This window comes from Dunckerocampus dactyliophorus, chromosome 10 (assembly GCF_027744805.1).
Source record: "Dunckerocampus dactyliophorus isolate RoL2022-P2 chromosome 10, RoL_Ddac_1.1, whole genome shotgun sequence".
In the NCBI taxonomy this organism is placed as follows: Eukaryota; Metazoa; Chordata; class Actinopteri; order Syngnathiformes; family Syngnathidae; genus Dunckerocampus; species Dunckerocampus dactyliophorus.
In genome coordinates, this window is record NC_072828.1 from 9274461 (window position 1) to 9785000 (window position 510540).

Genomic DNA, 510540 nt, shown 5'->3' on the forward strand with positions numbered 1-510540 from the left:
TGTAAGGTGGTCGCATTGGGAATCACATTCACAATCCAGCCTGGTCGTCAGACAAGCAGTACAACTACACTTCTGTCGGCTGTGATCATGCTTCCACCTCCTTAGAAAGCAGCTAGTGGTGATACACAGCGCCGCGGGCCGCTGGGTCGTCCCAGCTAACAATCAAAGATGCTTCCGCGTCTGCATAATCCACACTGCTTGCCTGTTGATCCAGCAATGACTAATTTATTAACTTGTGTTCACCTCGCTGCAAGTTTTGATTGTAAGAAAGTTGACTGTAGAAGCTCGTGCTTCCGTAGCTACACAGGACGCCGCCATCATCGTTACGCCGTACGGTATATGTATATTGTATTGTAATCTGTATTATTATGTTGTACATTTTAGACGTTATTATCCAGTGTTTATTAATTACTTTTGATGAATGACATTTACTTTTGGAGAAAAAAAAATATTTTAAATAAACAAGTTTTTTTTACCAGAAATTTGCAAATTTGCAATGTTACGAAGGCTGAATAACAAACATGCGTGGATACCTCAGTCAGTACCTCAATACCTCAATTTCCGCCACAGTTTTACCTCATTTTGCGTGCATTTGCCGGTTAGCGTGTAATACGGCGCACACCTTGTCTTGTTGTTAATACACTGCGTGAGTCCAACTGTGTTCTTTATGTATTTTTTTATTACAAAACGGCCTTCCTTGTTTACATCCTATTAGGTAGTTAACAAAATGGCAACCGGAACCGGGAGTTACGTGTCTCGTCTATGACGTCATCAGTGGTTGACTCCAAAATGTTTACACAAAACATGTGTTTACAGTGTTACAATTATGGTTTGACATGCATAAAACAAATTTAATTGCATATACAAGATCAATGAAGGGGATAAATGAACATTTAAGGTTACTTTTAACTTCATTGAAGACGTGACTGATAAAAGTAACCTTAAATGTTCATTTATCCCTTTCGTTCATCATTTATATATGCATTTATATGCATTTCAAATTGTTTTCTGCATGTCAAAACAATAAAAATGTGTTTTGTGTTAACATTTTTGGCTTTGTGGAACAGATGAATTGGATTTACATCATTTCTTATAGGACAATTTGATTTGGTTAACGTCCGTTTCGGTTAAAGTCAGACCTTCTGGAATGAATTAATGAAGCTAACCGAGGCTCCACTGTATTTATAAAGTGTTAATTAGACGTGGTGCCTTCATCACGAGAGGATCAGCGGGGGCAGCATGTCACCAGGAAGATGCTAACTTTCTTAGCACTGTTAGCATCGATAATGAGCTCGCGTTTGCCGTTGAGAGCACCGCCACCGGCAGGTCGCTGTCCATGTTTAGGCTCAGCAGTTACCCTCACATTTAAGGTAGGTCATTGTTTTGTTGTCATTTTCATTGTGTTGTTCGCTAATCATGCACGCTAAGTCTTAAAAACAACAAACATCAAGAAGAGACACTATTGTTTGTGTGCGTGCTGCGGGGTTCAGGTGCAGGGGAATACCTGGCTCTCCATCACACAGAGCCCCCTTTGTGGCGACACAGCAGGAATGTGATTGGGAGGGGGGGTGAGTAACGTGAACCTTGAAGACGTGACTCGTCTATGTTGCTGTTACCTCCACCAAGGAGCTTTTTGGGGGAGGGGGGGCTAACAACTGGTAAATGACTGTGTGTGTGTGTGTGTGTGTGTGACTTTTGTTAAAGAGAAGTCATTAGTCTGTGAATTATTCATAAATATTCATCCTACAAATACACATCAGCTGTGTGATTGTTCATGAATATTCATTGGAGCCTTGGCGGAGGTCATGAAAGTATTGCTACAACATACAATGTCACGTAAAAAAGGTTGACGCTTTGACGTCCTCTACAGCCACACGGGATGACCTTTCGCCTTGTGTCAATCCCGTTACGGTAAATTAAAACGAAATAAAATAAGTACATGTGTTGACCTTCATGTTGATGTGACCTTGACATGTTCCTATAAAGGCGCACACACATACGCCCATGCATGTGAGCGCGTGGTCCTGATTTGGACATCTGTTTTGTCTTTGGTCCTTGTGGGGGCGTCGCCAGAGGGCGTCACGCCGGCCGCACGCCACCCGGCGCCGTGTCCCGCCTCCTGGACGACTCCACATGACCACACACTCGCCACGTCGGCCATATTTAACCACCCTCCCGCATCACACACTCAGGACGGGCCTGAAGTGTCTCTGACGATCAGACGCGTTTATTTTAGTTTTGTTAAACATGCTAATTTGTCTAAACATGGCTTTGATGTCAGCTGACAGGAAGTTGCAGTGACTTTTTACTTTTGATTGACAGCTAGTAAACAACAGTCAGTGTATTAAATGTATGTTAGCGTCACTAATTAGCATACCGTAGCCTAGCCTTACATAAAGTTAGATAAACCTATCCATAAACGAGGTGACAGAGGTCACATGTCAGGTGTTTGATAGATGAGCGTGACTATTTCTGCTAGTGACCTTTGGCGGCGTCCTGATGAATTACCAGGCACCGCTCATCCGTTGTGACGTGCACGTCGGTGTCCGGCGTTCCCGCTTCGAAGCCGTTTGAGTGCCGTGCGCTCCTCGCGCACACAAACATACGCAGGCAACGCCGCTTGCTACAAAAGGCCCCGAGGACGCCAGGAACGGCGGCCAAGTGGCACCGAGGCGGATGCTCCTTGCCAAAAGCGCCGTCGCTGCTTCCCGACAACACAATGTTGTGAGGCGGCCTTGGAGGGGGTGGGGCCACACGCCAGCGTCCATCTTGGCCCATCACGACCCATCAGGAGGAGAGACGCTGAGTGGCGGCCAAGTCCATCATCTTCATGGCCTCTGACAGCCCCCCCTCAGGCCTACGCCCACTTCCTGCTCTGAGCTCAGGTGGGCAGGGCCAGCCGACATTTCCACAACTTTGATGCTGAATGACGCCTGCTGACACACACAGCCAGTGGATCAATTAAAAGTCAGGTGAACGTTAACAAGGTCCATATTGTACCTGCTATCCTCAGCTCCTCCCGCTTTCTCCAGTCAGACTCACCGTTAGTGCGTGTTTGCTTGGTACCCACATCACTTGCCCACACACTGACAGCAAACAAAAGTAGCTTGATAACCGACTACATGCCGACTTGATGCTAATGTCTTTGCTACGGCGCGTGTTAGCCTAGTTTAGCACACGTTCCAGATAAGGTGCAGGATATGGAAACATCAAGTAAAGTTAAAACATTTGATTTGATTGTTCAAATGTTTGATGTGATGGCTGCCAACAATGCCACCAGCCTCCTCCCATCCAGACCCCCACTCCTCACCTTTACTGCTACTTAGCATAATTAACTTGATTGGCCCACAGCCACAGCTAACTTACTGACACTGGGAATCACCTTCTTACACTTCAGGTAATTTTACATCTACGTGTACTATAGCACAGAGGAACCTTGGTGAGCGCCATGAATTCCTTCCAGAAGTTCAGACTCTAACCGAAACAGATGTTAACCGAATCAAATTAATGTAAATCCCAAAAAATGTGAATCTGTTCCAGACCGCCAAAAACACAAAACACATTTTTATAGTTTTACAATTATAGTTTTACATGAAGACGACAATTGAAAATGCAAATAAATACAGCGGAACCTTGGTCCACCCGGGATAACATGTTTTTCGGTTAACATTGAAAATTTATGCCACGATTTTGCCTCGGTTTGAGTGCATTCTCTGGTTAGCGTAAAATATGGCGCGCGTCTTGTCATATTATAATACACTTTGTGAGTCCAACTGTGTTTTCAATATATTTTTTTTATCCTTAGTAGCATCCTGATAGCTAGCTAAACAAAATGGCAACCAAAAGTTATGTTGCCTGTCGATGATGTCATCAGCGGTTGACTCAAAAATCTTGACACAAAACACACTTTTATAGTTTTACAATCATAATTTTACATGCAGAAAACAATTCTAAATGCATAGAAATGACGCACGAAAGAGATAAATCAACATTTAAAGTTACTTTTGCCTTCATTGAAGACGTGACTGTTCCCAAAGACACCATGTGGCACCGAGATCAACCCCCACCACCTTCCTGTTTCCAGTCACGTCAAGAATCACGTCTTCAGTGAAGGTAAAAGTAACCTTAAATGTTCATTTATCTCTTTCACTCATCATTTATGAACGCAATGGAACGTTGCATAGCGTCATTAATTCGTTCCAGAAGGTTCGACCGAAACATACAATCAATTTTTCCCATAAGAAATAATGTAAATCCAATTAATCCGTTCCAGAAAGCCAAACGTGTTAACACAAAACACATTTTTATAGTTTTACAATGATAGTTTTACATGCAGAAAATGCATATCCATCCATCTTCTCTATCGCTTCTTCCTCATTAGGGTCGCGGGGGCATGCTGGAGCCTATCCCAGCTGACAGGCGGGGTACACCCTGGACTGGTCGCCAGCCAATAGCAGGGCACATATAGACAAACAACCATTCACACTCACATTCATACCTATGGACAATTTAGAGTCGCCAATTAATCTCACCTGCATGTTTTTGGAATGTGGGAGGAAGCCGGAGTACCCGGAGAAAACCCACACGCACACGGGGAGAACATGCAAACTCCACACAGAAATGCCCAGGGGAGAATCGAACCCAGGTCTTCCCGATCTCCAAGCTGTTACTGTGTTGGCCAACGTGCTAACCACTAGACCACCGTGCGGCCGAAAATGCATATAAATACATATAAATGATGAATGAAAGACATAAGGTTACTTTAACCTTCATTGAAGACGTGATTCTTGACGTGACTGAAAACAGAAAGGTGGTGGGGGTTGATCTCGGTGCCACATCGTGTCTTCGGGAACAGTCACGTCTTCAACGAAGGCAAAAGTAACTTTAAATTTTGATTTAACTTTTAATGTTATTTATGTTGAATTGTTTTCTGCATGTAAAATTATGATTGTAAAACTATAAAAGTGTGTTTTGTGTCAAGATTTTTGAGTCAACCGCTGATGACATCATCCACAGGCAACATAACTTTTGGTTGCCATTTTGTTTAAATTAAATTAATTAATAACACAATAAATGAAAATGAACTCAATAATTTTGAGATGTATATGATGTATGTGACATATATATATCTATATTGTCTATATCTATATTATCTAACTATAGTATATCTACATCACCTATGACATTGTTGTCCATGTATACTATGAGTCAAGTTGAAGTGACGTGACAATGACCTTTTGACCTAAAAGTCCTTAAAAGTCACTGTTGGTGTTTCTGATTGGACGATGTCAGCTGGTCGTCTTGGTGGTGATAGTGGGGGGACACATATGTTCACCCCCCCCCCTCGCCACAGCAGATGTCCAACACACGAGTGTCAATCTGCTTGTGGGGAATGTCGGCCATGTTTAACGGAGCGCTACAAAGATGGACGCCTCTTTTTCCTCAGGAAGTTCATCAAAGTGGAAGATAAAGGACGAAAGGACGAAGAGATAGAGATGAATGGATGAAAGGATGAAGAGATGAATAGATGAAAATAAATATGAAAAGACGAGAAGGTGAAGAGATGCAAGGATAAAGAAAGAGATTGAGAAGAGGAAAGGATGACAGGATGAGGATACTTGCAGAGTTCTGATTGGCCGTCATCTGGCTAAGCAGAAAACACATCTAGTACACTTGACTGTGATTGGCTGCCAGCGGAAGAAATTTGTTAAGGCACAACATGTTAAACATGCTCAAAATGAACATGTTGTTGTGGCTGGTCAAAACTTCAAAGCACTTCCTGTTTCACCGCCGTGAGGACATCATGTGACCTGCGACAGTGAGCCTAGTAACGCTACTTTAGCTTCTTGCACTGTCCTTAGAAAACGTCTGTCACATAGAACACCCACATGGGACAAAGACGTCTTTCAAGGGGAGACTCCCAACAATTTTGCCACATCAGAGGTAATATCAGAGGCGTAACATAGGTGGGACAGTATGCAAGGGAATTCTTAAGGCCATTGTCGCTGTCAATCAAGTATTTTATACGTCACACAGACGCTGACGTCATCTAATGATCTGTGTGATGTTGACCTCGGGACGCCACGTAGCTGTGCAGACAATGTCCCGCCTCACTGGGTGTGGATAAACGTTCCGAAGTCCCCGGTGGTCCTCACAAGTGGACGTTGAGGTTGTGTAAACACGGTGTTTAGCTCAGGCTAATGATGCTAATGAGAGGCTGACACAATGATATTAACCACTATTCATCTACGCTAATCAGCCACGCCGTCCCCCCCTCCTGCCCCACCCCGCCTCTGTCACAGCAGTTAGCACGGGCCGCTAATGACGGACGGGCGGCCATATTGCGGTCCCCGGCGAGCAGGTGGCGGCGGTCGCAGGCGATGACGGATGACTCGAGCATGCGGCCCCCAGGCAGAAACTCAGCGAGCCCGTAACCGCTACAATATGTCGCATTTACATCCACTTTTATATTCTGGAGAACGCCTGACCCTCAGCAGCGTAGCGGAGCCGACCCGCAGGCCAAAGGAGGCGCCGGCGTGGCCGCGCTCCAGAGTCCATTTAAATATTTCACTGTAGATTCCGCGGCCGGCAGCGGCCCGCTAACGTTCACGCTCGATGGCCTTCAACGTTTGCTCTCAGCCATGAAGCCAGCGAGCGCCGTCAGTTTGGGAATAATTTAGCTAACATGAGCACAATTATTGAAAGTGCTTTTCACAATGAAAGCTTGCTTTGTTGTTCTAGAATCTTTTACACAAAGCCTTGAGAACATTCCAGTGATGTTGTCAGAAGCTTTATGTTGAGTTGAATCACCTTCTACAACTGAACTTATTTAGTTTATACATTTAGTTTTTTAACTTTTAACGCCTGTTAGCATGTAGCATCACAAGCATGACAGGGTTTCCACTACATGTAATTGATCGTGGTGGTGCGCTACTACAAAACAAAATCCGCCACACCTTAAAAATGATTTTTTTTTTGTTGTTTTTTTTTTTACTTGAAAACATTTAGGTAATATAGTGTATGAATGAATATATATACTATATAGATACATATATATATAAATATTATTATTTACGCACATGAAAACGATTTAAAATATCATTAAATTGTTTCACTGTGCTTTATTTTGATAAGCATGCACCAGAATCGCCTGTCTGCCTTGCTGGCACTTGACACGTCATGTGTTAACTTTCAGTTCATCTTCTCACTGTTTCTTATTATGCGGAGAATGAACAATATCCCGGAAAATGTGTAGTCAACTGACGACAGCTTGTCACATGCTAAGCCTATCAATGACAGCGTGTGTGATCGCTCACGTTTCAGTCTCACTCCACTTTCTTGCATTTTTGTTTACACATAACATGACAGGCTGGCGGCATCTACAGTAGCTAACTCGGAGCTACAAGTGGCTTTTACGTTCATGGGATACATCGATCATCGATCATCATTACGACTTACTTTTTTAAAGCGTCACTTAACAATCTTGCTCTCTTGTTATCATTATAATACAGTACTAATGGCTTGTCTTGAAAACAGTAGTTGTTCAACAGAAACAGAGTGGGTACAGCTTCAGACAGGGGTCTCCAACAGGTAGCTTGGAAGCTAGCAGTAGCTCACCAGCTGATGTGGAGTAATTCACCAAAGAATATTTGCTTCACCTGTTAGCATTTTTATAAGTGTTCTATTCAAACATGACGTCTGTATTTAATGACAAATGAGCACACTGTGTGGAGATGTGTTTTATAAATAATGTACAATTTCAATTCTGGCAGTCACATAAAACACAAATAGCTCACCTCATTTCTTTTTGTCAAAGTAGCTTTAATAGCGTAGTGCTGCAAGTTGGATGCACCTGTGCTATCATAACCCTGGACTCTCAATTTATACTGTTATACTTCTATAACAGAAGCATTTAAATTGATATTTTTCTAATTGTGTTATCTGAACTAAAAAATATATTATTGAACAATTAATTTTCCATGTATTAGTATTCCTCTAAAACAGGCATCAAATTAACTTCAGGTTTGTGTAAAATAGTACAAAATGTTGTGCTTCTGTACGAGTCACATGGTACTGTTGGACTAAATAGGTCAGGTAACAATAGGAGGCTCGACATTTTAGACATTTCAAGTGCTCTCAGCAACTTTGCCCTTAAATTAAGAGTTTTGCAATGTTCTCGGTTCATGTTCTGCTGTTTGTTGAAAAAAGTTAATAAGTAATTAGTCATAAAGCCATAAAAAAATGCTATTTGTCTTTTTTTTTTTAATGCAGACACAGCAGCAGCATGAGACAACAACGGCGGCACCACCACAGCTTCAAAAAAATCCTAGACGAAAAACCTTAAAGATGCTAGCTGCCACGAGCCCACTAGAGCCTGATATCAATCACTGATCGATCTAACCTTTGACAACATGATGACATGTGACCCGGGCGGTCTTACCAGCAGGGGGCGGGGCCAAGCTGTCACAAAAGCATGACGACCGTACAGCGTCAACATGCTGACATAGCAACCATGCAGCGTGAGCTGCGTTGGAAAGAAATTAAACAAAGAACATTGTTGTTATAGTCATACAAAGTGCGCGCGCGTGTGTGGATGATGTGCACGTTTGCATGAGAAGTGTGTGTGAGCAACAGAGTAAAAAATGTGGAATAAATAAATGAAACGTGTTTAAGATGATTTAACTATTCAAGTGACAAGAACGAGCACAACATGGAAACATCTGGACTGACACGCCGCCTCAATCCCCCCCTTCATGTATCTTTAATGCGTGTGTGCGTGTGTGCATGTGTGTTCTGAGGCTTGACCAGCAGGGGGAGCTTTGCGGCTTAGCCCCACACATGAACAAAAGGCATTAATAGTTTCATGAGGGAACTTATTATAAGTTATTATTGTTTATTATTGATTTATTTATTCATGATGTCTAAGCACTGATTCTAATTAATTCAAAGAGAGATGTGATGAACCTACATCCCATAATACTACTACTACTACTACAAAATATAACCCTTAACCCTAACCCGTGGTCAAAAAGAGAGAAGGAGAAACAAAGTAGAAAGTAAGCAAAGGAAGTTGTCTGAGGGTCACTGAATGCCCCATCAGCGGCACATTTAATTAATTAGCTCATTATCATAATTTAATGTTTTAACTTCCTCCTCTGTGGGCCCACAGCTACAGCCCCTCCCTCGCACCCCCGCGTCCGTCCATCAATCAGGCGTGCGCTCTGTCGCTCTCCATAAGTCTCCGTGGCGACGGGATGCTGGTGCTAAGCAGCGCTGACGTATGCAAAGCAGCCGTCTGGACGCGCGCTAATCTATGCTAATTTGACATTTACAAGCTCATTTGCATATGTAGGCATCAAAGTCATCTTTGCGTGCACGCTGCAGCGTTACGCGTTACACTAACAGCAACAACGGCGCTCATTAGCCTCCCTTGTTAACGAATCATACTTGGACCAGTGAGCGCTTATTTTGTTTACTTGAAACTACGAAAGATGGCTGCAGTGACCAGCTTCGACCACAGCGGAAAGCGCATCCATTCACGTCAAACGACACTCTGTTGGCGCTAAAAAGGAAGTTGAATGACTTCTTTACAAGCACTAGAAGCTCACTGGTGAAAAAGTTATATTTATTATAATGAGACGTGGTCGTTGACATTTAATGAGGCTACAACGTAGCTGCGTGCGCCCCGCCACAATAAAATTACAATTTGCATGTGACCTGAAAACATCTCGACGATGTTTGCGTTAACCTCTGCTGTGATGTCGAGCACAACACTCTACAGTGTGTGTGTGTGTGTGTGTGTGTGTGTGTGTGTAACGTAGTGTGACATGGCATGCATTTTTGTGCACTCTCCTTATTGTGTGCACATTAGCTAATTAGCATGGGGCTCACCATGTAGCAAGCATGAAAAGACTCACTAATAACATTAGCAACGTGCATGAGCACAGTGGGCGGGCGTGCAGGGAGATGCTACACTGAACGTGAATTCTATTGATTTATTTATTACTTGGACAACAACTCTGTTTTCTTTGAGGTCAAATGAGGGTCACTTGCTGACTGTTTGTATACCATCTAAGTTTAGCACGTGGTGATAGCACTACATTATAGCTTTACCGCCTAGCACGGTCTTTACATTAACAGGCAGCAAACTAAATGATAGCACTAGGTGTTAGCATCATGCACATGCTAGCATTGTGTATGTTGTTGCGAAAGCATTATTTCCATTCATTCCCACAGTGCAACAGTTTGTTGACATAGCGTCAAAGCAGCACTCACAGCCACCATGTTGGACCGGCCAACGGTCACCGTGCGCTCTTTTCACACCCTAAATCTCTCTCTCTCTCTCTCACACACACACACACACACACACACACACATACACACACGTACACAAGGAGTTTGGGGTCAGTCAACACACTTGGCAGCACCTCGTCGCCACGTGCACACCGCTGGCAGGTCACACCCTCAATACACCGCCACGCCCCCTCCTGGCTGCACATCACACACCTCCATGTGGGATGAAGGGGGCAATCCCAGCTGCCCCCCTCCCCACACACACTCGCACACCCAGTGATGTCAGCTGGCTGTGAAAGGCGGTGGCTGACCGCTCACTCTGATGAAGAAGCAACTGGGCGGCGGCCAGACCACTGGAGCGGCGCCATGGCCCCCCCCTCCACACACACCTCTAACAGCCAAGACTGTGAAGATTGTTTCACACTGACGCTTCTCACCTTTACATTTCATTGCCATGGCAATGAGGCGCCTCAGACGGATGCCAGGGTGGTACAAGGGCAATGGTGGGGTGAGGGGTTGGTCCTTTGAGCCCCACCTAGAAGAGGAGACAAGCATCCAATCAGCTGTCAGTAAATTCCATTAGATCACATGACCATGCTAACATGCTCATGAACCATTTACGTTAGTGTGTGTGTGTGTGTGTGGTCCTATCCTTTTGAGGTCACCTGACGTTTGCAGGATGTGGAAAGAACAAGAAGTGGGCACACGGGGACGAGGACAAAGTTGTGATGTCAGACTGTGATTGGCGACCTTCAGCCTTTGCATGGACATACAAACAGGAAGTGGATAGAAGCCAGCTCTTTTCCCGCCTCTAGCCACTAATGTGAAGCTACTGCTAGCCTGCTGCTTCACTGAGTGCGCTCAGCAGCACGCAGAGCCCCGACCCACCCGTACCACTCGTCCAGGCCGCTCCATCGGGACCTCCAGGGACTGAGGGAGAGCACAGAGATGTCACATCAGAGACGCCGAGAGAAGAAGGGGACACATCAAGCCCCACCCCCTCCATTGTGCTAGCTATCAAACTAAGTTCTTTGATGTCTCCACGTGCATGGTGCCATGTAGTGTGTGTGTGAGAGAGTAAAGGTCAAAGGTCATGTGTCGGGGCCAGGGCGGAAACTGCGGCGAGGCCGTGTGTCCTGCGGGCAGTGAACGCACCGTCGAACTGCTTCCTCATTTCATGTGGAAAAAGCAAGTAATTACGTGGAAATATGATAATGTATAACGCTGCGGGAGCCGCCCGCGCTGCGCCGCTTATAGCCCAGACTGCCCACCCTTTGTCCCTCACCCCCCTTTCTTGATATTTCTCGCAGGGAGTCTCGCCCTTTCACGACTGGACAAACATTAGCGGCCAGTCTGGCTTGTTTTGCATCAAAGCGACGCCTCATTAGCATAATTTGAGGATGAGCTCCTCCTTCCTCTTGGCTGCCAGGGATGCCCCCCGCCCCCTCCTCTGGAGGTGATAGCCCCCTCATTGCCTCACCTGATCCTGATGGCAAGGCTAGGGGTGTGTGCGTGTGTGTGTGTGTGTGTGTACGATCACTGTCTCTACATGATGACCCCCGCCTCCTGGGCGTCCGGGGGGTAGTCAGTCAGTGAATATGACATATTGGACGTGACAAGTTGTCAGCGGGATTCTGAGGGTCCGCTGGTCACCACTGAGGGTCTTGAATGGCGCCTGTCACTTTTATTAACTAGCTATGCTGCTAACCTAGCACCCATGCTAATATGCTAGCAACGTCTGAGTGGGCATCTGTCCTGTCTGACTCTTCTTTGATCGTGTCTTTAGGAATGTTGACACGGAATATTTGCAGACACCGCTCTGATGCTGCAACCGACAACGCTCTGGAGACGCCGCTTCTCACTATGGTCAAAGAAAGAAGGGAGGAAGGGGATCCACCTGGAAGTAGAGTCCAGAAAGTCCTTGAAAGTCTTCCCAGCCTCCAGTTAGAGCGGCCAGCATGGGGTGGGGCTTCAGCTTAAGAAAAGTCAACCAATCCAGTTGAGCGCCGACTTCCTTTTTAGGCCGCTTCAGTTGCAGGGTGACATTCCAGGTCAGCGAGAAAGGGAAATTAATTCCAGGCCGCGGAGGAGCACTAACGTCAGGCTGACAGGGGCCCGGGGGGCCGAGGTGGGCATGGGGCCAAACGCTGGAGTCACCACGCAAAGGCTAACAGTCAGAAGACATCAGAGCAGGCGGACAGTCGAGTGGAAGTCGGACACGACGCACTTTTCCTTTTTGTCAACACTTTTGTCTTCTCTGCAGCAAATACTAACATCATTGCTGTTATTCACTCAACAATCACTCACTTCTTGTTTCTCCAGCAAAAATAAAAGGACATTCTGGCTAACATCTTAGCATGTCCATGAAAAAGATGAACGACATTTTAGGAAAAAATGTAGTGTCTCTCTGTCCTTCTTCCATAAGAAGGATGAGCGTCAACAAGGGGAAGAAGAAAATAAGCAAAAAAGAATATAGACAGAAAGTTACGTTCCATTCACAGCAGTAAGTCACCAGCGTCAACATATGGCGGTGCGAAAAAGTGCTTCCTGATTCCTTATTTTTTTGCATGTTTGTCACAATCAAATGTTTCAGATAATCAAAGAAATTTAAATATTAGTTAATGACACAGAAATCTGTGTTTGTCTGGAAAAGGTCATAAAGCCATTTCTAAAGTTTTGGGACTCCAGCGAACCACAGTGAGAGCCATTATCCACGAATGGTGAAAACATGGAACAGTGGTGAACCTTCCCAGGAGTGGCCAGCCAACCAAAATTACCCCAAGAGCGCAGCGAAGACTCATTCAAGAGGACACAAAAGACCCCACAACAACATCCAAAAAACTCAGTTTAGGTCAGTGTTCTTGACTCCACCATAAGAAAGACACTGGACAAAAATGGCCTGCATGGCAGAGTAACAAGACGAAAACCACTGCTGAAAAAAAAAACATTTGTCAAAGGCTCATCTCATTTTTGCCTGATAACACCGTGATGATCCCCAAGGCCTTTGGGAAAACACTCTGTGGTCTGACGAGACAAAAGTTGAACTTTTTGGAAAGTGTGTGTCCCCATTACATCTGGCATAAAAGTAACATCGCATTTCAGAAAAAGAACATCATACAGTACCAACAGTAAAATATGGTGGTGGTAGTGTGATGGTGTAGGACTGTTTTGATGCTTCAGCACCTGGAAGACTTGCTGCGATAAATGGAACCATGAATTCTGTTGTCTACTAAAAACTCCTGAAGAGAATGTTCAAGCTGAAACCAACTTGGGTTTTGTAGGAGCACAATGATCCAAAACCCAGCAAGTCCACCTCTGAATGGTTGAAGAAAAACAAAATGAAGACTTTGGAGTGGCCTAGTCAAAGTCCTGACCTGAGTCCTATTGAGATGCTGTGGCATGACCTTAAAAAGGTGGTTCGTGCTGGAAAACCCTCCAATGTGGCTGAATTACAACAATTCTGCAAAGATGAGTGAGCCAAAATTCCTCCACAGCGCTGTAAGAGACTCATTGTAAGTAATTGTTTGTTTGCAGTTGTTCCTGCTACGGGTGGCCCAACCAGTTATTAGGTTTATTATTAGGTTTTTCACTTTTTCACACAGAGCCAGGTTTGGATTTTTTTCTCCCTTAATAATAAAAAGTTTCATTTAAAAACTGCATTATGTGTTCAGCTGTGTTGTCATTGACTAATGAAACATTTGTGTGACAAAAATGAAAAAAAAAAAGTAATCAGGAAGGTGGCAAACATTTATACTATTACCACTGCTTCACTTCTTTTTACACTTGCATGTCGCTTGAAACATTGCTGTTGATGGCCACAGTTTGACCCTGGAACAGATTTTACGGGTGGCTGCTTCTTGACGTGAGCTCCAAGGCGCCACGGGGGCCGAGTCACAACCTCTGCTGGAGTGCGTTTGCTAAGCTAACAGACCTCAGTGTGGACAATGTAGCATGTGTGTAATCATGTAGTGTTGTGTTTTATTACAATAAAGTTGTCTTGTCTTTCTTTAGGTGGGACAACAGGACAAAAGGGGGGAAGGGGTAGTGTGGGCCCAGCAGAGGTGGGGGTGGCTGTGTGTGTGCGTGTTGGGGGGGTTGTTAAAGTCTTGGAGTTTGTCAGCACACTTCCTGTCTGCTCGCTGACTCTCACGCTGCACAACTCGCACGCTCCCGACGTCCATGTGTGTGTGTGTATGTGTGCGTGAGCACGTGCACTGAAGACAAAGCAACACACACACACACACACTCAGCAAGGTAAGTGACAACTAGCCTCACACTCGCACAGCTACACAACAAAGTTGTTCTTAGCGTGCCTTTGTAGAAACGAACACACAAAGCGTGGAGTCACATGACCTGGCAGGACGCGCGTTGAGCGGTTGTCCAGCTGTGGACTCCAGCAGGGAATATTTACAAACCACACCAAGCTCCGCCTCCACAACGACAAACCACATGGCGTTACAGGAAGTGATGCGGAAGGTCGTACTGGTGCTTTGATCCTGACCACAACCCCCCTTTACCAAGACCAACCTTCTCCAGTCCAGCCCCTGAGTGGGGTGACACAGCTCCTTAAAGTTCTTTTGTTTGTTTGCAGCTGAAAGAATGCTCTATGGAGCAGTGGTGGGCAGAGCCAGAGCAAATGCATGCTGGGAGTTTTTTTTAAAACGTTTGTGGGACTTTAAAGTCAGCTAGCTACACATGAACAGGTTCAAGTTTAGCATGTATAAATAAATAGTAATAAAGAGTGACATGCAGACCTCCTCACAGGAAGTCTTCACACAAGCGTCCAACATGGCCACCGTTAGCGCCTTTCTCCTGCTGGCGGTGGCGGCAGCTGTGGGTGGTGGGACGCTGGTGGCGGTCAATATTGGCATGGAGGTGGCGAGGGGACGATATGCTTTCCTCACCAAAGAGCAGCTGACCATCAGCGTGGAGGCCGACGCCCATTGCAAGGTGGAGGTGGTCCTCAACGAGCCCGTAATGCAACGGGTGGGCCGCCTCACACCACAGGTGCAGATACGCCCACATTGACCTCTGACTTGCCGCGTCAGTACGCGCTCAGCTATTTTGTTGTCAGGTGTTCGACTGTGACTTCCTGCCCGAGCAAGTCCAGTACCAACACCATGGAAGTCCTCTGCTGGACCACGACTCTGTCCTGCTGCGGGTCTACAGGTTGGTTTTCTTTTGTCTCTTGTCTTGAATCCAGCCCTGTCCTTTAGTCCTGTCCTTTTTCTATAGTCCTGAATTGAGCCCTGTTCTTTGTCTCAAGTCCTGAATCCGGTCCTGTTCTTTATTTCTATCCCAGAATCCACTCCTGTTCTTTGTCCTGAATTCATTTATGTTATTTGTCTCTAGTCCTGAATCCAGTCCCGTCTTTTGTCACTGAGTCCTGAGCCCATGATCCAGATAAAATCCTGAAATAAGACCAAATTCTTCATGTAGTCCTTAGCCCAGTCAAGTCCAAGGTCATATTCAGTCCTAGACTAGTACACCAGTAGAGTTGGTCCAGTACAAAGTTGCCGTTGTCTCTCTATGGAGGTTCTCATCTTCAGACACATTGGTGGAGATGGTGGTTCTGCCGGTGCGGGTGGTGAATTCTGGATCCAGCCTAGTAGACTTGGGTAGTACTGGATTGGTGGTTCCTGATTTCTACGCGCTGTCAAATGCCATTGACCGCTCGGTGCTCAACATCAGAGCCAGAGGTGACGCAGTGTGCACGGTCCGACTGGTCACCTCCGGCGCTGGTGTGCTGGCTGTTGGTCAACTGGTAAGGGAGGACGACACCTCCCAGAGGAAAGGTATGAGACTACAGGTCAAACCACTGCTTGGTTCTGGTACCAGGTGTCAGTGGACCCTGACAGATGTCAACATGTAGTTTTTAAAAATAAAATCTTTTGTCACAAATGTTCCATCGTCATGCAGGTCGTGACGTGGCGGCACTCTGCCCGGGAAACAAAGCCTGCGTGGGGGGCACCAAGCAGGTTCACTTCCTGAAAACCAGCTGCCAGGACTTCCTGAACTCAGGCCTCAAGTATCAACACCTCAGTCCGCCATCTCCTGACATTGATTACATCGCCATCAGCGTGGAGCTGAGAGAGCAGGCTACCAGGGCACTGCTGGAGGTACACGTCATGTGGCCATCTGGACCACGTTTGTTGTGTTCAAAATTGCCTTCCTTGAAGTCCTCCTGAAACACATCACAACACACTAACATGCTAGCTAACCTCTGCAAATGCTACCATGGTAGCAGTGTAGCAGCAAAGATGGTTCACGCTAGTCCACATCTGCATCAACTCAAAGAGTTGTAGGAATGTGATAAGTTCTGATGTTTGTTGGCAGGCAAGCGGTGTCCCAACACTTTTCTCGCTGAACGTCTGAAGAGATTTGGCATCTATAAATATTCTTCACCGCGTCTTCACGACGTGTTGCGTGATCGTCACTTACAGCCCGGCTTGCACGTGACCACTTTGTTTTGTTTCCCCATCAAGATGGAGACGCTGTGGTTACCGGTTCTGATACGTGGAGCCATGCCCAACCAGCCGCCTCAGGCTGCCTTCATGGCCTCCTTCATCCTGGAAGTGGACCAGTTCATCCTCACCCCGTTCACCACTGCCGCCCTGGATGCCGAAGACCACGAGACGCCCAAAGAACACCTAGTGTTCAATGTGACCATCCCGCCCCCTGAAGGCTATATCGCCCACTTGGACGACCACACCAAGCCCATCGGGTCCTTCACATGGTTGGACCTCCACAATCTGAAGGTGGCCTACCAACCGCCCAACAGCAGTCGAGTGCAACGCAACAACATGGAGGTATGACGTTGCCACTCATCAAAACATCTCCAAAAGATTACTTTTGCTTGGACTGAATAAAAACATGCTAATGCTAGTAACCTGAGACAAACTGTTAGCAGGTAAATCCAAAACAAAACACCATTCAAGACGTCAAAATCTACACATTATTGCCGCCGAAATTTGTTTGTTAAGGTGACCAAGCGTACTGTTTTACCATGACAGGTCCGGTTTTCACATCCTGTCCTGGGTTTTTAGAAAGTGATGAACATGTTCTGGTTTTCATTGGTTTTCTTTGGGCCATTAGATTAACCGGCATTCGGGCACTCTGCTGCATCTGACATAATCCTGAGAGGCTGCAGTGTCAGTGTCTTTTTGAATTAGTGTTGCCAAAAAGCCCATAAAAAAAGCAAAACATGGATGGAGTAAACCCTCTGACGCTTGTCAAGTTAAAGTCTCGTAAAATTGAACATGCAAAGCGCAATGATGGTTCAAACTCCCAAGTTCTTGCGACTTTAGAGGGCACATTTTTCCTGAAAATATTTGTTACATTCCAAAACTTAAAAAGCATTTGACCTCAGGTTCCTGTGTCATTCTGTTTCTGGAATTATATTTGTGCTGGTTTTGGAACGTTATTCCTTTGAAATTTGTGTCTTTGGTTATCGATAGTATTTTTGTAATTAACAATTTTCTATCCATACAGAAGAGGCATACGTTAAATGTATTGAAATTATTAGGCATTTTTTAGTAAACTTGCAGTATCATTTGAGTATCTCATTGCCAGGCTGAGTGTCCTGGTTTTCGGTAATCAAAATATAGTCTCCATAAGTTAGGTGATTTATAATGAGCCAAATTTGTTAGATTTAGCTGAGCAAAGGAAAAAAGTTGAGCTAAAAGCTTTAAACAGGTCTAAATTTGCTTCATTAGCTACTACGCTAGCTTATAGGAATATCAGGAAGCTAGTGTGCTAGCCTGTTACCAAGCTAAACAACAAGACACACAGAGAAAATCATTATGTATACTTAGTGGAGATGAGAAAGGTGTCTCAGTTGTGTGATGTGGTCCTGTCTCAGGTGGTGTTCCAGGCCTTAGATGGTTCCTTTGCATCCAGCCCACCCATCCTGGTCCACGTGTCTATCAGAGTGGCAGAGACAAACGCACCCAGAGTGTCATGGAACACGGGTACTGTATGCAAATATCAACACAGTACACAATCACTAGAATTTCTTATGATGACGGTACCTGTGGCCACTCAGGTCTGGACCTGCTGGAGGGTCAGGCCCGACCAATCACATGGGAGCAGCTGCAAATTGTGGACAATGACAACATTGACGCCGTCTTCCTGGTGGCCGTGGACGGCCCTCTTCACGGACGGCTCAGCGTGAGAGGTGAGGATCAGAGGTCAGATTTTTTTATTCAGATGAGCGGACCTAGTGAGTCGGGGTAGCGGGCTTGTTTCTGTACTCGTGTCGTTGTTTATGCCTGAGCAGATTGGAGGCCGCAAGTCACTTCAGCGAGCTGTTAGGAGGCAGGGACCTTTGATCTTTCACAAAGGGAGGGTCTTGAAGTGAAATGATTTTATTGGACGCTACATGATTCCATGTTGACGTGTTATTTTTCTGAAAGGTCAACAAAAACTTTTAATCCAAGTTTTGTCATCCTCTTCATCACGCCTGTGAGGAACGCCACGTCCCTGAGGGATTGGCGGCTCGGCTGACCCCTGTGCAGCGACTGTGGGGGCGAGGACGGTACAGCATGGGGACTCGTCCAACGCCTTCAGCCAAATGGACGCGTGCCTGTCCCACCGCACACACGCCCCTCCCATCCCCGGCGGTCCTTGATGGGCCGGGTGCCCAACGCCACCTTTGGGCCCAATTACCAACGTCTCTCCATCACTTGGACCGTCGCTAGCGTCGCTAATGAGTTTTGGGCTTGCGACCGCTCGTCTCTCAAGCTGTCATGTGACCTTGGCCTTATGTCTCCCTGGCATGCGCACGCACACAGGAAGCCCTCCCCCCCATCCCCATCCTGGCACGCGGGCAGCCACCGGGACGGACGCCATGTTTTGGTGTTGACAGCAGCGCGGGCCTTCGGGCGCCAAGACAAACGTGTTACTTCCAGGCGGCGATGGCGCACGTGTCGCAGTCGGTAATTGAATCAAAGTGCGAAACGCAGACGCCACAACAACACATGGTCATGTGACACCGCGCTGTTAGCGTTAGCATGTTGCGAGAAAGGCCAGCCAGCAGATGAGCGCCAACAGATGACGCGACCTACTTTTTATTCCTACAGCATCAAAACACGACAAAGGAAGGATTCATCTTGTAACGTAAACGTTATAAACTCTTTAAAAACAGTACAATTATATTTGCTTTTAAGTGTCTCATGATGATGACCTCATAACGGTGAACAACAAAAAGCTTTAAGGAGGTTTTTGGGAAATGGAGTTTTCAGCTTGATCGTTTTTTTGATTCTTTGTCTCCAGGCAGGAAGGCCTTCATGTTCCGAGTGCGGGACCTGAGGGAGGGCGTGGTGGTCTACCATCACTCGGACAGCGACACGACCAGTGACCACATCGTGTTTCGCATCAGCGACGGCCGCCATAGCATCCGCCACAAGTTCCCCATCAACATTTTGCCCAAAGATGACTCGCCACCCTTCCTGGTCAATAACGTGGCCCTGGAGGTTCAGGAAGGCGGCGCTGTGCGGCTGCAGGAATCCACACTTTTGGCCTCTGACCTGGACTCCAGCGATGATTACATCCTCTATGAGATAACCACCTTCCCTCAGGCTGGGCAGCTGATCAGGAAGACCTCCCCCCAGGAGCCAGGTGAGGGGGCACTGGCTGTTGGAGGCACAGTGGAAGAAAACATGCTAATGATGATTCATCCTTACAGGACTTCCTGTGGACCGATTCCTCCAACGGGATGTGCTCCTGGGTCAGATCTACTACCAGCACTCAGGGGAGGAAAACTTTGAAGATTCATTTGACTTCACACTGTCGGACAGCCAGCAGCCACCAAACCTCTCACACGCCTACGTGAGTCACCACCGCCAGTGGACCAACCCGTTTCCCGCCCCCCAGCAATGCTTTCCTCATCGCTCTGCTCGTTCCCAGACGGTGGTAGTGAGCATTTTCCCAGTGGAGGACCAGCTGCCTGTGGAAGTTTTGGGAAGCAGCCGCCGACTGACGGTGAAGGAGACGCAGGTGGTTTACATCACGCGGGCCCACCTGCACTTCAGCCACACAGAACACCCGGACACGGACCTAACATACGTCATCACTCGGCCCTGCTTCAGCCCACTACATCCTGGGTAACGCCTGCTGTTGTGGCTAATGATCTTGCTAACTTTACCAACATAGCGCTAACCTCCTTTGCATTTCCAGTTTGATGGACGCCGGGCGTCTTTTCTACACAGACAGTGGCACCCCAATGAGGCGGGACCCGATGGCGCCAGTGCTAATGTCTTTCACACAGGTTGATCACAACACATTCAATGCTTGATTCTCTGAGGTTGCACGTAGACATCACCTGTCTGCTTTGCCGTCCCAGCATGCAGTGGACCACATGAAGGTGGCGTTCATGCCGCCAGTGGAGGACATTGGTCCACACCCTCTCTTCGTCCAGTTCATCTTCTCTGTCAGCGACCATCACGGCGGCACAGTCTCCGGCCTGCACTTCAACATCACCATCACCCCCGTAGACGACCAGGCACCAGAGGTGAGAGGTCGTCAGGTACTTCTTCCCGTTAGAGTTGAACTGCTAACCCTCCCTGCCTTCAGGCCTTCACCAACTTACTGAGGGTGGAGGAAGGGGGCGGCGCCTTCGTGACAGAGGAGCACCTCCTCATCCGCGACCGTGACAGCATGGAGGAAGCGCTGAGGGTGGAGCTTCAGCGGGAAGCACGCAGAGGTCGACTGGAGCTGCGAGGGCGGACACTACGTCAGGGAGAGTGGTTCACGCTGAGCGACCTGCGACAGCTCTCTGTCAGGTCGGCGTCCTGCGTGAGGAAGATGTCTTGTTTGGTTCTGATGAATTTTGCTTTGATGCAGGTATATACACGATGACTCAGAGACCGACGAGGATGACGTGGCTCTTCGGGTGACAGATGGCGTCAACTCGGCCGAAGTCATACTGCTGATCCAGGTGAGTCCTATTCAGCCAGACTGGGAATGTTCTCAAGCATTCCAGAAAAGCTGGAAAGACGGCAGAAGAAGAAAAGTTTTCATGCTAGCCATGGTGCATCCTGTTCACTCATCAACACGTCTCTGTTTCTTCAGGTGCTGCCCATGAACGATGAGCCCCCTCAGCTGGGTGGGGGTCTACGAGGCCAGCTGAGCTGCCAGGAGGGGGGGCGGGTTCAAGTGACAGCGGATTACCTGTCGGCTACGGACCAGGACAGCGAGGACGCCCAGCTGACCTACATGCTGGCGCGGCGTCCTGGCCGAGGGGAGTTGCAGCGAGCGGGGCTACCTGCAGACAAGTTCTCCCAGCAGGACCTGCTGCAGGGTCACGTGTACTATGTGCACACAGGTGATGCATCAAGGGAGGCACCCTGAGGAGACGTGGGTGGGGGTTGGCAGTTATCTTTAAAAAGTAGCTTTCTCTCTTCATGTGCAGGAGGAGAGATTGGACCACAGCCCGTACATGACACAGTCACCCTCATCATCTCTGACGTTGATGCTGGCGGAAGGGACGGCTGTTGCCATGGAGACGCCCCGCCTGTCCCGCTCCATGGTTCACTTCCTGTGTACGACCTCAACATCACTCTACTTCCTGTCAACAACAAAGTCCCTACCGTCATTCTGGGTGAGTTTGTTGCCACCTTAGGTCAAGATGGTGCTACTAACCAGGACAGGAAGTTTGCATTTTACTATTTTTTCATTTTACAGTTTACAATACATTACTACAGTGCGGGGCGTCATTGGGTGTAAATTGTAACAAAAGAGACAAATTATTATTCTGTCTTCACACACACACGCAACTCAGTATTGTGTGTGTGTGTGTGCGCATGGGTGTTGGGAAGCCTTCCCAGAGAGCACGGTGTGTTTGGCACTGATAGGTGTCAGCGTGTCGAAAGCGTTGCTGCCTTAAGTTGATTGTCAACACTGACGACCAGGTTGTGTTGGCACCAACCAACATGCACACACACCCGCACGCACACGCACTTGCACACACTCCTGGGGAGGATGATGGTTCTCGCTGGTGTCCAAGCCAAGAAAAGGGATTGTAGGAGGTCTTTGTTTATCAATGTACACCATGTGTGCGTGTGGAAGCATGTGCGTGTGTGTGTCAAACAACACGCATCCCTTTAGCCATTTTTGTGTATCATTTCTTTGGAATCAGTCAACATACACTGGACCCTCTGAGGTGAAAGATTATACGTTCAGATTTAGAAGCAGTGTTTCCCATAGGAAATAAAGTGAATACAAATAATCTGATCCTGTGTCAAACTGTGGCCACCATAAAACCTATGGAAGCTCCATACATGATAAATGTTTTAAGACTCATTTTAACATAACTCACTGTCATACAATAAAAAACAAGCGAGACAGTATTTCATTGTAGCCTTAACATGTATAATAACGCTGTTGTAAATGTGACGTCTCTGTGTGTGTGTCTGTTGAACACTTGCATGGCTGCTGGGCTGATGACATCACTCCTTGTTGACAGCCAATTACAAGCTAGGAAGTTTTCATGAGAATGATTGAAGTGTTTCATCAATGTCACACACGTACAACATGACCCACATGTGGAATCACAGGAAGTTCCAGAAAACTCCTGGAACATTTGTGTGCGTGTGTTAACAAAACAAAAGTCTATTATACGCAACAGTCTCTGAATGCTCATTGGGTTTGGGCAGCACGTCCAGCAGGCGAATTGCGACTAATCCCGCCAGCGTGCCAGCATGCATTCATGCAGCACAACAACATGCACGTCACATGCCAGTCGACGTTTGCTGGTCAAATTAATTAACAGAGAATAAAGATGCACCGCATTAAGAGCATTAGCAGCCAAAACAAGAGAAATCCAGCTTACCTTGTCCTTTATTTTGAAGGGACACTGGTTTATCAGTCACATCCAGGACACACACACAGAGACTAATTAGCAAGAGGGTGAAGAGACTGACAACTGAAACAGACATGTCAAATAAAATGACAAATTATATTCATACATCACATTTACATACATTGTTTGTTGTTTGTCACCATCAATGACTGGCATCCCTCATTAGCAACCCAAATGTACATACAGTAAGTACATTATTTACAGTGGTGTGAAAAAGTTTGCCCCCTTCCTGATGTCTTATTTTTGTGCATATTTGTCACACTTAAATGTTTCAGATCCTCAAACTAATTTAAATATTAGTCAATGACAACACAACTGAACACAAATGCAGTTTTTAAATGAAACTTTTTATTATTAAGGGAGAAAAAAAACCTACATGGTCCTGTGTGAAAAAACGATTGCCCTAAATAAAAAAATAAACAACCGCAATCAAGCGTTTGTGATAACTTGCAATGAGTCTCTTACAGCGCTGTGGAGGAATTTTGACCCACTCATCTTTGCAGAATTGTTGTAATTCAGCCACATTGGAGGGTTCTCCAGCATGAAGCGCCTTTTTAAGGTCATGCCACAGCATCTCAATAGGATTCAGGTCAGGACTTTGATTAGGCCATTCCAAAGTCTTCATTTTGTTTTCCTTTAGCCATCCAGAGGTGGACTTGTCAGTGTGTCTGCTGCAGAACCCAAGTTGGTTTCAGCTTGAGGTTCCGAACAGATGGCCGGACTTCCCCTTCAGGATTTTTTGGTAGACAGCAGAATTCATGGTTCCATTTATCACAGCAAGTCTTCCAGATCCTACTTTTATGGGACACTCACTTTCAAAAAGTTCAACTTTTGTCTCGTCACACCAGAGTATTTTCCCAAAGGTCTTGGGGATCATCAAAATGTTTTCTGGCAAAATTGAATTGAGACGAGCCTTAGTGTTCTTTTTGTTCAGCAGTGGTTTTGGTCTTGGAACTCTGCCATGCAGGCCATTTTTTTCCCAGTGTCTTTCTTATGGTGGCATCATGAACACTGACCTTTACTGAGGCAATTGAGGCCTGCGGTTCCTTGGATGTTGTTGTGGGGTTTTGTTTAGATCTCAATTAATCTCAGTTAAGTTATGTTTTAACAGGGGGGGCAATCACTTTTTCACACAGCACCATGTAGGTTTCGATTTTTTTTGTTCCTCAATAATAAAAAGTGACATTTAAAAACTGCATTTTGTGTTCAGTTGTGTTGTCATAGGCTAATATTTAAATTTAAAAAAAGGAATAATGAGGAACGCTACCAGGACCTCCAAAAAGTGTAGAAGTCTTGACTTCTACACTTTTTGCTAGGCTAAAAAAATGACTATGGCTACATGGCTAGGCTATATTCCAGTGAAAGTATAATATTTGGACTAATATTATTAACAAAATTGTAAAATTCTTGTAATGCTGTTTCTGACCCTGACCCCGTCCCCACCAAGTTATGTATTTAAGGAACTTATTCTTATCCTTATTGAAGATTAAGTCTTGTAGCCATTTACCCAGGTGGAGGCCTGCATATGATGGGCTACAGTATAACTAGCACCCGTAGCACATTCTTTCACTTGTCTAAATATTTCATCTTCAAAAACTAAATTATTATTCAAAGTCCATTCTATGAATTACATTAAAAACTCATTTGGTGGCAATTCAGTAGATAGGCGATTACCAAGAAAGTAGCTCAAAGCTGCCAAACCCTCTTTTTGTTCTATATTTGTGTATAACAATCCATATTCCACAATCCACAATAAACATCCATAGTGACTAAATAAGTCTCTTTACCTATGTTTTTAAATTGTTTTACCTTAGTGAGGACATCGGTGGTTTCCTGAATATATGCTAAGTACATTGTACACAGATAAGTACATTGATTATTTTGATTATTTTAATCATTTGGATTATTTTATCAAACCACACTTGCCCATACTTCCAGCATATATTCAGGATACCACTGAATACATTTCCAGAGGCTTCACTTGTTCATTTCAAAAGGTGTCCGACTTTGAAAGATAAACTGGTTCATAGCTATCAACCATCAGCTTCTAAACAGACATGGTTACGATCTAGACCGGTTGGTTCATATAAATGTAATAAGTGTAATCATTGCACAAATATATGGCCTACAAAGACTTTTGTTGGACAATGATTCACAAAAGGAACTTCAAATTAACCATTTTATCAATTGCACGACTACATTTGTTGTTTATAGACTGGAATGCCGTATTTGCAAAGTAATCTACATTGGAATGACAAAAAGACGACTACAAGATAGACTGGCGGAGCATAAATATGCTATTCACACGGGAAACACCAACTACCCTACGGTAGGACACTTCTTGGATTTCCATGATCGTAATCCAACCAGACCATAGACCGTTGAGGGTCTATGGGGTCTAAATAGACCATATACCGGACACAGTACGCAAAGGACACCGGATTAAAGATTTGAAACAAGGTGCGACTTTTTGGATTTATAAACTGCAAGCCACAACATACCCAGGACATTGATTTCACTGTGTTTTTGTAGACCTTTTGTTGTTGTTTTGTTTTGTGTGTGTTTGGGGTTAACACTGCTATCTGGTGGCCCACATAGGTGTGCTTTCCACTATGACACGCCCTCCTGTAGGTGGAGAAGTTCTATTGGTGGAACATCTGATTTAAATTCACATGGTGTATCTTGACATTTGTTTGTCCGCCTGATGAAGGCCGGATGGCTGAAACGGGTTGGGATTGATTGAGGTCCATTAAGACATGCCATTAAATAACAAAGGCATTTTAACAGTGGCTTGGATGTTTTGTAATTTTTGGTAACATTTAAATTTGTCTGATGATCTGAAACATGTAAGTGTGACAAACATGCAAAAAAAATAAGAAATCAGGAAGGGGGCAAACACTTTTTCACACCACTGTATACTGATCAAGTACATAGAATAAAAAATGATGAGGACAATTGACTAGTAAAGTGTGTGTGTGTGTGTGTTTTTTTTTACACAGCGGACTCCATGTTGGCGGTGGACGAGGGCTCCTTTGCTTGTCTGTGTGTGGGGATCCTGGGGGCCTCGGACCCAGACAGCACCCCCGAACAGCTGACCTTTCACCTCGACACAAAACCTCTTCACGGCTTCCTGGAGAACACGCTGCCAACTGCCGGCTCTGAGAAGAGCAATGCTGGGATCCCTGTGGGTGAGTATGTGTCTGCTAGTGGGGAAAGAGTGGGGACACAATGGGGACACAGTGGGGACATTTAGACCTGGTTCATGTGTAGTTAGGGGGTGACGCTTTACTTTGTAGGGTTCTTAGACCAGATCTTTTTTCTTCCCAGAATCCTTCAGCCTGGATCACCTGACCTCTGGCTTCATCAACTACGTCCAATCGGAGCACAAAGGGGTGGAGCCAACCATAGACCAGTTGCTCATCAGCGTGAGTGACGGCCTACATCACTCTGCCCCTGTCCCCTTGTACATCATCATCAATCCGATCAATGATGAGGCGCCTTTTCTGCAGCTCGCCAACTTCACCGTACGTATTCAAGAAGTCACATGGTTAAGCTATAACCATGGCAACGTAACCGCACACAACACACGTTACAGATAATCACAACAAAGCTAAAAAACTGTACGACTACTCATTCAGGTAAAGGAGGGGGGCATCAGGGAGCTGACCCCCTCCATCCTGAACGCCTTCGACCTTGATGCCCCCCCGAATGTCCTCACTTTCACCGTGGTGGGGCCACCGGCTCACGGCAGCCTGATGAATGGCATCCATGGCACCGACACAGGACGCTACAAAGACACGACCACTGCCCTAGTAGTCACCTCCTTCACACTGCGCGAACTCAGAGAGGGTGAGGGTGATTTGATGATTCATGCACTAAACAACTGTAACATCACTTGGGTCAAATGTAGTTGGTTACAACAAGGCCTCTTCACTGGACTACTAGTGACAATGCACTTAATTATATTAAATATTATTGTAGGAATAAAATAATAATTAAATGTTATTCACATACAATTGTTAAATTACATTGTGCTTAAGATTACCGACAGTAAAAATAGTGTATATATATAGAAATAATACCACAATAAATGTACAAAGGTAATGTTAAAGAACTACATCACTAAAAATGTACTCATAATGCATCTTGGCAGCATGTAAATATATGTAATGTTGTTGTCAAAATATGCTAATGTAGTGTTTATTTGCCATATTACTAATTATCCTTATGACAAAAGTAGTACGATAAAGTAAAGTAAGTATAGTAGTATGATTAAAATAAAAATATTTTTTTTATCTCAAAGAAAAATCTATACATTTCATGTTTTATATTATTTTATATGAATATATTGTAGGTAAACAAATATAATCATGATCATAAGATTGCTACAACAAAAAAATGTCATTAAAAAAAAGTCACATAAATTAAAAACTACTTGCTTATGTGACCACCCCCCCCTCCCCCATGCAGGCATGAAGTTGGTGTACATGCACGATGACACGGAAACCCTGAAGGACGTGCTGATGCTACGGCTGACAGATGGCGTCCACGCGGTCGAGGGGACGAGTTGGGTCACGGTGCTGCCGCTCAACGACCACAAACCTCTGCTGCTCAAGTACATATGCACGTCCGCACACACACACACACACACATGCACGCACGCACGCACGCACGCACACCCACACCCACACACACACACACACACACACACTCGCACACACACACAGCTGAGGGCTCAGTCAAATTGTTTAGAACATGTTTTTGGCTCAAAGTGGGACGTCGCTCTGCTCTGATGTACAAAGACAGTGTCAGCTGCGAGCTGGCCAAGTGGCCGTCGTGGGGCAGGCAGGGGGAGGGGTATCTGTGGTGGTTGTGGGGGAAGGGGGGCGGGTGGGGGGGGGGGGGGGGGTTGGGCTGAGAGGGAACATGTGGTGGGTCGCTTTGCTTGAGTGGGTGGCTACCCACACAATATTTTCATTTGAATGAGTGATTGGGAATTTGCACCCTTCACTGGCTTCCCCGTTTGTCCCAACATCCCCGCACCCCCTGCCCCCCTCCCCAGACCAGGGTGCTGGCACAGTCCGAGCTGGTACTGTCAGGCGCACGCAGGCGGAAGTAACGGCGAGACTTGGCAGATGCCTGCATCCTTGTTTGTGCCGTCCTGCAGGATGAACGTGGCAGCTCGTGTGTCCTGCGTGGATTTTACTTCCGATTGATGAAACAGACAGACGCTTTCTGATGTCCCCCCCCCCCCACCCCGAACACCGTCACCCGTACCACCATCCGCCATCCCGCAGGAGGAACCTGCTGTCACACAAACTTTACGCTTCCTCATTTAGTCCAGTCGGTTGCATGCATTTTCCTCCTGGCTGCTTTCACACAACAGGAAGTGATGCCATCATCCATGTTTACTTTTCCACTTTTAAACTTCTCAGCACACATCTTGGGACTTTTTCCTCGTCAGAGAGTATTCCACCTGTGGCCACTAGGATGACGGAATGACATCTATCAACCTCTGTGGGGTCTTTTAGGAATGCCGGTCTGGAGGTGGAGTCTGGCGGCCACAGAGTGATCTCCAGTGTGGTTCTGGAGGCCCAGGATGCGGACACACCGTCTGGCGGCGTGTTCTATTTCCTCAATGCTGCCACCCGCTTTGGAAAACTGCAGCTGAAGGTTAGGACAGGCACAGAGAATGTTGTTTTTCAGAGCCCACATTTGCTAGCGTGATTTGTTTCCAGACCGAATTGGGTTGGAAAGAGCTGGTTGCCGGTCAGAACTTCACTCAGGACGATGTGGACATGAATCGCCTGTGGTACACTCACGCCCCCACCAATGCCTCCGGGTTCAAAGGTCACGACAGCTTCCGTTTCAGCCTGAGCGACCTGGACAACGACACTCCACCGCAGAGCTTCTTCATTGCCGTGCAAACCGTGCACAAAGGTGACAACCGAGTAAGAACCCCGTCAGGGTGGGCCGATTAAGCTGCGGTCTTTAGGTGACAGGAAGAAAATTCTGTGTGTGCACGACAGCCAAACACTGCATACGCTTGCAAAATTGCGTCCGTGGTGCAGTCGCACATTTGGACCCAAGCGGAACCGAACGCACCCGGTACCTTTGCGCACCTTAGTGTGCTCATGCAATATTGACGTGCCGCTCGCAGTGCCAGCATTGCCAGTTGGGTGAACACGCCACCACGAGACCTCACCCTTGTGGCACCAGGCCCCATCCACCCAAGAGGGGCTGAGGTGAGAAAGGAGCGACCTCCTCAGCCACTGAATTATTAACAGCGGAATGCAGCAGCTGCGCACACTGCACCTCATGGTGCACATGCACGCCCTTCCCCATGGCGGTGTTCTTTTTAGCAAATCATTGTGATAAACAAGGATGACGTTGTTAACCGTCTGACCTCTGACCCACACAGGAGACATCTCGCTGATGAGCAGGGTGGTGCCGCTGGTGGAGGGGCAGCGCGTGGTCCTCAATACTGACTTCCTGGTGGCGTCAGACGGTGCCGGGCGTCCGGACGAGCTGGTCTACACGGTAACAGTGCCGCCGCGTCACGGCCTCGTGCACAGCGTGCGGCAGACAGGCGTACCGCTGCACACATTCACGCAACTGGACCTAGCGGCTCACAGAGTGTGTTACACCCACGACAATGACCACACCCACCACAGCGACACCTTCAGGTCAGTCTGTGCCCTAGGTTAAAAGGTCAAACAAAACATACTGGTTGTTTCTTTCAGTGAGCCAGAATTACTTTTAAATAAATACAATAAATGAACAACAAACAAACAAACAAACAATAATAATAATTCTAATAACATTAATCATGATCATCATCATAATTATAATAACCCCAAAGACATGGCGCTAAATAATAAGTGATAAAAGGCAGAAAGATGTTGAAGTGCGTCGGCTGCCAGTTTGGCAGGTGGCGATGTTGGGGGAGTTGTGTTGACTCGCCAGGTTTGTCACCCAAGCCGCCGCCGCAGTCGCCCAAACCGGCTGGCGATCTGGCGGCCAAACAGCAAGCACGTCGTGGCCAAGAAGCGCATGCACGTGTCCAAGTGACACGTTACACGCAGCACTTTTAAAACAAAAATGAAATATATTAATTGCAAATCTTGAAATACAGACCTAAAAGAGATACTTGATTTACTTCATTTGTAAAAGATGTTTGTTAAAAACGTAATACTGTATTCCATGAAATGACATAGGAACATTAACCGTTATTTCATCTATATTGCGGTACACTTTCAAAGTCACGAGTCATTTGAGGGGGCGTTACCGTGACTCAGGTGTCACCTCGTGAACACACACCTGGGTGTGCGTGTGTGTGTCAAAAGGTGACATGTGGCCTGGTGACAGCAGATGATGAATGGCCATGATTACGAGAGCAACAACAACGTTGGCACGGCGGCAAACATGGCGTTGGCCACAGACATGTCCCTGAGCAAACATGGCCGACACCAGAGCCAGATGTTGCACCAGGACGCGTGTGCGTGTGTGTGTGTTTGTGGTGGCTCAGGATGGTGAGGCCCGCGGCACTTTGTCAGCTGACTGGCTGCAGGGCGAAGACACAGATTGTGTTGGCAACATCCCCAACACAAGTGCTACTCGCTACTCTGTGTGTGTGTGTGTGTGTGTGTGTATGCGTGTACTAAAATGCAACTTCAATTTTTTTGAAAATATATAATTTTTATTTATAGAAAGCTTTTTTCTTTGTAATCCAGCATCAAGGCTAATGAGGAAAAGGGAGTTGTGGAGCACCACTTAAACATTAAAGATGCTAAAACCAATCCAGTGTAGCTATTATATGCTAAACTATACAAACAAAACAGACACATCTTTCTGCTTTGCGCTAAAGGTGACAAAGCAACTTAGTGTAATATCTAATACTATATCTCATTGCTTGTTTTTTTTTTTATAAGGGTCAATAACAAATGAGCTGTGGGCCAAAAATGGCCCCTGGGCCACACTTTGGACACCCCTGATTTAAGGTTTAAAGTTTAAAGCATGTTCACAAAGAACAACAACAGCAATTTTACCTTACTTTGTTTATTAGCATCTAGCATAGCTATTATTACGCCTATTAGTATGCTGACTAGCATGACTAACGTTACACTGATGAGCACAAACATAAACCAAAGATCTCGGTAGGTTCTAACTATAAAGATGATGTTTGTCACGACAGTTTCGTCATCACCAACGGCCACTCGTCACGCGCTGGAAGTCTGCAGTTCCACATTGAGCTCGGCGATCGCATCCCGCCCACGCTGGAACGAAATACGGGTCTGGGCCTGCAGGACGGCGCCACAGAGACCATCACGGCTGACCAGCTCCAGGTCAGCGACCCCGACACGGCCGCTGCCAACCTGAGCTTCTTGGTCACTCAGCCGCCACGCTATGGCCGCCTCCTGCTCAAGGGGGTTCCGCTGACCCCCCCACTGACGTTCACCCAGAAGGACGTGGACCAGCGCCACCTGGCTTACCGGCACAGCCTGGGCAGCCCGGCAGAGATGGACAGGTTCTACTTCCTGCCCTCTGACGGAAACAACCGAGGTTTCCTGGAGTTTGGACAGCTGAGGGAGGAGCCTGTTGCCTTCGTCATACAGGTGAGCATTGAGCTCTACTACTGGCTGCTGTGACGTTGCTTGAGCTAAAAAAACTTAAAAATACATTTGTCATCAGTCATATAGTCTTTAAAAATACAATACTGTTAAAAAAAAACATTGAACAAACTTGATTGCAAACAGGAGTGAGCAGCGACATCCAGTGGCAGCAGTGCAGAACCGCAAGAGGACCTACACCATCGCCCTCATTTTTCATGAGAGCTGAGGAGCATTTTTACTTGAATAAACATTGTCGGGGTGTGGAGTTTGCATGTTCTCCCCGTGTGCGCGTGGGTTTTCTCCGGGTACTCCGGCTTTCTCCCACATTCCAAAAACATGCATGTTAGGTTAATTGGAGACTCTAAATTGTCCATAGGTATGAATGTGAGTGTGAATGGTTGTTTGTCTATATGTGCCCTGCGATTGGCTGGCGACCAGTCCAGGGTGTACCCCGCCTGTCGCCCGAAGTCAGCTGGGATAGGCTCCAGCAAGCCCCCGTGACCCTAATGAGGAGAAGCGGTATAGAAAATGGATGGAAATATTGTCGGGTAAATTAATGATCACATCCATAAAGTGAGTCCAATATTACATACACACAACACAGTACTGCATACACACTAAACAGAACAAGGTACACAGCAAGAGTCTTACCCCAAGGTGCAAGGGGGAGGAGTGCTCGTCTTCAGGCCTGTGGTGTGAGAGAAAGAAAAGTTACAACATACAGTATATGTACTTCTAAAATGGTCCCAAAGGTAAGGAAATACATGAAACTGCACCTCTGATATAAGGTCTCGGTGACCTGTGTCCTCTCAGGTGGAGCAGGTGGACAGGTTGCCCCCAACTCTGACCATCAAGGGAACCCCCAGCGAGGTGGTGGAGCTGAGCGACGGGCGTCTGGTCATCTTCATCACCTCCAGACATTTGCAAGCGGCCGACGCCGACAGTCCGGTGGATGAGCTGCAGTTTTCTGTCATCAGACCGCCACACTTTGGCTACCTGGAAAACATGCTCACAGGTAAGATGGTCGCCTGCCTTCCTGTCATGTGTCACTTAAAATGCTCTCTTCAAGCTCTTGCGGTTTCCTTGCTCATGGACCTGTTCCCGTCATGTCTGCTTTCAGTCGGTGTGAAAAACTGGGATTCATGTCTCATAGTTCTGTGGTTAATCTTGCAGGAGCTTACATCAAAGGTCGCTTCACGCAGCGAGACGTGGAGCGCCGCTCGGTGGTCTTTGTCCTTCCCGCCGACATGGAGGTGACGGCTGACAGCTTCCAGTTCCACCTCAGCGACCCAGCCGGCAACACGGCGCTGCCTGAAACGTTAGTTTGTCGCCAAATCTGGGAACTGAACAGCGGATGATTCAGAGAGACTGGTCATATGACTGAATGTCTTCTGCAGACTGGAGCTGTCCTGGTCCATAGTCCAGCTGTCGGCCACCTGCTACCGGACCTGCGAAACAGCGGGAATGCTTCAGGTCCAGATCCAGCGCAGCGGGAAGAGCAGTGAGCCAGCTTATGTGGCCATCCAGGTAAGGACAGGGTCAGGAAAGAAAGGTTCTGATGCTCACCATAGAAGTGACACTGCATTCTCGCAGGTGGAGGACGGGACCGCCAAACTTGGCCTGGATTTCACACACAGTACAGCCGGACTCATCCAGTTTGACCCAGGTTGGATTACTGCATGTTATAAGAATGATGTCACTGCTTGATTTCCAAAAGGCTTTTTAAAAAAAAATCTTTCCAAGAAAAAGTAACGCTCTGGAGGTAACAAGGTCAAAGAAGTCCTTTGGGAAGGAGCAACCAGCTCCTCGTAACCGTAGTAACCAGATGTGCTTCCTTCAAGGAGTCAACATGAAAACTTGGAACATTTACCTGAAAGACGACGGACTGGAGGAGAATCATGAGACTTTCACGGTCACTCTGAAGAATCCAAAGAATTCAGTCCTGGGACGGAGGACCTCAGCCAACGTGGAGATCATCGACCCGAGAGGAGGTGACACAACTCACAGCAGCCACACATCCGCCATCAGGTTTGGTCTGGATGGGTCCCCGCTCAAAGTGGTCCTGCTGTCCCATCAGGCAGATGCGACCCCCGCGACCTGAGCGTGGAAGAAGACACGCCCCCGCCCCCTTCTACCATCCCTGCTCCTCTCCCACCAGTGGAGGATGACCTTGTTACAGATATTGAGGCGGAGCTTCTTTGGGAGAACCAGCCTCATCCTCCTCGTGGAGATGTTCCGGACCGCAATCACTACCCGGAGGACCAGGCAGTCCCTGGCCATGCCCACTCTGGTGGTCAGCAGCAGAAAGTTGCTGGGAATTCTGGGAGTACTGGAATCAAGGTGAGCAATTATTTCAGCTCCTCTGAGGACGTCAGGACAAACATCTTCCCCATGTTGATGTTCAGGTGCGTCTGTCAGCAGGACCTAGGCCGGAGCAGAAAGTCTGGACAGTAAGATTAAAAAATAACAACCAGAATTAAATCCAGGCCTGTACTGACCCTCTTCCATCAGTTCCACAGTCTGACTCCTCTGTGGCTGGAGGAGGTGACACCAAGGGGCGCCATGCAGGGCAGCTCGCACAGCGCACACTTTCTGCAGGATCGGCGCCTCGGAAACACCCCTCAGCTGGATCATGCAGGAACCACACAGAAGGCAGAATTACGCCAGCACAAAGTACGTTCTGACATTGTGAGGATGTACATGTCACCTGTCTCTGAGGGTTTTTTTTTTTTTTTTGCATCTACAGAACGGGAGGTCTCTCAGCAGCTGGTGTGAAGACGGTTGGACTCACCACAAGGGGCGCTGTTACCTCGCCAGCTCCTCCATTAGCAGCTGGGCCAGCGCTGAGCGCACATGTTCCTTCCTGTATGCTTTTCCCCCACCAACTTGATAATCTAAGTGGTCAGTGTTCAAGTTAGCGTCACTAAAATCACCCATTTTACAGGTTTAACAGTAGCCTGGCTAGTGTTCGGTCCAGACGGGACCTTACATGGCTGTGGAAGTTTGGTGGGAGGAAGCCATTTTGGATCAGTGAGTAACAACATGACAACTTGATAAAAAGCCAAACCTGAAGCTGCATCTCTTTAGCCATGGCTTCGTCTTGCTGCTCCTCAGGCCAGCCTGGAGGTCTGAGTGTTGGAAAGCAGACGCCGCTAGTCAAGATGTCGGTGCCAGGACCCGATGAGCCTGACGCTGCCTCGGAGTGCGTGCTGGTCGAACAGGCCTCGCGTTGGACGTCGACAAACTGTAGCGCCGAAACTGAACACGCATTCATCTGCTCCTCGCCAGCAAGCACGCACTAAATATTGAGGTTTTCATATTGAATCATGCTGCTTTTTTCATAAACGATGTATGCTAAAAGACACCTGTACACTAGATACTAACAATACATTAAAGAACTGTTTCATCATCACAAAGTTTCAGTTTCCTCACCTAATCAACTACAAATCCTGCAAATTCTCAATTCTGCAAAGCTTCTAAGTGGGATAAGTTAGTCAAAGCTGTCAGTTTATTGAGTAAAAAATAGTGTGAGACACCTCCATGAAAACAATGTCACATTTATTTGTTCAGGATGTTTTTTCCCTGAGGATGACCTCTTACAATAAGTGAATATTTACATACAGACACTAATTTTCATACTGAATATCGTACGCCAGCGGCCCATTGACAGCAAATCCCAGATAAAAGGATATCTTCTCTGTGCTGCATCCGCTTCTAATTCCGCTCCTGCGCGCTGGGTGCACAGGAATTTTCAGTCTACCGTAGTTGGCGAAGACTTCTCCCTGCTCGATGGTTCCGCTGACTCGGAGCAGGCGGCTGCTGATGTCTTTCTCCTTAAAGATGTCTCCATTCCACCAAAGTTGTGCCAGTGTGTCACGTGGCATTTTGGGAAGAAAATTCTTATCCAGACTGGGTTTTGACACAAGTCTCTTGAGTCCATCCTCTCTTCCCAAGTACAGGTGTGCAATAGTGCTCCTCTTGTAGAACAACTTGGACAGGTGCTTGCGGGACGAATAGCGGATGGCATTGAGGTATGTTCGAATTTCTGAGTTTTCCTCAGACAGTGTGGGCCAGAAGAAGAGGAGAGCCAGGTAGTACGGGTCTGGGAAGGTGTAATGGTGTCCAACAGCCTGTAGAGCTTCCAGAAGCAAATCACACAGCTGCTTGTAGCTCTTCACCAGCTTGGACTTTGGATTGAGAATGTAAAGAACTACATTAGCCAAAATGTAATTGATTTTCACTTGAATGTTGTGTTTTTGTTTGACTGTCTGTTGCAAAAAAGCGAAACATTGCACAATTTTCTCCATCTCTTCGGCAGGCCTGTCCAAGTGTTGAAGAATTCCAGAGAAGGTGTCCGCTTGGTTCTTTTCCAAATACATCCTGTGTTCTTCAATGATCAAGTTAAGTTTCAGCTTGGGATTGTCCTCTTTCACTTTTCTCAGCTCCTCTGGCGCCGTGCAGAAGAGATCCACGTACTTTTTAAAGTGGTCACATACTGTTCTGTGGTTGACGGTGTCAAACTCAAAGTTGCCTTTGGTGTAGGTGAAGTAACAGTTGAGGAAGTCAAACTTCTTTTTGACTTCAGGCTTCAGATGGACCAGGAAGAGCTCGTGGTCCTTGATGATCTCTGCATATCTGTCGTTTACGTGGCTACTGTCTTTGTGAACGCTACCGATTGGAATGGAGCCGTTCAGAAAACTCTGCAAGTACTTCTTCTTCATGGGGTCACGTTCCTCGAAGAAAGGTAGCTTAGCCAGGATCTCAAAGACAAGGAAAGACATTTCTAGTACTCCCACATGACCAAAAATATTGTATGATTTTCGGGGGAAGTTGCCTGACTCATCATCGGGCTTGTCCACTTGCAAATTGTCCTCTCTGTCCGAGTGCTCTTGGGCTCGTTGGAAAGCTCTGATCCCATTGATGGCTAAGTGAATGTTGGTATCCAAGTCCTGCGGATTGTGAGACATCTCTTGTTTTTCTTTGTCCATATTTGATCTCAGGTTACTTTTGTAAACTTGTCCAATCGTGTCTATTGTGTATGGGTTTTCTGCGATGTTCCTGGCCTTCTCGGCCCACTTCAGCGCCTCAGGAAAGTCTCGCTCGTTGATGTACAGATACCGCGCCAGGGCCTGAGGGATAGATGCCCTCTGACTAAACCTGGAGGACGCTTTCACAAAGATGTCCTGCACAGTTTGTCCCCCCTGCTGTTGGTGGATTTTGTCTATGAGGGGAGAGAACGGCTCCCTTTCATCGCCATCCTTCTTGCGTTGTCTTCTAATCAACATGCGTTCAATGGAGAGCATCAGTCTGTCTTTGACCACGCCTTCCCTGAAGAACAGATCGTAGTGAAGCATCTGCAAGGTGATGTCGCTGACCATCAGGAAGTAGCCCCGCTCCAACTGTTCCAAGCAGGCGTCCGCAATGGTATGATGGAGGATCCGAAGTCTTTTGTATCCTCCGCACTCTTCCACTCTGTCTACAATAAGGACGTTGGAGTAGACCTTCATCCTGTCCAACACGCAGTCCTCTGGGTGGCGCGTCATTTTCACCCTAAAAAAGTCTTCACAAAGCGACAGTGCAATTCCCGATTCCGAGACATAGGTGTTCAGCAAGGCCAGAAAGGCAAAGAGTTTGTCATCCTCAGTGTCAATGTCAAAGTTCTTCAGTGTATTGCGAGCCAAATCCTTGATGTACTTCTGATCAAAATTGCTCTTCATGATCATGAAGGTGTAAAAGTTTTCGGGCTTTTCATGTGTTTCCTGCAGTTCTTCCAGTTTCTTCTCGAACTCTCCCTGCTCGTGCCGTGACAGCGAAGCGGTGATGAACTGACACTGTGTAGAGTTGTGATGCTTGTACTGTTCTTTTGGGCTGTGCGAGCGAACACAGTTCAGGACAATGACTTTGCAGTTTGGTGTGTCGTCCACATTCAAGTTGGCCGAGTACTCCACCGCTTTGCGGATGCAGTTGACAAGGTCGGGAGTACTATCAGTCTCCTTTAGGTCGTCCACCAACAGCAAGACCGGAGACGGCATTCCACTTTCCAGCTTCATGAGATATATAATCTGATCGGCTACGTCCTCCTTAGGTAGCATGGTGTCTTTCAACACCGCACATCGAAAGTCGTTGCGAAGGTCCCACATGACGTGCATGGCTAAGGTGGTAGCGCCACAGCCTGGATGATGGAAGAAATTCAGCAGCACACAAGCATTTCTGCTGTCTCTCTGCTGAGAGCGAATCATTCCCATCACATTTTGGTACTTGTCTCTCTTGACAAATGTCTTCTTACTGTCCTTGTCACAGAAGTAAAAGTTCCACCATTTGACTTTGCCTCCTCGGTAGAATTCCTCCTCCTGTCGCATCCGAAAGTCTTGAAACTCAGGACCGCTTTCGTCTTCATAGACATTTTCACACTGATTCAGGCACAAAATGTCCAAAGCCGTCAATAAGTCTTCGTCCTTCTGTTTCAGCACCACGGCGCTGGAGTCTGACGACGGCAGCAGCTTTGCAGGCGACTGGCTGAACGGCGCCAGCGCCATCACGGTTCCATTGACCTGGCTGAGGGTCAGCTCGTAGACGGAGAGCGGGTCCATGTCAAAGTCAAACTTCTCAACAATGAGCTCCTTCCATTTGGCGTAGGCGCTCGCGGACTCACAAATAGTGATGATGCTTTGCTCCTCTGTGTGTTTCAAGAAAGACCTGTAGGTCTCAAAAAACGGGTCCTTGTCCGTGTCCACAGGCGACAGCAGGAGGAAAACGATGAGGCCTCTTCCATAACGAACAAAGTCACAGCTACAAATTAATGCAACCAACTGCTCAACATCTTTGCAAGATTTCTTCCACCACGTCTTGTAGTCCAGCTCCTTGTTGGCTTCGCTGTTTATGTCGTGTCTGCCATTGCAGAAGACCCAGCTGGTCTGATCGTAGAGGTTGTGGTTGGTCACCACAGAGTCCATTCGGCCCTGATACTGAGATGGGGAGTGCAGATTGGCCACCCGTGTCTCTTTGTAGGAGTGACACAATCCCTGAGGGCTGTTGGAGTTTGGGTCAAAGTCCAAGACGCAGAACAGTTGGAGTTTGGTCAGAAAGTGGAGGTGCTGGACTTGTTCTGGGCTGCTCTTGTTTACCACCACAACAAATCGATCATAGCTGTCCAGGGTGTTACCACCGCACGTCAGCAGATTTTTCAGTTTTTCTCCTTGGTTCGCTTCTCTCTTTAACGCCGCCTCTTCCGAGCAGGACATCAGCTGACCTGACTGAACTGAAGACGACAACACGAAAACGTGAAAAACATGAATAGGTTTTTCATTTACAGCAACTGTTTGACAGCTTACCCATGACATTTGTCAGTCTGCTAGCAAGATTGTGCTGATTGATTTGGACCAGAAGCTCTTGTGTCACTGTTAAGGCCTGGTCCCCGTGGTGGTCGCTCAGTAATTTGGCGGTGTCCACCCTGTCCTTGCCCTCCAATTTGCCCCAAGGAATTTGCACATTCTTCTCATTATTTTTGTCGCGTAAGAAGAACTGAAATTTTTTAAAGTCTTCTTTTCCAAGTTCCTCCAATATGTTCTGGAGCGTCAATCTCCTGCAGGCGTCTTTCTGGACTGCGTCCTGTTAAGACAAACAGCAACAGAGAGTGGTCAAGCGGAGAATTTCCATAGGTTTGCTTGCTTTTAATGCTTTTTTTTGTGATGTCACCTCAGGAAATACCAGCGATGTCAAAGAGAAGTGTGATGATAACCATAGAACAGAAAATACAACTTACTATAACATAGAAAACAGAGGAAAAATGTCTGTGTTGTGGTTGCTAGGTACAATATGGTTAAAGTGGCATCAATAGGATGTAGGTTTTATGATTGGCCACAGTAGGACCCTGGAACAAATTATTTCGAGTTCCTTATTTTCTTATGGGAAACAAATCAGTGGTTCATCAGTCCTTATTTCATAGAGAAGGTTACCTTGACTTGTTTCTTCTTGGACAGCACAACCTGCGGGTTCAGTCTGGGATCTGGAATGTTCTTTGTTGAAGGAGCCAGCTTTTGACTCACTTTTTTAGAGTCAGCTTTAGCTTGTGCCTGAGCAATGGCCACCTTCTGTTCGTCTGTGGTAATGCTGGGCTGCAGCGGCGGCTCCATTTGGTTTTTGAGTTCGGCAAGTTTTTTCAGAATGTGCACAGCTGGACCGGTTCTGATGCCGATGTCTTTGAAGTCCTTCTTCCCAAAGAAAAGCAGACAGTCTCCAGAGACGTCTTCCTGTAGGAGCTGTTCTGCATATTGCTTGTTGTTTTTCACATGAGGAAGCAACCACTGGTACACCTCTTCTTTGGTCCACTGCTCAACAAGGCAGGGAATTCGAGACTCCAACTCAGAACCTTTTTCTTCTTTCTTCAACTTTTCCAGGTACCTGGCGATTTTGACCGCAGGACCATGTTTTATACCCATGTCCAATATTTCTTTTTTCTCAAAGGTCAGTAGGAATTCTCCACACACATCTTCTTTTTCAAACTTCTCTGCAAAAGTCGGATGAACTTGGACCTCTGAGGTCAGCCAGCGAGCGACATCCTTTGTGGTCCACTTTGCTACCTGATCGGGTAGCTCACACTGGGACCCGCTCATTGTGGACCCACCTGGAAGCAAACCAAACATTTGGTTTAGGTGGCGTGAACTGCATTTTACTCTTGTATTGTAGACATGACAAAATGAAATACAACAGTACTGTGTTGGATGTGCGTGTACACACTGCGGTACAAAGTACGAAAGAAAACATAATTGTAAACATTGTAAAGCTCACTAATGACAGTTTTGGTGTCTTTTCTTGTTACAACTAGTGAACATACGAGATTCAAAAGCCACAAGCAACATTGTGAACATCATCAACTACTGTGACCTACTATGTATTCTCAAACAGGAAGTCCATGATTTTGTCTCAAATGTAGATAAATGTAAAAAAAATCTTTCTAATACAACATTTTAAACATAATCTTTAGTTTTTAGCTACAGGTTTGGAGTTGTTGTTTTTTTACCTCATATAGTCGTCGGGACTCTTCTTTCGGGACCACTTTCGTTTTCCCTCTGGTTCCTGGAGGTGAGGGGAAGGGAGGAAGGGGTGGTCTTGTGGAAGGGGGCGTGACTCTAAGAGCAGACAGTGATTGTGCTGACTCATGTTTGCTGTTCAGCACACATTGCAAGAAGCTTGCAAGAAGAAACTTGATACGAGGAATGTTTCACTTCCATGGTCCCAACAATAATAACATGACGCCAAAGGCACAGTGCACTGGTTTCCATCCCTAAAAGGGTCCTCTCAGGGCCAAATGTGTGCACATCCAAAAATGCCCTAAAGCAATGGTTCTCAACTATTATCTGTCATGCCTCCGCAGGGGGCAAATGTTGTCACGCCCACCCCATTTGAAATACTACTGAGAAACTGATATCTTAGAATTTCTTTATCTGTACTGAACAGAAACCAGGAAAATGCAAAAAAATGGAAAGCAGTGAAATTCAAGTCAGTAGTGAAACTGCATGTTGAGTACGACAAATTTGTACATGTTGGCAGGTCTGCACTAACACTGAAAGTACTGTCCTCATTGTTAAACTGTTGGATGTTAGGAATGATCAGAGAGAAGACCTTCACACTGTGAGACCCTTAATAAACAACATTTACTGTAATAAAATGACAAAAAAGTGAATTGAAAGGATTTGTTTAACTGCACCATCAAAGTTTGTGCTGACTTGATACTCTTAAACAGATTATGCTAGCTGTAGCTAGTGAGCTAATCATTACTATTAAAATAAAAAAAAAAAACCAATGGTTTTGCTAAGTTTGCTATCAAATATTTGAACATTTAAGGTGAAAATGTTGTGTCTGCATAGAAAAGAAAAGAAGAATGTTTTTAAAAGACTTTAATTAGCTGTGTGACACTTGAAAGAAAATAACAGTTAAAAATAATGCAGAGCGCTAACTGTTGCCATGGTTATTGTACGTGCTCCAACAAAAACATGAAGAGTGTGCGCCACCTAACAGAGGACTTTGTGGTACGGGTGCAGTGGGAGGGAGGAGGTGAAGGCCCGGATGTCACCAATCAGAGTGGCATCCTGGAGCGATGGCAAGGAGGCGGGCAGGAAGATCAGCTCGCTGACCTCACCGTAGGATGAGGAGGGGAGGCTGCCCGCAGTGCAGACAGTGTTCTGTTCTGGTGTGTCGCTCTCCTCCACGCCAAATCCCACCACCTGACCCCGATAGGAAATGAACACATGACAGTGTGGATGTTACTTTTAACTACTTCCTGCTGGCATCACAGCAAACAGGAAGTGGAAAGCAGCACCAGTGGAAACCTGAGCAGAATAAGGTGTAGGTGTTGTCTTACGTGCACACTGAGCTTCCTGCTGCTGCTGTTGCGATGCTCCAGGAACCAAGAGACCAGCTCCTCCTGTGTGAAACCTTTCAGGGCCTCGATCTGTAGTACACGCACCACAAGAACCACTAGAATGGTCACCAGTAACGCCATAGACAGACAGTCTTTAAACTTATTTCCAACATCTTGCTCCTTTAAGATTGCTCTCTTTTCTAGTGTTTATTGCTGTTATCCATTGTTCATCATTTGGTGATATACTGTTGGTATCTGTCAGCGTTTTTAATGTTTGCATTTCTAAAATGTTTAGTCTTATGTTGACAATAAAAGTGATAGTGACGGTGTTTGTGTTTTAAATGTTGGCGTCCCACCTCCTTGTTGAGCCGCGGAAAGACGTACTGCTGTGTGACCACCTCAAACCAGTTGCGGTCCACTTCCTCTCCGAGGTGCGTGTCCTCACACTCCTTCAGCTTGATGAGCGCTGTCACCTGGGTCCTGAAGACCTCCTCGCTCAGAGCTGACAGACGCTCTCCGAAAGCCACCAAGAACTCCTCGATCTTTGACTCAACAAACTCAGTGCTGCCAGAAGAAAATGGCTGACCTTTAACTTGTGTGCAACCTTTAACCTGCGAAAGGCATGCCTGAGGTGCTCACCTGAACTTGGTGGCCTGTGTTGCCACAGTGATGGAGAAACCCAGCACTCCCGAGGTGTTCCTGCAGGTGGGGTACACCTGGTACCTGGAGGTCAAAGCACATCATGTAAAAAGGAAGAAGACATATTCCAAAATGTGAAACAATAACTTCAAGATGTTTCTGACCCGAGTGTCTCTTTGGTTCTGAGGAAGTCAAAGCATGGCTCCTCCATGTGCATCTGCAAATGAAAAACATCAGTCGTGATATAAACACACGAGGCAATACAGCATCAGCACCATCGCAACACAGCGCCATACTTTTTTCATTTTCGAGTCAGTGTGATTAGCCATAATACAGAGCCTGGTCCTGGGAGTTTGGAGAAGGCGGCTACTTTAGTGTTACAATCTTGTCTTATGGCATATTTATGACATATTTGCACTGTATTGCATCTGGATACTTGTTAAATGTGTGCTGTGCATTTTAATTACTAAAAGAAGCAAACTCACCACCAGCAGCTCCATCAAGGCATGCTCACGCAGCTTCTTCAGTCCCGTCTGAAACACAGAGGACATGCCCATTTAGTTTGTCTAATGAATGCTTCAAGATTCAAGATTCAAGAGTTTTATTGTCATATGCATAGTAAAACGGACAGTTATACTAAGCAATGAAATTCTTATTCTGTTCATTATCCCAAGAAAGGAAAGACAAACACAGGGAAAAGAATAAGAACATAAGAAACATATTTACCAATAAATTAAGCAACAACAACAGAAGAGACATTAATACTGTTAAATAATACAAATAAATAAATCAATAAATAAAGTGCTATGAGTGTGTGCGTGTGTTGCGTGCGGCGTGTGTGAGTGCTTCGTTGAGAAGTCTGATGGCCTGTGGGTAAAAGCTGTTTGCCAGCCTTGTGGTACCAGGGAGATCGGACTTTAGCGTCTGGTAAACACAGAGGTGGCAACGTCTGTGTTTACGTAAACAAACGGTGGTGCACAGACGTACAGACAATGGAAAAGCAGCTCGCAGGACATTGAGCTGCTGATGGTGAAATACAGACCTTTTTATTTGCCTCGTGAGTTTAGCGCTGTGTTGCTGTTTACATTCCACCACGAGCTAACACCGCTAACACACTAGGCTTCCTGCATGACATCATTGATAAACATGAGACCAAACACCCAAACGCTGTATTCATTATATCTGGCGATTTCAACCACTGTAACCTCAGGACTGTCCTCCCCAAATATTACCAGCATGTGAGCTTTCCCACAAGGGAAAATAACATCCTGGACCAAGTCTACAGCAACATGAAAGGTGCTTTGAAGGCTATTCCAAGACCCCACTTCGGAAAGGCCAACCACATCTCCATATTCCTTTATCCAACATACAGACAACTTCTCAAACAAGCTCCCCCTGTAAGTACAGCAGTTAAAGTGTGGAATGAAGAAACTGATCAAGTACTTCAGGACTTCTTTGGCTGCACAAACTGGGATGTGTTTAAAACTGCAGCGGAGAGGGAAGATTGTACTGTTGATTTGGATGAATACGCATCTGCTGTTACTGGCTACATTAGCACATGCATAGAGACTGTTACCACCACCAAGTATTACAGAAAATACTCTAACCAAAAACAGTGGATGAACTGTGATGTAAGGGCTAAGCTACGTGCCTGTTCGACTGCATTTGTCATGGGCACCGCTGAGGACTACAAAAAGGCCAGATATGACCTGAGGAGGTCCATACGGGAGGCCAAAAGGCAGTACAGACAGAAGCTGGAGGGCTACTATTCCACCTCAGACCTTTGGCGCATGTGGGCGGGGCTCCAGCACATCACAGACTATCGACAGCGGAGTAGCGTAGCCACATCCAGCCAAACCACACTTCCAGACGAGCTGAGTTCTACGCCCGCTTTGACACCCAAACTCCTGATGAGCAGAGAGGATGGCTGGACTTTGGGAGCACACAGGACTCACCTCTCATGGTGACATCAGCTGATGTGCGCAGGGTTCTAAACAAAACAAACCCACGAAAAGCAGCAGGCCCAGACAACATCCCAGGACGTGCACTGCGGGTTTGCTCATCAGAGCTAGCTGATGTGCTTGCTGACATATTTAACCTGTCGCTTGCACAAGCATCTGTACCGACCTGCTTTAAGTCCACCACCATAGTGCCCGTACCCAAGAAGAGCAACGTGACCTGCTTAAATGACTATCGCCCTATAGCACTCACTCCTATTGTAATGAAGTGTTTTGAAAGTATAGTCATGACCCACATCAAAAATAGCATCCCGGCAACTGTGGACCCTCTACAGTTTGCATATCGCCAGAACCGGTCCAGGGATGATGCAGTCAACACTGCCATCCACACAGCCCTTTCTCACCTACAGGGCCAGGACACATACGTCAGAATGCTATTTATAGACTATAGCTCTGCTTTTAATACAGTCAGCCCCCACAAACTCACAAATAAGCTCCTCACACTTGGCCTGTCACCCTCCCTCTGTAACTGGGTGCTGAACTTTCTAACAGGCAGGCCCCAGTCAGTCAAGAGTCCACAATTGCACATCCAGCTCAAGAATTGTGAGCACTGGGACCCCACAGGGGTGTGTGCTGAGTCCGCTCCTCTACACGCTCTTCACCTACGATTGCGTGGCCTCCCAGAACAACACCAGCATCATTAAATTTGCGGATGACACTACAGTCATCGGACTGATCACTGGTGGGGTTGAAACATCATACAGAAGAGAGGTGGTGGACCTCATAGCTTGGTGTCGTGATAACAATCTCCTTCTCAATACAGATAAGACTAAAGAGATGATCATCGACCCAAGAACAAGGGAAAAGGAGCCGCATAAACCCCTGTTTATTGATGAGACTGAGGTGGAGAGGGTGAAAACCTTCAAGTTCCTTGGCACACACATCAGCGAGGACCTCACCTGGTCTCACAATACCCTACAAATTATGAAGAAGTCCCAAAGGAGACTGTACTTCCTGAGAAGACAGAGGAACCACAAGGCTGGCAAACAGCTTTTACCCACAGGCCATCAGGCTTCTCAACGAAGCACTCACACACGCCGCACGCAACACACGCACACACTCATAGCACTTTATTTATTTGTATTATTTATTTGTATTAATGTCTCTTCTGTTGTTGTTGCTTAATTTATTGGTTCATATGTTTCTTATGTTCTTATTCTTTCTTGTGTTTTTTTTCTTTTCTTGGGAGAATAAACAGAATAAGAATTTCATTGCATAGTATAACTGCCTGTTTTACTGTGCATATGACAATAAAACTCTTGAATCTTGAATCTTCAAACTCCTGTAGCGTTTGCCTGACGGTAGGAGTATGAATAATGAGTGTTCCCAGTGGACACACAACGAGCACAGTGCAAAAGGCCATCAAAACATGTGGGCCATTTAGTGATTTCGTGAAGATGCAAGTAAAATAATGCCCATAATTGTATAAAAAGGTATTTTGCCATTTCTGAAAGAATTAGGAAGTAGAGCACAAGTACTTTAAAGTAAAAATACACTCAGAACAGATGTCAGCTGTTATGTGGAGTGGGGTCATGACCTGGTAGTACACTGTGACCTCTGAGTTGGCGTCCCCCTTGTTGAGAGACTTGACCTTGCAGAGGTTATGTTTCCGAGGCAGCTCCACCACTTGGAACAAGACAGGGACCTCTGCTGGCAAAGGCTGGAACTGCAGCTTCCTGGAATGACGCAAAATGAGGGCTTAGAGTATCTCAAAAAAGGAAATACACCCCTCACACTTCGTGAAACATTTTATTAGAGGATATATTCTCATTGGTGGACCAGGTGGATGTTCAGATACACCCTGCTTACTTTTGCTTGAGGATGCCCCACAGGTGCTCTATTAGGTTCAGGTCAGTAAATGATGTACTTGGCCACTACATCATTTTCACCTTCAGCTTCTTCATCAAGGTGTTTGTCATCTTGGAGGTGAGTGTGTGGCCTCCTTATGTTCGAAAATTGCCATGCGGCCCAGTTTCCCAAGGGAGGGGATCATGTTCTGCTTCACAGTACACTTGCTGTAATTGATCTTTCCCTCAGTGAACCGCAGCTACCCAGTACTGACATATGCTAAAACCAATCCAATGTAGGTCAATATATGCTAAGCTATCAAAACATTCTCATCTTAGCTTTGTGTTATAGGTGACAACGCAAATTAGTGTAACATCTAATAATCAATCCATTCTTTTCTATACCGCTTATCCTCATTAGGGTTGTGGGGGTATGCTGGAGCCTAGACTTAGGGCGAGAGGCGGGGTAAACCCTGGATTGGTCGCGAGGGCACATACAGACAAACAATTATTCAAGCTCTAATTCATACCAATGGACAATTAAGAGTCACCGATTAACCTAACATGCATGTTTTTGGAATGTGGGACGAAACTGGAGTACCCAGAGAAAACCCACGCACGCACGGGGAGAACATGCAATCTCCACATAGAACCCATTCGACCATTCAAACCCAGGTCTTCCCGATCTCCTGACTGTGTGGGCAACATGCTAACCACTCTGCCACCGTGCATCATATCATATACTGTACACTAAGTCCCCTACTAACAAACATTCGACGTGCAAAACCTCGTAGATACGAACACAAGCCGACTGGTCTATTTTTTTCATGATTTTTTTCGAAAATTGCCATATTTTTGTCATTTAAATTTTTTCGAAATACAAAGGCGCTATTTTTGCATTCCGCCGCTACGAATGGTGGGTAGCAGCATCCCTCTCGCGCGATCTTTCTCAGTTCGTCTGCACTTGTCGCTGATAACATCTCGGAGCACGCCGTTTGTACCCCATTCGATACTTTACAGCAGGGGTGTCAACCTCGTGCCATGGAGGGCCGAGACACTGCAGGTTTTCTTTCCAGCCAGTCACTAGAGCAGGTGATTTTAATGATCAACACCTTCAATTTGAGGGAAGGAGCTCATCAATTAAATCACTTGCTGAAGAAACTGGTTGGAGAGAAAACCTGCAGCGTCAGGAACCAATTGTGTTTGTTAGTTGGGGACTTAGTGTATAATGATATATCTCAATAATTAGTTTTTGTTTACAACATGCCAAGGGCCAATAAAAAACAGACTCCAGGCAGGAGTTAGTTCCCCGGTTCCTACAGACATGATTAGACAATGGCTAACTAATCACTAACACTAAAAAGACAACTGTGCACTTACTCAGTGAAGTAGTGCAGGAATTCCTTGGACTCCTGTTGGAGCAAACATCAAATTAGTCCCAAGACGTCAAATTCTTTGTGATGGACAGTCTGCATGTCTGCAGGAAGAAGAAATCTCACCGAGCTGGTGAAGTTCCCCTGCACCAGCCCCTCAGTGTATAACTCTGCTGTCAGTCCAACAACGAAGGTCATGAGGTCATGGATGTTCAAGCCCTTCATGATGGCCTGGTACTTCTGAATAACAGACCAGCGACCGTGCTCCAGAATCAACAGACGGACATCCCTGCAGAAAGGAAGACAACATCCACAATGATCGCTAGACCTATTTAAAGCTAGTTAGCTTAGCTTTAGCCCATATGAAGAAGACATGAGGTGAGTTGATGAACACGATGTCCCCCTTGTGTAAGTGTTTTCCAAACATACGTACTTCCCCAGGCGCTCTGGCTTGATGAGGATGTTGAAGTATGTCTTCTTCATCTGCTCTGAAAACATAGCAAAAACGTCCGGCTCTGTGCTGAAGTCTGCCAGGTGATCCACGATCAGCTTCAGCAGCAGCTGGCGAGATGCAGGAAGGAAGTGGACTGGTGTCACAATCTGCTGGTGGCTGAGTCTAATATCAGTCAGGACTAGGGATGCTCCGTTCAGGGTTTTATGCTATCATTCAGGACTGAAATTGGCCAATACGATAGAGATGCATGAATTAATTAAACATTTTTCAATTTATTTATGATGAGTTCTATTGGCCAGGGGTGCCAACAATTCCAAGGTCTCCTGACTTCTAGGGGGCCCAAAAAATAGGTACTTACTAGGGATAAGCCAGATATTTGTTTTAAACGAGTATCAGTTACGGATAATGCATTTTTGGCGAGTACGAGCATGGAATGAGTACAGCTCATCATTATCCGTAATCGTGAAGAAGGAAGATCCTCAATGGGTAACTACTTATGTATTCACTTTTCATGCTCTGTGATTGGCCAGTCACACATAGCGACTGTCCCTCCCTAGACAGACTTGCTCCTGACAGAAAGAGGAGCCATGCCTTGTATTGTTACGTACGCATTTCTGTTTTTTCAGGTTTTCCTAAGCTCAGCTCGTATCAAAAGTTACTTGGTTAACTTGTGTTGTTACGTATGCGGTGCACTTGACAAGACAGGGCTGTAAACGGCTTGTGTCACGTCAGTTACTGCCAGTGTTTTTTTTGTTTTTTTTCTGTCTGCTTGCTTGCTTACTTGCATTCTGTCAGTTGGAAAACTTTGCTTGTAGTACGGAAGGCAGTGCTTTTGAGAAAACTACAGTGAACAAGGCTGACCGATTATTTCACTGTTTGCCATCACTGTATGTTCAAATGAATCAGCAACTTCACACAGATCATTAAAAAATAATTACATAATAAAGTTTTACAGATCACTTACATACATACACAGAACACTTGTAGCCGAATAATAAACAATACATATAGCAACTTCTGATCAATCCATGTCAATTTCAAACTTCAAATAATGCACAGATTTAAGCCCCACCCATTTCTGGTTATACCATGCCCATTTCATGTATATGCCCCCCCCCACTGTAAGTACAGCTATGGATACAGATCATTTAGATGGGTGAACAGATTCAGATACAGATAAAGATAGTGGTGTACACGCACATCCCTAATACTTACTAATAACATTAGTAAGTAATTAATAAGGGGGGGTGGCTTTTGTAATCAGCGTAGAAAGGCATCTACCTGCATATACCAATCACGTGATTTTCATGGAAATCAGTCGATACTGATTGGTGCCCGATAGATCGGAGCATCCGTAGTCAGGACATTTGCGAGTACCTTGAGAAAAGTACATGATAAGTTCAGTCCATTTGAAACTGGACTTACTTGAGAGCAAACACAGCTGGATGATACTGTCAACAGTTCATGGGACTGAATAAAAGACTGAATGGGACTGAATAAAAGACATCGCATTTTGAGTGTCTTCATTCCACACACTTTCCAAAACGGCCATAATAAAAAAAAAACAGCAGCCCTTTAAGTCTAGTTGATTCTCAAAGTTATGAAAGAGACTGGGAATTTCAACCTCAAAATCGTGTGTAGAGTCATGTTTCAGCTGACCTTTGAACTATCCAACCACCACACCTCCCGCATGACCTTAAAGGGATAGTTCGGTTTTTTTGACATGAAGTTGTACGACATCCCCATCGGCAGTGGACCATATTGTTTTGAGAAGCCAAACTCTTTACTTAAATGACCCAGCAACTAAACAAAACTACGTTCCTCGTCACAGAAATCCAACCAGAACTGGACTCGCGGGACCAAATGGGGGGGTACGTCCACTGCTGATGGGGATGTCATACAACTTCATGTCAAAAAATCCGAACCCTCACTTTAATGAATGGCTGGACAGTTAACGAGTTAGTGAGGGCATTTGTGTGTATGTGTGTGTGCTCTCACTGGAAGTTTGTGGTTGAAGCCCTTCAGTCGCACCACCAGGCCGTGCTCGCCAGCCACCAGCTTGTATTCTAGCTGGGCTACATCGGCCTCGTAGGCTGGCTCTGCCAGGTTGTGAGCCAGGATGTTCACAAAGAGGTCAAACAGCACCAGACTAGAGGGGAAACATCACAACGGAGTGTGTGTGTGAGTGAAAGAAGACTTTAAGAGGATCACCTTGTCTTCGGGTATGTTTCTTACTTCTCTGGACTCTTCTGAATCATGGGTGAGATCAAGTTGAAACGAATGTATGCTGAAAGAAAGAAATACAGTATGTATTTGCAAATAAAGAGTACAGTTGTCTTTCACTACATCGCAGTTCAAACATCGCTCCCGTTTTTCAAATATTTGTTAATAAATGATTGCTGTTTCGTGGTTGACTATGCCTATTAGTCAAAAATATTGAAAGACAAGTCATATGTAGTATTCTGGTCAGTCGATTTCAGTAATGTTACATTGACGAGACATTGCCTTACATTACACTACCTTAACTTGCAGCCATGGGTGCGAGCCATGGAGTCCAACATGACATAGTGAAAAAAACTTTCTCCTCCTATTCTGTGTGGAAGTGGTATGTTTGTGGCTTCTTTCTTTGTCCTTCTTCAGCACTCAGTTTCAAAACCATTCTTAAGTTTAGAATAAATAAAAATTAAATTAGGTAATACGAGTATAAAGGCCACTGTAGGAGTTAGGGGTGGGAATCTCTGGCCACCTCACAATTTGATGCGATTACGATTCAGAGGCCTAAGATGTGATGAGAAAACGATTATCGATGCATATTTTTTGTGATCAATAGTTAGTCAGTTTTTTCATGCATAGTTTTTTTTCTATATATAATTTTTTTTTACTCACTGTGTGCTACTAAAACAAAGTATATTCGTAATGATCCACAAATAAAATAAACATGAAACAGATTAAGTTACTTCCATTATTTTTTAATAATTGGAAGGTTACATCTACCAACATATTTCCCATTGCACAGAACAAGCAGGAAAAGTAAAGTGCACCAGTAGCAGCATGTATAAAATTAACAAACTTCAGCATATTCTAAATAACCAAACTAAAAAATCTGCCATTATTCACAAATAAATAAGAGACTTCTGAATTCAAACTAAAATCCTCAGCATAGCATCCCTGACAAAATAATGACAAAATAATATTTTTGCTGTATAGGAGTCAAAAATATCTTTCATACAAAATATAGATTTCTGTACCAGCGGCTCTCATACAAGAATAATTTTTGCAGACATTAGTATATTATGAACAACCAAAAAAAACTAGGCTGCTCTTATTCACAACTGCAGTGTCAGTGAAATAACATTGCAATGGGATGTTTTATCTGTGTTCCCAAGTGCGCAACAAAGCACGAAAGCCCTGCCTCTCAACAATCGAATACGGCCACAAATCCTTTGCAAAAAAAAAGTTGCGATTGACTTTGTGATTCACTTCGCCTTTTCCGAGCTGGGTGGAGAATTAGTTATCACCTGCTCGATGGTTCTCTGGGTGGCAGCAACTTCAGCTGGCTGTTTTTCCTCCTGGTTCAGGTGGAAACGTGCTATGTGGTTTCTCATAGTTGTCGTGTTCCCAAAATATTTCAAGCTTGTATGTCAAAACTTGCATATTGTCTGGCTCTTGTCCAGCTCATTTTTACCTTCAACTACGTGAAAGCCAAAGTGTTTCCAGACGCTTGCTTTAAATCCAGCGGGTGCGGATCGGAGTTTACGCTCAGCCATTTTGGGAGCGTCATACACCACCATAAACTATCCAGGCGGCATTTCCATTTTCCGTCTTTTTGTTCCGTTTTTTTTTTTTTTGTTCCGTCAGCATGGGTTATTGACATTTATGAAACGATTAATAATCGTCAATGTCTAAGAAACGATTACTTCTTCCACCCCTAATAGGAGTGTTAATTCATGTCTATCTGGCTGTAATAATGTTAAAAAAAAACATTTTTAGAAGGTCCTAAAAAGGTTTTCTACTCTCTCACTACAAAAATATTCTATTTATTAATCTTGAATCCTTCGCAGAAATTCACTTATGGCGGTCGGGTCTGGAAACAATTAACAGCAATAAACGAAGGACGACTGTAGTTGTGGTTTCATTTACCTTTTGGGATCTTGAATTTGTTGTCTTTCTTGTACCACAGACAGCCTCGCTCGTGGTCGACAATCTTGACAGGAAACTCAGAGTCAGGACAGTCAGACAACTGCAGAGTGAAATCGGATGCTGCAGTGAGAAAAAAAAAATTAGTACATAAACGGCATAGCGCCACATGTTTTTAACGTGTACGTGCTCTGACCGATGAATTTGTTCTCAGCAGGAAGGTGAAGTTCAGGGCTGACTTCAAAATCTCCTGCCCAGCGCTGAGCCCACTCGGCTGAGATGTCTGAAGAGACAAAACAAGCACCCATCCAGGGCAAACATAATTAGCAGAATGAAGAACATTCAACTCACTTACTGTACACAACACAGGTGTAAACACACATGAAATGTATGCGTGTGTGTGGCCTACCCTCTATGCTGTAAGAGGTACCAAACCATGTCTCCCTCAGGTGGCAGCGACCTTCGTGTTCTGGAGACAGCAGAAGCAGGTTGGCTCTGTCAGGGGTCAACAAAGTTAGAGCAGCACCAATCACCTGAAAAACACACACATACACACAACAGGTTTAGGCCCCATCCCTGACAATTGAATTAAAGTAAGCCCCCTTCTTTGGGCTTACAAAAAGACAATGAATAAATGCAGAAATTTGTGGTTTTGGCTCACGTTTGGGTCAAATTCAAACATGAGTTGGTCTCCCGTGAGGAAGTCCTCCTTGGGAAACAGCTGCATATTCTCACAGATGTTCTCCACAAACGCAATGGGGTCCGTCTGCGGATGGAAAGACACAAGTGTTGTTACTGCATAGTGTCCCTTTAACCTCTTTTTGTCCTTGCATGACAATCCAAGTATTAACGTAGCATCAGAGTGCACTGGTGCTGCACCACCTGCTCCTGATAGTGGAATTCGTTGGCTTCTATCTTCTGAATTTCCTCGTAGATCCTGAAAAGGAGTACAGTCAAGCTGCAAATTGTCCAAAAGTGATGCATGTTGAGTGTGTGTGTGCAATCAGACCTCTGCTGGGGGCCCAGAGTCTGCAGCATCTTCAGGTATTGGAACACCAAGTCAACCACCTGATTGGAGGACAGAGTGGATGAGGGCGTGCAGTCCAAGGGTCTCCCTAAAATGGTCCTCAACGGGAACCTTTAAGTGTGCAGATGCTAGTTGACTTTACCGTCATAAAATCAGTGACCACTGACACTTTAAGATTAGGATGGACTTAGATTCAGTTGACAGGACACCAGTGTGCACGTGTGTTGACCTGGTAGTAGTTCTGGTAGCCTTCATCGGTGAGAGTGATGGAAACAGAGAATATGGAGTAGGTGGTGTTCTGGTCAAAGCCTGTCTCGCTGTTTCCTCCAAAGAGAGCCAAAGCCCAGCACCTGGATACACATGCACCATCAATCACGCACATGCCACAACTTGCATGTGCACGCTAATGGGCTCACTTCTTGCGTAGCAGAGACAAGATGCTGCCGCTGCCCTCATGTCCAATCAGCCAGGAGATGTAGTGAAGAGGCTTCACCCTGACACAAAACACAAAGATCTTCTGTCAGCTGGACGTCTATGTAATGGTCACTTTATTAGGTACGTGAAGGTGCACCACAACATTAGACCTGTTACACAAGTAGTAAACTTACCTGTAGTGTTTCCCTTGGGGAGGGACAGCCCAACTGATGGTCAGAGCATGCACCTTCCGCACTGGAACCACTGCAATTCACACACAAGGTGTAAATACTATACAACAGTATAATGTTTAGGAGATACAGACCCTGGCATTTGCAGTAGCATTAGCATCAGTGGGGCTGGCTCTAAGAACATCTCACTCATGCTGATCGATTGATGAATGATGAATTACAACTGAAATCAGAGGAACCCTGCAGGACACTGCTTGACCTCTGATTTTTTTTATTTCGAAACAATTGTTCCCATTGGAACTAATGGGAATAATAAGAACCTCAGAAATGGTGGTGTAGTCATGTTTAAAAAAAAAAAAAAACAACATACATGTGGAGGATAAATTGTGGGGACTTGAAGTCTAAATTGTCCATAAGTGTGAAGGTGAGTGTGAATGGTTGTTTGTCTGTATGTGTGGTGACCAGTCAAGGGTGTACCCCGCCTCTCACCCAAAATCAGCTGAGATAAGTTCCAGCTCACTTCTGACCTTAATGAGGACACGTGGTGTAGAAATGGATAAATGGAAAATAATCTGTTCCTGGGTTAAACTATGGCGACCAGCTTTTTTTGACTTTACAGCACACATATCACTATTATGCATTTCAAACTATTGTACTGTGCACTTCAAGAATTCAAGGGATGTTTCAAGGAGACTTCTTGGATTCAAATCATTAGTAGTTCATTAGTGGGGCTTATTCATACCTTGGTACAGTTTGTTGAAAGCCGGTGTGTCGAAGGGCCGCTGCAGGTGAGAAAAGTCGACTGAAGGTTCAGCACTGCAACAACAACAGCACTTAGCAGGCGCCGTCTTCCTGATGTCAATGCTTTCTTTCATCTCATTAAGTCACAAGGTAGGTAATAAATATACAGTACTTTATTTTATTTTATTTGTGTGTATGTGTCTACACAGGATCGGCTATGTAAATAGAACAGTGACATCATCGCGTGGACACAGTGTCAGCAACAAAGGACAACAACGGAGGACATCTTGTTTTTTGTCTTCTTCCCCAATGCGGGAAATTGTGCAAGTGTCTACCCCAAAGGCAGGGTGCAGAAAAAGTGGAACAGGAAGTGAAAGTTGAAGCAGCTGAGTGTGATTATGTGCTGGAGTGGGCGTCTTACTTGTTGGGGATGTGGATGAAGATCTCCTTAACCCACTGCTCCAGAGTGTCCAGGGTCTCTGAACAGAAAGAAGACAGTGTATACAGATGGTGCCAAGGCTCTTTAGAGGACATATTTGTAAACACAAACCTTTAGACTGAACAGTTAGTGTCATGTAATGAGCAGAGTAATATCTCCTCCAGAAGTCTCGGAGCCGCTGGTATGTGTTGATCCCTTTCTCTCTGGGCTCATGTTTTAATGTCTGAGCGTTTCCTAAAATGAAATCAGACTTTTTTGTTCCTCCACAGAGCAGAATAACACGTGCATGGGTGCTGTTTTGAGAGCAGCATGAAAAAAGAAAATGTGCATGGGGTCTGCAGAGGAGAAAGAGTTTACACAAGACCAAAGGTGGAAAAGCCTTGGTGACCGAGCGGTTCTTACCCCAGCAGAACTTGCTCATCGGATGTCCTGGGGTGGCCAAGCTACCAAACAGCATCTCCTTACGATGCGAGTCTGAAGGCCTCGCTAACTGGTATTCTGAACAGAACAGGACAAGACAGAATACACTAACCAATAACCTTAAAAAGCTAATACGTGCATTTTTTAAAGTGGACAGAACCGGTGGTCATCATGGACTTACCGCTGTCCACCGCCTCCACCTCCCTGTCAATAGCGTCCTCAATCATGAGAGGACAGATGAAGAACTGCGCCCACCTGACACAAAGTAGGTCCAAACCCTCATCAAGCAGAACTTGTAAAATTCTGGAGGAGGTGGTGAGCTCACCTGTCGAGAGCCTCTTTGAAATGTTTCCTCTGCACGTCAAATTGGAAGATGGTTCGCTCGCAGTCCGTGGAGGCGTTGTCACTGCCACCGTGCTTCTTGAGGAAGGCGTCAAAGCCGTTCTCCGCCGGATACTTCTCACTTCCCATGAACACCACTGTGGAAGAGGAAAGGAAGGACGAGGAGGTGAAGGAGAGAAGAAAAGATGCCACTGCAAAGTCTGACATTTGAAGAAATTTCCATGATAATGAATAGTTTGTTTCTTAGTTAGAAAATTTGAATTTCAGACTTAAGAGGTTCCACTGTAACTTTGATTTTTTTTGGGGAGGATGATCGTCTTCCATGGGTGTTGGCATTCAGTTGTCTACAAAAAATCTATATATTTTGTAGGGATGCTCTGGTCGATTCGCCACCAATCAATATCAGCAGACGGAAAAATCGCGTGATCAGCATATACCGATAAAACGCCGGCAACGTGATCACCAAAGCCAATCACCTGTGGCTAGCACTATTGCAAATCACAGCGACCCTTTCAAGCAGTGTAGTGTCTTGACCTAACTAACATCTTTGGCAGTGTCATCCTCCCACTTCCTTCAAAGCAAAAACAATCATGGCTTGCTAACAACTGCTAACACATGCCACAAAAAATACCTGGTGGGGGTAGCACATTAAAAAGCTTTAATACGCCATTTGAAGAACAACACTTAACAGAATATGATGAGTTTTGGAGGCTTGCGGTCACGCTAACGCAGCCGTGTGGCTAACACTCTCCCGTATGTGTGTGACAGTCAGACGGCTGAGCTAATAACCGGAAAAATAATTGATTTCATCGGACAAGATGAGCAGCCTTTCTGAGCGGTAGAAGACAACGGGTTCGCCAAAGGCTCCTTAAAGAAGGCATCTCGTCCTCTTGAAGTTTCAGAGTGATATACAGTATGTTGTTTTCAAAAAGTAAGTAAAATATGTTTTTGTCGAAATTAAGGTGACTTTATGGTTCCTTTTTTCATATCATATAGCCAGTAGCAGGGGTGCAGCCAGGAATTCTGGGTCCAGTGCATGCCTGATATTTTACCCAACAGGCAAATATCCAATACAGTCTATAAAGTGCAACCCGTTAATGTCGACACCCCTCAGACTGCCTGACCGACATTGACATACAGTGGTGTGAAAAAGTTTGCCCCCTTCCTGAGTTTTTTTTTGTGCATGTTTGTCACAGTTAAAAGTTTCAGATCATCAAACAAATGCAAATATTAGTTAATGACAACACAACTGAACACAAAATGCAGTTTTTAAATGAAACTTTTTATTATTAAGGGAGAAATGTCCAAAATTACATGGCCCTGTGTGAAAAAGTGATTCCCCCCTAAACCTAATAACTGGTTGGGCCACCCTTGGCAGCAACAACCGCAATCAAGCATTTTCGATAACTTACTTAATAGCAATGAGTCTCTTACAGTGCTGTGGAGGAATTTTGGCCCACTCATCTTTGCAGAATTGTTGTAATTCAGCCACATTGGAAGGTTTTCCAGCATGAACCGCCTTTCCATGGTCATGCCAGAGCATCTCAATAGGATTTAGGTCAGGACTTTGACTAGTCCTGCTGCAGAACCCAAGTTGGTTTCAGCTTGAGGCCACGAACAGATGGCTGGACATTCATTCTCCTTCAGGATTTTTTGGTAGACAGCAGAATTTATGGTTCCATTTATCACAGCAAGTCTTCCAGGTTCAGAAGCAGCAACACAGCCCCTGACCATCACACTACCACCACCATATTTGTTGTTGATATGATGTTCTTTTTCTGAAATGCGGAGTTACATTTATTCCAGATGTAATGTTCCAAAACGTTGAATTTTTGTCTCGTCAGACCACAAGGTATTTTCCCAAAGTCTTGGGGATCATAAAGAGGTTTCCTGGCAAAATTGAGACGAGCCCTAATGTTCTTTTTGTTCAGCAGTGGTTTCCATCTTGGAACTCGATGCAGGATGTTTTTGCCCAGTGGATGTTGTTGTGGGGTCTTTTGTGACCTCATGAATGAGTCGTCGCTGCGCTCTTGGGTTCATTTTGGTTGACCGGCCACTCCTGGGAAGGTTCACCACTGTTCCATGTTTTGTGAATAATTGTTCTCACTGTGTTTCACGGGAGTCCCAAAGCATTAGAAATGGTTTTATAACCTTTTTCAGACCGACAGATCTCAGTTACTTTCTTTCTCATTTGTTCCTGAATTTCTTTTGATCTCGGCATGATATCAAGTTTTGAAAGATTTTTTGGTCTACTTCACTTTGTCAAGTAGGTCCTATTTAAGTGATTTATTGGTTGAGAACAGGTGTAGCAGTAATCAAGGTGGGGTGTGGCTTGAGAAATTGAGCTGTGACAAACCACAGTTATTTTTAAAGGGGGGGGCAATGACTTTTTAACCACACATGGCCATGTAACTTTGGATTTTTTGTCCCTTAATAATAAATAGTTGACTTTAAAAAACTGTACTTTGTGTTCAGTTGTGTTGTGATTGACTAATATTTCAATTTGTTTGATGATGTGGAACATTTAAGTGTGACAAACATGCAAAAAATAAGAAATCCAGAAGCTGTTGTCCACATAACAAAATTAAAAACTGAAACTAGGTACTGCTTGCACATTTAATTGTGATTTTTTTGGGAGCACACATAAGGAGAATGGGCGGTAATAAAAGGAGGTGGACGGAGACATCCTGACCAGATGCCCGAGCCACCTCATCTGGCTCCTCTCAATGCAGAGGAGCAATGGTTCTTCTCCGAGTTTTCTGCTGGATGACAGTCCTTCTCACCTTATTTCTCAGGGAGAGATTAGCCCAGCCACCCTACTGAGAAAACTCATTTTGGCTGTGATCTTGTCCTTTCGGTCCTTTTCAGTCAAGCTCAAGACCATGCAACACGTTGCCTAAATTGACCCATTTTTCATAAAAATAACCCTTTTAGGTCCCAAATTGTATGTTGATGGAGTATGTTGGTGTTTGTGCTACTTTTTGTGCGACCACTTTTTTGTAATAAGAACAACATGGGGGACTGGGATTTGGCGAGTTGGTCTACAAAGACAGGTTGTCAACATAAGCAGTACTGACTTAAGTGGGTTCCACTGTATTAGCTAATTGAAACAAGAGCTTAGGAATGTTGTTTTTTTTTTAATTGTTTGGGTCAAGTCATAACCATTATGTTCAGGACTTACTGTGTTCCAGGAAGTGAGCGAGGCCAGGGAGGTCGTCAGGGTCACTGAAGCTGCCCACATTGATGCACAGGGCAGCTGCAGCCTGGACACACAAAAAAACATTAATGGAAAAATAAGTAAATGATCAGTAATCCTTTGTCTCCCACCTGCTTCTCTGAGCTCCCTCTCTTCTTCTTCACTGCGTTGTCCTCATCCAGCTCGTCAAAGTCGCTATCCTGCTCCTCCTCTGTGTTCTCCTCCTCATCCTCCTCCGATCCCTCACCTGAGTCACCTTCACTGCCCTCCTCATCATCCCCAGCATCCCTCTGGTCAACTCTGTGTGCTTTTTCATGAGTCCTGCTGAAGTCGGAGATGAGAAGCGCTCTCAGGCCGTTACTGAGCTGGATGTATCTGCATGGAGAAACATCAAATGAGAGGGGACTTCACCACTTGCTTCCTGTTCTTCTTCATCTCAGTCTTCCTCCCACCTGTATTTCTTAGGGTCACTGGGTGATTTAATGATCTCTGGGTCTCCCTGGTCCTCATCAGCCTCTAGAGTCCTGGCAAGCTGAGGTGGCGGCTCGCCCTGGTCTGGAGCACAGACCTGAGCCGATGTGTTGCCAGCACTGACTGACTTGTTCGTCTGAGGCATTTTGACGAAGGACTGTACGAGTAGGAGAATATGCAAGTATTCACTCCCGTAGAAATTAGTGTGCGATACCACTGATTTGTTTCCAATCCGATACTGAGTAAAATTCAGGCTGATATGGGCGATACCGATCCTTTGCAAACTAACCTAATGTAGATGGTAAATTTGAAAAAGTACTGTATTTCATGTCATAGCATAAAGAAAAAATGACATGTAATTAACTCACGAAATAAATTATGAATTTAAACACATTTATAATTTAATAAGTAACGTATGTTATTAATGTACTTATTTATTTTAAACCCTGAAGTATATTGAGGTGTGGCAGAGTTACAATATAACCAAGCTATTATACAACAAGAGAAAAAGACAGGACAAAATCATATAAAATATGTGAAAATTGTATTTTAAATAATAAAAAATTAAGTAAAATAATAAAACTATTAAAATAAATAATGAATAATATTAATTATTAATTAATATTTATATTAATTATTAAGAACTACTTTAAGAATGAAAACTTTATTCACAATTCACACATGGCTCCGTCTACGATCGGTCAACGTTTCAACAGACAAATGTTTCAGACAAACATTACCACAAATGACTGAAATATCGAAAGCATCGATATTTTTATTTGAGAATCGATTTCAGAGCAAGAAGAGCTCGTATCGGAAGTATCAATATTTCAGTATCGATCCACACCTCACTAATAGCAATAGCAAATAGTAGAGTGTACGTTCTTCTTCACTATTGCCACTTACAAACATCAGCTCCTTTGTTTGTAGCCATTATATTAAGTGGATATTCAACAACGTTAAACGTATGCCGATTCCACCAATGTATTCTGAAAATTCCTATTCGCCATACTCAGTCACATTGAAGGATTGATGTTAAAATTGTGTCATACAGTAACCGTTATTTCCGAACGTAATTCAGGCGAAACACACTGCACAGAACTCTATGACAGCATTATTCATACCTGTATATGTTAAAACTGGCTGCCATGTCCCAACCTGAGTAAATGAAAACACTAATCGATACTCTGGGACAGGTTTGATCTGAAGCCCAAGTGTTAGCTTTCACTAATCCTGATGAGAATCAAGCTAGCTATCTTAACTCTACAATCAAATTCAGCCCATGTCCGGTGGTTCGGCAGCCCGCCAAGCCACATATCAGGTCAAGAACATGACATAGTACGTTTATTTAATTAAAATATATCTTAAAGAGTGCCTTACCGAGGATTATTTGAGGTTTAGTGAAGTTAAATAAGTGCCGAGCTCAACGCAGCAAGGAACCTCATTGGGGAGCCAAAATACAGCCTGTGATTGGCTGAGAGAAAAGTTTAGCCCGTGCAATGCAGCACCTGATTGGTCAGAATAATGACATCTTCGACTTTTTTCTTCGCCACACCATAGACATAGATAGACGCCGCATCGGGCGGGTTTGTCCACTGCTGCGATATGTCAACGTCGCCGCCATATTGGATGTGTCAAGGCTGCGCTGTAAATGAATACAAGTAAATGTACTTACTTTCATGAAGCGCCTTTCTACAAATAAATTGAAGTTAATTCCTCTCGTTTATACATTCACACAAGCACCAATATACTTGGGAAACAGTAAGGCACCAAAAGAAATGTATTTGATCTTCTCACATTTTTGGTGCCTCTTTCCCAAAAATATTAGTGCGTGTATAAACGAGAGGAATTAACTTATATTTCTTTGTAGAAAGGCTCTTAATGAAAGTAAGTACATTTACTGGTATTCATTTCCAGCGCAGCCTTGACACATCCAATATGGCGGAGACGTTGACGTACGGCTCGGCGCTCGATGCGGCGTCTATGGCTGTACGACTGGAGGATTTTTTTTGGTAGCGCTTTATTTAACAAAGTACGAGGACAATAGAGAGCAACGATTGTAAATGTAAATGTAAAACACTTATATGTGGAAATAATAAAAAGAAAATAAAAATAATAGAAAAAATGAATAACAACAAAAAGGGCCTATTACTAAAAAGCCATAACCTAATTGAGCCAACATTTTTTTGTCAGCATGTTATTTTTAAATTTATCTGTGGAGGAGTCCCAAAACGTTGAAATTAAGTTTGGTTATAAAAATGGTTATAAAAAACTATCCAAAGTTTTCTTTATGGATATGAAATTCCCAATGTAAAAATATGAATTGAGAAAAAACAATCCTGACGAGTGTATGATTGCCTCAGTTTGAAACTACAGTACAGTAATTCCAATGTTAAGAATGACATTCTCATCTTATCATTTGAATTTGAGTCTTAGTATGTTTAAAAAAAAAGACAAAAAGTCAAATCAGACAAACGACATGATTAAAGATTATTATTTTTACTATACTAAACTGCATCTATAATATACAAACATTGACAATAGTTTGTACATTCACTTTGTGCTTCTCCCCCAAACAGTGGTGAACTGACAACAAGTTTACATCAACTTTCTATACACAGCATCAAAAATAACTCCACAGAATAACTTCTAAATCTATCATTTACAAAGTCACCATAAATAATCAACAATATCGTCATCAGTTACACACAAAACGTGAGCTGTGTGACGCAGCTAAAGAAGCATTTTGGCAGAAGATTGTACCAGAAATGCACTCAAGTTTTAGGGTTTTTTTTTTCCTTCTTTTGCACACATACTGTATGTCATTTCATCAGCTCATGATGTCACACTTTGCTCAAAGATACTGTGCACAAACACAAAGCACTCACAACAGTAAATATCATGATAATCAAATGCAACACACACACACAGGGAAGGAAACACGACAACATCTTCTCATCCCCCATGTGGGCCCTGGTACTAGTTACACACCATGAGTGGGCCACTCCGCAGGGCTAGCTCATCAAGCCTCACGCCATCTTCCTTCATTCCTTCTTTGCTAAGTGCAAGTAGGGAAGCGTTTGCTCGTACTAAGAGCACAGCGAGGACTGACGAGGGCGGCTGCAGCTCGGCCTGAGAGTTGTGCATTGGTGGCGCAGCCTTCAAGTTGAGTACGGATTGTTCTAGAATGCAGCTCAGTGAGAAGCAGCAAATCAGAAGGTGAGCAGCAGTGGCGTTTGCTTCCTGCACTCGCGTTATTTGGTGTGCTTGATAATAATATTTCTCCTTTTGTTTAGTCTTAAGTTTGCTTGCTTTCATAAATATGGCACAAGGAAAAGTGTTTCGACAACGATGTCACATCAGCGGGACGCAATCATCTGGACTGCTGGCAGTCAATTTGTCTCTTTGTCGAGGTCGTCGGCCATGTTTTGACTTTCACATTCGAACATATTAAAGAGTTTTGGGCTACAAAGGTAAACGGAATAAACCAACTGGTTCACATGTGTTGTGCCTTGGCGGAGGCCTACACAATGAAGACAACATGACAACAAGATAGATGACGGTCAAACAAGTCATAGTGTGTGTTAGCGTGTGTGTGTGTGTGTGTGCGTGTCTGAGACGTGGTCATGTGACCCATGTGGCTTAGCATGATTGACGGCTCACTAGCGTGGACTGAGGAATGTTAGGATAGTTGATTGACGACAGCTGATGACCCATCAGCAGCACTTCTGCGGTAGCTGGGCGGGCTTGTCGCTCAGTCTGGTGGTTTTGGCACCGGGGGCTGCCGGCGCCTCCACGTCGACTCGCTCGGACATCTTGACGCAGATGATGTCCACCAGCCGCTCAAAGACCTGCCGCACGTTGATGTTCTCCTTGGCGCTAGCCTCATAGTACTCGAAGCCTGTTAGGCACAAAGATGAGAAAGACAGGATGTAAAGTTCTCCAGTCTCGGTGGTCACTGGTGGGAAGTCATGGATTGTTTTTATTCATTTATTATGGCTAACGTGTTATTAGACAAAAGTCTTTCACACCTGACAGCACATTAGTGTTAATAATGGCGTGGCATGATTGCGTATTCATTGTTTCGTCTTGACAAATATGAGACAAGACGTGGTTTAACTCGTTCAATACAGTGGAACCCATTTATGTAGACTGGCTGGCTGGCCACACCGAAATTAGCCATTGCCTGCACATTTACCTGTGATTTTGTCTAGATACATAAGGAGAATGGGTGATAATAAAGTCTTTTACAGCAGTTTCCTGACATGGTTTGTGCAGATTTTTCATTTGATCCTTGTGTTTTCATATGATATTTTATACTCTTATCTAACAGAGCTGCTGCGTCAGTTTGGTTGTATGTCTTGACCAACATGACAATAAAGCTTTCGTACACGCACAAATCTTTCTTCCGGTGGTTAACAACCTAAAAAAATAAAAAATCGAATAGGCGTATTTTGTTGCTGTGGTAAAATCCAGGCTAATGCTGCCATGCTTTTATTTTGGCGCTTACTTTGCACTGCGATAACGATGACGTTACCAATACCACAGCACATTGTCAACTCTCCCATTTTTCATAGAAATTACCCCTTTGTATCTCACATCAACCATATACCAGTCAAAAGTTTGGACTAGGGCTGTCAAATGATTAAAAAGGTTAATCCAATTAATCACAGTTTCCCACTTAATTCATCATGATTAATCACCATTTGCAACTGTGTGAAATATTCAATTTTTTACTGTATTTTATGAAAAAAAGATAAATGATGAAAGAGATAAATGACAGGACACTATTACATGTACATTTGTGTGTATTAACAGCTCCAAATGAACTGAAAATTTAACACAAGCTAAAAGACAGCACACATGTCTGAAAATCTTGTTGCCTAACACTAGTCTCTTTAACAGTAGCACAACATTTGAATCACACTTTAACTGTGTTATTATGAGCCATGAAGAGTTGCGTTCAGAAACACCAAGTAATTTAAGGTGAATTCACGTTTTAAATGTAGATGTATTTTCTGGGATTTCTGAACATTCTTAAATGCATCAAATTGTACTTCTGCAGTAAGAGTTATGTTAGTGAGTGTTAAGAATATCCACTTATTGTTTTTCTTTGTCTTTCTGTTCATTTAAACCACACATACCCGCATAATTAAGACATTACTGTGATTTTCGGAGTGTCCATAAATGCAACTCACGGCCGTCTCGTGACAATGAGGAAGTGTCATTCCAAGGAGGACTAGAGACGTGTTTTGTGAGTGGGAGATACATACAGTAAATGGTGTTGGAATTGCACTGCTGAAGATGTGCTCAGGTAAGAATAAAGTTATAAAGGGGCGTCAGACTTTGTGTGACTGTGTGGGGACACTACACTAGGCTTCCGTCCGCCGTCATGACAGAGGCTTGACATGATGCGTGTGCATTAATTGCGCTAAAGATTTTTACGTAATTAATTAAATAACCGCCGTTAACGTACTGCTTTTGACGGCCCTATTTTGGACACAGTTTTTTCAAGCAGAACAAGACATACTGTATGCAGTGATCAACATTTCCAATAAGCCTCTGTCAGATGAAAGTGTCCAGCTGATGTCCAAAGGATTATCGTTTGCTCCCACTTATTCTGCTAAGGAATTTGACACTAAAATTGACCTCTTCTACAGGAAGCCCACTACACCTGCACACATGGTACAGGATGAATCCTATAAGTAATAATGACCCCCTCTTGGACTTGGGCCCCATCAAGAATCAAGTCAGTCCCACAGCCACCAGCCTTGGCGTCATAATTGATAGTGATTTTAAACTTAATAAACAAATCAACGCCGTTGTAAAATCTTGTTTTTATAATTTTCGGCTTTTATCCAAAGTCAAATCATTTTTATCATTTCAACATTTTGAACAAGCCATGCACGCTTTTATTTGGTCACGTCTGGACTACTGTAATGCGCTTTACTCGGGAATAAACCATAAATTACTTTCTCGCTTACAGTTAGTCCAGAACTCTGCAGCACGGCTTTTAACAGGAACCAAAAAGAGGGAGCATATTACCCCAATTTTAGCCTCCCTGCACTGGTTTCCTGTGCGTTTTAGGATTGATTTTAAGATTTTATTGTTTGTTTTTAAGGCTTTGAATGGGCTGGCCCCTCAGTACATCTCGGACCTCATCCAAATCTACACTCCAGCGCGCACATTGAGGTCCGAAGGCCAGCTCCAACTGGTGGTGCCTAAGACCAGACCACACTCTCCCCCCTCATGTAAAAACGGCCCCCACAATTGAAAGCTTTAAGTCTCGTCTTAAAACCCACTTTTATTCTCTGGCTTTTAACTCGGCGTGAGTCGTGTGGTTCTCTGTGTCTTTTACTTTTTTTTTGTTTTAATTGTTTTAGTTATTTTAGTTTTTAATTCAATGTACTTATTTATTTATATTTTTTTTTACCTACTTCTTGGAATGTTTTGCTTTTTATTGTTTTTACTTCCTGTTTAAATATTTTACTGTTGTACGTTTCTTTGTTTTTATTTATTGGATTTTTAGTTTTTACTTTAGTGATTTTTACTTTTTATTTACACTTACATTTGCATTCCCTTATTTACTTATTATTAGTGGTTTTGCTAGTCTGTGCAGCACTTTGCAAACAGTGTTTATAAAATGTGCTATATAAATAAAGTGGATTGGATTGGATAAGTGTTACAGGTTGAAGTCAGACCACACTTAATAGACAAAGATTACAATTTAAACCTAAATCCACTTTTTGCACTTTGGTACAGAATACTACATCAAATAAATTTGCGAAAAAAGTCAATTTTGATATTGATAATTTGTTCGGGAACAAGAGGACGTCCAAGCATTTTAATAACTCATCTAAAGAAAAATGCGCTTTTGTTTTTAATCGCAAGGAGATTGTTATTAAAAAGGCAGATAAAGGTGGTGTTGTCGCCAACTCAACAGGGTAGACTTTTCTACATGTCTTGCCTATAACCCTACTCAGGATCTAAAATTAGAGTTACAACAGGTACTCTACGGTCCTATGATTTCCACATTTACAGAATTGCGGATGGAATTGCGAAATTGGCCAATAAAAATGGAATCTACTGTTAATATCGTGGAAATTGACATAATGTGAATGAAATGCTGTCATCGTGAGAAGAAACATTTGTGTGGGGAAGTATTTCCCCGGTGGAATCTCATCACAAACACTAGCCCCGGCGCCTCCCGAACTAATCATGTCGAAACAGCGACCAGAAACACCAGCAAAAGTTGGTGAAAAACTTGAAAACTCCTCTCTCACTGAGTGTGAATGGAAGCTAGAGGGGTTAGCTTAGTTTAGTAGAGCATTCTTGTGTGGCAGTGCGGGTGCCAGGCTTTATGAGTGTGTTTACACAGTTGTCTTTTACCGCTTGTTAATGCAAACGAGCGTTTTACGATGCCTGCTGTCGTTGTGCAAATTCTGTGTGAAATAAGGACGAGAGGCACGCCTATTCTTGCTCTCAGATGGTCTTAACCATCAACAGACATTCTCAACACACATCCGGCCATCAAAATAAGAGCGCTGTTCTCGGCATACTGTCTAATTGTGTAAACAAAATAAGGGTGTCATAATAAATATCTTACATTAATAACGCAATTGGAATTGCATTGGTGACTACGTCTTCCTAAATCACAAGCACAAGGATTACAGTTTGTTGAAGACTTTGTAGCAATGTGTGCAGAGGCTGACATCCCATTAGTAAAGTTAGCCATCCTACATCTGTTTCTGAAATCCTGGGCAAAATTGGCGAATGATGTATTGCATCAATAAATGTAAGGATTGAAGTACCGTAAAGCACCGTGTATAAACCGCACTTTTTTTCCACTGGTAAGAAGCAAAAAATCGGGGTGCGGTTTATACACGAAATTGACGAGACGCCCATTTTAGAATAGCCGCCATAAAAAAAAAAAAAAAAAAAAAAAAAAAATAGAATAGCCGTCTGTGGGTCAGACAGTTGCTTTGACTTTACCGCCCACTGCTGTACAGTTGCTGAAAATGCTTGTGTATGCAACTAACTTATCTGACGGCAGTCTGTATACATAAATGCCTTAATAACTCACCTGGTAGACCAGTTACATCATGCAAAGATAGCCTTACATGATCTGTTTCTAAGTACAGCCATCCCTCTTTTATCGCTGTTAATTGGTTTCACACCGTGATAAGTGAATTTCCACCAAGTAGAATTCAACTATAATAAAAAAAATAATAATAGAGATACAACCACACACAAATAGTGTTTTGATAACAAGACATAATTAGCAAAATGACAACAAGAGAGTAAAGTTGTTTAGTGACACTTGAAAAAGTTAAAAAAATACCCCACGTGGCTTCCCCGTGGGACAGAAACGAGCTCCGAACTAACCGCATTGCTTGTATGTTTTAAAAACAAAATGTCACTGTGGTAAAAAAGTCACATTTTGGAGTCCGAACACCAGAAGCTAGGCGGATAACACTAGCTAGCTAAACAGAGATGCAAGAATAGTCGACCGAAGATAGGTTTGGTAAGGGAGTCATCAAACACGCCGGCATTGATTGGCGTAGCCTATGTCAAGCTCAATACGAGACACGTCATTTTGCTGGCAACCCTACGTGACACAGCAGACATGTAGGATGTGCCGCCGCACATCACTCAGTTTTTGTGATCGGCTTTGAAAGGCGTTTATCAGCATACGCAGATCACGTGTTTTTTTTAAAGAAATCAGACAATATTGGTCGGTGGCCAATCGATCGGAGCATCCCTAATATTTTTGTTTTTGAAGATAAAATATTTAGACAAGTAAAAAGTTGGGCTATGAATGCTATATCATTGGCAGACCTCTACCAAAGGGGATCAAATGGGAGCAGGACTTCTGTCTTTAATAAGGAGAATAAGTTCCTTAAATACATAAGGTGGGGCCAGTATATATATGTTTGTTTTGGTCTGGGTCAGAGACAGAATTACACAAATTTGTTAATACACTAGGTCCCCAACTTACGAACACCCGACTAGCGAACATTCGCGGATACGAACACAAGCCGACTGGTCTATATTTTATTTTATTTTGCCTTGTAGTCGCTCCATCAGTATTTCTACTGCTACTTTACATGCTTGACCAGTAGAGGGCACTGTGACATTGCTAATGGGACCAACAGAGGCAGCGTTAGAGCTAATGGGACCAACACAGGAAGAGTTAGACACTGGGGAGATAAACCTAAATGGAAAGCTAAATTATACAACCCGAACAGAGCGTGTGATTAAAGTTTATGAAGAGTTAATAAGCCTGCTTAATTCTACACCAACCACAGAACACTACCTCTTTTAGAAGAGTCTAACGACGATGACGATTTGTACTTTTTTTCAATATCTCCTCCTCCTCCACCACAAGCAACGACGTATGCTCGGCCACTCCTCTTCAAAAGGTAAATAACATTTATCATTACGTATTATTATATCACTTTTTATTATTGTTGTTTTCATTAATTATCCTTGTTTAATATTACTACTGCATCCAAACTCATATTTACATACATACACATATACTGTATATGTATACACGTACATGTAGTACCTATATCATTGGTAATATTACCTTTCCCCCTACTTAAGAACAATTCGACATAAGAACGATCGTGGAACCAATTGTGTTCGTAAATTGGGGACCTAGTGTAGTATTAATCCAAATACCAGACTTTACCTGGATTACAGGGATCAACTTTTTAGACACTTTTAGACACATTTTTTTTTTAACACTCCTATTTTTAAAAACCATAAGGGCAGCTTAAATACTACTATTTTCAGAAAACCCACAGACAGAAATACTGTTGTACATGGCAAAAGCTGTCATTCAAGTTGCTGAAAGATAATATATACAATGTGGTCAACTATAAAGAGCATGTAGAATTTGTGACCAAGAGACTGATGAGGCCCAATCTGGAGAAATAGTAGCCAGATTTCAAGAAAGAGTGTACAATAAAAACACTCAAAAACGCTTGTGATCGTGTTACACATTTGAATCGGGGCTCGCTGCTGGAAAGAGAGCCAAAATAAGGATGGCATTATTTTCAGTATCACATATTATTGAGACGGATCAGACTCTAAGACAAATATTTCCAGAGGCTCTATTTCAAAATGTGTCTGACTCTGAAAGATAAACTGTTTCATATCTACCAACCACCAGCGTCCAAACAGACATGGCTAAGGTCGGGACCAGTCGGCTCATAAATGTAACTATTGTAATCATTGCACCAATATGTGACAAACAAAGACATTTTTGGACAATCATTCACACCCAACAAATTCTGAAGAAGTCCCAAAGGAGACTGTACTTCCTGAGAAGACTGAGGAAATTTGGCATGTCCACCACAATCCTGAGTTGCTTCTACAGATGCACTATCGAAAGTGTCCTTACCGCCTCCATCACTGTTTGGTACGGTAACTGTACAACACGTGATAGGAAGGCACTCCAGCGGGTGATCAAGACCTCACAGAACATTGTTGGGGCAGCCCTCCCCTCACTGCAAGACATTTATAAAACTAGAGTCCTACGCAGAACACACAACCTCATCAAGGACAGCACACATCCACAACACTCATTATTCACACTCCTACCGTCAGGCAGACGCTACAGGAGTTTGAAGTCCAGGACCACAAGGCTGGCAAACAGCTTTTACCCACAGGCCATCAGGCTCCTCAACGAAGCACTCGCACACGCCGCACGCAACACACGCACACACTCATAGCACTTTATTTATTTATTTATTTGTATTATTTACTTGTATTAATGTCTCTTCTGTTGTTGTTGCTTAATTTATTGGTATATATGTTTATGTTTATGTGTTTATGTTTCTTATGTTCTTATTCTTTCATTTGTTTTCTTTCTTTTCTTGGGAGAATGAACAGAATAAGATTTTCATTGCATGGTATAACTGCTGTTGTACTATGCACATGACAATAAAACTCTCTTGAATCTTGAAAAGGAACTTAAAATAAACAATTTCATCATTTGCAAGACTACTGTCATGTCTTGGCTTGTTTTTTCTATATGTGCCCTGCGATTGGCTGGCGACCAGTCCAGGGTGTACCCCGCCTCTCGCCGGAAGTCAGCTGGGATAGGCTCCAGCATACCTCCATTACCCCCTTGAGGATAAGCGGCATAGAAAATGGATGGATGGATAACCCTGCCAGCCTAAGAGCGATCTAATTTATCTTATTTATGATGTATTGTGTAAAACTAAGACATGAATAACATCAAATTAAAAGCACAAAAGGAATGCCGACCCACCATCCACCAGTTCAAGTTCCAGCCAAGTTTTTCCAGAGAGATTATTACATGGCTGTTTGACGTGTGTGGTAAAAGGCAGTACGCTAGCATGAATTAACTTGAGACAAATGTGCACATTAGCACTCAATAAGTCATCAAAACTTACCTTTATGCATTCCCACATAGTATCAGCATTTGACACCAAATATGAGGTGAAAGAAAAATGGTAAAAATACAGTAGTAGTCTATCTGTGCGGCATGAGATAAAGTTAGCACACGCACAAAGGACATGCGTCAAGTGAGACGGATGTAACAGAGAGAATCCGGACACTTTTCAAAATAAAACATTGAAAAAAAATGAAATAATAGAAATTTTTTCTTTCTGTCCGGCCCTGTACCAAATGACCCACGGCCCAGTATCGGTCCGCGGCCCGGGGGTTGGGGACCACTGGAATATACCATAAACCAGACACCATACGAAAAGGAAACTGGATTAAAGATATGAAACGTGAGACCTTTTAGATTTATGAACTTCAAGCCACAAAATACCCAGTAGTGAATGAGGACATTGATTTCACTGTGTATTTATAGACTGCTTTATTCTTTTAAAATAAAATGTTTTTGTGTTTGGGGTTAACACTGCCATCTGATGGTGTTATGCCCACATAGGTGTGCTTTCCACTATGACACGCCCTCTTGCAAGTGGAGAAGTCCTATTGGCGGAACACCTGTTTTGAACTCACATAGTGTATTTTGTTTGTAAGAGAGTGCCTTGGATTTTTGCAGTTTTTGGCATTTTTTTCTTTATCAAAAGCAAGGCAAAGTGTGTCAAAATTTTGGACTGTTATTGTATGTCGACGTCGACTTAAGCGGAAATTAATGAGATGGACCACATAAGCGAGGTCGACTTGAACGAGTTCCACTGTAGCAGAAGTTTACCATGTGGTTTTAAAACAACACGTGACTCTGCCGTTTAACCTGAAGCTGTTTAAAAGACAAATATTATAATATGAGCTCAAACATGACGTGGTCAACCTGGAAACAACTTGTCCAACCACCGCTGAAGGCCAGAAATGAAATAAAAACAAATTGCTTTCTTGCTCCTCACCCAGTTGGTCTGCCAGGTGTTTTCCTTTCTCGGGCGCGACCACTCGCTCCTCGTCCATGTCACACTTGTTGCCCACCATGATGACCTGGGCGTTGTCCCACGAGTACGTCTTGATTTGAGTGGCCCTGAAAGACAAAGACGTCAAAAGCTAGGCGTCCAACACTCGCACAGAGATGCGGCCCATCACACACCAGTCCTGCACGGCGTTGAACGACTCCTCGTTGGTGATGTCATACATGAGGATGAAGCCCATGGCGCCACGGTAGTACGCCGTGGTGATGGTGCGGTACCGCTCCTGTCCCGCCGTGTCCTGGCCGCAGAAACACATAACCTCAGAGTCAGTCACACCTAATCAGAAGACAATCAGAAGCCTGTGAACACTGTGGACCACATTCGACAGGTGTAAAGAACAGGTGGACAACTCCTTCTCCTCATGGCCTTTCTAGATCATTTCTAGCTTCTATGTATCCATCACCAGCACAATCATGAGGCGCTGTCTGCATTGATGTTCAGGAAACCACGTAGGGAGCGCATACAAGCAGGTGGAGGCCACATTTGGACCATGACTCACTGTCCTCCAACACATTACATCATCAGACTTTGTTTCTGGAAGGCCGCAGGTTCAAGACCCACAACAAACTATGATAGGAGCAGAGGTGGGTAGAGTAGACGAAACTTGTACTCGAGTCAGAGTACTGTTACGGTACTTTAGAATAATATGACTCAGGTAAAAGTAAAACGTAGTCCGCCAACTAATTACTTTAGTAAGAGTAACTAACAATTCAGTGAAAAAACTACTCAAGTACTAAGTAGTAACTACAATGATGTATTCTCTAAAATCAGAGTATGATTGTCAAATAGACAATATAAAACAGGAATGTGCAAATTCAGATATTGCCCAACAATATCCCTTCAACTAATACAAATTACGTAAGGCAAATTCAGCCACAAGACGTTGTATTAAGTTCTTTGTTGTTTACACTCGGAAGAGCACAATAGGCTCAGTTGGCAGAGATTACACAGAAAAACACAAACAAAGCAGTCTGTGCATACAGTGCTTTATGTATCAGTACGTGTGTGTGTGTGTGTGTGTGTGTGTGTGTGTGTGTATACGCTTGTAAAAATGTGTGTTTTTGCATGTTCTGTCAGAAAGAATCACTCAGTGAAGTGACTTCAACAGTAGATGGCTCTCAGGGTTCTTGCAGTGAAGCTGGTGTGAGCTCTTTTTTATGACACGCTTATTTAGTTAGGATGTGGATGTTGTTTTGAAGGCCAGAAGTGTGTTGTGTGCGGCGAGAATGGGTCTTTAAGCTGTGAGCAAGAATAAAAGTGCCTCCTGAAGCCGTGGCTGCCATCCTTTATTCAGTCTGAGCTTGCAAGATGTCAGCAGTCATCCAAAGACCATCGGTTACGCTGGGATCTTTTAGCAGTCAACAGAAGTCCTGCATGACTAAAAAGTCTCTCACGGGCTGCAGACACTGGAAGGCTTGTGTGGACACTGAGCGACAGTTTCGTAATTTGAAGAAAGGAAAGGGATCCATACCTCCAGTGAGCGGATATGGGTATGGGTTCTCTGTGGGTCCGTGGAGATTTCATGTACGGTCATGTGACTGTCTGGCTCCGTTTGATTGGTGAAATGGAGTCAAACGTCACTCGTGGTTACGTTGGATTGGTGAAACAGCATGATGTGACAGCGCCTAAGGCAGGAGACTCCGCCAAACCAAAACAAACAACTCGTGCAAGCAGTAATAAACAGACCAAAATAAAAGTAGTGAGCGGAATGTAACTCAATAGAAAAGAGTAAAAGTATCATTTTTTTCTTCACAAAAATACTCAAGTAAAAGTAAAAAGTGAAGGGGGGGCAGCTGGAGAGGTTCCACAACTTAAAAGAAAAGTATAATCTCGATAAGCTTGATTTTCATAGGTATTTACAACTCAGGGACCATTACATAAAGGAGATGAAGGTAGACCCCTCCTGGGAAGCGACTGCTGTGATACGAATCATACTGTAATCGTATGGATCGTAGAATTATTTCTGAACTATACAGAGCAGTGGTAGATAATAGGCACTCCACTAAGTATATAAAAGAGAAATTGGAAATAGAATTTAAAATCAAAATTGCCAAGGAAGAGAGCTTAAGCATGTTGAAGACGCACTACATCCACCAGTCAGCAGACCTGGAGGGACTTCACCTGGAAGAATATCATATGTTTTTTTGTTACACCAGGGGTCAAGGGTAAGCTACTACATAAAATAATGCCTTGTTGGAGGGGGTGTGGAACTGTGGATGCAGATCATTCACACATCTTTTGGAAATGTGATAAGATATTGCAATTTTGGAAAATGTTGGCCGGTATACTAAAGGAAGTACTTGGATATCCGTTCCTTTTGTCTTGCATGATTATACATTTGAGGACTCCAAATGAAGAGAATGCACAGGGGAAGGACAGATATCTGGTAGAGATTCTGTTGGTAGCAGGCAAAAAGGCCATTACAAGGACATGGGGAAGGGAGGATGCCCCTACACAGGAACAGTGGACTGCAATAGTAGAGGAAATTTACACGATAGAAAGGCTGACGCACCGCCTACGGTTACATGAGACCCAGTTCGACGACAAATGGACTAAATAGACAATGTTTACATCCAAACAGCGACAAAACATATACTGAATACTGGAACTGAGCAACGGAAATGGAACAACGGACTTGAAATCAATCTCCCATGTTGGCACTTCATGTTTGTTTACTTTGTTTTGTATTAAAAAAAATGTCAATAGAAATTGAAATGCCAAAAAAAAGAAAAAAAAAGTAAAAAGTATGTTGCATTAAAACTACTCTGACAACAACAATTTATCCAAAAAGTTACTGAAGTAAATGCACCGGAGTAAATGCAGCTACAACTTGTTACTACCCACCTCTGTTAGGAAACTACACTGCAGCAATGCAACATCAACAGTACATCATTACCCCATTAACATGGAGTAACACTACATCAGTGTTATATAAAACCATCCGTCCATCTTCTATGCCGCTTATCCTCACTAGGGTCACGGGGGTACGCTGGGGCCTATCCCAGCTAACGTGCTACGTCAATGCTACATTAACATTACAATCAATACTACATGAGCCATCAGAGCAGAGAACGGTTTGTCAGTCCTGTCAGAGGTCAAAGGTCATAGGCACATTTCAATACAAAGGTTGTGAAAGTGTTCCTGTATTCAACAATGCCCCACCCCCTCCTCCACAGAGGCTTGTTAAAGTGATAGCTACACACTGTGACTGTGTGTGTATGTGTGAGTGAGAGAGAGAGAGAGAGCGAGAGCTACTGTCATGGCAACATCAACCATCCACCGTCCAAGCAGTGACAACATTAGCAGGATGGATGATGCTCGATGGTCATTGACATAGAACACGCGTGTTACATACATAAAGTCACACTAACAGACATCATGTCACGTGACACCTGTGTGCGTGTGCGTGCGCTCACCCATATCTGCAGTTTGATCCTCTTGTCGTTGCGGTAAACCGTCTTCACCTTGAAGTCGATGCCCACTGTGCTCACAAAGGAGTTGCTGAAGGAGTCGTCGGCGTAGCGAAACAGGAAGGACGTCTTTCCCACGCTGCTGTTGCCGATGATGAGCAACTTGAACATGTAGTCAAAGTTCTGGTCTGATCCATCCCGTTGACCGTAGCGCTGGTCCGCTTTGGCCATCTGAGATTTGGTTTGAGTACAGAAAGGAATGTGGTCATCTTTTGCAAATGTTAATTTTTCTATCTGAGACTGCTTGCTATTTACTGAAATCAATAAAATACTTAATTGACGTCATTTAAGCTTGTTAGCACTGAGCTAGCTCTACTGACAGCACAAACAAGCGCTTTAGAACTTTTAATGAGCACTAGCGTACTACGTGAGCAGAAAGCTAACAAGATGGTGGCCGTGTCATGGAGCACACAGATGCTAATGTAGAGCCAACCTTAAACATCTTTCCAAGGTAGGTAGTTAGCAAAACATGCAAAGTCATTTGGGAGTGAATAAAAGAGTTGCTAGCAGTCATTGTGTGTTTTTACTAAGTGAAGTCATGGCAGTGGGACTAGCATACATGTCTACTGGACTGTACTACATCCCTAATGATGCATCTGTGTTCCTCTTACTATCACAAAGCATTCAAAATAAAAGCCTGTCACGTGTCACAGAGCGTCTGATTGGCCCACAATGCTGCATGTGACCTTCCAGTGTAGCTGATGACAGCCATGGCGTCTCCATGGCAACTGGACACCTGCTGAGGAAGACTGTGAGGTGACATCATCACCTATGGATGCTATAAGACCATTAGCATGAGCAGTATAGCGATGACCATGATGATGATGATGTTGACGAAGAGGAGGCGGTTATTAAAGGATGCAGACATGTCTCTTACCTCTGCTGGGCGTGTCCTCTCAGCTGTCTGTGAGACAACAACAGTGAGTGAGGTGTGTGTGTGGCGGGAAGCAGGCGTCGTCTGGCAGGTGCTGGGGCTCCCAAATGGCGGGAACGGTGCGCCAAAGAAGGCTCGCCTGCACGCGGACTCAAGGTGGGGCGCGGGAATGTTCGCCTCCTCCCACTGAGGCCCGGGACGCGTGCATGCGATTCCTCCTCCAATGCGCGCTCCTGTAAGCAGGTGCTCGCGCGCCGATATGAGTCATCGCATCGTGCGTGCGCGTGCGTGACGGAGCAGCTGTTTATGAAAAATGTCGAGGAGGAAGACATGTCCAGCAGCTTTTACGTGAAATCATGAAGACATGTTTGTTAAGCCCACATCATCAACATTATTATTGTTAATGTGATTGCTAATGATATTAGCATTATTATTAACGTTATTTACATAATTTTACACATACAACCAAATTTTGTGTGCACCCGATGAATTAGCCAAAGTCGAGCAAGCGCTCCCCCACGTGGACCAAATGAGGACTACAAATGTGACAAGGTGTCTTCTTTCGGACAGCAAAGATGCCATGTAATCATGGTAACGGTTCAATAATGGCCTGCAACATATTATTGAGATAAGGACAGTGTCACGTGACCAGCCGATGCCGTGCTGAACATTCTGGATAATCCAAGTTCTTTTCCATGAGGACAACACCAACTTTATTATTAAAACATTCAAATAAATGCCATCGTTTCTTGAATGTTAAGCTGCCGCATAATTCACGCTTTTTATCTGTTTATGCATTTATTTATTCATTTAACTATGTACAGTACAAAGCCATAACATTGGTTGTTTTCATCCCAAAACATTTATTTGCATTGCTCGCTAGGATATGCTGAGAGCTTTGCTGTGGACAGGGGTGTCCAAAGTGGGGGCTCTGGGCCATTTGCAGCCCAAGGCTTGTTTTTTTTATTATTGGCAAATAAAGTAGAAAAAAAAAATATTTTTCAGTTTGTGGCTGTCGCTGGAAAAAGTATTGGACACCCCTAAGCTATTAAGGCTGATGCTAACGATGTTTATTAACATTATGTTTTAGCACGCCTCCAAATATGGCTAATGCTTGTTAGCATGTTCACCATTGTGGCTAACGTTTGTTTGCATGTTCTCTAGCAAGACTAATGCTTGTTAGCATGTTCTCTAGCATGGCTAATGGTCATCATTGTGGCTAATGTTTGTTAGCATGCTCTCTTGCATGGCTAACATTTACATTGTGGCACATGTTTGTTAGCATGTTCTCTAGCATGGCTAATGGTCATCATTGTGGCTAATGTTTGTTAGCATGCTCTCTTGCATGGCTAACATTTACATTGTGGCACATGTTTGTTAGCATGTTCTCTAGCATGGCAAACTTTCCAACACTGTGGCTCCTATTTGGCTAGTTTTCGTTAGCGTTTTCACCATTGTAGCTAAGCGTCCACGGGCTATTATCATTCTCAAGGCCGTACTTAGTCATGTAAACATTAGCATGTCATAATTTCCATACACGTATAGACAGTTTGGTGTCAGAAAGGTTCTCGAAGAGGTTCTCCATGTGTCTAACTAGTTTGTAAGAGACCAGAAGACCTTATGTGGACCAAACATCCTGGAAGAATGCTCAAGGAAGAGTGTATGGAGGCCTTGTGAAGAAGATCTCATGACGAGCCAGAACTAAGCATGGACTGTTTTGATGGCCTCGGGACATGAGGAGGAGGGGCGTATAAAAATACAAACATGACAAAAGTCCACACTCTGGCAGACTCCAAAGAGAGTTCTTGCCTGACTGGACCACTCGTGACCACAGCCTGGTTCCGATCGGCAGACATGGACAAGTGCGACGACCAACTGAGTCCCAGAGAGCGAGAACTGCTGAGGATTCGCCGGGACAGTGACACCAAGGCGGCACAACTGGTGAAGATGGAAAAGTTACTGCAGCAGACCAAAGACCTGATGGACAAGAAGACCGAGTCTGGGTGTGAGAAGGCCCAAGAGAACATGGGTGAGTGTCTTTCTAAATGAGTTATAGTGCTTCATTTCATAATGTCTGCAACTGAAAAACGTTCAGACCTCCTCAGTCTTCTGCACATCTGGTGCGTTGGTGTAGGTAACAAGTCCTGTGTGGGTGTGTTTTGTATCTAGTGGAGGACCTGGAGGAGAAGGTGCGGTCCAGCAGGCGTCACAGGAGGAATTCTCTACATCACACTCAGATGTTGGAGAGCCAGATGAAGACGGTCAAGGGGGAACTGGTGGGAACACTTGACCACCTCCAGGAGCTCCGCAACGTCCTTCAACGCTCGCAGCAGAAGGCTGAGGAGCGCAAGGCCGCCATGGAGAAGCTGGCGGCGGGCCTCCGGTGAACATAAAGGTGAACGTGATCTTCAAGGACAAAAGACAAGTTCAAATGACTTTTTTCTTCAAAAGCACACAAACTGCTCCTCTTCTTCTTCTTCTTTGTCCTCAACACTTTGTGACCTAAACAACATACAAGAGACATTTCACACAAACATACTTTTTGCGGAATAAATGCAAAGAAAGACATTATGTTCTTTATTAATTCTTAATGTTGTTTATTAGCCTGGTCACAAATGTGGCTAACGCTAGTATGCTACCAAGATGCTATTAGGGTGGCTAATGATAGCATGCTAACACGATGCTGTTAGTGAGCATGGTCACCACTGTGGCTAATGCTGTAGCTTCACCAGCTTGGCTACTTTTCTATTTACAGTCAAGTTTACGTCACTCTGAGGCTAAGCTAACTGTTTGGAGTTTTCAAAACAATGAAATATGTGTGAAGGGGCAAATGTATTTTTAGCGCGCCGCAAGCGTGTTCTGCCATTAACGTTCTGTGTGGTTCCTGCGGTCAGTCATCTGAAGTGTCTGTTTGCTGCGAGAAGGTCAGATGCAAGTCACATGATGGCCCTCCTACTCCTCAGCCCAAGAGAAATTAAACAAAAGCAAAGAAGCTTTAACTCAATCCAACACGCTCAGTCGCCAACCAATCACAACGCTTGAAGGCCTCATGCATGACAGTCACTACACTGTGTGCACAATGATCAGTCAGGTTTTTAAATAGCTATTCTATTGCATCCATCCATTTTCTATGCCGCTTATCCTCATTAGGGTCGCGGGGGTATGCTGGAGCCTATCCCAGCTGACTTCGGGAGACAGGCGGGGTACACCCTGGACTGGTCGCCAGCCAATCGCAGGGCACATATAGACAAACAACCATTCACACTCACATTCATACTCAATTTAGAGTCTCCAATTATCCTAACATGCATGTTTTTGGAATGTGGGAGGAAACCGGAGTACCCGGAGAAAACCCACGCATGCACGGGGAGAACATGCAAACTCCACAAAGAAATGCCCAACGGAGATTCGAACCCATTCCTGACTGTGACTGTGTGGCCAACATGCTAACCACTAGTCCACCGTGCAGCCCTAGCTATTCCAAGAAAGACAAAATCTGACTTTTACTTTCTTGAATATTCAGCTTTGAGCTTTAACATTTTAGCTGACTTAAGTTGTTCAATAACAATCATCAATCACTGATCAGTTAAATAATCATCAATAAGACATATGTTTATTCACGTGTTGTCTAATAAAATGATCACAAATAGAAATAAAATGTTTATGCATTTTGCTAAACTAAGCAAGCGCTTGGAGGTGGAGTCATTTCAGGCGAGGGTCACATGGTCTCGTCACAGGACCTGAACTTCGCCCCAAACATGCTAGCGCCCAGTACTTAGACTCCACCCACTTATCGTTTCCTGTGGCAATGGTTAGCCGTTTATTAGCACTGTTAGCATCAGTATGGTCATAGGAGAATGCACGTGGATGAAGGCTGAGCTTTGCAGTTGAGAGTGAAATGGGCGGGGTTAAAGTCCTGCAGGTGGGACACGCCTCCCCGCTGGCCAGCGCAGACCTGGTCTGTGGAGGTAACGCGGTACTGAGCCTTGACCGTCCTCAGCGGGTTATATTCAGGCCCGACACACTCGGGACAGCGGAACACTTCCTGGATGACGACGCCACACTGCGCCAGGGCCACAAAGCCGTGCCTGTAGGTCACCATGGCGACCACCATCGAGCCTACGTACTGGACCAGAAGGAGGTTTCCTGACAACACACAGCATATGTCACATGGTCATTTGGTTACGCGATCAAAGCACTGACAGCGGCCTCCTCATACCTGTGATCACGTCCCAAACTTTGACGGTTTTGTCCCGCGAGCCCGTGAAGACCACCTGGTCACTTTCTGAGAAGGTGGCGCACACCACGCCCTCTGAAAACAACCCCTGCACACACGACCATGATGATGTCATTTCCTCTTTGATGTGCCTTTGACCTCCTTTGGGTGGTTTGGGAGCCTAACACAGCTGACTTGAATGTGTGTGTGTGTGTGTGTGTGTGTGTGTGTGTGTGTGTGGGTGGGGGGGGTCACCTTGTACTCCATGACGTGGTTCACAGCGAGCGGCTTGAGGTTCCACAGTCGCTGCACGGCATCCTGGGAGCCCACCAGGAAGTGCGTGCCCCAGTTGCTGGGGGTCACGCAGGTGATGGTGGTCCGGTGGCAGTCCAGAGTGGTGCTGCTGCGCTGGGCGGCGTCGTAGAACGTCACGCGGCCGCACATTGTCCCGTACAGCAGGCGGCGGTCCGACAGCACCGCCACAGCACTGAGCGGGCCATCCTGCGGCAACATCTGCACACGCTCCAGTGGACCCTCCACCGTGGGGAAACACTCCCTGGTGGTGATCTCGAAGATGCACAGCGAATCCTCGTAGGCCACCACGGCGTGTGTCTCGTGCACGCTCACCGCCATGCGGAGCACGGTGCACTGGCTCTTTGAAGGCGGGATGCACAGTGTCTCATCGGGAAGATCCAAAGGATAAATGAGCACCGTGCCGCTGCTCAGACCCACCATCAGGAGGCGTTTCTGCTGAGCCAACGTTAGACAGCTTGCTTTTGCTGGCAGAGCCAGACGCCCGGCCGGCTTGCCTGGACGCATGTTAGCAACATGTCAGCAACACTGTTAGGTCAAAATGTACTTATTTGAAAATATGCTGTTCAATGCAAATATCACGTGACTGTACTAATAGTCATCCAGCTTAGAAGGATTCAATAATGATGCATTAATACGCATGCTGAAAACTCTGATACAGATTTGATGATGATGTAACTGATCTCATAAACCTGATGCTAATATGACATATTTGATACTTATGTGACCTGCATGATACCAAGAAGGAAGCTGTGCAGAGAACAATTGTAGAAAAAAGGAAGACACGACTGAAATGACTTAGTTACTAGCGAGTGGTGGTTTTGATGCTATTCCTCTTTGATTTAATGTTATCAATGTACCCCAGCTCCGATAAATAGTTGACGTGTGAAATAAACTACTGGAGTTGAGTTGGTAAAGCGTTTTCTACCAGTTCAAGCAGGCTAAAGTACAAAAGAATTTGACAATCACAGCAACAACAAAAGCCAACAGGGTCCTGTTGCATGAAAGCAGGATTCAGAAATTCAGGATAAATGACTGAGCTGAGTTCAACCAATCCTAAACATTGGCTGCGGAAAGACCAAGCCAGATGAGCAGAGACGAATTCATCAAGCCAGGCGATCAGTGCGCACACACGGCTTCCTGTAATAGATCCCGCTGTCGATCACTGATTCATCGATTCACCATGGCAATGAGAGCGGCGTACTTTTCTCAGTCGGAAGTGGAAATTCTCACGGAGGAGGTAAAAGAAGACTGCCGCTGTCGTATGAGAAAGCGTGGTAAAATATTGCAGAGGCGGCCTGCAACACTTTGTGCGTAAGTGGCGCACAAATACACACTCACTGCTCCGCTGGAACCATCATAATTGCAATCTAAATAGTTAATAAATGCTATTTTTGTTGCTTGTTTATCAAACAACAAAAACATAACATGCCAACACGTCAACAACATGCAAACAAAATGCGAACATGTCAAAAGCACATCAACAAAATGATATCATCTCAACAACACGTCAAAAACATGCCAACGAGACATGCAAACAAAATGCCATTGTGCCAACAACACGTCAATAACACTGATATAGCATGTCCACAAAATGCCAACACGACAACAACATGCAAGAAGTTCAGCCGTTCTGGTGATGAGTGAACTGCTGCCTCTTAAAGTAAGAAACCGCTGTAACAAGCAAGATGCATTTTAGCAAAAACATCAAATGTGACAAACCCGTGCGGTTGTTCCAGCTGACGACTTGTGTGGGTTCATGCTGACTCACATAAAAAACTTTCTCTGTGTCCTTAGTAACGGCCACGTGAGCAGAGCCCGCAGGGATGTGGGCGGTGGGCTTGTGGCGGCTGTCGTATTTCACAGCCCACACATGTACACAGGAGGCGGCCGCGCACGTCGACAGCAGGAAACGCTCGTAGAAAAGAAGACTGCTGATTGGAGCATCGGAACCACAAAAAACATCCAACAACGCTCCAGTGGTCATTGACCACACCTGACACACACAGACACACAGAGTTACATCTTAAAAACAAGAGTCAAAAGCGAGTGTGTGAGTGTGTACGCACTCGTATGAGTTGGTCGATGGCACCGGTGGCAATGAGCCGAGCATCAGGCGAGATGCGAGCACACAAGATGCGGTTGTCATGTTTGAGATGGAGGAAACTTTCTAAGGAGTCGATGTGGATGTTAAAGAGGCTCAAAGTCACATCACTTCCTGCAAGATCACATGATACACGCACATACATACACACACACACACACACACACACACACACACACACACACACAAACACCCATTGACTTCCATTCAAAGCAAGCTAACAGGCTAGCTTCAATGCTCACTTTACCTGCTAAGAGGATTTTCTCATCAGCAGTCACAGAAAACAAAGATGGCTGCACAGGAAACTTGACACACGTATGTTTGCCTGACCTAGCGATCTAGAGTCACATGATCATTATCAGCATCAACCCATCACGGATGGTCACCTGACCAGAGAAGAACACACCTGATAGAGAAAACCTTCTGAAGAAACCAGAAACACTTTCCCTCGTTTGGGGAGCGTGACGGTGTTAATGGGGGTCAAAGGTTGCACCCAGTGTTCCAGCTGAATCTCTACATTTGAAGTCCCACCTCCAGGTCCAAATATTCTCACCCGGCCTATGTCAGACAGAACCATCACGGAATCCTCCAGAAGTCCCAGACACAACAAGCCTTCATCACCGCTGATTGGGAGCGTCGGAATGCCATCTGACGTCAACATGGACACCTGCAAGCGCGGGATGAAAAGCAAGAAGAGGAAGAACAGGAGGAAGAGGAGGAGGCTGCGGTACCTGCATCTTGTTGTACACAAAGATCAGCTGACCACACAGGTGCATGTGGACTGGTGAGGGGGTGTGGTCAACAGGCCACGCCTCTTGAATACAGAGCATCTGTTGGCCGCTTGTCAGGTTCCACCTCTTCAAAGAACCATCAGCACCCAATGAAAGGCAGTGGGCGGGGCTGTCAATCAGCTTGAGTGACAGGATGGCAGCTGCAGGACCAATGTTTTATGATGATTGTTTACAAACATAGAATGTTGATGTTAATCAAGGTCGTTGCGTTTAATAAAGACAGCTTGTCATTGCGTGGACCGACCGGTGTGTGCGCTCAGCGTGCGTTCAAGGTGTAAGTCAGCAAGGCTCCAGGCCGCCACAAATCCCTGGTCTGAACCTGCAACCAGAAGCTCCGCCTCCACACTGACGTCCACACAGACAACACCTGGAGACACAGTGAGGGAGTGACGTGCGCACATAGTGTGCAGGGCAGGAGTTGTGTGACCTCTGACCTCCCCGCAGGCCCGTCAGGATGTGCTGCAAGGCCCCCCCTGGCGGCGGCAGGAAGCTGCACTTTGGGATGAGGACGGGCTCGGAACACGTCAGCAACCACTCCTCACATTGAGCGCACAGCCGACCAATCAGTGAAGGGAAGGGCATGGCCAAACTGTGCAGTCTCGCTAGCAACTCTGTGTAGAAGTGCGACGCCCCTGAGGGTGGAGGGAAAACAAATTGCCAGCCAGCGTGGAGACATGTGAGGCAGCGTGATATACAGTAATGCAACAGACCCACGTAACCATCCAGAAAGTCCAGATGGGGCTTGATGAGGACCAGAGCATCTCGGAGGAGGCGGGTTTCCGTGCAGTCCATGTAGAGGGAGCACTGGTCCAAGTCCTGAATGACACTGGACACGCCCATCACGGCACTCTTACAGTAAAGCCACTCTCCACTGCCTGAGAGACACAGGAAGTGACACACAGGAAGTGATTGTCTTTTTCAGTTCTACAAGTCGGTGGGGCTTTAACGTCTCACCAATGACGTCCTGACGTAGCTCCTCCCACAGGCCGGCATGAAGCAAGTGATAGGGCAACTCTTGAAGCTTCCTGACATTAGCCAATCCCGGAGCAAACCACAGCGGCTGGGGCGGGACCTGACACAACCAACCCACAACCAATCGGATAAGCGATCCAGCCACAGGATGGCAACCATGGCTACCAGGCTCAGTCTGAAACATACAACCTTTCTGTCAGCGAGGACCAGCGTCAGGCCAGGAAGAGCCACTGGTTTCAGTTTTCCAAACCACACTCCCTGGAAGTACTCTGCCAGGATGGCCAGGCTACGCCCCCTGCGCTCTGATGTCAGGTAGCGTGTTGAAACCGCCTCCCACAGACACCTGATTTAAACAGAGACAACATGAAGTCTGTGAAACATCATCTGAAGTGGCTCATTTGTTTTCATCACCGCTCCCTGAAGACCATGGCTACAACACCGCGTGTCCATCGCTCCTCCAGGTGGTCCTCCAGGTCCCTTCGGAGGCGGGACCACAGCATGGGGGGCAATCGAATTAGGGAAGGCGTCGGCGGGAGGGAAAGCTTGTATACCTCACTGATGACATCATTATCCAGAGACATAATGTCACGTAGCTCCGCCTCCAATAAGCCTTCCCTGTAGATCACATGACGTCACCGCTTGTAACAACTGGTAATTATTATTGTAGCATTAGGTTTAATAGGTTATGCTAGGTTGTGCTAACATTACCCAGAGAGTAGGAACAGTGAAAACATGCAGAATAAAACACTTGTCATGTTAATGAGCCACGTGGAAGCATTATGGGTGTGGTCAGACTGTCAAAAAGGTCTTTACTCACCTGGCCAGGGCAATGTAACCCAAGGCCCCGCCCACCAACTCCCTGCCATGTTTCTCCTCTAGCATGACGAAAAGCTCCGACATCATTTCCTGTGCGTTGGTGCCCAGGCAAAGCCGTGTAATTGGGGTGGAGGATGTCCAGCGTTTGGCGGCAGACACAATGAGTTGGAGGTGGAGCGGACAGCCCGTCAAGTCGAAGCTCTGCAGCGCGGTGACAGCTTGCTCGGGGGTCAAAGTTCGCTGCGACGCGCTGAGCCGTGACTCCATGATGTGTCGACCTTCGTCGCGTGTCAGGCGCTCCACTTCAAAAAAACGTTCCAGCGACTTCAGCTTGAGGCGCGCGCCGGCGAAGGCCTCGCTGTTGGTGTCCATGGAGACAACAAGGTGGACGTTGGGCGGGAGCTCCTCGGGCAGCCAGCAGAGAGCGCGATGATTGTCGCACAGGCGGTCAACAGCATCCAAGATGACGAGCAGCACGCCGCCCTGCTGGGAAACGGAGGCCAGAACTTCCTGAAAAAAGCTGACCAGTTCCTGGTGATTGCTCAGTGAGGTGGGCAAGGCCAAATCACAGGCCAGACAGATTTGGAGGCAGATGCTGAGGAGAAGATGGTCAACATCTTCTCTCCGAAGATGGCGAGCACCAAGCAACCTGACCACCACTGTGGCCTGGGCCTCCAGCACGGTCCGCATCTCCTCCGCCAGCTTACATAAGAGCGCCGTCTTGCCCATCCCGGCGGCACCGTGCACCACTAGTGGCCCGTGACGGACGTTGGTGGAATCCCACATGGCGAGGCACAGCTTAGCCAGAAGCCCCTCCCTACCGTGGAAGCCGCAGCACACCAGTTTCCTCAAGGCAAAATGGTGGCTGACCTCTTCCGCCACCCACTCGTATTTGTTTTCTTCTTTTGTGCTTCCCCAAACTTTCCTGGTCCCACCCCCCATGGAAGCACTGAGTGCCACCGTGATCTTGGCCTTCATCTGACACACAAACTGCTCACACATGGTGTCCAAGTACTGAGCGTGCTCCTTGCGTCTGGGCTCGATGGCTCCCCTGCTGAGCTCCACACTGTGCACATTCACCTTGTCCTTCCATGAGGCGTAGAGGCGGGACTTGAGGCCAGCGAGGAGGCCCCGTGCTTCTGCATCTAACAGCCCATCGGCCGTGGCGTCCATGAATCTGGCGAGACGCCTCGGCCCGCCCCTCACCAGGCGAGGTATCTCTCGAATAAAGAGCAGGGCTGAGGCGCCGGCGCCGTCCTTCTCTAAACCATGCTGGAACTCCCGTTCTGTGACTGCAGACGATAAGACGACACAGTTAGCCTGAAGAAACATGGCAGACAAACTGTTGGCGTGACCTGACCTGACGTGAAGAAGACGCATCGCTCATCCGCTGTGATGTCGCCGGCAGCCTCGGCCTTGCTGGCAGCGGAGCGCAGGTGCTGTAACAAGTGCGTCTCCATCAAACGCCAGGAAGCCACCTCCTCGTCACGTTGTACTGCGCTGTCGGGTCGGAGGTCGCTGTAGTGAGGGAAGTGAGTCGTGACTGGCAGCAGGACATAGGTGGGCGGGACCGCATTGTCGTCCCTCATGTACCAACGGTTAAGCAAGTGGACGGCGTCAGGCTTGTTGGCCAGTTTGGACACAAACAGCTCAAACTGTTTGCGTGGGATCCCAGCAGGAAGCGCTCGGTGGCCATAGCGGTTCCCCAACAGAGCCTTGGGAGCGCAGATAGGAAGTGAATGCAGGGATGAAGTTGAGCTAACAGACGAGCTAACACTCACCACGAAGGCGGGACCAGCAGACATCTTCTTGCTAATGGATATCTCTCGCAGGAAGAGCTCACAGGCGTCATGCTCCCCTGACGTCACCTTTCCCATCCCCCAGCGCAGGTCGACCACCTAAATAGGAAGTGACATCACTGAACGAGCCATGCCCACCCTGACACAGGCTGCAAGATGGAGGTGGACCAACCTCAAACACCAAGCCCATACTGCGGCACCATGCAAGGACTTGTGGGTACGCTTTCTCCAGAAGAGCTTTCCTCTCACCACTCATGTCTGCGCATCACAGTCGCCGTCAAGACCACCATGAAATAAAGTAAATAGAAATAGTCTGTTCCAGGGTCAAACTGTGGCCATCATAAAAACTTTAGTAAGAATACAGGCACTGTTAACTGTCACACAAGTGTAAAAAGAAGTCAACCATTAATAGTACGATCACTTTAAGAAACTTCTGGAAGGTGAGTCTCTTCACATAAAACATTTATGTTGCTGATATGGTACTGAGCAGCCAGGACAAACACATTTTTTTCCCCAGAAAAAGTCAAAGAAAAAGCAAGTCTTCCACCAAATGTGTCTTGTGGCATCTAACCGGTGTGTGTGTCTGTGTGAAGACATTTTCTGACCTGTGAAGGTGGAGCTGATGAACACACGGATCATGTTGCTGGTCCTCAACGTGGGAATCGTGTGTCCTCTCAGAACCTCCTGCATGTTTCCATGAGCACCTGATGATGCTGATGATGGACACGCCGCCTCCATCGTGTTCTGATGCTGCTTCGTGGCTCACTTCTTCTCTTGTGTTCTTGTGATGTGTGCGTCAGCATCTTTGTCTCCCTCAGAGATGTCCCTAGGGACAAACACTTTACCCTGGAGACACTCGCCTGCAAGAACGGTTGCCTCATCAGTCATTCTTCATTGTGTTTAATGCCTCATTCTGTCATCTTTATAACATGCCGAAATTACACATCAAGTATTAATGTCCTTAAACAGCAGTTGGTATGTTGGCTGAACATGAAAACAGAGACGTTGAAACTACACTAGACATTATCGGTAAGGTAAGTGACTGGCTGCTTTGTACTGAGCAGCGCTAAACCACGCATGCAGATGTAAAGTGCAACAGTATGAATGCAGGTGCTTTAAGGTTGGCCTGCTGAGTGGGTAAATCACCCGAGTGTTAGCAGGTGTGAGGGAGCACCCCCAAGGCGCCAATTACAATGGCAACATGGCCGTCATCACGCATCAGCATGATGACAATAACAAAGCAAAGCTGGCGGGCACACAGCTACAAACTGCTGACATCATCCTACACACAAAGGTAAAGAATGCATTGCATAGAAAAAGCATCTTACAGCTAACAAATGTTTGCTCCTTGAGGTTTTCTCCACTACTAACATGTAAAAGCAGACTTGTTTGCTACATGAGGGTGTTTTCACCCTGCATGTTACCCTCCAGCTGTTTTTGTCAACTCCTCACTCCCACTGGACCACATTTCATCACGCTCTGCAGCGCCACACCTCTTAATCAAACGTGTTAGTTAAAAAAACGTCTGCTGAAGTAAACTGAAGTTTGGCAGTCTAAAAGCAAGGAAACAAACGGCAGTACTGACCTTTGCCTCACAAGCCATGTTCCTCCATGAAAACAGCGGCCATGTTTGTGTAGAGCGAAAAAGCAACAAGACAAAAAAAAAAAAAAAACACAGGAAGTGCTCTCAATTGATTTTATTTCCTCATGAACTCCATCAAGTCACCTATGTTTCATCAGTCCTATGTTGTGTGGACTCCAAGGGGGAGGAGCTTGATTGGTCAGCAGGGACACGGTGAGCCAGCCTCCAAGTCCACGGTCAGTCCTTTGCTCAGCAAGAAGGCTTCTTGTTTGGGCTCGCGCCCGAGGAACTTCTTCAACATGGCCGATGCATCCAGGGAGCCGCCGGGCCGTAGGATGCATTTCCTGTAGTCCAGGCCGACCTGCAGGACACGCAGTTCTTGGCTTGGGCTTCCAAAGAGAGGACAGTGGAGGACAGTTGAGGTGTGCGTGGTGCTCACCTTGGGATTCATGATTCCCTCTTGCTTGAAGCGAGCGTAGAACATGTCCATAGAGAAGACCTCGCTCCATAGGTAGCCGTAATACTGAGCGTCATAACCACCCGCCAAGTGGCCGAACGTCGCTGGCATGTTGGTCCCTGAAGACACACACGGTTTTGTAACCACTAGGACTGAACATCTGCTCGAAGAAGCATATTTGTGTTGCGTCTAACCTGGCGAAGCAGGAATTCCCAATACTTCCTGGCAGAGACGTGAATACTCTTCTGCCGGGTCCAGGCCGGTCCTGGTGTGCAGAGCTTGATCCACTTTGGCCAGTACGATCTGCCTCAAGTTGAAAAGACCTGCACACATTCACAGTTCACTGTCATGACATTGTTGGCTCTCCTAAAGACCACTTCATCCAATAACAGCATTTCTGTCCGGTACCCACCTGTGTTGGCCAGGCGGGATTTGATGAGTTTGTCGAGCAGCTCGTCTGGAATGGCAGCACCCGTCTTGTAGTGGCTGGACATCCTCTGCAGTGGCTCCTTCTCCCACACCCAGTTCTCCAACATCTGGGACGGGGCCTCCACAAAGTCCCGCTCCACATGAGTCCCGCTGAACATGGCGTAGTCAGCCTGCAGGCAAATTGCAGATGAGTGACTGAGTAACATGACTACAAACATCTAAACTTCACTAGGGATGTCCGATACTGGCTTTTTTGCTGATAACCGATATGCCGATATTGTCCAACTCTCACCGAAATCAACAGATACCGATGCCGAGGTGTGTAACATCACATATCTTTTTTTGAGTAAAACTGTTCTAAAGTAAGTTCTTATGCCTTGATTTATGTTATTTTTGGAAAGATTACATTTATTTTTAGTTAAAAGGGGTATTTTTTAAAATACATGAATTTGCTGATTATTATTTTGATTGATAACTTTCATGTTCTTATTTTACATTCTTTTATTGCAATCAAAGTACTGATTAAAACTATATATATATATATATATATATATATATATATATATATATATATATATATACACACACACACACACACACACACACACTGTTTTTCGGCGCTACTTTGTGCTCTATAGCCGATGTAATGTGAATTACTACTGTGTGGGATCCACAAAGTTCTTTTTAGCCATCTGAGAAGATGAAATACATTGTTTTTGGTGCCTAACTGTTTCCCAAGTATATTAGTGTGTGTGTGTGAATGTATAAACAAGAGGCATTAACTTAAATTTCTTTGTAGAAAGGCGCTTTATGAAAGTAAGTACATTTATTTGTATTCACTTACAGCACAGCCTTGCCACATCCAATATGGCAGCGTCGTTGATGTAAGGCTCAGCGCTCGATACGGCATCTACATATATGGTTTTGACAACAGCTCTTCTTGTTTCCCAGCGTGCTTTGCTGTGCTGTTGTAAATGGCTGCTAAGTTACACGTTTAGGGCTCACATAGTTGTTTATTCAGTATTATTCGTTGGTAGTGTCTTGTCTGTTGTTATCTACCTATTACATTGCTGTGATGGTTTTTTGCCAGTAAGAATGATATGTGGAATGGTAACCTGGAGAAAACCCACACACGCATGGGGAGAACATGCAAAACAGGAAGGGTTCTGTAGCTGAAGCTAATCTAATAATTACAACAGTCACTCTTATCGCAAATGATCCAAAATCAGGGAAGAAGAACAACATCAAGCTAGCAGGAGGATTTGGAGGGGCGGGGGAGTGAGGCAATGTCAAAAATAGCAATTTTTTCGGTGTCTCAATTACTCGTGGTTTTTCGCCATTCGCTAACTTCAGACAACATGAGCCAACATAAACTCTGACCTCAGCACACAACTGGTGCATGACGTGTCCAAACTCGTGGAAGTACGTCTCCACCTCGTCGTGCTGCAGCAGAGACGGCGCATCGGCCGTGGGTTTACTGAAGTTTGCCACCATGGCCGCCACTGACATCTGGCGAGCACCGTTTGGCAGCAGGCAGCCAGGCTGCAGGCCAAAACAGGCGGCGTGCCCATACTTGCCCTCCCTGTGGGAACCAAACAAAGGACTCAGAAGACCAGCACCCTCCAGTACCATGGTGCCAGGTGACTCTGGAAGAGCTTGGTCATCACCTGGGGAAGAGGTCCAGGTAGAATTGGCCCACCACCTGACCGTGACTGCGATCCTTCACGCTGTACAGCTTCACATCTGGGTGCCACACAGGGGCGCCGTCCACCAGTTCAAAGGTCAAAGCCAGCAGCTCCTGGTAGATGTCCAACAGTCCCCGAGTCACCACCTCCATGGGAAAGTACTCCTTCAACAGGTTCTGGTCCACTGCGTACTGAGTCTCCTCCACCTGGAAGAAGGAAGCAACAAAGAAAGAAAACAAGAAAAGTGTTGTCGTTACGAGGCAGAGAGAATGCAACTGCGTCCACCTGGCTCACAAAAGACCTGACATGGGTCACAAAGGTCTCACCTGGGTCATGAAGTAGCGGGTATCCCAGGCGTGCAGCTCTCCACTGAAGGTAAGACCTCTCTTCTTGCACTCTTCCTCCTTCAGTTTAAGGAGCATCACACGCTCTTCATCACCCAGAGGCTTCAGCTTGCGGGCGAGTTCCTCTAAGAAGAATGAGATGAGAAGGCTTTGTGAGCACCCGGGTTCACATTCCAGATAGACAACGTGGAGACGTTTGTGGTGTGGTCCTCACCCAGGAAAGCGGCCACCTGCTTGCCAGACTTGGCCATGTTCATCTCCAGCACAAAGTCAGCGTGGGTGCTGAAGCCAAGCAGAGAACTCTTACGGGCTCGAAGCTCCACCAACTCTTTCAGGATGACCGAGTTCTCCTGCAGAAACACCAGAAACATGTGTCATGTATTGTGGTGTCATTAAGGAATTAAAGAATTCTTCACCTCTCTGCAGCGCGAGTTGAAAGCTTCCTCCAGCTTCTTGCGCGTTTCTGGGACAAAGCATTTCTTCATGGTGGGGAAGTAGTGCGGATACTTCAAGGTCACCTTCAGACTGTCTCCATCTTTTTCCAGCGAGCTCAGGAAGTCTTCTGGGAGGCCGCCTATAGCCAGCAAAGGAAGAACACACCATTAGAGGAGTAAGTCCAGGTGGCGGCATAACCAGCCACCAGTTCTCACCCAGTTCCTCCCTGCTGAAGGACAGACTTGTGGTGTCCTCGTTCAAGTTCTTGTTGAAGTCGATGCACAAGTTGCTGAGCTTCTTCTTGATGCTCTTGATCTCCTACACCAGAACACACACCACATTCAGTGAAGGACTATACGAGGCTTAAAGACTAAAGCCCAGTATGGTCCACCTCTTGTGTCTCCTTGGGCAGGTGGAGTCCATTTCTCTGGCCCAGTTTGATGAGCCGCTCCATATAGCGTTTGGACTCGGCAGTCAGACTGCTGGTTTCAGTCTTTTTCTGCAAACAAAAAAGAAAAAGCCTAGTTTGAACTGCTGGACCAGTTGTGAATAGCTACGGCTCCTTATTTGACAACGTTGACACCTGTCAGGACAGTTGATAGCTCACCTCCAGAGCCACGATCCTCTGGTACACGTCCTCCCTCATGCTCATCTCCACATCAAACTCTGACAACTGTTTGTCCGCCTCCGTGCTCGCCGTGCGCACTTCCTTGATCGGAGACACGTGCTGTGGGAAGTCTAGCATGTTCCTCTGGACTGCAATATGACGGGGACAGGGTAAAAAAAAAAAAATTTTAAAGTTTATTTATAGCATCATGACTCATCATGCTAATATAACATTAACATAAACATCTGATTTCCTCAAACAGTAATAAAATAAAACCTCACATTATCAATAACGTGTGTGTGTGTGTGTGTGTTTAATCATCATTAATCAAATGTGTGTTCATAAAATCAGAGTCAAATCTTCTTCTTGTTGTTTGTGGCTGTACAAAGTGCTGATGAAGATGATCTTTACATCGCAGTGCCAAACGCTGACTCAGCGATCCTGCCTGCCTCAACAACGGTGCTTTCACATTGTTTGCTTTTGTTTCGCCTCGCTTTACATTCATGTGGCTGGTGCACAGAAGCATCTGGACGCACGCTCAAACACCAAACACTAGCACCACATGACGATCGCAATTATTATTAAACATAAACGTGTGTTTGGGTCATGAAGGAATGTGACCTGTTCAGTTTGATTGGATCTTGTGTTGCCATGGCAACACATGAATACTGACCCGTGTACTCCACCTCTACGTCAGCAAGCACCTTCAGTGTGTTCTCAAAGGTGACGGCGTCCAAGGCCAGAGCACCAACACGGTCATAAACATCCTTGGTGCTGGCAATGAGATCGTCTGCCTTCTTGAGGATCTGCTCGGCGCTCAGATCCCATCGCAGACGGTTCTGGGAGCAGACGCGGGTTGAACCGCCAAACACCACCTCACCTGGAATTGATCACATGATCAGCACCACAGTCTGCGAGACTATTATTAACATGTTCGTATACATTTACAATGCAATTATTATTTCTTCCTGAAGCAGACCGTGCAATTACATTTTATTATTATTTACACAGAACAATACTTTAGTCTAAGAAGTAACGTTAATACGTTCGTACACATCTTCAACACATTTAATTTGTAAAATCGTGACATATGGAATCTTAATAAAACCACCTATCACCAATATTTACTTATTTTGTTGGCCAAACATCACAAAGTCCAAAGTCATCTTCTGAGTGCAACTTTATTTGTCTTTGTTAAATTAACAGGCAGCTAGCATTGGCAGCTAGCAAGATAGCGGTTAGCTGGTGTTAGCCGAGGTCGTCAAAGGCGTTTAAAGAGTGACGCATAAAGATAAAAAGTGGGCTGACAGACCAGATGGAATTTTGTTTTTTTTATTTAAAAAAAAAAGGTCGGGAAAGCTTACCTGTCGGGCCCATGTCGACTAGCTGATCGCAAGAGTCACGTGTCCGTGCTTGTATCACAAAGAGCCATGGGTTTAGGAGACTCACTCGCGACTTCCGGTTTTAGTTTCAAAATAAAACTATACAGCTTCTGGCAGACTGAACAATCGCGGGTATTAAGTTGTTAATCTCTATTGAATTTGTCGTCGTGCTTTTAATTAATAATACACGCGTACATAGCATTTACTTATACATAACTTACAGTACATAGTACATGTTTATATATAACATACAACAACACGTAAATGATAGTGATGTGCGTTACCACTGATTTCTTTTCCGTTTCGATGAGTAGGCTACAATTCAGGCTGGTATCAGCGATACCAATGCAATACCGATACTTTGTACAAATACACCTAACGTGTCGGGTAAATTTGAAAAAGGAATGTATTTCAAAGCATAGCATAGCTTAGAAAATAAAGAATATAAGACATCAGAGTAATGTATTTATTTATTTTAAACAACTGCAACCTTTAGACAAGGTCTAAATAATTTAGTTACTTTCCACTGCTCCCGTTAATGATGTACATTACCTCAAATGACTGAAGTATCAGAAGTATCAATATTTTGATTTGAGAATCTATTTTAGTGCTTAGAAGCCTGGCACCAAAGGTATCGACATTTCAATATCAATCCACACATCAGTAGTAACTGAGTCAATAACGAATATTTTTATTTTTCTTGTGTAAAATGATTGTAGTTAAAACGTGTTGTGGCTCACTAAGACTACAATTTTGTGCAAAAGGGTTGATGACACATAGCTTTATTATTGTCATAACAATTAAAACAAGTATCATCATTTTCACCTTTACTCAAACAACAAAACCAAAAAAAGTAGCAAAGTAAGTATGAAAAAAATATTAAAACAGTAATTTTATTACAAACGCCCACTGTTGGCAGTGAATAATATTGCAGTAACAAAATAATCATTATTGTTATATTATGTTCTAGTCATTCAAATGCTTTTTAAAAGTGTAATCAACATGTGCTTCATCCAGTGTACATTCACATATGCCTTTTCAAAGCATGTATCATTCCGTTTGCACAAAGTCAGACAGGCCCTCCTCTTCCTCCAAGAACACTGGTTGCCAAGCTGAAAGTGAAATGATTAAATAATTATAACGATTTCTTATTAGAGTTTAGGAAGAAAGCCTCTAGAACTATGCTAGCGTGCTAAGTCCTAACTTACCTTGCTGGTTAGCCCAGGAATGGCTAAAGTAGGGTGGGTTTTTGGGTGGGTGGAGGGTGGAGGGTGAGTGTACATGTTAATTGAGAACACATACTTATGATTAGTAAAAGTGGGTTGACCTTTGTACGGAGTTGTACCTGTCTGTCTTCGCTGGACTGTGACGGAATTCTTCTTCCAGTAGAACTTTCTCCAGACGTACTCGGCAAACCTTTAGCTTCAGGCGCAGCAGCCCGACTGACCAGGGCTTTATTCTTCACCAGCGTGGACAGAACTGAAGAAGAAGAGGAGAACTGGTCCAAACTGATGCTGAACTGGTCTTCTGTGGACGTGGTCAAGTCTAGTGCAGCGCTACCTTCTCTGGTGAGGTTCTCAGCAGCGTTCATGGCCTTGCCGCTCAGGTCGCTAACCATGTTGTCCACGGTGGCTTCATGGCGGAGGAAGACGGGTCGGACCACACGATTGTAGATAACCTGGGATCCGTTCCAGGAGATGGGTGCCATGCACCACAACAGGAAGAGACACTGCCAGAGGACACAAGGACACAACAAGAAACTAGAGTGTGATGAAGGTCAAGCATGTCAAGGCCAAGGAGGGTCACCTTGAATGCATAGTAGAAGGGGAACCAGTAGAGGAAGATATCTGAGAAGAACTCGCCCAGGCTGAAGACACCGTACACCACCCAGTAGGTCAGCCATTTTGTGTCGTCTTCTTTGTTGGCACTCTCGATGGCTTTGACTCTGCACACGTGCACATCTGACACTTATATACTTCCTGTCTCCACGGTTCTGGAATGTTCTCTCAGCCTATTTCTACTCGTTTGTGGAATGATGGACAAGAACTCACGAGAAATACGCTGGGTACACGAAACCAATGAGGTTGCAGACTAGCGAGGCGCCGTACCCATAAACCAGGTAGAGTCCCGTCACTGACACAGCACCTAAAGGCCACATGGGACCGCGTCATGTTTACATCATTATCAGCATTGTTAGCATCTGTACCTAGCTCAGCATACTCCAGATAGTACTGTATATCAGCTAAATTAGCTTAGCATGTCCACACAAGATGAGCTAGCTAGGCAATAGCTAGTAGGGCTGCCTGTTACTGTGTGTCTTTGTGTTCAGCAGATTAACTGAATCCTCTTGTGACCGCAGCACAACACACACAGTACCGGCGGCAAGGATCTTCTTTTTGATGCCAGTCTTCTCCTCCAGCTTCCCCAGGAAGTCTGTGACGATGTTCTTCTCGTTGAGGAACTTTTCTGCTCGCTCTTTGAGCGAGGAGAGGAAGGTGAGCAGGCCCATGTCCTCAGACAGGAGTGGCTGACAAGAGGAAGAGCAGCACAGGGACTGAAGGGGAAGATAAATCCTCCACATCCACCTGCTTCCTGCGGGGGCGGAGTCTAGTGGTACAGAGTGGGTTACTGCTTGTCCGTTTGGACAGGTTGCCATGGTGACAGTGTTTGATGTTTTTCATGAAGTCATCAAAGATTCTTTTGTGTTGTTTTCTGGGGAAAGGGGGTCAAAGGTCATCCTTGCCCACAACAACGGCCCAACACCTCTTTAGCATCTGCCCCCCCGCAGTAAGACAGAACACAACCTGGCAGCAAGACCTATGAGGGGCGGAGCCTGTGAGGAGGAATGCAGCATGTGGCAGCGTGCGGAAGCCTGCACGCTGCATTCCTGCAGGACCCTCAGACCTCAAGCAGCCGCCATTGCAGCCGTCACTGCAACGCGTCCGCCTGCAGCCCAGTGGCCATGCGAGGATACCGCGGTGTGAAATACATCCTGTTTGTCTTCTGCTACGTCTTCTGGGTGAGTCAGAGGGGGTGTCATGTGACCTCACTGATCCAACACTTTGACAACACACCTCAGAATAATTAATAAACACGCACGCACGCACGCACGCACGCACACACGCACACTTACTTACTAACAACCGGTTTATGAATGACTAATTAACAGTCCATTAAAGTCAATCATTGTTGACATTTAATGAATGCGAATGAGCCATGCTAACAAAGTCTCGGGACGGTTCACATGCACGTTGAAACAAGCTAACATCTGTGCACTTTGTTGGAGACTGGTGGTGCATTCAGGTGCTGAAAGGGGGCGCTTGTAATGCAGATAGCATCGCCATGACTTTCAAATTGAATGAAGAAGCCTTTGGTCATCGAACATCATCTGTCCGCAGGTTGTGAGCGCCATTGTCATCACAGTGGGAATCTATGCCAAAGTCGCCAAAGAGAAAGGTCGGGCAACGTCCACGGAAAAGTCGGAACGTTCACATTCCATCATGGCAACAGGACTTTCTTCTTCTCATTGTATACCTGAGCTCAGTCTGCAGGAAGTCGGCCTAGTGATGCTGAAAGTGAACATAGGAGCAAATCTAATCTCATAGGAAGTGAGCGTAGCATACAGGAAGTGAGTGTAGCATTACGGGAAGTGAATGTAATGTCACGAAAAGTGAATATAATATCACAGCAAGTGAATGCAGTGTTACAGGAAGTGAATGTAACATCACAGGAAGTCACTATAGCGTTTCAGGAAGTGGGTGTAGCCTTGCAGAAAGTGAGTGAGCGTTCCAGGATGTGAGTGTTACGTAAAAAAAAAAAAAGTGAGTATTATGTCACAGGAAGTGAAAGTAATGTCACAGAAAGGGAGTGTAAAGTTACAGGAAGTGAATGTAGTATCACAAGAAGTGAATGTAATCCTTTAGGAAGTGGGTGTAGCATTGCAGGAAGTGAGAGAATGTTCCAGGAAATTAATGTAATATCACAGGATGTGAATGTTACAGGAAGTAAAGTGAACTGGTGTGTGCGTGTGCAGATGTTGTGGACACACTGATCGTGGACCCGGCCCTCCTCCTCGTCATGGTGGGCTCGCTGACGTTCTTCATCACATTCCTGGGATGTTTGGGTGCCCTGCGTAACGCCGCCTGCCTGCTGAAGACGGTACATGTAACATGATGTTACATGAGCAATCATGTCACATGTGCGATGATGTCATGAGATGCGTTTTCCCCGGTGTGTAGTTTGCGGCCATCCTGGCGGCGGTGCTTCTGGTGCAGCTGACAGCAGGAATTCTGGGATATCTCTTCACTGATACGGTTAGACGAAGCCGCTGCGTCGCGCTGTGGTCCCCGCATCAGGTGAACACATTGTCGTCCTCCAGGTGATGGAGAGGACGGAGCGTTTCATGATGAAAACCATCGTCCGCTACCGAGAGGACCATGACCTTGAGAACGCCATTGACTTTGTCCAGAAAAAGGTACGAGGATCCCTCATGCTGTGTGCATGCGTGTGCACGTGACGCGCCGTGTAGTTACAGTGCTGCGGCGTGGACGGCTACAAGGACTGGTCCAGGAACGTCTACTTTGAGTGCTCGGACTCCAATCCCAGCATGGAAGCCTGCGGCGTTCCTTTCTCCTGTTGCGTCGTCCCCAGCAACCAGGTCACTGACCTTTGTCCTTTGACCTTTTCTGTTCTGGAAATGTTGTCTGGTGAGATGTGAGAAGTCATGTAGATGTGCTTCCTCAGACGATGCTGAACACCATGTGTGGTTTGGGAACGCAGCAGCAGGATCGTGAGCGGGCCTCTGACGACATCTTCACAGACGGCTGCCTGGACAAGATTGTCCTGTGGATCAGGACCAACATGAAGATGCTGGCCGGGATGACGGGCGGCCTGCTGCTTCTCGAGGTAAACCAGCTTCTCAAAGCCTTTACCAGCACACGTGTCAACACATCTTATGTGTGTGTGTGTGTGTGTGTGTGTGTGTGTGTGTGTGTGTGCATGTTGCAGGCGTGCATGATCTCACTGGCTGTGGCTCAAGTGTGCTGGATCAACAAAGTGCACCAACGTCAGGCAGAGCTTGCGACCAGGAGAGCCTCGCAGAGGAAAGACGAGCTGTGGTTTCCCGCGTTTGCTGACTTTGACAACGAATAAGACAAGACATGGTGACCTTTGGTGACCTTTTGGACCTCCAAGCTAACGCTGGCTTGTTTCAGTCAAGTTCATGTCAAGAGAATAACTCTTTGGTGACTCCTTAAAGGCTGAAGACTTCACTACATCTCATAATGACCGCTGCTGATGAAAACAAAATAAAAAATCGCATTCAAGTTCACAATGTAAACATGATGACCTCACTTTTGGTTGTTGTTCTATGATCGTCAGGGTCAAAGGTGAGTTGGAGGCGGGTTACACCTTGGACTGGTTGTCTGTCAATCACAGGACACAAGCATTCACCCTCACATTCACACCATTCACACTATGCTGTGCTACGCTAGCACATGGCTGATGGAATACAAAAACTTTTTTATGAAGACTTTTTATGTTTTTGTACATAACAATACAAAAAAAAATCAAAAAGATAGAAAAAGTGAGTGTTTTTGTGCGTTGGCAGATGAACACATGAATGTGTGAGGATTGTAATGAAGGACCATCCAGTTAAGGCAGAACTACTTCCTGTTTGACTTCTTCACAGAGAAAGATGAGGAACGTCCACTCTTCATCCTTCGTTTCCCAAAATGAAATTAAATTCAGAGTAAAGGAATAAATGCACAAAGCCAGTGTGGACGAGTTAGCTGCCTGCATCGCAAACAGGAAACAGGAAGTAAAGCACGAGAGGCAGACAGAGAGATGCATGCCGGCATGCTGTCGAGCACACACATGAAGAAGAGCACTTAGGTCGTCAGAGACATCAAAGAGTCTTTCCTTTGATGTCCAAACATGTGGCTGACCTTGACTTCACACACGATGCCACAGTTAGGGTCGGAGCGTCGCCATGGCTCACACCTGACAGATGTTGTAATAGACGGTGTGTGCGTGCCTCTCCAATACTGCGTCGCCATCTTTGTGTGTGTGGATCTCGCTCATGGGCACGTCCACGCTGTGGTTGTGGTTGTGGGGGGTGTGCGTGCCGTAAGAGGGGACACCCTGGGAGCAAACCACCAACCGTTAGCACGCAGAGTGTCCTGCTAGCTTGCTGCCATGTGTCATTTACCTTTCCCGTCCCACTCAGGGGAAAGTCTTTGCGACACAGGTGGGCGATGATGCCTGCCGCCAAGGCATCACCCAGCACGTTGATCATGGTCCGAAATCTGTCCCTGCACACATAGCACACGTGACACAGTCACATGATGCAGTCAGGCCACACCCCTGGCCCCACCCACCCAATACCACCTACAGGATCCAATCAATGGCCACGATGAGGGTGATGTCATCGGGGGGTAGGCCCACTGACGTCAGCACGATCACCATGGTAACCAGGCCTGCCTGAGGGATGCCGGCTGCGCCAATGCTGGCGGCAGTGGCGGTGATGCTGGCGGGAAGATGGGCACATACTGTGACGAACAGGCGTTTGCCACGGAAACAAAAGTGATGCTTTCAAGGTTACCTGATGGTCACCAGTTGGCCAAAGTCCAGCTCGTAGTCGTTGACCTGGGCAATAAAGATGGCCGCCACAGCCTCGTAAAGCGCCGTGCCGTCCATGTTGATGGTGGCGCCCACAGGTAGAACGAAACGTGCAATCTGGCGGTCCACGTGACAGTTCTCCAGCAGACACTTCATGGTGATGGGCAGCGTTGCTGAGCTGGCGAGAGAACGCCGTCAGAGCTTCAAAACACCTACAAAAGTGGCAGCAGTGGAGGCGGCAGACTCACCTGGAGGAGGTGGCCAGGGCGATGACCATGGCCTGCAGCAGCCCACGGATGTACTTGAAGGGGTTCTTCCTGGTGAGCAGGAAGTAAAAGAGGGGGAGGAGCACCAAGCCGTGCACAAAGAGGCCGGCGAGCACGGTGATGCCGTACCACCCCAGCTTCTTTCCCAGCGTGCTCGGGTCCTGCATGTCCAGGATCTTTCCCGCCACCAAGAAGATGATCCCGAATGGGAAGTACCTGCCGCGAGGTGACGTCAGCCTGTGTCTATAATGTAAGCCCCCCCCACATGGTTTCCAGCTCACCACACAGCCGCGTTGATGATCTTCATGACGCACTCATTGATGCACTGACACACGTTGACCAGTGGCGCTCCTCGCTCGCCCATTCTGCCCAGCAACAGACCTGCGATGACATCATCACCGGTCAACACATGTGCACGCCACTCAACCGACCGTCCCAGCCTATCCCGGGCCCATGCCCGCTTACCCATGGTGGCCGAGAAGATGACAATGCCGAGCACGTTCATCTGCTGGCTGCTGCCGGGACTTGTCTTGTATGTGACTTCGGGGGGCGGAGTCAGCTCCAGGAACACCGTGCGACCTTTGGGGTCGCTCTCGTCCGGGACCACATACACGAAGTTGGGCTGGATGGTTTTGGTCGGGACCTTCAGGATGGGCACCAGGTCTGTTTTGTACTGACAACACAAATAGAAAGCGTGAGAGGAAGAAGCGGTCATGTGACAGCGGAAGCTCGCCGGCGCTCACCTGCTGGAACGTCGCCTCGATCAGATTGGAAGGCACCATGTTCCTGTGGGTGGAGCACAAACTGGATCAGTGACACGCGCTCCTCTGTGCATGAGGACCACTGCCTCCATCTCGGCGCGTGACAGCAAGGAAGGTCATCTGATCACCGGCCCAAGAGGTCAAATGTCAGCAGGGTCAAGAGATTCTCGTGTGGCTCCTCCAGGAGGGGGCGTGGCCTACGGGCGGCACGTGCCGCGGCAGAGGTCATCATCGCCTAATCTGTCACTCATCCTCGCCGGATTACTAAAAATACTCATGTTAGCTCCTTGGCTAATTGGATTCACGTGCTGCGTTTCCATGGCAACACAAAAAAGGATCAATGTTTGTTTGGTCGCGAGAAGATGTCCATGTTAGCATATTAGCACGACATTGATGATAATTCACAGAGGGGGCGGAGCCTGTTCCACACATCTCTCACCTGATCAGGTCAAGGAGGGCGTCTGCCGAGGTCATGACAGGCCCGCCCCCCAGCCGGTTGCTCTCCATCTCGGTGCCCACGCCGGGCTTGATGATGATCACCAGCACGATGCCCACCACCACAGCGATGAAGGTGGTCCACAGGTAGTATGTGACGGTCAGCACACCCATGCGGCAGCATGCCTTCGACTCCATGGACGACAAACCCGACATCAGACTGCACACACACACACGGCCGGGGGGCGGACCTTAGATCATCAAGACGGTAACGACTGAATGACAGGTGTTAAAGGGGGGCATGAAAGCCTACCTGGATGTAATGAGAGGCAGGATGAGCATCTTCAGCATCCTCATGAGAAGTTCTCCCGGGAACGAGAAGTAGATCTTGGCCTGAGTTTCAAAATAAACGCAAATGACTTGATCAATGGAAACAGGAAGCTGTTGCAGGTGGGATAACGCCCTCCTCCCGCTCACCTCCACACTGACAGCTTTTCACATGACACTGGCTGACACAGTTGCCAACTGTCCCTTGAAAAAATGAATCGTCCCGTATTTAAAAACAAGAGTATGCGTCCCTTATTGACCTGAAAAAGGACGCACCTGGATTACTGTGGGAATGAAAGATTGTCTGTCATATAGTCAAAGAGAGTCATCTTACCACAGCCTAAGCCAATCAATGCCAGAGTGTCTGATTGCTAACCTGCACATCTCATTGCCATTCAACCTTTCTGGCATCTTTATTTATTCCCTTTTTCTTGGCTGTCACTCTGCCTCAGCTTGGCGGCAGCTAGCTAGCTTCTGGTCTTCCAGCTCCAAATGTCAGTTTTTACCGCAGTGGAAACAAACAACTAAGCAACGGGGGGAAGCTACAAATGGCTATCACGTTCACGTGCTAGCTTAGCGGTAGTAGCCATGCTAGCTCACTTTGTGTCATTTAACAACTCTGCTCTCTTGATGTTATTCTAATAATTATGTTTTGTCCTCTGAACACGGGATGCCAAAAGCTGAAAAGTTGAAGGTTGAAAAACCGCGGGCTTTTAGCTCATTGGCTAAAAGTCGAGCAGGACTTAACTCTCAATCAACGGGGATGTGTGGTCGCGGGTTTGATCCCTTGCGTGTGCAGCACGGAACTGCACAGATGACCACTGTTAACATGTGTGTGAGTTGTTAATTGAACTTTAACACAGAAAAGCTGGACACTGGATTTGTACTGGTTTAAGTTACGCAGGAAAGATTTCTATTTTTAGAAAAATATTTATTTTATTCTGTCAATTTTATTGTATTCGTATTACTAGGGCCACATTGAAAAAAAAATCAGAGATTTTGAGAATAAAGATGTAAATTTACAAGAAAAAAGTTGTAATATTACGAGAATAACGTCGTACATTTATGAGAAAAAAAGTCGTAATATTACCAGAATAAATTCGTAATATTCCGTGTCATACATGGTAGAGGGAAAATAGAGCATTGCTCTTCAGGGAAGCTTTTATTTATGACGGATTAACACGTCTAGCCCTTCTCACTTCCGCCTTCTTTACCCCGCACCCTGCACATGCCCAAGGCCAAAGGTCACATAAGTGAACCATTTTCATAGCTGTCTCAGGCAACGCCTGTCACATGATGTTACAAGTTTTTTCCTCATAAATACACAACTTTATTCTCGTAATATTACGAGTTTTTTCTCATACATTTACGACTTTATTCTCGAAATGTCCAATTATTTTTTTTCTCAATGTGGCCCTAATACTCCGTCGTACTCCAAAACATGCATCTACCGTTCATTAAAAGGTTTAAGTCAAACAGAATAAAAATCATTAAAAAAAAGCATAAGAAAAAAGAAAGGTTGACACTGCCAACAAGGTGTCTCTTATTTATTTTTCAAATACCTGGCAACCCTATGTGGCGTTCATGTTGTCTGCTTCCTGTTGTTGAAAAGGAACAGGATCCTCCTCTCAGCGGGCACGTGAGCGTGCCACCACCTTCGATCCACTTAAATGCAACCCCGAGGGAACGACGAGTCACTCCGTGTCTGTTGTGAGCCCCTGAGTACTTTCATAAACTCATGCAACCTTTGACACTTAAATGTTGACACTTTGTTCCCGGCTAAATGTAGTCGGTCTGAGCGGGATTCATTCTTCCTGGAAGCATACATTAGCACTTCCTGTCTGAATGTTAAACATCACCCCTGCTAATGTTAGCAAGCTAACTAACTCAAGATGTGTTTTTCACGACAGGAATTGTACGAATGGACAAGAAAAAGACACCATTCTAAAAGAAAGTAAAACAGATTATTTTTTTCTTGTTGGAACTCTTGTCAGAAAGGTAATGTTAGCAACCTGCTAACTCAAACTAGAGTCTGAATTTTAGCCTAGCGTGCTAGCTTGTATTTTGCAAGTGGAAAAGAAATACTCTATTTAAACAAATGTTGAAGCTTGTGAAAACTAGCATACATTAAAATAAAATAAAATAACATTTAAAAAAAAGCCACAGAATGCTAGAATGCTAGCAGGCTGAGCTAACTAGGGAGTCCCTATGGTCCCATGGTCAGAAGAATAGACCAGGGGCTGCAACCAGGCGGAGTCCTACCTGTGTGGACAGCTGAGTGCCCCTCAGTGTGAAGCCCAGCGTGCAGCCGCTCAGCACGGCGATGACAGACAGGGTCAGGAGGCCGTTCCTCTTGGCAAAGTCCTGCACGCTCCTGCGGACGTCCCTGCTTACGGTGACATGGAGACAAGTCTTCAGGCGGTCCGCCATACTCCTGCCGGCATCTCCCGGCGTACAGGAGCTGTGTTCAGAGTGAGCCTCCTCCTCGCCGCCGCTGCTGCCAAGCAGAAGCTCATCCATTGCTGGAAGGGGGACGACGTTTGGAGCAGGTCTCACCTGAAGCAGCAGATTAAGGCAGACTTAGCGGGACTAAGAAGCTTACGGGGGGAGGCAGGAACACCTCTCACTCTCTTGTTGTGGCTCCCCTTTGGCCGGGTGGGGGTTAAAGGTCATTGCGGGGGTCGCTCGTCACCTTCACTAAGGGAACCCATCGAAAATGCTGCACCTGCTCTTACATTGAAATTAAAAGTCTCTTAAAGGACAAAACAATGAAAGATGGCTTCATGTTGATTGACAGCTTCATTGTCACAACTCTTACAGACAACAAACATTACAAATGGTGGTTTTAGTGATTAATTCATTCTAAAAGGTCAGACAAAAACTGAAACATACAAAAACCGAAGCAATTTTTCCCGTAGGAAATCATGTCAATCCAATGAATCCGCTCCAGACACCCAAAAATGTTCACAAAAACATTTTGTCGACAATAATTGTAATTTTGTATGCAGAAAACAGTGCAAATGAATTAGAAATGTTAAAAGAAATGGGTAAATGAACATTCTCATATCATCCTTACAAGATACTGTGTTGTAGAAATTAGGTATTAGCAGGTGGTGTTGGGTGTGTGATCCAAGATGGCTGAATAAACTAGCAATGCTGCGAATATTGTCCGTTCACATCTTTATTAATACCGCAAGATTCAATGTACCAAAGGGTAAACTACAACAGATTCTTACACACAATATTGCATGATAACCAAGACAGTGTACGAGAACTGGGGCAAAATTTTGGTGAAAACCTTCGTAGAAAACGGAATTATATGACAACTATGGTTTGACTGTAATTGTTATTTATGTGGAAAGATAAGGTGACCTTCAATAACTGTAAAAAATATATTTCAACTTTTTACAGGACACTTTTGTGTCTGTGATGGCCGCTTGCTTCATTCAATGTTCCGTGAATGTAACGGATGCCAGCCTGTGAGGCTGCACGTGTACGTTGGAAAACCTCATTCGCTCTACCTTGAGAGCTAAGCTGAACAATCCGGATTTTCGGCCGTGTGGTCACCGCTCTCGCTTCCCATTATTTAGGTGGTCGTTCGATCCCCGGTGCGGGCAGTGTGAAGTAGGACGTGATCGTAATCACCGCCTAATTTATGTTTTCGTTTCATTTTATTGACAGCGAAAGTGACAAAAACAACAGTAACAAAAGTTAAAGTGATCAGGACACCAAAACACGTTAATCTTGTTATTTTCGCTGTGAAAAATAACATTGAAAGACATATTTCCTGTGTTACATGTGTGCTCGAATGTTGAAATAGTTACCATTTTTTACACTTTTTGTCACTTTTGCGTAGACTGGAGGAGCGAGTGACGTTTACACCAGAAGTTCCCACCCGGAAGTTACGCTTTCTCGGTTATTGTGGTCCAGTTCTGGATGAATTTCTGTTGTTTGTTTTTCTATTATGGCCGCTCGTTGTGTTGAAGGCTTTTGCTGGAACAAGCGAGGAGACGGCGTAAGCTTGTTGACATTTCCAGAAGATGTCATTCGCTGCGTCAGATGCTTCGGTATTTCGGCAAACTTCGAGGGACAGTTGTTTTCATACTGCTCCGCAGATGGAAATAAAAAGTCGTAACCCCACAAGACGTTCGACTGTGGAAAAGCAGTGCCAAGTAAATCCAAAGGGTCGTCTTTGATTGCAGCGTCACTACGAATCATACAATAATAACATTGGTTTTCATGCCAAAGTGCTAGCTTAACAACAATCCCTGCCACTCGTCTTCAGCTCTGTGCAGTGTGCATAGAGTTGTCAGTGGCTATCACTGCCAGCAAAACATATCATACTTGCCACAACACGATATCAGTGAATTCATTCATGGCTGTGTTTGTTTGGACCTGGTTGAAAATGTTCTCGACATGAATTGCTAGCTAAACATGGATCGTTGCTGCCACTCGTCTTTCTAGCCTGTCTGTCAGGCTCAGTAAGTAAATCCTTTTTTTTTTTTTTACACTACATCTATTCTATGAATGTTAGACTTATCTTTTTTCGTGTGTTTATCAATGTTTACATCGGTTGTTTATCTCAATCTTAGTAAGGGGTTTCATGCCAGGGCTATTGCAATCGCTGCTCACTGGTCTTTTATTATGCAGTGCCCATGGAGCCGTCAGTGTCACTTACTGACAAAAAACATACTTGTGGCAACACTTTTTGTGTGTTGTATCATACTCATCACAACACAATATCAGTGACTTATTATTGTGGTATTGTTGTCAATATGTCACTTTCTTGGCTTTGCTGTGAGTTCATTGCTGCATATGTTTGAATCTGATTCCTGGAACGTGTTCTGGTCATGACATCACAGCCAAGAGGGGCGGTTCAGGAAACTTGCTGAGGGGGCGTGTCAAAATCGTACTTTATAGTTGTTTATTCACCTATGACAGCAGTATGACAGAAAAAATATTGAGTACTTTCATTTTGTTACTGTTTTTTCAAACTTTCTTTGGTGTCATGAGCAGTTTGAGTTGACTATATACATGTATAAGATATATACACATACACACACATAAACATATATATATATATATATCAATACGACAAACAACATGAGCATAAAGCTGATGTTCATATATTAATATAAAATACACACCTGATCACACCTGACTGAAAGCCTTCATCTGTGTGGTAATGACTGGCTTTTTCAACAAGACAACGCTGCAGTTCACAATGCCAGCCGGTGAAACGACAAGCTCACTCTTTTGGACCATTCTGCATGTTCACCTGATCTACATCCAATTGAGAACATTTGGGGATGGATGGCAAGGGAAGTTTACAAAAATGGACATCAGGTCGAGATAGTGGATGCCCTCCGTGATGCCATCTTCACCTACTTCAGTTTAACCTTTTTTTTGCAATAAATTACTTATTACTCAAGAAAATGATGTACAAAACATTTACTTTATCTTAATCAATCTCGATCTAATTGATTCTAGTTCTCTGTTCCGGATCTACTTGGTATTCTAGGTCTAGCCGAGCTAGATCTACCAGTCATTCTAGTTCCATCTGTTCCAGATCTACATGTCTATCTGTTCCAGATCTACATGTCTATCTGTTCCAGATCGGTCATTGTACTTCTGTCCGCTCCAGATCTACCTGTCATTCTAGTTCTATCCATTCCAGCGCCACCATTCAGTATAGCACCAAGCGCACACGAGCACTCTGACCTCCGACCTCAGCGTGTGTCACCATCTGATGAAGACGAGGGCGGCAAGGGCGGCGTATCCAAGAACGAGAAAGAGGACTTTGAGGAGGCGGTCTGCCTTGTGCTCCAGTTCTGGCGTGAGGATCTCAAAGAAGGTGACGAAGAGGAAGGTTCCGGCGGCGAGCCCCTGCAATACCACAGAGACCACGCCTCCTGCCAGCGTCTGAGCAGAGTTCACTACCACGCCTATGGCGGCGCCTAGCGGAATCATCAGGCTTACGGCGACAGCCATCTTTGCGGCATCCTTCATGCCAAGGGCTGCCTTGGCCGCACTCATGCCCAGCGCAGTGGCAGCCAGGGTCTCGTGCACGGCCACGCCCAGCAGGAGGCCGCCCAATTTGCCAGCGTCCTCTTGCAGGCCGAGTGCCACGCCCTCAAACACAGAGTGCGCAGACAGAGCCAGAACTAGACTGGCGAGGCGCAGAGGCCCCGCACCCACTAGCTGGGTGGGGCTCAGGTGTCCATGACGGTGGCCGCGATGGCGTACTGCTGAGATGAAGGGTGCGTCGCACTCCGAGTCGCTGCCTGGCTCTGAGCTGCCTCCGTTGAAGGTCTCCAGGTCGATGAAGGACGGCGTCTCCTTTCTGAAGGTCAGCACGCTCTGCTCTACCAAAACGCTGATGAAGAAGCCCAGCATCATCATCGTCTCGGCCACGGGATAGTCGGCATCCACTTTTAGCTGCCGTAGCACGTCATCCGCCTGCAGAGACACCACAAGTTGAAGGCCTGCTCGTCACATGACTCACCACGTGTGGTGGTGATGGTGGTGGTGGGTGCGTGGGGTACCTTGGCCCTGACGGCGGGCAGAAGAGCGTTGAAGCATGTGGCCAAGAACACGCCCCCCGAGAAGGCGTTACACAGCGACACGGCACGGCGGTATCTGTGCGCCTTGCTACGGTCGGCCAGCAGGAGGCGCACTGGCACCAGCACGCCAGCCAGCATGAGCGCCACCAACACCAGCAGGCCCAGCAACTTCGACACCAGGATGTACATCGTCCACGTGCATCTACCCTACAGCCAGAACAGAGCCATCACACAAACTCACCTGACTGGACACGGACACAAACACACACACATCAAATAACATCATTAGAAGTGACCATCAGTGAGCTTCAGGGTCTAAGGTCAGGTATTGTTGTGTGATGCCTTCAACCTACTCAATAATATTTAATAGTACAATAATAATACACTAATAATAATAATAGCTAAGTGCTGTTTATTTACATGTGGAATCTGTCTGAGGTCATGTGCCAATGTTTGATGATCAAAGTTACTAGTAAGTAAATAAAAAGAAAGTTCTACTTCCGCCCACAGTTGTGCAAATGGTAATGCTAACTGCCGCTATTGTGCGTCCCAAACAGCTATAAAGTGGAACATGTTCCACCTCCAACTAGGAAAAGTGAATCGGAACCAATCTGAATGACTTAAAAAAAAAAACACACACAAAAAACAAAGAAGCCTGAATTACATTCAGGGGTTATACTGTGGAGCGAGTTTAGTGGGTTAGCTAGCTGTGTTGAGTTGAAAGCCGGACTTGCATGTTCAGCGAAGATAGCTCTTTTAAAGCAGCATGGTAACTTAGGTTAAACTCATAACCTGGTCGGGACCAGGTTGTGTCCAGGCTTTCAGTTTAAAATCAGCTATCAAAGTGCCACTGTTTCAATGTTTAACTAATTCGGAGATGGCAAAATGCAAAATGAAATAATAATTAGGGCAGCATTAGCAGACCTTAATGTCACCGCAAGTCCTTGCGTGAGCACTCGTGTCAACACTGCCATCTAGTGGTCACAACGAGATACAAGAAGACATACTGCAAAGATGTTTAAAAATACGTTTTTGCTCCATTTTATTTATTTTCTAAATGGACAAGTGTTAAAATGTCAAAGTTGTGCAATTTTGAGCGTTGATAAATGCAAAGAAGCGTTAACTTGCCCATTACATACTCAGCATTATTATGTCAGCTGTCCTTCCTCGCTCTATTGGCGGCAAGTGTTGCTTTTAGCAGTCATAATCTTTTGGGAACTCCCCATAACGCGCCATAATAATTACGTACTATTTTTTTTCTGTAAAAAACACTGGCTGGGATCGCGTCACTTTTCAGCGGAAGTAGAATAATATGGCGTCACACGACCCGTTTCACGTCAACACGCATTTAACAAAGCCGAAAGCCGGACAAAGTAAGTTGATGACCACCATCGCAGGACCAATTAAGTCTGATTGCCGATGTTAGGTTTTGTCGAGTTGCATGTTGAGCACAAAGCCTGGGTTTGTTCAGGCACTTTCGCCGTATACTCCCTTACTCATTCATGGACTACTGCGACTACATGTGACGTCACACAACAATGGCGGACCACATCGCGAGCGTAAAACGTCAACTCAGACAAAAATTACATTTGTGTTTACAATATTGCCAATACTGGATATCACAATTTACAACAACCTGTTTTTCGTGTGGCGAAATATGAGTACACCATCTCTCGGTGAAGTTATTTAAAGCATCGTGAATGAGGCTGCATAATCACTATAGTTTCCAACAGATTTTCTTTTATCGTCATCATCAGTGCACTTTAGTGATAAACTGCATGCTTATTGAGACCGTCATGCTCCATGTCGGAAGCGCCAAGTACATTTTCTTCCTACTGCAGACTGGAATTCAACATAAGGCCTTACGCTGGTGTCTAAACGGCAAACATCTACTCCGAATATTAAAAAAATACACTTCTAAACACACAAAAGTCCCAAATAGGTGCAACAATGACAATTACCCGAGTGAGTCGTCGTATTCCACCAGCAGGTGTCGAGACTTCCTGGATGACGTCACATAACACTGGGGTGATTGGTGGCTGCCGTGATGACGTTGCCGTTTTTCACGTGTTTTCCCACAAATGTTGATGTGTGTGTGTGTGTATATATATATATATATATATATATATATATATATGTATATATATATATATATATATACAGTATGTCACAAAAGTGAGTACACCCTTCACATTTCTGCAAATATTTTATTATATCTTTTCATGGGACAACACTGAAGAAATGAAACTTTGCTACAATGTAAAGTAGTCAGTGTACAGCTTGTATAACAGTGTAAATTTACTGTTCCCTTCAAAATAACTCAATACACAGACCTTAATGTCTAAACTGCAGGCAACAAAAGTGAATACACCCCAAGTGAAAATGTCCAAATTGGGCCAAAAGTGTCAATATTTTGTGTGGCCACCATTATTTTCCAGCACTGCCTTAACCCTCTTGGGCATGGAGTTCACCAGAGCTTCACAGGTTGCCACTGGAATCCTCTTCCACTCCTCCATGACGACATCACGGAGCTGGTGGATGTTAGAGACCTTGTGCTCCTTCACCTTCAGTTTGAGGATGCCCCACAGATGCTCAATAGGATTTAGGTCCAGAGACATGCTTGGCCAGTCCATCACATTCACCCTTAACTTCTTTAGCAAAGCAGTGGTTGTCTTGGAGGTGTGTTTGGGGTCGTTGTCATGTTGGAATACTGACCTGCGGCCCAGTTTCCGAAGGGAGGGGATCATGCTCTGCTTCAGGATGTCACAGTACATGTTGGCATTCATGGTTCCCTCAAAGAACTGTAGCTCCCCAGTGCCGGCAGCACTCATGCAGCCCCAGACCATGACACTCCCACCACCATGTTTGACTGTAGGTAAAACACACTCGTCTTTGTACTCCTCACCTGGTTTCCGCCACACACGCTTGACACCATCTGAACCAAATAAGTTTATCTTGGTCTCATCAGACCACATGACATGGTTCCAGTAATCCATGTCTTTAGTCTGCTTATCTTCAGCAAACTGTTTGCGGGCTTTCTTATGCATCATCTTTAGAAGAGGCTTCTTTCTGGGATGACAGCAATGCAGACCAATTTGATGCAGAGTGCGACGTATGGTCTGAGCACTGACAGGTTGACCACCCATCCCTTCAACCTCTGCAGCAATGCTGGCAGCACTCAGGCGTCTATTTTCCAAAGACAACCTCTGGATATGAGGCTGGGCACGTGCACTCAACTTCTTTGGTCGACCATGGCGAGGCCTGTTCTGAGTGGAACCTGTGATGTTAAACCGCTGTATGGTCTTGGCCACCGTGCTGCTGCTCAGTTTCAGAGTGTTGGCAATCTTCTTATAGCCTAAGCCATCGTCGTGTAGCGCAACAATTCTTTTTTTCAGATCCTCAGAGAGTTCTTTGCCATGAGGTGCCATGTTAAACTTCCAGTGACCAGTATGAGAGAGTGTGAGAGTGATAAAACCAAATTTAACACACCTGCTCCCCATTCACACCTGAGATCTTGTAACACTAATGGGTCACATGACACTGGGGAAAGAAAATGGCTAATTGGGCCCAATTTGGACATTTTCACTTAGGGGTGTATTCACTTTTGTTGCCTGCAGTTTAGACATTAAGGTCTGTGTATTGAGTTATTTTGAGGGGACAGTAAATTTACACTGTTATACAAGCTGTACACTGACTACTTTACATTGTAGCAAAGTTTCATTTCTTCAGTGTTGTCCCATGAAAAGATATAATAAAATATTTGCAGAAATGTGAAGGGTGTACTCACTTTTGTGACATACTGTATATATATATATATATATATATATATATATATATATATATATATATATATATATATATATACATATATATATATCCATCCATCCATCCATCCATTTTCTATACCGCTTCATCCTCATTAGGGTCACGGTATATATTAGGGTCGCGGTATATGTATATATTCATATATATATATCTTGAATATCTTTCCTGATAATAAGTGGGTGATGTATTAGTAACAAAATGATGCCACATAATTTGATAGAAATGAAAATGATCACCCTATAGTGGGGGGAAATCAAAGACACCCCAAAAATGAACGTGAAAAAATGATGCAGCACACTGGTCCATTTTGCTAAAATGTCATAATAGCAACTCAAAATGACTCTCAGTAGTTTGTGTGGCCCCCACGTGCTTGTACGCATGCCTGACAACGTCGGAGCATGCTCCTAATGAGACTACGGATGGTGTCCTGGGGGATCTCCTCCCAGATCTGGACCAGGGCATCAATGAGCTCCTGGACAGTCTGAGGAGCAACCTGGCGGCGCCGGATGGACCTAAACATAATGTCCCAGAGGTGTTCTATTGGGTTTAGGTCAGGTGAACGTGGGGGCCAGTCAATGGTATCAATTCCTTCATCCTCCAGGAACTACCTGCATACACTAGCCACATGAGGTCGGGCATTGTCGTGGACCAGGAGGAACCCAGGTCCCTCTGCACCAGCATAGGTTCTGACAATGGGTTCAAGGATTTTATCCGATACCTAATAGCAGTCAGGGTGCCATTATCTAACCTGTAGAGGTCTGTGCGTCCTTCCAGGGATATGCCTCCCCAGACCATCACTGACCCACCACCAAACCGGTCATGCTGAATGATGTTGCAGGCAGCATAACGTTCTCCACGGCATCTCCAGACCCTTTCACGTCTGTTGCATGTGCTCAGGTTGAACTTGCTCTCATCAGTGAAGAGCACAGGGCACCAGTGGTGTAGTTGCCAATTCTGGTGGTCTATGGCAAATGCCAATCGAGCTCTACGGTGCTGGGCAGTGAGCACAGGGCCCACTACAGAACGTCGGGCCCTCAGGCCACCCTCATGGAGCCTGTTTCTGATTGTTTGGTCAGAAACATTCACACCAGTGGCCTGCTGGAGGTCATTTTGTAGAGCTCTGGCAGTGCTCATCCTGTTCCTTCTTGCACAAAGGAGCAGATATCAGTCCTGCTGAGGGTTGAAGGACCTTCTACGGCCCTGTTCAGCTCTCCTGGAGTAACTACCTGTCTCCTGGAATCTCCTCCATGCGTCCAGGTACCGCGGTGATGCCCTGGCCCAAATCTGGGAGGAGATCCCCCAGGACACTCCGGACATCATCCGTAGTCTCATTAGGAGCATGCCCCGACATTGTCAGGCATGCGTACAAGCACGTGGGGGCCACACAAACTACTGAGAATCATTTTGAGTTGCTATAATGACATTTTAGCAAAATGGACCAGTGTGCTGCATCATTTTTTCACTTTAATTTTTGGGGTGTCTTTGATTTCCCCCCTCTATAGGGTGATCATTTGTATTTCTATCAAATTATGTGGCATCATTTTGTTACTAATACATCACCCACTTATTATCAGGAAAGATATTCAAGATCATTTTTCCCCCAGTTTAGATCTGATGTGTTTACGAAGTGTTCCTTTAATTTTTCTGAGCAGTGTATATACACACACACATACACACACTTCCTGTCAGCATTCAAAGCAAGACGAGCAAGGAGCAGAGACACAAAACGTTCTTTAATTGTTGAACCAGCTCACTGCCTCCATGACTACCTCAACTGACAGACGCACGCACGAAGTGGGAGGGGCTTCCTTCACAGGGCGTGGTTGGTGGCGGTGTGGAGGCTCCTCTCATGCAGGAATTCTTCAGTAATGAAACGATGTCCTTTGAGTCTTTCCAGTTACAACAACGGTCCAAGTGACAAGAAACCCTGAAAGGCAACGCAAACATCACCTTGTCACGATATCACCACCCCGTTTAGGCAGTGTGCTTGTGCCACAGTGCGCAAAGTTACCCTACCAGCGTGTCATGGCTGCTCCTCGTTGCCGGCGCTGGGCGTCCGATTGCGGATTTGACTCCTGAGCTGCTCGATGAGTTCTGGATTCTGTTGCTGCATCTGCTGTGCAAATTGTTGACCTCTGACCGAACACAAACGGCAACATGAGGGTGAGCATTTTCATGTTGCCTGATGTTAGCATGTCGTTGATGAGACTACTGAGGTCACATGCCCCATAAACAATGGCCATTGTGTCCTCAAATAGGGTTTATTATCTAGTGGCAACACCTGGTGTGATGTCTTATTTATTAAAGTGGATAACCACCTGACGATTAATAAGGGCCGGGGTCTAATAAAGCTGATGTCACTATTTGAGGAAATCCATTTACAATTACACCAATACGTCCATTAAGTATTTCATGTGTTCATGTACGTACGCTTGGATAAGTCCTGATAAATCTCCAGCTGATGCACCCCCCGGGACTCCGCCGCCGCCTCCTGCTGCTGCTGCTGCTGCTCCTCCTCCTCCACCACCACCACCACCCATCCCACCATACGCTCCAGACATCATTCCTGACATCCTGCCACACAGCACTACCATCAGTAGGCAAGACACATACTCAACAAAAGTGGGCACGCACACACACACTTACATTTGCTGGACCTGAGGGTTGGTCATTAGCGATGACGCCTGCAACAAACACCACTGATCACCACTAGTCACACAAAAACTGACTGACAGCAAGTGTCACATGACCCAGTGATAACAGTAACAATGACAGTGGGTGCTCTCACCATGTTCATGAAACCAGGATTACTGAGCAGTCCAGCCAGGTCCACTCCGCCTATTCCCGCCGTCTGACACACAAACACACAAGTGAGCAAAAACACAAGCGCGCAAAAACACAAGTGCACGCACGCACACACAGTGTTTCTCAGAGGACTGCAATCTATTTGTGGTGGGTGGTTCGGGGCGGGGTTACATCATCTAATTTATATAATTGGCAATGATCCATGTGCATATTTTTTATGGATGCAGTGGGAAACAAAAAGTGAGTTAAAAAAATATGAAAAGGGGGCACAGCAGATGAGATGCAGATGAGATGTGTGAAGTATCAAGACTGTCCAGAGTTGGAGCGACAATCTACATTCAGAAATAGTCCTATTATCGTTGAACAGATCTATTTGACAGTCCAATTTTATTAATAGCGGGCCGCCACAAATAAATGAATGTATGGGAAACACTGCACACACACAAAGCGGCATTATGTTTACGGGACTAGTGGTGTCCATCTTGTCTTCTGCGATCTTTAGGTTGGACTTGTACGTGTCGTTGTCAGGGTCCAGCTCTAGAGCTTTTTTGTAGAACGACACTGCCTCTGTGTGCTTGTTGAGACTTGCCAAGGCCAACCTGCAAACACATCACATGCTCATAATCTTTTAGTTTGACACAAACCAAGACAAAGCACTCCTTGGTGGTCGTAGTTACTTCAAACACTAAATCAGTCAATTACAATCAAGTTTTACATGACTTTACTTTGACCCACGTCAGGAAGTGACACAAAGCAAAACAACCGTGATGCTCTGCCTACAACAGAGTGAGAATCTTTACTTCGGATCAAAGAGAGCAACGCTGGACACGTGAACAAGTTCTCACCCCATCCTGCCGTAAGCTTTGCTGTAGCTTGGGTCGATACTGATGGCCTGTTCGCAGTCCTGCACCGCCCCTGCGTAGTTTCCCATCTTGCTCAGTGCTGCCGCTCTGATACACGTCACATGGCCACACATTCTGATTTGTATTCCACACTTGACATGGTTCCATCACGCATACATGTGACAGTGGTCTGGTAAAAGTGGGTGTGGTAGTAAGATGGCGGCACACTAACCTGTTGCAGTAGTAGACGGCGTTCTGAGGGTTGATGGTGATGGCTTTGGAATAAAACTCGACAGCGGCGGAAAAGTTCTCCACTTTCATTTGATCATTACCTGCGGAGAGCAACGCGTCAACAAGGCATCACACAGAGGACAGACGTTGTTGAGACCTTACCATCCGTCTTGAGTCTTTCGGCCTCTGCTTTCTCCTCGTCGCTGATTGAATTTGCTGTGGTGTTGTTGTTGACCTGCGACTGAGTGCACAAACACGTTACCATGTTACCACCACGTTAAGAAAAATAAAAAGTGGCGTCACATGCTGGCGCTCGAGAATACCTTGCCAGCGGTGGCAGCGAAGATCTCAGGTAACGTTAGGGGGACAGCAAGGCTCTGGTCATCCTTGGATACTTCAAACGCCGTCTCCAGACACTGGACCGCCACTGTAGAGGGCGTGGTTTTAGGAACGTCACACCTTCAAGACCATGGTGACTCCAGCTCACCTTCCAGGCTCTCCTGGGCTCCCGATGACAGATTCCCTGACTCGAGCTGCTCGTGGAGGAAGCGGATGATGGAGAAGGCGAGGCGCTTGGTGTCTGTCATGTCTGCGAAGGCAGAGACTGCTGTTGGACAGCCAAGAAGGGTGACAACACAACTTGTATCTTTGACAGCTCCTGCGACAACAACAAAGCAAAAACATTTTGTGACTTATAAAAGCTGCAGTTTAATTCTTCCATGGTTGTCCAGTAAGTTTGTACTCAATAAAATGCAACTGTTCTAGTTACTTCACAATTCTTGGTCAAATGTGTCAAATAAAACGCCACCCGGAAACGCTAGCAATCGTTAGTTTAAAGATGACTTGACTGAATATCCGCAATATGTCTGACTTATGCCGAATTGTTCATAGACTGCGACGAGAGTTGTCCGTGTCTTACAGTGTAGTCTAAAAGAAGCAAGATCACGTTAAATTGTCGATGTAAAGGGTTTGGTGTGATGTGAGAGCCACATTGACACTAAAGCTAACAAGCTAATAGACCACATTAGTAGGAAACATCGCGGTGCTCAATTGACGCAGGCTGAACTAAAAATGAAAGGATACTATTTGTTTTCCTACCAAATGTTTGAGTATTGCAGACGACGTAGACGACCACAGTTATTAATTTAAAAAAGACGTTGTTGTTGTTGTTGTTATTGCTCCTTTTACTCCACAAGGCGCTGGAATCAGCCAGTTGGTTTTGGGGCGCGTGATTATGACGTCACGAGCGGCTACGTGCCGGAGAAGCGACTTGTTGAATTAGCTTGTTCATATATTCATCAATGTCAGGAAATAGAAGATGCTCGTATAAATGTGTGCTAGTTAGCATACTGACAGTTGTCAGGAGATAGTTAATGTACAATGGTGTGCTAGTTAAACAGTCTTTAAAGTGTTAATTTTTGGCATTTAACTGCACTTCACACTCCGACACGGCAGGTGGCGCCACATAGCCGTAATAAAGGCATCACAGTCAAATAATATAAAGAAGAAGAATTCATTGATGTACTGTGTTGTCTCCAAAAAGCCATAATAGACTTACTGCTTTATTTTGTGCACAAACGGTGAATAAGAGGTGAGTTAAAATGAAGACATTTGCATTAGACTGACTGTCGAAGAGCTTATTGAAGAAACAGTGACGTCGTCTCTTCTAACAAACAGCCGGTTGAAAAGGTAAAGCAATCCTCCACGTCACCTTCAAAGTGACAAAAGTCAACCTTGCTCATTGTGTTGTTTCTGCACTGGATCTATATGTTGCATTTAACTTGCATGCATGGTCGTGTGTTTGTGTGCCAGGTAGACAGAGCATGATGAACATGAATTCTAGGGGCAAGAAGAGAGTCCTTTTGCCCAGCAGACCGTCCCCACCCACCGTGGACCACATCCTGGAGGACATCAGTGGCGCTGCTCCTACCGACCCGGTCTTCAGCATCCTGGAGAAGCCTAATGGTTCTGATCCACTACACTGCGTGCTTCTTATATTGTCTTGTATGTTTTAGCAATTACTGTGTTGCGTCCTCAGTGTCTTCGTGTCCCGATGAAGACGTGGAGCGGACGTTCCAACAGTGTCGTCGCCACGTGGATGTCAACCAGCAGCTGCATGATGCTAAGGTCCACTTGATACGTCAGAGGGACGAGCTCCGAGCGTCGGGGGAGCGTCTGGACTGGGACGTGTCGGAGGTCAAAGGTGGACTACTCTGACCTACACTGAGTCAAACACTGACATCTGACCTTTGAGCATATCATCCGAACCTTCGTGTTGGCTGGTAGAGATCCAAACCACATGCTGGGAATGTCCGATCGATGGTGATGCACGTTAAGATGGACACCTTTCTGGCTGCCCCTCTGAAACATTCCCTTTTTAGGATAATTCCTGGCATTTCATGTGTTTTTTCTCACTTTTGCTTGTGCGTTGTTCAGGTCTTTGTTGTCATGTGTGACACTCCTCTTAATGAGTTGTCAATAAATGTCTCACAGCTTCTGGACAGCAAGCTTTGGATTTGTTAGCTAGTAACTAGTGTGTGTGTGTGTCCTCAGATAAGCTGACACTGTAGTGCAGTGGTTCCCAAACATTTCACAGTCGTGTACCCCTTCACACAAGTGACCTAAAGCCATGCACCCCCTACTCCTGCACACTTAAAAAACATAAACCTTTTTAATCTTCATTAACTTGAAATATTGAACATGATTGATTGGTTAATTAATTTTACAGTAAGTACTTCTGGTTCAAAAATGTGTATTTTCCGTGGTCAAATTTCCATAAAAGTTTTACATGAGCACTGATAAGTATTCATCCTACATATCTTTTATTTCAGCCAGATGTTGGGATCCTTCCATTTGAATGGGTTGAACTTGAGCTTCACTTTTGTCCTCCACTTGCAATCGCTGTGAGTTAAGTCTGCATATTAATTTGATACCAAATTGAAAGGAAAAATGTAACAAACATGATAAAGTAGTGTCCAAAGTACAAAAACACATACAACCAGGGATTATAAAGCTAATTTTCGGGGGAACCCCACTCTCTCATCCTGACATGCACATACATTGACAGTGACAGAGCTGAGATTGGAGCACTTCGACGATTATTGGGTCACTTTTTATTGGATGAAATCAATTGTGGACATTTCTGGAAGAAAGTCCCATCAAATGAGTCACCACAGGTTGTAACCCAATGTCTGACTTGGAAAAGGAAACAGGCCAGTCATTGTCAGAATTAGCTCCCTGCTAATGCGAACACACATCCCTATGGTTGGACTAAGAGTAATTTTCATTGTCAGTCAGTAGCGTGGAGTAAAATACATTAAATACAGAAACACGTCTTTAACCAGCTTTTATTAATGAAGAAAAAAGGAAGACATTTGACTGAGCTGTTCTGTACCTCATGGTGGATTTATTGGACCTCCACCGGTTCTGGTTGTGAAACATGCAGAAGGAGCAGTAATCCTCTATTTGGTGAGCGATCGTACGACTACAGAGAATATTCATGGCGGTTCTACTTTGACGGAAACACTGAAGCAGATAGGAATACATTAAAGAACTTCAGGGTCATGACCTTTTAATGTACAGGACACAACCATGGCTAGGTTAGACTTACGTCAGCAAATGCATCAGCATGCTGTCTTTTTTTTTTAAATACTGAATTATTTACAAACCTGATGAGAGGACACAGGCAAGGCTGCTATGATGGACCCCTGTCAATCACTCATCAGTGTTCACATAAGCTTCAGATCAAACACAATGTTGCTAACACTGCATAAAGAAAGGAGCCAATCAAAGTGAACTAAGCGAGCGTGTCAGTGTAAGTAAATTGTCCATCACACTTGACATGTCATCTGACTTAGTTTGTGGTGAGAGTCTCATACGCAGCTGGCATTGCCTCCTTCAAAAGTTTGCATACTGTTTATGTGATTTGTATGTTGACTACATTTCTAGCAGGCAATGAGTATTCTACAAATATAAAAACTAGTACAAAAAGGTGTCACTTCCCGTCACCCTGGCCAGCCCGGACCCCCATGAACACTAAGCCGAAGACCTCAGGTAGACTAGATGGAAGCTTTGGTTACTGTTCAAGCTTGGATGCAGCGGACTGGAGAGGAAAATCAAAACCCAAGGTAAAGGCTAGCCCATGACTATTTCTTCTAGTGTCTTTCCTCAAATGTCTACTTCAGACTTGTGGGTGGTCTGGTGGGTCGCTTGGCCCCGAGCGTCTTGCAGGGCCGCTGTGGGACTAGGTGTATAGTTGAATGGAGTAACTCTGGCTGCCTTGCTTGGGCATCCTTGGCGGAAATGGACAAGTCCGCCGACATGCCCATCTGATTTTCCAATGGAGGCGGTGCTGTGGCTCCTCAGAGAGCTATCGGATTCTCCATCTTGGACATGTCTGAGGAGTGTTCGTCGCGCTACATCCTCCGGGTTTATTGAAGAAGATTCCGCCGTCGGAGAAGTGCTGGAGTTGATCTTGTTCTGAGAGATATCTTCAGTCTGAACTGTTGCGTCACTCATACTGCGTGATGCCAGAAGTATGGTTGGCAGTTTCCCTGGAAGAGACGCTAGTTTTGGCTTGTCCCCTTCTGGTGAAGGCACCAGGGGTAGTGCGTTGGCTGGCAGAGTGCTTTTCAAGATCTGAGGTACATCTTCATCCCTGATCCTCCTCCAGGTGACCCTATCATTCAGTCGAGATCTCTGCCCTCTCTTCTTTGTATCATCTTCGCTTTTCGCTCTTCCGCTTGAATCGGAAGATGACGAACGGAGGGAAGAACGGCTGGTCACTCGACTAAGGATGTTTATGCTTGGAGATGAGGAGTGACGTTTAAATGTTTCTTTGTCCTGCTGCTGTCTCGCTCCCCAAACTCTGGGCGGCCCATTCCGTTGGGCTACCCTGCAGGGGCTTTCCGAGCTGGTTCTCCTGGCTGGACGTCTTTCGGACAGGTCTCGCTCACTGGAGGTTGCTCTGGAGATATTTGTGGGCTGTTTCTGAGGTCCCGGCTGAGGTCTCTGGACTTGCTGTGCATGTCCAGCACCCTTTCCTGTGGCCTTTCGCGGAAACTGGGCAGCCGCCTTAAGCTCCTGGCAGCGGGACGAGCAAAGAAAGACAGCTGAGGCCCCTGGAACTCCTCGATGAGGCGAACCGTTCTGGGCTCGCGACACGCGTGGAGTGTCACGTTTTAGTCCATTCTTAGATTCCTTGATGAAGGTCAGCTGTCTCAAGAATCCATTAGAGTCCGACTCGCCACCACTTGAATGAACTGAAGTCATCCTGACCAGGTCAAATCGATTTGCAGGAAGGATTCTTTTCCCATTGACTTGGTTTTGTCTGCTGGTCACTTGGTTGGTTACCAGAGGTGAAAGAGGTCTGGCCTGCCTCACAGAATTTTGCATAAAAGGGATTCTAACTGGCGACTTCTGCGTTTTAGGGGGTGGGGATTTGTCAACTTGGTTGACAATGGAAGAGCGTCCCTTTCTTTCAGGGGGGCTGTTAGCGGGGGGGCTACTTGCTGGTGTGCTATTCTTTTTCTGACTAGGCCTGTTTGTTATCAGGGGTGGCGATATCCGCTTCTTCTGTGACTGTTTGGATGGTGTAGAACTTTGTGACGATCCAGAGGAAGAACTTTTTGGTATCCTTGGAGGCGGAGTGGAGCTCCTCTTTGGCAAAGACAGCTCAGTGTCCTGCGGTCTTCCTAATCGGTGAAGGCTTTTAGATCTGTGCTGAGCAAGCTCTGGGTTTTTTGGAGCATCCATCTTCGTCGATACTTTCCTGGGTGGAGGTCTTTGCGACGGTGCGGTGTCTTTTTTCGGAGTGTAGATCACTGTTCTGCCCCTGAAAACCACTGGCAAGTTTGGGACTGGCTTGCGCTGTGCAAAGTCCAGAGGTTTGTTAGCCTTTTTGTCTTTAGCAAACTTTTTTTCTTTGGGTGTGAAGCTGGATGTTGACATGAACGACATGACTGATTCGGTTTCTTCAGAAGAGAGCTCTTGAGACTTGGAAGCCTGAAGTCCTGTCACAACAGAATTAGCACCTTCCTGAATGGCTCTCCATTCCACACTGTTGAGGTCTGAGTCTTTGTCCCATGCCATATCATCACTGTCCTCGTCCATGTTCCAGCATTCAGAGGCCTTCTGCATTTGTTTTGGGTTGTTCTCTGCTTTCTTCTTCCTGGCCATCATCTTCCGTCTCTGCTTGGGCATGGCAGATGTTATACATTTCTGAAGGAGGTCGTCCTCTGAATCCATGCTGACAGAACTTGGAGAACTTGGCTCGTCAAACTGGCTGTGGATGCTTAAGGGCTTGGCTTGTTGCATCATATTTAGGCTTTTGTTGTGCCTGTTTTTGTACCATACCTGCTGAGAATTATGGTCCTCAAACTCGGCATCACTCAGTGAACTAAGTGATGAGCTCAGTGAGTAGCATGCAGGGGATTCATCCTTAATCAGGTTTTGTTTTAGCCTGTGAAACCCTCTTGACTTTGCTTGGGAAACACCAACCCGGCCGATGTTGGTCATGCTCCGAGAGAGAGTATTTCTGCTGCCTTCCCTGATCCTGTTTCTGCTCATGTGTTTGCTGTCTTCTTCAGCATGGTAGAAATGTTTTGTTTCCTCTAATGAATGTGACATCCATCCTCCGTTTCTCTTTTGCCCTTCCTGATTGGCGCTACTTTCCAAGTTCTGTTTTATAACGGGTAACTCCAGCATCCCAGTGGAGCCCTGACATTTAATCTTCTTCTTATGACTGGGGGAGTGATCGCGATTCCTCTGGCTGGCAACTCTGTCGGCCACTTCCTTGCTCTGCATCAGCACTTTGTGGGTGGGAATGACGTGTTTCGTTGAGCAACCTGTTGGAATCACAGGCTGGTAACCCATCTTGTTCGGTTTGTGGAAGTGGGAGAATATCCTCAAGTCTTCAATCCTCTTTGCCTCCTCGTCGAGTATTCCGTGCTTAGAAAGGGGCCTTGCCCGGCAGTCTTTTACTGGATACTGAAGGGTTTCGTCACTCAGTGAAGTTGTGCTGGAGAAATTGACTGGTGTACCTTCAACCGAATCAGTTATGGATGAATCATCAAACTTGATGTCCTTCTGTGGTATGACAATTCTCCTCCCAGGACACAACTGGGTTTTCCCATTTGGGAGCATCATGTACACAGGAAGATGTAATGCTTTTTGTGAAGTAAGAAAATGAGGAGGAATGTTGGTCATCAGGGAAGGTCTAACCTTCCTGAACTTTGATGGCATTGCTGAGTTGATACATTCCTTTAGAATCTCTATGTCGTCATCAGAGTTGCCTTCACTGTATCTCTCTCCATTATCCAGCCCCTGCTCATCATCATCATGAAGATCTAGGTTGTTGTCACTTTGCTGGAGCAGGGGGGTCAGTTTGAGCTCCACATCTTTCTGGATATAGTGCTCATGAAGTGGCAAAGCACTCAAACTGGACGCACAGGAGAAATTCTCTGTGGGCTTTTCCACGGTGAAGTAGATCATTGAGTCCAAGTCAGGGGGAAGGTTAAACCTGTCCTTGGAGTCAGTGACCTCCATTAACTTTCGCAGACTGTTTTCCCACTGACCTGCCAATCCTGCTGTCTGCACTTCTGCTCCATTGGATTCGATGCAACACGGAGTCTTGCTTCGACTGGGGGGCATGGTTTGGCCGGGGCTGTCCGGAAGATCGCTTGGGCTGATGGTTCCATCGATCATCTCACTGCAGGGATCACTTTGGATTGAGCTGGCTATGGACGGAGACTCAAAACTGCCCAATGAACTGACTGAACTGCAGCGACTCATGACCAGTGGCGTCTCATGAATGTAGTTCTCGGAAGAACTAGATGGTGATCTGTCTTCCAATAATGCTGGTGAAGAGCCCCTGAGGAAGACCTTTTCCCTTTTGGCAGGACACTGAATCCCAATGGGATCGGTCTCTTTGCTTGGGAAAGTTTTTGAGTCAGTCATGAGCAACTGACTGTCACTCAGATCCTCCAAGGTTTCATCCTCTTCAGCCCTCTTTACCTCGTCTCCATCTTCAACTTCAATGATTTCAAGTGAGGAGTCACTCTCCAATTCATTGTCACTTTGTCCATCCAGCGCTCCATCCCCAGAAGACAGGGAGGACAAGGAGCTGCATCTAGAGAAGCAGATTGGCGTGTTCTCCACTGAGTATTTCTGGACTGTCTCCATGGTCCCAATGGTTGGACTTCTGCTGGTTGCCATTGGAGAAAATTTGGTTATGCTGCCCCCAGTCAACACACTGGGTACCCAGGCTTGCCTCCTCATGGCTTCAGCTGCCTGAACGTTAATTGCTGTCTTTGCTACGCCAAATTTAGCTACACTCTGAATGAGAGGGACCTGTTGATATGAAGGAGAGAGTTTTATGGAGGCCATGCTGACATCAGAGGATACTTTAGTGGACACACTTACAGGTGTTTGCACTGGGGGATCCTGGTTCTTTTCTGCATCTGTGTTCATGAGCTCTAAAGCAATTTTTTCTTTATTATCCACAGAATCTCTCTCTGGGATATCTTGCTGGGTCGTCTCACTCAAGATGGCAGGTCGCATGTTGAGGTATTCTTGATGAGCCACCTTCAGATCGAGCTGGTTAGGTCGTTGCTGGAGGATGAGAGTTTTTTGGGCAGGTCGGACTCGGTCTTTGCTGCCACAGTAGCCATCGCTGGTGCTGCCGCTGTTTAGGCTGTCTGTGGATACACTTGTATGAGCACTTTTGAGGCGCAATAACGCATGTGCCCTGCTGAGGCGCTCTCTTTGGGCCAAGCTACTAGTATCTGAGAGACGGCAGGGTGAACAAGACTTAGCACGAGCTTCATTTAGCTCATCCAATCTGTAAGGCCAATCTGCCAGGTGATCTTCAGAACTGAGGCTAAAACTGTCCTCGGAGGATGTGTGCATGGTTATGTCCTCCACTAATCTGTCAATTTTAGCAACTGTGTTGGTGATCTTCTTAGCTAGCTTCTCAGCAGCAGCAGACACAACATCATCAGATGCTTCCTGTCTCCTGTCCATCTGAGGTGGGTCCACATCCCTCTCGGGTTCATTGTCCTGCCTACGGTTTTGTAGGAAGTTGGAGTTGGTGAGGTACATGGACAGCATGGAGAAACTTCCAGTGTCCAGACTACTGGAGACGATGGGGGCTTCCTCATCATCAAAGCAACCGGAATCCGACGCGTAATCCTTGGCCAAACTTTCAATGTGGCGCAGCTGCTTGTTGAAGCTCAAATGCTTGGGATTTTGTTTTTCCAAGGTGTCAAAGGTCTCAGTGAGGTGTTTGGCATCCAGCTCCGCCTCAAGTGCCCTCTGTTTCCTCATGTACAGTGAAGGCACGCACGAGCCTGGGGAGAGGACCGAAGCATCCTTGTACTTGGGGGGTCGATTGGTCAGGAGGTTCCTCAAAGCTGCGGCACTGCCCATGGCAATCATCTTGTGTTTGGAGTGGATGAGGTTGCGCAGCATGCTAACTGCACCCAGGTCCCACAGCAGCTCCTGGTCTTTGGGACTTCTGGCAGAGAGGTTCCAAAGTGTTCCACAAGCATTGCTGACAATGGTCAGGCTATGTGAGCGCAGGTGCTGCAACAGAGTCTGGAGGCAGTTGTGATCCCGCAGGACTTGCCTGAAAAAAGAAAACATACACATGTGATCATTTGACAGTTTGACTGTCATCCCTGCTGGTCCATTCAGAGTTCAGTCTCTCTTCATCTACATTGACAAGATCATCAGGACAGCAAAGTGTGGAAGGATAACAGGTAAAACATGACAAAAATTCCACACAAACACACCTATAGTCTTCTCGTGCGGCCACCAGACTCGACACATTTCGCAGTATCCCGCCTCCACTTTCGATGATGGCAAGAGAGTTGGTCTGACAGCGGTATGTCAGTGTGCTGACCAAGAAGCCCAGAGCGCCGTCCACCGCGCACACCGCCTCCTTGTTGTTCATGCTGTGAGCTGACAGATTCCACAGAGCACTCAGCAGACTCTTCAAAGTAGACTCCTGGAAAGCAGGAAGGAGTGAGGGTGTGTTTAGCCTACCTTTGCATAAAATAACCCTTGGATGAACGTTCAGCAATCAAACTGATGGCAAAATATTCTGGAATGTTGGCTGTCTCTACCAATCTTGGGCAATGTCTATCATGGGCTTGTCAGTTACCTTGGTGGCCTGCAGGGCGCATGTCATTAGAGCGGACACACAGCCGACGTCTCGCAATACTCGCTTGCTGCTGATGTCGGCCCGCCAGGACAGGTTCCTGAGGATGCTGGAGACCACCTGGTGGAGCTCCTCGTTGTCGGAGCCCAACTGGCACACTAGAGCCTGCAGGCAACTTTTCTTGGAGCACAGAGTGGCCTGCGGGGGGACCACAGTACCATGGGTTTCACACGGGTAACTGATGATGCCATGCATCCTTTTAGCAAAACTTTGCGCATTGCTGCCCTGTGAAAATGCTACCTTGTTGACCACGTCCCCAAAGGTGAGGTTTGTCAAAGCCATGCCCGCATAGCGCCGCAGTGCCATGTTGATGGGGTCATTTTGCATGCCGTACATTTCTTGTTCTAAGTGGATGAGATCCGCCACCACCTGCAGTCCACCTGGAAGATAGTGCAGGGATCTCAGCAGCTGATCCAGAACATTCTCATATTTGAGTGTTTCACCCACCTAGTTCATTCATTGCTCGACGGAACTCTTCTTCAAAGGAAAGCTTCATGATGGCACATATGGCCTGGCAGATCTGAGGGTCTACGGGTTCTGGAATATCTGCCAAATAAATAAGGATAGAAGAACAACTGAAGATTTCTGGAAGTGTTTTCGGTTGTCTATTGGACTGATCTACAAGAAGGACTCAAGAAGGTGCCCTTTTCGCTCCAATCTGTGATTAACGGTTGTCTGGGGAGTGACACTCCGCTCATCCCTCAGTCTTGTGTACGGGTCCATATCTGAGCCACCAATAGAAGCTAACTAAACCAGTTTCGGTTCTCGGGGTACACTTCACTAAAATGGATCAGTTTACATGGGAATCAAGGGCAAAACGACTTACCTGTGATTCTGGTTTGGCCAGGTGAAGTCTCTGTGTGGTTCTCGATCCAGTCCCAGCCGCTGTCGCAGTAAGTTCTGATTTGCTCCAGCATGTGCAGAACCCTCATCTCCCGGCGGGCCTGGCCCTCATCCTGCTGGGAGTAGATGATGTTGTGCAGGGCGGCACTGGCCCAGGACTTGGCCTCACGGCTGCAGCACGCTGTCGGGCCACCGGCAGCTGTCTCCCCTGTCCCACCACCACCGACTGGAGCCTCATGAAGAATCTGGACCAGTAGGGGGACGCAGCCAGACTTCCTCATGGCAACGCAGCTGTCCTGAGAGCTGGAAAGAGCCAGGAGAGTCCGGGACATCTCCTCCTTGTCTCTGTTAGCCAACATGGACAGCAGCCAGAACACCATGTCCACCTGCAGGGGTTAAAGGTCAACAGTTTGCGTTCTGTCTGCTCTATTGATAGTTGAGACCAGACGGAACCCAAGTCCTTCTGCTGCAATAACCTGTGTCTTTGTTGTTATAATTGGTTGATATCATTTCCTGTGACCTTAAGTCTCAGACTGGCTTTCAGGGTCTGATCGAGTCTCCGATCAGCATTCAGAAATTTCAAACTGTCACTGTGAGCATTAACTTCGTGCCGCAGAAAGCTGATTGGCTACCTTGCTGGCTCCCTCTGTTGCCCCTTCTGTTCCTGCCGACGTGTTGTTCTCTGCTTCTCCAGCAGGGGGCCTCTCTGCACCCGAAAGCTATGCAAACACACAGCAGCAGAACACATAGATTGTTTTGCTCCTCATTAACATTTGTAATCATTTGGTGGAGAATGATGTTGACACTTGACATGAAAGTAAAAATGTTCCACTTTATGCACAAACATCCACTTCAAACACACATACAGACTCATCCACCCCACCCCCCTCTATCTCTCTCACCACAACATCTTGGCAATGATGTGCAATGTGTGTGTGTGTGTGTTGAATGAGCTATAATGTCTCACACCAAGCGTGCTCGCTGTGCACATTTGATCAGTGCACATGCACACTGAACAATGCACACAGCGAGACATTTTACTGCAAGATGCACAAAGATCAAAGAGACCACTAGGAGGCGTGGTGTGTGACAACGAAGATGACCTTTGGCCTGCTGAATTTTGGACTGGAGCAGGAACAGGAAGTGGCTGACTCGCTAACAAGGACGTGACCTCGTCGCCTCTCAGCTTTTTAACATTCTACGACGCTCTGCACCAACTGTGCAGCCTGCTGACAGCCAATCACTGCCCAGCTCATCTCCGTGGCAACCAGCCTGAGTCAGAAGAAGGAGGAAGAGCTGTCCACCACAGGACCCTCTCATTTAGGTGGCCAAAATATTAGGAACCATATGGGCTAAATGAATAGCTCTTTGACAGCATTAACTTTCAAAAGTCATGATTAGTGTACCGAATGAAGTGGCTATAGTGCAGTCATCACCAGTTGGCGTACCTCGGTCCAGATATGGACCCAGTGATAGCCCTTTACGAACGCGTGACCAATTAAAGTGAATGGGAAATATAATAATAAGATACTGTATAATCATGCTCCCGGACCGATCGCAGCGACAGTTTGCGGGCATAATTACTTGTTAGTTACGTGACAGCAAACGCGGTGACGTCACTCAAAATGAGCCAATGAAATAGTGTACTTCCTGAGAAGTGAATGAGAGAACGATGGCTCGCTCAAAAGTGAGAAAGGTTAATAGAGAAAATCGAACATTTAAAAGTGAATGTTCACTCTTTCAGAATCCAGTGCCAAACCGTTGTGTCTCATATGCTCTGAAACTGTAGCGCTGGTCAAAAGTGCAAAAGTGACGTGACAATACATGACAAAACATAGATCAATTGATGCAATTTAAGTGCCAAGATAATTGTGTTGTATTGAAATAATGGAGTGATGTGCAGGGTTTCATTACATTTGACATTCATATAAGCTAGTCTGTTTGATGCATTTTAAGGCAAAATGAGGTTCGGACCTTCACTGTGAAAACAAATTGCATAAACGGACCTTACTCAGTTTTAATTGAAGACCCCTGCTGTAGTGGATACTCTCACAGTGTGTGCGTGCGTGTGTGTGTTGGTATGTGACAGGGGTGCTGCTTGATGCTGGCAGTCAGAAATGAAGACAAACGGGTCAAACCAGAAACAAGCTGCGATTCCTGGAAAAAAAAAAAGCAGCGTGAGGACAAGAAGAGTCTGAAGCGGAGCAGTTTTGTCGAAAAAATCCCCAAAGAACACATTAGTTCTATTTGTGTGTCGTGATGATGTCGCTTCCTCCCAACAGGCAGGAAAAATGAGTCTCCCTGAGGACGTACCGGTCCATGTGTGGTACACAGAACCACATAATGAGCCAAAGGAAGCTGAAAGACAACAGTGCTCCAAGGACCAAGAGGTCCTGCCTAGGACGGGTCAGAGGAAAACAAGAACCTTGAGTCCAATGCGGATTTTCAGGGAAGACCTGAACCACTTCAAAGAGGATTTTTTAAACGTCTTCAAGGACTCCAGGTTGACTCAGGAAGACCCCCAAAACAGAACCGCCCTCAGTCTGCTGAAGGATGACTTGAACCAGTTCAAAGAGGACATGTCCAATGTCTTCAGAATAAAAGACAATACAAACACCAAAATAAAAGCCAGAGGAAGGGAGCACTCAGAAGAACGAGTCAGAGGACACCAGAAGCAAAGCTCAGAGGAGCAGGAGATCCACAAAGCGGCTGCTGGGAGGACACTTTCAGAACCACGACCAGACCAAATGGACATGAGGCCCAACGAGGACGTTTTGCAGGAGAAGACAACATCCCTTGGCATATCAAAGAGCTGTGGCACGTGGACAGGTAAGACAGTGGACCTCAACCTTTAACCCTAGCGGTTGTAGTTGTGAAGTGGCTGTGGCTTGACACGTCTCAGTGGTTCTTCAGATGCTGCAGGAGACCACCATGAAGAAGACGGACCATCACAGAGTCTTCCTCTGGACTTACTGGGACGCGTGTGTTGGCGTGACGCCGCCAGGTGAGTTGAGACAGAAAGTGTCCAAGATGTCACATGGTTTTGTTAAAAGCATAAGAACCTTCCTTTGATGCTGGACAGGCAGCAGTTGGATGGAACCTCCGTCAAAAACTGTAAGCACGCACACACACACACACACACACACACACACACACACACACACACGCACTCTGATGACACTTCTCTGTCTCGCCCAGTCGCCTGTTATTTGACCTTTGACCCCAACACGGCCAACGCCGAGCTGCAACTCAGCGAGTGCAACAGAAAGGCGACTCGCGTCTGGTCGAACCGGAGACCCGGTGAGCATCCAGACCGCTTCCAGCGCTGTCCTCAGGTTCTGTGTCGCGAGGGCCTGCTGGAGGCGGCGTACTGGGAGGTCCAGTGGAGCGGTGGCGCCGACGTGGGCGTGGCCTACAACAACATCTCCAGGGACGGGGACGTGGCCAGCTGTCTGCTGGGACACAACCCGAGCTCCTGGAGTTTGGAATGTTCCGCAGGAAGTTACTCTGCATGCCACGACAACAAGAGAGTCGCACAGTGCACCCCGCGACCTTTCACCCACAGAGTGGGAGTGTACCTGGACTGGCCTGCTGGCTCTCTGTCCTTCTATTGCGTATCCAAGGACACCATGGTCCACATCCACACCTTCACCTCCACCTTCACAGAAGCTCTCTACCCCGCCTTCTGGGTTTGGCCTTACCAGGGCTCTGTCTCACTTTGTCAGGTGGAACTGGACTGGGAACGTCTGCTGCAATGACCTCCTTGTGCGCCTTCTTCTACACCTCCTTATACACCTTATACCTAATAAACATCTGTATGCACCTTCTACATCTTCTACACCTTGTGATACACCTCCTTACACACCTTGTTCACCTGCACCGACACCTTCTCCATCTTGGTCTATACCTCCTTATACACCTACTTCTACACCTATTATATACCTTTTTATGCACCTCCTTTTACAGCAAATGCACCTTCTTCACCTGCTTATACACCTCCTTCTACACCTTACACGCCTACACCTCCTTACGCACATTTTATACCCCCCTCTACACCTTCTTACACACCTTCTTCACCTGCATCTGCACCTCATGCACCTGATGTACCTTCTTATACACCTTTTTAAACACTTCCTTTTACACCGAGTACACCTTCGTCACCTGCTTATACACATTTGATACCTTCTTATACACATCCTTCTACACCTTTTATGCACCTTATTTTTCACCTGCATCGACACCTTCTACACCTGCTTATACACCTTTTTAAACACCTACATGTACTTGTACACACCCTCATGTATCTTTTTATTCACCTCCGTCCACACCTCCTTCTACACCTGCTTGTCTTCTACACACATGCGCACACTTGGTGTAAGCCTGCTCTTATATTTGAATGACTTGTTGACTGGGATGTGTGTGTAGTGTTTGTCTGTTTGACAGTGCAGGTGAAGACTGTGTGTGTGTTTGTGTGTGTGAGGGAGAGAGAGACCTGTAGTTGGCTCTCCTGACTCCCTCGGGTCTCCTGCAGTTCTTTCTCCAGCTGCTCCAGACGAGCAACACGCACCTGCAACACACACACACACACACACACACGCATGTCCAGATGCTGTTGTGTTGCGCTGATTCAGCAGGTTGCGTGGTGTTTGTGATATCACCTGAGTGCGCTGGATCATCTCCTCACTGGTTCCGAAGCGTTCCTCCATGACTGAGCGCACCTGCTGGACCTCGAACTCCAGCTGCTGGCGGATCAGATCCATCTGCAGAGAGAACTGTACCGCAGCCACAAGGTCAAAGGTCAGTACCTTATGGAGCGCATACACATGCTACGCAAAGTATCGTGTGCGTGTGTGCTTACCGTGTCGATGCGAGGCAAATGTGCCAGTTTCTGCGACAGCGCCTCCAGCTGGCTGAAGTACCAGCAGCGCTCCCGCTCTTCACGGTCAATTTCTCCCAAAAGCTGGTTCCTGCCGCGGGACAACAGCGCCATTAGCACTTAGCGTTAAAGAAGACGAAGGTGCACAATGAAGGAGGTGCTGCTCTCGAGGCGTACACTCACCTCTCCTTGTACAGCTCCTCTACGTGATGGTCGCTGAGCCGCCCGTCTGCTCCGCTGATGACCGCCGTTTTAGGCGGGGCTCCGTCCAGGAAGTGGTGCGGCAACATGACAGCGGAAACATCCCCGCTGCGGCAAGAGGCTTTCACCCGGCTTGCCGTCACAGACAAGGTGGAGGAGGGACAGGGGGGCGGAGGGAGAGCCAGGTGGTCTTCTGGCTCCGCCCCGGCTGGCCCTGCCCCTCCCAGACCGTCTGCCAGCAGCCGGAAGTTGTGAGCTTGATGAGCTTGATGCTTCAGCTCGTAGTAGTTGGTCAGGTCCATGTGCAGCTCTGCAACAGGACTTACTATTATCATCATCATCATCATCAACTGTTGCGCTGAGAGCGAGGCAGCTCCAATGAAAACATTTCTCTAACCTTTGAGCTGGTGCAGCACGTCACTGCGGCCCGACGATGCCAACGTTCCCGCCTCCTGCTCCAGTTTACACTGCAGCTGCTTGAGCACTTCCTGTGTGGTCGCCATGACAACAAGCCAATCAGCACAACAAGCTAAGTTAGGTAAAGAGCATTTTTCGTGCTAATTTTAAGTTCAACAAAACGAAAAGGTGTCGCTGGTGACCTTCATGCCGAAAGTCTCCGTCTCCAGCTTGGAAAGATGATTGGAGTTGTCCTCCAGCTCCCTCCTCAGGTGCGAGTTCTCCTTGCGCAGCGCCTCCACCTGGTGGGCCAGCTGGTCGTACGACGCCAACGGGTTGGCCATCTTCACGCTCTGTGGCGCCCCCTGCAGCACACGCAGCGACGAATCAGTTGCAGCCACCTCGCTTGCGCTTGGGTCACATTCTGTATGTCACATTACTTAACACCACGCTACATCGTGCTACGCCACGCTACAGTCCGACCTTCAACGAGCAGCCTGCAGGAGGACCTGTTTATTCTTTGTGCGTGCTGCCAGTCAAAACACGTTAACGTTATCGGTGGTCTGAACACGTCTGTAGGCGGAGCCTCAGAGGACTGTGGGTAAAAAAATTGACTGAATGACTGTTATGAAAGAGATGAGCGAGTGGAAAGATCAATAAACAAACACAGAGTGATGCCTGGGGGATGGGGGGCACGTTGCCATGGTGACTCAGGACATCGACGCATTAGAGGTCTTTGATGTCTCACACACACACGAACACACACACAGTTGCTATGGAAACGTCCCACATGAGACAAGAGTGTGAGGAGATGAAACAGGAAGTGAAAAACGATACGTGATGACAAACAAGGAAAAGAGATGGCCACCTTGGCGACCAGCCATGAAGTCAACAAGTCATCATCATCGATTTTGTCAAGAACAAAAAGCATCCATGACTCCGCCCAAACATCCTACTTCTCTCCTCTGCCACGACTGTCTGGTTACCGTGGCAACAGCATCCCCCAGGCAAGGAGGCAGAGTAGCAGTGTGAGGTCTTAGCTTAGCATTGGATGCTAGCAACTTACCAGTTAGCCTAGCAACAGCAACCTTTAGCATCATAAGAGCCATTTTGCCTCCTCCTCCAATAAAAAAAAAAAAAAAATAGTCTGGAGCCGCAAAACATTACACAGCTTATAAGCCTGACAAAGGGGTAATCTTTTTTGAAATGTTACCTGTTAAGCTGTAACAAATAAAAGCGCAGCGTGCATGTGTAGGCCTACTCTGAAATTGAAACACTGAACTGCAAGCCTTTTTCAGTGGTTCTCGTATTTGTTTAAAATGAAAACAAATGTAGCCAACTTTAACATAAAAAAATCTCATCAGAGTTCACATTTCTGCATATGAGTGTTGTTACGCCTGCGCTCAACTGTCACTAATAACCATTTTATTGGTCCTGTCCTTGACTGTCTTTCATTTTCTCAATCATTTCTTGTTTATTTTTTAATTGGAAGGATAGATGCACTGATATTTTTATGAACGATTCTTTCATGTATTCGCCATCTGTGAACGCCTTCCCCCTCCTTCCCATCTCATGTGCATCCTAGTGTGGCCATTTTCTCACTAAATCTGGCTACAAACACTCTTGGTGACTTATTTTCCCAAAAGGGACTAGTGACAAATGTAGGGACTGGTATTTGGGGACGTAAAAGTGAAAGCACTTATTGTTCTGCGGTTGCTGCCGAGAGGTCCACCCTGCCTCACAGTAGTCACAATTGGTCAATGCACAGTCAGCTCCGGCGGCACACTATCTGCCTCTCCCGGAGTCACCACCTCTGCAATTAGCGTGTCAAGGGCTCCAAGCATATAGCCACAGCGCATTTTGCATTCTTTTTGAAAAGTCACATTTCCCATACTTGGGTGTTAAAAAAAAAAATCACAGAGTTCGGTGAAGGGAGCCGCAACAAGGAGGCCGAAGAGCCCGGAGCCGCAGGTTGCCGACCCCTGGCCTAGCAGGATAACAGACACCTTATAACCTTCTACCAAACAGGCAAGCTAACTAGCGCCCCCTACCTATATTGCTAAGCTAGGTCACTCATGTGTTTATGTCAATCAATCAATCAATCAATCAATCAATCAAAGTTCATTTATATAGCGCTTTACAATAGCCCACGGGCTCCCAAAGTGCTTTACAATAAGCCGATACATAAGAATATGTCCACCCAATACAAAAAACAAAGCATGAAGCCAAGATAAATCTAAACAATATTTCAATCAATAACTTAAGCTACACCCTCTGTTCCTTCCATTATTTGCACTACAATGTCCAGTATATGTGATAATAATCACTTCAAAAACAACAAACATTTAATCATCCTAAGGTAGGTTGTATTCGTAATTGGATTTTTCGGTACGGACCCTTCGGTTCAGAACAGAAGCGTACCGCTTTTTTACAAGGTACACATTAAAAGTCAGGCGTCTTCTCGGTAAACAAAAGCAGTGCGGCCCAGCCTTTGGCTAGCAGAGTAATGGCTAGAGATAGTGCCAAAAAGAAGTCAGAGATTGAAATCCCTCTTCCGTCGTTAAAGTCCTGGTGGAACACGTAAACGGACAAAGAAACTTGGATAAAATATAAGCAGAGTGCCGCCATTGTTCACTACAAGCTGCAACTATGAATACTGCACGTCAACCAATAAGAAACTTTACTCAAAATAAAATAATCATTCACACTCTTCAAACTCTTACTTGAACTTGAATGCATTGTTGCACTTTTCTAAAAAGAAACTCAACCATTGTTGTCAAAAGTACGGCCCAAGGGCCATTTTTGGCACATAGCTTGTTGTTTATCGGCCCTCTGCACATTCTACAATTCACAATAATTATCTCATTAATTAACTCATTAATTATCAATTAGATATGTTATACTGAAAACATTAAACTAATGTGCTATGTTGCCTATAAGACTAAGATCAGATGTTCAGGTTTTGACCTACATTGAATTGGTTTTAGCATCTTTAATGCACAAAAAGTATGTATGTATGTATGGAAAGTGATCTGCCCCCTCCCATTCTTCTATTTTTTGGTATACTATATCTATATTATTTTTATTATATGTGTATGTATTTATTTGTTTGTTTGTTTGCTAGCAGTTTGCAGGTTTTTATGTTTCATTTTACTAATGATGAAAGCTGATTAGATAAAAGCTGTGTTTTGTTCCCTTACTTACACAAAATGAAACAAACGGTGACCTTAAAACCCAGGTACATACCGAACCTTGATTATGGGTACCAATGCACCCCTAATAGATAGATATAATATGGCAATATGGCTAGATAGATTAATATAGTACAGTACATATAATATCTATGTGTACCACAGATGGATAGATGTAGTATAGATAGATAAATCCATTGTCATCTTTCTATCTTCATCATTTCTGCATCCTCCATTTTCCACCTCCCATCCCTCTCCCATCACTCCATCGTCATTCCTCCATCTTGCGCGAGGACAACCCCCCCAATAGAATAATCAAAGAACATGAAGCATGCGGCAAAAGACCACATGCTAAGATAAACACGCATGCACATGTCTTACATTCTAATAAGGACACAAAATATTCTGACCTTCACAGGAGCGTTTTGAGCTCGCCTCGCTGTAGCCTGCAACAGAACCGAACCAGGCCGACGACAAACCTCCGGGGTGGGGATGAGGGAGTGGGTGGGTGGGGTGGTGGGGGGTGGTAAGGTTGTCCGGTTAACCCGGGTTAGACCGAGCTAGGGTGCGAGGTGAACGGCTCGATCCATATCAATGTGCACGCAGCACCTTTTTTTGTTTTGGCTTCGGTATGCCGAAAAGAGCCGAAGATTCACGAAGGAGGAGGAGCGAGAGAAAGACAGACAGACGGAGGTGTCAATAATAAACAATAAATAAACGTTTCTTCTTTTTGTCGTTCTTACAGTCTCAGTGACGTCATCACCTAATCCCAGTGATAAATATTCATTAATAATGATGATAATGCTAATATGTCATGTCGAGGAGGCGAGTGCTTGCCGTTTTATTCCGGAAAGAAACTTCCGGTGGGCATTGTCTCCAAAATAAAATGTGAGCGTGTCTGTTTCATATTATGTTATATATTATATTATTATTTATTTTTACTTGAAATAAACTCTACGTGTTAACGAAACATTAACATCTTCATTCAAGAGACGTCACTGGTTAAAGGCCACCTATATCAGAACCACTAGCACCAGCAACACAACGACACACTACTTCCTGTTGAGTCATCACGTTAGCAATAAACATTCATGATTAAAGAGTCAACGAGTGTGAAAGAACATCAGTGGAACGAAGCAAATTGTTTAAATGGACTTAAAGACTTCAGTGGTGTGTTTTAACATCGAAAAACATGCTCATGCATGCACAAATAAAGTATAACTTCAAATATCTTTACCTTCGTCATAGCCCGTATGCTTGTGCCACCACGTCTATTCTGCTGTTTTACTGCAATTTCTCTGACTAGTGGATTATTTCCAGTCTTATTTATAGTCACTCTTGTTTATTTTGCACAACTTTGCCACTGTCATTATTCGCAAAAGGGGCTATAACTTTAATTCACTCTATTCTGCTGTATAACTGCAATTTATAAAACGCGGTGGAATATTTTTAGTCTTATTTGGTGTCGTTCTGATTATTTATTTTGCACAAGGTTGCCACTGTCATTAAATATTTGCAAAAGGGGCAATAACATTAATTCAACGACATACTCTATTCTGCTATGTTATTACAATTATTCTGACTAATGGACTATTTCCAGTCTTATTATTTATATTGCACAAGTCTGCCAATGTCATTAAATGTTTGCAAGAATGGCAATAGCATTAATTCAGTGACATACTCTGTTTTGCTCTATTACTGCACAATGTCTATGACCTTGTGGAATATTCCTAGTCTTATTTGGAGTCAGTCTGATTTATTTTGTGTGCTGTGAGTGCTGTGTGACTTTTGGATCACTTTGAGTCTTTGTGTTTTATTTCTATTATGATTTGTGTTGTTTATCATTAAGAATCTGCAAGGATTGGTCGCATTGTTGTCATTCTACGACTCGGCTACGTAGCGTGCGTGCACGGAATGCTGATACTAGCCAAACGTACAGTGCTTTAGGTGTTTAGCAGGCCCAAGCACAGCATGATTGGCTTAGTGAGTACAGTCTTCGTGGTTATTTAAGATGCTAGCTATGTAGCTAAGTCTGATGTGCACCGCTTAAGGCCAAACAGGAAGTGACATCATTGTCGCCATCCTCAGGTGGTGGTAGAGACTACACGCTAGATGTACCTGCACCACCAGTGGGCGCAGCCAGAGCAGTACATGGTGGGCCCCTAGAATGTTCTTCAGCAGCCAGTCAGGATCCGTCTCTGCTTTTCTGTCTCTATGGAAACCAAAAATGGCACCCTTTGTGGGACAACATGTTTGGAGGACATGTCATGTCCAGTTGTGGGCGCTCTGTTGGTTAAAAATAAAGACAACTGGTAGACTAACACTGTAGTGGTTCATTGTATTGTATTCATTGTACCTCTGACCCTGACATGATCTCATTGGTTGAAGAGGCAGAAGTCAAAGGTCAATGTGCTCATGGTTAAGATGTGTAAAGATGGACATTCTAACGGGGAGGCTGCGTCAGGCATGTGAACACAAGGTGGCGATAATCATGTGAAATATGACAAAGACAAACCAAAGAAGAATAAAAACACCAAAGGTTCCTTTTATTTTGAAAGGAAGCAAATCTGGTTACTGAAAGTTCTGAAGAGAACCACGTTTACATCCATGTGAATATCACATGTTAATGTTGGTCACATGACCATGAGTGTCCAAGTGGGGGTTGGCAGGGTCCTTCAGGGTCCGTCCGGCCATGATGTGGCTACTCCAACAGGCAGTCTAGGAAGTGGATGTAGCGCAGGGCAAGGCGCAGCGTCTCATTCTTGCTCAACTTCCTGTCAGGAGGATGTGTGGGAATGAGGCGTCGCAGCTCGGCGAAGGCCCCGTTCACCTTGTGTTGGCGCCATTGCTCTCGACTGCTGTAGACCCCCTGGTGACCTACGACATTAGCATGAACAAAGTTGAGAAGCTAAGCTAACAGACCAATCATGTGATCACTCCACTCCATCCTGATTGGCAGGAAGTCGTCGTACCGTGTGCTGCCTCCGCCTGGCATCCACTCCTTCCGTGTTTCATGGTGGCGTGATGATAGCGAGGTCACGTGACGACAGCAGCAAACCTGAGTCTCGTGCTTCCGTAGCAGAGCTGAGCGGGAATGACAGCTTCTGACATCCCACGACTTCTTATATAGCAGCCTGATGGGGGTCGGGGGGGTGGGGCCACGCTGTTACCATGGGGATGCTCCTAAAACGAAACAGTCCAATTACTGCCAAACACAGAGGCACACCCAAGGGACCTTGGATGGAGGATGGTGAGGGTAGGTGAGGGAGACATTTCCCTATCGGGAGTTAACCCCCCCCCCCCCCACACACACACACACACACGCACACATCTAAGGACATCAAAATGTTGATCAAAATCCTCGTCGATCACTTGTGATGCCGTGTGACGTCACGTCGTGTTCTCGTTTGACATGCCATGTGACGTCACGCCGTGTTCGCGTTCTCGTGTGACAGTCATCTGACTGCTTTCCCACAGTTGTTTGGGGTCAGGGGGCGTGGACTGATAAGAATCTTAGCCAATCAGACACAGGCGAATCCCAGAGGGACGACAAGAGGGTGTGCCTCGTTAGTTTCAATTAGTGTGTGACGCCATTAATAGATCAGTTCACACCACTTTATGCTGCTTCCTCTTCATACTATGACTTCATACAAATATATTATTTGTATCTACAGTGCGTATGCTATATGATTATTATTGGTATGCCACAAACGATAAAATTCGATAAAATGACACGGGAAAATGATATGAAACACAATAACAATTTTTATAAACTTTATTGTATTCATTTACAAAAGCAATAATTAGGAAATAATTTAAATTCAAACATTTTGGTCATGATGACACCTGCTGGTCAGCATCAGTATCACACCTGGGGGTCCCTACCGCTTCCCATCCCAGTCGAAAAAAATAATCATTTGATAGTTTTAGTGAGAACAAATGACTGGAATGTTCTACACAACATTAGCCAGGATGTAGCATACAAGCTGCTAGCAACATGTGGCACAACCACACGACTCTTTTGGACCAATCACAAGTGAGTGAGCTTGCTCGCTTCCTCGTTCAGCTTCATGGCGAGAAAAAAAACAAAACATCATAACGTCATCAACACACGTTAGAAAAATACGTCTTCTTTGGTGTTTGGTCCTTGTTTGCCCTTCGGAGATCGTCGTTGTCACAGCTATCATGGCACTCATCTGAAAATACACACACACACACACACACACCAGGTCAAGGCCCAAGGTCATCATATCTGCCATCATGTCTGTTAAGTGTTGTCTTATCTTGTGACCTCTGACCTGCGGAGGCTGCGAGCTTCATACAACGTGTTGTCCTCATCGCTCTCCACCGCCTCCATCTCCAATGAGTCCTCTGAGTGAGCCAGCAGGCCGTACTTCTTCCTGTGGGTGGGCTTCTTCAGCCTGACACACACACACACAACACACACACATAGCATATAGACATAGAAAAGAATGTGGGGCCACTTTGAATTCACAAAAAATGAGTACGTAATTATTATGGTGCGTTATGAGAGTTCCCAAAAGATTATGACTGCTATAAGCAACACTGTCGCCACCAATACAGCGAGGGAGGACTGCTGGCATGCCAGCATGCAGCGTGTGAATGCGCAAGTAAACACCGATTATAAAAAAAACAATACTAGTCTTTTAATTTGTCAACGCTCAAAATTGCACAATTTTAACTTATTAACACTTATCCAATTAAAAATAAATACATTGGAGTAACAACTTTCGTTTTTGATGTTATAGTTTCATGAAATATTTTAATCTGCTGTATCTCGTCGTGGCCACGAGATGCCAGTGTTTTGCGTGACGTGTTTTGTGGCGACTTTTTAATTATTTTCCCTTTTCATAATAAAACAAGTGTTTTAATGCAGTTGATTGATGCCTCAGAGTGTTTATTCTTCCAGTAACTATTGTAATATCAGAGGCCTAAACGGGCTGAGTACTCACGCAAGGACTTCTGTGACAGTTACATCATGAATGAATTAATGTCATCAACATTTCATTTTGCATTTTATTTCTGGTGCTCGCGTGAGCACGTCTAACGCATCCCCTCCGCTGAAAATCTACTTCGCTTTTAGATGGATAATATCATCAGGGAATGCTCCTTTTATTTTTTTCCATGTCCCCTGTGGAACCTAGGTTCTCAATAAATGGTGACGCCATCTCCGAATTAGTGAAACGGTGGCACTTTTTAGCCCATTTTAAGATGAAAGCCTGGACATAACCAGCTATGAGCTTAGCCTAAGTTACCATGGTGATAGAGCTGCTTTAATAAGGGTTACCTTCCCTGAACACGTAAGTCTGGCTTTCCACTCAACACAGCCCGCTAACTTACTAAACTCGCTTCGCAGAAGACCCCCTGAATGACCCGCGCTCCGTGCAGCATTCGTCCCCTTTGAACCTAGTCACCGTTCGTAGTACAGTGCGCGCTCTAATGAGTTCGGCGTTAAATTCGGCGTAAAATTGATCTCACATTATTGTTCAGACCGGGGCCCAGTGGACCACAAAAGTCAGCAGTGTGGAGGCATGTGAGATCAAAGTGCACACATTTGTGAAAGGAGTCTGTCAGAACTCACCGCACAGCCCGGATGAGGAAGTAGAGCACTCCGAAGCCGGTGATACCTATGAGGACGTACAAGGCCCGCTGGATCATCAAACTGTCCACGTTGAGCCCATTTAACAGACCTGCGTGGTTCTTCACGCCACCACTACTTTGGTTTTGCCCGCTGGAGTGATTCACGGCGGGTTTGGGTTCTGCTATGCTGCCGCTGACGTCGCCTGCCTCCAGAACCAAGAACAGCCAACAGAGCGGAACTAGGAGGACCGCCATCATTGTCGACATCGACATTGTGAACGCAAGAGCAGCGAGGTCGAACAGAAAAGAGTTCGTCCAGTCAACAGTCAACACGGTGCTTTGTTGACAAAGTACACAGTGACCAGGAAGTAAACGGACGCTGCCTATGACGTAATCACGCCGTGTAATTCTCATACGTCAGCCAGACGCTACATATCACATGATATTTACTAATATACTAAAGTGGCAACAGTATTAATACTACAAAACAAACATAAATACTATGTTAAGGCCATATAAAAAATACAAAGTATCAGTACACTAAGTGGCAACCACAATAAAACGACTAAAGAAGACATTTTTTACTCGTTTGCATACCCAAATTGTTCACCAGTGCCTCCGAGCGGCCACGTGGGGTAGTACAGAAACTTGTGACAGCACTAAGACTACTGACGTGTATATGTGTGTGGTAATAATAATAAAGTAAACACAGTGATCATAATGTATATCGTATTTAATGTGTTGTTAGTGGCATAAAATGACGAAGAAGCTAAAGTCATGAGGAGCTCCTTGTGTGTTTTGCTAGCTGAATGATTGACAGCTCGACTTTCCAATAGCATGCACGTTGCCAAGGGGCGGGGCTAAGCGATTACAGCCGCAGCCTCTCCGCAGATCCAGCGAACATCTGGAGCATCTTTTCCAGCAGAATCGTGTTGTTGTTGCTCACAACCTCCGCACTGGACCTGGTCTGGAGGCTGTCTCGCTAAATCCCAGGCCGGGAGGAGGACGATGGACCGCGCGGAACCAACATCGAAGCCGTTCTAGGCCTAATGGAAGCTAACCTGGACCTCGGTTCTGGTTTCATTCTGCAATAAAGACTCCATCACGATTCGGTGTTAGGTGTCTCAAACGGATTAAAAGCACCAGGATCAGAATCACTCTAGTCTGGTTTTGTCCCAGCTGGATTTTAAAACGTAACTCTGACCAGGATTACGCTGACCCTGGTTGCGAGAGGCTCTGACTCGGACTGAGGCTGGTCCCGGACGCAGTATTGGTTGTGGTCACCATGCCGACGTCCCGGCCCGGTTCGGAGCCGGTGGAGTTCTGGGTGGACGGCTCTAGGAGGGACGGGACGGTGGAGGAGTTCTACAATCTGAGTTCCGAACTGGGCAGGTCTGGGCCGCACACATGCACGAGCACACGCACGCACACGTGAAAATGATGGCTTTTGAATGGTGGTGCGTTCAGGGAACTTAGGAGTTCACGGGACAAGTGGTAGCATCGTTAGCTTGAGCATACAATAACAACATGCGAATGACACACGCTCACAACAGCGGGTGTGTGACGTTACATGGGGCGGAGCCACAACTACAAATGAAGTTAACACGAGAGTGTTAAGTGCCCACCTAGTCACAATGAATGAATTTAGGAAGGAATCAAGAATTATCACGTGGCTAACAGTCAAAAACACGTGACGTTTACTCTGGCTTAACTAACCAAAAATTAACTGGCCCCGCCCACTCGGAAAGGCTTCTTTTTTAAAGGTTTTTAATGTGAAAATCTGCAGTTCATTGCTGGTCAAACAACAACAACAAAACAATGATTGTAGAGCATATCTCAGAATTGTTTTAAGTGTCTTAGCATACTTTGCCTAGCAAAGTTAGCAGGTGTGCTGTTGCCGTGGAGACCAGTCCTGCACAAGTGTGAATGTGTGTGTGTGTATCTTTGACATGTTCCCTCCATCTGGCACTCACATACACACACGCACAAGCAGGTGGTCATGTGACATGTGATTTATGTGACAATGTCATCATCTGACTGCAGAGGAGCAACATCCATTGTGTATCGCTGCGAAGAAAAGGAGAAGAAGAAGCCGTACGCCGTCAAAGTCCTCAAGAAAACGGTCAGTGGTCCTGATGGAGAAACTGGAGGTCAGAGGTCATCACCTGTGACCTTTGACACACACAATGGTCATGTTAGCCTAGCCTGTAAACAATGCTTGCATAGCTAACCTTGGCTGGTTTTGGTGTCACAGATTGACAAGAAGATAGTTCGTACAGAGATCGGCGTCTTGCTCCGCCTTTCTCACCCAAACATCGTAAGTCCCGCCCTCCCGCCTGATGTCACTTCCTGCTGGTGGCGTTCTGGTGGACGCCGCGTGTGAACTTGCTTCCTGTTTGCTCACCAGATCCAGCTCAAAGAGATCTTTGAGACGGACACCGACATCTCCCTGGTTCTGGAGCTCGTCACCGGAGGAGAGCTGTTTGACAGGTGTGTGCGCACGCACGTGCACTCACACCACTTGTTTGTCGGGTTGACTTGATGACTCCACTCTTGCAGGATCGTCGAGCGCGGTTACTACAGCGAGAGGGACGCCGCCCACGTCATCAAACAGATCCTGGAGGCTGTGGCGGTAGGGTGTCTTCGTTGTTTCGCATTAGCTGAGCATTAGTTTAGTCTTGAAAGTGAGTCTTTCTTTTGTCACTGATGATGAGCTTCTAGCTCCCTGATTGGTCCTTGCACAACATCCACTGCTCCAAGCTCCTCTTCTCTGTTGGAAAGAGTTTTTACTCGCAGGAACAGTGTGTTGCTAAGCTAGGCTAAGCATGTAGCACACACAAGCAGCCTGATAATGGCATTGACTCTCAGTGATCAAACATCAACTGTTGTTGTTGTGTTGTTGTTGTGAGTGCGAGCATCAAGTGTTCTTACGTAACATCATCTTCCATCCAGCTGCTCGACAGATTAAAATCACTGAGGATTAAATCTCTCTCTCACACACACACAGACAGACACACGCATGCACACACAGCTGACCTACATCCTATGAGTGTGTGTTGGGATTACCAGTATTGAGTTGTATCACGTAATTCTGCGTCACAAAGAAACATGAAACTCATTGTTGTGTTATTCTACAAGATTGTTTGTGTGTTGTTAGCATTAGCAACGCAACATAAACATATGCGTCAGCGTGATGTGCACTCTAACGCTCTGTGTGTGTGTCTTTTTCAGTATTTACACGAGAACGGCGTTGTGCATCGTGACCTCAAACCCGAGAATTTACTCTACGCTGACCTTTCACTGGACGCCCCGCTCAAGATTGGTGTGTGACACCTTCACTGTCATCATGGCGACCACACACACACACACACACACACACACACACACGCGCACTCATACAAAAACTTTGACGGACATGTGTTGTCCTCCAGCCGACTTTGGTCTTTCCAAAATAATCGATGACCAGGTGACCATGAAGACAGTGTGTGGTACGCCAGGATACTGTGGTGAGTTACTTTCTACTACTACACATACTGTAGTACTCATAGCATCGTGTACATGCGGTAGTAGTCATAGTAGGAGTTGCCGCTCCCCCTGGGGGCCAGGTGGTCACATTACATGTTCTGTTTTGAGCTCCTGAGATCCTTCGAGGAAACGCTTATGGCCCAGAAGTGGACATGTGGTCAGTGGGCGTGATCCTCTACATCCTGTGAGTCACACACACAAACACACACACAGAAACACACACACACCTACACACAGTGGTGACAGTGAAGCGGTGCTCTTGCAGGCTGTGCGGCTTCGAGCCCTTCTTCGACCCGCGGGGGGACCAGTACATGTACAGCCGCATCCTCAACTGTGACTACGAGTTTGTCTCCCCCTGGTGGGACGACGTGTCGCTGAACGCCAAAGACCTGGTCAGTTCATTGGCCCTAGGGGTCACATGATCACGTGTCGATGTTGTTGATGTTATCTGTCCTTAGGTGAGCAAGCTGATCGTGTTGGACCCTCGTAAGCGTCTAAGTGTGCGTCAGGCTCTGCAGCACCCGTGGGTGCTGGGCAAGGCTGCGCGCTTCTCGCACATGGACACCACGCAGAGGAAGTTGCAGGAGTTCAACGCTCGCCGCAAACTTAAGGTGAGAAGCTCGCACACATGCTCATGTGGCTAACACACTGGCGACTCACATGACCCCCGTCCCGCAACAGGCGGCCATGAAGGCCGTGGTGGCCACGAGCCGGATGCACGAGGGCTCGCGGCGTCGGACTGACAGCTGTGAGATGGCCGCGTCCGCCACGTCCCGGCAGAGCAGTGTGCAGCAGGACCCGCCCCCTGAGCCTACAGACCCTGTCCCCAAAGACAAGGAGGCCACGCCCTCGGAGAGTCAAACGACACCAACGGACCAAAGGAGCCCCTCCCCTTCTCAGAGCCCCAAACCAGTCAAGGCTGACGCTCCTCCCACTGAGCCAGCCCCCACCAGACCACCGCTGCGGGCCGACGGACTGCGGCAGACGTCCGTTGTCACAAAATCCATGCTGGTCCCACCCAGACCGCCCAAGAAAAGTTACACGATGGTCCAACCCGCAACCAGGGGTCAGGCCACACCCCCCAGTCCCAACAGCCTCAGTAATGGCTTTGCACCAGGGGCAGAGCCTACTGGTAAGACCTCCCACTGCCAATGAGCTCTTTCAGTACAGCTCCCCTCACAGAGACGCTAATGTGCTAACAGTGCGGCCCTGTTGTTCAGTGTGGGTGGAGAAACCTCCAGAAGAAAGTACTGCATGGATGCTAACTTAGCGTAGCTTCTACTCATGTAAATATACGTCAACGAACATTTCATTTTACTGACAAGTGCATGAAATCATATCAACAACGTCATACGTCACATCAGCTAGTGTGCTAGCTAATGCTGGTGATGCTGACAATAGTTTGTTTGAAAAGTTAAGGTTCTCAAACGATTGTATTCTTGACGCCGTGGCTAGCTCGCTAGAGCATTCACTCTGAGGTCCAACAGCAACTTTTTTGTGGTCATGTTGTTGGTTGTGTTTCTGTCACCTTTTAACATGCTCATCTTAGCTTCGCTTAGCTTAGCATCGACGTCCAATTCTGGGAGACTTCCTGGTTGTGTGGCAGCCAGTGGCGGTTCTGGCTTGGGCGGATCGGACCTGTCTCTCTCTCCCCCCCCCACTCTCACTACCAGTTTTACTTTACAAAGGCAAGTTTTTTTAATTTAAAAATATATGTATTAATTTAGGATAAGCGGCCTGGAAGATGGATGGGTGGATGAAGTAATTTATACATTGCCTCCCAGCCCCCCTTCTCCCCACCCCAACGCACTTCAACTTTTTCCAACTACAGAAAGGTGCTTATTTCACAAGCTGAAGCTCCCCTTACATTGCATTTGACTTAAATCCACATTTAGACAATTAAAACTCTCAGTCAAGAGAACAAATAAACAGCAGGAAGTCTATAGCCACCAATTCACGTTAGCTTATTGGATCATACTCATTCCATAATGTGGTGTACATAAAGTGATGCTATAGCTCAATACCTTTATTTTTGGCCCGTTTCTCCTCTTCTTCTTTCCTCTTCTTTCTAAATTGTGCACCTGATGGCTTTGACTTTGTATTTTCCATGTTTTGTTGACACTAATTAACAGCACTTTTATCATCTCCTACCGTCACCCAACTAGCAGTCAAGGCTATACCAACTCATATCGACTCGCAGTTCCCTCATTTTTATTGCACATTTTCCTCGTGAAATAACATGTTTGAGACTCTTGGTCTCCGATATTATTCATATAATATAATATTAAGAATTAAATATGTTTAATTTTTTAGCAGTTACTGTTGTAACTTGTAATTAATATGAGGGCTGAGGCTCCCTCCCTTCTTCTTTGGTTTGATCCTCATCACGTGGTGGACGTTTGATCACGTTTGACCAGCATGGGGGCACGAGTATCACGCCTGTAGAGGGCGCCCATCTGCCACACATATGCCTGACTTGATGAGGATTTGACGAGAGCTGAGCGTTAGTAAATAGGATTTTTTTTCCTTTCCCCTGCTGCGGCGCCCCCTGGAGAAGGCCGCCCTGGGCAATAGCCCATGTGGCCCATAGCTAGAACCGCCACTGGTGGCAGCTGTAGATGTCAAGGTTGCTAGGCAACAGGAGGAGCTGCTGTAAACAGGAAGTGTTTCTAACAAGACCACAGATTAACTTCTGGGCTTCTACAAGAAGTGTGTGTGTTTCACTTTTTCACATTTGAAATGCTTTCGCTTAGCTTCACTTTGGGCCAGTTTTGATATGCTATGCTGACGTTGTTGTGTTTGAAACACTCCTTGTTTGCATTTACCTGGCCTTTGATCTTTTGCTGTAGGTTAAAGGTCATAATCCTATTGACACATGCAGGTTAGCATAGCATTAGCGACATGCCACGCTCCCATGGAGTCACATGACTTCCTGTTTCACTGTAAGTTTGCATGTGTGATGCATGCAGAAGTGGGTGGGGCTATGTGTAATAGTGTTTTTGTGTGGTCACAAGATGCAGACAGGAAGTGACATCAGTAAAGTTTCCATCATTAGAAATGATTGACGGCTTGTTTCTTTATTGTTGCGCAACGGTGGGTGGCCATCTTTGTAGTTTTTTACCTGCTTCTTGTTGGGAGCACAGCCTCTGGCGGTAAACTCGTCCTCCCTGGACCGTCCCGCACCAGTACGACGAGCCAGACCGCCACTGGGACACCTCCCACACCGAGCAAGTGCTGTGGCCGCCGCCTGGCCCTGCCAACGTCGTCGACTGCAGGGCATCTTTGGGCGTCACTAGTGTGTCATCAACCCACCACAGGATGTCAGGTGGCGGCGAGTCTGACACTCTGATGATGCAGACCAGCAGGTGGCGAATTTGTGGATCTTGAGCGAGTAGGATGGGGCTCAGAATTTCAATGGAGGGACCAGGACCTGTGTGTCAATAGACAGGACGTGAAGATCAACAGCAGTGGAAGAGCTTGTGTGTGTCACGTGACACTAGCCTGCGGCCTTGGAGCCTCTGTCATGATGATGATGATAACGAAGAGCTCCGTCCTCATCTCCGTCCGCCACCACCCGAGTCCCACCACTAAAGTGCAGCAACATGGCGCCACCGGGTCGACCCATTTGCGTGCTCAACAACCTGCGAGATGAGAAGACACACGAGCGACTCGTCAAAAGAATAATTTATACGACGATTTTATGACGCTTTTTATGACAATTTCCTCACCACAGCAGCGGCAGCAAGACGAAAGGCGTGTTCAACATGGTGGTGTCTGGGCCAAAGGTCAGTGATGGGGTCAGTCAGCCTTCATTGTTAAACATCAACAATTAATACTTCATTTTGCTCTCAACAGCGATAACAATAATACAGTAATGATAGAGATCTGTCACGTGTAAAAAGTAAGGATCATGAAAACGCTTGCTTACCTTCACGAGCCAAAAGCGCCTCCTTGGCACTGCAGTACGTTGAAGAAACATCCCTTCCTCGTCGGAGCGTGACGATGGCGGGTGGAGAAAAACAGGAAACAGGAAGTGTTGTTTTCTCTCAAGACTGATGAAGATGACATTCAAACTTGATCATTTAGACACAGGCGGGGTCAAAGGTGAGCCGTCACACATCTCAAGGTCCAGTTCCTTTGAGGAGGTGTGGCCAAAACAGGGGGCGGACCCTTGAGACTTAATTGCTTCAAAGTTGAATTTGTCCCCCGTCGTTGTTCATGCTGTTCTCTTGTGCTCCAGCAGAGGATGCCTTTGTCCTTTTCAGACATGATAAATTGTGCAAACATGTGACGTTCTTTAATATGACTTTTTAAACCTAAATAAACGGAACAATTAACATTACCAAAAGGTGAAAAGGTCGTCCTCTGAATGCTGCTGTTCACATCGTAGACCTACAGCGCTCCCATAGGCCACATGCTGAAAGATAGCAAGCGGACAGACGTCCAGGCATTTATGAAGGTATTTATCCGTGATCACATGACCACCAGCATGGTGAGTTGTTATAACGACAGAGTAGAAAGATTGTGTAATTATCAGGTTCATGCAACCATCCCTCCTGTTGAGACATGTGACACACCATGGCTCAACATTGCTGCCCATTTATGAAGGTTTTGGGGTAGAATAGGTTTCAATTTATCTCCATGTTCTTGTGCCAATAAGGAGGTCATATAATGTCCCTTACAGTCTACCACTTGAATAAAGGTTTTGGAGTAATCTGGTAAGGCCAATGTCGTACTAGTCACTAGTACACTAGGTTCTCTACTTACGAACATCCGGTTTGCGAACATTCGGAGATACGAACGCAAGCTGACTGGTCTATATTTTCATGTATTTTGCCTTGTAGTAACTCCATATTTATACTGCTACATGCTTGACCAGTAGAGGGCACTGTGACACTGCTAATGGGACTAACAGGTAGAGGAAGACGAGAGAGCGAGGAAGGCTAAATTGTAGTTGTATGATACAACCCAGCAGAGCTAGTAAATAAAGTTATAAAGAGTTACTAGGCCTGCTTATTCTACACCACCCACAGAACACTACCTCTTTTAGAAGAGTCTAACGACGTATGCTCGACCACTCCTCTTCAAGGGTAAATAACATTTATCATTACGTATTATTATATCATTTCTATTATTATTGTTTTTTTTCATTAATTATCTTCGTTTAATATTACAACCACATCCAAACTCATATTTACATACATACACATATACTGTATATGTATACACGTACATGTAGTACCTATATACAGTCAAACCTGTCTTAGCGGCCACCTTTATAGAAGGGCCACCTGCCTATAGCAGCCACTGAAAAATCCCCCCCAGCAAATTTACATGTTATAGACCCTGTGTATAGCAGTCACCTGTCCAACGGCCAGCGGCCACCCATTTTGTCTCCCTTGGTCAATATCTGACTGCATATAGCGGCCAAATTACCAACTCAAGTAGAAGCTTCATGCACGAAAAAGTTTTGTTTTTCAATCAATGAAGCCGTCGTGTGTAGACTTTAATTACTGAGTCCTAGCTCAGTCACAATCATTCACAAGATCCACACAAACTGTCAGTTGTTCCACATAAAAAAGCCGTCTTCTTTTGAGCTTGCTATTTCCTGGTCAAACATGTAACTTTAAGAGCATTTGCACCAAAACATTACCGCAAAGTAGGCTGGGAACAGGACGTGCTCCCAGCGACGCTACAATAAAAAAAAAAACATATGCTAGCATGCATGCGGCAGCGGGAGCAAAACTGAGTTCGGTTGTACTTAACTGAAGTATTTTATCAGTTATCAGTTATTATTAAGCCTCTAGCTTCCTTTTAGTAAGTAAAAACCTTGGCTATGATTGCACTACATTGTCATGTAGACCTACAAAGTACACTTGGAAGAACAAGAGGTGAATAAATGTATTGCAACTGATGTGGAACTGATGAGGGGTAGGATTAAATAAGCTTTGCTTCTTCCTACTCCTTTTTGGACATGCAAAATTGTGAATTGTACTATGTGATGTGCTACTGTTTGACTCATATGCATGTTCAGGATGAATTAAAACCATGACCCATGAACCATGATAATAACAAGCCTAGTAGTGCTGTACAACTTTTATCCGCAGTCCCACAGTGCCCTCTACTGGTCAACATTATTAATATTATGTTTTTCCCTTTTTTTTTCTTTTTTTTCCTCTACTGGTCAACATTCAAACTGGATGCCAACCTGTCTATAGAGGCCACCTGTCTATAGCGGCCACTTTTGCAGACTCCCTCTAGTGGCCGCTATAGACAAGTTTGACTGTAATTGGTAATATTACCTTTTGTTGGACTTACGAACAAATCGACTTGCGAACGGTTGTCTGGAACCAATTGTGTTCGTAAGTTGGGAACCTAGTGTACTCTTTTAATTTCACAAAATGCTTCTTCCGCTTTCTGTTGTCCATGTGACTTGCGAAGTCATTTTAAAGTCATTTTCATACATTAGTTTTGACAGTGGAGCCACAATTTCTGCATCATTTGGAATCCAAGCTCTACAGTAATTAGTTAATCCAACAAATGACATCATTTGCCTTTTGGTCATGGGTTTTGGTGCTTGTAATATTGCGGTTTTCCTATGTTCTAATACAGTTCGTCCTGTTGCATTTAACTGTTGACCCAAGTATTTAACAGTTTCTTTGCAAAATTGCAGTTTATTTTGACTTACTTTGTGGCCTTCAGCTGCTAAATGATGTAGCAACGCTACAGTGTCCTTTACTCATGTTGTTTTATCAGGTGATGCAAAAAGAATGTCATCCACATACAGTAAGATTTGACTTCCCCCCGGAGGATGAAACTTGGCCATGCTAGCAGTCATGGCTTGTGAGTCATGGCGGAGCTTTCGCAATACTCCTGGGGGTAATCTTGCATTGCTGATGCCTACTACCATACAACCATCGGGCCTTAATGAATTTAAAAGCGTATGTGGATCGTACGCACGGTGCTCTTTGGATCCCTGCGTTATTTACTGCTTGTAAATCAGAAGGTGGATCCTTCTTGACTGGAAAAGTGGGTGTATTGCATGGTGAATCTGGACATTCTATTATAACTTTTGCTTTTATTACATCCTCAATTACAGGTTTTATTCCTTCGTATGCATCTGATTTTAAGGCATACTGGCGCACACAAGGTCTATATTCTGTTTTCCCTCTCTTTTTCCCTACTTCGCTCAGTCCTTTTAACATTTACTCCCGTCTCATTACCCTCTTCTCTATGAAACATGACTTATTTAGCTTTCGCTTTCTTTTTATCTGTCCAACCTTCTGTTTCTTGCTTCGCACTTTCACATTCCTCTTTTTCTCTCTCCCTCTTCTCTTTTTTTCTAAGCTATATTAAGCCAATATTGCGTCACTTTAGTTGGAATTTAGTTGGCCATCATACCCCTATTTAGTTACCCAAACGTCTAGCTATTTTAATTTGGTCGGGTCCTGTCGTTCGCTGAACCGCCAGTCGTTACTTTGCAAATGATCCTTATATTTTGTTTTACTTTTTCCGTTTCCCATTTTAATTCAATTTGGTCCCAGTTATGATAATTCCTTGGGAATTCTAATAACTGGGTTTTCTTTCTGTCAGTGAGGTGGTGAGAAACAATTCTCAAGCTTCTATCCCGGTGAGGGCGGATAATTCTTGCCTCCTCCAACAAGTCACCACTTACAGTCTCGCCGCTTTGGTATGAGATATCTGAAACTTATCTCCACTCACACTCTCATTCACACAGTATGGAATTTAAATGCGCATAGGAAATGCGGATTTTCTCGGACTCCGCCGTCCCTCAGTTACTTGCCATTGACTAGTATTCACAAGGTTTTATTCTTTGCGAGCATTTATTGACTCTGCTTGTCCTTGTGGGCTTTTATCGGACTCCGCTTGTCCTTTCCTAACCGGCTTCACTCGTTCTTTTTTCTTCCCCCTTAAGGAACTATAACTCACCAAGTTGTCTTCCGTCTCCGAGGTATACCGTCAACCATCACACTCCAGCCAGTCCCGGAAAGGGTCTGTTTGCCGTGGCCACGGTCTTTCTGGTTGTCTGTCGTCCCCTCAGCTGGAATCCTCAGGTGTCTTGGTGTCCGGCTCGAAGGACCAAAGTAAACGTCAGGTTCATGCAACCTAAAACATTCATAAAACAATGAGACAGGAGGAAGAAGACAACAAGTATGGACTTTTTACTCGCGAGGAGAACGGAAGAAATGTACAACCTTGTGCCGCTCTGAATACACTCTCCATCTCCTCGCTTTTTATTTCTTTAGGGAGTTTCCTAGTTACACGGGACACATTGAAACTCTAAAGGGTGGGAGGGGTTACAGCTGCAATGTGCTACGGTTAAGACTACACAATAAAAGACATAACAAAGCGTGATAAGTTAAGTAAATCGTTGATGGAACGGGAGGTTCAGACAGAAGGTCTTCGTGTCTGAACTGCGGTCAGATGTTTTCTTGTTTTTCTTCTCCAACGTCCTTGAGTCATCCCGTTCAAGCTCACGCATACAGCACAAAATTATAACAGTTCAGCAACAGTATGCTGGCTAAAATGAAGATGGTGCAAATATACGATAACATGGATGTACATTATTGTAGCAGTAATGACATGTTATTGCCTCGCGAGGGCGCCACATCCACATATTTGCGCATGTTCAAAACCAATCTGAGCTTGACCTCTGAACTCCAAAAGAATGAGCGTCAACAAAGGGTTTGAAGAAGCCACTGCCAAGCAGCTGTAACTGGATGGCTCAAGATGCTGCAGCGTAGTTCAGCCTTTAGGGATGGTCAGATCTGATGTGCTGTGTGCAGTATCAGCATCCGTCTGATAGCGGTCCAAGTTGTGCAACATGCTGTAAACATGGACTGTGAGCGCTTGAGTAAATCTGCAAAGCACGGCTGTCATCTCAGCAGTGTGGAGTTACTTTACGTGCAACGAAGAGAAAGGTCATTTGTGCACAAAATGTTGTTCTATAACGATTAAAAACATGAGATTATGTCGCACATTTCTTAGGACACAAACCAAAAAGCTCTGTTTTACCTGTCCACACACACACACACACACACTGCTTTCCAAAAGCTGTTTTTAAGAACAATGACATATGCTTACGTGCGGACAAAAAGCCAAAATGCACACAGTATCTTTTTGAAATACCTGTATTTGTGCACCTGGCCTAAATTTTAATGTGCACGCTCTTCAGTATCTTATTGTACACCAGAATAAGAATTCCCTTTTCATTTGTTTAAAGACTCAGATTTAACATTTTGCACAGTTTGATTTTATTCAATTTTATTTTGAATCTTTGAAAAGTGCTGCTGGATCTGGTAACCAATCCAAGGTGCTGTTAAAATCTATGTGTTTGGCATTTAAATAAAAAGCAGCAGCACAGTATTGCATCACTTGAGTCATGTTGTAGGCAATTCCCTTCAGGGGAGCAGAATATTTTGTAGTTTGGACATAATGTTTTTCAATGTACATACAAATATATGGCTATAACAAGAAAGGAGAAAAGATGATGGGTATTGGATTGGTTTCATATACTGGATCAGCCACTGTGTGGCATATCGGGATCGGGCCACTTTACACGAGTGACACGAGTGTTAACATGAGACTTTAAACCTCTACGTTTAATAAATATTTTAGGGATGGCCACATTTAGCAGCCCTGCTAAACAGCATCTTCATGCTAACTTTTAAACTTCTGTTCAGAATGAGCTGCTTGACCTTTGACCCCTGAAGAAGTTGTTCTTAAATATTTAATGTGTTTTTTCCCCCCCTTTTTCCTTGGCTTCCAGGCAGGAATGTGGAAAAGATTGTCAAACACTTTCACTTCTTCAGAAATGCGCACGCGCACACACACACACACCCACGCACGCACACACGTGTAAAGATCTAGTCCTAGTCTGAGTCCTGGGGTTAGTGGCAGTGCTAGACCAGGTCTAGAGGAAAGGAGAGGAGAGGAGAGGAGAGGAGAGGAGTGGAGCGTCCATGCTGCTTCCTCACATAGTTGACACGTGCATCAAAGTTTTCCACGTGCGCTGCAGGAGGGGGAGGAGGGTGTGGTCTGGGGGCGGGTCTGTGCCAACATAGCTGCTCAGCGCTGAGGGAGAGACTCACTCAGACTCACAGCTCATCGTCATGGCGACGTCGTCCAAATCATCAGGCAGCGGCACCAAGGTGGCGCTGGCACTCTTGGCACTGTGGTCCATCATCTCGCTAGTGGTCATCGTGGTGTGGTCCACGTCTCCGGACCTGAAGAGCTCGGCCCGCTGCCGCCAGGAGCTACAGGAAAACACGGAGAAGCTGGAGGGGGCCAAAGTGGTGTGGAGCAAGAACAAGGAGGCACTGGAGGAACAGCTGGAGGAGGCCCGGCGCCAGCGAGAACGCCAGGAGGTCCGCATGGCTGCGCTGCTCCAACGACTCCACGCCGCCAACGCTACACTGGAAGCCTGCCACGACCACAAGGTGAGTGGTCATGTGACCGGCTAACATAACAACTGTCCCGAAAGGAAACTTGAGGTCCCAGATCAGATCCTGTTTGGAACATTCTTTCTGTGTGTGCGTGTGTGTACTTTTCACCTGGCTTTGACTGACAGCTGCTTGCGTCTGCTGTGATGGCATCAAATGGCCTTCAGCAGTCATGTCTTAAACTCCGCCTCCATAGGGGCGGGTCTTGATTAGAAATTCCCAGGATCAAACAAGCTAATCAATAAACAATAGACAATTACCACACCTAGCATGAACTCTCCCACCCCACTAAACACAAATCTTTATCCCAGCATGCCCCCCTCCCTCTCCTCCTCCTCCACCCCAAGGCTGAGTGAATAAACTGAGGAGCGACACAACTTTTCCAGCAGGAATAACTGACTATTTGTACACACACACACACACACACTCGCACACACACACACGGACATACAAGCACACATCCTCGCGCACAGTGACTCACGCCCTCTCCCTTCCTCTGGTGACTCATGTTTCCTTCCTATTAAAGAAGCCAGTGTTCCTACAGCTCCCACAATGCAACCGCAGCATCACGCTGAGCTACTGCTCGCTACGATGCCACTGCAAAGGATCACGGGATTGGTTGACATGTGTTGTTGCATGTCGTCATGGTAACCGATAAGCACAAACCTGTTTTCAATCCAGTCGCCATGTGTTTTCACTCACTGTCCACTTGGACCGCTCCGCTGCCAGTCCAGTCCAGCCAGAACCACTCAGTCCAGTGTCAGTTAAATCCAGTGCAGCAGAGAAAAGAACCAACGTACAGTAGCTCAATGCTAACAGGCAAATTCTAGGCTAATTGACATTTTAAACTCTGTGTGTGTGTGTGTGTGTGTGTGTGTGTGTATGCGTGTGGTACAGGCGGTCATGCAGGCCAACATCAGCACGCTGCAAGAGGAGGCAGAGCATCTGTGGCGGGCACAGGTCAACCTGACGGCTCAGCTGCGGCATCAAGAAGGTAACATGGCCGCCACATGAGGAAAAATAGAAATAACTAGAAAAGGAAAGGGAACAAGGGATAAAAAGTGAAGGAGGAATGAAAAGAGAAAAGTGTTACATGAATGACAGTGTTACAATTGTTACCAATTTGGGAGGGTGGAGCTTAAGAGACAGGTGTGTTTTAGGAGGGCTGATGACTTCCTGTTGGTGCTGGCAGGCTGTGGCGGGTGGGAGGGGCATGACCGTGCTTTGAACATCCTGCAGAGGCCTGATGGGGAAAACAAAGAGGTTAATGAAGGAAACTTCCTGTTGGGCACAGATGGGGGAAAGAAGACAATGAGTCAAACGATAAGGTGTTGGGGGCGGGGCTAGTCATCAGGCAGGAAGGCAGCTTCAAGCCAGGCAGACAAACAAACATGCTTGCCATGTGTCCTCAGACCAGGTGGAGGTGCTGCAGCACAACCTGACTCAAGCAGACCATCGCATGGAGGCGTGTGTCAGCCTGAAGGCGGCCGCCGACAACCACGCCACGGCAGCGCAGACGCAGACACGCGCCTGCGAGGCCAACCAGAAGTTCCTGCACAAACAACTGTGAGTAACGCCCAGAACACAAGCTTAGCTTAGCTTGGCTACGCCACGGGGCAGGAGGGTTGATCTCATTGCCATCGAAACTCCCCCGGCTCATCCAAACACAGCTAACAGTAATGCTAGTAGCCTCATTAAGTCTAGAAGGGTCTCACCTGACATTTAATAAGTTTCCTAGCTGAATGCTAAAGCTAACATGCTGCCCTCCACTGCCAACACAACTGTGTGACGTCTTGCTGGGGAAACATGTCAAAGCTACATTTGGAGGCCCCAAGCTGCTAATGACCGACGTCTATCACAGAACATTCCGGAAGGTTTTCACACGTCAGCTACAACATTTGCTCCCAAAATAGAACACTCGCTCATTTTTGTTCCGACACCGCCATGACATCATCGACACACGTGATGGAGTGTTTGCTTCTCTTCTGTTTGTGTGTGTGTGTGTGTGTGTGTGTGTGCAGTCTCAAGTGTAAAGAGCCGGACTCAGAAGCACCCCCGCCTCCGCAGACACAGAACGATCCTGCCGGTTCGACAGCCACGCCGCTCGCCGCCATGTCGGCCGTGACGCTGCTTGCGAGCTGCGTCAGCCTCCTGATGACATGTGAGGTCACATGACACCTGAAAGGACAGACATGATGAGGATGTCACCACGAACACATCAACATACTGACATGTTCCTAATAAAGTGACGTGTGTGTGTGTGTGCGCATAGGAGGGGCAAGACCAACGGCCACAAGACAGCGAGCACTGCGGTCCAGGAAGGGGACTGAGCCTGGAGAGACTAAACGACTGCTGTACAAAAAAAACACACACGCACGCGCACTGCCATGGAGATGTGTTGCTGTTTGCAACTCCCTGTATGCTAACCTGCAGAGACATTTTGCTGCCACTAGAGGCGGTGCTGCATCATGAATTAGGGTTAAAGTGTATAAGAACATAATAAATCAGTCAAAGGTATTGATAAATATGGCACAGTGACTGTGTAGTGCCTCTAGTGGCCTTACCGAGTATTACAACACAAGACAAACGTCATCACGCAAAGCTGTAAACATTATTATATTTATGTTGCCGTTCAGTCTGTCGGCAATCACTGATTGTAACTTTCTATTACAACAAGACAGTGAGTGTGCTTCACGAGACCTTTGTGCTTCATTCTTAAACGCACGGTGACGCTTTCCCATCTTGCTCTTTGTTATGTAACTAATGAATAGGATTGATTTTTAGATATTACAGATGATCTTATGAATATAGACGTGACAACTTAGTGGCAAATAAAACTTTGAAACATTTCTGGGGTGTCTGCTTTCTTCACACCACCAGAGGTCTCTTTGATTGACAGGTGAGGCCTGTCGTGATTTGATTGACAGCAGTGACGCGCTGAAGAATTTTGCTTTTTGTTAAGTGATGACATCATACGACGCTTAAGTTGGCTTTCGATTCGCCGGCTTTCGATTCGGCACTTAAGGGGAAATTTAAGGTGAACATAATGAGCAATGTGAGTGATGGTCTGTTTTTGTGACACTTTTTAATGTTAAAACATTTTAGGTAAGGCATTGCCTTTACCTGACACTCACTATTGTATTTGTAAAAATGCAATGAAGGCGCATTTTACGTTTTTTTTTTTTAAACATGGTCCACTTCAAAAACCACTATGCTTAGGCTTCTCAAATCTGGACTGTATTAATCTACAGACCCCAAGGATTGATAAAAACACAGTTTGTGATGTGTGAAACATTTATTCTATTTGTGAAAATGCAAGAAAAGGGACATCACCTCAACATGACCCCTGAGTAACTAACTTAGTGAGTACCCTTTTTTGTAGAGCAGAGGCCGTCATTGTGTGACGGTGAGCATATCTGACTATTACCAGAAGAATATCATGTTACAGTGGTGGGTCTTCTGCTGAGTGAGGTGTTCTGGAATAAAAGTTGCACAAATCAAACTGTGCTTTTATGCCTTCAAGGTTGGTATATTAATCCAGTCCAGATTCGAGAGGTCTTGGTTTTGTGGTTTTCAAAGTGGACCAGATCTAATATGAAATAGAGTTTGAAAACAGAGAAATGTACCTACAGTCAAACTTGTCTATAGCGGCCATTAGAGGGAGTCTGCAAAAGTGGCCGCTATAGACAGGTGGCCTCTATAGACAGGTTGGCGTCCAGTTTGAATGTTGACCAGTAGAGGAAAAAAAAAAAAAAAAAGGGAAAAAAAATAATAATGTTGACCAGTAGATGGCACTGCGGACTGCTGATAAAAGTTGTACAGCACTACTAGGCTTGTTATTATCATGGTTCATGGTTTTAATCCTGAACATGCATGAGTCAAACAGTAGCACATCACATAGTACAATTCACAATTTTGCATGTCCAAAAAGGAGTAGGAAGAAGCAAAGCTTATTTAATCCTACTTCTCATCAGTTTCACATCAGTTGCAATACATTTATTCACCTCTTGTTCTTCCAAGTGTACTTTGTAGGTCTACATGACAATGTAGTGCAATCATAGCCAAGGTTTTTACTTACTAAAAGGAAGCTAGAGGCTTAATAATAACTGATAACTGATAAAATACTTCAGTTAAGTACAACCGAACTCAGTTTTGCTCCCGCTGCCGCATGCATGCTAGCATATGTTTTTTTTGTTATTGTAGCATTGCTGGGAGCATGTCCTGTTCTCAGCCTACTTTGCGGTAATGTTTTGGTACAAATGCTCTTAAAGTTACATGTTTGACCAGGAAATAGCAAGCTCAAAAGAAGACGGCTTTTTTATGTGGAACAACTGACAGTTTGTGTGGATCTTGTGAATGATTGTGACTGAGCTAGGACTCAGTAATTAAAGTCTACACACGACGGCTTCATTAATTGAAAAACAAAACTTATTTGTGCATGAAGCTTCTACTTGAGTTGGTAATTTGGCTGCTATATGCAGTCAGATATTGACCAAGGGAGACAAAATGGGTGGCTGCTGGCTGCGTTGGACAGGTGACTGCTATACACAGGGTCTATACCATGTAAATTTGCTGGGGGGAATTTTTCAGTGGCTGCTATAGGCAGGTGGCCCTTCTATAAAGGTGGCCGCTAAGACAGGTTTGACTGTATATTGCATTTTCACAACTAGAATAAAGGTTTCACAAATCACAAACTGTTTTTATTAATCTTCGGGGTCTGTAGATTAATCCAGTCCAAATTTGCGAAGTCTAAGCCTAGTGGTTTTCAAAGTGAACCAGGTCTAATATGGACGGTTGAAAACGGAGAAATGCATTTTCCATCTATCCATTTTCTATGCCGCTTATCCTCATTAGGGTCGCTGGCGTATGCTGGAGCCTATCCCAGCTAACTTTGGCAGAGAGGCGGGGTACACCCTAGATTGGTCGCCAGCCAATCACAGGGCACATATATACAAACAAACATTCACACTCACATTCATACCTATGGACAATTTAGAGTCACCAATTAACCTAACATGCATGTTTTTGGAATGTGGGAGGAAACCGGAGTACCCGGAGAAAACCCACGCACACAGGAGGAGAACATGCATCTTCCTGATCTCCTGACTCTGTGACCAACATGCTAACCACTTGGTCACCGTGTGGCCCCTTCATGCATTTTCACAAACAGAATGAAGGTTTCACAAAAATAGTGAGTGTCAGGCAAAGGTAATGTCTTACCTAAAATGTTTTTACATCGAGAAGTGTCACAAAAAACATCAATCAGTGGACAAACAGTCGCATCGCATATTAGGTTAATTAAATCAAATCGGAGGCTGGCAAATCGGAAGCTAACGTCAGCGCCGTTGACAATCAAAAATAAATTGGTGTCATCTTAACGAGCGAACAAAGAGTCAATGTTAACATCCTTGGACCTTTTACAAGTGCATAGAGAAATTAGAATTGTTTATTGTCATCTCGTTGTGTTAGGTTAGCAGTACTTTACCCACAACAACAGAAATTTAAAAAAATTGTTTGATCTGGTCGCGTGTAATAATACTAGAATGTGTCGCAATAACCATACTAATTGACTGCTAGCCAGCTAGCGAGTTTGCTGGTCGTGTGACGTTTGAACTAAAAATGAGCTTATTTGACGTGGTAACTTTTTGTCAACAAAGACAACCTCATGTCAAATGTCGACATACTTGCCGACTTCTGAAGACAATTGTTTGTCACGTCATTCGTGACAACGACACCTGCATCCATCAGCAGCTAAAAGGACAGTTGACTCACTTCTGGTTTGCCCCCGAAAAATAAACGCGTCGGTCGCCTGGAAGGACGTTCACGTTTGCAATTTCCGCCCTACTTCAAAAGTCAGCATCACGTGACTTGTTTTTTTTTCTTGAACTTTATTATATTAATAAAGGGATATCAATAACAACGATGCATCATAAGTTATATCACACTAGGTATTCAAAGATGCTCACTGTACAAATGTGGCCATTAATTGCACAGGCAATGAATACTCTTAACAAGTGTAAAAAGAAGCAAAGCCGTGTTAATAGTGTAAAATGTGTGAAGTGAAGACACACATGCTCCACTGGAATCTTACGGCTTTGAATGTGTTGTAACTTCCTAACACCTCTTGTTGAGGTTCATTCTTCTTTTGGAAGAACTGTGTTAAACCAATCAATCAATCAGTGATGATCACTACTACACACGTGACACGTTCATCATCAGGCACGTGACCATCGGACGACTCCGAGCTTTTTCTAGCCTTATTTTATTTTTAGGTTCTAATTGTCTTATTAATAGTATATATGTTTTTAATTACATGTTATTTCTTACCAGCATGATGTCACTATTCAACCTTTTGAAACCTTCCCAGTGAAAAGAGGGGTTTGCGCGTGGTCGTGACTTGTCTCAACACGTCCTCGCTCCTTCCTGCTTTCACTTTCACTGCTGCACTGTCACGACAAGGCCGCTAGGGGGCGACACACACACACACACACACACACACACACACACACACGCACACACACGCAGATGGTTGAGTGGACTTTATTATGGTTATAATATAATTGCTTTGTCCTGCACGCAAGTTGAAATCGTGTTTTTTACGTCAATGTATATTTATATGGCATTAAATTATGTTATTTGATGTTTGACACCAAATGTAATTAATTTAATATGATGACTGGTGTCATCTCAAATGCTCATTCTCTCCCACTGTGTGCGCGCGCGAGCGTGTGCGTGTGTTTGTGTGTGTGTGTGTGCTGGGGATTCTCCGAAACCGCCCACGTGGATTCACCAGTTTCACTCACTGGCTCAGCCAATGATGGCAAAGTGCGGGGGGATCCTCACCCAATCATAAGGCGGCGTGTCAATAAAGCCCATGCCTGCCTACCAGGACGTGTATAAAGGCAGAAATACCAGGAGAAACAGCACTCCTTTTCTTCTGTTCTTCCTCGAACTACTTGGATCTTACTGGACTGTGTGGCTCTTTTTGGCGGATTTAGTCAGTGCCATGACTCTGGAGGACGTCTCAGACAGCAGCGACAAGTAAGTTTAACTTCTCTTCTTGTTCTTCTTGTGTGCTTGCCTCTGACCGCGTGTGCACGTGCAGGATGGAGCAGGTGAGTCGCGCGCTTGAGGAGGTTCTGGTGTCGGCTCGGCTGCACGAGTGTCTCACGGTGGGTGTGTACGAGTCCGCCAAGCTCATGAACGCGTAAGTGAGTCACTCTCTCATATATACACACTGCACAGTGACTTGAACATGCTGCCCGTGCGCGCCCCAGGGACCCAGACAGCGTGCGTCTGTGCGTACTCGCGGCTGACGAGGAGGACGAGGATGACGTCGCTCTTCAGATCCACTTCACGCTGCTCCAAGCCTTCTGTCGCGACTATGACGTCAACATCGTGCGGCTGGCGGCCGTCTCGCGCCTGGCACAGCTGATCCAAGACGACGAGAGCGAGCCTCGTGACCTGCACTGCATCCTGGTCACGGTACGTCCATTCCGTCCACGGCCTCATCTCTGGCGGTCGCGTGACGTCACAGTGCTTATGTGTGTGTGTGTGTGTGTGTGTGTTTCACAGAGCCCACCCGTGCAGCCGCTGCAGTGCCCCGCCCTCCATGACGTCATCAGCTTCTGCGAGGACAGTCGCTGCAGGAACCAGTGGGTCCCCCTAGTTGCCCTGATGGACCGCTGAACCAGCACAATCACACCGCTGAGGGGCGGTGCCAAACAGTCCAATTCAAACCAAAAGTGAGGAGGAGCACACGCTCCACTCTGCCAGGTTCTAGAGGTCCGACCGCGATGCTTCGTGTCCTGCAGGTGGGGATGCGCTGTGACTGGACCCGGGGGTGTACGAGTGACATCACACACGGCAACATGGCGGCTGACTGACAGATCATGTGACTGCTTGATGCTAAGCTAACTGGACACGCCAAGTTAAGGTTGCCGTGGTGATGGTGATGGCAGTGGTCGAAGGACAATGTAGCGTACATATAATCTGTTACAATGCTTCCAAGTAATGGATTACATTCTTCAAACATTGATGAAATGTGAAATAAAAGTGGTAACGACCTGCTGTGTAAGCACCAATTCTTTTTACTCAGCTGGAACCACGGGGGCGGAGCTTAGATCCCAGCATGCAAGATAACAAGCAGCTGTCAGGAGAAAAACAAAGATCAGAAGTCATCATGAGCTAGCACAAATATCTTTGTGAAACACTTTTGAGCCAGACATGCTATCACACAGTGAGGCTGGTTATCATCGGTGTTAGCAGCGAGCCAGGCAGGTTAGCATCAGCGTTAGCACACAGCCAGACATGCTAGCACAAAGTGAGGCAGCAGCTAGCCAGACATCATGATGGCAACCAAGCTGATGATTCAACACATTAGTGTAGCAAGAGCACATACTGAAATGTTATTTTTAGACTCGCATGTCACCATAGCAACCGGCCCACACCAGCGAGCAGCGGCGAGTGTATGTGTGCACGTGACATGAGAAGATCCTGCCGTCACTGACCAAATAAGGACGCTGCGGAGAGGCGGAGGAGGAAGACTAATATGGCTCCATTGTGAGCTCACTGGAAGTCAGATGATTCTTTTGGACTACAACTCTCCTTAATCAGCGTTGTCAGTAAAATGACCTGGATGAATGGGAATATTCACAGGCATATTCTTAATCAGTGTACTTTTTAAGGCAGACTATGTAGTTTTTAAGAGACTGCAGATTTTAATGTAGGCTATATAGTTTAAAATGTACTTGTAAACCTAGACCATGCAATTTTTAATTTCTAACATAGACTTTAATTTTTAAAATAGATTACATTTTTTATGTAGTTTTTTTCCATAATATATGTAATTTTTAATGTAAACAATGCAATTTTTTATGTACATCATGCAGTTTTTAACCTAGGCTATGTGGTTTAAAATGTGCTTTTAAACATAGACTTTCCACTGTTTAATGTAAACTACGCCATTGAGACTATGCAGTTTTTAATGTAGCCCATATAACACAGTTTTTAACAGACTACAGCATGTAAGTTTTTACGCGACTGTAGATTTTAATGCACGTTATGTAGTTTAAAATGTAGTTTTTGACGTAGACAATGCGGTTTTTCCAATGTAGTTTTAAACATACGCTGTAGTTTTTAATGTAAAAGATGCAGTTTTAACGAACTCTGCAGTTTTTAACAGACTATATCCTTTTTAACATATGCTATGTATTTTAAGGTAGTTTTTAACGTAGACTGTGTCGTTTTTAATGTGGACTATTTCATTTTTAAGTCTACGTCATCTTCCAAAAGAGAGTAGTGAAGTTTTTAAGTTGAAATTCATCCAGGAGGGTGAACCCCCTTACCCCTACCCATCTGACCACACTCTTGGGCAGAGCCCCCCTCCAACATAGTGTGTGGCAAAATTTACAAATGAACTTTGGAGCAGAAAATGAATTCCATGAAAAACTCATTTAACATTTCCTTAAAAAACATGTAACGTTAGTATTAGTGTTAAAAGTGAACCTGCCACAGCGCGCGTTAGCATGCCTGACAACAACTACAGCTCGACTGTGACCCCGCCCTCCTCACTCATGAAGACCACCAAGAAGACCCTCCCCAAGGAAATGCCTAGAAAACATCATCACATCCCAAAATAGTCATTTTTCCAGATCCGCACACACTCCTCCCTGTTGAGGATATCAGCCTAGTGTGCATGACGTGTTTTGGGGTCATGTTGATATGGAGGCTTTTACTTGGTTGACCTTTGACCCTGGTCAGGAAATGTCTTGGCAAATACTGGGGGGAGGGCGGTCTGTGGGGTGCAGTGGCTCGGTCTATTCCGATGCATGTTTTAGCGTGTGTAACCCTGCCAACAGCCGCCTACAGCCCCCCCACCCCAAGACAGGTCATGTGATCGGGAGCTCTGAGGGCTAATGCTAAAATGCTAACGTGCCACCTGACCACGAGTCAGCTAGAGAAACGTTTCTGTTAGTATGCTAGCACAGTTAGCATGTCATCAACACGCATGACAACACTAAGCTGCTTCGCTAGTAACACATGTTGCTAATTGAGGTCAAACACACACACACACACACACACACATTTACCCCCTGCCGTCCTGTCTATGAGCTCTGGGCTTCGCCGGAGCAGCTGCTGCGTGTCTGAAGCGCCAGGAGCAGACACACTTTTTCCCTGGAGAACCACTAACACAACTTGTGTGGTTGTTGTTTCGCTAGGAAAAACACGTTAGCAGCACATATGGGCAAACTAACTTTGTTCACACTTAAAACAACTAGCTTTTACACTATGCTACTAACGTGTTACAATCAGCTATGCGCGGCTATGTCAACATCCAAACACAAGCTTCTAAACAATAAATGTGTTCATTCTTGACATTCCTGGGGTGTCCACCGCTTCCTGTCTTCCCGTTAAGCAGCACTTCCTGTTCCTGAGCTCCGTCTATTGCTTTCTCATGTTAAGTACGTTGCGTGCGGCTGCCGGATGGCGTACCTCCATAACACAGTGTTGCTTAGTAATACATTTTAAGACTCATGCTGCTGTTTGGTTTTAGCTTTACATGTCGCCAGGTCATGTGACTAACCTTTTCTTAAACACTGCTGCTAGCTTATGGGAACATATGTTATGCTCGTCATGAAAATGGATTTGTGTTTTGAGGGACGCTAAACCAGCTGTCATGAACGAGTCTCAAGCAGATTAAAATGCTCGTTATTGTTTATGTTTGCTGACCTGTGACCTTCCGCTGTCTGAGAAGGCTTTGTTGTGACTTTACCATGTGACCACATGCTAACAACAATGTAAATATGAAAGTCAGCATCATGTGACTCTATCTCTCATGATGATGCTGCTGTTTGGCTGCTCAATGGAGGCCTTGCCCCTTCCCCATATAAGGAAATGAGCCACATTAATATGCTAATGTGATAAATATACATGCTCTTCTAACACATCATCTTAGTCATCTCCACTGAACACCCCCATGACGTCATCGCACTGAGTGAAAACGATGTAATACACAAGGCACACCTACATATGGCGCTGTGAACAGACACGCAGATGTATTCGCGGGATGAGCTGGTGAGTGAGGAGCAGACCACTGACCTCTGAACTCTAAGCAGTGAGGTGTAACATCTTCACACCTGCTTTGACAGCGTGAGAATAAACATGTTACACTGACATGACAGCATGTAAGCTAACAAGTAACAAGTAGAGCGTGAGGAAGGAACCCACGCAAGCAGAAGACAACAGTATGTGAGGACGGAAGCTTCTAAAGAAAGTCTTAATATATTCTATACCGCCCCCCCCCCCATGCTGGGTGGGTGAAGGAGGGGTCATGTTTTGTTTTCTCATGCAAAGATGGGGGATCTTCCCGCTGAGGGGTGGGGGTTCACGTGACACCTGAGCAGCTGACCTCGACTGAACACACAAATTAAGTGCTCACTGTGTGTGTGTGTTTTAGTGAGGTGTGAAGTTCTCACACTGCTCCCTGCAACTTCACACCTCACACACACACACACACACACACACACACACACACACAGCTGTCTCTTTCATTATGCTAGTGTGTATTTGATAATGAAGCATGATGATGTCATGCCACACTATTCTACTGGATGTGCGGTGTCAGGGCGCCACCTGGTGAACACATTTTAGGTGTTCACCTGCAAAAAAACAAGCATGCCATCTTAGCCATAGACGTACAGTAGATAGACTTCTCATCGAGTGGCTTTGTCCACAGCTGCGAGGCTCTGCATTAAATTGGAGTGAATGCCTCTCGCTTATACATTCACACACGCACTAATAAACTTGACAAACTGTTAAGCAGCAAAAACAATCTGTTTGATCTTTTCAAGTTTTTGGTGCCTGACTGTTTCCCAAGTATGTTAGTGCTTGTGCGAGGCTTTAACTTCAAATTATTTGTAGAAAGGCGCTTTATGAAGGTAAGTACATTTATTGTATTCATTTACAGCGCAGCCTTGACACATCCAATATGGCGGCGACGTTGACGGACGGCTCAGCGCTCGATGCGATGACAATATATGTCTATGATATTAGCCACTTTTACCAACGGCCTGCACTGACCTCTGGCCCATAACATTAGCAGTATAATTTTGACAATGTGGTTGTGCACGTTTCCTTGGCGACCGTCATGTCATCATCACAGCATAGCAACAGAGAGATTACCATGGCAACGGAGCCAGCTGCTGCATTAAGGATTGACCGCGACGCCAGGTGTTCTACAAATAAGAAAAGTTGGACCTGTTTCATTAGATCACGTGGCGATCCGGGCGGACATCCGCTTCTGTTCAGCTGAGAACCACAACAGAACTAGAACCATCTGGAGATCAAACTCTCTTAAAAGGTTTATCTTCACGTTTATGGAACCCATGCACCGCCCTCTGACCTACATAACCTTCTCAAAGCCTTCTGTGTTGCGCAGGCCGAGCAGAAGTGAAGTCACCGTAAGGGCACAAAAATGAAGAGCGCAAGGAGCGATTGTGTTTCCAATTGACCATGAAGTTCAGTTCGAAGATGTGGACACTTTTGTCTAACATGCAACATGCGTAACTACTTTTTCATTCTCATTTTAATTTTGTATTGGATTTCCATTTGCTACATTAAATCAAACTTTGTGCACACCAGTGTCACACCGACCCTCGCATGCGCATCAGCAGTTCATGAATATTAACTTTTCAAAATAATCACATATTGCCCGTCGATGGCATCACACACTCAGGTCCAAGTGGCCATGACAAAGGAAGATATTTATATTCATTAAACAGCTGGACTGAAAGCAGAGCAGACAAATACGTCAATCAACACACAAAAAAGTCCAGTTTTAAATAAAAACTCATTTAGTTTATTGTTGAATGTTGGTTGACAATTGTCACACTTGCATCAAATAAAATAAAACTAATAAAAAACACCAACCTGTGGTATAAAACACCTATGTACATTTAATAATCCAGCCCACAACCAGCCCAGTCCTGCTTCTCTTGTGATGCATTCGAGTCAGCTGGGAAATGACTTTAAAAACAGTTTCAACGTAACATTAATCAGTGCAACATGAAGGAATGTTGGGATGTCACATCCACGTGACCGACACGCATGTCAACAGGCTTCAAAACAACAAGTTAAGTCGACAAACACTTTCACTCTCCTGAATGAAGTTTCGTTTTGGTATCAATCAGAAGGTTCTTCGTGAGGCGCTGCTCAGTAACTCATCATCAGGCAAACATCATGAAGCATCAGTATGCATGCTAAAAAACATACGGTATCAGCAACAGTAGCAAGCACGCTAATATGCATATGCAGTATTAGCCACATTAGTAAGCATGCTAATAAGCATACAGTATCAACCACATTAGCAAGCATGCTAAAGCATACAGTATTAGCCACATTAGCAAACATGCTTTGCCTTGCTGGTAAGAGATTAGTTCACATGCTAGTGAATATCTAATATTAGCTATGTCAGCAAACAAACAGACATAAGCCAGTAAACATTCAGCATTAGCATTGAACACACTAATAAACATAACATTATGCACTTGAGCAACATATTTAATAAACCAGCACTGTCAAACATGCTTACAATACTAGCCATGCAAATGCTATGATGCTAGATGATTGCACAAAGATGAGAATCGGGCCTGAGACCTTTAACTCACGGGCCACATTTTTAAACCGCTGGAAGTCCTTCCATTACTGCATGTGCACACACATCCAGTGTGCACATTTCACGACATATACCTGTACTGGAATGTAGTGTAACATGACGGTCTTTTTGGTTTGAATAACAAAACGTGATTGTACGAGGCAATGCAGAGGAGGAAGTATGTCAAATATTGCTCAAATATGCCATCATGATTGTGTAATACATGGAAAGCCAAGGAGAAAATGAAAAAGTGTAAACCAGCTGACAGAGCAACAATAACAACAATAATGATAACGATAATAGTAATAGTAGTAGTAGTAATAATAATAATAATAATAATAATAATAATAATAATAATAATAGTGATAATAGTAAGGCACCACAGTCACCTGAACGCAGGCCTAACAAGGCCAGAAAAGGCCATCCCAACCAGGGCAAAGCCTAAGAAGTCCAGCAGACTAAAGCAGGATGGGGGATAAGCTTAAGGCCGCAAAAAGGGTCAAAGGTTGAAGGCAAAGTGGTCAGATAGCCGACTTAGAGAAGGACACTCTCAGGTGGTGGTGGTCTCCCAGGTCGTGGTTGTGGAACTGGATGAGGGACTCGATGGCTTGGTCCACTGAGGCCATCTGGATCAGCGCCATCTTGTGGTCCTTCCTGTGGGAGAGAGGGTTCAAATGGCAGCATGTGTCCTGATGAAACAAAGGTGGCTTGAGGACAACTTACTGAAAGAATTTGAAGGCATTGACTTTTGCCCCAGAGCTGGAGAAAAGCACCTTGAGGTCATCTTCGAGCACAGAGGGCCTGTGGGCGCACAGAGAGAGCGCAGGGGTCAAAGGTTTGATCGGCAGAGCCATGGCGGCGGCAAAGAACTCACGGGATGTTGGAGAGGTGGAGGGTGGCGGAGGGCGGGAAGATGTTGGCATAGTTTTTGGAGCCGGGCTTCTTGAAGCGGTGCAGAGGCGAACAGCTGAAGTCTTTGGTCAGGCCCTGATCCTCGTGGCCTTCACGCGGCAGCGCAACGCTGGCGTGCTTGGACGGCATGACGCGCAGAGGCTTCCCGTGCAGGCGCTGGCCATTCAGGTGATACATGGCTGCCGAGGAGGGGAGACACGTGAGTTAAGGTGTGACGGCGGAGGCGTGGTTGGGCAAAGGTGGGGCCTTACCAAGCTGGGCCTGCATGGTGTCAGCCATCTGAACCAGAGCGTTGTCCTTCTTGTTGAACAGGATTTTGACTCTCATCACATCGCCATAAACACCTGAGGACACGCCAAGCACACGCTCAAATTGCACCGACGCAATTTCAACAAGGACCAGATGCTCGCAAGAAACATACCGAAGAGGATAAATAGGCAGTGGGGCGTAACTCTCTGGAAAGGCCGCAAAGGTACACGATGGGTAAAGGAGGGAGGGGCCCAGCCGTTTGTCGTGGCAACACAAGAGACACATATGAGGAGGGGACGGATCAAGTCAACTTAACACATTTGCGTGTGTGTGTGTGTACTCACATCAGGGTTGAGGTTGCTCACCAGCAGGACACAGTGTCCAGCTGGGCTAGGGTGGAATGACAGCCTGGTTGTCCCCGGGAGTGACATTGACGTCAATGTTCCGGGCAGAGCGGGAACAGTCAGTCCTGGATAGGACAAGCCTAACATATTACATCCTGATCCAATGAGGACATCAGCCAACTCTTATTTTGAAAGAAACAAGACACGCGCACTGACCAGCAGGCTGGATAGTGAAGGTTGGGGGTAAGGTGTGGGGTGGGGCCGAGTAGGGCGGGGCTGAGATGATACCTGCTGGAGCTGCACACAGGCAGCAAAAGGTATTTGTCCACACACACCTGGGTCATATATATATATATATATATGTGTGTGTAAGAGGGGGGGATGCCTTACTGAAAGTGGCAGCGGCCATGTGGGGGTGCTCCATGATGGCCTGGTTGTCTCCGCTGGGGAGGTCCGGCCTGGTGAAGTCGCGACTTTTCTCATTGTTGTATTTGACGTTGAGGCTGCTCAGCTTGGAGAAGCTGATCTTCAGAGTGCAGCAGCCGTTGTAGATGTTCTGACCATCCAGGGCCTGAAAGGTAATTAGGTTGCCATGATGACTGGGGGTGGGGTACAATGCAGTGTGTTCTACCTACAGGAGGTGGGACCCACCATTTTAGCGTTGTGTGCATTGCCCGCGTCAGGGTACTGCAGGAGAGCCTGGAACTGACTGTTCTTGGTGAAGATGATGATCCTCAGAACAGTGCCAAACTTGGAGAAGATCTGAGGACATAGTTGAACATAGGCTGGTCACGATAACAAATTTAGCTGGACAATAACTGTCCAACAAATTATTGCCGGTAAACTATATTATTGTCAATACTATTTTGAGAAATTTTTTTCATTAATGTAATTATAATATATGGAATAATAATGCGAGTACAACATATCAAAAGAATCCATCCATCCATCCATCCATTTTCTATGCTGTTTGTCCTCATTAGGGTCGTGGGGGTATGCTGGAGCCTATCCCAGCTGACTCTGGGCGAGAGGCGGGGTACGCCCTGGACTGGTCGCCAGCCAATCGCAGGGCACATATAGACAAACAACCAATCACACTCACATTCATACCTATGGACAATTTATAGTCTCAAATTAACTGTATCAAAAGCAATACATTTTAATTTGTCAAGAGTATTTAACACTGCAATTGGAATGTCAAGAGCTTTTAAACTAACAACATAATATATTTAAAAAACAAAAAAAGACAAAAAACTATTAAAAATAAAATGGACTCTGAGTCTCTTTTAGCAAAAACTGGACTTAAATAAAAATTATAACCAAAAACAAAGAATAGACCCTGTCTCTGTTAATAAAAAGCACTCAAATAAAAAACATACACAAAAATAAAAACAATAATTAAAATGGAGTATCAAGTCTCTGTAAACAAAATTGCACTTCAATAAATAATGAACATTGGGTATTATTCCTTAACAGGAAGGCTTAACATACAGCGACCTGAGGGTGCACCATTTAGCGCTGTTTTGTTTAAATTTACGTTGCCGACCAAACGTCTCAGTAAGCGTTGACTGTCGGGTGAAGGCACTGCTGCACCTCGAGCGGCATTTTTTTTCCCAGTTAGGAAAACTGAACCTGATGGTTGTGTTTGAGGTGTGCATGCAAGTTGGTCGTATCCCCCTTTTTTATCACCACTACTTTCCAACAAATGCGACCTACCGGCTCATCGGTGTTCATGGGCTCACCTTGTTAATTCTGTTTAAAACCGAAATAGTCTCACACTGGTGCTCACTTGCAGGCTGCAGTACTCGCTGAGCAGCCCCGACTCCATTCAGTGTGACAAAGAGACTGAATGATTGACAAGAGGGTTCACTCACTCCGTTCATTCCGCTATAGAACCAACACGCCCAGGTGTTGAGACAGAGGCACAGAGTGAACCCTCTTGCCATCCAGCCTGTTTCTCAGAGAGAGAGGAGGAAAGTAAACATGCATGCACATGTCAATTTATCAAGGCCGGCAAAATTAGTGAGTTAGTTTTTATTTATCGTGCGGTTAATTGATTTATTGATTATCGTGACAGGCCTATTGAACACTTCACACACATTGTGGCAGCACACACACACAAGCTACGCTAGCAGCCACACACCTGACACAGTGCATCAAGACTGACAGGATACAGCATGTTCTCCACCACCACACGCAGCACGGCACTAGTGAGCACTGCAGACGGGTCCACATGGGATGAGCTGAGGGCTCGAAGTGCGGCCTGAGCCCTCTGAGGTGGGAGGAGGTAACAAGAGGAAGATCTTCATGGATTGCGTTCAAACAGTTAGCAGCCAACAGCTGCTAATAAATCCTAACAGCAGTGGTACCTCCTGGTTAGGGGAGTGGTCCGTTTTGAGTTCCTTGTAGTTGGAAAACTGGACAAAGACGGGATGGTTCCTGATGAAAGGCAGCACAGACGAGTAGTAGGCCACCATGTTTTCAGCTGCTTCCACTGAGTTCATCTCTAAAAAGGCCTGAGAGGACACACATGGCATTAGTCGCAATATTGTCACCGTGTACACTTCTGTTCTCATCATGCTAGTTCTAGGATGCAGACAGATGCATGTGGGCTTTGACTAGGGAGCGATCCGATCCAGTATGGGTATCAGGTTCCGATACCAACGTAATTCACCTATCAGAAATGTCCAAACCACGAGCCTTGTCTGTGCTTTCGTATTGTCAGCAAACGTAGCCAAAAGACATCACAACAACACATGCACTGCAGGCCCTCCTCCTCGCTCTCACCACACACACACACACACACACACACGAGACACAGACAGACAAGCGCTCCGCCTGACACGTTCAATCCCACACAAAACAGTCGGACATCACAAACCATTATCACTACACAAAACTTCTGTGTTGCCCGACTGTCCATGAAGCCGTGAACTTGTCAGGCTGAGAACTTGTGAGTGTGTGTGTGGGGCTGCATGTGTGGAGACAACTATGTTTGCTGCTATTCTTCTAAATACATTTGCAATGTTGCCATTTTTGATTGACTACCTCCTTGTCATTCTTATAGCGTCTGCAGACACTACAATAACAATAATATTACAGCCAACAAAGCTCTGGTATTGGAATGGTATCGGTAGATATACAAATTCAGGTATCATGATCTGAAGTGAAAATGTGGATCGGTGCATCCCTCTCTTTAACCATATATCAGTGCCAACATACTCATGACAGACATGCTGTCATCAACACTCACCTGGTTCTTGGCTTTGAGCAGCAGCAGGTTGGTGACGTCTCCAAAGGGAATGCCGAGGCCGATTACTTCAGGTTCGCTGATGTCGTCAGGAAGTTTGCGGATGTGGACAACTCTGGATGGTGTGCTGAGACCTCTCAGGTCACCTTTCAACTTGTCACTGTCGTTGCCATTGGCTATAGAGGACATGGAAGAGGAGTTTGGCATAGATTGGCTTTAGCCAGGATGGCAGAAGAAGAAAAAAGAAGGAAATGAAACCTGCGGTCGTCATGATACACGAACCACCAGAGAGAAGCTGCTCAGGTCCTCTCTGAAAAACCACATGAAAAACAATTACTGTCTAAATCAGGGGTCACCAACGTGGTGCCCGCGGGCACCAGGTAGCCCCCCACGACCACGAGGTGCCCGCAAGCCTGCTTTTCATTCAGGTTTTCAGTTAATAATGAAAGAACAGTAGAAAGAAATGCATTCTGAAATACAAAATGTGAGTTGTGGACACCAGCATTTTGTTAATGTTCTGGTAAAACAGGCATATTCGCTTTGTTTGGGTTTAAAATAAGCTCTGAAAATAAATGTTGCAAAAATGAGTAGCTCTTGGCCATTTTCATTTTGTAAAAGTAGCGCTCACAAGGAAAAACGTTGGTGACCCCTGGTCTAAATGATGAGGAACGTTGTGAATGTGGTCGTGTGACTGTTGGGTCTCAGATGGTTCACATGTGGAGGGTGCCCTGCAAATCTAAAACAGGAGTGTCCAAACTTTTTTCACTGGGGGCCCACTTACTGAAAAATATAAAAGATGATGGGGGCATTTTGATATTTTTTCATTTCATATGTATCTACCGGTATGTTTTTTTTTTAGAATGCACAAATAATAAAATGAGCTGTGGGCCGCACTTTGGACACCCCTGCTCCTATCCAAACTTTGATTTTTTACAGGGTTTAACGTGTATCGTTCAGAACCTCAATTGGAAATCAGTTCAATAATAAACCTATGATGTTCAACACCTAAACTGTTCAATTTCATTGAGCTGCGCTCAGTTTTCAAGATAATTGCTTTTAAAATGACACCCTGTATTTCAAATTTTTGTACATTGTACATGTGTATCAAGGGTGCACACACTTTTTCAGCATGCAAGTTACACATCTATGATACTAAATACCTAATGATTAGTATTTCACATTCAGTTTCAAGGTTTACAGGTATCATTCAATAATTTACAGTTCAATTCAACATGGCAATAATGATAATTACATATCAAAATAGCTACGTAGAGTTCGCTAGACACACAGTTCATGTATTACATCTAGTTAGCATTTGCTATCAAACACTACAAATATACAAGAAATGCAAATGATTATGCAAAAGACGATGCAGGCAAAGTGAAGGCAAAAAGGTTTCAATTAATTCCAATTAATCAGGAAATAATAGTTTAACAAACAAAAGTGTAGATAACACATATTTCTATAGAGGACGCAGAGCAGAGCCATCAATAAATGACTTGTTTTCGACATAACTAGCCGCTACAAGCGAACGGATAACTTTTATCATAGATATAAGCAAGCTACCGCTGTTAGTTGATCTGTAATTGGAATATGAAAGATGAAAGTTGCATTTCCGTGTGTCTCTTGAGACGTCTGTTCATGAGTTAATCTTTGCCACACAGGTGCAACAGCGAATCAGGAGTGGAGCATAATGTTAGCTGACTGATGTCATATGACATCTACAAAGTTATGTCTACACATGATCGACCCACGCTACCTTTGCAGTCAACGTAATAGGCACCCCTGGTTTATGACTATGAAGAGCCAGTACTGGATGGCACCAATGAGCAACCTTAACCTCACACAATTCCCATGTTTTCCTTCACAGATCCCAATCATGGATAAAACTCCCATATAAATAGACTATTTGTCAAAATAGGTTTTGAGTGTTGCTGCTTTGTGTGAACAGCACTGACCTGTGTGAAATTATATTCACAATGCTGGGACAAAAGAGTTGCTGTGTGAAAGCACGTACAGTTACAGCAATGTTCTGCCTCTCTGGGTTCTGCATACAAGGTACAGGCGGCGAAATGCAGAGTTGGTTTAGGCTCTGATGCAGCAATTATGGGGGACCACTGGGTGAAAGGGTCTACAATTTACACAAGAACAATAATGGTGTTTTTTTTTTTACTTCTTTGATGGACTTGAGGGAATGGGAGCAGCTCATATCTTCTTACTGATCCTCTCATGAATAAAAGAAGAGAAAGATGAGCTGCCGGCGCCAACAGTTGGATCTGCTTTGTGTGAAACGGCACATTTAGTGTTGAAGACCCCAGTAGGTCCTTACCCGAGGCCCTTGGTTTGATGTCCTGCATCAGAAATAGCTCAATGTGTAAGGGTCAAAGGGCAGCTTCAACAGCATGACCCATCAATTCAATCTTAGTTTGAAATAATGATGTGTGTGTGTGTGTGTGTGTGTGTGTGTGTGTGTGTGTGTGTGTGAACTTTACTGTTTGACTTTCCCGCCAGCAGAAGCAAGCAGACCGGGACGCTAAATACAAGGAAAAGCTCTCATCTGTTCCAAGATGGCGGTGAGCGAGTCCGTCCTGCGGCACACAAATGAGAAGCCTCAAAGTCTCGTGAAGAACAGGAGGAGGAGGCCAAGTTCCTACCTTGGTTCCTGTTTTTCAGTCATGCTGGATGCCCCTAAGAGAGAACAAGGTGTTAGAAGCAATACAACTAAAACCTCAGCACACAATAAGAAGTAAAGCGTGGCCCTCCCAGGAAAGGAGCTGGTGTAGCATATTAGCACATTAGCGCAGCTGTGATGAGGTCGCAAACACACAATGCAGCTAAACCAGTCTCATTAATTGTTTAATGAGTCCTCTGTACACACTTTTTTGACTCCGCCTCCCACATCTGACCAGCAACATCAAGCATATCTTCCTGGTGTGTTGGGTGGAGTCACAGACTTACAGTACAGTAAGTGGACTTCTTTGGAATGTCAGCATTCCAAGTGGATTGAAATGTGTCTAGTCAGGATAGCTTGTGGTGAAACAGCTGGTTGGAGGCCCCTCGGGGCACCTATGCGTCCTGACAAGAATTCTGAGTGCAGATGATTGTAATCAGGTTTGCACCTCATACATACAGACCTGATCAAATGCTGAGCGATCACCATCCAGACCAGACTGCACAAGCATAACTATATTCCAATTTCCAAAAACATTTTAGAAGGTTTCATTCATTATTTTTTTCCCTCGAATTTCTTAATTAAACTTCATATTCATTGTTCACTAAATGACACGGTGTTTCCATGGAGACCACGACTGATATTAACCTAATGAAGACAACCCTAAGAAGCAGCAGCTGCCATGGCAACAGCATCTTAACCTTTAAAAAGGTCCCAATGCGACTGAGCAATAATCAGATTCGGACATGTAAAATGTTTCGTCTGAGCAAGGAAACTTCTTACAGCAAAACACATTTGTGGTTGTGCTCCTTGTTCGATGATAAATGAACACTTATGACGTACTGACGTAATGTAGGCGGGGTCAACAAAAAAAATATTCGCACTGCCTCTCTCTAACATGAAACATTTTATAAGCAACTCAGTTAAACACCAGCACCCGTATATCAAATTGCTTGCAACAAGATAAACAGTCATGATATTGCAGTCCAGGTCACGGAAATGTCAACATTAAAGCAATTGGCTGCATCATAGACACACTTCCTGAACAGGAAATACAACCTTTGTTGGTTTTCGAAAGGGGCGGCCAGGTGGAGTTCGCTCCGACACAGTAGCTAGCTGCAGTAGCTTAGCTACAAGCTAATACCGAAAACACAATTGTACACGTCGGTAACGTAACGACAGAACAGAAATATCAGTCTATTATATACGTTTGCCTGTAATCAGAAATGTGCCATAACTGTAACTTGGCATGAAAGTAAGCAGGTACCACAACTCACCCGTCCATCGCTCAACGCGGAACTGCCAAGCAACAGGTTCCCACTGGCCAGCAGCAGTTTCCTGTTATGTACGGACAAAATGGCGTCTGGAACTATCAGGGCTCTGATTGGACCGTTAGCAAAACCTGTAGGCGTTTCTTGCCCGAGCTAAAAACTGATTGGCTCAGACAACAACAACAATGAAAAGAGTAGTTGAAAGTGAGGGTCTTAATGCATTAAACATGACAGTTTTCACTTTAAAGTGAGACTAAACGTTTTTACTTACCAAAACAAATGTTGAGAACATATACACACATTCGATACACGTTTGTCACAGTACTCCACAGAGTATCTGGTCCTATTTACAGGTGTACGGTTTCCTCTCGTGTGCAGTGACGTCACATGAGCGCAAGTATTCAGAGGTACTTTATTCATATAATTATTGTATTGAGTTCTTGAAACACACACATATCTTTCAGTTAATCGTCAGTTATGCACAGAGTGGACAAAAAAACACTCTGAATCTTCAGCAGTCCGTCAAACCCACCGCTTCTAAACCACCAATTCTACAACTTCCTCCCCACTTTAGATGCATCACTTCAATTTTTTTAAGCGTCGAGTATCGCTTTAAAAGCGCAATATGAGACTAAACATTATGTTGATTTTTATTATTAAAATACTGATCCACTCATATTTCACCATTCCTTCTGCCACTAAAAGCTGTACAGAAACGAACAGGCACGCTATTGGTCAGAGCTGCAGCAGAAGAGGTTCCTATTGGGCGGACATAGTATCGGTGTTCATCGTGGAAGACTGCGTGGACGACAATCACCTATCCAGTGGCGGTTCTAGCTATGGGCCACATGGGCAATCACAAAGGGCAGCATTCTCTTGGCGGCGCGGTGAGGGAGAAAGAAAAACATCCTATGTATTGCACTGATCTGTATAATTATATTTCTGGATAGCTCATACGTGCAAGCCGCTGAAGCCAAAGAGACGCCATCTTACCACTCACATCTCGACTACATTCGCACAGCGTAGCCTACATAGTGTACAAAGCAGATGAAGAGGCTCGCAGAACATCTATATTTTAAATTAAAAAGTGGGGAGATTCTCCCATTCCTTCAAGTAACGCAACCGTCGTCCCTTAAAAACGATTTGATACGTTATTCTCTATCTTTTGGCTTTATTAAATGTACTTTTTCCCCTTCCAGTTCTCATTGCCTTTGGGACAAAACTCTACTCTGCACCCTGGCTCAGCACTCCCCTTTAGCAATGCATAGTTTTACTCCTCTAGAAAGAGATTTTCATTTTAACTGCATATCCCATCCCTTTTTTCCACTAAAATCCACGGTCATGATCCTTTACTTTTTTTTCTTACTTTCATACAATTCACTATGCTCTCGTCTGTACAAAATATGAATCATCAAAGAGAGTGACTTTGGACAACTTTTTAAATCATTTAACATTTTGCTGATTTTTTTTGTTTGTGTTATGAAATAGAAATAACCTCTTTTCTGGTATAGAAATATATTTGAAGAAAAACCACAGGACTAATATGTGATAACCATAATGTGTAATAACCATAAACACATACACCCACACACACACAGAAAACAACAACAACACTGAAACAAAACCATATGCTTTGGGTAAGACAATACGTTGTTTGCAATCTCAAACACACCGGTATGCATGTTCAGTGATATTATTTTCCAGAACATATCATATGAATGAATCCTTTTACGTCAGTCATTCAGCAGCAAAAAAAAAAAAAAAAAAAAAAAAGGTTGTTTATCCAAACGAAGGGTCATGCCGTGTCAATTGTATGCAAACTGGCTTGCTAACTGCACTGAATACAATGCCTGGTAAGCATCATGGAAGCACTGAGATTCTCCCATTCCTTCAAGTAACGCAACCTTCGTCCCTTAAAAAAATACATATATCATGATATAACAAAAAAGTACGTAAATTTCCTCTTAGCTATTATAGAGCTATATAAACGTATCAATTCTGGACATACATTTAATCAGAGGAATTTTACACGATCGAAAATATCTGAGAGATCGACATTGCAAAACCCTTAAATTATCAATCATAAATCTACATTTCAATCATACTTACAGGTGAAATGTTCGTCCACAGCCTTTGAACTGGCGATTTGTGCAGTTAATCGCTGCACATGCAGGCATCTTAAGGCAAAATTTGTGTCCAATCCGAATTAACAAAATAAGTTCACCACGAATGCAAAAGCTTGTCGAGAAGTGTTTCTTGCGAGTGGCAATATGGCGGCCGTGTGGCTTCACAGGTCATCGCCAATGAGCTATCCAGATACATTATACAGATCAGTGCTCAGCCCTAGGATAAATGACAAGGTTTACAAAAAAGTAAATTACAACAGTAACTGCTCAAAAATAAAACATATTTCATTTTTAATATTATATTATATGCATTACATCACAGACCAAGAGTCTCAAACATATTATTTCACTACTAACATGTTAAATAAAAGGAGAGATTTGTGAATCAATATGACTTTTTGAGGTTTAGTTTAAGTGTCATTAATTTTTGTCAACAAAACATGCAAAAGAGAAATGAAATTTAAGAAGAGGAGAAACGGGCCAAAGATAAAGGTATGGCGCTATAATGTACACCACATTATGGAATGTATATTATTAAACAAGCTCATTTTACTAGGTGGCTATAGGCTAATTGCTACTCATGGGTTTTATTGACTGAGACTTTTAATTGTGTAAATAGGGAACAACAGGTGTGGGAGTGTGTGTTGTAGTTGGGGGTCGTGGGATGGGGTGGCACAGCATCGGTCCACCCTGTGTGTCGTTCAAACCAGAACCGCCGCTGCATATATTGCTGGGAGTGCAGCGAAGCACGGAGGGGTGATCTGTGATATCTCTCTGATAGTTTCAATGGAGGAGGTTTGGAAAGAAGTAAGAGGGGGAAGAGTGGTAGAGCGGCACGACTGCAAAGAACTGGTATTAAATCGCAATGGCAGGGCACATATAGACAAACAACCATTCACACTCACATTCATACCTATGGACAATTTGAAGTTGCTAATTATCCTGACATGAAACCGCACGGTGAGAACATGCTAACTCCACACATTTGAGGTCCTGATCTCCTGACTATGTGGCCAAGATGCTAACCCCTCGGCCATCGTGCGGCCCGGAAGGGAGCATGACTGGCAAATGTGACAAAGAAACAAAAGTTCAATGCTGAAGTTCATTGTGCTGGGGAACACGGTGCTGCATATGGAGGATGTCCAGTTCAAAGGAAAGCAAGAGCGATAATGAAATACAAAGTGACCAACAAAGTGTCACCTTCGGATGCTGTTAAAAAAGTAAAGCAAGCAGAAATATTGAATACCACAACAGACCAGAAGGCAGATACTGGAGCACCATCGCTTCCCTGCCAAAGAAGTTCATTTTGTACTTCTTAGGCTTCAGAGAGCCGGTCTTGTTGTAGACTTCTGTTGGATTCCGGCACACATTGGAATAGTGGCGAAAGAAAGAGCTGATAACATATCCAAGATGGCGCTCAAATTGTCAGATGACGAGTTAATTAAAATCCCAGTTGGAAGAGGAGAAGCAAAAGCATTCATCGCCACAGCAGTGGGAGTGTCCTGGCAGAAATTGTGGGATCCAGGAAGGAAAGGCAAACACCTGTAGGTGGAGGAATATAAATGGCAATGTCGGAGAGAGGAGGTGGTGTATTCACGGCTTATGTTGGGGCATACTGGTTCAAGAGCAACACTGTATTTAGTAGCTAAATCAGCAACAGACAAATGTGAGGTGTGTGGGTGACAGAGAGGGTGCAGCATGTGGTGATGGAATGCAGGAAATACATATCACAGAGGAATGTATTGAGGGACAAATTGTACAAAATAGTTAGGGTGTCACGTCTGGTGTGGTGTAGGATCCCCGGATGCAGCAGCGAGACAACTCCAGGTAAGAAACGGTCTCTATTTTTGGAACAATGCGGCAAAAATAAGAGGAATAAAAAACGACGGTGCGAACTAGCGTCCAAACGCACCGCGGTAAAAGAGGGAGAGAACAAAGTCCAAGAATGATACAAAAACTACCTGAGATACAGGTGGGCTGCAGGGTGAGCAGGCAGGAAGGCAAAAGGCACTAACAAGGTGCAGAAACAATGTCTAGTGAGTAAAAACATTCTAATTACATTTACAACTACAAATAAACTTGATTCTTGGTTTGTTCATTTAAAATTGGCCATCACTTGATTAAGATAAAATAATTTGAATATTTTCTCTCAGCCAGCGCCTTTTATCTTGCAGTTTGGACTACTTCTGACGCATTGACAGGTAAGTGACTGAGTCCTCATGAGTTTTGAGTGTAATGAGTAGTAATTTAATGAAGATTTACGTTTTAGATCCCGCCATGTAAAACAGGACGAGATCCACTCCGTTGGCATCATGCCCCGCGCATGCGTAGAGCTCCACTATGCTCTCAGTGTGCTGCGGAAGTTGATTGTGCACTGACGGCTTGTGACTGCTTTGGGGTGGGGCGGACCTGTCAGGTAAAAATATAAATCCAAAGGTGCAAAAATGTAAAAATGAAGGTGCAAAATGCAAAACATTTTAACATAAAGATTGCATGTTGCACGCTTTGGGTTTGTGGGGAGCTCGTAGCGAGAGGAGGATGAGCCATCTCATCGCCATTGTTTTCTGTCAGAATGCTAAAAACATATTAAACCAGAACACATTTGCCCAATAAATGTTACTTCTTACATGACTATCGGTTTACAATGAAGCTAGTTTGCTGCCATGCACACAAGTGAGAAGGGGAGAGTGGTGAAGCTTTCATTCATTCGACAATAGCAAGCTAGCATGCTAACGTTAACAGCAGGCTAGTATTTACACCAAAAACTGTGATGTGAACATTAAATTAAAAAATACAACTTATTTGGGGTAGAGAAGTGAATAATGTATTCAATTAAAGTTCAAGTCATGCTTTATCAGATAGAATTAATCACAGACTTGATTTTACAAATTTCAAAATTTTGTAACATTGCTAAACGGTTTGGTCACTCGGCCAAGCAATCTTTTGGAGCCAGAGTTAAACCAAAAAAGCTTCAGTTCAAACCAAATATGGAACCACGACAATCGAAAACCAAAACTCTGAGAACCAGCTCCAAAAAAGCTCAGTACCTGGCACAGTGGAAAAAGGGTATACATGCTTTCACTGTTAAGTCCCCAAATACCAGAAAAATGTGGCTAAGAGTGTTTGATTTAGAGACAAGTTGGAAACACTGCCGCGCCGTAAGGATACACACTCCGGTACAGTAGGTGGCAGTATGCACCTAAACGTTGGTTGCGACCCGCCATAAACAAACAAAAAAAAAAAGAAGAAAAAGGGAAGAAGAAACAGCGCTTCCTATTGGCTGCTGCGTGACCCGCGAGCGGAGTCTGAAAACAGCGCCCAAAAGACTATTAATAGTTACTGAGGTTTGTTTACGGTCAGATTGTCAGAATTTAAAATTAGAAAAAGAATCGTTGCAAACTCATAGGCCGATGACGTCACTGTATTTAGACTTATTTCCCAGGTGAGTACGAAGCTTACGCACGAAGCCAGAAGCTCATGCGGCTAGCTACAGTTAGCAGCGGCTCGATTGTGTGAAAGTAGCCGTTGCCTCATCTGATGATGAGCATCCCAGTGAACCTTCAGGATATGCCCGCTGGTGTTTTCCAGGAAGTCTTCAGTCCCGAGAATGTGAGAGGAAGGTGAGTGACTGTTAGTACATGCTGACGTTGTAGGATGACCAGCTGTGATCAAGCTTCCCTTTTTAGCGTCACTGTAGAAGTAACCAACAGTTGTTGTTCAGGTTGACATGTTATTGTCTCCGTGTAGGCATGCAGGAACGTCCCTCACACCACTGAGCTTCCCAAAATCCAGATCAGCTCTGTGGGATGGCAGCCCTGTGGGAGAAAAGCTCCACCTCCAGCTGTGCTCTCCCAGGTTAACACAGACCTCTTTATATATTGTGTCTCTTTTCCTGAATTACCATGTGTGTTTCTGTGTGCGTGTAGGATGCCTCGCATCCTCCTGCGTGAGAAAGCTCTTCGTTTGGCGCAGCGCCACGCCCGCCACTGCAACAAGTCACATGTCCCGTGCTTCTTCCTGGGCTCCTTGTCTGTGGATGCAGGTCAGAGGTCACCAACCTCAGAATTTTGTGTGATGGTGCAGATGCAGCCCATCACCAGTGTGAATCCAAATGTTCAAATGTGTCCTAGCAATTTGCCCCATGTGATAAGAAGCTGAATACGGTAATTGTTTTTAAATGTTAGCGTGTAATCTCTGGCTGCGATTGCTAGGTTTCTACAGGTATTCTACAGGATTTCGTACCGTGTCAACTTTCATGACCACACCCGCCTCACAAACGTCTCAGACATGCTGAGAAACAGTCATGAACCTGGTGCACCACATTCTCCACGTCAGCCTTATGTGACGTGATGTGTCTTAAGCTATCTTAGCAGCACCGCTAACATGTAGCATCAAACACCTCAGTGTACAAATCCACCTCCAGCGCCACCAAGAGACGGAAACGAACCAGGATGCTCACATGATTTAAATGGGTTTAGTTTGCATGCTAAAACAAGATGTTAGCCTTTAGCTTTGGTACACTTGTGCAAACATGTGTCTTGTGTCCTCATCCATCGCCTTGTCTCATGCAGATGAAGAGGGTGTCACTGTGACCCTTGACCGGTTTGATCCAGGTCGAGACCAGGCTGCTGTGTCAGGTCGCGTTCCCGCTGCCCCGCTACCAGGAGACATCCAGGTTCCTTGTTTGTTCTCCTTCCAGAAAACATCTGATGACCTCATCCAGTCAGAGGCTGAGCTGTATCGCTGCTTCTCTGTAAGTCCTGTCCATCAATAAGATATCATGCGCTTGCATGTCCCCCAATGCACTGTACTCTGGCGACCGCTGCACACTCCAGTCAGCTGAACACTTTTTCCAGTCAGCTGATCTTCTTTCTGCCCGTGTGTTTGTGGACTCGCCCTCAGGTGCTGCAGCGCTACGTGAGCAGCCGACAGCCTCTCAGTCTGTCTCAGCTCATAACGGTCAAAGGTCGCGTCAGCTGCCAGCAGCAGGCTGACGCCACAGTCTTCACTCTCAGCTGGTCATCCATCTGTCCATCCATCAGCTTGGACGTGCATCCGGTCCGAGCCATACCCATCATCCCTACGGCACTGGTCAGGAGTCTGACCAGTTTGGGCCGGGTGCCACCACCCCACAGTAGCCACCAGCAAGGGTGAGACGACTGGGCTTGGTCGCCGCTGTAGAACACGTGGTCATGTATAATGTGTGTGTGTGCAGGTTTCTGACCATGGATCAGACAAGGAAGCTGCTGTTGCTGCTGGAATCTGACCCCAAAGCCTCCAAGCTGCCACTGGTCGGGCTGTAAGTCGACTAAAAAAAACAAACATTCATGTGACTTGACATGCTGCTACTTGTAGATCAATCGCAAATGTGATTGGTCAAGAGTTACCGCTTGTGTTGATGTCTGATCTTTACTGATGTCATGTGACAGCTGGCTGAGTGGTGTCACCCACGTGTACAATCCTCAGGTGTGGGCCTGGTGTCTGAGGTTCCTCTTGAGCTCCGCCCTCCAGGACAGGTGGGTGTCTACACAGGTAGTTGATGTGAGATAATGCATCAATGACATGTTTTTTTTTCAGGGTTCTGTCAGAAAATGGGTATTTCCTGCTTGTCATCTTTGGCTCCACCCACCGAGTCCCTCAGTTCTTTCAGTGCCGAGGTTCTGATTCTGGTACTGGTTGTGGACAACCGCATTGCCAGTTGCTCAGCGCCTCCCAAGACATCACACTCTACCAGGTGTGTTTAGTCCCAAAGATGTCTTTGAGAGGACAGCGTTGAGGATTTAAAGGGACAGTTTGGATTTTTTGACATGAAGTTGTATGACACCCCCATCAGCAGTGTTGTGCATCAACGGTGACTTACTCCCCACTTTGTCCCGTGAGCGGAGTTCTGGTCGGATTTTGGTGAGGAGGAACATAGTTCTGGTTAGTCGCAGGGGTCACTTAAGTAAAGAGTTTAGCTCTCAAAACAATATGCGTTCAAAAGAGTAATGCATTTGCTAACAAAAAGTCAGAGCTCTTAGTGCTCTGCGTTATTTTTTCCCTGTTCGTATCACAATGTGCTCTGGCAAACTCTGTACTTAAGTGAACCCAGCAACAAACCGGAACTACGTTCCTCCTCACTGAAATCTAACCAGAGCTCTGCTCACGGGACAAACTGGGGGGTAAATCACTGCTGATGGGGATGTCATACAACTTCATGTCAAAAAAAATCTGAATTACCCCTTGAAGGTGTTTGTGTGGTAAGCAGGTGGCACCGGCAGACGGTCAGACTTTACAATTTGAGCTGAGTCCAGAACGCAACGTGAGACAGATCCAAGTGTTTCGACACGCTCAGACCTCCTTCAGCAGGTGAGTTGGTGGAGTTTTGTTTAGCTGACCTTATCGATCCCATTCCCATCTGCATGGTCTTCTTAACTTCCTGCTCACCAGCGGAGCTCCGCCCACTGCCGCGCTATCCGTTAGTGACCATGACTCAGGAGTAGAGGACGAAGATGCCTCACCGCGACCTTCACCGAGTCCACACCTTCCTGCTCAACAGGTGAGTCCAAAGGTCAGCACCCCATGCAGATTTTGCTTGCGACCAAAGTGACATCATTCTGGCAGCCATCTTTGTCATTTCAGACTCGACAAGTTCAGCCGTCAGTTCCTGAACTTTCCCTGTTGATTGACAGCAGTTTCACCTCCAATCACAATGTGTCTCAGGACACTGACTCTGCCCAGAACCCGCCCCCTCCCAAAGGAAATGCCACCTCGACTTCTCCTCCCCCCCACCTCCATAGCACCCCCAATCCTAACCTCCCTCAGCCATGCACCTGCTGCCCCCCACACACCTATGACTGCACCCCGGTGCTCCCATCTGTGATTCAACCCCCCCTCCAAACTTCTGCGCTTCCCGTTGTTACTCCCCCCTCCAAACACCCTGCTGCTCCTCCTTTGCCTGACTCTGCCTCCCCCCAACCCTGTCCTGGGTCCTGTTCTGGCATCCTTCCTGTTCCAGTGCCGAACAATGATGACTCCCCCTTCCCTCACCCTGCATCCCCCACCTGGCTCGCCCGCCCCTGTGGTGTGAATGGACCACAAGCAGGGGGGGCTCCATGTGACGCTTACCAGCTTCTCCTCCAGAACGATCAGCAGATCCGCCTCCTGCAGGCTCAGGTAGTGCCTTGTCTTTCTTTTCTAGTTGCACTAGATGGTGCACTGCAATTCGTTTCTTCCTTCTTCTTCAGTCGTTTCTTGCTCATGTCTCCTTACCACTTGGATTCAGGAAATAAAAAAGCGATAAAATAGAAATAACTATTCGGTTTTGCAATTCCAGATAATTTTTTAATGGCCGGGTCCATTTATCACCCCACCTGACATAATGCTGCACTGCCTCTAATGTCCATAAGGGGGCTTCTCCTGCTTACCTGCTCCTCACTGGCTCTTTAGGGCGGGGCCAGGTATCGGACTGAAACCTGAAACAGATAAAAGTGACTTTGCAGCGGCTTCAGTCCACTGATTGTGAGAGCAGAAGACGCTCTGGCGGACATGACAACAAGTGCAGGGCTGTGTAGGTTGTCATTATGGTTACAGCGGCCATGAAAATGTTGTCTCTTGAATGTGTTCAGGTCAAGATGCTACTGGAGGCTCAGGTGAAGCTTCAGGGGGACGCACACACCCCCAAGACCATGACCAGTATCGCCGTGGCAACAGGTAGGGCTCTCCTGTCAGGTCAGGTTAACTGGTAATCTCGCACAGCGATTTTTATGGTTTCACTTGATTTCAGGTGCCAGTCTCTTCTGGGGAAATCAGACCTCTCCTCGTCAGGACCCTCCCAATTTTATTAACAGACCACACACTCCTTCCTCCTCTTCCCCTTCTCCTGCCTCGCATGACTGTTCCACAATCAGGTCAGTGGGTGGAGCTGAGGACAGAGATGTCACCAACAGAGAGGCTCCTTGCCCCCCTTCCATCCATCACAGGTGAGACTGGCAGCCATGTTGATGCTCTGTGTGCAACATATTGACCACCGCTTTGTGTCCCACTGACGGAGTCGACTTCTTTTGTTTCAGTGTTGACGACCCGAAGGCACCATTTGAGGCAGCGAGTGGCGGTGAGTCAGCTGACGGGCAACAGAGCTTCTACTGCAACCTGATGGTAACGAGAGCGCCGTCACGCCGTCTAAGCACGCTCGCATCACCGCACACGTGACACGGTGTGTTTGTACTCAGACGCAGCTGACGAGTCGTCTTCAGGAGTCAGATAGCAGACAGGAAGAGGAGGATGATGATGATGATGATGATGATGGCATAATCCAGCAAAGCGTGGCCAACAAAAGGTACTGAGGTCACATGACCACCCGATCACATCATTGTTAGATCAGGTGATTGGTCAGTTGCTGATGACCTCTGAGCGTGTGGTTTGTCTGTCCAGCACACTGGTGACAGAGGCGGTGTGCTGCGTGGAGGTCCACCTGCGTTGCCAGAGCCACACGCAGCTCAGCAGGCTGTCCATGGCAAGCAACTCCTCCGTGCCGGTCCTCACCTCCTTCAGTCCCACCTCCTCACCTTCTTCTTCCCTATTTCACAAGACAAGTGACCTGCTGTCGCCTAACAACATGTCCATGGCCACCAGGGAGTTCATGGGGAGGTGTGGCCTGATACAAGATGAGGATCAAGAGGACATCATGAAAGCGTTGCCACGCCAGCTACTGACTAAAAGCACCAACCCAAAGCTCACCCCTCAGAGTCAACTTATCAGAGACCTGCGGCCCAAAATGCAGCTGTTGGTCGACAGCATCAACAAGGACAAGGAGAATGTCCCTGCCTTGCCGCCATCTTTAGTCCAAGCCAATAGCCGGCAAAGGGAGGGGTCAGTGGGGAACATTCTGGACCTGAGCCGACTCAGACAGCTGCCCAAACTCTTTTGACCCCGATTCTTTCCCCGTGTCAGCTGGTCACATGATTTTAACGAGTATTTATGATTGTACAAATAAAGTTCATTGATTATGACAACAGGACGTTTCCTGGCAAATTGTTTTCTGTGTGTACTATCGTTCCGCAATCCGTATCGGAAACCCAATCGGTTCTATGCATGCGCAGAACACGTGTTACGTTCGGTTGGCCTATTTTTCGGCAGTCGTTTTGAGCTTGATGATTTGTACTACTACGCATGTGAAATCTACATCAACCGTCGGCGTAAATGTCAGGCAACAAGATTTTTACTTGCAATATATATATATATTTATGTGCAATATACGGACGTACCCCCCCCCCCCTCCCCGCCACACACACACTCAAAAAAACTTATTTGAGAAATTACAAGATCATCTTTCTTTTTTTTTTATCATATCCATGGTGCAAGTGGATAAATTATAAGCCCTGTTTTCTTGGTTCCATAAATTATTGAAAAAAAATTTTCACCACAGAAAAAATACAGACAAAAGCATTTGCTAGTAAGTTGGATGGATGATATTTCTCTGTTTAGGACAACAACAAAAAAACTCCTGTATCCTTGAGATCAGGGGTGCTCACACTTTTTCAGCCTGCGAGCTACTTTTAAAAAGTCCCAAAGATCTACCTCCTACTATAAATATAGAAAATACATATTTACTGTCTTTAAGTATTTATTTACATTGTACATCGGTGTGCACACACTTTCAGCATGCAAGTTATAAGTCAACATGATCTCTTACTATAAAACATATAACATACTGTATATATAAAATCTAACTGGTAAACTTTTAAACTACTAAAATGCTAATGATTCATATTTCCCGTTAACAGTTTCAAAGTTTACAGGTAATCAGTGTACTTTATGTCATTCACAAACAATTCCATCCATCCATCTTCTACCGCTTATCCGAGATCGGGTCGCGGAGGCAGCAGCCCAAGCAGGGAGGCCCAGATTTTCCTCTCCTCAGCCACTTCGTCCAGCTCCTCCTGACGGATCTCGAGGCGTTCCCAGGCCAGTTGGGAGTCATAGTCTCTCCAACGTGTCCTGGGTCATCCCCGAGGCCTTCTACCGGTCGGACTTGCCATGAACACGTCCCCAGGGAGGCATCCGGGTGGCGTCCTGACCAGATGACCAAGCCATCTCACTGGCTCCTCTCAATGCGGAGGAGTAGCGATTCTACGTCGAGTCTCTCCCGGATGACAGTGATTCTCACCCTATCTCTAAGGGAGAGCCCAGTCACCCTACGGAGAAAACTCATTTCGGCCACTTGTACCCACAATCTTGTCCTTTCGGTCACTACCCAGGGTAGGAACATAGATCGACCGGTCGCATCTCCATCCTTCCCTCACTCGTGAACAAGACCCCGAGGTACCTAAACTCCTCCACTTGGGGCAGGATCTCATCACCGACCCGGAGATGGAACTCCACCCTTTTCCGGGCGAGAACCATAGACTCGGACTTGGAGGTGCTGATTCTCATCCGAGCCGCTTCACACTCGGCTGCAAACCGATCCAGTGAAAGTTGAAGTTCACGGCTCGATGAAGTCAGCAGGACCACATCATCTGCAAGAAGCAGAGACTCAATCCTGCAGCCACCTTCTTAAAAAGGGGGACCATCACCCCGGTCTGCCTATCCAGATGTACTGCCCCCGATGTCCACGCGATGCTGCAGAGTCATGTCAACCAAGACACGCCTACAGCATCCATGGCCTTAAGGAACTCTGGGCAGATCTCATCCACCCCCGGGGCCCTGCCACCGAGGAGCTTTTTGACAACCTCAGCCCCAGAGAGCCCACTGTGGAGTCCCCAGGCTATGCTTCCTCATAGGATGTGTCGGTGGGATTGAGGAGTTCTTCGAAGTATTCTTTCCACCGATCCACAACATCCCGAGTCCAGGTCAGCAGATTACCATCCCCACCACACATGGTGTTGACTGTGCACTTTTCCCCCCTCCTGAGACTCCGAATGGTGGTCCAGAATCTTTTCAAAGCCGTCTGGAAGCCATTCTCCATGGCTTCTCCAAACTCCTCCCATGTCCGAATTTTTGCCTCAGCGACTGCCAGAGCCGCAGACCGTTTGGCCTGCCGATACCTGTCAGCTGCTTCCGGAGTCCCATGAGCCATGAGTGGATATTCTGAACTGCTGTTTGGCGCATAAGCACAAACAACAGTTGGGACCAGTCCCCCCACTTGAAGGCGGAGGGAAACTACCGTCTCGTTCACCTGGTTAAACTCCAACGTACAGGCCTCAAGCCGGGTCACAACAAGAACTGCCACCACTGCCGTCACCTCTCACTGCTGGCAACGCCAGAGTAGAACAAAGTCCATCCCCTCTCGAGAGGACTGGTTCCAGAGCCCTTGCTGTGCCTTGAGGTGAATCCGACTATATCGAGCTGGAACTTCTCAACCTTGTGTACCAGCTCAGGCTCTTTCCCTACCAGAGAGGTGACATTCCTTGTCCCAAGAGCTAGTTTCTGTAGGTGAGGATCGGAACGCCAAGGTCCCCGCCTTCGGCTGCCACCCAGTTCACTCTGCACCCAACCCCTTTGGCTCCTCCCATGAGTGGTGAGCTCATTGGAGGGGGGACCCATGTCGTCTCTTCGGGCTGTGCCTGGCCAGGCCCCATGGGCGTAGGCCCGGCCACCAGACACTCGCCATCATGCCCCTCCTCCTGGCCTGGCTCCAGAGGGGGGCCCCGGTGACCCGTGTCCGGGCAAGGGAAAACATGGTCCAATGTTTTTTATCATCATTGAGGTCTATTGAGCTACTCTTTGTCTGGTCCCTCACCTAGCACCTGTTCGTCGTGGGAGACCCTACCAGGGGCATAAAAACCCCTGACAACTTAGCTCCTAGGATCATCGGGACACGCAAACTCCTCCAACCACAATAAGGTGGTAGCTCAGGGAGGAGATTCACACATAATTCACAATTCAATTCAATATGGCAATAAAGAGAATTACACATAATTCCTTAAAGGTTGTGTACATAAGTAAGTAATATGTGAGCCAAAATAGTTACATGGCGTTCGTCAGACACATACAAACATTCCTGATATACAAGAAATGAAAATTATTATGCAAACGTCAATGCAGCCGAAGTCAAGGCAACATATTAAAAAGCTTTCAACAACTGGCACATTTTCCATTTCATCATGAAATAATAGTTTAAGAAAGGGAAGAGTAGAAAAACATGCATTTCTATAGTGGAGTTCATGATGCAAACCCCTCAAACAATTCACTTTTTTTTCTACATAACTAGTCGCAACAAGTGAATGGATAACGTTTGTTACATATATAAGTATTTTATCGCTGAGTTACTTTATCCATAATCGGAATAACAAAGATGAAAGTTACATCTCTGCATGTAGTTTGAGACGTTTTGTTCACCATTGCGGCGGGTACTGACCACGCTTGGTCACCCTCCCGGCTGGGGCACAATTTTGACAAAACGCGGCTCTGTGGTGCAGAACATTAGTTCAGCCTAACTGTCATTTCCGCTTGGGCGCATTTCACTGCAGCACACAACAGAATCGAGCTGCCTATTTTGTGGAGGAGCTATCAATAAAACCGCGTCTTGCATGAACTGCAAGCGGTAGGTAAGTTTTCCATGATTACTTTGGTCGGTTTCGGTCAAGTTGTCTCACTATGTTGACTTTGACTTAAATTCTGAAGCGTGATTCAGCATATGAATCTGTTGATGTTGGAAGCTCTCTGTAGCAGCATGAGTGGGCAAACATGTCCTTGGCACACTGCTCAGCTCTAATAGATGGTCCAAAAGCAGCGGCGGAGCTACGGGGTGGCCACCCCGATCACTCTCCGGCCACACCACTGGCCATCTCGACAATTCAGGTATCAACTTCTTGCCACCTCATATCAGTAATGCTCTCACCTTGGCCACCCCAATGAAAATTGTTTGGCTCCGCCACTGGCCACGGGGCAGCAAGAGCGAATCAGGAGGGGAGCGTAATGTCAGCTGACTGATGTCATATGACGTCTACAATGTGACGTCTATGCGATCGACCCAAACTACCTTCACGATCGACGTAATGGCCTTCCACAAAGAAGTGTGCCGCTTCTTTTAAAAAGAAAGACTGCTGTGAAACTCCAGATGCTAGAGGACCTTAGGCTCATGGAAAACCCCTAGCGCTGTGCCTAAAATGGAACTTTATGATTTTTTTTCTTGATCTATACTTTATTATGTATATTCCTCTTCTTTCTATTGCCTTGTCATTTATTTTCTTCATAATTATTGTACGTTTATTGCCCTGATATGTTTTGACTGTAAAGTTGTTGACTTAAATCATTTAAAATGAGCATGTGCACAGCTCTAAAAAAACTAAACAAAAAAAAAAAAAAAAATCAACTGACGAAAAATAGGCCGAGCAGATGTAGACTCGTTCTGCACATGCGTAGAACTGATTGCTTTTCGGTACGGGTTGCGTAATGACAGTGCCCCCTTGTGGCTCCTGACAAACTTCCTGTTTTGACCAAACCTCACAGGAAGTGGTTTGATACTTTCAAAATGTGGGAGTCAAAGGCTAATAACACCATCAAATGAGGTCAAAGGTTGGAGTGATGTTTGGACACTGCAGGTCACTGACCTTCAGTCCACACACACACACACACACACACACACACATTGTCGTCCCAGTGTCTGCTCAGGTAAGACATTTTTCAATGGATTGTTCACTTTGTCACAAATCAAAGTTAATCAACAATATGATATGTCAAGTCCACATTCTTGTTTGGACCTTTTTTGCTATTGTTATTGAGGAGTTTCCTGCATCTTTAAATGTGAACATTTGTGCTACATTCTAAAGCAGCGGCACAAACGTTTTGAGCCCAATGAGCGCCTTGTTGCTGTCAATCCTAGTAATCTAATACAGTACAGTACCATTGTCCTGTAGCGATACATAAAAAAATTTATAAAAGCTAAATATTACATGAAAACACTGTATAAAACAGATACAGTGATTACTCTCTGGTCGTCTCCGTTGAAATAACTACACAAGAAATTGGCACTCAGGAAAGTTCTGGATAATTGTTTTTAAATCTAAAATGATAACGATCATCTCCGCACACAACACACAAGGATTTGACGAATTAGCATGGAATAATTTGGGTGGAATTTGGCATTCTCGTCTTGCCATTGTCCTCGTTGGGCTGGGAAGCAAACTTGTTAACGTAACGTAATGTAGTTTCTCTTCATGTACCAACTTTGACCCCAGTGACATCAGAGATTCTTATTAATATGAAAGCATTTAGGCTGCACGGTAGCCTAGTGGTTAACATGTTGGCCACACGGAAGATCTGGAAGATGTGGGTTCGTATCTTTGTTTGGGCATCTCTGCGTGGGGTTTGCGTGTTCTCCCCGGGCACTTTGCTTTCCTCCCACATTCCAGAAACATGCATGTTAGGTTAATTGGAGACTCTAAATTGTCCATAGGTATGAAAGTCAGTCTGAATGGTTGTCCATGGTGCAGGTGGGATGGGCTCCAGCATACCCCTGGGGCGGAGAAAATGAATGAATAAAAGAATTAAATTAGACAGGTTTTTTTTTTTTTTTTTAAATAAACAACGTTTTTTTTAAGTTGAGGACCGTGTTCTAGACCAGTGGTCCACAAATCTCCCGCGGACCGGGGGCGGGGGGCAGGGGGTGCGTACATTATAGCGATCTAATTTATCTTATTTATTATGTATTTTGGAAAAGACATGAACAACATCTGAATGCCGACCCATCATTGTTACATCGCTGTTTGACGTGTGCAGTAAAAGGCAGTGTGCTAGCATGAATTAACTTGAGACAAATGTGCACATTAGCACTCAATAAGTAAACAAAAATTACCTTTATGCATTCCCACATAGTATCAGCATTTGAGACCAAATATGAGGTGAAAGAAAAATGGTAAAAATACAGTAGTAGTCTATCTGTGCGGCGAGAGAAAGTAAGCACACGCACAGTGGACATGCGTCAAGTGAGCTGGATGTAACAGAGAGAATCCGGCCACTTTTCAAAATAAAACATCATTGAAGTTATTTTTTCTTTCTGTGCGGTCCGGTACCAAATGACCCACGGCCACGGCCCGGGGGTTGGGGATCACTGTTGTAGACTATATTATTGATTATATAGGTTATCAATCCATGCATTTTCTATGCCGCTTGGCCTTCACTAGCGTCATGGGGGTATGCTGGAGCCACCTTGGACTGGTCGCCAGCCAATCGCAGTTTATAGGTTATTTTTGCAAATGTTTGTACTCACATGAATACACCATTCCTGCTTTGTTACCAGGTGACCTCTGACCTGTAAAGGTCAAACACATTAATAAATGTTATTGAACCTGTTAACAATTAAGCACGCTGTTACACGTGTCTGAGCGTCACAACACTGGTCTGGGCTCTGATTGGCCTCTTCACAGGATGGCATCTTCTGATTGGCTGTTGCTTCTGAGCCTCTTGACGCTGGTCTCGGGCTCCCCCGACTTAGACATCTGCGTCGCCAAACCCAAAGACCTCCCCCTAGAGCCGCGCTGTGTCTACCGCAGGCCCGATGCCGACGCCCCAGAGGAGCCAACGGACGAGCCGGTTCCCGAGTCAACAAACCCGCGAGTGTGGGAACTGTCAAAGGCCAACGGACGCTTCGCTCTTTCCCTCTACCAGCAGTTGGCACTCAGTAGGAGCGCAGACAGCAACATCTTCATGTCCCCCCTCAGCGTGTCCACCGCATTTGCCATGACCAAACTGGGCGCTTGCGAGCGCACGCTGCAGCAGATCATGAAGGTCAATGATCACTCGTTACTGCGCTAGTGAGCCAGCACGAGTGTCATTTTGCACGATCTGTGTGCACAGGTGTTCGAGTTCGATTCCATCAAGGAGAAGACGTCGGACCAAGTGCACTTCTTCTTTGCCAAGCTCAACTGTCGTTTGTACAGGAAGAAGGACGCCACCACTGACTTGATCGCCGCCAACCGACTCTTCGGGGACAAGTCGCTGCGCTTCAACACAACTTACCAGAACATCAGTGAGGCTGTTTACGGCGCCAAGCTGCTGCCGCTCAACTTCAGGGTGGGTTCCCACACTTGCACGCTGCATTCTTCAGAACCCATCCGGGGTTTCACTCGTGCTCGCGTCTGTGATACAGGACCACCCGGAACAATCCCGCCAAACCATCAACCAGTGGGTCGCCAACAAGACCGAAAACCGCATCCAGGACACGCTGCCGCCGGGGGCCATAGACGCCAACACGGTTCTGGTCCTGGTCAACACCATCTACTTCAAGGTATCTGAAAGGAAAACGTTCCGCAGAAGATCATTATCTATGTTACGCGATGCTAAGCGAGTGTTGCGGCCGTTCCTCAGGGTCAATGGGAGAAGAAGTTTGACAAGGACAATGTCTACGTGGCGGACTTCCACGTGGATGCCTCTCGCACATGTTCTGTCCACATGATGTTCCAGGAGAACAAGTTCCGATATGCCCGTCTGCCTCAAGAACGCGTCCAACTGCTGGAGATGCCGTACCGTGGCCGCGACATCACCATGGTGATGGTGCTGCCGGGCCCGGATGCCACCCTCACGCAGGTACTGAAGTGACAACTTTTGGTTGCGCCCCTTGCCACTCTCACGTGGCCCGGTGTCGTTGCTGCTCTGTAGGTGGAGGCGGGGCTTGACCTGCCCACACTGAGCGGCTGGTTGGACAAGTTGGAGGAGACCAGCGTGTCCGTTCACGTCCCTCGCTTCCGAGTCGAGGACGGGGTGCGCCTCAAGGAGAAGCTGCAGAACCTGGGCCTGACACACCTGTTCAGTCCAGACCAGGCCAGCCTGCCAGGTGGGGGTTGGGAGCGCTCACGAGAGTGACCGCTGGGACAGTTCTAGAATGGCTCCGGCAGTGTGGTTCTCCTTTTTCTCATCAGGCATGTTGGAGGACGACAGCGATGGTGTTTACATCTCGGACGCCTTCCATAAAGCCTTCCTGGAGGTATGTCACATGGTGGTGTCTAACGCGAGGGGGGGTCATGACCGCTTGTCTCTCTGCAGGTCAACGAGGAAGGCAGCGAGGCAGCTGCCGCTACTGCCGTGGTGGCCGTCGGTCGCTCCATCAACTTGAATCGGGAGATCTTCATGGCCAGTCGTCCCTTTTTGCTCTTCATACGGGAGTCATCCATTAACACGCTGCTCTTTATGGGCCGTATGGCCGACCCCTGTCATCTTTGACCCTGTTGCTCAAAACCTTCATCAGTCACGAGACTGAAATATTTGACAGTCACAATAAAGTCATTTGATGTGACTCAAACACTTATCATGGATTCATCTCAGCATAAGAGATTTCTAGAAGGTCATGCCCCCCAAGCTAACAATGACTGAGCGCTGGACGCTACAACCCCAAAAATAATGGAATCACCAGTCTCGGAGGATGTTCAATCAGTTGTTTAATTTTGTAGAGAAAAAAAAAGACAAATCGCAGACATGACACAAAACTAAAGTCATTACAAATGGCAACGTTCTGGCTTCAAGAAACACTAGAAGAAATTAAGAAAAAAAATGGTGGTGGTCAGTAGCAGTTACTTTCTAGACCAAGCAGAGGGAAAAAATTATGGAATCACCCTGTAAATTTTCATTCCCAGAACTAACACCTACATCAGGTAACATTTGCGAGAGATGTCACTTGAAACAAAGGAGAGGATTATCAAACCTCTTAAAGAAGGTAACACAATGTTGCAAAAGACGTGACACGGGAAGGTTGTTAAAGGCAAGCATGCTGGTAGACCAAGGAAGATATCAAAGTGTCAGGACAGACAGCTTAAAGCACTATGTCTTGAAAACAGAAAATGCACGGCAAAACAAACGAGGAACAAATGGGAGGAACCTGGTGGAGTCAACGTCTGTGACCGAACTGTAAGAAAGCGCCTAAAGGAAATGGAATTTACATACAGGAAAACTAAATGAAAGCCATCATTAACACCTAAACAGAAAAAAACAACGGGCTAAGGAAAAGCAATGATGGACTGTGGATGACTGGATGAAAGTCATTTTTCAGTGATGAATCGCATATCAGCTGCATGTCAGGTAAAGGCACTGAGGAGATGGCGGTCATTACATCTTCAATGAACGCACAAGTTTACGTTGACATTTTGGACACTTTTCTTATCCCATCAATTGAAAGGATGTTTGGGAATGATGGAATCATTTTTCAAGATGATAATGCATCTTGCCGTAGAGCAAAAAAAAAAAAAAAAAAAAAAAAAAAAAAAAAAAAAAAGGCACACAAGGTAACGTTATGGCCTGCAAATAGTCCGGATCTCAATTCAATTGAAAATCTGTGGCGGAACCACAAAGCTGATCTGGCAACAGCACTCAGACAAAGATGGCGCCAGGCTGATGAAGAGTACGGTCTGCCACTCACAATCTGAGTCCATGCCTCAGAGACTGTAAGCTGCTATAAAAGCCAAACGTGGTGCAACAAAGTATTAGAGGTGTGTTGAAGTGTTTTTCATGATTCCATCATTTTGTTCCCCTCTGCTTGGTCAAAAAAAAAAAAAGCAACTGTTACTGACTAACATTCTGTTTTCTTAATTTCTTTGTTTCTTAAAGCCAGAAAATTGCCATTTGAAATGACTTTCATTTTGCATCATGTCTGTGATCTGCTTTTTTTCTACAAAATTAAACAACTGAATGAACATCTGCCGGGACCGGTGATTCCATAACTTTTGCCAGGGGTTGTACATGCTAGCTACTTTGGAAACGCCCACTACGTCTTCGAGCCTCCTGTTAGTCAAGTCGTAGTCCATTGTTACAAAAAAGTGGCGAACGAACACTTTAAGTCAGGTTTTTATTTTCTCGAGTGAAAGAAGCAGTTGACGTTTGGCTCTGCTCCCTGCCCCACCCCCAACATTAGCGCGTGACATCACACTTTCACTTCCTGCTTATTAAGAATGTTCCTCATCGATCCTTCAGCAGGTTAAACCAGTTTTTTTTTGTTTTTTTTTTAGTCTGTGACCTTCAGGAGATGAGTAAAAGCCACCATGAAGGTCAGAGGTCAGAGGATAATGAAGTGAGGTACCACAGAAGAAGAGGAGTCCAAGTCTTGGTGGTAGAACCTGAAAGACGTGATCAGAGAACATTCGAGAACGATGGTTGCTGCTGTTCATAAATCAGCATTCTCGTTCTCGTTTGATCAATTCAGATCCGATTCTGACAGGTGGTGTGGACTCGGACCGGGACCAGGTGAGGTAAAGTGTCGTGAAGAGGCGGGCCCTGCGTGGCTCAGCCAGTCAGGTTGAGGTGATGTGGTTTTGTACAAGTAAGGTTTGCTAGCGTTAGCTTGCTGCTACGTGCGGGAGTCCTGGTCTACCTGATGGGAGACTGGAGAGGTTTGCATAAAAAACAAGAATGCGGTTCACACGCGAGTCGTCATGGTGTTTTTGTTTGTTTCTTTTACCAAAACTTAAGTGCTCAAGTTGTTTGGAGGCCATCTTTGATGTGGTAGCAGGTGAACTTTGACCTTGGGTATATTCTCTTCTCTGTCAACACGAGTCCTGGGTCCATTACTTGTGGCACCTCCATAAGTGCACCCGTTGATCAGAGTTCATGAGACTACAACATTTTGTTCGTTAGCACTGACTAGCTGTGTTCTAGCCAGTGAGTGGTTTGCTCGATTTGATCATAAGGGATTATTTTTAATATTAGCGCTGTTGTTAGTGACACACATTAAAAAATATAAGAACTTGTATTTCGAGCAATTTTTGTTTTTCATCTTTGTCTTTGACCGACTATGTCGCCTCTTTGCTTTTTCATTCTGATCCAGGAAGTCAGAACCAAGAAAAAAAGAAACAAATGAAAATTTGAGGATGAAGCGCCCCCCGGTGGTGTATTGCGTGGTGACGAGAGGTAACTGAGCTGCTTAGCTTATCTGAGGTTTGTCCGTTGAGACCCGAACTCAACGATTCTTTGCTGCGGTGTGACGATGCTTCAAAGACCAAATCCGGAGGGACCATTGGCGGTTCCGGTACAGGTCTGAGTACGCCTGAAGGAGGTCACGTGATGTAAGTTTGGCTGTCAAATCTTACGACGACAACGATCTATAAGTTAAAATCTTAAGGTTTACGCCGTGGGTCGACGCATTCGCCTCAAATGAAATCACTGAATTGATTTGGTGCGTTCGGGAGCGTCAGGCAGGCTGATTGTCAGGAGGCAGAAAGGAAGGATGTGATTGGCTAAGGTGGTGTCAGATAAAATAAACATGAGGACGCCATATCGTGGCTGGCGCCAACCGTCTCAGTCGGGCCCCGTGGTGGAGACCGATGCGTGGGGACCCTCGGCGTACGCCGCCCCACTCCCGCCGCCGCCTTCGGACTCGTCCTCGCCAGGAGAGGCGTCATCACTGGGGCCCCCCCGGGATGTAAGGGAGGCGGTGGTGGTCTCAGGTGAGGCGCTGTGGGTGTCGTGGCCCGGATGGTTCTTGCGCAGGTGCTGGTTGAGGATGGCCTGGAAAGGGAAGCTCTTAGCGCACAGGCGGCACGTGAAGGGCTTGTTGCCCGTGTGCTTCCGGATGTGGTATTCCAGCTGGTCCTTGCGCGTGTACTTCTTCCCGCACAGGCGGCACACAAAGGGTGTGATGCCCATATGCAGGCGCATGTGGCGGTCCAGGCTTCCTTTTTGGTTGAAGGACTTGCAGCAGTAGATGCATGTTAGCCTCGGGTTGTAGCGGAACCAGCGGTCGCCCGCCTGATCCCTCACGTAGTCCTCGTAGGCCACCGGCTCCTCCCCCTGAAAATAAAAAACACTTGGTCGGAACCCATGCTCGTCCAGAAACGTCAGTCTTTCATTCAACTCATCAATGTTAATGGTAAACATAATACCTATACATGCGCTTATTGATCAGCTGATGGGAGGTCAGCACTCTACAAGCAAGCTTCAAGTTTGACGTTGGAATTCTACAGAATACCGAAGTCATCTCAAAGTCAATTAACCTGGGAGCTGGCGTGTCCCGGGTCATCGGTTCTGCTTGGAGATTCACTCTTCGCTCTCTGATGGTCAGCAAGGACGAGGACGCTCCCTGTGGGGCTGAACCTGGCACACACACACACACACACGCACTGTGTCAGGCGGTCAGGAGCAGTGTGGGCTCACGAGGCCCAAAGGTGTCTCTCACCTGTCAGCATCGCCGACACTGCTGGACGGTCGTACGACACAACTTCCTGGCACCAGTGTGCTGTGTCCCGACACATCAATGATCATGGCACTGCCCCCCTCAGCCAGGCCTGCATCCTCCCGGTCGCGGCCTGTTCCAATCCACTGCTCCGTCCGCTCGGTCTTGATCCTGATTCCATCCACAATGGTGCCCTCGTCCACCTCACCGCCAGTCTCCATGTACCACTGGCCCGCCCGGTTGATGCGAAGGATGGGCTCTTTGGCGGCCCGGCTGACTGAGGCGCCGGGTTGCTCCAACCCTCCAGGTCCCACTGTCGGGCTGAGTGTCTCCTCGCCGGGGCTGGTGGCCTCAGTGCTCGATCCAAGTGGTGGCGGCCCGGCGTGACGGGCTCCTCTGACCGGTGCCTCCAGGGTTCGGGGGCGTGGCGACACTGCATCCTGATCTGCGGGCCGCTGGTCTGGGTCGGCCACACTGATCTTGAGGTGGATTCCTTCCAGGATGTGCGTGCAGCGGTCGATGACGTCCTGCATTTGCAGGAAGCTAGCGGCTGTCAGGTAGCTGATGATGTCACACAGCTGCAGGCTCAGACGACCTGTGTAGCAGAATCCCAGCAGCTGCTCGAATACTGAAGGGTTCCGGATCACTGTCAGCGACACTGTGCTCATCTGGCTCAGGGCCATGTGGTCCCGGAAATATGGCGAGCTAGCAGCCAGTACCACCTTGTGGGCCCGGAAGCTCTGACCCTGAACGTGGACCACGATGTCGCACAAGCGCCCTTGGGCTCGTAGCTGGTTCAGGTGGGACAGAACTGAATTACTGAAGTCCGGAATGTCCAGTTGAATGCTTCCGGACCGCTCCATGACGCTGCAAACACAGATCAGATTTTCCATTAGGGTGACCAAACCTGGATCGAATCTGGATTAGAGCCAACTGATTTGATGAATCCGGGTGAGCAATCAGAAGTGTAAACAGGAAGTGTGTCTCATGCACACAGGATGTTATTAATTTAGAATTTAGGGGGGAAAAATACAAACCTGGATCCACCCACTGGACTTGTGACGTCATGTGTCAGCTGACGACCATCAATTTCACCCGTACTGTTAGCACTTCCGGTCTGCTAACAAGGCTCCCAACCAGACCACATGTGTGCTAGGCTCACCTGATGGTGGACGTGGATCAGGTCTGCTTTCAGGGACGCTTCAGTCCTGCAAGCTGCTGGCCATCACTGGCGGCACGGAGGCTCAGCTCGACTCGGTTCAGTTCAGTTCAGTTCAGTTCAGTTCAGTACTCCGAAGCTCCAGCGGTGCTTGTGTGTGCTTCAAGGCCGAGCAAGAGACGCTGAGCTAGGCTTCCGCCCCGCAAGCCGCCGCGGTGCCGCCATTCTGCTGGAAGATGGTTCTGTTCAGGTTCGCTTCGGAGTCTTCGGGCCGCGGCGTCTGCTCGACATCTTTCGGTTGGACGGCAGCAGGCAGGAAGGAAGGAAGGAAGGAAGAAAGGGGGGAGGGAGGGAAGAAAAGGCGCGGTGCATGCTGGGAACTGTAGTGTATGTCCAGGAAGCAAGGCGGTGACACTTGCGCCTCACAGACTCCTCCTCCCGACATGCATCTGTCATTGTGCAAGCGCGTGTATGTGTGTGAGTGTGTATCTCTTTGACATGAACAAATGAAACAAGCTGAAGTCGTGCATTGTTGGTCACCATGGCAACACCGTAGGAATGAGTGAATATTGTTTATTAGGCCTTGGTCAATGATATTTAATAGTATTTTATTGTGATCAGTCAGTTATCATCACAGCTTTTTATGGTTTTGCGTGGTCACACGTAGCGTTGAGCTGAATGCCACTGTCTGTCCCGTGAACTCTGACCTTTGTCCCACTGCCGCTTGCATAAGTCCAGCTGAGGCCTCGAAATGCCGCAAGCTGCCCTGAGTTGACCGGAACTTTGCAATCCAGTGAGGACGATGCCCGTGCGGCGTCTGCAACTCAGAACAGACAAGATCAAAGAGCCATCATTAGCATTATTAGCTTTAGCAGCATGGGCATCAGCACTACATTACCGACTACAAACAGCATGTTGTTGTTGCTAGCATCAGAGCGAAAGTTAAGGTCTTTATCGGGCCGGTAGCGGCAGGTCAGGTTGACAGGAAGTAGTACGGCGGGTTTTGCCCAGACGGCCAGTTGGCTGCCCGTCAGGTTACGTCGGCAGGGGCCCTCAGCAATGCGGTCCTGGTCTCTGTAAAAGTGACATTTGTAGACTGATGGGCGTGGCGGCGAGCAGATGACCTCCACAGTGTCCTCTGCAGAGATGACTTGATTGCTGACTGACAGCTTGGGACTGGGACTTGTGCCTGGAGAAGTCAAGAACCTGTCAAAACCAGGACCAGAGGAAGGCACGAACGACATGGACTCCTCTTGGAACTCACTGATGATGACAACACTGCAAAGTGACAAAACAAATAGCATTCTAGACCTTGTGTGGACTCACCCCAAACGACAACACTAGCGCCGTCGCTAGACACGGACGTGTACTGTTGCAGCTGGTAGTCGCACCGCAGCGACACCACGCTGCCGACCGGCTGCGGACCTAGAAGGACGCTGGATGACAAGCGAAAGACGCAGATGAATCCCAGCGCCGTCTTCAGTCTGAAGGGGAAACGAGAGTCTCCTCTGTAGAGACGACACTCGCCTCCTCTGTAGTCGATTGGCAGCGTGCAACAAACCTCCACCTCCTCCCCCACCTCTATGTCTGAACTACTGACAATGATCCAGGGCTTGTCTGAGCACAGCAGCACACATACACAAACTAGTTACAGACCTGGGTCTAGATCAGGATGTAGACCTGGTTATATGCCACTTTACATACTGATAGATGGATAGATAGGTAGGCAGGTAGGAACAGAGAGTACAGAATGATTGACAGTGACTTACCCGTCCATGTGGACCTGCCTGCAGCTGACCCCCCTGTCAATCAAACAAAGTCAGCAGTTCTTTCATTGGGACTTCAGTTGGATGTGTTCTTGTTCTTGTTTGTCACAAAGACATTAGCCGTGGAAAACTTCACAAACATTGTTAAGAATACACAGACTAATGACTGGTATGTGTCAGATACCAATTCTTGACGCAGGACTTGGACTCACAACAAAGAGTCAAAGTGACGAAGAGCACCTTGGAGTCCATCTGGTCCTCAGTCTGGATGAGTTCTGACAGAACAACTTGTGCTGGAACATTAATCACTCAATAAGTCAACACACACCCCCAGCCCCGCCCCCGAAGACCTCTGACCTATCTGCAGAGGATTGAAAATAACAGAAATCAAATAAAGTCCTGTGATTCCATAAATTGACCACTAGGGAGCAGCAAACACTGAAAATCATCCAAGGTTCAACTGAGTGTATGTCTGATCTAGATAGTCCTGGTTCAGGGCCTTCCAACCCAACTCACGCACAAATACAGTGAAGGAGAATGATGAATAGCATGATTACATTTTGACAGTGGAATATAAATAAGACACTCTTGAGGTGCCAAAAGTGCACGAAAGTTTAGGGGTCAAATGTGAAGGGGTCCAGGACTGGGAAAAAAAACTCTCAGACTGACTTCTACTTATTGTGTCTTTATTAAACACTACGAAGGTTAAACAGAGACAATCAATGAATCCATTACAGCAAGTTACCATGGCAACATGTAAACACCATGACTACGAACAAACACACAGGAAGTACGAAAGTTGGACATGGTACAAATCTTAAGTGACTTTCAAAGCTCAGCTGAAACAAAGACGGTGGGGAACCGACGAGCCGTGAAAAGGAAAACAAGCGAAAGACACCACATTGCTACAAAAGCGTCGACATGAAAACGATGAAATGGTCGTGAGAAGGAACAACGTGAAGATGATTTCAGCACCACGCTACACATAACACGGAAAGATACGTCAAAAGGCAGTGGGTGAAAGTGACGCGTGGCGTGACACAGCTGAGCTGTGAACTCACCTGCCAGAGTCATGTGACCAATTCATTTGCGGCAGGACGGGCCAAGGTTTTTCCTAGTCAATCTTCTACTCCAGGTTGCAGTTTTCAGGTCACCTGGTCAAACCAGTGGTGAAGGGGCGGGGTCTGCTGCAGGTGAGGTGTTCATACAAACTATGATGATGCCAGTCTGAGGGTGCTGCGCTTCAAGTCCATGGGGGGGTGCGACTTTTAGGATGAAGAAGAGGTGACCTCGGCCACCCTCGCCCCCCTTGGGGTATACTCCACCTCCTCTTTGTTGGGGTGGGAGGAGTTATCCGACTTGCTGCGGCTAAACTCTGCACCCACACCAGGCCGGCCGAAGCTGGCGGCGGCGGCGCGCAGGCTGGCGGAGCCGCAGAGCAGCGTCTTGAGGAAGGCGCGGCGCATCTCATTGCTGGTCAGCGTGTAGATGAGCGGGTTGGTGGCTGAGTTAAGGACGGCGAGCGCCAGGAACCACTCGGCCTTGTAGAGGATGGAGCAATGGAGTGTGCGGCAGGCGGCGTCCAGCAGCAAGAGGACAAAAAGCGGTGCCCAGCAAGCTATGAAGCAGCTCAGCACCACCATGACGGTCCGGAGCAGTGCCATGGATTTCTCTGAGCTTTTGCCACCATTGGGCGCCTTGCGGAAGACCAGCTGGCGACTGCGCGCACGCACCAGCGCGTAGATGCGGGCATAGAGCGCCACGATGGCCATGAGGATGACACTGAAGACGGTGGTGCAGAACAGGATGTAGGTCTTGTGGTAGAGCGGCAGCACGGTGGAGCAGCGGCTCAGCTGGCCAATGCAGTTCCAGCCCATCAGTGGCAGGCCGCCGAGCAGCGCCGCCACCATCCACACGGCGCTAATGAGTGTGAAGACGCGGCTGGCGCTGCCACTATTGTGCAGCTTCATCTTCAGCATGGTCAGGTGACGCTCCACAGCAATGGCCAGCAGGCTGAAGACGGAAGCCGCCAGTGCCACAAACATAGAACCCTCTCGCAGGAACCACTGGGTGGGCGTCAGCTTGTAGGTGTTGGCGCCTGACAGCAGGATGTTGGCTGTATAGACCATGCCTGCGAGGAGGTCAGATAGCGCCAGATTCCCGATGAAGTAGTACATGGGCTTGTGGAACTTCTTGGTCCTCCAAATGGTGGCCAGGACCAGCAGGTTCTCCAGCACGATTAAGCAGCACACCACGATGAAGATCACTGAATCGGCCTTCAGGCCCGAGCCTCCATCCAACTTGCGGAATTTGCCTGTGTAGTTGTAGTGCCTGGCGATCAGGTCGGAGTGGGCGGGGTCAGCCATGACCGGCTGACGGCTCTGACGGCGCAAGCTCGCCTTCAGTGCGTCATGACGCCCGTCTGCCAGCGGGGGGAGCACCAGGGCGCCGAAACATCCTGCAGGACACACTGGACACACTTAGAAGTGACAAACGACATCCTTACATCGAAAAAAAAAATAGCTCTGATTGGTCCGTTTATGTTGGCGAGCGCACACACGTGCTCGTTGACCTTGCCAGCTGCACCAGCATGAGAGGCGGAGTCAAACTGAACCTGAGACTCTTAATCAATAAAAAAAAATCTAATTTTGTCCAGGATTGTTTTACATAAACTTGACATTAACAAACTAGTTAGTTGATTAGTTAGTTAGTTAGTTACCAGTCAAATCTGACGAAAAGGTGACTTAATGATTGACAAACATAAATAAATCACAAGTTAACAGTTTCAATGAACTGAAAAGTCAAATCATTCTACATTAATTGATCATTTAGCCGTAAACGAAGTTCAAAACATGAACGGAGTAATTATTAAAAATGTAAAAAGAGCCGTAAGTCGAACAAATGACTCGAAGTGAAAGGGTTCAACTTGAAATGTTGATGTCCCAGTTTCAATTTGAAGAGGATTTAACGCAAAAAAATATGTTTTTTTTACCTTCGAGTCAGCAGAGAAACAACACGCAGCCTCCACCGCTACGACAGCACACGTACATGCATGCGCGCACGCGGGCGAGCAGGCGCGCACACATGCACTGAAGAGGAGGAGGAGGAGGAGGATGAAGATGTTCATCAATTGAACGACCGTTCATTCTCTGTTTTCACTTTCATCTTTGTCTAACATTATTTTACTTTGATGGAACAACAAACACATACTGGTCCAAAAACATGAAATATCCAAAATGAAAAAATATTTTAAAAATTAATTTCTTTCTCAGCATGCACCTGCGCACCTCCACCCTCCTGTGGGCCACCACAGGCAAAGGATTAGCTTAGCCAATGAGCTATGCTAACAGTTTGCTAATGCTTATGGTCATAGTGCTAAGCTAGGCTAACAGGCTGAAGTTGGACATGTGACCTCCACGCTCTGTTTGCTCCTGACAGTGAGAACAGGGTGAGGGGGCTGAGGGGGATTGTATGTAACAAAGGGGTCTTTCCTCAAGTCCACATAGCTGAAAATCACCGTGGCAACAAGCGCAGGGAACTGAAGAATGACTTTTTGATTTAACAAAATAAAAGCACAAGTGTGTTCAGTTCAATAAACTCATTAAGGACTTGTTCAGACGTTTTTGGTCATGAGACAGTTGTCGTGGGTGGAGTCATGGGTGGAGTCATGTCAGTTGTCATGGGCGGAGTTATATCATTCCTCATGGGTGGAGTGATGTTGTTGCCATGGGTGCAGTCATGTCAGTCGCCATGGGTGGAGTCATGTCAGTTGTATTGTCTGGAGTCATGTTGTTGTAATGACTGCAGTCATGTCAGTCATTATGGGTGGAGTCACGTTGCCATGGGTGGCATCATGTTGTTGCCATGAGTGGAGTCATGTTAGTCGTTATAGGTGGAGTCATGTTGTCGGCATGGGAGGAGTCATGTCAGTTGTCATGGATGGAGCCCTGTCAGTCGTCATGGGAGTCATGTTATCATGGGTGGGGCCATATTGTCATGGGTGTAGTCATGTCAATCGTTGGAGGTGGAGCCATGTCACAGTTGTCATAGGTGGAGTCATGTTGTCATCGGTGCAGTCATGCCACACATCATGGGTGGAGTCATGTCAGTTGTTATGGGTGTAGTCATATCAGCTGTTATGTTGGAATCATGTTAGTCGCCATGGGTCGAATCATGTTGTTGTCACGGGTGCGGTCATGCCAGACGTCATGGGTGGAGTCATGTCAGTCGTTATGTGTGTAGTCATATTAGTCGTTATGGTTGGAATCATGTTACAATCGCCATTGGTCAAAACATGTTTCTGTCATGGGTGCAGTCATGTCAGTCATCACTGGTGGAGTCATGTCAGTCTTTATGGGTGGAATCATCTCAGTTGTCATTTTGTTATCATGGGAGGAGTCATCTCAGTCGTCATGGGTGGAGTCATGTCAGTCATTGTGGTTCGAATCATGTCACAGTCACCATGGGTCAATGCGATGTTGTTGTCATGGGTGGAGTCATGTCAGTCTTTATGGGTGGAGTCATATCAATTGTCATGTCAGTTGTCATGTCCGTCGTCATGGGAGGAGTCATGTCAGTTGTTATCGGTGTCGTCTTGGCAGTCGTCATAAAAGGAGTCCTGTTGTCATGGGTGTAGTCATGTCAGTCAGTATAGGCGAAGTCATGGTTAGAGTCATTTCAGTCGTTATAGGTGAGTCACGTTGTCATTGGTACAGTCATGTCAGTCATTACATTTGGAGTCATATCAATCGTCATGTCAGTTGTCTCGTCAGTCGGCATGAGTGGAGTCATGTTGTCGTCGAGGGTTGAGGAGTCATGTCAGTTGTTATCGGTGTCGTCTTGGCAGTCGTCATAAAAGGAGTCCTGTTGTCATGGGTGTAGTCATGTCAGTCAGTATAGGCGAAGTCATGTTGTAATCATGGTTAGAGTCATTTCAGTCGTTATAGGTGAGTCACGTTGTCATTGGTACAGTCATGTCAGTCATTACATTTGGAGTCATATCAATCGTCATGTCAGTTGTCTCGTCAGTCGGCATGTGTGGAGTCATGTCAGTCATTATAGGCAGAGTCATGTCAGTCATTAAGGGTAGAGTCATATTTTTCTCATGGGTGGAGTCATGTTGTCATGGGTGAAATCATGTCAGTCATGGGTGAAATCATGTTACAATCATCATGATTGGAGTCATGTCAATCGTCATAGGTGTAGTTAAGTCAGTCGTCATGGGAGGAGTCATGTTAGTCGTCACGGGTGGTTATAGGTGGTGTCATTTTTTCGTGATGCAAATGATTTTTTTTCCCTCTCAACTCGGTTTTATTTTGAAGTTCTACTCCATAAGTTCATACTTTGGAGCTGAAAGGCCCAGCCCGGATGGCGGGGAGAGGTTGGGGGGGTCGGGGTCCGGGGGTTTTGATTGTGGTGTTGGGGGCCTCTTGAGGGTCCTCTTTGCATTCAACACTGTTCATTAGGCATGCACAACTGACTCAATGGACTCCCTTTGTCACAACTGTGTGGGAGCCTCAAGGAGACCCCACCCCCTTCCCCCAATGGCTTGTGTAAGTTCTTCATCCAGTTCTGAGAACTCAACCAGAACCTGCATCTTTCCACCGCAAAGAGGACCAATTTTTTTTTTTTTTTTTTGGGGGGGGGGGGGGGGGGGGGGAGTTAAATGACTGATTGATGAGATGCTAACATTAGTAGTGAGCTCAAATTTGGAATGAAAGTCAAGGTAATGCTAGCAGCTAGCTCCATTAGCAGCAGACCAATGTGTGGTACAAGTGAGGAGCTGACGGTGCTGTGTCTTTTTAGCAGTACATCAAAATATGAATAGAAACAGTTAACATTGCAGTGTTTGCTTGACTGACAATAAACAAAACACATCACCCCCCCTGTTTTCCAATTATGCAACCCACCAACCATCCCAGCCATTAACTGGTTCCTAGTTAAAAGTGTGTGTGAGTGTGTGTGTGTGTGTGTGTGCGCACGTTGGAGGGTCCATCTAGGCTTGTTTACCACAACAAAGGGCGAACGAGAAAGAGAGAGACTTTTTTTCCTCACCACTTCATTCACATCCTGAGTGCTTTCACACGCCGTCACCATGGAAACGGCTATGGGATGGCGACCATTGCTCTGGATGATTTTGGGTGATGACCACGCCTCCTTGTGGACCTTGGATGAAAATATCTCATTGAAACCCCTCATGGAATCAATAAAGTTGCCACCATGTTACACCTAAAAGAAACAACAACAAAATTATGCTATTAATGTTTCTTTTTGTGGAGCAAAATTAAATAACTCACGTAAAAATATTTACACTTGTAACCATTTCCTATAAACTTGAATTGTTACCCTTCTCTTCATGACCTAGTCTAAATGTTTATGTTAAAAACAAAACCAGTTGGTTGGTTAAATGCACAGAGAAAGTGAACTGCATTATGACAAGAGCCTTGAATAGAAATAATCAGAATCTTGATCTTCATATGGATTCGGCGTAATTAGCCTGAGCATAACAGGTCGTATTGCGACGGTGGCTGTCGTAAAGTCGTAATTTACGGCACACGTGAGGGCAGATAGGCTCAAAGTATTAGTGGGTTTGTTTTGTTTTTTGCTGCTTTTTGGGTCAGGTGTTCCGACCGGGATGCTCTACCTGATCGGTTTGGGTCTTGGAGACGCCACCGACATCACAGTGAAAGGTCTGCGGGCCCTGAGGAACTGCTCTCGGGTCTACTTGGAGGCCTACACCTCCATGCTAACTGTGGGCAAGGAAGCTTTGGTGAGTTGATTTTCCCCTCTGTTTTGATGATGTATTTATAAAAAAAACTATCCAATGTGGCCATCATAACATAGCACTTAAAATATGCAAATGTAACAGTAGCGCACTCATCTTAATTACTTCTTTGCTGGCCTCTTTTACCATTTGTCATATTAGCTTTACTAGCAGCATTACTATGTACTAGTTGTAGTCACCATGTATTCTTTACTTGCTTGCTGCTGCAACAAGTGAATTTCCCTGCTGTGGGATAAATAAAGTACAATACTACTACTATACTACTACTGTACCTTCTTCATTGTGGTATTAGCATGTTTCCAGTGTGTACAGTTATACCTGCTTCGCTGTGGTATTAGCATGTTCAGCAGCATGTATATAGTGTACCTGCTTCATTGTGATATTGGCTTGTTTTGCAGCTTGTATACACGCTTCAATGTGGTATTAGCTCTTTTAGCAGTGTGCATATGCCTGCTTGTTGTGGTATTGGCTCATTAAGCAGAGTATATCCTAACCTGCTTCAAATGAGCAATGTACACTACTGGTCGAAAGTTTTAGAACGCTCCAATTTCTCTGGAGGAAAAACCTATATTTGTAAGTGTTAAGATGGTCCGTCTTTCTTCCATTGTTAATTCCCTTTTTTCTTGCCATTTTTGTTGCAACAAATTACCTTCTCCAGTACAATGCTGTTCAACTGATGTTCACGAGGGTATAGTACCACAATGTGTCGAACACTATTTTTATGCAGACAGAGGAAGTAGTAAGTACTCCAAAACTTGGAACACCTGTAGGAAGTAGTTGCACCAACTGCCAAGGCTTGATCAACCTCCATTTCTGCAGAACAGCTTTAAAGTGTTGACCCATTTTGTGGTCCCTGAAATAGGCTTTTTTTTGTATAATTCTGAAATCCATTGTTTTTCAGTTTTTGGTAACATTACCTTTTTTTTAACCTCTGGCACTTCACCACTTACCTTTTGTACCAATTCAAGCTATTCATTGAACTTCTTTAACAGTGTATCTTTACTGTCTGTGATTTGTTGTGGTATTAGCATGTTTAGCAGTGCGTATATACCTGCTTCAATTGGGTATTACCAAGCTTAGCAGTGTGTATATACCTGTTTCGCAGTTATACCTGCTTTGTTGTGGCATTAGCATGTTTAGCAGCATGTATATAGTGTACCTGCTTCATTGTGATATTGGTTTATTTGGAAGCTTGTATACCGGCTTCATTATGGGTATTACATCGTTTAGCTGCTTGCACTGTGGTATTGGTTTGTTTAGCAGCTTGTATATACCTGCTTTGTTGTGGTATTGGCTTGTTTAGCATGCTAACAGCTATGGTTGGTCAGGAGGAGTACTATGGGAAGGAGCTGATCCTGGCCGACAGGGATCTGGTGGAGCAGGAAGCTGATGAGATCCTGAAGGATGCTAATGAGACAGACGTCGCCTTCCTGGTGGTGGGAGACCCCTTTGGGTGAGTTTTTGTATGAATATGAACAGTCATTTAAGTCAAAAATGATTTATTGCAGGAAGAGTCAGCACTCACCATAACATGTTTGCTCGATTTTGTTTTGATTGTAGCGCCACCACTCACAGTGACCTTGTCCTTAGAGCAGTGCATGCTGGGATATCATACCAGGTCATCCACAATGCCTCCATCATGAATGCAATTGGCTGCTGTGGCCTGCAGGTCAGTCATGTGATCTCCATGAAGGTCTGCATTTGCGTTTTAGATACATGGCCACAATGGTTCAATGTGACATGTATGATAAGATGAATGGAATCAGCAGTGTTGACTACTGATCATTAAAAAGCCTTCAGATGTTCTGGGACATTTATCAACATGTATCACAGTGACGGCAGAAAGACATTATGGAGAAGAAAGCGAGCTGCTCACAATCCAAAGTATATCGCATCACAAGGCAGTGTTGTTATGGCATTGTCCATGTGTAGCAGCTAATGGAACGTTTGTGGGTAGTGTTACAAAACTGATTGTTTTTATTTTATTATTTATTCATATTGTGTGTATGTGTGTGAGACAGCTGTACAACTTTGGGGAGACGGTCTCTGTGGTCTTCTGGACAGACACATGGAGACCTGAAAGCTTCTACGACAAAATCTGTAAAAACAGATCAGCTGGACTGCACACGCTCTGTTTGCTTGGTAAGGCCACTAACACCACAACATCCTCGTACTGTCCTCTAAACGACACAGCAGTGGCCACCAGGTGGCATTTTATTCACACCAGACCAATCAATCACTCTCTAAACTCCCATAAGGGACCAGAGCACCCCCCCCACGGGAAAAACAGTCTGCAGACCCTTTCTGCTGTGTGTGTGTGTCTGCCTGCATATGTGATGGTCTCATCTGTGATGTTCATGCTCATTACAACTAATGAAAGTGGGAAGGAGGTTCGAGGCAGGGTTGGCTTTGGGGGTTGGGCCATTCTAGCTGTTAGCATGAGAAGCAGGTGTGGTCCAATGAGATTTAAAGAAGCTCTAATGTGCTTGCTTGCAGATCTTAAAGTCAAAGAACAGTCAGTCGAGAACATGATGAGGTAACACATATGAACTACACGTGTGAGGGCGCAACTAATGGAGATGTGTTTTCAGAGGGAAGAAAATATACGAGCCTCCTCGCTTCATGAGCGTGTCGCAGGCGGCCGATCAGCTGGTTCAAATCGTGGAGAGGAGGCGGGAGCAGGGGGAGGAGCTTGGTGAGATACAGCTTACACATTAATTCATGTCAAAAACATACCTCAGCTAGTTGGCTCCTCCCCCTGAGAGACATCCTGTCTGCAGGTGTGACGGAGGACACAGTGTGCGTGGGAGTGGCCCGGCTTGGCGCTGATGACCAGAAGATTTGTACGGCCACGTTAGCTCAGCTGGTGTCATGTGACCTCGGTGCCCCGCTCCATTCGTTGATTGTGCCTGGCAAACTCCACCCATTGGAGGTGGATATGTTGCGTCTCCATGCTCAACCCGACGCTCTGCGGTACCTGGCCATGGTGGACAGTTCGTAGCACACACACACAGACACACAAAAAGTCGCTGCTGGGAGCAAAGTAATTATGTGACATCATTTATGTCCTCCTCAAACATGAAGTGAGCAAAAGAACCTCAAGATCAAAATAAAGCAAGTCTTTTTTCTTTTAATACAACTCTTAGAATTCATTTGGTCAATTTCATCTTTGATGCCGAACGTTCCATTTGACCACACAAATTTCCCGTTTCCTGTTCGAAGCTCAAATAATTGTGATGTCATCGATAAAGGTCATTGGTCTTTTATTACTGCTGAGGTTCTACGTACACCCTGTGACTGTTCACATTTTGGCACACGCACGTGCACACACACAAGCACACAGTCCATGGACCAATCAGCTGGCAGCACTCTGTCAGAGGAGGCGAATCCCTCCAGTGCTTAGTTCAGCTCTGATTATTAATGAAGGCACTTTCCCAGAATTCCCTGTTCCAGTCAACAGGTTCTTGGAGGGGGCGTGTGGGAGGCTTGAAAAGGGCAGCCCCTTTCAGGCTGACAAGGACGGGTAACAGGCAACAAAATTATAAAGGGCAGTCTGAGTTCATCACAGTATGCCCCACCTCAAAAGGTCCTGCTGTGAACCCAAGGTCAGAGGTCACCACAGCAGACAACAGGCAAATTGGTCCCAGAGTCCAAAGGGGGAGGAGCCTCTACATGGCGGCGATGTCGATCTGCACATACAGCTGACGAACTCCGACCTGTAGAGAGAAACCATGTCACATCACTGACAGCACTTTGACACTAGGAGGTGCCTAAAGCGACCCCACAGACCTGTGTGAAGATGTGGTGCGTCTGGCTCTGGATCCAGCGCGTGTCGGCGTCTGGAGCCACGAGGAGTTTGAGTGTTCCGATGTAGACATCGGTGCACAGCGTCCAGAAATGAGGCTCGTGCACGTTGTAAACGCCCTGCAGCTGCTGCACCTGAACGCATCAGCCAAACGTCAAGACACTGCCCACACAGGAAAGGGGGGTGTAGCTTGTGCCTACCCTTTGGTAGCACTCGGGTAGGGCGTAGTCCAGAGAGGGCGGCGTCCTCTGCATTAAGATCCCGATTGACTCTCGCAACAAAGGCACCACACTGTAGATCAAAGGTCAACTGCCATTAGGTGAGCGAATCACAATGTGAGATGGTGATGCCACTGCATGGTTGAGCTGCTATAAGATCGCTGGTTTGATACCAGAAAGATACACTGGCTAGCTGATATGGACATAAGATTGTTAAATAGAAACATACAGTAAATGTACAGCTTGTTAGACTACTATATGTGTTAGACATAGGGACACTCCGATCAGGGTTTTATGCTGCCGATTACGATCATCCATGAGTGAGATCGGCCGATACTGATCACATGGATTAACTGTACATTTTTCAATTTATTTACAATGAATAGTATTGGTCAGGGGCCCCGTTAGACAATTCCAAGGTCCCTTGGCAAATAGGTAATTATTACAAAATAAACGTTGGGGTGGTTTGGCTTTTTTTTCTGCCTTTATGTGAAACGTTTTTTGTAGTATTTGACACAAACCTGAATTTAATTTGATGCATGTATAGGAATAATACAAATACAGGGGAAAAACTGTTCAATAATTGTTTTTTTGCTCAAGATAAAAAAAAAAAATTAACAGAATAAAATAACACAAATAAATACCTTTTTATTAAATAGAAATTTGCTCAACTTAAAACAATAAATTCAATGTCCAGGTTGCAGGGCTCTTCAACTTTCATCACTATTAGTGCGGTCACCTATTTGTGTTTTATTTCTGACTGGCAATATTTAAATTGTACACTACTTTTATTTACCAAGCAGATCTCCACTCAAACACTGCGGCCACTGTCTTTATGCTATTTTGTGCTCATTTGTCACGATATAAAAAGGGCATAAAGTCTGAATTCAACAGTTGTAATAAAAAAAAAACGAGTTGACGCAAATATTTTACGGCCCTTTGGACAGCTGTGATAGTATCACCATCCTAAGACTGGACACGCTGTGTTTATGTTCATTAAACAACCACACACAAATAGTGTTTTGAGGACAAGACATAATTAGTATAATGACAAGAAGAGAGTAAAGTTGTCACAGTGGTCGAGCGATTGGAGCATCCCGAGTTAAACAAATACATAAATGTTAGAAAGACCAATAGATGCGTTAGTAGGGGTGTCACATGATCTGTCAAAATCTCCCAAGATTACATGACGATTTCTCGTTCAGAAAAATGTTGGGTACTAGGCCTGGGACAATAAGAAATCACACAAATGAAAATCAACAATTTTGCTGACCTCATAATTTCCATGTGCATGCGTGTCCACGGTCTCCCCTAGGATTTTTGGAAGCTATGGTGGTGGGCCGCTACTGTGTTGGGCCGCTGCTGCGTTTACATTTTTTTTTGTTACGACAAATAACAATTTTTAAGGCTTATTGACTTATATTGATTTACCTTTTTTCCAACAACCAGCAGAACATGAACCGAGAACATAGCAAAACTGTTAATTTAATGGCAAAGTTGCTGAGAGCACTTCAAGTGAGTCTAAAATGTTCAGCCTCATTTTGAAACTGACCTATTTAGTCCAATAGTACTATGTAAGTACAAAATTTTGTACTATTTGACACAAACCTAAATTTTATTTCATGCCTGTTTGAGTAATACTAATACATGGAAAATTAATTGTTCAATAATACATTTTTTTGTTCAAAATAATTAACAAAATAAAATAATTTCAATATTTTTGTTACAGAAATCTGTACCGTATAAACAGCATAAATCCAGAGTCCAGAGTTATGATAGCACAAGTGTATCAAACTTGCAGCACTATTAAAGCTACAAAAAAAAAAAAAAAAAAGGGAGAGACGATTTATTTGTGTTTTATGTGACTGCCGACATCTCCACTCAGTGCGCTCATTTGTCATTAAATACAGGTGTCATGTTTGAATAGAACATAAGAAGCAGATTTAAAACAATAATTGGATAAGGATAAGCAACTCGAGAGTAATTTACACTTACCATTCTATGTTTTGAAGGCAACCAATCTTCATCTCCATGTCTTAAAGCTTAAGTCAGTGTTTTACAAGTTCTCCATTTCATCTCTAAATGTTTCTCTCCTTTTCTCCTCGAAAACTATTGACACATCGCTCAAATATTCGCTATAATCACTGTAAACATCCTCTGTCTCTCATGCTGCTATGTTTGTGTAGCTGACTGATAGTCAGTGTTGGGAGTAACGGCATTACAACATAACGGAGTTACCAATGCCGTTACTTAATCACTAACAGAATAATCTAACTAGTTACTGTTGTCATTTTTGCAACGGTGTTGTAGTTACTTAGAATGAAATGCGGCGCGTTACTTTGATTCAAGCTTGGCAGCAGGGGAGGTCATTTCTCTCTCTCTGAGATGAGACAGTTAGCGGCAGGTCACACGCGTGTTGATTGGCTGAGGAGTCAAGTGGGAGGATGCTCACATATCCCATGCTGCATGCGGTCTCAACCAAAACAAGGGGGAGCGATGGCGAGTGAAGCAGGGTCAGGGACAGGTACAAAATCGGCATTTACAGGCTGGAAGTATTGACACTATTTTAATCTGACTGAGACAAAAGAGAAAAATGTACCTGTTAGATGCACGTTGTGTCCCGGTACAACGACACTATGTACGTCTGTGACAAGTAGCGTGTAACTCGCACAGAGCTCAATACACTTTTCACTGCGTTTAAATGCTGCCACTCCCTCCAGTGCTCCTGTTGAGAGACTCTTTAGCCTCGGAAAGCTAGTCTTTTCTCCCAAGAGGAACAGGCTCTCAGGCCAAAGATTTGAGAAGTTGCTGCTTTTGCGCTACAACCAGTGGTTCACAACCAGTACTGAATGTTAAATTGGTTCAGAAAAAGAACTTCTGTTATGTTGGAAAGAGTGCAAAAAAGTTCAGGTTATAGTGCAATACTGTTTAAGAGCATTTTACATCATTATTATTTATTTTCTTTTGCACTTAAACATTGTTTCAGGATTATTATAGTTGGAAATATCTTATTTATTGAAAGTAAAAATAAGATACTTGAAATATATTATTTGAAAGTTAAAGCTGTGAAAATGTATTTTCATGCTAATTTTACTTTTTTTAAATTCAAAGTTCATTTTTATTATGCAAAGTTCATATTAATAATTTTATACTGCTTGTTTTATACATAAAAAGATCTGCAGTATTTATGTGATAATTTTGATAAATAAATAATGTTGCTTTTACATCTAAACAATGCTCTACTCTTTTTACTTTATTTATTATGAATTATTGCACTAGATTTTTATATTTCAGGTTGACAAAAAGACCATTTTTATTGTCGTAATTTAGAACTAGAGTTACTTTGCCAGGTAACTAGTTACCTTTTAGATGCAACAACTGAGTTACTAACTCAGTTACTTTCTGTAAGTACTAACTGTAACTAATTACTTTTTCAAAGTAACTTGCCCAACACTGCTGATAGTACACCGATTGGGTCACTTCCGGAAATGAGACTGAACAGCAAGAGCTAGATCGTCAAGAGTGGCGGCATGAACTATAAATGTAATTTTTGCAAATTTACCATTCGCTTTCAAAATCTGAACAATATAGAACATCATTACAAACTATATATAACATGCAGTATTTAAGCAAAGATGATCAATCTTGTCAGGGACCCTTTAAGTGACACTTTAAAAAACTAAGTTAGCATGTACCCCATGAACGTGATAGCCACTTGTAGCTGGCCCGTGGGACAAAAACCAGCAAGCTAGCTACCGCCAGAGAGGCAGTGAGAGCCAGGCAAAATGTGTAAACAAAGATGGCAGAAAGTCAAATGAGATTGAAACGTGAGCCATCACACATGTTGGCATAGAAAGGCTCAGTTTACGAACTATTTTTAATTCTCACGATAATGAATAAAGTGAACGTCAACACAAGACGGGTCGCCTACATTTATCTGGTCAGACAAGTGCCTACAGCGCAGACAGGCAATTCCGGTGTATGCTTATCAAAATAAAGCGCAGTGAAACATCCATCTATTTTCTATGCCACTTATCCTCATGAAGGTTGCAGAGCAGTGAAACATTTTTAGGATATTTTAATATGTGCGTAAATATTAAGCTATATATGTATCTACATAGCATATATATTAACATTGTTTCAAGTAAAAAAAAAAAAAAGTTTGAAGTGTTGCGGTAATTGCGATCAATTACATGTAGCGGAAACCCTGGTGTTTGTTTCCCTCGTCTCATGCCTCCAAATAGGCATGAAGGGGGGTTCACTCTGCATTGCTCTCAGCACCTTGGCGCATTTGTTCCGTACAACAACGGCATGAGCGGAGTGAGCCCTCTTCTCAGTCATACAGTCTTGGTGGGTGGAGGAGGGGCTGGTAGCATACATACAGAGTGCAGAAGTGTATAGTCTCGTGACGAGTAATGCAAGGTAACGTAGTAGAAATTAAATTAATACATGGCGATATATTGTCATATATATATATTGTCATATATATATATTGTCATATATTTTTTTTTCCATTCTACTTGTCTCGTTCTCGACACAATCTCGTGTATCGTCTCGTCTCGTGAACTGAGTTTCCCAAGACACCCCTATTAGTTACACGTATATTTTAGATGACACGTATATGTGAAGACAACACACAAGTAAATGATTTGGTTTGGTTTGTGTGACATTCACCATCAAAACCTTAAGTAAAAAAAACAAAAAAAAAAACAAAACAAGAAGTGACATGCAGTTCATGACTGTGCGTTTGAGCGTGCACCTCACCTGACTCCAATGAGGATGGCAATGAGCATGGAGCAGATGGGGTCAGCGATCATTAACTCGTAGTTCTGCATGAGAAGAGCTGAGATGATGACACCGACGCTGCCCAAAGTGTCGGCCATGATGTGCAGCAGCACGCCTGCAACACAAACACACACACACACACACACACACACACACACACAATTTTAAAGCATGTATGACAAAAGGTAGATTGATGCCATGTGGTGGGGGGCGGCAACACTATTTGTAACGCAGGAGCGCCCTCTGCTGAGTGTCAAAGTTAGCTGTCATAGTGAATTCATGTGTCTCACCCTGAAGGATCTGTTTGTTGGAACCAAGGCGATGCTCGTCTGTCAACACAACGCAACACACGTCAGTCTTCAAGTGACATCATCACACCACACGGCATCTCCCTCCCGTCGCTCACCGTCGTGATTGTGTCCATGGTGGGTGTGTCCTTCATGGCTGTGTCCATGGTGACTTCCATGGTGGGCGTGTCCTTCAGGCCCGTGGTGGGCGTGTCCTTCAGGCCCGTGGTGGGCGTGTCCTTCATGCCCGTGGTGATCGTGTCCTTCATGCCCGTGGTGTGCGTGTCCTTCATGCCCGTGGTGTGCGTGGTGGCTGTGTCCCTTGTGAGTCGTCATGCCGTTAAACAATGAGTGGCTGTGGCCATGACCTGAGGACGGAGACGTTACATGACATCAAGGGTGTTGGACATTCATCAGACGTCGGTTGAACATCATGTGAAGGCAGCGGCACCCACCACGTTCAAAAGTCTTGAACACCACTCATCACGTTTTGGACAAGAAATACGCTCCATTGTGGCCAAATAAAGTCTTATTCTGTATGAAGTGACAAACATTCTACATCACTTGCTTCCTTAACATGCGACATTCTAGAAGGTTCTACACCAGACATGTAAGCATGTGACGTACTACGGCACCATCATTCAAGATGAACAACATGGCGTGACGTGCTAGAGCAGGGGTCAGCAACACGCGGCTGCGGAGCCGCATGCGGCTCTTCAGCCTCCTTGATGCGGCTCCCCTCGCAGTGATTTTTTTCAACACCGAAGTAAGGGAAATGTCCATTTTCAATAAGAATTTGAAATATCCTACGCACTGCAAGTCCGTGAACGCATCTCGACTGCATTCTGACTGCTGATTGGATGAGCAAGAGAGGGGGCCCTAGGCTAGTGTATGCCATGAGTCTCACTGTGCGTGAGAGAAAAAAGGTGAGGGAGTTTTAAGTTGAGTCTGAAGCGCAGTAAAATAAATACATTTAACAAGAGCATAGAAATATCTTTTATCACTAGAAGCGCGCTGTAGCTACGTGCTCAGAGCCCGTGACATGCTAAACGCCGAGGTGGTGACTCCAGGAGAGGCAGATAGCGTGCTGCTGCAGCTGGCTGTGCAGTCACCGCTCAGAACAATATGTGCTTTCGCTTTCACGTCTCCTAATACCAGAAAAATCTCCCAGCGATGTCAAGAGAAGTCTTTGCATCTGTCGCTAGTTGCTTTTGAGAAAATAAGTCAACAAGAGGATTTGGAAAGTCGCCAGATTTAGCGAGAAAATCGCCACTGGGCTGCACATGATGTGGGAAGCCATTCACAGATGGAGAATACATGAAAGAATCGTTCATAAAAATATCAGCGCATCTCGTCTCAGAGTTAAAAAAAAATAAACAGGAAATTATTGAGAAAATGAAAGAATGCCTCTCTTTGCAAAGACAGTCAAGGACAGGACCAATAGATGACAATTTAGCGCAGGTATGCAGATATGTGAACTCTGGACTTTATCTTAAAGTTGGCAACATTTTTTTTTTACATTTATTTATTTTACACAAATATGGGAACCACTCAGCAAGACTTACAGAGTAAAGTGTTTAAATGGATCCAGAGTAGGCCTTTGTTTGATTAATTTTGTGGTTGTAACAAGTTTATAAGTTGTGGAATGTTTTGTGGCTCCCGACTATTTTTTTTTACTGAAAAGGGAAGCAAAATGGCTCTTTTGATGGTAAAGGTTGCCGACCCCTGTTCTAGACCACACTGAGCTCTTCTCATCAACTTAAGTCATGTGACATTCTAGAACAATGCTACTAGAATAGTGACACGTGAAGTTTTAGACATGCAAGGGAATGTTCGAAATCTAAACACAAACACTTCCATGATGCTGGTTAACTTCTTCTGTAGAATATCACATAAAAGTATTTCATTACACAGCATGACCAACAATATTGTTTGGCTTTTGTAACAAACCTCTATGAGTCTAGTCCCTAATTAATGTTATATTCATTCATTTAAGATATTTTTATGCAAGAATAACGTGCCAGTCAGTGGGCACTGTAAAATGGTCCTTACATTAAAGTGGTAAGACACAACACAGTGAAAATATACTCATCCAGCCCGAGTCTCTTCTATTAAATACATTCTATGGTTATCATCACACTTGTGCTCTCTGTCATCACTGTACCCTTCCGTGGTGGCAAAAGGCCAAAGAAAAATAGTTTGTGAAGTTAACCCTTCAGATGAAGTCTTAAGTTCAGGTTTTGTTTGACTTTTGAGACAGAACCTAAGAATTTGTCCCACGTGTGGGGCGTTGCAATGTGGAGGTTGCACTTTGTGTGTGTGGTACCCTGCTCTCCATGCGAGTGTCCGTGTCCTCCATGCTGGAAGACAAAAATTCCCACCAGGTTGACAAGCAGACCAGCGACAGAGACAGGAAGCAGACGCTCATGATGAACATCTGGAGGCTCAAGAGCCCTCTTGATGTGCACACATACACACATTTAGGTTACATTTCATCGCTATTCTTGCGTGTGTGTGTGTGCATATTACCTCAACTCCTTCAGAGAAGATGAAAAAAGCAGTGAAGATGAGGAAAAGTCCGTTGACGAAGCCACCAAGAACCTCAGCTCTGACATACCTAACACACACACACACGCACACACACACACACAGTTACTGACTTTGCATGAGAGGAGAGCCCACCTCCTGCTACCTAGTGACGTAATCACGCTGCATCTCACCCGTAAGAGAAGCTGTCATTAGAGCGCCACCTGGAGATGACAGAGGCAGCCAGGCCCGCCAACAATGCCGTGCAGTCAAAAAACATGTGGAAGGAGTCTGAGATCAAGCCTAAACTGGAGCACGCACACACAAACAGTGAACATAACATGGGAAATGATAACGCTGTGTTCCTCAACTGTCTGTGCACAAACTAAGGAAAACAGTTTTTAAAAATAGAATCACAACAAAAAGTTAAAAGTGTTAAATGAGTCGTCGTTGAGTTTTACAGCTCATGGAAAAGGTAATGCTGACATTATTCCAACAATTATACATACAGTAAACAGGTTTTGTTAGCAGCTGTTAACCAGCGGCGTTTGAAATGAACGTGATTGAAACAATTTTGAAGTATTTCCTGGTTTTACATCACTTCCTGTTATTGGCCGCCCCTCACACACACACAATGCTAACACATACGTGGCACATTCACAGCAGAACTAACAAGTGTTAGCGGGATGCTAACAGTTCGCTAGCTGTTGTATTGTTATCTTAACAGGCTGTTCCTGTATTTAGCCTACTTGCTATTCTAAATGTTAGCTTACCTGTTGCTCCAGATGCCGAAGCTTAATTCCACAAAGGCGAAGGAGAGGTTCAAGCATAAGAAGAAAAAAAGGTTTCTGGAGGTTTTGTCTGCGAGAATTGACCTGGAAAACACACCAAAATGACGACGCCCCATCTTAGTGTGATCATAAATACATTTAGGTATGATCATCCGATAGACTGACATGTTTTAATTTGATGCAGCCTCTTAGCATTCAATTGATTAGCCGTGTTAACAAGCGGAGACTATGTTTACCTGATCCATCCCGACAGCTTCAGCAACAAATTGAACTTGGCTGGTTTGTACTCGTCGTCTTTAATTGATAAAGGTAACATTTTGACAAATGAACACACACACTAGTAGACCTAGCCACGGTATGCTAACTCAATGTTTCCCGTCACCTGGATTTCACAATAAAAGTCTACAAAGAGTACTTCCCGTCAGGCATCTATGTTAAAATGTGACCAGCAGGTGGCGGCACAGGGCCGCGTGGACCACGTGACTCACGCTCAACCAGCTACCGTGTGCGTGCGTGCTCACACGTAGATTACGTCTATATTTTGACTTTTAACTTTTGTCATTTTGATTATACAAATAAGACGTTAAATGTGTGATAGGATATTTTTTCTGAAGCCTAATTGACTAACAGGCAGAACAGATCCGCTTCCATGGCAACCACTAAAACCTGTCCAAGAATACGATCACGCCTACTCTCTCAGCTCCGCCCACCTCCGCACTGCGGTGTCATCAAAACTAAAGAACATGGTCCACAGAGGCAGCTCCAAAGTCCATTTTGGGGTACATTAATTCTGGTTCTTGTTCTGGACAGCATTCTGGACCAAGTCCAGATGAGAAGGTGCTGAGTGAGTCCACTTTGTAGTGCTGACGGAACAAACAAGTCCATGCCGTGGTCTACTGGGCAGGAAGTAGCTGATTAAAATGCTGAGACGCAGCACAATGATTGTTACACAGCACACAGAGGTCAGTGGTTGCTGAGACTTAAAAACACCAGATGGAGAACATATATCACTTTTATCACCCTAAACACACACACAGCAAAACATGTTAGCGCCAGCGTACAAGCTGTTACCATGGCGACACAGTTAGCATGCAGACTGGGAACAGAGATGCTAATTTATCTTAGCTTAGCAGCCATCATCTTCACCGGCCCTGTTCAGACAACCAATCAGAGGAGACTTCATTGGTGTTTTTTTTGTCTTCCACACAAAGCTCATCAGCTGGTTGCCATGGAAACAGAGCACGGGTTGTGAATGAGAATCAGTAGTGACCTTTTTTGTCATTAAAACACAAGAAGAATCATGTCAACAAAATGATCACATAGAATACATCGATCTTAGTGGAGGTCACCAGCACCTCAGTGCTTCTTCTCATGGGTCACAGTCACCAGGTGGCCACACTATGAGTCCAGCCAAAGGTCACATCCTAGGGAACCGGGAGGTGATCTTCAGGATGAGGGGGGCGCAGTTTGGCTCAGCTGGTAGAAGCCCTTTTTTTTGGACCTTCTCAGGAAGTCGAGGACCAGAACGGCACCGGCCAATGCGACGGCGACAATCATTGCTGGGACAAGGACAGCGGAGAGAGTGGGCGGCGTCTTTTTGCTTCGCTCTATTAAAAAAATATATTTTTTAAAAAGGTTAAAGTGTAAACATTAACATGAGGAATGATTCCAGAAGACAAGTCTGACCTCTCACGCTGAGACTGAACACTTGGACCTGGTAGCCCAAGTCATTGGTCACGTTGACCTGGTACAGGCCCGAGTCGCGGGCCGTCACGTTGAGCAATAGGAAGGTTCCGTTGGCAGAGCAGCGCTCTGTCCCATCAGCCAGTTTCTTCAGAAGGATGGCTGATGGCGGGAAGCTGACGGCCCGGCAGCACACGGTGACGTTTTGACCTTCTACCACTACCGAGGACGGCAGCACCAGGACTGTGGTGTTCCTTGGAGGGGCTGCGCCGCAACACGGCGCCTTAGCGAGTTACCATTTGCATACGCTTTCATACAATATGATGTCATCTTTTCAATGACACACGAGATGACAAACATGACCTCTGACCTCTGACAGTGACGGCGCTGGTGACCAGTTGGGATCCAAACTGATTGGAAGCTTCACACTGGTAGTGGGCAGAATCTTCCAGCTGCACAGAAGAGAAGCTGTAGGACAGCGAGGACGCGGAGTCTGATCTCTGAAGCTCCACTCCTTCTCTCTTCAGCACCAGCCTGGTGGGCGGAGCTCCATCTGAGCGGCAGGTGACGGTCACCTGCTGACCTTCCAGAACCTCCTGGCCAGGACTAACAGAGATGGATGTTCTCCTGGGAGGGTCTGAGACACAAAGTGGCTGTGTCTAAATTAAAGTTCCTTTCACAATAAAAGTCTTTGTGAACCTTTTATACTGACAGTGGACCTGTAGAGGCAAGCTTGTCCTCCTGGACCTCCACACGTCTCCGTCCTCTGTCAGCAGATCGGCCACACAGCTTACCACCCGCCGCTCGTCCACGACCCGGTGGCGCAGGACTGCCGAGATGTTCTGGAAGGAAGGGGAGGAGCCAAAGGACTGCGCCAGCAGGGTGGTGTTGCCAGACAACCACGAGAGCCTCAGCTGATTGGCTGGAAACACATTCATGACGTCACACTGAAGCCACACCTCCTGGCCCATCAGGATGGCACCAGCGTCCTTCAGAATCGGATCGGATGGAAGAGCTGGAAAACCGGATGAAACAAACAAAAGTAACATTCTCGACTTTTGAGAAAAACACAATGTCATGTCTCATGGACACTCTCATCATAAACCCTCTCATGGACATTCTCGTCATAGGCCTTCCTTATCATGCACCCTCTCATCACAGACCCTCTGACGGACTTTCTCATCATGGACCCTCTCATGGGCCTTTTCATCATGAACCCTCTCATGGACATTCCCATCATGGACCCTCTCATCATAGACCCTCTTGTTATGGACCCTCTCATCATGGACCTTCCCATCATGAAATCTCTTATTATAGATGCTCTCATCATGGACTTTCTCATGGACTTTCTCATAGACCTTCCCATCATGGACCCTGCCGTCACAGGCCCTCTCATGGACCTTCTAATAAACTCTCTCGCTGAGTCTCATCATCACTCTACCACAAACCAGATTGTTCAAGAAGATTTTCCAGTTTCTTGGTATTTGGTTGATGTATGTGTGTGTGTGTGTGTGTGTGTGTGTGAGTGAGTGTGTGTGTGTGAGAGACTTCCTGCATGGCCGTGACCCCCCCCGCTTCTATGCAGCACTAGCAAAATAACTCTCTTTGACCCGTGACCCCAGCAGGAATAACATGTTGGTTTCAAGGCAAAATCCAAATAGTGAAATGGTCACATGATCCTGATGGTCACATGACCCTGACTAGCCAATCGGCTTGAGCCTCATCATCCAACCGACTTCTCTCCAAAGAAGATGTAATGAAAAATGATCTTTCAACCAAGAGGGGGAGCGCTTGGGTTCTTAGTTCTTGGGACACGTGACAGGAAGTGAAGGTTCTGACTCACAGTAGACGTGGACCTCGGCCTCGACAGCTCTGCTGACGGTGTCGCAGCGAGCCTCGCAGATGTACCTGCCACGGTCCGGGAGGTCCAGGCCACGCAGGTGTAGGCGGGACAGCCCGTCCTGCCGCTGTGTCCTCTGCAGGACGGTCCCGTCCTCGCCGGCTCTCCTCCACGTGAGCGCAAGCGTGCTCGAGCATCCGGAAGCACGGCAGGTCAAGAGCAGACCTGAAGCGGCTTCCACCGTGGACGACCGAGGACTGACCTGAACCTGCAGAGGATGGGCTGAGAGGACCGAGACCGTCAGAACCACTAGAATCCTTCTCAGACTTGATGGATTTGACTGACCTCTGACCTCTGACAGTGATGGCGCTGGTAACCAGCTGAGATCCAAACTGGTTGGACGCTTCACACTGGTAGTAGGCGGAGTCTTCCAGCTGCACAGAGGCGAGGCTGAAGGTGAGCAGGAAGGCGGAGTCTGACCTCTCAAGCTCCACCCCTTCTCTCTTCAGCACCAGCCTGGTGGGCGGAGCTCCATCTGAGCGGCAGGTAAACGTCACCCGCTCACCTTCCAGAACCTCTTCGCCTGGACTCACTGAGATGGAGGTGTTGGTGGGCGGAGCTGCGGGAGGAGCGAACATCTGCGTGTCTAATCGCTGTTGACCTGCGACCTGATGTGTGATTCTCTCACCGTGAACTTTAACCTCAACAGCAGTGCTCTGCTTCCCCTCTGAGTTCACAGCCTCGCAGTCATAGCGACCCGCCTGCGACGCGTTTACCGCAGGTATGACCAGTTTGGGACCTTCACCGCGAATGAGTGACGGCCCGCCGCCTGCTGCCCTGAAGGTCCATGTGACGAGTGGCTGCGGGTTACCCTCCACCAAACATGTGAGCACGAGGGCGGCGCCGGCCATCACTGCCCCTGGGTCCGTTATTGCCGTGATGACCGGAGCGTCTGAGGAGGCGAGACAAGTTTACAAGCCTGTCATGTGATGGTGACATGTTCGCCGACTCACACAGCACGTTGAGGAGGACGGCGGATTCTCTGGTCCTGTTGAGGGGGGGCAGCTCCGGAAGATCCAGCGTGGCCCTGCAGGTGAAGCGGGACCCTGACTCCGCTCTCAGAGGGGTGAAGCGGTAAGTGGATTGGACTGAAGTAGCACCAGCATCTCCCACAATGCTGTGCAGCACCACGCCTCCTCTCAGCCAATCCAGCGTGATTAGCTCAGCGGGGTAAAGGTCAGACACCTGACAGGTGAGGGTGGACTCCTCCCCCAGTCTGACAAGGTCGTGACCTTTGATGACTGGGTCTGACGGGAAGGCTGGAGACAGACAATAACATGACTGTGCTACATGCTAAGTCCATGTTAGCTACATGCTAAGTCCATTTTAGCTACATGCTAATTCCATGTTAGTTACATGCTCAGTCTGTGTTAGTCACAGTCTTATTCTATGTTAGTAACATACACAGTCTGTTAGTCACATGCTAATCTAATATTAGCTTCATGCTAAGCCCATGCTAGTTACATGCTCACCGACATGTTAAGTCCATGTTAATTGCATGCTAAGTCCATGTTAGCTACATACTAAGCTATTGTTAGTTACATGCTTACAGACATGTTAACTTGATGTTAGTTACATGTTAAGTCCATGTTGGTTACATGCTATCTCTATGTTAGCCACACGCTAAGTGCATGTTAGTCACATACTAAGTCCATGTTAGCCACATGCTAAGCTAATGTTAGCAACATGCTAAGTCCATGTTAGTTACATGCTTACAGACATGTTAAGTCCATGTTAATTACATTCTAAGTCCATGTTAGCCACAGGCTAAGCTAATGTTAGCTACATACTAAGCTAATGTTAACTACATGCTAAGTTCATGTTAGTTACATGCTTACCGACATATTAAGTTCATGTTAGTTACATAAACAGTCCATGTTAGCCATAAGCTAAGCTAATATTGGTTACATGCTTACAGACATGCTACGTCAATGTTAGTCACATGGTACGTCCATGTTAGTTAAATGCTTACGACATGTTAAATCCATGTTAATTAAATGCTAAGTCCATGTTATTTACATGCTTACCGACATGTTAAGTCCATGTTGTTTACATGCTATGTCCATGTTAGCCACATGCTACCACCCACTGATCTGTATTATATATCTGGATAGCTCATACGTCGCACGCCGCCCGTGCAAGCCGCTGAAGCCAAAGAGACGCCATCTTACCACTCACATCTCGACTACATTGGCACAGCGTACATAGTGTACAAAGCAGATGAAGAGGCTCGCAGAACATCTATATTTTATGTTAAAAAGCGGGGAGATTCTCCCATTCCTTCAAGTAACGCAACCTTTGTCGCTTAAAAACGATTTGATACGTTATTCTCTATCTTTTGGCTTTATTAAATGTACTTTTTCCCCTTCCAATTCTCATTGCCTTTGGGACAAAATTCTACTCTGCACCCTGGCTCAGCACTCCCCTATAGCAATGCATAGTTTTACTCCTCTAGAAAGAGATTTTCATTTTAACTGCATATCCCATCCCTTTTTTCCACTAAAATCCATGGTCATGATTCTTTACTTTTTTCCCTTACTTTCATACAATTCACTATGCTCTCGTCTGTACAAAATATGAATCATCAAAGAGAGTGACTTTGGACAAGTTTTAAAATCATTTAACATTTTGCTGATTTTTTTTTCTAAGGTTTTTTGTTTGTGTTATGAAATAGAAATAACCTCTTTTCTGATATAGAAATATATTTGAAGAAAAACCACAGGACTAATATGTGATAACCATAATGCATAATAACCATAAACACATACACCCACACACACACAGAAAACAACAACAACACTGAAACAAAACCATATGCTTTGGGTAAGACAATACGTTGTTTGCAATCTCAAACATACCGGTATGCATGTTCAGTGATATTATTTTCCAGAACATATCATATGAATGAATCCCTTTACGTCAGTCATTCAGCAGCAAAAAAAAAAAAAAAAAATGTTGTTTATCCAAACGAAGGGTCATGCCTGGTCAATTGTATGCAAACTGGCTTGCTAACTGCACTGAATACAATGCCTGGTAAGCATCATGGAAGCACTGAGATTCTCCCATTCCTTCAAGTAACGCAACCTTCGTCCCTTAAAAAAATACATATATCATGATATAACAAAAAAGTACGTAAATTTCCTTTTAGCTATTATAGAGCTATATAAACGTATCAATTCTGGACATACATTTAATCAGAGGAATTTTACACGATCGAAAATATCTGAGAGATCGACAGTGCAAAACCCTTAAATTATCAATCATAAATCTACATTTCAATCATACTTACAGGTGAAATGTTCGTCCACAGCCTTTGAACTGGCGATTTGTGCAGTTAATAGCTGCACATGCAGGCCTCTTAAGGCAAAATGTGTGCCCAATCTGAATTAATAAAAGAAGTTCACCACAAATGCAAAAGCTTGTCGAGAAGTGTTTCTTGTGAGTGGCAATATGGCGGCCGTGTGGCTTCACAAGTCATTGCCTATGAGCTATCCAGATACATTATACAGATCAGTGCTAGCACCACATTAGAGTTAGACGTGTAGTATGTCACAGTATATAAAAAAAATATATATATATATATATAAAATAAATCAAACTACTGACCGTAAACGTGCACATTAGCTTTGCTGAGTTTGTGTTGGGGTCCACATGTGACTTTACAGAGCAGCGTCCCTTCATGTTCCATCCCCACGGGGTCAAAGGTCACCACAGACTGCGTCTGGCGGGTGTCAACGGTGGCGGTCAGCGGGCGGTCGCCGAGCAGTGTCCACGAGACGCTGGGCATGGTGGGGCACTCTTGGATGGAGCAGAGCAGCTGATGGCGCTCACCTAATTTGAAGAGCGGCCTTCTGGGGTAAATGTCCACCTGAAGACCCTGAATGCACCGCCATGACATCATCATGCCTGCGCAGGTAAACAACAACAATGTATCCACTCATTGACTCCGCATTGCAACAACGTCAAGGAAAAATCTCACCTGAGAGCAAAACGCAGATGAGAGGAAACATTTTCATCGGCTCGACACCCATCGGTCAATGAAGAAATGAGGAGTGAAGCAAGCAGACGGATGAGCTGAGTCTTTTGTGTGGTTGTTTGAGCCTTGCAGCACAAAATGAGCCAAAGTGAAAGCTCTCACGCCTCCTCTGATCCGAGACTGCAGCCTACACCGCCCCCTGTTGCTCCACAGAGGCACTGCACCATTACGCCTCAGTCAATAATACTGTAGAATGTGCTTATTGCTTACTATTCTGCTCGTGGTCGTTACTTTAAGCCAAGTCCCTGTCGGCCCATCTGTGACGCAGTTTCACACACGACATGAACTGACTTCTTTGTACTTTACACTGACGTGACCTTTTGACCTGTCATTGATCGAGGAGTCATCACTGATTGACAGACTCACTTTTTGATTGGTTCTCATCGCTTTGATGAGTCATGCAGTGTGGACAGAGTAATGGATTACTTTAGGATACTATAATGGTTGGATAGCATCAGTTGAATATTTTAGGAAGCAGATTACTTTAAGATAAAACACATTATGTTGGAGTGCTAATGTAAATATGTACAAATAAATAGACACCTTAGGACATAATAGATGACTATTATGGCTGGATAGCATAGAATTGATAAGTTTAAAATAGATTACATTGGATGTAAAGGATACAGTAATAGATTATAGTAAAGGACGAGAGTGTCGATCACATGACATGAGACAAGCCAGTCAACAAAAATAATTTATTTTCTCCAGTGTCAAGAAAATAAACATCTTTCCAAAGTTGAAAAAATAAAAGCTTCCTGAAAGCTTCAAAATAAAAGCCCTGTGATAGATAGTTACAATGTGTCATTAGCTGCTCTGTACACTTAAGATAAACAGGAAGTTCTTTTTTTAAACATTTTTTTTTAGCTCATTTCATAAAAACACCTCAACTCTCCTTTATGGCACACGTCGTTATCCTCATCATCTTCATCATCACCATGCTGTTACTTCACCCAAACTTAAAACTTTGTGTGAGTTCTGTTTTCACAGCAACACTGCGTTTTGGTCCCAGCAGCTCTTATTTTGGAAGTGCCCAATATTGCTCTTAAAAACCAAAATTGAGGAGGTAGGAGACTGAATCCGTCACGTGATCCATTAATAACCTTCATCCAAGCTCCGGCATCATCAGCGCCATTCATTAGACAAACTAAAATCAAGTCCAACTTTTAAGTGTGAGCAGTTAGCAGCTATCTATTCTTCCTGAGGCTAACAGCTAGCGCAACACCTTCTGTGTGCATGTGTATTTTGTGATTGGTCTTCTCAAAACTGCTGAGCCCATTCCAGAATCACTAAGTTAAAAGCATAAAAGAAAAAAAGCATTCTGCAAAACATCTCTGCCAATCACGCAGTGAATACTGTAACCATGATAATGGGGTCATTGTTCCGTCAAAGAGTCTTTAAAACAAAAATGAAAAACATTTATCTAAATAAAACTTCTTTTACATACAAGTTCAGTCTTTTAGAGAGGAGGAGTAGCAGCAGCAGGAGGGCAATCATCAAGGTGGTGTGTTCAGGGCACATGGGATCTTCTAGAACTGGACGTAGTCAGACTGAAGGGACTGCAAGTCCAAAAAAAAAAAGTCAGATTGTGTTTGATGGCTTCCGACCCCATGAGCACACTGTTTGCTAACAATGAACAACAAAGCAAGCCCCACCATCTCACACACACACACACACACACACACACACACAGTGGTGGCTGCATGCTGGTGATGTCACGGCAGAGTGAACCAATGAGCACAAAAGGGCGGGGCTAGCTGACTTACGGGAATGGAGCGGCTCAGGTAGCGTCCCAACGGAGCAGTTAGAGTGCCGTACGACAAGGAAGGGGGCGCTGCTGAGCCTGCCAGCATATCGCCATGGACCTCATGTAGCATAGGGCCGTTACTATAACTACACAGGGAGGGTGGGGCCAGAGAGGAGAGGGGGGAGGAGGAGGGGGGAGGAAGAGAAGCGTACATCTTCCTGTCCTCCTCCGCGTGGGCAGCATACACATCACCTAGCGAGCTGGCCAATCGGGAGCTGCCGCACGGGCACGCACGCACACACGCACACGCACACACACACACACACACACCAACTGGTCTAAACTAATGAGTCATGTGACGGCAGCAGCCAATGAAAGGGGTTGTTGTACCTCAGAGGACAAAAAAAAGCTAAACAGGAAGTGTCTGACCTCATGCTGGATGACGACGGACTTCGACCGATCCTCTTGGCTGCAGCAGCAGCAGCAGACGGTGTTGGGAACTTGAAGGATTTCAGCGGGGAGGTGGAGCTCTGATCTCCACCCATGGTCAGTCTGAGGAGAGATGCCGACCATCAGCACACGTGTGGGGCGCACGTGTGGAGGACACTTGTGGCGTTTGCTCACCTGAGAGGTTGCGATGCGGACCTGCTGTGGTTCTTCACCTGCTCCACTCTGAAACACAGACAGACAAGCCATTAACTCCGCCCCCGGGGAAAAGCATTCTGCTTCTACTTCAAGTACCTCAAAGCTCCAGTGGTGGCTGGACGGGGGGGTCGTCGACTCTTTAAGGCTCTCAGTTTGTCTCCCTGAGTTAGAGCGGATCGCTCGGTCACGTTGCTCTAGACCACGACAACACAACAACATTAAATGACAATATGTGTGGGTGTGTGTGTGTGTGTGTGTGTGTGTGTGTGCGCGCGCGCATGCATACCTCCAGCAGGCAGTCGGAGCTTGATGAAGGTTGGACGCCAGCGTTGTGGGCAGAGATTGTGGGGTTTAAGGTGAGGTCATCCATACTGGCAATAAGGTGAGGCACCGTCCTCTCCTCCAGCTTGGACTTCTGTGAGCGCTGGTTGTCTCCTAGCAACCATAGCCACGCCTGCTTCCTGCCAACAAAGTCCAATCCAGTCCAGTTAGTCTGATGGCCATTTGACAGCTGACCGCAGGAGCCACCTACTATGACGAACGAACACTTACTCTTCCAGAAAGTGCTGCTGCGGTCCAATCACAGATCCAGGTCTGCAGATCCTGATCCACGCAATGGCTTCAGGTGCAGTGAAGCGGTAATGCTTCATGAGGTAACAGCCAATCAGAGTGCCCGTCCTTCCCAGACCAGCTAAAGAGATGGAGAGGGGGCGGTGCATCAGATTAGATGCAGTCTGACGCTGAGACAGAGACAAGGGGATACACTGAGAGGACGCCCTCACCTTTGCAATGGACCGCCATGGCGCCGGGCGCGCCATCACATAGGGACAGGAAGCGGCGTGTGATGATGTCACTGGGCGTGCTCCCGTCCAGAAAGAAGAGGTCGTAGTGGTTGAAGCCAGCGTTTGTGAATCGCTTGGCGTCATAGATCTTCTTGTTGAGACGGACAACGGCGCTCACATTGTGCTTCCTGAAGTAGGGGAAGTAGGCCTCAGGGGCATGGAGAGGGTAACCTGGGGGGGGGGGGGAGTCAGAAGAACACAATTTGGCATTGTGAGCGAGTGTGTGTGTGTGTGTGTGTGCGTGCGTGCGTATGTGCATTGATGTTCTCACCATTCTCTATTTTGCTCTTGGGATGTGGTCCGCTAAACGCCAAAAGTTTGCCCGGAACAATCCAGTTAAAGTCTCCATTCTCGACCCGCTGAAAAAACGGATAGCTATCAACATTCCACGTCACAAAGAGTGGAAGCAAGCAGTGCATGATGGCAGATGTAGTTTGTACCTCGTAATGTTCATACTCATCCACATCAAACGTCTCAAAGTCATAGAATCCGTGTTGGAGAGCCTAAAATGCACAAAAGACTGACAAGAAGTGGCTACAAATGCAACCAATGAGAAGGCCTGTCACAATACATTTGCTGGACAATAATTGACCTACCAATTATTGCCGATAAATTATACTGTCAAAATTATTTTGAGACCATTTTTTCATGAATGTAATGATAACATATGGCATAATAATGACAGTACATCATAAAAAAAGCAAAAAAACTTTTTAAAAAACTATTTAACATTGTAATTGGAATGTAAGGGCTTTTAAATAAAAAAAATTAAAAAAACACCCCAATGAAAATAAAAATTTCTCTTTGAGCAAAAACTGTACTTAAATAAAAATCAATGACAATATTTCTGATTTTAAATCACTGTCACTTTCGTTATTGTCTGACTATTGAAAAAAAACAAAACAACGTCAGCTCATTTGCATATACAATTCTGTGTGGAATACACCGTTTACGTATAATGAGGTGTAATGTTTTGTCGGAGTTTGGTCAAAGTACATATTTTGAATGCACCAAAATGTGTTTGGTGCACAATGAGGTGTTATACTTCGGGAATCATGGCAGGTGAAACGTAACTTCCACCATTTTGTATTATTTATTTCATTGTCTTTGTCACAAACTTTTTCACGTCACAAAATGACGATGCGCAAACGGGCGGAAATTGACATCAGGCGCGAAGAAAACATTCCACACCGGTTCCTCTGTTTATTCAATAGGTTTGCAGTATATTTTCACATGGCCATGGCCTCAAATCACTGTAGTGTGTGTGTCGTGACCCTTGAAAGTAACTGCACTGTTGCTAGTACGCCTGTCAGTACTCGCTGGTAGCCCTTCCAGGAGAATCACCCATTTGCGTTTGCTTGCTTGTTATTCCTCACGACACTCACTTGCAGCACTCTGTGTGTACGCTCGCTTGTGCCTCGCTAGCGCCAACAAACACGCATGCACATGTCAATTTATCGCAGCCGGCAAAATTACTGAGTTTGTTTTTATTTATGGTGCGGTTAATCGATGTATCGATTATCATGACAGGCCTACCAATGAGCAACACGTGAATGACAGCTCACCTTCCTGATGCCCTGCAGACAGTCGAGCACGCTCAGGTTGAAGGTGCAGTTCCCAAATGATGCATCCCTGCACAAACACAAAATCAATAACTGTCTCACACACACAACTCTATCCAATTATCTATCTCAACATCCATCTATTGTCTAATACTTGTTTGTTTAATTTGTCGAGTGTCAGTGAAAGCAGCAAAATGTGGGCGTGGCCTCACAGTAACACTAAATCCATCAGCTGTTTAACCCTGCAGTTACATAATGCCTACCACACTTCGGCCTTTATCTGTCTCTCTCACACACACACACGTGTTCACACACGGCATCTTCTGCTCCATTTGCGTATTCTTCTTTTGGTAAAACTTGCACAAAGTGGAAACAAATGGTACTAGGTAGAGGCTGGAGTTCGGACTCACCTGAAGGGAAGGTAGGAGGCGTTGGATCCAGAGACCAGAGCTCTGTAAGCTTCTTCTGGGGTTTTCTTCAAATAGATCACCTGTCACACACGTTCATTCGTTCAGGTGAGACGCCAAAACGTTGCAATCAGTCTTCAGTGCTCAGTTAAGCTAACAGTCTGAGTTGCGGTTAGGGGCTGTCAGGGGACTCACAGCATATCCTCCAATGAGCACCGCAGCATTGGACCTCTTCCTCTGGTCGAAGCTGGTGTAGTGGACGATTCGTTTCCTGGTCAACGTGAACGACTGCCCACAGGAGACAAGGAAAAAATAATCAGCAAGGTTGATGAGATGGAAGACAGAAGTGATAGCGACAGGTGTGCCATCAACATTCATCACAGAACAACTTTAAAATGTTATGACTGTCCAGGTTTAGACGCTTGATTTATGTACACGTGTGTATGATTGTGTGTGTGTGTGTGTGTGTGTGTGTGTGTGTGTGTGTGTGTGTGTGTGTGTGTGTGTGTGTTAGAGATGCCGTCAACCTTCAGGTGCATTGTGGACATTCCAGCTCAGGGCGGTGGCATGAGGAACTCACCTTGAGCTTCTTGTTCAGTTTGCAGCAGTATCGATACAACATGGCCAAGTTGAGAGGACCGAAGTCTGCATAGAAACTGTCCACACAACAGGAAGTTGGTTATTCTCTTCACAATAAAAGCCATACTGAATGTGACGCACAAGACTTACTTTTCGTAAACAAACTCGTCATCCGTGCAAAAGTAGTGAGTGTTGGCCGTGCTTTTGGGTTTGCTTCGTAGCGTAGCGAAATACAGACGCTCTGAAACATATTTGCAGGATTGCGTTTGATCAGTTCTGGAGACACCAAGGTGACAGGAAATGAACATTCTTTACGGTGTTTCATGGATACACACACGGTTGCTATGGTGAAGTTCTCACTGATCTTTAAACAATTGAAATAAGTTGAAATTTCGACCCTCAACTTCACAACCTCGTCTTTAACTAGGTTTCATTCACTGACAAATCGTTCAAGTCTTAATTACGTCAACAATTTATTTCCGCCCAGAGTCACGTGGTGCAAATGCTACTTCGTTTATGCTTTTTTTGTTTTTGTTTTTACCTTTGATAAACTCGGCGGCTCCCAGCGGTTCGGACTCGTCCGTCATGCCGAACAAAGCGGACAGAACCGGGGAGTGGGTCATGGATCCGTCTAAATCCTGGACTCTCAACTTGTCGATCAGCCACCGGCAGGCTAACAGCACAGCTAGCTGGAAGCCGTCAACAAGTTGTAAACTTTCTCCTCAACTTCCCATCACGTTTTGCGTCTGCTGCCCATGCGCACACGCTCCTCTCTGGCAACGTTTCTGGGGTTTCCTGCGTCAATTTCACCTGAATTTCACTTAAATCTCAATGATTCACCGTCAAGTAATCCCGAGTTAGCATGTTAGCACGTCGCCACTCGACCGGATTAACAACAACAGTCTGAAGCACTGATTGAGTAAGTCCCTCCTTAAGACACGTTTCCATGGCGACCGAGGCCCTTCATGGCAACTGCAGCCAATCAGCAAACAGAACACACCGTGTTGCCTTCACTGCCACTGGGCCAAAGCAAGACTGTGCTCTTCAAGCCACAATGGAGCGCCCAAAAGACTTACTTTATTCTTTTTCTTTGTTCTGGTTTGCTTTGGAGTTCATTTGTTGTTTGATATTAAATTTAGACTGTGGTAGTTCCACTGAGGCGGTCTCAGTAGTGTGGGATATCCAAATAAAGTATTTCCAATCGACGAAGTATTGCGTAGACATAAAGGTTTTACCTGTTAAAATGACCCCACGAGATACTTCTGTGTCCGCTGATTCATTGTTTGCATATTAACATATAATCTAGGACCATATCTATGCAAGGGTCTCAGTTTCCTAAGGGATTAAGAGATATATGGAGTGTAAATAATACACGTGTATTGGTTTGTCAACAGCTATGTCACCGCTCTGCTGTTTTTAGGAGGTCGACAAGGGAGTTTGTCCAAGTCAATCACGTGTGACGTCACAGTGTGAGCAAGAAGGCGTGACTAATGATGAGCTCTTTGTCAGCGATGATGTCACACTCACCTGCAACTAGAGAAATCCACACACAGTTTGTGCTCGGTCCTGGTCCATGTCCCGGAGGTGAGGGCTGGAGGCCCCACAGCTCGTCTTGATACACCCTCCGGACATCCGCCATTCTGCAGGACGGACGGCTGAATGGTGGATTGCTAATGGTGGTGGGGTGTCAGGTGATCGGGCTCAGGTTTCTGCTGGTTCTACAGGGGATGGAGGTGTGAGTTTCCATCCCGCTCAGGTTTCAGCAGGCTGGCAGGACTCAGACCTGAATCCAACATCTGCCCACCTGCCACAGGTGACTTAACAGGGTCACCGGGTCATCATCAACACATCACAGAAACCAGACGACAACATGTGACATATCTGCAGGCTCTGATCATCATGTTCAAACCTACGATGTCACCTTCATTAAAACATTCCAGAGGCTCACGTGTGGTAAAAACATCCTCATGTCAATAATAATACCTGAAGCATTGACTGATCCAAACTAAAACTGTCAAACTAAACTTCACATTAAAAAGCACAGCAAGACAATGTTTATTCACATTTATTTTTTGATCATTGCAGCTGACAAACAAACAAAAAAAACCTGAGAAGTTCAGCCAAACACACATACTGTTCTGAGTACGTGCTTACAGATTGGGGTTGGTGATCCCTGACCCCTGACATTCAATGATGTAGGTGGCGCTGTTGCTCATTTCATCCTCACATTTTGTGATTTTGAACTTGGCCTGAGGGGGAAAAAAAGTCGACATAGTCATGTTGCAGCAAGCAGCCACTAGGGGGCGCACTCTGCGTGTTTTTTTTGTTTTTTGTTTTATTTTAAAGTTTGTCATTTAAACTCAACAATCCTGAATGATAGACAACAGAACTCCAACAATCCTATTTATTACAGGTGGTTCTCGGTTCCATGACATGCCGTGGTTACAATTGCAGTCCCATAAATTAATTAAAAGCTTAATTTTGGTCTGTAAGCGCTTGAGAACTTGTTACAACTTGCACCGGTATAGAAGAATACGCACCATGCACAGCACAATAATGCAGTGTCCCTCATGCTGGGTGGATGAATACAGTGTGTACCTGCTAAGCCACACCAAGTAAGAATAACATCGCTCATTAGTTAACTTCTTCCACTTCATCATGTCTCCCAAGCGACAAAGCGCCAAAGGAAAGTCAAGCCATCAACATAGAAGTGAAAATGAAGATAATTTAAAAAAAAAAACTCACAGAGGCGACACACCCAACAACATTGGCCACTCTTTTGGTGTCACCCGCTTGATTGTCACTACTATCATTAAGAATAAAGATTACAGAATGCTAGCAAGGTTAAGGAATCCATGCGCTGTTACAAGGAGATCGGGGAGAAGAAGAAAGTCAGCCTTCCAGACTAGCCTGGGACAATATTTTAAGATGGTAGAAAGGCCTACAAGACAACCACAGGAAAAAGTAACGAGTTGCTCTCTTTTCATTACTGTTTCATTTAATTCTTCCAGTTCATCTTTTTATAACTGTATTTTATATGTCCTTCATGTGTTCTGTGTACAGAGTGAGTGACTTAGGAAAGTTCTAAGTTCCGACTTACATTATCGTCGATGAACAGAAATTGTTTTTAACCCGAGGACCGTCTGACAGAATACTGTAACAGCACCCCCCCCCCCGGAGTTTCACACTCTTCTTAAAATCAAGATTTTCAACGTTTATTATGAGTGCTGCGAAAAGATCACATGACCTCACCTGTGTCAGCTGCTCCGCTACATGGATGGCCGTTTGCGTGTGGAGCGTCACGGCGCCCGTTCGAATCCGAGACGTTCCCTTTGCCAGCGCCATGAAGATGATGAGCTGACCGAGAGCAGACGAGACTTGACTTAATCATGCACCCCCCTCTGCCCGCCTGCCTGGTAGCCTTCGTGTGTGTCCCGACCACTCACCTGGTCCTGAAGGAACTCATCCACGCAGCCGTTGTGCCGGATGTTTCTAAGCAACATCTCTGCAGCCTCAATGCCAACTTTGTCTGCATATACACCTGAAACACACATCTTTGTTAAGACAAAGGGGGCACTGGGAAAAAGCATGTGCGTGTCATAGAATTGTCCACATGTCTTTTCAGGCCTGTGTTTGTGCTGCCGGTGGAGGCCAGTCCTCACCTTTCTTGCCCAGAGCTGAACCCGCAAACAAACATCCTGTGGATGACTCTGCTATGATTCTAGAAACACACAAGCACATACATTTTTACACGGTAAAGTGGTTTCAGGGTCAATGTACTTAGGACACAATGAAACCACCCTAACACTTGTCGTGTTTATAGTATGTTGACTGGACGTATGTGATAGCAGAACTTCCAAAATCAGGAAAAGCAGCCATTTTTGACCAGTATCAAGTTGTTGTTGTTTTTTTTTTTTTTTTTTTACTAAAATCAAATTAATTATTAATGAGATACAGTACAGGAAAAAGCTTGAACATGGCCAACACAATAGATGGTCCCAATGCCATTAATAATGCAAGAAATTCCACTAAGTAACCATGACGAGGCAAAACCATTTCAGGTGACTACCTCATGAAGCTCATTGAAAGAACACCAAGGGTTTGCAGCGCTATCAAAAAAGCAAAGGGTGGCTACTTTGAGGAATCTAAAATAGAAGACCGTTAGAGTTATTTCACACTTTTTTGTTAAGTACATAATTCCACGTGTTCATTAATACTTTTGATGCTTTCAGTGAGAATCAACAATGTAAACAGTCATGAAAATAAAAAAAGGCAGTGTGTCCAAACTTTTGGCCTGTACTGTATGCTATTAGATAGTACACAAATTGGAGCTTGACTAGGACCCTAATTTAGCAGCATAGAAGATGGATGGATGGAGCTTGACCAGTGTCCCGGAATGGATTATGTTCAACCTTAGACGTTGTGTAGTATGTTTGTGAATGTGGACAACATTACAGGTTTTCTTAGCCGTCACAAAGATGGGGGGCTTACATGATGCCGTTGCCGTTGCCAAAAGCCTTTTCTTTCTCCTGCAGTGCTTGAATGTTGATGTAGAGCTCTTTGATTTCTTTCCTAATTGTACGGACTGCAGCGGTGGACATGTCTTTGGCCAGCTGAAGACAAAACACAGCATTCACATAACCACTGGGGTGCTGTGTTGGCATTGGCCTGTGTGAAACGTACCTTGAAAGGCAGCACGCCAGCGACGTACGCTCTGCCGTGAATCTTGGTGATATTTCCTCTGTCCAACATGGTGATGGCCTGCAACTCTTTGACTGGACTCACAGACACTGCCACCTCACCCCCTCCTTTTGGGTAGAAGCCTCTGACACACACACAGAAAAAAAAAATCGTCACTCACACGCACACTGACATTGCCTCGCTCATAGTCACTCACACGCACACCTCATTCTGATGTCACAGTCGAAATGGACACCAAACTTTTCCACAATGGGTTTGAAGACCTGAAGAGGAAAATAAACAACATTTAATCACATATGTGTGTATTGAACATGAACGACCCCCATACAAAGACAAAGAGTACCTTCACAGTGTAGTCGATTTGTGGGGCCATCTCTGCGTTGGTCCCTCCTCTGAGGCAGAAGTGTGATACAGCGTCAGTGTAGAGAGCGCACGGCAAGACAACCTGCAACAGCAGACACACACTCCTGACAAGCACACACGTGTGGGTGAGTACACAGAACACACACTCTAGTACATTAGCAGTGTTGATGCTGAGAGTCACCCTGCTGTGTGTGTGTCCGCCGTATAGCTTCCAGAAAGAATCTTTCCTGGAGTCAGACTGATGTCGGTGGAGCCGATAGCGCCACCCTGCAGGACGCCAGAACACAAGTCTGAAGTAAGCTGCAGTCCACTCAGGTGCTGAGGCCTGTACACACACACACACACACACACAAACACAAACACACATTTCAGTGTATAAAAACCTTATAAAACGGACAGACACTCAATTTGTTACACAGGCTATTGAGATATAGCAAAAGATACAAGAATAGTATAAAAAACTAAAACTACAATAATGCGTGATACTGTCTGAGAGTAGAGGGATATTTTATAGCAATATCGTCAGTGAAGTCATCTTATTTCTGATGAACGGAGTATGTCGGGTGTGCATGAACACATATCAGAAAGAAAATCCTTTATCAAATTGAGTCTATAATCAAACTAGTTGCATTTAACTGCGTTTTAAACAAATGCGCCGACGTTTTCGAGCATATTCTTGGAGTTTCAACCTGCGGGTACCAACTTGAATGAATAGGCTAACGTTAGCCTGCTAGCCTGTGATGCTATCTCACCTGAGTCCCGGTGTACTTCTGCCTGCTCGGATTTTAGAGACTTTAATGGCAGAACCGGTGATGCAGCTGAGGGCCGCCGACACTCTCAGGATCTGTCCGCCCTGCGGAGAAGACAGAAGAGACAACCGGCGAGTTTGGAGCCGAATGCTAGCGTATTAGCAAGTTAGCAGAAGGAACCAAGGCACATGCTCGTGAAAATATGATGCTCTACTCACTCCCTCCATCACGCTGCCGTCCAGCTCGACTACTGACGACTCCATTACAACAATTCTTTGTAATATTCTTATTCTTGTTGTTTAACTTAAACTTTTTCACTGGCTAGGAGCCACAGGCTGCACTTTGTTGTTGTTTTTTAACACTTCTTCTCTGCGACTTCCCTGCGTCATCGGAAGCGGAACAAGTAAAACCTTTTTCGGAGGCCTTCAAAGTAAAGTAAACAACAAGCGTTCGTACGCCCACATAAGTGCAAACCCTTAATTAAACAGAATAGAAAGAAAAACTCACATGATGTGAATATGTAAAATGTGAAAGACGATTGAATGTACAAAATGTACATAGAGCCCTAGCATTTGTTTTGAATCAAATAAGTTTTTTTTTAGGTCTGACATTGGCGTCGAATACTGTAGTATAGGTAATGTTTTTTCATGTTACAGTTTTTGCTGATGTTAACTAAAAAACTAAAAAAAAAAAAAAAATCAACTTTAGTTCAGAATGCTTTTCCTTGCTGCGGTCAACTCGAGCTGCTGTCACTGCAAGCTGATTGGCTGCTGGCGGGGCGTGCAGCTGTGACGACAGGGAAAAAATATGGCGGCCATGATAAGAGGCTCCTCTGTGGTGTTCAGACTGGTGAGAAATTGCTTTTAACGGACAGGAACCTTCAAATGTTTCAGGACGCGGTCGTCGGCGTGTAGTCATGACGTCCTACCACGTCACAGCGCGGCTCATTAGAACTTGTTAGCTGCAGTAACGTTTGTGATACGTTCATGCTAACAGGCTAGCACCAAAACAACGAGCCATTTCCCAGAAGCTTTAGCACTTGCAGTTAGCCTTGTACTTTGGAAAGTTGCTCACCAGTTGATAACTGGTCAATGACAGTTTTGGCTCATGACTCTTCACAATACACAATTGAAATAGAAAACATTACCATGCCAACGAGGTTCAGTCATGAATGACTGGATGTACATTAGTGATCTTAACAGCAATTCAACACAGTGTATTAATTTATAATGCTATGGAAACACATTATTACTTACACTATACAAATAAAACACGGTCTTACTTTGTTATGTTATTTATCACTAAGGAATTGAGGTGGAAATACACTCAGCATAATGAAGACTTTTGAGTTGTGTGTGATGTCCTTTCAGGTGATCCAGCAGTACCGCCAGCAATGTTTACGAGTGCACAATGTGCGCGGCCACACGTGTCTTGCCTTGCTTCCCACCGCACTCGACAGGAAGTTCCCAGTGTGCATCAGAAGCTTTCAGATGTCGAGCCGGATGATACACATGTCAGCAGGTCAGTATGTGTTGACAAACGGCATAATGGCACGCAAACCTCACACCTGATTGGTCCATTTTCACGCTGATGATGACGATGTCACTGATGATGCATGCTTGTGTCATGCAGCGGGTCGCGGACCCATCGTCCAGTTCAAACTGTCGGACATTGGCGAGGGAATCATGGAGGTGACGGTGAAGGAGTGGTACGTTTCACAGTGAAGGCAACACATGACTTCCTGAAGCTCTTTAGTGCTGCTTCCTGACATCTTTTTCTGTGGTTGTGCAAACACGCTGGGCGTGCTTGCAGGTATGTCAAGGAGGGAGACAAAGTGTCTCAGTTCGACAGCATCTGTGAGGTCCAGAGTGACAAGGCGTCTGTCACCATCACCAGTCGTTACGATGGCGTCATTCGAAAACTCTACTATGACACAGACGGCATCGCCCTGGTGGGCACACCTCTGGTGGACATCGAGACAGAATCCAGTTCAGGTGTGGATCAGAACACACCACATGGTCCGAAAGGGTTTTTTGTTGTCTATAGAAAGAGCTTTCTGACCTCCACCACAACCGCCTGTGCTTGTCCAGACCTGATCCAGGAAGAAGACGTGGTGGAGACGCCTGCCATGGCTCGAGAGGAACACACCCACCAGGAGATCAAAGGTCACAAGACCCAGGCCACACCTGCTGTCAGACGCCTCGCCATGGAGAATAATGCAAGTCTCTTCCCAGTCTTCCTCGTGCTCTCCTAGTGTTCTGAGCTTTTGACCTTTGACCTCTCAGATAAAGCTCAGTGAGGTGGTGGGAACAGGTAGAGACGGACGCATCCTAAAGGAAGACATCCTGAACTTTCTGGCCAAGCAGACGGGAGCCATCTTGCCCCCGACCCCGTTTCAGGAAATCCAGACTCCACCTCCTACTCCTCCAATTGCCACTGCCGGGCCCGCAACGACTTCAGCAGCCCTCAAGGCCCAGCCCATCATGCCCAAACCTGTCTTCACTGGCAAAGATGTTACTGAGCCCCTCAAAGGTCAACCTGACAAACCTAGGCTAAGATGCAAAAGTTAGCATAGCTCATGAGTTTGTTTGCTCTCCAGGCTTCCACAAAGCAATGTTGAAGACTATGACGGCGGCTCTCAAAATTCCTCATTTTGGTTACTGTGACGAGGTGGACCTGAGCCGCTTGGCGGCCCTCAGGGTGGAGCTTAAGGCTGTCGCTGAAGGTCGAGGCGTCAAACTGAGCTACATGCCCTTCTTCATCAAGGTAGCCTAGTTGTTCTTGAGCATGATGGGTGGATTTAACATTAACACATTAACATTGTCCTCTCATTGGCTCAGGCCGCCTCCCTCAGCCTTGTCCACTTTCCCATTCTCAACTCCTCATTGGATGAGGGCTGCCAGAACATCACGTACAAGGTGAGGCAGCGTGGTATTATAGCTAGCGTTAGTTAGCGTTACTCTGTCCGTGAGAATGTTTTTTAGCATATTGTGTTCTGTGCGGCAGGCGTCTCATAACATTGGTGTCGCCATGGATACCAGCCTGGGCCTGCTGGTTCCCAATGTGAAGAACGTGCAGCTTCTCAGCGTCTTTGACATTGCACAGGAAGTCAACCGCCTGCAGGCACTCGGCGCTGCCGGTCAGTTGGGAACGACCGACCTGAGCGGAGGAACCTTCAGCTTGTCCAACATTGGATCAGTGAGTTCTGATGGAACCTTGTGATGCTTAGGATGTTCACGTACTGACATGCCGTGCTTTTGGGGTAGATTGGAGGGACGTATGCCAAACCGGTGATTCTTCCTCCAGAGGTTGCCATCGGAGCTCTGGGGAAAATTCAGGTGGGTCCATCTTGTGATCCTGCTGTGTGGTGTCGTCACTTCCTCTTTGTTTTTCTTTAGATTCTCCCGTGCTTCGATGCTGCCGGTCACGTGATTCGCGCTCACATTATGAATGTCAGCTGGTCGGCGGATCATCGCATCATTGACGGCGCCACCATGTGTCGCTTCTCCAACATGTGGAGGGACTATCTGCAAAACCCAGCCAGCATGCTACTGGACCTCAAATAAAGCCCCGCCCCCTACCTTCTTCCTGCGGCAAGCCTTTGTTCTCTTTCGCCATTTTCTCGTGGCCTTCGGGTGGTGTGCTGAGTGGAAGAGGCTGGCCCTGGTTAGAGGTGGTTTTCCAAGGGGCTGTGGTCACATGACCCCTCCCCCCCCCCACTGCAGGTCAAGACTTGGATCACATGACCATCAAGAAACAAGCACAGTACCACAGCTGTAGCGACACCCCCTCCCACCTCTGAGCTTTTGGACCTTTTAATAGATGAAGATAATGATGAGGTGGATCCTTATTGAACCTTTGAAGACAAAAAGTTGAACTTTATTATGCTGTTACCACCTCATCTTCAGCATCATCATAATCACGCTGGTGGTCTTCTGCCACCTGTAGTTAATTTGTTCTGTATTTTTGAACAGTTTCAGAACCTTTCCAGTGGTGTTTGACGACGTTCTCGTGTGTTTTTTTCTTTGTTTTATTGAAATCGTGTTCGTTTCTTAGGGGAAAATAAACTCAAAACTACTATTTGATTTGTCTGTCACTGAAGACCACCTGTTAGTTTTTCAAGTAACTAGTCGCATGTGTGCTCTGTCTCCATCTGCTGGAACACTGACACAACTACAAGTCAATCAGAGGTAACGTGACCTCGAAGCTAAATTTATCCAGCTCGTCTGAAGTCAGATTTCAGTTGCAGAACACAAGCAACACGAGGTGAGGGTCGTAATGCTGGAAAATAATTCCCGCTTAAGTATTTTCCGGCAATGTCTAATGTCTAATACTTTTGTCCCATTAGCCACTACATAGTAAAATATACTGCTGCTATGCTAACTACTCCATTAACCACGGTACTGTATACCGCTATGCTATGCTAATTGCTACCACGCCCCCCCCCCCCGTTTTGAAATACTATTGAGAAACTGATATCTATTTATCTGTACTGTACAGACTGAACCTCAAACTGAAACCAGAAAAATGCAACAAAATGGAGAGCTGTGATGCATCCAGGTGTATTCAAGTGTCAAATTGCATATTGAGTATGATACATTTGTAAATGTTGGCAGGTCTGCACTATCATTGAAAGTACTCCTTGCCTGTCACGACCGCCCCCACACCAACAGTTCACCGCGCATCCCCAGGGAGGCAGGCCCCCACTATTTGAGAAGCACGGGATTAACTGATCGGTCTTCCAGGTAGATGACGTCACACACCAGCTGACATTTTACGATGGGACGAGGTGCTTGATGGCAGGAGCGCCGGGGTCAGAGGTTATCCTGTACGCTGTGACATCACAAGGTGGACGGAGGTTATGGCGGCCATTGTGATGTGTGGCTCGGTCAGTTCCATGAAAGCTTTGTGGGAGACCAAGATACAGAATGTCCGGGACCACTGGGAGAAGCAGAGCAAGAGGCCGCGCGGCAGGTTGGACTACGGCTCCATTTGCCTTTTAAACTACAAAATTTGCCCAGTTTGGGATGAAGACATGTTTGCGCTTAAGTCGTGTAGGAATGAGTCGGGTTCTAGGCGTCTGCATTACTGACAAACGTGCTTCTGGCCTCCCGTACAGGTTGAGCGTTGGCATTTGGGAGGACCGAGAGACTCTGGCTCGCCTCAAAGAGAAACTGGCGACTGAAGATGGCAGACTGGTTCTGCGCTTGGAGCACGAGGAGTGGAAGGTGACGTCGTGGCTCTCGACCTGTGACCCCCTGAATACACGGCTAACTTTGCGATGTTGTGGTCCAGGCACTGCCGGGCTGCCTGGTCCAGTTGAGTCAGGTGCAGGAGTGGCAGATTCACCGCTGCGGACTGCAGAAGATTCCCAGCTTCATCTCCTCCTTCCAGAACCTTCTGGTCCTGGATTTGTCCCGGAATGGGGTCGCTGAGATCCCAAAACAGATTGGTCAGTCTTGTGTCCTAGATGATACCGAATAAATAAGACAAGCTCTGGATAGTGTTGTGATGTGCTCAGGCGGACTGACCCGGCTCAGAGAACTGCTGCTCAGCTACAACAGAGTCCAATTTGTTCCAGAGGAGCTCAGCAACTGTGAGAGTTTGGAGAGGTTGGAACTGGCAATGAACAGAGACCTCCACCAGCTTCCAGATCAGGTCAAAGTATTTTTCTTCTCTCTTTTGTCGATCTTTGTAGGCCCTCGGTGGATTGGCTCTTCAACCCAACCATTCAAGGACGCTTGTTCCTATGCATGCTTGAATGCGACTTGCAAGAAGCATGAACAGAACCAGCTTGTGGGATGTTTTGTTGTCGCACCAGTTCTGTTCAGCTGCGTGAGTTGTTGCAGATCCGACTGACATGGTTCTGTCACCTGTCCAGTTGAGCAAGCTGAGGTGCTTGCAGCATCTCGACTTGTCCATGAACCTGTTCAGCGTCGTGCCGCCGTGCGTGCTGCGCATGCCAGCGTTGGAGTGGCTCGACATGGCGGGTAACTGCCTGCACTCCTTACCCGAAGACATCAACACGTAGGTGAAGGGTGCTGCTATGCTCCACCTCCCGTCTACCTTTCAAAATGTAGTGCTTGCTGTGTTCAGGATGGAGAAGTTGCACGCGTTGTGGCTGCAGAGGAACCAGCTGGAGAAGCTTCCAGAGAACATCAGCAGAATGCCCAGTCTGGACACGCTGGTTCTGAGCAGCAACAGACTGAGCGACATTCCACCCATGATGGAGGACATGTCCAACCTCAGGTCAGTATGTACTTTCTGTCTCACGTCTGGACGCCATCCCTAGTGTCCCTCCTCCATCACAGAACACAGATGATTAAACACAATCAAAGTTCAAAAAGGACTTCCAGCTCTTTTTGTGGCAACAGGTTCGTCAACTTCCGGGACAATCCGCTGACGCTGGAGGTCAACATGTCTGCCACAATGCCGTCTGAAGACGACGACCGTGAGATGTTCGGACGAGACTTCATGCTGATGTACATTCAGGAGGCCCGGAAGAGAGCGCATGCTGCTCTCAACGTGCACAGAGTCGCCTGCTGACCCCCCAAAACTTAGCCAATCACTCATCCAAGTCAGGTGACTGATGTTTTTTTCACACACGATTGATGTCAAAGTTTGTTTTTATTTGCAAAAAATCAGACATCAGATCAAGTCAGGAGGAGGGCGTGGCAGTCAGCAGGACATTTTCCAGGGTCACGTGACTGCCAACGTAACGAGTGAGTCGGCCGTGGAATCCTTTGCTGCGGAGGAAGTGAATTCTCCCGCTGTCAATCAGAAGTTTGCAACGGCGTCCCATTTGCTCACGCTCGGCTGGCGACAAAAACCTGCCAACAAGTCGCAGACTACATGATGCTGATATAAAATGAGCACACTCATCACTTGTCACATGACCAACTTATTAACAAGTCTGATGTTCATTAAAATGAGATTATGTTCTGTGCTACCAAACAAATATCTGATGAAATGCTTGAGGTGAGAAATATTTACCCGAGCACATCATCTGTCTCCTCTATCGGCTCGTGTTCTTCATCCACTCTCTGATCGGCTGCTCGAAGGCCGCAGGTGGCCCAGCTAGACATGCGACAGAATCCTGAGAACTCTGCGGGACCCAGACCCAAGTCCAAGAAGAACTGCTGACCCACATAATGATGCCACTCGCAGCGATGATGACAGCACAGTGCCACTGCTAGGCCCAACACTGGATCAGGACCGGAGGATCCACAGGAAGCAGGTCTGTCATCTGCTACTGAGCAAGACGACATTTTGAGCCGTTTCATTGGTGGCTCGTGTTGAGGCGCTGATGTTTCCAGCAAACAGCGAAGAGCAAGATCTGACCCAACAAGAATAAGATGATGAGTTTATTTCTTTGGTTTGTCATTTGCATGCGTGATAGAGCTGCACCACGAGCACCGCAGCGTACATAAGCGTAGTTCTTACCTGTCGCTGCTCCACATAAATGTTTCCCGACCCCTACGAGCGGCAGCCGACGCTCGAGCAGCGGGACTTTACCTGCAATCAGTCACATGACCAGAGTCACATGAGCAGACACACAGGAGAAACAGCAGAGGGCGACGCCGGCCTCTTACTCAAATCCAGGTGCTGAATGTCGATCTGCAGCCTGGCAAACTCCACGCCGGCATCCTGATGCTTCCCGTCCACCTGGACCAAGACATAACATTTTTCTTGTACAGTCGCCCCTCACCACATCGCAGAATTTCACGGCTTCACTATACAGCGTTTTTTCTAAAATATATTAATCATTCTGTTTCGTGGTTGAGCACTGACTGTTATTAAAGTATGCATATTTAAGCAAATCTGACATCTTTTTGCCTAAATCAAACATTTTCAAGCATAAAAATGGCTATATGAACTAAAATACAACTATAAACCATTAAGAAGACATTCATATTGTAAATGTAGTATTCTACATTGGTCACTAGGTGTCAGTAATTGTTCGGTGAAACCGCTGGAACAACAGGCTTATTGCAGGTTTAAATATCTCACAACAGGCACAATAATAACATTACTGCCTTGCGGCTGTAACCCGTGACATGCTAAAATTCAACTCTGAACCCCGGGCGTCACTTCCTAGCCTTCACACAGAGCACATTTACTGCGACACACATGAGCACAAGTGTGATGTCTTTAATGGCTTATTTTCTCTGATCATGTCTACTACTGTATATTGGGTAGCGAGAGTGTAAATGTGACTATAGGGGTTTTAGTTCATGTCGAGAGGGATCTACTAAAGTTAAAAACTGTAGAAGATCCTAAACAGGTTTTCTATGCCATAACTGAAAATAATCCATTTATAAAGAAGGAATCTAACTTAGCAGAAATTCACTTGTCACGGTCGGGTCTGGGACCACTTAACTGGGATAAATGAGGGATTAGTGTAATAGCTTTTATTCTGAGGAGGTTTTGGCCATTCTGTGTCCACCAATCAACACACTACCAAATAGTGGCACACATCAAAATTTTTGTACCCCACATGACTTGCACTGCAACGGCTTGGGGGTCTCACCTTGAAGCGGGTGCTGCTTCGTTCCACCAAAAGCAGCTGCAGGTCGTCTAAGGCTGATGGCTGGTCAGTGGTCTTCAGTGCTTCGTGGATCCAGTGGGAAAGTTTCCCTCGACCCGCTCCAAACTCCACGAAGCACCGCCCACGCCCCAGCAACCCCAATACCTCCAGGTGGGCTATGATGGAAGACTGGGGGGGAGATAGGAGCGGTTGTCAGACGGCGTGTATTCCCTAAACACTCATGGGTCTTCTCTACCTGCTGCTTAAGGTGTTTGTGGGCGGAGTCTCCATTTTTTGGGTTATTGAGTTCCTCTTGGAAAACAGGATGAGACAGGAAGTGTTCTTCCAGCTCACAGTTGAGCCCTTCATGAAGCACACAGACACAGTCAGAGAGAGAGTCAGACAGCTGGACTTGGAGACAGTCAATCACCTTTTGTAGCAGTCTTCAATTTGTCCAGCAGATGTTGTAACTGAGTCTTGGTTCTTTCACACAGACTCACCTGTTAACACAGCGTGTTACCATAGCAAGATGACAGTCAACATTTCAATTGAACAGTTATGAATTGCTACCATTGTAACATGACATAAAAGTGAATGTTACTATAGTAACGCTATCATGGAAACATCACAATAAAAGTAGGTGTTACTACTGTAACACTACCATGGTAATATTAGAATAAAAATTATGTTGCCATCATAATGTTATTGTGGTAACATTAGTAAAACATTAAAATTAAAGTGGATGTTACCATGGTAATGCTACAATCGCAACGCTATAGCAACATTACAATTTAAGTGGATCTTATCGTTGTGATGCTACCATTGTGATACAATATCAGTGGATGCTACCATCGCAACGCTACCATGGTAACATTACAATGTAAGTGGATGTTACCATAGCAACAGGTGGGGGTGTAACACGAAACTAATTGTTACCTGCTGGGGACTGTGCTGATCTTGGTCAGCCGAGCCAGCATTGATGTTTTCTACGTAATAAAGCTGACAAGAGAAACATGTTAGCGTGCGTGGGCACATACAGGCAGTACAGGAAATGTGACACGCTTACAGGTTTTGGTTTGTCTCTGGAGTTGCATTTCTTCAAGTGTTTGTCCAATTTGTCTTCACTGACCGTGCTGAGGACACATCACAAACAGTGACATGCGATGATTGAGCTGTGGCTAATTTGACTTTAGCTACCATCTTAGATTAATTGCCTCTTGACCCTTGCCTTCTGAACACCGCAACCCTTAAGCTTGCCAAAAATCAATAAAAGATGTGATGTTTTCTTGGGAGCTAAAACTGTCAGCAAATGAAATAATGCACAGGAACGTTTCCTCTACTAAATAAGAATACAGACCAAAACATGAGTAAATATTACACTTGTAGCGTTACAAAGTTGGAAACAATGAATGCATTAACATGCCAATCATAACATGAGGACACTCACTGTTTGTGGTCGAGAGGGCAAACGATCCTCCTGCTGCCGCCTTCTTCCTGAAATAGTAAACACATGACCTGATCACACTGCTCACCCATCATGATTTTCTGGCTTCTGTCAAGCAAGTTTGGCCTTCATAGCATAGTTTCACAGACCATGGAATGGGAAATATGAAATATGAAATGTTATTTTGTTTTCGTATTTAACACCACAAGAGGAAACTATAGCTTTTCCTTAATTTCACCCAAAGCCGGGGTTTAATAATAAATTCTTGATTATACAGTACAGTATTTCGGCTCAACAGTGCAATTTTATGAGAAAATGTGTTCATTTTTTCTGAATTTAAATATTTGACTTGTTAGTAGAAATGTATATTTGTATTAATGCACTGTATTGGTTGAACACCCTCATCTGATGGTGTGACTGGATCTTCCTTAGCTCGAGCGTTCATCTTCGTGCCCTTAAGTCACCAAACCCACCACAACTCACCATGGTCGCATGTTCTCCACAGAACCTTCTACCTTTGGCGACGACCATTTTACAAAAGCGTTTCTTTTTCTCTACATAAAAGCTACATCTGCCGCTTGTGGGCGCCGCCATGTTGGCCGAGTAGCTGTGCTGCGTTCACGTGTTCACTGATAACTAGTAAATCTAGTGTTCGATTTTTCAGTTTTTGCAGAGTCCTTAAAATGCCAATCTGTATTTTACCATGTTCAGTTGTGCCACTTTACACCAATGTATCTTAAGAAAAACAGGTCATTAGTTTAAATTGTTTGTCCACCCCGCCCCCCGTTGCATTAATAAGCTTTTTTCATGTGACTTTATTTTTGACAAGTAGGAAACGCTTCCCTAAACAGAATATTCGCCAAAAAGGAGAAAGAAGTTGTGTTTCAGATACTTGTCATCTTCTTGTAACCTTGAACTCACCACTCACTTCTAATTGGCCACCCTTTGTCGCTGTTGCTCCGTTTTCGTCGCTGATTGGTCGTGTTGTGTTTTAGATGCCATCTTCCCGCCTTGACAACAAAGGGTGGGTCAGGGCCTGGGAGTGTATGTGCTGACGTCCCCACTGGACCGTCCATGCTATGATGGCGGCGGAACGGGGCGGCGGTTCCGGCTCGGCCGCGACAGATTATTCAATGCTGGTGGTGGTTGGTGCACTACAGGCCGCTGGCTTGCTGGAGAGGATGTTGCTGCAAATAGAATTGGGTGAGTTTTGTCAAAGATACCGGCCACTGGTGATACACCAGCGCCGAACCGCAAGTAGGAAGTTGGCGTACCCTTTCACAATAAAACCCTTAATGAGTTAGCTTCCCATATTTCTGTTCTTGGTTTACTAAATTATACTGTCAATAGTTAGTTTTAGTCAAATTATTGTAGTTATGTCAGCATTTTTACTGAAATGTTTGGCCCCCGAAAACATGGTGATAGTGAGTGACGTCTTTTAGTTTCCCCTTCCGGGTCAACATTTTGAAAAATAGATGAACTAGTCATATAGATATATTTGTACGTGTGGGTATTGAAGTGTTTATGCGCACATTCACTGCTCACATGTAATGGCGAGGTCACGCAAACAAGCGGGACTTCCTGTTTGCGGTCACGTAACCAAATATGGCCTGAAACCCTGTGACGTTGTGTTCTTAAAATTTCAATGGAAACGATCCAGAAAGCCAATCTACGATATGAGCAATTTCAACTCCTTTGAGCAGGTTCGTGTTAATTTTTTTCTCACCAACGTTTTTGCAGCCAAATGAGCTCAGTCATCAAACCCAAAATTGAGAAACTTGACAAGTGTTTGTGATGCTTGTGTATCATGGGAATGCTGTCACGTGCTGGGGGTCACTTAACAGGAAGTGTTAGTTGTTTGATGATGATGATGTTGTTTGTGTGTTTCAGGCCTGCGCTGCTGGTCTGTGCCAATGAACGTTGATGTTTTGGACCAGCAGCTGAAGCTCTTTGTGTCCAGACACTCCGCTTTCTTGTCAGAGGACATCCCAGGTAAGAATCGTGTCAAAGATGTGTCAATGTGAAGACAGCGGTTATATCTCCCTTATCTGTGAAAGTGATGAGAGGCTTTGCCCTGTGTGAGAAACTTGTTTAAGTTCATCGAAGCTGAACGACTTTGAGTCACATGTGCAATGGCAAAGTCACAATGATGTGTTTGTGTTTGTGTTTTTGTTCCTCATTTCCGTGACAACAGCTTGACTTGGCCATCAATGGCTTTTCTTGTTCGCTTCACCTGCCATGACCATGTTTTCATCTTCACATCACATGGTGGCGCTGCTAAGCCTTTTTTTTTTTTTTTTTTTTTTTTTTCGTGGCAGGTCAGCGGACACTGCAGCACCACGGAGACGTTCTGGACACACAGGTTGTTTTGAATCCGGCTCACGACCTGGTCTGCTCAGAGGTAAGGCGGAATCATGGACACAAACACTCCATGTTCTGCTTGACATATCGGCGTAATTTTGTGCTTCCCATTATTGCGTGGAGGTGCGGCGGCTGCTCTGTGAGCCTTCTCGACACAAACTGTTGGTGCTAGCTGGTCAGTGCGTCGAGGACGTTGGGGACGTTGTGTTGCAGAAAGGCCGCTTCTCTCTGGACAACCTGATCCAGATCTGTGCTGACGAAGAGGTTAGCCCCCTTTTCACGCTCATCTTTCGTCATCTGCATCCGTCGCATTACCTACAGAGCATTCTCAGCCTCGCATTCTTTTCTCATCCACTGGTAGAGTCATGATGTCACTTGTTTATGCTCGCTACAGTGTGTGTCGAATAAGAAAGGGATGACCGACAAGGAAGGCACTGAAGATCACATGAGCTGCGTCTCAGTTCGCACACCACCACCACACTTACACTTAGCATTAGTACGTTCACATTGAGAAGTACAGGACAATGCACGGCGCCGTCAGTACCCAGATGTTCCACTCAACATAGCCCAAATGGTGAGTGTGCAGTGATGGACCCTCAGTCATCGCCATTGCTACATAGCAAAAGGGGAAAGACTAACTTCAGTGGAAGTAATTCACGATTAAAGGGGAGAGAAGAGGAAACGGACAAATATTGCAGTTGTCATTTTCGGTAAGTGTGCAATGAAACAGTGGTTTTGGGACAGCACGGCAATGTCAAAATGAACATCCTCAGGAACTACGTACGCTGTGTACATAGTAAGGATGCTCCGATCAGGGTTTTATGCTGCCGATTCTGAGAGTGATCATCCATGAGTGAGATCGGCCGATACCGTCACCGAGCACATGGATTAACTGTACATGTTTCAATGTATTTATGATGAGCGCTATTGGCTCTTGCCGCTGTTAGACAGTTCCAAGGCCTCCTGGCAAATAGGTAATTATTAAAAAAATAAACTTTTGGGCAGATTGGGGGTTTTTTTTGCCCTTTGTGTGAAAAGATTTTTGTACTATTCGTCACAAACCAGAACTAATTTGGCGCATGTTTTGGAGTAATACATATACATGGGAAACAAATTGTTCAATAATTTATTTATTTATTTTTAGTTCAAGATAACTGGCCACACGGTGGCCAAGTGGTTAGCATGTTGGCCACACAGTCAGGAGATTGGGAAGATCTGTTTTTGAATCTCCGTTTGGGCATTTCTGTGGAGTTTGCACACTCTCCCCGTGTGTGCATGGGTTTTCTCCGGGTACTCCAGTTTCCTGCCACGTTTAAAAAATATGCATGTTAGGTTAATTGTCCATAGGTGTGAATGGTTGTTTGTCTATATGTGCCCTGCAATTGGCTGGCAACCATTCCAGGGAGTACCCTGCCTCTCGCCGAAAGTCAGCTGGGATAGGCTCCAGCATACCCCCACGAACCTAGTGAGGATAAGCGGCATAAAAAATGGATGGATGGATGGATAGTTCAAAATAACAAAATTAACAGAATAAAAGAATACAAAATAAATATTTTTATTAAATAGAAATTTGTCCTGCTTAACTTTTAAAAACAATTAAATTCAGTGTCCAGTTACAGGGGTCTCCACTTTCAACACTATTTGAGCTTTTAATTATGACAACATTTCAATTGTACAATACCTTTTATTTACCAAGCAGATCTCCACTCAAACTGTGTGGCCATCATCTTTATGCTATTTTGTGGTGATTTGTCATTATATAAAGTCATAAAGCAAACTCTTTGACCCTTTGGTGAGCTACTAAAAATCGTCTGGTGAGATAGGAGATCCCTGTGATAGTATCACCACCATACTGTGTTGAACAAACAATGAGAGACAAATAGTGTTTTGAGGACAAGACATAATTAGTATAATGACAAAAAGATGGTAAAATTGTTCAGTGACACTTGAAAAAGTTAGTGCGTACCTAATGAACGTGATATCCACTTGTAGCTTCCTTGTGGGACAAAAACATCCAAACTAACTGCATTGGTTGTTTGTTTTAAAAACAAAATGTCACTGTGGTTAAAAAGTCACACTTGGAGCCCGAACACCAGACGCTAGGCGGATAACTGGCGGCCAGTGACGGCTAGGCAAAGCATGTAAACAAAGATGCAAGAAAAGTTGGAACGGCAATAGGTTTGGTAAGCATGTGACAAGTTGTCACACTGATGCCATTGAGGTTTTACAGACTAGTTTGGACTCTCGCAGCTATATGGGACAAAACGTCCCATGTCGGTTCAATACGGGTGTTGGCAACATGCGTGACGCAGCAGACATGTACGGTTTGCTGCTGCACGCCGATTGTTTTTTGTAATCGGCTTTGAAAGGCATTTATCAGCATATGCCGATTTACGCTGTTTTTTTTTACGGAAATCCGCCGATACTGGTTGGTGGCCGATTGATCAGAGCATCCCTAGTATATAGTAAACATATTGAAGTGTAAGTATGTAAGTGTGCTGATTGAAACACAACCTTCGACGCTTGCCACCTTCAATAGCCGCTATCTTGGCTATGTAGTGGAAAGCAGAGGACGAAACTTGAAATAATAGCGGCTGAGGAGCAACATGTAGCGGTGGAACGAAGAAGAAGCAGCGGGTAAATATTGCATTTTTGGAAAATGCACAATGACTATATAATGGATAATGGACTATGTAATGGGTTAGTGATAGCACTAGGGATGTCCCGATACTGCTGAGCCCTTGTATTTTGAAGATCAGATATATATCGGCTTTCGCCACGAGATCGGGCCGATCCGTTGCCATATAAACCATATCGTTCGTAAATGTGGGCCACACTGCAACATGGTAGGTGCAGTAATGCGCCTCAAAGCTGGTTGCCACTCGACTCCCGCCACCTGCAAGAAATAGAAAACCCAACACCACCATGCAGACATGTCCGCGTTGTACCGTGGTGAAGTTAGTTTCACGTTGGACGTCGGATATTCGGCTTTGTAGCTACAGAGGTAGTTTCCCCTCGCTTTGCCCGGACTGCTGTGTCATTGTGTGGGGAGCTCGCATGCAGTGGCGGAGCTACGTGGTGCCCGTGGCCACCCTTGGTCACTCTCCAGCCACCCCAATGGCCATGTAGACATTTCAGTTAACTTATTGCCACCACTATGTGAATAATGTAATCTCACCTTATTAAATTTCTGGCTTCGCCACTGCTTGCACAAGAAGTGCTGCTCTAACCGCTGGTTGTTTACGCTAGGGACCGTCAATAAATTACTATTGCTATTGATCTATAACCATGTCAAATGATTAGTCCTACCCTAAAAGTATTTTGCACGCCCATTTTTTTTCCAATTTTATCTTTTATTGGATTAGAGACCTGACTCATAGAGGTTTGTTAAAAAGCCAAACAATATTGGTGGACATGCTGTGTAACAAAAAAGTAAATTCAGCAATACTTTGGTTGCATTATTTTCAATGCTTTAAAGAGGTCTTTTCATAACCATATTCAGTTCCACAAATTAATGTTTGTAACAAATGCTTATAATCAGGATTGGATTGGCAAGACTATTAAAAAAAGGAAATGCATACACAGTGTACAAACTGTACATACTGTATTATCTACTGCTGGAAGTATTCCATTTGAGACACAGCCATGGTTTGTTTCTCCTCTTTTGGCTAGGTTGCCCACTTGTGGAGCTCCAGGGCAAAGGCAACTCTTACCCTCAGCTGCCCGGACCTGGGCCTTTGGAGGGACGACCTGTTGAAGAAGCACAACCTGCTTGACGTCATAAACATCCAGATCAACCCTCCCCTGCTCCTCCCACAGATGGAAGGCCTGCAAGAGTTCACAGAGTACCTCTCAGAGTGTCTGGAACCCGAGTCCCCTTTTGACCTCCTGGAGCCCCCAAGCACTGTGGGGTTCTTGAAACTCTCCCGTCCCTGTTGCTACATCTTCCCCGGGGGTAAGGGAGACTCTGCATTCTTTGCTGTGAATGGCTTCAATATCCTGGTAAATGGAGGCTCCGACTCCCGCTCCTGCTTCTGGAAACTAGTCCGACATCTGGACAGAATCGACTCGGTCCTCTTAAGTCACATCGGCGTGGACAATCTTCCTGGGCTGAACAGCTTGCTACTGAGGAAAGTAGCCGAGCAGGACCAGGACTTAGCTGCAGGTCAGCCTGAAGAAGACTGGATGAAAAAACTCATCTCCCCGGAGATTGGAATAGTTTTCTTCAATGTTCCGGACAGATTGAAAGCCATACAGGGAGATCCCAGTGAGCTTCGTAGTGTTGACCAGGGGGCACTGATCTTAGAGTGCTTGCAAAGACTTGCTATCAAAGCACAACCTCTGTGTCGGTCCAGTGTAGCATCTATTGAGCCACTTGTCTTGTTCCACAAGATGGGAGTAGGCCGTCTGGAGTTGTATCCACTGAATCCAATCAGTGGCAGTAAAGAATTGGAGGAGTTGTTGCAGACTTTGCCCAAAAGTTCCAACTTGAAAGGCTCGGATCTTCCACTTGCATGCCTCACTTCCATCTGTGCTTTGCTGGTGTGGCATCCCTCTAGCAATCAGGAGAAGATTGTCCGGGTCCTTTTCCCAGGATGCACGCCACAGCGTAAAATTCTGGATGGACTTGAAAGACTAAAACATCTGGATTTCCTCAGTGTTCCTGTGGTGAGTTCAAAGGACCTAGAAATGTCCAAAGCGGAGAAACTTCCAAAGCGTGCCGAAAGTCGAGAAAGCCTCAAGTCCCGAGACTTGCGGACCAGCAGTGCCTTGCAGAAAGACAAAAATGGCCGACTTCCTGTCAAAAAACTGGAGGTGAGAATGAAGCCAAAGGCAGCAGTTGACACTGCGACCAAAGAGAGAGACCAAGAGGCCAAATCTAAGCCAGTGAAGCCAGCTGAGAAGCTCATTCCAAAGAAGGACCTGTCCAAAGATGAGAGAAAGAAAGAGAATGGTGATAAAAAGAAAGAAAGTGTCAAGAAGGAAAGTGTAAAACTGAAGAAAGAAAATAAAATGGAAGCCAAAAAAGAGACTAAGAGGGAAGACAAGAAAGTAGCTGCATCAGCCATCAAAGATGTAAAGAAAGTGAGCGGAGCTTCAAGTTCAGAAGTGAGAAAATCTGCATTCAGGAGTCCGAAGACGGACACGTTGAACAAAGGGACGAAAGATAAAGCTGTTTGTACAGAGCAGAACTTGTCAGCTGAAGACGACACGAACCCTACCGAAAAGACCTCAGAACTTCCGAACGGTGACACAGACAGGAAGAACCCAGCGAGTCCAGAGACAGTCCCTCGTATGGACACCTCCTTAAGTCCAACTGATGACATATCCTCCAAAAGTGGACCAGAGAATCAAGGTAACAATGCAGTACAAGCGACTGAAGTGGACAGAACAGCCAGTCTGGCCTTGGATGGCCTCAGTCAAGAAGGTCCTATCAGGACCTCAAACACAGAAGATTCTCTTTTCTTTCAGGACAAAAAGTCCACTCATATTGTGGGAGACATTCCAGACTCCTCCCCCACATTGACCACCATGCCGGCTGAATTCTACTCTCCTCCCACCTCAGAGCAAGTCCTGATGTTTAGCTCGGAATCACAGCCAGGGCCGCCAAAAGACAGATGCTGCTCCAATGGACATGTGACTGGCTCAGAACATAATGTGGAGCATTCCCTGAATGGTCGCTGGGGAATTGGATGTGAGGAACATATTCACGGGATGTCAGAGCTGACCACAGACGTTCTTCATGATGTCGATCTTTGCTTGGTTTCGCCTTGTGAGTTCCAGCACCACAAGGCTCCAGAGAACCAGAGCAGCAGCCAGAGCACTGAAGCCTGCAGCCAGGGAACTCCGCCCACATCAGTCAGCGAGTCCCTGTTGATGGCCACAGACTCTGATGTCCCGCCTGCAACGGAAGACTGTCCTTCCCTCAGCGCAGACTCCGATGATGATGATTCTGGTAGCCTCCTGTTTCCGGGACATCCTGGTATGCCCCTCTCCCACCTGACGGCTCAGCATTCCTCCCTGGACCCGCCACCCGCCCTGGTCAGGGATCTGCCCCCGTTACCCCCCCAACCGGAAACATGCATGGCAGATTTTGACACATCAAGCAAGAACCAAAAGACGTCTGCCAGCAGGACCAAAAAATCCACAGGAGTGTTGCAGAGGGCCACTGCCGGAAGCCCGTCAGGGCACAACGTGAAGTCAAAGGCCAGCAGCACTGTGCCACTTAAAACGACCCCCGTCACTGAAGCAAGGCCATCAAGCCGAATTTCACTGGGAGGCTCGCGAAGTGGAACTGCCAAACCTTCAGTGTCAGGTATGCCATACAAACATCACCTGTACTGTAGACTAGGGAGGGGTAGGAATAGTAGAATAACTCCATATTGCGTTATCGCGATACCTTGACAACCACAGCGATAATATTACAATATACGATTAGCGATATATTCAAAGACAATCAGCTACTATACAATATCTATGTAAAGAAAACAAGGGAAAACTTGTACAGTAAGTACAACGTCTTGGTACGTAATCCCGTGAATGGCGAAAAACCTCAAAAATGCCGATAAAATGCCTATTTTTGATTCTCTAAACACTATAATATGCTTTTCAAACTGATTAAACACTTTTAAAATCCAGTTTTACATGTACAAAAAGTACAGTTGCATAACATCACGTCCTGTCAAAGCATCTTCCGGCTGGAAAATGTTGAGTGAATTGACTTGTGATATGGTACCCTCTGCTGCATTGTTAACTGCAGAACATTTTAATTAATTTATTTTTGCGCCATCTAACCACGCTCTGTTTGAGTTACCATATTAAAAAAAAAAAAAAAAAAGTTTACAATGTAAAGCAGAGAAAAGAAATGTGCAAATATGGCGGGGGGAGTGAATTGTTAAAGTAATGAAAATATTTAACGTAAAATTGTACTTCGTTCATATTTCCATCATGGAGTTGTCTCATGAATTAAGCGTTGCGTGTCCAATTCAGCAAGAACGAAAAGGACTTTGCAAAGTGACTGTTTTGGCAGCAGAAATGTCAGTTTCTCTCGTTTGTGTAAGTTTAAGGTTTTAAAACGTTAAAGCTACCATACCATGTATTGTATGTTGGAATGTTATGTTCATCTCAGCGTTTAACCGTAGATAACAAAGCATTGCCTTTGCATTTGATGTCACATTTAGCAGAATTTATAGTTTAACGGCGGATTCCCAATTTTGGCATTTGTGTAAAATATATAACCATCCTTTTCCAATACAGTCGTCTCTCGATATATCGGCGTTCGAATATCGCTCTCTCACTATGAGTGAAAAAAAGGTTGTCCTCTCTTTCCATGTGGAAGTGGTAAGTTTTTAGCTCCTTTGTCCTTCTTTCCCACTCCATTTAAAAACACTTTCTTAAATTGGAGAGGCTAACTAGTTAGCTCGGTACTTTGCTATGGTAACGGCGGCCGTCTGTTATGTCCCTGCAGTCATATAGCAATGTGATGTAAACAAAGAATAGGAGTGTAAATAAAATAGGAGAGTAAAAGAGACTTGGTTTGTCATTGTATGTCTACAGGGCTCTAATAATGCTTAAACCCGTATTTAGAAAGTCATAAACAGTTTTTCAATGCTCTAACTACAGAAATATTCTGTTTATTATTAATATTGAATCCTACTTCGCGGAAATTTACTTATCGCTGTCGGCTCTGGAACCAGTTAACTGTGAAAGAACAGACGACTATTGTTTATCAAAACAAATGATACGATTCATACATTCATATTTTGTGCTGTAGACCATCATCTGGTCTTAGTTGTGAGTGGTTTGTCTCAATCAGCTCTAAAAAGATTCATAGCGAAACACTGAATTCATCAAAGTCCTTGCTTTCATCAGCATCCAAAACATCAGAGGCATCTGCTGTCCATGTGGACCTGGCCTACCTGCCATCCGGATCAGCCTCCTCCACAGTCACCTCGGACTTCTTCAGACAGCTTCGCTCCTCCTATTACGTCGTGAGTGGCGATGAGCCCGTGAAAGCGGTGGCCATGAGAAGCATCCTGGATGCACTGCTGGATGGCAAGAGCAGCTGGCCGGACTTACAGGTTAGCGGACGCTCCGGAGGGGTGGGTTGATCTGAGAACCCTTCTGATTTGCTGTGTCTCCTCAGGTGACTCTGATCCCGACGTTTGATTCAGTGGCCATGCACGAGTGGTACCAAGAAACCCATGAGCAGCAGAAGCAGCTGTCAATCACCGTCTTGGGGAGCAACAGCACCGTGGCCATGCAGGAGGAGACCTTCCCTGCCTGCAAGGTGGAGTTCTGAGTCTGGCCCCATCCACCCGACCCAGAGGTTTTTGCCGTGGTTACGAGCTGACTGGGAATAGTAAACGGTTGCCTTGTCAGAACTCACCCGTCCCTTTGATTGGCTGGTCTATTGTAGCACAGCTTTCTGTCTGCTGGACCAGGACTTATCAGTCCACAAAATCCTCAAGTCAGTTCTCACGAAGCAGGTTCTTCAGTTGCAAGTAGGCAGAGTTAAAGCGGATGAGGAACCAGTGGAGGTTCAGGTTGATAGTGATAAGGCTATGTGAGCGATTGTGTAAATGAAAGTGTTGGGAGTGTTGTTGTAGCATGTGGATGTGAAACCTGAGCTTTTTATATCAACTTAACTACACAGTAGATCCCCACAAATGGTGGAAAGCTGCAGATATGGAAAAAGCCCTAAACATTTTTGGTACTGTAAACCAGGGGTATGGAACCTATGGCTCAGGAGCCACATGTGGTGCTTTTGATGACTGCATCTGGCTCTCAGACATTTCTTCACGCTAACATTTATTAAAATTTTCTGTAAAACATTGCAGAAATAACGGTGTTGAAAATAACTTTCTTGCCCATTTTAATCCATCCATCCATTTCTACCGCAATGTGGGTGGCCGGAGCCAATCCCAGCTGTCCTTGCGATATTTTTTGGGTCAGACACCAAAACTCGATTGTTACTGGATAATGGTAGTAGCCTACCGGTTCATTGAGGTGTCAAGAAGTAAACTTCCCTTCTTTAATCAAATAGTCAGCTGGCTAATTCTGCAAAGCCAAACCTTTTGACAAAGAAGATGGTGAAAAGAAAGAAAGATACGGAGTATAGTGCAAAACCGTGCAGCACCAGAAGTCGCATTAATGGTAAGAAGCATTTTATTTATTATAGCTTCACTATCAGACACTAGAGAGAATGTTATTAAAAAGAATAAATTCAGAGACTTCTACTCTAAAATTGTTGGTTTTACTTTAAAAAATGCACGCATTTAGTTGTATTCAATGTTAAAAAAATATTATATGGGTTTTACGGAAATACACTTTTTAAAATGTGTGGCTTTCATGGCTCTCTTAGCCAAAAAGGTTCCCGACCCCTGCTGTAAACCAACACACCTCTCACAGTTATTAAACACACTTTACATTCAGTTTTACACATTAAGAAACAATTACAGACATGCAGTATGCAGTATTGTACTTTAAAACGAGCAGTTACACAACATCACCAACATCTTCTTGCTGGAAAATGTTGAATGAATTGACTCGTGAGACAGCGCCCTCTACAGGATTTCAAAGCTACAGCACTTTCTTTCACTTTCTTCCTGCTGATGGCAAGCAAAGACTGTCAAGCATTAAGCTTCCAGGAAAAAAAAACGTATTATTTGCAATTTAAAGCAGAGAAAATATGCGGGGGAGACAATGCCCAGCCGCAAATAGTCGGGGATCTACATTACTCCACCCTAAAATTACTGATGGATGAAGCCAGACTCTTGGTGTAAAGGGATGAAGTTCGATGTTAGCATAAAGCTCTGAATATGAAGCTAGCAGGTTGCATAAACACGATGGTAAGTTTTCTTTTTCATGGTAATCACCTTTTGCATTGCATGATTGGCTGACAGCTGTCAGAATGACACAAGGAGAGGAGGAGTAACAAGGCAAAAAAGGCAAAGTGTTGGCAGGCTAAAAACTCAAAATTGTTCTTTTAATTTATTTATTTATTTGTACACTTTTTCCACAAGTCTTTGTTTGCATCTGCATGTTAATGACTTTGATATTGAAGTTCTTGAAGATATAATGAAACCCTTACATAAAAGCAGTCGGTAAAAAAAATACTGTACGTCCCCTGCTGGCTTCCTGTTGCAAAAGAAAATGTGGATGGAGTTTCAATTCAGATTTGTCTCTGGTCCTTTTTGGTTTCTACCAACACTAGCCTTTTTAACGAGCTTGTTTCTCTCTACGTAAAAATTAAATGTATTTTTATCACTTTTGCATACACACAAACAGCTGTTTCAGGTTGTTTTACTGGTTTTTGAAACACTAATTTGAAGTTTTATCTATTAAAAACATGAAAATTAAATCACTGGCTGTCTTGTGTGTATTTGTACAAAACTTTGCGTGGCTTCGTCAACGCACAAGTACCTTGGCTGCATTTCACTGACACCTGACTTTACTGTGGCAGTCAGTGTTTCTTCCTGATACGACCTTTATTTTGAAGCGGCTGCGTCATCGAGTGGGCGTGTCTGCGGTGTGACTGTACACTCGCCGTGCACGCGCGGTCACGGCTGATGCGTCACACGTGCACATGAAGTAAGTAGAGCTTTTTTTGCTGTCTTTTTGTATGCTCAACCGATGTGCTGCCGCGTGGCGTCACGTCAGGCGCCTAATTGGCTGCAAAAGTAATCAGTGTCGCGGGCACGTGCATTTCTCTGCAGAGTTGCGCGTGCTCGCCGGAAGCAGAGTGGGCGCAGCTTTATTGATTTTTTTTTTTGTTGCTGTTTTTGATTCTTCTTCTTTAGTCAAGCTAATTACAGAATAATTAGAACCTTTGCTTATTACGTTGTCGTCACAATGTAAAGTACCTCAAATTTGTGATCATTTGTGCAAAGAAAAGAATAGACCTGGGGGGGGGGGGAATACTGAACTTTTTATTATTTTTTTTATTATATTTATTATTTTGTATTATTCCATTAATAAAACATCTTACGATGACAAAAAAGACACCACAGTAACGTCGGTGGTAACTGTCAATCAAAAGCTGACACGCCCCTGTGTGTGTTGCGTTGTCACTGTGGCGACGTCTAGTGGCAAGAACTGTAACGTTACTTCTTGTTAATGTTTGCCAGAGGACACACATACACTGCACACACACATCAGCTGTGATGTCTCAGGCTGACGGGAAGTGGCAGAGCGAGGTGGAGGAGAAGAAGCGTCAGCTGGAGGATGACAGAAGAGCGCTGCATCACGTGAAGGTGAGACAGCCAATCAATGCCTCAAAGAAATTGAAGGCGAAAGTAAAAATAAATGTATACATACAGTACATACTACGTATATGTACTACATATGTATGCATGCATACACTATGGATACATGTGTATGCATACATACTGTATTGTATGTATGTATGACTACGCATGTATGAATGCATTACGTACTATGTATGTATACATATACCACGTGCATACTAAGTACGTATGCATACATACGGACTATGCATGTCTACATACATTACATGCTACGTACCCTGCATACACTATGAATGTATGCATACATATGTACAACACTGAATATACTACGCACAGTGAATGTATGCATACAGTACGTACTACACGTGTATGCATTCACTATGTACTATGCATGTATGTACAGTGGTCTGAAAAAGTGTATGCCCCCCCTTCCTGATTTTTTGCATGTCTGTCACATTGAAATGTTTCAGATCATCAAACAAATGTAAATATTAGTCAATGACTACACAACTGAACACAAAATGCAGTCTGAAAATTAAGGCAAAAAATCCAAACCTACATGGTTCTGTGTGAAACAGTGATGGCCCCCTAAACCTAATAACTGGTTGGGCCACCCTTAGCAGCAACAACTGCAATCGAGCGTTTGCGGTAACTTGCAATGAGTCTCTTACAGCGCTGTGGAGGAATTTTGGCCCACTCATCTTTGCAGAATTGTTGTAATTCAGCCACATTGGAGGGTTTTTCAGCATGAACCGCCTTTTTAAGGTCATGCCACAGCATCTCAATAGAATTCAGGTCAGGACTTTGGCTAGGCCACTCTAAAGTCTTCATTTTGTTTTTCTTCAGCTATTCAGAGGTGGACCTCCTGGTGTGTTTTGGATCATTGCCTGCTGTAGAACCCAAGTTGGTTTCAGCTTGAGGTCAGCACAGATGGCCTGACATTCGCCTTCAGAATTCTTTGGTAGACAGGAGAATTCATGGTTCCATTTCTCACAGCAAGTCTTCCAGGTCCTGAAGCAGCAAAACAGCCCTAGACCATCACACTACCACCACCATATTTTACTATTGATTTGATGTTCTTTTTCTGAAATGCAGCGTTACTTTTACAGCAGATGTGATGGGACACACAACTTCCAAAAAGTTTAATTTTTGTCTCGTCAGACCACAGAGTATTTGAAAAGTCTTAGCGATCATCAAGATGTTTTATGGCAAAATTGAGATGAGCCTGAATGTTTTTTGTTCAGCAGTGGTTTTCGTCTTGGAACTCTGCCATGCAGGCCGTTTTTGCCCAGCGTCTTTCTAACGGTGGAGTTATGAACACTGACCTTAACTGAGGCAAGTGAGGACTGCAGTTCTTTTGGATGTTGTTGTGGGGTCTTTTGTGGCCTCTTGCATGAGTCACGTTGCTGCGCTCTTGGGGTAATTTTGGTTGGCCGGCCACTCCTAGGAAGGTTCACAGCAGTTCCGTGTTTTTGCCAATTGTAGATAATGGCTCTCACTGTGGTTCACTGGAGTCCCAAAGCTTTACAAGTGGCTTTATCACCTTTTCCAGACGGATAGATCTCAATTAATCTCAGTTAATGTTTTAACAGAGGGGGCAGTCACGTTTTCACACAGGGTCACGTAGGTTTGGATTTCTCCCTTAATAATAAAATGTTTCTTTTTAAAAATGTATTTTGTGTTCAGTTGTGTTGTTATTGACTAATATTAAAATTTGTTTGATGAGCTGAAACAGTTAAGTGTGACAAACATGCCAAAAAAATCAGGAAGGGGGCAAACACTTTTTCATACTACTGTACACATACGACATATGTACTGTATGCATACAGTTCTTAATGTGCATTTACACATGTATGAATACACTATGTACTACTTATGTGTACGTAGACAAAGTATATTTTTTAAATGAATGTAAACATCCAACACTGGATGTGTGGTACATTAAGATAAGTGACGTAAGTAATGCTAACACCTTGCACGGTGACGCGAGACGCAACCAGGAAGTCTCCTCTCCTGAAGTGCAAGACTGTTGCGTTCAGCGATGTACAGGAAACACACTCGTGCGCTTCCTGTTCTGTGTTCAGTCAAAGGCGCTGCGAGAGCGCTGGCTGCTGGACGGCGCACCACCTGTTGGAGATGAACAGAAGCAGCAGCATGAGGAACACGCCAAGAACCTGGAGGACACCGTCAGCAGGTCCATTATTGAAAACGATAGAAAAATAGCAAGCAATCTTTAGGAATCCTTCATTTTCCTAACTATATCTATCTGTCTATCGTATATCTTTCTATCCTCCTACCTATCTATATTTCTCTATGGGTTTATCAATAACATTGTTAGTGTTGCAGGTTGGAAAAAGAATTAATGAATCTTGAGAGCACAGGAGCGTGCACGAGTTCAGTGAGTACACACACACACACACACATACGCACGCACACACAGTGTGTTCATGGTTTTTTGTCACTTCCAGGTGAGATCAGGAACAAATCAAGGTACTTTTCATCTTCTCATGAAGACCACAGTAATCAGATTTTTAGAGCGCTTCTCATGACATCCTGTCTTTTTGCAGAGGTCAGAGTTCACCAGGCGGGAGGCGATGACATGATGAAGCGAGGTGAGTTACATTGTGACCTTTAACCTTATCAAAGACATCATTTTGTTGTGCGTGACCTCTGACCTCCCCAGCAATGTATTCGGTGGAGATCAAAGTAGAGCGGGACAAGGCGACGGGGGAGACGCGGGTCCTGTCCTCGCACACCAAACTTCCTGTCGACTGCTCTCATGGAGGGGTCAAAGTTTACGAGGATGATCAGAAAGGTGAAAGGTCGTCTAATGGGTGTGGACTAGTTGCATTGTTGAGGTCACAGGATTAGTGATTCTGTCGCCTCCTAGTGGTTCATGAGGTCAACGGCGAGGATGGCGTCCACCTGCTCAGCGCTGCCGAGGTGGACGAGCTCATCCTCAAAGCCGATGAGGCACTGACAACATCATGCGTGGCGGTCCGAGAAAAGGAGGAGGAGGAGGTGAAGGTGAAGGAGGAAGGGGCGGCAGCGGTGGCAGAGATCACTGGGCTGGAAGCCACGCCCCAGGAGCAGGGTGGCACCGAGGAGCCAGTTACGATGGTGTTTATGGGCTACCAGGATGTGGAGGACCAGGACCACACTAAGGAGGTCCTAGGCCTGCAGGGGACAGTCAAGGCGGAGCTTGTCCTCATTGAGGACCGGAAAACCCCACCGTCAGGAGGACCGATGGATGCCCCGCCAATGTCCACCACTATTCCAGAGATAGTGGACAAGTGTGAATTGGCGGGGGTGCCAGCAAGAGGCACTGTGAAGACCAAGAAGGAGAAAGAGGCACGTAAGTGCTGCATCATCATGTGAACCTGCAGGGGGCGCCACAAAATATTTCCACAAGACTGCAAAACATCACGTCCTGTTTTCTTTTTTATTTCTCATCTTTGCTTTCAGCAGCTGACTAGCATTAGCACATGCTACCTGTAAAAAAAACATGTGACAAAGTAATGCAAGCATGTCATGAACATGAATGCCATCACTTCCTGTTGTTGTTTGTGTTGTGTTGACTGCGGCTGACATACAAACACAATGCTAACACCAAAGCTAAATATTTGCTGCTTAGCTACTGCATGCTAGCAGCAACACAAGTATTGGGACACAGCTCTTTATAATGTTCTGCTCCCAGTGCACACAGCAACATCCACGAAGGCATTCTCTGATGAGTTTGCTGTTCAAGAACGAGAACAGCGATGGTGACCACCGACTTCAGCGATCTCACAAATGGACACTCCAAAAGCTTGTAGAACGCCTTCCCAATAAGAGTGGAATGCGTTTGAGACGCCACGTTTTCTTCAGTTTTATTTTCCTGCAGCTGTCCCAATACTTTTGTGCGTAGCCAGCTTCCTGTGACCATTAAGCATTAATGGCACCGTATCTTCCGTCAACAGATGCGACCTTGCTGATGTCACGACCAAGAAGGTCAGCAAAACCCTGAGGGAGGAGCTTTAAAATGTTGTCCTCACGGTGGCGCTAATATCCAATAAGTCTCTTAATGAGCAATCCAAGGCTGTGTCTGAAATGGAATACTTCCGTCAGTACACTTCATTATGTATACTCGTTGTATATACTACGTACACTGCATACTTAGTTCCTGAAGACACAATTTTGACAGTGTAGTGCTGTCCCAAATCCATTTCTGTTGTTGTGCATTCACTGGAAATGACTGTAATCACAGTATTTAGCGGCCTTGTCTTCTTCTCTCATTTTAAAATGAAATGTACACTGCTTAAAAAAATAAAGGGAACACTCAATTCACACTCAGTCAAAACTGCTGCGCCGTTATTCAAACTGTCCACTTAGGAAGCAACACAGATTGACAACCAATTTCACATGCTGTTGAGCAAATGGAATAGACAACAGGTGGTGTCTTTTCCACTTCAATTTGGAGTGTGACTCCGAATCCAGACCTGTATGGGTTAATACATTTGATTTCAGTTGATAATTTTTTGTGTGATTTTGTTGTCAGCACATTCAACTATGTAAAGACCAAAATATTTATAAAAATATTTCATTAATTCAAATCTAGGATGTGATATTTTAGTGTTCCCTTTATTTTTTTGAGCAGTATACTTTTTAAATTTAATTCATTTACATTTTTAAAGTTAAAATCTCTCAAGTTTTTGCACTGAATCTGGACCGGAAGCCGTTAACTCATTCACTTACTCGTACCTGTTACCGCTTACTAAATTAAAAAAGGAAACCAGGTGACGTGTCACAGCGTGATAAAATGTGTGAGTTTAAGTCCTTGTGCACACAGGAACGCTGAAAAAAAGTCACGTAAATAGTCTCTAGTAAATAGTCGCATCCAGACGATGAACTGATTACTGGGTGAAAACAATGTAACACATAAAGTACACCTACCTACCTCTAAACACACACAGACAGAATCATGTGACACCAACACTATAGAAGAAGAAAGAGCCAATGCGCATAAACTCGGTTTGTTTCGACTTAGGACGAAGTGGAATTACATTTCAGCATTTTGGAGCATAAAACAACAACGTATCAGGAGAGTGTCGACTGTGGTGAGCCATGAAATATTCAGATATTATGCTGGCTTGTCAGCAACGCTCACTTCTGGTCACGTGACGACGAAGGTGTGGTGACGTCATCGTTTTCGTAACGTTGTGGTTTGTTTTTCTACACGGAAAACAACATGGCAACGATGATTTTCCCACTCTAGAAGCCGTTTAAAAAAATAATAATAATACTGTTTCAGGGCACCCAGAAGGCCGTTTCCGTGTGGATGAAAGGCTGAATTGATAAAATACTTAGCCGTTTCGACTTGAAAATGTTCCCGTGTGGACCGCCCCTAAATGTGAGTTTCTGTGCATGCACTCTGACTGGACCTCGAGGGAATCCCGACGCACGTAGGTGAGGCACTCCTGTCAGTTAAAGAATGGAGCTTCCCATCCCTAATGGCGACCACGTAAAAGTTATTCCCTCCCCTTATGCAATGTTGCCAATTTGGCGACTTTGTCTAAATCTGGCTACATTCCAAACCCTCTTGGCGACATATTTTCTCAAAAGCGACAAATCTAGCTACTTTTTCTGGCGTCGTCGGGGAATTTCCTGGTGTTCGGGAACTTAAAAGTGAAAGCACGTATTGATCTGCAGTTTCTGTTCTCACTGAGCAGCAGGGGATGCTGCTGAGACGTCCGCCCCGCCCCAAAGCAGTCACAACCATCAGTGCACTGTCAAGTCCCCAGTCACACTGGGAGCATAGTGGAGCTCCCCGCATCCACGAATCACGCATGCAGGAGGCGCGATGCCGCTCGGGTGCATCTTGACCTGTTTTAAAGAGCGGCATCTGAAACGTAAATGTTTCTTAATCTTCGCTACCCATTACACTCAAACCTCATTCGGACTCGACCACTTACCTGTCAGTGTGTCACAACGTGAGACGGGAGAACAATGAGCGAGAAGTTAAACAAGTTGTCCTAACTACAAGATAAGAGGTGGAGGCTGGAGGCGAGTCCGTATGTAATTATTACACTGTCTTGGCTTTGAGAGGCGCTGGCTGAGATAAAATATTAAAATAATTTTATTTTTTTATGAAGTGATGGCCAATTTTAAATGAACAAAGAAAGAAGCAAGTTAATTTGTAGTTGTAAACATAATTAAGATGTTTTTACTCACTGTTTTGTCTCTTCTACGAGGTTACGCTTTTTTCCTACAGCATCTCTTACGTCACATGCAAATAATATGCAAATTAGCCCAATATTAGCCCAAATTAGTCCAATAGCTACTAAGAAGTTGGCAACAGTACCCTTTTGCTACATAGCCAAGATGGCGATGATTGATGGTGGTGTTAGTTGCCGCACATTCACTATTTGGGGCGAGTTGAGTGCATTAGGCCGTATTTTGCACTTATGCACTCTAAATGCTAAACGAAAGTACGCCAATTGAGATACAGCTCAACTCTCCTTTTCTTTTTTTATTGTTTCTGTACTAACTAGATGTGCTGATGCTCTGCAAACAAATATATTCACAATTAAAAAGTGATGTTGCAAAGCAAAGTTCTTTGGTTCTGTTTTCAAACGTGAACACAACAGAAAACTGACGGGCACGTGTAGCGTACATCTGAGCAGCAGGGGGCAGCAGAAGACAAAACGGATGCAACATGTCAGACGCAGAGGAAGAGGAGGTGCTCATCGAAACACCTGCGTGTGATGATGATGATGATGATGATGACTACTGGGGTCACTGGTGGGTTCAGATTGATTATGTGTGGGATACGATGCTAATTATTAGTTTATTAAATGTTTATTAAATGTTTCCATCCAGAGAGCTTTCTGTTAAGTCAATGCAGGATAGCCGGTGGGGGCGGGGCACTTGGGGGCGGAGCCTGTGAGTCTGATGAACTTTGTCTCATTGGTCATTTTTTTGTACTTGACAACGCTTCTGGAAGCTGAACTTGAACTCAGGTAAGATTTTTATACAAAATAGTCTTGTTCTAATGACAGCATTATTGTTATACGAATCACGTGATGACTTGACGCCCACCATGAGTTCAGACTGACGATTGACACTCTGTTATATTCAATAGAGTGTCCAATAGGGGCGAGCGATACTGCTTTTTTACATTGATTCGATACGAAGTACGTACAGGTCAAGTATTACCGATACTTCAACTACTTTAACATTGAATGATTTTGCCTTCAATTTGATGGTCATGATTATAATTAGAATAAAACACAAGACAAATATTTTTGGTAGGAACAAGGAACATATTTGTGAACAATTTAACAATATATAAATACTACAATATAAGACTGTAAAAATAGCAACAAAATAGTATATTCTTTTTTTTATTACATACATTTCTTTGATCAAAAAGTCAATAATAGAAAATAAAACCAAACAAAAGCAACTAGTGCTGGCATTGATGAGTTTGTAAACAGTATAACTATATAAAATATAACAATATCAACAATGTACCAATATGAACAACACAGGAAAAAACACACAAAATCTGCCTAAATCTTTATCCCGTGTATTATTCGGAAAAATCTCCAGTCCAAATTATCGGTATCAATATCAGCAATACTGGCCCTGTGTTTACTTGGTTTTGGATCAAACAAAATATGCAGTATCACCCACCCCTAATGTATTGTTAGCGCCCCCTACAGGCTGCAAATGTTTGTCCAGAGAGTTTTTGTTTGTTGTTAGAATTTTTTTGTTCTGCTTGCGCCCCACTTGTCCACCTGTTAACCTCCGACCTTCTGTCAGTTGACAGCAAGCCGGGGGTCACTGTTATCAGCTGACAGCAGTGGAGGAGGAGCTACTGATCACAGCTTATCTGCTGGGCTGCACGTGTATGCTAATATTAAAGCTAATGGTTCTGTCTGAAGTCAAATGCAGTCCACATCCCAAATTCTCTGCTAGCATGAATTCAGCAAATATTCAAAGGTCAAAGGTCTTGGGGTTTGTGACTGAATGTGTGATTTAAAAAATCTAAATGGCTACTGTAACAACCGCTAAATGTAAGAGGCTGTTTCTGTCAGTGCACTTCAATAAGTATACTTCTGAATTAATTAAGTGCTGTCCCAAATCCATTATCATCATTGCGCACTTGCTGAAAATCGTAATATTTACCCACTACTTCTTCTTCTGGTCATTAATTTCTACCGCTATGGTTTGCTCCTTCCGCAAGGTAGCCAAGATTGCGACTTTTGAGTGTGGCAAGTGTCCAGCACTGCACACTCACTAGTTTTGGCGTTTTGAGTGCAACACCCTGGTACCGACAGTGCAAAGCCTTTTGCTGTATCGCTCAGTGTGAACGCACTTATGCACTCCATAGACTTAAGGGCTATCCACACGGAAACGTTTTCAGGTCAAAACGGCAAATAATTTTATCGTTTCAGTCTCTCATCCACACGGGAACAGCGTTCTGTGTGCCCTGAAACAGCTTTAAAAAAAAAAAAAAACAGCTTCCAGAGTTTGAAAATCTGAAAACGCCGGCAACATATTATCTGAATATTTCAACCGACATGACTCATCCCAGTCAACATGCTCCTGATATTTTGCTGTCTTGTACTCCATCATGACTCTCAAAAGTAATTCCACTTCTTGTAAGTCGAGATGAGCCTTGGAAAGCGGAAGAGACGCATGGCTCCTTTCTTCTTCTATGGTTTGTTGTGTCACGTGGGTCTGTCTGTGTGTCTCGTCACAGCGCCACACTCAGTGATCTGTTCCCAGTGTGGACACACATTTCTTTCAACTCGCCAAAAAAGAAAAATCTCAGGAGCATTCTCGTGTGGACGGGGCCTAAGGCTGTGTTGCGACTTACTGTAGTTCCCGAGGGTGTGAAATTTGGCAATGTAGCGCCGTCCCAAATCCATCACTGTCGTTGCACACTTACCGCAAATTACGATATGTTGATGCAAATGACGCAATATTTATTTGCTTCCTGTTCATCTTCTCTCCTTTTTAACGATCCATTGCAACCACCCCAGTTAGTGCCTCCCCTTCCGCTACATGGCCAAGATGCCGATTGAAGTTGGTGTATCACTGCACACTCACCGTTTTGGGCGTGCTGAGTGCAACATCCGGGCACACACTTATGCACTCATAAGACTATCCTCTATTGATGACTGTCAGGATGTTGTGACTTTGCAGAGTTTGTGTTCAAGCATTTTCATCCATCCAAGGTGTCATCTGCTCCACACCACCCCCTGCTACCATGGACAACATTCCCAGGAGGTGGGTGCTGAAGCCTTTGTCCCCCCCGCTGCATCCGTCTGACCTACGTACTATGGCGGGTCCAAGCAATGGTGAAGATCATTTTATGGCCACCGACAGTGTCACTGACTCCCTCCAAGAGCACGGTGGGTTCAGGGAACTGGTGGTGCAGAGCCACCAGGTCACCGTGTCACAAGATGGCGACGACAGCAGTGACGATTTGTGTTCCGGCAGTCCCAGCAGCAGCTTAGGCTCTCACTGTGGGTTCTACTCCTTCGTGGAGGATCCAACCAGTCCAGAAGCAGAGCTGAATGAGGCGTGGATGGTCTCACCTCAGCGGCAGGTTCATCTCACGACCCTGAAGGAGGACAAGGCCTTCAAAGTGCAGACATACAACAGTGGCAGGAAACCAGAGATTATGTTCTCAGAGTCAGAGTCACAGTACAAACTCCAGCCGGAAGACCTCTGCGAAGTATTTGGGCCAGAAGAAGAGAAGCAACTGAGGAAGGATATCATTCGGAAGCAAGCCCCAAAGAAGAAGCCAACATCCAAGATGAGTGTGCTGGAGAATCTGGATCGCAGTAGGTCTACAAATTCACTGACAGAAGGTTTCAGTGTGAGCTACAGTTCCAGCAGGCTAGAACCCTGCCGCCCTGCCGAACCTGGAACGATTATCAGTGACCAGATCGACTTCAGTGCAGCTCGGCAGCAGTTTATGAAGCTAGAACAGGACGTGCGGAATGCCCCCGTCCACCCCGGGAGGCCAAGGGTGTCCTGGAAGGTGGAGGAAGAGGACGCAACAAGGTCAGAGCCGTCTGGGGAAGGTGAAACCTTTGAGGACTGGAGAAAAACTGAGAATGACTCCAACGGCCTCAATGATGAAGACTTCACTAAGAACGACTTGCTGGTGGAGGTGCATAGCGGCTACATCAGCGACGAGGAGGTGTTTGATGAAAGAATACAAAGTGGAAGTAAAGGAAAGTACTACCTTAACAATGAGACCCCGATTGAGCAGGAGATCCGTTTAGTTCAGGAACGTGAGGAGAATCTCAGACACTTGCGACGCCTGAAGCACAGTGACGGATGCTCAGAGATGGTGGAGATCCGAACCAAGAGGATGAAGTCACCACTAACATCTATTGAGGCCACAGAGAAGAAGCATGTGGGCTTCATCGTTCAGCAAGACAACCACAACAAGAACCAAAAGCAGGAGGTCTCTGATCTGCCACAGGGGTTTTCAGCCACAAAGGAGAAACCGCAGGACCCAGCGGCCTTTCTGTCCCCTTGTTGTCCTCATCGGCACGCTGAAGAAACCTCCTCCTCCCGTCCGCCATCCTGGACCAAACCTTATTCCTGGCGGGACAACCAGGAGTCCACCGGTTTACAGTGTGGGAAAAAAGGGGCCCTGGAGTTCATTGAGAAGGAAATCCAAGATGCTTTGCGACGGGAACAGGAGCTTCGCGAGTCCAGGGAATCCAGGGGGTCCAGTGAGTCCAGGGAGCCCAGGGAGCGTAGTCTCTTCTCTCCAGCCCCTTTAGTAGAGCAGGTATCCAGAATGTTCTCCAACCAGTTTGACCTGTCAAAAAACTCAGGTGTGTACCCTTCAAGTCTTCCACTTGGCAGTGGAAAAGACGCTTTTTCATTTGTGCTCCAATCATTAAACATCATTATTAACACAAGCAAGTAAAAACACAAGCACTCTGATCCACGCTCTCTCATGTACGTGTGATGATGTCATGATGCTCGTCTAAGTTGTTGCTCAGACAATCAGCTGGTTACCCTTAGTGCAGCTACAGCGAAGTGAATCAAAGAATCAGTAACCAGACATGGACCAAAGTCTGCCAGGATGAGGTTAACGAGCTGCGCTAATCTATAACCAAGCAAAAGACTTCATGCACTTGATGTCATTCGTGACCTTTAACACGGCAGAAGTATTGCTTGAAACGTGCTTCTGATTTTAGTGACAAAAATAAACACTGAAAAATTATAAAATATAAGGTGAACCAAGGAGGTCACAGGTCAACATCCTCTCCACCATTTCAGAGGACGTCTCAGAGTCTTGTCCGACTGTCTCCTTGGTGACCTCCTCCCATGCACCGCCGCCTTCTAAAGGCCTGACGGGGGCACTGCTGCGGGACTTTGAGGAACGACGAGTGAGACTAAAGCTCGACGAGAGCTCGGTGAGTCAAAGTTCAAAGCTCAGCAGAATGTTCTCTCGTACTCCGCTCACTTCCTGTTTGTCTTTTAGTATGCTGGGATTCAGCCCATCGATGACATCAACAACCAGGTGAGGGCTCATCTGTCAATCAAGCACGTCCTTATATTAATTAAAACATGTGTCTGTTTTGTTAAACGACACAATTTTTATGCGAAGGGTGGAGTTTTCACGAACATCCTGAGGGCAGGGGTGTCCAAACCTTTTTCAGCAAGGCCGCATGCAAAAAAATTGAAGGATGCGGGGTGGGGGGGAGGACACACACATTTTGATACATTTTGTACCTTAAAAGATGCTAAAACTAATCCAATGTAGGTCAATATAGGCTAAACTATCTAAACAAACCATCACACCTTACCTTCCACCAATACCAGTCCGAGGGTGGGACCAAACCGGGCAGCGGGAAACCCTTAGCCGCAATGATTAAAAAAAAACACTTTCAAAAATACATTTGTACATAACCCCATCAAATTTCATGTAAATGCTAGGGGTGTCACAAGATCTCACAAGATTAGACCATGACAAGATTTCTTGTTCAGAAAAAAGAGGGCACCAGGCCTGGGACAATAATAAATTAATTAACTAATCACACAGTAAATGAAAATGAACTCAATAATTTTGCCGGCCTCCATATATTGCCATGTGCATGCGTGTCTGTTTTCCTCATCTCTCGCCTCCAAACAGGCATGACGAGAGTTCACAGAGTTTCAGCACCTTGGCGTGTTTGTTCTATAGAACAACGGCATGAGCAGAATGAGCCCTTTTGTGAGTCATACAGTCTCTTTGCCTCATTGGGTGGAGGCAGGGCCAGTAGTAGGGATGAGAATGATAAACCAATGCGACCGGATAGCCGGTTTGGTGAGCAAACGATTCTGATTTGCCGGTAAAGAATTCTGTATCGATAATGATCAGCCATAAATCTATAGTTCAATCGATTGTGGAGACATGCACCGGGTATCGTGAGAGGAGCAATCGGTTGAGTGTCTTATAAACAACGCGAGAGCCTGGGCTGCCGGCGAAACGCGCCGTGGCGCTAGCTAGCCGGTCAGTTGGCCAGCGCTAGCTAATTAGCCGAGGTCAGCTAGCTAGCTGGCCAACTGGCTGGTGTGTTTCGCCGGCAGCCCAGGCTCTCGTGTTGTTTATGAGACACTGTCAACCGAAGTTTGAAATGTCTCTGGATTAATTTCAAGAAGGGTGCAACAGAATTCACCAACCGCTGGATTGCTCACCCATCAATAGGGAACGTAGGACCAGCCAGACCAACAGGGGCGGGTATGGGAATTTTTCTGCTTTGTAAATTCATTACTTTGAAATGTCGCTGGAGTGTGCACTTAGTCAGTTATCATAACCTGTGTAACTACATTGAATTGAATCGTCTATCACAAAGAGATTTACACCGCTAGCCGGTAGCGTTCACACAGAGGGCTTTTGGTTTGATGACGACACGAGACTTGACCTCTTAGACTGGACTCAGAAGCATTGGGCATTGTCACATTTGCAAGCGGGCCATGGATTATTTTGGGGGGGTTTTTACACCAGAGTTGAAGCTGCACCTTGGTCCTCTTGATCCTGTTTTGCTCTTGGGAGTGGGGTGAGCGTATGACTTGCAATTGTCAAAACACTGACAAATGACAAAAACACTTGATCAGGCAGAGTTTCCTGATAGTGAGCAAACACTCTCATTGACTAGCTGTTTAGCTTCCTGTGTAGTACAAATAAAAAATGTTGACTTTTAAAGCGACACACCGATCGTTGTTGGAGCTGGAACTACTCTTTTTCTATATCAGAGCGGTGTCTGGAAGAATTATCACTCTTCTTCGTCATTTTATCTCCATTTTTCATGACATTGTTGACTTAGTCGCGGATTGCATGTGGATTCCAAAATGTGTTTGCAGGTCGTAGAATCAACGCGGGTAGTGAGACATAAAAACCAGCGAGCTCTTCGCTGGGAGGCAGGGGTCTTTGCCAACCAACTGGACCACTGAGACCCACAGGACTGCATCCAGATCCACATCCAGACCCAGCACTTCACACCGAGTACAGGTGCAGGTCAAGAGTACTGAGTCGGTTGAATGTGTGGTCGTTTGCTGAGTGGTCAGTGCTCATGCAGGAGGGTTTGCGTCAGAAGGGGACAATGACAACATTACTGTCATTAGTTAGTGTTCATAATGATGATGATCAGGACGAAGCTCAAAATGAATGCTGATCGCTTCCTTCAATCATGAAAACACACATGTTCACTGTTTCCATGGCAATATGCTGGTTGGCCTCCAGGAAATAAAGTGTGTGTGTTTGTGTGTCTGTGTGTGTGTGTTTTGAAGCGCCTTATCGCCATCAGCACTGTTTCCATGGCTACTGCATGATGAGCCTCAAGTTGCAGGACATAAGGCAGCGGATGTGTGTTTTAGACATTAAATACATTTTAACACACACACACACACACAGACATATACTCTACAGTCATGGAAAAAATGATTAGACCACCCTTGTTTCTTCAGTTTCTTGTTCATTTTAATGCTTGATACAACTAAAGGTACCTTTGTGTGGACAAATATAACAATGAAACAAAAATAGCTCATAAGAGTTACATTTTTTGGCAGTACAATGCTATAGCTATTCATGTAAGAACTTAAGTGATTTTGGTTATGATCAAGAAAACCATGGAAGTTGCTAGATATCAGCTCTTCAATTAAACTCTTATGAGCCATATTTGTTATCATCATTATATTTGTCCAAACAAATGTACCTTTAGTTGTACCAGACATTAAAATGGATCAATAAACTGAAGAAACAAGGGTGGTCTAATCATATTATCCATGACTGTATATACATATATTCACACATACACACTCACATTTATATTTATAGTATATGTGTATATACTGTACACACATGACATATCAATGATTTAGTTTCCTAATGATTGATTTGAACCGTTCTTTTTCGAGTGGTGTAATGACAATACCACATCCATCCATCCATCCATCCATCCATCCATCCATCCATCCATCTTGTATGCCGCCTATCCTACAATACAACACACGTCTTCAAAAAACGTGTGCCTTAAATGTGTCTTAGCAAGTTTCACCTCAGTCTAACACTTTTTCCTCGGCTTCTGAACTAACTGTGCTTGGATATTTAACCATTTTTATTGGCAGAAATGGTTTTCTGGCTTTTAAGGATAGTCCACATTTGTTCTGTCGGGTTGAGGTCAAGGTCATTCTAGAAGCATAATTGTAGCCTGCTTTATGTATTCCAATACCGGTTTTGATGTGTGTTAGGAATCATTGTCCTGCTGGGACACCCAATTGTGTCCAAGTTTCAGATGCCCAGCTGTTAATTTGAGGTGAATCTTAAGAATTTGGAGGCAGTCCTCCTCAGCCCAAGCTGAGGATGCTACCACCACCATGCTTGGCAGCAGCTTCCAGTTCATGGCAAACTTGAGTGTTTGTGGTTCCTGGGTTGTTCTTGAAGATCCTAACCAATTTTCTTGGGTATCTGTCATCTTCTAGACCTTGGCAAAGTGGTGACGCATTAAAATATATTCTTCCGATATACAATGGTTTGAATTGCAGTTGTTTAAAATGTCTCCAAAAGATGTTCCCAATTTGTGTAAATTAACAATTTTCTTTCTTAGAGCTTTACTGAGTTCCTTTGACTCTCCCATTGTTTTGAATATTGGTCCAGACATCGTTTTATGCCGTCAGAGACACTATCAGCTGCAGTCAATCATGATCACTAATAAGTTAGCCTTATCAGGTTCAAGACAATCTGGAAGCTCCAGCACCAATTATAAAACGTAGGTTCTTGTACGGTATGTGTAAATGAGAGAAAAGTAAATTCAACTGTGTGCATTTCTTGCGTTTAAAAATCATTATAATTATCATTATAACCTGGAAAAAGACTGGTTCAAATAAAACATTAAGGGCCCAAAATTAGATATTCAAGCCCATGATGAGAGTATGTAAACATTTGACTGGAACTGTGTACAATAGTATTTCTTTTGTGAAGACAATAGTAGTAGTAGTAGTAGTAGTAGTAGTATTCCCTTTGTGAAGAGAAATCCAAATGAACAATTGTATTGTAAAGTGAAGAAGACGTTTTATTTGATATTTGACGGTAACATGCAGCATGTGTTTACATTCAATAAAGTTTTTCACATTGAAACATTGTTTGCTGTCTGCTCACAGCAACAATAAATGTTTTTTTTTTTTAAAGATGTGTTCAACCTGTCACCATGTGGCCTTGCAAACACAATCTCGAAAAGCCCCCGCTGATCTTTAATTGGATGAAAAGTCCAAAATGTGACGTCACTTGGAGACGGGAAGTTTGTCACTGAGAGCCAGATTTATGCAACATTTTACCCGTTGGTCGGAAAGTCAACATTAGCGACACAAATTTCATTTTTACACAAAAATATCACTGCTTTTTCCTGTATTTGTCTCCTTTCAGTCGCTTTAACCCCGCCCACTTACTCATTGACGAGAGGCATCAACAATTAACATGTTGTCATTTTGCCACGCACGCACACACACAATATTTACCTTCACCAATCAGAGCCGAAGGCACACACACACAAACATGCTGAGAATCACCAAGGCAACCGAGCTATCACAACACTGTTAATACAGCAATTCAGTGTGAGGCCGTTAATAAGCCACGCCCACTGTGTTTCACTCAGTAGTTGAAGCTTCACATTCTGCGAATCAGTTCATAATAATCCATTCCGGCCTTTATTTTGAAAGTCACAGGACTAATCCTTCATTCTTCGACTTTGGAAACTCTTGAACTGGTTTTCCTCATCAGTCTGCTGGCCGTCTCGATCCAGAAGAACCAGCGCCGTCTTGCGTCTCATTGCCATTTCCCTCCTCTGCGCGTCTGTCAACACCTCAAACTGTTGCTGAGGCGGGGCCGGATCTGCTGGCATGCCGCTGGATCGATGCGGCCGGAAGCTGCTGCCGGAAGCAGAGGAATCTCCTCGTTGGAGGCTGTTAAGGTCATAGGTGTCACGTAGGTCTCCTCCGCCCCACTCCCACGGACGGCCATTTTGGGCGGGGGGTGGAGCTTGGGCGAGAGGATGGTGGGTGGCGTGGGCGTTCACGGTGACGATTCCCTCCCGCTGCTTCTCGGAGGTCGGCCGGTATCGTGGCGATGTGGCAGCAGAAGAAGTTCCAGAGCAGGTGGAGGCAGTTTCTGAAGATTTTTCACCTGAAGATGAAGACCCCAGCAAGCCTTGCTGCTTGGACATGGCGACGACCTGCATCAGTCGTGGCTGGTTGGCTGCGACGCGACCTGACGCGTCCCCGCTTGTCTTCTCTCTTATGGCTTGCCACTTGGCGCGGGCCAGCAAACTCTTTGGTGAGACCGGTGGGGGTACTGCTTCAGGGATCTGAGGTGGTCTCGGGGTTGCTATGGCTTTGGCTCCACCCGGAGGAGGAGTGCGGTTGCGACTGGAGGCGGTCTTGCCAGATGAAAACGCAGGCAGGCAGACGGGGACCTGAGAGCCTCGATCATCTGTCCCCGCCTCCAAGCCATCTTCGCTGGTCTCGTTCTCATCCCTCATGCTCTGGACTCGCATCTCCATAGACTTCTGCTTCCATTCCGACAACAGACGCTGTGATGAGACCGGGTCCATTGGGACATGGACAGCCTTCAGCCGTGGCTGAACCGCTTGGATCGGCTGGACCGGACCAGGCGCACCCTCGCTGACACTGATACTGGCTCGTGGCAAAGTGTTACTGAAGGTCAGCATAGTCTCCTTGGCCATGGGGCTGCGAGGAGCCAGCAGCTCCACATCCACGCTCGCCCTCTTCAGGCTACCCATGGAGGCAACCTCCCTCTGAAGGGGCCCCACGCTGTCTCGACAGTCCAGGGGGGCCGGGGTCGCTGCTATCTCATCATTGCTCTCAGAGGCTGAGGCGGGGCCCTTTTGATATACAGACTCGTGTCCTCGTTCAGTCAGCACTCGTAAAGGGTCCTCCAGTGCGGGTGGAGGAGGCGGAGGCAAAGTGATATCAGAGAACTTGAAGTTGGCCACTGCATGAAAAGCCTGCAGAAGAATCAGCAGCTTAATAAAAAGCAAGCAATCAAAAAGCCGCTCACTGGATGCAGTTGTCTTGGCAACAGAAAGACAAAGTTATCTGCGTGGTCGGGGAGGACAACTGCCCCTAAAAATGATGCGAGCTCACCAGGTAGGCGGCGATGAACGCTCCGATCAGGAAGCCCACATAGATGTCAACCGGGTGGCTGCGATGCTGCGTGACCTGAGTGAGGCCCGTCAGCGCGGCAGCGATGGCGAAGAAGAAGACCAAGACGGGCTTCAGCAGCTTGGTGCTGTTTGAGATGGTGGAGTTGAAATACATCTGCAAAAGTGGGAGAGACAAGTCACATGTGTCTGAGTAAAGTTTTGTGACTTTGGTTCTCCAGCCTCCTCATATGTGTTTGCAATGGCGGTCACGTAGCTAGTTGCTGATAACTTCTCTTTTGATTGCTTGTTGGATGAGTCATTTAGATTCAGCAGAACTTACCGAGACGTACACCGCGGCAAAAGCAGACAGAGTTGCATGCTGGGATGGGAACGTCTTCCTGTGGAGGCATAGGAGAGAAGGACGAGTCCGTGACAGCTCAAAAACCTTTTGGATAATAACATTAATCAAAATGCATTGGATTTATATACAGTAGCTAAACCCAAAGTGATACCCAAAGCACTTCACAGTGAAACCCATTATTCCTTCACTCTCCAGTCACACACTGGTGGTGTAATCAACATCTGTACTCACAGCTGCCATGGGGTAGACACACAAAAATTTGGCTGCCAATTCGCACCTATGGCCTCTCTGACCACCACCAAACATTTACAGTATACACCAGTGCGGGCAGCACTGGAGGCAAGGTGGGTGAAGTGTCTCGTCCAAGGAAACAAAAGTGACTGGGATGGAGGAAGCAGGGTTTCTGGGCGATCTGCTCGACTTCCTGAGGCGCTGCCGCCCAGGATAAAGTCTGGAACCTTACCAGCTTTGGTGTCGTAAAACAGGAACGATCTGCTCACCTGGCAGCCATGATGGCATGGTAGTCATGTCCGGAGCAGATGTCTTTTGTGATGTAAGCGTTGGTGTCGCAGGCGACGTGGGTGTAGTTTGGCTTGCACACGGTGAGGAAGAATGGAGCGTGGTAACCTGTCGACAGCTGGATGACGTCGGTGACCAGCGCTGTCGCGCAAAGACCAAACACGTGCACGCCTGCACACACGGCGCAATGACATCACTCTTACCGCACTCTAACTGTGATTACCCGCACATCCGCACTGAATAAGAGTTCAGTCGAGCAACGCTAGGAAACAAGCTTAAGGTCTTAAGTCGTTGTCCAGCGCAGCTCTTAAGGTGCCAGGGAGTGAGGTTTGAACAGGTACTATCACACAGCTACACCGACTGGCATCCGTTACCTAGGCATCGAGCACGTGTACCAAATTACACACGGAAGGTGCGTACCCACAAAGCGAACGGTCCTCCTCAGGAAGGAGTTGAAGTTGCAGCCTCCGGCGTTGATGCTCCCTTCCGCTCTCCGCACTTTGGTGCGAGACTGCAGGAAGTAAACGAAAGCCTCCACCAGCATGATCTGCCGCCACACACAATCAGTCAGAAAACATTGTCCGCCGTGACCCCAGGCACCGGCGAGGTGAGGTCACCCCAAAAGTTACCGAGGCTGCTGGGCCGGCGAAGGCGAGGCTCAGCAGCATGAGCAGCGGGATCATTTCGTCTCCTCCGTCCACGTACGGCTTGCTGAGGTCGCGGTCGTGGCAACGGAAGCCGACCTGCGGCGGCCGCACCACGTCCGTCAATTCCAGGAAGTAAAGCGACACCATGGAAGATGCCACAATGGGAAGCTGCAAGCGGTACCCCACAGTCATGTGACCCCACTAAAATGTTTTTGGCTCCAGTCTACAAAATAAAATGTGTGCATGTCTGTGTGTGTGTGTGTGTGTGTGTGTGTACCTCGACAAAGTAGAAACATGGCAGCAGAGTGAGACTGTCCTTTGACCACTTTTTTTTCATCTTGTCTGACGGCGAACTCATCATCATCCTGCAGCACAATGCACATGTATGACATATAGTGAACACATACATGCGTGCATGCCACACACGCACACGTCTCAGGTTAAACGTGCACCTCACAGGGGGCGTGTCCCACCATAAAAGGTAATTAATGAGTTATTTCAATGCATGGGCACACACGGAGTTGCATCCTGAGATCAAATCAAACATAACATATAATTAAAGGGTAATTTGTTGTTGCGGTGGGTCGCATGCACACACGCACACACACACACACACGTACTGCAGTGGAAAAAGAAGCCTGCGGTGAGGCTTTGGCTGTCTTTGTGCGAGTGCCATCACGTAGGCGTCTCACCTGATCAGATGTTTTGATCCCTGTCACCTTCGACCGAACGGCTTCACCGCAATCACCAGCTTCCTGTCGGCCACCGGCTTCTCCCGCGGCCCGCTCGGTCCAGTCCGCGTCTGCTCTGCCAGTTGGTGTCGGTTCTGCAGAGTGTGCAAGAGGCAGCTCTTCTCCTGATGACGCACGCTCCCGCGCACTGCAGCGTCGAAGTGTGCGCGTGCGCGTTTCGGCATTCAGGTCATTGATGCCCAAGAAGAGTTCAATATAGTGACGTCACAAACACAAGGTCCAAAAAAGGTCCCCTTAGAGCTCAAGCGTGACCGTGGGAAAAGCACGTGACATCACCATGCTGAAATCTTTCGACAAAACTGAAGCCGTATAATGACGTCTTTTAAAGTGGGGAAACAAAGAGATAGCGATTTCCACACAAAAGCCAAACAAGTTTTACTGCTGAGACATTTTTAAATACATTTGAATGAATGACAATGACTGACAGGCTTGTGACTGCGTCTCCTCCATTCGGTCACACCACTTTTATTAAAGTGACATCGCGGGCGGGAATTAAAGTGTGACACAGCCTTCCTTTCTCGAGTCCGAGGCATATTAATAAGGCATTCATTTTGAAACGTAATGATTATATCAACTCCCTGTTCTATTCAAAATAAAAGCACATGGAACCAAAATAAAGCTGGCAACAGTCAACTTCCTGTTATGCTTTTTCATACACCACGTATGACATTTTGAGCCATTTGAGCTCATCTTAAATATTTTCTTTCCTCTGCTTATTGGAAAAAGTATCAATGGTGATCTTGCGTCATTTCAAAATGATAAGATCAATCAATCAATGTGTAATCATTACAAGAGTGTCTATCAGAACTGATGACCACCTCTCCCATGATTGATTATTGATTATTCACGTGCACACGGCAGCTGGAGAGTGTTTTGCTTTCACTTCCTGTTCTGGTCACACACGGGAGGGATGCCTTGCATCATGTGACGCTCTCAGATGATGTCATCACCATGATGACATCTCAGGATGCGTGGGAGGAACTCTGCTGCGCGCCGCAGTCTATATCAGCCGTATGTGAGGGGGGACAGTCTGGCTGTAGGGCACCCTCCTCCGGAGCCCCAACACTGTCTGCCACTCCAACTGGAGGAGCGCCTACAAAGGGTTTTGTTTCTATGGCGACTGTGTTTGCATCTGCTGCTCTTCCTTCTGCGTTTGCTTCACCTTCTGCTGTTGCTCCTCCTCCCCCTCCACTAGGTCCACCTGCTGCTGCTCCTCCACCTACTGCCACACTTCCCATCCAGAACTCTGCCACCACACTGATCTCAGTGGTTCCTGACCTTGGAAGGTCTTGACGATGGATTGCGTCCAATGTGGCTGCCCCCTCCTGGTGAGAAGAGGACAGTGCTTCGGTGATGATGGCGGCCGTCTGTGCCACCCAGTTGAGCTCCGAGCGCACCTCGCCACCACCCGGTGCAGAAGGGGAGGCTGCGGAGGAGGGTGGACTATCGGCCTGGGGCTGAAGGACGGAGGCGGGTCCGGTTTGGGAAGCACCAGCGGGTTCTGGCGGCCCAGCAGCAGCATTATTGTTGTTGAGGCTGTCCTGCAGCGCCGTCTGGTTGGCCTGACCCGCCTGCTGGTTGTGCAAGAGCATCTCCTGGATGCGAATCTGCTGTAAGATGGCGGGCAGCTCGTAGTGGTGGAAGAAGTAGATCATGGAGTGCTGGACGCAGACAAAAAAAAAAAAGAGACTAAACTCACCAGACTTAGGTTCTGCCCCGCAATGTTGTTGGCTCATTTTTTGGTAATTCAGTGAACTGCTTCTACTTCCTGCCTCAAGTTCACAAGAATGTAACCATGTGACAAAGACGAGTCAAGGAGAGCGTGGTGGTTGTGCAACTGACCTGGATGAAGAGCCAGGAAGTGACCAGCGCCAAGCTGCTGTACTGACCATTAAAGCGATAATGATATGCGTAGAAGGCAAAGTGATACAAATAGAAGAACCTGAAACACAAACAAGAAAAACAAGTCTTTCTAAGAAAGTTGGCCATAAACAATTGGGAACAGTCTTTTGCAGCAGCTACTGCCAGTAGTGAAAGAGAAGTTCACCTCAGCCAGTGCCGTTTGCTGGTGTTGGTGTGGCAACAGATGGCGTCGTATTGATCCGCCAACCACACAATAAGGATGATGTAGAAGGCCGTCGTCGTATCATTGAAGAACTCCGACATGATGGCCTCCATACCTGCCGACAGGAAAACTCTTTGGATATAACTTTGACCTCAGTATTGAAGCCTTGATAGTTGTGACACTTTTACAGGGGCATGAATCAAGCAAGGGGATTGAATCTGCAGCCCTTTGGACACACATCATGTTCGTTTCACATACCCACTGGTCAAAAGCTCAGAATTAAGGGCGATTGGTATCATTTGGTATCATGCTGAACTTGGGCACAATTCTCCCTCCCTTTTCTGGTCCCTGTTGGCGTGCGCTTACACTGAGCATGGCCCGTTTACTTGTCCAATCATGTTTATTCTGCTGTTTTACTAGAATTTCTCTGATTATGTGGAATATTTCCAGTCTTATGTGGAGTTTTTCTGATTTATTTTGTGCAAGATGGTCGCTGTCATTGATTTTCATGAGTCTCAAAAGCTTTTAGTTCGCACACAAATGTAGTTGCGGGTGAGTGAGTGTGCTATGGGTTTGACTTTTATATCATTTTTAGCCTTTGTATTTTATTTGTATTACGAACTGTGTCATTTATCATTAAGAATCTGCAAGGAGCAGTCGCATTGTCATTCTATGACTCCACTATGTTGGAATTGTGCGGAGCCCTAGGACACCTCTACCCAAGTATTACAAAAAAGAAAGTGAATGTGTGTCAGGTCTGACTGCGATTTGGTTCGCCCCCTCCAGCTAAATATACCATGAATCAGCTGTTAAACAGATCTGGGCATGATCCAATTGGTTTAGTGTGAGTATGCCCTTTAAGAGGGGATGTCCAATCTTATATAGGTATAGTTAAATAAAAATCTAAGTATATTATTAGTTTTACTAGTATCAATTATTTTGTTGTTTTTTTTTGTCGTTTCCTTGTTTAATTGTTTTTCCAGAATGTGCCGTGGGCCAGTAAAAAACAAGCTGCAAGCCCCAGGCCACACTTTGTACGTCACTGATTTAAAGGCAAGGCAACAGAAAGTCAGAGGACTTTTTCGAAAGTAAACTCACCGACGAGGGCAAGGATAACTGTGAGTAGTGGGGCTGCTGGGAAGGCGATAGTCATGTTCATCTCCAACATTTGCAAGAGGTCCACTGGAGAAAGGGACATACACGCACTGGGTCAAGGTCACACAAATGCTCTGAACCTTTATGGTTCCGGCTGATAGTTTATTTCACACTATATTTAGAGGCAACAAGGTTCACAAATGTGAGATGAGCCTACTAACCGATGAAGACAAAGATCTGGTGATGAGAGTACCTGAGCAGCATGGACACCGACAGGGTCTGAGAAAAATAAAACACACAAAAAGAAAGGTCAACAAAGGTCGCTTCTGGTTGTTCCTCTTCCCGAGCAGCTAAAACAAGTTTTATATTCAGCAAATGAGAAAGAAACTAACACATATGACTGGTTATTTTTCAAAGATGTCATGTTCACAAGGCTGACTTGGACTACAATGGCTTACAAAGATGACCATAATGACAAAGGCAGCCAGGTAGGAGGTTCTGGCCATCCACATGCTAACGAAGCGGTAATGTTCTCCAGACACCACGTTCCTGAGGAAACCTGCATAGAAGCACACAGTTAGATCACCTCTCGAGGTCATATGATCTTTGTCTTAATTGGACAGCATACCTTTGTTCTCTTCGTTCTCAGCAAGCGCCTTCACACTGGACATCAGAATGTCATCATATCCTAAAAACTCATCCAACAGGAAGCGACTGAAGCCATCGCCAAAACACTCGTCCTTCATCGGATCTAAAACACAAAAAGGCTTACAATCACACCACTCACCGTACAAGGTGTCACGTGACCGCTCAGAGACCGTGTCTCACCCAGCGTGACAACCATGACAGGGATGTTGAGTCTCTGTCGTGTGCTCTGAGACAGACGCAGGAAGCCGTACTCCAGAGAATATTCCACCATGTACTCCTCCTGCGGCCACACTGGAACAACAAAGCAGCTCTGTGATGATGAGGACCAGGAAGATAACACCTCCGATCCAGACGCTGTGTACCTTTCGTGCCTTGGCTGAAGGAGACGTCCTGGCTGTTGTTTGCACCTCCCGCCACTCCTTCCTCGCCTGCTCCAACTCGCCTTGTTAGAGACGGCTTCAGGCGAGGCTCCATGTCCAGTTCAAACTGGACCATTTAAAATTGTATTAGGCCTTGCACATGGATTTATATCTGGACTGGCATTTAGATTTATTTTGCTTATAGATTTAAATTTGGACTGTCTAAACGCAGCGCCTTTTCCTCTCACCTGCACTGAGCTGTTGTCAAATATCTCCATCATCTCCTCCTCTTCCTCCTCCTCCTCTTCCTCTTGCAGAGCTGCCAGACTGAGCCCAGCAATGCCTCCTCTCCCTCCGCCCGTGCCCCCATCCTCCTCCGAGTCGTAATACTGCAGGAAGACGGAGGCCCGGCTGGAGTTCCTCTGGATCTCCACACGTAGGATGCCGTCACGAGGCCAACGCTCCCTCACCCCCTCCAGACAGTTGATAGGTGAGCGAGAGAAGGCGATGTGAATGTAGGCAAGGATGAAGAGGACAAAGAGCGCCTGATGATGAAGAGAAGTTGCGTTGAAGACTCATGTGACTCAATGCTGTTTAATGGCTGCCAAAAAGCTGTTTACCTTGAGAAGGACGAAGAACTCAAACACCCGCCTGAATGATGGCGGAAAGAGGCGGGCGTACGTGACAGCCATCTTAAAGAAAAGTGCATGGAAGAGGCGGTCTCTGACGTTGATGAGCGGGTTCTGGTTGATGTTGGGGTTCCGGATCCTGTTGGGCCCCATGTTATTGTTGTTGAGCGGGATGTTGTTGTTGTTGGCCTGGTTCTCAGACATGGTCTTTAGATAAAGGCTGCCAACTGAGCTGAGAGGTCACTGCAGCAAGTAGTTTCTAGGTTAGCATGGCTGGCATCGCTCGTGTGCGCTTGCTCTTGCAGATGAAGACCTCGACGCTTGGGGTCGCCTGATCATCTGGATGCAACACACAGCAATGAGAAACACTAGGGGGTCCACCACACAATTCCCACAAGGCATTTCGTCTTTGAACGATTAGTTCAAACACTTCCACTAATTTGTTCACAATTCACTGTCATATATTTGGTAGAATAATGTGGCAGTTGAAGGCGAAGTGAATCATGTGACGCCCTTTTTACATCACCTACTGTAACACAAATGACGCAATTAAGTGAATGTTACGGCCTCTAAACTCAGGACAAAAACATCCTCCAGCTGTTTATACGAGCTCTTCCATGCATTTTGCTTTAACAACATTGGCTTACGTACCTGTTATTGACACCACAGCTTTGTGTCCATGTTGACGAGGTCTTCTCGTTTTTTCAACAAAAGACGAAAACAGAGATTGCGAATAAAAACAGAGCTAGCTAGTTAGTTAGCACCATTAGCTGTACCCGTTAGCCACACGCAGCAAAATAAAGAAGTTCGCTGCTAAAGTCGGCTTCAAAGCAAAGCTAGCAAGTAGCCGCGGTTACTTTTTTAAAGATATTTGAATTTCATCCGATGCACAACGTTGGATTCTTTACGACAAAGTCCATCAAGCGAACTGACGGGTGCTACTGGTATGAACCGGAAGTACGAAAATACAGGAAGGGTCCCCAAATTCCAAAATGTTCCGCGTCACAGATGCAGTTTTTTTTTTTTTAAATAAATATACTTCACGTCCATTATGTATTTGATTGTAATACATTTTAGGTCATCTTTCGCACAGTTCACAATAAATGTATTTCTTTTTCAAGTAACCTATGAATGGTGAAGAAATTTGTCAAAGACGTATTAAAATGTAATATTTTATTATTGTGTTTGAGATTTAATTTTGATTATGTATCCCTAAAATAAAATGGGCTTTTGCGCCAACCTTTCATCAAATTGCCAAAAATAAATTAAAAAAATAAATAATACAGTCAGGCACATTAAAAGGCACCAGTATGTGGACTTTGGGGTCCTGGGGACTTTGTTGTATGAATGGTTGCGAAGTGAGAGCTTTTGTTGATGGAATTTATTTTACCACCTTTTAACCAGCTTGAAGTATGACATTATTTTAATATTTTTGTTTAAACGGATGTGTTTTGATTCTCGTTGAAGACGATTGCGGAGCTACCATCGAAGTAAGTTCAGACCAGTCAATGTGCCTCTCACTTCCGATTGATAGCGTTTGAAAGATATATTCTAGACAGACGGGTAGCTCTACATATAAATATACATAGCTGTGAAGATAAATATGTTGTAGATACGTGTCTAGACTCCATAAACATTGAACAACAAGAACGAGCCGATTATATGTTATATTATTGAGATGTTTAAAGACACATTGTTATTCTGTTCATCCCAGCATTGTCTCCCTAAAAATGACCAAAAACATATCTGATTTTCACGAAAGTAGTTAAAGACAAGCAGATAAAATAAAATACAAGGGTTTTTAAAATGTCTTTACTGAGGGTTTGTTATGTACATATGAATATTTGTTACATATGTTTCTTTGTTGAATATGAGTATGTGCCAAATTAAGTTGGTGGAAACATGCTGTAACTTTGCTTTGCTTTCAGGAGAGAGGTCTTCCGCACCTGGATTTCTATTTTGGGGTTTGCGACATGGAGCTGGCATACGTTTGTGAGTGGGAGAGGCGCCCAAAGAGCACCCACTGCCCCTCCATCCCTCTTGTGTGCTCGTGGTCCTGCAGGAATCTCGTGGCCTTCACCACGGACCTGAAGAACGATGACGACAACGACAGAGGTACTGGATCAGGATGGATGTGACTCAGAAGGAGTCTCCACTCTGGTAACAGTTGCCAATCACTTATGTATTTATTGGAATTCAACAATAATGAGCATGCATCTGTTTGGTTGTCATGTTGATGTTAGCAGATGTCAGTCACATGATCCATATAATGGACACAGAGCATCCCTGGGATGTGTACTCCATCAACTCTGGACATGCTGAGGTCATTTCCTGTCTGGAGTGGGACCAATCAGGTAAGTTTTTATTATTATTATTATTATTTTTTAAATAAAACCAAACAGACTCTTTATGAACATGTGTGCGTGCACTTGCAGGGTCCAGGTTGCTGTCTGCAGACGGCGACGGCCACATCAAGTGTTGGTCGATGTCTGAGCACCTGGTCAACAGTTGGGAAAGTATTCTGTCCAGTTCTCTCGAAGGAGATCCCATTGTGGCGCTGAGTTGGCTGCACAACGGAGTCAAACTGGCTCTACACGTGGAGATGGTATCAATCACAGACGTCTTCCACGTTTTCTTGTTTCCTTGCAAATACAGCTTCTTTTGCATCACTTTTAGTCAGGTTCCACAAACTTTGGTGAGAAGTTCTCGCGGGTCAAGTTCTCCCCATCTTTGACTCTTTTTGGCGGGAAGCCGATGGAGGGCTGGCTGGCGGTGACAGTGAGCGGCTTGGTCACCGTGTCGCTCCTGAAGCCAGGGGGCGCTCTGCTGACAGCCAGTGAGAGCCTGTGTCGGCTGCGAGGACGTGTGGCGCTCGCAGACATCGCCTTTACCGGGGGGGGGAACATCGTGGTGGCTGCAACTGATGGCAGCAGTTCTTCTCCGGTCCAGTTCTACAAGGTCAGTAGCAAGATGTCCATGGTGAGTCTGATGGGAGGATGTGATTGGATCTGGTGTGTATCTGCGTTCAGGTGGTGGTGAGTGTAGTGAGCGAAAAGTGCCGTATCGACACAGAACTCTTACCCTCCTTATTCCTGCGCTGCACCACTGACCCGCTGAGGAGGGATAAGTACCCCGCCGTCACGCATCTCAAGTTCCTGACCAGAGAGAACTCGGAGCAGGTAACAACCTGGGAGAAGTGTTAGTTGACTTAAATTGCAACAACACATGAGCAAGGCATTGACACGGTGTGTTTCCAGGTTCTGCTCTGTGCGTCCAATCACAATGGCAGTATTGTCGAGTGTTGGTCTTTAAGGAAGGAAGGGCTACCGGTGAATAATATCTTTCAGCATCGATCGCCTGTCGGTGAGTCAAAATATGTCTGAACTTTGACCCGTGTTGACCAGAAGTCACCCAAGCTGATTTCTGATCTAGTCGGTGAAAAGCAGCCCACTATTTTGAAGTGGCGGATCCTTACGACTACCAACGACCTGGAACGAGTGTCTGCCATAGCTCTTCCCAAACTGCCCATTTCCATCTCCAACACTGACCTGAAGGTGGCATCAGACACCAAGTTTTGCCCCGGACTGGGTCAGAACTGCTAATACAGTGTTCGCTGGTCTCGATGGGTTGCAATCAGGACTCATTTGGTGGTCTGTGCCTTCAGGTCTGGCTTTGGCCTTCCATGATGGCACCATCCAAATCCTCCACCGTCTGTCCCTCCACACCATGGGCGTTTTCTACGGCTCTGCCTCCACCTCCGGATCAGGCCAACGCTCTGGGGACGATTCGGCTATCAAGCGACAAAGAACTGGAGCCCCCGGCCTACATTTCAAGGCCCTGCAGTTCTCTTGGACGTCCCTGGCCCTGGCTGGTGTGGACAATCAGGGGAAGGTAACAACACGCCGTTCTCACTCGATTTCATTAAAAATACCACAATAGCCACTGCATGATAAAAAGACACGTGAACTAGTCATCACCATAGATAAAAAAACATTACATTATTTTGTTGCTCAGCTGTTAAAATAAAGCAACAGATGTATTTATTTAGATAAGTGGTTGGCTGCCCCACAGCCAGACAATCCCAGGTTTTATTCTAGCCTGGCGTCTCTGCTTGGAGGGATGTTCTTCACATTGGGAATTTCACTCTGTACCAGTAATGTATCCATCCCTACCTGCATGGGTTTTCTGCAGGTACAGTCGTCCCTTGTTAGATCACGTTTAGAATTTTGTGGCTTCACTCTCTCATGGTTTTTAAAAAATATATACATTTATAAATCATGCTGTTTTGTGGTTGAATACGGCCTGTTAGTTAAAAAAAATCTATGCATATTTTAGCAAATGTTACATATTTTTGCCTTAATTAAGCATTTTCTAAAATGAACTAAAATACAAATACAAGGCATTAACAAAATGCATTCAAATTGTGAATATAGTATTCTAATAGTCACTAGGTGTCAGTAATGTCACTTTAATGTTTGGTGAGACAAGCACCAGACTTGATTGCTGGAACAGCCGGCTTTTTTTGCAGGTTTGAATGATCTTACAGCAGGCACAATAATAGCATATTAATCATAATTGTAATAACACAGGTTGCTGTTGCGGCTGTTCCCCCTTGCCAAGCTAAAATTAAAATCCCAACATCACTGCCTGTCCTCAAGACATATGGAACACATTTACTGTGACACACACAAGCACAAGATTTATTTATGTCTTAAATGGCTTATTTTCTCTGATTATAACTACTATATTGGGTAATACGAGTGTAAAGGTGACTATAAGGGTGTTATTTCATGTCTAGAGGGCTCTAATAATGTTAAAACCCATATTTAGAAGGTCGTAAACAGGTTTTCTATGCTCTAACTACATAAATATTCAATTTCTAAAGAAGGAATCCTACTTTGCGGAAAATCACTTATCACGGTTGGGCAAATAATGATTGAATTCTATTTTTAAAATATGCTAAGGTTTAATGAAGAAGTTGCGGGACACACTTTGGACACCGCTGCCTTAAATGGACTGTAATTTCTGCTTTCTTATCGTAAGTTGTCCATTGTCAGACACTAAACAAATAATGTGACTCAGCTCCACATGCTGAGAGTGTCACCCTCCATGGGTCAAGTGCTGGAGATGAACACGACGTTGCGCCACCTGCTGTTCCTGCTGGAGTACTGCATGGTGACGGGCTATGACTGGTGGGACGTCCTTCTGCATGTGCAGCCCAGTATGGTCCACAACTTGGTGGACAAACTCCATGAGGAGTACATGAGGCAGAACCATGCCCTGCAGCAGGTCCGGTCATGTTCTTCTGTTCTATTGAATGATCGTGCTTGTATCTTATTGCATAATCAGTCCTTGCTGTAGGTTTTGGCGACACGGATAGTGGCGGTCAAGGCGTCTCTGTGTAAATTGTCAACGGCCACTGCGGCACGAGCCTGTGACTTCCACGCCAAACTGCTATTGATTGCCATCAGCTCCACTCTAAAATCTTTACTGAGACCTCACGTCCTTAATACCCCTGACAAAAGTCCAGGAGACCGCCTGACTGAGATCTGTGCCAAGAACATGGACACAGGTGTGGTTTGAACTACATTGACACAGGTGAGACTATTACATCATGACTTAGACCAGACTTGTTGGCAGATATTGACAAGGTGATGATCAACCTGAAGACAGAGGAGTTTGTTTTGGATGGTCCACCGCTGCAGTCCCTGCAGCAGCTCATCCAATGGGTGGGTGAATTCGTCCTATACCTGCTGGCCAATCTACCTAACCAGGTGAGCTAGTGAGACAGCTATTGAATATGATTTGGCCCAGAAGAAATTAATTCCATTTGGGCCGCTTCTGTTCTGCAGGGGTCTATGGTGCGTCCCGGGTTTGGCTTCATGCGGGACGGAGCGTCTTTGGGAATGTTACGGGAGATGCTGGTGATGATCCGGATATGGGGTCTCCTGAAACCCGGTTGCCTTCCCACTTTCACGGCCACATCAGACAGCCAGGACAGCTTACAGCTGCTCTTCCGCCTGCTCACCAAGCTGTGGCTGTGCTGTAAGAACCTACCAGAACTTCTATCAGAACACATTTGTCGTTGGTCTTCAGCTAAATACATATTGCCTAATCTTCTGTGTTTGAGTATGTTTTACAGGGCAACTAATGTAACACTTTTATGGTTCTAACTTTGTGTGGTCGATGTTCCATCACAGTGCCCCCGGCTTGACCAAGTGATGATTGTTGTTCTGTTTCTGTCTTAGCTCTTTGAGTAAAATATAACTTCTTGTTGCTAAATGTATTGCATTGATTTATCTAAACACAAAAGACGTTTGATTATGAAAAGCATGATGTGTTTGTGTGACAGCCCGGGATGACGCCCTTCCTCAGGACCCGGATGAGAGCCTCATAGATGAATGCTGCCTGCTGCCCAGCCAGCTGTTGGTTCCCAGTATGGATTGGCTGCCCGTTAATGACGGCATCATAGTTAAGCTGCAGGGTAAACAGCCAATCAGGCTGCAGTTTGGAAAAACCTCATCACTTGCATTGCTTGATGCCAGCAGGTAAGACACGGCCACGTTGCTGAGGCTCATTCAGGAAGCTTCAACAGTTGACTTTAGGGCTACAACGAACCTGTTATTGTCTTAGTGGATTCATCTGAAGCTTGTTTTGATAGAATAATCTATTGAGCCAAATCAATATGAACCAAACACAAACATTTAGTGGTTTGGTCTGCAACATATCAGAAAAGAGGCAAAAATGTTTTCCGAAGTCAAAGCTGATGTGTGCATATCTTGTTTTGTCTAAAACACAAGGATAATGGCTCTGCTTTCACAGATGACTAAGGAAATATAAAAAAATACCACATTTTAGAGGCTGAAATCAGGATATTTACATTTTTAAATCAGCATATGATCAAATACCAAAATAGTTAATTGATCAATTTGTTGCAGCTATAGTTGACCTTTTCCATCTCCCTAAAACTGCATGTACCGGTACTGCCTTTTTGTTGTACTATAACTGAGTGACAGCCATGTGCACCCTGTGTGTGTGTGTGTGTGTAGGAGCATCAGCTGTCAGAGGACAGACAACCTGCGATGTGTCCACATGGGTGTTTGTCCCACAGAGGACAGTAAGGCCTGCACCAGGTGAGTCCACAGGAAGTGACATCAGCAGGTCAGACATTGACATTCACATTGTAGCAGTGGACTAAATTTGTGTGTGTTTTGAGGTGTGGCTGCGTTACGATGCTTCGCTCGCCCAACAAAAGCAATGCCATGAAGCAGTGGGAGCAGCGCTGGATCAAAAACTGTTTGTGTGGTGGTTTGTGGAGGCGCATCCCTCCTATGCACACTTGAACACACTTCCTGTGACAGAGCACAATTCCTCATAATGAAAATCAGGACAAGCACGATGCATGTGGGCTTTTATTTTCTCAGTCTGGTCTGCCAATAACGACAAAATAAGCATCTCATGTTGAACACTTTTCCTTCTTGATGTTTTGTCAGTTGGTGAAAAATACTTGTACTAATAAAAAATGAACAAAACAAAAAAGCAACAATCAGTGCGTTCATGTGGATTTTGTTAGCAGCTGACTGGAAAAGTCATACAAATCTTTGTTGACTTTCTTCAGAGTTTGAACTTCCTCCTCCAACTCTGCCACTCGCACTTTCGTGTTCTCGCCATCTCCGAACAGCGACTTGGAACACCAAACAGACATGTCAGAAACACATTCCACTTCCTGTTCTGGCACAGTGACTGAGTCCATTGCTGTATAACCTCACTCTAGCCCCGCCCCCTCTCACCTTGTCAGTCACAGCATTCATTAATGAATTGAGCTTATCAGCTTTTTGAAGATACGTCTCCTCCTCCTCCTGTAAATAATAAACTGTTTCAACAAATGTACTCTATTTCACTTGCCCGTGGTGACAAACATTTCAGCCAGTGAGCTGGAAAAGTTGAACTTGACAAGGAGAAAGTTGATAGAAGCACAGCTACAGGATTGCAATGGCAACATAGGAGATGTTGATGGAATTTGCCAGCACTTTCCCCACACTCAACTCGGCAAACTTACCTGAGTGTGGAGTCCGAGGCGAACGCACACTTCTCCTGACTCACCGCTGTCGCTCTCCAGCAGGTGGCGGCTAAAGCGCGGCAGGGGGACGGAGGGTCGTGAGTCGGGTAGAAACATGTTGGCGGGAGCCACCATGACAAAGGCGTTTGTCACCGGACCTGAAGACCAGTTTAGTTTGGAAAAATTGTGCTGCTTTGTTTCCACAATGACATTTTCCAACATTCTGAAGCAAGAATAGTTTTACAATCCAAGCTATGTAGTCATCTTGGCTACATAGCGGAAGGGGAGGGAATAACAAGTGGTTGCAATTAACCATTAAAAAGGAAAGAAGAGGAAGCAGACTAATATGACAGGAATGGATTTGGGATAACACTACACTTAAAATTTGCACACTTACGTACTAAAGTACAATCAACATAGTATACTTATTGAAGCGTAAGTACGGAAGTGTGCAAAGGTAAGCGCATGTGGGGTCAACTGTGGCCCACAACTATTGTAAGAAAAAGTTGGGAATTACATGCTTTTTTGCCCCCTGTTTGGCTGCGGTGAATGCTTTTAATTTGAAGGAACAGAAGATACCTTTGTGGGCAAAGCAGCGTACACATTGTTTACTTTGAATGTCCCAGAGCCGCACCGACTCATCATGTGACCCTGACACGAGAAGAGTCCCGTCCATGGACACTGACAGGCAGGTCACCACGTTCCTGAAGTGAAGCACACGGGTCAGAACCAGCACCTGCGAGAATCATTGACCTGCGTTTTAAACGACATGATGACCTCACCTGTGTCCTTTAAATGTCCGGTTCCCGTCAGCATCGCACTGGAAGGATTTGTCTCGTGTGATACCCTGTGACAGTGTCAAATTTTTGCCAACATTCACACCATACTTTGGACTTGCTTGCAATCCAAGTCATCATTTTAAAATTGTCATTTAAATGAACTAAAAAAAATTAAAAAAAAAACTTACCTGAGTGCACAGAGACACCTGGAAGATGTTCCCATCACTGCCGCCACAGAACAGAAAGTACTCGCACGGGTCAAGGGTCACAGACATGATTTCCACATCAAAGAGGACAGAGAGGAGCAGCTCACCTGAAGACACCTCCCACAGCTGGACACACACACAAAATGCTAACCTGGAAGGCTCAACAGACTATATTGCTGAAGTCATCTGACCTTGACAGTTTGGTCCAAAGACGCTGTAGCAACTCGGGCCTGAGGTCCCATCATGCCACAGTGGAGATCTGTAATTGGCAGAGAGTGGCGTGATAGGATGTGACGTGGCTCGGGGGCATGGCTTAAGTCCACCTGGACCACACTACAACACAAAAAGTTGGAATGGAGTTTGGGTGAAAGGTTTTGGTCAGAAAACTGGAGTTGGATTTCTTAAGACTGTTTCAAAAACACACATTACCTGCTCAGACTCCACACCAGAACAACGCTGTCCTTTCCTCCAGACACAAAATGGCTGCTATCATCGGTGAACTTGACACAGGTGACATCCTGATAGTGACGAGTGACAACGGAAAGCAACTTGCCTGTGGACACCTGACCAATCACAGGAAAGCACAACAGTGTCAACACAAATGTCTAATTGGTTGGGAATCTTAATCACTGGATTGCCATCTTCAGGATTCTTCTTGTTCATTGCGGGACCCACAACCTGCAACCAGTGGTTACATAACTCAACTTTCTGTCAAGATGGCGTCTCACCTCCCACAAGTAAACTGCCTCGGCCACACCAGCTGCCAAAAAGAGTCCGTCGGCTGAGGCGCTCACACACGTGACAACACCTGGACACACAATCTTCTGTTGTAGCTGGTCCTACAAGTCAACATCAAACATCAGGAAGTCACACATAGACATAGCCAACAAGAAGTAGTGCACTTGTCGCTGAGGGGCGTTATTCAAGTAATACAAAATACTCAGAAATGTGCACAATCAATGTAAACAAAGGTTTGGGCATGCGTACTAAATTTCCCGCCGGTGGAGTAGGAAGAAAATAAAGAGCTTCACACGAGTATAAAGTTCGGCCCATTGGATCACAGGTGCACACTTTTTATGTATTTTCCCTGCCTTCATTTGTGCGCGTTAAAAAAAACGGACTGTTATCTTGATGACCTGTACCTTCCTCTGGATCTCCCACACGTTAATGAAGTTCTTGCCCAATTGGGCCGACACCAGGTATTCGCCGTTTAGGACGCAGAGTGTCCGGGCAGAGCTGTTCCCTCCACGGTAGGACAGCAGGCTGGACCCGCTGTGCAAGTCGAACACGGTGCTGTTCCACAGCTGCGAGCTCGTATCGCTGCTCAGAACCACCTCCAATGGCGCCGCCATCTTGGCTTGCCTCAGCAACAAGCCGCACGCGCAGAAACTAGGGTATGGACGGATCGATCCAAATATCGATCGTACTGATGCCAAGTGTAGTATTAGTATTCATATTTTTCAGTACTTTTTTCTCCCACAAATACCTGTTTGTTGTTGTGTTGTTCACATTGTTATACTTTATATTGTTTACCAATTTAGGGTGTAGTTTTTGCTTTTGTTTTGTTGTTGTACACGTATGTCTTATTTTACACTACTGACTTTATTTTGCATGTTATAAGACAATGGTGGAATAATTGCCAGTTTAATTGCATTATTTTTGTTGATATTGTCTTATGTTGTGTGTATATACAGTATTGTTAAATTGCTCACAAATAAGTTTGTTGACATTTTTGTCTAAAATCTTGATGGGGTATTGTATTCTGATTATAGTTAGTCAACAAATCACAAAAAAAAAAAATCACAAAATCATTCAAGTTTTTTAAAAAAAGTATTTGTATCGGCATAGTGCATTTATTTGGTATCAGTTTGATAACGAAAGTTGCAGTATCGCCTAAACCTGGCGGAAACTGCGGTTCTGTGGCGTCACTTCCGTGACCCGGGTTTGAAAATGTAGGTTTCTGCATTTCTGCCTTACAGACTGTGCTCGTTCAATTCCAAGTTCACGTTTGCATGACAATAAGATACTGAAAACATATTTATATGGTGATCATTATTGGTTTTCTTTGCAACTCATAACAGATAAATAGATATGTGTCATGCTGTGGAGTGATTAAGCAGCTCTCTTTAATCCTTCTTTTTGCCAACCAATCACATTTTAGGATGATGGTATTGTCTCCCCTCCCCCCTGTCGATGTGTGTCTGTGAGACTGGTTGCCACGGCAGCAGCAGTGCCAGGAAGAAACTCAGATGAAGCGAGGCCGTATCCCGTTGAGAGCCAACCACGACCTGCTGACCCCGGACGCACACGCAGTGTAAGTGCACACACACACTTACACACAAAGTTCATCACGTTATTTAGAACCTTCTGTGTGAAGTTTGAATGTTCTCACGCTCTATACATGCTTGGTATCGATCTGATGTCCATTAAATGCGGGACCAGCATTGCCAATACTTGGTTTGTTAGTGATGGGTTAGCATCAGTGTAAAACACAGGACAAATAAATAAACAAAAAAAGCTTATATTATAATAATAATTTAATAATAAATTTATTAAATAAAATGTTTATTAACAAACTTGTTGTGAAAATGTAACAATATGTAAATACAACAATATAAGACATTGTAACAATAGCAACAAACTAATACAGTGACTCCCTTTTATTCCATACAATTGTTTGACAAAACAAAGTCAATAGTCATAAGTAATTGTCAATAAGTGAACAAAAGCAAACAATATATAACCATAACGATATCAACAAGGTAGCAATATGAATAACACAATAAAAACACATATATTTGTGAAAATAAACACAAAAGAGTATCAATCCGATACTGAATCTACCCTTAATAATATTGCTATTTGGATCAATCTGCCCACTTCTACACCCGCCCTAAGTTGTTGTAAAAATGGAATTGACTGGAGATTTTTCTGCTTGTGCACTGTGACAAATAAATCAGTGGAGTTTGTTTTTTTTGACAACTTCCAGTGCCAAACTCGGTCCAGTTCTCCAGCTGAGGTCAGAGAGTGTGGCTGTGTTGTCCAGTGACCAGAGTGACCCATCCAAGTTGATGAGGTCGTGTCCGGCAAGTCACCGTCTACGTTTTGAAGATGAGACCGAGGCTGAGGCCGACTCCCGTTACCTGGACCGGCAGAGACAACGTACAAGCCATGGAGTCGCAGGCATCCTGGTCTGCAAGCCCAAACTCAGCCTGCATGTCAACAGCAGGCCGCACGCGGGGCTTGAGGCCAATGGAGCAACGGGAGCGAGGGCAGTTTTATTGGGGGTCAAGCAGATCCAGAGCCCATACAGACTGGACCTGTGGACCGAGCCAATCAAAGAAACTCACATTGGTTTGGTCACGCCCCCTGACATCTGCAGAAGAGGAGATGTTGCGACCGGACGACTCAGCGTACGGACAGGAAGAACTGATCAGATGCAAGCCAGTGGAAACCGAGCCCCTCTCAAGGCCACACCCACCAAAGAACTGCCGTTAAATCCCTATTCCCCTGAGCAGCTGCCCTCAGGCCAAATTCTGAAGCAGGACCATGAGGAGCCTCGGGGAGAGGTCCAGGAGAAGAATCTTTGTCTAGATCCCAGTAGCCACAAGTCATCCACATCTCAGACAGCAGGTCTAAATCTTTTTAGGCCTATTGTTCATTCAGCATTCAAGGGCGCCTCACATGCCGGTTGTGGGTCCCAGACAGGGACCTTTTGTCATTTTAATCAATCAATCACCAGAGTCTGTCCAATTTAGAAAAATTGTAAGCGAATTTAGTACTAAATTCAAAGTTTTTTCTCACTTCTTTTGCAATTGTCTTTTTTTTTTTTTTACAGTGAACAAACAAAGGCGGCTTCCCTCAGGGAACACCAATGATGGACAGGTCAGAGAGCCAATGGGGGAAGAGCTCCATCTTCCTCAGCCGTGAGTACTGTACGCTACTGTAACGCCACCTTCTGGACACAACAAAGCCCAGTTGGGTATCAGCACTGTGGGGGCGGAAGAGGGCGCCTGTGTTGCACAAGCAACATTTTATACAGTAAAGATGCTAAAACCAGTCAAATGAAGGTGAACTAATGCTTAGTTATTCTCAACAACATCCACATCTTAGCTGTGTTTTAAATGAGACAAGCAAATTAGTGTAATATCTAAAAATATATTTTATGAATAATGAATGCATTTTATTTTTACAGTATCTAGAGGGCCAATGCAAAACGAGCTGCCTGCCAAAAATGGCCCCTGGGCCCGCACTTTGCACACCCCTGAACCAAGCTATCGATGGAGTTCTTGTTTACCCTTGTGTACTACAGGATCTTCTTGAAACTTTCAATAACTATTGTACTTGCATGCATGGCTTTATTATGCCCCATGTGGTACTCATACCTGCCAACATTTGCATTTGAAAATAAGGGTAATTTGCTGCAAAATGAGGATAAGGGAAATTCTGGTCTTTCCACCAATATTTCCACCATCTTGAATCATTTTTGTTGCTGCAATTACATGACAGTCAGATTATGCATAATGCTACAGTATATGTGCCTGTCCGGTATTCATTGATGTCTGCATGAATGCATTCATTGCAACCATGTTTGTAGTCCAGTACAGTGGCTTGTTGCTTTGCTTACAAGAGGGATGTCCACAGTTTTTCCACTGAGTGGCATACAGAAAAATGTAAGGATGTGGGAGGCCACTTTGTTATTTTTCACAGTTTGGAAATATGCTAAAGCCAGTCGGAGAGATTATTAGACCACATGCCATAAAAACTATAAAAATATTACACATCTTTCAAAAACATCAAAATATATATTATTTATTTGGCAAAAAAGACAACTAAATTGTAATTTTTGCCAAATTTTTTGAAGAAGAGTTGTTGTTGAGCTGACTCACTGGAGAACACTGCCCCTAAGTGTTTGGAGAGAGAATTGCATGTCACGGAGTGACGACGCAAACATATGTCATGCATAATACATTTGTCAAGCACTGTATGTCGACATACTATGTTAACTACTATGTTGGCTGTGTTTAATTTTATTTTTAGAATTTGCATTATGGACACCCGTGGCGTACAATATTTCAAGAATACAAATTAGTGTAATATGGGCTATACATTATGCTGTGACTGAATTAATGAATAGCCTTTGTAAACTGTGTGTGTGTTTAGATTCGGCTACAGACAGCAGTCCACTCGTCTGTCTCTGCGTCGTCTCTTCTCCAGCGTTGCTTCATGCAGGGCCCGAACCGGCAGCCTGGACCGCCTCACTGCGCAGCCTCGACCCACTTCTGACCCCGCCCCGAACCGGTACCCGCACCAACGGATGCCGGTGAGCGCAGCTCGCTGTGATGCTAATGCTCCCAGCTCATTGACAAGCGTCCATCATTGTGTGTTCTTCTTGTCCAACAGGGGTCGCCCTCCTTACACTTGAGGAAGTGATATGCTTCAACAGCTTCTTTCGTGCTGTCACCTCAACATCAAAACCTGTTGGGAGTTCTGTTAGTCGTGCTCATTATGCAAGAAAGATATGGGTGGACCTGTTGCTCGGCTCACGTGACTCGGCCAATCGGCTTCTTGCACACAAGACTGGTCAAGACAATAGAGCTGACCTTCGTTTAATTTGTAAATGACTTCACTGCACGAATAAAAAAAAGGCATTTTAAGGCAATTTTTTTCTCTCTCGTGTGTTTTGTGTTTCACTTTATTGTTGAGCAAAGTATCAGCTGCCAAGTTTCATCAACACTGAAACTTTATTGTACTTATTATTTTAAGTGTCACACATATAATACTTTCCAAAAACATGTTAAAATGGTGTTGAGTGTCATGAGAAATGTCATTATTATTACTGTTAGGGTTACTTCCTGCTGTCTTGAGGCAACCAAAGGAAATGTGTCAGTCACTTAAGTCAAAAAAGCAATAGAAGAAATACATATGAGGAGCAAACAAACAATTTTAGTGTTATTCAATAAAAGTGTCGTTGACTAACGATGCTGGAGCTGCTTTCAAGTTCAGGGACAAAAAAAAACAAAACATGTTTGTCCTTTGACCTCTGCATTGTTAAGGAGTGTCACTCGGCAAACTTTGACCTCCAGTTCACCAATGCAGGATGAAGGTCTGTCAATCAGAGGATGAAGAGCAGGAGTAGGATAACGAAGAGGATGGCGAGCAGCACACCGATGGCGCACCACTGGCGGCGGTCTGCAGACAGTCATTAAGAAGTACTGGGGATGTAACTAGGGCTAGGTTTCGTTTACATATTATCCAATGCCGGTGCCAAATTTTTAAATTTTTTTTTACAGAATTGGAGAGCGATGGCAGAACGTGTGTGCGCTGTTTGAACTGAGCACTGCTGTTGACGTGTTAAGGATCAGCAATAAAGTTTTTTTAAAAAGTGACAGGACGTTGCATTACTTACAAGACGGTACAGCAACAATATCCCCTGCACGCACGTGTTGCGGGCGGCTGAATATGCATTAGCACCAAAACGAGGCACCGATAGCTACTTAGTATTTCGGTCTGTTACTACCGTTTCCGTAGGCACCGGTACCATTACGATACTCAGTTTATGCATAAAGCAAAAATGTAATACACTTCTTCTCATCAACACAGGAGAGAACTATGGCCTTAGGGAGAAAATTTACTTACACTTATACGACCACACAAAGCAAAAAAAACTTCAGCATATCAGTATGTGGAATCAAATTATGGAACGGCTTGATTAAAGAACTCAAACAATGTTCTAATATGAGCCATTCCAAGAAACGGTACAAGCAGTTTATGTTTACAACGTATAAGGAAGAAGAATCATGAACCAGAGGGAAATACTATGCTGTCATATGACAACTGCACTTGATGCAATTTACAGCAATTTGTCCATACAGATTTGTAAACCTCAACTTCATTGTAACACATTGTTATATTGGTCGTGTTATTCACAACTGGCAAAGGGAACATGTTGAATGGGAAACGAACAAATGTATTAGCAATTGATGTGAGATGTATTAGCTATTACAAAATATATTCGCAATTGATGTGAGACAAAGAGGGGGCAGGATTGAGCTCTGCTTCTTCCTACTCCTTTTGGGCATGTGGAATTGTGAATTGTGATATGTGATGTATACCGACGTGAAATAAATGCTCAAATTACAAAGGAAAATTTGTGTAAAATCTCATAATCTAATTTATAATGACTTAATTGGATTTTTTAAATACATTTTATAGGCCGCACGGTTGCCTAGTAGTTTGTTTGTTCTCCCTGTCCATGCGGGCACACACAGGCTTCCTCACGCATTCCAAAAATATGCATGCTAGGTTCATTGGAGACTTTATATAATCCACAGGTGTGAATGTGAGTGCGACTGGCTGATCACCTGAAGACAGCTGGGACAGGCTCGAGCATACCTGTGACTCTAGTGAGGACAAGTGGTACAAAAATGGCTGGATGGATGGAGTAAATATTATAATATTGGGGCCAATGAAAAACAAGCTACGGGCAAAATGGCCCCTGGGCCTCACTTTGGACAACACTGGTCTACAGAGTTTGTTTTTATGAAAGACAAGTACAACATTAAGTGTTTGAAGAGTATGAATGATTATTTTGTTTTTAGGAAAGGAAAGTTCCTTATTGACCAGTGCAGGGTTTACCCTGCCTCTCCCCCAAAGTCAGCTGGGATAGGCTCCAGCATACCCCCACAATCCTAGTGAGGATAAGTGGCATTGCAGATGATGGATGGAAGTTCCCTATTGGCTGATGTGCAGTGTTAATAGTTGCACATTGTAGCCTCATTGCCCATCTCTACTGAACAATGGCGACACACTGCTTTCGTCTTTTCCCGTTTACATTTCACTGGGAAGACCAGGTGTTTCCTGATGGAAGAGGGATTTCAAGCTTTGGATTAAAAAATGTGGGCTGCACTGTATTTGTTTATCGAGTAGACGCATAACAAGAGGCGTCACTCCTCCTGTCCTTCGCGTGTAATCTGTACTGTGTTGTATAAATCGGTACGCCTCTAGACAACCTTGGGTTGCGTACCGAAAAATCTGATCATGAATAAATGTAGCATTATACCCCAAATAAGGACACTTTTGGAAATGTTGGAACATTGCATAAAGTGAGCACACGTCTTACCGCTGGTCATGTGGGACACTTTGGCCAGTTTCTTCATGACGTTATCCAGTCTGGAGTGAGTGTTGTCCATCTCGTGGCTGAAGTCATCCAACATACTGGAAGGAGAGAAAACATAAGCTCACACCATGTCCTGCTAACCCCACACTACAGGCCCAAACCCCTCACGACCCTCGTCCTGCTTTGTTTCGTGAGTCTGTGAATGTAGCTTGTCGTTCCTTCTCCGAACAGTAGATGGCATAATAACTCTGCTTCTTAACACACCTCATACGCACCTGGTCTGCCAGAGAATAAGAAGCCGTAGCAGGAGGGATCAGTTTTGCCAACTTAGAAGCTTTGTTGCTATATTTAGCGGGTATTCAGACCCCTCTTGACTCTGCAACAAGTCTAGCGACTTTTTCTGGTCTTAGTGGACACTTTTGGAGACTAACATGACTTCTCAAACAGCAGCCAGGGCTGCCATCACAAAACACTCACGAGCGGCTCCGTCTTGCTTGTGACAACACACACACACAAAATAATTCTAAATATATTTGTTTTGCGTTTCATGTTTTTGGCTAACTTTTTGTCTCCTACGGTGTCCATAAAAATGAGATGCACATATGTCATCACCATTTATGCAAATTAGATGAAAATGTCATCTAACACCACCGCCACAAATAGATTGAAGTCCTGTGGGAAACACTGCAAGGTATTTGTGTATGCAAAAGAGACTTCCACAAACACTTACACAGACTGTTCATCCAACTCCATGCCAATCCTCTCTGACATGTTCTTTAAGACTCCGATTGTTCCTGAAACAAGCTCCAACTGCTCGTCCTGCTGCTCTGCCATCAGCTGGAGCGAAAGACAAAAAAAGCTATTAGACACAAAGTCGACATTCTGGAAAAATCTCCATGGAAATATTTGCTATCCTGGTAAATGACCAATCTTTAGTGGAAAACAAAAAAAAAAGGATCCCAAAAAGAACAGAACCAAAACGGTGCAGAGAGGAATCCAATATGTCACTTTTGAGATGACACTTTTTCAGTACCTGTTGCTGAACCTGCTGCTCCTCGATGAACTGAGAGTTGGCATTCTGCAGCTGACGGTCCAGTCGGCTGTACTTATCACCAGAAGCCTGCCACAGTGGACCCTGAGCACCGCAATCACCCATCAGAGCCTGAACATGTTTGACATCTTCAGCTCGAGGCCTCATTCTTGTCAACTCATTTTAATACTGTGTGTGTGTGTGTGTGTTTGAGTGTTGTAGCATATGAAGAACCTGTTTGTTTGTTCTGTCAATGCAGGCTACAGCTGGACTAGACATGTGCTCCTTCATCTCCTTCAAGACAAACAAAAAAAATTTACACTTGATGCTTGAGCCACACAGAAGTAGCGTACAATGTATACAGTCTATATCAGGGGTGTCCCAAGTGTGGCCTGGGTGCCATTTGCGGCCCGCGGCTCTTATTTTTATTGGCTCTCGGGAACATTCTAAAAAATGCAATTAAACAAGATATCAAAACAAAAGTGCAAAAATGGAAAAAGACCGAATAATTAAGCAGGAATAAAGTCATAGTAAGATAAATAAGTTGTAAGCTTACCAAAAAAGGGTCATAATTTTACAAGGTTAAAGATGTAATATTATGTAATATGTCATATTATTAGACAAAAAGGCGATTTTAGAAGCATAAAGTTGAAATAAAAAAAAAACATTTTTTTAAAAAGTCATAATATTGTGAGAAACAAACAAAACAAAGAATAAACTTGCAATTTTTTTATAATTAGGTTGGGGGAAAAAAATGCAAAAAAGAGCAATAATTTTACAAGAATAAAGTCAGAAGAATAAAGTGATAACGGAAAGACGTAATTTTACAAGGTTAGAGTTGTAAGATTATGAGGACAGAAATGCAATTGGAGAAGCATAAAGTTGAGAAAAAAAAGATGTTACAATATTTATGAGCAGTCAACAAAACAAAGAATAAAGTTGCAATTTTTTGGAAAATTAGTTTGGGGAATTAAAAAAAAACGAGCAATAATGTTACAAGAATAAAGTCGAAAGAGTAGGAGAATAAAGTCAAAATACTATAGAAAAAAGTTATAATATTACAAGAAAAAAGACAAAATTTTACAAGGTTAAAGTTGTAAGATTATGAGGATAAAAAAACAATTTGAGAAGCATAAAGTTGAGAAGAAAAAATATGTTACGTTTTTTAAAATCATAATATTATGAGGAACCAACAAAACAAAGAATAAGTTTGCAATTTTTTAACAAGACTAAAGTCCAAATATTATTGGAATTAAGTCATAATATTATAAGAAATACACATTTCAAAGAATAAAATAAAAATATTTGTAAAAATAAAACAAAAATGAAAAAAAAAAAGAACAAAAGTAATGGACGACAAAAGGTTCAGACAAATAATAATACACTTAGGCTTTGTCACCTACTATAACACAAAGCTGAGATGGAGGCTCCTTTTTATCAAAGGTTAGGACACCCCTAGTGTACATGAATGACTTGTACCTTCACTGTGTGTCTTGTGCTGCTGATGAAGGCTTTTCTCTTGGACAGCTCTGCAGCATACAGGTTGAATTTCTTGGGGTTGGACTCTACGATGCATTCACTGACAGTTAAGAAAGTGCAACGACGGGACCAGCCGGGTTGAAATCAAATCGGATTAAATTACTTTCCTCACACAAACGTGTTGGGAAACGTGCACACATTGAAAAGAAAACACCCCCTGTACGTTTTGTTACTGTCACTATGGGACGGGGGGGGGGGTTATAAGCATTGTAGTAGACTGATGGTGTTGAAAGGATATTGATGGTCTCATCGAGGTCTTCCAGGTCCCACTCGATTGAGCGCAGGCTGTTCCTCAGCTCATTGGTGGTCCAGTCCATCTCTTCCTTGGAGGCCCCGCCCCCCTCCAGTAACAACTCGCTCCATCTTTGATGGAGGCTCTGAGCTGCATTCACTGCCTTCTGCACCTCACTGTACACGCACACACACACACACACACACACACATCATGAGTGACAGGCAGGAGTTGTGTTCACACACTTTGTGGAGGCCAGATGTCCCCTTTTTTCAGGACATGTCCTCTCTTAAAATAATCTGGGATTTCATGACCAAAGTGGTCTGCTGTGCTGTCATCTACTGCATATCAGGGATGGTGAAATGTCCTTTGGAAATAATATGGTCAAATGGCATCGTTTAGATCAGGGGTGTCCAGAATTTTTACACAAATGGCTGCATGCAGAAAAATTTAAGGATGCGGGTGGGCCACATGAAGCTGTGTGCACATAAAATACAGTGTTTGCCCCCTTCCTGATTTCTTATTTTTTGCGTTTTTGACACGTAAATGTATCAGATCATCAAACAAATTAAAATATTAGTCAATGACAACACAACTGAACACAAAATGCAGTTTTTAAATGAACCTTTTTATTAAGGGAGAAAGAAAATCCAAACCGACATAGCCCTGTGTGAAAAACTGATTGTCCCCCCCGTTAGAACATAACTTAATTGTGGTTTAATCACACCTGAGTTCAATTTCTCTAGCCACGCCCAAGCCTGATTACTGCCACAGCCATTCTCAATCAAGAAATCACTTAAATAGGACCTGCCTAACAAAGTGAACTAGACCAAAAGACCCTCAAAAGAGATCTAAATATATACGGGAACAAATGAGAAAGAAAGTAATTGAGATCTATCAGTCTGGAAAAGCTTATAAAACCATTTCTAAAGCTTTGGGACTGCAGCGAACCACAGTGAGAGCCATTATCTACAAATGGCAAAAACATGCAACAGTGGTGAACCTTCCCAGGAGTGGCCGGCCAACCAAAATGACCCAAGGGAACAGCGACAACTCATCCAAGAGGTCACAAAAGACCCCACAACAACAGCCAAAGAACTGCAGGCGTCACTTGCATCAGTTAAGGTCAGTGTTCATGACTCCACCAAAAGAAAGACACTGAGCAAAAATGGCCTGCATGGCAGAGTTCTTCTTGTTCACTGCTGAACAAAAAGAACATTAAGGCTTGTCTCAATTTTGCCAGAAAACATCTTGATGATCCCCAAGACCTTTGGAAAAATACTCTGTGGTCTGATGAGAGAAAAAACTTTTTGGAAGTTGTGTGTCCCATTACATCTGGCGTAAAAGTAACAATGCATTTCAGAAAAAGAACATCATAAAATATGGTGGTGGTAGTGTGATGGTCCTGGGCTGTTTTGCTGCTTCAGGACCTGGAAGGCTTGCTATGATAAATGGAACCATAAATTCTGCTGTCTACCAAAAAATCCTGAAGGAGAATGTCCGGCCATCTGTTTGCGACCTCAAGCTGAAACAAACTTGGGTTTTGTAGCAGGACAATGATCCAAAACACACCAGCAAGTCCATCTCTGAATGGCGGAAGAAAAACAAAATGAAGACTTGCTGTGGCATGACCTTAAAAAGGCGGTTCATGCTGGAAAACCCTACAATGTGGCTGAATTACAACAATTCTGCAAAGATGAGTGGGCCAAAATTCCTGCACAGCGCTGTAAGAGACTCATTGCAAGTTTCCACAAACACTTGATTGCACTTGTCGCTGCTAAGGGTGGCCCAACCAATTAGGATTGGGGGCAATCACTTTTTCACACAGGGCCATGTAGGTTTGGATTTTTTTCTCCCTTAATAAGTATAAGCTTAATTTAAAAACTGCATTTTGGGTTCAGTTGTGCTGTCTGACTAACATTTAAATTCGTTTTGATTATCAGAAACATTTATAGTAAGTGTGACAAACATGCAAAAATATTAGGATTAGGAATGGGGCAAACACTTTTTCACACCACTGTGTGTATATATACAGTATATATATGTTTTTTTTTTAAAGTAATACCTAATACTCCATTTGAGAAGCAGTGGCGTAATGCATGTAACAACATGCACAGGGATGAACATTACTGTACTGTAATGTACTGATCATTTTGATAGCTAACTCTGAAATATCCACGTAAATACCACGACAATGGTGTTTCAAGATGCTGCTTCTTCTATTGTTGTGTTAAGAATGGAGAATGAATTCTGTGGTTAGCCGAGGCAGCTAACAATAGAATGAGATTGGTGTAAACAATCCTGACCCTTTGACGACGAAGAACGGGTCTTCCATGGACATGTTGCCGCTCCCGGTTTAGTCCAAGTGCAGCTCCATCACACACGTACCACAGAAGACCCCGAAGGCTTGAACAAACTTAAATTTGATAACTTAATTCCTGGTCCTAGCTGTGTTTACATGAAACGGCGTCTACCGCAGCGGAAATAGCCGAATGACACCAGCAATGTGGTGGTGGTGGTGGAGTCTTCGGCTTCTTCCGTATACGACGAGAAAACAGCTTTCTAAGTGTCTACTGCCATCTAGCGGTGGTAATGAATGTGGTGGAGATGATGAAGTTAAAACCTACACACAACGTACATAAAAACACAAATAAAATAAAAATATTTGCAATTGTCGACCATCCATTTTCCTACCTTGTTATCTATCTATCTATCTATCTTGCTAAGCATGGCCAAAACAAATACAGTGCGATAAAACAATGGCCATCTACCGAACTAAACTAATGTGGTTCCACGCCAAGCCGCTTGGTAGCGACAAGAGTTCTTCAACAATGCTTACCAAGGCCGGATTTAGAAGAATGAAGAAGAATCACTCGAAGAAGAAGAAGAGAAAGCCGAAGAAGAAGAAGACAACCACGAAGACGACTACGCAGGCAAATCTGCAGCATTGTCTCCGCGTGACCCTTCCTTTTGGTAAAATTTAAGTTTAGCGACTCGTGTTGCGTTTTTATTTGAAGGAGAAGAAGAACCCAAGGAGCTTTGTGTGAATCCTGACAGTTCGTGATCTTCCAAGATCCGGGTAAGAATTTAACGCTGGTTCTGTTAGCGGAAATAGCTCCCGCCATTATTTTCTTTGTCTGAGCCCCGGCTAATGTTAGCTGCTACACGTTCATCATTAACACATTAACACATGCAACATTCATACACACGTCGTCACAATTTTCATTAGGTTTATAAATTTCGTCATGTGTAAGAGATTGCTTCATGCTCGTTAATGTAACAAATACACTGTGTTTATGTAGTGTATGTATTGTCTAATGAATATCGCCGTACATGGCCGATTGGTCAAAGTTATGATTGTAATGTGATTTTTCTTTTTTTAAACCTTGGCTGACAGGTGTAAATGCAAACACAAAAGTACTCCAAAACCATTAACATCTTATAACAAATGGAACATGCTGCATCCACATGCACTGCAAGATAAGTAAATAAATGCAAAAGAAAAATACTTAAATGACAGACCAACCTCAAGACAACAACACTTTTTTCTGGGCATCCTGCCGATGTCTTTAAAGACTGGCATCCAGCTGATAGTCATACAACCTTTGTTTGTGGTCATTCATATACACCGTAAGACAAAACTATATAATGTGTCGTCAGGTAAAGTCCACATGAAGGATTCAGGGTTATGTTGCTGGTCACTGTCATGAATGTAATACTCTGTTACAGCTTTGATCAGTCACTTCAGTGGTCGCCATGGCGCTGAGACGAGGACACATCAGGTACTTGAAGGTGAGAGAATAACTTGGGAGACTGTGGACACATTTTAATAGTGAAAGGTCCATGGCTAAATGTATGCAGTGTTGCATTTTCAGGTGTGCGAGGTGCAAACATCTCAGAGCGACGTCAGAGATGGCCAAGGAGGTGGAAAGGTGACTTAGTGTTACTGCAGGCGGCGCTACTGAGCTGTTGTCACTGTGGCGATCACTCACGCGTGCGCTCTGCTCGCAGGAGATGTACGACAACGGCTACAACGACCAGATGATGGAGGACGACAACTCCAGAACCAACCTGATCGTCAACTACCTGCCGCAGAGCATGAACCAGGACGAACTTCGCAACCTGTTCAGCAACGTTGGCGAGGTGGAGTCGGCTAAGCTGATCAGGGACAAAGTTGCAGGTAAATCCACCTATTGTTGCTTCAGACTAAACTACTAGCTAACGCAGCCGTCTTTACCACATCCTGCCATCTCTTTGATGGTGTGGAATAAAGTTGGAACTATTCAAATGAGTGCTTATTACAGATCTCTGAGTCAACAAAGAAAAACATTCAGTGGAGGCGGTGTTTCAATTCGTGCACTTCTATACTTACACTTCAATATGTATACTATGTAGACTGTGTACTTACTTCTTGAGTGCAAATTTTCACGGTGTAGTGCTATCCCAAATCCATTACTGTTATTGCACACAACGATACTTTCTCTTCTTATCTCCCTTTTGATGGTCAATTGCAACCACTGGAGTTAGTCCCACCCACTCCCCCTTTGCCACATAACCGAGATGTAGCTGATTGAGCGTGCTTAAGCTCCATTGATACGCATTTGCCATTTGGGCCGAGTTTCTCTTGAGGATGAATAAAGTATATATCTGGGGATTGGTGGCGCTCTGCATTTTGTAAATGCACTTAAGCCCTCAAAGTGTGAAGTGTAAGTGCGCCAGTTGAAACAGAGCCTCTGTCATTTTAGCACGTTAGCAGATGATGGTGATGATGATGTCTAAATTTTAATGAAGTGTTGCGTGACAAGTCACGACAAAGACATCTGGACTAGGCATGGGTCGTTATTGGTTTCAGGGTATACCAGGGTATGGAAAAAAATCACTTAAAAACCACTGAATTTGTCCCTCATACCGTTCCTGTGGTATGAGAGAAAGTGGAGGTCCAGCGCAGCCACTATGTGGAAATACTTTGTCACGTCCTGTATTTTTCATCGCAGTTGGAATTGGGCTTCAATGTGTTGAAACCACAGGCTTGTACAGAGTTTCCAAAAGTCGGGCATAGATGGCACTGACGTTAGCTGCTTCGTTAGCATTGAGCGGCGCCGGTATATCCGCGCTGTTGACGCCGTTGTTTTTAAGTTATTTGTTGTGGCCTTCTTGAGCCACTTGGCTGCATTTATGTTTATTTGCATTTTGCATTTTTTTTTTTTTTAACTAAGAAAAGATTTGTGTTTTGACTTGAGTTGCAGGATTAGCCACAGTAGACTGCGTTTTATTTACAGTGGTGTGTGTGTGAACGTGTATGGCTCCTTCCTGATTTTTTTTTTTTTTTGTGCATGTTTGTCGCACTTAAATGTTTCAGATCATCAAAAAATTTTAATCTTAGTCAATGACAACACAACCGAACACAAAATGTAGTAGTACTTTTTATTATTAAGTGAGAAAAAAATCCAAACCTACATGGCCCTGTGTGGAAAAAGTGATTGCCCCCTAAACCTAATAACTGGCTGGGCCACCCTTAGCAGCCTCAGCTGCAATCAAGTGTTTGTGATAACTTGCAATGAGTCTCTTACAGCGCTGTGGAGGAATTTTGGCCCACTCATCTTTGCAGAATTGTTGTAATTCAGCCACATTGGAGGGTTTTCCAGCATGAACTGCCTTTCTAAGGTCATGCCACAGCAAGGCTTCATTTTGTTTTTTTTCCGCCATTCAGAGGTGGACTTGCTGGTGTGTTTTGGATCATTGTCCTTCTGCAGAACCCAAGTTGGTTTCACAACCAACAGATGGCCTGACATTCTCCTTCAGCATTGTTTGGTAGACAGCAGAATTCATGGTTCCATTTATCACAGCAAGTCTTCCAGGTCCTGAAGCAGCAACACAGCCCAGGACCATCACACTACCACCACCATATTTTACTGTTGGTATGATGTTCTTTTTCTGAAATGCGGTATTACTTTTACAGCAGATGTAATGGGACACATGTCTTCCAAGAAGTTTAACTTTTGTCTTGTCAGACCACAGAGTATTTCCCCAAAGATCTTGGGGATCAACATGTTTTCTGGCAAAACTGAGATGAGTCTTAATGTTCTTGTTCAGCAGTGTTTTTCATCGTAGAACTCTGCCATGCAGGCTGTTTTTCCCCAGTGTCTTTCTTATGGTGGAGTCATGAACACTGACCTTAACTGAAGCAAGTGAGGTCTGCAGTTCTTTGGATGTTGTTGTGGGGTCTTTTGTGACCTTGGATGAGTTGTTGCTGGAGTCCCAAAGCTTTAGAAATGGTTTTGTAACCTTTTCCACTGATAGATCTCAATTACTTTCTTTCTAGTGTGTTCCTGAAACTATTTAGATCTCTGCATGTTGTGTTGCTTTTGAGGATGTTTTGGTGTACTTCACCTTGTTAGGCAGGTCCTATTTAAGTGATTTCTTGACTCTCAGGCTCATGTAGGTTTGGGATTTTTTTTAGTAAAAAGTTTCATGTAAAAGCTGCATTTTGTGTTCAGTTGTGTTGTCTTTGACTAATATTTTAATTAGTTTGATCTGAAACATTTAAGTGTGACAAACATGCGCAAAAAAGAAATCAGGAAGGCGGCAAAAACCTTTTCACACCACTGTATTTAAATGCTGTATGTTCCACTTCCATTGAGTTCTATGATATGGTTTAAAAATGACTGTTTTTGAGTTGACTTTTTATCTCTTCTGTTCAAGAAAAATATTTAAAAATGACACATTTTAGAGCTATAATTATAAGGCTATCATAGCCTGATCTAGGCTATCATATAGTCAGAATCTCATACCGGCCCATGCCTAGTAAGGACATGTGATGACTCTCTCCTTAAGTAATTTTTTTCCCCAAATGTTTTATTTATTTATTTTTTGGGTTGATTTTTAAGATCTCCAATAATTCTGGAATGTGTGTTTATTTATTTATTTTTGTTTCCTTGCACTACACTGTGCCATGTACATTTGCATACAAAGTATCTGCGGCCATTTTTATTTTGTTTTTGATGACAGTTTTGCTCCTGTCTTTCTTTTGTGCACTCTTGTTGTAACTTTTGTTTTACGCTCTTAGGAGCAATTCATTTAATACTGTTAACGAGTGCTAATGTCAAGATTAAAGGGCCAGTTCACACTGCTCTTGGCACACTGCATTTTTAAAGGTATTTGAATGTTTCAGTGACACCCTCAACCAACATGGTGAACTGGTCCTTTAAACTAGCGCCGTAGACTGCAGATGTTTTTATTGGATGTGAAATAACGACGTTTTGTTTGAATGTTTCCTCAGAGTGAACGCTCTTGTCGTAAAGCTTTCTTTTATAATGTCATGGTGGAAGTGTCTCGCCAGGTCACAGGTCTCCTCGTCTCAACCGACCAGAAGCGTTCACGTCTACTTCCAACAATGTACTCTTTTGTTGAGTTTGACTTCTGACCTCCTGTAATTTTTTTCTGGTTTTGTTTTGTTGTTTTGCTTTGTGTTTCTCTAGGCAACAGTTTAGGTTACGGCTTTGTTAACTTTGTTAACGCTAGTGATGCCGAGAGGGCAATCAGTTCCCTCAACGGCCTGAGGCTACAGTCTAAAACTATCAAGGTAAAGTTCCACAGGTGCTCTTTGATTTTCACATGCTATGTTCTCCCGCTCAGTGGCGGTGCTGTTTCTGCATCTGCAAGGTAGTTTGAACACTGTTTTTTTTCACCCAACAACTTGTTTTTACTGTGTTTTTTTTTCTTTTTTTTTCTTTTTCTTTTTTTTTTAAAAAAACTGATACTTTTATTTTATAAACTGTTTTTTTTTTTTTTTTTGACCAAAGTGCTTGTTTGACGCCTTTTGTTTTGATGTAATGTGATAAATCTTTTTTTTTTTTTCTTTTGACTATATCATCCAACTTAAATGGGTTAAATGTATTTTTTGTTTTTGAAACTGTAAACTTATTTCATTGCAACTATTATATTGAACGCTGACATTTTGTTTGATGGTCATCAAGACAGTAAAGCCGTTGCGGTCTACTTGCAGGTGTCGTATGCACGTCCGAGCTCGGACACCATCAAAGATGCTAATCTGTACATTAGCGGTCTGCCACGCAATTTGAGCCAACAGGACCTGGAAGACATGTTTTCTCGCTACGGACACATCATCAATTCTCGAGTGCTGGTGGACCAGGCCTCAGGTGATCACGCACTCAGTCATTCAGTTATTCCTGGTATGTAAGTTGCTGTATAGTCTGTTATTCTGAAATATGCGCTCGGCCTTGTAGGTTTGTCGCGGGGCGTAGCCTTCATCAGATTTGACAAGAGGGCCGAGGCCGAGGACGCCGTCAAACATCTCAACGGGCAATCGCCTCCCGGCACCTCTGAGCCAATCACGGTCAAGTTTGCCGCCAATCCCAACCAGGCCCGGAACTCTCAACTGATGTCGCAAATATACCACGGTCAATCACGACGTTTTGGAGGACCTGTCCACCACCAGGCGCAGAGGGTCAGGTGAGTGTACATTTTATGAATAACAAAAAGTAACTAACGTTTGGAGATGTTTTTTTTTTTTTTTTTCTCATCTACTTAATGTTTGTTGCCTTAGATTCTCTCCGATGAGTGTTGACCACATGGGTGGAGGGGGTGGAGCTTCAGGGGGCTCGTCGGGTTGGTGCATCTTTATCTACAACCTGGGCCAGGAAGTGGACGAGGCCATCCTCTGGCAGCTCTTTGGGCCTTTCGGTGCTGTTGTAAATGTGAAGGTGATACGGGATTTCAACACTAACAAGTGCAAAGGCTTCGGCTTCGTCACCATGACCAACTACGAGGAGGCCGCCTTGGCCATCCACAATCTGAACGGCTACAGACTGGGAGACAAAGTCCTCCAAGTGTCATTTAAAACCAGTAAAGGTCACAAGTAGAGGACACACCATTGTTCATAGAAAGGTTTAGTGAGGTGTTAAGTTTTGCAAATATTATTAAAGCGTTTCAACAGGTTTTGTTGTCCACCTAATAATTATCTTAAATATAATTGACAGTTGTTTAAGACAATAAGGACTGTCATTGTATGCATTTTTTTTTTGTGTCATGGTGGGAAGAATAAAGACTATTTGTCTAACTTGACTTATAGCTGTCAAAGTTTGTCACAGCCAAATCAATATCTCATATTTTTGTTAAAAAAATATTTTTTGGGAAGCAATATAGTGTAGGCACTGTCATGGTGGCCAGTGAATGTGGGTATTGTGTGGTATTTCATAGTAGGACAGATTTAACTTGTAATGGGTAACGGTACCTCAGTACAGCCAAGTTGCTGTAATATAGTGTATCCACCAGGGGGAGTCAACGCGTGCGTATACTGTAAGTGCTGTGAAAAAGTGCCCTCTTGCTGATTTCTTTTTATGCGTGTATGTCACACTTAAATGTTTCAGATCATCAAACAAAAACAATTAGTCATTGACGACACAACAGAACACAAAATGCAGTTTAAAATGAAACTATTAAGGGAGGGGAAAAAAAACAAACCTACATGGCCCTGTGTGAAACCAATGTGGGTTCTGCAGCAGGACAATGATCCAAAACACACCAGCAAGTCCACCTCTGAATGGCTGAAGAAAAACAAAATGAAGACTTTGGAGTGTCCTAGTCAAAGTTCTGATCTGAATCCTATTGCGATGCTGTGGCATGACCTTAAAAAGGTCGTTCATGCTGGAAAACCCTCCAATGTGGCTGAATTACAACAATTCTGCAAAGATGAGTGGGCCAAAATTCCTCCACAGCACTGTAAGAGACTCATTGCAAGTTATTGCAAACACTTGATTGCAGTTGTTGCTGCTAAGGGTGGCCCAACCAGTTATTAGGTTTAGGGGGCCATCAGTTTTTCACACAGGACCATGTAGGTTTGGATTTTTTTCTCCATTAATAATAAACACTTTCATTTAAAAACTGCATTATGTGTTCAGTTGTGTTGTCATTGACTAATATTGAAATTTGTTTTAATCTGAAACTTAACATGCAAAAAAAAGAAATCAGAAAGGGGGCAACCACTTGTTCACACCACTGTATATATAATATAATATAATTCCACTGCAAATCCTCGGTGAGGTATTGGTACACCGTTCTGCCTTTCGAGGGAAAGGAAATGGGTTAGCTCCCGGCCACAGGATTGTGTCAGGAAGGACAACCGGTGTAAAAGCTAAATGAAAAACCATTCATGCAAATGACTCGCTGTACCGACAGGAATAACACAAAAATGAAAAAAAGGTTTATTTGAGGAGATCACCATCTCCCCACTCCCCATTCTCTCACGCCTCACAATACAGTATGTTGTCTATACAGTACTCGGCTTTAATCAGGTGTCCAATGTCCACATTTGAAGATACTGTACATGCTTTTCATTGCTCTACGGAGTCACACCTTAAATACACTGCACTGAGTCACTTCAATTCATCAATATGCCACAGCCGGCTTTTTTTGTCCTCCAAGACAAAGTCCAGGCAGAGATCTATTACTACAGATCGGGTGGACTTGCTGCCCCATGATCGTTAATGAAGCCAACCCGCCACCCACCCACACAGTCATCCAGGAGAGCCAGAGGATGGCCAACATTGTTCCTGTCAACAGACTTAAAATGACTACCAAAGACACACAACTGGGGTAGTACGTCCTAGTACGCTCCTATACGTTTTTCCCTGCTTTCTGGCTCGTGTTGTGCTTCCTGTGTTTTTTGTTAGATGCTAATGCTATGTGCTTCCTGCTTGGGTTTGCCAGCACAGTGTTGTGTTCTACTATTGTGTTAGTTTTCCCTGTCAGCCTTTTGTTGTCAGCGTGTTCAGTTTTGCTACCCTTTTGGACTTTCATATTTGTGTTGTACGTTTTCCCTTTGTGGACACCTTTTTGTTCTAATTAAATATTTTTTTGTTACCTTTTAGACTGTGTTCCTCTGCACTGAGATCCACACATTGGTATTGGCTAGCGCCATACCTGACATGACTCTATGTTTATTAAGAGAAGGGTGAGAGACATTGTTGGCCAGTGGTGGCCTGACCTGTCATGCTGTGCAGTCCTGACCCTTTGGTTCTTTATGTAGGTGTTGAGGTGTCAACATTGCAGTTAATAAAGGAGGGGGGATGCTGCAGTTGGAGGCACCGTTGTCATGTGTTCCCGCCTGCCCTCAATTTAGTCAGATTGTGGTGCAATTAAAATGGTGGGGCAGTCTGTTGGATGACAGAGGCGTAGAGGGCAGGAGCCGTTCCACGGTGAGGTGGATGACACATCTACCTTTATCCCCGCCCCTCCAGGTCCTAGTGATGTGTGAGAAATATCGTGATGGGGAAGAGGAGTTTGTGGGGAGAGAGCAGCGATGCTGCCTGCCACCCTCCATTGCAGGCAGGGACAGGGACCACTCAACCCGGGAGCATACTCAGGTTACCGAAGGGCACCGCACCACCAGCAGACCTCACCAGGCAGCCAGCAGCCTGCCAGGAGCCCCAATACTACCAGGGCTGAGCATGCTCTGGGCGAAGGACCTAGGCCAGCCTGGTCCCAGGCACAGCCGCACAAGGGGGGGCCATCCCGACAGGACATGAAACTCATCCCCCTCTTCCCCCCAACAGGAGTAGGCCACCAAGGTCGCTGGTCGCTCCCATCAATGGGCAATCCCCAAAAGGTGGGCTTCCTTCACAAGGGACGACACGCCACCTTGGCTAGAACCAGAGCCCCTGGACCAACCGGCACAACGAGGCAGCCCAGGTGACACCCAGTGATCACCCCAGACCCCCCTACCACTCCACACCGCCACACCATAGCTACAAGGAGGTCAAGTACGCCGCACCAGAGTACAGTGACCATGTGCTACCCCACCCCCGCAGGCCACCAGGGACCCACAGTGATCCAGGTGCCCCCTTCCCAACCCAGCCTTTTTTGTGCTAGATTTGTTCGGCTCTTGAATCAATTTTCCTCATGCAAAATAAACAAATTATGTTTTCAAACCTTATATTTGTCGTTGAAAAAGGCCAATTAAAGGCTCAGGAAGGTTTTGCAGTTCATATTTTGATTTGAGCATGAATCAGTAATTTACAGTGGACCTTTCTATTTTTCACATTTTATGAGATTGAATTTGAAATTTGTGGCTTTTATTAGCTGTAATCATCAAAATTAAATAAATTATTGAAATATTTTACTCTAAGGTGAATATATAGATTATGAGATTATGAGTTTCACATTTTGAATTGTAATACTGAAATAAATTAACTTTCAAAAATCTATTCATTCATTCGCATATATCAGCATGAGTTCATATTATTATATTATTATATTATCACATATTATTTCTATGTTGTCTATTCGCTCAGTAATTTGTCAAAATCAAATACACTCAGATCTTATTGGCTGTTGAAGGTCGTTCCAATTGGTTTGAAAAAAGTGCGCATCACCCACTTTCCTGAAAAATGTCGGTCTTTCCGTCTTGAGATGGGTGGGCTCAACAGATGTGTTACAAATGTTACCTGAATTCATCCATCTATTCTATGCTGCTTATCCTCATTAGGGTCACGGAGGTATGCTGGAGCCTACCCCAGCTGACTTTGGTACACCCTGGACTGGTCGCCAGCCAATGGCAGGGCACATATAGACAAACAACCAATCACTCTCACATTCATACCTATGGACAATTTAGAGTCGCCAATTAACCTAACATGCATGTTTTTGGAATGTGGGAGGAGAAACCCGGAGAAAACCCACACACGTGCAATTGGTGCTTCATTTCGGTGCGACTCAGGCACCTGCAACAATTACTTGAAGGTGATATTGTGCAGGTAACATCTTGTAAGTAATGTAACATTCTGACAGAGGCACGCAGTCTGACTGTCTTTTTAGACATTATTGCAGACGCCACATGCCAACAGCAGCGCCCATTTCCAACACTGTACACACTTTTCTCCGTTGCTGTCCACAACAGTAAAACTGCACTTCCTCATTATCCACCATTTACAGTCACGGCGTGCGTGGTGTATTCACAAACAGGGGAATTCTGAACATCAACAAAAGCAGGTCCTTTATTTTGCACATTTTCTGTTGCTGGGTTTTGCTGTGATAATTATGACTGAATTATTTGTTGTGGTTTCTATTTAGTTTTGTTGAATTTATGATTTAGTTCTTATTTATATTTTTTAAGTATTGAAACTACTGTTCTGTAGGGGTGAGTCGCATCATATGAAAATGTCATGTGATCAAGATTGCACCGTTCTGACTACATGGGGGTACCCACGGCTGCTGCTGAGCATACATTTTTACATAGAATGTCTTTGTTTTTGTCATAAATAGCCTATTTTGACACAAACTCAGCCTCATTCGTGTTAATAAAGAATTGAAAATGATACAAGATCTTATGCAAGGTGGTGGCGCGTACACACAACGAAGCCCAGCTTCTCTTCCAGATTGTCGTTTTGTAGTTGGTTTGCACATCGGGTCTGGTTTAACATTTTACACTCAACAAGAGCTTTTGGATGTTGGGTTTTGCAGTGCTAACATTTTTATCAGTGATCTTTGACTTGTCCCAGAGACCTCCAGAGCATCAGAGTCTACGCACACCTCCCAGCCAGGCAGAAGTGCTCGCAAGTGGCTATGAACACATTAAAAAAAGGCCAGGAAGGCGGGAAGGAATACGAGCTAAACTCACGCTAACACCGATCGCTAATGTGCGGTCTTTAGTGAATAAAATGGCTGAGTTACAATTCCACATTTTTATCTGAGTGTTTTAGTCTTGTTCTTTGAAGTAGAAAAAGAAAATGAGATCTGTGCATTTGTCAGGATCGCCATTAGCGGTGTTCTTCAAAAAACAACAAACATTCGAATATTAGCCAACGATGGCCAAAATCTAACAAATCTGATTCAACTATGAAAATCCTTAGTCGAAGACGGCACTACTATTCTGTTTAACTAGCATGTCACAAAAATCTGTAAAAATAAAAAGGAATCGTTTTTGGAAAAAATTGTTATGTTTTCCGGCAAGTTTCGCCACTGTTGCGAAAGTATCGATTTGGCACTGGTATCGGAAATATGTAAACAGTACCCGAACCTAGTAATGAATATATCCAATATTCAATAGAATATTATTGCTAGCGTTCGTAATGCTTATTTTGTAATATTGTTAAGCCTGGTCAAGAATAGAAGGTGTACCTTAGACATTTAGAGAAAAACATGGCAGGTTATTAATGGAATGTTAAGTTCTTCGGTGGAAAGTAAGAGTCACATTACTTTTAAATCAAAGATTTATTGACTTTCTCCAGGATGAACCAGAAACATCGAGCAGCAGTGAGAGTCCTCGTTGACTGAATCATGTAAGTCAATCAGTCTTGTGATTCTTCTGTACGTCAATGAACTAATCAGTCCATCAAATCATGATGTAATCACTAAGTTCTTAAAAAATTGTAAGTCTTGTTAAAAGATTTTAATTGTGAGCATGTCTATTGAAAGAAATGGTACTGTTAAAGTGTAATATGAGCTATACATTCATTCATTCTCCACATTTGACCTCATTACAGCAATGTCTTTACCTATCCCCTGACTGAAAAACCTTCGAAGTTCAAATCATTTTTGAAGTTTAGCAAAAGAAACAAATAACATTTATTGCATTTTGTGTTACAGTGCATCAATTAGCGAGTCTTGAAGTACATCTTGAAGCTTAACTCTTCTTCATCGGGGGCGGAGAACGAGAACTTCTGAAGCAAAGCCACCAAAAACAGGAAAATCTCCATCCTGGCCAATCCTTCTCCAATACACACACGCTTCCCTGTAAGGTTGATGAAGGTTTCAGAACCAGCATAGCTCATGACATATGTTGACGTACGAGTGGCTGACCTGCAGCAAAAGGCAGGAAGGCTTCTTTCTTTAGGAACTTTCCATCAGCATCAAGGAAGTGTCCAGGGTTAAAGGTGTGTGGTGTTTCCCATTCATTCTTGTCAAACAGCACAGACATCAGAAAGATCATCACGCAAGTACCCTGGAAACAAAACACATTCCCATGTTTTTCCCAAGAAAGTTGAAGCTAAGAAGTGCGGTTCCTGGAGTTGGTGTTGTTGCTGGGGAGCCAATGACTTGACAAACTTACAGCTCGTTATCTTACGACTGCTGGCAGCGTTCCGATTACTCAATACTGTAAAACAGCCCCCATTCTAAACTGAGTCGACCAAACTGAAATTAGGCCAGAAAGGGACACAGTGCACTGTATGTCCAGTTTAAGTGATTGCCTTGTTGACGCTTTGCAATCAACTTCTGGTCAGGTAAAGATCCTCTGGTTGGTGACATGTGGTCCATAAAATGTGAGCACTCAAATTGTTGGCTTTGACTTAGAATTTCTGAGTCACAGCACCTTTGGTATGTCGTAGCCCCCGAGTTGTGTGTCGTTGGCGGCCACTCTGGGTACATTGAACGGAACAATGTTGGCCATCCTGTGGATCTCATGGACGACAGCGTTTGTGTAGGGCAGGTTGACTCTGTCAGCCATATTGGGCAAACGAGTCCGCCCGATCACTTGGTCAATCTCTGCATGGACCTTCTCTGGAAGTACATGCTCATTTATTTTCAAAGAATACTCATCGGTAGGCCAACACTCGTCTGGAGGGCCGTGATGCTGACCTACCCTGGACTTCTGGGTTTTCAATGAGGTACAACAAACCCAGCTTCAAAGTGGCGGCCGTGGGTAATGTTCCTGCCATGAAGAGATCCATGGAACACAGAACCAAATTGTTCTCATTGAAGCCATGATCGTTTTCAGCGTGCTGGAACGAAAATATGGTAAGTTGACGCTTTGTAGCGTTTTGTTTGCATGATGGCGTTTCACTCACATTCTTCATTTCTATCAGGAAAGAGTCAATGTAGTCCCTGGGATTGTTGGGGTCCAGGTCCTGTTTGTGCCTCTTCACTTCCTCACTGATGAAATCAGAGATGTTGTTGAAATGGCGAAATATCTTGTTGTGAGGACCTGGCAGGTGCTTCATTATTCGGGGGACTACCTCGTAGAGCTGCACAGTAAAAAAATAGCGGATGAGTGAGAGTTCCATTTTATATTTCTGTTTTCTTTAGGACTCAACTGGCCAAATCATTGACATACGTCAAACCATATGGAAGTCTCCAATTTAACAAATTCAGTCCAATTGCGCATCATGATAACAAAGTTGTGGTCGCTGTACTCAAAACGTCTTCCCATCACCAGCTGGCAGATGATGTTGGACACAGCGTTGGTGAAGAGTCCTCTTGGATCGAAAGGTTCACCTGGACAGGGAGAATTATTCATTAATGCAAATATGTTTTTTATTTGCATGTGGATGTCCAGTAGTGTGCTGAATTACTCTTGTGGCTCTCAATCTCCTCCACCAAGTGCCGAGCCTCCTCACAGATGTTTCGCTCCATAAGATTCCTTCCAACACCAAAGTTGCGCATAGTGGACAAGGCGAAATGCCGCTGCTTCTTCCACGGTTCACCATTGCTAGTGAACAGACCATCTGTGACAAGCGTGCGGAGGGCAAGCAAGTTAATGACTACCGGTAGTTAATACTTCACAAGGCGACTGGAGTTTGTGGTAGAATTGGCCGCGAGAGGAGTAGCCTTGAGCAATAGAAATAGTAAACCCCACTTGCGTGTTCGCTGTGTGGATATTTATTATACTGTGTGGATATTGTGTGGCAATTAAGAAAGAAGCAACAACATAAAATAACTTCAAGTATCTTAAAGGGGCCCTATCCTATATTTCTAACTTTTCAGACTTACGTATGTGACACATTATCCTAACCTGATGACTAAAAACTCGACAAGGGAGTCACAATTTAAAGTTGAGGTGCACCCAAAACGTGCTTATTTTTTGCAGTGTTCAATCACCACCACATCATAAAAAACATGTACCGTAAATTACGGTGTGTAAGCCGCACCTGTGTATAAGCCGCACTCAGGAAATTTCGAGGAAAAGACAGATTTGTTCTTATAAAAGCTGCACGTGTGTATAAGCCACAAAGCTCTTTATCTGACAGGAGCCAATCATGAGCTATGAATAAACTCACAACGAGCTTGTCAACCATTGGAAATTGCAGGATGTCATTACTCAATTTAACTGAGTCATCTTACGAACAACATTAAACTTATCGCACGGCAACTACACTCAAACGTTATCCATCAGCAATATAGAAACATGTAAAATATAAAATGGGATATTTAGTGCACAGAAAGACGTTACACAGGAAGATTTTTTAAACGTTTCATCCAGCTCAACACATCATCAATAGGGTAAAACTAACCTGTCTCACGACGTTCTAATCCCAGCTCACGTTCCCTATAAGTGGGTGAACAATCCAACGCTTGGCGAATCCGTGTCAGGCTTGAACAGCGTCCTGATTCTGTTAAAACGTTGTCGGCTCTCTCTTTCGCTGAGCTGTTTGCCATCCACTTTCTATGCCGCTTATCCTCAAATCAATTGCCTTTAACAGCAGTGAAAACCTGTCACTGTGATTGGGGATTTATTGTTGGTTGTGTGTATTTTTGTACTTTGGATACTGCTTTATCGTGATTGATAAGCCTTCACCTTCAATTTGGTACTAAATTAATATGCAGGCTTAAACCATAGCCGTTGTGAGCGGACAAAAAACGCTTAAAGCTTAAATTCAATCCATTCAAACGGAAGGATGCCAACATCAAACTAGAGTAAAAGATATTTAGGATGATTTAGCTCATGTGAAACTTGATCAAAATGTGACTATTCAAAATACTGAGGTTTTCAAGTTACGCCTGGTTTAATTGTTATCCCACTCCTCCTCCTCTCGTGGACAGAAGGGTACAATAACTTCACAAGATTTCCACGAGATTGTGCCCCACCCAACCTATGAATCGTGCGTGGTGATGTGATTCACCAGTGACCACTGGAAACATGGCGCACAAGCGGCACAAACACTTGAAAGTTTGATTACATTTCATAAGAAAGGATGGCAGCACGGCAGGCTGCAGTACTTGTGAAGTGAATATTTCATCACAGGGGGTAAATACTACAAGTATGCAAGAACATTCGCACACTTTTAGAGCATGCGATACATTTTTCACCCACTTCTGCGTCAATCTCAACGCAGCGACAGCTGCAACTTAAGCGTGTCCTCTGCTGTTCACACTGCAGGTAACTAACACTGCTTGTCTGTTAGCGCCATTTGCTTCATTGTAAAACCTGCGATTACTAACTGTTAACGTTAAAAGAATGCCTTCTCATGCATTACCTTTATTTGACCATGACGACGAGAGACTGGCTGACTGGCTCAGAGGCTGGGGGTACTACTTGTAGCTCCGGTTCATGTCGTTTGTGGTAAAAGGTTTGCACCTGTTTGCCACAGTAGATACCTCCAATTTTTGGTCAGTGAATGTGTTAAATTTTTATTTCATTTATCCAAGTGTTTTATTATTATTATGAGGGACCTCTTAAAATCTCACTGTTGGATTTGTAAGGTCATGTTACAAAGTTGATGCAAATTGACCTGTTTCTTCTCCTTTTTTCCCAAATGTGAATCAATAAATAACCAAATTGTTAAGCAGAATGAAATCGGAATTGTAAAAATGTTATCAATACCTAATATCATTTTAAAAGCCCCTGAAATGAACAGGATAGGGCCCCTTTTAAGGTACAAGGATGCTAAGCAGTCAAATGGTTCCACAGCAAGGTGTGTTTGTGTTTGTGCATGTGTGTTTACTTGTTTGTCCGGAGAATAGCCTTGCATAAACAGAACTGTACGGTCGATCCACAAAGTTCTTGGCCTGTGTCACAATGGCCTCCTTTACCATCTTGTAGCTGCACACAAACACGAGCTTTTGATGTCCGTAATGAAAGCGGAATACATTTCCATAGACGTCAGCCATCTGGACACAACATATCAGAAGAAAAAAAAAGTACAATATGGCACCAGGGCAAGTTTAAAGGTGGACGGAAACGAAATAAAATCGGCTTTCTAGCGTTTTGCTTTCTTTTTCTTCAGATTTGTCCTCTCAAAACATGATTGCATGATATGACTTCTAGCAAAATGTGATACTAGTGTCTATTCCGGAAATTCAGTATTTCCTGGTACCGCACCCTTTTTTCACTTTCAAAAATGTTTAGTTTTAATTTCAATTTGTAAAAAGAAGGTCAACAGTTAAAGTGCTCACAACAAATGTTTTAAACAAGTATTACAAAAAAGTATTTACTTAATACTGTCATACTGCTGGCCGCACGGTGGCCAAGTGGTTAGCATGTTGGCCACACAGGAGATTGGGAAGACTTGGGTTCGACTCTCCGCTTGGGCATCTCTGTGTGGAGTTTGCATGTTCTCCCCGTGCGTGCGTGGGTTTTCTCCGGGTACTCCGGTTTCCTCCCACATTCCAAAAACATGCATGTTAGGTTAATTGGAGACTCTAATTGACGTTTCTTCCTCCTTCTTCTTCTCCAGTCTCCAACAGGATTGTTTTTCAGTGGCGAAAGATGTAAAAATGGGTAAATATGTCAACATTCAAGCACACATCTGAGCCAGGAAATATGCCTTTCGATGTTATTTTGTATGTCAAAAATGTTTTAGTGTCACAAGCACTTTAAAAGCATCAAAGTTTTAAAACATGTCAAAATGAACCTGAGTTTCTTTGCGACTCATTATCATAGTGGTTTTCTTAATGTTAATATAAAGTTAATGTGATATTAAAGTATCTCCTTCTCGTGAACCCAATATTGTGTATCGTTTCATCTTGGGGGCTAAATGTATTATCACACCCCAAGTGGACTGTGCACCGTATATGAAAGATGCTTCACATAATTTAACATTCGTTTTTGTTGTAAATCTAACTAAGTTAAAACAGAATTGATTTAATTTCACTGAATATGAATGAGTTCAAGCATCCGGTGTATTCAGATGTTACCTTAGCAAAAGAGATGTGTGGTTGTTTGCTGTCTACGCTTAATAAATTTCCAACAAAGGGGAGAGCAAACGGTCCTGGAGGATAGTTTGGAGGATCCCTGTTTTTGAGGTAGCATGCTACCAGAAAGATTAGAATAAAAGCAAAAAGCCATTTGAGGTCAAACTCCAGCAAAAAATGATAGAACCACATGGTCAGCCAGCTGCAGCTCCTTTGGAAACGTTCTTCACCAATGCAGAGCCATGACTCAGGTAGCATATATGAGCAGTTACAAAAGCAAACAAACACCACACCCACAGTGAAAACCAACTCAACCTTCAAACTCTGATACAGAGAGTGCAGCAACAACAAAAAAAACATTGACTATTGCTGGGTTTCACCTCGCGTCCGGTTGTTTTGGGGGGGGGGTCATGTAAAATCATGTTCTCGCATGTGGAAATAATTTTGAAAATGTTATTACAAATATAGCCCATCATAAAGGGATAAAGGTTCAAGAAAACACAGAGAAGTGTGGCTGCTGAACCTGTCTCGCTAGTTGAGTGACACACAGCGACTCCTTTTACAAACAAAAAAAGCCACCCGCAGTATTTGCTCAACACTGCTTTGTTGTGAGATGAATACAATGTACAGTGGTGTGAAAAAGTGTTTGTTACATCATCAAACAAATAAATATTAACCAATGACAACACAACTGAACACAAAATGCAGTTTTTAAATGAAACTTTTTATTATTAAGGGATAAAAAATCCAAACCTACATGGTCCTGTGTGAAAAAGTGATTGCCCCCTAAACCTAATAACTAGTTGGGCCACCCTTAGCAGCAACAACTGCAATCAAGCATTTGTGATAACTTGCAATGAGTCTCTTACAGCACTGTGGAGGAATTTTGGCCGACTCATCTTTGCAGAATTGTTGTAATTCAGCCACATTGGAGGGTTTTACAGCATGAACCACCTTTTTAAGGTCATGCCACAGCATCTCAATAGGACTCAGTTCAGGACTTTGACTAGGCCATAGATACAGTAGATAGATAGATAGATAGAGCAAAACAGCCTCAGACCATCACACTACCACCACCATATTTTACTGTTGGTATGATGTTCTTTTTCTCAAAATGCAGCCTTACTTTTATGCCAGATGTAACGGGACGCACACGTTCTAAAAAGTTAAACGTTTGTTTTCCCAAAGGTCTTGGGCATCATCAAGATGTTTTCTGGGACGAGCCTTAATGTCCTGTTTGTTCAGCAGTGGTTTTCGTCTGTATGTAATTTCGCTCACATGTGCAGTAGGGGTGTCACAAGATGTTTTGTGAGCACGAGGCCTGGGACAAAAATAAGTAAATGAATGAATCACACAATAATTAACAATGAACTCGAAAATTTTGCCAGCCTCCATACATTGCCATGTGCAAGCGTGTCTGTTTTCCTCATCTCCCGCCTCCAAACAGGCAGGAAGATCATTTACTCATTCGGTGGTTTCATCACCTTCCCGTGTTTGTTCCATAGAACAATGGCATGAACGGAGTGAGCCGTTTTTGTCAGTAGATTAGTAGAAATTCTGTTAGTAGAATATACAGTATTGTCATATATTTTTTATATTTTTCCATTGTACTTATCAAAGTAATGTTAACTGTGAAAGAATGATTCATGAGATGTATTCCATTGTAACCTTCATGTTCAAATAAACTAAACTAAACCAAACCAAGCCAAACCAAAGTCTTGTCTCGTCCTGTTCTCATAGACCCAATCTCGTGTATTGTCTCGTCTCCTGAACTGACACATCTAATTTGCAGCCAATTTCGGCCAACAGTTTCAACAGATTCACAATCAGAGTGAATGGATAGAAAATAACGCTGCGCAAGTGTGAGGTCCAAATTTTTTGTGGAGAACAGTTTTGTGACGCAAAAGTACTACTCTTTGAACGCATATTGTTTTGAGAAGCAAAATGCTAATTTACTACAGTGACCCCACCCACTAACTGGAACTAATTTCTTCAACACCAAAAACTGACCAGAACCCGGCTCCCAGGACGAGGTGGGGGGAAAGTCACTGTTGATGCACTACACTGCTGATGGGGATGCTACAAATTCATGTCAAAAAATCTGAAGTGTCCCGTTAAAATTTTGATCAGGAGTGGAGACTAGACCTGTTAACATTACGATTAATCTGGAAATCTTAACGTGTTAAGAAATAATAACAGAATTTAATAATATGACTGAGCTTGACTACAACTTTTCATCAAAGCACAATGAGTCTGAAGTACCACTTTCGGGCAGAGCATATCTTTGCTAACTTTAATAACTAATAACAGCGTGGGATCTGATCGCACCAGACTCGGACTTGTCAACAAAAGGACAAAAACGAGGTTAAGTAATGCAATCGCTGAATGGGTTGCCAGAGACCGCAGACCCATCAACACTGTTGAAGGCAAGGGGCTTCAGGATCTCATACAGACAGCCAAATGTGACCCTGTGGCTATTGAGCTCTTGAACACCTACAAGGGGAACAAAGTGTTGTCATATGAATTCACAAACTGTATGGAAATGAAAAGACAACAAAGGCAGAGCAGCTGGCCAAAGCAACATTTATTGCACATTTATTGACGGGAGACCACTGGACAGCAGTAAGCAACCATAACTGCCCTGGGTTATTGCTTTATTGTGTATGTGTTTATGTATATAGCTGTTAAAGCTTAAAAATGCTCGTTTGTTAAACAATTCTTTCTTCAAACACCATGACTTTACTTCTTTAAAAATCTCAATACAAAATTCAAATGAATTGTAGTATTTCACTAGATAGATTCTATTAGCTAGATAGACCTTATTGAGCCCGAGAGAACGGTGTGATTAATCATGATTTATCACATAGTAAACATGTGATTAACTTGATAAAAAAATTTTATGATTTGGTAAAACTAACATATACACATACAGTACACACACATACACATTTACGCATGTACATATACATCCATGTGCATAAATTCCTACATATAGCGTAGGTGCATACATACAGTACATAAACATAACATGCATACACATACGTACATCATGCATTTACAAACATACATACATACGTAGAAATGAGGAACATTTAAAATATCCATGGGATTTTGTTTTTGTTTATTGTGTTGCAATAGTATGTTACAAGTTGTTGATATTGTTGCCTATAGCAGTGGTCCCCAACCATGGCCATGACCCGGTACTAGGCCGTGGGTCATTTGGTCATTTGGCCGTGGGTCATTTGGCCGCACAGAACGAAAAAATAATTTCCCTTATTTTTTAATTTTTTTAATGTTTTATTTTGAAAAGTGGCCGGATTCTCTCTGTTACATCCGTCTCACTTGACGCATGTCCATTGCGCGTGTGCTAACTTTATCTCATGCCGCACAGATAGACTACTACTGTATTTTTACCATTTTTCTTTCACCTCATATTTGGTGTCAAATGCTGATACTATGTGGGAATGCATAAAGGTAAGTTTTGATGACTTATTGAGTGCTAATGTGCACATTTGTCTCAAGTTAATTCATGCTAGCACACTGCGTTTTACCACACACGTCAAACAGCGATGTAATAATCTCTCTGGAAAAACTTGGCTGGAACTTGAACTGGTGGATGGTGGGTCGGCATTCATTTTGTGCTTTTAATTTGATGTTATTCATGTCTTAGTTTTACACAATACATAATAAATAAGATAAATTAGATTGCTATTTTTCCATCCTCTGACTGGTTGATGAGAGCAAAACAAAGCAAAGTTTGACAAGCAGGAGGTGGTGGTAATGCACGCCAAAAGTTGCTTGTCAGCGCATTTTGCCTGCAATAACGCCCAAAATGGCAGACTGGGGGGAAGAAGAAATTGACTTGATGTCAGACATTCTGGAAAATGCGTTTTCAAGGCAGACTTTCCTGCAATAGCGACACAACGTCAGCAGATGTAAACCAACTCCAAAGCTAGCTAGTTTGTCCCAAGGGAAAGGTTTTATTTGCGACTTCCAGACCAGTGTTTACAAGCAGTACAACTGGCTTAGCGCCTCTAAGTAACATACTCTGGTAGGTTTTTATGTTTTTGTCATGTTATTATATAACTATTGATTCTGAACTGCTTCAGATGATGTCGTAGCGTAGAGTTTTGGAATTGTTTAGAGATGTATTTAAAGATAAATGTTTAACTGGGTTTCTTGCTTTAGTAATGTTATTCATCCCTAATTCTGTAATTCCACGCGTTGTTATATTATGTTTTTGTATATTATTGATGGTTTGTATAAATGCTCGTGATAGTGGTGGTATTAAGAAGTGTATTAAGTTGCTTAAGTCCCAGGTATGAAATGCACCGCCCGCTACCGGTAGGGTCATATTCACCTGTGTTGTGGAGGAAAGTAGCCCTTCATCTCTGTAGCAGGATAAACATTTCCATTTAAGACTTAATTTTTTTTTTTTACTTATTGGCTGACTGAAAAAGATTGGAAGTACTCTTAGGCCGAGAAAACATAGCATTGAAGTTTAGGAAAAACAAACAGTGGTGTCAATTGTTGCATTTGTGTTACACTACATCGATTAGCGAGCCTTTGCGTGGACATTGAAGCTGTGTGGCACGAGTACGTCTCCTAAGATTCCGTCTGTCCTTAACTCTTCTCCATGGGGGGCGGAGAAGGAGAACTTCTGAAGTAAAGCTATCAAAAACAGGAATATCTCCATCCTGGCCAATCCTTCTCCAAGACACATACGCTTTCCTGTAAGGTTGATGAAGGTTTTGAGACCAGTATTTAGGGACAGCTCATGAGACATATTGACACAGACGTGACTCACCTGCAGAGAAAGGCAGGAAGGCTTCTTTCTTTAGGAACTTGCCACTAGCATCAAGAAAGTGTCCGGGGTTGAAAGTGTGTGGTGTCTCCCATTCATTCTTGTCAAACAGCACAGACGTCAGCAAGATTATCACACAAGTACCCTGGAAACAAAACATATTCACATGTTTTTCTCCCAAAAAGTCGAAGATAGAAAGTGATCCCACTTGAGTCATGTAGTTGATGTTAATGTGCGTTCACTGTTGCTGGCAAGCCAATAACTTGACAAATATTCAGCAAGCTGGCAATTTTCCTATTTCTCAAGACTGGAACTCACCTCCCATTCCAAACTGAGTCAATCATATGGAAACTAGACCAGATTTCCTTTTCTTTTACGCGCTGCCACCATGTCATAGTGGAGTTTAAAGTTTAAAATGTGGCTAAAAAGAACAGTTGTCCTTCCTGTAGTGTAGTGATGCAACAGTACTTGTATGTAACTAGTAACTAATTCTCTTTTTCTTTTGGTGCAGTATTAATAATTTATGATGTGCGTTCATTACTACGAAACATCATAACATGGGACGCCGTATAACAAGGACCACCTGTATGTCCAACTTAAGTGAGTGTCCTGTTGACTCTTTGCGATCAGCTTCTGACCAGGTAAAGATCATCTGGTCGGTGATGTCGGGTCCATGAAATGTGAGCATCTAAATTGTTAGCTTTGACTTTGATTTGTTCCATGGTTAACTCTTGCTGTATGAGTTTAATTTAAAAAACAACATTCTAAACATCGTACATTGTTTGCCCACTTGGGGTGTTAAAAACTGAGAATTTCTCGCTCAGAAAAAACTAAATTAATCACAAGATAAATTAAAATGAACCCGATAATTTTGATGGCCTCTATAAATAGCCCTGTGCTCGTCTCTCGCCTCCAAACAGTCAGGAAAAGGTTTCACCATTCACTCTTAGATTGGTGAAACGGCGAACAGAGTGAGAACACTTTGTCAGTCATACAGTCGCTTTGTCTCTCTGGGGGGTGGCGGGGCTGCTAGCATACATACACAGCAAAAGAGTGGAGCTTTGTGAGGAGGAATTCAAGATAACGTAGTGTAAGTTAGGAGGGAAAAAAAGCTTGCAAAGCCAAACGCCACAGGCGTCGGTTGAGAATATTAATATTAACTCATTCAATCCCAGACATTTTTCAAAAGACAGTCCTATCAAGCATAGATGGCTTGTGGGACTCCTGAAGTAGCTCATAGAAACCGGCAGGCCAAGCGACACGCGGCTTTGGTGGTGGTCGAGGCAAAAACTCGGGTGTGGGAGGAGTTCGGTGAGGCCATGGAGCACAACTTTCGGTCGGCCTTGAAGAGGCCAGAAACCGTCTGGCCCCTCAGAAAGGGGAAGCAGTGCCCGGTCCACACTGTTTACAGTGGGGACGGGGGCCTACTGACCTTGACTGAGGATATAGTTGGACGGTGGAAGGACTACTTTGAGGCCCTTCTCAATCCCACTGACATACCTTCCATAGAGGAAGCAGAGGCTGAGGACACAAACATGGACAGTTCCATCTTCATGGCATGGGGTAGTCAAAGCCTTGACTTCCTCAAGGCTCTGGATGTTGAGGGACTGTCTTGGCTGACACGTCTCTTCAACATTGCGTGGAAGTCGGGGACAGTACCTCTGGATTGGCAGACCAGGGAGGTGGTCCCCCTTTTCAAGAAGGGTGACCGGTGGGTGTGTTCCAACTATAGGGGGATCACACTCCTCAGCCTCCCTGGTAAAGTCTATTCCAGGGTGCTGGCGAGAAGGATACGACCGTTAGTCAAACCTCAGCTACAGGAGGTGCAATGTGTTTTTCTTCCTGGTCGTGGAACACTGGACCAGCTCTACACCCTTGCAAGGGTACTGGAGGGTACTTGGGATTTTGCCCAACTGGTCTACATGTGCTTTGTGGACTTGGAAAAGGCGGTGTCCTGTGGGAGGTGCTCTGGGAGTACGGGATTGGCGCTTCTATATGCCATTTGGCCCTTGTACAACCGGAGCAGGAGCCTGGTTTGCATTGCCAGCAGTAAGTCAAGCCTGTTTCCGGTGAACGTTGGCCCTTTGTCACCGATTCTGTTAATTTTCATGGACAGAATTTATAGGCGCAGCCAAGGCGTCAAGGGAGTCCAGTTCGGTGGCCTTAGGATCTCGTCTCTGCTATATGCAGACGACCTTGACCGTTTACTGAGGCGGTCTGCATCTGAGTGAGAAGCTTCTGGAATGAGACTCAGCACATCCAAATCCGAGGCCATGGTTCTCAGTTGGAAAACGGTGGATTGCTCCCTCTGGATTGGCAATGAGGTCCTGCCCCAGGTGGAGGAGTTCATGTTTCTCTAGGTCTTGTTAACAAGTGAGGGAAGGTTGGAGAGTGAGGTCGATAGGCGGATCGGCGCATCTGCAGTAATGTGGTCGTTGTACCGGACGGTCGTGGTGAAGAGAGAGCTGAGCCGGAAGGCAAAGCTCTCAATTTACCAATCGATCTATGTTCCCACCCTCACCTATGCTCATGAGCTTTGGGTTGTGACGAGATCGCGGCTGAGATACAAGCGGATGAAATGAGTTTCCTCCGTCGGATAGCTGGACTCACCCTAAGAGAGAGGGTGAGGAGCTCGGTTATCCGGGAGGAGCTCAGAGTAGAGCCGCTGCTCCTTCACATTGAGAGGAACCAGTTGAGGTGGCTCGGGCATCTAGTCCGGATGCCTCCCGGACGCCTCCCTGGTGAGGTGTTCCGGGCATGCCCAGCTGGGAGAAGGCCCCTGGGCAGACCTAGCAAACGCTGGAGGGATTATGTCTCACAGCTGGCCTGGGAACGCCTTGGTGTCCTCCCGGTGGAGCTGGAGGAGGTGGCCGGGGACCGGGAAGTCTGGGCTCTCTACTGAGACTGCTGCCTCCGTGACCCAGACCCGGATAAGCGGAGGGAAATGGATGGATGGATATAGTAGATAGATGGATGTTTATTGTCATTGTATACAACAAAATTTTGTTTGGTGGCTCCACTTCCATTTCTAGCAACATGTTAAAACTGAAATGTTCCAAATGTAACAGATATAGAAATATAGATATAAAATATCCATCCAACCATCTACGTATACTGCTTATCCTCATTAGGGTCACGGGTATGCTGTAGCCTATCCCAGCTGACTTCAGGCCAGAGGCGGCGTACACCGCAGAGCACACAAACAACCATTCACACTCACGTTCACACCTACGGACAATTTAGAGTCGCCAATTAACGTAATATGTTTTTGGAATGTAGAAGGAAACCGGAGTACCCCGAGACGGATGTAACAGAGAGAATCCGGCCACTTTTCAAAATAAAACATTAAAAAAAATTAAATAATGGAAATTATTTTTTCTTTCTGTGCAGCCTGGTACCAAATGGCCCGGAGGTTGGGGAGCACTGCCTTACAGCATGCTTGGGGATAGGATGTGCTCTTTTACACATTTGAAAATACTGTAAGAATTTATTTTATAATATAGGATTAGTGTCCACATCAACAAACGAATTACGTTGTGTGTCCAGTCATTTTTTTTCAATGCACTTTTCTTAAAATTAATGTTAAAGTCTCGTCTTGTTCTCGTGCACCTGATCTCGTGTATTGTCTCATCTCACGAGTTAGGCGTCTTGTGACACCCCTAACTGCCCACATATAGTGAGAATCACTGAGTTGCAGCACCTTTGGTATTGAGTAGCCACCCAGTTGTGTGTCTTTGGCAGCCACTGTGGGTATGCTGAAAGGAGAAATGTTGGCCATCCTCTGGATCTCATGGATGACAGCATCAGTGTAGGGAAGGTTGGCCCTGTCAGCCATAGTAGGCAGACGAGTCCGTCCGATCACTTGGTCAATCTCTGCATGGACCTTTTCTGGAAATAATAACTATCAGCATCTACTATATGTTTAAAAAACACAAACTAGGGAGGCCAACATTCGTATTGAGAACCGTAATTGATGGTGACCTACCCTGGACATCAGGGTTTTTGATGAGATAAATCAAAGCCCATTGCAAAGTGCTGGCCGTTGTTTCTGTTCCTGCCAAGAAGAGATCCATGGCACACAGAACCAAATTCTTGTCATTGAAGCTCTGATTGTCTTCAGAGTGCTGAAAGGACACATGGTAAGGTGACGCTTTGTGGCTTTTTGTTTGCTTGATGGTCTCTCACATTCTTCATTTCTATCAGGAAAGAGTCAATGTAGTCCCTGGGATTGTTGGGGTCCAGGTCCCGTTTGTGCCTCTTCACTTCCTCACTGATGAAATCAGAGATGTTGTTAAAAAGGCTAAACATTTTGTTGTGAGGACCTGGCAGGTGCTTCATTATTCCGGGGACTACCTCGTAGAGCTGCACAGGAAAAAAATTACCGGACGAGTGAGAGTTCCATTATGGTGTCTATTTTCTTTTGGATCTAACTGGATTCCCCAGAATACTGACTTACATCGAACCACTTGGAACCCACCAATCTAAAGAATTCAGATAAATTTTTAAGCACGGTAACAAAGTTGTGGTCGCTGTACTCAAAGCGTCTTCCCATCACCAGTTGGCAGATGATGTTGGATGCAGCGTTGTTGAAGAGCCCCGCTGGTGTGAAAGGTTTACCTGGACAGGGAGAATGCTTCATTAATGGTATTTTTTTTGGTTTGTCTTAGATGTTGAGCAGTGTGCTAAATCACCGTTGTGCCTCTCAATCTCCTCGAGCAGGTGTCGAGCTTCCTCACAGATGTTTTGCTCCATGAGATTTTTTCCAACGCCAAAGTTGCGCATAGTAGACAAGGCGAAACGCCGCTGCGTCTTCCAAGGTTCGCCATTGGTCATAATCAGACCATCTGGAACAAGCGTGTTGTCATGTGAGTTAATGACGAGGAGTACTGGATAGTGCTCTGGTCGTGGTAGAACTAAGGGGGGAATTAGGGAGTCCCTCGCTCTTGTAAGAGTGTCTTTCAGAAAGATAGTAAACCATACTTGTGTCTTCATTTTGAGTGAATATTTCACTGACTTATTCACTTGAATACGAACATGCTTAATTCATGGATAATTCATTCTTTTAGGGAAATTAAGAATGAGGCAACAACGTAAAATAACTTCCGGTATCTTAATGGTAGAACAATGCTAAACAGTCACTTCACCGGTTTCACAGCAAGGTGTGTTTGTGCATGTGTGTTTACTTGTTTGTCCGGAGAAGAACCTTGTGTAAACCACACTGGGCGCTCGATCCACAAAGTTCTCAGCCTGCGTCAAAAAAGCCTCCTTTACCATCTTGTAGCTGCACACAAACACCATCTTTTGACGGCCGTAATGAATGTGGAATACATTTCCATGGACGTCAGCCAGCTGGACGCAACATATCAGAACAAGAAAGTACACAATATGACACCAGGACAATTTAAATAGTGGCCGAAAAGTCAACAAAATAGTTTCCTGATGATCGGTATTTTAACATAAGGTATTTTTTCAACACTGCTCAATCGTGTGCAATATTTGTAAATATCTCTGTCCATACAGAATGCAGTCCTTGGACTGTGTGCTGTATATGAAATATGCCGCACAACATTCTTGCTATACCTAAATCTTTCCGCCTAGCAATACATTTCAACGTAAAATGAAAGGAATTTCATTTGACTGTTCATGAATGAGTTTCATTGTGAATTTAAACGTTACCTCGGTAATATTGATGTCCAGTCTGAACAAATTGCCAACAAAGGGGAGAGCAAGCGGCCCGGGAGGATAGTTCGGAGGATTCCTGTTTTTGAGGCACTCTGCTACCAGTAGAAAGATTAGAATAAACATCAGCAGACATCTGAGGTCAAACCCCAGCAGTAGATGATAGAAGCACATGGTCACAGAGCTCAAGCAGCTGCAGCTCCTCTGGAAACTAATGCAGAGCCTTCACACAGGCGGAGTATAAAAGCAGTTACATCAGCGACACCACGCCCACAGCCAAAGCCAACTCAACCTTCAAACTCTGATAAACACAGCGCAACAACCAAACACTTGACGATTGTCTGACGAGATTTGCGTGTGTGAGATCCATGACGCGTGTTGTGTGTTGCTGCAACAGCGTGTTAAAGGGGCCCTCTCGTACATTTCCACCTTATTCCATGTACTATACTGTACGTATACACTAAAGGCCAAACGTTTGGACACACCTTCTCATTCAATGTGTTTTCTTTATTTTCAGGACTATTTACATTGTAGATTCTCAAAACTTTGAATGTGTGAACTATGAAAGTGTGAACTAACTCTAAATATGTCTTATATTTTAGACATATATTTTATTTTTGGGTGTTCTCTCATTGAGCTTCATGCGGTAGTCACGTGAAATGGTTTTTACTTCACAGGTGTGCCTTGTCAGGGTTACTTAGTGGAATTCCTTATTATTATTCCTTATTAATGGTGTTGGGACCATGGGGTTGTACTGTGTGTGTCCAAACTTTTCAAGATTCAAGATTCAAGAGAGTTTTATTGTCATGTGCATGGTAAAACAGCAGTAATACCATGCAATGAAAATCTTATTCTGTTAAATCTCCCAAGAAAAGAAAGAAAACACAAGAAAGAATAAGAACATAAGAAACATAAACATATATACCAATAAATTAAGCAGCAACAAAAAGAAGAGACATTCATACAAATAAATATCCAAATAAATAAGTAATAAATAAATAAAGTGCTATGAGTGTGTGTTGCGTGCGGCGTGTGTGAGTGCTTCGTTGAGAAGCCTGATGGCCTGTGGGTAAAAGCTATTTGCCAGCCTTGTGGTCCTGGACTTCAAACTCCTGTAGCGTCTGCCTGACGGTAGGAGTGTGAATAATGAGTGTTGTGGATGTGTGCTGTCCTTGATGAGGTTGTGTGTTCTTCGTAGGACTCTAGATTTATAAATGTCTTGCAGTGAGGGGAGGGCTGCCCCAAAAATGTTCTGTGAGGTCTTGATCACCTGCTGGAGTGATTTCCTATCACGTGTTGTACAGTTACCGTACCAAACAGTGATGGAGGCGGTAAGGACACTTTCGATAGTGCATCTGTAGAAGCAACTCAGGATTGTGGTGGACATGCCAAATTTCCTCAGTCTTCTCAGGAAGTACAGTCTCCTTTGGGACTTCTTCATAATTTGTTGGGTGTTGTGAGACCAGGTGAGGTCCTCACTGATGTGTGTGCCAAGGAACTTGAAGGTTTTCACCCTCTCCACCTCAGTCTCATCAATAAACAGGGGTCTGTGCGGCTCCTTTTCCCTTGTTCTTGGGTCGATGATCATCTCTTTAGTCTTATCCGTATTGAGAAGGAGATTGTTATCACGACACCAAGCTATGAGGTCCATCACCTCTCTTCTGTATGATGTTTCAACACCACCAGTGATCAGTCCGATGACTGTAGTGTCATCCGCAAATTTAATGATGCTGGTGTTGTTCTGGGAGGCCACGCAATCGTAGGTGAAGAGCGTGTAGAGGAGTGGACTCAGCACACACCCCTGTGGGGTCCCAGTGCTCACAATTCTTGAGCTGGATGTGCGGTTGTGGACTCTGACTGACTGGGGTCTGCCTGTGAGAAAGTTAAACACCCAGTTACAGAGGGAGGGTGACAGGCCAAGTGTGAGGAGCTTATCTGTGAGTTTGTGGGGGCTGACTGTATTAAAAGCAGAGCTATAGTCTATAAATAGCATTCTGACATATGTGTCCTGGCCCTGTAGGTGAGAAAGGGCTGTGTGGATGGCAGTGTTGACTGCATCATCCGTGGACCGGTTCTGGCGATATGCAAACTGTAGAGGGTCCACAGTTGCCACCGGGATGCTCTTTTTGATGTGGGTCATGACTATTCTTTCAAAGCACTTCATTACAATAGGAGTGAGTGCTATAGGGCGATAGTCATTCAAGCAGGTCACGTTGCTCTTCTTGGGTACGGGCACTATGGTGGTGGACTTAAAGCAGGTCGGTACAGATGCTTGTGCAAGCGACAGGTTAAATATGTCAGCAAGCACATCAGCTAGCTCTGATGAGCAAACCCGAAGTGCACGTCCTGAGATGTTGTCTGGCCCTGCTGCTTTTCGTGGGTTTGTTTTGTTCAGAACCCTGCGCACATCAGCTGATGTCACCATGAGAGGTGAGTCCTGTGTGCTCCCCAGGTTCAGCCACCCTCTCTGCATATCAGGAGTTTGGGTGTCAAAGCGGGCATAGAACTCATTCAGCTCATCTGGAAGTGTGGTTTGGCTGGACGTGGCTACGCTACTCCGCTGTCGATAGTCTGTGATGTGCTGGAGCCCCGCCAACATGCGCCGAGGGTCTGAGGTGGAATAGTAGCCCTCCAGCTTCTGTCTGTACTGTTTTTTGGCCTCTCGTATGGACCTTCTCAGGTCATATCTGGCCTTTTTGTAGTCATCAGCGGTGCCCATGACAAATGCAGTCGAACGAGCACGTAGCTTAGCCCTTACATCACAGTTCATCCACTGTTTTTGGTTAGGGTATTTTCTGTAATACTTGGTGGTGGTAACAGTCTCTATGCATGTGCTAATGTAGCCAGTAACAGCAGAAGCATATTCATCCAAATCAACAGTACAATCTTCCCTCCCCGCTGCAGTTTTAAACACATCCCAGTTTGTGCAGCCAAAGCAGTCCTGAAGTACTTGATCAGTTTCTTCATTCCACACTTTAACTGCTGTTTGTACAGGGGGAGCTTGTTTGAGAAGTTGTCTGTATGTTGGATAAAGGAATATAGAGATGTGGTCAGCCTTTCCAAAGTGGGGTCTTGGAACAGCCTTCAAAGCACCTTTCATTTTTTTTGGCCTGTACTGCATGTTTCAGATGTTTTACTCTTGTATGTCATGAGGTTTTTATCGCTAGTTACATTTTTATGCCCCTCCTAAATCTTGTGAGCGGTCGGGTATCAGAACTTCACAAGATTTTGTAATGACATCTTTTTTTTCACGTCACAACTTTAGGAAGTCCATGTATGGCAACTCGGCGGGTGTCCGGCATTTATGGGCGACCGCTGTTCAGTACCGTTTGTCGCTTTTTCTTGAAAACGGCAGCCAGATAGTGTTTTTTTGGACGTAAGAATTGCGTGATTATGCTCTCGTTTCCTGCTGACGATCATCTCCTCAGTTTTGCTGGCATTGAATGTGATACACCAGTTTGAAGAGCATTTCACAATGGTGTCCGAGTCTCGCTACAGAGTTTCTGAAGATATGTCTCTGAGCTTTGGTTTTTAATGGTAACATGAAGAGTTGAATCATCTGCGAACAGGTGGAAGTCATTATCAAGGTGTGAGGCTAGGTCATCAATATATTAGGAAGAGTATATCAGGAAGCGTAACGGACCAAGTACGCTCCCTTGGGGCACACCAGCAGATTGAAGTAATGACAAGTAAATCTGTGTAGAACTGGTGCTATAAGTGGAACACGCTTAAGTCTTTTTATGTGACTTTTTATTTGACTTGTTTGACTTGTTATTTGGGTTGTTTTTCACTTGTTATTATGCAGATTGAAACCGGAGCAGGAGGGGATAGACAAGAAGACAAAAGATAACAGAGGGGGGAGTGTGGCGACAAGAGGTGGGCAATACAGAGAGAGACAAGAACAACAGCAACAACAACAATTGCAACGACAATAACAGGACTACATCAGCAAATGTCTGTGACGGCCATGAAGACCATAATAGAGCGGACAAAATAATACCAATGGCCACAGTGATAATACTAAATTGAAACAGTCATACTTATTGTTGGTAATAATAGTAGTGAAAAGATAACCCATGATAGTGAGCAGAATGACAATAATTATGACACACACAATTGTAGTAATTATAATCTTATTGCCGACATCACCATCACTGTAATAAAACCAACAACAATGATAACACCTTGGATAAATCGCTGAGTTATGTGGAGAAGTACTTATGTACTGTGAGTGTGCATATGTACATGTGTACAGGTGTCTCTGTAGGTGTGCATGTCTGCATGTGTGTACTGTATATGTGTATAAATGTGCGCAAGTGTGTGAACGTGCAATTGTCACTGAGAATGTATGAAAAGAGAACGTATAGAAGGAGAGTTACTGCCTCCCACCACACAGCGAACCCCGCCCCACACAGCCAGGACGAGCCCCCACCACCAGAGAGCATAGAACCAAGACTGCCCCCCCAGAGCCAGCCCACAAAGCCCCAGCAAGGGGCTGCAGAGAGGCAACCCCAACCAGAAAGGACAGCCAACCCCCAAGACCGGCAAGAGACCACACCCCACAAGGGCAGGCGGGCACCGGGGGCCACACACCAGATAGTCATCATTTTTACACATAAGAGATCAATTTAAAAGTGGGTTATTTTGGCTGTGATGCAGCCGAGTCTCTCTTTCTGAACCAGCGAAAGTTGGCAAAAAACAACTTGGAAGCTCCTCTCTCTAGCTTCGTTAGCTTAGTTTAGCAGAGCATGCTTGTGCGACTGTGTGTGTGCGACTCAGGCTGAATGTGTGCGTTCATACCGTGTTGTGTTTTTACCGCTTGTTAATGGAACTGAGCGTTTCTCGATGCCTGCTGACGTCGTGCAAGTTGTGAGTGAAATAAGGACAGGCGGCACGGTTAACACACATTCTCACACACACACACACACACACACACACACACACAACACACTTCCGGTCTTCAAAATCACAGCGCCGTTCGCCACATACTGTCGCAATTGCGTAAACGAAATAAGGGTGCCATAAAAAATATCTTACAAATTGGAATTGCATCTGTGATTACGTCTTCCTTAACCACAAACACAAACACTATTGCACTATTTTTGCACCTATTCTAATACCATGATATTTTGTGTTATTTATTTAAAATGTTCTGTCCTGCCATATTTAATATGTATATTTATTTATATAACACTTTTTAAACCTAATATAAAACATTTTTGTCCCCAATATTTTCACTTTTACTGCAAATGAATATCGGCTCCAAATGTCAAGTCATCTGCGTCCTTGACTACTAAACACCAGTATCGGTATCAGCCCTGAAAAAAACATCTCGAACAAAAATGACAGCAAAAGGGCACAACACGATAAATGTCTTGACTCAACAGAGAGGCTTACGTTTACTTACATGTGGTGGGAAACAGACGTTTACATAGACTATGTTTAAAAGACACATCAACAGTCACTATTTGAAAACAAATGAGACTGGACCTTTCCTGTTTTAGGTCAGTTAGGATTACCAACACTATTTCTATTTGCTAAATGCTGCAGTTATGACAGAGAGAATATTTGGGATATTTTTTTTTAAGGCCTTTTTTAAAATTCAAAAGTTGACATGTATGCTTAGCGTTTGGTAGCATTGCCTTTTGTGTTTTGTGTGTCCTTCCACGAGCTTCTCACAATAGTTTGCTAGAATTCTGGCCCGTTGCTCCTGACAGAACTGGTGTGGCTGAGTCAGGTTTGCACACGCCTTTTCAAACCCACACATTTTCTATGGGATTGAGATCAGGGCTGTGTGATGGTCAATGTCCTCGAGCCACTTCGTGACTATTTTGGAGGTATGCTGAGGGTCGTTGTTCATTTGGAAGACCCCTTTGTGTCCAAGCTTCAACTTCCTGGCTTGAGATGTTGCTTTGATGTTTCCACATAATGTTCGTTCTTCATGATGCCGTCTATTTGATGAGTGCATCACTTCCTTCCGCAGCAAAACAGCCCCACAACATGATGCTGCCACCCCCATACTTTCACAGTTGGACGGTCTTGTCAGATTTACAAGTCTGCTCCTTTTTCCTCCAAATGTAACGATGATCATTATGGTCAAACAGCTCCGCTTTCATCAGACCACAGGACATGTCTCCAAAAACGAGGGTCTTTATCCCTGTGTTTGCAAAATGTAATCTGTCTTTTTATGTTGCTTTTGGATTAACGGCTTCTTCTTGGTAGCCATTTTAGCCCTTGTCGGTACAAGACTCCATCGACTGTGGATCATGACACACTCTTACCAGCTTCAGCCATCATCTTCCCAAAGTCTTTAGCTTTGGTTCTGGGTTGATTTGCCCATTTTGGACGCCTTTAACTTTGCTTCTTTGCATGGTTCCAGGATGAGTTTAATTTGACCTCTAGATGTCATACATTGTATGCCCATATATAGTGAGAATCACCGAGTTGCAGCACCTTCGGTAGAAAGTAGCCCCCCAGTTGTGTGTCTTTGGCGGCCACTATGGATACGTTGAAAGGAGCAATGTTGTCCATCCTTTGGATCCCATGGATGACAGCGTCAGTGTAGGGAAGGGTGGATCTGTCCGATGACTTGGTCAATCTCTGCATGGACCTTCGCTGGAAGTACATGCAAATTAGTATCAGCATTGATGTTGAAAGGATACTCATAGGGAGGCCAACACTTGTCTAACCTGGACTTCAGGGGTTTTGATGAGGTAAAGCAAAGCCCACAGCGAAGTAAACAGCCTCACAGCTATTTGACCAAGGTGGCACTCCGTTATACATGTTTGTCCAGAATAATTACTTCAATCAAGCCAATTTTGACATGAAATCAGTTGTCATGAAGCTTTGACTCCTAATAAGATTGAGGGACAGCAAGAAAGGATGTCTGATTGTGTGTTTCCTGTCACCTTTTTGCTTGGAAGTGTCACAGCCTTCATCTATTCCAGAATGGTTTAACTCAGGGGTGTCCAAACGTCTTCCAGCGAGGGCCACATATACTGAAAAATGAAAGGATGCAAGGGCCACTTGATATTTTGTAAAACATATGCTAAGAAGTTATGTACATTTCAAGAAAAACTGCATCTCATCTTTGTGAGATATGTGAAAAAGCAGATTATTAGGCCCTCTTTTTGCTGTTTTTTTTTTAAATGTTTCCCAATATTTCAACTTTTTTTGTAAATTTTCTTCTTATAATATGACTTGATTCCCCTGATATTTTCACTTTATTTCTTAATAAAATGGTTCCCCCAACCTAATTTTCCAAAAATTGCTTTATTTTTTGGTTTGTTTTTCATAATATTATGACTTTAAATAAAAAACATCTTTATAAATACTCTCTCTACACACTATATATAAATAGTCTATGCTACTAAAATTACATTATTTTCCTCATATTACAAGTTTATTCTTGTAAAATTGAGACTTTTCTTCTTGTTAGAATACAACCTTTTTTGTCAAATGTTTACTTCATTCTCGTAAAAAAAATGTTTTTTTCAATTTTTTAAAAATTTTCTAATTATTCAATTATTTCAACTTTCTTTTTGTAAATTAAATATTCCCATGATATTTTAACTTTATTCTCATAACAATATAACCTTTTCCTCAGCCTAATTTTTCAAAAAATTACAGCATTATTTGTTGTTTTGCATATTACAACTTAAAAAAAATAACAAATTTTTTCCTTAATATTTCAAGTTTATACTAAAATTGCTCCATTTTGACGTAATTCTCATAAAATTACAACTTTTTCTCATTAGATTACAACTTGTTTCCTCTTAATATATTGACTTTATTTTTTGTAAATTTCCATCCATTTATTTTCTATGCCGCTTATCCTAATTAGGGCCGCGGGGGCATGCTGGAGCCTATCCCAGCTGACTTCGGGCGAGAGGCGGGGTACACCCTGGACTGGTCGCCAGCCAATTGCAGGTCCTTGTAAATTTATTGCTGATTTTTCCATTTGAAAAAAAAAGTTTCATTTTCTTGTTAAATTATTTTTTCAGAATGTGCCGTGGGGCAATTAAAAAAACAGCTGCGGACCGCAAATGCCGCCCAGACCGCACTTTGGACACTCCTGGTTTCACTTCACCCTTTTCCTGCAAGCTTGTCAACACAATAGGCCATAGTGACGAGGTGGAAGAAAAGGTTTGTTGTTTTTGCTAATTTATTCAAATGAAACACATATCACATAGCTGAGTATTTACAGTCACACCCTGTACTCAAACTTTGTTGGATCACTTATGGGGTGACCATATTTTGATGACCGAAAACCAGGACAGTCGGCTCAGCAATGAGATTCTAAAATGATATTCAAAGTTTACTCAAAAGAGGTTGCATAAATCAAATACATTTATAGTATGGCTCCTCATAGGCTTCACATGAGGTTACTCCACATGTTATGCCAAAAATAATATCGATATCGAATATACTGAAAGGATTGGTTTGGTTTGGTTTGGTTTAATTTATTTCGAACATGCATATGTCCGAAAAGGAGTAGGAAGAAATTGAAAGGTGAAGTGAAATTAGGCATCGTAAAACAGATAACGAGGGTATTTTTGAAAGGATCATCTGTGATAACTAGCAGTGTAGTGGACCTCCTCTCAATTAAGTTCTCTCCCCCATTTGCAACGCCCCTTCGAGTGTGCCAGACAACCACAGGGATTAATTATTAAAAAGTATTTCATCTTCTTCCTGTATTTGATGTCCTTCATGTGCCCTGCATACAGTGTGAGTGACTTAGGTGTTTATTTAACTTCCAACCACACCAAAACTCAGGGATGGAACTCATTTGTAACCCAAGGAACACTTGTACTTTGGAATTGATCTGGCCATCACTGCCTTGAAAGGTTGGTGTTGGTGTGGGGCCACTGGATGGTTGACGGAATCCATTGTGACAACTTTGTGGATCAACCCATAGTTCTGTACTGTTTTTTTCTTCCAGGCAATCAAGTCAAAGTCAAACACACGTTTCTGTGGAACTGGTAAACTATCTAAGATGCTTGAAAAGTGCTTTTATGTCAATTTACTCTTAATTTCCCCTCACAGACTTAGTGACAAGTTGGCCAACTTTGTATGAGTTGTACATTGAGAAACAGGATGTGAGATTTAAGTATTCCCCATTTGACAAATTCACAATTGATAAAAAGGATGCTGCCATGAATTTCCTGGACAAGATGAAAAAGTAGAGGACTAACATTCACCTTCTGTTACAAAATGCACACATGGACACAAAGTTTGGGAAAAATATTTATTAGTCTTTTTGCATTAAAATATTAAATTCCATAGCATATTTGATATATTTTTCCATTACATCCTGTGCGCTGTGCTACCTGATCTTAACAGTAATTATAGAAATGCCTCACCAAACAATACACATTATGCTGATTAGGAACATTTCCTGACACAAGGTTGCCTCCGGGTGTTTAAAGCAAATAAAGAAACCCTTCAAGAATAACATCACGCAACCTGAAAACCCGATTAAAAACTCACTGCGCCACAACAATTTAAAGTACGAATTAGCTGGACCTGCTTCGGACATCAAATGCTGGTGTGAAAATGATTGCAGCTAATACCATTTACAACAAATGAAAGGTCAATGGTGTTTCATGCTGGTTTTTTTAAGCTTCTGATTGTTAGTCATAAGGTTGTGTCTCAATTCATACACGTGAATCATGGCCATCTTGGCTGCACTGCATAACTTCAGTGGTTGCAATTCACCATTAAAAAAGGATAGAAGATATTGTGAAGTGTGCAACGACTGTAAATGGATAGGGGACAGCATTTCACTGTCAAAACGTGTGCCCTCAGGAACTCAGGGAGTATGCAGTACATTGAATACACGTGTCTCAAAAAAATGTAAGTATTGTGCAAGAGTTGCATGTATTTGAGTTCAAGAATTCAATTCAAACTATGCCTAAATAAAAGCTCAGGAATTTTTTGCATTTATTTTTTTGATGAGAGCTCAATCTAGTAGTTTCCGATAAACTTTTGCAATTTTGAGATACCGATTGTAGGAGTTGTATGAGCTGCAGCACTAAAAATCATCAAAATTAAAGAAATACCTTCGAGACATTTCAGTGTGTAGTAGATGTGTAGATTAGAAGCGGAGGTAACAATCACGTTCTCGCAATAACTCTTTGATATCCTTTGTTTGAATTGAACTGCTGAAATACATTTGAATTTATATTGAGATGTACAAGTACACACTGGAGCGTACTGTTGGAAGTATTCCATTTGAGACACAGCCTTAGACTTTCAGCTTCCCAGATTTATTTTTATTATTGTTTTTAAAGCAACATACTAGTGCATGTAAGCAGTTGGTGGCCAGCACCAAATGTATCAACAGTCATAGTAAATCCTACACACACACACACACACACACACACACACACACACACACACACACACACACGATTAAAATCACATTCAGTGTATTACGGGACCTTGACAAAGTTCTGTTCAGTCTGCTGGCAGCATGTGAAATATTCCTGATGTGCACAGTTGGGTCGTGTGAGTCACCTGCTGATGTCGGATCAGGCAGGTAAACTTAAGTGTTTCAAGTGCTCAACCGTCTCCCCCCCAGTCGGTGTGATGTGTTTAAGGTCACTTGAGTGTGGGATCAGTCCCTGAACTACTCTAAAGGGGGAGGCACGTGGCTCTGAGCAACTCTACTTGGAGGTGGCGCTTGGCACACTGATGGAGAGTGCCCGGCGAGGGGCGCTGGAAACCTGGCGCTGTTGGGACAAGAAGGACTGGCCGGGGGACAGCGTGGAGGTGGCGCGGCCTCCGAGACGTGTCTCAATGGCCAGCTTCTGAAAGTTCAGACTCTGAGGAGACAGCGTTTCTTTGTAATGCAGCGTGGGGGCAAATGCGGGCGGTGGCTTCAGAATCACAGCTTTGACCTTACCTTATTGTACCAGGCAGAGACTATCAGCTTTTCCTCGTACTCTCGCAGTCGAGCCTGCTCACACTGACGCTAGGAGGCAAAATTGTAAATGTTTGAGGACACCAAACACTGATATATGATGATGTCACATGGACATTAAATTAGCAAAGAGTAAGTAAACTTAGGACAATGAAGGACGTCAGGCATTGTGGATTCTTCTTGGACTATTTAGGTCTCGCTGTGAGATTCAGTGGGTTCTTATATCATTTATAATCAATACCGTACATCAGGGACGTCACAATGACACAAAAAGCAGAATTACCTCCAGGTTGAGGATCTGCTTGTCCCTGTCTGTCAGTTGGTTCTTCAGAGCCTGGATTTCAGCGGTGGCAGGATTCAGTTTTGGGTCGAGTGCTCGGATAACCTACAAGCGGGGACGGAAAAAGTCTCACATATCTGTACCATGAACGAGGAGTAAAGCCACGGTTACACTTGCACTCATTTTATCCCCGCAGTGGTACACAATTTTGCGTGACAAGAGTACATTTGTGGTAAACAGGCGTGAAGTATGTAAACTGTGCGGGGCAGTGTGCCAGTGCGCAAAGAAAATTTTCAAACATTCGAAATCTGTGGCAGGCATAATTTCCACAAACTAATTGTGAATGCGCTGCAACCTATGCCTAAACATATCAAAGCGTGTCTCATTCACATGAATGGGATAACTTCCATGGGTACTATTGTCATGCACGAGACGTAAACAGTACTTGTAAATAAAGTATATAATGCACACCATTTTCGGTGATGAATTGAGTGCCAAGTGCGTAATTTATGCACAATGGGAAGACAAACAGTGCGTAAATTAGTCTTCATGCTTTTCAGGCGTTCCATAAATATATAATGACATGTACTGCCATGGCAAATTGCAGGACAATGCAGAGGCAAAATGTGTGCAAGTGTAACCGCCACTTAAAAATTCCAAAAAGGGACCCACATTGCGAGCTTTCTCCAGGTACATTTTGTACCTCTCCTCCATGGCCCTCATGTCATCGTCCTTCTTCTTCAGAGCGGCCATTAGCTCATCCAGTTTCAGAGCTTCCAAATAATTGAATTTGTTAGCAGCAGCGTTTGGCTGCTTCTCGTGGTGGCGACGTCACACTTACAGGTTTGAGTGTTGTCAGGCTGCAGGTCTTCCAGCAGCTCTTTCTTCTTCATGATTTCGTCCTGAGCCTCGTTGAGTTGGACCCTGAGAAAACAAGCATGGCTGCTCAGCTTGAAGAAACCCAGTCTGATTTCCAACCTGACAGTGACTGAAACTTACATGTGAGCGTCGAGTTTCCGCTTCAGGTTGGACTGAAAAACAAGTAAATGACTTGACAAATTAATGTCAAGTCAAATTTCACAGTATCAAAAGCAACAGATCAACTTTCACCACAGTGTGACAGCCTAACAAGAGGATCTCTGTGGGACCGCCCTTCTGGACGTCTGCCAGAGCCTGCCGGCACACTCACATCATCGGGCTTGACTGCCTGACCCTGCAGGGCCTTCTGAAGGTCCTCAACCTGCTGCTGCAGCTCGCTGATGCGCTCTCGACTCAACCTGGAGAGGACACATGCAGGAAGAATGAAAATCAAGATGCTAATGCTTTTTATTTAGTCACATGCATAATTATATTCATTCAATATCTGATGAAATGTACCGTAAACGGTGTGTAAGACTGACTTTCAGACCTTTGGCGGAGAGGTGGATAAGCTCGGTTTCATATGTAAGGATCGGCTGATTGCCGATCCCCCAAAATTTCAGAAATCAGTGAAGACTGATCGGCCAGCATGCGTCCGTACATGCTTCAAAAAATATTCAAGATTCAAGAGATTCAAGAGAGTTTTATTGTCATGTGCATGGTAAAACAGCAGTTCTACTATGCAATGAAAATCTTATTCTGTTCATTCTCCCAAGAAAAGAAAGAAAACACAAGAAAGAATAAGAACATAAGAAACATAAACATATATACCAATAAATTAAACAACAACAACAGAAGAGACATTAATACAAATAAATAAATAAATAAATAAATAAATAAATAAATAAATAAATAAAGTGTATACAAATATACACAAATGGAGGAAAACCATGTCAACAAACTGCCGTAGGTTGAAAAATCCCTCATCATTCTCTTTATGTATCTGACCAAAGTCACAAGTAAATTGCAAGCAATAACTAGTTTTGGTTATGTCAACATCCACTTAGGGCATCGACATAAACGGGTAGTATCTTAAATGCATAATGAGAGTCAACATAGATTAAGGAGCCCACTAACCTATTCTCTGTGTCCAACTCGCTGCGGGTCTTGTGAGCTTCCTCCAGCTGAAACTGCAGAGAGGCAATCTTCTCCCTCTCAAACTCCTCCTGCTGCACTCTCAGCATCTTGTTCTCATGCTGAAGCCTGATGAACTTCTCTCTTGCCACAAATAAACTCAGCGGTCACACACACGGATGGAAAACAGCGGTTGGAGAAAGTCAGTGAGGGTGCTTACCTGTGCTCAATGGGGATTAACTCTGCTGCCAGGTTGTCGTGGCTGGGGCTGCTGGATGGGAGCATGCCTGCATAGAGAGCGTGTGGGCGTGAGAACATACAGATTGACGGACAAGCAACATCCCTGCAGTGATGTTACCTGCTTGGGAGAGCTGGTGCTGCTGAGCTTGGGTGCATCGAAGCTCCTCGTTGATCTCCTTCAGAGAATCTCTCTCGATGATGATCCGCTGGCGGTTGAGAAAGAAATGAATACATGCGTTGGGGGTGGTGACCAAAGCGCGGCTCGGGGGCCATTTTCGGCCCTCAGCATGTTGTAAAAATTGAGATATGATTAGATGTTACACTAATTTGCTTCCTAACACAAAGCTAAAATGTGGACATGTTGAGACTTTATCATATAGTGACCTTCATTGGATTTGTTTTAGCAACTTTAATGCGCAAAATGTATCATTGAATTTTTCAGCATGCGGCCCTCGGTGGAAAAAGTTAGGGCACTCCTGCTCCACAGCATGTCTCACCTCCTTTTCCTTCATCACCAGCTCATGCTTCTCCTCCAACTTCTTCATCTCATAGGCCTGGTTATCTGCTCGCCTCGTCTCGTCTGACAATTTCCTATGGAGCTCTTGCACCTGGCAGGGAGCACATCACACGTGTGTAGCTGCTGGCGACCACAATGCATCCCACCAGACACTACCTGTCGCTTGTATGTCTCCAGCTGTGCACGGGCAGCGTTGGCCTTGCGTAGCTCCTCCTCCAAGCTGACGGTGTTCTGCATGTAGATCATGTTATTTTCTTCCAGCAGCTTCATCTGCCTCTTCAGGTCCCCCAGGTTCTCCAGCTTTCGCTTATAAGTTTCCACCGAAGCCTCCAGCATTACCACTCGGTCTGAACAGTTCCTAAAGCGCACAGGACAAAACAAATGAGCCACCACGATTGCGACAAACTGGCCATCCCTCATAAATCAGTTGAGCAAATCACCAAGGATGTTTGCATGCTGCCTGCAACATATTTAGCCCAGTCACACCTGTTGCTGCACCTGCACCCTACTCGAATGTGAACAATGTCAAAAGACAAACCTCAGAACGTCCAACTCGTCTTTGAGTGCTCGGGATTCCTCCGCCAGGCTAGTGAGCTCGTCGTTGCGGTGCTGAATCTCCACCAGCTGCTTCTCCAGCTCTTCACAATGGATCCTGTAGTCGTCCTTTGCAGCCTCCAGCCTAAAAAAAAAAAAAAAAAAGGGAGGAGAGTTTGTTTTGTTTAGTTAATTTCCCCGCTGCGGTGCCATCATCCTAATAACGTGTCGAACCAACCGGAAGCTCTCCTCCTGCAGCGCCTCAAGCTGCTGCTGTAATTGAGTGTACTTCCTGCCCGAGGGCGTGTTTGGGTCGTCAAAGGTATCCAGCTGATTGGCTCGGTCGGTTAGGACGTCGTTCTCGGCCAATAGACTATTTCGTTCTTCTTGGAGAATGGCCACCTGTCAGAGAAGATTAAGTGGGTGAAGTGGACGTGACAGTATGTTGTATTTGTAAACGATTGAGTGCAGTGGTTAATACACAGAGTGCAGTTAATCCATGCACAGACACAATGTTAGTTAGCCCACATTACCCTCGCTAGTACTTTGCAACCTACTCGATTACTTGTCTGACATTGAAATATCCTGTGCAAACAGGCAGGAACTTCAAACATTTTTAGAATATTTGCACCTCACGGAAAGTCATTAAAGCAGTTATGCTCCATTCTTTGAATTAGAATTTAATCAGGCAGGACAAATAAATAAAATGGCAAACTACAGTAAGAAAAAACCTTTTTGCTTCATTGGAGGTGCTGCGCGGTTTCAGTGAGGAGTTCACAGGGGTTATGAAACCCATCTTTTAAAACATTGTCACAGAGAATTTATTTCTGTACACACAACGTCCTGATGGAGCCACCTGTTAGCTGAGTTAGCATCAACATTGCAAGCAGCTTTAAAAAAAAAAAAAAAAAAAAGAATTAGGGTTTAGTTTGGCTTGACGGGCACAGATACATTGGACTTACCTGGCAGCAGTCGGAGCCGGGCCACGCGGCAAACACAACACAATCTGTCGAGAGTCCAGTTGAAGACAGTTGTTGGATCAGTACCTGTCTGCAAAATGCAGCGTGTCCTTTAGCGCGCTCAGGCCCGGAGGCTGGCGGCGCTGCATGGACGAGAGCCAGCAGAGTCCAGACTGTAAGCTCACAGTCCTTCTGCCACAGCAGCTCCATACAATGGACTCAAGCATTACGGCAAATTACGTAATTCCTCTTTATACTGACCCAGAGGCCAGTGTGTGTGTGTCGGTGTTGTGCATTCACCTGTTGTTCCAGGTTCTAGCAGTGTTGGGATAGTGCTTTCTTCTCTGCTGAAAGTTTGCCTGCCTAAAGATGTGCCTAATCTCTCCCAGTGCCAAACAGCTTCTATTGCTGTTGCTATTGACTCTTATTTTGAGCTTCTGGTACCCCCAGGTGCTGCCAATCAGGCACAGAGTGTGTGTAGGACATGTGCATTCACCTGTTGGTCCAGCTCCTGGCAGCGTTGGGATAGTGCTTCCTTCTCTGCTGAAAGTTCATGCAGTTCTTTCAGAGCCTCTCTGAGCTGCACACACAGAAGACGAGCTGAATGATATTACATTCTCCAAACCAACATGATCCATGTATTGAAGCTAATGGGGTGCACCGCCTGGCTGCAACCAGCAGAGGTGCTGTGAGTCTCAACCAGTAAAGATGAACAGCACTACCTCAACTGTGGAAAGAACTGGTAAAGAAACTGGAGCTCAGCACATTTAGAGAGATTCTCCCAATTGAAGGTCCCCTATCGGGCAAAATCAACTTTTCAAACATTGTAACAGTGATGGTAATGTGTGTTTGTGTGCACCAAACGTGAGAAAAACCTATCATCTCCCACCTACAGATGTTGAATCTGTATGTTTGATCATTTTGTTAACTTTAAATTAACTTATTACGTGCATGAATTTGCTGTAGAGTGAGCGAGGGTGCAATGTTTATGACTTGATGGACTATTTCCAGGAGAGATGCTCCGATCGATCGGCCACCGATCAGTATTGCCCGATTTCAGTGAAAACGCATGTGATTGGCATATGCCAATATATGCCTTTTAACGCTGATCACAAAAGGCCATCACCTGTGACTAGTGCTATTGCAGCCTGTCGTGATCTCTGCGTGCAGTGTAGTGTCTTGGGTAGCATCCTCCTCCACTTTCCTTCACACTGCACAGGAGTGCTAAACGAAAACAAACATGTCTGCTATGTGGAACTTACCTACCAACAAATGCCATGAAAAATATCTCGTGGGGGTAGCACGTTAAAAAGCTTCAATTTAATACTTGACAGAGTATGGTGAGTTTTTGATGCTCACGTTGTGATCTTCAGACCCTGGACAACATTCGCCTGTATGTGTGTGACAGTCAGAAGGCTAAGCAAATAACCCGAAAAATAATTGAATTAATCAGATGAGATGACCAGCCTTTCTCAGCGTTGGAAGCCACTGGGTTCGCCGACTGCTCTCTCACAGCATGTGCTACCTGGAAGTCCTGCTAGGGCTCCACCAATGTACTCTCCTATCCAAAGCCTTCTTAAAGAAGTCGTCTCATCCTCTAAGTTTCATGAGTGATATATGTTCTTTTGGAAAAGTAAAATAGGATTTGTCTAAATTAAGGTGATTTTATGTCCCGTCCCCCCCTCCCCGATTAGTACTAAACAATAATACTACTATAATAACAGCACTGACCTGCTGTTCCAGGTCCCCTGACAGCTCCACTCCAAAGGGGGTCATGGTCTCTTTACTTAGGAGCTGAAAAAGGAGACAAGTCACCACGATTGTCGTTACACTGACCTGCAAATCCTTCAATAATGTCAATCAGTTCCAGAGGGGTTCTTTGAGGTCATGATAGTGTGAGGGAGACACTGACCTCCTGGATGGCCGCCATGACAACGTGCTGCACGGACTCCTCCAGCGTCATGATGATCTGAATGTACTCTGGTGACAGGGAGGACAACTTGTCATTTCTGCAGCTTTGAAGATTCAAACCGTTTGCTTGTTGGTCTGTGCAAGACTTGAAGGAATGTGAGCTCTGTACCTTGTTTGCGTTCACATTTGACGGCGCAACCCAGAACGAGCTGCAGCAGCCTCCCCAGCTCAACAGGGGCTGAATGCTCCGCCACCAGGGCCACGTCTGGCAGGGGGAAGTCAGAGAGGCCCTGTACCAAGACCTAAAAGACCAGACTTGAGTTTATTTTGTCCATACTCACTGAGTGGAAGGCTCAGAGAATTTTCTGTTGGTTTGCATGAAGTCAAGCATAGTGATTGTTTGAACTCCCCAGTTTTTTTGGTTGGTTTCCAAAATGTGTCACTCCTGGAGGTGCCACAGCATTAACGCATACCAGACTTGATCCTAGCTCTGGCCACAATGCTTATTTTCTTTACGCAGGGCTCTTGTGCCTCTTGCCAACAACACAACGCATGCCTCACTGCCCTCGTGAACTCAATGAATGCATCATATAACAGCAGAGAGGTGCCATGTGGACAGACCTCATTGTAGTACTCCAGCACCATCTGCAGGATCTTCTTCAGGTTGTTGAGCTGAGGAGATCACACACACACGTCATGTAGTTATGCACTTCCAGAGAAGAAAGGCATGAGGGAGGGAGGGAGCGATATAGACATGCACTGCAATTGGTGTTACATCTAGCAGACACACATACATGGCAGAGGAGTCTCAGAGTGCAGGTTAAACCAGGAGCAGCAGCAGCCCCCCCCCCGGTGGAGGGAGGAGGTCAGTTGCAAGGAGAGTTGGGCAGGAATCAAGCATACGGAGGATTTAGCACACTAGGAAGGGGGGCAGGGAGCAGAAGATGATAAAAGCACAAAGACGACAGACTGCCCTCTCTACCTTCAGTCTCCAATTGTCCTCAACGTCGGTTTTGATGCGAGTGAGCCAGCCGTCAGTGAACCATGATGGGTCTCTGTGTGACACACGGCACTGAAATTTAACCTACCATATTCTACTATTTTTCTGCGTTTCAAAATAAATTTCATAAGGTGTGTTGCCCACCTTCAAATCTAGCCTTAATGGTGAAAATTTGACCATTTCAAAAGTGCTTTTAGTAAGCGCTGCTAGGAACACGCTGTTTTGTGTGTATGTAGCTTTAATGCTAATGAGCTGTGTTTGTCCATGCTCGTCTCCAGCGCCATTGAGAACTTTATACACTTTTTTTACATACAATATACACTGTAACGCCAACGTTATAGATGCCATATATGACAGAGTGGGAAAGGTAACACTAGCAGAGCTCCACACTGCATTTTAAGATGTGTAGTGAGGCCTGCTTTTTAATTATTATTATTATTATTATTTTTTTTTTAGAAAGTGGTGGGCGCATACATGGGGTGGACTCATCTATCTAGGATGTGGAATCATGTCCAGGAGAAGGGAGGTTTTTTTCCTTCATAACGTCATGAAAAGCCGCAACTTCATAAGCGAGCGTTTGAGCGCCTCTTCTTTCAAAAGTGGTGCAAACAGCTGTAGGTGATGATAGATTATGTTTTCCACCCTTGGTGCTATAAAACAGCCTATAGAGAAACATATTGCTGTTAGGACATCATTAAAAAGTCACTTTTGCAGAATAGGGAGCTGATATGTAATGGGATCAAACGTTCTTGGGGAAAAGTTGCTCAAAACTTCATGCATGAAGTCACTTGAGACCTCTGCATACCTGAATAGACCTCAGATGAGCAAACAACAACACAACTGTGAATGTTTTGCTTTTTCTTTAGCTGCATGTGTCTTGTTCCATCTTCATCACATCTGTCAAGCGAGGTCTTCAAAGGGGGAGTAGTTTTACTTTACTTTTATTATCCAGCAATTAACTTATTTTTCCACTTGTATGACAGTTCCAAACACTAAAATATTACTGGAAACACTGTACTGCACAGCTAATGAAAGCTAATAAAGGTTTAATGATAGTGACAGTTTGTGCATGTAACACATTTGCAAAACATTCTTTATGTGTGTTCTCTCACATTTGATGTAGGGCCTGTGATATAGCGGCTCCAGTGGTCAGGTCCTCTGCTGTACTGCACCGTGCAGAGGTGTTGAAGGTCTGCAGCTGAGAAGTAAAATATTCATACAAAGTACAGGTAATGATTCAATGTTTTATCAACAATGTTATAGAAGTTTGGTCATTATCTTCAGTGAGTGTAGATGGAGTAAAAATATAACAGAATGTAACAATTTGAGTAAAAAAAAAGGCATAGTGAATAAAACAAGCGTCTCAAGTTAATTGTGGGTAACCTTCAAACTAAAACCCGCAGTTAAATTCTTACCAGGATTAAACAGCCTGCCCTACTTAGCACATCTTGTTGATCAACAATGCGTTAATGAAATAATAACTTAATTACAAAAACATAGTATGTCGATCACAAGGAATAGCTTTACTACACATATATTTACTTATACAGGAACAAGTGGTGACTTTTGCCGACGTTATTTGCTTTACTGTAAAACTAGACTGCAGAAATAACTGCTGGTCGAAAGGATTACAGTTCTAAAAATGGGGGGATATTGTCTCTGCAGCGCCAACCTGGCACCCTTCGTTTACGTTAGCCTGCAGCACGCTACGTCGTTATGCTAACAATTATCACAATTTAACTACATAGTTGCTGTTGATTATAGTTCATTAACCGTCGTTGTACGTAGGCTTTAGTGAGCTTTAGTTCCATTATGTTACCAGATGGTGAATGTTTCCCGAAGACCAGCCCGAGCTCCAAAAAGCAGGTGCAGGTCGAAATCGACCGGTTTTTGTGTAGCACACTCAACAATAACAAACAAAAGCTCACCCATATTATGAGGCTCTCAACCAATGCTGTGCTGCTCTCGTCCATTTATTCCACTTAGGCTAATAAAAAGCTCAAATATTTTCATCCACCTGTCCACAAAGACTCTTCCGCTCCTTTCCCTTAAGCGTTTGACCTCACCTGCTGTCGAGTTTGGGTTTCTCTGTCAGTGTATCCAATCAGGATTTAGATGCGTCCAGACTGACAGCTTTTACAGCCAATAATAGAGCGATACGAGCGACTTGCGAACGCCTCCATTTAACGTTGCATCAGTAGTTGAGTTTTGATGCTTATCATGGCTAAAGTTTATACATTCATATGTGTAAGGAATCAAGGATAGATTTAAATAGAGGTAAACTAACAATATACAGTGAAAAGTCAAGTAAAAATAATCCCAATTTTGCTGTGATGGTTTGTCATAATTATGGTGCTTGTACTGAAAAATTGATGTCTGCCAGTATTCATAATGGATAATATTGTTTTATTAACTTGTTAGCTGAGTGGGTAAAAAATGATTACAAGTAGATTTTAGAATAACTTTTCATTGATGTTTATTGATTGAATTATTAACTGAGTGCCTTAATATAAGCACAGTATAAATATAACTATTTTACAATTAACTGAGTGAGTGATTACAAGTTGTTTATAGAAATAATGCTTTATTAGATAATTAGCTGAGTAGATGAACAACTGTTTAAGTGTGTCAAAGGTTAAACAGAAATAGTGAAGTGTTCACACATAGAGAAGACCAGCCGGGACCAGCAGCCGGATAAGGGCACAAACAAGTCAGTAAGCCTTGAGACAGACTGGGGAAAAGTATGTGATGTTTATGCTACCCAAGTGTCAACAGCTCAGCGACTATCACCTGCCGCCGTCACACAACTTCGTCAAAGAATCCATGGGAAAGTTATCTTTGGAGAGACTGGCGCCAATGGTCTGAGCAAAAACAACTATAAAAAAGCAGAAGGGACCATCGATCGGGACCTTTCTCTTCCTTGGGAGAGAGGTGGAAGGCATCCATGGTAAGAGAAATAGTCCAGGGCTCTGAGCTGCGAGAGATATTCTGTCTGATTTATTCTCAATACAATTCTTAAACTTAATTTGGTGTGTGAGTCTTCTTTCCTTCTCATAACTGGGGATTAACGAACACGTTAATCATGTCTTAATTCATTTTCCAAAGTGGTCCTTTGACCTTTAGTAGGTTGTGGAGAATTTCATCTCCAACAATAAATAAATAAACAATTTAAATATTAAATTGAAAAAATACCAAATTAAAAATCTCACCTGACAGGAAAAAGTAGGAAATGGTTTAAATATTTACAGTAATGGAGTGTCATAAAACTTATTTAACATAAAACTTATATATAACAGTACACTAGGTGCCCAACTTACGAACACAATTGGTTCCAGACGACCGTTCTTATGTCGAATTGTTCTTAAGTAGGGGAAAGGTAATATTACCAATGCTATAGGTACTACATGTACGTGTATACATATACAGTATATGTGTATGTATGTAAATATGAGTTTGGATGCAGTAGTAATATTAAACAAGGATAATTAATGAAAAAAACAATAATAAAAGTGATATAATAATACGTAATGATAAATGTTATTTACCTTTGAGGAGGAGTGGCCGAGCATACGTCGTTGGTGGTGGAGGAGGAGGAGTTATTGACAAAAAAGGACAAATCGTCGTCTAGACTCTTGTAAAAGAGGTAGTGTTCTGTGGGTGGTGTAGAATTAAGCAGGCCAATTAACTCTTCATAAACTTTAATCACACGCTCTGTCCGGGTTGTATAATTTCGCTTTCCATTTAGTTTTATTTCCCCAGCATCTAATTCTTCTTCTGTTGGTCCCATTAGCAATGTCACAGTGCCCTCTACTGGTCAAGCATGTAAAGTAGCAGTATAAAGACTGATTGAGCGACTACAAGGCAAAATAAAATAAAATATAGACCAGTCGGCTTGTGTTCGTATCCGCAAATGTTCGCTAGTCGGGTGTTCGTAAGTTGGGGACCTAGTGTATATAACATTTAATTTACAAAATAAATAAAAACAACTATGCAGTCTATACATAGGAGCAGAAAAAAACAATCCTGATGAATAATACATTTTTTTTCATAATCACCACTTTGTCAATATTAGCATTATAAAATATGTAATTTACCAAATAAAAAATATGAAACATTACATTAAAACAATATTAAAATGAAATGTTTTATTGAACTACTAAAAGGAAATGTTTTAAATAAAATAATTCACAGTATATCAAGTGCCATAAAACTTATAAAGATTGATGTCTAATATAATAAACAATAACAATACACCCAAAACATACAGGTTATTATGAGCAGAGTAGTTTACATAAATACAACAGAAGTGAGGAAGAAAGGAATTTAGATAAGGCCTCTATCGGCATGTCACCTTGCTCATTTTATCCACAATGCAAGGAATAATAATTATCCAAGATCTTAGTAACATGTTCCACTGCAGCATTTCCATGCATTCTTTATTAAAAAAAGGCTTAATGCACACCCTCCTTAAATGTGGATTGTCACTAGAGTGGACTTTATCCTGGCGAGTCGCTCCGCTTACCGTCATTACAATGTGATGGCCTCACTTTTTATCTCTGCTCAGACTCAGACCCTGACCCTGACCCACACCGGCTCACTCACGGCGCTGCTGCTATTTTTAGATGACCTGCGGCATGATGAGTTGAGGGGCAGTCATGTCAATATTTACTAGCACCATTCATGACATGGCAGTGTTGAGGAGGTCACGTCGCCCATTTGTGTGCATGTGTGATGTTGGCATAGAAGGCTACCAGTAATGGCAAAGGGGAAAAGCATGGCCGTTTATTAACAAGTATATTGCACAACACAGCAGCAATAGAACCAATGTTGTAATAGCGGTAAGGAGGAAACCGGTCAGCCAGCATTAGTAGTACAGATGAGTTCACTGTAAACAACAGTGTGCTAAAAGTGTAACACGCATTACTTTCATACCAACAGCCTAGCAGCGCCACCAAACTATTATAGTACATACAAGTGAATAATGTAAATATGCTTTCATTGCAGCAATGCCAATAAAAGGCCACGAGGTGACAGTATCGCTCTGCAAATGCTTTCCTGTTCCCTTTCTATTACCTGTCCTGGTAGCAGTAAAAGGTGAGTAGTTTTACTTGATTTTAGTTTTGAATGTTACTTAAAACATTGCCATTGCAGTAAAGAAAGCTTTTATGATAGCAACAGTCTAAGTGTTTCCGTTTCAGTGTTGGCACACCCCACTCTGGGTAAATTATTGCCAAGGTCAGCGCTAGCCTACTTTCACGTGGGAGGGATCACGTCTGGTGAGAACTTGCCGTAACAGTCATGTGACCCACGCTGGGAATACTCATTTTGACATGGTTTTCTCTCTAATCTGCTGTAGGTTTATGTGCTGTTGTGAGTCTGCACTGAAGCTTCCCAGCAGGCTGCAGGAGTGAGAGAGAGAGGAGCTGATAGTGGTTGATGATTAACTTACAACTCTCATTAGATGATGCTGGACACGCTGACTTTTTACTTCCTCAAGCCATCATCAGCCTCTTTCCATGCACACCTATCGCTCCGTCTCCAAGCCCAGGTGAGTGTCTTTACGCCATGCCAGGACATTTTAGGACACCCGTCCGCTTACATTTACATACATCACATGGCCATTTGCACGTTAGGCTGTCAAACAGAAGGTATAGTTTGTTTTCAGATTTAAAAAACCCCCACACAAACATCAGACCAGGCCTTCACTTAAACACCTAACATTTGCAGCACATTCCGAAAAATAGTATATAGGGGACTTTTGACTAGCGTTTTTGCAGCAGATGACTAAAAACACTGCTCTGTCATATAGACGATCTTTGACTCTTTTTTTTGTTTCAGATTTCTAAAAACAGCAGAGCGCTCCAATAATATAGAGGACCTGCAGTGGTGTGAAAAAGTGTTTGCCCCCTTCCTAATTTCTTATTGTATGCATGTCACACTTAAATTTTTCAGATCAAACAAATTTAAATATTAGTCAATGACAACACAAGTGAATACAAATGCAGTTTTTAATTGAAACTTTTTAAGAGATAAAAAGAATCCAAACCTACATTGCTCGTGCTCGTGATTGTCCCCTAAACCTAAAATAACTGGTTGGGCCACCCTTAGCAGCAACAACTGCAATTAAGCGTTTGTGATAACTTGCAATGAGTCTCTTACAGCGCTGTGGAGGAATTTTGGCCCACTCATCTTTGCAGAATTGTTGTAATTCAGCCACATTGGAGGGTTTTCCAGCATGAACCACTTTTTTAAGGTCATCCCACAGCATCTCTATAGGACTCAGGTCAGGACTTTGATGAGGCCACTCCAAAGTCTTCATTTTGTTTTATTCAGCCATTCAGAGGTGGACTTGCTGGTGTGTTTTGGATCATTGTCTTGCTGCAGAACCCAAGTTGGTTTCAGCTTGCGGTCACCAACAGATGGCCGGACATTCTTCTTCAGGATTTTTTGGTAGACAGCAAAATTCATGGTTCCATTTATCACATCAAGTCTTCCAGGTCCTGAAGCAGCAAAACAGCCCAGGACCATCACACTACCACCGCCATATTTTACTGTTGGTATGATGTTCTTTTTCTGAAATGCAGAGTTACTTTTACACCAGATGTAATGGGACACACACCTTCCAAAAAGTTCAACTTTTGTCTCGTCAGAGTATTTCCCTAAAGGTCTTGGGGATCATCAAGATGCTTTCTGGTAAAAATGAGAGGAGCCTAAATGTTATTTTTTTTTGTTTGTACATTTTTGTAGTATATTCTTAAAAACAGCAGCACACTCTTGTCATATAAAGGATCTTTGATAAGTATTTTTGTGATTCCTAAAAACAGAGTGCTCTGGTCATATAGACAATCTTTGACAATTTTTGCAGTAGATTCCTAAAAACAGTAGAGTCCTGTAAAATAGAGGACCTAGTGTTTGACCTAGTGACCTAGTGTGTGACCTAGTGTTTCTGTAGCACATTCTAAAATACAGCAGCGCACTTCTGACATAAAGAGGATCTTTGACTTGCGTTTTTGCAAGTGCTTAAAAACAGCTGAAGGCTCTTGTCATATCGAGGATCTATGAGCAGCATTTCTGAAGATGATTCCTAAAAACAGCAGAGCGCTTTTGTCATATAGAGCATCTTTGACTGCCATTTTTGCAGTATGTCCTTATAAAAGGCAGCACAGCACGCTCCTGCTATAAAGCACTAACATATTATGATGATCTATTTAGTGAGGTAAAACATTGTAAGGTGTGACAGAAGCTTGCATTGACATATCCAAAATAAGAATAGTGAAGGAAGAAGCTTTGTGAAAATGTAAACCGTCCTGTATTAATGTAAGCGCTCCACCTTCATTTTTTTTTTTTGGCAAAGTAGCTTCTTGTGTTTTTTTTAAGCAACAATATGTGCTATGTTTAGTGTTTGGACCAGCCAGGACACATCTTGTCCAGTGGTGGGTAACATACGACATGCGACTTAAAAAAAAACCTAATAAAGCCTCAGAGGAAGCGTTATCAAGCTTATCAGACAAGTTGGCATCATTACCATTGTGTCTCGCTATAGCCAGCAGCAGATATGATAACATTGTGTGCGTGTGTGTGTGTTTATCTTGGTGTGGTGTCAGGTTTCAGATCGCACCATCTTCCTTCTCAAGGTCCAGCGAGTCAGGGTCACCCGGTCTTGCCGGCCTAAAACTCAGCCTGTCCTCTGCACCAGCAGCCACCGCCCACTCCCAGGATGGTGAGGATTTGTTGTTTCTACTTCCCCTCCTTACTCCCGTTTGTGTCTTTGACATATTGAATTACTACTTCCTCAGACAGTGTCCAGAGGCCTTTGTTACTTAACTGCAGAGAGACCATCTATTAATCCTCAGTCCTAAATACTAAATAGGTCTTCAAAATGTGTTATGCATTATTATATATGTTGGTAATGCATATAAGCTACTGTATGACATGTATCGTTTCAATATAAAAACCCTAAATGTCAGCTTTACAGATGCTAGCTTCCAGCATTTTTATTTGTCTGTGCCTGTCACACAGAACTCAGCAAACAGCAGGACATTGCCATTGATGTGCATGCTTTTAAAAGATTTCTAATGAAAGACCCTCTGATTGGTTTTTAGAATTGCAAGGAGGGCCGAATGAAATGCGGGCAATATTTGGCCCATGAGCCGCAGGTTGCGTGGATAACAGTAACATGGTTGCAAGCGTAGAGGTTGTAAAGCTGCTATAATATCAAAGAGACACTCCCTTTTATTGTGGCTCTGACAAGGTCGCACTGTAGTTTTGATCTAAATCTTGCTTCATAACTCTTATTGCCGTTTTGGTACTCTATAATGTATTCATTCCTGCAGAAGTCTGCACACTTTTATCCATCAACCAGTCAGCACGACCGCCACTGTCCAGTGTGCCTGCAGACGGCCAGCTTCCCAGTCCAGACCAACTGTGGACATTTATTCTGTGGTAGGACACACGCACGCACGCAGTGTGACGTCTGTTGATGTACCCCATCACAGAGACCATCTGTTCCATCTTTTTAATCACTAACAGTTGCCATGGTAACGCTGCCCTGCCTCTCCATCATTATTCTGAGGGAAAAACTTCATTTAGCGAATGACAAAAACCCTACAGTTAAGACACATTTGGCATTATCGAGCGGGTGCATGGAAATGACACAAAGAAGTGGTTGTAAGAAGTTGTGTAAAGAGATTTTGATGACAAATATGAATTGTTTTGTGCATTGGGAAAATGATATGACCATGTTTTGCACAACTCTAAAAAGGTCCTGGCCACATCTAGAATCATCTAGAACATTCTAATCAACAATATATTACAATTTTGGACATGTCTGTTTTGAGAAAGGAACATTTGGACATGCAACTTTTGATTAAAATGTGAAAAAACAATAATAAAATATATTATATAGGTATTATTCTAACAATACTGTATATATAAACATCTTATCTTTCAGCATCTGTGTTTTTCCTTCACCTTTTATGACACCTGACACATTAACATGGCCCACTTACCTCTTTGACACATTATTTCAGGGCTGGCCATATACGACCCACTGCACCATTCTAAAAACAAAATAAAACCTCAGTGGATCTGCTATAAAAATCCCAATAAACATAGTTCCATGTTATTGCAGCTTCGTGTTTGATCACCTACTGGAGACATGGCATGTGGTTGGACCCAATCAGCTGTCCTCTTTGTAGACAAAAGGTAATATACTCTTACAGTATTTTTGTAACTTTGTTGTAAAAACGTACTATATGTACATTCAGAATAAAAAAAAAAATAACGACTCCTCAGGTCAGCGCCATGTGTCAGCTATTCAACGACACCCGATCGGATCAGCAGTCCAAGGACATTCTTGGGGAAATAATGGACTACAACCAACGTTATTCTGGAGCACCGAGACAGGTCAGTGTACTCAAACTTGAAACATGTTGCATTAACACAAATGCTTCAGTGAATGCACCTATTCAATTTAGCGCTTATAGTCACTGTGTGTGTGGTCTACAAAAGTAAATAACCGTCTCTCATTGGCACCGGGTCAATAAACATTGGCATCAACAGCTGTCAACCTCCCGATGTCGTCTTTTAAGAACTTGTTTTAACACCACAAGATGACAGTAGCTGCATTTGAAGTACAGGACCATGTTTTCCTTTCCACTTTCTCATGCACTTCAAATCATTATTTAAGTTAAAAACATGAGCTTTTCTGAAATAAATGTTAAAATTTGGGAAATACCTGCAGTAAGAAACTTCACATTTTCTATAAATTGCAATATTTCCCCTTCTATCCAGATAAGAGCCTACCTGTGTGACGCACCTCTCCTCCTGCAGCTCATGGTCCGCAGCCTGGGCACCATTGAGGGTCTCGTTGGGCTCTTCTTCTTGCGGGTGGCTCTGTGCTGTGTGGGCACCATGGTCTCCATCTCCTCCTCATCATTATCGTCATCTAGTCCGATTAAAGCAGACCCCACCCTGTGCGGCCTTTTGGGGGTCTTAGATGACCTGGTGGTGGTCATCCTGCTGCTCCTCTGCGTCATCAACGTTAACCAGCAGATAGCGCCAGAGAGAGGACACCCCGCCAGCACAGGAGCGATGGAGAGTTCACGTTAGGCAATGCAGTTGCGTTTGATTCCTCCAGGGGGCGCAGCTAGAAAGGAATGGTATATGACGATAAATGGCATCTGAAACTTTGAGAAGTGTTCACAATTGTAGCTTAAATTGCAATGTTTAAATAATCTCTTATTTACTATTTAAATCATAGCATTTTGATATCATTGTAAATATCGTATAATGTTATTCGTGTTTTTATGTATAAAATAAATATTTATTTTCTCTTGAAACAAAAGTTTATTACTTTTATTTGTTTTTTGGTAGCGCTTGTACAAATCAATATTTTACTTGTTTTTTTTTTTAAAGGCAGTGTGAAGGCACCTTAAAAACACAGAAACACAGTGATTGCTGGAATTAGATGCACAAAATGTGACAGTACAGTCAAAACAGCAGAGCAGTAACGGAGAGCATAAAAATGAAGACATTAACGGTGTCCTTAGCGTGCATCGCTGCACCATGCGGCGGCGTTGCGGAATAGGCGGAGCCACGGCGAAGGTTGTTTGAGGGCGGCTCTGAAGTCCTGCGGGGCCCACGGCCACTGCCAGCCCAGCGTGCAGCGCTCCGGATGGGGCATCATGGCCAGGTGCCTGCCGTCCTTAGAGCTGAGGCCCGCAATGCCCCGTGGGGAGCCGTTGGGGTTCAGAGGGTACTCCTCGGTGGGCTGACCCTGGTCATCGAGGTAACGGATGGGGGCGAGGCCTCCGGAGGTGATCTTATCCAGAGCTTGAGTGCTGCGGAATTGCATCAGACCTGCAGCAATTGAATGAGGGGATGAAATCAATAATAATTATATGTTATTATAACAACATAATTATTGTAAAAATGGTTAAACATGGTTAAAGTGTGATTCCAATGTTGTGCTACTATTAAAGTACTAGGAATACATTTTCAGACGTGTGGTATCTTTTAGCTTGATCATCAGTAAAAATGGGCATATTTCACAGATGGTTGCAAATGGTGACTAATCATGATTCATTAACTTGAAAACTGTGATTAAAATTGTAATCATTTCACAGCCCTAGTATTTATACATTTAAAAAGGTATGGTTTTTAATAGCTATTTTTGAGACAAGGCCATTTCCTTGGGTGACCACATGATGGACCAGATCTATACCTTCTCCGTGAGCGACCCACACTCCCAGAGATGAGCCCTCCATGCCGGCGAGCCACACGGACGGCGACGCTTGGATTCCAACGCTGACAAAGCGTGACTCGAACCTGCCAGACTTATTGTGGGTCAGCACCACTTCTGATGCTGGAGGACAAATCGCAGCGTCATTCTTCAATTCATCAATGAATGAATGAATCAGACTTTATCAAGGTGCCCCCTTTGAGGAGTTCTTGTTTAGTGCAGTGGTCCCCAACCCCGGGCCGCAGAGAAAGAAAAAATAATTTCCATTATTTCATTGTTTTATGTTTTATTTTGAAAAGTGGCCGGATTCTCTCTGTTACATCCGTCTCACTTGACGCATGTCAATGTGCGTGTGCTAACTTGCTCTCGCCGCACAGATAGACTACCACTGTATTGTTAGCATTTTTCTTTCACCTCATATTTGGTGTCAAATGCTGATACTATGTGGGAATGCATAAAGGTAAGTTTTGATGACTTATTGAGTGCTAATGTGCACATTTGTCTCAGTTCATGCTAGCACACTGCCTTTTACTACACACGTCAAACAGCGATGTAATAATCTCTCTGGAAAAACTTGGCTGGAACTTGAACTGGTAGATGGTGGGTCGGCATTCATTTTGTGCTTTTAATTTGATGTTATTCATGTCTTCGTTTTACACAATATATAAATATGATAAATTAGATCGCTATAATGTACGACACCCCCTCCGCCTCTCCCGGTCCGCGGGACATTTGTGGGCACACAAGCCGGTCCGTGGGTCAAAAACGTTTGGGGACCACTGGTTTAGTGGACTACACAAAGATTCAGACCATCAAAAGCTAAGTGGTCTTCATGTTAAAATTGATGAGATTCATCTCACCAGCGCCATCCTGGCCCTCTCCCACCCAGCCCAGAAGGGCGAGCAACTGGCAGCCATTGCACACGCCCAGACTCAGCGTGTCTCCCCTCTGGCGGAAGCGGTCAAATTCTGCTTTGGCCGTAGCGTTGTAGGTGACAGTGGCGGCCCAACCTTTAGGTGACAGACAGACAATCTAGTGTAATGTAGGTACTATATGAGTCATCATTAACGTGTCCTTATTACAGTACATGCCTTTGGCCGATCCCAGCACGTCAGCGTAACTGAACCCTCCTACGAACACCACGGCTTTGAAGGGTTCCAGTGTGACGGAGGCGGAGCCCAGGTCCTGCATGGTGACGTCCCACACCTGCGCACAAGTGCAGACAAAGGCTTGTGTCTGAGGACGTCATGGATTCCTTGGTGCATCAAATGGAAAAAAAAAACAAAAACCCAACCTCAAAGCCTGCCATGTAGAGAGAGACGGACATTTCTCTGTCTCCGTTACTGCCCTCCTCCCTCACCACGGCTGCACGAGGCTGCGCTGCTGCTCCAGGATACAAAATGTCATTGAATATTTCACATTACTGTGGTCCCAAAGGAAATAAGGTTATTACGTTTCACCATCATAAAACTGTTGAGGGATTGTTTAAAGTAGTATTTTTTTTTTTTTTAACATTCCTAACTGTCCTACGGGTGTAAAAGATAACCACTGTCTAATACAGGGGTGTCCAAAATGTGGGCTGTGGCTGTTTCCGCCATGCATTCTAAAAACATTATTTAACAAGAAAACTCAAAAAAACAACAAAAGGGGAAAGTTATGATCCATCCACCCATATGAGAAGAAATTTTGGAGGAGAAAATTTACAAGAAGAAAGTTGAAATAGTTGGAAAATTCAACAAAAACAACAGCATTGGAAAAAAGAGCTGTAATTTTACAAGAATAAAGTCAAAAGTTTAAAAGAAAAAAGTTGTATTACAACAACAAAAAATTTTATGAAAATAAACTCGTAATATTATGAGGAAAAATTATGTCATTTTAGGAGCATAGAGTTGAAATATTAAGACAAAAATATATACACACACACCCACACACAAACTATATATATCAAACAGAGGGAACGGGAAGGTTTTTGCAAAGTGATACTGTCCCCTAGTGGCCTTTTATGGGTACTGCCAGTCGTGTAGAGTATAATCAGTGACACTCTTCTAGTTTAATTTCCTCTTCTATGGTTAGCATCAAAATTTCCTATGAAAAAAAGCCAAACAAGCTGGTGGAGTTAATCCTTTACAGTACATTTGCTGATGTCAGGAAAATCTTTCTCAGATATTGTACAACATTTGAAGCGTTCCACTTTGGAGGTTCCACTGTAGGATGAAGATGCATTTCTGACTTACCAGGCTGTTTGCAGATGGGAATTTCAGACGGGTCAAAGGTCACTTTAAAGCTAGGCTGCGTTCTCCTGGCTAGCCCCTCCTCTTCCTGCTGAACACACAACTCATTGGCTTGCAGGCGCTCCAGCTGAAAACTAGTCTCCTCCCACAGCGCTCGAAGGTAGGGCAAGCGTTCACTGAGCACTTCCTGTCCGTCCACTCGCACCTTCACCTGCAAGGGGGAAGCAAGCATGTGAAGATGCGAGTGAAGATCTTGGAGGTGACGAGGGTGACATCTCACCATGGCATCTGGACCAAAGCCGCAGGTTCTGCCAATGTGGTGACATGGCACGCCGGTGTCACGGAATCGCCGGCACACGCTTTCTTCATCGGGCTGGGACACTTCCAGAACCAGACCCAACTCTTCACTGAAGAGCAGCTCCATGACTGCACAGTCGACAGGACGATGCATTAGTCAAGGTTTATGAACTACTTAGTGAGGACTACACTCTCAATAGCCACTTCATTAGGTACTCATCTCATACAAGGTGCGTATGAAAGATTGTGCCTGTGTACCTAATGAGGTGGCCAGCTTTCTCACCTCCCTCGGCTCCCTGTGATGACAGGTCCACGTCGATCCCGCGGTTTCCCGCAAATGCCATCTCCAGCAGGCAGGAAATGAGGCCTCCATCGCTGACATCATGTCCTGCACTCAGCAGCTGATCTGAGAGATAAATCACATTAAACCAGCAATCACAAATTAAATATTGTACATCTTCCTCAAATCATCAAATAAAACTATGTATATATCTTCCTCAAATACTAGTTTATTTGAATATAAAGACATACATTTTCCTTCAAATCCTATTAATTTTTTTATTCTTTTAAAATAAAAAATAAGTATACATCCTTCAAATCCTATAATTTAGTTGAATAAAAAAATAAACACATCTTCCTCACATCGAATTATGTTAAATCTTAAATGTGTTTAAATAAAGTAAATTCCTTTAAGAAAAGAAAGATGCTTCAATTTTTTATTTGTGTTAGATCCCACGAAAAAAAACAAACAAGTATACCAAATCAAAAGTAAAACACTATATTTATATATTTCTATTGTTGTCATTTTCAATTAAAAACGATTTTCTTTTCAAATCTCAAATTGTTTTCTACATGAAAAAAAAAATTGGGAAAATAATTCATGGTGTCAAGGCCCTTTTAAATAAAAAGTATTAGTAGTGTCATTATAAAAATGATGACTACTGCTAGTTAAAATTTTTGAATTAGGCAGCAGTAACACACTAACAGAATATCTATCCATCCATCCATTTTCTATACCGCTTCTCCTCATTAGGGTCGCGGGGGTATGCTGGGGCCTATCTCAGCTGACTTCGGGCAAGAGGCGGGGTACACCCTGGACTGGTCACCAGCCGGGCACATATAGACAAACAACCATTCACACTCACATTCATACCTATGGACAATTTAGAGTCTCCAATTAACCTAACATGCATGTTTTTGGAATGTGGGAGGAAACCGGAGTACCCAGAGAAAACCCACGCATGCACGGGGAGAACAGGAGAACATGCAAACTCCACACATAAATGCCCCAGGGGAGAATCGAACCCAGGTCTTCCCGATCTCCAGACTGTGACTGTGTGGCCAACGTGGTAACCACTAGACCACCGTGCGGCCCACTAACAGAATATGCAAAAAAAAAAAAAAAAAAAAAAAAAAAAAAAAAAATATATATATATATATATATATATATATATATATATATATATATATTAAAAAAATATTATTAAAAAAACCACAGGTACCATACAAGAAGCAATGGGTGGCTTCCCTCAAACAACGTTGAGCATTAAGTTCAAACTAACCGTTTATCAGGGTCTGAGTGGTGTTGAAGCAGGCGGCCAAAAGTTCTGGCCGGTCCAAGTCAGGAGAGCAGTCTCCCAGCTGACCGTAGCACTGAGCCAGAGCAGAACCTCCCAGGCGGTGGTGGCCAGGACTGATGGGAACCCACAACAAGACACCTGCAGACAGATGCAAAGTAAGGCTTTAGATCAGATAAGATCTGCGGCGTGTGTGTGTGTGTGAGTATTTTACCTGTGCCATCTGGATCATCAAGATCAGGTGTGACAGTGGCACTGATGTCTGGACAGACCGCATATGTGGAAATAACCAGAGCTCCTGAAATAGAAGCAGAGCGAGAGCATAAAAACCAAGCAACCAAAACTAAAAACACGTATGATGGCTTATACTTATAAGTACACTTATACGTAGAGAACAGATCTCCATTCAGGCTGAACAATACTTTTTGTGGATTATTTCAAAGTTGAATTTATCCTACAGCAGTATTTTCTACTTGAACTCCACTTTCAGCATTACAGATGCCATGTCTGCTCTACAGGCGCGGTGTTGTGGTAAACACATGGTGGCAGCAATCATATGAAATCATATAAAAGTCAGGCAACGGAGGCACAAAAAGCAGGCATCTATTTGAGGTGTGGTGTTTATTCAAGTGGGGGTCACTATCAGAGTATACCTGGAGCCTTGACAGTCTCCTTCCCCACTCGAGCGGCCATACTGAGCGAGTCTTTGCCCCCGTCGATGGCCACCCCGAGCTGACCCATGACCTCACACATGGCTTTGCAGGACTCCCAGAGACACGCCCCCTCACCAGGCAGCTTGGCAGCCCACATCCAGTTGCCACTGCACTTCACATCCTGAAACATGTGATCATAAACTAAGTTGAGATTGACACAGTGAAAATACTTTTTTTTTTTTTTTTTTTTTTTTTTTTAAATACAGGTTGCCCCTCACCTTCAGGGCTGTGACTCGGGCAAACACCAGGTTGGTCAGAGCCTCTCCGACAGCCATACGAGCCCCTGCTGCGGGACTCACGAGCGCTTTGATGGGCTGCTCTCCGATGGCCGTGGCCGCACCCTCGAGACTGAACGGCGACAGAGCAACAACGGCCACGTCTGCTAAAGGTGTGTGCAGAGGACCGACACACTGCTGTTGGGCAATCAAACCCGTCACAGACCTGTCCACCTGCGTCAAGACACAGGTATTAAGACTCCCAATGTGTCCCGTCTAGGGATGATCAATGTATTTATTTATTATTGGGTCAGTCTAGGTTACGATCTGTGATTGTTAAGGAGGCTTGGCTGCACCAGCAATAAAATCCGACTCAACTAGCTGCCTAAATGGGTTGTGCAGAAATCTAACAAAAAACCTTATTGGTCAGGTAGCGCTTGGATGCCACAGCAGGCAAACGTAAAACTCTCTCCAGGGCGTCTTTGACCGTCAGCTGGGTAGGAAGAACCAGTGGCCGATGGGTCGGTGTCAAACGCTCCATCTTGAACTCCTTCTGGGGCATCTTCCCCAGGACCCACTCCAGCTGCAAGTCAACAGGATGGCAACCCCTGGTGGCCGGTTCGTGACCTTTATCCTCGTCGTCCACCAGCACAATCTGAGGGAGAAAGAAGCAAAGCGGTGACCTGATAACAGAAGTCATTTTGGACGCATGACCTCGATCCGGGCGGAGACGCACCTTGCCGTCGCCGGTAATGCTTCCCACAAAATCCACGGGACATTTCTCTCGCTGACACACCCTCTCCAGGAAGGACCTGTCTGATGGACGGAGCAGCAGGGCGTTGCTCTCCTGATACTCCGCCCCCCACAACTCCAGCACACTCAGTGTGGGGTCGCCTTTCTAAAAGGAAACAATGTTTGATTGGATGATTTTATAACCTCAAATGCTATTTAACAGTGTGCACCTTAAATCTGCTGCAGTAGATCACAGCCCCAGCAGGCTCGCTCAGCTCCTTCAGAACATTGCCTGAAGATAAAAGCGGTCTTGAGTGTGTTTCATCACTTCAATGTTCACACAGCAGCAGCTCCTCCTCCCACCGTTGCCTCCTGCACCCTGGTCATGTATGCTGCAGATGGGGTTCCCATCGCTTCGTTCCAGGCACGCCCTCAGCGCCCGATTCATCTTCTGCTCCATCTCGGCGTCACCTCTCTGCACAGCCCCCAGGTCTCTGTCGCTGGAGTTGTCGCCTTGCACCTGTAGGGACAAAACACACACACTGAAGTAGTGATGTTGCTACATCAGGTGCAGTCAATGATCACACATCAAAGTGGCTTTGGTGGCCATACTTGAACAGAGGAAGCTGCTCCTCCTCCCACGCCGATTCTGTACACCGGACCTCCAATCTTCACCACTTCCATCCCTGAAGCAGCACAGGATTATGAGGGAACATTGATCATTATGAATGAATGCTGTCACTTCATTAGGTACACCTGCACAGTATAATGCATAGGTGTCTAAAGTGCGGGCCGGGGGCCATTTGTGGTCCACCGCTCTTAATTTTTTTATTTTTATTGGCCCACGACACACTCTACAAACAAAATTAAACATGGCCAGCATAACACATCAATACACAGAAAAAAAGGAAATGGACCAAATCCCTCCCTTACGAACCAAAATGGCAGACAACCTGTTACAGTACAGTAATCCCTCATTTTTAATCCACTATTAAAGCTACTTTGACAAAAAGAAAGGACAGGTGAGCCATTTGTGCTTTATGTGACTGCCAACATTTACATTGTACTTTATGTACAAACCACATCTCCACTTAAACAGTGTGCTCATTGTCTTTATGCTGTTTTGTGCTCATTTGTCATTAAATACAGGCATCATGTCTGAATTGAGCAGTTATAAAAATAAGAGTTGAAGCAAAAATTCTTTGGTGAGCTACTCAAAATCAGAGTGGAGAGAGCAAGGTTGTTCAGTGGCACTTTAAAAAAAGCATATAGCCCATGAACGCGATAGCCACTTGTAGATTCCCTGTGGGACAAAATGAGCTCCGAACGAACTGCATTGCTTGTTTTAAAGGCAAAATGTCATTGTGGTAAAAAATAAAAAGTCACATTTGGAGTCTGCAAAACAGAGACTAGCGAGGCGGATAACTCTAGCTAGCTGCCGCCAGAGAGACAGAAGAAATTGAGAGCTAGGCAAAATGTGTAAACAAAGATGGTAGAAAAGTCGGTTGAATGCGACTGAAACGTCGTCTGCTGTCGTCATTTGACTCCATATTTTACAGACTATTTTTGATTCTCACGGTAATAAGGGACAACATGCATCCCTTGCCAAAGGGTGTATTTTTATCTGGTCGTACATGCGCGAGTAGATGAAAAATTTACTCGCGATGTCTCATATTTTAGTCACAAAATGCAACCATTTAGTCACAGTCTGATTTGTGAGGTCTGATTTTTTTGAGGAGGCATTGTTATGATGCAAATGTATTACTCTTTTGAACGCATATTGTTTTGAGAAACCAAACTCTTTACTTAAATGTCCCAGCAACTAAGCGGAACTACACGTTCCTCGTCACGGAAATCCAACCACAACTGGACTCGCGGGACCAATTGGGGGAAGGGGTAAGTCACTGTTGATGTACTACAATGCCGATGGGGATGCCATACAACTTAAAAAAAAATCTGAACTATCCCTTTAATGGCTTATACTGTACTTGTGTTTTAGTGCATTTAGCCACTTTTATGCTTGAAAATGCTTAATTTGGGCAAAAAAAAAAAAACATGTACAATTTGCTTAAGTATGTACATTTTTTGACTAATAATAGGGCATAGTCAACCACAAAACAGTTTGAAAAACCACGATAGAGTGAAGGAATGATGTTCGAACTGCGATGAAGCAAAGGATGACTGTATATGGTCTTGAAAGATTTCCATGCGCTCTGTCATGATAAGCATGCCAACAATTTCCATAATACAGCTGGGATGTAGGCTATTTTTCTTTAGATTTCATGAAGAGCTTAGTATATCTTGGCCCATAATGGATTGATAATAGCATGTTTAATGAGTTCAAATGAGAAGAATATCATAGTAGGCCCTCACACCCTTCACATTTTCCATATGCAGCCTTCAGTGGAACGCTTTCAGTTTGGACCTGATCTGATGAGATTCAATACAAAACCTCTTTCCAAAATACAATCAATCTTCTACATTACTACTCTTTGAAAAATCAGGTAAAAAAAATAACAGTAAAATGTTACCAGTCTCTGGCTGCTCCTTCTTCACGTGTGCATCCTCAATAGAGCCGAGACCACCACTAAACATGATGGGCTTAATCCACTCTCGTCGCTCCCCGCTGGGCAGCTGCATGCCGAAAGAACGGGCAAATCCTAGCAAAGGAAACATTAGCCAGAGTTTTGTTGCATACTTTAGTGTGTGCAGCTTTGTCTCCCCACCTGATAGCACCGGTTCCCCAAACTTGTTGCCGTAGTCTGAGGCGCCATCGCTGGCCTCGATGGCCACCTGCAACGGGGGTGCGAAGCTGGTTGGGTACTCCCACCCGTCTCCTTCATTCTCCCAGGGCAGGACGTAACCTGAAGAGCACACCAGGAGGTGTTAAACTTATTCTTCTTAAACTCCTTTAAAACACACAGGCATTTTTGGACCTGGTATGTGCAGGTTTCCAAAGCAGTATCCCGCTGTGCCTGCGATGACGTGGCCTCCCCGCCCGGCACTCTGGACATCTCTGATGCGACCCCCGGTTCCTGTGGTAGCACCGCTGAACGGCGCAACCCCTGAAAGTTGGAGATAGAAGTGATTAATTGGGAGGTAGGGCTGAGCAATAGGGACCAAAACTCATATACCGACATATTTAGGTTGAATATTGATATACAATATATGCATCCCAATTTTTTTTCTGTAAAAAGAGTTTAGAAAAAAATCAAAGCCAAACATGCGTGTCAAGTTGTTTTATTAAAATAAATATTTAAAATGAGGATGTTTTTTGTTTGTGAAGTTTTAAAGCTTCACATTAATAGATGCACATAAAAAAAAATCGTGTCTAAAAATAACCGCTAAAATAAAGTAGGCCATTCTCTTTTTGAAATATAGAAAAAGTCAAATATAATCTTTTTTATAACAAACCTTTAGCTATGCCCAAATCCTCAGCTAATAACAAAAGCACAAAAGAACAAAATATGGGAGTGCCCAGTTTAAGAGGAAATTTTAAAATGTCAGCAACTCAAAAATACTTAAACAATTGAACAGTAGTATTTTTTAGGTAAACATCTTTAGTTTTACTTAAAGTAAATCGATATATCGCCCAGCCCTATTTGGAGGTGGAAAAAATATAAAAGTTTGGAGTGTTCTGACCAGTTGGGAAGTTGTGCGTCTCAGCAGTGAAGATGACATGTCGCAGCGAGTGACGCTTCTCATATGGACTTGCTTGGGACGTATCTTTAGGGTACATACACTCCAGCACCATTCCTTTGATACCACTAGAGACACAGACACAGACACACGCACACACCTTGTTCGCGTTGTCACTCAAAGAACCAGCATCCTGTACATCTGTTTCCGACCTACCTGCTGTTGTCGCAGAACTTGATGACATTGTTCTGGTTGCTGTGCTTCTGCGTGTCCATGATGAGCCTGAATAGGGTCTCCTCTTGCTCCTGGCCGTCGATCACCACACGGCCTCGAAAGAACCAGTGACGACTGTGCTCGCTGTGGCCCAAAGTGTGTATTGGTTACATTTTAAAAAAACAAAAAAAACAAAACAACCCAAAACAAAAAACAGCTAATTTTGGGGGTATTCTGCAAAGCAAGTTTAGTGGATTAGCGTGCTGTATTGAATGGAAAGCCAGACTCGCGTATTCAGCGAAGGTAGCTCTCTTTTAAAGCAGCTGTATCGCCATGGTAACTTAGGCTAAACTCATAGCCTGGTCAAGACCAGGTTATGTCCAAGCTTTCAGCTTAAAATCAGCTATGAAAGTGCTACTGTTTCACTGTTTAACTCAGTTGGAGATGCGTCACCATTTATTTAGAACCTACAAGGTTCCCGATGGGACATGGAAAACAAAGTAAAAAAAAAAAAAAAGAGCATTCCCTGATGATATTATCCATCTATAAGTGAGATACATTTTCAGACGAGGGAATACGCTAGATATGCTCACGCGAGCACCAGAAATAAAATGTAATATGAAATATTAATAATTAATGTTAGCAGATGTAAATGTCACAGGAGTCCCTGCTTGAGTACTGAGCCTGTTAGTCTTCTTATATTACTATATTTGCTGGAGGAATAAACACTCGGAGGCATCAATTAACTGCATTAAAAACACTTGTTTTATCATAAAAAAAGGGAAAAAATTTTAAAGTCGCCACAAAACACATCACACACAAAACACTGTCATTTAGTGGTCACAACGAGAGACAGCAGATTAAAATATTTTATTAATTAATATAATAAAAATGACAGTTGTTGCTCTAATGTATTTATTTTTTAAATGGATAAGTGTTAATATGTCAAAGTTGTGCAATGTTGAGCGTTAACAAATGAAAAGACTAGTAGGATATAGTTAGTATAATAATCACTGTTAACTTGCGCATTCACACGCTGCATGCTGGCATGCCAGCAGTCCTCCCTCACTGTATTGGTGGCGACAGTGTTGCTTTTAGCAGTCATAATCTTTTGGGAACTCCTCATAACGCACCATAATAACTACGTACTCATTTTTTGTAAACTACACTGGCTGGTATCGATTCACTTTTCAGCGGACTTAGAATAATATGACGTGAAACGCTCCCTTTCATGTGAACGTGCACTCAGCCGAAAACCGGACTTGACAAAGTAAGTTGAGTAAGTAACCACCATCGCAGGACCAATTAAGTCTGAGTGCGGATGTAAGGTTTTGTCGAGTTGCATCTTGAGCACAAAGCCTGGGTTTGTTCAGGCACTTTCACCGTTTAACCTCTTAGTCATTGGTACCTGTTGGACTGGGCCAGGTCAAAACATTCCACACTGGTGGGATTCCTTTGAATCCTCTGGAACATGGAGGTGTAGAAGTCCAGATCCCAGGAGTCAAAGGCCAGACCTGGGTAACAGAGACACACAAGATCCTTACTAGCAACCATCCAGGATTTCATTTAAAAAGTGTGACAGACACACACACACACACGAAGTAACTAAAACATGAGAAAGAGCTGCCTTATGATGCAGTACAGTAAGATCCCCCCTATTTGCGATTCGGCATTCGGGCCCCCACATATTCGCAGATTTCTTTTCTTGGTTTCAAATTGTAAGTACAGTCGTCTCCCGCTACACCGCAGTTTGAAGATCACTCCCTCACTCTATTGTGGTTTTCCAAACATTAATTAATAAATGATTGCCATTTAGTGGTTGACTAGTTAGTTTAAAAATATGCATATTTAAGCAAATTACGTATTTTTTGCCTAAATAAAGCATTTTCAGCATAATGACTAAATGAACTACAATACAAATACAATACACTATAAACCATTAAGACTACCAACTTGTTAATGTAGTATACTACATTGTCACTAGGAGTCAGTAATTGTTCAGTGAGACCACCATTGAACCACCAGACCTTAACAACCGGCTTTTACTGCAGGTTTAAATTATCTCACAATAATAATAATAATAATAAATGATAAATAATAATAATAATAATAAAAAGGTTACTGTTGCTACCATAACCAACAACAAGCTGAAACTCAACTCTGAACCCCCGATGTAACTTCCTGTCCGCCATCAATTCTGCTCCGCTACAAGGTAAACTGGCGGAGATCAACCACAAAAATAAATAAAAACAAATACCTTTGTGTACTTAATCAAAACTGAGAATTAACTTTGTACAGTAAGTTCAGTACAACTGTCATTGTCATGGTTGCGTTAGCTTCCACACACATGCAAGATAATGAGAAGCAGCATGTCCGTCTTGTGACTTGAAGCAGCTCAGTAATAATGTTAACAGGTCATGTGACCTTATTACCTCCACCAGCAGGCAGAGAGCAGCGAGACTGAAAGAAGGCATGGAGGAAAAAAAGTAAGAAAAAGAGGAAAAAGGCTCAGTTTGAGATAATATAGTTTTAAAAAGTTGTTAAACAGGAGGGGAAAACAATAAAACAAAAGAAAGTCATTTCACCCAGCTCGTCGTTGGCCTTCTCCAATGCTTCCCGCCCCTTTCCCAGGATGTCCACCTCAAAGACGGGCTGTGGTTTGGCATCCACGGCAAAGGAAGCGATGGGATGCTCATAGATGCACTCGGTCATGCTGTCGTGCAGAAAGCCTATTAGTTTCTTCATGTCATCCATGATGGTGCCCTCCTTTGGCTGGAGGAAGAAAAGACCGGTCATTGGGAGAAGACAAACAACACATTCAATTTACTTTGGTATAGTAAAAGAGTAAATAGGTTTTAATTAGGGTTCCAATCCATTTAAGAGAAGCAGGTTTGCAACGTTTCTCAAATTGTGGGTCAAGAATTCTTGTTGTGGGTTTACGATTCACCAGCACTACCAATACTAATGATGATGGTAATACATGTAATCCAGGGCACCAGGTGATTTTTGTACGTGCGCTCACCGTGACAAGGAACCTTCGAGACAGCTCCACTCGTGTCACGCCCTTGAGGCCAGCACTCTGGCAGATGGACACAGCGTTGGTGGACCATGCCGTGGAGAAGTTCAGCCTACAGAACACGTCAGCAAAATTAACTAAAAAACAACTTTGGGATAATTTTGAACATTATTTTATTAATGCATCGTATGTTGGTTTACTTTATTATATTTGTATTTTTTTTTGTTTGGGTAGGTAACAAATTGTAAGAAGATTGTGTACATAAAGACAACAAAATACAACCAGATACAAACACAGGAATAAAGACAGTACCAAGATACCAAGACAGTATTATACGTACCTTGGTCCGATCTCCACAAGTTTGGCCCCGCTGGCCTCTTTGAGTTTTGGCGTCTCAGAGAGAGGTTCTTCCTGCAGTGGAGGTCGGAACAACCAGAGAAGAACGTTCTTGTGTTCTGCGCTAAGACTGTCACAGCCTACAGCGCAACAGAAGATAATTGATCAGAATCATTGTTAGTGATGAGTATTTTGAATGTATGTAAGCCTTACCCGTCAACTCTACATTGTAGCAAAGCTCGGTGGTGATTGACACCTGGGGGAAGAGCTTGGCCGCCCGCTGGATGCTCCACCCCTTCACCTCATCACCGTAGAACCTGATCACAGCCATGGCTGATGGAGAGAAAACAAACAAAGAAAATGTTCTACCTTTACAATGATGATAATGTTCAGAGTTGAAAGGTATTCATGTAACAGTGTTGTGGATGCAATTTGCACTGGATCATACTGAGTGTCCATGAACGCAGCAGCAACTTGTGCCTGAGGAGGTACGTTATGCATCTGAATGCACCACTCTCAGAAAATGGCTAGCTCAGCAGTAGTAGCAGTTTTGCTAGTTTGATCCTGCTTCCCACGTGGAGTATGAAGTGTCCATCATTTGTGTGCGTTGTCATGTGATTCAACAAGGTGAGTTTGAGGATTATGTTGTGCATTGGGAGTGTTTGCTGTTGATGATTTAAGCTGTGTTGGGAGCTGGATGAAAGCTGTATTGTTTGGATGGTGCTGTGATTAAGACTGCACTTCTGAGCCATGTGCTTGTAATTGTTTGCTAACTGGGCTCACTGACAAGTATGTTTGCTCTCACTTGTGTTTATCACTTAGGATGATTGGATATGTGTACTGTGCATGCATTTATTTGTGTCATGTGAGTGCTATTGGATTGCTTTACTTTGCATTGTTTGTAACTGCATATGTTCCAATTGTTTGGACCACACATAACCTTTTGGACACACACACACACACACACACACACACACCCCCCTTTGGACAAAATCCCTCCTTACAAACCCACGCTCATCTGGACTAACACACATATATATTACTAAAAGAGCCTATCCACCTGTATAATGAAGATGAATAAATTATTCTGAGCGGAATCTTTCCATGGTGTCCCAACTCTAAAAGAATCGCTACCCCTTCCTAACAGGAGGAAAAATAGGACAACCATAGAATCAGAAATGAAACATACTGCAACAAGCCATACATCCAATCAGGCTGCTCAGTACAATATAACTAAAGCACCAATAAGCTGACATCAATAAAAAAAAAGGTAAAAAAATACAAGTCTGTTGCTTCGTATCGCTAGCTCAATGCTAATTCACATTGTAAATCCCATATACGCGCTGAATGGTGATTTTGAATACTGCTTCCAGCAACTGACGCAGTGGTTTGTACAGATAAATACATACATTTTATGAGGTTCACAACAGTATTTCAATATGGGGGAACAAACATTTCCGATGTACTGGCGTAGATTTAAAAAATGTATCTGCATAGACAAGCTCCAAACTGTATGACCAGTGTGAACACAAACATGACCTAATGGCCTTTCACAATGCATTACACAATCCAAGTAGATACAAATAGTTAAATTAGTCAACAGACCTGCACAATCACATGACTTTGTTGAGTTTGTGGACTGCTAAGACTTACCAATACTCTTAATTGTGCTCCATTTACAAAATACTAATTATGAATGGTTTGCCTTCACAATGTGGTTCCTCCCACTTCCCCAAATTTGCTGTTTGGCTAACTGGAGACTCTACATCGTCTACAGACATAAATAAGCATGAGTGTTTGTTTTTGTATATGTGGCCCTGTTACTGACTGGCGACCAGTCCAAGGTGTAACCGCCTCTCACCACAGCTGGGATAGGCTCCAACTCACCCCCAATGTGTACAAGTCGTATAGAAAATGTATGGGTTTGTAGATTTGTTCCCCCTTTTGAGACATTGAGAAAAATCTTTGTGCAAGCTAAGAGTGTGATGTTCATGCATGATAATTAGAAGAGACAGATAATGTCATTGCCACAGCAATCACGCCGCTCGCGCGCGGCGCGCGCGACACACACACACACACACACACACACACAAACACAGATTAAACTAGTCACTGATTGTGAGCCTTTTGCCTGTCACACTGTTGGGTCAGGCGCTTAGCGTTTAATTCCGAAACGTGACACAAAAGTGTGATGCCACACAAGATAGACAACGGCACAATAACATACATCATCTTTCAGTTTCTGGTACTGAGACAACACCAACACCAACACCAAAAAGAAACACAAAAACATTTTTTGTTTTATTTTTAATTTTAAAAAATGTGCATCTGTGTCGTTGTAGAAGCTAAACTGGCTAAAAAGCTTCACGTTTAGCAGGCTAGCTAGTTCAAAAAGAAGTTAGCTAACTTACGTGAAGACGTGTCTGCAGTTTAAGGTTTCTTCTGGAATGTTACAGTTGGGATGGCGTTCACCCCGCGAGTCCACGACGTGAGTTGTTGCCCCAAGAAGTGAAAGTTTTAGCCGGAGAGGTAATAGTAGTAGTAGTGACAGCAGCATGGATGGACCAACTTAACGCCCATGTGGAAGCCGCTTGATGTGCGCATGCGCGGTGTCTTTCTCAGTGAGGGAGGGGGTTTTAAGAACGCTATCTTGTGACTCTTGAACTCATCTTAGGTCAAAACAAAAGAAAATTGATTTAGTGGGGTTTAGTCTAGTTGGCAATACATCATTTCTTGTGTGTTTCTAATGCATTTATTGGCCTTCTTTCCCCCAGTGGTATCAACTGGCGGCTCGGCTGGCTGCATGAAGGCTATGTTGCAGCAGGCATCCCTCCGGACTGACGATCCCAGTCTGTGCTTCATTGGATGGGTCTTTCAACAGCACAATAGAGCATCACTGCTAGCCTCGGCAGCAATGGCTCGTCGCAAGAGGCATTGCTCTTGCAGGTCAACAATCCTGCCACATCAAAGACTGACAATGTAAAAGTTTAAAATATGATCTGACAGGGTAAAGACAATCAGCAACTGCAGTCTTAAGATATATTTAATAAATTAAAGCCAAAGTACAAAAAACAATATACATTTTATACCTCCCCTCACTCCTTTTAACAAACTTGAGTACGAGCATCCAGTCTGTCACAGTTCAATTTTTTTTTGTTTTATTTGTCCAAATATTGCAGAGGATAAAATGTCCCCAAAATGTCCCCCGACTAACACACACATGCTACATTTCTGCAGGCACCTCGGATAAGACAGCAGGATTAGAGAACACAAAATAGAATTGTATATTTGGATGCTGAGAGTCATGGATGTATCTTCATTTCATGTCTCTAGCAAAATGGATGACGCACACAATATTCCCCTTTCACACTGCTTCTAAAAGCCGGCATTTGAACGGCACCCTGGAAATTTTCTGGCTTTGGGGGCAGCAACTGAAGCCTCTTTCACACAGTGATGCTGCAAAATAGCCACATCCAAGCAGCAGATCTGGCATTTATTCACTTGTGCCTTTTATGCAGCCACATGGTAGTGCAGTCACTGTGCGATTTCGCAGTGACACAGCATCCTACAGTCAGGTAATCAGGTGTGCAAATTCCAACAATTACTTTCAACACAAAAGCATGGGAGAACTGAGTCTCCTGAGTTTATGCCATTTTGGTATTCCCTTACACACAGTCACCGCCCCACCTCAAAAGCCAGAAAAATGCTGGGTGGACCTGTTTCCCCTATTCCTCATCCGTGCCGTTTATACAGAAAGACAACACAGGATTGACAACAAAGGGTGGAAAAAAGACTGCTTTTACAGGCAGTGTGAAAGGGACTAGAGCCATAACAGAGGAGAGATGCTGCCTGTGTGTAAGGGTATTTTCCCAATGCTGTACTGTGTCTCAGATGCGGCTTCTTGCAGGATGTCTGAAAGAGATCCTGACGACAACTTGGGATAAGTATGAAAAGTCTGGCTCATGATGACGGCCTGATGGTGAGAAGATGCGAGAAGTGGGCTTGAAGAAGCATCTTTTGAGTAAAAGATAAGAGGTTATGTTCATGTACAGTAGGTCCGATATACTGTAAGTGCACTGAATGAGTCAGGCTAAAGATGCATCTGCACACGCAAACGTTGCATACACACAAGTATGAACACACACATACGCAGCAACATGACTAATAATATGCACAACTGGATTAATTTTTAACAATTACAGTGACTGGCGGACTGTCACCTTTTGGAATTCCCTTCACTTCCATCTATCCTTGCAGACCGCTTACTTTGTCTTTAGTGCAGCTACGCTCCTCACATGTAACAAAAGAGGAACAAAATTCACAAAACCTTGATCATTTGGCAAAAGCAGGTTATCCACAAGTAAATATTATGATGGTGTTTTTCTTGCACAATTCCCCCTCACTGCTTTCTTCCTAGTAGCAGCAGCACCTCCGTCCCTCTATATGTGCGTATATACTATATATATGTATATTGCATGTTTCATCCTGAATGTCTAGTAGCTACGTACGATACCACTATCATGTCATATGGATGCTAGTCACCAGGAAACAACCAAGGAGCCACAGGAAGATCTAGAGAAGGCAGAACGGGGCACAGAGAGAGATGTGAGGCAGCATGCTTCCAGGTGCAACCTCCCTAAAGCCACAAAGGTGTTCTTGTTGAGCCATTCATCCTACGGTAGAGCCCAGCTGGAAAGATTTGTTCTGTCTTGTCTTGCTCTGCAGTGGTCGGGCAGTCGTTACAATCATGATCTCCTCGATGTTTGGGTTTGTGTCATCGTGGCGTCCGGCTGTTTAAGTGCTTAGGGCGGAGGTCACGGCTTCGATGAAAGTCCATGTGCCTACTACAAGTAGTCAGTACTCGGCAGCGTATTCTGTGCCGTGCAAGCCCCTGCACAGCAGTGTGAATTCCTTTACAATGTCCTTCACCCTCCTCTTGTTCACTCGTTCTCTGCATGACAGAGGAAAAAGACCCTTAGTCAAAATGATGTGGCAGTCCTGTAGGTGGTGATAATATGATTTTTTTTGTTAAACTGAGTTACATTTGCTGGATGTAATGGATCACTACACTGCTCAGTCCTAATGCAAGCAGACTGTAATGGCCAAAAGTGAAACTAGATTTCATGATTCACATTGTATTACTTACTTTGCACCACAATGTAATATCTTCTTCCTTCGCCCATGTGCCAACACTCAGAAATACAGTATGTCTTGTAATTATGCAAACTAATGAGCGTGAGAGTATTTATATACTTTCCACAATACAGTAGCCAACTTCCAGCTTGGAAGTGAATCAGTGTCACGGGAGCGGAATGTGCTTGACATTGGGGGTTCCAGGTTAAAAACATCTGTTTTTACCTGAGTATGTGCTGTGAAAAGTTGTCCTTCTGTTCCGATGTGACCCGCGACGACGGGAAGCCTGGCGGCTGCAGCGCAACCTTCAGCCACACGGTCAGCAGGGAGAAGCAGTGCTTGTTCAGGCTGAAAAGCACCTCTGCAAACTGGTCCATCAGGCTCCGGGAAGCCCCGCCCCCAATACCCTTAAATAATTAAAACAACAAAAACATGAGAGTGTCTTAGCATAACAAAAGGGATATGAGTTTGATATGGGAGAAGCTGAAAGGACATTGTGATTTGGGTGTGTCAGGTTACTCACCTCCAGCAGGGCCTGGATCAACAGCTTTCCGTCTTCTTGCACCACCCTGGCAACCGGAGGCACATCTGAGCAGTGGGGCAGCAGTTCAGTCTGAAGCATAGGCACACGATCAGCAACATGATTCATTTCTATGCATGTATACGCTTGCAAAGTGTGCACTCACAAAGAACAGACATGTCGACTTGACGGTCGGAGCCTCTGGAAATTTCAGTGATAGGACTCCTGCAGGTGGGGAAGGAATATAGACATATAAGCGGCAATGTTGGACAGTGGTGTTGCCCACACTGTGAGCTGAAAGGCCTAACTCCTGATTCATTGGGCAGACATTTCTGTGTGAATAATAGTGTCCACCAAGCCCTACAGTTCAGTTCGGTAACAGGATGGAAACATTGTGTTGATTTGACTTAAGGAGTGAGTACAGTATTTGCCTGCAACCAGCAGAATCGGCATTGACTCAGGCTCAAAGCACTTAAAAAAATGTAAATAACTACATTGAATTTTATGTAAATACATTTACATTTTTATAATACTGTCCATTATTTTATTCAAAAAATAACATACAGTTAGAAATCCCCCAGTTTTTGCATATTTTTGTTGATTGTTTAGTCATTTTGTTTGACACACCATTGTGTGTATACTAACTTTCTCCCACACTGTACAGATAAACTATTGTACTGTATTTTTCCCGTTTTTTCTTTGACCTCATATTTGATCCCAAATGCTATGTGAGAATGCAAAAAGATAAAATTTTATGACGTTATGGTGAGTGCCAATGTGCATATTTGTTGAAGTTGTAAGATCGCTATAATGTACGCATCCCCCCGATGCGATTATGATTCAGAGGCCTGCAATGTGATGATAAAACGATTATCGATGCATCTCGATATATCTTTTTTGTGATCAATAGTTTGTACATTTTTTATGCGTCATTTTTTCAATATATAATTTCTTTTTACTCACTGTGTACCACTAAAACAAAGCATATTTGTAGTGATTTGTAATCCACAATTAAAATAAACATGAAACAGATGAATTTACTTCCATTATCTTAATAATTGGAAGGTTACATCTACCAACAATAAGTGAATTTCCCCGCTGTGGGATAAATAATGTACAAATACAAATACAACATATTTCCCAATGTACAGAACCAGCAGGAAAAAAAAATTGCGCCAGTAGCAGCATGTATAAAATGAACACAAACTTCAGCATATTCTGCATAACAAAAAAATCTTTGCCTCAGACGCTCGCTTTACATCCAGCGGGTGCTCAATAAATGTGAATATTATGCAAATGTTACTTGATTTCAGTTCAATTCAGACTCAGAGACAAACTAAAGGCTCAGGGGTTTTTTGCAGTTTATTTTCTGATTAGAGGGCAAACTAGTAGTTAAACTGACAATTTGTCAAATTTGATGAGATACTGAATTTGTGGTTTTTATTAGCTGTAATCTAAAATCATCAAAATGACTAAGAAATATCCATCCATCCATCCATTTTCCTCCGCTTCTCTGGGTCCGGGTCACGGGGGCAGCAATCTCAGTTGGGAAGCCGCTACTTTTTTCTTAAACTTTGATCCCTGCGGCGTATACAACGGTATGAAAAATGTATGGCTAAATTCTAATCATGTGACATCTCCTTTACTTCAGAACTACTACTAATTGTTTACTGTGCTGCTCACGAGTCAGTGAGGAAACGGTAGCTCTTTCTTTGGCAGGAGCCAATCAGCTTGTCAACCCTTTGGAAATTGCAGGAGGTCATTAATATATAACAGTAAAACAGTCCGACTCATGGTGTCATCATACTAAGAACACTAAACTCATTACACAGCAACTTAACAGTCAAAAGGTATACCTGGAAAATATACAATCAATGACCAATACGAGTAAAAAAACTCTTTAAAGTTTTCCCATAATGCATTGCGTCTGAGCAATGCATTCATTGGGGCGCTGCAATGACATCACCGTCCGTCTGGCCTCTGGACTCTTCTGGTGAACAGAGGCAGCATTGCAGCGCCATCCATCCATTTTCTATGCTGCTTGTCCTCCAATGAAATGCTTCGCTCAAACAAAATGCATTATGGGAAAACTTTTAAATGTTTTTTTTCCATTTAAAAATCGTATTGGTACATGTTTGTATATTTATTAGGTAGATCTTTTGAGTGTTAAGTTGCTGTGTGAGGAGTTTAATGTTCTTTGTATGAAGACACTGAGTGTCAGTTATATTGACAGCTATATTGAGTAACGACATCCTGCAATTTCCAAAGGGTTGACAAGCTCGACGTGAGTTTTTGCATAAATCATGATTCGCTCCTGTCAAATAAAGAGCTGCCTGGTCCTCACGGACTCATGCGCGCTACAATATGCCATTTTTGACGTGGACACGTGCGCCTTATATATGTAGAAATCTGTTTTTTCCTCTCAACACCAAACGCTGGATGTCCTCCATTGTTGTTCTTTGTTTACCGTGTGGCACTCACACAATTCCTTGGCGGGATACAATGTGTTGCGCTGCTATGCTGTCTCTCTATTTTAGCAGTTTAAATGCACCGCTTGGTGGAAACATGGCTTTTCAGGAGCAAACTTACCACAGTGGAACACCGCTTTCACGTCAAGACTCTCAGACAAGTACAAATCGGGCTTCCGTTTGAGGGCCTAAGAGGCAGACAAAGGTGTTATATGGCTTTGTTGTTTCCATCAGTGTGATGAGCTCCTTCAGAGTACTGCTTTTAAAATACCCGCTCAGCCTGGTAGTCGGATCTGACAGCAACATGGGGCATGAGGGCAGCAGATCTGCCTACCAGGCTACGGTGTTGGACTATCCAAACTCATAAGAGATCCTCCAATGCAGAACTCAGTGGGTACGACAAATAAACTGCAACAAAATCAAAGTCTGAAATCATTGGAAACTTAAGTCAAACTAAAGGTAATGGTGGTATTGGGCTTTTGCCATTTCAAACACTATGTTTCTGTGTTTTTGGTTGATTGGACTGAATATGCAACAGAAGTGTGCAGGTAATCAACATGTGCAGATAAAGAGAAATACAACTCAGTAAGAAACTCAGTCAAGATGGAGGAAAGGAGAGGAAAGGGAGAGGGAGAGGAAGAGGAAGAGAAATGACGGTCAGATCTATCTCAAGATAGAAAACCAAAAATGAAGACCAAAAAATACATAGAAACAGACAAGCCATCAGCCAATTTGTCTGAAGTGATTAATATTAGTAGAATATTAATTCGTCTGGGCTCTGATTGGCTGCGGGCTGGAATGACTTCAGGAGGACTTCTCAGCTCAGAGACTAAGCAGTCACCTTACAACCACCATGATCATTCATGATGATGATGATGATGATGATGATGTGATAGCTTCTCTTAAGCATCAAATGTGTGGGTGCATTTTTACTGGGCAGTTTAATAAAAACAAATAACAAGAGTAGATTATCATGTAATGCGTAATATCAATAATGGCATTTTACAAATTAAGACAACATTATTAATAGTATTAAACAATTAAGTGAAACCTGTAAAACCATTTAAGTTTAACCCACATTTCAGGGAAAAATACAACCCTAAAATCAATGAGACTTCAGCTCAGTGAGCAACTAAAAGAGCAAGGACGCAATTGTGCTCTGCTTATCAAGATGCTACCACATACCAGCAATGGCAAAAGTGAGAGTTATGATGACAACCATAGAAGCAGAAATAGAATTTATTGCAATGCAGAAGGAGCATTAGCGACCGCACCTCTGTCCAGACTGCTCTTTACAGTATGGCAACAATATCACAATAAGATGACAAATAAAAAAAGAAGAATGAAATGCATTTAGTTATTTTTGACACAGCCAGACTCGTCAACATGTGTCCCTACAATTCACTGTCCAGGATGCACGGTACCATATGGCAACACTAAGTCCACACTGATAACATAATAGAAAAGCCCTATAGAGTAGAGTGCAGACCTCTGACATAAGTGGAAAGATTGTGTACTGTACTTTTTTTGCTCAGTGTCAACGCCATTTATAAAGAATAGCAACAAAGCAATTTTTGTGCCATTGAAGGTAGTACCAGAGGCATATCAGGAGCCTGTGTGTAAAGAAATTCCGCAATGACGGGACTGGGGCATGAAGTTTAACTCACTTTTCCCGCCCTGTTGTGTTGAAAGTAAATGTAGCTGTCCAACTGTATACACACCAGACGCTAAAGGTTCTCAACACTGATTTCGGGATGTTCTGCCACTTTGTGAAGGTGCACACAACTATGACTATACAGCGGATCCCTGCATATTAGGAATTCAGAATTCACAATCCCACATATTTGTGGATTACTTATTAAAAAATTGTGCTTCTTTAGATGTGGGACAACCTGCCCATTCATGCTTTTGCAAGCTAAAAAATTACAGCGAGGTGAACACAGGTTAATAAACAATTTAAAGCAATTGCAGGCAAGCAGTATGGATTATGCACAGTCGTCCTTCACTATATTGCGAGGCGAATATCGCTACTTCACTATTTTCCCTTTTTTTTAAAAAATCTTCTTTTATGTGCCTGCATTGGTTCCCATAGCCTGCGCAATGTGATGTAAACAAAGAATAATAGGAGTGTAAAAGTGACTATGAGATCCCTGGTCAACATTTCAGCCTTTTCTCATTGTGCCTTTTGCTCCATTTTTACCGTTTTTTAATTTTTTTTGTTTCTGCAGTGTTGCAATGACAAATGAGCCACAGACCGTGGATTGCCCCTGAGCCGCACTTTGGCCGTCGCTACTTTTGTGGATCATTGTCTGGGTCGGGCTTGTGGCGTCGGATGAGCAAACTGCAACTCGGCTTGTTGGCTCAGTGTTGTGGGCGAGCAATGGTGGGTGGGGAGAGAGAAACTTACAATAGTCAGTCGCAGCTTGAAGATTTTTCTGGAGATGCACGTCTATGGAGTTATATTTGTGCCTTAATTTTGAGGTAGCAAAGGCAGAGTTTGAGCCATATTAACGTGCAATAACTACTGTTGTGTGCTCAGGCACATCGCTGCGCTCTGTCACAAACTCACTCTCTCTGTTTCTCTCAACCACTGAACGCTTGTTGTTGCGGGGCAAGGAAAGGCGGTGCATGTGTGCTGGGACCTCTGGCCGGGTTTTGGGGACTGGACTCCTGGCTGGATCGGGTTGCGTGCCTGGACAGCGGCGACGCGTACGGGCGTGTTCAGTGGTCAAAAGCCGTGCCTGTTGGTCACTCTCTGGGATGTAGTAATACTTTTTTCCCCCCTAATATTCTTATGATCGACCAACAAAGTCTCAAAGATCGTCTAGTAGCCCGCGATCGATAGGTTGGTGATCGTTGGCGTCTCTGAATTACTACTGTAGCTTGCTTTACTGAGTTCTGTGTAAAAGGCACTCGTTGGTAAATGCAGGGTCTACTGTTTGATGCGCCACTATTACACAATTTTTGTGTGAAGGTAACTTAAGACAAGTGTTTATGTGGTGAGGTGACTGTTAGATTTCTGAGCGTTTCCCCTCACAATTCACTCCAAAGCCTCACCTGTCACGATGGGACACTTTATGGTCCGTTAGCGAAGATGAGAAAGAAAGAGGCAGCGGAAGAAAAGAGGACAGTGAGAGGGAAGAGAGAGAGAGAAAAGAGGAAAAGAGAGAGAAACCCAAAGTGAGTGAAATAAGTAACCAAAAACACACCTGAGCTTGGAGTTGCATAAATGAATCAACAATATCAGGATGATCCCTGGGTCCTAAAATATAATAAAGATGAAACTTAAGAAATCAAAAGAGAATAAGAATAATACACAAACAGCAACGGAACAGATTCAACAGTCATGTGGAAATAAAAGAACTCAAAAATAGTTCATTTCAAAATAATTCACATGTGAGTAAGGAACAAAGTGAGGGAGTGGGGGTGGCGTTTGGGTCAGGGGGTGGGGTCATGTGAAGCGTTGGCAGACTCTTGGAGGGACCAAAAGAAAACAAAAAACAATAGGCAGAAGACAGAGACATGGGTCTGTTTGTCAAGAACAAAGAAATAAGTAACGAGAGAAAAAGAACAAACCTAATAAAGAAAAGTGGGTTTGGAGTGGGAACCCAGGAGGCACCTCTGTTACTGTTACGCTTTGGAGGAAAGGGGTGCCGACACGGAATGACCCTGTTTACCTGCTTTCCCCCCCAAAAAAAACCCACCACAAATGAGACTGTTTCAGGGGAAGACGTCAGTGTCAAGGGTCCATTCAGAGACGGGCCCCTTTACTTCAAAGATGAACCCTCAGTATGAAATCACCCAAAAGGTCAGGAAAGGTTCAGATCGCATTACCTCCCTGCTGCTGGACACAGACCACAAGACTTTTTTTTTTTTAAACAATGAGACCAATTGCAAAACAAAAAGATGGATGATTAAACACACAGTCAACTACAGAATCCATTGGGAGATTCGTGACATTGTTTGAAATGATGTTGGAAGGACAAACGTCTGTAGTGAGCGCCCAGCTTTAGCTGTTCCCACACTCCAAACAAGTTCCGTGCACCCCAATTCCCCACCTTCTAGCCCATCATCCACACACACACACACACACACACACACACACACACACACACACTCACACACACACACACACACACACTGCTAGAGAGAATACAAGGCTTATTCAGAGGGCTGCCATGAAGCGCTCAGCTCTAGTAGTCCTTCAACATCGCCGGCTGCAGCCGCATTCACACAGCCTGCTGCGCTGCGTGCCAGCCATCTGAATAAGCTGGTGGAATAACTCTGTGCTGTGACCGTATACCTGGACTCATACTGTCTTGCTGAAAAGCAGGGAGGCAGGGCAAAGAGAGGAGCGGTGGGGTGGAAAAAGGAGGCAACGTAAAGGGAAGCGAGCAGGACAGACAGAGCTTGTTGATAAAAAACAACTCTATCTCATCAATGCCCTTCTTTTGCCCTGTGGGTGCCAGACCAAAAAAATTCCAAAATGCACCCCATACTGAAATAATACATGAACTGGCCACAACATTAGGTACATCTGCACAATGAGATACAAGTTCTGCCGTTACAGAGACGATAATGCTGTTTTGATTGACACTGTCATATAATTATTGCTCGGAATTTTCAGGAAAATATGCCTCTAAACTCAAACTGTTATCATGCGTGAAATCACACGACTTTCATAAAAAATTCAGATGGGTGACATTCTAAAGCAGGAGTGTTCAATAACATCAAATGTGTTATAGGTGTTATAGGTTATAGGTGCAAATTAGTGTAATATCTAATAATACAGTATATGTCTCCCTTAATAATAAATTCCTTTTACTTTTTACAATACCATACACTGAATGCCAATAACAAAAGAGCTGTAGGACAAAAATAGACCCTGGCCCGGACTTTGCGCAACCCTGATCTAAAGATTGACTGCACAGGTATATTTTACTTTTTCTTTGGCTTTTATGTGTGATGCCAGTTCACGAGAGACAATACACAAGACTGGGTCTACGAGAACGAGAGAAGGTGAGATTTTGACATTACTTTTAAGAAAACTACAATAAAAAAATATGACAATATATTGCAATTTACTAATTTCATTTTGACTGTGTTCCCACCTTGCATTGCTCCTCACAAGGCTACACTCTGCATTCTGTGTGTATGCTAATGGCCCTGCCTCCACCCACCAAGGTAAAGAGACTGTATGACTAACAACAGGGCTCACTCCGTTCATGCCATTGTTCTATGGAACTAACGAGCCAATGTGTTGAAACTAATGCACAGAGTGAAACCTCTACCTACCTGTTTGGATGCGAGAGATGAAGAAAACAGACACGCATATACGTGGCAATATATTGAGGCCAGCAAAATTATCGAGCTCATTTTCATTGATTGTGTGAATCATTTATTTATTATTATCCCAGTCCTAGTGCCCACAAAACAGTTACAGTATTTTGTGAATAAGAAATCTTGTCATGTTTTAATCTTGCAAGATCTTGTGACACCCCTATTCAGAAGGGTAGCAATGATGGTGAAGAAGCGAAACCCAGCACTGCAAATGGAACTTCTTAAAGCAATGCGACAGTAGCAAAGCGATAAAAGTACGTGTCCTGGCTGCTCAGTAGGATACAGCTGTCAGCAATAATGTATATGAATACGTCAAAATATGCCCTGCTCCAGCAGTTAAGGTCAGAAGCTCTTAATTGCTTTGATCTCTTATGCAAATCTGATTTATGATGGTGAGAAGTTTTACCCTGGAACAGATTAACTCAATTCCAAAAGCGAGCATTATCTTTTTATTTTGACTCCTTAGATTGTGCAGATGTAGCTAGTTCAGTGTCAGGTTGAATGTATATTTCATTAAGTCGACACAGACTAGGCAGAATAAAACATCAATGTTGCATCTCTTACAGAAAACCATATAAACTAGTAAATTGAGACCACTGTTAATGACGGCAAAACATTTGACGGTCAACGATGAGGGCAGAGTGTAGTGAACTCACTGAAAGGTTTTGCAATTTCTAAGCAAACAAATATATTTGCATGTTTGTCCCACTGTGGAGTCACAGTAAGAAATAGGTCTCCATAAATCAAATGACATTAAATATGCAGGATATAATTTGCAACAAATGTTTCACTGAGCTTTAGGCAAATGTGCTATTTTTGGAGCATGTGAGATGAAATGCAACACATTCACAGAAGTGAGGTGCATTTCGCAATATTACAATCCCACTCAGTACTACCCCGCCCCTCCCTACCTTGCTGGAAGATGGACAACGTTACCGAGGTAACGAGCTCAAACAGAGACTTGATGGGCGGGAAGTGGTCCGTTTGGCTAGCAAAAATATGCACCATCTGAAACGCACAGACAGCACATCAGACCAAGAACATGAGAAGATATTATAAATACTGTATCTGACTTTCAACTTTGGATTGAATGACTTTATTTCACGCAAATACATATAATAAGACACACAGTTGTCACGGAAACCCATTTTTCTGCCTCAAGTCCAATATCTTTTCTTCTTTCCACAACAATGTAATGGACAAAAATAACCCCATAACTGTAGAAATACTGTATATTTAGATGACACACTACTGCTATTTTGGCATTTCAAACCAAATAAATACCCTCAATTTAGCATATCATGAGCATAATTTGCTAAAAATAATACTGCATTTGTGTTTGTCTTCACCTGTCTCGTGAGGTCGAGGGCGGAGGCTTGAGGAATCGTACTGTACATCTGTCCGAGCATCTCGCTGAGCTGAGACACCATGGGCGCAAAATCGTGCAGCAGTGTCTTCACGGACTTCTCGAAGATGGCGCACACAGCCTGAGAGGAGCAGTGTGAAATCAATTTAACTGATGCTGTCTCTCCAAATATCATGGAAGAATGTCTGGGGGAGAAGGAAAAAGTGGGGGCCTGATAGGATGTGGCCTCTAATGACGCACCTCGACGACCTGTGAGTCATTCAGCCACTTGCTGAGGACATTCTGTATGAGGGCAAACACTTGCTGCAAAACCACCACAACCTGAGGTAAAGAAACAGAAGTGAATGGAAGGACTCAAGCAGCTTTTACACATGGATCTTTGCTCATGGTGTTGAGCAAAGATGCATGTGTAAAGCTTGTAGAAAGCTTGTAGAATTCCCACTAATATTATTCATAATCATAATGATGGTGGCTACTGACTGGGTTGGGTCCAGGTGGAGGAGGGGCTGTTTTGACAGGAACAGCTGAGCCATCCGCTGATTCATCATCCTGCTTGCTGATGTCCAACGTGGTGAACAAATTGGAAAGGAGCCCCAAGATGTGGATGATAGCTAACTTATTGGACGGATTAGGCTGAAATGCCAACAAAAAAAAGACCAAAAAACGCATTAGAAATAATTACATATATCATGGCCTTTACTAGAATAGATGGCGTTCACCAATTATTTGCAGTGTACGCCGTCCACTTGAATAAATCGACACTACACCTCAACCTCTTAGAAATTACCTTTGGTTTATGACAAAGACCCTGCTAGTTTGATGACCTTCACTTCCCCACTGGCTTTACCAAATATCAGCATAGCAGCAATCAAGTGGTGAACATTGTAAACCAATCTACTCATTTTCATTAAAGGGATAGTTCCGATTTTTTGACATGAAGTTGTATGACATCCCCATCAGCGGTGTACTACAGCAACAGTGACTTACCCCCCCAATTGGTCCAGGGAGTCCAGTTCTGGTCGGAGATCCGTGACGAGGGCGTAGCTCTGCTTAACTGCTGGGGCCATTTAAGTAAAGAGTTTGGCTTCTCAAAACAACATGCGTTCAAAAGAGTAATACATTTGCATCACAAAAATGCCTCCTCAAAAAAATCTGACCGTGCAAAACTCTCATTTATCATACATTTATCTCTGGCTGTATAAAAATGCTGTGATTGGCTGGCAACTAGTCCAGGGTGTACCCCGCCTGTCGCCCGAAGTCAGCTGGGATAGGCTCAAGCATGCCCCCACGACCCTAATGAGGAGAAGCGGTATAGAAAATGGATGGATGAATGTATAAAAATGGTAAATGGTCTTTCACTTGTATAGTGCTTTTCCACCTCCAAGGCACTCAAAGGGCTTTGACACTGTCACCACGTTTATCTACTGATGACACAGAATCAGGAGCACCTGGAGGTTCAGTATCTTGCCCAAGGATACAACATGATCACGGGAGGACGGAGGATCGAACCCGCAAACTTAAAGTCGAGAGACGACCACTTTGAGCCAAGCCTCCCCCGCTCCCTGCACACTGTGGTCTGTGCATTCATGTGTATGTGATGAAGACGCTCGTGGTAGTGTCACTCTACTTCTGCAACAGAGCGCTGCGGCCATCTTGTTTATATATGTGTTCCACAGCAGAAGAAGATGCACAGGTGACAGTGCGCAGGGATATGGCGAGAGACAAATATAACGCAGAGCGTTTTGTGAAGTCAGATTTTTTTTGAGGAGGCATTTTTGTGATGCAAATGTATTACTCTTTTGAACGCATATTGTTTTGAGAAGCCAAGCTCTTCACTTCAATGGCCTCAGCAACTAAGCCAAACAACATTCCTCGTCACGCATCTCCGACCAAAACTGGACCAATTGGAGGGGTTAAGTCACTGTTGCTGTAGTACACTGCTGATGGGAATGTCATACAGGTTCATGTCAAAGATCCGAACTATCCCTTTAATGCAATTAATTTTTTAATTTTAATGCAAAAATATGTAGCTTTAAGCTTTTAAAGGCATCCTATGAATAAAATATATCCATTATTAACAGGAAGATCACTGGTTTGCAGCCTTTTCTCTCTCTTATTGATACACATAGAGCTACAACCCATCCAGGTAATTAGGGTTCCAAACGCAGTGTTTAATCAATGCTGTTTCCATGGCGACATAAAGAGAATGATGTGCATTGTTCCGCACCTTTCACTGGTAAAACCCCCAAATCCCACCAGACTCCCGTCACTTATTGTGCTTGGCCCATTTGTTCACTGCAACGTGCCGCCCACACTGGTGTATAAATGTGAATGAATCTATGGTGGGGGTCAGAAAGGCTTTTGGCACGAATTGGCAGCCATGCCGTTATCAGTCTACCCCAAGGCAGCTTACCATCACCTGTGGAGTGAATGAATAATGGGTTCTATGGGTGTCTAGAAGGATGCTATATAAAAATCCAATTAAAATCAACGTGACAAGGTAGGTTGAAGGTCTGCACCACTAGGAGCTCATTTGTCAGCCATTTGTCCAGCTATACAAGCATCTGATCCCGCTTGCTCGTCTGATGTAATGCTGATAAAGCAAATGTAAGACAAGAAAACAATGAGGGAGGCTGGAAGGCATTGGATGGATGAGGCAGTGTGTGCACTGCGTGTGTGTGTGTGGAGGCTGGGAACACAAGACGCACACTGATGAAGGGAAAGCTTCATCTTGGCTGACATCTTGCATCACCCTGCAGCAACTACAAACAGAAAGTGCACATTTAAAATGTGCCACACAGGTCTGCAAATACAGGCTGTGTCAGACCTGATATTAAAGTGCAACAAAATGGCTTTTTGCATGACTGCACATACCAAAGAGTAGGAGTGTATTGCCACCTTTTTTTGTTTTAATTTAATGAACACATTTTGATACAGCGTGTGTCCTTTTGAGTCACTAGCCCACAGCGCAAGGTCAAATGCAATCTGGCCCTCATGAAGACAATGTTCCACTGCAGTGACACCACACAGACACGAGCCCACACTCCAACTGTGCTTGCTCTGGCATTAATGTGTGTTTGTGTGTTGCTACACGCACCGTCTCATCTGCTAATTTCTCCAATTGCTGAATGTAAGGGGTGATGAGAGAGTGAAGGTTCCTCAGGATGTCCTCCACAGGCAGCGCCGAGAGCAGGAAGCCAAGCGCCTGCATCAGCCACATGCACTGACTCGTCTATTGCAGGAGACAATCACAAAGGTTATGTGCAGTAAATAAACATCGTAATGCTATTGTATATGGACAAAACCACATCAGCTTACTTTTTTCATGGGACACAATCAGAAAGCCATTAGGGTGATGCGCGACCTAATAGATAATAAATGCATTTTGCTTTTTCTTTGGCTTATTTGCAACACATATTAAAAGAAGCAGCAGCCATGAGAAGAAGAATAGACGTCAGAGGTCACATGAAGTAGGCTGAGCCTTTTGTTACTTTTTATATGTTTTTAACGGTTAATTGTGTGAATGCTTTCACACATATAAAATTGTGCACCATTTTTCATCAAAATGTTCAGCTCACTCGGGACAAGTGTGCTACCAATTCAGACTTTTCAAAATATTCCCACATTTAGTGCAATTTCATATTTTCTGTGAAAATGTTCCTGTTGAGGGCCGCATGGTGGCTTAGTGGTTAGCATGTTGTTCATACAGTCAGGAGATAGGGAAGATCTGGGTTCAAATCTCCATTGGGCATCTCTGTGTGCAGTTTGCATGTTCTCCCCGTGCGTGCCTGGGTTTTCTCCGGGTACTCCGGTTTCCTCCCACATTCCAAAAACATGCATGTTAAGTTAACTAGTGACTCTAAATTGTCTAAATTGTATAAATGTGAGTGTGAATAATTGTTTGTCTATATGTGCCCACACTCCACAGCTTCTGCCCTGTGATTGACTGGCGACCAGTCCAGGGTGTACCCCGCCTCTCGCCCGAAGTCAGCTGGGATAGGCGACCCTATTGAGGATAAGCGGCATAGAAAATAGATGGATGGATGTTCTCATTGAAAATAAATGGGCTATTTAAATGCCGATTCATATGCAAGGAGGAAAAATCAGGCAGATTAGGAAGAATTATTCTGCACACACTACTACCCCAATTCAGCAGAGGCTCAGTTGGTAAAGTGCCTGCTTTCAACCTAGAGATCGCTGGTTCAAGTCCAGTGTTGAGCTCAACATCCACACTACTCTTACTTTCGTTTCACGTTTTAGCATATTTCCACATGATTTCAGTCCAGCTTCAACTTCCAAACAGCTTCTATAGTCATTTTATGTTGAGCTCAGCATTCACACTACTTTTACTTTCGTTCCACGTTTTAGCATATTTCCACAGCATTTCAGTCCAGCTTCAACTTCCAAACAGCTTCTCCTTTTTACTTTTACATTTTCAAAACATTTGTTTTGCTTCAGCTTTTCAGCATTCACACTCAATGTCTAATGACATTGCATCATCTAGTTAGTTTTTACACTTTAAAGAATGATTCCGAGATGTATTCCATTGTAACCTTCATGTTCAAATAAACTAAACCAAACCAAACCAAACCAAAGAAAGTTAAAAGGGACATGTGAATCACCTTTGTCATTAGAGGTTTTATTGTGTTTATGTCTTGATATTAAGAATGCTTAACTTATTTTTACACTCATAACAGTTGAATGTTTTTAAAAAAGTTTGCGAATGGCCACAATTTGACCCTGGAACAGATTATTTATATTTCTTACTATGTCCTATGGGAAAAATTATTTTTGTTCACAGACTGTGTTTGGGGAATATTCCATACATAAAATGAAACATGAAACACTATGAAGGAGGATTAGGACCACACTGAAAGGAGAAAACATTGAAATCCTGAACTGATGAACAACATATGACATCAACAATAAATATTAAAATATATTAACACCATAGAGCTTATTGACCTACACTGGAGTGGGTGGAGTGTGTTTAATGAAAAGTGAATAATATTAAAGTGGCCCCAACTCCTTTAATTTGTCTTTATGTGGCCCTCGGCCTTCCTGCCATAGAAGTCACATGGTCAAATGTGAACGCAAAAGGAACCAAAATATTTTATAGTATACTATATTAGAATAAGGATGAACTATGTTCTCTTGTAAAATCAGTTTTGCAGAAAACATTAAAGAAGAAGCAAGGAAATCAACTGACCTTGTGGATCTGCTTTATGAGAACCTCCTGTAAAAAAAAAAAAAAAAAAAAAATCAGAATTATTTTGACCAGAAAGCACAATGAACTTTCACTATGAAGCATAATACATAAGTGAGTGAATGGTATTTATAGCGAATAACTGACCACGTTGTGTGTGGTGTAGGCACATTTACCTGAGACACAGCAACTATGTTGGTTGCGTAAGGTGGAAGGTCACATTTGCATTCCCTGCAGATCTTCTTCAGCGTCGACACAGAGGAAATAGAAAGGTCCGGGTTACCAAGAGCTTGCAGCACAAGGGGCAGAACGCTGCTGAGCATCACCGGGTGGTCTGCCAACCACTCAGCCAAAGCACCTGGTGGGAGGAATTACAGTAGTTAGTGACTATTTTGTTCTGCGACAAAAAACAAAACACTTGGTAGCACATTGTAATTGTCTCACCGATAGTAAACATCACGGTGTCCGCTAGCTGAACGTTGTTGATGTTGATTCTGGGGATGATACCTATGAGGCCCGGAATGACGTCAGAGTAATTGACGTCTATCGTCTCTGCTATGGACTGGAAGCCATACAGCAATGCTTCTGTGTGCTGAAGGAACAGGAGAATTCAGTCAATGTAGATTTAACAGCTGCAATGCACACAATGTCCCTTGAAAGATCCCTACGATGCAAAAGTGATTTTTTAATGATGTTCTAACATATGTCCCGAGCGCCTGTTTATGAGCACCAAATGTGAGAAAAACTTATGATCTCACTCACTTGTTTATTCCACGTGTGAGAGAAGAATCCCCACAATAATGCAATAATGATGTCTGGAGGACAAAAATCTGACAAGCAATCATGTGAAAGGTTTCCACAGGGACCACACAATGGTTCCCACCAGACAGCTCCTTCTCATGCATTCCAGTCAGTCAGTGCATCTCAAATAGTGGGGTGTGTCAAGGGGTGTGTGAGAGGCAGGGAGAACTTTCAATATTAGTGCAGACCAGCCAAAATGTCTGAATTTGTTGTACTCAACATGCAATTTGACTCTTGAATATGCTTATATGCTTCACTTCTCTCCGTTTTGTTGCATTTTGCTAGTTTCAGTTTCGAGTTCAGTCTGTACTGTGCAGATAAATAAATAGATATTATATTTCTGTCCCCCAGTGGGGGCATAACAAAAAATAATTGAGAACCACTGCAGTAAGCAAACACAACAGAGCTCTACCTAGTAGTCAGGTTTTAGTAGTTAGACAATTACACTTTCATCAACTCTTCAACCCAATGAGAACTGTCATGATTTTGTCAAAACTGAAGAAATCAATGGCATATTTGGTCAAATTTTAGATGTTAACCGCTGTTACAAACACAAAACATCCATATGGTGGACAAGTAACAATAGCTAGATGAGCCCACACCTTCAGAACCCCCCCAAAAATAAAAAAAACAGGCGCCACTACACATCTTAAAATAAAGCCTGGACCTCTGCCAATTCCATCAGTCAGCTACATACAGTACTGTATATAGGAGCTGTAAGTTTTGTTTTTCTAATTAACCTAGCATGATGTTGCTGCTAAAATATAAGCTTCACTGTCTCACTCCATGTTACATTGTTGGATGTGATATATGACATCTATTAAATTGGACAAGTGCAGAGCTATACTGTATATGAAAATGTGGATAAAGTGCACAATAGCACTTCCGTGGGGCAAACATGGCTCATTAACAATAAAGCTACAGACACACAAAACAGCGTGTTCCCAGTCGGGCCTACTTAATGAACTTTTAAAACTGTCTCAATTTCAGCATCTGGGCTAGATTTTGGATGACACATTTCTAATACACTATTGTCGGAACACTAAGACTTATTTTAAATTGGTGAAGAATAGTACATTATGGGACTTTTAATCCTAGGTTTCATATGATTGGAGTGTGTTGTACTTGGTGCACTAAATGCAGTGTGAAAATGACCTCACAGAGTACTTGTTTATCAAATCTACTATGACACATTTAGAGAGCCGTCATCTGTGTGACGCTGCCCCTCTGGCCTTCTGTGTGTGCACGTCCCACCCACCTGCCACGAAGCGGGCTGTTCTGTGTTAGTCAACAGTCGTCCCAGTTTGTCATACAGATTACTCAGCAGCTCGGCACCCAGCATCTCGTACACGTACATTAGCGTGTCTGAGATATCCACCCTAGAGGAGAGATGAGAAGCCTATTTTAGTCACAGCCTAGAGAGTCTTTTCAAGAAGAACATGTGCCCTTGAAATGCCAACCTGTAGATGCGGAACTGCTCTTTCTCATCTGAGGACCAGGACGCGTACTCTTGGTCCGAGGGGAACTGTGCTTTGTGGAGCAGGACGTCCACCAGCTGGAAATACACCGGCCTGTAGACTTGGAGGTACACCGCTTGCTTGTCTGACTCAAATGATATGATTTCATCCTGAGGAAGGGTATTGCAAAACAAACTTTTTTTTATTGTAATGTTAAGATAGAGCTAGTTAATATGAAACTCTCTTACTTGTAGTGTATACCAGAAGGTGAGTGTGAGGGAGCTGGTGGTCTCATTGACCGGATAGTGGCCAGGGATGCCTGTGCAAAACATGATCATGTTGACTAGAGCCAGGAAGCTCTGCCAGTGGTCCACCTGCTCCAGAAGAGTCCTACAAAAGAGAGGAGTAAGGGGCAGCAGGGCAATGGAAAAGAGAACGTATAACTGGAAAAATGTGCAGTGCCATTTCATCTTTTATTGCAATTCTTGCCCAAGAGTAGACATAATTATAAAAATAAGTCTTGTACAGTATTTGGTACCTGGAGTGGTTCTCTCCCAGCGTGACGGCAATACGGCAGATGCCGTGGCACGTCTCCATGTCTCCGTTCTGGACGGCCTCTCGTAGTTGATCCTGAAGAGCCAGCACTCGAGGAACCAGCTTCAACAAAGTGTTCACATATCTGTTTGCCACACAAGCAAAGACACCAGGATGGATTGTTTGACTGAAATACTGGGACATGCACACTATAACATGGAATAAATTGACTTCTGGGAAGTTTTTTACAGTATGTCTGTGGGATTTTTTTGTCCATTTGGTTACAGGGAAGTACCTGATCGGGGAATTTGGGGTTTCTTGGTGCTCCCTGGATAGTTCAGCTTGAAATAATGTTTCAACGAAAGGTCACACATGATGGTGAAGTTAACTTTTAACCCCATATTCCACTCCAAACTCAACCAGGCCTTTATCCCTCAATGTTGGAAGCATGGAATTACCTGAATTGTCTTGGAAAGATGTACTGTGTTATTAAGACTCGGGGGCGACTGATTAAACAATTGATCAAGAATGAGTTTCTCAATATTGTATAGTATATTTGTAGTGCCTCCTCAAAAGAAGTTGTTTACTTCAAATCAAATCTCTACAGGGGAACGTGCGTCCTGCCTCAGCTCTAACACGCCCACCCTTAAAAGCCCACACGTCCACCAGCAACCGGAAAAATCTATTCAAAGATCCTCTAGCTCGGAGCGATAGTGCTGCCAGTTAGCCTTCACCCTTCTTCCTGCTGCCTCAGCCTTCTAGAACTCCCCTTTGCTGCACTAAAACACATGCAGACTGCCCACTAATACACATTAACACACATCATGACACAACATCTTCCTATCATCCTTAATGATATCATGCACTGACATGGCATTTAAAGATCAAGGGCATGTGTGTGTGTGTAAATGTCACAGCCAAGACTATACACAAGTTCTGGAAAGCTAGAAAGCGTAAACCATACAATATGTCTCTAGGTGAGTGAGTCTGCTTGGGGAGTACTGTGGCTTGAAGGTTGTGTTTCCTCCTTCTGAGAATGTCAATAAGGGCCGTGGCTCCAGGATGATTAATATTTAATAATGACATGATAAGGTTGTGTGACTTAAAAAATTTTTTTGGGGACGGGGCTGCTAAATGTAGATCTTTCATTAGTCACAACTGCAGCGGAACCCCCACAAGGAGAACAATTTACAGTTCAAGCAAAAAGTAAAAAACAACTAACATTTTTGCAGAGGATTCCAAACCACCAGAGCCCTCTTGGCATATAGAGAATCTTTTTTATCCTTAAAAACAGAAGAGCGCTCCTGTCACATGGAGGATCTTTGACTAACCTTAACATTAGTGCTTTATGACTGTGTTATCCATTTGAGGTAAAAATGTAAAGGTATGCCAGGTAGGTATGAGTCTTGCATTGACATTATATACAAAATAAAGAATAGCAGCGAAGGTAGAAGGTAGAAGACTTGCTTTGCTTCCATTCCATTTAACTGTATGTCTTATCATGAACAGGAAGATTTTGTTAATCCAATTGCTTTTATTTCCAGAAGATGTGGTCAGACATGAAGCCTTTTCCACCCATGCTCAGCCACCCACAGCAATTCAACCTTCTCTAGAGAGAGAGCTCCACCCTATTAAGATGTACAGCATATGAATTCCATTTCATAAACCTCTACCTGTCTCAGTAGCAGCAGCGCATGGTTTGACTGCACTTAAGTTCGAGTGAGTGACTTTGTATGGAGGTGTGTGTGAGATGCACTTAGAAAAATCATACATTTTTTAACAAGCGCTGTGCAGATGCAGGTCACGTCCTCTTAGCTTTTGTTGAGAAAACAGAGGATTTTACAATGCCTTCCAGCCTTCCTTCCTAACTCCTTGCCATCCTACTGTCGCACACTTCCTGAGACCTCCTTTATTCTCTGCCAGCCCCACCCTGTCGCTTTCTCCACCACCCCGCCCATCTCTGATCCCCCCCTCTGCAATTACCTCAACACTCTGAGACAGGGGAAATGGGTTGCCTGGCAACAGGATGCGACTCGACCAATAGCGTGCCCCCAAATGAGTTGATTGTAATGCGTTTAAACAGAGGGAGAGAACCAGAGGCAGGGAGGATGGCGTGCCATCCTGGAAGAGGAGCAAGATGGGAGGAAAGGAAGCAGAAATGGATGGAAGGAAAATAAGATATTAAATAAAATTTCAGAATATCTGTATATAGATGACTGGAGGACATCAAGGCATGTTTTGTTTTGGAGCTAATCGGGCAACCACATGGAAAACAATATGGCTCGCAATGTACTTTAAGCGTGTCAGAAGCTTCCGTGTAGAGGTGTGGTGCTAAACACGCTTCTAACTTTAACTTGAATCTACTCTGAACGATGGGTCAGCATCCAGGTCCATGACGACATCTTTTCCCCCTTACACCTTTGACTGCCCTCCTCCTCTTAGCAGCTTTTTGTCCCATCACCCCCGCCCAGTCCGTCTCCTGTTCGCCCCTGTAGGGGAGGGGTAGTGGATGCCACATCTGAATCAACCGGGCATGATGACATCTCTCCTCAGCTCTGTTACCACAGCAACACCAGCCAACCAAGAAATACTGCTCTTTTCTCTTCTCTTCTCCCCAGGCTGACAACATGCCCAACCAGTGCCCACCCTGTTTGTTCCCTAATGGAGTTCGAACACCCATCATCATGCTCCAGGTCTTATTTGACTATTTGACACATATGCACAGCACACACCTTTGGGAGTCAGGCTGCGAGATGGTGTTGACCAATGCCTCCACGGCGGTGTCGAAGAGCTCGGGGTCGGGTAAGGCGCTGAAGCAGTCTTGCACTAGGCCCTCGCTCTCACTGAGGGGCACATCCAGCAGCACCCAGGAAGACAGGCAGCGCAGCACGCGAGCTTTCACCGCCCCGGGGCTGTCCGTCCTTCGCAGAAGTTGCTGCAGTAGGGGACACACCGACCCCCATTCCTGTCCCAGGGCGCCCCGGACCTATGGGAGAATAAATGCTGTGGTTACTGTTATGCTGGTGACTGAGGGTGTAAAGTACACTTTAACACAAGGGTCACCAACGTTTTTCCTTGTGAGAGCTATTTTTACAAAATGAAAATGGCCAAGAGCTACTCATTTTTGTAACATTTATTTTCAGAGCTTATTTTAAACCCAAACAAAGCGAATATGCTTGTTTTACCAGAACATTAACAAAATGCTAGTGTCCACAACTCACATTTTGTATTTCAGAATGCATTTCTTTCTACTGTTTTTTCATTATTAACTGAAAACCTGAATGAAAAGCAGGCTTGCGGGCACCTCATGTGGTCGTGGGGGGCTACCTGGTGCCCGCGGGCACCACGTTGGTGACCCCTGCCTTAACACATGTGGCATATCTGTCATCTGCACAAATAGCTCAATAATAGGAACGTACAGTGGAGGTAGATTCGGACCAAAAAGGATGAAGATTCAGTAAGGATGAAGATTCAGTTAACATGTCTTTATAAAACGTACCAGCCCCTTTCGATACTGTGGTAGGCGGCTCGTCTGGAACTCCTCAGGAAGAACGGTGAGCAGCTCCAGCAGCGCCAGGCACCGTGCTCGCCCGTCCACCCCTCCCCCCTCTTCCTGGAACACCCGCACCATCTCGGCCACGGCGCCAGGCCAGGCCTCGGGCATGGTGTTGAGTGCCAGCGAGGCCAGGGCCACGCACAGCCGCGTGAGCACCATCTTAGAGCCCGCGGAGAAACAGGCGATCTGAGAGAACAACTGGCTCTTCAGAGACTCATACTGGTCGCTGGGAATGTCCGACCAGTAGCGGGAGATCTTGGTGTGAAGTGCACTCGCGCCAAAATACTGGATCTCCGGCACCTACGGCCGATGAGAAGATAATAATTTTACTGGCGAGAACATGACAATATTCATTTTTATGTGTGTGCAGTGTACCTTGTCTGGGCTGAGCAGAGCCCAGCAGAACTGCCAAGCCTGAGGAGAGACCTGGGCCTGCATAAGCCACTTCTGGGCAAGATTCTTGTTGTCAATGTTGGGATCATAGTACAACTGGTGAAGGGCCTGCAAGGCAAGACAGGAGAATAAACTGAATCAAATTAATGATACATATAGATATACTCAAATGCATTTTTTGGGTGGAAAAACCTGACCGTTGGTGACCGTGGTAAAGGAGCACTTGTGCACATGCACACACATAAAAGAACTAAAAAGAATTATTTTTTTTTTAAAAAAAAGCAAAAGCACTGACCTAAAAAAACAGCACTGAGAGTGGTACTAAGCACTTGAGTGCAGGAAGAACAAGCAGCAGGGGGAAACAACAAGAGAATACAGTAGAGATGAATGATGGCATTTCAAAGGAACACAGGCACAAAGTCTGCAAGCATCCCCCACACACATCAATCAGCCACCAATAAAAACACTGACAGGTTGGTTTGCCAATGCAATAATGGTGCCCATGTGAGCTTTAATATGACATTTCATGTTGAATCGGTGTGACTAAAGTTGAAAATTCTATATATTGGTGGTGCCTCATATTAAAAGGCCCCAAAGTAAAATTTGGTAACCAAATTGGGGAATACCTTAAAAGCTTCTGTTGCTGAGGCAACTTCCTAATGTATTTAAAAAAATCCAAAAAAACTTCACAGTCACTGCATTTGAAGAATCATGAGTGGTCAGCTTCCAGCAGCTTTATCTACCTCTGCATGCAATTTAAAATGTTGGTTGCACTACTTAGCTGTTGCTGCGAAACTTATGCATGTTACACTTTCTGTACTGCACACTGAACTCAACAGCAGTATTAATGCTCGCTGAGCAGTTTGTTCCTTACCGCAATTACAACATTGGTTCTGTTGTTGCTGTGTTGTGCAATACTGTTGTTAATAAATGAGCATGTGGTCTGAGAGCTATTGTTTCCTTGCCATTTTCTCATGCACTCCAAATCATTAAGTTTAAAAATTGACTTGTCAGAGCACTCCCGATCAAAAGAAAATAAAAAAACAAAAAAACAACAAGAAAACAAAAGAAATAAAACAAATAGGCTATTGATCAGCTGATCACGGAGGGCATCCACTGCGTGGAACTGATGTCAATTTTTGTAAAATTCTCAATTGGATTTAGATCAGTACAACACGCTGGATAGTCCAAAAGGGTGAGTTTATTCCTCTGGAAGAAGTCAGGCGAGCATTGTGAACTGTACCGTTGTGCTGTTGAAAAAGCCGGTAATTACCACTCAGACGAGGGACTTCAGTCATGAGGGATGCCCCTGCAACATCACAACATCAGCTGCCTTTTGATGCCCCTGCACAACCTGAAGCTCCATTTTTCCATTAAAGGAAAAATTAGCCCAGATCATGGTGGCGCCCCCTCCACTGTGCCGTGTGTGTGGGATCTCCTTGTCATGCCAGTAACGTTGGAAGCCATCAGGGCCATCAAGGTTACATTTTTTTCCTTTTTTTCCTTTTTTTTGTCTTGAAGGACAGATCCTCTGGCTCAGGACCGGTGAAGTTTTTTGCATCTACCACTTGATTTGTTTGTTCCTTAACCCTGAGGATCTTTGTCTTACTGCAACCATCTCAGCAGCAATGGGCGTGCTGCGAGAGGTCTTGCTTATGCAGCTCAACAATCCGACCACGTTCAAAGAGAGAAAGCTTTTTTTGCTTTTGCCATCAAGTGATCATGACAGTGTGAATTCCTGACAGAAAATGACATTGAATTTTTGTCAGGATTTTGACTTTTAAAGGCTGTGGTCTTAAAACTTTTGGTCAGACGATGAACAGCCTATTTCACTTCAATGCTTGTTTGCAATCAATTGCTTGCTCAATTTTTTTTGTCTCAGGCCAAATTCTTTTTGCATTTTGAAGCTCCTTCAGATCCAACAGTGCAGTTCAATTGGTCTTAATTTTGATCAGGAGCGCATAATGGGAGTTCAAACTTCAGAAATAACAGCCTTTTTCCAATTAGCACCCCATTTGTCAATTGCTTTTAGTACAACAGGCCTGGACAAGTGTTCAACGTTAAACATCTTACACACAGGCAACACCCCACCTCTGTTAGGGATCTGATAATACTACCTTGTATGTACTGTATATAAACATATAGGCAAATGGAGATTATCAACTAAATGAGCCCTATGCAACAGCGCTAGCAATCATTATTGCAAGCATGTGCATTAAGATGTTTTGTGCAAGTCAGCTCAGCTCTACTTCCCTCTTTTTACTAATTGTGTTGTTACAGTAGAGCTAAAAGCAGCAGCAGCAGAAGCAGCAGCGGCGGTGGCTCATTAGCGCGGTTCATGGTGTGCTCGCACTCCCGACCCAAACTGCACCCCTTCTGTATGTGCTTCCCAGCTTTTAATAATCAAAGCACAGGATAGAAAACAATCTGCACTTTTTTTGCAATTTGCTGCTTATGTCGTCTCACACCGAACCATTAGTTGTCTTCTTCTATGAGTCATAGCACGCACTCACTTGTCGTCAGTTAACAGGTTTAAAAACAACAAAAGGAAGAAACGACACATGGGTGTTTTTTTACAGAATGAAGCTGTAGATGGTGGGAACCTGCCTGCACCACCTGGCTTCAACCTGTGCATGTTCTTTGGCACACCCTGCTGAGAGGTCGTCATCCTCCTTGAGGAGGAGGAGAGTGATGCAAGTGAGAAAATACACCTCGGTCAGACAGACTCGCCATCTGCTCTCACACATCCACGGATTTGCCCAAGCTGCTCTACACTGTACTACATTGAGGTTGAGCTAACACACAAAAGAGTAAACCACTAAATCAAAGACAAGCTGGAAATTGCAACTGTATCTGAAACAGTGTGTGAGAGATACTAAGAGCACAATAATGCTTACTATACCCTGGAATACAAAACTCTGTCCAGACACCATGCAGCTGTGTCTCCTAAAGGCATCGCAACATTCAGTTCTGAGGTTGTTTCGAATGGCAGCCATAACTCCTTAATACATTACTGCACTTGTTAACATGAGAATCAAACACTTGCAGGAAAATTATGAATAATAAGAGAACAAAGACAAACATGTAGAGTGGGCATTTGCTTGAAACCAACAAGCAATTTAAAGACAACAACGATCATATCTCAGCGCATGAACAACCATACCAAGTGTCCAACAGGCACAGTTATCTTCTCAAGGGACAATACTATAGAAATTAAACATGCATATACTTTTGAGTAGTAAGTGTACCACTTGTGTAACAGTATGGATTTACTTTCCATGAAAAGGAGTCAACACGCGGGGCTGCATGACTGCTGCCGTGACTGGGGAGATGTGGTTCTTTGAGGAGAAATATGAATCTCCTCCTTTGGGAAACTGGGCCGCATGGCAGTTTTCCAAAATTAGGAGCCCAATCACACTTCCAAGATGACAAGTGCCTTTCTGAGGAAGCTGAAGGTGATTGAGTGGAAATTTTACCTTGATAAGCTGGTAAGCGCCATGCCTCAGTGGCCACCTGACCCGAGTCAAAACATGTCAAGGTAAAATTTGAACTCAACATACCTTAAAAAAGTCTGAACATAAGAAACTGAACATTAATTTTCTAAAAAGACAAAGGCTACATTCATACTGCAGTTCAATTCCAATTTTTTTGCTCAATTAAAATTGATACTTTTTTTTTTTTTTAATACTATTTTGTCCTTTGTTTTTTCTGATGTTGTATATTAGCTTGGCTATATTGTAAATCACCCCACTACTTCAGTATACTTAAGTGTTTAAAATAAATCAATAAATTACTGTGATGTCTTTTGTTCTTTGTACTATGATTTGAAATACTGTAAACTACCTTTTCAAATTTACCAGATACATTAGGTGAACATAGTACACATAGTATCGGAACGGTATCACCAATACCAGCCTGAATTTTACCCAGTATCGGCTCGGAAATGAAATCAATGGTATCGCACATCACTAGAGCACACACTGCAGCAATCTTTACTTCCGTAAACACACGGAAATGCGAATGATGTCGTCCTTTTGCGCATGCACGTCCACTGATCTGTATTATATATCTGGATACACCATACGTCGCACCCGCCCGTGCAAGCCGCTGAAGCCACAGAGAGGCCATCTTACCACTCATATCTCGTATGTAGCAGACTACATTGGCACAGCGTACATAGTGTACAAAGCAGATGAAGAGGCTCGCAGAACATCTATATTTTAAATTAAAAAGCGGGGAGATTCTCCCAATCCTTCAAGTAACGCAACCGTCGTCCCTTAAAAACGATTTGATACGTTATTCTCTATCTTTTGGCTTTATTAAATGTACTTTTTCCCCTTCCAATTCTCATTGCCTTTGGGACAAAATTCTACTCTGCACCCTGGCTCAGCACTCCCCTATAGCAATGCATAGTTTTACTCCTCTAGAAAGAGATTTTCATTTTAACTGCATATCCCATCCCTTTTTTCCACTAAAATCCATGGTCATGATCCTTTACTTTTTTCCCTTACTTTCATACAATTCACTATGCTCTCGTCTGTACAAAATATGAATCATCAAAGAGAGTGACTTTGGACAAGTTTTAAAATCATTTAACATTTTGCTGATTTTTTTTGTTTGTGTTATGAAATAGAAATAACCTCTTTTCTGATATAGAAATATATTTGAACAAAAATCACAGGAATAATATGTAATATAATATGTAATAATATATAAACATTGTCTCCATATGGGGGTTCATTTTAAATTCGGGTAAAACAACAACAACAAAAAAAACCGTATTTTTTTATATTTGCAAGCAACAGCAAATTATTTTGTAGTCTAGTCGCGGTTGTTTGTTTACATATCCCCCACGACCCCCTATGTAAAGCCGTTATGACTCAGGTATGGTATGATAGACAGAATTTTAAAAAATGATCATACCCGAGTCCTTATGACTAAGCTCAAGCACACCTGTTGTGCGAGGTTAGCCTGAAGACTAACCTTGCATTTAGTGTGAGTGGGTAACAAACTAACAGACTTAACTCACAAGTTCTCACATAAGTCATTGTCCGAGAAGTGTTTCTTGTGAGTGGTAATATGGCGGCCGCATGGCTTCACAAGTCATTGACCAATGGTGTATCCAGATATATTATATACAGATCAGTGATGCACGTCACTTTCCAGACGCTTTGCGTTCACATTAACAAGTCGCATATGTTTGGTAATGTGAATGACCACAAGATGAACCTAATAAAGCAAAGTATCTCTCCTCCATCCAGTCCTAAACTGAATTGTTTGGGGCATCCTCAGTAGGAAATAAGAAAGATGGAGAAGTGCAAGGTGTCTAATCTCCGCCAGCTTCACTAGTGATGTCATCATGGAGGAGCAGAAGACAACCTGTGCAGCTCTGCCCAATTCCATGTCCAAGAGGATTAAGGCAGTGCTAGATAGCAATGGCACTGACACTAAATAGTCACACCAAGGACACAATTTGAACATGTTTACTGTAAGGTGTACTCACTTGTGTTGCCTATTTAGACAATAATATCTGTGTGTTGACCCATTTTCAGTGGATAGTAAATCTATACTGTAAGACATGCTGTACACTGATTATTCTAAAGTATATCCAAGCTTTATTTCTCTATTAGTGTCCCATGAGAAGTTAAAATGGCTGCTGAATTGTGGGGGTTGTGCTCACATTGGTGAGATCCTGTATAAACACATTCGGTTGACAATGAAGAACTTTGTTTGACAAGCCAGAGATGGAACAAAAGGCGTTTCTACTTACAAAGTCTGAACCAGGAACCATCATCTCCACTGGCATGCACACACAATCACGCATCGACCAACCCACTGGAGTGCACTACTTGGCAGCAACCAGCAGAGGCACTGTTGACTCAGTCTCATCGAGATTGCTGTCTTAAAGGAAAACTGCACTTTTTTGGGAATTTTGCCCATCATCCACAATACTTATGTTAGACATGACCGCACGTCACAGAGCAATATAGAACCCAACGCCTACACTGAGCATCAACTTTTCTAAACTCAAAAACAAAAACCCAGCAGCAGCTCCAGTATGTAGCCTTACCTTTGGATCGTGGTCTGAGGCATTGTGAGTGTGGTGCTGACACGCTGCGGGCAAGTGTGTTGTGAAGCTAATGGCTAGTAGCAAGCTGGTGTGGTGTGACAAGGCACCAATATGCCAGTAACGTGGGTCTATCGGTGTAACAATGTTAATATATGGCCAATAGTCTTTCACTTGTATAGCGCTTTTCCACCTCCAAGGCACTGTTAGCACATTTACCTACCGATGACGCAGCATCAGGAGCAACTGGGGGTTCAGTATCTTGCCCAACGATACTTTGACATGATCATGGGACGACGGAGGATCAAACCTGCAACCTACTCTACCACCTGAGCCATGCCACTGTAGCTTGGTTAAAATGCATGTCATATTATATGTAAATGGAGCATTGTTGGCACTTTTTGGAGTTTTCTTTCAGAAGGTTTAAAAGGCGGAATAAGTGTTTTTCCCATTACATGCATTCTTAGCTGCATCTTTTTAGCTGTTTTTCTATCTTTAGAACGCACAGAAAAGAGAAAGACATGTTCATGTCTCACATAAAGATTTTGGATGATGGGCAAAATAAAAAAAAAAAGTGCAATTTTCCTTTAAGACAGGGAACGTAATGTCAGCTAATGGAACACTTACATGTAAACAGGTGTTCAGGATATTCAGAGTGAGATTCTCCCACCTCATTAGTGAAATATTAACTTACATACTTAAGTCATTGCCCGTTTTTGTCATAATCCTTCAAGCAAATGTACTCAGAGGCTCATACCTGGCTTGAACAGCACTGAAAATAAAACCACTGAACGGCAAATCAATGCCTCACTATGTAGCTTGGATGGCAGCATTGATTGTTAATACAGACACATATCAGGTACTTGCATTATTGATTAGCCAAACAATAAAAACCTCACAGGTACAATATGCACAGTGGTATAAATGGAGTGCAAAAGAAGCAAAAATTATGCTCATGCTTTGTCAATGTGCCTCTGTTAATATGATATTATTATTATTATTATTATTATTATTATTATTATTATTATTATTATTATTATTACACTCGAGTGCAAGCGGTATCAAAACAACATCTCCCCCACAGGAATGTTGCTTGTTCCTCTCCTTCAGACCTGCCTCAAATCATCCCCTCGCTATCGCCATCCGCTCCATCTCGCCCTTCCCCCCCCAACTCCCTCTGGTCACAGAATTCGACCCTGCACCCCTCCCTTTTCCTCACCCCCACTCCTAACACATCTCATCACATTAGCTCTTCCACAAGCACACACACCTTCTTCTTTCCCCAGTCTCTTCATTGCCTCCCCCACCCATCCTTCCATGCCTGCCTTCACTGTGGTGTCTGTGGCCACCCAGCAGGAGGGGGGGGGGGATTCATCAGCAACCTCGCACAACACTATGCACATACACAAACACACACGTCAATACAGAAATGCAGGTGAAGTGGTGGGCTCCACCCTGCACAAACCAATGTTGCTTTATCGAATGTTGCACCATTCCAAGTTAAAACAATTCAAACTATAATATGGAATATGAGATACAGCTGCACAGTTATATACAGTATTTTATATTATTATTGTGGTGTGCAGTGGTAATGGACTGTAATGCATCACCCTGAGTTACTAGTGGGGTAGTTGCCTTATTTAACTACTGTATATAAGAAGCCAAAAATTACACTTACTACATACAACTAAAAATCATAACAACAGAGCCTAGCGGCCTAGTGGCTCGCATGCCAGCCTCACCGTCTAGAGATCCGAGTTTGAACATCTCTGTGTGGAGTGGGCTTTGCACGTTAGGCTGATTGGAAACTCTAAATTGTCCATGACTGTCAATGTTCGTGTAAGTGGTTGTCTATTTGACCTGCAACCAGTCCAGGATGCACCCTGCCTCTCGCCCAAAAAAGTCAGCTGAGATAGGCTCCAGCTCACCCGTGACCCTATTGGGAATCAGTGGTATAGAAAATAGACGGATGGGTGGATGGAGGTACACCTGCACAGCTTAGACGCACTGATAGTCCAGAATATATTTATTGCTGTTGTGGTTTACAGTGGTAATGAGTTGTAATCACTCATGGTTTAGTTACTTTATCTAACAATTTGACAGAAGAAAAATATTACATCAACCATAAAACATACAGCAGATTCATGGATGTTGCATTGGCTCTAGATTGTGAAAGTTTACCACCAACTGCACAACGATAAAAAACATCAATTGCACCGTGTCAAATGTCTTTCGACTGGTGACAGCTTGAAAAAATCTTACCTTTTCTACGTTTTCCACCGTGAAGTCCAAAGCATCCGGTGTGGTTGTTATCCTCCCCGGCGTCTCCATAATAATAACCCCGCAGAGACGGAGCTGTCAAATGTCCAAATAATAACAAAAATAGATAAACGCATACATGTACGTCAAGATGTAAATAATAGGTGCACGTTACAAGATTGTACTCTAAAAAGTTAGCATCACCAGCGAGGGAAGGTTTTGTGCTAACCGGCAAGCTAACGTTAGCTCGCCGATGCTAACGTACTCGCAATAGAAACACATCCCGGACGGATAGCATGAGCAACCACAATGCTAACGCCATGATAGCTAACTTTAGCAATGCGCGTCACAAACTAAACAAATATAAGAGCATTGTTGGTGAGTGTCAGTCCATTACAAACACAGTGTTTGTAATTTAGCTGAAATAACAACGATTCCACACCTTTATATCCAGAAAGAGGAGAGCGGCGATGCTGTCAGCTCAGTGCCGCTTTACCGCTGGTGCTCTGCCACGGTACAGTGCTACGTTCAAATGCTATGGTAACTACCGGGGTCTACTACCCGCCCAGCAACACTACCGTAAACTACCCGAGACCTTCAGCTCTGCAAGTGAATATTCTTTTTTTTCTACATCTCATCTTGTCTCTTTTGGTGACTATGGTGATGGTAAGGGTTGTGCGTCCCCCAAAACGGCATTAATAAAGTACAGTAATAATAAATAGCAGTGACGTAATTCCTGAACGCAACATGGTTTTGACATGCTGCGACAACCAAGATAAGCATGATTCACAAGCCATACTAATTACAATTTGACCTTTTCATTTCTAAACATACGTTGCTATATAGCGAACGTAATGGTGTTTATTATTGTGTTTGTTTAAGATAAGGATTATTGGTAGTGAAGTTGCGCCTACCAAGGTCTACACAGAACAACAGCGACACTCAGTGGTCGAATGGCGACATCACACAGCATCCAACCTCCTTAAGAAAGCCAAGTCATGAATCAAGTGAGCAAAGAAGCAGACTTGAATTGAATTGAAACGTTTTTAAACACTCAGATTATGGTATTTTCAGATGATAAATGCATGTATGCAAAGTTCAGATTATTATCAGGGAGGACTATGCTAGTAATAATGTCACCTAAGGCAATAACAACACAAAGTCAAGCGGACTATTTTTGAACCGGTAGTACGTGGCAGCGTTTCTGGTAAATCAGAGAGACAGCGAGAGAGAGAGAGAAAGAGAGAGCGAGCGAGAGAGGGCAACTTAGCAAGAGCTTGTTTCAGCCACGAACACAGTGGCAGAAAGGCTGAAGGCTGCTTGCACACGAGTGAGTGACTGAGCGACCCTGGACTCTTCCAGCTTTAGTGGATTACCTCCAAAAATAGAGACTTTTAAAGACCATGGAGGCTAAAATCTACATTTGCCTTGGTGCCTTGTTAGTTTTTCACCTGGGCGCTGCTGAACATGGTAGGTGTCACTTTGTTCTATAGAGTATTTTGTTTTTCAGCGTCGTCAGATCGCCCTTCCCATTTAAAAACATACATCAGTATATGCACATTTTTTGACACTGCATTGTTGCTTGACACTTTATTTAAAAACTTGTCTCCATCGCACAACCTTTATTAACTGTGCAGGCAGTGTATACAGTAGTGCCATAAAAGTGTAAGAAGAAGTTAACCACTGTATAATAAAATTACAATAAAGTAAAACCACTCACCTTTTGAAGGCACTTTGCAGACACGTAATGGAGGGAGAGGAATAGTGTGTTGGCAAGCTGCTGGTGATTAGCCATTATGTTTTTAGCTCCATGCTGTTTACATTAGCATATGCTGGTACACTGTACTTGTGTATGTAATTGATATTGAAGTACGTAACTGTGCAGTATTGCTCTTATTGTGTCAAGCATCCAGGTGCTTTCTTGTGTGGCAGTAAGTTCCATTTCTGGTTCTGTGGTTACTGTCACACTTTTCCTTTTTCTCACCACCGGTACGATTCTGTCAAACAAACAGAGGCACCACAAAAAAGCCAAAGAAAAAGCAAAACACACTTGTGGCGATGGCCCTCTGCATGTTCCTCTTTTTAATCATTGGTTTGAAGAAATCACATGGTTCTATACTGCTTTATCGTGAGCAGTGTTGTCTTATAGATATAGCCTTCAGTTTAAGCAACCAAATATGGTTCCCTGCCGTCCTATTAAGGCAGACACAGACACAGTCTCTTACTTCCATTTCAATTGTCCCCGTCCATTTCCAGGCAGCTGTATTTGTTCAAACAGCTTCACACTTTCACCCCCGCCCCCTTCTTCCTCTTTCAACGGGCATTGCACACCTATTACACACACACACACCCTGCATTTCACATGGGAAGTTTGCTGTCTTCACAATCATTTGCCTCTGCAGTACAGTGTGCCCACCTTGCATGACTTCCATGAAAGTGGCCTCATGTTACCGTGACCATGCTCTTGCATACTGGGTATTATCAGACAGTAACGAGGCACAAAAAAAAGAAAGCGTTCTAGTCAAGAAGCACTTAATCAAGTAATTATGTGACACCGACACATGCAGAGATGTCAGTTAATTACCGCTCTTCACATCCATTCCATCAACTCTTCTATTTTGGTTGCAGACATAAGAAGTCGAAAGGCTGCTGCATTGTATATGTACAGATTGCTCATGTTTTTGCTTTTGTAAAAAAGATGTATCTTCACTGGATGCGATAAGGTATGATATGAGGAGATCATAACTGTTATACTGTAGCTGCAAATACTGAGATGAACCTGAATATAAGACGACCTCTCTTTTGACCCATGTTTTTTTCACGACAAAATCAACAAAATGAATAGTCAGTAACGTTAGATAATTTTTATACACACTGTATATTATGTTTTATTATTTTTTCATGTTCACATAAATCAATAACAAGGATATCATATTTCTAAGCTGCTGGACAGTTGTTTGATGACTGTTTTATTGATCACCATTATCCTAAAATCTTATCTCTGAGTGGGTCTCTTGTGTGAGTGACAGAGAGAAATGCTCTGACTCGATTATGAAGAGGGTAGAAGTCGCGTGGCGCCGCCTGTTGGTGTGTATGTTTAAATCTGTCTGTATAAGAACACAAGACGACTCCTCTTATTATGACTTTTTTCCAGGGGGGAAAAAAAACATCTTATATTGGGGAATATCCTATTGAAAGCAACTGTGATTGATTTTGTTTTACTCACATGTTAATCATTAGTCATATCCATCACAGCAGGCCATTTAGCGGATGCTAAAGGTCACTATAGGGTGACATATTGGCCTGGAAGAGAAAATTTGAGGCTTGAGACAGTTTGAGGTCACCAGTTGGCGGGAGACATCTGTAATAATAAGGCCATGTTGGGAAAATCCTTTAAATAAAATGCTCACTTGCTCCAAAATTGGGCACAATCATGCATTGGGAAAACAGTAGGCTGTCTGCTTAATACAGCAAACCTGACAGTCAAAGATTGTCTACATAACAGGAGTATTTAATCGTAAGTAACAACGGGTGTGCAAAGTAGACACGTTTTCATCAGCAAAAATGAAGAGGGGTGATTGTCCTGCCCATGAATATAAGGTAGACGGTCTTTTTAACAAAGAAAATAGTCAAAGATGGTCTAACCGGAAGAGTGTTGCCTCTGCTGCTGATTTAATGGCTGTGGCAATTTTTTCGGGATTTTTACAGTTTTTCTGCAATTTTTTTTTGTAAGTGTAACAGATATACTTGTTGGTCCGTCTTATTTCTGTTCTAATATGTTAGTATTTGACGATTTTAAGGACCAAACTATGCTTTGGTTGCACAAGCATGTTCCTACATGCAGAGAAAGGCAGCGTTAACGACACTTACGTATACTAACTTGGAACTGTAGAATGTGCAAAGGCTGCTACACAGGAAATAGTGGTTCACCTTATGATCCTGTACACATGCATGAAACCAAATGCACACATATATATTTATATAGAGTATATATATACATAAAAGGCGTCCAGGATCAGACTCAGGTTGCTAAAGCAAGGCGAACAAGACCAGCATTATACAGCCTCGCACCTCTCTGTCTATTTATGAGCGAGTGTTTGCATCATGCAGAGTTCAAACAGGACCGAACTCCCCCCTCGCTATGTACACTGATGAACTGTGTGAGTGATGCTGGAGGTAATGAAAGGCATCTTGGTAATGAGTTACTGAGCGGTAATGACATTACGCTACATGAGTTGCTCTGCTTTGCGTCACAGGAGACATAGGAAGACGGAGATGACGACTTGTTAAACTGATCAAGAGCAGTGGAAGCCATATTAGCGACCAATTAGCAGATATCCCTTTCGACAGAAGGGAGATGATAGTAAATGCTGTTGATGCACATACAGTATGTCATATTGATAGTGACTTTGACAAAGTACAGGGGTGTGATATGAGCGCTTTCCTTGTAAACCTTTTATTAAGAAGTACTCGCATGACGTCACATTTCAGCATGGGTTTTTATACAATATACCTCCGCAAAGCACAATACTATAGAAATTAAGCTTGGATATACTTTAGAGTAGTCGGTGTACAGCTTGTATAGCAGTATAGCTTTACTATCCACAGAAAAGGAGTCAACACACAGCTGCTATTGTCTAAATAGCTAGCAACACAAGTGAGTAGCAAGGTAATTGTGTCGTGCTTACAGTCAAGCATTGGGGTATTCAAGTCACAGTCTGGGGTTGCATGAGTGCTGGCGACACTGGGGAGATGTGGTTCACTGAGTGGAAACATGAATTTCTGAAAAAGGGCATGGTCTCTTCCATGGCAGTTTTCCAACACGATAAGGAGCCCAGGCACACCTCCAAGATGACAAACACCTCGCTGACAAAGCTGAAGGCGATGAAGTGGACAAGTACGTCTCCTCCACACCTGACCCAATTGGGCATCCTCAAGCGGAAGGAAAGAAGGAATGTGGAGGAGTAAAAGGTGTCTAATATCCATCAGCTCCAACAGTGATGTCATCATAGAGGAGTGGAAGAGGATTCCGGTAACAACCTGTGCAGCTCTGATGAATACCTTGCCCAAGAGGATTAAGGCACTGCTAGATAATAATGGTGTTTACACAAAATATTCACACCAAGGACACAATTTGGCGTAGCCACTTGTGTTGCAAGCTATTTAGACAGTAATGGCTGTGTGTTGACTCTCAGTTTCATAGAGGATGTACACTGACTACTCTAAAGCATAGTATTGTCAAGATATAATAAAATGGTTACTGAAATGGGAGGAGCGTACTCACATGTGCCAGGTTACCACTCCTATGCTGTAGCGGGGCACAGCAGCATATCATGCACTGTTGTGACAATCCAAGCAAAAAGATTAAGAAGCAGCTCTAACGGCATTTGATGCCTGGAAAGCTGCTTCCTCACTCAGACTGGAAGTTTCTACAGATTTAAATGTAACATAAAACCTGTAATTGTAATGTTTCGGGAGAGTGTGGATTGCCTTTAGTGACGTCAGTGACATTGAATAACCACTAATCAAAGCTCGGCTCTGTTTGTCTCTCATCAGGTGTCGAGCACGCCGCACACACAACACCACAACCAGACCTGGACCACCACACCAGTCCTCCGAATACCATATTTGAAACAAGCTCCACTTCTTCTACTGGCAGAAGCTTGAACATCACCACACATTTGGAAACCTCCACGGTGACGGCACAACCAAACAAAGACAACGGTAATAAACATGCATTTTTTATGTTGAGTGTGATGTATATGTGGAGATTTACCGGAGGAAGTTATTAGCTTGACTTTAGGCGCTATATTTGTCCTTTATCTTAACTGTCCACTGGGAAGTAGATAAGGCGATAAAGTGCTGCCACCAAAGTGCTTGCTGACATGCCTAATACTGACCGTATTATGAGGTGCAGCACCTGCACAATCAATACTGCATCAGAAGCATCTACCTTTGAAAAGATCATAATGCTGCAATAAAATGGTTACATTGGGTAAGGGTTGGTGAAGAAAGTGTGAGCAATGATTCTACAGTATGCTATGTGAGAGTTTTCACCACAGGGTGAGAAAGGATTGTAGGAACACATACACCCACACACACGCACAGGACTCAAACATATTCACAGGCTCACGCATTCCCAGGCGCTTGAGGGTTATATCACACGACAGTTTGCCTTCACAACTGAGTGCAAGCCAATCTGCACATCGTGGTGGCTCTTTACTTCTAGCTGCCTTTTTTAGTATTTCCACTTAGTGGTCCGAATTTTGCGGCTTCATGGTTTTTCAAAAATAGGTTAATTAATAAATCATGCTGTTTTGTGGTTGAGTACAGCCTATTAGTGAAAACATATGCATATTCAAGCTAATGTTATGTATTCTAAATTAATAATATTATTATATTATGTATATATTAATATATTAGTTAATAAATGGCTTATTTACTCCTTTTATATCTTCTATATTGGGTAATATTTGTGTAAAGTTGATTACAGGGGTGTTAGCTCATGTGTAGAGGGCTCTAGTAATGTTAGACAAACGTATTTAGAAGGCCGTAAGCAGGTTTTCTGTGCTCTAACTACAAAAATATTGAATTTATAAATAAGGAATCCTTCTTCGCGAAAACTGATTCATCACAGTCGAGTGTTGAACCAATTAACCGTGATAAACAAAGGATTACTGTACTGACTAAAAATTCAACCAATTTGTGGCACCCTCAGTAGGTGGTGGTCAAAATGCTTTGGAAGACATGCTAGCATACATGTAATACAGATATCCTCAATGTTTTATGGTCATTAGACAAATGGTCAATGACTTATTGACGGTTAGTTGCTAAGTCCCGCCTTTGTCACTGCAAAGACGTTTTGCTTCATGGCGGCCAATCTTGCCTTAACTTTACAAACGTGCTTGTCAGTCCCCTAAAGGTGTGTGCCAAATTTCACGGCGATTCGGCTAAACACCCTAAAGTTACATTGGGTGTTTTGTAGAGTGTATTGAGCCGTGTGAGAATATATAACAACAGATAACAACTATTTGAGAAACGTTTGTCCCACACGAGTAGCTACAGTATATAACACTGTGAGCTAAATGCCAACATTAGCATGATCATAAGGACAATGCACTAATGTTACAAAGCTACGCTAATGTTGTTGTTATGCATTTGCTGTACATACATTACATGGATAAAAGGATTCACTTTCTGTAGATGTCCCAATACTTTCCTTGATATAGTGAGTTTCATTCCTGTTGTGATTGACTGTTTCCAGATACCAACATGGAGGTAACATCAGTGGTGTCCAACCCAGAAAAGAGGGGTAACTTTACTGACGACACGACCTCAAACCCTTCAGTTCCTGTCGTCCTGACGTCAATTGCCCCCAACACATCCAGAAGCATCCCTGCACACACAGCCCACACCGATGCACCAACATCAGCACATTCGCAGCCATCAGACCTACTTCCCGTCTCCACCGAACCATCAAGCCAAACAACGTCAAACTCCCAAACACATTCTCCCACATCCGCCGCCATGACAACGTACAGTACAACCGCCGCCACCACCCAGTCAACAGCCAGCACCGGCTCCACTCGAGAGACCCCCACATCTCCCCCGTTGCTGCAAACCAGCTTGGGGCCGCACCCTGAGGCCTCTAGCGAAGCTCACCTGCAGACCACCACCATAGCCCCGCCTCAGCTCACTGCTACACAGGCTAGGCTGCATTCCGGAACACCGTCACCGCTCAATGTAAAGGGCGATGGTGAGTACTTTTTTTTCATATAAATGCATCCATAACAAATAAATAACAGGAAACAACTAAAATCTTAACAAATGCATGCAGCGATGTAAATCATGTAGATCAGTTGTGTCCAAAACTTTTTCTACCGAGGGCCACACACTGAAAATTGAAAGAATGAAAGGGGCATCTTGATATTTTGTAATATGCTAAGAAGTTACATATATTTGAAGAAGCTTTGTGATATAGTTGAAAAGCATATTATTTAGGGTTGTGCAAGAGGCCCTTAGCACGTGTCACAATATTTTTGGAATGTACAGTATATCATTGTATATCATGCATATATCATGCTTCCCTCTTTTTTCACTCAAAACTTGCGTGTCGTCATCGGGCATTGTAAAACGCTCCTTACACTGAAGCGGGAAAACACAACGCAGTGAAAATATACTCACCCATCCCGAGTCGCATACACGCAACCGCACTATCATGCTAAACTAAGCTATCCCGCTAGCGTCCATTCACGCTCTGTACTTTCGTCGGTGGTTATCGCCATTTCAACATGTTTAGTTAATCAACTATAGGTCATCAACTCTGCTTTTTTCCATTTTAAATGATCCTTTATACCGGTATGTGTCATTTTCTTATCATTGGAAGAATTTATGCCGATGTATAAAAATTATCACCCGACCCTAGTATTATTAACTTCAGTCTCTGCTCTGCTTTGCTGCTGTTTTTGTTTTTTTATTTTTAAAATATTTCAGCTTTATTTTTTTTTTTTTGCATCTTTTTTTTCCTCTTTAGAATATGACTTTATTCAGGTAAAATTACAGCTGTTTTTTTCCATTTCTGTTATTGTTTTTGACATTTTCTAAATATTTCAACTAGGCTTGTCATAGGATCTTATGGCAACACAAAATTCCTACCTATTTCAAACCAGTAAATACCCTGAGACAAAAATTAGTGCATCCTAAAGACAAGGCTCCAAACCAAAAACAGAGCAATGTGGTCTATTCCATCCACTGTAAAGATGAGGAATGCAATGAGCACTACATTGGGGAAACTAAGCAAATGCTCCAAAAAAGGCTTTATCAACATCGCAGGGACAATTCTAGTGGTCCTCAATCAGCAGTACATCTACACCGTAAAGCAACCAATCACTCTTTTGAGGACAGCGAGGTAAAGATTTTGGCCAAAGAAAACAGATGGTTTGAAAGAGGAGTAAAGGAAGCTATTTTTGTCAAACAACAGAACCCATCATTGAATCGGAATGGTGGTTTGAGGTTTAATTTGGACCCTGTGTTCAGCAGGTTACTGAGACCAAAACCCACAGCTCTTAGTCTTGCAAATGAGGTGAAGGCAGGGCCGAGCCAGAACAATAGATGCTAACGAGCCAGTATCAGAGTCGTTCATACCCAACTCAGGGAGCGACACTTCCCTTTTATCGGAGGTGCTAATAGCAGGAGAGGATTATAGCACTACTCCGCCCAGGCTTAGTGTAAGGAACCAATAGAAGGAGGGTGTTGGCACACCAATTCCGCCCACTCTTACTGTATTTAAGGCCTAGGCTACCAGCACTTATTAGTTCGCTGACGAAGCTCTTTGGATGAGGAGCGAAACATCCGACACCTTCTTCACAGAAGTACAGATGACGTCTCAAGAAGCCTTTTCCTCGATGGACAACTCCTGTACGACTGAGAGCCTACACAGAGGTAGGCCTGTCATAATAATTAATAAATCAAGTAATTGAACGAACAAAAACAACGAAACGAAAAAAAACCAACAAAAAACAAGTCGATAATTTTGCTGCCTTGATAAATTGACATGTGCATATATATGCCTGTTTGTTTTCATCGTTTTTCTGTACCACAAAAGGCTGGATGAGAAGAGAGTTCACTCTGCATGTGCCTGTGCGCATTGGTTCTATAGTGGAATGAACAGAGAGAGTGAGCCCTCCTCTCATACACAGACGTGCTAAAATGAATGAAGGCACAAGCCAGGGTTTCTAAGCCGAATGCCACAGCCTATGTGGAGGTGCAGCAGAGCCTTTGTCCTGACAGTCAACGCTTACTGTTTGATTGGTAAAGTAAACAGCGCAAAATGGTGCGCGCTCACAGACAGTGTCGCTCGCCACATAGCAAAACAAATGCAACCTTTCTATACAGTTAAAAAAGGCCACATTTCGGGTAATGTTAGAAATGTTTGACAAACAGTACGAATTCCCTGGGAGAACATACATGTCGCAGTTGTTGAAGGACATCACAAACATTGCATTTTATTCCGCCAACACAGATACTGTATGTTGTCCAGCTCAAATATGACCCCCTACATTAGTTTAATAATGGAGAACATACATGTGTGTGTGTGTGTGTGTGTGTGAGTGGTTTTTATTGGAGTGTTTTTGTTTCTTAACAGAGACAGGGTCTATTTTTTATTGTTTTTGGTTATTATTGAGATTTTTGAAATTATTGCTAAAAGAGACAGAGTCCATTTTATTTTCATTGCGATTTTTTTGTTTTTTGTTTAATTTATTATGTTCCATCCATCCATCCATCCATTTTCTATACCGCTTCTCCTCATTAGGGTCACGGGACATGCTGGAGCCTATCCCAGCTGACTTCGGGCAACAGGCGGGGTACACCCTGGACTGGTCGCCAGCCAATCGCAGGGCACATATAAACAAACAACCATTCACACTCACATTCATACCTATGGACAATTTAGAGTCACCAATTAACCTAACATGCATGTTTTTGGAATATGTTGTTTAATTTATTTAAAAGCTCGACATTCCAATGTTAAATATTCTTGAGAAATTGAAGTTTATTGCTTTTGATACAATGTACTGTCATTATTTTGCCATATAAGTATTGAAAAAATGGTCTCAAAAAATGTTGTCAATAATATTGATTATCCTAAACAATTTATAGGACAAAATTTATTCTTGTGATTTTATTCCCTTAATGTTTTGACTTTATTCCCACAGTATTATAACTTTTTCCCCAGTGTAATTTTCCCAAAAATTTATTTTGTTGTTTTGTTGAAAGGGTAGGACAATTCCAGGGTCTCCTGACTGCCAGCGGGCTCAAAAATATGGTTACGGTTTAAATTTTTTCGAACATGCATACAATTTACATTGAATGCTTCATGTTACAATTCACTATTCTACATGTCTGAAAAGCAGTAGGAAGAAGCAGACATTATTTAATCCTACCCACTCTTCGTATCACATCAATTGCTAATATATATGTTCACTTCCTGTATTAAAGTCAAATGCAATTGAATATAATCCTTTCTATTGCATGGTTCTTTCTTTGTGGGTTGTATCCTCCATTTTCATTGCTGTCATGGTGATGTGTTCTTTAGTATTTATCCAGATCGTTGCTATCTTGGACAACAAGCACTCTTGCTTCTCCTGGTCCTCCATTTACCTTGATGTAGATTTTGCCTTTGGTTCTCCAAGTGCTTTGTATCTTTCTCTGCTTCCTAAAGTCTTGTGCTTTCTTGGTGATGTCAGCGTTGCGTTTTGTCACATGCTCATTCATGTAGACGTTTGTGCCTCTCAGCTTCTTTCCCTGTTTCAGCAGTGCTGTTTTGAATTCCCTGTTGGTGAACTTAACGATGATGACGACAGGTGTGGTGTTGTTTCTGACATTAAGTGGGATGCAACTGTCAATAGTGTTGACATCTACAGCCACCTCCTTTGATTGTAGGAAGATGACAATCTGTTGCATCCATTCCATCTGGTTCTCCTCTGTTTTGGACAGTCCATCTTTTGACTTGGGTGTAATACAGAGCCCTGTGAGCATCACATCTTTCATTTGTGCATTCTGATTCATTTTCAATTATATTTTTCACTTGCTCAGTGACATTTTCCTTTGCTTCTTTCCTTTCCTCAATAGTGGTGCGCAAGGCAGCATTATCTTCCGATAATGCCTTGATATCATCCTGTAGAACTCTGACATCCTTTCATAATGCTCTATTTTCTCCTGTAGGGTTTATAGCCTCCTTAAGAGCAGTGCGCAAGGTAGCATTGTCATCCTGCTGAGCCACAAGGCCAGTGTCATTTCAATTTCAGTGAATGTCATTTGCCTGATGATCACATCATGGGCCTTGAAAACTCACCATACTCCGTCAAGTGTTTCTTCTTCAAATGCTGTATTAAATTAAAGCTTTTTAACATGCTATCCCGGCAAGATAATTTTTTGTGGCATAGGTTGCCAAATTTATGTCACTCTCACAAACGTCAGGTAAGCTCCACACGGCAGACATGTTTTTTTGGGGGGTTTGGCACGCCTGCGCAGTGTGAAGGAACATGGGCGGGAGACGCTCGCTACAGGCTGCGTCTGCCAGAGGTGATCCGCTTTTGTGAAAGGCATTTATTGGCATATCACGTTCACGATCACATACTTTTTCACAGAAACCGGCCGATTTTGATTGGTGGCTGATCGATCAGAGCATCCCTAATAATGTCTTCAATGGATAGTTCGGATTTTTGACAGGAAGTTGTATGACATCCCCAACAGCAGTCTAGTGCATCAACAGTCACTTACCCCCCACTTACCCACAGTTACTGGAGCCACTTAAGTAAAGAGTTTGGCTTCTCAAAACAATATGCGTAATACATTTAGCTCAGCGTTACTTCCTCTCTGTTGGTATCAGTGCACGCTATCGCCTGTCAATTGTTGTGTGTGTGATGAAGATGGCTGCGACGCTAGCATCTTCATCCGCTGTGGAACACATATGTAAAACAAGATGGCTGCGACGCTCACATCACACAACAATGGAGTAATTGGAGTAATTACTCCCATGCCAGACTTGTTGTTTTTTGTGTTAATTATATTTGAGGTGGGGTGTTTAATAGTGCAATTAGATGACACATTCATCAACTAATTTAGGCACGGCGTTTATTAGACTGGAGGCCCCTATACAGTTGCCATCTTCACTATGCTGTTTCCTAGAACAGCAATAATACTGTAGCAAGCGCCATCTGCTGATCGGGCACTGCCCCACTTGTCCCAAATGCAAAATGGCCATCGAGAACTTTTTATCTTCTGTATTATCCCTCTAAATTTGTTCGGAGCTTTTCACTGAAAACTAAATTGCCTGTAAAAACAACAGCAACACTGTTCTTTGTGCGCTCAGACACAAGCCAACTTATTTTCTTGCGTCTTCTATAATCCACAAGTCCCGTCACCACCAGGCCGTCCACAATGATGACATTGTTTGAGAGACAGTCATGGGACTCGTGTTCTGTCACTCTTTATCCGCCTGCTCTATTATTTAGATACCCACAGCAGCTTTCTCGAGCCACTGTGGGAGCGGCATGCAGCCTCCTCATTTTATCTTTCCATCTGTCTGCCAGAGAGTTTTCTAGGCTGTCGGCAAAAAAAGTAAACCAATTCCTGCTTCCCTCACCGTGTGTGGTTTTTATTAGTCCACACTTGGCACTTTGCCTCTTTCCATTAGCCGGCGAAAGAGGCATCGCTCACTCCACTGTGGTTGTTTGATGATAGGGAAACAGCAAAGTTGGCAAAACAGTGTTCCATAGCAACATTCTTAGACAGAAATACACCTCATTCTACCCTGTGAGACACCTCATGTTAACTATGTGAAAGCATTAAATGAGCAAGAAAAATAAAATAAAACACAAAAAAAACTAAATGACGCAAAATTTACATGAATGTTAAATACAATTTATTTTATAATTAAAATGAGGGCCAGATAAAAATATGAATGCGTCATGCTTCCACAATATGCACTGCCTGATTGTAATTAAAAGAATACAATTTACAATGTACCTAAAAAATTATCTAAAAATATCCAAAAGAATTAAATAGAAAATAAAACAAAATGAAAATGAATGAATTAATATTTAAATGAGAGCCAGATTAAAAAATTAAATATGTCACACTTCCACAATACATACCGCCTAATAATTAAAATGTTTTTAGCAATTTTTGTTTTTGTCTGTATCTTGTAAAGTGTCCTTAAGTGTCAAGAAAGGCTGTTATCAATTACATTTATTATTGTTATTAAAATAGAAAATCGGAAAGGTGAAATTATGGAGATTGGTACGATAATAAAAATTAAGATTGTATTATCTTTTACTATAAATAAAAAAATCATATACATTTTAGATTTCAATGGAAAAAATATGAATGAGTCACGCTTCCACAATGTACACTGCTTGATTGTAATTAAAAAATAAATTTTACAATTTACTTTTGAAAAAAAAAAAAAAACTAAAAATATCCTGAAGGATTAAATGGAAAAAAAATCTTACCAATGTTAAGATAAATATTTAAATGAAAGACAGATTAAAAACTAAAAAGCACCGTGTTATGCTTTGACATTAAATAATTAGAATGGTATGATGACTTTATTCATTGTTTTTTTCTACATCTTGTTTGATTAATTTCTATTAAAATAGAAATAAAAACACATTTTCCTCTGAAAGCAGGTAAAATCATAAAGAGAAAATATGCAGACTGATAAAATTGATTAAATAATAAAAATTATGATTTACATTTTTCTTTTAAATTTTACTCAGATTAAATTATGAATCAAGGCACATTTTACATCTAAACGAGGACTAGAGCGAAAATAGCAATTTATAATTGTCATTTATACATACATATATATATACACCCCCCCCCCCCTTCCCCACCCCCACCACCACCACCACACACACACACACACACACACACACACACACACACACACACACATCACTTGATCAAAAGTTTAAGACCACAGGTTATAAAAGCCAAAATCTGCTCAATATTTTCATTTTCTGTCAGGCATTCACACTGTCATGCCCTTCTGATGGCTAAAGCTAAGAAGCTTTCTCTTTTTGAATGTGGTCGGATTGTCGAGCTGCATAAGCAAGGCCTCTCTCAGCGTGCCATTGCTGCTGAGGTTGGGAGCAGTAAGACAGTCATTCTACATTTTTTGAAAGATCCTGAGCATTATGGAACAAAAAATCAAGTGGTGGACCCCCCCCAAAAAAATCACACCTGCGCTGAGCCGGAGGATCCGATTGGCTGTCCATCAAGACACGGGGCGGTCTTCCACCCACATTAAGGCCCTTACTGGTGCCGACTGCAGCGCAATAACCATCAGACGGCATCTGCGGGGAAAACGGTTTAAAAAACAAATTCAAAGACCTCGTCTCCTTCAACACCACAAAACTGCCCGTTTAGACTTTGCCAGGGAGCATCAAACATGGGACATTGAAAGGTGGAAAAAAGTTTTATTCTCTGATGAGAAAAAATTTAACCTTGACGGTCCTGATGGCTTCCAACGTCAAGGAGATCCCACCTGAGATGTTTTCTACCCGGCACAGTGAAGGGGGGTCCATCATAGTCTGGGGTGCTTTTTTATTCAGTGGAACACTGGAGCTTCATGTGGTGCAGGGTCGTCAAACGGTGGTTGCTGTGGAGGAATTTTGGCCCATTCATCTTTGCAGAATTGTTGTAATTCAGCCACATTGGAGGGTTTTCCAACATGAATCGCCTTTTAAGGTCATGCCACAGCATTTCAATAGGATTCTGGTCAGGACTTTGACTAGGCCACTACAAATTCTTCATTTTATTTATTTTTTCAACCATTCAGAGGTGGACTTCCTAGTGTGTTTTGGATCATTGTAATGCTGCAGAACATCCAGAAAGTTCATTTCAGCTTGAGGTCAGGAAGGGGGAAAACACTTTCACACCACTGATATGTATAATTTTTTGTCCTGCAGTTGTACTTTGTGGACCTTGTCAAGTCAAGGTCAAAAGACAAATGTCACCCTGTGTGTTTTCTATTCCAGCCGTCATGGTCCCAGACTCGCCTACACTGGATCCCCTCTTGGCCGGCCTGGTGTCGGCCTTCATCATCACTGCTGCCATCATCACCTTGCTCCTATTCCTCAAGCTGCGGCGAAGAGACAACAGACCAGAATTCCGCAGGCTACAGGACTTACCCATGGTGAGCGAGAGGAACGGTGTGATGATAACCAGAGAACCGGAAATGGAACTTTCCTGTATTTCTTCTGGGTTCTGCAGTTTTATTTGTCGTTATTGTGTGTTTCCCGTTTAGGACGACATGATGGAGGAAACACCTTTGTCCATGTACAGCTACTGAGAAATGGATGTGCAGCAAAACTCCCCAAAAGGCTCCTTTCTTCCAGGGTATTTTTTTTTTGCCATGATCCAGCCAGGTCTATCACCTTCTTGTGAATGCTGTCCCAGAAGAATCCAGGTTTCAAACAGTACGTGGGTAGTTACTATTTATGCAGCTCTTTAATATAAGCGCTGATGGAGGAAACAGTGGACAACGAGGACATCAGGTTCTGTAGCAAATGTCTATTTTTAGTCTTTTTAAGTACAATTTGGACCTGTGCCTCTGCTCATTACTGAATATTTTCAGCCATTTGGGGGGGTGATTTTATTTCCCCGAGTGGACAGAAGAGAAGACATGATTCTGTCCATCACCCAGAAGTCCTGCCAGACGCTCTGCTCTCTTTATCAAATGTAATCTTATTAAGGCTGGGAGAACTGAAGTCTTTTAGGATGACGCACAGGCCCAAGAGGAGAAAATAACAAAACAGCATGATTAGAGGGTTTTTTTTTAATGAGGTTGCACTTTATTTTTTTTCTGTGTGTGTGTGTGTATATGAGAAATTTGTGTTTGTGCAGGCGTGCAGACAAAGCTGTGTGTGCATTTTTAGGTGACTTTTAAGTGTGTGGGAGACTGGAGTTATTTAATTATATCTTTAATTTATATGTTACTCTGTTTGCAAACTATCTTAGGTACATTTGCACAATCAATAAAAAGAGCTGTATTATAAAAATAATAATGCTTTATATTATATTTTAATATGTGTTTATATATAATTTAGTGGACATATTTCATGTCATTTAATTTTATTGTAAGGTTTAAAATGTAATCGATTAAACAAATTTTAAACATCTAGTCATTTATTTGTCTAATATATAATTATTTATGAGTACTGGTAATTTGCAGTCGTGCAGGATCAGCAGAGAGCTAAAATTATGTCAGCATTATTTAACTACAGCTATTGTTATCTCCCAGTATGAACTACAGCCACAATAATTAATTACCTCTCTCGTGTTAGATCTGGTTAGGGCAGAGGTGTCCAAACTTTTTCCAGCGAGGGCCACATAATGAAAAATGAAAGGATGAAAGGGCCATTTTGATGTTTTGTAAAGTGATACATGTACTGTAGATATGCTAAGGAGTTATAAGTATTTCAAGAAAAAAAACTGTAGCCAACTTTGTGATATAGGTGAAAAAGTATTTTATTCCTATGCAATTTGGTCTTTCCCCATTTTTGCTGTTGTTTTTTTCCCCCAAAATATTTCAACTTCTATTCTTATATAATCTTTGTAAATTTTCTTCTCACAGTATTCTGACTATATTCACATCATATTTTAACTATATATTCATAATATAATAACTTATTCCCCAACCTAATTTTCCACAAATCACAACTTTATTTTGTTTTGTTGGTTTCTCATAATATTATGACTTTAAAAAAATATATATAATTTTTTTAATATTTCAACTCTATGCTCCTAAAATGACATTTTTGTTTATTCTTGTAAAATTATAGCTGTTTTTTCCAGTTCTGCTATTCGTTTCCCCCCCCAACTATTTCAAGTTTCGTCTTCTCGTAATTACGACTTTATTCATAATATTTTGGCCTTATTCCCATATTATGACTTTTTTCCCAGCCCAATTTTCCAAAAATTACAGCTTTAGATATTGTACTTTTTCATTAATATTTAAACTTTATACTACTAAAATTACATTATTTCTACTCCTAAAATTACAATTATAATATTATTGCTCGGTTAATATTATTCTTCCCGTAGATTACGTTTTCTTCTTAATATTTTGACTTTATTATTGTAAAATTACTGCTGATTTTTCTATTTTGTTGTTTTTTTTAAAAAGAAAAGTTTTCTTGCCAAATTGTATATTTTTAGAATGTGTCGCAGGCCAATAAAAAAACAGCTGCGAGCCGCAAATGGCCCCTGTGCCATCGGTTTGAGCGTGCAGGTGTACCTAATGAAGTGTCCAGTGAGAGTAGCATATGTCCATCCATGTTGCAGTGCCTTTTAATAAACATTTCTATTTATCCATACATGCAACTATGATGAGCCTGGAGCATGTTGTTGTTCATTCATTCCTTAAAGTGAACAGTGGCCTTTCATAAAATGTTCATATTGTAAATACTATGCTGTTGAGTGCAGCAACATGGATTAATTTATACATATACAAAAAAAATCCCGCATTTTTTGTGTTTATACAAGTGTCATCATTGCATTCAGAGGCTTTGCTGCTCAATGTGGACTATGGACTTCTTATTAAAGATGATTTGAAATCTATCTCCTCTCTTTATTATCAAATTTGTAGAACAAACTAAAGCCTGAAGCTCTGCCAAATATCAGTCAGCTACAGACGTGGGACCTGTAGGGTCGATCATTTAGTTTTTCTTCAGTGAATAGGCTAGCCTAGCATGATGCTGCTGTTAAAATGTCAGTGTAATGTTAGCACTGTAGCTACGTTTGTATCCTCCTGTCCCACTCCTTATGTTAACTTATTGTATGTGGTATATGGCATTTATTACATTGGACAAGTGCAGAATTACAGTGTACATGCCAAAAGTAGATTTTTAAAAAACTTTTCTCATTAGAGCAGCCGTATGGTTTGTATTCCTCAGTGCAGTACAGTGGAGAGGCGGGGGTGTGTCACATGGGACCAAACAACTGTTCTCACAAGCTTTCTCACACTTCACAATGTATTTGCAATTTAAAAAAACATGGGAACATACCATATTTCCCTGTGAGATCAATAAGATGTTCTCTTTCCCATTCTGAAAATCACTGACCTCACACAAAGAGGTCAGAGGTCAGTCAGACTCAAGTCAGAGCCTATATCTGGGTTCACGTCATCATCAACATCATCTTCAAAGTCACTCTTTGCTCTGGACTGAAAGCTCTGACGCTCTGCTGGTTTGTAATGAAGAGCTGGCAAAGGAGCAGAGGGAAGTCATTAGTTTGTGTGTGTGTGCGTGTGTGTGTGTGTGTGTGTGTGTGTGTGTGTGTTTGAGGTTATCCTTTGCTGCATCACCATGTGGGATTGCACTGGAGGACAACGTAATAATTTCCCATAATTTCCCACCAGACTAAATGATTCTGGAAAGCATTTAGAGCTAACAATGCAACCTCCACTGGGATCAGCAGTCTTGTGTTACAGTAAGTTCTGGCATATGCACGCACACACACACACACACGCACACACACTTTAGTATTTCATGTTTCCCAAAATGTCAATGTACTGTATTTAACTGATCAACAATACACTGAGATAAGTAACACAATGTCTGAGATCTACAATGAAACCTCATTCATTCCAAAACAAAGTTTCCCATAGAAATTAACAAAGTAAAGTAAATGAATATGTCTACGTCCAAAAACCTTTATTAACCGTACAGTTAATGTTTTAAGTAAAATATTCACATTCTTAACTGTCACACCCGTGTAAAGAGATGTTAACCACCATATAATAGGGTTGTAAATCTCTTTCTGACAGACGATTCAATACGCATCTCGATACACAGGTTATGATACGATTTTAAAAACTGAACGATTTGATACAATTCAAAATTTGTTCTGGACCAAAAATCTGTCCATACTCTCTATTGCTCTCTGGTATTACCATATCTAATTTACTGTGTGGAGATATGGGGAAACAACTATAAAAGTACACTACACTCATTAACTACGCTACAGAAAAGGTCAGTTAGGATGATCCATAATGCCGCTTACAGGGAACATACAAACCCTTTATTCCTAAAATCCCAATTATTAAAATTTGCTGATCTGGTAAACTATCAAACTGCTAAAATTATGCACAAAGGAAACTATAACATGTTACCCCAAAACATAAAAAATTATTCTCAACAAAAGAGGAGAAATATGATCTTAGAAACAAATTAAACCTAAAATGCTTATGTGCACAGACTACACTAAAAGCCTTCAGCATTTCTGTGTGTGGAATCAAGTTGTGGAACGGATTAAGTAAGGAACTCAAACAATGCACTAAAATGAGCGATTTTAAGAAACAGTACAAGCATTTGATGTTTATAAAGTAGAAGGAAGAAGACACCTGAACCACTGTGCACATACAATGCTATATCTAACCAGTCTTGCACTGACTACAAAGTCTTCATTTTCGGTGAGTACGCTGTCTGTACTCACTCACCATCAAACTGAGTCTCTGTCAACTATTTCATCAGCTATTATCAATTTCGTAACATGATAAAGTTGGTTGTACATTGAACAAATATATAGTAACTGATGTGGAACTGATGAGGGGTAGGATTAAATAAGCTTTGCTTCTTCCTATTCCTTCTTGGACATGCAGAATTGTGAATTGTGGTATGTGATGAGCTCCACTGTAATTGTGCACATGTTCAAAAGGAATTAAACCATTACCATTACCAATTCGATACAGTGTACAAACGACACGATTCGATCCGATCCCACGGTTGCATTTGTTAGTCTTACATTATAAAATAAAGAAACCAATTCTATAACAGTATTTTCAAACGTGTAAAAGAGCACATCATATTACCAGGCATGCTGAAAGGCAGGGGTCCCCAACCACCCTAACATCAAATTTTATGTAAATTGATATCAATTTTGGAAATATGGGCCATTATTTTAAATTTTTTTTTTAAAATAATATATAGTTAGAAATACCACAGGTTTTTTTTAGATGCTTGGTAAAACAGGGCTGTATGCTTAGTTTTTTTTACACAGGTTCTGGTTAGTTTTTGGTGTTGAAGAAAGTAGTTCCAGCTTAAAAAAATCGCTTTACTTTTGTATCCCCACCAACTAGCCCGAACTACTTTCGTCAACACCAAAAAGAGACCACAACTCGGCTCAAGGGACTAAGTAGGGGAAAAGTCACTGTTGATGCACTACACTGCTGATGGGGATGTCACAACTTTATTTAAAAAAATCTGAACTATCCCTTTAATTAATAGTGTTGCTTCCTTATGTCGCAGTAAGTCCCCTTTCCGGTTCTAGGGTGGTCATCAAACTTTTCATTTTTATCATCAGTGTCTTCACATAAAAAAGCAGAGGAAAAAGATCAACTTTGGGAGTTAATCCTTTAAATGCTCACTGAGCTGAAGACTTGCTGTTGTCACGCATGATGACAGTTTGAACCTTGAAGTTTTGTTTGACTTTTTGATTTTGCTCAGCAACTGTACTGTACTTTTTATTTTATATTTTCATAATACTTAATTCCCTTTTTTATTGTGCTGTTTCCAGATATAATGGCTTTATTGTTAAAGTTATAGTGCCACCTGCTGTTTGCTGATTTAGTTGACTGGGTGTGGAGATAGTGTAAGAGAAGACTCACATGGGTCATCCAGCAGTGACAGATCTTCTGAGCTGATGTCAGCCAAGCTTGGGGTCGGGCTGAAGTCCTCAGAGTCGGAGTCCCTCCCCATCTCTTCAACTTTGACCCTACTCCTGAGACCGTGTGGGACTGGGAGGGGCGATGTGCGCGTAGGCAGCACAGCGTCACGCTCTCTGAGACGCCTGACCTCGCCTTCCAGTTCCGACACAGTGGTACTGTTGGGAGACAAAAGTATGAGAGCACAGTGAATCAGAGGCAATAACAAATAAATATAAAAGACAAGATGCACAAGTTGTACCTGATACGGCGGACCTCCTGCTGTGTGTGAGAACACTCAGAAGTAATGTTGGCCAGGACTGTGTTGTGAGTTCTGTAGCGGTCTGTCAGCTCCTGGACCATCTGGTCAAAAACAAAGGATACACGGTACATCACTAATTTGGTTCCACACCAAAGTGTACCTCTTCATAGTGCAAATTTCAAATGAAGCTGAATACAGTATTAACTAAAGCAAAAAAGATATAAATAATGTTCACTCTGGGTGCACATGTATGTCTGTAAAATGTATTTTCCTATTTTTACTCACTTAAACAATGTGTATGTATATCAGGGTTTCCCAAACTATGGGTCATTACCCAAAATAGGTCAATTTTTATGGCTAACTAAATACTGTACTATATTATTAAAGAAATAAAATATGTGTCCATGGATTTGAAAAACAACAATATCAAGCAGGGAGAGCGGAGTGGGTCTCCTGTTGGAGGCACAGCAGCTAACGCTACGCTAATTTCACCTACAGTATGTTTAAAGACAAAATTAATAATAAAAAAATGCATTTTTAATTTTAGAAAAAAATATATACATATAAAATAAAATAAAATAATTATTTTCTTTCAATGTTGCTGTTATCATTATTGATTTTCCTTTCACTCTTAGTAGTAAAGGTAAAAATAGAATTTATATTTCTATGAAATAAGTCCCTGGTGGTGTAACGGTACGCTTCTGCCTTTCATGGGCTTTCATGGGGATTCCCGGCCATGGTTGCGTCAGGAAGGGCATCCAGTGCAAGCAAAACCACTCATGCGATTGACTCCTGTGGCAAATGCTGACAGCAAACAGCTGATTGTGGATTTTAAAAAAAAGTACATTGGAGCTACACTTTATAACATTCACCTTTTGTAATATCAATAAGCCTTTATTCAAAAAAAGTTAAAGATGTACACAATCTAAAGATTTGGGGTCTGAATATATAATGCAAACAAAGCGTAAGCACCTGGCAGCTATGCTGGTACTGTCGCCGTGTCTCTCTTGCCTCTTTCTCCTGGAGCATCATGGCCTCCTCCTGTCTCCCTGTCCCGCAGCAAAAAAAAAACAAAAAACAAAAAAAACACAGAAGGCAAGATTTACCTGTTTTGGGCAAGACTGTTCTTGCCTTTTCTTTGAAGACCAAGAATAGGCTCAAGACTTTTGCGGTCCTGCAGGGTTCAACGTGCATGTTTGACTCACTCAGGCGCATTTTCAGTTGGTCAACCTCATTGTGCAGGTGTTCCACATCCTCTCTGCACACTATGGAGCTCAAACTATGCAACCAAGCAAAAAGGTCAAAAGATTCTATCCATGCAAACTCTCTTTAGTGTACTATTCTGTTGGTGATACTTCACCTCTCCTTCGGGACGTCAACTAATGTAGCTCCGTGCCGGCTGCTCCACTCCACTCCTGCACCTTTCATCCACTGCTCCATACCTCGCTCCACTCCACCATCAGTCTCTCTTTTCCTCTCACTCAGGTCTTCATGCAACTTACACACTTCCACTAGAAGACAAATTAGTGCTATTGTTACGTATTATTATTGTTTCATTACCTTGTACTGTATATGTTTGCTTTTTAAATAGCTAATACACAGTAGTAGCAGTAGTAGTAGTGATGTATTTACAAAAGTAATGTGTATAACTAAGCTTTCTTATATTGTCTACCTTTCCTGTCCTTTCTTTGCTGAGTGGGGCAGCAGACCCTTTGCCAGCAGGTGGCCAAAAAAACAGTTCCTAGCAACAAGTGACAACGCAAACATGTGCTGCATGACATTTTATAATGAATCACGCAGACTAAAAAGTCACAATTGCGCCCCATGAAGTCTGCCTGGCGACAAGTGACCGTACAAACATGCAGTCTACATTTTGATCGGCATTTGCATATTTTTACCTAGGAAAAAAGTATGGGTCGTCTTATATTCAGAGATTTACACATGCAAAACAACAGGTTTTTACAACCAAACAACTTCCCAGTGAGTGAGAGCTTTTCTGTTTGCCACTCACACAGACACCAGCTCAAAAAAGTTTGGGAAAGTTGGCAAACCGTTGAGCATCTAAGAAATAGCTCTCTTTTATTTGAATCTACCAGTTGTTATTTTACTGATATTGAAAAACAATTATGTTTAATCATGATTTTGTCTTTGATTTCCGCCATATGAATGAATGAAATACTATATCATGGCAATATTTAATATATGAGGCCTAGAGTATGTTTTGTGCTGATAGTTTTTGCTATCAACAGCAAATGGTGTTACCTTGTAATGTTTGGATATGACGTTGTTGAGATTGTTTGTCCCTTTCCACATCACTGAGTTTCTTGGTGAGAGACTCAATGGCCTTGGAAAAAAACATTAGAGGAAGAAAATGTGGAATTATATGACCGCTGATAAAAATATGCAAGCAAATAACAAGGATTACAACAACTGCAGAAACTACTGCACAATTCTGCAAGACTGAGCATCATTGTCTTCATACAAGCTGTGTCCGTCTCACTTTTTATTATCAACTACAGTACCTGCTTCTGTGTCTGGAGCTGAGACAATATGGAGGCTATGTCTGCCCACTGCACACTGGGACTGATAGATGGAAGACCTTGTTGTGGACTCAGAGACGAAATGGTGTGGGTACCAAAATCTGCATGACTCTTCTCCCTGAATGGAAATAACTCTAAAGAAGAGACAAGGCATAAAGTAAGATTTTCACCCTTTTAACATGTAGTATACTGTCTACTGAATCTAGTTTCACCCACCTTCTTCCTTTTTGGGGGAGTTCCCCAGTAAGGTCAGTCTCTCCTGGGGGCAAATAAAACATTTTTAAATATTTTTCAGGCACTTTCAATCAGTGCTTTCAGTATCTTATAGACTGTATTTACACAGATAGAAAGCTCGACAGACAGTGAACATAAGTAATCCTTTTACTTACTTACTAATAATTTTGAATAAATAGTATTGTGCTTCAACCATATAAAATTATGTTAGAGTTTATATGTAAATATAATAATACTGGAGCGAATAATAGGTAATATTATTCCAAAAATATTGTAAAATATTATTACCCATGTTATTTTTTAAATTATTTGCATTTATTATTTATCAAGCCAACTAATTAACGCAACAGCTATTTGTTGTGAAAAATACTTTATTATAATTTAAAGTAATTTAAATCACTTTTCACTTGTTCAACCTTCACCAGACTTTCAAAATGAATTTACTGTAAAATAAATTCTATCATGCTTACATGCTGCGATTGATCGGCCACCGATTAGTACAAGACAATTTCTGTATATGGTTTAATTTAATTTGAACATGCATACAAGTTACAATGGAATACATTACATAATTCATCCACAGTTCCACATGTCCAAAAGGACCATCTTCTTAAAAAAGCTCCCCCTGTAAGTACAGCAGTTAAAGTATGGAATGAAGAAACTGATCAAGTACTTCAGGACTGCTTTGGCTGCACAAACTGGGATGTGTTTAAAACTGCAGCGGGGAGGGAAGATTGTACTGTTGACTTGGATGAATATGCTTCTGCTGTTACTGGCTACATTAGCACATGTATAGAGACTGTTACCACCACCAAGTATTACAGAAAATACCCTAACCAAAAACAGTGGATGAACTGTGATGTAAGGGCTAAGCTACGTGCTCGTTCGACTGCATTTGTCATGGGCACCGCTGATGACTACAAAAAGGCCAGATATGACCTGAGGAGGTCCATACGAGAGGCCAAAAGACAGTACAGACAGAAGCTGGAGGGCTACTATTCCACCTCAGACCCTCGGCGCATGTGGGCGGGGCTCCAGCACATCACAGACTATCGACAGCAGAGTAGCGTAGCCACGTCCAGCCAAACCACACTTCCTGATGAGTTGAATGAGTTCTATGCCCGCTTTGACACCCAAACTCCTGATGAGCAGAGAGGGTGGCTGAACATGGGGAGCACACAGGACTCACCTCTCATGGTGACATCAGCTGATGTGCGCAGGGTTCTAAACAAAACAAACCCACGAAAAGCAGCAGGGCCAGACAACATCTCAGGACGTGCACTTCGGGTTTGCTCATCAGAGCTAGCTGATGTGCTTGCTGACATATTTAACCTGTCGCTTGCACAAGCATCTGTACCGACCTGCTTTAAGTCCACCACCATAGTGCCCGTACCCAAGAAGAGCAACGTGACCTGCTTGAATGACTATCGCCCTATAGCACTCACTCCTATTGTTATGAAGTGCTTTGAAAGATTAGTCATGACCCACATCAAAAAGAGCATCCCGGCGGCAACCGTGGACCCTCTACAGTTTGCATATCGCCAGAACCGGTCCACGGATGATGCAGTCAACACTGCCATCCACACAGCCCTTTCTCACCTACAGGGCCAGGACACATACGTCAGAATGCTATTTATAGACTATAGCTCTGCTTTTAATACAGTCAGCCCCCACAAACTCACAGATAAGCTCCTCACACTTGGCCTGTCTCCCTCCCTCTGTAACTGGGTGTTTAACTTTCTCACAGGCAGGCCCCAGTCAGTCAGAGTCCACAACCGCACATCCAGCTCAAGAATTGTGAGCACTGGGACCCCACAGGGGTGTGTGCTGAGTCCACTCCTCTACACGCTCTTCACCTACGATTGCGTGGCCTCCCAGAACAACACCAGCATCATTAAATTTGCAGATGACACTACAGTCATCGGACTGATCACTGGTGGTGTTGAAACATCATACAGAAGAGAGGTGGCGGACCTCATAGCTTGGTGTCGTGATAACAATCTCCTTCTCAATACAGATAAGACTAAAGAGATGATCATCGACCCAAGAACAAGGGAAAAGGAGCCGCATAGACCCCTGTTTATTGATGAGACTGAGGTGGAGAGGGTGAAAACCTTCAAGTTCCTTGGCACACACATCAGCGAGGACCTCACCTGGTCTCACAACACCCAACAAATTATGAAGAAGTCCCAAAGGAGACTGTACTTCCTGAGAAGACTGAGGAAATTTGGCATGTCCACCACAATCCTGAGTTGCTTCTACAGATGCACTATCGAAAGTGTCCTTACCGCCTCCATCACTGTTTGGTACGGTAACTGTACAACACGTGATAGGAAGGCACTCCAGCGGGTGATCAAGACCTCACAGAACATTGTTGGGGCAGCCCTCCCCTCACTGCAAGACATTTATACATCTAGAGTCCTACGCAGAACACACAACCTCATCAAGGACAGCACACATCCACAACACTCATTATTCACACTCCTACCGTCAGGCAGGCGCTACAGGAGTTTGAAGTCCAGGACCACAAGGCTGGCAAACAGCTTTTACCCACAGGCCATCAGGCTCCTCAACGAAGCACTCGCACACGCCGCACGCAACACACGCACACACTCATAGCACTTTATTTATTTATTTATTTGTATTATTTACTTGTATTAATGTCTCTTCTGTTGTTGTTGCTTAATTTATTGGTATATATGTTTAGGTGTTTATGTTTCTTATGTTCTTATTCTTTCATTTGTTTTCTTTCTTTTCTTGGGAGAATGAACAGAATAAGATTTTCATTGCATGGTATAACTGCTGTTGTACTATGCACATGACAATAAAACTCTCTTGAATCTTGAATCTCTTGAATCTTGAGTAGGAAGAAGCAAAGCTTACTTAATCCTACCCCCTCCTAGCTTTTGTGGATCATCACTGCCCTCTAGAGACCGTTGAAATAACAACAACAACATACATACATGACTGAAAGCATCCAGTACTTTCATATAGGAGACCAAAAGTCTTAAAAAAATAACCATGACTTTATCATCAATGAATTATTAGTACAAAAATATACATTACTGCAATCTTAGGTGCGCTCACCCTCATTTTGGCTACACTGTCATCTGCTGCTGACAGGATGGAGCTCAGCTGGCGATCCCAGTTCATGTTGGAGTTGATCTAGAAGGAAATACATTCATAAAAAATAATAATAAAAACAATAACAAAAAACAATATTCCAGGCTGACGTGCAACTTTACACTTTAGCGAGGTATGAGAGCCTAGTTAAGGTCTATGCACTTTGGCTGAAGCTAATTAGCCAACAATAGCGCTACAACGTGCTTGTCGGCATAACCTATCAAATGTGAACGCACAACACATTTGCTAGTATCCATAATATAATTATTGAAATAATATATTATATATTAAGCAACAAACTACGCGTAAATATTACTGCTACTAGCAGGATACTTACAAAAAACCGTCGCTTTTCAATTTTAAATCCAGGAGCCCGTGGAGATGCGTGATGACGTCATAGAACACGCCAGCGACCTTTGGGAGTTGTAGTTTTAGTCTGTGCCTGTTTTGTACTTTACCCAATAGCGACAAGGTAATTCGGTTGAAAATGTCTTATATGAATTGCATTCAACTCTAATTATCTCTTCAAACAGCGGTTATCGTTGTAGAAACGTCTCATTCAATCACCGAGTACAGGCCTCAGCAAGAGAACACCTTATCCCAGAATGCAAAGCGGTGGTATGATGACACGTAAAAAAAATGGCGGCCTCTACGGTCAACATGGAAAATGTCAAAAAGTTGCTAGAGGACAGCCTTTCAAAACTCGGATTTGAAGTCCACACGTTAAAGGTATTTTATTTACCTTTTACATGCCATCTAATAGAATATAATCGAAATACGCACGTAGTCAGTTGTTGCAACTCTCTGGTACTGTCCATTTGTGCTGGAGTGTTTGTTGTTTTCTCTGGCCTTAACAGCCTCTTTTTTCTGTGTTGTATTGTCAGGTAGGTTGGTACAACTCTGTGTTGACCCCCAAGCTGCAACTGCCATACCCGGATGACTGCCTGGCCATAGTGGTACTCAGCACTCCCTCTATGTTTGAACAAGCCTTCTTTCCCTTCATGGAGGAGAGAGGCTGCCAGGGGGTATCAGACCCCATTGACCAGTGTGTCAAGCACTGTGTCACCTCTGCTGTCTCACAGGTTTGTGGGTGTTGATTTGGAGAAGGAAATTGGCATTGCTTTACTAATTGTTCTGTCGTTTCAGTGTTTTCCAGGACAGAAGGTGGATGTGAGGTATGACTACGAACTGCTGCCCAGCAGGAAGCCAAAGTTCTTAGCGCAGACGGCTGCTCACGTGTCAGGAGCAGCTTTCTACTACCAGCAGACTGATGTTGCAGACCATCCCTGGCAGAATAAAGTACCGTATTGACCCATATATAAGACGACACTGTTTGTAAGACGAGCCTTTTTTTTGAAGACCCGTTTTTGCTAAACAATTTTTTTTGTAGTTATTTTATAAGAAGACCCCGTCCTCTTCAAACTTTTTTTCTTGGGGGGAAAAAAGTCTTATATTCAGGTCAAAATGCTCATCCTGACCTATATCGACCTAAGATGCCACCACAGCAAATGGACAATTTCTCTCTTTGCCTGACAGAAGCTGTACGGCGTGTGTATACATCCCAGGTTGGGGGGCTGGTTCGCCATCAGAGCTCTGCTGGTGTTTGAAGACGTCAAGGTGGACTCGGATGTGGTCCAGCCTGCGCCTCCTGACTGTGTGCCTTCAAGGGAGGACAGGATTCACCTCCTGGAGGCTTTCAACTTTAATTGGCGGGTTGGTACAAGAACGTTGACCGATTCATTGTACAGTTTGCATTGATTGATGACGCATGTTTTCCCCATCGCCAGGACTGGAGCTACAGGAACATAATCACTCCCACTCAGACCTACTCCCAGAAACAGAGGGACTATTTTGTCACTCCCCCCGCACAGCGATACACTCTGCTCAGGAGTTGGGGTCTCCTGCCAAAGTTGGATGAGCCATCTGCCCCCGAATGCAGCTCAGGTGAATTCAGTCAGATGAACGGACATGGCTAAGCTCCCGTGATGTTTTTTTCATTCAGTGGTATCTCACAGAGTCTAAAGATAGGCACCAGGGTCATTTTTATTTTTCTTGCTTTCAACATTTGACCTGATCATAACTGACTTTATCTATGCATAGTTCACAACCTTAGCACAAGTTTGGAAGTCATTTTTGTCGTTATATCACAGTTTAATACTGGAAAATTTTACATTTAAAATGGAAACACTCTAAAAATATAGTCGTCCCTCGTTTATCGCGGATAATTGGTTCCAGACCGCGCTAAGTGAATTTTTGCAAAGTAGGATTCAGTATTAATAAATGGAATATTTTTGTAGTTAGAGCATAGAAAACCTTTTTACGACTTTCTAAATGTTTTTAGAGCCCTGTAGATATGAAATAACACCCCTACAGTCACCTGTACACTCCTATTATTCTTTGTTTACACCACATTGCTGATACAAAGGCAACAGAATCACTCCAGGGACACAAGAGCCGGCCATGGCTTTAAGGATAGCATGCTAGCGAGCTAACTAGTTAGCCTCCAATTTATGTATTCTAAACTTTAGAAAGCGTTTCAAACTCTGTGGGGAAGAGGGAAAATGTAAGAAGCAAAAAACGTACCACTTCCACACAAAATGGGAGGAGAACTTTTTTTCCACTCCTATGTCGGACATGCCATGGCTGACTACATGCAATGTGAAGGTAATGTCATGTACGGTAATGTCTCATCAATGTTTTGTGTCATTACTGACGCCGAGTGACCAGAATACTACATATGACTCGTCTTTAAATATTTTTGACGAATAATGGGCCACAGTCAACCCAAAATGGCGATCATTTATAAATTAATTGATTTTTCAAAAGCTACAATAGAGTGAGGGAGCGATATCCAAACTGTGATGTAGCTAGGGATGACTACATAATAGTTGTTTAAATGTTAATGGCCAAGAGGCACCAAGGAAAGAGATAAAGGAACTTCTTACTTATTGAACTTGTCATCAAACCTCAAAATGGTCACATAATGGAATCAAGGGTATTGTTTTGGGTTTTTTTGTTTCATATTTTTGTTTTAATGCTGGTACTATATGTGATTCATGGGATCACTTTTTGGGGCATTTTTTCTTGAATTGAAATGAGAGTAAAAAATAAAGCTCTTACAAAAATGTTTGACACTGGACGCAGGATGATGAATTTATTCAGGGTATTCTAAAACGGAGAATTATATTTAAAAAGGCATAAAAAATGTCTAATTTAAAACGCTAGATACAGGCTGATGAATTTATCCGGGTTTTAAAAAAAAATGCAAAAAAACTTCAAATTCTAAATAATGATACTATAATATAATAAAATAATGTATATTTAGCAAAAATATACAAAAAAATACATTTCACACTATATTTTTTAATCATTTATTCTTTTTTAACCTCTTACACAATATAGTGGTGGATAAGAACAGGGTGGATCGTAGGCCGTTTGAGTTAAATGGGCATGTAATTGTAGAGGTCAACAATTCTGTGTATTCCGGGTCATGCATTAACAGCAAGGGCACCAGTGCACCTGAGATCAGGAGGAGTTTAGCAATGGCAAGGGGTGCAGTGCAGAGATTGGCTACTATCTGGAGAAGTTGAGGGATTAGTATTGCTTTCAAGGTCCGTCTGCTACGCGGTATCCTCTTTCCCATCGCCACGTATGGGAGTGAGTCATGGACAATGCTGAAGAGTGACAAAAAAAGGGTGGATGCTTACGACATGCAGTGCTACAGACGAATTCTGAGGATACCATGGACAGCGAGAAGGACAAACATCTGCGTGCTAAATCAGATAGGCGGCGGGCTTACGGTGCCCAATTCCATCAAGCAGTGCAATCTGCGTTACTTCAGCCATGTGATGCGGAGTGATGGACTTGAGAAGGTGATAATACCCGGCAAAGTCAACGGATGTGGTTTAGAGACATTAAGGAGTGGACTGACGCCATTCTGGAGGCTACCAAAGGACAGCGAGGGATGGAGGCATATTGAGATGGCCACAGCATTGCATTAGGCGACCAACTGAGAAGAAGACACTCTTATTATACAGTCATGTCTACAAGTTTTAGGAATGACACAAATATTACTTTTCGCAAAGTCTGCTCCCTAAGTTTTTATGATGGCAATTTGCATATACTCCAGAATGTTATAAAGAGTGATAAGATGAATGGCAATTCATTGTAAAGTTACCCTTTTTGTCATGAAAATGAACTTAATCCCCCAAAAAACATTTCCACTGCATTTCAATCCTGCCACAAAAAGGACCAGCTGACAGCATGTTAGTGATTCTCTGGTTAACACAGGTGATTGTTAACAAGGACGAAGACTGGAGAGGACTGTCATGCTGACTGAGTGAGAATAACAGACTTGAAGCTTTAAACGGAGGGTGGTGCTTGGTAATGTTCTTCTTCTTCTATTAACCATGGTTACCTGCAAGGAAACACATGCAGTCATGATTGCGTTGCACAAAAAGGACTTCATAGGCAAGGATATTGCTGCTAGTAAGTTTGCACCTCAATCAACCTTTTATTAGATCATTAAGAACTTCCAGGAGAGAGGTTCATTTTTTGAGAAGAAGGCATCAGGTTGCTCAAAGTCCAGCAAGCGTCAGGACTGTCTCTGAAAGTTGATTTGCTGTGGGATCTGGGCACCATCAGGGATGCGCTTGCTCAGGAATGCCAGCAAGCAGGTGTGAGTGCATCTGCTCGGCCTGGTGTCAAGAGGGGTAGCAAAAAAAAGCCACTTCTCTCCCGGAAAAACATCAGGGATAGACTGGTATTCTGCAAAAGATACATGTATTGGACTCCTGAAGACTGGGGTAAAGTCATTTTTTCTGATGAATCCCCTTTTCGATTGTTTAGGGCACATGTGTCAAACTCGTGCCCTGGAGAGCCGAGACGCTGCAGGTTTTCTCTCCAACCAGTTTCTCCAGCAGGTGCTTTAATTAATGAGCTCCTTCCCTCAAACTGAAGGTGTTGATCATTAAAATCACCTGCTTTTGTGACTGGCTGGAAAAAAAAACCTGCAGTGTCTCGGCCGTCCATGGCATGAGTTTGACACCCCTGGTTTAGGGCATCCGGAAAAAACGGTGAGCACCACCATCAGTCCAGTGTCATGCCAACAGTAACGCATCCTTTAAATCATTCCTGTGTGCTGTTGCTTCTCAGCCAAGGGAGTGGGCTCACTCACATTTTTGCCTAAGAGCACAGCCTTGAATAAGAATTGGTACCAAAACATCCTCTGAGAGCAACCTCTCCAACCATCTAAAAACAGCTTGGTGACAACCAATGCTTTTTCCAGCATGATGGAGCACCTTTCCATAAGGCAAAAGTGTTATTTAAACAGGCTCAGGGAACAAAACATTGACATTTTGGGTCCACAGCCAGGAAACTCCCCAAACTTTAATTCCTTTAAGAACTTTCGGTCAATACCCGAGAGACAGGTGGGGGCGTGAGAGGCAGGGAAGACTTTCAATATTAGTGCAGACCTGCCAACATGTATGAATTTGTCATACTCGGCATGCAATTTGACTTAAATACGCTTGTATGCTTCACTGCTCATCCATTTTGTTGCATTTTGCTGGTTTCACTTTCGAGTTCAGTCTGTACAGTACAGATAAGTAAATAAATATGATCAGATTCTCAGTATTTCAAATCGGGGGGAGTGGGGACATCTCTGTCAGAGCATGACAGAAAATAATTGAAAACCACTGACTTAATTTACTGTAACTGTCAACAAAAGCCGTTGACACGTAGGAAATGCTTATAATTATACTTCAGTGTATCATAGTAACGTCTGACAAAAATATCTGAAAACAGTAAACTTTGTGAAAACCAATACTTTTGTCATTCTCAAAACTTTTGGCCATGACTGTACACTCAACAGTCTTAATGATAGCAATAAGTATCAAATTAGCAAATACAGTCATTTGAGGGCACGTTCACGGTACAACCGCTAGGTGTCAGTATTGTGTTTTGTATGTTTAAGTGTGAATCTGCACCGCTTTAATGGTCTTTGCACATCGGAACACTTTCTGCTCCATTTAAATGTTTTAGTAGGATAGCGAGGTGATCTTTGAATAACTTTACTTCATGCGGCTGCACTTTTCTCGAATGAACTTCTCACCTGAGCCCATTTTCCCATCCGTGCCATTACAGTAGTATCTGTGTACTGAATCAGCACTCTAGCGAAGGCCTGCCGAGAGGCGAACCACAGAGTTAATTAAACTCCTACTGATACTGCATCTATTTCACTTTTTATCTATCTATCATCCCTTCTTCCACCCTATCATTGCAGTTACTCTATATACAAGCTTCTGGTTTTGCCGCAATAATGTTATTTTAGGTCTTGTGCACAACATTCTTGACTACTAGGTAAAGCGCCACCTAGTGGAAATCTTTAATTTAATCTTCCACGTGTGTTGCAAATTCATACCAGAGACGTTAATCAATATGGAAGCCCGTTTCCGCCACTGAAAGAAAACACATATCCCAATGGTAAGTCATTTTAAAAGTCAAAATTATGAAATAGGAAAGTCATAATTGTGAGATAAAAAGTCGATATTATGAGATACAAACTGCGCATGTGCCGAGGGCCATGTGACGAAGGCGCTAGTAAAGAAGGCGACACATGCGCAGTTTGTATCTCATAATTTCGACTTATCTCATAATTATGACTTTTTGTCTCATCATTTTGACTTTTTTCCCCTCATAGTTATAACTTACCATTGGGCTGTTTTTTTCCAGTGGCGGAAACAGGCTTCCGTAAATCAACACAACATTTTAAACAACTACATTGTATTAGGCTGCACTGTGACTGAGTGGTTAGCACACAGTCACACAGGCCACACAGTCAGGAGATCGGGAAGACCTGGGTTCAAATCTCTGCTGTGTGGATGTTGCATGTTTTCTCCGGGTACTCTGGTTTCCTCCCACATTCCAAAAACATGCATGTTTGGTTAATTGGCGACTCTAAATTGTCCATAGGTATGAATGTGAGTGTGAATGATTGTTTGTCTATATGTGCCCTGCGATGGGCTGGCGACCAGTCCAGAGTGTACGCCGCCTCTCCCCCGAAGTCAGCTAGGATAGGCTGTAGTGTAATACTACATGCACAAATGTTATATAAATTGTGGCACTTTACAAGACTTTTGACACCTTTTCCCACCTTTTAATCATTAAATCAGCTTTTTAAGAGCTTTAACGTACTGGAGGATTTAAGGAGCGCATGTATTCTGGTGAGTTGTAGTGCTCCTGGATGTTATAAATTATTAGCACCCAGCGCCACTGTGTCTGATTGACACAAAATGCACCGAAATCATCACGAAAAAAAGGTATGCTGTAAAGTTGTCATTTTGGTTTGCGAGGGCTATTTTCAAGGGTTGTACATGGGTCACTCATACATCAGCGCTCTAATTGAATCCTGTATACCAGTTATTATCTCTTTTTTTGCTGGTTGGCTCAAGGAAATGCCATGATTCCACTTAAGTGACCAAAAATGGTTCCCTGCAATGTGTGGTCACTCTCTTGTGTTTTGGGAAATGCAGCATTTAGATCTGAGAAGGGGAAAACATTATATAGAACAGCAGCTGCACTAACTGCTGCTGCTGCTGAGAAGCCGATTTTGGGTGTCGAGATAAAAAGAGCAGAAAGAAGAGAGAAAAAGAGCTAGCTAGCGAGAGAGAGAGTGCAAGAGCTGGAGTGGTGTTTGATGAGTTGTGGATCAGTGAAGCAGTGTTATCCGCCCACAGGCCTCCGTTAACAAGGAAGAGAGGGGAAAGGCCAGCAGCGTAGCAACAACGCAAGAGCAACTATGGACTGAGTAGGGGGATGAAAAGACCCAGCGTCCTCTGAATTTTAGCGTTGATTACACGTTTTGTTGCTGTTTTAATATTCTTAGTTGATATTATAAATAAAGATGTCTTTAGCCGCAACTTAAGGTACACCTGCGCAACCTATTGAGATCAAAATATGCATGTTTTCTTGTCATAAACACACATTTTTACATGCTGCTCTCTGGTTTCAATCATATAATCAATCAAACGCTGCGCTGTTTCTCATATTTTGGTTGCTTTATTTAGTTACACTTTTTTCCCCCTTCACCCTGTTTGTTTGGAATGTTTCAAAGCATTCCCCTTATCAGTCTCCTTCTGGATTAACATAATTAGCCGAGCCTGTTTGGCACCAAAATCCCTCCGTTGTCAGCTGGGCCTTGCACGGGTCGATGAGGATGCCGATGGAGGTCAAGGAGGGTGTGGGGTGGTCAGCCAAGGACAAAGAGGGAGGAGCTGAGGACCAGTGATGCTTTTTTAGTAGTCTAGACAGTATTTGTTATTTTTTTTGTATTTACCGTACTCCAATTTCTCTTTGAAATCATTTAAATAAAAAAAAAATGAATTCACAATTGAGATAAAACTTGAACTTTAGGAGAACAACAAAATTCATAGTGCTAACCCTTTCCTCGTTCTGCCATCTTATATGATTCTCTGAAAATCAAGGCGGACATTTGCCTGATAACCATCTCAGCGTTCACACGCAAGCAGCCGCAAGTCGCCGCTCATGGCCGCCATTAGCGAGCGGCAAGGCTCGCAGCAGCAGGGGCGGATCAAGTGATGCTGATAGTTCATGTGCAGCAGAAAGAGGCTGGCAGCAACCTTGCTAGCCAGCTCGCTAGCATCTCTTGTACACGTGTGTGTGTGTGTGTGTGTGTATAGTGTTAATATGTTGCAAGTCCGGGTAGTGTTTGGCACTGATATGGAAATAGGATTACGTGTGTTATTGCAGCAACATTCATCTGGCAACCCTGCTGTAAAGACAAACAAATGAATAAATAATCCCATCAAAGAGCAGACAGGAAGATTTGCTCCAAACTAAGGTTACTCTTGCATAAGCCAGCGTTTTAGATGAGCACCTCCCTGAGAACGTGATACCCTCGGAAACGGAGACGAGCTCAGTGGATTTGCCTTGTAAGAAAATATGGCAAAAAAACAAACGTCCACGCACAAATTCATACCGTTAGCTTTGAGCATCACGGTAACGTTGCTTTGTTGTTGTCTGGTGAAAGTATGCTCAAATAAAGTTTATTTTTGCTTTTGAATTTACTTTAAAAGGTATTACCATTCAGATCTTCATGTTTCGATGTGGTTGGCCTCACAGCAAAAAGGTTACAGGTTCAAATCCTAACTTGGGCTTTGCAGTGAGGTGATTGTATGTTTGTTTCATATATAGTCCCGAAAGTATGATTTAATATTATTTATTTATTAAAATAATGTATTTTTATATAAAATTTATTATAGTATTAGTTATTTTTATATATTTAATTTACCTATGTTTATTAAAATTGTATAAATTTGTTTGTCAAGAACGGCGTGAGCCGGTATCAGGAACCCATGATGCAGAGAGAAATTATGTATTATAATAAAAGGTGACCTCAACAGAGGAAAAAAGTACAACCAAGGGAAAAATCAACAGTCCAAAAATACAACAAAAAATTACTATTGTAAAACTAGGAGGCTAGGCCGGGCACACCACACAAAAAACACTGCCGACAAGACAGGCAGGAAAAGAGACTAGCAAAAGACAAACAGAAAACGCTGCAGTAGAAGACTAGCAGGAAATACAACACGGTACAAAAACTAAAAGCCAGAAAGCAGGGACTAGGAGGTTGCAAAACACGGCGCAAAGGGCGTGAGAAGCATGAGGGACAATCTGGCAAAGCGTCACTCCTGCTGCCATGCTTAAAAAGGCCAGATGAGAGATCGTTCACAGGTGTGTGCAGGTAACTCTGCCTACTGCAGGAATGTAGTGCCCTGCAAGACAAGTCAGACAGGCGGCAGCAGAGCGACAACACACAACATAACCATGACGTTAAAAAAATGAAAAATGAACTATTATTTACTCTGATTTTATTATATTACAAATACAGTAATTAATTAATTAATTAACTCATTAGATTTCCCTCACAGAAAAAAATGGCAGAGGTTCAAACCCTACTTTATGCCTTGCAGTGATATGATTGCATGTTCTAACATTAACCCCCCAAATATTTATGTAATATTGTTTAAAATTAATTAATATCATCTCAAATTAAAGATGTATGCATATGTATACATTTGTATGTCATATTTATTATATTATTTCTTAATATAATATGTGTATTTGTTTTAACAATTATTGGATTCAATTTAAAAATGATAAATTTATTTATATTATTTATTATAATATTGTATATTGATTTGATTATATATATTTTTTTATAATCACACCTGTATGTATTCATATTTATTAAATATGTTATTAATTAGGCCGCACGGTGGTCTAGTGGTTAGCATGTTGGCCACACAGTCACAGTCAGGAGATCGGGAAGACCTGGGTTCGAATCTCCGTTGGGCATTTCTGTGTGGAGTTTGCATGTTCTCCCCGTGCGTGCGTGGGTTTTCTCCGGGTACTCCGGTTTCCTCCCACATTCCAAAAACATGCATGTTAGGTTAATTGGCGACTAAATTGTCCATAGGTATGAATGTGAGTGTGAATGATTGTTTGTCTATATGTGCCCTGCCATTGGCTGGCGACCAGTTGCCTGAAGTCAGCTGGGATAGGCTCCAGCATACGCCTGCGACCCTAATGAGGAGAAGCGGCATAGAAAATGGATGGATGTTATTAATTAAAACAATCAAAATTACATATGATAATATTATTACATTATAAATACTTGATTACAACGAATGTAATTAGAGACTAGAGAGGGGGCCTTTGATTGACAGGTTATCTTTCATGGGTGAGCCCGCTGTTTGCTTACGTCAGCTACATTATGATAAAATGCACATTTTGATGATATAAAAATTGTGTATGCAAGCTAATAATATGAGGCATACATTGCAAATAGTAAAAAAAACAAAAAACAAACACTTGCGTGCAATAGAGGGGCGGGGCTTACTTGGCTGTTTCTCACTGCTGAAAGATTAGCTTCTGGTTGAAAAAGGCTCACGTGGCATGCGGCTAATTTATAGCAGTGCGTTTAAAAGTATTACATCACAGCCAACGAATGCCCATGAACTCTAAATCTGCCACTTGTAGTACTAGATATACCCCCGCCCCCGCCCCCCCCCCCCCCCACACACACACACCATCCTCCCTCCATGTGCACTTTAGCTCTCATTTGCATAATCCATCTCTGTTTTCTCGCTAATGTATTACATTTCGTCTAGTCCCTGTTCCCACATCTTCCTTCCTCCATTCAAGCATTCACTTGAATAGAATTGCCATTTCTTGTTGTATCGCTGCTATTTTATCAAATCGGTATTGAAAATATGCAATAGTAATAGAACAACTGGCTAAGACACCCCCAGGAAGTGAACATTTAAGAAATGAAGGATCCTGGCGTGTACTAATTCATTCCAAACGTGTTTTAATGGGGTTCCTATCACACCAAACTCATCCAAGCATACGCTTATGGATCTACGCATGGGAACTGAATGGTGCTTTCCTCAAACAGTTCACACAAAGCATGCAATTGTCCAAAATAGCTCAAATGAAGAATTTTAGATTTAAGGCATCTATTTACGTATATTTTGCATTGAGAGACATTTTGGCAAGAGATGTGTCTCAATGTTTTTGCCCACGCTATACAGTGTACAATTGAATCCATTCTGACAAGAGAAAAGGACCGCTTTTTCTTGCTTTTGCCATCGCAAAACAGACCTTTTTTACAACAGACTCACCGAAAGAAAATTGCATGGTGAAATAAAAAATGTAGAGAAGTAAAAACGAATTTACAAAAGTAAAAAACACATTCCCAAAATACAAATGTACATTGTAAAATTTATTGACAAAAGTAAAATACTAATTTACAAAAAAGTAATTTACACCATTCTAACACATTTTGAAACATATTTAAGTTATTTACATTGCATATGAGAGTACAGGCGTCCCTTGTTGATCACAGACCCAAGTAGTAGGATTCAATATTAGTTAATGGAATATTTTCATAGTTAAAGTATAGAAAATCTCTTTTATGTTTTTTTTACCATTATTAGAGCCTAACCTACAGCAGCCCTATAGTCAACTTTACACTCCTGTTATTCATTCTTTACACCACATTGCACAACACTAATGCGCAGGCTACGGGATCATTGGAGGGACATAATTGACGGACGCTGCTCATCGCATCGAGCAAGCTACCGAGCTAACTAGTCAGCCTCCAATTTATTTGTTCTAAACTTAAGAAAGTGTTTCAAACACAGTAGGGAAGAAGGTCAACGTAAGAGTACCACTTCCACACGAATTGGGAGGAGAACTTTTTTTCACTTTATCGGACATGACTGACTGACAACATGTAGTGTGAAGGTAATGTAATGTAAGGTAGTGTCTCATCAATGAAACATTACTGATCCCTCGGGACCAGAATAATACATATGACTTCTATTTCAATATTTTTGGATTAATAGTCATAGTCCACCACAAAACAGCAATCATTTATTCATTCATTCATTTTTTAAAAGCCAAGCTAGAGTGAGGGAGTGATGTACGAACTGCGATGTAGCGAGGGACGACTAAAAACAAATTGACAAATGTGATCAACTTTTACAAACTCTAAAACAAATGGCAAATCTAAAAGAAAAACAATCTTAACATTTCTAGGGTATGACATTGTCTAAATTTGCTTGGAATTATATTTTTAAAAAAAGTTGTAAATGCTTCTGTTTCAAAGTAAGTTTTTTTTGTCATTTTAGATTTTAAAAAATGTGAGAATATATACAACAATATTTTCTAATTTGGAATTTCACAAGTGATTTTGTTTAGAGTTTTGTCATTTTGTTTTCCAAAATGGAAACTTGATTATGAGTGATATTTTCTTGTTCCACTGTAGTTTTATTATCATAGAAACAAGTGACGTGTGGTGAGGTTCATGGCTGGTGAGGCACTGACTCCTGACTGACTGAGTTTTTTATGTTCATACAGGTTGCTCATTAAGAGACCCTGACCAAAAAAGGAGGCGAATAATTCACTTTGGTTAAAAAAAAAAGTTTTCAAAATCTTAGACCCAATTATTTTTTTTTAATAAACTGAATAACATTTGTGTACTTACCTTTTATCTGTGTATGAATTACATGCAGCCTTTCGCTCTCCAGGAAAAGTTCTGATACTTTGTTGTAAAAGTCTGCTCGCCTCCTGGTGAGTCTGGGTATAAAATCTTCCATCTTTGCAGTCAAATTCATTCATTTATTAAGCAGAGCATAAAAATATATGGAATGCATTTAATTTTCTGCTAGCAGAAAGAAAAAAAAAACAAAAAACGCTGGCTTTTCCTCTGTGGAAGCACATCAGTGACAAGAAGCACCTTCCAGCTCACAGATGAGATGAGATTTTAACATTACTTTGTACAATGAAAAAACTATAAAAATGTACGACAATATATTGCAATCTACTCATTTATTTTTTACTACTTTACACTTTTCTGCACTTTGTGTGTATGCTAGCAGCCTCGCCTCCACTCACCCAGACAAAGAGACTGTACTGTATGACTGACGAAAAGACTCACTCCGTTCATCCCGTTGTTCTCTGGAACAAATGTGGCAAGGTGCTGAAACCAATGAGTGAATCGAGGCGAGAGATGAGTAAAACAGACACACATGCACATGGCAATATATTGAGGCTGACAAAATGTATTGTGTGTTTAATTAATTAATTAATGAATTAATTATCGTCCCAGGCCTAGTGCCCATGAGACATTTTTTTTCTGAACAAGAAATCTTGTCATGTTTCAATTTCGCGAGACCTTGTGACACGAGATCTTGTGTGACACCCCTGTTAAAGACATTACGCCAGCTGCAGAAAGTCGTGGTGTATAAGACATGTTCCTGCAGCATTAAATGAATGTTGACACACTGACAAACACAAACTTGCAGGCGCCATGATACAACTCAGACAGGAGGCGGGGCTTGAGAGAGGTGCTGAGAAGCCATGCTCACGGTGGCCTCACATTAGGTTTCTTTGTTGTATTTGATCAGGAAATCTGCAAATTCAGCTATTTTTTATTTTTTCAATCAAACAAATTTTAAAAACAATTGGAATCATACAGAAAATACATTTAAAATATAGTTCAATGATGAAATATTAATGTTTATTTTGTTTATTGTATGTTTTTATCATGACAGCCTCACCTGCCTTCCCTGACCGCACATCACAGTATAGAAACTATCAAGAGCATCTACAGTATCTATGGTACTTTTCCAAAAAGAATTGTCGTCCTGTAGCTGTAGGAACTCCCATATCTGATGGCGTCCGTGCCTCCGACAAAAGTGTTTTTTTATGAGGTTGCTGGTGTGCTCGTCGGGAGTGTCAGCCATCGCCACCAAGTCACACATCGCTCGTAATGAGCAAAGGTTTAAAGGTCAAAGCCCCTTCCAGGTGAAGCGCTGAAATATTGACGTGCAGAGAGGATCTCTCTCCGGCCTTCGTTGGGCACGGATGAGCGTAATGTGAGAAAAGATGAGTTCATTAGGCTCACGCTGACCTGCTGGGAGGAACAATTTAGCTTCAAACACACTTAAGCACCTGTGGGAAGGGAAGGAAATTAGCATTTTAAATAGGGAGCATTTTAGGCCAGGGCACTTGCCTGTGTGTGAGCGTGTAGCCACACACACACACACGCACACCTGATGGCTGCTTTATGAAGTATTGACAAAACATTATGTTCCCCTCCCACGCCTCCATGCATGAACTTTTTTTTTCTTCGAAGCTATTTTTAATTTAGGAGCGATGTGACATAACACAAAGGAACCACTTTGCGCTCTCCTCCCACCACACACAGTGAGTGGAGTCACCCGTGGGAGCATTTAAACCAGGGGTGCCCAAACCTTTTCCAGCAAGGGCTGCCTACAAAAAAATGAAAGGGTAACACATTTTGTGCATTAAAGATGTTAAACGCAATCCAATGTAGGTCAATGCACTGTATGGTAAGCTATCTCAACAAAATCAACTTACATTTGTGTTGTAAGTCAGGGGTTCTCAAATGGTCTCAACCACATTTTCCAGTGGTCATTCAGTTGTGACTGACTTTTATTTAAGTCATTTTTATTTTTAATCTTTTTTTTAACTTTACGTCATTATTAACTGTCATTTATTTGTATTATATTTAAGCTTTTAAGGCATTTTCATTTTTTATTTTTTTCGTTTTTGTTCCATTGTGTTTTTATTTAAATCATTTTTATTTTTATTTATTCATTTTTCTCATTTATTTTCTGTCCCTTTTAAAATCATATTTGAAACTTGTAATGACTTGTAATATTACGAGAATAAAGTCGTCCATTCACGACTTTATTGTCGTGAAAAATGGACAACTTTTTTCTTGTAAATTTCCGACTTTTTTCCCGTAAATTTACAACCTTTTTTCTCTATTCTTTATTTGGAGAAAAAAACTTGGCATGAGTTGTAATATTACGAGAATGAAGTCATCAGTTTACGAGAGAAAACTCGTAACCACATGTTACAGGCATTGCCTGAGGCGGCTGTGAAAACGTGATAAATAAAAGCTTGCCTGAAGCAAGAGGAAAGTTTGCTTCCTTCCTGAAGAGCTATGCTCTATTTTCCCTCTGACACTTGTGACACGATGGCACGTAAGATTACGACTTTAGTCTCGAAATATTACAAAATTTCTTCTCATAAATTTACAACTTTATTCTTATACATTTACTTCATTCTCAAAATCATGTTCATTCATCCCTTTCGTTTGTCATTTATATTCATTTTGAATTTTGTTTTACATGTAAAACTATCATTGTGAAACTATAAAAATGCGTTTTGTGTTAAGATTGACGGCTTTCTGGAACAGATTTATTAGATTTACATGATTTCTAATGGGAAAAAGTGAATTGGTTTGAGTGTGCTATTTTCCTTGCTTCATAACACCTTAAGTGATGCTGGACTGCTGAAATACTGAAAAAATCCAGCTTGGCCTGAACATTGCCTGGTGAGTGTATTGTTGCTTTAAATTGTTCCCAGTGTACATGAATGTCTCGTGGTGGTATTGAGGACAGACTATGATGAAGATGTCAAGTTGATCAATTTGACGAAACAAATAGTGACATTATAAAGCAACTTCAGAAAAATTACTGGAAAGAGCATAGAAAAGCTACACTGATTGGCTGCATATTGAAGTGGGCGTCCATGATTTTTTTTTTTTTTTTTATTTGAGTACCGTTTTGTCTGTACAAAAAGCAGTTCACTCCAGCATGCAAATGCATCTCCAGCCTGATGGCACTCTGACTGTGCTAAATCCATTAGCACTTTAGCCTCCAGCCACCAGCAGTTATCTATCGCTCTGTTATCGTTTGCAGTGAGGCAAACAGAAGCCCAGTCGTTCCATAGCCCACTTTTAGTGCCTTGCTGTGCCTCCTTGCATGCAAAAGTGAGATGATGTGTCATCTTCTTCTACCATACAGTATGTTGTCAGTGGAGATGAAGTGCAACATGAGAGGGGAAATAATTGGAATTTCTTGATGTGCCTGAATGTCTCACATGCTTTGACTCATAGGCCACAAAAGTACACAAGCATGCACAGAATTGAGATTGATGCGAAGGAGAGAGAGAGCAAGGGAAGCCCTTGTGGAGGAGAGGAGGAAGCTTCCCACCCATCTTCCATCCTCATCTCTTTTGTATTGACGGGTGGCTTTTTAGCTCGCAGCCTCCGCCTTAGATGTCTGATTGTCATTCTTGCCAACTCATCCTCCTCTTTTCCCCTCCGCCGACACGTATGTCTATTGTGGCGGTTTTGTGATCCGCAGTGGTTTATATTGTAGCCTTTTGTGTGCAGCGGTTCAAGAGTAGAAGAGTTATCTTACACAAACAAATACACACGTCTGTATGTCTCCCTAACTAAGTCTTGATAATGCTGCTCTGCAGTATGTTGTAATAGCCTGACTCCTTTCTGATGAAGCGCATGACACATGACTAATGGAAGCACCGAGACGAGGAGTGAAAGACACAATGAGACCTCATTAAGTCTACCTCACAAGTGTGTGTGTGTGTTTTTGTCTGTGTGTCTAAGCCAAAGCACATCCCGGAAGGCCCCCATGGGAGGTCTAAGTAGGGAAACAGAGGAGATTGAGGTGGGGAATTCTCATCAAAAGTGTCCAAATTGGGAAAGGTGTCGGCCAGAGCCACCCTGGGAGGGGACGAGAAGGAGGAAGGATAAAAAGAGGAGGAGATTCTGTTGTCGGAAAGCAGAACCAGAGGTTTGGCGTAATAAAGGAGAGACAATACGAGAGGCCATCTTATGAGGAAAGGTGGCGGGACTGGGGGCGGTTTTGCCCATCACAAGGCGGGGTTCTCCATCTCTCGGGGTGCTGGTTGATCCTTGGGGGCAGTTCAATGGTAATGAGCTGTTAATCTCAAGAGGAAGACGACGTCTATTCCGGGCAGACGGAAGTTTCTATTCTGGGCTTTAATCTGAGGCTTCACCTCGTTGGAGCTCAGCACAGAAACGCACTTGCTCATTAAAAGATACAAAAAATGTATTTTACCTTTTTATTTTTTCAAGCTACTGTACCTTTGCCTCAGCTGAAGTTAGCGGTGCTGGTTTTAAGTCACATTTTTCTTTATTTTGTCATGCTGCTGTGCCTTTGCCTTGGCTGAAGTAATCTTAGAGGAGTTTTAAATACAATCGTCCCTTGTTTATCGCGGTTGATTGGTTCCAGACTTGACCGTGATGAGTTTCAGCAAAGTAGGATTCGATATTAATAAATGGAATATTTTCGTAGTTATGGCATAGAAAACATGTTTTCAGTCTTCTAAATCCGACTTTTAACATTATTAGAGCCATCTAGACATGTAATAACACCCATATAGTCCATTTCTTTTTTATTTCCTTCATTTTTTGTTAAGCTGCTGCACCTTAAACTGAACTGAAGTTAGCTTGGCAGGTTTAAAGGCGTATTCTTCATTTGTGTCAAACGGATGCACTTTTGCTTTAGGTGAAGCTAGCTTAGCCCCGTTTATAATTCTCATTTTTCATTTGTTTTTGTCAAGCTGCTGTGCCTTTTCCTTAGCTCAGGTGTGTCCAAAGTGCGGCTCGGGAGCCATTCGTGGCTATTTTTTATTGGCCCTCAACACTTTCTAAAAATACAATTAAATACAAAAAAAATAAAATAAATAAATAAAGACAAAATACTTGGCGAATTAAGTCATAATATTAAGAGAAAAAAACAGCATAAAGTTCAAATATTCAAGTCTAAAATATTTTTTTTAAGTCATAATATAAGAAATAAAGAAATCAAAAAATAAAGTTGGAAATTTTGGAAAATTAGGTAGTGAAAAAAGTTATAATATTACGATAATAAATTAAAAATATTATGAACAAAGAACAAAGTCATAATATGAGAAAAGAATGCACAGGTCAAAGTTTACATTTTTTTACAAATAAAAAAACAGAAAAAAAAGTATAATGTAAGGAGAAAAAGTTCATACTAATAATATCATACAAATAATACTTTTTTACAGATAACACTAAGCTAAGGTGCAGGCTGTTTTTTTTTAAGACGTTTTTTAAATATAAAAAAACATCTTTGGTTGGTTTAAAAAAATGTAAAGCTGCCCCCCCACATCCATTTTTCAGTAGGTGGCCCTTAGTGGAAAAGGTTTGGACACCCCTGTCTTAGTTAAAGTGACCTTAGCGTGTTTTGAATAGTGTTTTTTTTATATTTTTGTTAAGCTGCTGCACATTTGCCTTACTTAGATGAAGGTACCTAAGCAGGTTTACAAATATACTTTCTATATTTTTGTCAAACACAGTGATGTGTAAACAGCCCCAAAGTTCACTGTGCTGTTGCGTCTCACCTGGAGTAAATGCAGTACTCTGTGATTACCCCCCACCTCCGCTGTGATGTCTTCCTCCCCTCGTCGTGTGCCAAGTGGGAAATGACTCCGCTGCAGCATTTGACCCATCCTGGCACAAGTGAGGTGGGATAATGAAACTGCTGCTCCTCCCAAAAAAAGTGTCGCGCAGATAACGAAAGGCAAGTGGAGAGAAGACAAATGAGGGGGAGGCAGAAAGTAAAACAAGAGCAATCAAGGCAGGGAAACAAGGACCACAGAGGGGGTGTCAAGCAGGGCAATTAGAGTCATACAAAAAAAAAAAGATTAAAAAAACGGAAAAAGAATCTTCCCCACCATCTCTCTATTTCTCTCCTCAGCGACAGGACACTGATGAAACCACCTCTCTGCCCTTCGTCCCTCCATCCATCCACACAATGTGCTGACACTCATCAGAATGAAGGAATAAACCTTTGATAGGTCAAAAGATGAAACATGACTTCATATAAGTCAGTGCACTTTAGAGAGAGCCAGGGATTTATGGACAGCACCGCGCTTTTCTTGGTTTAATCACCTTCTTCACTCACGGCAGCCTTCTTGGTGTACCAAGACAGTACTGGAACCTGCAGTGGAATAACCTCCACAAGGTCCTCAGTCCACATGATCCACACCATGATCCAAATCCCAGTCCGCATGGTCCACATACCAGTCCACATGGTCCACACCACATGCCACATGTCCAACATTACAGTCCACACTTTGGACCACATCATCCACACTATGGTCCATATGGTCAACATCAGGGTCCACACTACGGTCCACACCACTGTCCACATTATTCACACCATGGCCCCATATGGTCCACACTATCTAGACCGCAGTCCATGTGGTCCACACTGTAGTGCACATGGTCCACAGCCCGATCCAAACCCAACAAGTCTATGTACGTATATGGCCAGCACTATGGTCCACACCACACTCAACATGGCCATCACCATAATGCACACTACAGACCACATGGTCCACTCCACAATCCACATGGTCCACACCACGGTCTACACTATGGTCCACATCCACTATCCACACGGTTCACACCATGGCCCCTTATGGTCCACACCACATTCCACATTGCCAACACCATAGTCCACATTACAGACCACATGGTCCGCTCCACAATCCACATGGTCTACACTACGGTCTGCACAATGGTCCACATGGTGCACACCAAAGTCCATATGGCCCACATCATGGTCCCAACGAAACAGTCTGTCCAAACAAAACCAGGGGGAGGAAACTTTTGAAGTCATGGGGATGGCCAGGATGGCAAGCCCAGCGGCCTAGGTGGGAGCCTTCCGGGGGACGGCAGGGACAGCTAGCCCAGTGAGCCCCCCCCCCCCCCCCCCCCCCCCCCCCCAGGAGGGCTAGCCCAGTGGCGGACACGGTGGTGGGACCCCTCCACGTCCTTGGCCAATGAAGGGCTGGACCTCAGGTATTGCACCACCACTGCAGATGGGCAAAAGAATGCCTTGGGATCCCATTGAGCCAAGACAGGAACTGAAGGTGCGTGGATCTGGGACAGGAACTGCAGCAGGAGGAGGCTGGTGCAGCCAGGTCTGCAGAGCTGGGAAAGGAACTAGAGGCAATGGTTGGCGCATGCTCTGAGCCAGGACAGGAACTGTGCATCCTCAATCGTACAGCAGAATGTACTAACCCCCCTTCCAAGGACAGATTCCAGACGTCCTCCTTGAAGACTGGTGCAGGGAAGAAGGTCTGGTGAGGACCAGGATTAACTGGCTCCACACAACTAGGCGAATTACAAGCCAGGGATGGGTTTAGGTAGGCTTGGAGGAGGGTCAGAGGTTGTTTCCCCTCTAGCCACCCGGCTGGTTCAGCTGTTGCTGGACCCTGGTCTGCCAAGGAGCCGGTACAGGGGGCAACTGGACCTTGGCTTGGCATGAAGCAGGCGCAGGTGATGACTCGACCTTGGCCTGGAGTGGAGCAAAGACAGGTGGTGGCTTGACCTCTGCCTGATGTGGAGCGGGAGTCGGACCTGACCTCGTTCTGGCTGGGTGCTTATACCCGCGGTGATCTAACCAAGCAGGCTGACAGCGTTTAGGACGACGGTGCTCATGCCGGTGGCATGTGCTTCCTGCTGGGTCCATTTCTTTGTTGGATCGTACTGCCACGGTTTGGATGTATAGGCAAGGCGTGGTGGACCCAAGTGCAAGGTACTGTGAAAAGTTGCTCAAAAAGGTTTAATGGCAAGAATTTGGTAATTCAGGATACACGCTAAGTTCCAGTTAGTGAAGTACAAACTATGCAATTAATATAATGCAGACAGCAGACTCACCACAAAGGACATATGACGATCTGACATAATGACACAACAAGACACACTTGGGTAAGACACAAGGCGGAGGATAGAGCTGATTGGAGGAAACACAGGCATCAGGGCTAGACAGATGATCCAATCATGACAAACAAGGCCACAAGGATCACAGACAGCACAAACTGGAGCAGAACACAAACAGGATGTGACACACACCACAGTCCATAGGGTTCACACTGTCATGCACATGATCCATACCACAGTCCAAACCCCAATCTACATGATCTGCACTATGATACACACCCTAGGTTCCCAAAGTGGGGTACGCCAATTGTCATAGGGGGTATGTGAATGAAAATGAAAGACAATTATTACCTAACACTCACAGGTGAGCCTGAATGCCTCATAGCACAGAGCGCACAGTCAGCAGAAAGAAGGAAGGAGACAGAGCATGAAGTTCTTCATTGTTCTGCGTGAGGTATATGAATAAGTAAGTTAGTTTAATGATTATGCTGTGTATTAAGAGTGTTTAATCTTGAAGGTTTAACTCATATTGGTGTTCCAATCCCTGCACTGTGAAAACCTGTCAATGTATGTGCGTGTCAGGATGACAGAGTGGGAATTTATCGCTGTTTGTATGTATTTGTGTACTTTGGATACTGCTTTATCATGTTTGTTCAACTTTCCCTTTCAATTTGGTGTCAAATTAATATACAGATTTAAATCATAGCAACTGCAAGTGGACAAAAATGAAGCTCGAGTTCAACCCATTTAAACGGAAGCATCCCAACATCCGACTGAAAAAAAAGACATGTAGGATGAACACTTATCAAAATTTGACCATGCAAAATACAAATTTTTGCACCAGAATGACTTACTTACTATAATTAAATAATTATATTATATAATATAATTATTATCATTAATTAACCAATTAATGATGTGCAATATTTCAAGTTAATAAAGATTTTAAAAGTCAATGTTTTTTAAGTGTGCAAGTGTGGGGGGTACTTGACTTCAAGTCCAATGTCTGAAGGGGTACGCGACTGTGAAAAGTTTGGGAACCACTGATCCACACCATGTTCCATACGGAATGTGTACAGCGTAGCAGTGGTAGCAAAGAGGAAAAGTGTGATGATAACCATGGAAGCGGACATGGAACACCACATGACAAAGTTTCCAGCTTTGTTGCCAAGCTGGACTGGAGCAGAGCTTGTTGCTGTAAAAAGGAACTACGATGCTCCACAACACCAAAGTGATATAAAACATAGTTACGACACTACGTGCTATCAATACATGGACATGGACCTCCAAGGTCGGCTTAATTAAAGACTCCATTAGGTCTTTGCATGTCACCGCCTTTAAAACACAACATGAGGCTGACCATTTGCATGGAGGATGTGGAGGAGAGCCATGATACTCCACACTTGAAGAACAAACTCTCATCAGCGCTGGAAGGCGGTTTGGTGCTGCTGTTGCAATGGTGTGTGTGTGTGTGTGTGTGTGAGAGAGTGTGTTATTGACTTATTGCATTAGATGGTCTATGTGGGCTTCATGCTTAGGAGCTAACATCGCCCTTAGAGAAATAACGGGATCATACCACACAGCGCACACACAGTCAGGCACTACACCCACACAATCACACACACAAACACACACACACACACACACAAAGCATCATCCCCAGCAATGCTGTTATGCCGCCAGTCTTTTGTGTTCCTCGTAGTTGAAGTGAACTGTCTGTCTTCCTGTCTTGTGGTAGATTGTGCATTAGCAGCAAACGCTGCAGATGGCGACGGCCTGAAAAAAGCTTTTATGACAAATTCAATTGCTAAATGTTGTGTTGTGTTTTCATTTCTTTCTTCCGCTGTTTTTGGATTTATTTCCTTCGTGCGTTGTCTTTCTAACTTCATGATCCTGACGACTCTTCCTGTCCTTTTACTGCTGGAGTGGATCCCTCGAAAAGTTGAATGATTGTGCCCAACGAATTCTGCCTAGCAACAAGTGACAAAAAGAATCCTAAAATAATCTTCTCAGAGTGAATAACAAAAGTAAGAATTCAATCCACGTTTTCTCTTTTTTTTTTTCTCCACTCGTCATCCGTCAACATCTTTATTGCTCAGTGATACATGGTGTACAAAACTAAAGAACAATTTCAAGGAAAGGATGAAAGAAACCAACATCAGCAAGTATATGTCCGTGTATGTTATTAACATTGCATACGTCCCACACTCATTCTCATACACACACACACACACACACAGTGAGGACCTTTTGGTTGTGTTGTGTTTGAAGACCTTTTGTAGCGAGCCATGACAGCATCTCTAGAGATCTTGAAATAAAAAAATAGACAGAAAATAAGACAATAATATATAATTACATTGTATTTATTTAATTTAATTGTTTGTACAGTGTTCCCTTGCTCGATCGTGGTTCACCCTTTGCGGATTAGTTGTTTCGCGGATTGCTTTTGTGCTGCCTTTTTTTCATTACAGCGTATGAACGCTGTTACAGGCTGGGCCTGGCCCTTTAAGAAGAATTGCAATGTGGGAAGTTGAGTGTCTATCTGTCGTCTGTCTGCACCGCTCATTGTTTTCTGTGTCCTGATTGGCTGTAGACCATTGTCAATTAATCTCCTCAGTGCCGTCCTGCCATGTCTCCTGTGTCATCGCTACCTTGCTTGCTTGCAAGCTTGTAAATGAATCCTCGGTTCTTCTGCATATGTTTTAACAAGGATACAAAAACGCTACAGTACAGCGGAACGGCGCCAGGACGAAAAGGCACGGTCACAGGAGTGAAATATGCGTGAGTGACTTAATACTCTTGTGTTGATCATTAAGGTTGATCATTCAAATTCAAACTAAGGTTTGAACTTTTTTTTGAGTGTTTAAACAACATAGAAATGTGAGAAAACGTTATTGCCTGTCTGACAAAAGTGTATAAAGTGTATGGTGAGGGGTTTTACAGCCTTAAAACATTTATAAGAATTGTAAAGAAACGAAGTTGGCTACTTTGTGGATTTCACTTATTGCGGGCTATTTTGGGAACGTATCCGCGTCATAAATGAGGGAACACTGTATTTAGATTGAACTACTTTGGAATCTGAAAATACAGGTTATATGTAAAAGAGTATGCTGATTGTTTTTCTAAAATTAAATCCAAATTGAAAAAGCAGTTATTAAATAAAATTATTGTACATTTTTAAAAAGTGCTCAATGTTTCCGCAAGCAAAATGTATTGAAACTACAATCTATATATAAAGCATGTTGTTTGTGTGAGGGCAAATCATTAAAACTAGTACAATTTAAGGAATAAAACAAAGTTTGAATTACATTAAATTAAGGTGCTAAAAGCGCCTAGAAATGACAAAAATGTTAATGAAACTGCAGTTTAATTTGGTTTGTTGAAGAAAAAAAAAACAATAATAAAATTTTAAAAAATCTAATTTAATTTAATTTAGGAAAATAAATTGGATTAAAGTTCTAATGGGATTGTTTAACAAAGAAAAAAAACAGTGATATAATTGACGCTCGCAATATTGCATTTTTTCATTAATTAATTAATTAACACATGATTGCTGTTTCGGTAGACTATGGTCTATTATCGGTCTATTATAGTATTCTGGTCACTCGGCGGCAGTAATGACACAAAACATTGAGACATTACCTTACATCACATGAAGTCATGAAGTCAGCCATGGCATGTCTGACATGATAGAGTGGCAAAAAGTTGTCCTCCCATTATGTGTGGAAGTGGTTATTTTTTGGCTATTTAAGTTCAGAAGAAATCAATTTTTAGGCTAACTGGTGAGCACGCTAGCTATTGGCCGTCTCTAGTCCCTGCAGCATAAGAGTTGCAACGTGGTGTAAACAATGAATAATAGGAGTGTAAAGGTGATTATAGGCATGCCTACAGGGCTCTAACAATGTTAAAAACCATATTTAGAACGTCATAAACATGTTTTCTATGCTCTAACTATGAAAATATTCCATTTATTAACAGTGAATCCTCTGTCGCGGAAATTCATTTAACACGGTAGGAACTAAATAACCGCTATAAACGAGGGACAACTGTATAATGAATCGTAATAAAACATTATAAATTTAAATGAGGGTCGGTCATTTAAAAAATGATTAATTGAATTTGTTATTGTTTTTTAAATTGGTGAATAGGTCTACAAAAGTTCAGCTCATTGTTTTGGCACAGCTCAATATTTGTCTGCTGTGTCAAGTTTTCATAACTGCAGTTAAGTAACTCATTGGACACTTCATTAGGTACACCTGCACACTGCCTCGAATGGAAGACGGCTGTATCAAAAATGTCTGCCTTTGCAAAGACAATAATCCTAATGTAGCAATATGTTTATTATTGCGGTTGCCGTTCGTAATGGGAAGTCATTATGGAGGCTTTGATGGCCATTATTAAGTCACATTGCTTCCATAGAGTAGCTTTATGTGTGTGACAGTGACGTTGTGTTCTTGTCAGGTCAGATGAGCTCTCTTGTGTGCAAATGAAGAGATAATGACTCACGTTTTAACACATGAATGTTCTAATAACACATGAATGTTCTGGTGGCGCAACTCTTGAAGACATTGCGGCTGGTCCACGCACAAAAAAAAGCTGCCACGAGCTCCTTTCGCCACGTTATACTGCATGTGTGTGTGTGTGTGTGTGTGTGTCAGAACGAAGATGGAGGGTAGGTGGTGATGCATAACAAGAGAGAGAGCAAGAAAAACAAGCAGCTCTAATGTTGACGCTCTGACTTTAACTGCGCCCTTGAGGTTCGCTGTGCACGTGGTTGTCAATTTGTGTGTGCACAAGCGCGCGACAGAGTGAGACTGGAAGTGTGTGTGCGTGCGTGTGTGTGGGTGAAGATGATGAACCTCAGCAGGCTTGACACATTTGGACTACAGATTACAGCAGCTAATTGAAAAAGAGCATGTGTTGTTATGACTCTTCTGCGTCCTTACTATCCCCATACAGGGTTTTATATTGAATACAGAGCGGTGATTCAAAGGCAGAAACGAATGTGTATCCATAACTTGTTTCATATCCCCTATACACTGCGACGACTAAGACATCTAAGCAAGTTTAAATGCAGTCATGGGAGAAAATCAGGACAACCCATGACGTGTACGTGACATCTGTGGCGGCCCCTATGGGTTGCGGTAAGAATGCTTTGAAAGACATGCTAGCATACATGTAATACAGATATCCTCAGTGTTTTATCATCACTAGACACATGCTCAATGACTTATGGAAATTGTTATATAAAAAAGGTCAATTTGGCTTGCCAAAATGATTGAAACTAAGTAAAAAGGTCAAATTTTCTTGTTCTTTTAGCACATATTACAACAAGTGGCCAGGAAAAAGAATCTAAGAACGATCTACATCAGGGGTGTCCATTGCTGCCCGCTAATGTTTTTCATTGGCCTGCGGCACATTCTAAAAGTATAACTTAACAAGAAAAAAAAACAGCAGCAAAAATGGAAAAAAACAGCAATAAATTTAAGAGAATAAAAGTAATAATATTAGGAGTGAAAAAAATAACGTCATCTCAGTGGCAGTTGAAACATTAAAGAAAATAAATGTTATTTTTTGAAAGTTGTAATATGAGAAACAAACACAAATAAAGATTTTTGGAAAATTAGGTTGCGGAAAAATTTTATGTTACAAAAGAAAAGTCAAAATAAAGTCGTAATTACGAGAAGAAAATTGAAAGAAAGTTGAAATGGCTGGAGAATTAAAAAAAACAACAACAATAGCCGAAACGGAAAAACAGCTGTAATTTTATGAGAATAAAGGCAGAATATTAAAAAATATGATGAGAAACAAACAAAACAAAAATGTAATTTTTGGAAAATTTGGTTGGGGATAAAGTAAAAATATTTTGGGAATAAAGTTATAATATTACAAAAACAACATTTACTAAGATTATTTAAGAATAAAGTTGAAATATTTTGAAAATGTAAAAAAAAAAGATTCATTTACAGTATTCTGTAATGGCCCCCTACAGCCACGTAACTTCTGCCTTCCTTCAGCATGTCCAGAAGTCCAACTTTTGTGTGATGTGCTGGCTTCCTCTGCCTTTTGGGTGCAGAACGTTTCATTGTGGGTTTTGTCGGGGAGAAAACTAGCAACCATACAGCGTTCAGAGTCAGACGCGGTCAGCTCCTTCTGTTTCTTCTATTCTTTACAGTTAGCGGTTAGCAAGCAGCTCATACGGTTAGCTAGTTTGCTAGCCATGACCACACAAGAGACGACACAAAGGAGATTGATTGACAATGGTCTACAGCCAATCAGGTCGCAGAAGATAATGGGCGGTGCAGAGAGAAGAGAGAGACTAGCGAGATACCGCAGCCTCGTGCTAAAGCACAGAACTACAACACTCAGCTTCCCACAATGCAATTCTCCTTAACACTGTAACTTTTTAGCATATCTACACGTGTTACTGTGCAACATCCACGTGTCCCTTGCATCCTTTCATTTTCACTATGTGTCCCTTGGTGGAAAAAGTTTGGACACCTCTGATCTATGCCATTACGTCTGCTGGACAGCTACAGCTGTACCATTTCTTTCACATAGATGTTCCTTTTTGAATGTAAAATGAATAAGACATTGCCAAACACCTCAGAGGTCGTATAGTTCAACCAAACAAATAAGGTTTAACTAGACAAGTGTTTGATTTTTTTGTTTTTGGTTTGCTTTTTAATTCCGCCACAACAAAAATGGCAGAAAGCTGTGATGACAAGCATCGACACAGAACCGGAAATTCAACTGATGTTAAAATGCTACTTAAAACATTGCCCGGATTTGATTCTTTTCATTATTTCCTGTGGGAGAAATTCTTTCTAAATTTGAACAAATCAGAGGTCCAGGTCCTGTAATGACGACAACCTTTGAGGTTTGATTGTGTTATCATTCTATACAACATAGGCCTGAATTAACATTTCTGCATTCGTTGATAATTTAGAGGAAATGTGAAGAAATTGCTGACAAATATTCCTAGAAATCCACAATCCAGATCCAGGCCAAAATTGAGTAGGTTTTTCCTTAGCCTGTGTCCCACTCCTACATGAAGTTTCACATGCGTTGTTTAAGTACTTTTTTGTGAAGTCTTGCTCGCAGTCATACAAACGGCAACGACAGCATACACCCACCTCCTTGGCGGAGGTAGGAACATCAGGACCGATGACTGATTTGGATGATGAACTCATGGATCAGCCGTCCAGGCGACTCAGGGAAATGCTGTTTGACCACCGTGCCCCACTTTAGCACACGCACACGCACACAGAACATGAGGTCAGCCAAACGCGCCTCGCAGTCACTTAGATTCACTTTTAAGCTACGCAACGGACTCGATCGCCCTGACGTGGTCTCCGTGCGTTAGCCTGATTCACTTCTTCCACGAGGACAGGTTGGAGCATCCAGTAGAACTTAATAACCGTGTGTCAGCTGCACACACGGAATGACATTAAAGGTAGCATACTCAGATATATATACTGTATATATATATATTTTTTTACCACAAATGTACTTTACATTCATGTTTTTGGGGGGGATTTGAGTTACTATTTTGTTTGCATGTTTGCGCTTATTCAACTTCCCCTACTTTTCTTACAATTCATTTCCTTCCTTTTTAAAATCATCCCACCATTCTGCTGTTTTAGTCAGTTGTAGTTTGGCTAGAAAAGAGCATGTTGCTTTTTTTGGAAGGGGAAAATGTAAAATGAAATAAAATGCAATACAATAATGGATCAAATAAAATAAAATGCAATATATAGCTCCAACGTACAGGCCTTGTTCTGCTGGGACTTCAATGCTTACGTTGGCAGCGACAGTGAGACCTGGAGAGGCGTGATTGGGAGGGGCCAACTCTACACTCTCGGCAGGGTCCTTGAGGGTGCATGGGAGTTTGCCCAACCAGTTCACGTGTTTTCTGGACTTGGAGAAGGCATTCCACCGTGTAGCAATCCTGTGGGTTGTACTCGGGGAATACGGGGTACCGGACCACCTAATTCAGGCTGTTCGTTTCTGACTGGTGTCAGAGTTTGGCAATAAGTCGGATCCGTTTCCAGTGAGGGTTGGACTCCGCCAGGGCTGCACTTTGTCACAGATTCTGTTCATTACTTTTATGGACAGAATTTCTAGGCGCAGCCAGGGCATTGAGGGGTTCCAGTTTGGGGACTGCAGGATTGGGTCTTTGCTTTTTGCAGATGATGTCGTCCTGCTGGCTTCATGGAGCCATGAACTCTCACTGGATCGGTTCGCAGCCGAGTGTGCAGCGGCTGGGATGTGAATCAGCCCTTCCAGATCTGAGTCCGTGGTTCTTGCCCGGAAAAAGGTGGAGTACCGTCTCCGGGTCGGGGATGAGATCCTGCCCCAAGTGGAGGAGTTTAAGTACCTCGGGGTTCACGAGTGAGGGAAGGATGGAACGCGAGATTGACAGGCGTATTGGGGCGGCGTCTGCAGTGTTGCGTGCGGACTCTGTATCGGGCCCTTGTAGTGAAAAGGGAGCTGAGGCAAAAGGCAAAGTTCTCAGTTTACCGGTCAATCTACTTTCCTACCCTCACCTATGGTCATGAGCTGTGGGTAGTGACGGAAAGGACAAAATTGCAGGTACAAGTGGCCGAAATCAGTTTTCTCCGTAGGGTGACTGGGCTCTCCCTTAGAGCTAAGGTGAGAAGCACTGTCATCTGGGAGAAACTCAGAGTAGAACCGCTGCTCCTCCATATTGAGAGGAGCCTCCCTGGGGAGGTGTTTAGGGCATGTCCGACCGGTAGGAGGCCTCGGGGAAGACCCAGGACACGTTGGAGAGATTACGTCTCCCTCAACTGGCCTGGGAACGCCTCGGGATCCGACGGGAGGAGCTGGACGGAGTAGCCGGGGAGATGGAAGTCTCGGCTTCCCTGCTTAGGCTGCTGCCCCTGTGACCCGACCTTGCATAAGCGGTAGAAGATGGATGGAAAATGTAATAAAAAAACGAAATTTCCTAAAATGTAAAATAAAATAATCTACAATTTCTACAGAAATGATACATATTGCTTATTTATTTAATCACGTTTGCAAGGGGAAAGTACAATGACTTGAATTGCTTGTATGATCAAAATCAAAGGAATTTAAAAATGTTTAAAAAAAAAACACTGTTTGTATAGAAAGAGGCATTTTGATTTTTTTTTTTAATTAAAAAAACAATTTGGAAAGAAATTTTGAAATAAATGGTCAATAAGTTGTATGTGAAACATTATTGTAAACCTCTAATGCAGTGCTACTAATAATCCAACAGAAAGAGCCTTCAAACTCCGCTCCACATGTTCTTAGAAGCAGGAGAAACATATCTCCATTCCGTGAGTTTAATAGATATATCCTTTTTTCTTTACATTCAGATAAGACAAAAACTGTATTTTGCTCCTGGTGTTTACAGGAGACATTACTGACTGTTTGCTAGTGAGTCGCCTTAAGGCATGTGAGGGGAAATCACATCTTAATGTTGGAATTTGTAGCATTTTCACTGTAGCAGCAGTAAGGCATCACACTCTCTGACCCCCAGTGTGTGTGTGGGTGTGCGTGCGCATGTGTGTGTGATGCTAATAATACCTGCACCATACCTTTTTACTGAGGATTTGTTCTTAAATTGGAAGCAATGGCAGCGAGTAAACAGCATCGACAGTGTAAAAAAACCTGTTTGTGTGCAATGTACTGTAATGAGAATTTAGTAGGATACTGAACAAAAGAATCGAGCACTATACTTTACTGCTCTACAAAAAAAATCTATCTAAATCTCTACTAAAGAAAAAATCTCAGGAGGGTTCCCGTGTGGGCAGGGCGTACGTTTTTGCAGCAAATAGCATACATGCAGGCTAAGTCAAAGTGTGATTTGTGTTTTTGCACAAACTCTTGCAGCAACACAGTAATAATTTGCAGAACACGCCATATTTTGCCTCAGTGATGCAAAATATGAAAAAATGATGAAAAAATATGTAAATTAAATAAAAAATCAAATCAAATAAATGGTGAAAGGGGTGTTTAATTGAATTTAAGTTAATTTAGGGCACTACACATGCAAAATTGCAAAATATAGTGTTCCCTCGTTTATCGCGGGGGATAGGTTCTTAAAATAGCCCTGAATAAGTGAAATCCGCTAAGTAGACAACTTCATTTTTTTTTTTTTTTTTTTACAATTATTATAAATGTTTTAAGGCTGTAAAACCCCTCACCATACACTTTATACGCTTTTCTCAGACAGGCAATAACACTTTCTCACATTTCTATGTTGTTTAAACACTCAAAAAAAAAAACTCTGTTTGAATTTGAATGATCAACCTTAATGATCAACACAACAGAGTATTAAGTCACTCACGCATATTTCACTCCTGTGACCGTGCCTTTTCGTGCTGGCGCCGTTCCGCTGTACTGTAGCGTTTTTGTATCCTTGTTAAAACATATGCAGAAGAACCGAGGATTCATTTACAAGCTAGCAAGCAACAAGCTAGCGATGACACAGGAGACATGGCAGGACGGCTCAAAAGAAATTGATTGACAATGGGCTACAGCCAATCAAGACAATGGGCCGTGCAGACAGACAAGAGAGAGACACCAACTTCCCAGAATGTAATTCTTCTTAAAGGGCCAGGCTCGGCCTGTAACAGCGTTTATACGCTGTAATAAAAAAAAAAGCACAAAAAAAGTCCACGAAACAGTGAATCTGCGAAAGGTGAACCGCGATAGGCGAGGAAACACTGTATGTCAACACTGCAGTTTTCAGTAGAAAGGGGCATGTTGCTTTTTTAAAGGAAACGTCAAAATCCGCACTAAAATTGAACATTGAAATAGCCTAAAAAGGGGTCAAGAATGGACATTAGAAATGTAATTAAATATGAAAAGTGAACAAAATAAATCAACAGTGCAGTTTGTTTCAAAAGGAGCTTGTTGACTTTTTGAATGTATAACAAAAGAACGTTATCAAGAATTTGCATAAAAACTGAAATGAAATGAAATTTTAAAGTGCTAAAGTGCTAAAGGAGCTCCAAAATAGCATGTTTCTCAGGAGACGTGTGTGTGTGTTGGGGGGCGGAGTAACTTATTGCTGTCAATACTCTCATGGGTTATTTCCTATTCCCAAGTTGAAGGCATACAGTTAGTCTTCCTTAAAGTCGTCCGTCACTCTTCCTCATCTCATACACACACACACACACACACACACACACACACACACGCACACACTCAGTCTAATGTGTTGAGGAGCGTAGCTGCAGTATCTAAATGTGTAGCATTTGCAGAGTCTTTGGTCTCGGGTCATTGGTCCATTCAAACCTGCATGCCAGGCTTGCTCACGTCCCCGTTGCCCTTGTTCCCTCCTCCTCCTCCTCCCCTGTCATCCTCATCGTCGCTGTCCAGCTCCTCGCTCCTGCGCTTGCTGTAGCGCTCGTACAGCACCATGAGCACGCCCATCACCCAGGCCGACACGGTGCCCGCCGAGAAGATGACGAAGCCGATGGCGATGAAGAAGAGGTAGTCCCAGTAGCCCAGGCCTTGGTGGCAGTCCACCCGCAGCTGCATGCCCACCTCAGCCAGCCGCCGGCCCGCCAGCTCGGGGGGGTTGTGGCAAACGGTCTGGCCTTCATCTGGAAGAACGACAGGAAAGATTAACATCCACAAGGGGAGGGAGAGCTTTGGTTCTGGTGTTTTCCTTACATCTTACACTGTATAGCTTCTTCTCATGCGTTCCAATACGCAAAAAATAGGAAAACACAATTGGAGCACCACCTAGTGGTCAAGTTGGTGAATTTGCATAAAACTCCGACCCAATGAGAATTCCCGTAATTTAGTCAAACTTGAAACTAGATGATATTTTTGGCCCAATGTCAGCTGTCATGCACCCTTACGAACACAAAACTCCATATGGTAGACACATAAATTTAAATAACTTTTTGTCTTTTTCTGCTTGTCTGCATTTGATTTGGCTTTGTTTTTCTGCTGGATGTACTTCCTGACACAACCCTGCTATTTATCCAGGCTTGCTAAATCAAAATAAGTACAATAATAATAAATAAAATGTTCAAAAATGTAGGAGTAACCTAACCAAATCTAATAATAATATGCCAATAAAATTAAATTAATTTTAATCTTTGGAATTCAGAATAAAATAATAATAAGTTGTGACTTTTAATGACATGAAGGAAAAACCTTCTTTTTCATGGACATTTTGATTTTTTTTTTTTTAATTAAAAAAACAATTTGGAAAGAAATTTTGAAATAAATGGTCAATAAGTTGTATGTGAAACATTATTGTAAACCTCTAATGCAGTGCTACTAAGGAGGACCTCTGACCCGCCCCTAGCTAGGTAAGCCCAACCCTGTGTATGTACCACTTCACGGAGAACAACTTTGCAAAAAAAGTTTGCTACACATGTTAAAATATAACCTGGAGCTCCGCCAGCTATCAGTCAGTCAGCTGCAGATGTGGGAACTGTAAGTTTGATCATTATGTGAGCACGATGTTGCTGTTAAAATATGACTGCAATGTTAGCACTTTAGCTCACCCAGCTAACTAAGCTAGTGTTGCTAACGTTTGTGTCCTCTCGTGCCACTCCTTCATGTTACGTTGTTGTATGTACTAGATAACATCTACTACGTTGTGTTACAAGTGCAGAGTTACAGTGTATATGTGAAAAGTGGAGAAAGCACACAATAGCGCTTCTTGGACAAACACTGTGGGACAAACACAGCTCATTAGCATTAAAGCGACAGACACAAAATGCTGTGTTCCCATTAGGGCTTACGAAAAGCACTTTTAAACTGTGTAAATCCCAGCAGCGTCAAGGCTACATTTTGGACGCTTCCAGTACACTACTGTGGCACCTTGAACAGAAATGCAGTGTCTCCACTTGTATTTATAGTCTCATACATGTTGTATGACACTTCACGTAGGCGGTCAGAGGTCATGCATGTTCCGCTGTGTGCTCTGCTTGCCCTTTTCATTCTGCCTCAATGACATAGCATCATTAGCATACTGCGCATATATTCATTAGTGTGACTGCAGTGTGTTATGAAGAGAGTTGTCGCCCGCTGTGCTTCTCCAGTCTATCTGACAGAGCCATCAGCGAAGAGCAGCGGAAGCGTTTTTTTTCCACCCCTTTTTATCTGCTCATCTAACTTCATCTCTCATTAGCAGCATTGCTAATTGTCATCCTCATCATTGCCCCCCCCCCCCATCCACCCATGCTCAACTGAATCTCCAAAAAGAATTTTTAACGCTGTCAACAATGAGGAGAGACGTGAGAGGAGGCAGGAGACGGGAAAGAGGAAGGGAATTACATGCAGACAGGAAGTGGAGCACCTACCATTTGGCGCTGTTTTTGCCTACAGTACTTCCTAGTTTTGATACATTTTGATGATATATTTTTTTAAATGAGGTTTGGGATACAAATAATTCTGGCAAGCAATTTTTTTCCCTGACTTTTTGAAAAATTGGAATACAAAGTACGTAACACATGCACACTATCTAAATAAGCAATTTTAATATATTTTTTTTACTATTAAATAATTCATTTTTATTCATTGGGCCAAACATGGTTGCAAGCCACAAATTCTGCCAAGTATTTCTTGCCATAATTAATTTAATATTTAATACAGAGGGCTTAGTTAATTGCAAAAATAATGTAGTGCATATAAGGCAATTATTTTAATTTTATTTATTTTAGGCAGTTTATTTTTTTATTTTATGTATTTGTTTTATTTAATCTTACTAAATAAATTATTATTATTTTATTTTTTATTTATTATTGTTTTATTTATTTGTTGTACACAGTACAGAATTGTGAAATGAAAGTAAATAAATGATTTAAATTAATTGACTTATATTTCTTCAAACATTTCTGCCTATAATTCATTCTACATTTAAAACTGCAAGATTAATGTATTCCACTGAAGTACATTATTTTGTTATTTTAAGTATACATTTTGTAGGGGGTTTTTTTAGCTCTGAATTTGCCATAAGAACTTTTTTTTTTTTTTGGTCAAGTGCCAAGATGTCTACCTAGCAACAAGTGACTGCAAAAGAATCGTATCAGTTCTGTTGATCCAGCTTGCTGTGACTGCAGGACTGCTGAAGTATAAGTGGAGTCGTGACATTTTTAAAACTGAATGAATGATGTGTGTGTTGCTTTAAAAAGACAGTAAGAGGTGTTGTGCGGTAGCTAGCCTATATAAGTGGTCTGTGTTTCATTTTTTATTTTCAAAAGCATGTCCATAGACAGGAAAGTAGACGAGTTGGCCACGTTCCCTTTCACTGATGGCTGCTAAAGCTTTCCATGAAAGTGCACTCAGGTACCAGTGAGGTCAAAGGTCTGAACATGGAGATGAAGGATGGAGGAAAGATGGTAGATATGATTATCTACACGTACACTCCTCGCCTGCTTGAGTTGATTTCCAATCCAGTATAAAAGCGTTTTGTATTTACGATAATGCTCACCACCAACTCTCCTTACAGAACTTTCCCAAACTGTCACCTCACATTTCCCTCCTTTTTGTCTCGGCACGCTTCTTCTTCCTGTCTCCTCTTTCCTTCCTGTGTGAAAGCCGTCAGGTCACCTCCATCATTCTTTGTCACTGTCTGCCACATTTCGGGGCCGATCTGCTCACTATCACCCCACCGTGTTGACTTGTAGCTACCGCCGGGATCTGTGCTCTTGCTGACATGAGGGTAATTGGAAGCAGCCGCTAATTGGAGAGAGGATAATTAAACCGGTTATATACTGTATATATATTAGGGGTGTAATGGTTCATGCAGGGCCGCACGGTGGCTGAGTGGTTAGTATGTTGGCCACACAGTCAAGAGATCGGGAAGACCTGGGTTCCAATCTCCGCTTGGGCATCTCTGTGTGGAATTTGTATGTTATCCGCGTGTGTGGGTTTTCTCCGGGTACCCCGGTTTCCTCCCACATACCAGAAACATGCATGTTAGGTTAATTGGTGACTCTAAATTGTCCAGAGGTGTGAATGATTGCTTGTCTATAATCTCAAGACCAGTTGAAAAATTTCTAGAATTTGCATTTTACACATTTGGATCTTAATGAGGTTTTAATTAGAGCTACAATATGCAAAAACAAGAAGGGGGAGTGAGACAAAAAGCATTTTGAAAAAGTAATTTATTGAAAACAACAATTAAACTGAAATAGGCTGCTTATCAGCTGATCAAAGGTTTAAGATCATTGCTCAAGAAATAACAAAAAACTCTCCAAACCAGAACAAAAAATGTTCTCAGCAGGACTCAGTAATGAGTAGCTCCACCGTTCTTGTTAATCACTTCAAAAATTGGTTTGGGCATGCTTGATGCGAGTGTTTCCAGGAGGCTAGTGGGAACATTGCTCCAAGTGGTGAAGATGGCTTCACCAAGGGCATCAACTGTCTGGAACTCATGGCAATTTTTATAAACTTCCCTTGCCATCCATCCCCAAATGTTCTCTATGGGATTTAAATGAGGGGAACATGCAGGATGGTCCAAAAGAATGATGTTATTCTCCCTGAAGAAGTCCCTGGTCAAGCGAGCATTGTGAACTGCAGCGTTGTCCTGCTGAACAACCCAGCTGTTAACACACAGACTAGGGCCCTCAGTCATGAGGGATGCCCGCTGCAACATCTGCATGTAAGCATCCGCCGTTTGACGACCCTGCACCACCTGAAGCTCCAGTGTTCCAGTGAATGAAAAAGCACCCCAGACCATGATGGACCCCCCTCCACTGTGCCGGGTAGAAAACATCTCAGGTGGGATCTCCTTGTCATGCCAGTAACGTTGGAAGCCATCTGGACCATCAAGGTTACATTTTTTCTCATCAGAGAATAAAACTTGTTTCCACCTTTCAATGTCCCATGTTTGATGCTCCCTGGCAAAGTCTAAACGGGCAGTTTTGTGGCGTTGAAGGAGACAAGGTCTTTGAATTGGTTTTGTTTTTTAAACCCTTTTCCCCCAGATGCCGTCTGATGGTTATTGCGCTGCAGTCGGCACCAGTAAGGGCCTTAATTTGGGTGGAAGACCGCCCTGTGTCTTGATGGACAGCCAATTGGATCCTGTGGCTCAGCGCAGGTGTGATTTTTTGGGAGTCTACCACTTGACTTTTTTGTTCCATAATGCTCAGGAACTTTCAAAAAATTTAGAATGACTGTCTCACTGCTCCCAACCTCAGCAGCAATGGCACACTGAGAGAGGCCTTGCTTATGCAGCTCGACAATCCGACCACATTGAAAAAAAGAAAGCTTCTTAGCTTTAGCCATCAGGAGGGCATGACAGTGTGAATGCCTGACAGAAAAGGAACATTTTGAGCAGATTTGGGCTTTTATAGCCTGTGGTCTTAGACGTTTGATCAGCTGATAAACAGCCTATTTCAGTTGAATTGTTGTTTTCAACAATTTGTCTCACTCCCCCTTCTTGTTTTTGAAAATTGTAGCTCTCCTTAAAACCTCATTGAGATCCAAATATGCAAAATGCAAATTCTAGCAATTTTTCAACTGGTCTTAAGATTTTGATCAGGAGTGTATGTGCCCTGCGATTGGCTGGCGGCCAGTCCAGGGTGTACCCGAAGTCAGATAGGCTCCAGCATACCCCCGCGACCCTAGTGAGGATAAGCGGCATACAAAAATATTGGATGGATGATTCATCCACTACATCGATGTATCAATTTATATTGCTATGATACAACTACATCGATCTGTGTTCAGCAAGTTGCCATTCCAGATGACATATGTCAATCTAACATTGTTTAAAAGGTAATCAACTGATTGCATCGATACTAGAAAATAAAGCGTTGGATTTTAGCAGGCTTTAAATGAATGTGTTTTTTTAGCAAATTTAATGAAGATGTTAAACATTACTTGTGTAACAGTTTGATTTGGCATAAGTTGATTAGTCATGCCTGTTGAGTAGGGCGCACGGATGACGTCATGTAAAGGCGGAATCAATCCCTGCGTGTGCGCTCGATGAGGAGAGACCGTGGGTATGTCTGTGAAAATGCAACTTTTTCATATGATATCAGGTGTATTTTCATTTGTATACATGTTTGGTGAGTTGATTACTTCTTCCTCTTCAATTTCGTATTACATTTGTACTGAGTGTTGGACCACACCGAGTCAAACGAGTGCTTCGAAAGTTAAGTCCTTAAGTCGTTTCAAACTCATAAATCGGAGCTTCAGGACAAGATAAAAGATATGCAGGATATAAATTCATTTTAATATCTTTCTGCAGATGAAATTTAATTCAAATCTGATGCAAAATATCTCCATTTTGGCCCAGAATTTGTAAAAATTTGGAAACTAATCCAACTGCTGCACTGAGTGCTCAGCCCATCCTGACTCAATGTTAAAGCAATGGGAACCAAAGGCACTATTTCCTGGTATGAAATTTGCTCTAACTTCTTTAATACTTGGGGTAGAGAAGTGAATGAAGTATCAATTGAAAGTTCAAGTCATATTTTATCAGATACAATTAATCACACAGACTTGATTTGACATATTTCCAAATTTTGTAACATTCCTACGCAAGGTATTTATTTTGAAAATCAGCAAAAGTAGCATGTAAACCTACTTTTAATTCAACCTGAAGATGTTGGTTTCACTTTATTTTGATATTAATATTGTATTATTTTTATGTTGAAAAACAAAAGCAGAAGTAGCAGATAAAGCTACTGCTGAAATGTTGGTTGCACTTACTGTACTTTTATTGAAAATGTATGCAATATTGAAAATGAGAGCAGAAAAGGTTAACCTCCTGTTAATTCAACCTGAAGTGTTGGCTGCACTTTATTCAAATAAAATGTGAATTTATTTGCCATTAATTGCTGTTTACTTGTTTGTTTATATCCGTAATTAATTTATACCTGATTCCCTTACAAAAAACAACAGGAATCTAGGAAACTTCACCTGCACTGTCCAGTATCCAGGTATTCATTTCACAGTCACACTGGTTGAATTTTTGGCTAAAAAGTTACTGAATCGATTTAAAGTTACTGAATCGTTTCAGAGTTCATGAACAACTACATCAGGAGGTTCCCTACAGTCACAGCTGTTAATGTCAGTGTATTTTTACCCGAGACCTTGGCGTTTTTTTGCTTTTGTAGACCAGAGCGATTAATCGAATAGGAGCTTTAACTTTTGTACGTTCCTTTCATAACTTACTGTGTGCTCAATAAGAAATATTGAATACGTTATGGAGAGAAAAATGGCACCTTTAACAATTAGGACATTATAAAGTAGGCTGTCAAAATGAATGCGTTAATTCCAGATGAATTAATTTGCGTGATTAATTTGATGAAACAGTTTAATGCAATTAACACACACGCAGCACACACTGACTGACACACATACTATATTGTCTTCTGCGTGAGTCTTTTTTGCCTCCACCAAATGGTGTATTCATCGTGATTAATCTGAGTTAATCCCTGTGATTAATCTCAAACCTTAGTTTTTAATGTCTCAAGCATTGAATCATAATTGTCTCAAGTAACTACATTTGATTCAGTAGTTGTGTGTGTGTGAGACCACCTGAGTCAGAGGTGGGGATATCAGGTGTGTGTGTGTGCGCGCGCGCAATGAGGTGCAACACTGGCCAAAAGAGTCAAACAGGGAAATAGAGGGCAGAGTATGAAGATGACAAAGCCAGCCGGAGAGACATGAGAGAACATGAAGGAAATAGAGTGAAAAAGAGCTGAAGGGAGAATAAATGTTCAATCGCCTGAGCGGCAATGAAAAAAATGGAGCGGGATAAAGAGCGCAAGCAGAGAGAGCGAAAGAGAGAGAGAGGGAGAGAGAGAGAGAGAGAGAGAGCTGTTGCTTGCTGACCTTCACTGGCTCTCCACTTATCCTCTGCCAGAGGAAGAAGAGATCATATGGAGAAATGACGGCAAGGAGGATGGATGGATGGCGGCGTTGTGACTAATGCCGTATTTGAAAAAGAGAGCAGCGCGAAGGCGTGAATGCAGAAAAGGTCAACTATTCTTAGGCTTGGCCGAGCGCCGTGTGATGCGTTTATCCCGCTAAACGCTTCACATTGGAAGCCTCCAGCTTCTGATAGTCTCGCAGATAAATAATGACTTCATTAGGGTTGAAAAGTTTCTCTGGAATCTTCCAAACTGTACTTAACATTGTGCCCTCTGCTGTTTTTAAAGTGTGCTTCACACAAACGCAAAGAAATATGTCTGAGTGCTTTTAGAGGGGCCAACAGCCGCACTCGCCGCTCATTGAGAAGAGCAATACGTGCTTTCATGTCAGAGTCACCAAAAGATTTGTCACCGGCCACTTTTTTGAGTAACTAGAGGCGTCTGATTACTCGCTAAATATAGCGACAACACCCATCCCTCCTGCGCCGTTTTCTTGTTCTCTGGCAGACCAGGTGTGTTTCAATGTGTTTATGAGCAAAGGCAAATAGGTAGTGCTAAATCTATGTGTGGCCGTCCAAACTTAACATTTAACAACTGATACATCGTTATAATAAATGTATTAATGATGATTCCTAAGGCTGAAAAAAAGATAAAAGCAGCCTGCATCTCAGCTTTGTGCTGTCGGTGTCAAAGCATATTTTGCTATTTTTGTTATTTTGACAAATATTTCAGCTTTCTTCTTGTACATTTTTTCTCGTAATATTATGACTTTATTCTCATAATATTATGCCTTTATTATCATAATATTATATAACTGTTTTCCAACTTTTTTTGTTTGTTTCAGTCATGACTTGACGTGAGGAGGTGGACTCAAAGGCAGAGTTGGCAGACAGTTCTCAAGGTAAGGTATAATATGTGGGCATGGGTCGGTACACAAGATGTCAGTCCAGTAAGGCAAAGGTAGAAGAAGAGTTCAAAATCCAGGCAGAGCAAAAACTAGAAATGCTAGGACATGACATGGGAGTACAACAAACTTGCAGAGAACAGGAGGGACCAGAGAGTATAAAATCGGGAGCAGGTAATCAGAGGAGATGAGGAACACCTACGCAGAATCAGGCAGGGGGAGGGACTTCCATAATGAGGGCTTGGCACCAGGAGTGACAGGTGGCAGGCACGACAGTTTCTCATATACTGTGTAAGACTTTTTTTCCCTTCATTTTTCAACCTTATGCTTATCCATCCATCCATTTTCTATGCGCTTATCGTCACTAGGGTCACGGGCGTATGCTGGAACCTAAACCTTATGCTTACAGTATTTGTCTTAATATCATGACTTTACTCTCTTAATATTTTTTTTTTATTCTTGTAATATTACTGGAAAAAATTGTCCTTTTTTCACTTATATTGTTGTTTTTTTTAGTTTTCTTGGTTAATTGTATTTTTAGAACGTACTGAGGGCTAATTAAAAACAGCCATAGGCTAAATGGCCCCGTGCCACACTTTGGTCGTCCCTACATTAAAATGTATATAAAAAATGTTTATATGACTGATAACTGCCCCATAGATTAAATATTTGATGGGGAAAGTAATTAAACAATACAATTATATAACTATTATATATATATATATATATATATAGTATATAAAAAAAATACTAATATTAAAAAAAATCCAAACCTACATGGCCCTGTGTGAAAAAGTGATGGTTAAAACAACTTAACTGAGACTGAGATCTATCAGTCTGGAAAAGGTTATAAAGCCATTTGTAAAGCTTTGGGACTCCAGCGAACCACAGTGAGAGCCATTACCCACAAATGGCGAAAACATGGAACAGTGATGAACCTTCCCAGGAGTGGCCAGCCAACCAAAATTACCCCAACAGCGCAGCGATGACTGATCCAAGAGGTCACAAAAGACCCCACAACAACATCCAAAGAACTGCAGGCCTCACTTGCCTCAGTTAAGATCAGTGTTCTTGACTCCACCATGGAAAGACACTGTCCAAAAATGGCCTTCATGGCAGAGTTCTAAGACAAAAACCACTGCTGAACAAAAAGTACATGAAGGCTTGTCTCAATTTTGCCGGAAAACATCTTAATGATCCCCAAGACCTTTGGGAAAATACTCCATGTCCCATTACATCTGGTGTAAAAGTAATGCCGCATTTCAGAAAAAGAACATCATACCAACAGTAAAACATGGTGGTGGTAGTGTGATGGTCTGGGGCTGTTTTGCTGCTTCAGGACGTGGAACACTTGCTGTGATAAATGGAACCATGAATTCTGCTGTCTACCAAAAAGGAGAATATCCGGCCACCTGTTTGTGATCTCAAGCTGAAACCAACTTGGGTTCTGCAGCAGGACAATGATCCAAAACACACCAGCAAGTCCACCTCTGAATGGCTGAAGAAAAACAAAATGAAGACTTTGGAGTGGCCTAGTCCAAGTCTTGACCTGAATCCTATTGATATGCTGTGGCATGACCTTAAAAAGGTGGTTCATGCTGGAAAACCCTCCAGTGCGGCTAAATTACAACAATTCTGCAAAGATGAGTGGGCCAAAATTCCTCCACAGCGCTGTAAGAGACTCATTGCAAGTTATCACAAATGCTTGATTGCAGCTGAGGCTGCTAAGGGTGGCCCAACCAGTTATATTAGGTTTAGGGGGCAATCACGATTTCACACGTAAGCAACAAAAATCTGGGTAGTATTTCTGTGAGTGCCATACAATGTGACGGAAAAAAGTATAGTACATATATAGTGACATATCACTGTATCACTGTAATAACATATAAGTTTGTGTAGGTGTACTAAGTGCAGCTTTTCCACCTTCACCCCCCTGCCCCCATCTATATGCTGATGAGTACAGGCAGTGACATAATTGATGTATTTCTAAATAGCTCTTTGGCCTGCAGGTTAATGCTGTGGTAATTTGGATGTGTAATAAAGAAACATGTTGTCTCATTTCCATGTACAGTATATGTTTAATCAGTGATTAGACGCAATGACAAGATCACCCCCACCGGGGCTCATGCGTGCCCCGTGGAGCAGCGCCACAGCACCACACTGTGCATACTAGCTGGGCGATTGGAGGGACAGGTGTCCACCATGCAGGTATCACCACCGCGCATGAAAAAACACTTTGTAGTTGCCGAGATAAATGTCCTTTTGTCATTGTTGTAAAAAAAAAAAGAAGTGTGCTAAATATGCATTTGGAATGTGGATGGAGGACAATGACTTTTGCAAGGTTATCAAACAGCGTCCACATCGATAGCCATCATCGTGCTAAAAAGTTATTTCGCTCCATTTTAATTTCAGCTTTATCAGCGCTATCGACCTTTTTTACAAAGCATGCCTCGCCTTCCCTCTTAGTCCAAGAAGAAGTAAAAGTGTGGCAATTTTTAATACTCGGACCTTAAAAGAGTGAGCGATAAGAGCAGTGACAAGCGACGGAAATGTCAAGGACATCCTGGCAAAGATGTCGTGGCTGACTGATGGGATGTGGGAGTAAAAAAATAAAAAAAAAAACACATGAGTGACAAAGAAACAAAGTGACTCATCCCACTAGTCACTAATAACTAACAGGTCTTGGAAAAAAACGTTGTATCCTGAAACGACGTTTGCTTTAGATTCATCCATGCATTTGGGTCAAACTCGATTTCACCGCGGCCCACACCACAGTTGTGTTTGCCTGAAATGTTTGCACAACTGGACTGTTAGAAAACGTTTTGCCTCTCATCCAAGCAGGCTTCATCAACTCATGCTCACAGACTAGATAGGACAGCTCTAAACTGAGGGGATGGTCCAAGATCCAAGAATTTATTCTCTCACGTTGGGGTACGCCCCAACCAAGACTGGTTTCACTTTTTTTGGTGCAAAACGACAGTCGTTAAGATGCAGTGGAGTGAGACATCTGCCTGCCAACGACAGGAATCGTCCTCATTCCACCCAAAGCACCCAAAATAAAAACAATCATCCCTCATTTATCGGTTATTTGGTTCCAGACTTCTTTTTCTTATCAGATCACAACTTTTTTCTCTTAATAGTATTTTGACTTTATTCTTGTAAAATTACTGCTGATTTTTCCTTTTTTTATAGTTTTCTTGTTAAATTATATTTCTAGAATGCGCCGCGGGCCTTTGGACACCCCTGACGAACAACGTAGTAACATTAAGGAATGGGACAAGAGGACACACATGTTTAACACTAGCATAGCTACGTGAGCTACGGTGCTAACACTACCATCACATTTGCATAGCAACATCATGCTAGGCTTGCCTGTTCACTGGAGAAAAACAAAATGATCAAAATTACAGCTGCCACGTTTGTAGCTGACTGACGGACAGTTGGCAGAGCTTTATTTTAAGATGAGTAGTGAAGCCTTTTTTGGTACAAAGTGGTGGGTATACACAGGGCAGGCTCATCTAGCTAGGGGCGGGTCAGAGGCAGGATCATGTCAATAAGGAAGGAGGTTTTTCCTTCATGATATCATGAAAAATATAACAAAATTGGGCGTTTGAGCGGCCTCTTCTCTCTAAAGTGGAGCAAACAAGCGAGGGAGATGCTAGATTTTTCTCACATTCAGTGCTCATATACAGGCTCTAAGGACACATTCAATTTAGAACATCATTGAAAAGTCACTTTTGCATAATTGGGGAAAACACAGTAGTGGGCCAAAACAAACAGATCGAGGAAGAACTACAGTCGGCCCTGTGGTTCAAACATCGCACCCTCACTTGATCTAGTTTTTTCAAAAATACATTCATTCATAAATAATCTCTGTTTCGTGGTTGACTACGACCTATTATTAGTTTAAAAACGCATATTAAAGCACATTGCACTTATTCTTGGCCTAAATTTAGCATTCTCAAGCATAAAAATTGTTAAATGGGAGTAAATGAACTAAAATACACTCCTCAAAAAATAAAAGGAGGACTCAAATAACACATCCTAGATCTGAATGATGCAATATTCTTATTAAATACTTTGTTCTTTTCATACAGGCATTGAAAAAATAATCAGACCACCCTTGTTCCGTCAGTTTCTTGTTCATGTTAATGCCTGATAAAACTAAAGGTACCTTCGTGTGGACAAATATAACAATGACAACAAAAATAGCTCATAAGAGTTACATTTTTTGGCAGTACAGTGCTATAGATATTCATGTAAGAACTTAAGTGATTTTGGTTATTATCAAGAAAACCATGGAAGTTGCTAGATATCAGCTCTTAAATTAAACTCTTATGAGCTATATTTGTTATCATCATTATATTTGTCCAAACAAATGTACCTTTAGTTGTACCAGACATTAAAATAAATTCATAAACTGAAGAAACAAGGGTGGTCTAATCATATTTTCCATGACTGTATGTCCAATATGTCTTTTTTTTGTTATTATATCTACTATATTGGGTAGCACAAGTGTAAAGGTGACTATAGGGGTGTTGGTTTATGTCTAGAGGGCTCTAATAATGTGAAAAATCATATTTAGAAGCTTGTGCACAGGTTTTCTATGCCTATGAAAATATTCCATTTATTAATATTGAATCTTACTTAAATTTACTTATCACAGTCAGGTCTGGAACCAGTTAACCGCGATAAACGAGGGCCGACTGATCTAGTTGTAGATGTAGATGTAAATGTAAATGTAGAACACTCAGGTCCAAAATCAGTGATCAGATGGACCCAAATTCACCCCATCACAATACAAGAGCTCGTCGAACGTCTTCCCAGAAGAGCGTGTAAACTTTTTCAGCACAAACAATCTTTCACATGACTTTTGCCCGTACAGTGTGTTGTGGCTAGGCTGCACAAGTAGGCCAGCTGAATTCGATATGTGTTTCTCCACAGCAGCTGGGATGGAGGAGTCGCTCCTCATGATGAATAATGAATGTGTGCCTCCACCTTTATTGAACTGGCATGAATGAATTTGACTGGCACATGCAGAACATGTGTCTCATTAGTCTTCATCTTGTTTGTCCCTGACTGAAAAGTCTATCTGACGTCCACAAAAACTCCAGACTTCTTTCTTCTTTAGGGCTCTTAGCGGATTAATTTACATTACAACACTGGAGGGCAGACAAACCAATGTAGACACTTCATGGAAACTCTTCAATAAGTTTGAACATTCCAGTAAACAAAAAACATTGGCAACACCCACCATAAGTTAGCATTGGTTTTGTTTGTGAATACATGACTGATAACAAACCAGTCCTTATAGGCAGACTTGAAGATTTTTAGAAGAATACAGTGGAACTTCCAAAGTCACGCGGCCCAAAAGTGGTCCAATTTGGAGTTCAAACGTCAAACAAAACTAAAAGTGTAACAAGTGTGACGATAACCATACAAGCAGATATGGAATTAACTCCAACACTCAAACAGGCTGGTCAGTACAGTCAAACCTCGTTTCTTGTATGATTCAGTGTTCGTCCAAAATTTTGCATCAGGTTTCGCACACTGTCTCAGTTTTTGCACAATATTGCTCGTAAAAACTAGTTGGCCCTGTATCGTCGATTTGCGAAATTGAGTGCCCATGCAAAGCACAGGTGCATTTTTTATTGAGTGGGTTAAATAACCTGCAATGGGGCCAAAGAAAGTTGCGAGTGCTAGCACTTTGAAAAAGAATGTGAGAAACACTATTGAATTTGATCTTGCCAGGATATACGGAGAGTCCCCGTGAACAATAACGTCCATCCATACCAATTATTGTGTATAAAATTTATTTTTATTAATATTTTTGGGTGTTGGTTATGGAGAGGAAAATGGCACCTTTACCAATTAGGACATTATAAAGTAGGCTGTCAAAATGAATGCGTTAATTCCAGATGAATTAATTTGTGTGATTAATTTGATGAAACAGTTTAATGCAATTAACACACACGCAGCACACACTGACTGACACACATACTATATTGTCTTCTGCGTGAGTCTTTTTGGAATGTTTCGGTTTTCGTCTAACCTTTTTGATCAAATTCATTCTGAAAACCAAGGTTCTATTGTATAATATGGCACCAACACAACGTAAATAGCATGTAGCTAAAGCATTGTAGCTAGTGACTAGCGTGACAATGTCACTAGCATGGCAATTAAAAACTAGCAGCTTGGTTCAACCATACTCATACTTCCACTCACTGTGTTCTACTTTGAAACGAGAAACCGTGCTGCATTTAAAGTATCGCTAACAACCAATAGCAGTAGAGGAGAGTCAGCGTTTCCTGTATTTACTCATTTTAGGTTCATTTCGTTCCAGAGGAGACTGTGGGCAGCAAGGAAACAGCGCTGCAGCAAAGTGGAGACTGTGTAGTAATAATACTGCAGAGCGGTCCAATTCATTCAAGAGGAGACTGAGACTGAGACTGTACCTCCTCTAAGGCACAGCAACAGGGTAACCTAATGTTTACATGCATGTTTATTTTTTATCAGTTCTGGCCGTGTAGCCTCAGATGCTACAATAAAGACCATTCTGCTGATGTTGCCGGCAAAAGTCACATCCCATGTGCGAGCAATGGCTAGATTCAGTTTCGATTATTTTATCATGTCAACGCAAGTCAGTGTCAACATAAACGGGCTCCACTGCCTGATTTTGCCAATTTTGCCACTTAGCTCCCTGTATGGAGTGGAAAGGGTGCATAAGTGACCACTAAAAATACTACGTAAAATCAGGATCTTGAACGCATCGCAAACAATCACAGCTCCACAGCAAAGTGGATTTTTCTCCTGAGAATCGACCGCCATTATCGTGATATCAGCTCCCCCACCCGCCACCAGCACCCAGCCCTTCCTTCTGAGTGAGTGAGTGAGTTAGCGTAGCTGGTGCTTACAAAGACACGCTTGCCTGCACCTGATTCATATTCGCCCTGAGAGATAACGATAGCTGCAATCTCTGTACATTAGACTCACTGCCCTCCAGTTAAGAGTGGGTGTGTTTTTTTTAAATGGAGGATTGTGGGGGGGAGTATTGAGCATTCAGGACCACTTCATGCTCCCTTGACCCCTTTCACTCTGTTGAACCTCATCACGCCACACACAGCGTAAGGCTGTACTGTAAACCCATGCTATTACTAGTTTTAAAAACACATTTTTCAAAAATAAATTACAATCGTCCCTCGTTTATCGCAGTTAATTGGTTCCACCTCCGACCATGATAAGTGAATTTCTGCAAAGTAGGATTAAATATTAAAAAATTGAATATTTTTGTAATTAGAGCATATGAAATACAGTTTTTCCCATTATTAGAACAACTATTATTAGAACTGTAGACATGAAATAGCACCCCTATAGTCACCTTTGCACTTGTATTAAAAAACATCTAAACATAAATAAGATAAGATAGATTTACACGTTAGCATTGACAGCTCCTGCGGTGGCTATTGTCTCATCAATATCACGTTACTGACACCTGACAGACCAGTGTAGAATGCTACTCTACTGCCGCTGTTTGTGGTTGAGGAGAGACCCCCATTGCACTTACAGTAAGTCGCTTTATTAACAAGCAGAGAACACATGCAATGAATATTCATTCACAATATTCATATTCACACAGGAGCTGTTGTCGGCCACTCTCTACACCGCTAACCTGCTGCCAGCACTCAGCTAACAGTCAACTCTAGCCATCTGACGTCACAAATGTCACTTCCCAGGCGCCGCTTCTTAAAGGCGCACACAAGTCACAGATACTGTATTACACTTCATATCACGCCTTCTGAATGCTTTATATTTTTATTTTCGTTCATTTTGCCATTTTTTTTTTTAAACCACAATAGAGTGAGGGCGTGAGGTTCAAACTGCGATGGAGCAAGGGAGGATTGTAACTAATAAATTATGCTGTTTTGTGGTTGAATATGGTTTATTATAAGTGAAAAATATATAGTTAAGCAAATTTGACACATTTTTTATATAGATGAAGCATTTTCAGGCATTAAAAATGGCTAAATTAACTAAAATACAAATATACAGCATTCAGAAGACGTATTCAAGATGTTGTGATAATATGTAGTTCTACACTGGTCACTAGGTGTCAGCGATGTTACTGTCATGTTCGGTGAGACACCAGACTTGGTCTCCAGAAAAACAGGCTTTTATTGCAGGCTTGAATTATCTCACAACAGGCGCAATAATCCCTAACTCGGGCTACTGTTGTGGCCGTAATTCAAAACTAAAACTCAACTTTGAACCCCCGACGTCACTTCCTGTCCGTATCACTGTATTGGGTAATACGAGTGTAAAGGTGTGTTATTTCATGTCTAGAGGGCTGGTTGGTTGAAAACAGTATTTAGAAGGTTGTTAACAGGTTTTCTATGCTCTAGCTAGGAAAATATTTCATATTTCACTTATAAATATGAAATACGTTGCGGAAATTTACTCATCACGGTCCAGTTTGGAGCCAATTAACCGCAATAAATGAGGGATTACTTTACAGCGGTGTGAAAAAATTAGTACACCACATTGTGTACTCCTCTACTTCTGAAGCACACAAAAGAGTGAAAATGTGCTATTATTTTTCTGGCAAATACAACACACCTGATAAGTCAGACTGACTTGAAATTTCTCACGCAGCTCCACAAAACACCCACTGTAACTTTTGGCTGTTTTGTGGCTTCATTACAAAATTTGGTACACGTTAGGACAATGATTCCAAACCACCGTGTCACGGTACAGTAGTAAATGAATATTTCCTACAAATAATGTATCTTTCTTCGTCTGTCCATGCCAGTGCCATGTAGTGACAGGCATAACAATGAAATGCCACGAGATGGCAAAATAATGAACCTGCGCACCCGCATGATTTGTTTGAGATTTTAGTCTTGTGTAAAAAACGTCCTTATGTAAAAAACAAACATGTGTGTACTGTAATAACGGTTGGTACACATCTTATAGGGAACTGGCACATTTGTGTAAAATTTCAGCAAGATTGGTTGAAAAACATGGCCCCCATCAAGCAAAATGTCTTTGCAGGGGCACAGACGGGACTTAGCAACTAATTGTCCACAAGTCATTGACCGTTCGTCTAATGATTATAAATGTCTTTAATTGATACGTCTTTAAGGATATGCTAGCATGTCTTACAAAGAATTTTGACCACAACCCACTGGGGGTGCCACAAATGAGGACGTAGACTTGACCAATTGATGATGTGTGATTGATTTGTTAAAAAGTGTGAAAGGAACTTTTCAAGAGCTTCTTAATCCTGCCTCTGTAGACCACTAAAGCGTCTCCTTTGAACCTGAGATTACACACACTTAAGTAAAGTGGAGTGAGTGTCTTAAAATACATTGTCCTCAATGGGTGCTGATTTCGTCGAGCGCGTCACTCTAATATCTGGACATTGAGCCACTGATGCAGGAAGAGGTAGAAAACGACACAATTCCCAGCATGATCCGCCTTCAGGAAAGAGACAGATGATCAAGAGGGTATAAGCACTCACTTGACCTCGCACATAAACATTGACTTATATTCACAAACACTGTCCGGCCACGGATTTTTACATGTGTCGTCTCTGGCAAATGGAGGTGCCCTGAAGGGCAGTTTGGAGCGGCCGAGAGGAGCACGGAAGCCAAATCTCCAGATTGCTCTGACTCCGAGGTCAAACCATTAGCTGTGCATCGGATTGGAGAGCGGGAGGGTGTGTGCGGGAAGGAGTGTGGCGTGACGGACTCCCGGCGTTAACATGAAAGGAGCAGTGAATGGTGCGATAAGTGGCCCACTATCTGAGATTAAACTGAGGAGAGCACCCAGCGACGCAATCGCATCATCTTAATGAGCTGATGTGACAACAAGCAAGGTGGAGACCTTGGTGTGTCTTTGGCAAAGTTTGGACCCTTGACTTTGGCATCTTGGGTACATAGCTGGACAGTTACCTTAGCCCTAGATGGAAGCTGCAGCAAGAACCCTGCTTCTTCTGTCTCAGAGTTGTGACTTAACACTTCTTCCTTCATCTCCCCTCACCTTGGAATTTGAAGCCCTCTATCTGGACCCAAAGGCAGAGGTCCTCCGTGTCACAGTCGCACTTCCACGGGTTCCCGCTGAGGCCCAGGGACCTCAGAGCCGGCAGACTGATCAGACCGCTGATGTTGAGGACCGTCAGGTTGTTCCGGCTCACGTCCAGAACCTGCAAAGCCGTGTTCTCCGAGAAGGCATCCGGGTGGATCTCCCCGAGACCGGGGTTATCTGTCAGCCGCAGCATGACGAGGGATGCCAGCGGCCCGAAAGTCCGGTCCTCAATCTGCAGCAGGGTGTTGAAGGACAAGTCCAAGTAGGCGAGTTTGCGCAAGTTCCCGAAGGTGGACTCTGAGATTTCGGTGAGGGAGTTGTTGCTGCAATCCAGGTAAACCAAATCCGACAAGTAGTTGAGCTGCAGCGCCGGCAGATCTCCGATGCGATTGTTGGAGATGATGAGCTGCCGGGTGGCCAGGGGCAGGTCGCTAGGGAACAGGACCAGATCCTGTCCGGCGCACTGGACCACCAGCTGGTCGTCGCACACGCACCTGTCAGGGCAGCCAGCGGTCAAAGCCGGCGAGGGGGCCGCCCCCATCACGAAGATGAAGAGGAAGAGAAGTCGCAGGGAGTGGGTGCCGCGCTCGCACGAGAGACGCATGACGGGGCCGCCCGGAGTGTCATGCACTCGGGCCGTGCTGGACCGGGGCTCCCTCTCTGGTCATCCTGCATGGGCCCGGGGAGCGGCGCTGTGTGGCTGCAGGCTCTCGCTATCCAGATGAAGACTCCTTGCTGGAAGAGCCAGACGGGTGACCCAGGTAGGCAAAAGCAGTTTAGCGGTCCCAGCTGAGGTGCTGAGCCACTGGATGACTCCGTTGGTGACTCATCTTTGGGAGTTAGTTGTCCCCCGCGGAGTGCATGGTGCCAACACGACTGACCTGCACCTCCAATCCCTGCTGACCTTCTAAATGGATGAACAAGCTGTCCTGGTGCTCCCCTTCCTCCTCCACGCTTCTCTCCGAGAGATGCAGCTGCAAACGCGTCCTTCTCTGCGCTGCGCTCCGCACGCTACTGATGCTGCCTCGCTCGCTGGCTCTCCACGCGTGTGCATGTGATGAACAGAGCCATGCACGGTAGCGGCGTGCGCGACAGGATAATTGTGTCACTCGTGGTGCTGATGTCACCAGGTGTCGCCCTTGGGGGGCAGACGATCAGCGGATGAGAACGTCTAAACTCCAAACAAGGGAAACCCGATTCTCTCTCTGTGACACACACACACACACATACACACTCTCTCTCTCTCTCTCTCTCTCTATCTTGCTCTCTCATGCTTTTACTGACTTCTTACTGTTTGTTAAATCTTTGTTTTGGCTCCTATAAATACAACAGTAATAGCATAATAATAAAAATGTGTGTGTCTCTCGCTCTCTCTCTCTCTCTCACACACACACACAATATCTCTCTCTGAGTGCTCTTACTGATTTATTTAAAAAATACAACCAATAACATACTTAAATCTTCACTAAATAAAACAATGTATGTATTTATCAACATAATATCCATATAATGTATCATTTAATGTAAACACCTTTAGGAAGAGCCTGTCATTAGTAAGAAATCGTAGTTGCATGATTTATTTATTTATGAAAACTTCAAATACTCCATTCACATTATATATACACAGGCGACATCGCCAACTAGTGGCCCAGCATGCATATTACAGTCATTAGTGTGGATCAATATTGTTTTTGTGCCATCTAAATAAATAAATCAAACATCTTTCCTGTTTTTGCAAGGTTGTTGTCGGGTTAATGTACCATCAAATTGTATTTGAGTCAATCTGCAGAATTCATGGGGCGCAGTAATGCTCAGCTTAATGCTTCAGAATAGAAGAAGGGCAGGGAGAGTTGCCGATCAGTCTTGTCAAAAAATCGCAATAAGGACTATCAGCTTGTTTATTCATTTTGCATTTGAATCACTGGTAGCAAACATGTTTTTTTCACTCAGGCGCCATCTACTGGATCTGACAGGGTACTGCACCACTTGCACTTATTGCAGAAGCACCTTGGGAGCTTGGGAACGTACATGCACTCTTTTGGACCTGTCTTCATTAGAGTAACACAAGTATGTTACGTTTTTTTTTGTATGTGCGTGACTGCGTGTGATTCTTTAACAATGGAACAAAGTATTTAATAATAATAATTTGGCCTGAAAGCAGCAGCCTGTCCTGTAAAACACACACACACACACAACCGCACACAGATTTTAACAGACCTCATCTCATATGCTCCACTGGCTAATTTCTCCTCCTTCTGTCCCCCCAGCGGTGTCTTGACTACATTATGTATTCAGATTGAATTGTGGGCGCCACAGTTTATTAACTTTTTCCCGCTCCATATTTACATTTTTAATTGAGGCTGTGTGTCAGAACACTGGTGGTCTCTGAAGGATACTGATTGCCACATCTTCTATCATCCCCATTGTCTTATTAAATATATATGGAAGCTAACATTTATATCTTGACACTTTCCGTAGGTTGCAGGTTTAGGACCATAGGCCCACATAGAGAACTTAAAGGTCCCGTATTATGGTTATTATTTAACTATTTTAAATCCCTATTTTAAATCCCACAACAGTCCCACAACAGTATATTGGAAGAGTGGTGTCTAAAATCTAGCCTTGATGCAGGAATTTAGACACTTTAAAAGCCCTGTTGGGAACACACTACTGTGTGTGTGTAGCTTTAATGCTAATGAGCTGTATTGTTGGTGCACTTTATCCACTTTTTACTTCAATACGCTGTAGCTCTGCACTTGTCCAACATAATAGATGCCATACATCACTAAGGATGCTCCAATCAGGGTTTTATGCTGCCGATTCTGATACCGATCATCCAAGACTGAAATCGGCCGATATCGATCACATGGATTAATTATACATTTTTCAGGTTATTTATGTTGAGTGCTATTGGCCGGGGGTGGCGTGTAAAGGGGAAAAGTCAGGACAATTCCAAGGTCCTGTAACTGCCAGGGGGCCCAAAAAATAATGAATTAGTAATAAAAATGTGTAATTAATGAATAAATAACATAAAGGAGTGGTACAGGAGGACGCAAAGGTTAGCAACACTAACATAGCTGTGTCAGCGACAATGCTAACATTACACTCACATTGTAAGAGCAAGGTCATGCTAGGCTAGCGTATTCAATGACGACAAACAAAATGATTGAAGCTCCCACGTCTGTAGCCGACTGATTAATAGTTGGCATAGCTGCATTTTCTGATGTGTAGCGAAGCCTGCCCTCCATGAAGTGGTGGGTGTATACACGGGCCGGGTTCATCCAGTTAGCGCATGTCCATGAGGAAGGAGGGTTTTCTTTCATGGCGACAAAAAAAGACACAATTTCAAGATTTTTCCCACCTTCGGTGCTCACAAACAGGCTCCATGACAGGGATGTCCAAAGTGTGGTCGGGGTCCATTTGCAGCCCACGGCGGTTTTATTATTGGCCCGCGGCACAGTCTAAAAATATCATTTAACAGGAAAACTAAAAACAAAACAAAAAAAACAATAGCAAAAATTGAATAATCAGCAGTAATTTTACAAGAATAAAGTCAAAATATTCAGAGAAAAAAGTTGTAATCTAATGAGAAAAAGTCATAATTTTACAAGAGTAATGTAGTAATATTATAAGGAAAAATAATAAGAATAAAGTTGAAATATTAAAGAAAAAATATGTTTGTTTTTTTTAAAGTCATAATATTATGAAAAATGAACAAATCAATGATTAAAATAAATAATTTTTGGACAATTGGGTTGTAACAAAAGTTATAATGTTACAAGAATAAAGTCGAAATGTTATGGGAATAAAGTTATAACTACGAGAAAAAAATGATAGAAATGGAAAACACAGTTGTAGTTTTACGAGTATAAAGTCAAAATATTAAGAGAAAAAGTTGTATTCAAACGAGAATAAACTTGTAATACGACAGGAAAAAATAATGTCATCTTAGTAGCATATAGCTGAAATATTAAAGAAAAAACTTTTTTTAAGTCATGATATTTTGGAAAACCAACAAAACAAAATAAAGTTGCCATTTTTTGCAAACTAGGTTGTAGAAAAGTTATAATATTATAGGAACAAAGTCAAAATATGATGGTAGTAAAGTCATAAAATTACGAGAAGAAAATATACGAAGATCTAAGGAGAAAGTTGAAATATTTGGAACATAAAAAAACAACAACAGCAAAAACAGGGAAAAAAGAGCAAACGACGACGTTGATACCAATAATCGGCTTTTTCACCTGTAGCACAAAGCTGAGATGCAGTTTTTCTTAAAATATACAGCATATAACTTCTTAGAATGTCTACATGTGTTGCTTTCTTTACACAATATCACAGTGGCCCTTGCATCCTTTCATTTTTCACTATGTGGCCCTCACTGGAAAAGGTTTGGACACCCCTGCTCTAGAGACACACATTACGTCTACAACAGCATTAAAAAGTCACTTTTGCATAATAAATAATGATTAAATTGGGACATTAAGACAGCAAACCGTTGACAGAGAGGGGGGAGACAGGCCATTCCTCCCATCAAATAGAAAAGTCTTTCTCCAGGCTCCATTTGGTTCGTCCGTTCCTGACACATCAGTACAAGAGATGGATATCAGCAGCACAACTCAACAGGCTGCAATTTTTTTCCTGTCAGCTCCACTTCACATGGCAGTCATGACTAATTCATTATGTCGCTTACCCTGGCCTGCCTACGAATGTGTGCATGAATCATTTAGGATCATATATGGAGCTATATGATGGATGAATATGGGATTTTTTTGTGCACGGCACTAAAAAATGCCATTTGTACCGTCCACATGTGTACGACATTAGCAGAGCTGTGCTAAACACATCCAGCCTCTGTCACCTTGAAAAATGCTTTCAGCTTAAAGGCTTGACCTTTCACAGCGGGCATCGTTGTTTCTTCATAAATGTGATTATGTGTGCCACCCATCCTAATAGTGAAAATGAGTATTTATAGAAACATTAAACTCACTTATCTGTGAAGGAGGTGGTGAAATATACGCCATACTTTCCTTCCCTGCTAATGACGTAACCATTGCATTCATTCATCAGCATTAGGTTGCTTCATTAGCTAAAATGACAGAGGGAAAGGTCGGCAACCTCTGTGTGACCCTCGGAGGCATAAAATGTGCTTAGGAAGCATCAACGCTGCGCACAAATCCCGCAAAGGACCACTAATTAAAGCCTAAAGTCACTATCACGACATTATGTATGCAATATTTATCAATGCTGCATTATTATTGTTATTCATAATCAAACACATACTGAAAAATGAAAGGATGCAAGGGCCACTTTGATATTTTGCATATGCTAAGACGTTTTATATATTTCAATAAAAAACTGCATCCCCGCTTTGTAATATAGGTGAAAAAAGACTATTATTAGGATCAACTTCAGTCTTTGCTTTTTCTTCCCCATTTCTGCTACTCTGTGCTATTAAGATCACATTATTTTCCTCATAATATTAAGAGTTTATGCTTGTAAATTTACGAACATTTTTCTCTAATATTTTGACTTTATTCTCATAAAATTACAGCAGGTTTTTTTTCCATGTCTGTTTTTTTTTTTTCCAACTATTTCAACTTTATTCTTGTGAATTTTCTTCTTGTATTACTGGTATGGTATGTTCATTTGTTTCAAGTTACACGAAGGAACATCACACGGGTACACAATTCAACATGTCTGAAAAGGAGCAACACAAAATAGCTGTAATTTCTGGAAAATTTGGTCGCGGGAAAAGTTCTAACCTTACGAAAATAAAGTCATATTTATGAGAAAAAAAATGTACAGGAAGAAAGTTGAAATAGTTGGAAAAAAAACATCTAATTGTACAAGAATAAAGTGAAAATATTAAAAGAAAAAAGGCATATTGTGAGGAAAAATGATTCATGATTTTAGTGGCATAGAGTTGCACTTAAAAAGAAAAAAAGTTGTAATATTATGTCGTAATAGTATGAGAAACACCAAATAAAATTTGGGAAAATTAGGTTGGGGAAAAAGTTATAATATTATTGTAATTAGGGATGTCCCGATCCGATCTTAAGGATCGGGATCGGCTGCCGATCTACTGTATTTATGAAGATCGGATAACACCGGCTTCCGCCAAGAGATCAGGCCGATCCGGTTGCCGTATCACGTTCGTAACTCTGAGCCACACTCCAACATGGTAGGTGCAGTAATGCGCCTCAAAGCTGGTTGCCACTCGACTCGCGCCACCCGTGAGAAGAACAAAGCGCAACACCGCCATGCAGACATGTCCGCGGTGTACCGTGGCGAAGTTTCACGTTGGGCGTTGGATGTTCGGCTCCGTAGCTACAGCGGTGGCTCCCTCTCACTGTGCCTTCTTGGTGTAGGGAGCTCGCACGGGAAGTGCCGCTCTAACCGCTGGTTGCTTATAATAGGGACTGCACAAACACGACTAAACATGTCGAAACCACAGGGAAAAACCTTGGAAACTACTCTGTTACGGAGCGTATATGGAAGCTAGCAGGGTTTGCTTAGTTTAGCTGTGTGTGTGTGCGTGTGCATGTGTGTGTGTGCGTGTGTGCGCGGCTCAGGCTGGATGAGTATATTTTCACTGTGTTGTGTTTTACTGCTTTAATGTAAGGACCATTTTACATTGTGCAGGTTCAGAGTGAAAAAAGACGAGAGCCACGTTTATTCTTGCACCCAGCCCGTATCAACTGTCATTTGCCATTCTCAACACAACTCGTTCCAGCCTTCAAAATAAGAGCGCTCTTTATCACATTTGTCTAATTGTGTAAACAAAATAAGTCATTAATATATCTTCCATTAATAACACGAATTGGAATTACATCTGTGACTAAATCTTCCTTAATCACAAGCACGGGCATTACAGTTTGTTGAACATTTTGTTTTGTGGCAATATGTGCTGAGGCTGACATCCCATTAGAAAAGTTAGCTAAGCTACATCCATTTTTCAATTACGGGACAAAATGGCCCAATGATGTATTGCATCAATGAATGTAAGGATTTTTGCATTTTATTCGCAACCCCAAATAGCACACACACAGATTTCATTTTTCATTAAAAAACGTCATATATTGTAAATCACACCACGAGTTGATCTATAATCTTGTCAAATGATTAGTCCTACCCTAAAAGTATTTTGCACGCCCATTTTTTCCAATTTTGTCTTATTGGATGGACTTTTATTGGATTAGGGACCTGACTCAGGGTTTTGTTACAAAAGCCAAACAATATTGTTGGTCATGTTGTGTCATAAAAAAGTCAGTTCAGCAATACGTTGGGTGCATTATTTTGAATGCTTTGAAGCGCTATTTTCATAACCATATTCAATTCCACAAATTTATGTTTGTAACAAAAGCTTTTTTGTTTTTTGTTTTTTTAAAAACAAACTAAAAATGATTTGTTCGGATGGGCTCGGCAAGACTATCAAAAAATCGGATCGGTTCGGAAGTCAAAAAATGTGGATCGGGACATCCCTAATTGGAATAAAGTAAAAATATTGTGGGAAGAAAGTCATAATTTTACAAAACGAAAATTTAGGAGGATTATTTAAGAAGAAAGTTGAAATATTGAAGAAAAAAAACACAAAAATGGGAGCAAAGGCTGAAGTTCATACTAATAATACGCTTTTCCACCTACATCACAATGCTGAGATGAAATATATGTCACTTCTTAGCATATCTACATGTCTTGGTTTACAAAACATCAAAGTGGCCCTTGCATCCTTTTATTTTTCAGTTTGTGGCCCTCGGTGGAAAAAGTTTGGACGCCCCTGGTATACACCAACTCAAACAGCAGAGAAAGGACAGGGAATGTAAGTGGGAACAGGAAGTCCGGCAGACACACACTGAGGAAATGACCACTTGTCAGTAGGCACGATCACTTCAAGCGGAAATTTAAAAAACCCAGCCGTGCTCGCGACCCTGTTTCCATGGCGAGGAAGGACGGGGAGAGTCGGTATGATCTAAGAAATTAGATTAGAATTAGAAATGAGAAAAGTCAGTCTCATTTCTACATGAAGAGGAACGCCAAGAAAATGTAATAACAAGATTTGTCCACCATAGTGCCAACTGCTGCGTGCAGTGGTTGCACTGCCCCAACTTATCATATATCAGGGGCGTCAAACTCGTTTTCATTGAGGGCCACATCGCAGTTACGGCTGCCTTCATAGGGCCACTTGTAAATATGATGAATATAAATAAATAATATATATGAATAGAAATAGAACCTCCTGATATTATTACACGATTGCCCGTGCATTTGATTATTATATTTTTACTACCAAAGTGATGCATAACTTGCTTTGAATTGAGAAGTGAAGTGCAAATGTCAATGTGACTAGCAGACATTCCGGGATTTATTTTTGATAACAAAAAATGCTTGGAATATCTGATCAGATAACGTGAAAGTTTAGAAAAACTGCACGCAGTACAATTTTGTTCGTCAAAATGAAAGAGAAAATACATTTTAAAGGGAAAAATGAAGTGCATTATTGACACACATTAATCCCAGGCTTTTGTGGGACACATAAAATGATGTGGCGGGTCACATCTGGCCCCCGGGCCTTGAGTTTGACACATGTGGCATATATGGTATGAGGTGTTTATTCTGAAAAAAGCAGGTTGGTTTCCTGCTATAACTCCGCCCACCTCCTTCCACTCAATATGGTCATAACTTCTCGGGCCATCTTGCCTCACTTAGACCTTTCCCGCAGGTCCTTTTTCCCAGAACATGTCCACCTCCATCACTCTAATGTAATTACAGCAAAGGCCAAGATCATCCCTCAGTTACACTGATTAGGTTTATAGCTAGTGGCGTAATTGTGCGTGTGTCTGTGTGCATGTTTTGTTTTGTGGTCAACCAAGTTTGTTTTTTTTTTGTAACTTTATTCCATCCATTAATTTGATACAGATGTGTCTGCAAGTTAACTGACCTTATCTATATGGACAAAAATAATGGGAGCGTGTCTTTCTAGGAATCCATTTATCAGGTCAGAAATTGCTCTTTCACACAGTGATACCGCAAAATTGCAGTATTACAAAGCGTAAAAACAGAAGATTTGGCATTTATCCAGCTTTGCAGTGAAGGTAGAATAATGCTGCAACTGCACTTTCACACAGCAGCGCCAGCGCCTTACACATAAGCACCATCCCACCTCCTCTGTTTCGGCTTTGTTACAACCACAGAATGTGAAAATGTGAAGTTTGTCCGGTTCTGTGTCGGTGCTGCTTATACAAAACAGCGCTGCAAGAAATAAAGGTGGAAAAAATGCAAACTCTTCCTTAAAGTAACCCCATAAAATTGCCAAATCAGTAGCATAAAACAGAAGGTATTGTCACGGCGGGGCATGTTAGTGTTGTGGCGACGACCTCAAGATGCAGAGATGGAACTTGAGTGCAGGTAAAAGTCTGAAATGAAGATTGCAGAGCAGAAAAAGGGATCAGGAAACAGAACCATGGTAAACATGCAAGACTTGCAATACATTACATGTACAATGCTCCGACAACGGGAGATGCCACCAGCTGAACAAAATAAAGAGAAACTGAAATTAGCGGCAGGTGCGTGTAATACGGAAAGTGAGGGATAAAACAGAGCAGGGCAAAAACAGAAGTAATGCAAAATAAGAGGATGACACTGGAACTAAGACTTATAGGTGAAAATAAACAAACTGTCACGCAGGCTAAAAGACAGAGCGTGATAGTACCCCCCCCCCCTCTCAGGACGGCTCCCAGACGTCCCAAAGTCCAGAGTCACAAAGGGTGGGTGGCGGGAGGACAGGTGGTGGGTCACCGGCGTAACTTCTCGGGCGGATGGCCGGGACGGCATACCAGGCAAACTGGCAGGACATTTTTTGCAAAGTGGTAGGGGGTGCTGGGCAAAGACCAGATCTACTGTGCAAGGATGTTATTTGACTGCCGTGTTTCTTTTATTTTGAAGACCTGACTTTACCGGCTGTGCGATATGTTACACCAACGCTGTCCAAGTGTTGCTGAGCGGACCAAAATCTGCTCCGGCAGAAGCATTTCTGGATCTTAAAATAAGGGGAAAATACAGGAAACTATTAACCAATGCTGTGTCTTTGCATTTCCTAGCTTGCATATTGCACACAGCCTGTTTCCACTGGTTTGGAAAACAATAACATGGATGCATAGAAGTAAGCTGAAGAGATCTTGCCTGCTGCAAAAGAGACTCTTTTCCTGCGTGGTTGGCTATGTAAGCTCAGTGACTCAGACGTGAAGAGTCGGGTGTGCTGCATTCAGACACAAAGTCAAACACAATGTCCATGCCCCGAGTGCATCAATCACTCGTGTTGTCTCACTCCTTGGCAGACACATGCACCAACAGGATCACTATGACTCATGCCCTGTCACCAACCACCACCACCAGCAGGCCTCGCCGTGTCCGAATTCTGCCCGCCGGCGGGCGTTGATGCGGCCGACGCTGGACGTGCGTCTGCGGCCAGACAGCCAGGGAGGGATGGAGTAGTGGTAGGAGTCATAGGAGGAAGAAGAGCGTTGTGGAAGATGAAGAGACAAGCAAGGTTCAATAGAACCACTGTCTGATATGAGGCTGCCCCCTGCTGGATGGGAGGGGAAGCGATGCACGCTTTATTGTACCAAATGAAAAAAACAATAACAGGAGCGCTTGCTGTTTTTAAGAACATACTGGAAAAAGTAGGCTACTCAAAGATCCTTTATGTCTGCTGTTTTTTGGGATCTACTGAAAAGAATTATAGCTAAGGATCCTCACGCAATGTGTCTGATGATCTCTGCTGTTTTTAAGGACCTACTGCAAAAAATGCTCGTCAAACATCCTCTATATCAGGGGTCACCAACGTTTATTCTTGCGAGAGCTACTTTTACAAAATGAAAATGGCCACGAGCTACTCATTTTTGTAGAAATGATTTTCATACCCTATTTCAACCCAAACAAATCAAATATGCTTGTTTTACCAAAACATTCACAAAATGCTGGTATCCACAACTCACATTTTATGTTTCAGAATACTTTTCTTTCTAGTGTTCTCACATTATTAACTGAAAACCTGAATGAAAAGCAGGCTTGCGGGCACCTCATGTGGTCGTGGGGGGCTACCTGGTGCCCGCGGGCACCACGTTGGTGACCCCTGCTCTATATGATAGGAGTGCCTTGCTATTTTTAACCACATATTAGAAAAAATAGGAGAGTCAAAGCTCCTTTCTATGTTTGCTGTTTTTTGGGACCTACTGATCTACAGAAAAAAACGCTAGTCAAAGATCTGTTATATGGCTGCTGTTTTTTGGGATCTACAGAATAAAATCCTCAACGTGACCTGTGAGCAGTTAAGGATCTACTGCCAAAAGAGCCTCTCTATGACATGGCCGCTCTGTTTTTAGGGCTCGACTGTAAAAATGCTTCTCAAAGATACTCCCTGAGTTTTTTTTTTGTTTTTTTGTTTCTGTTTTTTTAGGGATCTCACTGTCCATCAGTCACAGGTTGTGTGTCAGACACACAACTCTTACCTTTCAGTTTTCCGTCTCACTGCGCGCACACATGAGAAGGGCAAGGCACACCGCGGGGCCTGACGGAGCAAACGGTGTCGACCTGTTGCCCTCCAGGAGCAGAAGCTTGCTGAGCCATCAGGTAGTGTTTCACTGGAGTGCAACAGAAGCTGCAGACAAATGCAGACCTCAGTCCTATTGTTTTACATCTCTGCATGACAGCGAAATACCTCATTACACCTGATTTATTTACATCAGTTTGTCTGCACGTGCACACAGGCGCACGCACACACACTCTGCTGTCTCGGCTCAGTCAGTCTTGTCAGTGTCTGGCGGTAATTGCATAACCTGTAAAGACCTGCTCAATAATGCATGGTCATGGCAGCTAGCCTGATGGAAAAGCCTCAGTGCTTTGTGTGTGTTTGTGTTTGTGTGTGTGTTTGAATCCCTAAACGATTCGAACCATAACTCTTAACAATGCGACCTGAAACCCAAATGATGTGGGAGGAGCCACAACATTAAATGTATGTAACAAAAATGTGTTATAAAAATATTTGTACTCTAATAGAAGCTGTATCACAATAAATACACTAATTAAACATCACACCTCAATTGGACGCATACTTTTTCACCCTCTCCGTCATAAAAAAATAAAAATAACAGGTGGTGCCTCTAATGTATATTTTTAAAATATATTTATATCTAAAATAATTCAATATCTAAAAATACATGTACAATGTAATCTAAAGTATATATTTATTATATTTATCTAAATGTGGAATAGTTGTAGATATTATATCAAATATTATAAAATAATAATAAAAAATATAAAACTTGTATATAAAAATATTAAAATAACATTAAAAGTAATATTATATATAGCATTTAAAACAAAATGTATAATTATATAATATTACATATATTATACATATTACAATATATTATACATGTCCGATATTGGCTTTTTTTTTATTGGCTATTTTCTTATTTTTCTTATCTCTCATGTCTTGCTTTGGTTGTTTATTTTGTGATTAAGCTCATTA

At 43.8% G+C, this 510540-nt stretch overlaps 53 protein-coding genes and 3 long non-coding RNA genes across 93 annotated transcripts; 23 read left to right on the forward strand and 33 right to left on the reverse strand.

The window, feature by feature from the left end:
* The first annotated feature begins 14440 nt into the window (after positions 1-14440).
* On the forward strand, positions 14441-35192 carry frem1b (Fras1 related extracellular matrix 1b). The gene is made up of 36 exons (XM_054789671.1): positions 14441-14547; positions 15058-15300; positions 15368-15462; positions 15829-16088; positions 16213-16412; positions 16779-17102; positions 18155-18263; positions 18338-18469; positions 19567-19911; positions 19979-20121; positions 20200-20396; positions 20470-20560; positions 20636-20803; positions 20866-21074; positions 21136-21229; positions 21364-21616; positions 21704-21892; positions 26152-26340; positions 26480-26676; positions 26791-27001; positions 27623-27767; positions 28684-28825; positions 28891-29092; positions 29574-29838; positions 31347-31767; positions 32578-32779; positions 32938-33082; positions 33162-33291; positions 33358-33430; positions 33606-33755; positions 33842-34104; positions 34170-34214; positions 34276-34437; positions 34511-34629; positions 34709-34794; positions 34879-35192. Exons 2-36 carry the CDS (start codon positions 15082-15084, stop codon positions 35064-35066), a joined length of 6363 nt encoding a protein of 2120 aa, XP_054645646.1. The 5' UTR covers positions 14441-14547; positions 15058-15081; the 3' UTR covers positions 35067-35192.
* LOC129188737 (uncharacterized) lies at positions 31063-34417 on the reverse strand. The gene is made up of 6 exons (XR_008572691.1): positions 34263-34417; positions 33635-34188; positions 33331-33439; positions 32946-33212; positions 32541-32760; positions 31063-32452 (listed from the first exon to the last, which is right to left on the reverse strand). It is a non-coding gene; the product is annotated as an uncharacterized LOC129188737 (long non-coding RNA).
* Positions 34515-40927, reverse strand: LOC129188735 (sterile alpha motif domain-containing protein 9). 2 transcript variants are annotated; one of them, XR_008572690.1, is made up of 5 exons: positions 40784-40927; positions 39720-40387; positions 39096-39372; positions 34832-39022; positions 34515-34658 (listed from the first exon to the last, which is right to left on the reverse strand). XR_008572690.1 is itself a non-coding variant. In XM_054789672.1 (4 exons), the coding sequence occupies exons 2-4, from the start codon at positions 40374-40376 to the stop codon at positions 35391-35393; spliced, it is 4566 nt and encodes a 1521-aa protein (XP_054645647.1). In that variant the 5' UTR covers positions 40377-40387; positions 40784-40927; the 3' UTR covers positions 34624-35390. The 2 variants fall into 2 exon arrangements, 1 of the variants encoding a protein (XP_054645647.1); XM_054789672.1 differs by having other exon boundaries at positions 34624-39022.
* Positions 40928-41637: 710 nt separating this feature from the next.
* Positions 41638-61262, reverse strand: LOC129188736 (nardilysin-like). Its single transcript, XM_054789673.1, has 31 exons — positions 61154-61262; positions 59755-59930; positions 59434-59677; positions 59288-59369; positions 56090-56243; positions 55946-56019; positions 55747-55842; positions 55456-55578; positions 55327-55384; positions 54907-54980; positions 54168-54237; positions 53976-54053; positions 53789-53909; positions 53542-53600; positions 53415-53469; positions 53194-53298; positions 52942-53065; positions 52729-52815; positions 52536-52655; positions 50631-50682; positions 50394-50544; positions 48375-48502; positions 48068-48230; positions 47949-47980; positions 46319-46457; positions 43249-43296; positions 42928-42980; positions 42764-42847; positions 42481-42688; positions 42125-42214; positions 41638-41987 (listed from the first exon to the last, which is right to left on the reverse strand). The coding sequence occupies exons 2-31, from the start codon at positions 59916-59918 to the stop codon at positions 41775-41777; spliced, it is 3249 nt and encodes a 1082-aa protein (XP_054645648.1). The 5' UTR covers positions 59919-59930; positions 61154-61262; the 3' UTR covers positions 41638-41774.
* A 991-nt stretch (positions 61263-62253) lies between these two features.
* rab3b (RAB3B, member RAS oncogene family) lies at positions 62254-76807 on the reverse strand. The gene is made up of 5 exons (XM_054789624.1): positions 76564-76807; positions 75633-75857; positions 72336-72454; positions 72145-72269; positions 62254-63674 (listed from the first exon to the last, which is right to left on the reverse strand). The coding sequence occupies exons 2-5, from the start codon at positions 75855-75857 to the stop codon at positions 63490-63492; spliced, it is 654 nt and encodes a 217-aa protein (XP_054645599.1). The 5' UTR covers positions 76564-76807; the 3' UTR covers positions 62254-63489.
* A 237-nt stretch (positions 76808-77044) lies between these two features.
* Positions 77045-88311, reverse strand: nwd1 (NACHT and WD repeat domain containing 1). Its single transcript, XM_054789621.1, has 19 exons — positions 88176-88311; positions 87743-87828; positions 87553-87669; positions 87132-87486; positions 85773-87063; positions 85367-85570; positions 85145-85298; positions 84938-85055; positions 84694-84858; positions 84418-84615; positions 84228-84350; positions 83924-84123; positions 83599-83859; positions 83440-83530; positions 83158-83306; positions 82811-83084; positions 81032-81585; positions 80780-80885; positions 77045-80706 (listed from the first exon to the last, which is right to left on the reverse strand). Exons 1-19 carry the CDS (start codon positions 88306-88308, stop codon positions 80408-80410), a joined length of 4878 nt encoding a protein of 1625 aa, XP_054645596.1. The 5' UTR covers positions 88309-88311; the 3' UTR covers positions 77045-80407.
* si:ch73-389b16.1 (coiled-coil domain-containing protein 18) lies at positions 77907-79128 on the forward strand. The gene is made up of 2 exons (XM_054789625.1): positions 77907-78589; positions 78730-79128. The coding sequence occupies exons 1-2, from the start codon at positions 78325-78327 to the stop codon at positions 78945-78947; spliced, it is 483 nt and encodes a 160-aa protein (XP_054645600.1). The 5' UTR covers positions 77907-78324; the 3' UTR covers positions 78948-79128.
* Positions 88312-89252: 941 nt separating the features above from the next.
* Positions 89253-94615, reverse strand: thop1 (thimet oligopeptidase 1). The gene is made up of 14 exons (XM_054789622.1): positions 94474-94615; positions 93783-93989; positions 93110-93258; positions 92894-93001; positions 92718-92820; positions 92484-92641; positions 92282-92417; positions 92050-92192; positions 91706-91929; positions 91419-91620; positions 90022-90208; positions 89804-89932; positions 89592-89728; positions 89253-89513 (listed from the first exon to the last, which is right to left on the reverse strand). Exons 1-14 carry the CDS (start codon positions 94484-94486, stop codon positions 89352-89354), a joined length of 2058 nt encoding a protein of 685 aa, XP_054645597.1. The 5' UTR covers positions 94487-94615; the 3' UTR covers positions 89253-89351.
* Positions 94616-95136: 521 nt separating this feature from the next.
* reep6 (receptor accessory protein 6) lies at positions 95137-97062 on the reverse strand. Its single transcript, XM_054790245.1, has 7 exons — positions 96868-97062; positions 96543-96636; positions 96298-96436; positions 96052-96220; positions 95837-95970; positions 95700-95722; positions 95137-95603 (listed from the first exon to the last, which is right to left on the reverse strand). Exons 1-6 carry the CDS (start codon positions 96998-97000, stop codon positions 95708-95710), a joined length of 684 nt encoding a protein of 227 aa, XP_054646220.1. The 5' UTR covers positions 97001-97062; the 3' UTR covers positions 95137-95603; positions 95700-95707.
* A 327-nt stretch (positions 97063-97389) lies between these two features.
* Positions 97390-100044, forward strand: zgc:113223 (uncharacterized protein LOC541424 homolog). The gene is made up of 8 exons (XM_054790244.1): positions 97390-97510; positions 97890-97947; positions 98525-98649; positions 98730-98804; positions 98870-98965; positions 99020-99148; positions 99235-99396; positions 99499-100044. The coding sequence occupies exons 1-8, from the start codon at positions 97454-97456 to the stop codon at positions 99640-99642; spliced, it is 846 nt and encodes a 281-aa protein (XP_054646219.1). The 5' UTR covers positions 97390-97453; the 3' UTR covers positions 99643-100044.
* Positions 99868-106812, reverse strand: slc1a8a (solute carrier family 1 member 8a). Of its 4 annotated transcripts, none has more exons than XM_054790237.1 (12): positions 106723-106812; positions 105161-105454; positions 102885-102964; positions 102576-102791; positions 102119-102161; positions 101841-102048; positions 101657-101756; positions 101358-101591; positions 101093-101287; positions 100883-101017; positions 100700-100802; positions 99868-100632 (listed from the first exon to the last, which is right to left on the reverse strand). In XM_054790237.1, exons 1-12 carry the CDS (start codon positions 106723-106725, stop codon positions 100486-100488), a joined length of 1758 nt encoding a protein of 585 aa, XP_054646212.1. In that variant the 5' UTR covers positions 106726-106812; the 3' UTR covers positions 99868-100485. The 4 variants fall into 4 exon arrangements, with proteins under 4 accessions (XP_054646212.1, XP_054646214.1, XP_054646215.1 ...); XM_054790239.1 differs by lacking the exons at positions 105161-105454; positions 106723-106812 and adding exons at positions 103049-103158; positions 103233-104428; XM_054790240.1 differs by lacking the exon at positions 106723-106812 and having other exon boundaries at positions 104461-105274.
* Positions 105592-111478, reverse strand: LOC129189016 (zinc transporter ZIP3-like). 2 transcript variants are annotated; one of them, XM_054790243.1, is made up of 3 exons: positions 111423-111470; positions 109444-109668; positions 105592-109357 (listed from the first exon to the last, which is right to left on the reverse strand). In XM_054790243.1, the coding sequence occupies exons 2-3, from the start codon at positions 109648-109650 to the stop codon at positions 108638-108640; spliced, it is 927 nt and encodes a 308-aa protein (XP_054646218.1). In that variant the 5' UTR covers positions 109651-109668; positions 111423-111470; the 3' UTR covers positions 105592-108637. The 2 variants fall into 2 exon arrangements, with proteins under 2 accessions (XP_054646218.1, XP_054646217.1); XM_054790242.1 differs by having other exon boundaries at positions 105593-109357; positions 109444-109706; positions 111423-111478.
* Positions 111479-115000: 3522 nt separating this feature from the next.
* sgta (small glutamine rich tetratricopeptide repeat co-chaperone alpha) lies at positions 115001-118428 on the reverse strand. Of its 2 annotated transcripts, none has more exons than XM_054789887.1 (12): positions 118263-118428; positions 117652-117822; positions 117488-117591; positions 117327-117405; positions 117166-117265; positions 116937-117041; positions 116555-116690; positions 116075-116137; positions 115933-115970; positions 115717-115860; positions 115303-115421; positions 115001-115213 (listed from the first exon to the last, which is right to left on the reverse strand). In XM_054789887.1, exons 2-11 carry the CDS (start codon positions 117749-117751, stop codon positions 115310-115312), a joined length of 981 nt encoding a protein of 326 aa, XP_054645862.1. In that variant the 5' UTR covers positions 117752-117822; positions 118263-118428; the 3' UTR covers positions 115001-115213; positions 115303-115309. The 2 variants fall into 2 exon arrangements, with proteins under 2 accessions (XP_054645862.1, XP_054645863.1); XM_054789888.1 differs by having other exon boundaries at positions 117652-117771; positions 118263-118402.
* A 55-nt stretch (positions 118429-118483) lies between these two features.
* c10h19orf25 (chromosome 10 C19orf25 homolog) lies at positions 118484-119671 on the forward strand. Of its 2 annotated transcripts, none has more exons than XM_054789890.1 (3): positions 118484-118853; positions 118981-119129; positions 119203-119671. In XM_054789890.1, the coding sequence occupies exons 2-3, from the start codon at positions 118988-118990 to the stop codon at positions 119379-119381; spliced, it is 321 nt and encodes a 106-aa protein (XP_054645865.1). In that variant the 5' UTR covers positions 118484-118853; positions 118981-118987; the 3' UTR covers positions 119382-119671. The 2 variants fall into 2 exon arrangements, with proteins under 2 accessions (XP_054645865.1, XP_054645864.1); XM_054789889.1 differs by having other exon boundaries at positions 118596-118853; positions 118977-119129.
* Positions 119672-120497: 826 nt separating this feature from the next.
* On the reverse strand, positions 120498-137641 carry apc2 (APC regulator of WNT signaling pathway 2). 2 transcript variants are annotated; one of them, XM_054789884.1, is made up of 15 exons: positions 137301-137641; positions 133903-134064; positions 133701-133791; positions 133286-133613; positions 133085-133193; positions 132885-132998; positions 132719-132793; positions 128859-128945; positions 128210-128612; positions 127831-127929; positions 127624-127763; positions 127327-127521; positions 126956-127170; positions 125586-126789; positions 120498-125513 (listed from the first exon to the last, which is right to left on the reverse strand). In XM_054789884.1, the coding sequence occupies exons 2-15, from the start codon at positions 134041-134043 to the stop codon at positions 121332-121334; spliced, it is 7383 nt and encodes a 2460-aa protein (XP_054645859.1). In that variant the 5' UTR covers positions 134044-134064; positions 137301-137641; the 3' UTR covers positions 120498-121331. The 2 variants fall into 2 exon arrangements, with proteins under 2 accessions (XP_054645859.1, XP_054645858.1); XM_054789883.1 differs by having other exon boundaries at positions 120498-126789; positions 137301-137640.
* On the forward strand, positions 130328-132546 carry LOC129188839 (E3 ubiquitin-protein ligase RNF135-like). Its single transcript, XM_054789885.1, has 4 exons — positions 130328-131055; positions 131140-131230; positions 131309-131340; positions 131425-132546. The coding sequence occupies exons 1-4, from the start codon at positions 130518-130520 to the stop codon at positions 131982-131984; spliced, it is 1221 nt and encodes a 406-aa protein (XP_054645860.1). The 5' UTR covers positions 130328-130517; the 3' UTR covers positions 131985-132546.
* Positions 137642-140649: 3008 nt separating the features above from the next.
* fam174c (family with sequence similarity 174 member C) lies at positions 140650-142900 on the reverse strand. The gene is made up of 3 exons (XM_054789816.1): positions 142493-142900; positions 141189-141311; positions 140650-141086 (listed from the first exon to the last, which is right to left on the reverse strand). Exons 1-3 carry the CDS (start codon positions 142762-142764, stop codon positions 141083-141085), a joined length of 399 nt encoding a protein of 132 aa, XP_054645791.1. The 5' UTR covers positions 142765-142900; the 3' UTR covers positions 140650-141082.
* A 424-nt stretch (positions 142901-143324) lies between these two features.
* Positions 143325-149250, forward strand: si:ch73-60h1.1 (calcium/calmodulin-dependent protein kinase type IV). The gene is made up of 11 exons (XM_054789813.1): positions 143325-143883; positions 144535-144613; positions 144746-144808; positions 144899-144981; positions 145051-145123; positions 145723-145813; positions 145923-145997; positions 146125-146200; positions 146282-146408; positions 146475-146627; positions 146698-149250. Exons 1-11 carry the CDS (start codon positions 143777-143779, stop codon positions 147169-147171), a joined length of 1401 nt encoding a protein of 466 aa, XP_054645788.1. The 5' UTR covers positions 143325-143776; the 3' UTR covers positions 147172-149250.
* Positions 149251-156096: 6846 nt separating this feature from the next.
* si:ch211-1a19.3 (uncharacterized) lies at positions 156097-159416 on the forward strand. The gene is made up of 5 exons (XM_054789815.1): positions 156097-156476; positions 157377-157473; positions 157892-158045; positions 158501-158640; positions 158752-159416. Coding segments are annotated over exons 1-5 (720 nt in total). The 5' UTR covers positions 156097-156149; the 3' UTR covers positions 158754-159416.
* On the reverse strand, positions 156781-162308 carry LOC129188803 (uncharacterized). Its single transcript, XR_008572699.1, has 3 exons — positions 162164-162308; positions 157599-158657; positions 156781-157509 (listed from the first exon to the last, which is right to left on the reverse strand). It is a non-coding gene; the product is annotated as an uncharacterized LOC129188803 (long non-coding RNA).
* Positions 162309-163371: 1063 nt separating this feature from the next.
* LOC129188802 (growth arrest and DNA damage-inducible protein GADD45 beta-like) lies at positions 163372-164568 on the forward strand. The gene is made up of 4 exons (XM_054789817.1): positions 163372-163520; positions 163585-163686; positions 163757-163964; positions 164055-164568. Exons 1-4 carry the CDS (start codon positions 163486-163488, stop codon positions 164166-164168), a joined length of 459 nt encoding a protein of 152 aa, XP_054645792.1. The 5' UTR covers positions 163372-163485; the 3' UTR covers positions 164169-164568.
* A 4741-nt stretch (positions 164569-169309) lies between these two features.
* Positions 169310-178906, reverse strand: ptbp1b (polypyrimidine tract binding protein 1b). Of its 3 annotated transcripts, none has more exons than XM_054790569.1 (16): positions 178837-178906; positions 177543-177576; positions 177381-177476; positions 175147-175198; positions 174892-175064; positions 174008-174154; positions 173782-173910; positions 172290-172400; positions 172029-172209; positions 171855-171926; positions 171639-171763; positions 171467-171500; positions 171297-171389; positions 171008-171224; positions 170857-170934; positions 169310-170787 (listed from the first exon to the last, which is right to left on the reverse strand). In XM_054790569.1, the coding sequence occupies exons 4-16, from the start codon at positions 175157-175159 to the stop codon at positions 170655-170657; spliced, it is 1506 nt and encodes a 501-aa protein (XP_054646544.1). In that variant the 5' UTR covers positions 175160-175198; positions 177381-177476; positions 177543-177576; positions 178837-178906; the 3' UTR covers positions 169310-170654. The 3 variants fall into 3 exon arrangements, with proteins under 3 accessions (XP_054646544.1, XP_054646543.1, XP_054646542.1); XM_054790567.1 differs by having other exon boundaries at positions 169312-170787; positions 171855-171935; positions 178837-178905; XM_054790568.1 differs by lacking the exons at positions 177381-177476; positions 177543-177576; positions 178837-178906 and adding an exon at positions 176847-177374 and having other exon boundaries at positions 169311-170787; positions 171855-171935.
* Positions 178907-184224: 5318 nt separating this feature from the next.
* stil (STIL centriolar assembly protein) lies at positions 184225-189941 on the forward strand. 3 transcript variants are annotated; one of them, XM_054789733.1, is made up of 17 exons: positions 184255-184300; positions 184386-184576; positions 184704-184811; positions 184883-184998; positions 185528-185709; positions 185859-186106; positions 186172-186255; positions 186386-186472; positions 186534-186690; positions 187204-187304; positions 187386-187506; positions 187578-188111; positions 188564-188648; positions 188722-188917; positions 189008-189092; positions 189167-189273; positions 189369-189941. In XM_054789733.1, the coding sequence occupies exons 2-17, from the start codon at positions 184494-184496 to the stop codon at positions 189862-189864; spliced, it is 2790 nt and encodes a 929-aa protein (XP_054645708.1). In that variant the 5' UTR covers positions 184255-184300; positions 184386-184493; the 3' UTR covers positions 189865-189941. The 3 variants fall into 3 exon arrangements, with proteins under 3 accessions (XP_054645706.1, XP_054645709.1, XP_054645708.1); XM_054789731.1 differs by having other exon boundaries at positions 184225-184576; XM_054789734.1 differs by having other exon boundaries at positions 184225-184576; positions 187386-187494.
* A 4489-nt stretch (positions 189942-194430) lies between these two features.
* On the forward strand, positions 194431-199104 carry serpinc1 (serpin peptidase inhibitor, clade C (antithrombin), member 1). The gene is made up of 8 exons (XM_054788502.1): positions 194431-194549; positions 196304-196664; positions 196734-196949; positions 197026-197163; positions 197244-197462; positions 197535-197709; positions 197795-197859; positions 197919-199104. Exons 2-8 carry the CDS (start codon positions 196305-196307, stop codon positions 198093-198095), a joined length of 1350 nt encoding a protein of 449 aa, XP_054644477.1. The 5' UTR covers positions 194431-194549; position 196304; the 3' UTR covers positions 198096-199104.
* Positions 198165-203661, reverse strand: zbtb37 (zinc finger and BTB domain containing 37). Of its 2 annotated transcripts, none has more exons than XM_054788501.1 (4): positions 203067-203204; positions 202033-202896; positions 201851-201950; positions 198165-201647 (listed from the first exon to the last, which is right to left on the reverse strand). In XM_054788501.1, exons 2-4 carry the CDS (start codon positions 202890-202892, stop codon positions 201156-201158), a joined length of 1452 nt encoding a protein of 483 aa, XP_054644476.1. In that variant the 5' UTR covers positions 202893-202896; positions 203067-203204; the 3' UTR covers positions 198165-201155. The 2 variants fall into 2 exon arrangements, with proteins under 2 accessions (XP_054644476.1, XP_054644475.1); XM_054788500.1 differs by having other exon boundaries at positions 198167-201647; positions 203192-203661.
* Positions 203662-203775: 114 nt separating this feature from the next.
* On the reverse strand, positions 203776-205277 carry LOC129188280 (uncharacterized). 2 transcript variants are annotated; one of them, XM_054788518.1, is made up of 5 exons: positions 205167-205277; positions 204958-204990; positions 204515-204805; positions 204087-204377; positions 203776-204005 (listed from the first exon to the last, which is right to left on the reverse strand). In XM_054788518.1, exons 1-5 carry the CDS (start codon positions 205204-205206, stop codon positions 203830-203832), a joined length of 831 nt encoding a protein of 276 aa, XP_054644493.1. In that variant the 5' UTR covers positions 205207-205277; the 3' UTR covers positions 203776-203829. The 2 variants fall into 2 exon arrangements, with proteins under 2 accessions (XP_054644493.1, XP_054644494.1); XM_054788519.1 differs by having other exon boundaries at positions 204515-204624; positions 205139-205221.
* A 346-nt stretch (positions 205278-205623) lies between these two features.
* Positions 205624-211435, reverse strand: s1pr1 (sphingosine-1-phosphate receptor 1). 3 transcript variants are annotated; one of them, XM_054788514.1, is made up of 3 exons: positions 211265-211435; positions 211009-211182; positions 205624-207412 (listed from the first exon to the last, which is right to left on the reverse strand). In XM_054788514.1, the coding sequence occupies exon 3, from the start codon at positions 207318-207320 to the stop codon at positions 206223-206225; it is 1098 nt and encodes a 365-aa protein (XP_054644489.1). In that variant the 5' UTR covers positions 207321-207412; positions 211009-211182; positions 211265-211435; the 3' UTR covers positions 205624-206222. The 3 variants fall into 3 exon arrangements, with proteins under 3 accessions (XP_054644489.1, XP_054644488.1, XP_054644487.1); XM_054788513.1 differs by having other exon boundaries at positions 211251-211435; XM_054788512.1 differs by lacking the exons at positions 211009-211182; positions 211265-211435 and adding an exon at positions 207947-208312.
* On the forward strand, positions 211421-214877 carry dph5 (diphthamide biosynthesis 5). Its single transcript, XM_054788517.1, has 7 exons — positions 211421-211723; positions 213067-213191; positions 213299-213407; positions 213760-213880; positions 214235-214274; positions 214330-214433; positions 214519-214877. Exons 1-7 carry the CDS (start codon positions 211589-211591, stop codon positions 214737-214739), a joined length of 855 nt encoding a protein of 284 aa, XP_054644492.1. The 5' UTR covers positions 211421-211588; the 3' UTR covers positions 214740-214877.
* A 107-nt stretch (positions 214878-214984) lies between these two features.
* On the reverse strand, positions 214985-224532 carry slc30a7 (solute carrier family 30 member 7). 2 transcript variants are annotated; one of them, XM_054788505.1, is made up of 11 exons: positions 224387-224532; positions 224133-224234; positions 223554-223667; positions 223363-223450; positions 223160-223193; positions 220953-221201; positions 220837-220875; positions 220526-220661; positions 215744-215834; positions 215528-215677; positions 214985-215454 (listed from the first exon to the last, which is right to left on the reverse strand). In XM_054788505.1, the coding sequence occupies exons 1-11, from the start codon at positions 224464-224466 to the stop codon at positions 215407-215409; spliced, it is 1131 nt and encodes a 376-aa protein (XP_054644480.1). In that variant the 5' UTR covers positions 224467-224532; the 3' UTR covers positions 214985-215406. The 2 variants fall into 2 exon arrangements, with proteins under 2 accessions (XP_054644480.1, XP_054644479.1); XM_054788504.1 differs by having other exon boundaries at positions 223160-223289.
* A 1043-nt stretch (positions 224533-225575) lies between these two features.
* Positions 225576-232117, reverse strand: vcam1b (vascular cell adhesion molecule 1b). 2 transcript variants are annotated; one of them, XM_054788496.1, is made up of 10 exons: positions 231713-232117; positions 231340-231610; positions 228687-228992; positions 228362-228625; positions 228026-228292; positions 227677-227955; positions 226546-226848; positions 226204-226470; positions 225837-226097; positions 225576-225757 (listed from the first exon to the last, which is right to left on the reverse strand). In XM_054788496.1, the coding sequence occupies exons 2-10, from the start codon at positions 231518-231520 to the stop codon at positions 225597-225599; spliced, it is 2289 nt and encodes a 762-aa protein (XP_054644471.1). In that variant the 5' UTR covers positions 231521-231610; positions 231713-232117; the 3' UTR covers positions 225576-225596. The 2 variants fall into 2 exon arrangements, with proteins under 2 accessions (XP_054644471.1, XP_054644470.1); XM_054788495.1 differs by having other exon boundaries at positions 231340-231639.
* A 333-nt stretch (positions 232118-232450) lies between these two features.
* Positions 232451-238470, reverse strand: cdc14ab (cell division cycle 14Ab). The gene is made up of 15 exons (XM_054788499.1): positions 238093-238470; positions 237702-237792; positions 237553-237628; positions 237168-237260; positions 236976-237055; positions 236569-236635; positions 235444-235506; positions 235275-235362; positions 234944-235174; positions 234714-234852; positions 234448-234622; positions 234258-234355; positions 234141-234188; positions 233946-234068; positions 232451-233328 (listed from the first exon to the last, which is right to left on the reverse strand). The coding sequence occupies exons 1-15, from the start codon at positions 238172-238174 to the stop codon at positions 233280-233282; spliced, it is 1503 nt and encodes a 500-aa protein (XP_054644474.1). The 5' UTR covers positions 238175-238470; the 3' UTR covers positions 232451-233279.
* Positions 236353-237843, forward strand: LOC129188281 (uncharacterized). The gene is made up of 3 exons (XR_008572582.1): positions 236353-237080; positions 237149-237331; positions 237487-237843. It is a non-coding gene; the product is annotated as an uncharacterized LOC129188281 (long non-coding RNA).
* Positions 238471-239600: 1130 nt separating the features above from the next.
* Positions 239601-243770, reverse strand: rtca (RNA 3'-terminal phosphate cyclase). The gene is made up of 11 exons (XM_054788516.1): positions 243583-243770; positions 243368-243468; positions 242797-242940; positions 242596-242719; positions 242457-242515; positions 242235-242376; positions 242043-242164; positions 241214-241272; positions 240998-241092; positions 240804-240908; positions 239601-239800 (listed from the first exon to the last, which is right to left on the reverse strand). The coding sequence occupies exons 1-11, from the start codon at positions 243625-243627 to the stop codon at positions 239702-239704; spliced, it is 1095 nt and encodes a 364-aa protein (XP_054644491.1). The 5' UTR covers positions 243628-243770; the 3' UTR covers positions 239601-239701.
* Positions 243771-244129: 359 nt separating this feature from the next.
* On the forward strand, positions 244130-247420 carry dbt (dihydrolipoamide branched chain transacylase E2). Its single transcript, XM_054788498.1, has 11 exons — positions 244130-244213; positions 244735-244885; positions 244997-245072; positions 245177-245358; positions 245455-245582; positions 245650-245896; positions 245964-246130; positions 246205-246282; positions 246371-246562; positions 246631-246702; positions 246763-247420. The coding sequence occupies exons 1-11, from the start codon at positions 244172-244174 to the stop codon at positions 246928-246930; spliced, it is 1503 nt and encodes a 500-aa protein (XP_054644473.1). The 5' UTR covers positions 244130-244171; the 3' UTR covers positions 246931-247420.
* Positions 247421-247505: 85 nt separating this feature from the next.
* Positions 247506-251165, forward strand: lrrc39 (leucine rich repeat containing 39). Of its 6 annotated transcripts, XM_054788509.1 has the most exons (9): positions 247507-247630; positions 248110-248338; positions 248484-248592; positions 248660-248816; positions 248886-249160; positions 249246-249391; positions 249461-249613; positions 249739-249946; positions 250426-251165. In XM_054788509.1, the coding sequence occupies exons 2-8, from the start codon at positions 248226-248228 to the stop codon at positions 249908-249910; spliced, it is 1125 nt and encodes a 374-aa protein (XP_054644484.1). In that variant the 5' UTR covers positions 247507-247630; positions 248110-248225; the 3' UTR covers positions 249911-249946; positions 250426-251165. The 6 variants fall into 6 exon arrangements, 5 of the variants coding, with proteins under 5 accessions (XP_054644485.1, XP_054644484.1, XP_054644482.1 ...); XR_008572581.1 differs by lacking the exon at positions 250426-251165 and having other exon boundaries at positions 247506-247630; positions 249246-249354; positions 249739-249885; XM_054788510.1 differs by having other exon boundaries at positions 247506-247630; positions 249445-249613; positions 249739-251165.
* Positions 249979-253939, reverse strand: trmt13 (tRNA methyltransferase 13 homolog). The gene is made up of 11 exons (XM_054788503.1): positions 253819-253939; positions 253339-253385; positions 252958-253024; positions 252828-252890; positions 252322-252391; positions 252148-252254; positions 251895-252080; positions 250957-251029; positions 250808-250879; positions 250358-250700; positions 249979-250194 (listed from the first exon to the last, which is right to left on the reverse strand). The coding sequence occupies exons 1-11, from the start codon at positions 253927-253929 to the stop codon at positions 250023-250025; spliced, it is 1311 nt and encodes a 436-aa protein (XP_054644478.1). The 5' UTR covers positions 253930-253939; the 3' UTR covers positions 249979-250022.
* Positions 253940-254379: 440 nt separating this feature from the next.
* Positions 254380-266041, forward strand: map1sa (microtubule-associated protein 1Sa). 2 transcript variants are annotated; one of them, XM_054790383.1, is made up of 7 exons: positions 254380-254538; positions 255226-255327; positions 255654-255736; positions 255820-255960; positions 259369-262012; positions 263569-263777; positions 263843-266041. In XM_054790383.1, the coding sequence occupies exons 1-7, from the start codon at positions 254415-254417 to the stop codon at positions 263996-263998; spliced, it is 3459 nt and encodes a 1152-aa protein (XP_054646358.1). In that variant the 5' UTR covers positions 254380-254414; the 3' UTR covers positions 263999-266041. The 2 variants fall into 2 exon arrangements, with proteins under 2 accessions (XP_054646358.1, XP_054646359.1); XM_054790384.1 differs by lacking the exon at positions 254380-254538 and adding an exon at positions 254776-255038.
* Positions 266042-266203: 162 nt separating this feature from the next.
* palm1a (paralemmin 1a) lies at positions 266204-273535 on the forward strand. The gene is made up of 8 exons (XM_054790385.1): positions 266204-266289; positions 266826-266951; positions 269030-269139; positions 269292-269343; positions 269414-269435; positions 269513-269557; positions 269629-269760; positions 269836-273535. Exons 2-8 carry the CDS (start codon positions 266862-266864, stop codon positions 270321-270323), a joined length of 939 nt encoding a protein of 312 aa, XP_054646360.1. The 5' UTR covers positions 266204-266289; positions 266826-266861; the 3' UTR covers positions 270324-273535.
* Positions 273536-273639: 104 nt separating this feature from the next.
* misp (mitotic spindle positioning) lies at positions 273640-284025 on the forward strand. Its single transcript, XM_054790047.1, has 5 exons — positions 273640-273746; positions 276138-277792; positions 278244-278380; positions 278449-278487; positions 280311-284025. Exons 1-5 carry the CDS (start codon positions 273640-273642, stop codon positions 280398-280400), a joined length of 2028 nt encoding a protein of 675 aa, XP_054646022.1. The 3' UTR covers positions 280401-284025.
* plppr3b (phospholipid phosphatase related 3b) lies at positions 282504-287840 on the reverse strand. Its single transcript, XM_054790218.1, has 8 exons — positions 286822-287840; positions 286407-286494; positions 286112-286297; positions 285903-286029; positions 285464-285653; positions 284943-285000; positions 284604-284777; positions 282504-284464 (listed from the first exon to the last, which is right to left on the reverse strand). The coding sequence occupies exons 2-8, from the start codon at positions 286491-286493 to the stop codon at positions 283169-283171; spliced, it is 2118 nt and encodes a 705-aa protein (XP_054646193.1). The 5' UTR covers position 286494; positions 286822-287840; the 3' UTR covers positions 282504-283168.
* Positions 287841-288924: 1084 nt separating this feature from the next.
* tmem259 (transmembrane protein 259) lies at positions 288925-292641 on the reverse strand. Its single transcript, XM_054790219.1, has 10 exons — positions 292329-292641; positions 291669-292016; positions 291297-291593; positions 291052-291175; positions 290870-290980; positions 290670-290792; positions 290500-290600; positions 290263-290320; positions 290045-290128; positions 288925-289061 (listed from the first exon to the last, which is right to left on the reverse strand). Exons 2-10 carry the CDS (start codon positions 291879-291881, stop codon positions 288925-288927), a joined length of 1248 nt encoding a protein of 415 aa, XP_054646194.1. The 5' UTR covers positions 291882-292016; positions 292329-292641.
* A 368-nt stretch (positions 292642-293009) lies between these two features.
* On the forward strand, positions 293010-299604 carry med16 (mediator complex subunit 16). 5 transcript variants are annotated; one of them, XM_054790306.1, is made up of 16 exons: positions 293010-293167; positions 293606-293792; positions 293921-294031; positions 294113-294282; positions 294354-294635; positions 294707-294856; positions 294935-295040; positions 295110-295265; positions 295342-295568; positions 296760-296966; positions 297039-297249; positions 297318-297451; positions 297530-297722; positions 298030-298225; positions 298727-298810; positions 298894-299603. In XM_054790306.1, the coding sequence occupies exons 2-16, from the start codon at positions 293651-293653 to the stop codon at positions 299018-299020; spliced, it is 2496 nt and encodes an 831-aa protein (XP_054646281.1). In that variant the 5' UTR covers positions 293010-293167; positions 293606-293650; the 3' UTR covers positions 299021-299603. The 5 variants fall into 5 exon arrangements, with proteins under 5 accessions (XP_054646281.1, XP_054646282.1, XP_054646284.1 ...); XM_054790307.1 differs by having other exon boundaries at positions 293924-294031; positions 298894-299601; XM_054790309.1 differs by lacking the exon at positions 293010-293167 and having other exon boundaries at positions 293649-293837.
* Positions 299072-302109, reverse strand: wdr18 (WD repeat domain 18). The gene is made up of 10 exons (XM_054790312.1): positions 301864-302109; positions 301450-301560; positions 301151-301284; positions 300913-301054; positions 300704-300847; positions 300519-300583; positions 300316-300440; positions 299737-299894; positions 299468-299536; positions 299072-299361 (listed from the first exon to the last, which is right to left on the reverse strand). The coding sequence occupies exons 1-10, from the start codon at positions 302071-302073 to the stop codon at positions 299233-299235; spliced, it is 1287 nt and encodes a 428-aa protein (XP_054646287.1). The 5' UTR covers positions 302074-302109; the 3' UTR covers positions 299072-299232.
* Positions 300386-306377, forward strand: LOC129189041 (uncharacterized). The gene is made up of 6 exons (XM_054790313.1): positions 300386-302115; positions 302883-303035; positions 303711-304354; positions 304560-304647; positions 305885-306044; positions 306125-306377. The coding sequence occupies exons 2-6, from the start codon at positions 302971-302973 to the stop codon at positions 306152-306154; spliced, it is 987 nt and encodes a 328-aa protein (XP_054646288.1). The 5' UTR covers positions 300386-302115; positions 302883-302970; the 3' UTR covers positions 306155-306377.
* Positions 303293-314174, reverse strand: stx6 (syntaxin 6). The gene is made up of 8 exons (XM_054790314.1): positions 313948-314174; positions 311648-311817; positions 311350-311444; positions 310105-310164; positions 309874-310002; positions 309571-309677; positions 308844-308938; positions 303293-306913 (listed from the first exon to the last, which is right to left on the reverse strand). The coding sequence occupies exons 1-8, from the start codon at positions 313980-313982 to the stop codon at positions 306837-306839; spliced, it is 768 nt and encodes a 255-aa protein (XP_054646289.1). The 5' UTR covers positions 313983-314174; the 3' UTR covers positions 303293-306836.
* Positions 314175-314518: 344 nt separating this feature from the next.
* Positions 314519-320725, forward strand: LOC129189196 (ELAV-like protein 1). 2 transcript variants are annotated; one of them, XM_054790630.1, is made up of 8 exons: positions 314519-314720; positions 315371-315433; positions 315517-315573; positions 315653-315821; positions 319120-319223; positions 319647-319800; positions 319888-320113; positions 320208-320725. In XM_054790630.1, the coding sequence occupies exons 2-8, from the start codon at positions 315398-315400 to the stop codon at positions 320521-320523; spliced, it is 1062 nt and encodes a 353-aa protein (XP_054646605.1). In that variant the 5' UTR covers positions 314519-314720; positions 315371-315397; the 3' UTR covers positions 320524-320725. The 2 variants fall into 2 exon arrangements, with proteins under 2 accessions (XP_054646605.1, XP_054646606.1); XM_054790631.1 differs by lacking the exon at positions 315517-315573.
* Positions 320726-325893: 5168 nt separating this feature from the next.
* Positions 325894-331727, reverse strand: LOC129189131 (cytochrome P450 2J6-like). 4 transcript variants are annotated; one of them, XM_054790497.1, is made up of 9 exons: positions 331511-331727; positions 330319-330484; positions 327949-328101; positions 327711-327871; positions 327445-327621; positions 327240-327378; positions 326970-327157; positions 326459-326600; positions 325894-326390 (listed from the first exon to the last, which is right to left on the reverse strand). In XM_054790497.1, exons 1-9 carry the CDS (start codon positions 331697-331699, stop codon positions 326254-326256), a joined length of 1452 nt encoding a protein of 483 aa, XP_054646472.1. In that variant the 5' UTR covers positions 331700-331727; the 3' UTR covers positions 325894-326253. The 4 variants fall into 4 exon arrangements, with proteins under 4 accessions (XP_054646472.1, XP_054646473.1, XP_054646471.1 ...); XM_054790498.1 differs by having other exon boundaries at positions 326448-326600; XM_054790496.1 differs by having other exon boundaries at positions 327240-327621.
* Positions 331728-334312: 2585 nt separating this feature from the next.
* Positions 334313-342164, reverse strand: LOC129189140 (cytochrome P450 2J6-like). Its single transcript, XM_054790514.1, has 9 exons — positions 341988-342164; positions 341495-341660; positions 341003-341155; positions 340768-340928; positions 340497-340673; positions 340297-340435; positions 340012-340199; positions 336315-336456; positions 334313-336238 (listed from the first exon to the last, which is right to left on the reverse strand). The coding sequence occupies exons 1-9, from the start codon at positions 342162-342164 to the stop codon at positions 336063-336065; spliced, it is 1479 nt and encodes a 492-aa protein (XP_054646489.1). The 3' UTR covers positions 334313-336062.
* Positions 342165-351241: 9077 nt separating this feature from the next.
* Positions 351242-362430, reverse strand: hook1 (hook microtubule-tethering protein 1). 2 transcript variants are annotated; one of them, XM_054790488.1, is made up of 22 exons: positions 362276-362430; positions 361460-361545; positions 360330-360402; positions 359969-360019; positions 359517-359649; positions 359349-359416; positions 359168-359230; positions 357933-358016; positions 356716-356879; positions 356482-356622; positions 356100-356301; positions 355924-356034; positions 355545-355632; positions 355407-355473; positions 355190-355330; positions 354384-354471; positions 354194-354225; positions 354036-354118; positions 353867-353967; positions 353198-353299; positions 352897-352965; positions 351242-352816 (listed from the first exon to the last, which is right to left on the reverse strand). In XM_054790488.1, the coding sequence occupies exons 1-22, from the start codon at positions 362318-362320 to the stop codon at positions 352658-352660; spliced, it is 2151 nt and encodes a 716-aa protein (XP_054646463.1). In that variant the 5' UTR covers positions 362321-362430; the 3' UTR covers positions 351242-352657. The 2 variants fall into 2 exon arrangements, with proteins under 2 accessions (XP_054646463.1, XP_054646464.1); XM_054790489.1 differs by lacking the exon at positions 362276-362430 and having other exon boundaries at positions 360142-360402; positions 361460-361539.
* Positions 362431-365749: 3319 nt separating this feature from the next.
* Positions 365750-370541, forward strand: si:dkey-183n20.15 (RING-HC_RNF170 domain-containing protein). 2 transcript variants are annotated; one of them, XM_054790512.1, is made up of 6 exons: positions 365750-365895; positions 367952-368067; positions 368681-368789; positions 369478-369551; positions 369642-369752; positions 370140-370541. In XM_054790512.1, the coding sequence occupies exons 2-6, from the start codon at positions 368065-368067 to the stop codon at positions 370455-370457; spliced, it is 615 nt and encodes a 204-aa protein (XP_054646487.1). In that variant the 5' UTR covers positions 365750-365895; positions 367952-368064; the 3' UTR covers positions 370458-370541. The 2 variants fall into 2 exon arrangements, with proteins under 2 accessions (XP_054646487.1, XP_054646488.1); XM_054790513.1 differs by having other exon boundaries at positions 370179-370541.
* A 145-nt stretch (positions 370542-370686) lies between these two features.
* Positions 370687-387141, reverse strand: pfas (phosphoribosylformylglycinamidine synthase). 2 transcript variants are annotated; one of them, XM_054790482.1, is made up of 28 exons: positions 386970-387141; positions 384772-384891; positions 384563-384698; positions 384229-384334; positions 383792-383978; positions 382615-382720; positions 381210-381350; positions 380997-381121; positions 380291-380419; positions 380081-380218; positions 379886-380014; positions 377967-378040; positions 377718-377874; positions 377585-377646; positions 377359-377520; positions 377041-377277; positions 376626-376856; positions 376348-376528; positions 375909-375992; positions 375680-375835; positions 374401-374523; positions 374101-374246; positions 373824-374031; positions 372884-372972; positions 372681-372795; positions 372450-372599; positions 371572-371712; positions 370687-371207 (listed from the first exon to the last, which is right to left on the reverse strand). In XM_054790482.1, exons 2-28 carry the CDS (start codon positions 384887-384889, stop codon positions 370894-370896), a joined length of 3945 nt encoding a protein of 1314 aa, XP_054646457.1. In that variant the 5' UTR covers positions 384890-384891; positions 386970-387141; the 3' UTR covers positions 370687-370893. The 2 variants fall into 2 exon arrangements, with proteins under 2 accessions (XP_054646457.1, XP_054646459.1); XM_054790484.1 differs by lacking the exons at positions 384563-384698; positions 384772-384891; positions 386970-387141 and adding an exon at positions 383639-383666.
* A 448-nt stretch (positions 387142-387589) lies between these two features.
* Positions 387590-420564, reverse strand: ipo13b (importin 13b). Of its 3 annotated transcripts, XM_054790485.1 has the most exons (23): positions 420101-420553; positions 419662-419754; positions 411315-411440; positions 410883-411239; positions 410116-410369; positions 407388-407528; positions 407098-407239; positions 406853-407019; positions 406651-406771; positions 405036-405183; positions 404768-404949; positions 404595-404621; positions 402483-402617; positions 399866-400018; positions 399626-399706; positions 399369-399506; positions 398931-399027; positions 395889-395941; positions 392801-392867; positions 390378-390436; positions 390215-390304; positions 389917-390098; positions 387590-389509 (listed from the first exon to the last, which is right to left on the reverse strand). In XM_054790485.1, exons 2-23 carry the CDS (start codon positions 419728-419730, stop codon positions 389413-389415), a joined length of 2886 nt encoding a protein of 961 aa, XP_054646460.1. In that variant the 5' UTR covers positions 419731-419754; positions 420101-420553; the 3' UTR covers positions 387590-389412. The 3 variants fall into 3 exon arrangements, 2 of the variants coding, with proteins under 2 accessions (XP_054646460.1, XP_054646461.1); XR_008572743.1 differs by lacking the exons at positions 387590-389509; positions 389917-390098; positions 395889-395941 and having other exon boundaries at positions 390220-390304; positions 420101-420564; XM_054790486.1 differs by lacking the exons at positions 387590-389509; positions 389917-390098; positions 390215-390304; ... (1 more) ...; positions 392801-392867; positions 395889-395941 and adding an exon at positions 392876-395752 and having other exon boundaries at positions 420101-420564.
* A 389-nt stretch (positions 420565-420953) lies between these two features.
* LOC129189136 (mucin-2-like) lies at positions 420954-437789 on the forward strand. The gene is made up of 5 exons (XM_054790508.1): positions 420954-421128; positions 425215-425382; positions 426923-427414; positions 435204-435361; positions 435473-437789. Exons 1-5 carry the CDS (start codon positions 421062-421064, stop codon positions 435515-435517), a joined length of 930 nt encoding a protein of 309 aa, XP_054646483.1. The 5' UTR covers positions 420954-421061; the 3' UTR covers positions 435518-437789.
* LOC129189133 (uncharacterized) lies at positions 435989-447438 on the reverse strand. Its single transcript, XM_054790503.1, has 11 exons — positions 447366-447438; positions 446993-447070; positions 443888-443930; positions 443654-443805; positions 443394-443475; positions 442492-442642; positions 442337-442410; positions 442104-442180; positions 441132-441232; positions 440834-441048; positions 435989-438429 (listed from the first exon to the last, which is right to left on the reverse strand). Exons 2-11 carry the CDS (start codon positions 447056-447058, stop codon positions 438305-438307), a joined length of 1086 nt encoding a protein of 361 aa, XP_054646478.1. The 5' UTR covers positions 447059-447070; positions 447366-447438; the 3' UTR covers positions 435989-438304.
* A 201-nt stretch (positions 447439-447639) lies between these two features.
* On the forward strand, positions 447640-451938 carry mmachc (metabolism of cobalamin associated C). The gene is made up of 5 exons (XM_054790509.1): positions 447640-447757; positions 447913-448110; positions 448175-448327; positions 448565-448741; positions 448816-451938. The coding sequence occupies exons 1-5, from the start codon at positions 447668-447670 to the stop codon at positions 449002-449004; spliced, it is 807 nt and encodes a 268-aa protein (XP_054646484.1). The 5' UTR covers positions 447640-447667; the 3' UTR covers positions 449005-451938.
* A 17802-nt stretch (positions 451939-469740) lies between these two features.
* On the reverse strand, positions 469741-499155 carry LOC129189135 (leucine-rich repeat-containing protein 52-like). Its single transcript, XM_054790507.1, has 2 exons — positions 497964-499155; positions 469741-479776 (listed from the first exon to the last, which is right to left on the reverse strand). The coding sequence occupies exons 1-2, from the start codon at positions 498610-498612 to the stop codon at positions 479460-479462; spliced, it is 966 nt and encodes a 321-aa protein (XP_054646482.1). The 5' UTR covers positions 498613-499155; the 3' UTR covers positions 469741-479459.
* Between the last annotated feature and the right edge of the window lie 11385 nt (positions 499156-510540).

Bases quoted from the DNA above. Each gene is read 5' to 3' on its own strand.
- rtca (XM_054788516.1), bottom strand. From the start codon at position 243,627: ATGGAGTCGTCAGTAGTCGAGCTGGACGGCAGCGTGATGGAGGGA. The intron at 242,941-243,367 runs GTGAGATAGCAT...GTGTGTGTACAG, and splicing joins AGAAGTACACCGGGACTCAG to GCCTCAGCACCTGAGTGGAC. The intron at 241,093-241,213 runs GTGAGGACTGGC...TGTGTGTTTCAG, and splicing joins TTCAGCTCTGGGCAAGAAAG to GTGTATATGCAGACAAAGTT.
- tmem259 (XM_054790219.1), bottom strand. From the start codon at position 291,881: ATGTCTGAGAACCAGGCCAACAACAACAACATCCCGCTCAACAACAAT. The intron at 291,594-291,668 runs GTAAACAGCTTT...CTTCATCATCAG, and splicing joins AGTTCTTCGTCCTTCTCAAG to GCGCTCTTTGTCCTCTTCAT. The intron at 290,981-291,051 runs GTACACAGCGTC...TTGTTGTTCCAG, and splicing joins CTTCAGCCAAGGCACGAAAG to TGTGGCCGCAGGAGGAGTAC.
- LOC129189140 (XM_054790514.1), bottom strand. From the start codon at position 342,164: ATGTGCTTCTATCATCTACTGCTGGGGTTTGACCTCAGATGTCTGCTG. The intron at 341,156-341,494 runs GTAAACACACAT...CGCTTGTTCCAG, and splicing joins GTTCTTCTCCGGACAAACAA to ATGGTCTGATTATGACCAAT. The intron at 340,674-340,767 runs GTAAGTCAGTAT...TTTCCTGTGCAG, and splicing joins TGGGTTCCAAGTGGTTCGAT to CTCTACGAGGTAGTCCCCGG.
- ipo13b (XM_054790485.1), bottom strand. From the start codon at position 419,730: ATGGAGACGCCGGGGAGGATAACAACCACACCGGATGCTTTGGACTTC. The intron at 404,622-404,767 runs GTAAATGTGCCT...TTTTTTTTACAG, and splicing joins ACATAGTTGCTGTGTCTCAG to GAGGTTCTCATAAAGCAGAT. The intron at 389,510-389,916 runs GTAAAAACAGAT...TCTGTCATGCAG, and splicing joins TTTTCACAGCACATACTCAG to AGAACGAGTGAACAAGAGGA.
- rab3b (XM_054789624.1), bottom strand. From the start codon at position 75,857: ATGGCCAAAGCGGACCAGCGCTACGGTCAACGGGATGGATCAGACCAG. The intron at 72,455-75,632 runs GTGAGCGCACGC...TTCTGCGGCCAG, and splicing joins GGATCAAACTGCAGATATGG to GACACGGCGGGACAGGAGCG. The intron at 72,270-72,335 runs GTGTGTGATGGG...TTTGTCTTTCAG, and splicing joins TTCAACGCCGTGCAGGACTG to GGCCACTCAAATCAAGACGT.
- LOC129189196 (XM_054790630.1), top strand. From the start codon at position 315,398: ATGGCGCTGAGACGAGGACACATCAGGTACTTGAAG. The intron at 315,434-315,516 runs GTGAGAGAATAA...TTGCATTTTCAG, and splicing joins GACACATCAGGTACTTGAAG to GTGTGCGAGGTGCAAACATC. The intron at 319,801-319,887 runs GTGATCACGCAC...TCGGCCTTGTAG, and splicing joins GCTGGTGGACCAGGCCTCAG to GTTTGTCGCGGGGCGTAGCC.
- palm1a (XM_054790385.1), top strand. From the start codon at position 266,862: ATGTCTCAGGCTGACGGGAAGTGGCAGAGCGAGGTGGAGGAGAAGAAG. The intron at 266,952-269,029 runs GTGAGACAGCCA...TTCTGTGTTCAG, and splicing joins GAGCGCTGCATCACGTGAAG to TCAAAGGCGCTGCGAGAGCG. The intron at 269,140-269,291 runs GTCCATTATTGA...TTAGTGTTGCAG, and splicing joins CTGGAGGACACCGTCAGCAG to GTTGGAAAAAGAATTAATGA.
- stx6 (XM_054790314.1), bottom strand. From the start codon at position 313,982: ATGTCCATGGAAGACCCGTTCTTCGTCGTCAAAGG. The intron at 311,818-313,947 runs GTCAGGATTGTT...GTGCGTGTACAG, and splicing joins CCGTTCTTCGTCGTCAAAGG to TGAGGTGCAGAAGGCAGTGA. The intron at 311,445-311,647 runs ATATCCTTTCAA...CTGTCAGTGAAT, and splicing joins AGACCTCGATGAGACCATCA to GCATCGTAGAGTCCAACCCC.
- fam174c (XM_054789816.1), bottom strand. From the start codon at position 142,764: ATGTCGATGTCGACAATGATGGCGGTCCTCCTAGTTCCGCTCTGTTGG. The intron at 141,312-142,492 runs GTGAGTTCTGAC...TGTGTGTGTCAG, and splicing joins TTCCTCATCCGGGCTGTGCG to GCTGAAGAAGCCCACCCACA.
- hook1 (XM_054790488.1), bottom strand. From the start codon at position 362,320: ATGGACGAGAGCAGCACAGCATTGGTTGAGAGCCTCATAATATGG. The intron at 356,302-356,481 runs GTTTGTCTTTTG...TGTGCGCTTTAG, and splicing joins GACGAGTTGGACGTTCTGAG to GAACTGTTCAGACCGAGTGG. The intron at 354,119-354,193 runs GTAAGTTTCAGT...TTGTTTTCTCAG, and splicing joins CGGAAACTCGACGCTCACAT to GGTCCAACTCAACGAGGCTC.
- wdr18 (XM_054790312.1), bottom strand. From the start codon at position 302,073: ATGGCGGCGCCATTGGAGGTGGTTCTGAGCAGCGATACGAGCTCGCAG. The intron at 301,285-301,449 runs GTGAGACGCCAT...GTGATTGGTCAG, and splicing joins AGGCAGTTTACTTGTGGGAG to GTGTCCACAGGCAAGTTGCT. The intron at 299,362-299,467 runs GTGAGAGGGGGC...TGGTGTTCCAAG, and splicing joins TGAATGCTGTGACTGACAAG to TCGCTGTTCGGAGATGGCGA.
- dbt (XM_054788498.1), top strand. From the start codon at position 244,172: ATGGCGGCCATGATAAGAGGCTCCTCTGTGGTGTTCAGACTG. The intron at 245,359-245,454 runs GTGTGGATCAGA...GTGCTTGTCCAG, and splicing joins CGAGACAGAATCCAGTTCAG to ACCTGATCCAGGAAGAAGAC. The intron at 246,563-246,630 runs GTGAGTTCTGAT...CTTTTGGGGTAG, and splicing joins GCTTGTCCAACATTGGATCA to ATTGGAGGGACGTATGCCAA.
- LOC129189133 (XM_054790503.1), bottom strand. From the start codon at position 447,058: ATGAACTGGGATCGCCAGCTGAGCTCCATCCTGTCAGCAGCAGATGAC. The intron at 442,181-442,336 runs GTGAGTCAAACA...GCTGCGGGACAG, and splicing joins CCAACTGAAAATGCGCCTGA to GGAGACAGGAGGAGGCCATG. The intron at 441,233-442,103 runs GTGCTTACGCTT...GTTTTTGACCAG, and splicing joins AGTACCAGCATAGCTGCCAG to ATGGTCCAGGAGCTGACAGA.
- LOC129188280 (XM_054788518.1), bottom strand. From the start codon at position 205,206: ATGGACTCCAAGGTGCTCTTCGTCACTTTGACTCTTTGTT. The intron at 204,378-204,514 runs GTGAGTCCACAC...TGACTTCTCCAG, and splicing joins CGCTAGTGTTGTCGTTTGGG to GCACAAGTCCCAGTCCCAAG. The intron at 204,006-204,086 runs GTAATGTAGTGC...TCTGAGTTGCAG, and splicing joins CAACATGCTGTTTGTAGTCG to ACGCCGCACGGGCATCGTCC.
- med16 (XM_054790306.1), top strand. From the start codon at position 293,651: ATGGAGCTGGCATACGTTTGTGAGTGGGAGAGGCGCCCAAAGAGCACC. The intron at 293,793-293,920 runs GTACTGGATCAG...TGTTGATGTTAG, and splicing joins CGATGACGACAACGACAGAG to CAGATGTCAGTCACATGATC. The intron at 294,283-294,353 runs GTATCAATCACA...CATCACTTTTAG, and splicing joins TGGCTCTACACGTGGAGATG to TCAGGTTCCACAAACTTTGG.
- mmachc (XM_054790509.1), top strand. From the start codon at position 447,668: ATGGCGGCCTCTACGGTCAACATGGAAAATGTCAAAAAGTTGCTAGAG. The intron at 447,758-447,912 runs GTATTTTATTTA...TTGTATTGTCAG, and splicing joins TTGAAGTCCACACGTTAAAG to GTAGGTTGGTACAACTCTGT. The intron at 448,111-448,174 runs GTTTGTGGGTGT...CTGTCGTTTCAG, and splicing joins TCACCTCTGCTGTCTCACAG to TGTTTTCCAGGACAGAAGGT.
- vcam1b (XM_054788495.1), bottom strand. From the start codon at position 231,764: ATGGGTGTCGAGCCGATGAAAATGTTTCCTCTCATCTGCGTTTTGCTC. The intron at 231,640-231,712 runs GTGAGATTTTTC...TTACCTGCGCAG, and splicing joins CATCTGCGTTTTGCTCTCAG to GCATGATGATGTCATGGCGG. The intron at 226,098-226,203 runs GTCAGAGGTCAT...GTTGCGGCGCAG, and splicing joins CAGCGCCGTCACTGTCAGAG to CCCCTCCAAGGAACACCACA.
- plppr3b (XM_054790218.1), bottom strand. From the start codon at position 286,493: ATGATGATGAGTTCGCCGTCAGACAAGATGAAAAAAAAGTGGTCAAAG. The intron at 284,778-284,942 runs GTAAGTTCTGCT...CCACTTTTGCAG, and splicing joins TTGCCGCGGTGTACGTCTCG to ATGTATTTCAACTCCACCAT. The intron at 284,465-284,603 runs GTGAGCTCGCAT...ATTCTTCTGCAG, and splicing joins CGTTCATCGCCGCCTACCTG to GCTTTTCATGCAGTGGCCAA.
- LOC129188735 (XM_054789672.1), bottom strand. From the start codon at position 40,376: ATGAGCGGGTCCCAGTGTGAGCTACCCGATCAGGTAGCAAAGTGGACC. The intron at 39,373-39,719 runs GTAACCTTCTCT...TTGTCTTAACAG, and splicing joins CCAAGAAGAAACAAGTCAAG to GACGCAGTCCAGAAAGACGC. The intron at 39,023-39,095 runs GTAAGCTGTCAA...TGTCGTCTTCAG, and splicing joins CAGACTGACAAATGTCATGG to TTCAGTCAGGTCAGCTGATG.
- pfas (XM_054790482.1), bottom strand. From the start codon at position 384,889: ATGGCTGTGATCAGGTTCTACGGTGATGAGGTGAAGGGGTGGAGCATC. The intron at 375,993-376,347 runs GTATACTCTGAT...CTTCTATTTCAG, and splicing joins GGAGACTGTCAAGGCTCCAG to GAGCTCTGGTTATTTCCACA. The intron at 375,836-375,908 runs GTAAAATACTCA...ATCTGTCTGCAG, and splicing joins TGATGATCCAGATGGCACAG to GTGTCTTGTTGTGGGTTCCC.
- zgc:113223 (XM_054790244.1), top strand. From the start codon at position 97,454: ATGCGAGGATACCGCGGTGTGAAATACATCCTGTTTGTCTTCTGCTAC. The intron at 98,650-98,729 runs GTACATGTAACA...CCCGGTGTGTAG, and splicing joins CCGCCTGCCTGCTGAAGACG to TTTGCGGCCATCCTGGCGGC. The intron at 98,966-99,019 runs GTACGAGGATCC...CGCGCCGTGTAG, and splicing joins TTGACTTTGTCCAGAAAAAG to TTACAGTGCTGCGGCGTGGA.
- LOC129188736 (XM_054789673.1), bottom strand. From the start codon at position 59,918: ATGCCTCAGACGAACAAGTCAGTCAGTGCTGGCAACACATCGGCTCAG. The intron at 50,545-50,630 runs GTAAGAAACATA...TTTCCCCTCTAG, and splicing joins ATTCAGAAGAGTCCAGAGAA to TCTGGTGCTGTTTGACCTCT. The intron at 48,503-50,393 runs GTGAGAGCACAC...GCATCTCGCCAG, and splicing joins GCTTCAACCACAAACTTCCA to CTGCTGCTGAAGCTGATCGT.
- LOC129189016 (XM_054790243.1), bottom strand. From the start codon at position 109,650: ATGTACATCCTGGTGTCGAAGTTGCTGGGCCTGCTGGTGTTGGTGGCG. The intron at 109,358-109,443 runs GTACCCCACGCA...GTGTCTCTGCAG, and splicing joins TGCCCGCCGTCAGGGCCAAG to GCGGATGACGTGCTACGGCA.
- LOC129189135 (XM_054790507.1), bottom strand. From the start codon at position 498,612: ATGCGTCTCTCGTGCGAGCGCGGCACCCACTCCCTGCGACTTCTCTTC. The intron at 479,777-497,963 runs GTGAGGGGAGAT...TCGTTCTTCCAG, and splicing joins AGAGGGCTTCAAATTCCAAG to ATGAAGGCCAGACCGTTTGC.
- apc2 (XM_054789883.1), bottom strand. From the start codon at position 134,043: ATGGCCAACCCGTTGGCGTCGTACGACCAGCTGGCCCACCAGGTGGAG. The intron at 133,614-133,700 runs GTTAGAGAAATG...GTCCTGTTGCAG, and splicing joins CGTGCTGCACCAGCTCAAAG to AGCTGCACATGGACCTGACC. The intron at 128,946-132,718 runs GTCTCTCTCTCC...GTGTTTGCATAG, and splicing joins GTCAGGAGAGCCAACTACAG to CTTTCGGGTGCAGAGAGGCC.
- si:ch73-389b16.1 (XM_054789625.1), top strand. From the start codon at position 78,325: ATGACAAAAGTCCACACTCTGGCAGACTCCAAAGAGAGTTCTTGCCTG. The intron at 78,590-78,729 runs GTGAGTGTCTTT...TTTTGTATCTAG, and splicing joins GAAGGCCCAAGAGAACATGG to TGGAGGACCTGGAGGAGAAG.
- si:dkey-183n20.15 (XM_054790512.1), top strand. The intron at 369,552-369,641 runs GTAATATACTCT...ACGACTCCTCAG, and splicing joins GTCCTCTTTGTAGACAAAAG to GTCAGCGCCATGTGTCAGCT. The intron at 369,753-370,139 runs GTCAGTGTACTC...CCTTCTATCCAG, and splicing joins ATTCTGGAGCACCGAGACAG to ATAAGAGCCTACCTGTGTGA.
- c10h19orf25 (XM_054789890.1), top strand. From the start codon at position 118,988: ATGATGAACATGAATTCTAGGGGCAAGAAGAGAGTCCTTTTGCCCAGC. The intron at 119,130-119,202 runs GTTCTGATCCAC...TTGCGTCCTCAG, and splicing joins CATCCTGGAGAAGCCTAATG to TGTCTTCGTGTCCCGATGAA.
- stil (XM_054789731.1), top strand. From the start codon at position 184,494: ATGATGAGCATCCCAGTGAACCTTCAGGATATGCCCGCTGGTGTTTTC. The intron at 184,577-184,703 runs GTGAGTGACTGT...GTCTCCGTGTAG, and splicing joins CCCGAGAATGTGAGAGGAAG to GCATGCAGGAACGTCCCTCA. The intron at 187,305-187,385 runs GTGAGTTGGTGG...CCTGCTCACCAG, and splicing joins GCTCAGACCTCCTTCAGCAG to CGGAGCTCCGCCCACTGCCG.
- serpinc1 (XM_054788502.1), top strand. From the start codon at position 196,305: ATGGCATCTTCTGATTGGCTGTTGCTTCTGAGCCTCTTGACGCTGGTC. The intron at 197,463-197,534 runs GTACTGAAGTGA...GCTGCTCTGTAG, and splicing joins CGGATGCCACCCTCACGCAG to GTGGAGGCGGGGCTTGACCT. The intron at 197,860-197,918 runs GTATGTCACATG...GTCTCTCTGCAG, and splicing joins TCCATAAAGCCTTCCTGGAG to GTCAACGAGGAAGGCAGCGA.
- frem1b (XM_054789671.1), top strand. From the start codon at position 15,082: ATGGCCACCGTTAGCGCCTTTCTCCTGCTGGCGGTGGCGGCAGCTGTG. The intron at 16,089-16,212 runs GTATGAGACTAC...ATCGTCATGCAG, and splicing joins CGACACCTCCCAGAGGAAAG to GTCGTGACGTGGCGGCACTC. The intron at 29,839-31,346 runs GTCAGTCTGTGC...TTGTCACGACAG, and splicing joins CACCACAGCGACACCTTCAG to TTTCGTCATCACCAACGGCC.
- LOC129189041 (XM_054790313.1), top strand. From the start codon at position 302,971: ATGAAGCGAGGCCGTATCCCGTTGAGAGCCAACCACGACCTGCTGACC. The intron at 303,036-303,710 runs GTAAGTGCACAC...GACAACTTCCAG, and splicing joins ACCCCGGACGCACACGCAGT to TGCCAAACTCGGTCCAGTTC. The intron at 304,355-304,559 runs GTCTAAATCTTT...TTTTTTTTACAG, and splicing joins ATCCACATCTCAGACAGCAG to TGAACAAACAAAGGCGGCTT.
- slc1a8a (XM_054790237.1), bottom strand. The intron at 102,049-102,118 runs GTGAGCGCCGGC...TTGTGTTGTCAG, and splicing joins TCGAGGCGACGTTCCAGCAG to TACAAAACAGACCTGGTGCC. The intron at 100,633-100,699 runs GTAAATGACACA...GTTTGCTCCCAG, and splicing joins CCCTGAGTGGGACGGGAAAG to GGTGTCCCCTCTTACGGCAC.
- LOC129189131 (XM_054790496.1), bottom strand. From the start codon at position 331,699: ATGTGGTTCTATCATTTTTTGCTGGAGTTTGACCTCAAATGGCTTTTT. The intron at 328,102-330,318 runs GTAAACACACAT...CGCTTGTCACAG, and splicing joins GCTATTCTCCGGACAAACAA to ATGGTCTGTTCACTAGCAAT. The intron at 326,601-326,969 runs GTGCTGTGACTC...TTTTGTTTCCAG, and splicing joins GGGGCTACGACATACCAAAG to GGTACTTGCGTGATGATCTT.
- nwd1 (XM_054789621.1), bottom strand. From the start codon at position 88,308: ATGGAGGCGGCGTGTCCATCATCAGCATCATCAGGTGCTCATGGAAAC. The intron at 84,859-84,937 runs GTGAGACGTTAA...TGTGTCTCTCAG, and splicing joins GCTACGTCAGGACGTCATTG to GCAGTGGAGAGTGGCTTTAC. The intron at 83,085-83,157 runs GTGCGTACACAC...TGTGTGTGTCAG, and splicing joins CCATCGACCAACTCATACGA to GTGTGGTCAATGACCACTGG.
- LOC129188802 (XM_054789817.1), top strand. From the start codon at position 163,486: ATGACTCTGGAGGACGTCTCAGACAGCAGCGACAA. The intron at 163,521-163,584 runs GTAAGTTTAACT...GTGCACGTGCAG, and splicing joins GTCTCAGACAGCAGCGACAA to GATGGAGCAGGTGAGTCGCG. The intron at 163,965-164,054 runs GTACGTCCATTC...TGTGTTTCACAG, and splicing joins TGCACTGCATCCTGGTCACG to AGCCCACCCGTGCAGCCGCT.
- reep6 (XM_054790245.1), bottom strand. From the start codon at position 97,000: ATGGGCCTGCTCACCTTCCTCTCCTCGCTCAAAGAGCGAGCAGAAAAG. The intron at 96,221-96,297 runs GTGACCCTCCTT...GTCCTCTGGCAG, and splicing joins CCTTCTACTATGCATTCAAG to TGTCTCTTCCTGTTGTGGTG. The intron at 95,971-96,051 runs GTAGCGCTGCAC...CTTCTTCTTCAG, and splicing joins TGAGAACCTCACCAGAGAAG to TTCTGTCCACGCTGGTGAAG.
- si:ch211-1a19.3 (XM_054789815.1), top strand. From the start codon at position 156,150: ATGGCGACGTCGTCCAAATCATCAGGCAGCGGCACCAAGGTGGCGCTG. The intron at 157,474-157,891 runs GTAACATGGCCG...ATGTGTCCTCAG, and splicing joins TCAGCTGCGGCATCAAGAAG to ACCAGGTGGAGGTGCTGCAG. The intron at 158,046-158,500 runs GTGAGTAACGCC...GTGTGTGTGCAG, and splicing joins AAGTTCCTGCACAAACAACT to TCTCAAGTGTAAAGAGCCGG.
- si:ch73-60h1.1 (XM_054789813.1), top strand. From the start codon at position 143,777: ATGCCGACGTCCCGGCCCGGTTCGGAGCCGGTGGAGTTCTGGGTGGAC. The intron at 144,809-144,898 runs GTAAGTCCCGCC...TTTGCTCACCAG, and splicing joins GCCTTTCTCACCCAAACATC to ATCCAGCTCAAAGAGATCTT. The intron at 145,998-146,124 runs GTGAGTTACTTT...TTCTGTTTTGAG, and splicing joins TGGTACGCCAGGATACTGTG to CTCCTGAGATCCTTCGAGGA.
- sgta (XM_054789887.1), bottom strand. From the start codon at position 117,751: ATGACAGACACCAAGCGCCTCGCCTTCTCCATCATCCGCTTCCTCCAC. The intron at 116,138-116,554 runs GTAAACATAATG...TTTGTGTGTCAG, and splicing joins AGATGGACACCACTAGTCCC to ACGGCGGGAATAGGCGGAGT. The intron at 115,971-116,074 runs GTGAGAGCACCC...TGTTTGTTGCAG, and splicing joins ATCCTGGTTTCATGAACATG to GCGTCATCGCTAATGACCAA.
- s1pr1 (XM_054788514.1), bottom strand. From the start codon at position 207,320: ATGGCTGACCCCGCCCACTCCGACCTGATCGCCAGGCACTACAACTAC.
- LOC129189136 (XM_054790508.1), top strand. From the start codon at position 421,062: ATGGAGGCTAAAATCTACATTTGCCTTGGTGCCTTGTTAGTTTTTCAC. The intron at 421,129-425,214 runs GTAGGTGTCACT...GTCTCTCATCAG, and splicing joins CCTGGGCGCTGCTGAACATG to GTGTCGAGCACGCCGCACAC. The intron at 425,383-426,922 runs GTAATAAACATG...GACTGTTTCCAG, and splicing joins ACAACCAAACAAAGACAACG to ATACCAACATGGAGGTAACA.
- dph5 (XM_054788517.1), top strand. From the start codon at position 211,589: ATGCTCTACCTGATCGGTTTGGGTCTTGGAGACGCCACCGACATCACA. The intron at 211,724-213,066 runs GTGAGTTGATTT...ATGGTTGGTCAG, and splicing joins CTGTGGGCAAGGAAGCTTTG to GAGGAGTACTATGGGAAGGA. The intron at 213,881-214,234 runs GTAAGGCCACTA...GCTTGCTTGCAG, and splicing joins GCACACGCTCTGTTTGCTTG to ATCTTAAAGTCAAAGAACAG.
- lrrc39 (XM_054788507.1), top strand. From the start codon at position 248,226: ATGGCGGCCATTGTGATGTGTGGCTCGGTCAGTTCCATGAAAGCTTTG. The intron at 248,593-248,659 runs GTGACGTCGTGG...GTTGTGGTCCAG, and splicing joins TGGAGCACGAGGAGTGGAAG to GCACTGCCGGGCTGCCTGGT. The intron at 249,161-249,245 runs GTGGGATGTTTT...TCACCTGTCCAG, and splicing joins AGCATGAACAGAACCAGCTT to TTGAGCAAGCTGAGGTGCTT.
- cdc14ab (XM_054788499.1), bottom strand. From the start codon at position 238,174: ATGACCCACTCCCCGGTTCTGTCCGCTTTGTTCGGCATGACGGACGAG. The intron at 237,261-237,552 runs GTGAGTTCCTCA...TCCTGTGGGCAG, and splicing joins AACTGAACAAGAAGCTCAAG to TCGTTCACGTTGACCAGGAA. The intron at 234,189-234,257 runs GTACTTGAAGTA...TCTGTGTTTCAG, and splicing joins GCCACCACTGGAGCTTTGAG to AGTGGAGCAGGTGAAGAACC.
- map1sa (XM_054790383.1), top strand. From the start codon at position 254,415: ATGATGGCGGCGGAACGGGGCGGCGGTTCCGGCTCGGCCGCGACAGAT. The intron at 254,539-255,225 runs GTGAGTTTTGTC...TGTGTGTTTCAG, and splicing joins GTTGCTGCAAATAGAATTGG to GCCTGCGCTGCTGGTCTGTG. The intron at 255,737-255,819 runs GTAAGGCGGAAT...TATTGCGTGGAG, and splicing joins ACGACCTGGTCTGCTCAGAG to GTGCGGCGGCTGCTCTGTGA.
- misp (XM_054790047.1), top strand. From the start codon at position 273,640: ATGTCAGACGCAGAGGAAGAGGAGGTGCTCATCGAAACACCTGCGTGT. The intron at 273,747-276,137 runs GTGGGATACGAT...GTGACTTTGCAG, and splicing joins TGGGTTCAGATTGATTATGT to AGTTTGTGTTCAAGCATTTT. The intron at 277,793-278,243 runs GTGTGTACCCTT...CCACCATTTCAG, and splicing joins TGACCTGTCAAAAAACTCAG to AGGACGTCTCAGAGTCTTGT.
- thop1 (XM_054789622.1), bottom strand. The intron at 91,930-92,049 runs GTGAGACCTTTG...TCCTTCTTCCAG, and splicing joins CCCGCTACTTCATGACCCAG to GTGGAGGAGACTCAGTACGC. The intron at 89,729-89,803 runs GTTAGACGCAAC...GTGTGTCTTCAG, and splicing joins GGGAATTCCTGCTTCGCCAG to GGACCAACATGCCAGCGACG.
- ptbp1b (XM_054790568.1), bottom strand. The intron at 172,401-173,781 runs GTGTGTGGCTGC...CTATGTCCTCAG, and splicing joins GTCTTGATGCACTGTGTCAG to ATCTTCTCCAAGTTTGGCAC. The intron at 170,788-170,856 runs GTAAGTTGTCCT...TCTCTCCCACAG, and splicing joins AATGCCTTCAAATTCTTTCA to GAAGGACCACAAGATGGCGC.
- slc30a7 (XM_054788504.1), bottom strand. From the start codon at position 224,466: ATGTTACCTTTATCAATTAAAGACGACGAGTACAAACCAGCCAAGTTC. The intron at 224,235-224,386 runs GTAAACATAGTC...TGTGTTTTCCAG, and splicing joins AAGCTGTCGGGATGGATCAG to GTCAATTCTCGCAGACAAAA. The intron at 223,290-223,362 runs GTAATATGCACA...GTGCACATCAAG, and splicing joins TCTTCTCTGAAGGAGTTGAG to AGGGCTCTTGAGCCTCCAGA.
- trmt13 (XM_054788503.1), bottom strand. From the start codon at position 253,929: ATGGCGGCGCCCACAAGCGGCAGATGTAGCTTTTATGTAGAGAAAAAG. The intron at 253,025-253,338 runs GTGAGTGTCCTC...ATGTGTCCTCAG, and splicing joins TGCCCTCTCGACCACAAACA to CACGGTCAGTGAAGACAAAT. The intron at 252,392-252,827 runs GTAACAATTAGT...CTGTGTTAACAG, and splicing joins ATCAGCACAGTCCCCAGCAG to GTGAGTCTGTGTGAAAGAAC.
- LOC129188839 (XM_054789885.1), top strand. From the start codon at position 130,518: ATGAGTCTCCCTGAGGACGTACCGGTCCATGTGTGGTACACAGAACCA. The intron at 131,056-131,139 runs GTAAGACAGTGG...GTGGTTCTTCAG, and splicing joins GAGCTGTGGCACGTGGACAG to ATGCTGCAGGAGACCACCAT. The intron at 131,341-131,424 runs GTAAGCACGCAC...TGTCTCGCCCAG, and splicing joins TGGAACCTCCGTCAAAAACT to TCGCCTGTTATTTGACCTTT.
- zbtb37 (XM_054788501.1), bottom strand. From the start codon at position 202,892: ATGGAGCGGTCCGGAAGCATTCAACTGGACATTCCGGACTTCAGTAAT. The intron at 201,951-202,032 runs GTGAGAGACACC...TGTGTGTGCCAG, and splicing joins AGTGTCGGCGATGCTGACAG to GTTCAGCCCCACAGGGAGCG. The intron at 201,648-201,850 runs GTTAATTGACTT...TTTTATTTTCAG, and splicing joins CGGGACACGCCAGCTCCCAG to GGGGAGGAGCCGGTGGCCTA.